Source organism: Pieris napi, chromosome 19, assembly GCF_905475465.1.
Source record: "Pieris napi chromosome 19, ilPieNapi1.2, whole genome shotgun sequence".
Taxonomy (NCBI): Eukaryota; Metazoa; Arthropoda; class Insecta; order Lepidoptera; family Pieridae; genus Pieris; species Pieris napi.
The window spans coordinates 7,587,848-8,073,395 of NC_062252.1; the positions used below are offsets into that span (position 1 = coordinate 7,587,848).

The 485,548-nt window shown below is 33.6% G+C and overlaps 6 protein-coding genes and 1 long non-coding RNA gene across 15 annotated transcripts; 2 read left to right on the forward strand and 5 right to left on the reverse strand.

The window, feature by feature from the left end:
* Positions 1–13,320: 13,320 nt before the first annotated feature.
* On the forward strand, positions 13,321–318,342 carry LOC125059313 (latrophilin Cirl). 3 transcript variants are annotated; one of them, XM_047663686.1, is made up of 24 exons: positions 13,321–13,558; positions 190,266–190,598; positions 297,340–297,529; positions 299,435–299,541; positions 300,124–300,332; positions 301,360–301,507; positions 302,458–302,580; positions 303,390–303,531; positions 304,778–304,938; positions 305,484–305,591; positions 306,459–306,589; positions 307,187–307,346; positions 307,682–307,849; positions 308,404–308,526; positions 308,966–309,147; positions 309,688–309,815; positions 310,462–310,687; positions 311,560–311,725; positions 312,018–312,232; positions 312,898–312,995; positions 313,347–313,515; positions 314,033–314,236; positions 315,249–315,542; positions 316,514–318,342. In XM_047663686.1, the coding sequence occupies exons 2-24, from the start codon at positions 190,301–190,303 to the stop codon at positions 317,342–317,344; spliced, it is 4,581 nt and encodes a 1,526-aa protein (XP_047519642.1). In that variant the 5' UTR covers positions 13,321–13,558; positions 190,266–190,300; the 3' UTR covers positions 317,345–318,342. The 3 variants fall into 3 exon arrangements, with proteins under 3 accessions (XP_047519642.1, XP_047519644.1, XP_047519643.1); XM_047663688.1 differs by lacking the exon at positions 315,249–315,542 and adding an exon at positions 314,467–314,827 and having other exon boundaries at positions 316,514–316,666; XM_047663687.1 differs by lacking the exon at positions 315,249–315,542 and having other exon boundaries at positions 13,322–13,558.
* A 1,754-nt stretch (positions 318,343–320,096) lies between these two features.
* On the reverse strand, positions 320,097–327,277 carry LOC125059078 (growth/differentiation factor 8; the record flags this gene model as incomplete). The annotated part of the gene is made up of 3 exons (XM_047663277.1): positions 320,097–321,243; positions 323,885–324,297; positions 327,166–327,277. Coding segments are annotated over 3 exons (909 nt in total), but the record flags the coding sequence as incomplete, so codon positions are not given.
* Positions 327,278–352,319: 25,042 nt separating this feature from the next.
* Positions 352,320–363,252, reverse strand: LOC125059433 (glycine receptor subunit alpha-4-like). Of its 2 annotated transcripts, none has more exons than XM_047663858.1 (9): positions 363,122–363,252; positions 361,638–361,795; positions 360,254–360,437; positions 357,550–357,776; positions 356,482–356,564; positions 355,445–355,579; positions 354,463–354,639; positions 353,310–353,515; positions 352,320–352,723 (listed from the first exon to the last, which is right to left on the reverse strand). In XM_047663858.1, exons 2-9 carry the CDS (start codon positions 361,733–361,735, stop codon positions 352,550–352,552), a joined length of 1,284 nt encoding a protein of 427 aa, XP_047519814.1. In that variant the 5' UTR covers positions 361,736–361,795; positions 363,122–363,252; the 3' UTR covers positions 352,320–352,549. The 2 variants fall into 2 exon arrangements, with proteins under 2 accessions (XP_047519814.1, XP_047519815.1); XM_047663859.1 differs by having other exon boundaries at positions 363,082–363,237.
* Positions 363,253–365,587: 2,335 nt separating this feature from the next.
* On the reverse strand, positions 365,588–370,752 carry LOC125059247. 2 transcript variants are annotated; one of them, XM_047663574.1, is made up of 5 exons: positions 370,686–370,752; positions 370,279–370,422; positions 368,700–370,142; positions 367,502–368,197; positions 365,588–366,564 (listed from the first exon to the last, which is right to left on the reverse strand). In XM_047663574.1, exons 2-5 carry the CDS (start codon positions 370,349–370,351, stop codon positions 365,696–365,698), a joined length of 3,081 nt encoding a protein of 1,026 aa, XP_047519530.1. In that variant the 5' UTR covers positions 370,352–370,422; positions 370,686–370,752; the 3' UTR covers positions 365,588–365,695. The 2 variants fall into 2 exon arrangements, with proteins under 2 accessions (XP_047519530.1, XP_047519529.1); XM_047663573.1 differs by lacking the exon at positions 370,686–370,752 and having other exon boundaries at positions 370,279–370,657.
* A 1,955-nt stretch (positions 370,753–372,707) lies between these two features.
* Positions 372,708–376,573, reverse strand: LOC125059169. Its single transcript, XR_007118609.1, has 2 exons — positions 375,442–376,573; positions 372,708–375,382 (listed from the first exon to the last, which is right to left on the reverse strand). It is a non-coding gene; the product is annotated as an uncharacterized LOC125059169 (long non-coding RNA).
* A 13-nt stretch (positions 376,574–376,586) lies between these two features.
* On the reverse strand, positions 376,587–427,805 carry LOC125059170 (endothelin-converting enzyme homolog). Of its 2 annotated transcripts, XM_047663459.1 has the most exons (15): positions 427,622–427,805; positions 422,585–422,695; positions 391,733–391,883; positions 388,030–388,239; positions 385,237–385,447; positions 383,776–383,848; positions 382,443–382,763; positions 382,250–382,347; positions 381,554–381,717; positions 380,567–380,749; positions 379,994–380,155; positions 378,578–378,767; positions 377,612–377,742; positions 377,203–377,345; positions 376,587–376,836 (listed from the first exon to the last, which is right to left on the reverse strand). In XM_047663459.1, the coding sequence occupies exons 1-15, from the start codon at positions 427,652–427,654 to the stop codon at positions 376,660–376,662; spliced, it is 2,358 nt and encodes a 785-aa protein (XP_047519415.1). In that variant the 5' UTR covers positions 427,655–427,805; the 3' UTR covers positions 376,587–376,659. The 2 variants fall into 2 exon arrangements, with proteins under 2 accessions (XP_047519415.1, XP_047519413.1); XM_047663457.1 differs by lacking the exons at positions 422,585–422,695; positions 427,622–427,805 and adding an exon at positions 411,394–411,751.
* Positions 427,806–428,204: 399 nt separating this feature from the next.
* Positions 428,205–478,968, forward strand: LOC125059048 (dihydropyrimidinase). 4 transcript variants are annotated; one of them, XM_047663230.1, is made up of 15 exons: positions 428,205–428,429; positions 447,843–447,937; positions 464,111–464,295; positions 464,771–464,847; positions 465,463–465,660; positions 467,330–467,476; positions 469,512–469,638; positions 472,381–472,489; positions 473,357–473,505; positions 474,277–474,464; positions 475,003–475,087; positions 475,818–475,961; positions 476,349–476,480; positions 477,060–477,135; positions 477,612–478,968. In XM_047663230.1, exons 1-15 carry the CDS (start codon positions 428,388–428,390, stop codon positions 477,637–477,639), a joined length of 1,782 nt encoding a protein of 593 aa, XP_047519186.1. In that variant the 5' UTR covers positions 428,205–428,387; the 3' UTR covers positions 477,640–478,968. The 4 variants fall into 4 exon arrangements, with proteins under 4 accessions (XP_047519186.1, XP_047519189.1, XP_047519188.1 ...); XM_047663233.1 differs by having other exon boundaries at positions 476,352–476,480; XM_047663232.1 differs by lacking the exon at positions 428,205–428,429 and adding an exon at positions 447,013–447,168.
* The last annotated feature ends 6,580 nt before the right edge of the window (positions 478,969–485,548 follow it).

A 485,548-nucleotide genomic window follows, 5' to 3' on the forward strand; every position in this document is an offset into this window, starting at 1 on the left:
TTTATTAGTCACGCTGACATTACAATTATTGTAGGATCTACTTAGTTTTTCTTTAATTAATTAAAATCATTGGTGTACTGTCGAATATAAAAATATAATACTGTAATATTATTATTATGTCTTTATTGTATTTCCAAATATATAAAATATTAGCTGGCGAACATCGTACCGCCTAACAGTCGATTCTTTATTTTTTTTAAATACTTATTCTGCTATTCGGGACACCGGTCTAGCTAAGATAAAAAAAGAAAGTTGATAAGACAACAAATACATTATGTCAAAAAATAAAAATTTACCATCCCGGAACCCCTCCACTAACACTTGAACTTTATGCTATGGTATTAAAGTTCAAATTGACTTACAGTAATATTACGAATATTATGTATGGTAGTATAGAAAAGTGTTGTTTTTGGACTTTTTCACTCAATTTTTTTAATTTTTCTCTCCGTAAGAACCATCCTCGTACTTCAAAGAATATTATAAAAAAAGAATTGGCCAAATCGGTCAAGCCGTTTTCATGTTATGTCGTGACAACGAAAAACGGGTTTCATTTTTATATATATAGATATTATATTTACAACACAACACAAAAAAATTGAATGAAGAATGTATAACATAATATAACGTTCAGTACATGTGGTTGGGTGTTTACTGTGGGGTTGGTAACCCAGCTTGGATATAGGCTCCTCCAGCTTTGTTTTTCGACATTTCTATACATTGCTCGCTACAGCTATTATATCGTTTCACCAACGTTTTTTGGTCTAACTAAACGGCGGTAAGCTGCAACTGTAATAATATTAAGAATTCAAAAAGCAATATAAATGAATGCAGCTAATCATTCTATCATCGATTTTTCGTTTCTATGTGCGCAATTCAATGCCTTTCTGTACTCTACTAACCAATAAATTCCGTTTTTAATAATGAGTCATTGTTACGCGCGATCTCAAGGTTGTGACATCAGCGCTACGGATATTGAAAGAACTACGAACTTCATTACAAAAACGTCCGGTATCGCTGTCTCTGGTACAGCCCGGATTCCCGTATGTTATATGCAAACTTAATTGCAATCAAAATTAGAGGATTATATTCAAGATAAGAATGCTTGGAAACATGCTGGTCCTGCTCCATAGGACAATCATAGAGCCTGGACAAAATCAAATTGGTTGCTGATTTTTTTGCTTTTACATATTTTTGTTATTTTTTTAATTTATAATACAACAAAATGTAATTATTTTATTTTATCTTACACACTGTTTTATTGTTTTTTTATATTATTTTTCTTACTCTTTAATGTATAATATTCTACGGTTTCGATATTTGTAAATATGTGAAGAACATGTATACAAACTTTTTTAGTATGGTAGTTTTATTCTAAGAGAACATTGTCTTCACATATAATATTTAACTAATGTAAACAAAATATTGTAAACCTATTTTAAAAGAGTAAGTGTGGAGTTTCTTGCCCATTATTCTCCACACGAAACTACTTTTTGGAAGGGGCAACTAGAATCTTCTTTACATTTTATTTGACGTTCAAAGGTGCCATTTTAGGTGGTCTATATGAAATAAATGATTTGACTTCACATGACTTGAAACATCGTGAGACTAGCATGTCTTATACCAGCACGAGAGGTCCTACTATAATAGAAAACAGACATAAATTTATAAGAAGCCAAAGCAAATAACAGGTTTATTATTAGTGTTAGATATTGTTCAGATTTCATTTGAACATTGATCAACTATTGACACGGGTCACGGGGCAATTTTATACTTTAATAGCTGAAGATGCGTTACACCAACAGCTCACAAGAATAGTTTTAATATTAAATTAAAATAATATTTAAACACACATTATACAGTCCACTGACTGGCAAGATATCGAATTATTTGAGTATAATAAACATTATATATTTATTTACACATTTGCAAAACAATAAAAAAAACGTGTGTGTACTTATGTACACGCGTTAGAAGTTATACTTCTTTGGCGTAGCAAGATAAAAATCTTTTTAAAAATTATATCTTTCGTCTTAGTAGAAAAAACGACACTAACAATAGAAAAAAGGTATTTAATACATTAAAAGTTTTATTGTAATGCATTATCAAGTTAAATAAAGTTTATTTAAATATCACAAAAAAATTATTTACTTAAAGGACATTTTTATTTCAAACTGTTGACTATGCTAACTTCAGGGTGTCGCTTTTTTGTGACGGAGTGCGCGCGCATCGTAAAGAAATACTCTCATCATTTTTCCATCACGCGCCAAAAGAAGTAGTTCAAAAATGTCAATATTAAATTGACAGTCAATTATTTTCCTATCCATCCATTCTATAAGAGAGTTAAGAATATCAGAAAAAGATCCCATAACTTATATATTATACAAAAGTGCTGGTTGATTGATGTTTTAAACTAGTACTAGTACCTACTTGAAATGTTTAGTGTTCTAGAACTAAGACCCAGCTTATGACCTTTGGACTCAGATAATATTATCTTATTAGATGTCACACGGGTCAATTTGGTTGCATTCACACGCTGACGCGCAGATAAGCATGAAAGACACATTTATCGTATCACTTTGACGGATTATTAACATGTAATAGTCCTTATAATTATCTTGGAGACCACATACGTAGAGTAATCTTGGTAGTTTAGTAGATAGGTACTCAGCCAGTCCAGGCTTCAATTCATAGAAAGGTTATTATAATGTTAATGCCATTACCGCTAGATGTCGCAGGCTATCTATTGAATGAAAAAGTTTCAAAATTTTAGTTCTATAATATTACTGTTTCGGTGTCATGAAGATTTATCAGTCTAATAGGCAAGTAGGTGGTCAGCCTCCTGTGCCTGACACAGACCGTCGACTTTTCGGGTATATCATGCCGGTTTTCTCACGATATTTTCCTTCACCGTTCTTTCATTGTTAAATCTAAGTAACAATTAACAATTTTTAGAATCACCTAACCAAACAGGTTAGGTGATTCTTAAAATTCGGAAATGACGAACACGAAATGACTTCCAAGAAGTATGACTGTATAATTGAATTGAATGCGCCTTAATTTGCACGTACCGTTTAACAAGAAAATATAAATAAATACTTATACTTTATTGTCGTTTTTTCAAAGGCTGCATATATATTATCTATGTATATAACGTTGTTTTCCCATGAATATTATGTCTAGGAAATTTTTTTTTAGTTCAATAAAAGTAACTATCTACTATAATAAAAAATAGGGGTTGATCGTAGAGGGGTGAAAATTAAGAGTTGTATGTATTTTTGTATACTGTATCATAAAACAATAAAAAAAAAAATTAAAAAAAATTGGGTTGGACCACCCTTAACATTTAGGGGGTTGAAAGATAGATAGTAGCCGATTCACAGACTTACTGAATATGCATAAAAAAATTCATAAGAATCGGTCGAGCCGTTTCGCAGTTTAGGAACGAACATTGTGACACGAGAATTTCATATATCAGAAGATATTGAATAGAATTGGCTGTGGGGTCCTTTTCCACGATTAGATAACCATACACAACACCAAGAGAATGGTAAGTAAAGCCAGCCTAACTCCTGCCAGACGCTCAGAAGCCTCCAGGAGCTATCACAGGGTTCTTTGAGTCGTTGAGCATCTTTACAAAGTGATGGGCCACTTCCTGCAGTTCAAATGACAATCGTTAAAATACTTATTTACTCCGGCTTTGCGTCGTCTTGCGTGTGCCTTGGTCTCTAAAGACAAAACTCTGAGACATAAATGAAGGCTTCGATGGCACTATATTCCATCTGTGCTACAGTTACCGTACTCAGCTGGAAATCGTTTTAAGCAAGGCTGCCGCTTGTCGCTCTTTTCTGAACTTATTTTGACAGGCCATCTCGTGTTAAGTTGTCTGTTTACCATAATTGTGGCGTGTATTGTAACAATGAAAGCTGTTATTTATATTATTTACGATGCGCGCGCACCGCGACACAAAATTAACAGAATGAAATTGCCCACGGAAGATGCTACGGCATTGGACATAATTTAAAAACAACATTCGAATAATAATAGAATTTAGGTTACACTTAATGTAAGAGAATAATAATAAATATTTATTTCTTTAATTTTTCAAATGTAAACTGAACTTTTTTGACTATAATGTCTCCTTTTCCAGTCTTTGATTATTTATTTGTAATTAATCATTTGCATGCAATCAAAAATTATTTTTAATAATGCCAAAGAAGTATAACTTCTTACGCGCGTACATAAGTACACGCACCCTTTTTTTATGTTACTGGAAGTAGACGGGCAGGAGGCTCACCTGATGTTAAGTGATACCGCCGCCCATGGACACTGCTAGAAGGCACGCAAGCGCGCTGTCAACCTTTTAAGAAACGGTACGCACTTTTCTTGAAAGACCCTAAGTCGAATTGGTTCGGAAATACTTCAGTGGGCAGCTGGTTCCACATAGTGGTGCACGGCAGAAATTGCCTTAAGAAACGCTCAGTTGTGGAACGACGGACGTCAAGGTGATTCGGATGGTATTTTGTATTCTGCCTTGACTTCCGATGACGAAACTCAGCTGCAGGTATTAGTCCGAACAACACCTTTATTTAAATGTATTTTCTAGTACAAATTTCGTGCCTAAATAATTTCTTAAAGTTTTATTTGTCATCATCAGGAGCCTTCAACTTTTTCTCGACCGTATTGACTCTATAAAGCACTTTAGTACTTTTAAAAGCCAGTAAAATTCCTAAGTACTAGCGCCGAAGCCATTAAGTAGCTGACAACTCTGACGGCACAATCTCGCGTGTCCAATAACGTACAAAACGGAACGAAGCAATTCGATTTTCGAATTTTGACGGTCCACTTGACGTCGTCACTGACGTCTGTAATTACACGCCCCTCCGCGTGGCGCTGCTTGCTACTTCATACTTTATTGGTATTGCCAGGGATTAAGTTCGGAGTTCCTAAACAATATGTAAACAGTATTTCTAACACGCCCTACTTTTAGGATTCGGAAATTAAAACAAGTTATTAATAATACTCTGATGAGATCCCAGATACGGCAAGACATCATTATGTTTAAAGATTTTAGCTTTCAAAGCCGTGCTACAATTTCTTCAATATACAAGTTATATATGTGTATGTTTGAATATCTTTCTTTTTCTTTAAATCCTTCTTTACATATAGCTTATATTGGGTACCGCCGCCCATGGACACTCTCAATGCCAAAAAGTGCTTGTTACAAATACTATTTTGCTAATACATACATTTCATAATACCTCCGACAATATAGTCAAGAAATTAGCCAAAGAAAATATTATATTTAAAACAACTTTTATGAGAAGCTATTTGTGCTTTCGAAACGATGCCTTCCTGTTCGCATGCTCTCAGAACCCACCGAGAACTATGTACATATCTTGCACTAAGACCAAAATAAAAATAAAACCTGTGGCACTCGGGGACTTTTTATCAACTTATTCAATTATAATTATTTATTTATGCAGTATTTTGTTTTCTTTGATATTAATTCAATCTGCCACTCTACCACATTACCACACTCAGACTAACACGCCTATATAGTCTGTCTCACTCTAAAGCGTACTGGTTGCACCGGCCGCGCTTACGCTACGTCACGATCTCGTCAGAGAGATGTGAATACGCAGTATGTGTTCTGTCTTACTCTAACGCGTATTGGCCGCGCCTATATTACGTCATCGTGTGTTAGGTTTACTTTAGTTACGGAATTTCTTGATTCGGTCGCCGCGCTCAAAGCCCGCGATAAAATCTATGCAATAGCTTAATAAAAAACTCAAACTTGTCCATTAAACGTGTACAATACAAGTTAAATTGAGTTTCCAAGGTCTCAATTGACACGAGCCTTGCTGAAAACACTTCAAACGACACAATATATAATTTACATACAAACAGCGAAGGAAGCGGGTCCCAAATCCAAGGATTAACATCAAAGGCTCACCGCAATTCTGAAAATGCGTTTTTATAGAAAGCTCTTTGATGAAGCAGATTGTCGTTTGCGAGTGACTCTGGCCTTTAGCCGATTACATTATATCTTATTTGGTTTCTTGGAATCATTATTGGATCTTGGACGGGTCTAAGCACAATTGATTAACTTAATTTTTCAACAATTGATCGTATTAGATATTCAGGTATTTCAATATTTAAGCCTGGACTTGTTTTAGGTATCGCGGAATATGCTTGAGTATTAAGAATATCCATAGCGCTCACCTACATCATGAGCACATTCCACACACACTCACATTACATATCCTGACACACCATCAAACCAACACACACGAATTAAGTATTGCTTCCTTTGTAAGTCTCGTTAATGTTTGTATGTTTGACGTATTCCTTGGCTATATCTTTAGTATATACAGTGTAAACTCTTTATATATCGAATTTCAAGGAACCGAGCATTTTTTTCGTTAGAGACTTTTCGTTATAGGGCGGGAAGAGAAAAAATACAAAATTTAACCAATTACAATAATTTATGTAATACATATATTCTTTTTGTTAAATATAATTTCAGTAAAAAAATGTCTTGCACAGTATTAATAATTGTAAAATACCTGTGACACTTTGGCATTTTTTTTTAAACGGGAGTAAACGGACGACGAGGTGATTTTCATATTCTGCCTTGACGTCCGTCGTTCCACAACTGAGCATTTGTTAAGGCAGTTTTAGCCGCGCACCTCCACTATGTAGAACCAGCTGCCCACTGAAGTACCTACGTCCGAACCAATTCGTCTTAGGGATAAGACGCAATCGCGAGCCCTTTGGATTAGAGTGTGGTCCATGGGCGGCGGTATCACTTAACATGAGATGTGACTCCAGATCAACTGCCCCGTGTTTTATAAAAAAAAAATAATGAACTCTAAGTAATTAAATTTTCCAAACAAGTATTTAATCCACGGGAATCTAATCCAGGTACTTCGACCAACACGTTCTTTATTAATTATTTTTGTCCTATCGAAGTTATAATGTCACTATATTTCAAAAAAAATTGATAAGGTTTTGACGTATTTGTCAAAAATCTTTTATACACAAATTCTGTTACTACTAAAAGCGCGCTATTTGGGATAGATTTAACAAATGCATGAATAAAACGTAAATATTGTTAATCCAATAACTCTTCCATTAAGCAAACCTGATGTAGAACTCGTCAGCGAAAATAATATATTTTGGTACAATTATTTTGGTAGTGTTAAGGCGTCGTTACATCATATTACATGATTTTTATTGAATACTAGCTGCCCCCGCGAATTTTTACTAAGCCTACCTTTTTACTAGGTACACACCAATGTGGAACATTTTGCTATGCTACCCCAGAGACTGTTCGGTTTTCTGGAATGAAAACTTTTTAGGTTTTTCTGTCAATTTTTCTCATATAAACTTCAGACTTCAAGTCATAAGATTTTAATTATCAAATAAATAATAGAGGTTGATCGTAGAGAGGTAAAAAATTAAGAGTTGTACTTATATATTTTTGTATGCTGTATCATAAAAAAATATTTTTTTTTTATCGATATAGATAGTAGCCGATTCTCAGACTTACTGAATATGCATAAGAATCGGTCGAGCTGTTTCGGAGGAGTATGGGAACGTACGTGGTGACACGAGAATTTTATATATTAGATATTGTAATGAAAATGGTTTTACGTCTAATGTGTCATTGTTATATCGAAAGTTTAAATATTTTTTTCTAAATGTATTTTCAAAGTTTATTAGTAACCATAACATATTGTATATTTCGTTATACATTATTTACAATTTTCTTAACTTACATAGTAATAACAAGAATAATTTAAAAATTTAATAAAAGTTTGGTCCCTGTGTGTTACACTAATTAATATTATTATTTTTCGGTCAAAATGTTGACGTTACAAAGTTTATTGTTTTTCCTAAATAATAGGAAGCTATCAAGTTATTGTATCACCGGGAATCAAACCTCGTATCTAGATTATGTATATAAACTTATTCAGAGGTTTTAAAGGAAAAATTTGAAACATCATTTCAAACTAACTTTAAACGTGAAACTTATAAAAGCTTGTTTCCGTCAATTTCTTTAAGCATATGAATTTCGCACGTTTAATCTGTTAGATGGAGCCCTTATGCATTGGAGTTGTGGGCACTTATCCTTCCTATCCTGGTTTATCCTAGCATAGGTATGCAAAACGATCCATTTAAAAAAACGTCTATTTGCCGTTTACGCGAGCCCCGTATTAAATAGAGGACAAAATGCTGTAGGATTAAAACATTACAGATGAGTGAATTTTACTATTTAAAAATTAATTAATCAGTGGCGTTACAACCTCTTTTAGGTCTGGGCCTCAGATTTCTGAATCTGTATCATAAGTCTCGCCGCGTCGTCAACCTGTCAACATCGTATTACGCAGCTCCTGTGTTTTTTAATCTAATTATATGGTTGTATACGCGCGATTGTAGTGAAAAGTGTATGTGATTTGGAGAAAACTTTTAACTTGTGCTAGAACTATTGGAAACATAGCTATTTGTTGTGTAACACTCTAAAAATTAGTAATTTAAAAGTGCTGTAAAAGACCTACCCTCAAAAAACAAAGAAAAAAAAATAAATAAAATAAATATATTGACATTAAAAAGTCCCATTATGTCTCAATGTTTTAAGTGTCTTGCTAAAATGGACGAGAAAAATGTCAAAGTAACTTGCAAAGGGTGTTGCCGACTCATTTGTAACAAATGCAACGGTCTTTCTGCGACCGAACTGCGTGTCTTTGGACTTCAGACGCACAAACTATCGTATCTTTGTAATGACTGTGAGACCGGTTTAAGACAAGTTCCAGAGTTGCGTAGGTTGGTTACTGAGCTCCAACAAGAGGTCGAGGTTCTGAAGACCACTCAACCGTCCATTGTCAACTTGGATACTGTTATAAATGAAATAGAGGAGAGAAAGAAGCGCAGTTGCAATGTTATTGTGTTTGGTATACCGGAATTAAAATCATGTTCTTCAGAGGAAAGAAAGGATTACGACAAAGCTAAGATAGCTGACGTCTTCAATCCAATACCAATCCCTGACCCCAAGATAGTGCATGTGTTTCGCTTAGGTAAACCGGCAGTCGTTAACCCCTCACAGCCACGTCCGATAAAAGTCGTCTTCGAGAACAAACGCGTCGCTACCGATATTTTAAAAAACAAGAATAAAATTGGTAAACCCGTTAGAGTTTATTCAGATATGACCCCGTACCAAAGAGATCAGCTAAAAGGTCTGCGAGACGAACTTGCCCTAAGGATCGAAAAGGGTGAAAAAGATCTCACTATAAAATATGTTAACAACATACCAAAAATTACAACAATTACAAAAAACTAGCTTTACCTCATATAACCGAACTTAATATTTTATACACTAACTTAGCATCCATAACGGCAAAATACGATCTTTTTCTTATTGAAGTTCAAACGCACAAACCTTCTTTGATAATGATAACTGAAACTCATTTACACAGTAAATTGACTGATAGTCTAATTAATATACCTCATTATACCCTATATAGACTAGATAGAGCGAATAGACCCGGAGGTGGAGTTCTGATATATGCCGCATATGAAACGAATAACATAAAGATTTATACCAAAGAAAATAAAAACTACCACGATCCACGTGTTGAGGCTCTATGGCTAGATGTCGAATATAAAGGAATAAAAATTCTGTTAGCTTGTGTGTACCGCCCTCCATCCTGCACTATGCAAGAATCCGACCAAGTCCTTTTTGATACAATCGATAAAGCGTCCTTTGAGAACACGGTACTTATAATAGGTGATTTCAATTTACCACACTTAAAATGGCCTCTTAACCAAGTAAAAAAACTAGACAAAGTAAGTGAATCTTTCTTTAATATGTTCTCTAACAGCAATTTAAATCAATTCGTAAACCAAATCACAAGAAAAAGAAACGACGAGGAGTCAACGTTAGACCTTGTACTTTGCAATGACGATACTCTTTTAAGTGAGGTACGTTATTATCCTCCAGTTGGAAGAAGTGACCATTTGGTACTCACGGTCTCTCTACAAATTATTGGTACTGAAGTTAAGTCTAAAAAAGAGACCCAATATGATTTCTATAAAGCTGATTATATTAGTTTAAATAACCAACTTGATTCATTGATTATTCAAGGGTGCTCATCAGATGATCTGTGGATCAACTTTAAAGATCAAATCCAACACGCAATTAAAAAATCTATACCTCTTAAAACTAAAAGCAAGAATAAAAACCTACAAAAGCCGTGGATAAATCACGAAATATTACATCTAACTAAGAAGAAAAAAGAACTATGGCGTTTATACAGAATAGCCAGGACTGATAGCATGTACAAAAGATACAGATATATAAATAATTTGATAATTAAACTTACAAGAAAACGACGAAGTGAATTTGAATCAAATGTCATTGATACCTCCTCAAAATCTTTTTATGCATACATTAGAAAACAATTCAGCTCTAAAACAGGAATTCCATCGGTTTTAAAAAATGAGGTAGATGAACTTGTTGTTGAGCCATCAATGATAGCGGAAATGTTTGCTGATAACTTTGAGTTAAATTACTCCCCAGAACCTGATGGACCAATACCGAACATCAAACTTTCCAGGACTGAAGCTTCCTTTGATGCTTTCTCGATTACGAGTGAAATGGTTTTAAAATCCCTAGATACATTTGACGACACAACAGCGTCAGGACCAGACGGCATTCCATCCATACTATTAAAAAAATGTGGCAAATCACTCGCAGATAACATAGCCAAAATTATGAATGCATCGCTAAACACAGGCCTTGTACCGTCCGATTGGAAATCTGCTGTTGTTGTGCCAATATTTAAGAAAGGTAACAAATTATCAGCCTCCAACTATCGACCTATAAGTCTTACGTGTATATTATCCAAATGTATGGAGAAGATTATAGCTGAGAAATTAAGGAAATTCCTTTTCGATGAAAATATAATACCCTGCGAACAGCATGGATTTGTACCAGGACGATCTGTCGCAACTAACCTTCTCATGTGCCTGAATCAATGGGTAAGAAGTTTCGACCGGGGTGATCCTATAGATATAATCTACCTAGATTTTGAAAAAGCTTTTGACCGTGTCCCAGTTCGCCGACTTTTATGCAAGTTAGAGCACTTAGGGATCCGAGGAAAAATATTAGCTTGGATTACGAATTACCTTACGGAAAGATATTTTCGAGTTCGCATTGGAGATGTACTGTCCTTGCCTCGACAAGTACTAAGTGGCGTTCCTCAAGGATCAGTACTTGGCCCTTTACTTTTTATTCTTTACATGACCGATCTGAAGAACTCACTACAGATTTCACATTCGATCTTTGCCGATGACATAAAATTTTTTGGAAATCCACTCTCCCAATCTCAAGCAATACAGGGTGGTTTGGATGATATTTTTGATTGGACCAAGCAGTGGCTTCTGTCACTAAATGTTAATAAGTGCACAATATTGCACATAGGAAAGAAAAATCCGCACATTACTTATCGCCTAGGTCAACAGCAGTTAATTCCAGTATTCACGCAAAAAGACTTGGGTGTTACCATCAGTTGTGATTTGAAGTGGGAATGTCACATTATGAATATAGTGAAAAAGGCTAATTCCATGCTCTATTTAGTGAGAAAATCATTCAAATGCCTGTCACCAAGAACACTCTTAAAGATATATAAATGTTACATTAGACCACTATTAGAGTATGCCTACAGCATTTGGGATCCTTATTTCATAAAGGATATTAGTTTGCTTGAAAGGGTTCAAAGAAAAGCCACGAAAATGATCAGGTCATTCAGGAAGAAATCTTATAATGAGCGTCTGAAAGCACTTGACCTTACTGATTTAGGAAGTAGGAGATTACGAGGAAATCTCATTGAAACCTATAAAATCCTCACTGGCCACTATAATGTTCCAGGAATTGAGAAGCTCTTCATTTTAAGTGAAAATACGCATTTGAGGGGTAGTTCTTTAAAACTTAAGACCACTCAACACAACACAAATTCTCTAAAGAACTTTCTCCCAAACCGTGTAGTGGCCGACTGGAATAGGCTTCCGGAAAGTGTGATCAGTGCACCATCTGTGAACACCTTTAAAAATAGACTGGACAAGTTTCTCCAAATCCCTTAATACACGCGCATCAGCTTATTAAAAGCTGCCAGTGTGTTAATTAAATAATAATAAATAATAATAATAATAATAATCGTTTTTCAATCTAATAGGCAAGTAGGTGATCAGCTTCCAGTGCCTGACACACGCCGTGGACTTTTTGGGTCTAAGACATGTCGGTTTCCTCACGATGCTTTCCTTCCCCGTTCGAGCGAATGTTAAATGCGCACATAGAAAGAAAATCCATTGGTGCACAACCGGGGATCGAACGACCTCAGGGATGAGAGTCGCACGCTAAAGCCATTAGGCCAATACTGGTCTACTATTTAAAAATTATCTGTATAAATCTTCTTCATAACTTCTTCCGAAATATGCTAGGACTGCTTGCTTGACGCAGGCGATAACATACTTCAATTATACTTAGAGCTTCTTAGTTCCCAGAATCTATTGGTATGATTTCATTAGTAAAAATTAAACAATTATTTCGTAAGGAATACAACCCAGTACCATGTGATACCAATCTAGATAACAAACGATTTTAATTTGACTTTAATATGTACATATGTACACGAAAAGCAAAAGCTTCCGCGTTAAAGAAACCGCGGATTTCACCTCATGTAATAACTATAATTTAAATACTATACAAAACACTATTTAACCTTTTAGGACAAGTCAAAATATCCAGAGAAATCAGGTTATGAAAGTTCCACAGTAAAAGTATTCAGCAGTAAAATAAAATGTATTATTTATCGATTTACTAACGATTTGTTTCTGTTACGATAGAATTTTACTTACAATTATTTTCAACTTTAAATCGGTCCATACAGTATAAAAATATTATCTAACAGGCGAAATCCCTTAGGTACCAATTGCATATAATTTTACTTTAAACGAATATGTAAATTGTGATCTATTACGTTTATCCATATCAAGTTGTGTCAAATAAGAAACCTAATCCTAACCCTTCATACAATTTGGTTATAGATGCACAATGCAAGTTAAGTAGAGAAGACAAAGACCCTAAAGCGTGCACTTACAACTGCATAGGTTTTTATTACATATTTTTGTATCTAGCGTTCAATCACTGGTCTAGGCCAAGGCGCACTTAACATAACACGTGCATTACTCACAAAATATTTTCATAAAAGCGAGCGAGCGAAACGCACCCGAGCGACCTACGGTTCCCCTCCCGCCCCTGACAAAACCAGTTCAGTTCGTGCCCGGCCGCTCCGAGCGTCGGTTGTTTAATGCGCGGGGTATTTTATTGTGTTACGAAAAACCTAAATCCAAACCTGTGTTGTGGATTTTGTGCATGTGAGATTGTGATTCCAACTTGTGATGTTTTGTGTTAGTGTCTTATAGTGGATTTCTCTTAAAAGTGTGGGACGGCTCGCGTCTGCCGCCGGACGCCTCTTCTGGTCTCAGGATATCATTAAAGGTATGTAACACCGGTTCATTGTTGTAAGGAATTCTTTCTAAGTTAAATCGATAGGTTGAATTCGGTTTGAAGTTTTAATGCGTCGTTGAAATGCGGATTGTCAGGAATCGGGATTTGCATTGTAGATGCGCACGGCTTGATAGGTTGTGTCGTAATCATAAAACCGAGCAGGTTAAACTTCGTGTCCGGAGCTTAGTGACTATTAATTAGCTTTGTAATAAGTAACGGTACTTATCCCTAAGATTTGTTACTGAATAGCAAACACTTAGGAAGCGAGTTTATATTATTCCAAATTCAATTTTTTTTTGACAAAGCGTCTTTTTGCATAAACTTACGGCACACACTAGCAAAAACAAAAAAACCGTTTGAGTTTACATGGGCTAAGGTAATAAATAAGTTTGACTAACAATCTTCAGAAAAAAGGTCATAAATATTCTAATGTTTGTGTCTAGAGTATAAAGGATTATGTTTTGTTATATTAAACTAGAAAATGCTTAAATAGGCACTGACTATAATACTATAAGCTTTTAGTATAATTGTTACCAATACTTAGATATTTTTGTATCTTAATATATTAAAATTAACGATGCGTGCTTACATCTTACAAAATTCATTAAACGCACCTGTCTTCATTTAATATTCAGGTATTTTAAACGTAAACGCACCTAAGTGTTATAAGGCTATAGCCATATTCATAGAATATCAAATATTAATGATTAGTTTATACATTAATCCAATGTGAAAGGAATATGTAAGTAACTTTTTAGAATATTACTAATGTTTGGAACATTATTCCAAGATTAAAATTACTATAATAACTTTCGTATTAATTTCTGCTGGTTCTTAATTATGTTCTTGTCAGAAAAGATATTGGCATTAGTAATATTGTAGGTCATATAGTATTAGAGTATCTCTTAACCAAATATTATTAAAGATAACTTGGTTCTCACGAATTTGATTATCTCATTTATCTAATCTTGTTGCTTAATATGATAGGCCTCAGAATATTATTAACGGAAATTAATATTATTATAAGTTTGTGAACTTAATAGAGAAAACAAACTAGAAAGTTTAGTATTCAGGCTCAATAGATGGCGCAACGTGGATGAAAACAATGAGCCTTTATTAATTCGGAGGCACTAACAATTTGAATCAAAGCTAATTACATAGGGCATAATGGATGGCTTTGTTAAATAGCTTCCAAAACAGCAATCCGTTACTAAATTAGTTTTTCACTTTTATTGCTTGCGATTTCGAGGATTTTAAGAACAATGGAATGTTGTTGACATTTTATTTATGGCTATAGTTGTAAAGTTTTTTTATGTATTATTTCATAGTAAAAAGCTGTACTTGGATATACCAGGTATTAATTAATGTCATATAATAATACCAAGCTTTCACAATATCTTAATAACTCACAGATAAGAACACTATGGCATCTGTATTTGAAAAGAAAATTCTATAAATGAACTGTCATAAATTTTTAAAATTCGAACGCCCCGAGCGAAAGAATGTGACGTGCAATACATCAATCGTTGGGGCGTTCCAGCATAGATGCAACCGCAATTTTATTTTCCCTAGTCAATTAGCCCACGGCGATGCGAGTGCCGCGACATATGTCGACATCTGTTCGACTACCAATGGAACACGCATTTCCGCTTCGAGATTTTTTACGCGGTAAATTAACGACACGTTCGAAGAGCGACACGTGCGTTCGAAATTCGAATGCAAAGTGAGCATTTTTTCCGACTATTGTTTTGACTGTTGATTGAGGATATTTAAGCGTCAGGTATCAGCTAAGATTACAGCGAGCACACATGTTGGTGACGTAGACAATTTTTTAAAATCAAAGAATGGCCACCGACCCAAGTTCTTTTGTTCCTTGCCTACATCAATTTCTATCCATAGATCCATCCGTCAATAGATTTTGAGAAAAACCTACCAACTTTCATACATCATAAGTTTTTGCTAGAAGCGAAAATAATGTGATTTTTGAACTTTAACATCGCGTGTAATACTATTAATAGAAAATCATATTTGTAAATAATGTAGAAATTAAAACTGATATCGCTTTAATCTAACATGAAACGACGTTTTGCATCTTACACGCTATACTCATTCATATCCTGTCACAAATAAATGTCTGTGTCACAGATAATGTCAGGCTTGACTTATCTGATGCAAAGGATACACACAGAATTCTCATTAATAATACTGGTAACTGGCAATGAAATTCGATATTTAAATGGGGTTGCTAGTAAATTTATAACGAAATTTTTTTACTTTTTTGAATATGGAATATGGTTTTTAAATATTTAAAGAAAAAAGGTTTTAAATTCCAAATCGATACATCCTTTCTTATTGTATTCCTTTCAAAGCGTTAATTTCTATTATCTGTGGTTTGCAAAAATTAAGATTTATCTTCATAATTATTCGGCCAGGCTTATATTTCCATAGACTAAATTATGTTCAAACATTCGAAATTCAAATTTCCTCTGAATTTAACTGTCGTACCGGCTCTGAACTTAACAATGAACGTAAGTGCCAGTCGAGAACTTATCTCGGTATTTAACAGTAAAAAATACTGGATCATCTTTTACCGTTATCCGAACTGCCAGTTATGAAGATAACGCGTGGTCTAACTTAACTGGTCAAGTGAACTTTGAATATTTATAATCTTAGATTACGTAAAATATAAATTACTTTAAGGGCGTAGAAGCTCACTCATACTGAACCTTCATGATGCTTAATTGATAAATTATGGTAAAATTTCTATTTTACATACCAAGACATAAATCATAGCAAATGTGGTACTCTATAATTCAGTGTACAGTTAACCCCCTTATAACACGGTACGCTTATAACTCATTTTCATATTACGCGATTTCTTTCGTATAACACGGGTATTGCACACGTTATACGTCTGTATTGTGACATTTATTATTATTTGTAAGCACATATTTCGTTCATAACATAGATCTTTTTTGTACATAACGCGTAACATGGGGTCATACAAGCGCGTTTCCTATAACACGGAGTCAATCTATCGTATAATAGGAGGGATTACTGTATTGGGTTTTTGTTTCACGCGATCCCATTATGTATGTATATATATATAATAGAAATTAATAAATTAAAGAATTTGTTGTAAAGTTTAAAAAAAAAACCAAATTGTAATTAAATATATTAACTTTGTTATGAAAGAGCTGAGAACCCTGACACCGGTATTTTTTTACTTAAAAGGCTTCCCGAATCTTACACATTGTAATGCATATCTTATAATAAATAAACACATATTTTTAAAGATACAGTGCCAGGTAACAGTTCCCAGTTTCAAAATTTCGATTAAGTTTTTACGTCAAAATTGAAATCTCTACTTCATTCTAAATTACGAGTCACAACTATGCGTATTTTAGCGTTTGTACTGTGAAAATAAAGCTTTTTCTAAAATCAATGGCTCTATTGACATTCAAGACAATTCGATACTTGTAACGACCTAAGGGTAATTATAATAAGGAAAATAACAAACTCTACAAATCTTTTAAACATGGAAAGGTTAATGGATTAAATACTTAAGTAAGGGGTACTATACTATTATTTTACTATTTTAATTAAACTGTTTCTGTCAAATTGTCCTTACTATAATATAGTATTAAAAAGACATTAGAAGCAGTATCAATTCAATATATTTATTATCAAATTATTAATAAAAATCCAGTCCAAATACATAAAATAATCAGAAATGTAGGGTTACGTGACATAATCGATCTAATAAAACAAAATGACATCATAGTCAAATGAAGCCAATTTTTATGGCGGGAAATTAAACGTCAAACTTTCCCGCTCAAGCCATTATTATTCATAGACTTGTGCCTTCAATAAACGTCGCTACTATTTATGTAAAAGAAATCTTTAAATTATAAAGTACGTTTACGTATTTTTAAAGGCATGTTCGTAAGTCGGCATTTTTAGCATATTTCAACTCAGTTTTAACCAGTAGTACTTACTAATGTTTAAAGAACTTTATTTCTCATTACAAAAATTATTTTTTATTTACATGAGAAATTTAATATTAAGTATATACGAACGAGATACACGTCGCCATCAGCTAGCCCAATTTTAGTACTACCTTGTAACCTTGTACCTGGTAACTAAATTGTACTAAGGCTCATAAAATAAATCAGTGGCGCCACAACCTCTTCAGGTCTTGGCCTCAGATTTCTGAATCTGTTTCATGATCACTTTTAAATCTAATAGGCAAGTAGGTGATCAGCCTCCAGTGCCGGACACACGCCGTCGACTTTTTGGGTCTATGCCATGTCGGTTTCCTCACGATGTTTTCCTTCACCGTTCGAGCCAATGTTAAATGCGCACATAGAAAGAAAGTCCATTGGTGCACAGCCGCAGATCGAACATACCTCAGGTATGAGAGTCGCACGCTGAAGCCATTAGGCCAACACTGCTCTAAGGCTCATACGACAAGTAAGTGACACATTTTTTTTTACATAATATATGATAAAATCATTATATATGTTACATTAGAAAACCACTGTGGTTTGTAACAAAAGCAGTCTTGTTAGAAGTTCAAAATGTATAAAAATTAGGTTTTTAAATACATTTTTATGTTGGTTAACGTTAGGCTATCTAATAACTGACTGGTTGACATTACAATAATACAATAATAGTTTCGTAAAAATATACAAAAGAAAAAATTACAATAATATATTACGTTATATAAATCGTTATCTGTGAAAGAAACGGTAAAATGTATCTAGATTATATTTGGTATTTCCCTATCATATCCGACCCATAAACTCGCAAAATAATACGAAATTCATCCTCTCCCTTCAATTTACAATAAACCTTACTTGTTACGGCCAAAATTGTGCGAACGAAAAGCAATAAAATGCAACCTTCACACCTGGAATAAAAAAAGTATAAATTACACCATTTAAGTGCTAAATAGGAGGGTGATTGACACCTTGAATACCCTTAATTGCTGCTTGTTAAATAATTACACTGGATTTAAAATGCTTTTAAAACTGAAAAGATTTTCTTGGAGAAAGGATTTTCCTCCTACGCAACTCGGACTCTCCGAACATCGGCTGTTATTATAAATACCAATTGCGCTACAACCTTTTGGCAGCCTCAGGTTTTTGGTGCTGTTCTAAGGCAAGTAGGTGATCACCATTCTGTGCCTGACTGTCGTTTTGGGTCTAAGACTTGCCGGTTTTTTCACGATGTTCCTTCACCTTACGGGCGAGTGTTAAATAAGCACATAGACGAAGTCCATTGGTGCACAGCCGGGATCGAACCTACGACCCCAGGGATGAGAGTCGCACGCTGAAGCCACTAGGCAAACACTGCTCTCATCAGCTATTATTAACTTACATAATGACCGTATTATTATGGCATATATATATCTAGATCTAAAGACATTATGCTGCTTATCAGGGCAGTCCTGGCGTGCGGCTCTGTGAGGTTATAAGTTCGAACCCCGGTTGTGTACCAATAGATTTTCCTTAGACCCAAAAAGTCGACGGCGTGTGTCAGGCATAGATTGACCATGTCTATTAGGAAAATAAATTATGACGAAACAGATACAGGAAAGCCCAGCCCGATTCTAGCGCTACTGTTTTTTTTAATTTAAGGAGATTAGATTTAATAACTAAGAAAAGAAAAGAAACAAAAATATTAAACATTATATCTAGTTAAATAGAAAGTATAATGTGTGTACTGTGTAGTGTGTGGTACTAGGACTCCCTGTTTCGTGGGCAGATAGTCTCTTCCATTTGACATGTTGATAATAATTTCTACATAACTTTAATAATTAAACTATTGTTGCACTATAAAAATATTTTCCGTTTCAACACAGGACAGGTTGAGAGGATTTTTTTTAAGATGTATAAAGCTTAATCTCTATTTACAATTTTTTTTCACGTGCATATAAATCACTGAACAGCATATTTAACTGAATAAAAATAAACTTAGGTCTCGGATTGAAAATAGTATTTGTAAGGGTCAGATTAAGGCAACGTTTCACATACAAATCATATAGATCGATTTACAATTTATAGCACTTTACGACGCTCTCACTGTTTTATATCTCAATGTTTTCGCGAGGGTTAAAATATATTGCTCGTTTTGTTGGCAACACTGTCCGGATTTGCGTGTAAAAGAAGAAATGTATCAGTGCCAGCGATTGGCGTCGTTAAATTCAGAGCACGCTGGATAAATTGCAGAACGTATCGAGTCTTGGTAACAGGTATCGGAACTGTGATTTCTATACGAGTATAATACTTGATATTTCAATTTGGTCTTATTGTATATGATATCACTTTCTTGAAAAGATTTGCGTAAGCTGAATTTCTAAGTAGCTATTTCCATGAGCAGTGTTGGCCTGAATGCCTTCAGCGTGCGACACCCATCCCTGAGGTCGTAGTTTCGATTCCCGGCTGTGCATCAATGGACTTTCTTTCTATGTGCGCATTTAACATTCGCTCGAACGGTGATGGAGAACATCGAGAGGAAACCGGCATGCCTTAGACACAAAAAGTCGACGGCGTGTGTCAGGCACAACACAGGCCTATTAGATTGACAAATCTTGAAACAGATACAGATATCTGAGGCCCAGACCTAAAATGGTTGTAGCGCTGATTTATTTTATTTATCTAAAACTTGGTAATATAGCAGTTATTGCTATTTGTAACAGTTATTTCAAAGTTCGACACTTAAACCTTTCTTAGTATTTTACGAGTTCTGTATGACTATGAGATTGACTTGAAGGTTATTTCGCGAATTCATTGCTGAAGTTACTTGACATCAAAATTTTGGAAGCTGTACATTAAATTGGATTGCTGTCTTAAAGCCTTTCTCATGAATTTATAGCTACAATACGCGTGTTTTGTTTTAAAGGTCCGTTTTTGTTTTAATATATTAAAATTTTTACTACCTTTAAACGATGCAAAGTTTGTCTAAGATTAAGAAATTAAAAATTATGACACTCACCTGTATAATACTCGAAACAGAACTAATCTAAGCGTACGACCAACCAGGCTCCAGAAGATAAACCACTCCTTATATGGCAATTGTATTCGTTTTTATAACAAACTCCCAAGCGAATTTACAGAATAAATTCAAAACTCGGAAAACGTAATTGAAATCAATAAAGCTTTTTTAATTGATCCTTATCCTTGGTATTGATTTGCTCCAGTTAAAACAATGTGTATGACTTAAAACTTGGTGATTAAAAAGAGTGGTGGAGAGTTTCTTGCCAGTTCTTCTTGCCCGCTCTACGCCCTCGACTTGCAAACCTTGACTTGGTAATAAATGTAAATTTATTCTAAATTTAACTTCATCTCTAACGTTCATAAGTGTACTTGTTTACCTATATAAAAATTATTTTGAGTTTAATGAAAAAATACTGTATTTTTGAATTTTAATATTGAAGGATCGTGTTATTATTTCCTTTAAATCTTTATGAATATACGTGCGTTTGTAATTAAACTCCTAAACGGCTGGATCGATTATGATGAATTTTTTTGTGGACTTGAGGTTTAGATATTCAATTAGATGTCTATCGGGTGCGCGTTCTACAATAAAGATCTTAAACACAGGTGCCTATGAAAAATGCGACTAGTAATATATTACATGTGTATAAAATAAGGTCACGCACCACAAGAGTCGGGGATATTGGGAAATTTATAAAAAAAACACAAGTGCAAACAATAGCTATAATTTTTTTATATAACAGGGGGCAAACAGGCAGGAGGCTCATCTGATACCGCCCATAGACACTCACACTTACAGAGGGCTCGCAAGTACGTTGCCGGCCTTTTAAGGATTGCTACAATATTTTCTTCATACATTTGAAATTCGTATAAAATCTTAATGTTTTCTAATATTGAGCTTCACTCTTATACAAAGCGTCCCGATTCGCATACCATTGTACCATTTACATCAGGTAAAAATCCCTCCGTTTTGAGATAGCACTATAGTCTGCAACTAATTGAGCCGAGACGAGCCGAGTGTTTACGAGATACAACGAACCCAATATATCTCACTAGACTTTTTTATACCGATTTTAAAAAAAGTCAGGAGGAGGCTTTTCGACGTGTGAGACTAAAGCATTTTTTTTTAAATGTCCTGTTCACTGTTTACATATGTTTTGTTCCATTCGTGCGTTTGCCATATCTTATTGTTTTTTCTTACATTGGTTGCCTGGATGAGATCGCTCGAAAACGATAAGGCCGCCAGTTGCCCTCCTTTTCATTTAGTTATGTCAATTGTATTTTATTACTGTATGCAACGAAGTGTTAATAAATAAATAAAGAAATGATTACTATGTATTTTGTTATTTTAATTAATTTCTACAAGGCAATGACAAGCCTTTTGGCATAGGCCGACAGTTTCGTTTAGTGTCTCTTAAGCCTATGTCATACATCTGTTGAGAAATCATCGCCGCAATATGATTTAGATTGTTTAAATCTTTTAATGCCAATTATAAATCAATTAAATTCTGAATATGTATGCTTAATTAATTTCTAGAATTATATTATTTTCGACAATCTTTTCCCCTCGGAAATTGTCTCTTTAGTGAAAGTATTTTTGTTGTATTATATTCTTTAAATAAACTTATTTATATCGTGTTTTAAACATGATAGCTGTAAAATGTATGGAACACTAAGACACACAAGACCTTATCACTATGTTTATGGGAGGCAAAACTTAACATCAGGTGAGCTTCATCTCTCTCTCCCCCTCCCCCCTCAATGTAAAGTCGTAACTTAAAGCGGCTAAAACAGTCTCTTTCAAGGACATGAAAACAGTCAAAAACAGTAGTCTTGGCAACTGTCAAAGTTCATAGAAAAAAAAGGCAGCTCTCTTATCTATGGCTAAATATTTATGGCCAGCACTAAAGACCACATGTGACTCAATTGTTTAGAACTTGAGTATCCGATATATCGGTTTCAAGACGGTACATAAATAAACAATAATTGCACTTTTATCGTTCTTAAGTGTCCCATTTCGACACTTAACGCAATCAAGGAGGGCAAGTACCCCTAGAATTAGATTGAGACATTGTTTTCCATTTTCTTTTCCCCTATTTGTGAAACTTATATGTAACTATAGATTGACCGTAAATGTAGCATATTTTTTTTTAAACATCAAAATTGACGTAAAATGTCAGTTTCGCTAACGAAGACCTGTTTCAGGATTTTGCTTTGCCTGTGGCATTAGCTGTCAAATTAAAAAGTGTGATTTTTCCGCTGTAAATAACGTTAATCACTAAACATACTTCAATTTTTATTAAAGTGTTTATACATATAAGATAATTTCATTAAACTTTGAACAACATTTAGTATTAAGATATTCATTTCTTCTACAGAGTATAAAATTCTGATTGTCTATTCTCGATATCTATTGTATAGTCTATGGTACCTAAGTCAATATACGACAATATACTCATTCGTGCGAACGCTTTCCTTTAATGTTTTCACGAGTCGAACTAAAGATCCAAAGAAAAACGTATCAACTTTTGATAGCTTAAGCGAAGTTTTATCCATTTGTAGGAATTGCACATCAATTCTTGTTCTTTATTTAAAATATTATGATTTAAAATAAAGATATAATATATCCTTTCAATCATATCTGCACTTTTGCCAATCATGAAGTTAAAAATACAAGTACGTATTTCAATTGAATTTAAACGACCAAAAACTCACCAAACCTAATTGACATCTTTACCGTCGGAGTAAAACGATTGAACTTAAAACCAGTAACAATACTTTAACCACGCCATTGTGATTTCCAAAAATTCTGCGCACTTCACGTTCTTTTTTGCGTAAAAGGAATAGGCGGTTCATGTTATCTCACTCACACACAGTACAGTGGTTTCGGGTATTGATAAAGGTCCAAAAAAAAGGTTTGCAGGATACTTATGCGCACATGAGCACAATAATTCGTGAAATCGAAACAATGGGCCCATACTAAAACATTCGTAATGTTAAAGTATTTACTTTATTAAGTGTTGGATGCTTTTTTGTTCTTATAAAGAATATAATATTGTTTTAAATTTATTATCAGCCGGTTTTAATATAGGTTCCAAATTCAAATTAAGCGCCAATTTTCGAAGATGACAAGTGACGTAACGATCGAGTTTAAATTTAGAATAACACAAACATTAAAAACTGGAGTTTGAGCCCGACAATGCTGGGTCATCCCTCATAGGTGTTCGTTTTAATAAAAAGGTACCTGGTTCCACAAACATGTTTAACATTTTCTTACGAGTTGGAGTTTTTGTTACGGATTTTTCGATTGAGATAGGATCGCGGGCGTTATTAAAAAAGTTTGTTCTCGTGACGATTCGGGCCAGAGTTTTGACGATGTATTTGTTTTAATGTCTCTATTCGAAATGTAAATATACCGTAAGCAAACAATACAAAGAAATTATGTCTTTATTGGTTTTATTTAATTGCTATCACAGAAAAATACATCAATTATTTTTACTCTAAGGTAGGTAATATTAACTTCGACTATTAGTCACATTTTTACCCATAACAACACATTAGGAGAACTATTTTCACCCTATTTTAATAGTTCACCAATTGCCAATTCAAAAAAACAAAAGGCAATCGAGTGACGTGTTACGATTTAAAAAATAAAAGATTCAAAATGGCGCCCAGTCACAGTCACAGCTGATTCAGCGTCACCTTCGTCTCTAATCTATTGTTGTTAGGGACTTTTTCTTTGTGTACGACGCCATGATTTTTTGTAACGGACTATAGACATTCAAAAATAGCATTACATTCTATTATACTTTAACACTCGATGATGAAAGTATCATGATTCATAGCATTATATACAAAATAAGTATTTTATATTTATTTTAGTAAACTAGTACAGTTGGAGGACCGTCAACTTTGTAATATGTATTAGTAGTTATTGTATATACAAGCAAAATATAATAATGTATTACTAAGATTGTCATGAATAGTGTAGTTTGTCCTATGACGTAACACATACAGTATTATTTTCCTTTAAATTACTCATGTCACACATTATTAGGTGAGTAACAAAAAATAATTTCACTGTTTATTTAAACTAGTTTGCTTGTAAAACATTATTTTATCAAACCGATTAAGTTAATTGTTGTTCTAGAAAATATAATCTTATATAATATACACATGAATGAAACTCATATGTGAAACAACTTTTAGAGTAATACTTGAAAACAATCACTTTTATCCTATTTCTTTTATCATCCAAAATGTTCTAACAAAAAACTCTTCGAATTAAAATTTAAATGCCACGCCAAAACTAGCGTCTTCCACAGACTAACAAATAAATAAAATTAAACGTCAGTTAACACATAATAATCTAAAGAATCTAATTTAAGAAATATATAATTAGTTCTTTACATACATACACACACATAGTATTAGTTATTACTTATTTACAAAAGCCCCCAATGATGTGAAAACATTACGTCGTTCCGTTTATCAATGTACAGAGCGTTGATTAGTACCTAAGGAAATTATTTATATGTTAAATGACAAATTAATACAAGCGTTAAATATATAAAACGTGTTAAGTAAATTAGCAAGTCTGGTACGTGTCTCACTAAACACTGAGTCATGTCTTTGACAATTGGATTTAATACTTAATAATAATAGTCGTTATATGGGCGGTCTAATATGCTAATTATGACGTTGACATGTGTATGTTTTGTCTATTCTTGTCTATGATTATCGATACAGCACTTAGACCGTATGTCTTGTGTGTTATAAATATATTTTTTATATCTAATTTCGAATTATGAAATGTGTACAAAATTTAAATTTATAATGGAGTATATTATATATATATAAGATATTATTTTACTAAGGAATGTGAAATTTAAATTTAATGCAAATTATAAGAAAAATAATTTTCGGTTATTTCATTTCCAAATTATGAAGTTGTCATGTATATAATATGTTTAGTCTATTGTTGTGTATGATTATGGAATATGGATATATTATGCACATCAAAGTTATGGTATCTTGTTAAATGTATATTATTTTTATTAAAGTAACGTGAATTTTTAATTTAAAATTAAAATTTTTTTCAGACGTTTTTAACTTCAAATATATTGTGTTACGAGATTTCTATATATTTCACACAGGCTTCAATCCTCTCCATTTCACACAACACAGCGCTTTTTGAGACACTTTCTGCTGCGCACCATCTTTTTGTGGTACCAGCGACCAGTAGAGGCATTTCCATACCGATATGGCTTAGGATCATTCAAGAAAAGAGTCCCCTGAAGGGTCAGTTGCAGGTGTCCGTGGGCCAGGATTATTACATTAAAAGTAACCCGATGTACCAAAAGTAGCCTCATAATAACATTGTGAACTGTGCAATAAGATTCAAAAAATAATGACAAAAAAAATTCTAATCGATATCTGGATCTTTCATTAATCTATAGGAAAATTCCGTTTCGAATGTTCTTTAAGCTTAAACTTATTAAGAGAGAAGACAACTTAAAATTCAACTTAAAGTGTGAACTGTGAAATCAAACTTTCGGATAATCGTGTGAATACTGCAACAATTTTTACCTGTAATGACGATGTATAGCGATCAAAGGAATTGTGCAATGCATCTATCCCTTTCTTATTTAAGCATTAACCGTGCGAGAGAAAGAGATAATGCGACGTTCTCACAAAGGGCAGATGCGCCGGCAAACAGGTATGACCGTTTACTGTTAAAGTATGTAATGATGCGTTTAATATGGCAGCTATTCTTTAAAATACGGCCGGTAATTTATTTGGAATTATTTTTGTTTTAAATTATTTTGGATTCTGGATTAAATTAGTCAAAAAAGTCAAAAATAATTTATTCATATAGGACATACAAAAAAGAAATATACAGTAAATGCTTCTAATTTTACATTTACTAAATTTAAGCAATTAAAAAGAGTGGCGTAGAGTTTATTGCCAGTCCTTCTCTTCCGTTCTACGCCCTTGATTTGAGAACTGGCAGTAAATGTAAATTAAGAATCATATTTATTTTACATATATAAATGATGTTTTTTGATTTAATTTATCTAAGCACCAATAACCTATTTCGAAATTAAATTTATAAAATTCAACGGTTATATATTTATTTATTTATTTATTTATTTATTTATTTATTTATCACGTTCACTGCGGCAAGTAAAATAATAATATTTCATGAGGTGCGGCGGCGGGCCAAAATGCGCCCCCAATGATATTTCCGCCGGTGCGTGGCAGGTCTTTCTAGACCCAACAGCACTAGGATAGATTAAATTGCTATAACTTTGTGGAAACATAGTGTATACATTTTTTTTTTATATTGTTAGAATGACCTTGAACCCAACTTCCTTAGGTTTGATTCGCCCCGGGATCTGGCAAACAGGAAATGAGAAATAAAGCAGGAAAAGCGGCAGGCCGATATCGACCTGAACCGCACTAGAATATATTTTTAGTAGTGATGGGACAGAGAAATATCGAAAATAAAACAGAATTATCGTAAACTCAACTCAAACTCAAACTCAAAATATCTTTATTCAAGTGGGTAACCAAGTACACTTTTGAATCGTCAAGTTAAATTAATCGTAAATTTACATTTACTACTAAAGGAACTGAAAAATTTATTTATTTACTTATGTATGCCTGTCTTGGAAACAGAAATACTTTTTATTTTTCTTAGTGGAAAATATTTCTTCACTGCTGTCACTATCACTGTCAATAACTGCAAGGCGAATTACTGTATTTTCCTAAATTTGTATTTTTCTTGTATTGCTTGCCATCGTTGATAATATCGAACGCTATGTTAGATCAGTTAGATAGCACAACACTAACTGGTCGGGCGCGCGCTCTGTGCGGTATCGGGTCGCCAGCTGCCTGTTGGGTGGGCGGGCTGAAATAGGCCCACTGCCGCACTCAGCGGATGCAAAGCAGCGTCAGTGCGTGGTAGGTCGATAAAAGCCTGCCGTTATGTTTTGATGGGGAAAACCTACAATTTTGACCGCAAGATGAAATATATATTTGTCCCTGTCGAATTTTTACAAACACCTGAGATAATCGTTACGCACCAGCGAGAGGGACATAGATTTCTTCGTCCGCACCAGCGGAAATACCGCGGCAGGCTGATATCGGCCTGTTACGCAGTGAACGTGTTATAACAACACTCCTGCCCTAACAGGCGAACCCAAATTGACAAGAGTGAACAAAAGCTTACAGACGAAACAAAAAAAGCAAAAACAAAATCAATCAGGAAAAACAAAATTACATAATAAAAAAAAATTAACTAACCACTAGGTATAGGCACTAACAAATAATAAAAGTTTTGCCAGTTCACTCAACGGAGAATGAAAAAGGTCCGTTAACCTATGCAGTTCATTAACTAAACCAATACACCGAATCATATGTGTATATGTATCGTATAATCAAACGTGCTGTAATACGTCAAATATTATAGATATATTATATGTATTAGAGAGTCCAGCAGCAACATTTTTTTTATGACGAAACCGCACTAAGTACATAAAACAATACGTAATTACATAACAAACTTACAAAGCTCCAACTTTCGCGTTCATTTATACCTGTCAACGGTTTTAGACAAGCGTATTCATTAAACTTCAGTACTTCAATTTGCTTTTAAATTTTTGTCTACTCTCACTGATTAAGTAATCATTTAAAAATGCTTGGCACTACATGAGCTAGGCATGTGCAGAGATAGAGAGATATAGAGATATTAGATTTTTTTTTACTTTCTTTATTTTACAAAATAATATAATATAATCATAATAAGTTACACTAGAAAACCGCTGTGGTTTGTAACATAGAAAGACGGATAGTCTACACCACAGACTACTGTTAGGGTTTGTAAATAAAACTTAAAATTGTAACCGTACGAATGGTTTTTGAAAAATATATTTGAAGAATGCATCCTCTGCTCCCGAACGGTGCACACCCACACCAGAATCTCTGCTATTGGGTGAGCAATAACCACTAAAACCTCGGGTAGTTCCTACATTCTTCTACGCCTCTACGGCATAACTGTTACGCTCAAAGCCTTCGGGTGCAGTATACACTACATATTTTTCCACACCTGATCGTTTTTTAAAGCAGCAACCACGACTATCACTGGAACCAGCTGCCCAATGAAGTATTTCTAACCAATTCGACTTCCAAGAAAAGAGCGTACCAGTTTGAGCGAGCCCTCTGGCATTGAGAGTGTCCATGCTAAGAGCCTGGCCGGCCCCTGTTCTGTTAGAAAAACATAGGAAGAAGGAGGTACGGCATATCTTCTCTTGTTTACTCCGCGTCTTCTAAACCTTTGGAGTCGTATAGCGCTCCCACACAAATATTGGCTATTATTATAGGTAATATTTTCATTATCATTAAATGATCAATTACAAAGAGTGCGTTTAACAATATTTAAAATGTTCTAACAAAAATTACAGACATTTAAATAAAATGAGGCCAAGTCGGATCATTAATTCGACACATACTCAAAAGTGATACAATGGATGACTGAAACGCCCACTAAACGGTGGGTTAAAGGTTGGACGTCTCAAGTCTTACGAACGTATAGTGTTTTTAAATCGCTCAAGTGTTGCTAGATTAAAAAAATTACCCTAAAATGGTGTTTTATTTTTATTTTATTTTATTTATTTTTTTATTGGACAATTCACACCAATTGACCTAGTCCCATGCTAAGCTGGTGAAGCTTGTGTTATGGGTACTAGGCAACGGATATACATACATATTATAGATAGATAGATATATAAATACATATTTTAAACACCCAAGACCTAGGCACAACACCAAATGCTCATCACATCAATGTTCGTCTCAGCCGGGGATCGAACCCGGGACCCATGGATTCGCAGTCAGGGGTACTAACCACTAGACCAATGAGCCGTCATTTTTCTAATTTAATTTTTTTAATTTTTCTTCATCTAATAATAATAAAGCCCGTTTCATTTCCAATCATGACAAAAGCTAAGATTATTTTCCAGTTTTTTTTCTTTTGCTTGTTATTCTATATCCTAGCTTCCTTCAGTACCGTCGATCGGAACCCCTTCATGTGTAAAGGACTCCTCAGGGGGGGGGGGGGGATTTGTTTAGCTGGTGTCACTTTAAAAGGGTTGCTGTTAACAACTTGAATTGCCGGGCTAAAAAGCTCCTCAGTAAAAGCAACCACGACTCCTACCAGTCCATCTCTTGCCTTGAATTTAGCATATGGTGTATAACCTGTATATTCCAGGTTAGTAACATTGGCGTATCTCCCGTAATACTAAAGGGTACAGGATAAGAGGACTCGGCCCCACTAAAGGCTCTTCCCCGCTTCTGATTACTTTGCATATAGCGATGGTTCTCTGATAGTTCCAACACGACGGCATCACAAACGTGGTTGTAGTTTAGCCACCTGGGCCCGTTCTCTGTTACTTCTAATAACGATACTTACAGCGATCTCGATTTCAATAACTGAGACTATGTAAGGCTGGATAACTTACCTACAAAAACCTAAAAAATTGATTAAGGGCCTCGTAAGAATGCTTAGTCAGATTAGAGTAAAGAACACCTTCACCGTAGACAGCGAGGTCTCTTACTTGGCACTTCACTCACACCAGTGAGCTTCCGTACTGCCCTTCAGGTGATTGACCATCTCGAGGTCAAGTTGAGGTCCGAGTCTCGCAAGAGACGCCCTTTAGTTGCGAGAAAAGCCCATTTATTTACACTTGCTATACGAAAACATACGTATAAAAAAGCAGGGTTCATAAGTTATTAGTCAACGGGCAGCCTTATCGCTAACAAACGATTTTTTCCAGGCAACCCTAATATGGAACAATACAAAAGACTACAGAGGGTAAAGTACAAGAAGTGCATAAATAATTAACAAAAAAACTCAAAATATAACTACTATAACTAAAATAAAATAAAATCTAAAGAAACAACCAAAATTGTAGCTACGAAGAAAAAAACAAGTTACCGAGTAAGTACCCTAGTCTCTCAACTTACTGTATAACTTAAATGATCCTAAAAAAAAAGCTTTTTAACGATTTTGATTTTTGTTCAGTCTCTACACTGTGGTCAACTGCTTTCGTAATAAATAATTGTAATGATCATCAATTATCTTTATTTATTACCAATGCTTAACTTGCAGCTGGAGTATCTTTAAACTTAGGATGAGTTTTAAATTAAGGTATTATGTAACTTGCGCCTGATTAATTATCTCAAAATTCACTCTTTAAGTTATAGTAATTGATGTCCCGGAACCACCAAGGAGCATTTTGTTTATGTTAATTGATTTTTAAGGGATAAATTTTTTCACACGAAATCAAAGCCAGGGGTTTTTGATTTTACTGTTAATCACTAAGTTAAAAGCAAAATATTAGCAGATTATAGCAACTTTTTACATAAATTTAAACTTTTATCTATGTCTCTATTTACTTCAATATGAATTAATAAAAACATAACATATAATACTGGTTTAAAGTCCTTTTTCATCAGAGCATAAACGCTAGTTAGAAAGAGATGACAGATTTCAATTTACATTCCTTATTTACGTGTGAACGTGATAAAACCTTGTACCTAAGTTCCGTCTTCAAAATGTCTTAGGAACTATTTCCGAGCAATTTCTTTTTATAAATTTCTATTACATCCACATGGTACTTCCCATTCCCATAAAACCGATGACCATCGTTATATCCCCGTAACAATGCTTTTGAAAAATGCTCACATTCTCCTTATATGAAATTCTCGAAGACTTGACAAATTTTATTGAGATCACAAAAAATGCTTCAATATAGTCTAAGATGTTTGACATTATAATTATTTTCTATTATTTCAAATTAGAATAATGTATTGATCGCATATGGACAATATTATAGAAGAGGGGTTCACGATTGCGCTGATGGCTTTTAAAACAATATTGAACAAATTAATTAATTCACTAAGCACACGGTGCAATTTCCATTACCTAATATATATAGATTTTTAATCTACACTTATGAACGTCAGTAAATAATGCTTCTAAATTTTCATTTACTGCCAGTTCTCAAAACAAAGAGAAGAACGTAGGAGAACAAAAAAACTCTTCGTCACTTTTAAATGGCCAAGTTTTATAGAAAATGTTCCTTACCTTATCATGCTCTTCATCAGATGTTAAAGCTTTTTATTTAATAATGAATTAATAAGAACACGAAACGATTCACCACAGCAAACGATGCAAGCTTTTGATACATTCTAGATATTTCATATAAAAAGCGCTGATATCTTGCCTTGTAAACAGATGACTCAGATTTATACGAGATCTTAGACTAAAACTAAGGGAATCACTTGAGAGGGTCTCGAGAAATCGATCAAAGAAGGATTTACGTTGAGACCCGTTCAGCAAGACGAAGGGTTGCTTAAGTCTTCCAAATTGAAATTTTGTTTATTTTCAGGTAAAAAAGATTCAAGTTGCTCTTCTAAATTTGAATATAAACACTTGTTCTTAGTTACAAATTTAGAAATAAAGTTATAATATGAGCTAACGACACAATAAACATAAATACATATATGTATATAGATTTATCAAATATGTAGTCTGTTCATATTAACGGTATGGTATTAGATTGTACTAGTTTTGTCTGGAACAAACTGCTTTTAGCAGTAAGATCGCTCATCTTTGTGTCTTCTGTTTTGTGATATTAAAAAAGTGTTATTATCATAGTGTCTTAAGTGAAGATCATATTTAAAAACTTCTTAAACTATTCTAGAATGTTAAAACGACTGTGCGTTTGATGGTGAAACGGTACGACAAATCGTTGCGCCTGTTTGAGATTGGACTAGCGTGTTCTTATTATAACCAAAATAACATATAAATGTTATTCGTTTTAATTTATTAAAATCTCAAACGACGAATTGTAAATTAAAAAGCCACGTTTTATTATCGAAGAAATAAATTTAAAAAAAAAAATATGTTTGTATTAATTTTCGACACTTTTTATATTTTAATGACAATTAAATTCATTAAATTCCTAACATATCTTACTTTTTCCCTCCCTCTAAGTATCGGAAATTTTTAGATTTGTAGTAATATAAACAAGAGTTAAAAATTTGTTTGCCAAAGAAGTTTCACTTCTGACTTGTGTACTTTGTACGCACGCACTTTTTTTATTTCTCTACATATGCATTGTTACAGCAACGTTCTTAACACTCAGCAGGATAATTTAGAACTAAATTTACAGCTATGCCAGCCCTACGTTATCCTGACTAGGTAACTTCGTGATGTGCAGCCATTTTCCAACCGGTCGCCATTTGCATAACTATTTCATCCCTGTCTTGTTATTTTGATTATTAATGTAGTTGAGAGAAAGCTTTATAACGGTTTAACGATTTTCACACTAGAAGTGTTTAACCTTTAAAACGTACCTAATCGAAAGAAAGATATAGGTTTCCAAGCTAAGTTAAAATTTCAAGTTCATACTAAATCGGAAATTAAGAAATGGACTTTATTACAAGGTGGATAGACCAAATTAAGGAAATAGCTGGTACGTGGCAGAGATCGGTACACTGGAAACAGAAATGGCGGAATTTGATGGAGGCCTTTGCCACAGGGTCAAAGTCAAGTCAAAGTCAAAAATCATCTATTCATATAGGTAACACTATGCACACTTATGAACGTCAAAACAGAAATATACATTAAATTCTTCTAATTTTACATTTACTGCCAGTTCTCAAATCAAGGGTGTAGCACGGAAGAGAAGGACTGGCAATAAACTCTTTTTAATCGCCAAGTTTTTGACGTGATAACGTCTTTAAAATCGTTTTAGTCGGGTGACATGTTCAGAAACTCGTGTCACACCAAAACCTCACGAGCGCGATCGCAGGTATAACGAGAGAGAGACGGACCGATCTCCCGTCTCATCTCGAGCGCTGCCAGTCATTCCGTGAATGTATGAAGAAAAATGTATATCATAGTCGAATAAGTAAACTTGTCATTTTACACCCGAAATTTATCATCAAAAGTGTGAATAAAACGATAGATGTAATTTAAAATTTGAAAAAATTGTTATCTTCATTAATTCCTTACTTCCCTAAAACTTATATCACCAATAAGACGTTATCACGTAAACATCTCGATCGTAAACCTACTTTACAAACAACCAATATTTAATCGAAATAAATATTTTTTGGTACAAGTTATCATCTCATTATTAAGTAAAGCATCTTAAATAAAAGGTTTGTATTATTATTAATTCTTTGCAATATATGTAATTTAAATTAAATTCATCTTTATAAATACTTTAATACAAGCAAAGCGGGAGTAAAGCACACTAACATGTAAGTAAAATAATTTTACAAAGAATAATAAACAATCTCTTTCAGTTGGTTCACTTAATGTCTGTCAGCAATCTATAAACAATCCATATATTATGTTAACTAGACAATCTGTATTTATCTTCCATTTAGCGTTCATCATTCCTTTTTCATTGACATAAAGTCGAAAATGCCTTCCAATCAGGCCCTACAAACAAACAGTTGAAGCCAGATGTCGTATTTCATAGGAATATGGGCTTTGTTCCATTGTCTTAAGAAGCTATTTTTTGAATTGTATTTATTGGTACTGTTTGTCGAACAGATGAGCAGCTCTGAGCAGTTTTGTTAACAGTTTTCAAACAATTTTTGGTTCGTTAATCTGTCATTGCATCGGCGGTGTTTATGTGAAGATAAATTTTAACTAAACATGATTCATCAACGTCTTTGAAGTAAATTCACAATGGTTTTGATTTATGTACAGATACGAAAGGTTTTCAGATAGAAATTATATTTTATTTCATTATTCTATAGTAAAAGCCGTCAGAGTCTATGGTGGCTTCAGAAATTTAGCAAAATCGTGGAATGGGCTGTTGTAACGTTCGTTAGAATTGTAATTTTTGTCTTTTCAATAGAAAAACACTCGGGTTCGAACTCTGTATGAATTAAAGTTTTTATATAGGTTTGACAATTTCTATTAAAAAAATTACATGCCATTTTACCTTTAGTTAGTCTCATAGAAATTATATTATTCCAATTAGTTTTTTCTATAGTAACAGCTATCAGTCTGATATTTGACTTAATTTAGCAAAAACTTGAAAAAGCTAGGTATCATAAGCTTCTTTAAATAAGTCGTTGAATGTCGTAGAAAGAGACTTCAAACTGTAATTTTTCAATATAGGTTTATTTATTTATCATATATATATACCTAATGCTATATCTACAGTATATGTAACAAGCAATCTTTTCTAAAATACATGACAATTATGGTAAACAAATATAACAAATAATTAAAAGTACAAAATATTACACTTCCAATTTCAAAAATATCGGATTAGGTATAGGCACTTAACAATGCCTATTTTTAATTAATCAGCCCAATTTAGGTTTGAAAATTTCTACAATTGTTTCATACTTGCCATTTAAGTTTGACCTTTACATATATTTAACTTTTTTTGCTTAACAATGGTAATGATATATGGTCACCAAAAAATTATTATCCTTTGTCGCTTATACGTTAAACCCATTTAATGAGTCCGCTAAAAAAGGTTGCGATAAATAATTCGCATGAGCATTTTTCCATGGAGGTAAAATTTGGGAACCTTAGCGCTTCCGGGAAGCCCAGGGACTTGCCACGACTTCCGGCCACATCCGGCGAACGTTATTTCATCCCAAGTGGGTCGGAGTGCCTTTTTGTGAAGTTTTTTAGGAAACGCTAGAAAGAGTACTTTTGATCTGAATGGTTTTTGTAACAATGGAAGGTGCTGTCTGTGTATCTTTTGAATTTTCTGTATTCTGTAAAAGTGAAAATGTCTCAAGATTCATGGAGTAAGATATATTTTTAAGTTTTTGTTAATAGATAAGACTGGGTCAAATGTTTCTGTATGAAAAGTATTATGTACAATGTATATAGGCCCTGTAATACATATTTATTATTTATGTATCCAGTACAATTATTTAAGGTACTTAGTCATCCAGTTTAATATTATTGGTGACCTACTGATTTAGTTACTATAACAACATACATTAAGGCCGCATACTGCTGGATCGATATTCTCTGTATTCACTTGTCTATATAATCTGCATTTTATTATTTATACTTTGTTACATTTATAGAAATGTAACGTACGGCCTTATCGCTAACAAGCAATCCTAGTAAGGTAAAAAAAATATAAGTACCTACGCTCATTTCGCTAGGTGACATAAAGGTAAAGTGCAGGACCAAATTTTACCAAAAAAATGTAGAATCGCCAGCCGTAATCAAAAATAATTTAATAAAATAAATAAAAACTAAAAAGCTAATGTCACGGTTAGTATGATACGAAAGGTTAGTATGTCCTAAAAATATCATGAATTGCGATGCAATACAAAAGAATAAGTAATAGTTTTTAACCTAAAAAAGCCTAGTAAAGCGTACCTTAAAATAATATCGCAGAAATCTGTAACCGCATAAAAGTTTAATACGCCCATTTCGCTAGGTGACATAAATTTCTAATACGTAAAGCAGTAAAACTAGTGAAATAAAACTGCTACATTTAATGCTGACTGGTACATTTGTTCTTTATGTTTACGTCAGCATAGCCCTGGAAGCACGCCAAGGTATTACAAAATATTCGAAATTTAAATTGTTCATAGTTAACATAAATTCTTAGAATAAAACAATTATGCTTCGTATAAAGCCTATTTAATATAAACTAAATTGTCTTACATAGTTTAAATTTATTTATTTATTTACGTTGCATTACAATATAAAAATTTAACATAAATGTAAAGGAGGGTAACTGGCGGTCTTATCGCTTTCGAGCGATCTCTTCCAGGCAACCACTGTGAGAAAAAAAAGGGTGCGTGTACTTATGTACACGCGTAAGTAGCTATACTTCTTTGGCATTATAAAAAATAGTTTTTGATTGCATGCAAATAATTAATTACAATTAAATAATCAAAGACTGGAAAAGGAGTCATTATAGTCAATAAAGTTCAGTTTACATTTGAAAAATTAAATAAATAAATATTTATTATTATTCTCTTACATTAAGAGAAACATAAATTCTATTATTATTCGAATGTTGTTTTTAAAGTATGTCCAATGCCGTAGCATCTTCCTTGGGCAACTTCATTCTGTTAATTTTGTGTCACGGTGCGCGCGCATCGTAAAATTTCATTCTCATCAATTTTTCATAACGTGCATAAAGAAGTATAACTTCAAAAAATGTATTTAATCGGATAAGGTAGGCAAGAAGTGCAAGAATACATATTACACATAGTTATTAAGAAGATACAAAAAACTAAACATGAATCATAATAATTTCATTTAAGATCATTTATTTAACTGTAAAAATAGACTTTTTAGTAAAATCAGTACATATATAAATTATGTATTTATTAACAGATATGTATATGTTTAACAAGTTATGGTCAAAGGATTTGATTCTTGTTTAGTTGTTAACCTTGTTATACCCTTAAGTTTTCATCCAAATGAGAAGTAGCAGTCGTGGGATTGATTCCCGGCGAAATAATGTTTCCGAGCAATAAGGGTTGAAAAAATCGATGAATCGAAAGTATGTCCGCCCCAAGTCCCATGGGGGTTCGGGAATTTAAACAACACAAATGTAAATATACTAATTTGTACTCCAAATTTTCAATGAAATATGGGAGTTATAAAACAAAGACGAAATTAACCGTATTGAATCATGGATAACAAATTTAATTCCCAAAATTTTAGGCCATTTCTTCATATTTTGCTCATAAAGGGCATATGTAAGACGTTTAAACGAAATTCTGACATTTAGCTTTTGAATCGGCAAAGTTGAATTATTAATATGACCATACATTGCATTAAAATGCATTGAATTTCTGATTTGTATCGAACGCAGCTGCATTTTCAGATCACCTGCTATTTCTGGCATAAAATAAAATTATTACCACTAATAAACCATTTAAAAGTCTAATAGTATTTTCTTCGTTGTGGTCAGAACTCGCAAACAAGGGAATAGAGGAAACGCAGATGCCAAAGTCAGTGAGAGACAGAAAATCACAAAACAACACGAAATTTTTGAATACATTTTTTTACTTAAAATTGTAATGTTTAAAGGCCAGCAACGCATTTGCGGGCCTCCTTCCGTTTCTGTGTCCCAAACCCAGGTCCCAGGTGTTAAAATGATTTTATGCTTTTTAATATGAAAAGCCTGCATATGTTCTATTTTTTTCATTATCGCACTCGTTCCTATACCTTTTAAAGATATTCGAAATTCGATTTTTTTCCAATCAACCTCTCGTTCTAGACAGGTTTTATTATTTTAAATAAAACCTTTTTGAAAAATCCAGATTAAATTGTGACACAAACCTGCATCTTCATTAAAAAGTATTCGTTATGTTAACACTTGTCTCTTAGTATTATCGCCTAATGAGAGGGGTCAACGCCCTGTGGAGGGAATTTTGCAACCGCAATTGATGTGTGACCTCCTTGTGTTGTAGGGCTGCCTATCTGCAATTAATCTATGTCGCATTATTAAAATAAAAGTTACTCATACAGACTCTAACTATAGTAGATAATATCTAGGTATTATAGAATCATGGCCAGCAGATCAAACGACTCAAATGGATATTCCCAAGCAGGCGTTTGATTGGAACTGGCGTCGTACAGTTGCAGATGAGGCAAAGAAAGCCGGCATGACTTTAAGCGAGGTGAAATACGAGGCTTATTACCGAACGCGATGGAAACTCTGTAGACGCCCGGCCCTCATCTTGTGGTTATAGAACATTAAGTCATAGAATCATAACTAATATGGATTCAATAAGGTCTAATATTCGAAGTTTTTAATAATAACAATATTGGATCGCTTTTAACACACAATTATGTGGAATACGAACTTACACTTAACACTTAGGTATGAATTACAAGATTAGGGTTCAAGTATTACGTAACGCAATTTTTAGATTATTGACCCCCCCCCCCAAGTAACTCGCCGTAACGTTTTTAGTACCTAAGTACAGTACTGTACTCGAGTATAGTAAACGTTTCGTGACCACCTAGTGACTCTTTAGTTACTATTATGTGGTGTAAGTCGAAAATAATATTAACAATAACGCGTAATTCAATCCCCGCCCCGCATCGTAACGTTTTACAAAAGGACCCCCCTCCCAAAATTCGTTACGTAATACTTGAACGCTCCCTTAGACGAAGAAACGTTTGTAATCTACGCTAGCCAAAATTACCTACAACATTCGCTGTTATTAAGGAAACTAATTCATAGATGATTTTCCTCCTTAAAGCTAATCGTCTAAACAGCGATCTTTCCTCACATAATTATTCTAAATCCAACGCTAATATGCGAACAGGCGGTTAAGCTTTACGATATTTTCTATGTGTTGACAGCCCTACGGTGCAATATTTGAGTGCTTTCATCGACTCTTTCAAATTCCTCTTCCCTCTCGCCGTGTTCCCTTTCTCTTGTTTGAGCCACGTTTTAGGGTTGGCACTGCGTTTATAACGAAAACAAAACGTCAAAAGTACTACAATAATAAGTACAACGTAGTATTTTCGAACCAATTCGTCGTTGTATCAAGTCTTCTAAGGTCGGTCTAGGCTTTCGCGCGTTTTCTGACGGTTTGAGTTTCCGTTGGTACTTATACTTCAAACAAATTTAAAAAGTTTGGTCTCTGTGGCAGTGTACCTTTAACGCTGGAAGCATTTATTCGCTGTATTGCAAACTTATTCGATGAGCGAGGAAAGCACCAGTTTTTTTATTGTACATATATTTAGTATCCTATTAGTCAAATATATTTAATTCATTCAACATCCCTATATAAAAATAACCCTTTAAGGGAAAGATGTTGTCATTGGAATTTTATTAGTCGCGTCCGGTTTCAAACCCTTATATAACGATTATTTTTAATTGGTGTTAAGTCAATTATAGTTACGGATGCAGACATAAAATTAAGTAATGAAATAAATCTCTTTTGATATGTCTTAATGGCTATACAAATTGAGTCATGTATATCTCTTTAAATTATATTTCATAGTTTTGTAGAAATAGACCAAAATTGCTTGGCTGGGAGCAGGTCGCTTTTTCTTAGAAATGTCATTGAATTGAATGTGTTAATAGTTGTGAACATATTTGTTTTGTATATATAGTTTATCGTAATAACGAGCCGCGTTGACCTAGTGGCTTCAGCGTGCGACATTATACGTATATATGCAGGCGAACTACAGCATAACTCGTTTTTTTATAGAACATGTGGCAAACGGGCAGGAGGCTGATGTTAAGTGATACTGCCACCCTTGGACAGTCAATGCCAGAGGGCTCGCGAGTGCGTTGCCGGTCTTTTAAGAATTGGTACACTCTTTTCTTGAACCTAAGTCGTATTGGTTCGGAAATACTTCAGTGGGCAGCTGGTTCCACATAGTGGTGGTGCACTGCAAAAACTGCCTTAAGAAACGCTCAGTTTTTTTTAAATTAATTTATTTATTTTACAGAATAATATAATAAAATCATACTATGTTACATTAAAAAACCGCTGTTATTTCCATAAATAACAATAGCAGTTTTGTTTAGGAGCGCGACAAATGCATATAAAAGTAGTTTTTTTAATTTACCGTTTATGTTGATTGAACGACCTTTAGTTATAGATAAGCCTAGAATACATATTTCAATAGATTTTTAATAGGAATTTACTAAATGAAATGTTTCTATTCTCCTTTATAATGCTTAGTCATACAATGTTTTTGTTATGTTCAATAAAATGTGCCGTATCTTCACGAAGGGATGACCAATCGGGAGATTACGGTATTGTCAACAAAGTTTTTGTCGAGGCATGAAACTATTCAGAAAATAGACGTCTACTCGAGGTTCATATAAGAATTTATTATTTGCATTTGTACGCCACTATTTGTTATTATCTAATATATAATATTCTCGTGTCGCGGTGTTTGTGGTTAAACTCCTCCGAAACGGCTCGACCGATTCTCATGAAATTTTGTGTGCATATTGGGTATGTCTGAGAATCGGCCAACATCTATTTTTCATCCCCCCTAAATGTTAAGGGTAGTCCACCCCTAAATATTTTTTTTAATTTTTAAATAAATTTTATTTCTTTATTATAAATATATTAAAAAATATATACAACCCCTAATTTTCACCCATTTACGATCAACCCCTATTTTTATTACAAATGATATTACATGGCAAAACGACGTTTGCCGGATCAGCTAGTTATTACTATATATGTCTAGGAACCTTCAGGAAAAGAGCGTAGCGTTCCCTCAAAACACACACGAAAATCTCTCGGTGTTGCACAATGCACATGTTAATGGGTGAGGTTAACTCTTTGTTCAAAGTGCCTGCTCTTTAGCCTCCAAAAAAATATTTCAACTTAGCCGGCACGTTTACCGATAGTATTTTTTTGCACGAATGCAATCCAAGAATCAATGTTCTAGTTACAATTAGATTAATAAGTGTTTTAATAATATTTGAAAGCTTCTAAGAGCATTTTCACATAATCCGAAAGTGTACTTTTAAGCTACCAAATCACAGATCCAATCACAGCCTAACAATAGAATGAAGTTGTAAACAAGTTCTGAAATCTCACCGAATCGTGTCAAAATTTAAGCGTTGGTATTAAGTAGAAAATTGATGTTTTCGATAAGGCAACACTGAGGAACGGTTTAATCCCCAATCTCAACGGTAAACAAGTTTGTTTGCTTCTCATACCTGACCCGGGATTTCCTATAACTAAGGGAAAGAAAATTCAAATTTTCCTTTAATATTTTTAATGAGTATTTGCTGTTTTTATTCGAACTAAGACGTCGTTAAAATATATTTTTTATACTTAATGTTGTTGAAATTTCATGTCAAATTTACCTCGCATATAATTGTTTTTAGCTTCATTCGTAAAATTGTGTTTGTTTCAAATGGACACTAATAATTGTTCTCGTATTGAAATAATAACAAACTGGAATATGTTTTTTACACTTCTTTGGATCGAGAATTCCATTAGTTTTAATTAAGAGACTTCTTTATTACTACTGTGGTGGTGTGGGCCTGCAGACCTTGTAACACAGGTACTCATACCTTTACAGGCGTACCTTATGCAATAAAAATAAAATAGAGGTCGTTCGCATTAATGCCACAATAACTAGTAGTTGACATCAAATGACATCAAGTGAAAATTAGTAAGTATACAGGGTGGCCAAAAAGTCGTGGATCAAACGCAAATAGGGGATAGATGAGGTCATCACCTGCAAAAAAATGTTCTACGGGAGGTCCCTAAGCTCAACCCCTGCAGAGTTAAAATTTATTTTGCGTTTTATAAGAAATTTTACTTGTTTTACTAATTCTTATTAAATTGCGAAAAGATTTACATCCTGTATCTTTTTCATAATATCCACTAGATTGGTACTAATGAGTCCTTGCGTTAGACATACTATTTATAGTTGTTTATTAGGTGTATTGAAAATAATATTAAGTTAAACGATATAAAAATTTCTCAAATCATAACTTTTTGTTTACTTCGGACCCCACTGTGAATAAAAAATACTCTACCGAAAACTGTATTACAAGTTTTGGCGCATTTAATAGGGACTCGGAAAAGGTATTACACATGGCCATGAGTAGCAGTTGATCCACGACTATTTCACCACCCTGTATAAACGTATTTTTTTTCCTTTGCTTTAAGTAATATAAAGTTATATTTGTAAACGATTTCCTCCACAAATAATACTTAAGAAATAATGCACTTTCAAGTAGCACATGTTATGTTTGCGTTTAGACTTTAGACATAAGCCATAGATAAAATAAATTAATTTAAAAATTAATAATTTATATTTGTTACAGGTAATTATTATAACGCATATTTAAATGAAGCAGAGAAAACACGATAATGTAAGTCTAGCATACCTTCATAATTTAACTTAAATAGTAAATAATGCGTCAAAAGTTATTTGACACAAGAAAATAACATATTAACACTCCTTAATACGGCTATTACTGCGCAGGAGTTTCTCATGAAGAGAATTAAAACCTCGTCAGAAACGTATTACATCTTACACCTTGCCACCCATGAAACTTTCAAAATTCACCAGCGGAAAAACACCTCTATCTCTGGAATGTAGGATCGCTTTTCTCTTAACACAACCCAGGCTGTAACTGCGCTTGGAAAATGTACTTTGTGTCAACGGAGTAAAGTCGGTTTTTAAACGGTTGTTACCTCCGGAAATACTACAGGTTCGGTACTAAACCGGTTCTAAACTTTTTGTTGCATTAGGTTCATAGATTAGGGTTATGACTTGTTGCATTGGACTGTATTGACCAGGTATCAACGATTTCCCTACATTACGTGTAACGGAACGTCAAACTATGTTGCGCTATTAATTTCAGTTTTTCGAATTTCAAATTTATATTCGAAATTTGAAAATATAATAGCTATTCAAATTTATAATCAAGTTTGAATTAAGTAAATTCAGTTTTAACATAACTGATTAATTGAAACCTTATTTTTCAATCTATAAATAAATTGCTGTTTATTGTCTCGCTGAAACCCGAGAATGACTGGACTGGCTAATATTGATCTTGAAGTATTTGGAAAGGTTTAAATGGTGAGAAACATGTATAAAATTAAAAAAAAAAAATATTTATATAATATTTTGTCAATAGAACGAAGATGGATTTGTTAATTTTGAGGGTTTTGTATCTGTTTTTATATACCTATGTAAAGTCCTAAACCGATTTTGGTGTTTTTTGTGTTCAAGTGGATTCGGGAATCGTTTTTACTATTCGATTTTTTTAAGACCTGTGTACACGACTTCTGTCGGGTTCACTAGTAATAAATACATAGAAATTTACTGTTACTATATTGCACGAACATGCAAGACAATAATGAAACAATCTTATAATGATAATAGGAAGGCAACTAACACTTCGACATTGTACAACACCCTATTATGTTCCAGTTTTGATATTAGTTACGGCTTATGATTCAAAATGTCTTCATTCGTGTGAACATTTTATAGCGCTTATAAAAATGTTTTGAAATTAAAAGAAAGTGTGCGTGTACATTATGTACGCGCGTAAGAAGTTATACTTCTTTGGCATTATTAAAAATAGTTTTTGATTGCATGCAAATAATTAATTTCAATTAAATAATCAAAGACTGGAAAAGGAGTCATTATAGTCAATAAAGTTTAGTTTACATTTGAAAAATTAAATAAATAAATATTTATTATTATTCTCTTACATTAAGTGTAACATTAACTCTATTGCTCTATGCGGTAGCATCTTCCGTGGGCAATTTCATTCTGTTAATTTTGTGTCACGGTATGCGCGCATCGTAAAATTTCACTCTCATCAATTTTTCATAACGCTCCTAAAGAAGTATAACTTCAAAAAAAGTAGGAATAAAAAAGCGTTTTCTATAAGATACGAGGGATTTATTTTTTCCCATTTTAATGGGTGCGTAAGCTTGAAGGATTAAGCTCTGTTTAAATAATTGGGGGTAGTATCTACCAGGGAAGATCATTTCACATTTCGCTAATTCGCAAAGGAATGACTGTAACTTCAGTGTTTGCTTATGTATTAACTGGCTTCCCCGCAACAGCGTGCGTTTCGTGTATTTTGGCGGCATTTTTAGCGACCTCACTATTCATAATACACCTTTAAAGGAATCACACTAATAAGTGTGCTCATGCTCCTCAACATAATGCTGAGCCAGGGCCAATTACAGCCACAGCACACACGCATTACACACTTGAAACGAACTGAATGGGAAAAGGCATTTTTTTTAAATTGATATATCTCATTTTTTTTTCTATGATTATTGTTATTTTGTGTGTTTATGTGTGTGTGTTTTGGTTTGTAATAAATGTTATGTCTATGTCTAAGGGAGCGTTCAAGTATTACGTAACGCAATTTTTGGAGATTATTGACCCCCCCCCCCATGTAACTCGCCGTAACGTTATTCAGTACCCGAGTACAGTACTGTACCCAAGTATAGTAAAACGTTTCGTGACCATCTAGTGACTCTTTAGAAATAAAAATTATTAACAATAACGCGTAATTCAATCCCCGCCCCGCATCGTAACGTTTACAAAAGGACCCCCCCCCCCTTCCCAAAATACTTTACGTAATACTTGAACGCTCCCTAAGTGAAAATTGCATAGAAACCCGTTTGTTAGTTTAACGCGTTCATACAGATTGAGACACGCGGTCACTGTGTGAAGGAAATTGTCCTCAAATCCAATAACATTTTAGAGGCCACTTTGCGCCACGTAACTTACGATAACGATAACCTTAGGTCCGTATTTTAAGGCCAAACTTTATACAGAAAAAACGACTTGACAGCTCTTGAAACTAGACTAGCCATTTCTGTATGTTAGTCATATTGAAGCGCTCTTAGACTCCAAGATATGAATTAGAATATGGAGATATAATATGGATAAGAGTGTTATTCGGTAACTTACAGGAACTATGACTATGTCAAATCCATCACTTGCATATATTGTATTCAGAAACGTTGGAAACTTAGTTTACGCCAAGTGGCAATCGGCGACTTGAGTGAAGCTACGTTCTACGTACGTACTATCTGGCGCTACTAAGCGGCCAAATATTAATTTTAATTCAAAAGACAATTAAAAATACAAATATTAAATAAGAGGAAAATTTAATATAATAATAATAATAAAGCCCGTTTAATTTCCAATTATGACAAAAAATAAGATACTGTGTTTTACATTTAATATATTATTTTATTTATATTGTTATCTTAGCTACCGTCGATCGGAACCCCTTCACTCGTAAAGGCCTCCTCCAGCTTTTTCCAACTGACTCCGTCTATGGCTTTCTTTCCCCATTCGCTTCCTGCTACCGCTTCTATTTCTCCTATCCACCCTTCTTCTTCTTCTCTTCTTCCTCTTCTCCTTCTTCCCTTTGGACCTTTCCATACAGTTGTCTTTAAAGTCCACCTTTTATCTGTGTAACTTTCTATATACTCCGTACAAATTATCGTATAATTCTACACACTATACAATAGTGTTGGAACAAAAAGCTCTCACAACATTAACGTCCTGTCAAGGCCGAGATTATAATAGCGTATAAAAAGCTACGATTAACTGGTTGTTGATAGATACCCTACAATAGTGTGATTATTCTCTATTTCTTGTTGAAGGATCGTCTACTTCGTTCGTCCCAAGCTGACGTGTCGTTACTTTGCTCATCACGTCCAAACGGCTTTTTATTTGACGCTGGGGTGTGTATCAGAAATATTTTAGAAATTGTAGGTTTTGTTTTAACATTTATTATTACACTAGAGGCTGGGCTGGGTGAGTTTTAATGTAATGTAACCAATGCAACGTAAAAACTGTCTCGACACCAAGTCCCTAAATAAAAATAAAAATATATGTGTTTTAATCTGAAGAGGAACGAAAGAAGGAAGCCGGCGATAAAGTAGGGGAAGGTAGGACGACTAGGGAAATACGCTTTAGTGGCGACTCTCATCCCTAAAGTGGTTCTAAAGTTCTGTGCTCATTTACAATCGCATGCCCAAGTAGACGGCGTAGAGTCAGGCACAGAAGGCTGATATTTGACTATTAGGAAAAAAATCAAAACAGTTCTTCTTAGTCTAGTTCTTCTCTACTTCGTCTAGACTCTAGAGTGAGATTTCGTGGAACAGGATTAATACTCTGTATGATAGAACCATACATTATAGATAAAGCCGAATATTTCGTCTTTATCCAATTAACATTAGAAGCATTTCATATATATATTTACTTTTTTGACGTTCATAAGAGAGCATTGTGTTACCTATATGAATAAATGGTTTTGACTTAATGAGATAAAGAGACAATAGACTATGGTAGGGATAGTAAAGCATTAAAAAAGGTAATATAAAACATACATCTAAACACTTATTTGAACATATTTACTATCAACATCAATAAAAAATGACGCGTAAAAAACCGAAAATTGGTCCTAAAACATGGTAACCATACAATTAAAGTCGGGTCCAAGTTTACGCGCCATTTCGAGAGTTGAGCGAAGGCTTTGAATTCATACAACCTACTTGAGATGTCCCTTTGTTATTTCCCCTTTATCTTGGTATGTTACTGTGTGAGTTTATGCGGTTTGCAGTTCCTATATATGTCACCGTAAAATTGTAAAAACCGTTAGATTGTAATCTATCTCGCGAGATTGTAAACTGTCGAAAGATTGTCAACTCAACAAAAATTAATCTGTAATTGACCAAAGAAGTTTGAATGATAACTAAGTTAGTGTAGTACAATCTACCGAATACCGATAACCGAAAACCGATAGATTACAATCTAACGGTTTTTACAATTTTACGTTAACATATATATAACGTACGAGTATATAAAAACTGTGTCAAGGGTGATTTTCACACAACGCCATAAAAATTAAAGTAAAATTGGTATGCTATCAAAAACAAATATGGTACATATTGTTAGAAACTAATATTTTTATTTTATATAGTGTATTTTCAAATAATTTCATAACACGATGTACATAACTAACTTACTCTAAATTTTCTCGCTAAGTGAATGTAATTCTTTGAGAAATAAAGTATCTTTGAACCTAAAACAACTTGTAAAAAAACCAAGTCTCGCAACTTCTAATTAGTAATTAAAAAAAAGACTTCAAATGTATAAAAGAAATTTGATTATTAAATAATTGAAAAGCTGATCCGTTTTGTGTTTTAAACTATTTTATGTCAAAATAGAATTAAAAAAAGCCTTCATTTATCTATAAAGCCTTTCAGACCAAAGTAGGTAATAAAAAACCTAAAAAAGCCTACTCCTATTAAACGCTTTTAGTACAACACAATTTTATTTCGTTATTATGATAATTCAATGTTTGCATTACATAAGTTATAGCTTGTATATGTTAATGTAAATGAGTGATATGTTTAAAAGATATATGCCCAGTGAATACTATGTTTTACATGGTTGACATTAAAGCGTGAGACATTAATCTTGGTTCTTATGGTTAAGGCTTTTAGCAATTAAGATAATGTATTAACTTGTTTGTTTTTTTAAGGTTTTTGTATAAAATATGCCTCCATAATATAACGTAACGATCAATGGCATATCCTAGATGTAGGTTCGATTCACGAAGAAACAAAATTTTATTTACATACATTAATTATCCTCCAGTACTAAGCCAATACGATAATTTTGAAAAAAAAAAATTAAATACATAATATCGCTACTGTGAACTTACTTTGCGAACATATAAAGATGTCGATAGTGTCGGAGACAAGATGCGCAACATATTATCTGAGGGATTATGTTGCGAACTATTCAAAGTAAAAGTTTATTCCCTCAAAGGCCGGCAACGCAACCAAAAACATTGGGTGTACACTGTACATGGGCTGCGATGATTGCTCTTTATGGGTGGCCCGTAGGCTCGTTTGCTCCCCCTATTATCTATAAAAAAATACTAGGTAGATAATAGTAGTTATTATTAGTGTCATAGGAATTAATTAATCTGTAGCGGCACCTAAAATCTATGGTTTTTTTCTTCGATGACGTCACACCGATGATATATATATATATATACAACTTCTCCATGTTAGCCACTCGGGCCTTCGGACCAGTCAGTGGTTAGACTGGTCAAGGAGGACCCTTTAGGTTGCAGGAACACCATCCTTTACAAATCCTAAGGGGGCGTCCATAAATTTAGTGAGGTGTTTTTTTAAATTTTCTGTACCTCCCTCCCCCCAGTTCCCCAGTTCTCCGAGCTTAAAAAGATAGCTTCTTACGCGTTTCCGTAAGAAAGGGGAAAGGGGGGGTTGAATAAAATCTCACAACATCTCACCATAGGTACAGAAAATTTAAAAAAACACCTCACTTAATTTATGGACGCCATAATTAATATTCAATTCAAAGTCTATCTAACAAAACTAGCAAAAAGCTTCAAAGCTTTTAAATTAATTAAACACCTAAGCGCTTTTTGCGTGTTTGTTTTTCAGCATTCTTTAAAACAACTACACAAAAGAAGGGGCGATGAAAGTGCTGAAAGGGTGGGCCGCTTTTGTTAGCGGAATGCGAATTTTACGTGATATGACAACACTGAGATTACCGTTATAATAATGCTGGCAATTTATTTCTAAAGATTCCTTGCCTTCCATTTTCCCTAAAGTTTAATATGGCTTCATTTACGCGGCAGTTAAATAGGCACCTCCTGGACAGGCATGCCCTCCAATAGGCCTATCTCACCAGGTGGGATTGAGGCCAAAAGTTTGTCCAGTTCAGTATAATTTTTTTTTATATGTATGACATAGTGTAATGTAGTACCTACTCGAATAAACTTCTTATAGAAATACTTCTTATAGTGCCATCTCCTTGCGAAGGTTGGCTATCATCATGGCTAGTTTAGTTTTGGATGCCGCGCTTCTAAACAATGACTTGGTGCTTTGACCAAACCATTGTCTCAAGTTTTTCAACCAGGACGTGCGTCTGCGGCCGGGTCTCCTTCTACCTGCCACTCTGCCTTGTATGATTAGTTGAAGGAGCTCGTATTTTTTGGTGTTACGTAAAACGTGTCCTTTTCTTAACTGTCATAGTGCTTCTTTGTTCTTCTGCATTTTGTCCAGCATGGTTGTATTTCGTATGCGGTCTGTCCAATATATTTTAAGCATACGTCGATAAACCCAGATATCAAACGCTTCCAGTTTTTTAGACGTAATCTCTGTCAGCGTCCAAGATTCTACGCCGTAGAGCAAGCAGTACAGAGAAAACGTAACATCCCGCAATACACGTTCTAATTCGTTCATTATGTCATTATCAAAATTAAAAAATTGACTATAAGTGTGACGTGGTTAATATATACCAATATAATTTTTTTTTAAACTAGTAGGATTTCTGTACCAATTCGACTTAGGGTCCTTCAAGATACGACCGCATTTGCAAGTCTTCTGGCAGTTTGAGTGTCTGGGTGGCGGTATCGGCGGCCTTTACTATAAAAAAACACTCATCACAAAGTGATGTCGTTCAAGGTTTTAAATACAGTGTACACTCTTTATAAAGACATGCCTTATAACGAAACGGTCTATATAACGTCAACGAGTGAAATTTATTTGGTTTACCCCAATACCCATACATCAATTCTTCCCTCCCTATAACGAAAAAACTATCGGTCCCTTGAAATTCGTTATAAAGAGTTTACTCTATATTAAAACCGCTTTTTTTATCTTTATTCGAAAAATCGATAGATATAACTGAACCATGGATGTTGAAACAAGAGTTGGTTGCAATAAATAGGGACCGAGTTATTGTTTTCCCGCTATTAAACGAACCGCAGCTTCGTAAATTTCAACTTCGCGAAAGTAGCTAAGTGTTGCTATAAATCTGTAGGTACAAACATCCCTGGCCGATGTTGCTCTCAATTGATGGGAAAGCTAAAGTTTAATACCTAAGTATATTTATTTTCTATTATAAATGACGTAAAAGTGAAGCGAGCGATGTGTTTGTGTATTGAGATGAACGCTTTTGTGTGTTGTTTTCTGTGTATTTGATGTGTGCAATTTTACTTTATTTGAACATATGTACTTTATGGAGTAGTAGTCATGTATTAAATATACTATAATACATTTATATCAGGCCTAACAATAATACGCAGAGAGAAGGCTGAGCAAAAATAATATTAACACACAATTTTTTTTTAATACACGAAATATATTGTCAAAGATCGAATGCGGCAATCGTTTTATATTTTAAAAATATAATGCGACAATTATTTTTATATTTTAAAAATCGAATGCTACAGTTGTTTTTATATTTTAAAAATCGAATGCGACAATTGTTATTATATTGTCAAAAATCGAATGCGACAATTGTTTTTATATTTTAAAAATCGAATGCGACAACTGCTACTATAATTTCAAAAATCGAATGCTACAATGCTTATTATAATTTAAAAGACGAATGCGTTAATTTTATTATATTTTAAAAATCGAATGTGACAATCGTATCATAACGATTTAAAAAACAAATGCGACAGTCGTTATATTTTGAAAACCGTACACAAAACATTTTACAACTTCAACAGGCTAAATAAAATGTACCGTAGTTAAAACATTACGAAACCCAAACACCTCCCAGCGATAAAGTCTAGGCTAGACCTACATTCCGTGAGCTTAGTATTCAGCGTTCACAACGCATTTCCCTAGTCGTTCTATTTGAATGGATTTTACCAGGTAAAGAAATTATTTGTGGACGTTGCGCGAGTGGAATCTTAATTCTCCGTAAATGTAAGGCCTGCGGTGGAATGGGTTATGTTTTATCATTGGAACTATATTGGTTGTTCGAGAAATGAAATTATTTATTAAGAACCTACACAAATTATGTTTATTCTGTTAAGAAACATTCATAATTTCACGACCATGCAAATAAACACGTGGGGGCCTCATAGCCTAGCGGTCTTATTAAGTGGCAGCTAGGTGAGGGGTACCGGGTTCGATTCCCGGTTTGAGGGCAAGTTATAATTTAATTTAAATTTGTTCTCGGCCTTTGGGAGGGTTGTGCGGTACCAGGCGAGTGCCTAAACCGTACATGGAGGACTTGATCGAATTTCTAAGGCAAAAAGCACGAATGATAAAAATCTCATACTTGACGCTGGCTAATGCACAAACCGTGCCAGAGCCATTAAAAAAAAAAACTAAAAAAAAAAACACGTGAGTTTTTTACGTGGTAATTATTATTGTTATATACTCAAATGTTATTTTTCGGTCAAATATAGTATCCGACGAAATTGATCTCCAAGATAGTATTAGACAGGTGAAGACATTATTTATAAGGGTCCTTTGTCATCATCGTTTCGGCTAATCTGTGACCGTTTTGTGTCACGTGACTTACGTATAAAAACCAATATCGTTATTAGTAGCTACATACCAACATATGGAACTACACTATAGAGACTGTTCGCTTCGGAATAAAAACAATTTTTTCTCTGCATAAGAAGCTCAGAGTACAAGGAATAACATAAGAAAAAAAATCAAATTTGTCCAGCAGTCTTCAAGTTTTCGTTAGCAAAATATTTTGCGATTTATTCTTATAGATATGGTAGTCACCAATTTATTTACACGAATTAATAATTATCTCCGAAATCATTGATTAATGATATCAATATTTAATCTTATACAATAGCAAAATTAATTGGACATTTGTGACAGAGAAAAAAACGTTTTTGGAAGCTTTTGTCTAATCTTGATAATCAATTAATTTGAAGATAGTAAAATAAATAGCAGTGTCGGAATAGTGGCTAGAGCTTCTCTCATCTCTGCGGTCATAGATTCGAATCCCGGCTACTAACGGACTTTTCTGTGGGCTTTTAATACTCACTTGTACGAAGGATACATAGTACATAACCTTGTTTGTTAAACATTATTTGTATTTTATTTAATAACAATTGGTCGCATTCGATTTTTAAAATATAAAACGATTGTCTCATTCGATTTTTGAAAATATATTTTCGGTATTTAAAAAAACTGTGTGTAAATATATTATATGTATTTCCATTCTTTCCTAGCGCTGCTTTCTGTGCGTAGGTATTATTGTTAGGTCTGATCAACGCTAGACGTCATCATGCTTTAACTACTAAAGCGTTTTATTTAATTTTGACCAAACATGTAAAGACTTAACTTGCGGGACCATCTAGTCATTAATAAAAAGAATTAATTAATAATTTCATAGCTTAAAAATTTAAGTGAAAGCACTTTTTACGAAGCACTACTTGTAATAGGATTTAAACTAAGCTTTAGACTATTGATTCCTATTTCTTGGCTTAGGGTTTGAATTTCAGTCAAGGAATATTTAGTAAGACGCCTATAAAGTGTGCTTTATATTTTCGCATTATAAAAACCGTCTAGTGTGTGTGTGTGTACATATATGTTACATATATCATTAGGTCGGGTTGTCATGATATATTTTATTAACAATCTCTTCAATACAGGGTAAAAACAGTTTGTAAGAAAGTGATGAAAGATTACTTCAGTTACAAGTATATTTTAAATGATTTTGATTTTACTGTCTTACTAGAGTAAGCCAAATGTTGTAAGAGCAGTGTTGGCCTCGTGGCTTCAGCGTGCGACTCTCATCCCTGAGGTCGTAGGTTCAATCCCCGGCTGTGCACCAATGGACTTACTATGTGCGCATTTAACACTCGCTCGTACGGTGAAGGAAACCAGCTTGCTGTCGACGATGTTTGTCAAGTATTAGCAATGATCACGACACAGATTTAGAAATCTGAGTCCTAGACCTAAAAAGTTGTAGCTCCATTGGTGTAAATTATTAGTCAAATGGGGTAAATAACCTTACAAGTCAAAGAAACATTAATTTTACTAATACTATGTTAGTTTTATTATCTGTACATAAAAATGGGCTATAAAGGTACTATTAATAAATTTTATGTAGCTAATTATAATGTGAATTTTTCTTGTAACCCGAGTAAGTTATAAGCTTAAGCGATATCAAATTTTATGACATGTAGATTTATGATGGGAATTAATGTTTTTATTATTAAAAATTTTAATAGTCTCCATTTAAATTACGTTGTATATTTAATGTAAAGCGGTTTCATATTATATAAGAAACATACGGTTTGAGGTTTTAATACATATAAACTTTATATAATTCATATATCGTATTGGCATAGTATGTAAGGATAATGTATATATTTCTGTAATAAATATTTTTATCAAAGTAATAAAAGAGGATATACTCGTAGTCTTCTCTGATATAGTAAGATTACAGATACACATATTTATATATGGAGATCCTCCATACGTATGTTAATATATAATATTTAAACAGCGTCGTATTTTACTAAACAGTGTTAGCCTAGTGGCTTCAGCGTGCGACTCTCATCTCTGAGGTCGTAGGTTCGATTCCCGTCTTTGCACTGATGGACTTTCTATGTGCGCATCTGACATTCTTTGACACAAATAGTGGCGTGTATCACAGGAGGATTGCCTACTTGCCTATTGGAAATGACGAAACAGATACAGAAATGTGAGGCCCAGACCTAAAAAGGTTGTAGCTAACGCTAAAGTAATAATTTTGCTTAGGGGCCATCTTCATGTCATTCTTCATTAGCATTAGAAAACGCGTCGCTTATCGCTTCGCTTATCGCTTCGCTTATCGCTTAGCTTATCGCTAATCGCTTCGCCTATCACCTTTGATCTGTCCAGTAGCATTTTACTATTTGTCACAATATTACATTCATATCTTAGAATCTCACTGGCTATAAATAAAACACTAGCCAACATAAATACTTAGTTGCTTCCGTATGCGTAGGCACACGAGTTCAGATTAATCTGGCAGACTTTCGCACGCGAATATATCTAACTTAATTAAACAATTTATTGTTACTTTTAATTCCCTGAGTTATGGGAGCAAAAATGAACTTTACGTACAGTTGGTTTTATAAATACTCTCTTTAAGGAAAATACCTTCAATACAGTGCAACGGGCTTATAAGCGATTTATTTCAGGCAAAATGATGATCAAAGGTTGATATTAGATATCGGTAACCTTCATAACATTTATACCGAAGGCAATTCATAGTTTGACTGTCTAACGATTGCTTTCAAAGGAAAAAAATTATAGAAAATCGTGCTTAAAAAATTCCTTTAAAAAAATATTGTAAAAAAATACTATTTTTTATACAACGGGGCCAACGGATAGGAGGCTCATCTGTTAAGTGATACCCCCGCCCGTAGACACTCATATTGCCAGGGGGCTTGCAAATGCGTTGCCGGCCTTTAATTCTTATTTCTATTTATTGGTATTACCATGATGTATACGTATAGAGGTATGAAGTTCATATTAGGCTATTGTTTTTCCTTTTATCTTTGCCTTAGATTTATTTGCGTTGTAATAATTTTTTTCCTAATAGCTAGAGTTCTGTCTGACACGCTGTTGATTATTCGTTGGTTTCTTCACTTTTTTTTACAAAGAAGGTTATTAGTAGTCAGCTGGCGTTCAAATGCCACTAGCTCGGGGTTAAGATTGCACAAGCCACTGCCAACACTGCTTTGAACCAGCTTAATACTATGTCATTCAAACTGACTTTGAAGAAGAGAAGAAGAAAAAAACATAATATGCTTCTCGCTTCAATAATAAAATGGTCTTTGTTATATTTACAATAATTGAACATTCTGGATGTTATTGAGATATTCGAAAAGATTTTCTTAAAAGAAGAAGAGAAGAAGAAATATGCGTCTCGCTTCTAGTTCAGATAAGCTATTCTAAACAGCATATTCTAGATGTTTTATAGAGATTGCGTGGTAATCATTTAAAACCGGTTTTGCTGTCTATAGGAGACTAAACTCTCCCGTTTACAACTTGCACCAACTTAATCGTTAAGCTTAACAATTAATTATGTAAATATTGGTATTTTTTAATTGATACATCAAGTTCTTATTTGGGAAATTAAGTAAAGATGCTGTAACTTCACTTGCCAAAGCATTATGATACATATCGTGTTGTCAAGAGGAGCGGGGTTCAATAGAAGTAGATAGAGTACGGGGAAAGTAAGTGAAAAGTGCAACTTGGTCTAGACTCAACTATATACAGTAGTAAATAAATATTACGCAATAATTTTTTTTTGTCAAATGAATTATAAAAAAAGGTATTGGTGCTGGCAGATACCCTGGCGACGCCCTTGTAATTAGTAGAGAATCTTATACTTTATATACTTTCTCTACTAAATACTTGCAAAATAATGATTTGAATCCGTTCTCTCTACCTACTAAAAAAAGACGTTCCCAGCAGGCTTGTAGCTATGGTAATACGAAGTAAGGAAGGTTAGAGGAAGCTGGTTTATGACTGGAGCGAAACTTAAAGTCCGAAGCTACTAATTAACTACATTAAGTATGCAACGTAAGCGTGTTGCACATATATTGAACAATCATACTTTGATACACGGTTGATGTGTCAAAGGTTCCCTACCCTACTATACGATCAAGTGTTAAGACAAATTATTTATTTATTTCAAGCTTAAACTGCTAGACTAGGGTCTATGTCCCCTCAGTTAATAGTTAGTTAGTTAGTAGTTATTCTTTTCTTTTTGGTCAATATTTGGTGTTAAATTTAACACTGATTTTAAAAAGAGAATAAACTTGTCTTCTTTGCATTATATATAAGAAGTGTATCTTGCCTTTGGTATTTGAATCATACGCAATTATTATGATAAATGATAACTATAAAAAGTTATCTAGCAAAAAGCGGAGCTATTTTGTTTTTTCCTCCCACGGCAATCTTCTAAGCTGTTTTTGTTATCCAATAAAATAATGTTATTAATGGGGCTCTTTGTTATATTGTTTTGAATTAATATGAATATTGGATGTTTTTAGAATATAATTCATTTAACCATCCTGTCAAACTATATAACATACCAAATCCCGCGTAAAGGTTTCCACAGATTATTGATAACGTGATAATCTGTAGACGAACAACGTCCAAAAAGGTTGGAATGTGAAAAGTATTTGCAATCGAATAGAAAAAAATTTGACTTTAGAATAACCTTTTTTTTTTTTAAATATTAATTAAACATACTCTGGACTGAAATTTGCTAGGCAACCCATATGGATTATATTTATTGACATATTAAATTAAATATAAAATAAGTTTCATTAAATAAGCATCTCGGTGAAGGTCGTTGTATAGCGGGATCTTATACTATTCGCAAATAATGCAATATTTCAAAGATTTGAATTTCGAACGCTGTCCTTTAAAATAGGTTTGAGTGTGTATATTTTACTTATTTAAAAATAGAATCCATTGGACGGGCATTCCATTTTCAAATTGGTGCGTTATCAATTATAATCCCTGGTCCCTTTTCGCATAAAGTTTGTTGACAAGGCCCTTTTTTTATTTTTTTACTGGCAGGAAACGCAGCGCGGTCGTTCAAAGTGTTTACATGTTTGTCCTACCCTGTTTGGCTTTTGGATCTTTGCCTGCGACAACATGTGGTTTTGGCGCGAATTTGCTTTGAAATTTTTCTGTTCGTTAATCAAATATTGACAGGGTTTGTCGTTGTTTATTTAATTTATGAATATACACGTCTGAATTTGTCGCTTCAAAATACTTCAATACAAAAGCGTTACCAATTTACAATTCTCTTATATGGCAAGTAATCTTGTCAATACCTCACCATAAACTAAAGAAATCAAAAGTATAACCTAAACCTTAACCGGTATATTAAAAAAAAGCTCTTCATTAGGTTTATTCAAAGCTATTCAATATCAATAATAATAGACCTTAATGTTCTCATGCTGTGTTCACACTGTTAAAAGGTCAATGAACTTGAACGCTTACGTATACAATTACGTACAATAATTGTTCTTAATATTATAATGAGGAAAGATTTGTATTTACGAATTAACTTGAAAACTACTTGTCAGATACAAACATTCTTTCATCCAGAATGCTACATTGTTCCTATGTAACGTAGGATTTATTGACAAAATATAAAAAAGTCCATCTGAAGACAGGTACAGCATGAGGGCGTTGGTTGAGGAGTCATTGATTTTTTTTAAATAAAAATAATCATATATCGCAGCCTAACAATCGACACGATTAATCCATGATCAGAATGCCATTCGCATAACGGAAATAATGTTAGTCACGTTTTTATATCATTAATGCCTTGACTATTTATCTCTCTGTCGTCTCTCGTCCACCATTAATATATGTCAAAACGACCACTGTACCGTCTGAATGGTTGGTGCGTTTAAACGGTATCGTCACGATATCTTTGTCGTATCTGATTGTGTGTTAAGGAATATTTATGATTTAGCTAACTATGAAGATGTATATCTTCAAAACCTATAAATCTTTTTAAGGTCAAATGTCACCTTAGTGTATCGTCCTCGTTCTTTTCAGTCTGTTGGCATTCACTGCGAGACATAGGCCTCCCCTCTAAATTTCCAATACGGTCGATTCCCCGCGCTTTGCATCCAACGCCTTCCCTCCACCAGGCCATCTGTCGACTGACTAGTCGTCGGCCTGGACGTTTTTGCCCCATCGGCCATCCGTTCTTCGGACAATGTGCCCCGCCCATTACCATTTAAGCTTATACGCCTTTATTGCTATGTCAGTGACTTTAGTTCTATGGATATCTTCATTTCTAATTCAATCGCGTAGAAAAACATCGAGTTCTCTCTCGATAGCTTTTTAAGCGACACGGAGCTTAGTGTATAGAAAAGAAAAACCAAACATTGAAATTTTTATTATATTGCTATATAAAGTTTCTAATTGTCGTGTCATTTAATAAGGCTAATTATCGCGTAATAAGATTAACCCACTTATTATCTTGTTTAACATAACTTATTTTTTGTTGCAGGTCAGTTACCAGTATGGAGCAAAGCAAGTATTACGTTCTGTAATAGTATTATAGATTTCATAATCGAATATTTTAGTGGATTTTGTGTGGCAATTCAGTTAAGGTAGGACCGACATTGTGTGAACATTTTTGTTTATTAAATTTTAGCAGAACTATTTAAGTTGAATTCGGAATCTTTATTAATACCATGCTTTTAAGTATATTTTTATTTAAGAAAAATGTCACATTAACATCGAGATTTGAGTGGTGGGGATTTTTTTTTTTAATTTAATTTAATTGTTTAATTCAGAAAACAAGGTTCCATATCAATGTTAGTAAATTACAGCTTTTACCTTAAATCTAAGTGTTAGTATGTTTACATTAATTCATACCGGAATCATTCCGCATGAAATAGAGGAACAGTGATTCAGATATGGGCAATCGATTTATGCACTATTCATTACGAATACCACTAACACACAAGTAAATTGGTGTATAGCCCGGATAAAAGAAACAAAGTTTGTTTCGAGGTGGTATAAAGTTATTATGTGAACAAATCTTGTATGACATTATTGACAATAATGCTTTTCAACACATTGATTGCGAATAATTCTAAAGTTCAAAGCCCAGAAACAAAAATTCTAAGTATCAAAAAATTACTTAAAATACTTCTGTTAAGCAATAACGAGTTATGGGACTTTAAAATACAAGATTAGTGATATTAACATGACCATTTATTGTTTCTGACAGTTTTTATGACTATTACAAAGTAGGATTACTGGAACCATTGATATAGGATTTACGACTTCATTTACAACATTAATATACCAAATAAATGAATCATTCTGGTCAACAAAATGATTTTTACTCGACAAATTAAAACAGAACGATTTAAATTTGGTACTTTAGTCTTTAAGGCTTTGAAATCTTTGCCTCTTACTTAAATTTAAAGAAAAAACTTTTTGACCGGATTGAAGTTATGTATTATTATAAATTTACAACTAAAATTATCAAACACCTGCGATCCAATAATATCCAAATTAAAATCTCAAGAAAAACAATCCGCGAAAATAGAGGACACCGTGAGCCATTTTTGCCAAAACCCGCCATCTTTTAGTTTATTACCAACTCCGGGGAAATAAATACAGATAATGCAACTTTCTCTACAGCTGTGATACTTTTTGACATCCAATACCTTTGGTCTTCAGTCACCGTGACCAAGCACGCTGTAAAGCACGCGAAACGTCGGATAAATTTAAAATTATGTTAAATAGTTGTAAATTTATAATAATACATAACTTCAATCCGGTCAAAAAGTTTCTTCTTTAAATGTGTAAAGGTTATGTCAATCAGACAATACTCTTACTTAAATTACTTATTAGTGTTATGTTAGGCTATACCGTTCCATGATGTCTCAGTGATGACATGTATTAGAAAAAAAAATCTCCTATTAGTTTGCCCCTGTTTTCTATGAAACATATTCTGTTTTCTATTTTATTATTACGTAAAGGGAATATTCATAAAAAGCTTTTTAAGAAATAAAATCTCAGTTTTATATAGCGCAGCCCGGACATAAAATGGCAAATATTTAAGCCTTGACTTGTTTAAGCTACCGCCTTTTGTAAATATTTGAGTCTTTTTGTATATATATATATTATGTATTCTATTGTCACTTTAGCTAGCTGTAGGATTACGAAATAAAACTACAGTTAATTGTTAAAGACAGTATGAGCTTTACATAAGCTAGCATCCATTCCAAACACCGAAATTCATTTATAATCCGTTTCTTAAGCACAATAAGACGATGGTATCTTTTCGATCGCATCTCCACTAAGTTTATGTATTAAAGTTATGTAGGCGTTTTCGAATATCTTTATCTATGGCCCCTTTGATAAAATTGATGGTGTTAGCTGTTTTCGGTACGGACATACATTGGGCGGACGCGATTTGGGCATGAGAATATTCTTCTGTAATTTTTGTGAAATATTATTTCGTTTACATTGATTTTAAAGTAAAGACTTGAGCTTAGTAGATATCATGTGGAAAATAATCAAAAGTTACATTTTCTTAAAAACCCTCAATAGTTTATTAAGGCCGGCAACGTATCCACTAAAATGGGCTGCGATGACTGCCTTTTATGGGCGTCCCTATCCTACAAAAACAAATGTATGATTTGGTACAAGCTATTATAGAGTGATTAATATTATTCTTACTTCACAAGAATTAGGAGATTGATGTGTCAGGTTATTGAATAACCCGTTAATTACCCGTAATTCATTATAATGAATGAGGGAGATCATGCAATTTTTGGAGATTATTGACCCCCACCCCCCCATGTAACGCGCCGTAACGTTTTTCTGTACCCAAGTACAGTACAGGAATATACAGTATAGGAAAACGTTTCGTGACCACCTAGTGACTCTTTATACCTAAAAGTTACCATGATGTGGTGTAAAGTACTGGAAAGTCGAAAATAATATTAATAATAACGGTTTAATTCAATCCCCGCCCCGCATCGTAACGTTTTACAAAAGGACCCCCCCCCCTAAATTTGTTACGTAATACTTGAACGCTCCCTAACTGATTAACAGATCTCCGTAAACCCGCTCTCGCTTCGCCTTTCCCCATGTCCACAGTCATTCAACAGATATTGTTAATACATTAGAAGCGAACAGCTACATGAATTTAAATGTGAAAGTGCCGTTTTTTGAATTGCCGTTACAAGAACGACAGAGGAAAACAATTTCACTATGAATTTAGTCTATTTTTAACGGACTTTGAAGGCTGTGCATATTCTTAATTCAAACGTTATCCTTAAAATTAAGCTTATTTAATAAAGCTTTACGTCTTCTTTGAATCGAGTTTATAGTCCGAACTTTATAGCACTTTAGCTTTAATTGCCTGAGTATATTTAGATATAGTCCCGCCTCAATCGCTAATTTAAAATCTAAACAGCCATTAAGCAAATTTGGCGGCAGTAACCCGTTTGAGTTTGAGAGGAATATAAATTATGTAGATGCTTTTTTAATTTTGCGACGTGCCCGTGAGCGTTCGCCATTTTATTTATAGGCCCAGAGTTGAATAAGAAAAGCTGGTATATAAAAACGAAAATATAATTGATACCGATTTCCAATAAGGGGCCGTTCAAGTATTACGTTAGCACTATAGGGGGGAGGGGGGATTTTCTTATTTACACAAAACTTTTTTACACTTATTAAATAATGCTTGTAAACGAAATACATTTTCGATGATTCCTATACAAAAATTTATACTTTTATGTACTATTATTAGAGAGGGTGGGGGGGAGAGAGTGGGGAATAAATAGCAGACCCTGACCCTTTTTGTCTGGATTGGTTGGAAAAACTATCTTTTGTTTTTGATTTATTTATACCAAACTTTCAAAGTCAAAATTACTTAAACCTTAAATGTTTTAAATTAACCGACAAATAAAATTTATAAATACATGTTTAAGTTAAACTAATCGACATTTAAACATTAAAATTAGTCATGGTATATCATACTTATAAAATGCATAAATACATTTAATAAACAATAGCAATTAGACAACTAAATTAGTTAAATAGGTTTAACAATTTTGTCAACTAATTTTTTAGCTTAATTTTGTTTTGTTACTCCTAAACTATTATGTTAATATTCTTGTTAATTTTATTGTTTTTGATATAAAAATAAATTGCTCTTTTATCGTTTCTATTTTGTTTGTTTGATTTAATAATAATAAAGATGACATAATGACTAAACTAATATCAACGCGTTCTTTCGGGGTAACTCATATTCAAAATCATAATTTATTTTATTAGGCAAGCAATTCATTTAGGTAACACAATGTACACCTATGAACGTCAATAAAGAAATAAATAATAAAAAAATTCATAAAAACTAAGATTTGTCCTCTATCAGAAGTATCTAGGTATAGTGAAATAGGAGCACACACTTACATTCTCGTGGGATTTATTAAACACGCAAATAAATTTGATTACAAAGGAAGTTAATCATAGAAAAAGAAATAATTTAATAAAAAGAAATTATCTTCTATAGAATACTAGTTTAACTATACGTTTATGTGTAACTAAAAAATCTTTAAATTTACAATGCCTATTTACCTTCAAAGCGAAACCTATAATAAGGAGCAAGATACTCCTTATTATAGGTTTCGCTGTATAGTAACCAAAAAACCACTGGCGGTACTCTCTAGGCCTCAGATTTCTTAATCTATTTCGTGATAATTGTTCGTGATATTGCTAATATATATATATATACTAACATCTGCTTAAATATATAATATTTCTCCGAATTTAGACAACAGTAGGTACATACATAACGCTTTTTCTCTCAAGAAAAACGTTTTTCAATTTTACAACAAAATATTTCACGCCAAAACAAGGTGAAAAATCTGTCTCCAGTCTGTGGCAGATTGAAGAAATCTGTCAAATCGCGGTGAGAGGTGCTGTTGGGTACAGATAAGATGTAAATTACCGGGGTGCAGCTTGAGAGGTTATTAATGTCTTTGTGACTGTACTTGAAGCAGGGAGATCGTTTTCAGGTGATACTCAAAATGTAATTTATAAATCAATACTTAGTATATTGTCCTTAGTGGAATTAAATCGTCATAGTCGTAGAATAGTGACGGATCAGACAAATAGTAAACTTTACAGGGCAGCCATTTCATAATAATATAATCATGTTGGTTTTTGTCTATATAACTATTTTAATTCATATTCTATTGTTGTGAAAATTGACATACAAGCAAACAAAAGGGTTTGTTTTGAAACAAAATAAAAATAATAGTATTAAATTACACAGTTTTCTACAAAAATCACACGTTTCTATCAAATCTATCACTTTACCGACTGATTAATTTGAAATTTAAAACACATATAATTTTTTTTCAAATCCGATATTGTTCTACGATCATGACGAAATATATAGAACATTATAGCTTGGTACCCAACGATAAGCATGGTATCAATTCCTTTCAATTTCCATGTAAATCAAAAACTTGGCGATCAAATAGATTGGCGGAGTTACTTGCCAGTTCTTCTTCCCCATTACCTCCATTTAGTTTGACTTAATCCTATGTTCCCCATGTGGGAGGGCAGACGGCATGCAGCATAGAAGACCAGCCTGAACAGTCGTGGGCAGCTCTTTTGATTTCACTCCAGGTCAGAGAGTAAGAAACTGCATTATTTCGCTTGTGCAATGATGCTTTGTTGCCGGGTCTGTTTTGGAAGGCCACGTCGAAATTGCTGTCGAAAGGTTCACTGTCAAGGTTACTTATCCCTCCGTATGGCCCACACACTTGTGTTTTCGTTATAAAATGTACATAGTTACTAACGTGAATAAATGAAAAATCTGCGTTTTTTACACAATCGCTCTTAGCATATCCTATTTTTCAGTAAAATCAAAACTATGCTATTTGTATTTCATTTGTTTGAAAGACAAACAAGAACTCAAATATAGAATCGAAATTACAAATATAAATTAAGTTCAAGCAGACTAGACATCAAGTAAATGATTAAGACTAATCAAATATTCTGGATAGTACAGGTAATATGAATCTTAAGTGCTTTAGAAATATATTCCATTTATAGCGTCGATAAATAATTAATATGAGGTCCTGAATGTGCATTGGATTTAATATGATAAATATTTATATAGCATACTTCCATTTTCCTTAGGCATTTTCATTCATTTCATTTTCATTCTTGGACCTTTTTTTATATCCCAGGCGGATTTGCATTTGCCCCTGAATGTAGCAGGGGTATGTGGGACTCGGCCCACATCATAATCTCTGCTATTCTCTGCCAGTATACTGGGTAAGCAATACCCACTACAACGACCTCGGGTAGTTCGCGTTAGAGAGATTCCGAGATTCTAAAACCTGGAACACATATTTAGATATATTATTTTTCTGACTAAATATTTAACACTTAAAGCGAGATTTTGTCTGATACCAAAAGAGGGGTTTTTTTTTATATAAAAAAGCTGCATTTTTCTTTAAAGTAAGAGATAACTATATATTTAAAACCTTTATTCACACCAAAAGAACTTGATTAACAGAAACTAATGTTTATGCTGACCAAAACGTCTATGTCAACGATTTCGTCAGACTGTCCTTCGACATTGGTATCCTCTAGTGCCTTCTGGTTCTATTGCGAGCCGATCTTCGCTATCCCATTGGTGAATCCTACCATCTCTAATTGTCGTACTCTTCGTCTTTTTCCACGTCCAGGTTTCCCTTTTCTATCTACAATAAACAAAACCCAATAAAGAGGATTATGCAAAGAAGTGCTTTTAAGTTTAATCTTCATAGGCGGTCATCGGCTCTCAAATTTTGTATTAGATTTTATCTGTATCAATCAAATTAGCTACCGGTTTTATGATTAAGTTTATAGCTATTATAAACTATTTGATCGATTGCTACCATTTCTCTTGCTTGACTTTGCAGCATAAATGAAATATTAATGTGATTTTTTTGCATAAGCAGTGTTAAATATATTCATACATAATTTGTTCCGAGTCTGGTACGCGATATCAAGGATTTAATATGGCTGGTACAGGCTAAGGAAGGTTTTACTAGACTTCGTTATACTAATGAAAATCAAGAAAAACTCCTTATTAAATAATATTTTGCGTGTTAATAATTGCGTGACGCGTTCTACAGTTCTTGTACATAAAGAATCCTTTCTTTATAAAATCTGTCGTGATACTCCTGCCTCCTGCACATGGGCAGTTGGATCATCTGATGTTGAGATAACGCCGCCTATGGACAGTCACCAGAAAGCTCCCGAATGCGTTGCCAGCCTTTTATTGCCGCTCTCCTCGACAGGCAGTTTGTTTATAGTGGAGGTGCACGGCAGAAAGTACTTTAGGAAACGGTTTGGCCAAAGCTTATTAAAATTACATCCTTTTTAAAAACTGGAGGTTTATTATAAATAGATGTGATCAATCATCAAGTCATTAGCTAAATTGGCACAGACAAAACAGTATGAGATCGAAATAAATGCGCACAGTGGTGCAAGCAACTGATAAGTTGGACAAAAAGATTCCCCTGCATTGTGAGAGGAGCACAATGGCGCACGGTCGGTAGAAGTTGTAATTACTATTTTCCTGGCGCCTTTTCAGGATATTTTTCAGAGAAATGGAATATACGATGCTCTATTGTTAGGCTCATATCTTATTGGCCGATTGAAATTTTCAATGCATTCATTAATTGTTGACAATCCCTAATGCCCTAACGCCTTATAATAAAAGCAAGGTTCTTAAGTGTCTTCCAATTGCATTGCATTTTGACTCGAACGTGCCCCCAGCTCTACAATTTGGAGAAGTCGCGAATCGAACTACGACTCAAACAATATGCGTTCCAATAATTTCCGATCGTGTAATTTACAGAAAATTTGAGACTATGGGAGTGAGAATTAAGTCGCTTTAGATTAATTTTATAAATATAATACGCAAGATTCGACGTCTCATTCTAGTGGTTAGTACCCCTGACTGCGAATCCATGGGTCCCGGGTTCGATCCCCGGCTGAGACGAACATCGATGTGATGAGCATTTGGTGTTGTTCTTAGTTCTTGGGTGTTTAAATATGTATTTATATGTATATATATATCCGTTGCCTAGTACCCATAACACAAGCTTCACCAGCTTAGCACGGGACTAGGTCAATTGGTGTGAATTTGTAAAAAAAAAAGATAAGATTAATTTAGATAACGTTCATGTTCAAACCCAGTCTCCTCTCTGCTCCAACGGAAACCCTCTTGAAATCGTCTTTGACTGCCATGATGATCACGGAAGACAAAGGCATAGGTTTCGGATTCCACTAGAAAGTTATCTAAACCGAATTTCAAATTGAACTAATAATGTTAATCTTAATTTAATTTTATGTTTAAAATGAAATATCAACTAATAATTAACATCAATTAGTTATATTATAATCAGATTCGTTAATTCATTGTTAACTTTTTATATGAGTTTATAGTTGGTCCAAACGGATCTTAAGCCCTTCTTAAAACACTCTTTATTATTAGGTAATAATCGAAAATTAAGTCGATCTCTGAGTTGCACTGTTATTTAAATAGTTTTATTTATATCCCTTATTATTATTTATTGAACGAAGTGCAGATTATTTAAACATAACGTATTTTATTTCTTAATATCCCAAATTGTACTACAGTGTGTCCGAAATACAATTAGCAAAACCACAATCACTTTGCACTCAAAGCACGAAATTTAAAGTCTTCAAACAGGTAACACTCATTCCACGAACTCTCGGGTTCCATATTACTACAAAGAGCCACTTAAAAGTAACTCAAGCCTAAATTACAGAAATCCATTTCCATTATGGCTTTAAAAATTATATTTATACAACTTATCGCCTAATCCTTTTAGAAAGGTCAATAACAAGGTCAATAATAGAGACTGACAAGATTTTTTCTACTACTACAAATCTTTTAGTCTAAGTAGGCTTCTAATTGTCTCTAACAATACTTATATGGTTGATATCTAGAAGAATTCCAACTATATTAAATACAAGTTTCGATGTAGATAAAAATTTGATACAGCGCCTAAGTGGCATTGTGTCAGTCAACGTCGCTTAAGCCTTTCTTTATCTGCGAGGGTGGACTGGTTTTGAGCCGGTTGGATATGCATTCCGATACACGGGCACTGTCCGAATGAAGAGTTGCGATCTGTAGAACCAGTTCATTTCGTTCAATCATTCGTTTTACGCATGTTAGATCGTCGGCAACCTTTGCATTTACTTGATCGTAGTTAAAAGGTAATATACTTGCGAAATAGGAATGAAATAGCTATTAAATTATTTCGCTTAAGTGTCGCTTTATTTAATATTAGTTCCAACTGGCAAAGGTTTAAAAGGATTAAAATAATTCTCGCAAAAATGCACCTTAATCTTTCTGAGATAGTAGATTTGACAATAAATAAAACATAAAATAGCCGACCAACGATTGAATCATGAAATCTTCCGTCCAAATTTTTTAAAGTTTATTCGTTACAACATACATAACATACTCTATAATATTAGTATATAATTTCTTGGCTACATTCAAAGCTACCTGCCAAGTTTGACAGATCTATCCTGTTAATACAAGGTAGGTCTCAAGTGATGTTTATAGTTTTAAAAAGGTTCGAAATTATTCAAATACGAATTCCATTTCCGGTTATAAAATTCAAACGTAACGTAAGATCATTCGAAAGCTGCAGGTGATTTTTAATGTTCGAAAATTAAATTAAATCTTAAATGATGTTCCTCACGTGTCGTAAATTATGGAATTCTGATTGACATTAATGGAGATGTTTTTTAAATATAACCAAGTTTGTTATATTGGATTAGAAATATTTATTGGTTAATACTAATTGATGTCTTAGTCGAAACTCGACATTTGAGCTGATAATATAAAATTCTTACGATTATTTACGATTGTACTTTTTGTTATTAATGTTATCCCACATTTTGGCATATAAGAATATTTTTTAAGTCGTCCACTTGGTGATTAACACATTTCGGCATCCGTTTAAAAAATCGGACACCATTTTCTGTATTATTCTTAAATCGTCGATCATTTAGTGCCAAGTGCACTTTGTTTAACTTTAAAATTCACGCATTCGAAATTCAAAAGTCGATACAGCGTGTATTCGATAGGTTTGAATTTCGAACGAGTTCAGAACGGTGTACGGACCTATAAATACTACTTGTCAACATTGTAGACAGGAAGTCAACCTAATTACAAGACTATTGCATGCAACCGCTCTAATAACTGACATCCTGTTAGGTGTAATAGAATTTATTGTAATCACATTACACTATGTGAATCCCTTTAAGTATTGATAGACACGCAAATGAGGTTTCTGTATCGCTTGGGTTCGTAAATAGTTGTATATTACATTCCTTGCTGGTAAATTACGAAAATATAAGTAAGTATAGTGTTTTACTTTAACGAATTTTACAGTATACTACAATAATATATATACCGTGTTAATTTTGAAATAAGGCTTTATTTTTAATTCAGGTTCAGAAGGTATATATTAAGGTATATATAGATACCTAGGGGAGCGTTCAAGTATTACGTCACGCATTTTTTGGAGATTATTGTATTGACTAGTATTATAGGATTCCATATTCGATAAATTACAGAACATATATATACATACTTTTTTGTTGTGTAAATAATGTTATAAATTTACGTTTCTATCGTTCCTAAACGCTAAAAGTTATAGTTTTAATTAAATCATAAAAACGTTGGTAATAGTAATATTTGTATTTTAAACTAAAAAATTGCATTGTTGCTCTTACATAAGGTAGTCTTCACACTAACGATATCCCTGTAATAATAAAAATATGTGAATAAAATTTTTAAAGGTATATAATTTCATGTGTTAAATAAGACTTTAAAAGTACTATATGTGGGAGGTGTGTTAGTATTTATGTACGCGCAAATTTGTATAAAATATATATATTATATATACTGTTCAGTATTAAAAAAAAAACAAAAATGCATGGTTGCTGTTCGTACACTTGCTTCACACTAGAAACATCCTTGTATGATTGACTAGTTAACTAATATTTCCCCCCCCCCCCCTCTCCTCGTCAGCATAAGTAAGCAAAGTTCTAAAAAAATTATAGTACCTACATAAACGTATTATTTTTTGGAGGCATCCTCAAAAATGCATTTCGTTTTCAAGTAGGTGAAGACAATGTAAAATGTGTAAAAAAGATAATAATTACCTGTATACGTAATCACCAAATAAGAAAATCAAAGACCCCCCCTCCCCCCCATACTGCTTACGTAATACTTGAACAGTCCCTTTAGTATTTATCTACACGCGTATTTGTATAATATATACAGTTCAAACACCGGGGACAATTCAGCAAATTTAATATACATATTTAAAATTACTTGTATTGAAGTTATTTAGAGCCGTTGCACGTTGCTCAAAACCATTGTTTCCTTGTTTAAAATTCATGAGAAACTGTGTGCGGGCATTTGTATGGGACATATTCTAACATGACAAGACTGCGATTATCTTCTGGTATTGACGTGTATATTGTATGGTATTCAGTAAAAATGTTTTTTATTACTTGCGTTTAACTTTAAGAAATATTTTGTTCTCGGGTATTCAACAGGGATCAGTTTTAGCAGACAGAATTACTCACGTCTTATCAATCATCAATGTGAGATGTACAAAATGCATTTGAAGTGCACCTTAAACAAGGTCGTTCAGATGGCAAAGTCGTAAATATTTGCAATATTTTTCACCACGATTCTGTCTGCCATACCTCTAAATATAACGTGTTTTGTGTGTGATTTAATGTTTTTATTAAACATACAATTAACTGACTTTCCAAGTGTCGTATAAGACATAGTTGTAACACTAAAATTACGTTTTTTTTAAACTGTTTTAAACATGTACCATGTACCTACTACCTAGCGAAATACGAATTTTTGTCACAACCCTTTTGTCATAAATAAAGTTTTTATTATTATTTATTTATTTTATTTTTATTTATTTATTATTAGTAAGGCGCAATCAGGTGACAAAGACTTGTAAAAATTAATTAATTTAAAACATTGTTTTACATAATAGAACTTTCTATAACTGGAATAAAACTGTGTGCGACTAACTGTTACTATCTATATTGAAAATCTAAAACATAAATATAAGAAATGAATAATTTTATACTATAATAAAATTAAAGTAAAGTAAGTAAAATATCAATTAGGTTACGATAATATTTATCGTTTATTTCTACATGAAACAAAACAATATACCTTTGCGCATAAAATAACATAAACTAAACAATGTAGAAAAAGCTAATTCATCAGCTCTTTTGTTTGGGCTACGTGTAAATGGGGTATGAGTTAACTGACGTTTCTGAGATGTAATAGTACAAAGGAAATACAGCTTTAGTTTCTTTGGTTTAAGTGTTATAATTGCCTGAAGTGTACCACTATTCGGCTCCATACGTTATCAGCCCCGTTCCCGGAATCCTTTATGGGATGTCAGCATTTCTCTAATATGACTCCATTTATTATCCATTGTTATTTCTGCAATGGTATGCAACATTGTGCTTAGTGCTATAATTGTGTAGTTCTATTGATTACGCTAGAGTTGTGAAGTTCCTTTGATTCAACGCTATCTTGCCGTATTATAAAGGATAGAAAATTTTGTTTTAATTATTTAAAAATTGTAAGCATTGTTAATAATACAATACATAGGTAATACGTGAGCAGTGTTGGCCTAGTGGCTTCAGCGTGCGACTCTCATACCGGGTCGTAGGTTTGATCCCCGGCTGTGCACCAATGGACACGCTTTCTATGTGCGCATTTAACATTTGCTCGAACTGTGAAGGAAAACATCGTGAAAAAACCGACATGTCTCAGACCCAAAAAGTCGACGGCGTGTTAGATTTAAAAATGATCATGAAACAGATTCAGAAATCAGAGTGAGAGATAACATAATTGATATACCAACATATAATGATATAACCTACCTGACGGTTCATCAATATTTGCCGAAATCGTCAAAATCGTAAATTTTGTGCACCAAATCAATTATATACTGGCCCTTGCATTATCTGAAGTCGAAAATCCATCAAATTTAACTCTAGAGAATTATTAACATGAATGATTATGGATATTGACAGCTCTTAAAGTGATTGGTACAAAACCACAAACAGCAAAACATGAAGAGAGAGATATATAATACACTATATGATAAAAAGGGACGCACACATCCATCCAAAAACATTGTTAACGAGTCATCAACTTTTAAGGCTGTAATCTGACACCTCGGTACAAAAAGACAAGCGTAAATCGTTGTAAGAACACGCACAGTGGTACATACATGGCTATAAATTTGTTTTCGGAGATTGCGGCCCTGATTAAATGACAAATGTTTTTTGTATATACAAGTTGAGAGGGAAGGAATACCTAGGTACTACAGGTAACATAAATTATTATATATTATAAAAAACAAATATACTAAGGTTATAGCCAAAGATAGTATTATAAATAGTATTTATAAAAAGGTTCAAACATTTACAAAATGTAAAAAATCTATAAAATATATCTATCTAAGTAATACCTAATTTGGCTGTGTTGTGTGATGGTGTAAAGGTTGGTGGGTACTGGGTATGTACGTGAAGGTGTGTGTGGGGTGTGCACATGATGTAGGTGATTTAGCGCTATGGATATTCATAACTCCTTTAAAAGTATATTCCGCGATAGCTTGAATTGGTTGATTCCTTAAACTTCTTTTAAACATATTTCGCTATAGTTTAAACAAGTCAAGGCTTGACTATTGGTCGTTGTATGTCCGGGCTGCGCGATACAAAACTGAGCTTTTTTCCTCTATGTATGTATGCATTCTATGGATCTATTAACTAGCATATGCTATACGTGGTGTATGGCATATTGGTACGGAGTTAATCGGCTCTCATGTACCATTATTAGAAATGGTACTATTTTTATTTAATTATAGTGATCGGTTTTGTAAGAGGCGTAGGAGTACGTGTGGGAAGATTTGACAATCTTAATATATTAAGTGTAAAACACTAATTATTCATATTTTTTGTAAAAGTGACACAAGCAAATGGTCGTAATCTTCAACCCTGTGGAAATCATTTGGGGCGACGGTCTTCATCACATAAAATATATGTATATATAATAGCAAATTTACGTATTTAACCATCAAGTGTCAGCACTTAAGTGACTCCTTAAACATGTTTACTATAAAGTTACCACAGAAGAGAAACCACTTTTAACGAATACTCAAAACATTTTGCTTCCAGCTCAATGTTTTAATGTGCTTTTAAAAGATTTTAAAATTCGAATGGAAATTTTAGAACGTGACATTAAAGCCAATATGGCGGGAGCTTTTACATTAAATGTTCAAAGTTAGGATTATATTCTTCCGCGAATTATGTTGGTATAAAGTTTAAAAATATATTAACGACTTGTAAAAACACTTTCTTTCCACGACCGATCGTAAAATTTAAGCGTTAAGGGTGTAATTACAGGCTTAATTAGCAAACCCGAGTTTACGATATATGCATTTAGATCATGCAATTTTGGCATTTATCACCCTATAATACGACTTGTTTTCGGGTCAAAAAGGTAATATATCTTCGATTGGTCGCTTGTTGTTTTAGGATGGCGGGGGATTTAATTATTGTAGCGAGTCAAAATAGATACGCCCATGAAACTTCCAGTTCTAATTGTTTCCTTTGTGATATTAGCTGGATAGAACAGATTGAAATCTAGCGGCAACATGAAATTCCTTTAACGTAAACTAAGTTATAAACCAGTTAGGCGAAATTGTCGAAAGGTTGGTGCCTTAAGCGTCACACGTCTTAAAATTTCATCATCGGACGTCAAGGCAGAAAAGGAAATTCCACCCGTATCACCTCGACGCCCTCCGTTCCACAACTGAAAGTTTTTCAAGGCAGGTTTTGCCACGCACCACCACTTTGTGGATCCAGCTGCCCACTGAAGTATATCCGAACCAATTCGACTTAGGGTCCTTCAAGAAAAGAGCGTACCAATTCTTAAAAGGCCGTCAACGCACTCGCGAGCCCTCTGGCATTGAGAGTGTCCATGGGCGGCGGTCTCACTTACATCAGGTGAGCTTACTGCCCGTTTGCCCCCTGAACTATAAAAAAAAACAAAATAATTATATATATTGGAAAGAAGTTAGAAAAACTGTGACCCAAAAATCAAGATACATAAGGCTGATAACTAAGGGAGTGTTCAAGTATTACGTAACGAATTTGGGGGGGGGGTCTTTTTGTAAAACGTTACGATACGGGGCTGGGTTTGAATTACGCGTTATTGTAAATGTTATTTTCGACTTTCCAGTACTTTACACCACATAATGGTATTTTACTATACTTGGGTACAGTTAAACGTTACGGCGCGTTACTTGGGGGGTGGGGGGGTCAATAATCTCCAAAAATTGCGTGACGTAATACTTGAACGCCTAACATAAAAAGGGAACGTATGCAATCTGAGGCCCAATATAAAGCTTAAAATCGTTTTATATATCTTAGCATCCGATCTACCTGTTCTTGCGGTAAAATTAGGTCTGTCCGAAATAATCTTGTTACTTCTATACGTCAAAGAACTTATGGTATATCGCTTATTTACGATTATGCAAAAATAAGCGAATTGACAAAACAAGTTCGTTTATATTTTCATTTTACATTTCACATAGTTGACTAGAGATGCGCGAACATTTATTTCGTTGCTTATTTAATTACTCAAGAACTACTCGCTTTTAATTAACTCAGAAGTAGTCGTTATGAACAGACGTGGTGTATGTGCACTTGAGTTTTTATTTCATTTAGCACTCTTACCCTTAAGTTGCAAAATTAAGCAAAACGACGTTTAGAATATTAAACTCTGGTTGCCGTTGATTTGGAGGAAAAACTCGTGAATTTTAGGCTAAAATTGCAGCCCTATCTGCTTAGCAACTATGGATAAATTCGCCTATCTAACTATTAATTAATAAATAATTTTGTATTTCAACAAGTAGTTCTAAAATTCCAATTTTAAAAACGGATAGGGGAGCGTGGGGCTTGTTGTAACAGGGGTAAATAGTAACAGACCTTTTTCAATAGGAATTTGAATTTTATTCACTTTTTTTTTTACCTAATCTTAAACTTATAACTTGCCACGCCACTTTACCACAGCCAGGGTCCCGCCAGGCGGCTCAGTGAGTGGGTGTGTGCAAACGCTTTATTGTTGACAGGTAACCTATAATTTTACTTACGTAAATTTTTGGTTAGTTTCACTATTTTCGTAGCTTTGAAGTTTTATGTATTTTATTTTATGCTAAAATATAACTATTTATGATGTTGTATAACAGTTTTCAAGATTACTAAGTTGATATAATAGTTATCGTGATAAATATTAAGAACTATATCAAGGGGCTAGTTGTAACAAAACCTCGGGGTTTGTTGTAACATGTTACAATATGCCCCCAGATTGCTGTAAGTTACTGACGGCCGATGTTCATTTTTCCCCGGCCTAAATACTCAGAAATTTTCATTCACGGTGGACCTCAAGATTGCATTGGAGCTGGTAATTCTTCAGGGTGGATGACTGATAAAGAATTTTTGATTTTTGAAGATCATTTTATCAAAGACGCGAAACCTACTAAGAAAGAGCCAGTTATGTTACTGCTCGATAATCATGGCTCACGTGTGAATATTGCAGTTGTCGAAAAAGCCAAAGAAAACAGTGTTATCATGTTATAGTTTCCCTCCCATTGCTCCCACAATTTGCAACCTGTAGGAGATGTAGGAGTCTACGGCCCTTTTAAAAACTACGTGAACAGAGCACAGACTGCATGTATGTATAATAAGTGCCATGTTGACATGAAATAAGTACCTTATATCATGTCAACATGGCACTTTGTACTTCAGTACAGAATAAGAAAGATAGTTAAAATCTTAAATCTTTAATTTGTTGATTATATTTTTTTCCAGCTAACTATTTCATAAAAAACACATTATAGAAATACCTAGTTAGTTTTTGTTATATACAAAGCAAAATGATCCAAGATGTGAAAAAATTAAACAATTGAAGGTGTCATTTTTGTTGTTACAACTAGCCCCAACCACGGGGTAAGTTGTAACACTTCCCTTTTTTCAAAAAAATAATAATTGTGAGATAGTTGCCTGTAGATTTGATAATATGTCGATTAGACTTTATAGATAAATAGTTAGAGTATCGATCAAAGTTTATTTAGTAGTAATTTAGCCAATACACTTCATGATATTAAATTATTTGTTAAAATTGTTACAACTAGCCCCACGCTCCCCTACTTTTAAAATGGAAATGGAAGCAGAATAAAAATCATTATCAGACTCAGATCATTTTATTTTGTGAAGGTTTTTATTAACTTCGGAAGTTGAATTCGGGAAGTCGTTTAACCTACTTTTGTGTTCCATTTTTAAACAGCATTCATTCCATTGCGGTTGAGTTGGCAATTTTATTGATTAGTCTTATTCCCTTTTAATTAAAATATTTACGAACCTTTTCATAAAGTTAAGTATTTATTTGCATATGCTAGCCATAAAGAAAACACAATGGACTACTGTAGACCACTAAATATATTTTTTGCACATAAATTTACGCTTAAAAAAATTGTCATAGAAATATTCTATATTAAATAATAGATATTCATGATACGAGATTTATTAACATATGCATCTTAAAAGAAACTATTTAAATTTTAGTATTAAATAAATCAGTGGCGCTACAACCTTTTTAGGTCTAGTCTGAATCTGTTTCTTGATCATTTGTCAATCTAGTAGGCAAGTAGATCACACACGCCGTAGACTTTTTAGGTCGAAAGCAAGCCGGTTTCCGTTCGAACGAATGTTAATTGTGCACAAAGACAGAAAGCCCATTTAGGCCCAGCCAAGGAGTCGAACCTACGACCTAAGGCATGTGAGTCGCACGCTCAAGCCACCAGACTAACACTGCAAAAATAAATAAATACATAATGAAAATAACAGGAGAGGGGATGACGTAAATAATTATAACGACCTTTATAACGACTCATGTATGAACAACTAAATAAAACAATAAAAGCTATGAGAGAAGGCGTATTCCGAAAGCGCCACTCTCATGGCTTTCCCTGAAAAATAAAAAAAAATTAATATAAGTAAAATGAAATTTTAAAAGTCCATATTACTCATATGCATGAAGGCAGGATATGTTCATAACGAATTAGGTTTCATAAAGGCTTTTTGCTTGCACAAAGCCCTTTGTAACAATTTGTTACGGTAATAATATTGCGATTTTCTGCAATCGATTTTTTACACTTACAGCATGACGTCATTTTAAAAGAGTTCTTTGATCTTAAATACAAAATATATACCGTATCATTGGCGAAGATGTGGATTCTATGGCTGTTGAAATCGGTTTAAAGAATAACCATCAATCAATTTGAGTAGTTCCTATTGCCCTGATATCTTATCGTGGTATCGCAGCAGCAGTATACAGTATGTATATGTTACGTGCTGCAGAAATTAAGCAGCGCAATTATATCACCTTCGTTCTCGAATACAATTCATAGAGTATCGAAACTAATATGTTCCCGATACCAACAACCTCTTTTTTTGATATCGATGTGGATGCGCATCCCCTGCCCGCGAAGGTTGTGTATGTGGGACTCGACCACAGAATCTCTGATATTCAGAGACTGGGTAAGCAATACCCACTAAAACCATCTCGAGTAGTTCCTAAAAAGCCGCGTTACAGATGCTCCGGGTCGCTCTCGCATTCTACCGGAGTCTCAACGACATACTTGTTACGCTTGAACCCTCCGGTGCAGTAGGTATATATCTTCTCCTATGTACTCCGCGTCTTCCAAAGGATTCGTCCTAGAGCGCTCTGTCTCTCGTTCTGCCGTCTCCTTCTGTAGCATTAATTGCTCACATAAGAATACCACTGCATTATATACCTCGTCACTGCTGACCATTTTTGGGTTACACCAGGCAAACTACTTATGCCTAATACGACTTCAATTAATGTAATCGTGGAATAACTGGTAATCATTTAAAATATCACCTGTAGCGGCGTATGTAACAATTAAGAACACAATACTGATTATAATATAAAACAACCTAAATGTATACTATACAATTCATTCTTATTTACGCGCACATTACACCAATTATACCTACTAAATTAATATAATAATATATAATATTCTCGAGTCACAATTTTCGTTCCCATAGTCTGAGAATCGGCTACTATCTACCTTTCAAATCCCTAAGTGATAAGGGGTGTCCACCCCACAATTTTTTTATATTTTAGACAATTTTTTTTGTTTTTATTTTTTTATGATACAAAAATACATACAACGCCTAATTTGACTCCTCTAAGATAAACCCCTATTTTTTATTATTGTAGATAGTCATTTTTATTAAACTAAAAAAATGTTTCCTAGAAATAATAGGTATACATGGCAAAACAAACGTTTGCCGGGTCAGCTAGTTATATAATAAAAAAAACGGCTCAGTGGTCATTGGACAATGGAATATAAATTTAAAGTCACTTCAAATTAAGACAGTATTAATGGACTATTGTTAAAGATTTCTTGTGACATCCGTTATCAATAAAACTTATAGCTTAATAACTTAGCTTAGAAAGTTAAATCGAACTTTGATCCTTATATGGGGAATTAGAAGTTTTTCAAATTGAGTGGAGATCTATTATAGGAAATCTAGAAAATATTACAGCTTAACAAGTTGTTACTACCCATTTAAAAAAAGTTAAAGTTAATAATAATAGCCTATTATTTCAGATACTTTTACTCTTAAACACATACATATATGTATATCACCTCATTCTCTTTGGGTATCTGTGTGCCCTTTTTTTGGCAAAGGCCTCCTCCATATACCACCATTCCTTTCTGTACTGTGCCATTCTGTACCATGTACCACCAGCTGTTGTGTCCTTAATTGGGTCTATAATAAATAAGGTACCTGTAAATTGTAATCATAATATTTTATTTGCAGGAATATGGTCCAAAAATATGTTGGTGGTACAATCTAAAGTTCGCATATTCTGCCACACATAATGGCGTGCAAATTTGTCTAAAAAGTTAGAATAGAATTTACAATTGAATGAGTCAATTGTAAATTCTATTTTATATATATTATAGTCAATTCTTATATTACTTTATCACTACATCATAACAATATGAAAATATATTATTACGTTTTCAAAGTAATATTACATTAAGTCGATTTTTAAAAACTCTAGTTGGAAGATCTTTGAATGTTTTTGGTAAATTATTATAAACCTTAAATGCCATACAAAAGGTGTATTTCCTACACAATTCCAGATTATTTTTTGGTACAGCCAATTTCTCCCTACATAAAGATATCACTTGAATTCATTTTTTATATCCATACTGAATTAACATATAGTAATTAATTATCTGCAAGCTTTCTGTCCTATACCTTCGGCTTGCTATAACAGTACTTTGTACGCATTACCTTACTGAACTCAGATAAGTATAGACTATTTGTTTGATTAAAGAGAAATACTGTCAGGTATAATATTTTTGTTTGGTGAATTCATTTCATACAGTCCCTGTGGTCAGAAATTCAATATGTAGTGTAAAAATATGCAAACTGGACAAAATTAATCAACTGTGCTGCTCCGTTGATTGTTTTAGTGTTCCTGATAGATGACAATTCCCTGCCCATCTCACATTCAGACATTTTTAACTTGCTTTGTAATTTTGAAAGAGAATTTATTCAATTATATAAATATTTAAAAAAAAAGGGTGCGTGTTCTTATGTACGCGCGTAAGAAGTTACACTTTTTTGGCTTTCTTTTTTTTTAATATTAAATAATTAATATTTAACGTTAATAATTTAATAATATTTAATATTAGTATATTATTCAATTATTAATTAATATTAATAATAATAATTATTTTTATTTATTATTTTATTATATTATTAATTCAATTTAATAACTAGGTATGTTTCATAACCTTTAAACTAAGTCAACAATAGGTCTTCGTGAAAAAGCATTGCTAAATTTCTTGGAAAAAATAATTAAAACTCCTTTATTTGTTTAAAAGGTACTACAAAGGTCATTATGATCAGTCAAAATTCTTGGCATAGCTGCTAACTTTACGCATATTCTATTTCTTTTTACTTGTAGATTATCTTATTCCCATCTCGCTCGCGCAAGCTCGGCGCCCGGCTGGTTTAAAAAGAATTCGTTAATGGGCAACTTCATTCTGATAATTTTGTGTCACGGTGCGCGCGCATCGTAAAATTTCACTCTCATCAATTTTTCATAACGCGCCTAAAGAAGTATAACTTCAAAAAATCTCATTTTAAACTCGACTCATGATCAAGTACCTACATTGTGATTGTAACCTGCCTACTTCTGATAAAGGGTGATAAAGGTTACTAAAGTTTACTTTTTTTATTATTATTATTATTTTTTATTTTTTTTTAATGGCTCTGGCATGATTTGTGCATTAGCCAGCGTCAAGTATAGGATTTTTTTTTATAATTCGTGCTTGTCTTTAGAAATTCGACCGTGTCCTACATGTACGGTTTAGGCACTCGCCCGGTACCGCACAACCCTCCCAAAGGCCGAGAACAAATTTAAATTAAATTAAAACTTGCCCTCTTAATAAGACCGCTATGCTATGAGGCCCCCATTTATTATATTATTAATCATCATTGCAATCTTGTAAAATATTTTTTATTATATTGATTAAAAAGAGTGCCGATGACTTTCTTGCCATGTCTTACTGATTTGAGAACTTAATTACATTAATATACTTTACGTATATGTATATATGTTTATAAATGAAAAACTCCACCAGTATCACCTCGACGTCCGTCGTTCCACATCTGAGCGCTTTTTAATGCTCGTTTTGCCGCGCACCACCACTATGTGGAACCAGCTGCCCACTGATTCCGGACCAATTCGAATCAGGGTTCTTCAAGATAGGATAAAAGACAGTCAACGCACTTGCGAGCCCTCTGGCAATGTGAGTGGGGGGCGGTATCACTTAACATCATTATTTTGCGAATAATTATTATAATAACAATTAATATCAATAAAAAGTTTGAAATAATTATTTATTTATTTCTTTAGAATTATCGCTACGTAAGTTGTATATCTATGATGATATATGCAATTTGGTCCAAAGTTCAATACACACTTTTTTTACTGGCATATTTAAAAATAATAGAATTACGTTAAAGAGGTCATTCTCCATAACCAAACTCATTCCGGTCAGTTCTAACGAAGCGGAATCACTCGTTCATCCGTTCGTTCATCATTCACTTTGATGTTCTGACGCTCTTTGCACGCACTTTCCACTATGATACACTTTGTAACGTTTACATGAAGCTTTAACAATGTAAGTTAATTTTAGCTAGATCTTAGTGAAGCGACAATGTATAGCTATAGAAATACATTGCGTACGCAATATTTTAATATTACTTCTGACGTTATCATTGTTTAAGAGGCGAAATCATTTGTTTTATAGAACACCGCCGCCTATGGACACAATGCCAGAGGGCTCGCGAGTGCGTTGCCGGGCTTTTAGGAATAGGTACGCTCTTTTTTTAAGTTGAGACTTCAGTGGGCAGCTGGTTCCATATAGTGGTGTGCGCGGCCGTATATATAGTACTGTTCCTTACTGTCAAAACAATAATTACCTTTTTAGAGAGTCTAACATAACATTCTGTATTTCTATAGATATTTCGATAGTATATATTCCCATGCTTTAATTAGGAATAGGATATATTACAAGTAGCCCTTAGATTATTGCCAAAAATTAAGTATATTTTTTTTCCATTTGGAGTAGAATTTCATGGCCCGTAGGATTCAAGTACACAGGCGCTTATTAAAGATTTAAGCTGGCGCCTGGTAGATAGTGCTGGTGACGCCAGAGCTGGTAGTTTCCTCGCTCAATAAGTATCGCAGTACATCGAGGAAATGCTACCAGCATTAAGGCCTGCCACAGGGTTCAAACTTTTAAAATTTTCTATTCATACATTTTTAATTATTACCATTGCTATGTAGGTTAAGAATATTGTAAATACTGTATACTTGTGTACTGGAATTAAATATTACTGCCATTGAATAAATTGAATTCCACTTTAGATCAAAATGCAATTGAAATACCGAAGTTAATCTTCCTTGCGATGCAGCATAAATTAGCTGTAAGTTTAATAAATAATTGTCAGTCTTATTTAGTTTCCACAAAATTAATGGATCAAAATTGCAGTGGTGTTTTATTAGTCATACTATCTCAGTCGGTTGACATTTAGAATGATCAATTTATGAGAAATAATGGCCGCTGCATAATTGTGACATAAAATTCATTGAAGCAATCGAGTAAATTGGGAAGGAATGCTGTTGATTGAATCATTTTAATACAAGTCTATTCTCTAATCTCTATTGAGGTCACGCAGGCATAGAGTGAGACAGATTCTGGGCAGGAGTACCAGAGGAGCAGACGTAGGACCGACAACGTTACATGCATATTAATGCTTATTTATTCCAAAAACTTACTCAAAATACTATAATCCGATTCACTATTTTGTAAAAACATTTCAACGAAAAAACACGTGACAATCGAGAATTTCGTAGGCACAATTCTTTATAAAAATATTTGACGTGCGCAAATAAAACACGACGTTCTTTACACCTGCTCTATCTACAGCGGTCGAATGAACGAACTAGTGAATGGTTGAACGACTGATTTATTTGCCCGTTCAGCGTAATGGTTTCGCGAGCTAATCGAGCCAGCTTTGCCCAGGCACTTATTTAGAATGCTTAAATAGACGTGAAGGAATACCGTGTGAGGGCGCTTTTGAACGCATTCCTGGAATAATTACGTTCTAACGGTTGGTAATTAATTGCGCTTAATTAAATAAAATTCTACTCTATTTTGAATTTGGAATGAACGAACTGTTTTAGATTGCTATCACAATGAGTGGGAGTTGAGAATAGATGGGTGAGGTTATGAACTTAAATCAAAATAAGTTTTGAACTAACTTAAAGTGAATGAACCTTTTGGTTCAACCAGGAGCTTTCAACAATATTGTTTTGAATCAAATGATTTCAAAATATCCTTCATTAAGATATTCTCCCCGAATAAGTAGCGAATCGGAAGCTGTTTCATCATTGCGATGAGAATAAAAAAAAATCCGTCACCTAACCGAAGTTCAATAGCACAAGTAGGGTGTACAAAAAAGGTAAATACGGGGGCATTGTGTCTGAATAGGCTTTACTCTTGAAATGCGTCTCACAAAAGAATCTTTTTTGTGTTCAATACTAAGAAGTCGGTGGTTTTAACAGGGTAGCGACAGTAAAATAGATTGTTTGTTACATTTGTAAAGTGATGAATGAATGAATGTAATACATATCAATCGTGGCTACTTAGTATTTAATAAAACAGTCAAATTTTTTCTAAATAACTTTACATATCATAAACAAATGAAAAATAAACTGTGCAAATCTATGAATGAATGAAATTAATTTCAAATTATTGTTTCAGGTATTGTCAATTACATTAAGCGTCAACGTGAAGCTTTTTGAATTGCGGCTCATCATTCCTATTGTTGTTGCTATCCCTACAAATGTGCCGGGAACGAATGAACAAAGGTAGGAGAAACCAATTTGTTACGTGATAATATTCCTCCCCCTGGCCCTTCAGCTCCAAATGAGACGCATTTGAGTTTGTACCAAGAGGAAATCATGTTTTTAAGATTCATTTTCTTTTAAGTACGGAGATATAACTTGGAAATATACGAATGATTTGCTTTTCAAAATGAAAAGTTCTAAACAAGGTACTGTTTTGATATAAAATTTGACTCGAAATTACAATTTTGTTATTTAGGTGACCTAAAGAGGTGATAATTTTTTTTTTTAACATACGAACAAAAACAAAATTAGTTGACTTAATCTGTTTTTGTCTGTGAAAAAGCTGCGAAACGATGGACCGATAAGTATGAGGTTTTTGTAAGGAAGTTTCCAAGACTGAATGTCTCTTCAAGACTTTCAATCTAATCTCTTTGTTAGCAGAAATCTTACACGCACTATAAGTACTTACTCTTATGTTATGTTTCTGCTGGTGTGGTGGCTTCAGCGTGCGACTCTCATCGTTAAGGTCGTAGGTTCGACCTCGGCTGTGCACCAATTACCTATCTTTCTATGTACGCATTTAACATTCGCTCAAACGGTGGAGGAAAGCATCGTGAGGAAACCAGCTTGCCTTAGACCCAAATAGTCGACAGCGTGTGTTAGGCACAAAAGGCTGATATTGGCTATTATTAGATTGACAAATGATCATGAAACAGATACAGAAATACCAACACCTAAGAAGGTTGTAGCGCCACTGATTTATTTTTTATTGATTTATTGGCGCTACAGGGCTAAGCTTTTAACCTAGTTATATTAATATATATGTACAAAATATTAAACAGTTTAAGTAGTATTATGCCGTAACTAATACTTTAAGAGAGACACGGGTCATTACAGTTTTATAAGTTTTTGACAAATAAATAGAGTTGAATCCGAGCATTTGGCTAGCTGCCAGTAAGAATTGCAACGTCGCTTGCTGTAAACGAGCGAGATTTTAATTTAATTCTTATATTCATAACTTATAGAGGTTTATGTAATTGCTAGGTATTCATTTACGCCATTTTTATTCACATTATATCTCTTAATCTTGTTTTTATATACGCTTGATAAAAACTTAGGAGCAGTGTTGGCCTAGTGGCTTGAGCGTGCGACACTCATGCCTGAGGTCGTAGGTTCGATCACCGGCTGTGTACCAATGAACTTTCTTTCTATGTGCGCATTTAACATTCGCTCGAACGGTGAAGGAAAATATCGTGAGGATAGTATTGTCTTTGATTAACATAACTCTTATTACACATTTAAAGAAAAACGCTTTTTACCGGATTAAAGTTATGTATTATTATAAATTTACAACTATTTGACATAATTTTAAATTTATCCGACGTTTCGCGTGCTTTACAGCGTGCGTGGTCACGGTGACTGAAGACAAAAGATGTTGAATGTCAAAAAGTATCACAGCTGCAGAGAAAGTTGCATTATCTGTATTTATTTCCCCGGAGTTGGTATCGACTAAAAGATGGAGGGTTTTGGCAAAAATGGCTCACGGTGTCCTACAATTTTCAAGCCGCACAAGAAGATTCAGCAATTCCTAAGACCAATCAAAAGTAACACCCCATTGCAAGATGCAGGTATATACAAACTGGATTGCGACTGTGGCCTGTCTTACATAGGGCAAACTAAACGCAATATGTCCAGCAGACTCAAAGAACACATTGCAGACATAAGACATAGACGACACAAAAAATCAGCAGTCTGTGAACACATACTAGATAGGCCTAATCACTACATACGCTTTGACCAACCGAAAGTACTTGCGAAAGAGAAAAGATTCTTCCCAAGATTGGTACGCGAAGCCATTGAATTCAAAAAACACCCCAATTTCAATAGAGAAGACGGCCTAAAATTGTCAAACACCTGGGATCCAATAATATCCAAATTAAAATCTCAAAAAGAAAAACAATCCGCGAAAATAGAGGACACCGTGAGCCATTTTTGCCAAAACCCTCCATCTTTTAGTCGATACCAACTCCGGGGAAATAAATACAGATAATGCAACTTTCTCTGCAGCTGTGATACTTTTTGACATTCAACATCTTTTGTCTTCAGTCACCGTGACCACGCACGCTGTAAAGCACGCGAAACGTCGGATAAATTTAAAATTATGTCAAATAGTTGTAAATTTATAATAATACATAACTTTAATCCGGTAAAAAGCGTTTTTCTTTAAATATCGTGAGGAAGCCGACATGTCTTAGATCCAAAAAGTCGACGGCGTGTCAGGCACTGGAGGCTGATCATCTACTTGCCTATTAGATTCATTGGTCTAGTGGTTAGTACCCCTGACTGCGAATCCATGGGTCCCGGGTTCGATCCCCGGCTGAGGCGAACATCGATGTTATGAGCATTTTGTGTTGTTCTTAGGTCTTGGGTGTTTAAATATGTATTTATATGTATATCTATCTATAATATGTATGTATATCCGTTGCCTAGTACCCATAACACAAGCTTCACCAGCTTAGCATGGGACTAGGTCAATTGGCGTGGTTTGTCTTAAAAAAAAAAAATTTTTTTTTTAATGATCATGAAACAGATTCAGTTGTCTTAGGCCAAGAGCTAAAGAGGTTTAAATTTTACTAAAACTTATTTTTACTTTTGTTTCATGAATTTATTACATTAGTGCCGTCGCGATCGTTGTTTCGCCTTAATGTGATGTTTGTAATTACCTAGTAGCTACGTATCAACATATGGAACATTTCGCTATGCTACCATATAGAGACTGGTCGCGAAATAAAAACCTAGTTACATAAAAACCTTCCTCAGAGTTCAAGAAATAAATAAGAAAAATAATGGAATTGGCCAAGCCGTCTTTGAGTTGCGTTAAGAAACATATTTTGCGATTCCTTTTTATTTAAAACGATTTTCTCGACGCTCCCAGACTATTATAGTTGACATGGTCAACGAGCGCTGATGGCTGTAACTACAGACAAGTTTTACATCATACTTCCTTATGTAACATAGTTTGAGTTATCAACATTACTATACATGTCTTTGGTGGAATTCAATGCGAAAAACTAAGATTGAAAGGTCTCTGTACGACGGTCTCTCGCTGACCAAGGTCTCTTAGTTACCAGATCGACTATAGCCTAACCACGCACCATAAATTTAGAACGGAGTTCTTCGATTTAAATTCACAGAAACCATAGATTACACGAAATATGCCACGATGCAGTGTTTTCTAAAATATTCAGTGAAAAAGGACAATATTATAATATTTAACTAAAATTTACATAAAATAAGCTCCTGACTGACCACATTATGACACTTGCATTCTCTTTGTTAATGAAAATGAAACAGGATTAAGCTTATCCTTCTGTCTTTGTTAAGGGTTTAGGACATTTAAAGCTTTAAACTTTAAAATACGTTTTCAAGCATATGTTTGAATTGTATTAGAAAAAACAAATGATCACGATACAAGTACAGATATTTGAGGTTTGTAGCGCTACTGTTTTTTTTTAATGGACCGCGAAGAGGTAACTCTAATAAGACGTAAGATATGTCGCTAATATGGATTTCTTGCTATTTCCTTTCTTGGAACATGAGCTTCTACAGAATAATTTTTGTTTATGGTAGAAGAAGAATATACTTTAAGGTGTATAGTATTGCGCTACGGAGACGGCTTTTAACAACATCATATTATATTGGATTACTAGTCTATGGAACTAGCTTAGTACTTATATTAGCTACTTGTTACTTGGCAAATCTTGAAGAAAGCAAGCGTCAATAATTTTATAGCTGCGCTTGAACAGTGTAATACAGGCCTAAACACATCGGGGAATCGTGTAAAGCAAACACAGCGGGTAAATAAAGTCCCTTTTCGGGACTAGTCCCATGTGCACTCCATTGTTTGTAGAGGGAAGGGAATTTTTGACACTTAAAAAGGATAAATTTTATGATAAATGGCAACATTTGTTTTACGTGTTAGGTGCTCGGGTATAATTAATTTCTGATTGAAGAGTATAGGTTTACTTACCATCATAATGTAACGAATTTTACAAGTTTATTTATGTTACATTTTAGCACGGTATTTGAGGTGCCAAAAATTTGCACGTGTACTCAACATATCTAATCCAATTCGACTTAGGGTCCTTGAAGAATGTCCCACGAGAATGTAAGTGCGTGCTATTATTCTACCATTCCTCCTGCTGATAATGACAAATCTTTGTTTTTAATTTATTTTATTATTATTTATTACTTAAGAAGTCATGTGGAACCTGGTGTAATGGTTGCAGCTCCTTACAAACGTGTAAAACAAAAACTTGGATATTAAATAGTGGCGTAGAGCTTATTGCCAGTTCTTCTCTTCCGTTCTACGCCCTTGATTTGAGAACTGGCAGTATATGTAAAATTAGAAGCATTTAATTTACATATATTTCTGTTTTTTTGACGTTCATAGGTGTACATTGTGTTACCTACAGGAATAAATGATTTTTTTGTTTGTTTGGAGAAAATAGCAATTGTCTTTTGGCAATGTGTGTGTCCATGGGCGGTATCACTCAACATCAGATGAGCCTCCTGACTCTTTTATATAAAAAAAAAGATTCGTCATAATGAAATTGGTTTTGATATCACTTGGTTACTCCTACTCGTTTTCCAAACAGCTGTCATATTTTTTACGTATAAAAAGAATTACCTAAACCTCATTATACTGTAAGTAACCAGTATTACGAGATGAAATACGCCCAAGTATCTTAAACGCACGAAAAAGGAAACCTGCTTTTATTTATTACGCCTCGGTGTTGTTTATTAGCAGCTACACAGACATATATTTGTGTCTCTTTTTACGAGAGATTTAAACATTGATTAATGATAAATATAATAGTTGTGTGAGTGAAGGCTGTGTCTCAATTATGTTATTGACAGATTTTTCGTACTTCGAATGCTCTGACGAATAATGCCTGCGCAGAATTTTCTTTTATGTGTTGTGACGTGACGACAGCTTAGAATGCTAAATTAATATGACAAAAAAGCAAATATCGTAAGAAAATAGACATATGTATTTTTTATATAAGGCTCATTATTAAAAGATAAAGACTACCAATTGACACAAATTTTTTAGGTATATCATAAATATTTTAATTTTCAGTTATTGACCCTTCGATATACTTAGCACTACTTAAGTAGTCCTATATATCCTTGATAATTGACACACTCTTCTGTTCTTGACAACCGCACTATTACTGATATTTACGAGATTTGCACGTGTCAAACACGTGTCCCATACATTAGCTGCTAAAATATTGCACTTCAACGCCAAGCGATATTAAATCTTACTACATGTACTTAATGGTCATAATTGTGTAATTGATAGGTTCATTTCGATAATCAGCGCTAAGGAAATGTTGTAGTTTGACGTGACTGTCCAAATTATTTTCATGAATATTTGATAATTATTTTTAGAAAAGTTATATCAGCAACGGTCAGAAGTTTATAAAATATAAGATTTAATTTAATTTGTCCTTCTGCTTAAAAAGCAATGAACAATGACGGCATTGAAATCCTAGAAAATGAATGGATTTATGTAGGATCCAGGTTAAATCCTATCTTATCCTATACATGAAAGGGAGGTGCTTTAACTTAAATTTTTAGGTCTGGACCATAGATTTCTGTATCTATTTCGTGATCATTTGTTTTTTATAGTAAGCAAGTAGGCCTTGTATGTGTGACACAGGGCGTCGACTTTTGAGCTAACGCATGCCGCTTTGTTCGATGTTTTCCTTCACCGTACCAGCGTGTGTCAAAAGCGCACATAGACAGATAGTCCATTGGTGCACAGCCAGAGTTCAAAACTACGACCTCAGGGATGAGAGCCGCACGCTAAAGCCACCAGGCCATCACTTAATAGCAGTTTCATAGCTCAAACCTATATCACACAAAAAAGTCCTTCATAACAAAACATCGATGATATTAGCCAATAATAAAAAAACAATTTTATAAAAGTATAGACAAACTCAGCTGTCAGAAAAGTCATCGAAAAGCCAATCGAGTTTGTGGAATTCCGCTATAGCGATACCAAAGTTGGAATTCCCAAGTCCATAAAACGCCAGTCCATAGTCCAAAAGTATTTCGATTCCGTCTAAATGAAACTTGTCAAGCGGGCCTAACAAATCGTGCGGACAAAGCTTTGACCTAAAAATCTGAAAACTGCGCCTATGCGAGTCTGGATAGTGGTTAGGTCATTTATACGCGTGCGACTAACACACGCTATTGGAATTCCTTTTGTGGAGAGGCATCGTCTTTAATGCTATAACCTAGATATCCTATAATTTTCGCTACCCAACTTCAAAATTGTGTAATGGTACAAAACTTTAAACGGTTAGACAACTATTATTAATAGAAATATGCAGACTTTTTTAGAAACAAACGCCGACTACACATACACAACGCAATAGGTACTACATAAAAGCTACCATAAAATTTTTTCAGTGTATGTCACTGAACTTCTGTTTAACAGCTGGACCGATTTGAATGTTTTTTTGTATGCGTTTGGGTGGAGCCCTGGATGACGTAGATTCACAAATCAGCTCGACAGATGGCGCTGCTGTCGATACTTTCATACTTTGTTTAATATCCTAATCGCTTCAAATATAATGCAGGACAACGTATGTCGGATCTGCTAGTTTAATTATAAAATTATAATTAACGTGTCAAATGGAAAAGACTAGTTGGACACGAAACTCTAACGTTTTTTACCGTCGTACGCATCGTAGTAAACATCCTAAGTGCAGTCCAATGGGCGTGTGGAGTGAAATTGTGTTCCATGCCTCTTTGTCAGATACACCTTTAGATTCCTGTAAACGTTTCAATATCAAGAGGGTATTGTCTTTAATTGGTTCTAGACTTTTGATGTGGACTTATTTAAGCTGTTTTTGTTTATTATTGTAAGGGAGGGCTCAATTATTACGTAACGCAATTTTTGGAGATTATTGGACCCCCCCCCCATGTAACTCATCGTAACGTTTTTCAGTACCCAAGTATAGTAAAACGTTTCGTGACCACCTAGTGACTCTTTAGTTACTATTATGTGGTGTAAGTCGAAAAAAATATTAACAATAACGCGTAATTAGATCCCCGCCCCGCATCGTAACGTTTTACAAAAGGACCCTCCCCCCTCCCAAATTACGTTACGTAATACTTGAACGCTCCCTTAACATTATTCATACATAAGAAGTTAACAAAGTATTGATTGTATTTCATTAATCCATATTTTAAGGCTGTTATAATTACGGAAGACGTTGGTTGGGCCTTCGTTAGAGGTATTTTTATCAAGATTTTGTAAGGCAAAAAATATTCTGAATATTTTTAAATATCTTTTTCAACAATATAGCAGTCACTTTTTGTTACTGGCTGGTTCAAATACGAAATATCTTTAGTACATAACTCCCGTTAAAGCAAATTCCTACAAAGCCTGTGGAAATCATGGTGGAAATGCCGCATCGAGCTATCGGATGTCAATAAAGGGTACGTGTCAACTGTCAGGGGACAAATAAAAAGTGCATCGGAAAACGGTCAGCGCACAACGCGGTTACTTCACAGATTATATTGCAGTTGATTGATTGTTGAGAATGAAATAAATATAGTTTTTTGATAACGTAACGATTGGTTTAACTGTTTTTTTATGTAAACAATTACGCTGACCACACCCTTTTGCATATATAGAATATTGTACACCGCCTAGGCCTATTAAAAAGGCACTTTTGTAAGTTAAAAAAAAATGAGTAGTAGTCTCTTCCAAAAGGTAGTTTCATATGGAGAAGAGGGGGTAAGAAACTTCATACTTACACTTTTAAAATAGTTTACAATATTTTGTATGTACATTGTATTGATAATTATATGTGAAGACCATAGAACAAAAAAAACTACTATTTAAACTAAATACTTATTATGTAGATACACAGTGCTCACATATTTACAAATATTGCAACTATATATTTTACATTGTAAAAAAATAAACATAACAGAGATGAATCCTCACAAAAGCCCATAAAAACAGCCTAATCATATTGATAATTTATAAATATTTTAATAATTTATATAACAGATAGATTTAAAATTGTTTAGAATTTCGTTACAAAATTAGAAAACCCACTAGCTTCCACATAAAGCGGTTTTTGGCACTTCGGCTTAGTTTATTTTGACGTGAAAAAACATTTTACTAACACAAACACATTTAGTGTGACGAGATGTGTATCGGGATTATTTTTGTAACATTAGCGTTGTATTCTATCGAGTACATTTTCATGCCTTTCTTATGAAGATAAGTGTGTATCTGATAATCTGAAAGGAAGTAATTGAAACCTAAAAAACCTCAGTAAAATAAAAAAAATATGATAACAAAAAGCAGTGTTGGCCTAGTGGGTTCAGCGTGCGACTCTCATACCTAAGGTCGTAGGTTCGATCCCCGGCTGTGCACCAATAGACTTTCTTTCTATGTGCGCATTTAACATTCGCTCGAATGGTGAAGGAAAACATCGTGAGGAACCGACATGGCTTAGACCCAAAAAGTCAACGGCGTTTGTCAGGCACGGCTGATCACCTAATAATAATAATTACGAGTCATTTATTCTTTGAAACATTCAATTTTTCCATCGTCCATCTTTATAGAAGATACTCTTAAAGTTTTATGCAGTATCTAGATCTCCTCCAACTGGCTCCATCTCTCTCTATCATGAGTAGTATTCTCCCAATGGGCTGATCACATACTTGTTATTACAATGATCACGGATTCAGAAAACCAGACCTAGAAGTTTCTAGCGCCACTGTTTTTAAAAAAAAAAAATACCTATATGATAACTTCAATAAATATTTAATATCTAATTGTTTTTAGTGTTAAACTAAGTCAATCCATATTCATAATAAAACATATATATAAACCGTTTTAAAATGTATGTATACCCTTTTCAGTCTTAATATCTAGGTCACAATTTGTAGAAGTTGTCTCCAAACGAGGTCCAAGTGTCGCGTTCAGTTTAAGCTGAAACCGACTATTTCTAACTATTAAGAAAATCTGGTGCACTTTACGCTAATACGAATATAATTTCATTTAAGTTTCTATTTAACTGGTTTAAGATTTTATACCTAACTTGCAACAAGTGCGGGTGTGTGCTTACATTTTTATGTAATCTTTTTCTTAATAAAATCTTGAAAAATTCAGGCTTTAGCTATAATATAGTATACAAACAATACTATCAAGTGTTTTCCTATCTTTATTGTGCCGTTCATTAACTTAGCCATTCTAAAATGGCTATGCCCCCCTATGTAAGATTCATTATGTTGAATATTACAAAATTGAATTGTTATATTAATAGAGTAGGATAAATAAAGATTTCACGGCTATATGCTTACTATAAGACTCAAAACTTTTGGAATCGATTTCTAACAAAAAAAAAAAAAACATATTGTTTGTCAAAATAAAGATAAAATAGCTCAACCATCTTGGGATTAGCCAAAGTTCAAACCTCTTTTATGGGGTACTGTGTTCAATGTTACAATAAAATAGCTTGTGACATATTAAAACTACGAACTAAAGTTATTTTATTTATATTACAAATTAGAGGATTATATTCAAGATAATAATGCTTGGAAAGATGCTGGTCCTGCTTCATAGGACAATCATAGAGTCTTGACAAAATCAAATTGGTTACTGATCACAACAAACTACAAACTGTAATTATTTTATTTTTATCTCACACACTGATTGTTTTTTTTTATTATTACTATTTAATGTCTAATATTCTACGATTTCAATATTTGAAAATATGTGAGGAACATGTATAACAATACAATAATTGACCTATCTGCTGCATTGCTTAATTTGTTAGTAATTGCTGCTTAATTTAGTATAGTAGTTTTTTTCTAAGAGTACATTATCTTCACATATAATTATTTAACTAATACAAAATATTTTAAAAGAGTAAGTGTGGAGTTTCTTGCCCATTCTTCTCCACGCGAAACTACCTTATTGAAGGGGCAACTAGAATTATCTTTATATTTTATTAAACGTTCAAAAGTGCCAATTTAGGTGGTCTAATTGGAATAAATGATTTGACTATTGAAAACACTTACAATGTCAAATAGACGCGAAAATGTCAACGACAGTGTAACGATTGACAAATATAAGTTATGAAACACTATTTTTCCTTGTTAACCAGTGATAAAATGATCGCGCAAAACCAATATTTTTTCACCAAAATTTATATTGACTCACATCACCCTATTAAATTAACTCGAGAGGGAGAGGGCAACGCGTAAATGATTTTCGTGACAAGTGTTCGAGTGTAGATTAAACTACGAATGACGGGGCGTTATTCGTAAAAGGAAGTCAACAATTTTCGATTGCTGTCGGATTCTTTAAATTAGATAATCATTTTTTAGAAAATATTATCGATATTTTATTAATATTTTGGAAACTGTTTGAAAGTATTAAACTTAATTTTCTAAGATTTTTTCACTTTTAGACTTTCAAAGGTACCATAAGTCTTGATAAGTTATCTGCTTTAATTAAATAAAATTGATTTAAAGTCTTGGTTACAGGAGGATGGTTAGAGGTAAAGATTTAAATATTGGTCTACGTTTCACAACTGAGCGTTTTCTAAGACAGTTTTTGTTGAACCTCTATATGGAACCAGCTGCCCACTGAAGAATTTCAGAACTAATTCGACTTAGGGTCCTTCAAGAAAAGAGCGGCTAGCAACGCACTTGCTAACCTTCTGGCAATGTCCATGGGCGGCGATATCACTTATCAGATGAGCCTCATGCCTGTTTGCCTCCAATAACATTTAAAAAAGTAAATAAATTGTTATATCCTTACACTAGCGTTCAGTTCCGGCTTCGCTCGGCTAATTTTGATAAAACTTGTAATAGACATTTTGACATATGACGTCTACTATAACACTGTAGTACATCACTTTATGTCAGTTGTCATAACCGCAGAGTACGCGATAAATTCTTCGTCAATCATTTAAATTCGTCAATTTCTTTTCTTCAGATTCACGCCCTCACGCTGAACTATTTAAGTTACATTTAAATATGAACATGTAGATAAAATTTAATTTAAATGTGTAAGGAACTAAATCTTTAAACCGTAGACTAAAACGTACAATTGTATTGTATAGAAAAGTCCATCGGAAGAAAGTGGGCAAAGCAAATAGTACGGAAATGGGTCTGAAAAGGCTTTAGAGAGGTTCATTACGTCACTAGCGAATATTGCTCTAAGTCGCGTATTGTGACGAATTGGGTCACTTACATCGATTTCAGCTTATTGCTTTTGGGAATAGGTGAAATCTTATTTTACTCTGTGGAATATTTTGAATTAGCCACATATTGTTTTAGGTAAAAAGAAAAAAGTAAATCGTTTCAGTCACTGGCTGCTAATAAAAAAAAGTACAAACTTCAATAATAATTCTTTTTTTAAATTTGATGGCCTAGAATGATTTGATTTTTTTCGAAGATTTTATGGTAATGATTTTGTACTTTTTGTTTATAGATTCAAAAATCCTTACGACGGTATCGTAGAATCATTATTTGAATTTCGAATCACTTTCTAGAATTTTTTAACACAAACCTACTACACGCAATAATATACTTGTTTTTTACTGTTCGGTAACAGGACATTCTATATTTATGGTAGTAAGAAATTCAGTATCCTCCGAAGAATCAGACATGTCATTATATGTTTCAAATATAATTAAAAGGACAAATTCTGTGCTAACTGGAATAGATTATTGTTTGGCCGAGAATCGAATTCTTAATTTAAATATCAACCATATTATCAAGACAATATTGATACTTAACTAAATAGATAGTATATATGCAAATTAGTTATTTGTATAGCAGTAAACTGAATTTGTTTATACGACACTACAAAAATATGTTGTAATTGGCAATTTTTGATGCCAGATTGCCGGTTTTAATAATGTACGTGTTGAGTGAGCAAAATCATTTTATTTGAATTTCGAATATTTAAAACGTCAACATATTTTTTATGGAACATTTATATTTATTTTCATAAACTATAAACAAATGCGTTTTGGATTTTAAAAATGGAACAATGTTAAATGTACTTTCTTAAACATACAAGTAATGTACCTACCTAAAATTAACTAACGTTTTTGTGATTATTATTATTATTAATTATATACTGGGGCTTAATAGGCTTTTAGATATGTGTGTATGTTCGTAATTAGTTCTTATGTAAATTAATAAAGGTTCCCTAAAGTATTTTAATGGTTAAGATTTTACATAGTTCCAGTAGTTTTGGAGTTTATTTACAATCATGCAATTTATAATTAATAATTATATGACGAAGAACATATTTTTTATATAACAGGGGTAAATAGGCTGGAGCCGCATTTGAAGTTAATTGATACCGCCCGCCTATATACTCACATTGACAGAAACTTCGCAAGAGCGTTGCCGGTCTTTTAGAATTGGTACGCTCGTTTCTTAAATTAGTCATATCATAATAATCATACATTTTCACATAGGTAATAATTTATTTTGTCCTTGTCTTGTAAACAGATAATTTTCTTAATAAATGCGATACAAACGTATCTGAACTATTTGGTTTGAAAAAAGCTTACAAAGTGGTTTTTCGTGTCAAAAAGTTAGTATTTTTATTTCATAACTAACTGTTATAACACAGTTTCATTTTTAGCTTCCAACTACATTTTTACTTTGTTTATGATTTGGGGAGTTTGAACTAGCTTTGGTTAGTAAAAAGTTTTTATTTGATTCGCTTAAATTTAGTTAATATTGAATTATACACTAAGACTGTTGATGAACATCAACGTAGTTTAAGCTATTCACTAATATTGTAGAAAATTAAGTCAACGTAATATTACTTATTAGCCATAATTATTGTAATTCATGTAAAGTCGAACTCTTTTTTGTGAACTTTATTGTAGGAAAATTGACACTTTAGAGAAGTAATTTGGAGCATGCAATTTAGGCTTTCTATAAAACTAAGTTTAAGGTGTTAAGCAGGAACACATTTTAAGAATCGTCATGCCCGCTTAAAAGGGTCCTTCAAGAAAAGAGCGTACCTATTCTTAAAAGGCCGGCAACGCACTCGCGAGCCCTCTGGCATTGAGAGTGTCCATGGGCGGCGGTATCACTTAACATCAGGTGAGCCTCCTGCTCGTTTGCCCCCCGTTCTATAAAAAATAAAAAAAATGTCATTGCTTGTGGCGGCGTCCATGCGTCGGGATGTCTCTCTCCCTAAAATATGGCGAGTGAGCCAATCGCTGGCCATGCGTCATACTAGTGAACGGGTGTAACTTGTGGTGACTGGTCGGACTTGAATTCGTGTATGGTCATGTTAGTTATTTTAATTTATTTTATTACTATTAATTACTTATGAAGTCATGTGGAACATGGTGTAATGGTTGCAGATCCTTACAAACATTGTGTTAAACAAAAAACTTGGCGATTAACAGATTAAACAGTGGCGAACAGTAGCAAGTTCTTCTCTTCCGTTCTACGCCCTTGATTCGAGAAGTGGCAGTAAATGTAAAATAAGAAGCATTAATATGTATTTCTTTTCTGACGTTCATAAGTGTACATTGTGCTACCTATATGACTAAACAATTTTAACTTTAAACAAAGCAATATTTTGTGGCACATCAATCTTATGATGTACGGTGTCTACCCTTTTTACCCACTCATGTATCCGACCTTATTTATTCTTGGATCTGTGGGCTACAACGAGAATTCGTGCATGCGATGTACTTAATAAAATTGTTACGTATCAAAGACAGCAATTTGGCAGTACTACAGTGCCTTACCCTCAATTTTCCTGATGGGTTCGTCAGAATGCGAAATAATCCGCTGGTAGCCAGTTATAGACAGCTGATATTCGGCATTCTAGTATTGTCTTTTATTGACATAACTTTTAGACATAGAAAAAGACTTTTTAGAGGACACCGTGAGCCATTTCTGCCAAAACCCTCCATCTTTTAGTCGATACCAACTCCGGGGAAATAAATACAGATAACACAACTTTTTCTACAGCTGTGATACTTTTTGACATTCAACACCTTTTGTCTTCAATCACCGTGACCACGCACGCTGTAAAGCACGCGAAACGTCGGTTAAATTTAAAATGATGTAAAATAATTGTAAATTTATAATAAAACATAACATCAAATCCGTCAAAAAAGTGGTTTTCTATTCTGCATTCTTGTCACCTGTTAGGACAGAATTGTAAGTTAATAAGTTTTAGGTTATTTTTTGGTCTCATTTGACGAAATCGACCCAAAGATGCGAGAGTTTTGCTTGAACAAACACATAATATACATGTAAATACATTCGGTTTATTGAAGTCGCTTTAAACTAAAACGTAATAGACTAAAAACTAAATTTTTACCAGTCTGGTGTGGTGATCAAATCTTAACCTTTATATTCTAATGTATCCCCTTCATCTTTCATATCCCAGTTAAATCCCAAAACATAGATTTGTATGAGAAATAAACTGGGAATATTGGATATATCTGGTAATAATGTGACTTCATATAGCAGGTTCAAAATATGAGAACATGTACTGCTTTACATCTAGGGATTTCACTTCGTCTACGTTGAAAATAGGGTTGTCAATTTATTATATAGGTAAAAACATTTACTAAGACACATTCTTAGCTCTGAATTTAATTACTATTTTTAAAAGAAATGTGTCTTTGGTAAGATACAATTTTAGCCGGTGATCCCAGAGCTGGTGCTTTCTCCACTCAATAAGTTTCGCAATACAGCAAGGAAATGTCAGCATAAAAGGTACACTGCCACAGGGACCAAACTTTTTTAATATTTTTAAATTTTCTTTTTAACATTTTTAAATTATGATTACTGTTTTTTTAGAATATTAGAATGTTGTTAATACTCTATATGTGTGGGTTACAATTAAAAACCTCTTTGTTAAGAAGTAAGACTTGATGGACACTCGACATAGCAAAAAAAAGTACTAAAAACTTAATGTGAAATTGTCACTGAGTGGCGGCCAAATATAAAAGCACTTCTCAATAGTAATTTCCTCCATAGCAACTCTATTTACATATTTTTCATTAAGGTTTATAACAGCGAATGAAAAACTGCAGAATCTCAATACATTTCCCTTGTGGCAACCCTAGTCTTATCTAGTTGAGAGGCGCTCAATACTGTAGGTATGATTTATCTATACTTGTCTGAGTGTACCGTCTGAGCTTTAAGTATATTTGTAGGTTCTGAGGTTGATTTTAACGGTTTTCTACGGTGCACTGCTTTACCGACCCACACAATGATCATAAATAAACTGTTTTACCGACGCATCATTCTCATCAAACGTGTGTGCGTAAATGATTGGATAGTTTTAAAGAAACAAAAATGGTCAAATTATTTCATATAAATGAAACCTAGACTAAATATCAAGAATTGTATAAATTGTATTAGGAAAAATATTAGAATGATAAAATATTTTGATATAGCTTTGTGTTTTAAACCATAATACGAAAATAAGATAGCGATTTATTAAAGATGTTAACACCACAAATACATACATGATACAATGGAATACAGGTTATAATTAAAAAACCGTTCACAGATAAGAAAAAAAATAAAAGTAATAAAGAAAAATATACTCATAATATATTTTGAATCTCGGGAATATCAGTTCAGTTCAGCATTGTTTTATGTTTCTTTGTGTTTGAATTAGGATGAAACAGATTTCTTTCCAACACACTTATACAGTATCTAAAACATTCTTTACCTACAAAGTATTAATAATAATTAAAAATTAAAACAATTTTAAAAAGTTTTGTCCCTGATAGTGTCACCTGAGTCACCTTTGATGAATTTCCTCGCTGTATTGCGATACTTATTCATTTGTAATTTGATTTTTTTATAGTGTAGGTATATAGCTACTACTCCACGGTGGCAGCAACTTGCTGAGTTGGGTCCAATTTGATTAGAGTCGCTGGTCTGTGATTGGTCAAGTGATTCTGGTGACATTTGCGAAGTCTTGAGAATAACGGGCCTACCAGTACCTTTCCAAGTACCATGCAAGTAATCTTTCAGTTTGTATATACAACACACCCCATTCTCTAAGCTTTACAAACCCGTTGATGAACCAAGTGATTAATAAAGCCTACAATAAGCTTAAAGCTATTAACGCAAATTTGTTTATTACAAAAATTGCAGCCTCAGTGGGATTACGGGGATTATTATGAATAAAAATTTCCTTAACAAAAAAGCAAGCGAAGCGAACTGCGTTCGGATTGAACGCACATTCTGCAATATTCCACAAAAGGATACCTTAATCCCTCACAAGTGGGGAATAAGCCGGCGCCGATTCTAAGGAAGCGATTAATGAGCGATATTTTATGCGATATTGGTCTTGGTCGATCGGAAACGTAGGCATTTAACAAGTATGTTCTGCAATGCACAACATTGTAGCGTATATATTAAGTCGGAAGTTCTCGGCGTGGGAAATAAAAACGTAAGAACTTTTACACAACATATACCAAGATCCAACAAGTAGCTAAAGAAATTAATTGTTTTTTTTTATATAACAGGGACAAACGGGCAGTACCCGATGTTAAGTGATACCGCCGATGGACAATGAATGCTAAAGTGCTCGCGAGTACGTTGCCGGCCTTTTATTTATTAGTACCCACTTTTCTTCTAAGTCGAATTTTTTCGGAAATACTTCAGTGAGCAGCTCCACATAGTTGCTATCACTCAATGCCAGAGAGCTCGCGAATACGTTGCTGTATTTTAAAAATTGGTACGCTCTTGAAGGAAGGTTTGGTATAGAAATGTCAGGGCGGTTGTGATGACAATCGAAACAAGATAATATAACTTTATATTAGGTTTTGTTTTTATTGAAATGCTTTAAACAAATATGATTTTAAAGGATATAAAATGTTTCACTGTCCAAAATCTAGAATGATAAATAAATGCCATTGTAACTGAACATTGAAGTCGGTAAAAGCAAAATAGAAAAACTATTTGCATTTAACGTTATTTAAAGAACTATTAACATTTATTATAGTAAAACAGAAATCGTACTATAAACAATATAATGTAGAGCGTGACTTAATCTCAGAGCCCTGAGTCACGCGATAACATATCGAATGTTTACAAAATAACAGCCCCTCGTCTCATTTCAATATTAATATTCCCCAGATTCTAGGCAGGTTTTATCCTGCCTTGGCTTTCATTGAAACTTTTTAATTCGGTGGTTTGAATAGACCCCTTCGATTGCGATATCACATCATAAAAATATTTTCAATTTAATCTTCATCTTTTGTGATTTTTTTGAATCTCGTAGCAACGTCTCATCCAAATTTGTTCAGCTGTTTTGTAAGCGAATGTACTTTTACATTAACATTACTTAAGTTATGCCAAGGAATATCTGGCAAGATAAGAAAGTCTCAACTAAGATGAGAATTGTGTAAACTTGGTTTACTCTATATTAGTCTACGGATCGGAGTCATCGGCTACTTGCGCGCAAGACTAGAAAAGGATTGATACCTCCAAATGTTCAAAAAGCGAATCTACTCCTCTCTCAAAGGCCGGCAACGCATCCACTAAACATGAGTGTCTATGAGCTGCGCAGACTGCCCTTTTTGGTCGTCCCGCAAGCTCGTTTGCCCCCCTATTAAAAAATATAAAAAAAAAACCTGGAGATGTGGTGTTGGAGTAAGATACTTCGCATATGGACCGCTAAAAGAACAAACCAGTCAATCTTGGATCAACTCAGAGTTCGTACGAGAACTTACTTTGGACAAGCTGGTTGTCGTCGACAAAGTAGGAAAAAACCCGCGGGGCAGATCGCCAACCCGCTGGTGTGACCACAATTCTCTCGAGTCTCCCCATAACAACAGAAGAGAAGGACCGAACAAAGTGGAGAGATATAGAAGCAACTTTACAGTGACAAGACTTTCGACGAAGAATACGGCTGACAAGAAAAGCTTATGCATAGTTAACTTTAAGTTATATTCGGGACATTAATGGTTAGAACTTGAAAGGGTAAACTTAATTTGAATTAGCGTTTTATGATGTCATAAAAAAGTAAGGGCGGTCACTCACGTAACGAATGCAAAGAATTTAAATGCCTCATTATTATAACTACTATTTGAAATATCGCTCTTATGTGGAAATTTTATTAACGCCGCATAGTTTGGTACATATTATAAAAAGTCCAAAGTGCAAGTGTTGGTTACTATACTATATAATATATATATAAGATTATATACATAAACTAAAATGTCTACAAAATACACACAATATACGTATCACCTCGACGTCCGCCGTTCCACAACTGAGCGTTTTTCAAGGCAGTTTTGCCGCGCACCACCACTTTGTGGAACCAGCTGCCCACTGAAGTATTTCCGAACCAATTCGACTTAGAGTCCTTCAAGAAAAGAGCGTACCAATTCTTGAAAGGCCGGCAACGCACTCGCGAGCCCTCTGGCATTGAGAGTGTCCATGGGCGGCGATATCACTTATGGTATTTCCTCGGTATATTGCGATACTTATCATTGAAAGCACCAGCTCTGGGGTCTCCGGTGCTACTTAATCTTTAATTAGGCGTGTGCACTGGAACCCCGCGGCCCAAGAGTCTCTGGAAGGGTTCAAAATCATGTTGGAGTGATTTAATTTGAGCTGTTTAATAACAGAAACAGAAGAACAGAACAGAAATTAACAGGCGGAATATATTTGTGTATGAAAATACATTCATTCGTTTTGAATCTTAAAGCCTTTTATTGCATACGACTAATGCAAACATTACAACAGACATACATGGTCATGGAAGCAGGCAGCGTCATTGTAGGGATAACGAATTTTACTGAGAAGTTAATTTCGATGACCAACTAAATATATTTAAAAAAATCTTGTCATAAAACGAAACGAGATAAAAACAAAAGAACCTAACCATCTCTCATCCCACCGAAACACAATGTGACAGACAGAGACGAAAAGTGCTGTCGTTAAAACAGTGCAATTAGATCTTAATTGTATGAGTAATCTCTAGGCCGTTTATTTTATAGAACAGGGAGTAAACGGGTACCGCTCACTGATGATGCTGATGTTACGTGATAATGCCCATGGACGTCTCTTTTAAGAATTGGTACACTCTTTTCTTGAAGAACCCTAAGTCGTATTGGTTCGGAAATACTTCAGTGGGTAGCTGGTTCCACGTAGTGGTGGTGCGCGACCAAAACTGCCTTAAATAACGCTCAGTTGTGAAACAACGGACGTCGAGGTGAAACGGGTCGTGTTCTACCTCAGAATTTGGTTTTCTTCTAGAATTTTCAATGTATTGTATTTTCCGCTATCAAAGTAAGAAAAGTTAAATGGTTTTCATTTTATCATTACCCTTTTAAAAATATTTTGCCTCATTAAAGAAACTCAGGGAAAGGATATAAAAATTTAATTACCAAAACTTTGAGAGAAATGTCCCTTTAAGAACAAAAGACTTAAATGTTCGCGAACTCGCTGTTCGGACCGGTTCAGCGATGATTAAAAATATTTTATGTTGCTAATGAGACACGGAGATATTAATAATTTTGTATTTAAAACCGGTAAATAGAGTGTTGGCTTCAGATTAAATGTATTAATATTTACTAATATTTCAATTCTTAATAATACTAGCAGACCGGCCAAGAGTTGCTGTGGCTAAGGTTTTTGTTATATTATTACATAGTAGAAAACTATTGAAAGGGAAACGGTAGGAGAACTTATGTAAAAGGTAGAAGCTTATGTGAAACGTTGGTACTTTTTACACAGCGCCATCTGTTAGAATTGTATCAAATAATAAACAAATATTTGCAATAAAATAATATTGCGGGTATAAATTGAGATGTAAGCTATCCTATCTTTTAAGTTGGATCAAACTGCACACGGTGTGCAAATTTAATTTAAAATTGGTTAAGTAGTTTAGGAGTCCATAGCGGACAAACAACGTGACACGTAATTTATATTAATTAAGATGTACAAATAAACTTGTAAATTTTTTTTATACAAAGCAAACGGGCAGGAAACAACTTTTCTTGAATGACCCTAAGCCGAATTGGTTCTGAAGTACTTCAGCTGGTTCCACATAGTGTTATTATCCAAAACTCATACTATGCTTGTATGCTATGTATATCTATAACAAAACAATGCAACTGTGACAAAGTGCCAGAATTAGGTACATTATTAATTATTAACTAATACAATCATATACAAATTTAAATAATAAGCCTTTTACAAATCTGTAAACGGTACTTCTTATGTCGAATTGGTCCGGAATTACTGGCCGCTGGTTCCACATACTGGTGCGTGTCACTTAAAATATTAATCCTACAAAAATTGTGACGATGTGTATATAAAGAACACATTATTAAATATTACAATGAGTATTTCATGGATCCATCCAAATAATCTATATATGTATAAAAATGAAACCCGTTTTCCGTTGTCACGACATAACATGAAAACGGCTTGACCGATTTGTCTGATTTTTTTATATAATATTCCTTGAAGTACGAGGATGGTTCTTACGGAGAGAAAAATTAAAAAAAAATTGAGTGAAAAGTCTAAAAACAACACTTTTCTATATTCCCATACAAAATATTTGTAATAATACTTAAAAGTCAATTTGAACTTTAATACTATATCATAAAGTTCAAATGTTAGTGGAGGGGTTCCGGGAAGGTGAATTTTTATTTTTTGACATAATGTATGTATTTGTTGTCTTATCAACTTTCTTTTTTTCAACTTTCTTACTAGCTAGACCGGTGTCCCGAATAGCAGAACAAGTATTTAAAAAAAATAAAGAATCGACTGTTAGGCGGTACGATGTTCGCCAGGCCAGCTAGTAATTAATAAAATAATTCGCACGCTGATAAATCCTTGTAAAATATTACTGTTTATCACGGTACATTGCTTAAATCGTAGTAAAAGAAACTTCTCAGCGTCGTTTTTGCAAAAACTTCTCGGTCGTTAGCAGATCTGTCCGGAGCATAACAGAATTATTAAATGATGGGGAATCGACTTAATTTTGCCGAGACAAAGAAGTGTCTTTCAATTTGCTTTTAAATTTATATTTAAACCTTTGTTTGTTACCGGGAAAGCCTTTGAAATGTTTAGTGAAGTAATAACTGTTATAGCTTTTAAATATTACACGAAGTATTTTGATAAGAACTTTGTATTTCCTTCTATAAACTATTATAAAAGGGAAAGACTCTTACATCTTACCTGTCTATTAATCAATAAAAACATCGAAGACGATCAGTAATAATGGGTATCGTATTTACTTTAATTTACACCTTGTATTTAATAATAAAAAATAGCAGTTTTAATGAATGTCGGTTTAAGATCGAGAATCCTGGATTTGATTTTATATCTGAATTTATGACGATTGTGAAAGAAACAGCGCTCCGAACTTTGGCCTCATTTCTAGATCAGTTTTTCTTCATGATTCTCTGCAATAGACATACGTTTTTTTGGGTTTCCTCACGATATTTTCCATTTCCAGCAAGTATTACGCACACATATAAAACCAGCCGTGATTTCGTTACGTTTCGAACATACGATCTTATCCTAGATTCGTTTGACTCAATACAGCCTTTAAAAACCTTCACTTAAAAAGCTTTAACCAAGTTTGAGTTCACTTCAATTGAAATTTCGAAAGAGATTTCAGATACCCAAATCACCAATAAGCTTTAAAAATTGTAGAAAACATTTTTCCGAAGTAGTAGAAAATTCCGCTCCGTAGCCGGGACCGATGTCATAATTAAAAATTTACATTTTGAAAGGGATGTTTTAATTCATTATTAAAATTTTGCGGCTGGAGTCGCTGTAGCACGTTTCTCCCTTCATTGTATCATCGTGTGAACAGACGAATAATATCTTCATATTATGTTTTATTTCTCACTTTGTTACTTAATGCAGCTAAAATAAAAATAAAGGTTCACTTATTAGTAATAATAACAATGAAATATACAGTATTCACAATGACCTTAACCTACAAAGTAATAGTAAAAAATAATAATAAAAAATTCTTGGTCTTTGACGCTGGCAGCATTTCCTCGCTGTATTGCGATACTTATTCGTCGAGCGAGGAAAGCACCAGCTCTGGGGTCACCGGTACAATCTACCAGGCGCCAACTTAAATCTTTAATTAGCGCCTGTGCACTTGAACCCCACGGCCCAAGAGTCTACTCCAAAGGGAACAAAATCGTAGTTGGAGGAACTCCATTTTTAATGTAAGGTTTCCTTACATTAAATATCCAATTTTTCGTTTCAAATTTTTTTACATACAATATTGCTAGTTATTGTTTTGTTGCTTTCCCATTCGGTGTTCGAGACCCTTGGTCCGTCGGGTCCTAGCGCCATAAACTTTGTAAGGAAATAGCAAAAAGGTTAGCCGACATCACATAACACCGAAGAGCTGGCAGCTACCTCTGACAAAGAATTAGTCTAGCTATTCAAAAGGGGAAACCGTTTTTTACCCTTAAAACTCCCCCCCCCCCCTCTCGACCTCAGATCGCCCGTAAATTCTTTTTCCTTTAATTTTCATAATATTCTCCTCCTTTTCCAATGGGTTTCATCCTGCTATTATTTTTTTAGGTTTCAAAAATTATCGACCCTGGTCTAAATGCTTTCAAGCCCGTTTTGACATCGTTGTTATAATTGTCTTTTGTGTTTGTAGTGTAATTTTTTTTGTTGTTTCGTATCTATTATTGTTTTCATAAAAATTGGGTTACGCATAGTATAAAAAATTATCTGTGAAATAATTTAAGGACACGTCTAGAATTATAACTTGTAAATATACTTTTTTACATATCTTGTAATTTGTGATGTGACTGGAATGTTCCCTTATAATAATAATATTTTGTGGATATATGTATTTTTCAAATACTATGTAAAAATGTACGTAACTTAATTTGCATTTGACGTCTAATTTAATATCTAGCAAATTGACAATCCTAATGAAGAGACAAATCGAACGAAATTAAAACCTCTAAATTCAAGCATTATTAGTTCGTCCGTCACCTCCAATTCACGCCTACCCGCAAAGCGTCAAAAACCAACATTGTTAAGATTCTCTCAAACATTTTACTCCTTTGATTCCCAAACCGACAAAGAACATAAAAATACGATTCAACGCCAATCGGAATTAGACTTTACCGCTATAGAGCTTAAAGTTTACTGCACTCTATGATACTAGAACTTACAAAGTTATTTCGATCTACCCTCATGTTATGAATTATTCAGGTGGCGTTTAATAACTAGGAGTGTAGTTTGCGGATGCCCGCCGGGTCTTTTGTCTCTCTTGGTTTATAGTTTACAGAAAGAGATGGAATTTGATTTGGAATGAGATTGAAAGATCAATGCAAAGTCGGCGCATTACATTTTGTCGCTGAATATATTTAAATGAGGTGGAGATATTGTTTCTGTGTTCTTGACGGGGGCCATCATTGATTTTGAGTTATGACCTTTTGTCTCAAATATCTTTTATTATGCCTACGATGTTTTATTTTTACGACTTCAATGGGTTGTATTAGCGAAGTAATATCATTAAGAAATTATAACGCCACTGGGAATAACTAATACCTTCCTTTATCTTTCAGAATAGGTAAGTTTCTTTAAATATGTAATGAAATGTTCTGAAGATAAGAGCTTTGTTGTAATACCAAAATTCACTGCAGTATAAATACTAGAAGGACGCGTTAATTGACTTAACATTTTTTATAGAACACAGCAGGATGCTTACCTGATGTTAAGTGATACAGCCCATGGACAATCAATGCTAAATGGCTCGCGAGTACGTTGCCGGCCTTTTATTTATTAGTACCCTCTTTTCTTGAAGGAACCTAAGTCGAATTGGTTCAGAAATACTTCAGTGGGCAGCTGATCCACATAGTGTCTTACAAGACGCCTGGTCCTCTGCCTTTGGTTGGGTTTTTTTCTTATAGAACGGTAGCAAACGGGCGGGAGGCTCATATGATGTTAAGTGATACCGCCCATGGACACTTAATGCTAGAGGGCTCTCGAGTGCGTTGCCGGCCTTTACGGTTGTACGTTACCGGGCGAGTGCTTAAAACGTACTGTAATGATTGGGATGTATGTAAAAGTATGTCCTAGGCCGAGGATAGCCATTAGCCAAATATAGTAATTAATTAATAATCATAAAATTTAAATCAAATTTTTAATACCTCTCTCCCATTTGCAGGTACGAGTTGGTTCGTCAAAGTAATCAAGTAAGAACTAGACTTAAGCTCGACCTACATGCTCACAATTGCAGGAAAACTTTACCGCCGCCATCTTGCGGAAAATCTCGCGAATTCTTGTTAACTTCCTCGAAAACCTAGATTTACTCCCAAATGTAAGGATAAAAGGATTATAAGTTCTCGGGTTTGTGCATATTTTCTAATAAAACTGGGAAATGTCTGCATTATGTGGTGTTGTTGCTTTAGGGGTTTTTCGTCTGCAGATCTCGATGTTTACAGCTTAAATCCCTGGTGTTTACACGCCGTCTTCCTTATGTAACGCTGGTGGTCTTCTAACCATAGTCTTGCATAGCTGTCAAAATTATTGAAATAGTGCAACAACGTTTTCCCACTGCAATAAATGAAACTTTGATACTTATTATTATTTTATAGAGTTATTGCTTATTTAATGGACTAACATAACTGTTATCCCCTCTATAACGCGATTTCCATTCCTCATATAACGCGGAGATTTCAAGTTATATTTCTATAGTGTAATTTATAATGATTTGTCAAGTCCATAAGTAGTTTTGCGTAACTTTGCACTTATTACAATTGTGTTCCTAGTTTTTGAATTGTTAAAAAAGAGCATACTCATACAACGCGTTTTCATAACGCGTCTACCGCGTATTATATATTACAATTCTTATAGTATCTAATAGATATTTACTATAAAATGTGCTACATAAAATCCTCTTCTGTGTTTTCTTGCAAACAGTTCCTACAGAACTAACCATTTTTCATTGCGGTCTTAGCTAATACCTTTAAAAACTCTAGATATACTCCATGGCTGGATTACTACAATCGAACTTTTAATTTATCGTTGCAATTTTGTTCGTAGCACCAAGTTACAATTTTGTTCCCAGCAAGTTGCATTGTAACTAGTGTCTACGTGATTAATTGCTTTTCGTAAATGCTTGGTAAATTATCTCTATACCCTAACTACGTGCTTAGACAGTATTCAGTATTTAAATTGCTATACAATTGCTATTGCACCTTTAAAAATGAACGAAATATTTTTTTGATTGATGGCTTGTAACATAGAGTAAGACACACTTATAGATTAAATCTCTTCTACTCTATGAACAACGCGTAGTTTCAATTATTGTTAGTCTGTGACCTCATCCTAGTGTCCATATAGGTAATTGCGTATGTGACCCAGATTTGGGGCATACGGGGCAAAACAATACAATCCTATTACCTGCGCGACTAGTACGTGGTTTATCTTTATCGCTCGCTAGGGATGTCACTAAATCGATTTTTGACAGCTCGTTGTCTATAGTCTATGACATCGCAATTGTTGAAGTTAGCGGCAATCGCTATGAGGACAGATGGAATGATTTATACAATACTTTCTGTCATAATCAAGTAATCAATCTTAGCACATTACAACTTTATTAATTTGTTTTTAACCGACACTTTTCATAAATCATATTAATGCACTTTCAATTCGCTTGTCGAATATGGCAACCCCTTGATGAGATAAATACATGCATTTTTTGCTTAGTTTCTACAAGAACATGTATTAATTTAAATATTTTGTTTTTTATAAGTTTAGTTTTTGACGTGATAACGTCTTTAAAATCGTTTTAGTCGGGTGACATTTTCAGAAACTTGTGTCACACCAAAACCTCACGAGCGCGATCGCAGGTATAACGAGAGAGAGACGGACCGATCTCCCGTCTCATCTCGAGCGCTGCCAGTCATTCCGTGAATGTATGAAGAAAAATGTATATCATAGTCGAATAAGTAAACTTGTCATTTTACACCCGAAATTTATCATCAAAAGTGTGAATAAAACGATAGATGTAATTTAAAATTTGAAAAAATTGTTATCTTCATTAATTCCTTACTTCCCAAAAACTTATATCACCAATAAGACGTTATCACGTAAACATCTCGATCGTAAACCTACTTTACAAACAACCAATATTTTTTTTTTTAAATTTAAGATTTTTTTTATCTATCAATGTACTTAATTGACTTATGTTTTTTGTTTCGTATATTTTGTTAAAGTCTGTTTTGGATTTGTATATTATCTAAGTGTTTTCTTTTTTGTAAGATTACTTTTAAATATATAAACCTTATTGTCTCTTAGTTAATATAATAAGATCTTTCTATACTTACAGTCAGTTGAAAAATAATAAAAATATATAAATATCATTGATCTGATCAAAAGCTAATAACGTCTTTACCGTCCTTCCTATACATCTTTATTAATCGGGTATTTAATCTCAAAGCTTGTCTTGGGTCTCAACAAAACTTATAATGGAATGATTCCAGTTTTAGCAACTTAAAACTACAACTACTTCATAATTCTTTCACCAAATGAATGTATGTAAATTAAAATTGAATATATTAAAATTAATTAATATCCAGCTGTGCGAAGCCACGCCTCTTCGATACAATTAAAAATTTTACTGTATTAAATTTCAAGAAATAAAAGTCTTTGTTTAGAATTTTCATATAAACCCCGTTGACACATTTTACGTCGCATCTCGAGTAATATATCTTAGAACCACAGGACACAAACTAGGTCACAAACATGGTCTCTGCATAATGCATCATTTAGTTCATCAGACTGTAGGTTTTAAAGTACATTTTATTTGAAACCATATAATTAAAAAGTTAAATCTAATAGGCAAGAAGGTGTTCAGTCTCCAGTGCCTGACACACGCCGTCGACTTTTTGTGTCTAAGACATGCCGGTTTCCTCACGATGTTTTCCTTCACCGTTCGAGCAAATGCTAAATGCGCACATAGAAAGAAAGTCCATTGGTGCACAGCCGGGGATCGAATCTACGACCTCATGGTATGATGGTCGCACGCTGAAACCACTAGGCCAACACTGCTCTAACACAATACTATAACGTAACTACAAACAATAAACTTACATTTTTTTTAAATGTGTAGATCAGGGCAAAACGGACAGGATGCTCATCTGATGTTATGACATTCTCAATGCCAGAGGGCTCGCGATTGCGTTGCCGGCTTTTTAAGATTTGGTCCTTTAAAGGACGGACTAAAAAGTTTAAACTTTTGCGAAAAACATTTTCTATGTCAAGGTAATGTTCATAATTTAGTAAGTAAACTCAGAATGTGAGGCAAAAATTATATAGAAAATTCTATTACAGAAAGGCTTTATAAAAGAAATAAAACAATTTCATTGCTGTATAATTTATAAATAGAGTTGAATAAAAATTAACTTACCCAACTACCTCTATTTTAAATTGATACAGCGCCAAATAGTTAAAATTCCGTTACGAAACTAAGGCGTGTCCAATGTGAATCGAATATAATGTGTAGGTGTTATTTATAACATAGGAACCACCCATTAACCGCTTAAAAACCATCTATTACTTATGAAATATACTTACATAAGCTGCTTGAATTATGGGTTTAAATAATCATTTATTTAGGTCACGAACTCAACTGCCGTTCAACCATTATGTTAATGGGTGCATTTTTAAAATACCATCCGTATCACGTCGACGTCCGACGTTTCATAACTGAGCGTTTCTTAAGACAGTTGTTGTCTATCACCACCACTATGTGGAACCAGCTGCTCACTGAAGTATTTCCAATTCGACTTTTTAACGGACGGCAACGTACTCGCGAGTCCTCTGTCATTGAGAGTGACCATGGGCGGCGTTATCACTTAACATCAGATGAGCCTTCTGCCCGTTTGCCGCATTTTCTATTAAAAAAAAAATAACTTAAGAAAATACTTTAAAAATAAAAACTCTTATACTGAAATAAACGCAGAAATATCCTTTATGAGAGGTAACTTTTAACTTTTAATTCTACGGAAACCAATTCTAAAATACGTTTAAAATGGGAAACCAAAGGACTTGTTGAGGTGAAACAAATAATCACATTTCGTTTTTCGATTATCTATATCAAATTAATCACATATATTTCGTATACCCGTATCGGGCTATTACCTTCGAAAGGCTATTATATCATATTGTCCATAAATCTCTTTATTAGGGATTCGCCATATTAAAGCTCTGTCGTCAAATCCGATAATATACGATATTGATCTTTATTATATCTTTTATGTTTGCACACCCCTATTTTAAGACTGCTTAATCTGCTATATTCTTACGCGGCTGCCCAAAAGATATGTCCCGCTACTATCCTATATAGGTATAGATAAAGAGCAATTAGGTTTCAGACGCCAATCTCGGTTCTAAAACATGCCGGCGTTTAGCTATGGTTTCCGTATCCGCAGCAGTGTTGGCCTAGTGGCTTCAGGGTGCGACTCTGATACCTGGGGTCGTAGGTTCGATCCCCAGCTGTGCACCAATGGACTTTCTTTCTATGTGCGCATTTAACATTTGCTCGAACGGTGAAGGAAAACATCGTGAGGAAACCGACATGTAAGACCCAAAAAGTCGACGGCGTGTGGCACTGAAGGCTGATCACCTGCTTGCCTATTAGATATAAAAACCTAGAGGTTGTAGCGCCACTGATTTATTTATTTTTTCGTATCCGTATTGGTGTTTGGATAAGTTATACATCTTCTTATTTATAGCATAATTTATATCCAGCCGAAGAGGTGGCACATATTTTCTAAGATTCAGATTCTTTTTGATTTACAACAGTACTTGGCGCTAATGTTTCAATTTGAATCTCATTTATGGTTGGATAAGTTGGCAGTAAAATCTGTCCCCATTTCATGGTCAGAATACGAAACACGACGTCGACAACTGAGCGTTTTTAAGGCAGTTTTTGCCGCGCTCCACCAATACGTAGAACCAGCTTCCCACTGAAATCCAATATTTAACTTTTAACTTCCTACCAATTTTTAAAAGGCCTGCAATGCACTTGAGATTGTCCATAGGCGGCGGTTTTACTTCAGGAGAGCCTCCATCCCGTTAAAATGACCTTTATAATATCATCACAAATTTCTTTTACAAATTGTACAAATCTAAATGTTCAACGTTTATTATTATTGCCCAGTTATCACTGAATAAGGGAGAGGGCACTAACGACTGACACGCGACTTACCCTCGTGACTTGAACATTTCACACGCCAGAAATATTGCCAATTTTGATTTGCAAAATACTCTTTATATATATATTCGTACGGTATCGGAGACATCGAAGCACTGGACTTTGTTACTGTCATAAGAGTTGCTTGTTAAAAAGTGCCAATGCTAAACGAATTGTTAATTAGTCACTTACGTGATAAGTTTTTTTTCGAGATTAATTAAATTCGATAATATCCAAATTAAAATCTCAAAAAGAAAAACAATCCGCGAAAATAGAGGACACCGTGAGCCATTTTTACCAAAACCCTCCATCTTTTAGTCGATACCAACTCCGGGGAAATAAATACAGATAATGCAACTTTCTCTGCAGCTGTGATACTTTTTGACATTCAACATCTTTTGTCTTCAGTCACCGTGACCACGCACGCTGTAAAGCACGCGAAACGTCGGATAAATTTAAAATTATGTCAAATAGTTGTAAATTTATAATAATACATAACTTTAATCCGGTAAAAAGTGTTTTTCTTTAAATGTTATGAGTTATGTTAATCAAAGACAATACTAAATTCGACTTTTTAAACACTGACCGAAAAAAATGTTTAACTGATTTGAGGTTTCCTGTAGTTTAAAGCAAACTTTGTTATTAAGGTGTATTGTTTTTATTGTTTAAGTATTATGTTGTTTTGTTATCGACAAATATATAATTCACACGTGAGCCAAGTGGCGCAGAAGGGACCGATTCAAGCTTGACATCTGTCATTAACTACCGGCCATAGAGTATAATTTTATCAGAATAGCTTTATTGTTCATATGTTAAGGTCTTCTAGATAATATTTTACGGACAAAGATGTCCCAATATCTGAGCTGTTTTACTCATAATTAATTATATGTTACTAATAATCTTCGAACGACGCCTATTTTTGAAGTACGTCATAATGATATGTAAACTATGAAGTTTTGAATTTGGAATACGGTCACAAATTAAATTTGAATTTAAATTTAGAAACACATGATCGTAGGAATTTTTGCCGGCAACGCACTTGCGAGCCTTCTGGCAATGCGAGTGTCCATGGGTAGTAGTGTCACTTAACATTTTGGTTGCCTCCTATTACAAAAAAAAAGAAAAAGAAATATGATATTGCCTTCTCGTAATTACCACATTCCTTTTTCAAATATATTAATTACTTTCCTTGTGTTTCTCTTGAATAAAGCAAAAACAGTTGATTACGTTTTAATGAAAGTTTACTCAAAGTTCTAGCGAGGTGACGGTTTCATCTACGTTTTATTACTCAACCTACTTTCTACAAGATGTTTTATTAATTTAAAAAATCCACAAGTTTCTAAGTACCCATCTGGATTTCTTGGAGAAAGTTCTCGAAGTTTTCTGTTGTTATTCTTCGTGTTTTAAGGTATTGCATTTCGCTAATGTCAACACAACTAGGCGAAAATTATTTATTTTAATTTTTGTGTATTCGAAAATATATCAGCAATAAAAATGCTATTTAGCGTTTCTATATTTTGTGGTTGGTCTGGAATTGTCAGAAAATTTAATTAACAATAATATAAGTTTATAAAAATCCTTGGATAGGGTGCGTTCCTGAAAAACAAAAATTTACGAAGGAATTAACGCAAATGCAAAAATTTATATTGTTGATATAAAAACTAATTTTTACTCGTTACTAGTTTAGTTTCATAACAGTAATCATATAACTCTAGATATAATTTTAACATTTAAAATACAATATCAACAAAAGGAGATCAGAGCTTTCTAATAATCACTACGAAAGATATGATTTTTAATATTATCAATGACAATGGAGCATTCCCCCCAGCAAAACAAAACACGATCACATTGTAGTGTCCGTAATAAAGAACCTATTGTCAGTCCCCTGTATTTATTCCAGGGGAAAGATAATCTTTTATTATACCTCTAGATTTATGGTGCTGTCAAATTTCATTTGTCATTCGCATTGTTCGGTCAGAGATTTCGGGAGCAATCGATATGGGGTCAATACATCTGTATGTATGTGAGGAGAAATGCACTATTAGAGATTCATAATTATTTTTCCTTCCTCGGTGTATTATATATATTGACTAATATTGTAGTACGTATATGTTAAGTGTTACAAAACTAAAAAATAAAACTTGAATTTGTAAAAGTTCTTTGTTTTCTGTTGATGTGACGCTCATGTGGTCCGTTGTGCGTAAGGTACTATTAGTAGTATTCTGGGCACTTCGCAGGCTTCACGGAGTGACCTCACTGCTCCGAGGATTCCTGTTCATTGGGAAGCCACAGCCACGCATTCCAGGACTACGTGGGTGACTGATTTCTCTACGCTGAAACAGCCTCTGCTCATGGGACTGTCTGTTACGCCTAGGAACAAAAGATGTTTATTAAGGCGACAATGGCCTGTATTTGAAATTAGTCCTTAATTTGAAATTGGTTCTGTTGAGGCTTAGGAGTTTCTGTTGATTTAGAAATCAAACTGTGTTAATATCTAGTAAATTATTACAACAGAATAACGTCTTGACTATCCCTGCGAAGATACGTTGGTGACTTGAGACTCTTGGTTGGTCAATGTTACTTAAACAATATCCTTTAAAACAAAATTCTTATCTGCTCACGCTCAAATACGCTTCAATGCCTGAGAAGGAAATTCTCCCTCTCTTCATATTTGATTTCTCATAAAAAAATCGTTAAGTCTAGTTTATATTATAGTCATATCATAGTCATTATTTTCTGAATTCATACCCTGCTCAAATGATTTAAGAAAATACTAAAATACTTACAAAATCACTACATTTTCAATTTCAGTATATGACGTGAATTCTTTTGAATTAACAGTTAAATTGGGTTAATAATTTAATGACAACTTATAAATTGGGCGGGACGCGAAAGCTTTTAGGAATGAAATGAATCAATAAACATAAAAGCCTTGAGCAGTCATTTTGGTTTCGCGAAGTATTAATAAGAAATTAATCAGAAGATCGTAATTTGGGAAAATTGTTTTCGAATCAATAGAAATTAAATGTAATTTTTTATGAAAACCTGTTAAAAAGGTATAAGCTTTCAATAAAGATATTTCAATTTTAGAAAAATATTATCCTGTTCATATTATTAAAGTTGATATTTTAATCCAGTAAAAGAAAATCCTTTGAATTGAATCCAGTTAATTTTTTTTTGTGCTTAGATCTTGAACTATTTTGTGAAAACACTAAAATATTGGAAAGTTCAACCTAAAACGTAACAAATGTATTATAACAATAAATTTTACATAACATTTTGTAAATCAAAAAAGGCGGTACTTACGTATCCTACCCTCATAGTTAAAACCAATAAAAACTTTATTTAAAAAGCCTCTAATTTAATTCCGTTGCAATACAGTTTTGAGCATATTGATTCGATACGGATTTTACGAGTCGAGTACTTTTATCGATAACTATTTGTTTTCATATATCGGTGCTTTTACGATATTAAATGTAATTGATTTTCTGATACGCAAATTGAGTGGTCGATTTTTAATTTGCACTCTGATTTCATATGCATTTGTGGACAATGAATTAACTTCTAACATAATACAGAATGTTATAACGTTATAAACAAAAATTATCGTACTAGATTTTACAAAAGTCTATGCTAAGTATTTCATTATTTCTTAATTTTACATACAGCCAACATAAATTATAACAAAAACATATATAAAACAAAAAAACAATTATACTAGAGATATAGCCAAAGATGGAATACATAATAATATACAAAAAGGTTCAAACATTTACGAAAGGTAAAACACAATAACAATGATTAAATACATTTAACTAAGTAATGCTTAATTCGGCTGTATTGTGTGATATATATAGTATATACATATACTATGACTCACGTATCCGTTCCTCTAAATCATACTCTGTTTTCATCACAGCCCAAAGACCATTCAGCAATTATAACCTGCTTTAATTTAATCCAAATACCTAAGGATCATTACGACCAATAAAAACTCTTTTGCTGTCAGAGCAAAGGTCAGACAATTTTTAAATTAAACGTTTTAGTATCCAAAAAAAGCCTCCCTTCACATATTTTACGAACACAGATCTAAAAAAAACCTTATTCTTCCGTAAATACTTTTAATTTTGTTTCGTTACGTGATAAACTCCCGCGCACTTAAATTATAATTATTCGTAATCAAAACCGCATTATCGGATTGTGCGATAAAACTTACATTTGCATTGTTTATTAAACCGATTTACGATCTTAGTAATGATTCGCAGAAAGCATCGTAAAATACGATACTTAATTAGACCGAGACTGATTCTTAGTGCGCGATAATCGATTTTTCCGCGATTACTAAAGTGAACCACGTACCTACTATTGAATTACTAACAATACATTTAGCAAAACCAAATATCAAAACTTCAATCGTTCTATTTTCGAATTCGTATTATATAGGAAATACTTATAGTACGAGATCCGACCGCGTGATTTATACGTTCATATGTTTGATTAATAAAATATAATTTTTATCGATATTTATAACTAAACCAATGCAGATCCGCAAAGGTGGCCATCCAAATTTGGCCGCAATTAATTTTAATTAAAATGTAATTAATTATTTATTTTTGAACAATTACGTTCACTTGTAATTGTTAAAAAATATATTTCATTAGAAAGAAATATACCTGAGATACCGAGAAAGTTCAAGGTGCCATCCCTCACTTGGCCGCAACCTAATGTCAGCCAGGTGTAAACAGGTATAATTTCGTTAAATATATACGTTCATAATGTATTATCATGTTATACATACCAAATTGAAGATTAATTCTTTCCCTACATGATGAGATATAGGTGCCTATGCAAAAATGCCCGCAAATAGTGACTGCCAACGATTAAAGATAAATAAAAGCGAGAGAAACTTAAGATAAACACCCCATGTCGAATAAAGATAGAGCATCCCAGCTGCTTGTCGTTTTTATGCTACTGCGCATGCGTCCATAGATAAGGTGCTCAACTAGTAGCTCGCGTATTTGCTTGGAGTTTAAAATACTCCAAAAATTGAGCAGTAAAAATAATATGTCATAATAATTAATCTACCAAACTAGTGTTTTCAATATTTTTTTAATTATATTCAACTAAAACAATATTGATATGATTGCAATATTCAGTACGGTATTTAGTTGAGCACCTTGCCTATGGACGCATGCGCAGTAGCATAAAAACGACAAGCAGCTGGGATGCTCTATCTTTATTCGACATGGGGTGTTTATCTTAAGTTTCTCTCGCTTTTATTTATCTTTAATCGTTGGCAGTCACTATTTGCGGGCATATTTGCATAGGCACCTATATCTCATCATGTAGGGAAAGAATTAATCTTCAATTTGGTATGTATAACATGATAATACATTATGAACGTATATATTTAACGAAATTATACCTGTTTACACCTGGCTGACATTAGGTTGCGGCCAAGTGAGGGATGGCACCTTGAACTTTCTCGGTATCTCAGGTATATTTCTTTCTAATGAAATATATTTTTTAACAATTACAAGTGAACGTAATTGTTCAAAAATAAATAATTAATTACATTTTAATTAAAATTAATTGCGGCCAAATTTGGATGGCCACCTTTGCGGATCTGCATTGGTTTAGTTATAAATATCGATAAAAATTATATTTTATTAATCAAACATATGAACGTATAAATCACGCGGTCGGATCTTAGACTATTAATGTATTGAAACGCCCGTCACATCATATCGTATAGAGTACTTGTCTTGATATGTACAGTACTATCGCTTACAACTGCACAGTAGATTAAATAGCCAACATTTTTATGCACTTTAAATTTATTTTATGAATGCCTTCTTCTACTAGCGATGGTTGTAATGATTTTGCTAGAGATTTCAAATGCAGCCGCTACCGCATTTACCATAGAGAGTGTTTAGAGGAGTAGTTCGGAATAACACCAGATGCAGCTGATCATCGGACGTGCAGAATACGAAACTCCACTCGTATCACCTTGACGTCCGTCGTTCCACAACTGAGCGTTTTTTAAGGTTTTTAAGACCATCACTACTATGCGCAACCAGCTGCTCATTAAATTATTTCCGAATTAATTCGACTTAGGGTCCTTAAAGAAAAGAGCGTACCAATTTTTAATAGGCAACGCCCTTGCAAACCCTTTGTCAGTGTCCATGGGCGGTGTTATATGAAAAAAAAATATAATAATAACTAACTAAGCGTCCAAACATGTACGACTTTTATAATACATAGTAAATAAAACTTGAAGCGATAAAACTGAAGCTCTTTGTAGCTACATATGTAAAATGTCACCGCGTAAAGATATTCCGAAACTTGAACAATAAGCAGACTCAAATAAAAAGCAGCACAATAAAACAAGGAACTAGGTAAAGCTCCGTGCACATTAACCAAAACCCAGTTACACATGATTCATGCTTCTTTGCTGTATGTAAAGTAGGGTGCATATTGTTCTAGATTCTCTAGGACTGTTCGTCAGAATGACAATTAGCTTTTTGAAAAGTTTAAGGACTTCATTGTGCTTGTATTTGATTGTAGTATTGTTGACTGAGATTTTACTTTGAATTAATGAATATAATGTTACAATATATTGATGTTGTCTATTATAACATTTTTAATTATTATTACAAATACTATATTATAGGTTAATAATAATGTATCTTAAATAAATATAAAGTGTAAACTCTTTATAACGAATTTTAAAGGACCGAGCTTTTGTATTCGTTATAGAGAGGTTTTGTTATAGCGAGGGAAGAATTAATGTATGGGTATTTGGTTAAACCAAATAAAATAAACTCATTTTTACTTTATAGAGACTTTTTCAAAATAACGCGAATAAGGTTATAAAGAGTTTAAAGTTTATTATTATTTGGATACAAATACCTTTTAAAGAATTGCATGAATGTTTTACCCAATACCTGATTGCAATTACTACACCTATGCTATAAATTTCCATAACAAAACGCTGCATTTATCACCCGTATTTTGTAAGATTAAGACTTCATTGCGATTGGCAAACAGTGTCTCTAGTATTAAGTTAAAAAACGTTGTGGAGTCGTTTTTCACTCTAATCATGCCTCTGGCTATGTGATTCACAGACAGCCATCTATATTGTTTTAATATCGTCACAAAATAACGTATAAAATATTCCCACATTTAACTTAAGCATACTGACCCTAGCAGCACTCCTGACAACACCATATATCATAATTTTATCGCTAATGCAAACTCGCTGTGCGCTGCGTTTGTTTGTTCTCCTTTCTCACAGGTACCTTACCTTCGATTTCATATTTCGAACATTAAGTCAGATAATTTTGAGATGTAAATGCTGAATTCGTTCCTAAATTCTTAAATTAGTAATGAGTTTATTACGGATCGAACGATATTTTAATATATCATTTGAAACTGCGGATTTTTAGAGGTATTGTATTATCAAAAAAAAGTCAGTGGCTCTACAACCTCTTTAGGTCTGGGCCTCAGATTTCTGGGTCTGTTTCATGATCATTTTTCATTTGGCAAGTAGGCGATCAGCCTCCTGTGCCTGACACACGCCGTCGACTATTTGGGTCTAAGGCAAGCCGAGCTGAGGAAACCTCACGATGTTTTCTTTCACCGTTCGAACGAATATTAAATGCGCACATACAAAGAAAGTTCATTGGTACACAGCCGGGGATCGAACCTACCACCTCAGGGATGAGAGTCGCACGCTGAAGCCACTAGGCCAACACTGTTCTGTATTATGAATATGAAATGTAAAAGAAGTGTCATTTTTAACAACAAAAAAAGGGACGAATGTACGGTAGGAATATTTAAACTACGATCTCCTGTTTCCAAATATGTACTACAAATACGAAACATAGAAAATAGTTCCATTTGTTGTAGTATAGTAAATTTAAAGTCATATTACATATATAATACAAATATTATTCATATAATACAAGCTATTCGTCTCAAAATCTTTAATAGTTAGACAGCTTAAAAGAAAAGCTATTCTTTACATAGTTATATACCAGGTACCGTCCTCTCTTTGTATTCGTCACACTCGATTACATTTCCACGTAAGAGTTTCCACATAAATTTCCCTACAATGCAAGCTTAAAACATTTCTTGCTTGGAAAATGCTATTAAACGCGACGTGGAAGAGGCTTGTACTAATTTTGTTTGGTTTTAATATTTGAAATAAAGCAATATGTGATATATTATTTTATAGAACAGGCTGCAGGCTCACCTGATGTTAAGTGATACCGCCCATAGACACTCACAATGCCAGAAGGCTCGGAAAGTGCGTTGCCAGTTTGAACAATTTGTACTTTTCTTTAAGGACCCTAAGTCTAATTCGTTTGGAAATTCTTCAGTGGGTAGCTGGTTCCACATAGTGGTGGCTGGCGGCAAAAACTTGTGGTCGAGGTGGAATTTTGTATTCTACCTCGACGTCCGATAAAACCCAGCTTCAGCTATTAATTCGAACTACAATACTAATGTTAATAACAAATTAGGATAGCTACAATTGTTACGATTCATCTCTAGTTAATATCTTGAAGAAAAATATGTTTATGTTTTTTGTACCGTCATATTTTCCTGTGTTCGGTATTCACAAAAAACTAATAATTATTTCGGGTTCGTAGGCACCACCATTTTACTTCAATTAAAACTGACGCAGAAATGTGTCTAATTGGTATATCATATCATAATAAATAACTAATATGTTTTCATATTAATAATTGCCATTGCAATTCTTGAAAGGCCGGCAACGCACTCGCGAGCCCTCTGGCATTGAGAGTGTCCATGGGCGGCGGTATCACTTAACATCAGGTGAGCCTCCTGCCCGTTTGCCCCCTGTTCTATAAAAAAAAAAAATTGAGACATACGTATATTGACATTGACATAGTTGGCTTTTTTCTCGACTCAGAACTCTACCCTTACATACAAACTTCGAGGGCATGAGTCTGGTATATAATACTTGATTAATGCATTTATTCTTTCAACATCATTATTCGCCCACATCCTTTCTTTTGTTTTGTAATTAGCCTAGATCGGTGATGTGCTGTCATTATTTTGCTTGTAGCTTATCTTCAAAGAAGCCGAAAGGCCCACACCCACATTCTATTTATACATAATACTTGGTACATAAATAAGACAAAACCAGACATTTGAAGAATTTTAATTCATAAAAATCATTCTTATCATTTAAGTTAGTAAATGTTTAAATTCTGATAAATTTGAAAGATTAACAATTTCGCTTTGCTTCCAAAGATTTGTCACTATTCAGGCATTCAATTTCCACGATATATAATAATCTGAGATAAGTTAATGGACGACTGTGAGTAGGTGTGTAACATGAGTATTATGAAAACAATACTCAGATGGAATCAGCGTTCTAAGAATATGTGTGGGTTCTGGTGTTGATTAGCAAGATCGCTTATCAGCACTTTAAACAATTTAATGGCAATGATGTCATAATTACTGTTTGCGACCACTGTTGCAAGTGCGATTTCTTAGAAACACATTTCAATAATAATACATTACATACATGTTAAACAGATAAACACTTTTCCTTATAATAATAATTTAACCTACATAGTAATAATAAAAATAATTAAAAATTAATAAAAAGAAAATTAAAAAAGTTTGGTCCCTGTTGCAGTGTACTCTTAACGCTGGCAGTATTTCCTCGCTGTATTGCGATACTTATTCGTTGAGCGAGGAAAGCACCAGTTCTGGGGTCACCGGTACTACCTACCAGGTTTCAACTTAAATCTTTAATTAACCCCTGAGCACTGGAACCCTACGGCTCAAGAGTCTCTACTCCAAAGGGAACATAATGACAAGTAGATATGGCTGCGTGATGAATTCCTGAGTATATGTTAAAATTTAGTATGTTGAATGCATTATAGTAAGTTTAAAATGAAGTAACGTGAATGACTTCAGCGATTTTCAACCATGTTTTAACAGTTGCTACATATTCTATTTTACAGAACGCTGACGTTTCGAATGTGTGTTTTAATGTGATCCTAAAAATGGATGGAATAGGTCGGGGCCCTCTTACAAGGAGTACGAGATATATATATATCGATTTTAAATACAATAAAATTAAAAGATTTCCTTGACCATGACCTTCTTCAACACCTTTGAAGATTTATTTTACTTATCTAACATATAAAATTCTCGTGTCACAATGTTCGTTCCCATACTGCTGCGAAACGGCTCGACTGATTCTTATGAAATTTTATATTCCTAGTCAGTAATTCTGAGAATCGGCTATTGTAGTCAACCCCAAAAATTTTGTTTCTTTTTTTATGATACAGCATACAAAAATACATACAACCTCTAATTTTCACCCCTCTACGGTCAACCCCAATTTTTTTTAGATAGTTATTTTTATTCAACTAAAAAAATGATTCCTAGAAATAATATACATGGCAAAACAAACGTTTGCCGGGTCAGCTAGTTTATTTATTAAAAAACAATTCTGTCCTAACAGGTGACCCTAAATTCACAAGAATGTACAACAAATGAATAAAATTGCGAAACACAAAACAATAAGTTTTTAGTCAAATATATTTTTTCTTTCATTGCATTATAACTCTTAAGTCGGCCACTGACGATACGTCCATTTAGTAGACTTCCTTTTGGATGCACTCCAAATGGAAATTTATCGAGATACGGTACCATTCACGATACTTCCATTTGGATGCATGGCGTCACTTCGAACTTTGCAATCGTACGGAAAGGAAATAAATGATACTATGGATAACAATACTTTACTGGTGGCAGCAGTTGTGTGTATTTTATTAAAAAGACAAAAAAAACCTAAGATGGACCTAAGGTGGATGAAGGATTGGTTGAAACAAAGAAATACTTTTATTTATTTAATAATATAAATATATTTATTTACGAATAGAAATACTTTTATTTTGTTCTATTACTTCCAACACAAAGTCACGCGCGGACGAAGAAATAATAAAAAGAAAATTATAACGCTTGACAAATACACAGCACATGCACCACCATCGACATCAAAACATAAACTGAAACAAAAACCTCAAAAAAATGGACGCCGTTTCGCCCATTCACGGACAATTCGGACTGCTTCCATATGGCGTGGCGCACGTTTCTGCCATTGACGGACGGCCACGGATGACGTCCATTTGGCCTGGACGCATGGATTTCAATCCTTTTGGAAATCCAGAGCTGGCTGACGTCCATCCAAATGGAATACTTTTTTACCATTCATGGGACGATTTTGGACGACGACTACTCCATTCGGATTAATGGACGTATCGTCAGTGGCCGCTTTTAGGCACACACATACTTTTAGTTGACTATCACTAAGGTCGTTCTAAGAATCAAATAAATCTGAATTATTGTTAATTATAATGCGTTACAATACATCTTCATTAGAGATTTGGAAACTTTACATAAACCTAATTAATATTCATTATTATCCGTTAAGCAAATATTATGATTGACACTATTCCTGTTTACATAATGCAGGGAAGAATAAATTATGATATGTTGAATTATTTACCATTACGCCGGAATAATTAAAATTAATAGCGTTTTTTCATAACTGGTGAGAATTTCTCATTAAATAAACAACATAACGTGAATAAACAACGAATTAATTATACATATATTTAAATGAAGTAATCGGAAATACTTGTTATTGCGTTTTTGTTCATCTGTTACTTTGGTAAAATCAGTTATAAGTAAGTCTGTTATTGTTACTTAAATTAGTTGTATAAATAATGACAACAATACATGACTACAGACTAAACTATCAAATCAAAATTGTACATACTAGAACACCTTGGCGTTGGCGTCTCCTATACTCTATGGGTAGGCCGTAGAACAACAAAATTCTTCTTAGAGACGCTTAGCACTAGACTCCCGTGTCTAACATATGTTGTTACTTTCAATTGTTTTTTTTTTAACTTTGAAGGATGCTTCCAAGCAAAACGTCGAAACCTGACATTTGTCAAAATGCCTTTTAACACACGCTAACTTATTGAAATACTAGATATCTTAGCAACAAATAATAAATGTTATTAAAATCAAATATTGATAAATTCAATATAGTAGTGAACGATAGAAAATGTATAGGAACATCTCATCAACTTGTACAATTTAGACCAACTTTGGCCACTGTCCGTCGCATAACGTATTTACTGCGACGAAATATTAATCAGCGCTGTAACGAACCGTAGTCCGTCATAGATGATGTAGCGTAGAGGTGTTTTCGTTGCTTGATCGCTGTCACTTGGCGGCAAAGAATCGGTAAAATCTTTTCTTGATGTGAATTGGTTCGGAAATACTTCGATGGATGGAGCTGCTTTCACGTGGCTTATGCCTTAAAAATCCTTAAATTCTTTTGTGTTTAAAATTTGTTTTTATAGGATCAAAGATATCTTATTTGTCTTTGATTACGGATCACTGGATGGAAATATTCGAATATTAGACTACTAAGCATCCTTAGACACTTATAACTGTTTGATGATTTGCTATTTTAAAAGTGTACCGAGAGTATTTTACGCCGGCTTTTTCTCTCGGCCTACACCCTCTGTCTTCTTTGCCGATGAGTTGGGATGCCTACAAATTTAATGACGTAAAATAAGTGATACCTGTATCTTATGTTCCATCATAAACATATTTTATTTTATATTATTTTAAAAGTAATTGGAACATTGGCATCGACACAAGATTTTTCAGAAAATATAAATTTTTCCACCAAGATATCAGATATTCGCTTTTATTTTGGCTTAGAATAAAATAAACTATACGGGATTAAACACACAATTGTCACAACTTTGAATTATGGGTTTGCTATTATAGAACATATCTGAGTAGTATATCTTGTTTCACTTTACGTATAATAATTGTCCGCATCTGCGGGCACATCTATAGTAATAATGTTAGAATGAAGAGCTAGTATTCATTGCAAAAGTTACGTCCCGACCGAAATAATTGAATTTCTCGTTTAGTTTTAAACCATACACCGCTTTAATATTATACTCAAGTGGATATAAATGGAAAACGAGCGAAGTTAAAATGATAATCGTTTGTGGTTCGTGCTTACGTTCTATTTTTAAATACTTGATACACATAAAATGTCTTTAAAAATGTGCGTGTTAGTTGAAACTAAGTTATTTTTGTTAAACTTTTAAATTTAGAATTACGTTTTTAAAACGCTTCCGAATGTTTTTTTAAAAATGGAATAGTTATATTTGAATTTAGAATGTTTTCCATAAATATTGCGATCTGGCATTGTCGTTGATGAAGTAATGCATTTTTTACTTTGTTATTTATCTATAATAATTATTACTTGTACAAACATAACCAACCGTTATTTCCATTATTATAGTGACCTATTTCTATCTATAGATGTAATAGAGTTTAATTTTATGTCGCTAGGTTACGCTCTGAAACTACCTAGATTATAAAATTATAGCTCTTATTTGGTTTGATGTTTCTAAATAGAAATACGAAATCTACTCTTTTATTTCACGTGGGTCACCAAATAGTTATTTATTTACCGAAATATCAAGTTAAAACCCAAAAGTTCCCAAAACTTGGTTAAATTCAATAATTACTTTTCGTACTTTGAAACTTTTCTTTCTTCCAAAATTCAATCATATTACTCATATATTTCTGAAGTCATTGACCTTCTGAAATTCACATGAGAGCCTTTTATCATTCGTAAAACAGTTCGGGTCAGAGACGGATTGGTTTTCCGTTTAAGATGCGATTTAACATATTTTGTGCTTTCAAAAACTTGTGTCTGTTCGAACTTCTAGACAATCTTTGTGTTTGTTATTTTTCAATATGAAACGTAACTATTTTTGTGTAAATAATACCTTTTCTACTCCCCTGCCATTGTGTCCAGGGACTTTTTATATATCTAAGCTTCACATCACACGTCTCGCGAAATACGCCCCGGCTACATCTGTAATATTTTTGTAACGTATAACGTAACTATTTATAGCATATTACTTTAATATAAATTATGGTATGCTATAACAAGATATGGATAGGCATGTATTTAAAAAAAATCTTTTTAATTTATAGTTATAATGATAATACAATGCATTTATAAATATAAACATCTATAAAAAACTCAAAAGAAAATATTTTATTTATTTGTTTACTATGATAATGAAATGTATAAAGTATTGGTTATTTATAATAGGTATGAAGCTATGAGCGCACTGCTTCCCAATAGTCACCAAGCCAGGTTTTATTATGTTATGTCAAATGCCATAAGGTTACATCAAAAGTTTAAATTACTTATACTTTATATGGTGGTTAAGTATTCTTACATTTTCTAACTATCCGCGCAATTTTCTTATTTTCTTTCTTTCATAAGAACCTTCTGACAATAACAAACAAACCAAAAAATGAATTAGCGAAATTTGGGATTTTATAATTTTGATTAAACATGTCAACATTAAACGGCATTTTTCAATTGTAATTAGAAAGCGATAACAAAATATTCGTATTTACAAAATACATTTTAAAATGTCGAGCTTTCAGATTTTTACTTGTAAAAGAATTTCTTACAAGAACGTCGCAACTTCAGCATTGTTTAAAATTAATTTTGCAGCAGACTGCATTTTAACTAAATAGGCTTTACTTGTATTTTCTTGATTGCTGATCTCAGGATTATGTTAAATAACTAGCGAACCCGACAGACCTGCGTATTTCAAGCGATTAGGATATTAAACAAAGTGGAAACCGACTGCAGCGCCATCTGCCGGGCTGATTAGTAAATCTAAATCCATCCAGAGCGCCTCCCAAGACATACAAAAATTCATTCAAATCGGTCCAGCCGTTAAGATTAAACTTCTTTCCTTGTTTTAATTTTTTGGGACAATGCTGGTTTCTTCATATTATGACCTTCGTACGAGCTTACTTATAATAACACGAAAAATGATTATAGCCATTAAAATTTAGAACCTTATGTTTAAGTGGCGGGCATTGGCATGTTGCTGCTTGAGGTTGTACGTCACAAAAAATAGCATACGTCATCAAAGGCCGGCAACGCATCCACTAAAATGGGTTAAATATTCCATATGGTATTTAAATTCTTAAGCGAATAAATCCTTTTGGGCGGACATTGCATCAGTCCAAATAAGTTATTTCTCTAAAACATTTTTTAGTCAATTGATATGAAAAAATAAAGTGTATGAAAAGGCCGACAACGCACTCGCAAGACTTCTGATTGTGATCGATTGGTAGTGGGGTACACTTCACATTTGCCCGCGGCAATCGCTGATATACCTACGCCATTTTATTAGTGCTAGGATAAGTTAATTCATTATTGGTAAAAAAATACTCAGGTTTGATTTAGGATGCAGGATCAAGGCACGGACAGATTAAGTGTGATAAGCCTTTAAGATAACATCCTCTATAAAACATACATTTCAATCAAATTCGTAATCTCAAAATTAATTCCCGTATTAAACGAAATAGAAATATGATACTTCTGCGCCAGACAGAGATAAAAGATGTCTGGGATAGCTTCAATTTACAGCTTACGGTTTTTGTGGAAAGTACTAGCCATGATTAATGGTGTTAAAACTTTTGAAATTTAGCCATTTTTACGTCGTACTTGATTTATTTCTTTTGAGGCGTGTTTCGAATGAGTTTTCTTTTGAGTCTATTTATTTATTTAATCACTGTTTGAGATTGGCCTAGTCGCTTAAGCGTTCCCTCTCATCCTTGAGGTCGTAAGTTCGATCGTGCTTTACCAGTCGTACGGTGAAGGAAAACATCGCTAGGAAACCGGCCTGCCTTAGATCCAAAAAATCGATGGTGCTAATCACCTATTAGATTGACAAATGATCATGAAAGAAATACAGAAATATGAGGCCCAAACCTAAAAAATTGGCGCCACTGATTGTTTTTAACGTTTTATTGAGATTGAGATGGCTCAGTGGTATTCACCATGGTATGCGATGCGTTGTTTGTTGCAATGTAAGAAAATTTACTACCAACACATACTTGTTTATTTTACTTTCACAGCTTAATGACTTATGGCTTATTATTATGGGGTCATGCTGCTGATGTCGAAACTATTTTCATCCTGCAGAAGAGGCCTATTCGTGCAATTTATAATTTAAAAGTAGGGAATGGAATCTTTGAGAGATAAATTCAAGGAAATTAATATACTTACCTTTCCCTTGCAATATATTTATGAGCATATGTATGTATATAAAAATAGTGATAAGTTTACTAAAATAGAACATCCGCACAATGTTAATACTCGGAACAAACGCAGGCTGCAATTTTCCCGTACGAGACTATCTAATGTTAGTAATTCTTTTTTCAGAAAATCAAAACAGTTAAATAAAACTGATAATTAGAGTGTTCTGAAAATTCTCCAAAAGCATTGAAAAATTGTTCTCATGACTGAAACGTTTATTCTACTTATAAACTCTTTTTCGTGTCAATACCTTTATAAGTGAGGGTTAAAAGGGGTCGGGCGGCGGGGGGTTGGAAAACTTTAGCTATTACAAGGAATTGGTGTTTAAATTTAGCAATAAAAGTTTTCGCTTTTGTTTATACGCATTTTGAGAGATCAAGGCTTTGTGTTACGTTGACTTTAGAGCTTTGAAGCGATTGGTTCTAGTTTGAAGGTTAGAATAACATTTTTGAGAAGATTATTGTATAGAATTAGTGCTTCATATTTTTAAAAGATATTCAAAATTACATCTTGAAACAAATATCCAACTGTCCGTGGTTTATAAAAACATCAGAGATTCACGAACACCTCAAAATCAGGACTGTCAAAGAGGAGATCGAGACCTGGAGTATGAAATACAGAACATGGTTAGAAAGGCCTCCTAATAAGCTTGCCACGCAACTAACCATACCGGACCTAATAAATAGGCTTAAAAGGCGACAAATTCTAAGTCTTGATAGACACGGTTGAAAGAGAGGAGCAGTCTCGATGGAGAGTTTGCTCTGAACGCCTAACAGCTCTCAACACATCTGCTCATAGTCTAGCTGACTGATTGTTAGATAAAGACTTATTAAAAAATATATTGTTAAAAGAAATGAACTTTATTCGTACAAATGATGTGGTGAAAAACTCTCGTGTTGAATAAGCCTGTTACTTCTCAAAGGTAATGTATTTATTTATAAAAGCTTGCCAACGCTCCGTACACTAATACATTGGTACTTTAATGTGACAAGCACTTATAGGCAAACAAGACATACACGAAGAGATAATACAAATGTTAAACAAAACAATCAAACTTATTTTCTTAATGAAAATCGAATTTCGCTCGCTCGTTTAACAGAATGCTCAATCTGGATATCGGTGAGTTTTGGATAAAACGCGTTCTTCGGATAGAAGGGACAAATGCAATGTATCAGGACTTGATATGGACACATAACATATTTATTTAAAATAGGTAGAAATAAAATGTAAAATCTATCTAAATTTCCTATTGGTTGTTTCCTAACATTGGTTTTTTTTAAGCTATACAACTTATAGGTATGTCCACGTATACCACAAATTTGCGAAATGTCTGTCTGTAAAGTTAGTGACAAGTACATTAATTATATTAAAATAGTAACGCGATCACACGAAGTTTGCTAATTGAATTATATAAATCCGTGCGTAGGCCCAACTAAATCTGTACATTATACGTAGACACAGCTTTTAATACTATCCCTATTTATTCTATTCATTTAATATAACCGTTTTTACACATGAATTTTTTTTTCGCTTCACAATAAAGTCTTTTAATTAAAAAGAATGGCGCAAATCTGATAAAACACCAAACAATTACATATATTTAATTGGACAAAAATAGAAGGTAAAGGGTTTATGATTAAATAAATATATATAGTACGAATAAATTATTCCGACATTGAAGTATATTTAGAAATGTGACGTTCTTTTGGAACGAATTTGTATCTATTTTAAGTTTTGTGTAGGTAACAATGACGTCAAAGAAAATAATAATTTAAATGAGGTTAAAGAGGTATCTTTATTCCACAGACAATTCTAAACCTTTTGTTTAAGTTTGGTTATAAGGCGATTGTTGTAACCACAATTTAAAGTTAAAAAAAACTAAATCGTTACTTAAAAATGGCTCAGTATCCATTATTCCATTTTTAAAATTCAAAATTCGAATCTTACAAACGCCATCGAAAAAATGGCCGGTGTTTTCGTTTTCATGGTAATCAGCTTATAACTAATTACTAAGTTAATTTGCGTACCTAACATTTATCCACTTAGCCGAGTGTCGAACCAACCTTAATATGAGCTTATTGCTTAATTTGCTTGAAATATGGATTACGTTACGAACATAACTTTATTATAATGGCCGCATTTTCGTCTGCGAGTAATAAAAGTATATGTTAAGCGGTCTTTAATATTGTTTTACATAAACGACGTTGTTAATGGTATGTATTTCGTAAAACATATGTACAGCTTGCCAGCCAGTGGACTGTAAAATGTGTATTTAAGTTTACATGTTTGTTTGTTTTGCAAACTGCACTAGATAACTAAATATATGACAGCGTGAGACCTACGAAGGCTAAGTCCTACAGATGTACACTAAAACATAAATACTGAATATATCTCAATATATATAAATTACGTGTCACGTTGTTTGTCCGCTATGGACTCCTAAACTACCGAACCGATATCAATCAAATTTGCACACCGTGTGTAGTTTGATCCAACTTAAAAGATAGGATAGCTTACATCTCAATTTATACCCGCAATATTATTTTATTGCAAAAATTTGTTTATTATTTGATAGTTACAATTCTAACAGATGGCGCTGTGTTGAAAGTACCAACGTTTCATATAACTATAAGCTACTTTTTAATGGCATAACCACCAAAAAAGCATGGTGGTCCCCATGACTGGTGTTCTCCTACCGTTTCCCTTGAATAGGTTACTACTATGTAATATAACAAAAACCTTAGCCACAGCAACGCTTGGCCGGTCTGCTAGTATTAATATATACGTAAATAAGTCGGGATGTCCGCACCATGAGACCTAAGGTATCAGACGGAGCCCTACGGGTAGTATCAGAGGTTCAAGCTGGTGGGATTTTCTCAAAGTTATCGGGCAGCAGTTTGTCATTGTTACATCATTTTCCAACTGCTGGTCAATGTTAGATCTAAACAGCAAACGCTGAATTGCTTTTTTAACTTGAAAGATACATTTTTACGCAAATACGTAAATAGATCTCATCATAAAATAATTCTTGGTATTTTATTTGCAGCTTGAATAAACGGTAATTTACAGCCAACGCATTCATGGAATATTGGTTCGATTATATTTATTTCAATGCATATACAATTATTTACGTAAAAAGCATCATCTTTATATAATCTCACATATATATAGAATCATATATATAGAATCACAATAACGAAAGTTAGGTTAAAACATCTTAAAATTGTACTTATTCCCCGCTTTGTAACAGACGAAGCCAGCTTATTATAATTTAAGTATTACACCTACATTGCTAAAACAGGTTGATGTTGCATGTGTGGGTGAGGGCGTGAGGGATAAGTGAGGTCCTTACTCTCACCTGCGACCGGTATTAAGCTAACGTGCAACATGAAGCTTAAAATTTTAGGGGACTTAGCTGCTCTATATAAATTACGATAATTTATAACGATATTTTTAGTACAGCAAGTAGATGCGTTCTAAATTTAAATTTCGAGTAAGGGCTCGAACTAAAAGTGTGAATTAGAAATGACTGAATAATTGATTTTGATTTATGTTGTGTTATTACTATACTGGTCAGTAGATAAGCCATATAATAAGTTGAAGAAAAAAACTAAAGCGTAACTTATATAAGCGCAGTATATGTAATAGCATTGTTCCATTTTTAAAGTTTAAAATTCGAATTCGAATCTATTAATGGTAAGGCCGTTTATGACTAGGTGCTAGTAATCACGGTATCAGACATATTCAATGCTGTCTGACCGCGATAAACTCTAAATCTTTCATTATATAACAGGGGGCAAACGGGAAGGAGGCTCACCTGATATTAAGTGATACCATAGAAACTCATTGCCAGAGGGGTCGCAATTGCGTTGCCGGCCATTTAAGAATTGGTACGCTTTTTTCTTGGAGGGCCCTAAGTCGGAAATACTTCAGTTTTTAAAGTGTCCTGTATGGAGTGAGTGTGGTATAAAGCTAATTTTGGTAAATAGTCAATAAATGTATATTATGATGTAATGGTTGCTTACAAATAGTTGCTATAAAAACTGGCTGATTTAAGAGTTTATTGCCAGTTCCTATTGTCTCTACGCCTTTTTTGAGAAGTGGCAGTAAATGTAAATTTAGATTTCATGTTTTACTGATGCTTCTAAGTTTACTTTAAGTTATCTGTATTTTAATATAAAAAATCGTAAATAGTGCTAGGGCAAATAGCAATACTGATATGCAATTGCAAAAATATTAATAAAATTATTTTATATGGTGGATGAAGGAAACCGCATGTTACACTGTATGAGCAGCTGTTATAAGTATATAACAATAATATGTAGCTGTTCCACATTTGTACCGCAACAGGGTAACACCGGTATCATTAGCCCTAATGACGGGTTGCCCGGCTAATTAAATATTCTTATTCAGGGTAAGGGTGGGAACTCGTTCACGGGCGAGAGCGTGCAAAATTCCTATTAATAAAGGAAAGGAAGCTTCAATGATCTCTAAGAAACATGAACCTATTACATGTACCTAAAATAAAGACAAATTATAGAGGGAGCAACTTTATGGTTAGCGCAGTGAACAAATTTAATGAGTTAACTATTGACATTGATATGTTCGCCACGAGTGTGATGACAGCAAGGAAAGCTTTGACACAAAATTATTTCGATTATGATGAAAGAATTAGTACCTTTCATTGTTAAATAATTAAATTCAGTTTTTTTCTTTTTTGTTTTACAACCAAAATATTTGACATGTTTCCTTTCTTATTTGATAAAAAAAACTACATGTGAAGATTTTTAATTGGCCCACAATGTTATTTATATATATACACATCTATTTCTGCATTGTGCTGTAAATCTTCTGAATATATATAAATAAATAAATAAATATATAAATTACATATAAAACTATGTATAAATTCGTATAAATTCTTTATTTATCTAAATCATATTAAGTAGGTACCATTAAAGTCAAAATTATTTCCTATTTATAACTTAAATTAACAAAGTAACAGCAATAGTTTCAAATAAAGTCGGTTTTTATATTTAAAAAAAAACAGTCGTAATTGCTACGAGTCGTAGATTTTTCTATACGGAGCGCTTAACTTTCGTTTACTAGAAAGAGCTTTTAGGACTTTAAGCTATCAAAAGGTTACATATATTTTGAAATAAAAACCGGTTTAGTGTGTAGTTTTTAGTGAATTTTCAACATCTGCCATAACTTTTTAAATGTGTGTTCTCGAAACGTGTCTAAGAAATATGAATTTCTTATTTAGTATTATTACGTTTTTTGTTTACTATATCTAAACTACTATCGGTGACTGGAGCTGGTTAGGTTACACATTACTCGAGCGAGCATGTAGGTACTTAAAGTATTAAAATATCATACATAGGAATGTGAAAATCGCTCTCGCATCCCTTGTACTGACGTACACAACCTTAAAACGACAAGTACTTTGTATATTCAGGTATTAGAGACATTTTCATATATATTTATGGCTTACTCCCACGCTTTTACGTAAGTGACTTTGTTTGGTGTTTGTTATTAGGACAAAATGCGTATCATTATAACTAGTTAGACTAACAGTAATTCAATTGCCGATTAAAATAATAATAATTTAAAACGTGTCTGAGTTTATTATTTTTTAAAATCCTTGATTGTCTATTAATAATAGTATATTTACGTAATAATATTTTAATAGCCAGGGATCATATACACACAACACACCATAACATAACACAGCCGAATTAGCTATACTTAGTAAATGTCTTTAATTTTTTTTTATTTGTATATGTATTCTTTCGTATAATTTGGATTGTTTTTTGTTATAGGTAATTAATTTATATTATCTGTAGGATAACGAAAAAAAATTACTAATATACACGTTTTACGTTCATTAGAGATACCGGACTGGCTCTACGGTTTAGTCGTTAATAGACACGGCGTATAAATTAAAAGATCTGCCTTTGATTTCCTGCAAAATAAAAAGTTACCGGCCGTTAGGTACTTATGCCTGCTTTTAACTTTAAAAATTAATGGAAATATGTCTACCAAATGCCTATTCATTTCGGTACATCAAACATATTCTGTATATCTATATTCTATATATTATGAATTTCTGTTATTACAAGCCATTGCTATAAACAAAAACGATTGAGAAACCAACAAACAAATCATGGCGATTTCTAAACCACTATTTATGGTAATCATTAGCAAATCCGTCAATTAAACTTAGTTTTAATTAAAAGACCGATTGGTAGTTTCCTGCCGTCCAGCCATCCATCAGGAAACGTCACCCACCTCCGTTAAGGTCTGCATGTTAATTACAGTTGTTGACTACATAAATCTTACTGTATTGGCAAATAGTAAGCATAAATGGATTTGCAATTCCTACTGGGGCTTCAATTCAATGGGTTCTTTGGATAGATAACATTTGACTTGGTAGTTTAGTATATTTAAAATACATATTAATTAATTAGTAGAAGAATTGAAAAAGATGCACTTAAAATCAAAATAAAAAGTAAATAAAAATAAGAATAAATAATAGGTAGTTTAAAAAAACTAGAACACACGCTTTTAAAACACATCAAACTAAAAAGTGAAAAATAATTCCTTATTTAGCCTGAAAATGGTAATGAACAAAAAATACTGGTATTATTGTGAAAAAGCGTGGGTTGCTCGATAGACGAAAAATATGGCACAGAGCGCCATTTTTTTAAACTACCTATTATTTATTTTTTATTTTTTAGTTAAATTTTTTTCATTTTTTTTTTCGGGTTATTGCATTGTCATCGATCTTTGACAGGTGCGCAAAGTTTGAATTAAACCTGTTCGTTAAAAGTGGGTCAAAATCGAGTCCGATGGAGTCGGTTACATACATACATACATACATACAGGTGAAGCTAATATAAAGCGTGTAAAAAATGGCTTAAAGGATTTTTTATATATTTTAAAAAACATGTTTTTTACGTAATACAACACATACAACGTAATTCAAAATTGGGCTTCAAGATTATTTATTTACTTTAGTTCTTGTGTCTACGCGAGTACTACACATTTAAACAAAAGCTTTATAACTATCGATCTGAATTTATTACATAATAAGACGATGTTTTAAGAGCTTTTCAGCAATCGTGGACTACGAGTGGCTCTATATACTTATTTACCTTTTTTCTTATGAAAATATGTAATAAGAAGGAGATATGTGTGTGTAATAGACCTAATATTGATCAGGCCCAGCTATTACGTTCAGGAACTCGGATGATGGATCGCCGGAAAGCCGCACTGCGTTCTATAATGTTTATGTATGTAGTTATAATTCTAATTTCAAATTACGCATTACGGAAATAACAGGTAGTTTTGAATGGGAAGTAAAGATTTACATATTTAATTAGTCGTATACGTTTCATTTACGATGATATATTATGTATATGGTATATGTATTTACTAAATTATTCATATAATACAAAATTTAATAATTAATTACAAATCCTTGCTTCAAAAACATATGTATAAAATTAAGTAGTCGCTGTTTTATCAATATTGTAGATATTGGGAAGACCTACCTGTTGGACATACCTGGACCAAATCCAGGAGGTAGGTACCTACTGGAGATGGGATAAAATATATATAAATATAATTTTATTAAACTATCAAACATAAAGTATTAATGTTTAAAATTTTGATTAGTACGTTTCCCTCAGAGTATTTTTCTTATTATTAAAATGCAAAACAATTTTATCATTGATTACTTGCTATTAACAAAAATTTGAGCCAGGTGGGAGCGTTTTCATTCCACTAAAAGCATTATATTAAAAACTTCAAAACGTTAATTCTAAGCGCGACGAATATTATGGCACATAATTGCACATAACTTATGATGCATCATGCATATTCATGGGCGTGCCCTGGAACGGGCGCAACCAATTTTAAATAAACACCCTGCGAGATTTATTTACGACTTAATTATTTAGCTACATGTAACCAAAAGTGCCTAGATAATTTCAGTCGAAACTAATAGAAATATCACTATTGCAAATATACAACAAAATTAAAGTATAATACATGATACTTCATAATAAATGAGATATATATATACGTGTGAAATTGACATGACATATTCAGGCGCAGCGCTAACGCGATATCGCTCCATTTATTTATGTCGCAGAGTAAATCTTAATGTTGGCAGAATGTCCTTGAAGTTAACTATTTTAAAAACACACATTGTATTTAATAATTACGCTGAAATCATAACTGTCGAGGTCTACCCTCATTACTACCATTACCCTGTTACTTTTTCGACGACTAAAAACCTATTCAGGATATATTACTTCAAGTATTTTGACAATGCTATAAGGAACGCAAATGCTTTTTTGGCATGACATAAAAGAAATCTTTTAGGACATGTAGGTGAGTCATGATGAATGTATAAGATGAAATTCATCTCATACATTCTTTGTGATATATAAAATAGGTATGTCTTGGGTAAAAAAATGCATTTTAAATTTTGTTTTCAACAACTTGTAACATGTAGTTTTTTTTTTTTTTTTTTTTATAAAGACAATTCACACCAATTGACCTAGTCCCATGCTAAGCTGGTGAAGCTTGTGTTATGGGTACTAGGCAACGGATATACATACATATTATAGATAGATATACATATTTAAACACCCAAGACCTAAGAACAACACCAAATGCTCATCACATCGATGTTCCCCTCAGCCGGGGATCGAACCCCGGGACCCATGGATTCGCAGTCAGGGGTACTAACCACTAGACCAATGAGTCGTCAAAGTAGTGTAGGTCTTGTTATTGTAATACTTAAGTATCGTAATTAATTATTTTTGTTTATTCTCAGGTACGGTATTTCACGGGTGCTACTCCACTGCATATTAACAAAGGTATTTTCTAGAAAGTAATAGAATAGTTGATTTACGTCTCAATATATTCTGTTTTGGAAGAACCAATTGATATTTTGTGAACTTCATGAATTGACCATCCTGCTAGTCCAAGAATACAACTAATCCATACAAATAGTTAATACATAGTAGTAGTAAATTTTCGAAATCTATCAAACAGAATCAATAAAATGATTGAATCGTACAGTCATCAATTTTGAATATGAAAAATCAATTTAGCATTGAATCCCATCTATGTCAGAAGCCAAAATATAGGAAATGGAAAATGTGCATTCAATTGACAGGTGCGAAATTAAACTTTTATTTTAATCATTATTGGTATTTTCGTTTCAAAATTTTTGGTGGAAGGATAAGTGTGAACAAGCGGAATTTAATATAATTAAACTATGAACTGAGTGTTATCAGTTTATGTTTGACTTAATCTATACTAATATTATAAAGAGGAAAGGTTTGATTTTTTGTTTGTTTGAAATGAATAGACTCCGAAACTACTGGACCGATTTCAAAAATTCTTTCACCGTTGGCAAGCTACACTATTCCCAATTGACATAGGCTATGTTTCATTTAAAAAAAAATAGGGATGCTTACTAAAACTTGAATAATCTAACCCAACGTGTAAAAAAATAAACAAAAAACTTCCTTCAATCGTGTGCGCTGCGAAAACTATTAATGATAGAACAAAATGATGTATTACAATTTTTCAGGACTCATCACTATCTATAAAAAATGTCGCGACAGCATGTCTCTATATTTTATAGTTACGTCACAAGAAGCGTCCTTTTATTAATTTTTTTTTATTAAAATACCACCGCTAGGAAAGGCTCTTTATTCGTACCTAGTATTGATCCTTATCAAAATAAATACCAACGTTTCACATAAGCTACAATTTAATGGGATAACCACCAAAAAAGCATGGTGGATTGGTGTTCTCCTACCGTTTCTCTTGAATAGTTTACTACTATGTAATATAACAAAAATCTTAGCCACAGAAACGCTTGGCCGAGTCTACTAGTGTTTTATAACCCCTAGATGGGGCCGAGGCGTACACAGTGTGTCTCCATCGGGTTCGGTCTTGAGCCTCGTATTTCGCCTCGCTCCTAGTCTTTCCGGCTCTCTTTGCCTCATCTGCAACTGTACAGCGCCAGGTTTCCCTGGGACGGCCACGCTTCCACTTTCCTTGCGGGTTCCAATCAAGCTTGGCAATATGATTGGGATCCCGTTGGAGTGTATCCTATCCATTTCCAATTGCGTCACTTGATCTGCTGGCCAATCGGGGATGTGTTTAGTAAAACGCAATGTGTAATAAACGTAAATAAAATAAATTAAACTTTAAAATTAAATTCCTAATTTCAATTAAAAAAATAAAAACTGTACATTTACCAAAAGATAAACATATTTTTGTTTTATAAATAACTTCGTTTCTTAATTTTAGTTTAAAATCATTGTCAGATTTATAAGAATTAGGGGAAGCTCCCCATGAAGTTATGGGGGTCAAGATGAAGAATTATTACCCTGTCATTCTGATTGAAACTAATGTTAGTATGTTCCATGAATTGGGTCAAGATAGCTTTAGATTCTAATATTCATTATCTTTGAATAGAAAATAAATGTAATACGTGGGTAACACTGAAAATGTTTAGAACTGGCCAGTTAGAAACATTGGTAATGAAAACTTTTTTTGAATTTCAATTTTTAACTCTTTGGTAACCTAATGTAGTATATTGCATTCATCGTCACAGGTGACGAAAGCTGGATATATTACTATGAACCCGAAACCAAAATACAATCGCCTTACGAGTCCCAAAGATGCGGTGAAAGCGTACGAAAATGCCATAGAAGAGGAAAAATAGGCCCACTGCTTTTCTCGGTGGCTCCATCAAGAGGAACGGAGATTACTTCAAAAAACAATAAAAGTATTGGTAACATTCTACATTAAGCCGTTTTTCATTTTCCAAACACTTTCAGTGTTACCCGTGTAATATATGTATGTTACGGAAAGTACCGATTATCAAACCCGAAGCTAGCTTACCAGGCTTCGTTAGATGATAAGGTTTAATGTAGTATTGCAGCCAAGGTAGTAGCGGCCTACAAGCAATAGTGTTTCTTAGAAGTAGTTGCCACAAACTCTCGTGTCTTAGTGAAAGTGTGGGCGAGTAGTACCTATTTATACCTGTAAAATAGCTTTTAGATACATTGTGATTATAGAACATTATAAGTGCCAACAAAGGTTTTCTTTAGCACTTTGAAATAAAATTTTGTTAGGTGAGGTTGTGTTAGTAAACTTAGATACGGACATAATCTTTATAAATAATATTCGCAAAATATGATGCTCAAAACGCAAAGACGGCTGGACCAATTCGAGTATATTGAACTCTGTAGAAGGTTTTATGGACAGAAAAATTTGAGGAAATCCTTTTTTATTCTGGAAAAGAGAGCAGTTTAAATAGTTGTATGTTGTCTAAATGTTACATATATTGGTATATGTAGCTACTTAAAGTAAAAAAAAATCATATTAAGTCGAACGAGGTTCGCGGTTGCAAGTAATAAATTAAATATATATATAAATATCCAAGTGTCTTTAAAAACGAGATTAAACTCCAATTCGCTTCACATATCATGTACAAATTATATAAATACCAATACTCACTTGATTGACTCATCAAACGATGGTGGTCAAATGACGTCACAGTCGGCATTCATTTTTGAACTTTTTCACGCCGCCACATTAAGTTATTGCCGTGTGTGATCGATTTTATTAATTAAACCGTACAGCTCCAAATTATTTAATTACACCGAAATGTGTTAATTTAGACACGGTTTTATAAAATTCATGCTTTGTTTAGTTTTTATTCCCACATATTTCAACTGACGAAAAAATATTATTGGTGTTGGATTTTGTCGAATAAATTTCGAAGAATCGAATCGAACAGATTAACGCATTTATAATATGTTTTGATTAATAAGTGGTATTAAATCCTGTGTAGGTTAAAATGATATTTCCTATTTCGATCCAAAATATTATGTATGTTGTCTAGTTCCAAGAGCTAAGAGACGGTTGAAGTTAACTCTTAACTCTAAGATCGTGCATTCAAACTTTGTATGAAAATTAATTGAATATATCAACAATCGACCGTGAGATCGACCTAACACCGTTGTTCAGGCACATAGTTATGGACCTATGGAAATGTAGGGACTTGTAGTGTTCTCTTCTCATATTTGTCACCTCGCTAATGTCCTATATTCCTAGTCCATCAGTTATACTTAGGTATCGAAATCTTCCAGTAGCTTAAATGTGACAGCGTAAGAAAAACCCTCCTATTTAAGGTTACATAAAACACATAATCTTTTATTTCTAACGTAAATGTATTTTTAATTCAGAGGTTCAAGTAAATAAAATTGCGTCTTACAAAAGCTGGAACACGACAATCAAACTAACTTTTTACGACTGTTTTGTTTAAAAATATCGTCTTTGAAACGCCTGAGCTAGCTATTAAATGCGTTGCTTTTTTATTTTTAGTTTAATCGACATCAGTCTTTCTGTTTAAATTAACCGTGCCGTCTTGCTCCAGATTGCGCATTTGAATTTTTACCTTATTGTTAAAGAATAAAGTACAGAATTCCTTGTATGTTTAAGCACTCCATTCACGACGGGACACAAAGATTGACATGTGTTCCTTTTTTGCAGTCAATCTTAAACTCTTATTTTCTATTTTGTCGGATAATGAGATCAAACAGAAATCTCTGACGAATGGCTAGGAATGTATAAATATTCTATTGTTTTTATCTTTGAGTCACAGTCAGCTATGTCCGATTTTGAAGGGCATTGTAGAAAACGTCTAGTTTGTCCTCTAGATTTATTAAAATAATCTATGGACGTAATAAAATTTATTCACATAAAAAAGTAAGTATATAAAATTGTTCTGTTTGCTACAAATAAATTGTATTTTATCGGATACATACGTAATCGTAGGGCAAGTGGGTTGATTGAAAAAGGTTCTATTTGAATGACAAGGATTACGGTTTTCGGCGGAAAATATTGTAAAAATATTATTCTAATAGCAAATAATTCAAGATTTAGCTCCCAAACTAGAAAACTCATTATGATTAAATTACCGTCCGAACATTATGAAATAAATGCGAATAAAGCGACCGAAGAAGGAAGGAAACGTCTTTAGTTTTATGCCGTAACTTAAATATTTCTATAGAGAAGAGTAAGAACCGTCCATTTAAACTTGTGCGTACGAATCTATCCTTGTACTAGCCAAATTACACACAATGGTTATATTACATTCAAATGATTAGAGCCTAGGCACCCCGCTTCAATCAAGTGAATACGTCCAAATAAACATATTTGAATAAGTAATAGTACGGGGTCAATTCTGACTGGAGCAATTTGGCAGTAAATTCGTCTCTATAGGGTTGCCACTTTGGCCTAAATTCTAAAAACAATGCCCTACAAATCGATGTAGGTACTCGAGGTGGTTTTGGTACAACGACGGGTTCAACCATAATTTTTTTATGGTTGGACAATTCACACCAATTGACCTAGTCCCATGTTAAGCTGGTGAAGCTTGTGTTATAGGGTACTAGGCAACAGATATACATACATATTATAGATAGATAGACATATAAATACATATTTAAACACCCATGACCTAAGCACAACACCAAATGCTCATCACATCTATTTTGCGACTCTCAGCCGGGGATCGAACCCGGGACCCATGGATTCGCAGTCAGGGGTACTAACCACTAGAACCAGGGGTACTAAACATACTCGTACAATTCAAAGTTTGTGAAAATGTATAATATAAAGTGTGTACATTTTTAAACCAAGAGGCCGTTCAAATATTACGAAAGCAGATTTAGAAAAATTCTCAAAAATAATAGTATATAAATATTTATATTTTTAAATAATTAAATATATTTTTTAAGAAACATCGAAAATTCATTTCGTTTTCGAGCATAGACAGTAAAATTCAAGATAGAACGTAAATAATTACTGTTGACGTAATCTCCAAATAAGAAAATCAAGGACCCCCCCTCCCACCAACAGAGCTTACAGTAACATAGAATATTTTTTTTTAAAGAATTTTATCTTGTTACGTCAAAGAAGTATAGCTTCTAACGCGTGTACATAAGTACACTCACGTTTTTTTTACCTTTTTATTACGTATCATTTTCCACCCCCACTAACTGTCTCTAGTCTGAGTCGAATATCGATTTCAAAACACACTGTCGCAAACATAGCTGCTATTCTAAAGTTCGGTTTTTTAATGACAAAATCTACTTTGTGTACTTGCATGGCACTTCATAAACTTATTAGTGCCAGCCCTAACTCCGTAAAACATCAAAGCAGCCGACTCGTCGCCGCCAATCCGCTGAGCTATATTGATTTGTACGTTACACTAGACATGAGCAACGTGCATTTAAGTTGTTATGGAAATTGTCTTTTACAAATCATCATTAATTAAACGCGCTTTAGTCAGCGCATGGAGTCTGTGGTTAAGAGATATCTTGATATCTTGTTAACGGGGCTATAGACAATAGAAACTACTCTAAATTAATCGAGTTATTAAAAAAATGTGTTTATTCATTACGTATGCATTACAATGTGTAAGATTTCGGAACCCTTTCAAATAAAAGATACCTGTCAGGGTTTCCACCTCTTAACATTTTAACATTTTTTTTATTAACAACTTATGCTTATTTTTTTAACAAAAAGCATTACTCGAGGCGTAACACGCGTGAGTGCATGAATGTGTAACTACGTGTTAGGTCTCAGTAGCATCTCCAACTGTGTAAGGTGTATTCAAATGGGTAAGATAGCTTTAAACTTGTTTCAGTGGACCCAAAATTTCCTGGAATAAATATAATCGACACCAATATGCACGAAAAACAAATATCATTCTATTGTTTGGTCATGTATTAAATGGAACATTAAATGTATTGTATAACTAATTTTATGAACGGATCTTTTTTATATAGAAAAGAGCAAATGGGCAGGAGGCTCACCTAATGTTAAGTGATACCGCACTCTCAATGCTAGAGAGTTTAAGAATTAGTACGCTCTTAGCTTGAGGATTGGTATGTATTGGTTATCTGAAGCTTATATGAAGTTATTTTATGAATCAGCCATCCAGATATACATAAATTACTTGTCGAATTAATTCGGTTTTTATAATTAAAAATAATGTCCTCGTGCGCAGTATTACATTGGCTACACAACTAACACTTAGTTTATAATTAATTGTAAAGCGTACAAACACATTGAATAGCGAGTGAACGCACTTAATCCACGAAACACATTGTATCCTCGAAATTCGATTGACATATCAAAACGTCGCATATTTCACTAATTAGGATTCCCAGTTACATTACACCGGAGCCAACGGAATTCGAAATACGCTGACAAATGTTTGGTGAATTTTGAAATTGAATGTTTCGGGTTCTTCGAAAATTCCCCAAAAATGTATCGAAAACGTTGTGCTCTGGATTGTAGAATCTTTTAAGGTATTCTGATACGTTGCTATTATAACGAGATATTCATTTATTTGTTTGATGGTCGCTTGTTGACTTAATCACGCGGAATTCGTGACAGATATAATCTAAATAAACTCACGTAATGTAGCTTTTATTTAAATGAAAAGAAATACACGAATTGATAGATAGCCCTATCGTTTTTTGAAGTATTAAAAGTTTAATAGAGGTTATAAGCTAAAGGCTATTTCGAATATAATTTTTGTCATAACATGACTACAAAAATACACTTCATTTCTTTTCCTTTTAGGCATGGGCTTTTAATTTATGTATCTGATCCGTGATCATTTCTAATAAGCAAGTAGGTGATCAACCTTCTGTGCCTGACATACAGCGTCGAATTTTTGGGGTCTACTTCTGGTTTACTCACGATGTTTTCCTTCACCGTACGAGCTTGTTAAATGCGCACATACACAGAAAGTCCATAGATGAACAGCCTTTAATTTTTATTAAATAGAACATAGAGCAAACGGGCAGGAGGCTCATCTGGTGTTAATTGATACCGCCGCTCATGGACACTCTCAATGCCAGAGGGCTCGCGAGTGCATTGCCGGCTTATTAAGAATTGATACGCTCTTTTCTAACTACTAACCTACGACCCCAGAGCCGCACATTGAAACCACTTCGCCAACGCTCACTTTAAAGTCTAAGAATCATTATAACCAACGTTCTTACTATTTGATTTCCGTAAAATTTTTATTTACAAATCCAACGTAAAAAAGCTCTGCTTCTGCAAACATTCCAAAAATTGCTTATAGATAGATAGAACTCTCGTGGCTATAATAAATCTACCGCTCAATTAGAGCTTCAAAGAGGCTATATTGATTCGGGCAGGCTCTTACGGTAATGATGCACGGTAGCCCCCCAGGGGGCAATTGTGATAGGTAAATTTCCCCCACTGCATTGCGATTCTGTTTGAATATCGTCGATGCACGTGGTTTTGAAATTGATGGTGAGAATTGAAGAGGAAATATGTGTTTCAATTGGTTTTAAACTTCATTTCTAGCAAATTACGCGTCAGTCAAGTATCAAATAATTAATAAAAATATTCTATAAAATTTTTACATAGACTATTTTTTTTATTCGAAGTTGTTTGAAATACGTACAATGTACAACGTTTATTATATATGAAAGACTAGAATGCGACTCACGTCATATTATTCAAGTTATAAACAAGAAAAAGAACGGCCAAATGCACTCCGGGGTTTTGGATATGGAGTTGGATTTTGGCTTCTTTTACAATCCATCGTTTGCAAATTTCTACACACTTTACTTTATAAAATTTGTTTTAATGTTCTATAAAAAAACGAAGTCTTAGTATAAACGTATGCCCACAAGTTCTGATTTTTGTCTAGTTATTTTTGTAGGAAATAGTACATGTTTTTAGTATTTGGTATTATATAGGTTAGAAAATATGTTTAATGGTTTTTAAATTCTAGATTACTGACCAAATAACGATATTCAAACTGAATAGGAATATTTAAGTAACATTTGCCAAATAGCAGAAGGTTAGTGGATTCCAGACTGCATAATTGTATTCTAGTATTTAGCTGATCAAACTTTGGTAATTCTCAAGAGCCGATAAACTTCAGATAACCATGGATTAGTTTGCCCAACAAGACTTGCCCTATTTAAGGATACGGTTAAAGATCTTACAGAGATGACAAGTCATTGAATGTTTTGTCCCTAATATTAGGGCGTTCCAAATATATTCATATATATATAATTATTTATAATTATAAATTATAAATGGCAATGCAATGGTCGCAATTTTTCTTTGAGATGCCTTGTGCTGGGTGTTTTGTTACGCATTATGATTATTATGCAATAAATACTTTTTGTTGTGTTAAACTAGTGAACTTAATTAACGTACTTAAGAGTAGCCTAGTTTAGTACTTCAGTTAGCCGGCACTACTTCCTAAAAAAATAACTATTAAACTAAAAAACATTAAATAATTAACTAGACAAAAAAATAAGTTATGCGTTTATTTAGACTCAGATTTCTTATAGAACAGCTGGCAAACGGCCGGTGAATGAAAAAGGGCTCGCGAGTGCGTTGCTGGCCTTTTAAGAATTAGTTCTTTTTTTATTTGTTGGTATTGTACCTACTAAACCAGTAACATCAATAGTCAACCACACTGCAACATACGCAGTATGTAAAATTATAGTAATAATAACCATAATTCACGGATTAAGAAAAATAATCTCCGATTAGTTAACGACTGATTTTGTAGTACAACGAAAGACCTCTTCTTTACGTGGCTTAAGTTACCGTTAATTCTTAGACTCAAAGTAAATCTAATCATTGTTACACGCAAGACTTCTCAACTAAATAAGAGAAGTTAACGAAAATCACAGAGACACATTCAACGCGCAGATTTTCAAGGCAATAATTTACATACATTACGAATTAAGAGACATTCAAGATGTCTCCCCTACATTTTGTTGTCTATCTATAGAACAATGTCAGTTGTCCTTTATTTACAGAATAAAAATATAATACAAAGTGCTTTTAGAAAGCGCAAATTTTTTTGACTAATTTAACATCAAATGTTAAGTTTATCTTTACCTGCTTACTTGTAAGTGACTGGCACATCTGAAGATTTAATATATATATTATATTTCATGTAATGTGTGCGTTGGAAAATTTAATAAATTAAAATTAAATCTCGGTAATGACTTCGTACAACATGGCGAATGTTAACGTGTAACTATTAATCTACGTAAAAAAATTTACTTCAACAATTTAATTAATGTTAAATATGTATTTTAATACTGGATACAATGCTGATATGCCGTGGGAAAACACGGATCCAGCTCTCGGATTCTTAATACTGTCAACAAGGCGCCTAATACTGCAAAATTCTCCTGCCCCTTTAAAATTTGTCAAGCGCAATAAATGCATTTATTAAAAAAAAATATGTAGATACTCTACTAATAAGTATCGCAATACAGCTAGGAAATGCTGCCATTAAAGGTACACTGCTATAGGGGCCAGACTTTAAATTTATTTTAATTTCCTATTTATACATTTTTAACTATTATTATTACTGTGCAAAAAAAGTTTCTTTAGTCGAATCTTATTTGGACTGTATAAATAATAAAAAACCTTCTAATAAAAACAATTGCAGATCGTAATTTATGAAGAACGAAAATTATTGAGTCACTGTGCGTACAATAGTGCGTTACATAATACATAGGGTTCCTGAATTATGAATTTTAAAGTTTAACGTTCGCACTTTTCAAGGACACTTAAGCGGTTATTGATGAGACTTTGTGGATTGTTCAGGCTTTGTTAGACACACCTCTATTCGAGTGTTAATTACGCATAATTTCTACACTTTTATAAATATTTTTGAATGTTATATAAATATAATTACTATTAAAAAATATCTATGTAACGTAGACGTAGGAAATGACCCTTTGTTACTATGGTAACGATGCATTTTCCATATAAAACGAATAGCAAAGCCGCTTTGCCCATTTTATAATAAGAGCGCATGTCATGAAGGACTCACCATATCGTTTGTCTTAAACATCAAAACCTCTTAACGAGAAAAGGCCCCTTCATTTCCCATCCATCCCTATTATTAGCTATTGCCGTCCAGTTTTTATATAAAAAATATGTCATACACATCGGGACACCCTGTAGAGTATAGTGTTATTAGTCTATGGATTTAATTTGCCTTGAACATTTGTAATGTTCCACTTTCCATAACAATAACACGAAATTTTAATCTCACCTTATAATACGCAATTGTTACCAAATTTTAACACCTTGCCGAACCCCCTTGAGAGGGTGAAGGTTCGTTGACCTGTTGTGAAGTACACGAAATTATTATTTTATTAATTTTAGGTAATATGCTAGGTGTTGATGTTAATTTAAATTTAACATACCTATAAAAATCGTAGATTTGTGTCCTTTATGATTATGATTACTATCATAGCGTTTACTAATTCATAAGAATGAATAGTTCTTGTGTGTACTATACTATTTTATGTGTAAATTTATTCGAATTTTAACTAGTTACTGTTAAATCTCTGTACTTAGATCTCGGAAAGAAACTTGTGCTAGTGGTAAACAGATAAACATATATACAATATTGGATTTATTTATTTTAAGATTAATTCTGAATACATTTTTCATAGCTGGATAAATATAAAACCATTAAAAATGTAGACTAATGGATCCACAACAGCTAAAAACATTTCACACATTAAGACTGACGTTCTTAACTAATATAATCTATGCCGGAACCTCACACTTAGCTTTATCTGTTACTGTCAGTCTGACACTTAGTCTAGACTGTAAGATTGATCCTGACATTAGCATTATCTTCGGAAGATGCATGATTCTGATTTTAAAATTTAAGTCCCTTTCAGACATTTGAATTTAGAATGCAGTCGACATTTTCATTCACCATTATTTACTCTGTGACAATTTTAATAAATAGTAGACGCTCCAATCAAGTTCTGATTTAAATGTCTTTATAATTACAACAGTATGTGTATTCGATACGGTTATCAAAATAATATTTAAATTGCATGGAAAAGGCCTTTTCGCTTCTGAAAAGTAAAATATTTTAACTGGCCGTTTTTGCCACCACTATGCGGAACCAGCTGCCCGAATTAATTCGAATTCGTCCTTCAAGAAAAGAGCCTACCAATTCTAAATAGGCCGGCAACGCACTCTCGAGCACTATGGCATTTAGAGTGTCCATGGGCGGCGGTATCACTTAACATCAGTTGAGCCTCCTCTTGTAACAGAAAAAAAACTTTAAATTACTTTACCTAAACCAGTTTAATAAATTGCTTTTGTCACTTCACACTAAAGCACAATTTGAAATAAGTTAACAATTTGACTAATAATTTAATAGTACTCTTACTACGTCCTTAAAATGAGAATAAAGTTTAAAAGTACATAAAAGGTTTGTATTAATACTACATTACTCAGCAGGTAGTGTTGCATACAATGATTATCCATTGTCCAACCCCTATGGCCGTAATATTTCCATTAAAATACATTAAAAACATAAGCACGCAGCGATTACCTCCCCTCAAAGTTTCCCTATGTAATAGGAAATCCTATGGGATCCCAGAGATTGGTAGACAGAGAATTGTCAAATGCATGCGTGCTGGTTTTTTAAATTGTATCACATTAATTTGTAAAAATAAAAACATGTTATATTATTTTCATATTAATATCGTTGTAATATAATCTTCTTCTTTTTTTAACGTATTTTAACGTCTCGTTCAATTCTTTGACAGCCCTGGTTAGTTTTAAGCGTAGGGGCGTTCTAGGTTTAAAATAGAAAGTAACAAATGTTTCTGACCATAAGAAAAATGTAGATAACTTTTAAATTTTATGAGATATACAGATATGCTAAAAATTGAAATGGGTACTTCAATTAAAATTAATTTATTGATAATAATTATTTATTTAAAAATTGAATTTTCCTACGTAAAAACATATAATTTAAATGAGTATTTTTTTCCTCGGTTGAATTGTTTTAGAGCTTCCAGCTTTTTTAGAGCTTTTAAAAGCAATAATGTACAGTAGCAACGGCTAGACAAATTTTCATGCATCGACAACTCGTATTGTATTCTATCAATATGCCAGACAACCTTCGGCTGACATTGCTTTACTATTGTGCATTGTATGCAAATTCAATAAAATTTAGCTTAAAATTCATTTTCAATATTTTCCTCATTCTCTTGTTTTTATTGTGTATATAAAATTATATTTTGCACCAAAGGTATTTCAAAACGTATGGATTTCAGAAAATACCATACGAATTCCTTAATTCCTTATTGATTATATTAAGGTACTATTCCCCTATTTTAAAAAAAATGTTTAAGGTTTGGGAACCATTTAAAGTAAAAAATACCTGTGTAAAGGTCCAGCTCTCCCATAACTAAATTAATATATGTAGTTCCATAACAAAATTAATATAAAATGATTTTTTAAAACTGTTTACAACAATTATTTCTTCTAACTTTTAAGAGCAATACGCGACGCGTAAACCTCGTGAATGAATGAGTGAGTGTGTGCATGAGCGTGTCATGTGTATGAATGTGTGCCTATTAAATACATGAATCGTATTACAGTGAAAATCTATAATAATTACATCGAAGGGACTACTCATATTTGGTTGTAAAAACCGATAGTCGTAACAGCCGGTGACGTTGTTATTAAGTAGTAAGTACCTAATACTTTTACCCGTTGGGACCTTTGATTTTGGTCACTACAACCGGTATGTTGTTCTAAACGATGTCGTCGTACACTGTTTTGACTGTCTTTACATTGGTGTGAAGTTAATCACGGTCTCCCATTAGACTATCACGGAGGCATTCAACCTAAAACCTTTTCCTGAAAAGAAATCCTAAATTTACATCCCGGTTCGAAATTTAAAATCCAACGTAGCCATTGATTGCTCAAACCTTAACATTCGAAAACATTTTTTTGTCCCCAATAAACCTTCCTAGTTGGTAGTTTAGATCTATATCAGGATAACCAATGTGCCCAGTCTAAGCACTTATTTTATGTTACAATTTATCAATCGCTTCAAGAGTATTGGAATGTGACTCCTATTACCATGTACTGGGGACTAAGATGCAAGAAACAGAATCGCTGTCTTAATCGGTATGCGAAGCGGGTTCCACCCGGCTGATTGGTTATTCGTTGGGAGGGTGACAGTTTAAAGATTCGCCTTCTATCGCTTTACTTCAATGATTTGATTTTAATTTGATTTTAAAGGTATCGTGATTTTGTACACGATACTGAGAAAACATCACGGAAGTTCAATATCACTTACACATTATCTTCCACTGCTTCTACTAAGAATGTCGCATATTTATGTCAAATTAAGTCTGTTGGTCATCTATGTCATATACAACATAGTAAAGATATCCTACTTGTAAATGGTATTCACAGAAACCGCTGACAGTATTAGGGTATGTGAGCAGTCGCTACTGAAACCACCTCGAGTGCTTACCGCATTGCCGCACTCTGAGGTTCCCAGAAATGTCATCCTATTCTACCCGGTCTTTAACCTTATATATCAGCCCCAAATATTGTCCTTCTTACTACTAATTTGAGGTTATTTAAACCATATTTTAAATGTTAAAGAAACCTTCAATTCTTTGGGTCGCATTAGTCGTTGCGTGAAAACAAAAGACGACGACAATCAAGAAAAGTAAAGTACCAAAACGAATAAAAGGGGTAATGATCTTTATAAAAGTATAAACGAGAACAATTAGAGGCTTGAATAATAAAGGACAGGTCCGCTTGGAATTAATGACGGCTTTTATGATCACCCAAATTCTTTTTCAAAAGCGATTACTTAAAGAGCTTTCGATTATTTTAGCAATTTACACCGAGATGACCCATAAATCTTGCGGTTGATAATTGAGGATATTTTTATTAAGCCGACAAAAAGTAGAATTAATTTCGTGTTACCAATTAACAGTATTATTAACAAAGTTTAGGATTCATGAATTAGGCAGGACAATGTCGTTTTAACTGGCGAACTCACTGCTTTGATATAGAGGGATATATAAATTTTATATTACTTATTTTGATGAACAGTGTTAGTTAGCCTAATGGTTTCAGCGAGTAGGTTCGAACCCCGGTTGTCAATAATCTTTCGGTCTATTTTCGTTCGATCTCGATTTGCCTATAAGAAAAAAATGTTCACGAAACAGTTACAAAAATCTGATGCCCAGATATGAGACTAACAGGTCTCGATCTATAACAAATAATTTTGGTAAAATGAAAAGATTTAAATTTAAAAAATAACATATGACAATTTTCTCATAGATTATGAAACAATGTCGTTATTTTGAGTATATAAGTAAATCTTTCTATTAACAGAGAACGAAAAAATTAAATTTCTTATCTCCATTGATGTCCTTTTCATCAAACTTTAGTCAGGACACTGCACTGGTCCTCGAAGGAGTTGAATTCTAAAGTGTACATTGTAATTAAGCGTTTCGTTAATGATATAACCATTGAAATATAGTATGAATACGAGAAACCGCTTTAATACATTTAATTCTAAAACTGACCTCGTCCCATTTCCATCTTGTTTTGATTAATTACAGTTTGAAAGGGAGTCCACTTGTTTTGATTTCGTATGAATAGACTATGGGAATCGTGGTTCCAGTATGCCTGTCGTCGTATTCAAATTAATGTTGATACTCTGTTGTTTGACAGTCTACATTTGTCGCTTTCATAACAGCATATTATTTGTCATTATTAAATACCTGTGGTGAATTTCAGCTTTCATTTCAATCAGTATTGTCTTGATATCAAAGGATTAGATTTGTATTATTTACGCCAAATTAATAACGGTACACAATGGTTTATTGGAATTCTCCTGTTATACATAAACATACCAATACCATTTATTTCCTGATTACACATAACATTGATTCCCTTCTTTATGCTTCTAAATCCGCTGTATTTATCGTGTCTAATTATGTGTTTATATGTATCTAAAACTCAATGTTTAAAAGTCATCATATATTACATGCTGCAAAGTAATCATTTGTGCATATTCTTCCAAGGTTCTCTGACAGGTTGTTTGTTTGTTTTGTTTATTTAATTCAACAAATTATAAGACAGATTTGGCAAGTTCCAATTCCCAATACTATTTCTAACTTTCTGGTTTCGACATTCCGCCACGAAGCGACCACTGCACAATACACTTTTGGTTTTAACTTTTATGCTTATTATTTGTTACGTGGTTTTACGATTTTGATTAAGAGCGTATTCCCACTAAATTACAATTCGCAAGTGTTTGTTTAAGCTTTAGTTCATCCGGGGGATGATTTCGCTTACCTTTCCTTAGGGCTGAATGTATATTCTTTTTGATTGTCCCTTCGAGGGGTGCGAAATTGAACGCTTCCTTTCTGTATTGGGATTTCTTTTACTGTTTTGTATTCTTTAAAATTACGAACAAAGCGCTTTTGTCCGGTATTCTAGGCATTCGTTTCGATTGAAAGTTGAGGTGTAATACTCATCATTCTCAAGTTTTTTGTTTTTTGTGCATACACTACATATAAGGTAACAATATAAATCTCTCGTAGGAGTATGTTTGTGTAAATTGTTTTGGATTAGATTCCTATTTTTCTGAAGTCGAAATAACTTCTCTGTTTAAATTATCAATAGTATATTATATGTCTTTCATCTGGTATTACACTTCTTATATCACTGCAAAGAGTATATTATATATCCTTATTTAGGAATATTGTTGACCTAAACAATTTACAAGCTATAAACTTAACATCCTGTCAACATTTGGGAGACAATATGTGAAATATGAACTACCCGCATTTATGCGACCTTAGTGTTAAATTTATAGTGCTCTAACTAGCGTAGTTAATTCATTATAGTTAATAGTCAATTTGTAACAAGTCAATTACGTTTTATTATTGAAACGGAGACATGGGAATTACACAGTTAATATTTTAGTAGTCTGGATATTATGGCACATTGGTTTCTAATTGAGAGTACAAATTTATATTGATAATGCGTTTAAATAACCAACTTGACAGGTGGATTTTTAAAAATTAAAAATTACTTATAAATATGATCTCAAGAGCTTTCAAAAATTGATTCTAATTTGAAGTGGCCTACTTATGGCAGAAACACTAAATTATACTATTTATAAAAGCTTGCCATCGCTCGGCACAGTGATACATTGTAACAAGTGACAACAAGTGTGAAAGTGATTTCTTAAGTTTTTAAGTTTAAGATTTTTTAAGTGAACAATTCAATTGCTTAATAATTTTATATGTAATTATGTATGTTACTTAGGGGCGGGAGGGGGGCATAAGAATTTTAGGTAGGCTAAGACAAGGCAAGAATTTTAAAATTAGTTAAAAGGTTAATCAACCTGATAGTTAAATATCTTAAATGCAAACTATCAATTAATTTTCCACGATTCTCCAAAGACAACATCTCTAGTGCGCTAGCCTGGTTTCGTATACTGTTGACAACTTTTTTTTTCGTGATGCCATTGAAGAAATGTACATGCCAGATATATGTTACATCCTCGAACATCATAAATAGATTGAAATTTATACCGAAGCAGAGACAATAAAAGCAAATTGCTTTCCGACCCGTTTTATGAGCCGTCAATACGTAACGACCGCGTCTTTATACCGATTTATACAAACGCGTAATCGCCGCAGTTGCTCGAGTACAATTTTCAACTGTCAGCCCCAAACTCCCACAGTGGCATTTGGCAACCAAACTGTAATGGCACAATAAATAGTTTTCAGCCCTCACCCATCTGTCACTTAACTAGTAAAATATACAGACGTCATTCAGAGAGCCACGTTGAAAAATCGCGGTACCACCCCTGACTAAGAAATACTGTCGCGCTCAAATCTCGACTTAATACCGCCACATTAAAGTCTATTTCAGATTGCACTCCCCAATGAATAAATTTAAATATTAATTGTTAACTTAAAATGTAACCCGTGTTCCCGGAAATACAGTCTAAATTGCACGGCTGATCATTTGTTTCACGGATTGCGAGATGCGTGATTGAAAAATGAGTTTTATTGATGTCTAGTAAGGTCGTTTTTTCGTTGAAATTAAGATTCGCGACAATCTTATACTAGGGTTATTTAACTTTGAACTTGTTCAAAAGACCCTTGATTCGGGATTCTGCTGGATTTCTTTTTGGATTAAAGGCCTCGTGAATTTAATGATAGTGCATTTGGGGATTTTCGAATGCACACGTCCTATTAATAACTGTTGTAATTATTTTCTTTAAACCATGTAAATTTCGTTATTAATAAGTCCATTTCAATGCATTTATTCTTTAAGTATTCTATAATATTTTTTTGTGTATTAACATAATATTTCTTTTCAGGTATGCAAAGTAATAACTGAGGTAATTGAGTGCTGCCCCTACTATATACCCCCTTTTTGGAAGAATCGCAGAATAATTCATAACATTGAGGTAAAAAATATTATTTGTTATTGTTTTTTATGAAGACGACCTGGTAATGTTCGATAGGGACTTTTCATGCTTAAAAGCCTACCTCACTTATGATGACTCAGTTTTTTTCGCTTGAATAGTGTTTATCCTAAGAGATACCGGGATACCCTAAGGTTTAAAATCACCAGAATTATCCAAATGTTGACTGCAAAAACCAACCTAGGGGTTCAGGCACCTTTCATTCGATTTCTTTGCGAAAACAACCATAAACACTACTTAGATGTAACGGAATAAACACTTCTTATCCAGAGTTTGACATATTCGGTAGTGAGCTGATCAATTAAAAAAAAGCATTTTTGCAGTGCATAATCAGACCTAATGCTCTGTTTTGCTAGTAATGATTTTTTTGTAACATTTATGTTAACCATAACTGTCATATATTTTAAAATGATAGCATGTGACAAACTGTAGTATATAGCATTATGATGTGGTGTACTTTAACATTATAAATATATAAGATATGTACATCAAAGACATCTCGTATTCTAGAACTCGCAATCACAGCTAAATCGGAGGTATTGTTTATTTGTTGAGCCTGATGTATACCCTATATTTACCCATAATATATTTCGCTGTTTGTAATGTTCTTACCAAAATCACCTGAATGCATAGTATTAAATTTCAGCATTTCTGCCAAAATTATAATAATACAACCATTCAATAGACGCGAAAATCGTGTAAATTACTGATATTTTGAATATCGAACGCAAATATATCGTTTGCTATTGAAATAGATTTCAATATATTGTATGGTATTTCCAATACATACGTAAAGTATGAGAGCCGTCCCAGTTTTCGCTCTACAATGAAGTCGTTAATCAGATTTGCATATATTTGAATCGCTAATGGAACTCTCAAATTCACACATTAACTAGTAAAAGCTAAATTGCAATGTTTTCTTCATTTCAAATGTAGTATCATAGTTGTTTACGCACATGTCAAACATGGCGGTCGATTCCCATCAAAACTATAGTTTTAAACTTGTAGTAGTAGTTGATTCTTAGGGCAAAAATTTTATGTAATTTATCTGGTTGATTAATAAGCTTCTTTAAAACACCTACCTATTTATGTTCCACATGTAATAGGAATTTAAATTTGGGTAACTATATTTTAAATAACATTTATTTAAAATTTAATTAGGGCTAGCGGCTTTGCATTATGGGCAGGCATGTCATCATGCGCTACAACCATTTTAGGTCTGGGCCTCATATTTCTGTATTTGTTTCATGATAATTTGTCAATTTAATAGGCGAGTAGGTAATCAGCCTCCTGTCCACACGCCATCTTTTTGAGTCTAAGGCAATTTCCTCACGATGTTTTCCTTCACCGTTCGAGCGAATGTAAAATGCCCTCATAGAATGAAATTCCATTGATCCACAGCCGGGGATCGAACCTACTTAGTGATGAGAGTCGCACGCTGAAGCTACTAGGTAACACTGCTCTGTTTCATGCTAATGGTAAAATAATTGTTGAAACCGTTCCATACGTTGTTTGGTTTATTTGTTAGAATCAACAATTTTTCTCTTAATTAATTTAAATAAGAGTTTATTTTACATATTAAACATTCAGTTTGAATGGAATGTTTTATCTTCCCATACGTTTTACTTTTATGCGATATAAGCATTACATAGCCAAGTCTTATCTTAGGTCCCCTAACTCGTGAAAAGGTTTTCCCTGTTAAACTAAAGGATTCAGCATTACCCAGGTAACAGAGTTTACATTTTAAACCGAATTTCTCGCCTAGATAAATAGGTTTTGTTTATTCAAGGTTTCCGACGTTATATTATTTTCTTAATTATTTATGTCTACTTAAACCAGAGACAAACATTGTATGTAACATAGGAAAGACATATTTCTGCGACTATTTTATTTTTCATATTTTTTAATCTTCATTGCACCTTAGATCAGACTCTGAACCTAAACCAGAGATAAACATTGTACTGCAACATAGGTTGGACATATTTCTGCGACTATTTTATTAATCTTCATTGCACCTTAGCTGGATCAGACTTCTGGACCTTACACATATATATTTGGATCAAAGATATGTTGTTTGCCTTACTGCATGAGTAAGTGATTATTGCGAATATACTAACATATATTGGTACTAAGTCAGGGATCGAACGCACAATCTTGTTGTTAGAAACTCCATGTGTTCATAATTTTACGTAGACACATGTTAATTTTAATAATATTGCTACAAATAAGTGAGAATTACATCCGTAAAAAATAATCACAGATTAAAAACACACCATAAAAACAATTTACCCAAAAAAACATATCATTTAATAGTTTTTTAAATTTACTAATATGTTTAAATTATTTGTTCCAGAAAACACAAAGAGACACATGACAAATACAAGTTATAATTAGTGAATTATTAAATTGCTTCACAATTAAGACAATACATAGTTAAAGTAAGAGCAGACAACACAACTAAAATAAGACGAAATATACGAATAATAGGTACTAAACACATGTAAATATACACACACATATATCGCGTAGGCTCACTAACTTATTCTTCTTGATCTATAAATGAGCTTCTCTTCTCTTCGATGACTTTAGGATTAAATACACAATCGAAAAGATGTCTACCCTGGGTGAACGCGTGGTAATGACAAATCTATATTTAATCTTATCTATCTACGTTTGATTACAAAAATATATGATGATACATAGCCTAAAATGGACAACTGCTGGCCAGCACGAGGCCGGAATCCAACTCTACCCTTCAATGTAATAAACGGCTGTATCACATTGCATAAATTGAGCCTCCGACCCGTTTGCCCCGAGTTTTATACAAAGAACGAGTTCAATATTTTATTATCCAATGTCAAAAAGTTAAAATAACATTGAAATCGATATTTCAAGTGAAAGTAATCAAAGACAGCTAATTTGCGAGATTCATCAAAGTCTAAACAATCTAATATTGTTATTCGATACTTTTTGTTAATTAAATTCGCAAAAATGCTAAATGTAGCTTTGTGAATATTTAAGTTCGTTTGGGGTATTGTATTACCTCTTGTTAATGTTTAAATTTGATTTTCAAATAATAATGTTTATTTAAAGAGAAATAAAATTAGTTTATTAACAGAAGTAGGATTGAAAGTTTTTTTGCTTTCATGTTGGTAGCTTAAATAATATTGTCTATTATTGCTATGAATATTGTCTAATCAATTGTTTATGAGCCGTGGGTCAACTACATTTTGTTTCATAAAACGTGTCAATCCAAGGTACTAGTGGTTTTAAATAAAATATTATTTTATGTTGGATACATTTGTAGAGAAATGCTATAGGCTATTGAAAATATATAATAAAGCGATAACTATAACCGGTCGTTAAAAACAATTATTGTTTATTTTATATGAATTCATACATTAAGTATTTTTAATGAACACAACAGAAACAGTATTTCTCATGTCTAGGAGAATTCTATTTTTAAAATCTTACTGCGGTTCCATTTTCAAAAAATTACTGTAATTACACTTGCTCCCATCGTTATCTATTATACCGCCGTTACTGAATACGCTGTTTAATTACTGCAATGAATGCAATTTACTCGCAAGTCTCGTAGTAATATAATGAGAATGACAAACCCTTCATGGTCGCTGAACGTGGGGTTGGAGCTTGTCATAATTTGTAATAATTTCACATGTTCTATTACGCATGTTGCAAGTGTCGAGTTACTTGGAAGATTCCAAACAAAAACTATTCACACAATGTGATCATGTGTATCAACGACTAAGTCTCTCTCTAAAAATATTTATTTTTGTGTTGATTTTTTTAATAATCGTATACATACAGATTGGTCTACATACGGAGCCTTGTTGGCCTAGTGGCGTCAGCGTGTGGCTCTCATCGTTGAGGTCGTAGGTTCGAACCCTGGGTGTGCACCAATGGACTTTCTTTCTATGTGCGCATTTAACATTCGCTCGAGCGGTGACGAACATCGTGTAAACCATCATGCCTTATAACCAAAAAGTCGACTACTTCGCTGATCAACTACTTTCCTATTAGATTGAAAAAATGTTCATGAAATAGATTCAGAAATCTGAGGCCCAGACCTAAAAATGTTGTAGCGCTACTGATTTATTTATTTTTTTTATTTTATACAAACGGATTATTATGAAACGGCCTTTTGAATTTGATTGTGTCTCTATAACATGTTTCCAATCAGTAACAAAATATTTACTTCCCTAGAAATTACTGAAAATTACTGAAAATGTTATTTAACCTAACCCCCAATATAGAACATGCATACCGATAGCTAATGTATGCAAAATACATGTACCTAAGTATGGTTTGCCACGCAATCTGAACATTTTGTTAGCATTATATTAACCAAATTATATAGGAGTAATACCCAGTATTACATTTAGAAAGGTAATTCTATGCGATGGTAATAAAGTCAAATTTTGATTGTGACGCGTTCGTGACTTCTGTCCTTAAAGATAGGTCAAGGGTAAGTCGGAAGAAATTAGTAGTCTTCAATGTAGAATTAGTACGATTTGCCATCGTTTTTCATTTGTTTTATTTTTACTTTACTTTTCATGGCATTACACTGAACATATTTAAACCGAATGAAGATAGGGTCACTTCTCTATCTAGGCTGTGAACCAAGGACTTCGTCGTACCTAAATAAAAAAAATGGGTGCGTGTACTTAAGGTGGTAAGAAGTTATACTTCTTTGGCATTATTAATAATAGTTTTTGATTGCATGCAAATAATTAATTACAATTAAATAATCAAAGACTGGAAAAGGAGTCATTATAGTCAATAAAGTTCAGTTTACATTTGAAAAATTAAATAAAAAAATATTTATTATTATTCACTTACATTAAGTGTAACAAATTCTATTATTATTCGAATGTTGTTTTTAAACTATGTCCAATGCCGTAGCATCTTCCGTGGGCATCTTTCCGCCTCGTAAAATTTCACTCTCATCAATTTTTCATAACGCGCCTAAAGAAGTATAACATTTACCACATTCTTGTTTTAATTAAAAACTAAATATATAACTTGAAGATTAGGTTTTTAAAATATCGATATTAAATAAACTATAAATTCTTCAATTTAAATAATATAGTTTTCGATTATCTTTTATCGAGTTTACTGATAAAATTTAAATACAAATATTTTCGTGACTAACAAGTAGTTCTTATTTTAAATTTCATATATTCTTTATTTAAAATAAGCGTATACAGTTACGCTTCGTGTTCGGTAGTAAAATATAAGCTTATTATACTTTAAAAGCAAATATTTGAAGAGCGCGAAGCCGATAAGTCAACGCCATAAAACTCCAGGCGCTCTGATGGCATAATCCGTATAATAACTCTTAAGATTTAAAGAGGATATGCATATAATTGACCAGCTATAACGGTTTTGACTAGGCTTTGTTCAAGAGCTTCATAAAGTTATGAAATTTCTTTTATCGTAAGCTCCGCTTAAATTGAGTTTTTACTACTTTATTCTGGACTTAAGTCTCAAAGTTTTTATAATGAAAGTAATTACTGAACGATATTATAAGTTTATTATAATATTATTACCCTTCGGCCTTCGTGTTTGTATCTCTTAATTATTAAAAAAATTAGCTACGAAACAATACGATCTTGTGACCTATTTAAAATATATCTCAATATGTTCCGCAGCTTCGCTCACATGTATTTGGTGTATTTTGGCAAGTGTTTTTGCGACCTCTTCAACAATAATTGTTATATTTTAGTTGGAATTTTGCTAAACAATTAAAGTCTCTATAAGTTTATTACTAGAGCAGTGTTGGCCTAGTGTTTCAGCTATTCACATATCTCAAGTCGTTCGAGCCCCGGCTGTGCACCAATAGAATTTCTTTTGATGTCCGCATTTAACATTCGCTCCAACGGTAAAACATTGTGAGGAAACCCGGCTTTTCTTAGACCCAAAAAGTCAAAAGCGTATCAGGCACAGGAGGCTGATTACCTACTTGCGTATTAAATTCACAAATCATGATGAAACGGATACAGAAATCTAAGACCCAGACCTTTTAAAAAAGGTTGTAGCGCCACTAATTTATTTATTTATAATGTTCATAGCGTTTGGAAAACTTTATTTTAATGTAATGTTATAATAATTATAATAAAACTTTATATTATATTAATGACAGAAATATGGTTGGCAAAAAATTGATACAATAGTCGCCTCCACTAGATTACAATTTTCCGTGCCACATGGTGCATGTTTAAAACAATTATTTTAGAAAAAGTAGTTGGAGATGCGTAAATATAAGAGTATGTGAATAAGTGTGTGTGCGTATGATACAATTAAAGTATAGTATTTATTGTATAATTACGTAACTTAATATATGGTATAAAGACTTATATTTTTTATAACACAATTTCGTTATCAAAAATATAATTTGTCGTTCATCGTAATTATAAATGACAACAAACGGCGTATACGAAGTAAACAAAATGTTAAAATAACAGAGGGTATTACAAAACTTTCGCCTACCTTCCGTAAGCCCGTAAAATTTAAACCTGGATCACATTATCATAAGTTTAATCGGGTTTTATCAAGTAATCCCGGTTAATCCGGCTAGACCCGGTTAAGACATTTTGGCATAGAAATGTACTGTTTACGCCGTTGAATTAATTTTTGTTAGTTCAAACTTGACCTTTTGGGAATTGGGTCGGTATTACCAAGTCGCTCTTATTTGGTATTCATTTACCGAGTTTTTGTAAGATATGCGTAAGATATTTTTATATTCTAAACACGTCTGTATTACTGGCTATTTATGAGCTTAGCTATAAGTAGAATTTACACTTGTAAGACATTTTAGTCAAGTCTCGTACTCGTAAATAATAATTAAGAAGGAAAAAAAATGTGTGCGTGTACTAGGTGTACACACGTAAGAAGTGAAACTTCTTTATGACCTTATTTTCGAAAAATGATCTACTATATGCAACTTTACAGAAATTGGTTAAATAAAGTTAAATTAGATAAAGTTTAACAAAAGGCTTTTATTATCATAGACATGAATACAAATACAATTATTTAATTTAACTTATTACTGTACTACTAAGTAGTACTAAGATTATTACAGAATTTCATTAATTGTAATAGAATTATTAGTATTACTATCATTGTTATCGTTATTATATATTTTTGTTACTAATGGCTTCGAATCTCTTCGGATCAACCGTGGTAGGGACAAGAAAAAGATGGCGCGTAACCGAAAAATGTGACAAATGTGTGTAAATTTTTTTCCAACGCCGATAAAGAAGTTTCACTTCAAAAATAATAAATACGACTTAGGGAGCGTTCAATTATTACGTCACGCAATTTTTGAAGATTATTGACCCCCCCCCCCATGTAATGCGCCGTAACGTTTTTCTATACCCAAGTATAGTAAAACGTTTCGTGACCACCCAGTGATTCTTTATACCTAAAAGTTACCATTATGTGGTGTAAAGCACTGGAAAGTCGAAAATAATATTAAAAATAACGCGTAATTCAATCCACGCCGCCGCATCGTAACGTTTAACAAAAGGACCCCCCCCCCCCCCCCCCAAATTTAGTTACGTAATATTTGAACGCTCCCTTATTAGCTGTTTGTTAGTCTGAAAATAGAGCTTTTATTAACGATTAGACCCAGGCACTATGTATTTTTATATTGTACTTTGATCTTGTTAATGTAAGTGCAAAATATATAAATGAGACGTATATTTTACAAACTGTTGTTTATTGTTCCAATTTTAAAATTCGTTCTATTTTTAAAAGCTATAAATCTATTTAGTCCAAACAGGAGTTAAAACAGTGGCTTTTACGGAATTGCTTTTCAGTATAATCGAGGGGAAAAGCGCACTTACCTGAATGCACTTACGATGTTCAATGCAATCGCAGCACACTGGCCTCTTGAATGTAAGATTTGCATTTTTCTAGATCACTTAGGAAAGAGCGCTTTGCCTTTATTTTTCTGGCCGCATGCAAATGAACGGATCGAACGATTGATTTCAATCAATCGAACTAAGTTCAGTTTTTTTATCAAGCTCGCGATTTAAACATTCGACATTTTAAATAAATTCTCGATGCAGTTACCCGTGGACTATATTGTGAAACTAAATCGCTAAGGGCAGACGAATTTCCATACGTACACAGATCGCAGTGGAGTTATTGGCAGTCCCACGAGACTTCAATATATTCCAGTATTTTTATTTGTTCAGAGAAAAGCTTTCGACCGCCCCATTGCTGGCCTGCGGACGACTGAGGATTGAGAAATTGAAGAACGTTCTATTTTTGAATTCGGTTGACTTTTTACAACTAGCCAGTATTATTTGAATTTTATTCGAAGGATTTTCTAAAAGGTTTTGTTTTTTGACCGTACTCTCTAATATTGTTAATATTCTTCGTTCAACAACTCTGAAATATCTTGAAAAACAATCTTCAAACATTTTTAAAAGACTTGCAAACACTTCTCATTCTGTACGAAAGAGGCGGTGTTGAAAAAGTTAATTAGTAAAACTTGGATTTTTGCTTGTTGTCTTTTTGTACGCTTTCAAAGCATTTCGACTTAAATTCTCAGGGTTGTGTTTGGCAAAATGAGAGTTTAATATTCTTAATTAAGGCTCGCATATTTTCGGTGACAAAACAATTGCAAAATCCAAATTCGTATACATTGCTCGATAAATTTGTAATATCCGTTTAACAGCAGGTTTGAGAATTGTCCATTATCCAACAAACATTAAAGATAACTTAAAAAGCCATTGCGTTGGGAAAAAAGCGAGTTTTTAATTAAAAAAATGGCGCGAATTCAAACATGACGTCGGCCAATGAGGGACCTTATGTACCTATGCTAATGAGAGACAGCCCTGAATGGGATTGTCGTGTTAGTGCTGTCATTACGCGGGCTTACAGCGTAGAGAATTGTTATTTTTCCATAGACAATGTAGCTTTTCAAATTAGGCGGGAGTTTGCCTTTTTTCGCGAGTTTACTTGTTAACCCAGTTAAGGCAGGTAATTCTGTTTTTGTTAATTACGCATGTGGACCGCGTAATTCAAATGTATTGTTAAAACTTTTAGTACTGTTAAAGTATGTTTTGATATTTTCATATTATTTCACTAAGAAACATTTACATCAGATAAAATTATACTATATGTATTTATATGGTGTACCTACATTTAACAACACTGAGTTTAAGAAGCGAAGAAGTTTAAAGGACGGCAACGCACTCGCGAGCCCTCTGACAGTAAGTATTCATGGGCTGCGGTATCACTTAACATCAGATGAGCCTACTGCCTGTTTCTAATAAAAAAAAGCGAAGATCTCTAAACGCACTCAAATCTTATGTTATATGTATATACAATTATGTGGAAAATGACACCGCCGCCGATGGACACTCAATGTCAAGGGGCTCGCGAGTGCGTTGCCGGTCTTTAAACTTTTTCGCTTCTTAAATTCAGTGTTGTTCACTTTTCTCTATATAAAAACAGTATAATTATATTATAATGTAATTTGCATGTATGGTTATGTTATGGTTTGCATAAAACGCAAAAACAAGACTCAATAAGAAAGCGCCAGAAGCAGTCCCTACTCAATAGAGTTTGCATTTTAAAAGCCTACTTACCACGTAAATTCCGTTATTCCCTACGTAATACCCGACTGTTTAATACAACCTTAAAATTTATTTCAAACAAACGAAAAAAAATCATAGAATATTTTTTTTATTTATTTATTAAAGTTTACCACATCATACATAGTACTAAATCTACGGTATATGTGACAAATTCCTTTATCTAAAATTTATGACAATTTAGGTAAACATAAACATTACAAAAAAAAAAAATTAAAATAGATAAAAAAAAAATACCATAAATTTTTGTTAAGCATAATAAAAAGCAAACAAATAGTGTGTACTTTTTTTTGTCCACAAGAAACATAAATCCATCCACGGACAACGTACATATTGCTTTCTTTTTTATTTTTATATAAATGTAAACCCGTGCTAAAATTGTTTAAAAAGTCACCAATCACTGTTAAAATTCAGCTTCTTATATTTTATTTTAAGCTACTACATTTATATGTCATATAATAGTAAGAATGATTAATAATATAGATAACTATATAATATATGTAATATTATATATTATACAATGAATAAAAGACGTAAACTTAAGAATAAATAAAGCAACTGAAACCAGCATTTATGCCGGACCAAAACGAAACCATCGAGAATGTTAGATTTATTTAATTTTATTCTCTCTGAACGCAAGCCTTGTAAACTAAGCGAACACGGCTAGGCTACCTAGGTGTAGGTAGTCTGTATCTAGCCAATAAATAAACCTGGCGCTTGAGAATGCATGTATTAGACTTGGCTAACATGTGAGGTAATCTTTTTATCTTTGTCGATTTAGAGTTCGTAGGAATAAACATGTAGGTACTTTGAGAATTCAAATTCAGAATTGCACGTTTCGTGTTTGAATTTTCTCTACAAGGTCAATGACTTATGGTTTGACAGTGGTTTCACTTAATACTAGTTGTGCTCTGCGGTCCTTCGGTCGCGGACTTTTTAGTAGATATATATGTCTTCTATAAAATTGTAGTACATCAAATTGTTCTATTGTCAATAGTTTCCGCAGCGATAGGGATTTTTATTGATATTATCGAAGTTTTCATACAGATCCCTAACTTTTTTGTAAATATTCTATAGCCAATATTCAAAGGTGTAATGTAGGATTCTAATGGTGAAGGATTTTTCAAATCCGTCCTGTTGTTTTGGAGTCTATTCAATGCAAAAAAAAATTAAATCTTTATAATACATATTAGTGTAGAAAAATAAGTTTAAATAAACGAATAATATATGTATATAACTAGTGGACCCGACAGACGTTGTCCTGCATGATATTTCAAGCAATTAGTAAAGCAAAGTATGAAAGTACCGACTGCAGCGCCATCTGGCGGGCTGATTTGTGAATCTAAACCATTCCCAGATCCCCTTGAACACACACAAAAAAATTCATCAAAATCGGTCCAGTCGTTTGAGAGAAGTTCAGTGACATACACACTCACAGAAGAATTATATATAAAGATAATTAAGTCTACTTATAATACATACAATATAGTATCCGCTGATCGGAGTATCAATAACCAAACTTTGTTTTCCCGGCCGTAGCTACTTAATAAAGCAATTCGTATTAATATAAATTCCACCGTATCTAAGCCGATCCAATTTTCTTTGTTTGTGAGCTTCGAACATGAGTGGTTCTTGCAATGTCTTTTATTGATTAAGGCTTTTATTAAATCAGTTATTTATTGTTGTTGATAAAAAGCCTTACGAATGTAACATTCAATATTGGCTATTTTACAAACTATTAAATTTCAGATAGTAGTAACTTTAAAACCTACGCAAAGTAGTATTAGTTCTAATAATCAAATTAAACTTTCATAATTTCAAGAACCCGTCAAAACCTTTGTCTAGGCAAGATGGCGTCGCCGTAACGATGTACCGAACGTAATTTTTTTAACGAGTTATATCATATTGCGGTTTCTTTTCAATACACAAATACTCCTTTATAATATTTACATCAAAAACAGTCTGAAAATTAAACTCCAAGGTAGTATCAGGATAACAGGCAAAGACCTACTCTTCACAAGCACGCACGTCAGTGTCGCTTCGACTATCTGTGAACGTTTTGTGTCACGTGACCGACGTATAAAAAGCATTACTCTTAACTTCATGATTAATTGAGAATGCAGAATGAACAAAGTACAGTAAATAAGCACTTCGCTTATGACGGTTAAGAAAAGGAAACTTAAGTATTTCGGACACGTTTTACGGTACATCAAAAAATACGAGCTCCTAAACCCGAACTAATCATACAAGGCCGAAATATGATGAATGAATGACCTGAAAGAAATCAAGAAATTGTCCGAAGTATATGTATGTACAATTAGGCGTATAATACTTTTTAAGAAATGTATAACACACAGTGAATTTTGAAATTAAAATAATTTATTGTTAATTTATCTGTCCAGGTATAATTTCCAAGACGAAAATGTTGTAAATCCTATTAGTAGAAATCAATATTTAATTAATGTCTTTGCAATGTGTAATCGGATTATATTAAGGTTCCATTTCATAAGTATTACATTAAAATTATTATTATTAATCATCTGCTGTGTATAGCTGTTAGTGGTACCTGTATTAGCGAGAGGAAATAGGAAGAAAGAAAAAAATATACAAATTATAATCGGGTCTATATAGAAAAAACTTTTTTAATAAAACCGTAATTGAAAATTAAGTATACTGTTATTGTTGTTGTTAAATACATAAAACAGGAACTGCATGCATAATTCGTATACCGGAGTCCCGAAAAACACGCTTAACCAACCTAAAGCGTCAAAAAGCGCATCGCATAGACAAGAGCGTTTTGTCAAACATTTCCATTATACCGCAAGTAATTCCCTCGGGACGTCTACAAATGACCGGGCACGTTAGCTCCAGCAATTGTTCTAAACCCAGGTGTCTGCCCACATTTCTCTACGTCAGACAATCCAGTTTTTACTAAACAACATGCTTTTATGCTATCTCTGAATATGTGATGAAATATACGCTTGTGTATTTCGCTAGCGCCCGCTGCGAAGTCGCGTGTCTAGGTGTAATAAATTTCTCTGGGATTAACACGAATATCTCTGAAGGTAAATGTTTGTGAGAATAAAATGGCGATAAATAAGGTATGAAAATGACAAATGATTGCGATATCTGTTTGTGTAAATAATTAACGCGTTAATTTTCTTGTTTTATTAAATAACTATTAATTTTATTTTACGGCTATTAAACAGTAATACAATTATTAGCAACACGAACAAACTTTTAAAAGGAATTGCGTGCCCAGATCTGGGGTCAGTCTCACATATTGAAGCCTCATGCCGTAAAAAAGGCCAGAGCTCATCCAATTTCGTTGTTTAAGATTCGTATTCGACGTTGACCCTAATACAAACATTTTTTCCTCCGGGAATTACACCCATGACCTCCGAGATAATCTCTAAAACGCACTATTTAGTATTAGGGATTTGCGGTACTCCAACACATTTAGTTTTATTGTTGAAGAGTGTACGTTTATTATAGTGGTAATACGACCAAGTTATCGGCTATCACAATCAAATCCAATCAGGCAAAACCGCTGATTCGCGCTATCATTAAAACGCTGCCTAAACCCCGTAATAATAGCCTAACAAATTGTGGTTATAAGCGTTCCTAAGCTGCTCTCATTTTACGCTCCAATAACGTAGTGACATAAGTAGGGACGGTGGGCCGTGTGTTTTATCCTAAAATTTTAGTGGAACAAACGTTAGTGTGACTCGGGCATAAATTCTAGTTTTTATCTTCGTAATATCTCGCTGCGAACTTTATGCTGTGACTACGGAGGGAAAATATTGAATCGGGTGAAATTCTATTCATTTTCAAGATATTTCAGTTGGATTATTTTAAAAATATGTAATACGAATGTGGGAATATTTGTATTTAGGTAGACGATATGGTTAGCAAACAACCTTAGTACTTGTGTACATTGGAGCACCAGGGTATTGAAAACATATAGGTACCAAATTCAAACTGAAGAAAATTAAAATTTGTGGAAAAAAATCTTTGTCAAATAAACATGCAAATTAAGAAAAGTTTGAGTTGACTTTCCCATACGTCAAATCAATAGGTTTTTGTCTTAAGTATGAAAATTTAGCTTATATGATAGAACACAAGTTCATAAGAGGCTTAGAGTTTCACGAAGTTGGGCTAATGGGTTCCCAATTTCAATAAGAATATTACACATTATTTATTACAGACGGCGCAGTGTTGTCCTAGTGGCACACATGATTCTCATCCGGTCCTAGGTTTGAACCCGGCTGTGCACCAATGGACTTTCTGTCTATGTGCGCATCTAACATTCGCTCGAACGGTGAATAAAAACATCGTGAGGATATATTGCCTTGGAATCAAAAGGTCGACGGCGTGCGTCAATCCGGCTGATCACCTACTTGCCTATTAGATTGTCATATACGGAAATCTGAAGCCCAGACCTAAAAAGGTTCTAGTGCCACTAATATAATTTTATTTATTAAAGATTAGCGTAGGTTTACCCGCCTTAATTTGGATGGACTATGCAACATAATTGAAATCGATCGCTATTGCTCAAAATAGCAAATGCCAATCGCAAGGGCATCTTTTGAGCAGACGTCACCTTACCAGGCAAATGCCTGTCTTACTAGTATAAAAATCGAACTAGTAACTCCTCGAGATTCAGCGCGTTTAACTAAACAATTTTCCCCCTTTTTTAAAGTATGAAGAAATTAATACATGACTATGTAAACAACCTTAGATACTAAATAACAATTTATATATCAATCACAGGCATATAATAACTAAAATCAATTTAAAATAATATAAAATAAATAAAATAAAAATAAAATAAAATAAAATAGCCTTTATTGCTGAACTTATTTTTACAGTAATTTTTCTTACAAATACGTTTATAACTTTTAACAGTTTCTTTTCTTTTCATAAATCCGGTATCGGTAAACGGTCGTTTCTACATTTCAGCTTGTCTTTCGACATAGGCCTCCTCTAAAGATTTCCACTCTGTTCTATTTTTCGCTATGCGCGTCCATATTGGGCCCGCCACTTTTTTGATGTCGTCCTCCCATCTTCTAGTCTGTCTGCCTCTGTTTCTTTTACTATCTCGTGGTTGCCATTCTGTTATTATTCTCGTCCATTTCTCCTTCTTCTCTCTTATCATATGTCCAGCCCACCTCCACTTTAAGCACCTGTATGTTGTGTATGCATTCTTAAATTTTGTTTTGTTTTTGATACATTTTAGTTTAACTCGGTCTTTTCTTTTAATTCCTATTGTGCTTCTCTCCATTCCATTCTGACAAACTTTTATTTTCCTTGCTTGTTCTTCTGTCAATGCCCATGTTTGGCACCCATATAGTAAGCATGGTAAGATACACATATTGTATATTCTCCTCTTGTTCCTCATAGACATATCCTGGTTCTTCATGACTTCACTGAGTGACCAATATCTCTTCCAAGTATTAGTTATTCTTCTTTCTATTTCTTTTTGCATACATTCCTCAGTAGATATTAACTGTCCCAAATACACATACTCCTTTACATACTCTATTTCTTCATCATTTACTGTTATGGACTCTGTTTGTGAGGAGTTAGACATTACTTTTGTTTTCGTTAAGTTCATTGACAGGCCTGCCTTCTTACTTTCTTCCGCTAACTGTTGCAACATTTCCTTTAGGGTTTTCGGGTTTTCCGAAAATAAGATTAGGTCGTCTGCAAAGCGTAGGTGACTCAGATTTTCGCCATTTATATTTAGTCCTTTATTCGTCCAATCCAGATTTCTGAATATCATTTCCAGAACTGCTGCAAATATTTTTGGTGAAATTGGGTCTCCCTGGCGTACACCTCTCTCAACCGGAAATTCTTCGCCTATAGATTCTAGTTTTACTTGTGCGGTGCTTTTTGTGTATACGTTTTTCAGTATCCGTATGTATTTTGCATGTACGCCTTGATCTTTTAATGCGTCCCAGATAAATCTATGTTCAAGTGTGTCGAATGCTTTGTTGAAATCCACGAACCCTATGTAGTAAATTTTGTTATATTCTTTAAATTTCTGGAGTATTTGTCTAAGGGCGTGTATGTGGTCTATTGTTGAAAAATGTCTACGGAATCCAGCTTGTTCTTTGGGTTGATTTTCTTCAAGTGTGTTTGTGATTCTAGATAATATTATTTTTGAAAACACTTTGTAAATATTGGACATTAAACTGATTGGTCTGTAATTTGCTATATCTCCTTTGTCACCTTTTTTATGTAGTAGTATAATTGTAGATTTTGTCCAATCCTCTGGAATGTTTTCCGTTTTGATAATTTCATTAAATATATCTGTAAGTCTTGGAGCGATTACTGGTAACGTTGCTTTTAGAAGTTCGTTTGTAACAAGATCAGATCCAGGGGCTTTATCGAGTTTTTGTGTATTTATTGCTTTTATGGTTTCTTCCTTCATTATTTCCGGTATATATTCTTCATTAGTTATTTCGTCGTTTTCTTTTATAGTGTCTTTCTCTTTTTGACTTCGGTATAAGTTTCGGTAGAATTCTGTAGCGATTTTTAATATTTCGAGTCTTTTACCTGTATTATTGCCATCTTTCTTTCTCATACTTGGTATCCAGTCCTTTTTGTAGTTTAACTCCTTCAATGCCTTTTTTATTCCTCCTGTCTTTTCTATGTAACTTTTCATTGTATTAGATCTTTTAGTTTTTCTTTCTTTCCTAAGTTGTTCACTGATCTTTTTGCTTACTTCTGTTACTCTTTGGCGGTTTCCTTTAATTTCCTTTTGTCGTAAAAGTTCTTTTCGTTCTTGTAATAATTGTTTGATTGTAAGTGAGACTTCTTTCTTGATACTTTTGTTTGTTTTTCTGGTTACTGTTTTTAGTTGATTTAGTAATAGGTTGTATTTTTCTTGTATCGATGGATATTCTTTCTTCTCTAATTCCGCGGCATCTAGAGATGTTTGAAGATTATTAAGTAATAGTTTAGGGTCACCTGAGTATTGTACCGCTAATTGTTTATTTTGAAATCGTCTTGTTTTCTTGAACATTCCTGACATCGCAACTCGAACCATCCTATGGTCTGTGTGGAAGTTTAAATTGTTTATGATCGAAATGTTCTTGAAGGCTTTTCTATTATTAGACATAATAAAATCGATTTCATTCCTATATTGTCCATTGGGTGAGATCCATGTCCATTTTTTTGATGGTTTCCTTTTATAAAAACTGTTTAGAATACTTAATCTGTTTTCCAGTGCAAAGTTTACTAGTCTTGTTCCGTTTTTGCTTCTATTTCCATACCCATAGTTTCCTATGGTATTTTCTTCCCCACTATTTTGAATCCCAATTTGTCCATTAAAGTCTCCCATCACGATGACGTTTTTGTGTGCGTTATCAATAGCGTTTTGGAGATTTTCATAGAATTCCTCAATTGTTTTTACGTCCTCTTTTTTATCAGATTCAGTTGGTGAATATGCCTGTATAATAGACCATCTCTCTTCTTTATCTCCGTTCACGGGCAGTTTTATATTAAGGATTGCAATACGTTCCGAGAATCCACTAAGTTCTTCTATGTTGTTGACTAGATTTGCTTTCACCATGAATCCAACTCCATACAGCCCGGGCGTCTCCCCTTTATAATGTAGTACGTATTTGCCATGGTTTTCTATACCTTCTCCAAATCTGCGCATTTCGCTAATACCTATAATATCCCACTTTAACTCTTCTATTGCCAGCTCTAGTTCTTGGAGTTTTTCAGGTGTTCTAAGAGATCGACAGTTAATAGTTGCTATGTGGATGTCATTTACTTTGTTTTTCATGTTAGTGTTATTTTTCATGTTAGTGTTATTTTTTTCCTTTAGAGGGTCGTGGTCATTTTTCCCCACGATGACCAGTCGGCTTGGGGAAGTATTTTGTTTTGTTATTTTATGTTGGTTCATGTTGAGCTGTTTATTTTTCCGTTTACCGACAGTTAATTGTTATTCTTTGTTAGTTGTTGTCTTAGCGGGAAAAGACGAAAGAGAATTAGCTCTAATCCTCATTACGTCGAAAGCATTTGGTCTATTGTTAATCGGCGGCATTAGAGTTTGTTGTTTCCTTGGTTGAGCATTGTTTTGTGGGGATGATGACGTTTCTCTTTTGCGCTTTTCCTTATTTATGTTAGTATTTTTTTCTTTTACTACTAGTTTGTCAAATTTCAGGTACGCGATATTTCCCTTTTCTCTCTCCTCTTTTAGCTGCGCCTGCAACGTTTTCCTTTTCTCTATTACTTCCTTTGTGTAGTCTTCTGTAACATATACATTTTTGAAGTTTTTCTTCTTTCCCATAACTTCATTCTTCTTCCATTCGCTCGTAAAGGAAATCAGAATTGGTCTTGGTTTTCCAGAAGACTTTCCCTTTCCTAGGCGATATATTTTGTTTATCTCATGTTCTTGTAATTGTATGTCAAGGTCAGTTTTGAAAATATGTATTGTATTTTGTATTAATTCTTGTGTAGACCTTTCGCCTTCATTTACTCCAAACATTATCAAATTGTTTTGCTTCTTTCCTCTTTTTAAACTTTCTACTTCCTTTTCGAGATTTTCTACTTTTATTTTTAAGTTTCTATTTTCTGTTATAATAGGTTGAAGTTTTTCGTCTAATCTCTCCATTATATTATTTGTTATCGAATCTTTCAATTCTATTGTTTGGTTCAAGATTTCATTCTTCATTTTATCAAACAATAGTTGAAACTGATCTTCCATTCTTGTAAACTAAATCTGCGTGTTATGGAACGTAATTAGTGGTAGTTTTTATTTACTTGCTCTGGCAACACTAGTTAGCTGTTGCTGTGACAAGTGTCAATGTCATTGATCTTTTGTCTATGCTCAATATGATTGGTGAATTTCTAACCTCTAATTATCACTTTTTGGAGATACTTTTGTTGAAATTCGAGAACTTACGTGATATTGTGTGAAATCGGTAGTTCCACTACACGGACGACACTTCGATTTGTGTTTTGTGACGTCGCAGTCTCAAGAACAGTGTACGAAATTATTTTTTAGCACTCAATATTACGGAGCTACACAATTACGATGCTTACAGTATGACAGCCGGAAACGGAGCTTTAAAATAATATACATTGAAATAAATAACTAACCTAAACATAAACTAAACTATATTATTAAAAGGAGTTTTTTTTTAATAATATATTTTTAGGCAAGGTTCCGAAGATACTGGCAGCGTTCCCCCTTTCAATCGCTAGACTAATTCTTTGTCCGAGGTAGCGGCCAGATCTTCGGTCTCCTGTGATGTCGACTAACCTTTTTGATATTTCTTTAAAAAGCCTTAAAGCGCTAGGACCGTATACGTATATATAATCTAAAAATCTTACCTTTATACCATACGAAATTGATCATAAAATCAAAGCCTAGACATTACTAAGGCTCGACGATTGTGTTAAAAATGCCTTTGTAATACTCCCCTTGTGAAATTTGAATCTATCCCAACATATTTCACAGTTTAGGTGCAGTTTTAGTACAAACAACTCCACTCAAAGGAAAAATACAAAGAAAATCACAAACTTTCGGTCATTTTATTCGTAAGATGAGGTATTTGCGTACCGAGTTACCAAAAAGGGTCTCGAACTATAAAATTTTCGCTTTGCACTTTATTTGAACAGCCATTTTACAGAACTATGATAAATTCACTTTGAGAGTTCTATGTACTGACTTCTTCACTTATGTACACGTGCTCAGTTATATGTGTAAGTATTGTATAATTGGTTTTTACATGTTTGAGTGTGAAATCCTGTAATGGAATATTTGACAAACAATTTCAGCGTATTAAGACATTAAACCTTCAGCATTGAGCGACAATAATCGAGCGCTTATTTGATTTGTTGCATATATAAAATAAAAATAAATAAACACTACAACCTCTGAAAACTAAAAACTCTAAAGACTTAAGTCTTGGTCTGAGATTTCTGAATGTTTCATGATCATTTTTAAATATATGTGCACTGTGCACACGCCGTCGACTTTTTGGGTCTAAGACATGTCGGTTTCCTCACGATGTTTTCCTTCACCGTTCGAGCAAATGTTAAATGCGCACATAGAAAGATTGTCCATTGCACAGCTGGGAATCGAACCTACGACCTCAGGTATGAGAGTCGCACGCTGAAGCCACTAGGCCAACTCTGCTCTTTGTTGCATATATAACGACTGCTGAAATGTTTTAACAACAAGAAAAATTATATGTCATTATTGTGTTTGTGTGTGTGCAATACAACACAGTGACACTGTACAATAAATAATGCTTTGAAGCAGTGTTTCTGAGCATAAAACATGAGGTGCTTAAGTGCAGTCGTCGTCTGAAATCTTTTTACCAATACAAAGCTGAACAAATCGTTATCGAAATATTCTAGAAATGGCACTATTAGGTAAACGCATTCACATCTTGCCGGCGCTTTGTACAATGCGAATGAACAAAGCATCTATAGACGGCTCATTGGTCTAGTGGTTAGTACCCCTGACTGCGAATCCATTGGTCCCGGGTTCGATCCCTGGCTGAGACAAACATCGATGTGATGAGCATTTGGTGTTGTCTTGGGTGTTTAAATATGTTTTATATGTCTATCTATCTATAAAGAGTGGTTAGTATCTCAAAACCTATTGAAGAATATAAAATAGAAAATAACTTATTATAATTGAATTTATATTTACTCGTGTCCCAAATGCTTTGTATTTTTAAAATCATACAAGCACTAGTATAGTCTCAAAAGTACAAAAAGTGGTGTAATATCACACGATAAAAAAATTCTAATGTTATTCAGCCCAGCAACATTGTAAAAGCAATAAAAATCGACTTTCCAAAAGTGTGCTGGTGACTAGAAAATGTGAACAATAAAATATAGTGAATTTGGAATCCAGATTGGCAGATTCGATCCGACGTGGTTGTTTTGTATATCTACGACCGAGTTGCTTAAAGAAAATATCGCAAAAAGTCGAGGTAAATACGTGCAAATTACTATAAAGAGCATTAATTGCAGTGTCATTTGTACTGTCACACTATTGAAGGAGCATTTATTGCTGTGCAATTTCGGAATTCTTTATATTTCCTATATTAAATAAAATCATATAAAATAATCATCTTTACACTAAATTGGAAGAAAGCGTACCATAAGAAAATAAGTTAAACATTAATGGTTAGTACATCCACTCGTCACAAGAGGGCAGTTTCACCAAGAATAAAAAATATCGTACTAAGAACTTAAGTAAATTAAGTACTTTGAAACAAATACCCAAAATGGAACCCCAATTAAAAATTCTCTTAGAAAAAATGGAGGAAATGAAACAATCTTTCAAAGAACAAAATGAAGAACTGGCTGAAAAATTCACGAAAAGCCTCTTAAACACTATAGACGAGAAACTTAGTCCTGTTATAGCCGAGAACCAGAAACTAAAAGAAGAAGTGAAAATCTTTCAAACGCGCGTGCAAAACTTGGAAAGAGAAGCAAGAAAGAACAATGTAATACTACATGGCATTGCAGAAACGGAAAAAAACACAGCTGAACTCTGGAAAAACGCAATAGATGTACTAAACGAAACAGCACGAAGAAGCGAAGGGGTGCGCCAGTGGGACCATTGGGAGATAAGTAATCTAAGAAGACTTGGCAAGAAAATTGGAAACAAAATAAGACCAATCCTGGTTACTCTTTCTTTAACATGGCGTAAATACGAACTCTTAAAAAATAATAAAAACTTCCCTCCAAATATATATGCGACGGAAGACTATCCTAAAGATGTCATCTTAAAAAGAAAGGGTCTAAAGCAAAAGAAAGAACAGGAAGAGAAAAATGGAAAAATCGCCTTTATAAGGTATGATAAGCTGATAGTAAAGGAGAAAGAATCGACATACTCTAAAAGGAAACGCTCACAATCCAAATCACCATCTGAAAATAAACAGCAACACAAGAATGACATAACGGCTCCGAAGAAAGTAAACAAAACATATAATATATTTCGTTCCAGAGCAAATTCAACGTCGGGACTTGGAGAACATAACAACAAATAACAATTACCACGCAAACAAAATACTCCCCAATCCGGCTGGTCCCCGTGGGGAAAGCGACCACCACCCTCCATTACATCAGAAAAATAAAGAAGAAGACATTAATAAGGACAACAATAAAAGTAAACAAAGGCGCTCCATGTTACAAAAATTAATATTATGCACATTCAACGTTAGATCTCTATCATCCAAAACAAGACAATTAGAACTCAACTATGCACTAAGAGAAATCAATTGGGATGTTATAGGGTTAGCCGAAATAAAAAGGATGGGTTGTAGTATTGAAGAATATGAAGATTACATCTTCTGCTACATTGGGGAAACGTAAGGACTTCATGGAGTAGGATTTTTGATAAAAAAGCATTTCAAAAATAATATTGTAAACTTTACGGGGATTTCAGAAAGAGTGGCATTCATAAAATTAAAGTTTAAAAACTTGTCATTAACACTTATTCAAGTCTATGCTCCCACAGAAAGTGCAGCCGAAGAAGAAATCCATAGGTTTTACGAAGATCTTAGGAGAGCTCATGAGTCAGCTGACAAAAACGTAGTCGTAATGGGAGACTTTAATGCCAAAGTAGGGATGCCGGGTCCTTACGAAAGAGGAATAATGGGCAAATATGGTTATGGTACAAGAAATCTAAGGGGTGAACGCCTTATACAATATGCCAATGAGTATAAGCTATCAGTGCTGAACACATTCTTCAAGAAAAAACAATCACGCAAATGGACATGGGTATCTCCTGACCAAAGAACAAAAAACGAAATTGATTTCATACTGAGCAATAATCCAAAATCTATAACCAATATGGAAATATTAGGAAATGTTAACTTCCCATCAGACCACAGAATGCTGAGATGTTGCCTGACCCTAACATCCCCAAAGATGAGTCGAAGATCATTTCAAAAAACAGTAAGCTCACTTAAGACTAGGGCAGAAATAACAGAATATATCCGAAACCTTGAGGAGAATTCGAAAGCATTACATGATAGTTTGGAGAACAAAATAAACATACAAAAACTTAACGATAACATAGAAGAAATAATTTCAACAAGTCTTAAATTAGAAAACAAAACAAACAACAAAAACAAACAAAAAATACTTAAAAAAGATACATTGGAACTAATTTCAAAGCGCCGAGAACTAACTTCTATAAAAAATAAAACTGTAGTTACAAAAGCTCAAATAAAAAACATCTGGAAACAAACCTACAAAGCAATCAGAGAAGACTACGCCACGTACAGGAAAACAATAATCGAGGAAAACCTAGCAACGTCCAGAAGCGCAAAGCGAGCATACAAAGAATTAAATACACACAAAACATGGATTCAGAGCCTAAGAAACAGTCAGAAGAAAGCAATAAATAGGGAAGACATCCTAGAGCTTGCAACCAACTTTTACCAAGAACTTTACAAAAAACAACCAGAAATCACAAAAATTGAAGAAGACAACGTATATCCGAGAACGACTCATCAGGAGCATATAGATATGGATACAACGATCATGCCTATAAGTAAAGTCGAAATATTGCATCACATAAAAACCCTTAAGTCAGGAAAAAGCCCGGGGCCAGATAACATAACCAACGAGGCCCTGAAATTTGGAGCACCTATCCTAGTTACATATCTGACAATACTTTTTAACATGGTAATAGAACGAGAGGAAGTTCCAAAACAATGGCGCCAATCAAATATAGTATTGCTGTACAAAAAAGGCAACCCATTAGACATTGTGAACTACAGGCCAATCAGTTTGGTATCCGTAATATATAAATTGTTTTCATCAATAATACTAAGCAGAATATCAACAAAAATTGACAATAACCAACCAGTAGAGCAAGCAGGCTTCCGCCCAGGATATTCTACTATCGACCACATCCACACTATCGAACAAATCATCGAAAAATACAATGAATTTAACAAACCACTCTACATAGCTTTTGTAGACTATTCGAAAGCGTTCGACAGTATAACGCATACATCCATATGGAAAGCGCTTAAAAATAATAAAGTAAATGAAAAATATATAAATATATTACAGAACATATACAGCAATAGTGTTGGTAGAATAAAGCTAGAAAACAAAGGCCGAGAAATTCGAATTGAAAGAGGTGTAAGACAGGGTGACCCACTTTCCCCAAAATTATTTATAGCAGTCCTCAAAGATGTATTCAAAGGTATAGAATGGAATAATAACGGCCTCTGGATACGAAACAAACATCTTACTCACCTTAGATTCGCAGACGACATAGCCGTCTTCAGTGACACCGCTACAAAATTAGAAAAAATGCTTCAAACATTAGACAGGGAAAGTCAAAAAGTCGGGCTTTACATGAATACCACAAAAACAAGAATCTTATCCAACAGTGTGTGCCAGCCAATCAGAGTCGACAGTAAACCTATAGAATATGTTAACAACTATGTATATTTAGGAAAACAAGTATCTTTCGATAAGAACAGCAGTGAAAACGAAGTAGATAGAAGAATAAACGTGACTTGGAAGAAATACTGGACCCACAAGGAAATTCTGAAAGGAAACTACAGTCTACAACACAAGAAGATAATGATGGATTCAAATATTTTACCTTGTCTTACATACGCAAGTCAAACGTGGGTTATCAGCAAGAAAACAACTAGAAAAATCCTGTCTTGCCAGCATGCAATGGAAAGAAGCATCCTAAAGTTAAGGAGAATAAACAAAATAAAAAATGTTGAAATCCGTAAAAAAACCAAACTTACAGATGCACTTGAACAAGCTCTAAGGCTAAAATGGAAATGGGCAGGTCATATTGCTAGAGCGCGGGATAAAAGATGGACACTAGAAATAACAAAATGGACTGGACCTACTGGAAAGAGACGTATAGGACGACCAAGGGAAAGATGGACAGATGACATTGTAGAACTGGCCGGGGAAAACTGGATGGATGTTGCGCAAAACAAAGAAAAATGGAAAATTATGGAGGAGGCTTTTACCCTAAAAGGGGCCATACAAAAACCAGATATAAAAAAATAATAAATAAAATCTAACTTAAATTTTGTTAAAACTTACTAACTAAACTAATACTAATAAAATATTAAGGAATATAAACTAACAATTGCTGTATGTATGGATTAAATAAAGCTTTAATAATAATAATAATAATCTATCTATAATATGTATGTATAGTCGTTGCCTAGTACCCATAACACAAGCTTCACCAGCTTAGCATGGGACTAGGTCAATTGGTGTGAATTGTCTAATCAAATTATTATTATTATTATTATCTAATATCGAAATATCTTTAATAAATTCATCTTATAGTGACAACTCCGTTAGAAGGTCGATCATCATGGCTCCTTTAATTTTGGATGCCGCGCTTCCGAACAATGACTTGGTGCTCTGAGCAAACGATTGTCTAAGATTCTTCAACCAAGACGTGCGTTTGCGGCCAGGTCTCGTTCTAGCCTTGAATAATTAGTTGAAGGAGTTCATACTTTTTGGTGTTAAGTAAAACGTGTCTGCAAAGCACTTCTTTGTTCTTCTGCATTCTGACCAGCGCGGTTGTATGTCATATGTGGTCTGTCCAAGATACTTTAATAAAAGCATAAGTGATTTTTTTGACATTCTTAGACAATTATCTGCTTATGCATGTGTTACGCGACCTAACGCGTTTTTCTAATGGACCAGTAGATGCTGTAGTTTTAATTGTTGTCAGTGTTCTATGAAATACGTCGTCCTTTTTTGTTTATGGTTCGTCACGATGTTTTCCTTTGCCCGTAAATGCTCATATAGAACTCCATTCCACAGCTGGGGTTCGATCGTACGACCAGGGGTTCAGGGATGAATGTCGCAGGCTCCAAATGCCCTTCTTAAATAGTATTAGTGTTATTAAATGGTATATCAAACTATTGACTTAATTAAATTTTTCAAGTTATTATTATATTAAAGTAGGACTGCTTATTAAATTATTCATTAAGTACAAAAATAGTTACACATACCGTATCAGAACGTAGCAATGCAAAAAGTTGAAAAATTTATATTTGTATGAGAAACATACCTGTGTTCTTTTTGTAAGAACAAATATGCATTTGTCAATAAATCACATATCACCCACATAATTCAAACCTTATAGGAGAAATTCATATTCTACTATATAAAAACCTACCTCCGTATTAACGCGAAGAGGTCCATGACTCTACGCCATTTACGTCTTTAAAATTTTAACCCAGCCTCCGTTTGCGAACACGATTGAGCACTGTGGTGTAAGATATAAGATGTAGCGAACTTTTTTTGTTTAATCCATAAGTTTATGTTTTGTAGAGTAGATCACAGAACACACAATACAAAGGCACAAGGGGAATATTCGGATTTATATATTGCTTATGATATGGCAAAATGCGTTTCGTATGATATAAAATATTATATGTAATGCCTTTCTTGAGCTTACTTCCCTCTTTAAGCAAAGGATTTAGTACGTATTTAAGGAAAAGCTTTAGAGATTTGTATTTTTTTTTTAATTTGTCTTTATAACAGTATATTTGTTATTCTGAATATTACTTAAATAGCAGTAACAATTTAGCTTTATCTTTGATATATTAAGTATTAATTGTCTTTTGTTTAATATGAATGTTAAATTTTAGTTTTTTTATTTATTTATTTTGTCTATTAATCTACTTATGTGTCCTGTTTCATATATATTGTGAATCTATATAATCTATTTTGGTTTTGTTTATTGTCTAAGTGTTTTGTTTAATAATATTTATGTTAGCTGTATGATTGTATGTGGAACCAGCTGAAGTATTTCCGAACCATTTCGACTTAGGGTCCTTCAAGAAAAGAGCGCACCAATTCTTGAAAGGCCGGCAACGCACTTAAGAGCCTTCTGGCAATGTGACTGTCCGTGGTCGTATCACTTAACATCATGTGAGCCTTCTGCCCGTTTGCCTCCTATTACTTAAAAAATAAAAAAAAATATTAAAAGAATATGGGCAACGGTGGTATAAAATCTGTGTTCGTAGTTAAATCTCTTAACGATCTTCACTTATACCACACTGAATCTGGAATGTAGAAGGCTGCTAAATTTAGCCGGGACAACTAGCGTTCCCTTTTAAAGATTATCGCCACTTTATGCCCAGATACATATTGCTATCATGCTTTTTGTTCATCTTGGATATCTATTACAGTTAGCGGAATATTTTATTTGAATTCCAATCGGATTACTGAAGCATTTAGACGGAAATATAGTGCTAATATTCCATATAATAATGGTTTATTATTTTTTTATGAATCCCATATGTAATACCTATATATAAATTAACAAACAGCTGTCTGTCGATGTACTTAAAGTTCCAACAGATTTTTGTAAGGCTTTCGCCAATTCCGAAGTTTTATGTAAGTTGACAGAAATATAACAAATATTGTTGAAGAAGTCATTAAAAATCTTGTCAAGGTCGAAACCTAAGCGACCAGGAATTGATTTTGAATATCATAAATATCTCTTGACTGAGACAATTAATCTCTTATTTACGAAAGTACGCACAACACTGATCGACTAACACGAATGGTGTTTTGAATGAAATAAAGTATTCCATAGTACAGTTGCTAATGTCTGCTAACTTATATATATATATATATATATATATATATGTGTAATGTTACAGGAGTTTGAGTTTGAGCTTTTGTATTTTATTCATAACAGTTATGAATAGTACATTAGCTTAATACAAACAGTTATAGAACCTTAAATACTTGGTCTGAGATTTGTGTATGTTTAGTTTTTTGTTCTAAATAGGCAAGTGGTTGTCAGCCATCTGTGCCTGACACACACAGTCTCTTTTTAATTCTAAGGCAAGCATGCCGGTTTCCTTGCGATGTTTTTTGTCACCACATAATCAAAAGTTCATTGGTATTTCAACCCCAGCCGGGGTTCGAATCTGCGACCTCAGGGATGAGAGTCGCACTGAGGCCAACACTGCTCTGCAATATAGATAAATGTGTAACTAATTATCATTTTATGGTTACTATATTTTATACAAATGATCCATAAAGAAAATGTACTGAGAGAAAATATACACAACGATTTCAAGACATTTGTATTTGGAAAATACGATATAATTGGTTAGTTTCCGCAGACAAGATTAATGAGAACATCTGAGCGCTGCACCTGGGTATGATAGCAACTTTTATTTTCTTATTTCTGTACTTGACTGTTTGATATATTTGCTCTGTGGAAAACATTGAAAACTTAGCTACATTTATCAAGGGTTTTCTCTATCCGAGGGTTTAATTTTTTCACCTTTGAGATATAGTCGATACATGACAGTCAGCATAGAGACATTGACATTCTCATTTGACAGACACATGACATATTGACATATGTCATTTGAGTTAAAAGTAATTGTTCTATGGTAGGACTTAACAAACAGATTAGGGTAAAAACCTTTCACCGGGGAAGGACCTTTACTTCGCACCTTCGGCCCAAGCCGAGGTCCGAGTCTCGCAGGATACGCCCCTGCGCTAGTCTGGAAAAACGCCCATTCCAGCTGAGCTACGCTCGCCAAAAGAGCCCGAGCTGAGCTATAAAGGCCCTTAAGGCCAACAGCGAGATTCCATTAAAATGACCCAATATGTCTCGTGTTCCTCAAATGCTCATTGCATACAGAATCTTCATGGGAACATTGAATTTGAATTCACCTCAAAAATCGCTTCTTTAACCATTACTTCGGTTTTGAAACTAAAACATAGAGCCAAGTGTACTTTGTGGGTTATTAATAATAAAATATATATTTGACTGTAATAAAATAATAACTATGATACCCTATGGTATCCTATTTCACCTGACGACAGTCCCCTTTTCATAAGTTTTCATATACATATATATAGCTTAGTACAGGATCACGCACGTTCAATATTTTCATACTAACGACAAAATATCCCGTTTGTTGGGGGGTCTAAAAATTGTTTGTGTCCCCGGGGGCCGTTTGGACCTGGGATCCTGCAGGTGGCATGATATATGGGTACATTGCACCAGTTTTATTACGCGTGAACTTTATTTCGTTGCGGGCTATGGGTTTGTTTGTCTTATTTATCGCACTATAAATAATACATAAAACCTTTTGAGATAAGTTGTCAACGGTATATAGTTGCAATATTTGTATTAAAAGGCTTTCACAAAGTTTAATCGACTCAGTGAATATGTTTTACATTGTGATTATTTATTATGTTTCGATCAAGTCTGAATAAACAAATATACAGTATTCACAATTTTCTTAAACTACATAGTAATAATAAAGTTATATTTCAATTACTGAAGCGTGAAATCTATGTTTTGTTAATTGAAATATATAATTTTTAATTAATAAAAAAAATGGGGAAATTTATGTAGCCGTGGAACACAAATAGGTCACAATTTCTCGAAGCGTCGATTCATTACAATACTATAATAATATAGCCACTTTAATTTAATACTGTTAAAGATTACATATAAAATGGGTGTTAGTTTCTTTGTGTTCTGCAGTATGGAGTTCTTTTGGGTAAAGCCCTCCTCCTGAACTTTCCATTGGGATCTATTCTTAGCTTCCTTCGGCCATTTCTCCCCAGAATCCGTAACCATGTTATGCGGTGGTCTTCCCACGTTTCTCTTTCTGGAGGTCCAGTTTCCTCCAGTGTGGCTTCGGCGGACTATCTTTAATCTGTACACCTTGCAATAAAGCCTGCCCATTTCCATTTCAGCTGCAATACTGATAATACTTAAAAACAAAATTAACTCTTTGAATTAATGATGATGATTATTATTTAATATACTGTCTTGGCATTTTACGTATGTCAATTAACATTAAACATCTAAACTTATGTTAAGAACAGGTCTGTTATTAAAAACCCATTATGGCGGTTTGGTATATTCAATTTGTAGACAATTTTGAGATGTCAAAAATCAATATGTGTTCAATCAAGTGTTCTTATTGTTACATGTTAAGACATTACACGAGTCTTTGTATTTTGAGTAAATTTTTCATCTAGTATATAAAATTCTCGTGTCACAATGTTCGTTCCCATACTCTTCTAAAACGGCTCGAGCGATTCTTATGAATTTTTATGCATATTCATTACCCCCCTAAATTTTTATTTTTTAGACAAAACTTTTTGTTTTTATTTTTTTATGATATACAAAAATACATACAACCCTTAATGGTCACCGCTCTACGATCAACCCCTATTTTTTATTATAGTAGATAGTTATTTTTATTGAACTAAAAAATGTTTCCTAGTAATATACATGGCAAAACGAAGTTTGCCATAATAAATAAAAAAACTTACAAGTTAAAATATCGTAGGTGCCTTATTTATATAGTTTCCCGAAACGTTTCTAAGCTTAAACACACAGTCATTTATCCAAGGGGCCATTGGGACGCAGGTGTGAAACCCCTCTTTACTCCTGTTTTAGATATTGAGACTTGGACAGTGGAAATTATTAATGAGTCTGTTGTAAGCTGTATTGTTTTCCGTTGGAAAATGGTATATGTCTAACAATTTATAAATGTTTTAAGCAAGGAATAGGTTTTAAATGATTTGTATTGTAAAAACCTTAAACTCATAGATTTACAGTTACTTTATTGATGACTGGACTCGATTTGTTCTAGCTATCTTAATATATATAAATTACGTGTCACGTTGTTTGTCCGCTATGAACTCCGAAACTACCGAACCGATTACAATCAAATTTGCACACCGTGTGTAGCTTATATCTCAATTTAGCAGTATTATTTTATTGCAAATATTTGTTTATTATTTGATACAATTCTAACAGATGTTAAATGTTAAAAGTTCCAAGTATCAACGTTTCACATAAGTTCTCCTACCGTTTCCCTTGAATAGTTTACTACTATGTAATATAACAAAAACCTTAGCCACAGCAATGCTTGGCCGGTCTGCTAGTATTATATATAGCCTCGCAGAGCAGTGTTGGCCTAGTAGCTTCAGCGTGCGACTCTCATCCGTAGGTTAGATCATCGGCTGAGCACTAATTGACTGTATGTAGGGTAAAAGCCGGATAGTTGCCTCGGTGGGATACATGCCCCGGTGTTTAAAAAACTATGTTAAGATTATAATTTGTATTGGCGCTTTACTACAATAAGTAGTGACTGCCCTTCAGGCCTAAATGCCACGTAAGCCATCGGAATAGGCCCAAGTGTTTTGTACGTGTAAGCAAAAATCTTCCGCGCCGAAACTTTGACGGGCGTTATATTTATATTGGTAAGTAATTTCTATTGAATATTTTTATTACTGATCGTGGTTTCAGTCAACTTTTTGTTTCTTTGCATGCATTAGAGTTTAAATTACACTGTTTATCATGTTTTATTGCTAAATAATTTTTATTTATTTCGCAAATAAAAAGGGCAAGTATCCGCATCAAAAAGGATAGTCGCCCTGCTTACTGTCGCGGATAGTTGCCCCTAGAGTGACTAAACATTTCTTAACAAGCAAAGACGGATTTTATTTTTTTGCTGTTTTTTTGGTGTTTATTCGAATTTACTTTGTCTCTAACTTGTTGTAAATTAAATATATATCTACTTCACAGTTTTATATATTTATTATAGATAAGCAAAATGCATCATCAACATCAACTGGACAGAAGATAGCTTAACACTTGCCTTCGAAAAATTGAGACCAAGTTGGGATTAAAGCACAACTTTATTAATGAGAGTAAAATGGCTGGACCTCAATGGCTAAAATCCTGATATAACTTTGAGACAAGCTGAGGGTTTATCAATTGAAAGAGCGAAGGGTCTCAACAGAACAGAAGTTGCAAATTTTTTTCAAACTCTTGACAACTATTTTAACTGAGAATAATTTTCTGGATAAGCCAGATAAAATATTTAACATGGATGAAAGCGGTGTCCAACTCAATAATAAAATTGGTAAAGTATTAACTAAGAAAGGTGCTAAAGCAGTTAAATCAGTTACTTCCGGTGAAAAAGGAGAAAAATTACTGTTGTTTCTTAATAATTCAAATTGTACTTAATAAAATATCTCAGTAAATTATAAAGACTGTTAAATAAATAATAAAGATTACTCTAATTGATATAAATTTATTTCTATCCAAAATAAAAACGCACGAGGCAAGTATCCCCCGAAGCATTTTCTACGCTAGGCTACTATCCGCCATAGTAGGCAACTATCCCTTTTCTGAGAGGTGAAATAAAACAGTATTTATTCAAAACCATTGTTAATTATGTATACGAAAATAGGCTTTTATAGAAGATAAAAGACCAATGTTGCGAGATACATACTAAATAATTTTCAGCAAGTTCATATTTAAAAAATATAAAGCTTTTTCGAAAAGTGGGGCAACTATCCGGCTTTTCCCCTATATGTGCGCATTCAACATTCGCTCGAACAGTGAAGGAATGCCATAGACCCAAAAAGGCGACAGCGTGTGTCAGGCACAGGAGGCTGATTACTTGCCCTGATTGACAAATGATAATGACACTGATGCAGAAATCTGAGGCCCAGACCTAAGCGACACATTTTACAAAATAGTTTGAGAGCGATACATCCAAAACTAACTTACCGTTTTTAGAAATAAAGGTTCTGTAGTATTAGCTGTATTGAATATGGTTTTATGTAAAATGACTGAAGTAATATCGACTTCACGTGAGGGTTGCAACAAATTCACGAAATCCACACGGGCGAATTTGCGGGGAGGGCCGGTACTAATAGACATAACTTATGTTTATTCATATTAAAGATTTGATTTAGAGAATATTTATTAACACAAAACATAAATCTTCTTTTTGATAATTTTTCTTCTGCCTCGTCATTTGCTACTACTTTTATATTATTAATTGTGATTCAATTAACCCTTGGATTAGCGTTTCCATTTTTATTTATAAATATTATTGTTTATTTTTTTTGTTTCTGTTTTATCTTTAGATTTTAACTTAGTTATATGTAGTGTTATATGTTATTTTGAGTTTTTGTTAATTATTTATGCACTTCTTGTACTCTACCCTCTGTGGGTGTTTCTTTTTCTATTGTTCCATATTAGGGTTGCCTGGAAGAAATTGCTTGTTAGCGATAAGGCCTAATAGCTTATGTAACCCGTTTTTTTTGTATGTATGTTTTTGTATAAGGTAACTAAGTGTAAATAAATAAACAGAAGTAATATACAAGAAATATATTCCAGTACACAGCGTTAATTTGGTGAGACCAAATTCGGTACACTCGATATTAATACACGCAAGCCTGGGATGAGAATATATATACTCCAGATCCTTATTCCCATTTGAAATAACCCGTAAAAAACCGATTTAGTCACCACATCATTAGCTCCTAACACCAGATCCAACTTGCTTCAAAATCAGCTCATAAATAATGGCTTCTTAGACACTTTATCGATCAAATATAACGAGCTCCAAACCTTGTTAACTCAAGTCTTACCCGACCGTTACGGCGAGTACTGAAGCAGGTGTCTTTAAATATTCTTACAATTTGACACATTTAATTTTGTGTGACTTTAAAGTCTAGTAGTTTTATGCCAACCGTATAAGCTGTATTTTATTTATGAAGACCTACAATAATAACAGCTATTTTGTACTTACTAACAGGACAGTAAAAACGTTTCTGACGTATAGGAGTCCTACTTTGACATTTATTACTACCAAAAACACACACACACACAAAATAACAATAATTAAATAAAAAGTATGAGAGATATCAATTTTATTTTCTTTTCCCATTCGGTTTGTTTTAAGTGTGTAATGCGTGTGTGCTGTGGCTCTAATTGGCCCTGGCATTATGCTGAGGAGCAGAATGTTCAACAGCGCTGGCCATTCTGCCAGGGACCACAGCAGCTAGTTTGCGCCTCAGTCGCAAAAAAAGAAAGAAAAGGAATGAAATAATAGTAGAAGTAACTAGTAGAAATTTTTTTTTAGTAAAAGTTAGCAATGTAAGTAATGAAGTCTTGTGTAAAGATGTATAGGCGGAGAGACCGTTGGTTGTGGGATCCAAAAAATGTTCGAAACAAGAAACTTTCAGCGCTCTCTGTCCTTGCAATTGGCACTGGCTTTCTACTGTCCTTCTAGATGTACCTAAGTTGAGCTGGTCTTCGACTACTACACCTCCTTAAGCTTCCTCTGCCACCCGATCTTGGCACGCCTACTCTAAAAGCTATTAATATACATTCTTAATTTACACATACATTTTACATTAACATAGTATTAATTTTGTTTTAAGTATATATTTTACAAATTTAGTAACTACTAAAAATTTGTTTTCGAAAACTAAAAGAACAACCATACTTTGAAAAGTGGTACTTAAAGTTATGAACTTGTGGTTGTAAATTACACTAGCTCAAAATGCTAGTCATTTTGCGATTACATAATCCACGATTTCGTTAATATTAAATAAGTAATGTGTAATATATTATGGCATATGTATATCTAAAACAGATGAAAAATACATCGGTAGTTGCCTGTTATAAGTACAGTCAGCTATTTCGTAAGAGAACTTCATTGCCTAATTAATCTCTCTTTAATTTAGTTCAGTTACTTTTGTGAATATTATTAAATATCTTCTATATCAACCACACGTTAGACTCGACACCTTGTTATCTACACTAATATTATAAAGTGGAAGAGAGTGGAGGATTTGATTGTTTGTTTTAAAAAAATCATACAACATTAGATAACTGCATTATCCCTGATACACATAAGCTATCCATATGAAAACTTCGATTATAAAAAATCCAAATAAAAATCCCTATATCGATTAAGCTGCGGAAACTATTGATAATAGAGCGACAGTTTTATAGAAGACATCAAATACAAAAAAGTCATATACATTTGAAGAAAACACTTTTTTACCGGATTGAACATAACTTCAATCCGGTAAAAAAGTGTTTTCTTTAAATGTGTAGAAGTTATGTCAATAAAAGACAATACTAAGTCATATATTAGTCAACATATTTAATAAAATATACCATGCGAAATCGGGACTGAATGCTAGTATGTAATTAATAAAATAATTATACTAAATATATCTTAGAAACATTGTACTTATTCATAAAATTTATTTCAATACGCAATAAACGCACCATTAACACACAAAAGTACCAAAATTAAGTATATTTACAATAGTCCATTTACCCAAAAAGGTCGAATCCATTCTAGTTACAATCGTAATTTCTTGTTAATGTGACAACCCTAATCAAAACTGATGAATGAGATCTTCTATCTCTCTCGGATGTTTTTATTTCATTAGGTTTTTGTGAAAGGGCGATAATTCTCGATAACTGTCAATTTGCTAAGTGCTGTTTACTCTGTTCACACTTCAAACGGGATACATGTGTTCCGTGATACGTATTTAATTTAGTACAACGGATACCCGCGACTTTGCTTGAATAAAATTTATTTATTTATTAAAACTTTGTTACATCTATATAAAAATGAAAGCCGTTTTCCGTTGTCACGACATATCATGAAAACGGCTTGACCGATTTGGCCAATTCTTTTTTTATAATATTCTTTGAAGTACGAGGATAGTTCTTACGAAGAGGAAAATTAAAAAAATTGAGTGTAAAAGTCTAAAAACAACACTTTTCTATATTCCCATACATAATATACGTAATAATACTTAAAAGTCAATTTGAACTTTAATACCATATCATAAGGTTCAAGTGTGAGTGGAGGGGTTCCGGGAAGGTAAATTTTTATTTTTTGACATAATGTATTTGTTGTCCTATCAACTTTCTTTTTTTTATCTTAGCTAGACCGGTGTCCCGAATAGCAGAATAAGTATTAAAAAAAAATAAAGAATCGACTGTTAGGCGGTACGATGTTCGCCAGGCCAGCTAGTCATATATAAAAAATTATATCAGGGATGCATTGGGCGGCTTTATAACTAACAAGCGATCTCTTCCAACAAAGTAGGGTTATAAAAAGACGAAAAATAATAAATGTCTCAAATATAAGTCTTTCCTCCAATTTTGACTTTTTCCCTTTAGAGTAGAGCCTCTTAGGCCGTGGGGTTCAAGTGCACAGGCACGAATAAAAGATTTAAGTGGTCGCCTGGTAGATAGTACCGGTGACCCCAGAGCTGGTGCTTTCCTCGCTCAAAGAATAAGTATCGCAATCCAGCGAGGAAATGCTGCCAGCGTTAAAGGTACACTGACACAGTGACCAAACTTTTTAAATTTCTTTTAACTTTATATATACTCATTTTTTATTATTAATAATACTATGTATATTGTATATCTTTATATATATAATTCTTCTGTGAGTGTGTATGTCACTGAACTTCTCTCAAACGACTGGACCGATTTTGATGAAATTTTTTGTGTGTGTTCAAGGGGATCTGGGAATAGTTTAGATTCACAAATCAGCCCGGCAGGTGGCGCTGCAGTCGGTACTTTCATACTTTAATATCCTAATAGCTTGAAATATCATGCAGGACAACGTCTGTGGGGTCCACTAGTATATATATAAGGAAATAAATAATACAATTCCAAGTAACAGGAAAAATTAAAAGCACTTTTTAATCAAAAACCTTTGTTCCAGATGCAACAAAACCATGCGGCGATTTGACAAAACAAATGAATAACACAGACACCAATCCAATCATGATTGGGGAATCACCTAACAAATTCACCAACAGTAACCTTCTGGACCCTTCTAGAAGCCAGAGAAGTCTGCTAAAGAACCTACTAGAAGACAGAGGATATGTAGATCATAGGAAACGTGTGTGTGATAGTAATAAATTAGACAATACTAGTGAATATAGTGTGATTAGAAGAATTGTTTGCCGGTGCTGGAGGTTTAAGACGTTGTTATTGTTATTGTTAGTGACGATATTCGTTGATACGAGACTGCGTGTCGAGGCGAGAAGTGCAGGTAAGGTTTTTTTATATTTAGTTTTAAGAAGTAAGACACGTACTATCACAAACGGTGCTTATTAATATGCACTAATGGTGCAAAGCATATAATTGTAACAATGATTATTACTGACTGTAAAGTATATAGCTACAAAATATATGTTATTTATTCACGTTTCGTTACGTTTATACAAAAACAATATATAAACAGTATTATGTTACATACATAAAAATTTTAAGGTATCTCTTCCAGGCAACCCTAGTGTGGGAAAAACTAAAAAAACAATATGATGGGTCAAGTACAATAAGTGCATAACCAAATCTTATAAAAAATATAGAACCTAAATCTAAAATAATACAAAAAAACTATAAAGCTAATCTCACGGATTCATGAATGATGCAATACAAAAGAATAAGAAGTACAAGAATTACTTAGTCCAAGCGCCGGGTTTTTTTTTTTGCAAAGTACTAGAGAACGGATTTTTTTTTGGAATATGTTCAGGGGTGTCCCCTGAATGTAAATCCAAGTTGGCGCGTTTTTCAAGATGGCGGCTAAAGTCGGAAACACACTTACGTGTCGTGGCGTGTCGTGACGCGCCAGAAGCATATTGGTTTCATACATTTAATATGATTAGAAACATATTTGCATGTTGTGTCGTGTCGCAACACGTTCTGTCTAATCATATTAAAATATGCTTCTGGCGCGTCACGACACGCCATGACACGTAAGTGTGTTTCCGACTTTAAGCGCTATTAAGTCATGACGCCAACTTGGATTTACATTCAGGGGACACCCCTGAACATATTCCAAAAAAAAATCCGTTCTCTAGAACGTTGAATAACGAACCTACTATTTTGGTTGGGGCGCTTGGACTAAATTACAAAAGTCATGATTGAGCAGGATAGGATATGGTTAAGAAATGTTTATGATGAAGAGTTTTAAAAGATGTTATGGAGGTAGCCAATCGTATGAAATCGGGCAGCCTATTCCACAACTTAATGGCGGAGATCCTAAACGAATTGCCTAAGGATAAGCTGTGTGTATTTATATCTTTGTGTTTAATTTTCAACCGAAGAAGAACGCTCCATTTTGACATACTCCAATCTTGTTTATTTGTGATATAGTATCAATAGTTAATTGAGAGCAGTAGTGGCTTCAGCGTGGGACTCTCATCCTTGAGGTTATATGTTCTTGGACTTTCTGTCTATGTGAGCTTCTAACATTCGCTCGAACGGTTAAGGATCATCGACGAAGGACATCGTGAGGATATGTTACAGTCACAGGAGGCTCACCTTGCCTATTAAATTGACAATGATCATGAAACAGATACGGAAATCTGAGGCCCAGGCCTAAAAAGGTTGTAGCGCCACTGAGAGCTGTTACTTATTTTTACGGATTATCGTACATATGCGTATGCGACTATTACAAACGATTTTTAAAATGAACGGGAAACTTTCAAGTCGTTATAGTTAGATGACAGCAATTCGCGACTTGTGTTTATAGCAAAATATGCAAGACACCATCTCTAGCGTAGACAATGGACCTTTAGTTCAACGTTCACAGAAACTAGGGCATAATTTTCGACTGAATGTGATGCTTATTAAGTCACAAGAACACTTAAATAATGTGATATAACTCACTTGGGTAGCTTTGTTTAAATTAAAAAAAATCATTCGCTCATTCATATGACTAATTTCGGCTACTGACTAATTAACATTTACATTCTAAATGTTTAAGTAAATAAAAAGGTGCTAATTGTTTTTAGAAATCTTTTGAGTCATAGCCAAATCCTTTTTATCATTGTATCATGGCAATGACCAATATTAAGCCTTGACTTGATTATCGCGGAATATGCTTAAGGCGTATTAAGAATATCCATAGCCCTAAATCACCTGCATGAGCATTGAGCAGACCCCACATAGACACCTTTACGTACATACTCGCACTTGTACACAACAGCCGAATGAGGTATTACTTAAAATGCATTTAATAATTTTTTGAATTTTTCCTTATGTTTCAACCTTTTTATGTATTCGATCTCTGGTTATATCTTAATTTATGTTAGCTGTTACGAAATACATATATAAAATGGCTAGGCGCGCGACTCTTAACCATGATGTCGGATGTTCGAACATTCTAGATCTAATAAACACCAGCTTTTAGAGAAATGCTTAGTTTTAAACAGGCACGTCAGGTATGGTTAAAATCGCCGATGTTCAGAGACAGCATATAAAGCCGACAAGGAACGGATGCCCGGAAAGTGTTGTAGCGCCACTGGTTTAACCACCGTTCTCTATCTCAATCTAAATCGTGATCATTTGTTTTTAATAATAAGCTAGTAAGTGATCAGTCGTCTGTATCTGATAGGCGCTGTCTACCGACATTTCTCATGATGTTTTTCTTCACCGCGAGTGCGAAAAAGTATTAGTACACAGCCGGGCTTCGAACGTCGCAAGGATGTAAGTCGCAGACTTCACTATGCCAACACTGCTCTCAGCAACTATCATTATATATCTATACTAATATAATAAAGAGGAAAGGTTTGATTTTTTTTTTGTTTGAAATGAATAGGCTCCGAAACTACTGGACCGATTTCAAAAATTCTTTCACCGTTGGCAAGCTACACTATTCCCGAGTGATATAGACTATGTTTCATTTTCAAAAAAAATTAGGGATGCTTACTAAAACTTGAATAATCTAACCCAAGGTGTAAAAAAATAAACAAAAAACTTCCTTCAATCGTGTGCGCTGCGAAAACTATTAATGATAGAACAAAATGATGTCTCACAATTTTTCAGGACACATCACTATCTTTAAAAAATGCCCCAACAGCATGTCTCTACCTTTTATAGTTACGTCACAATAAGCGTTTAATTAAGCCTTTTATTAATATTTTTTTATTAAAATACCACCGCTAGAAAAGGCTCTTTATTCGTACCTAGGTATTGATCCTTATCAAAATAATTACCAAGATTTCACATAAGCTATAATTTAATGGCATAACCACAAAAGAAAGCATGGTCGATTGGTGTTCTCCTGCCTTTTCTCTTGAATAGTTTACTACTATGTAATATAAGAAAAACCTTAGCCACAGCAACGCTTGGCCGAGTCTACTAGACTATATATATAACAAAAATAAACAAATAGCAAATTGGTGCTTGCCTTTGTAAAGAACCAAGTCCATTGTTCAGAATCAAAAATTGATTGATCGCCTTCGAAAGATCGCACTATAGGAGATCACATCTCCTCACAGATCGTTAAACACATATGATAAACAATTCGCAAGCCGATTGAAAAAAGCTAAAGTACTCCAATCAAATCATAATCCATTATGACTTCACTCCGCCCCGCTGAACTTCCAAACTCCGGAGGTAAATATTTCAACTAAACCTCCCTTCGTAATATATTCTCCCTCATCTTTGCCTATTTTGCATGAGGAGGGAATTTAAATTGTGTAATCTAACTTTCAATTCATTCATACATTCAGCGCCATCTCTCGTTGATAAATTGAAACTTGACTTGCATTTAGTTGGGATTTAGTATTTAGCTTAAGTTGTATCTTAGCTTTAGTTGCTTGCTCTAGTTTCTTCAAATATGTTTGCATTGAATTTATGTAGGAGACATTTTATATGAAATCTTTTGCTAAACCAATTCATTGTCAAAAACTTGGTTTAGACAATTGATACCAATTCCGGGGAAATAAATACAGATAATGCAACTTTTTCTACAGCTGTGATACTTTTTGACATTCAACACCTTTTGTCTTCAGTCACCGTGTAAAAAAACCACGCACGCTGTAAAACATGCAAATTTAAATTTATGCAAAATAATTGTAAATTTATAATAATACATAACTTCAATCCGGTATAAAAGTGATTTCTTTCAATTTAATAAAACTACACAGGATATTTAATCAACACCGTAATTTAGATGATAGAACCTTTTAAATGTACTTTAAAAAAATCTTCCCATTTTTTAAACATAGAAGTATAGAATTTTAAGTAATTTATGAGACACAATGTTTAACTCGGCGTTTATCACGGAGTGTTCTGTTTTTAAAAAAGTCCGCGAAAATTTTCATAAATTTTCTCATTTCACGTCGTGCCTGCAACGCTCCATTAACATAATTAACACGTCATAAGGATTAAAAAAGATCATTATCCTACCTTTGTAAGCGTTAAAAAGTTCGTCATTTTCAAAGCCTTTTCTGTCCAAAAAAAACCGAAAACTTGGTAATTATCACGTTTCACTTAATGATACTCTTGTCATTTTCATTAAATCACGAAAATCTCTGAACCTGTTATATTTTATGTATAATAGTAATTAATATCAGATGAGAGTTTTAAAATTGTATGTAAAAATATTTTTATTCGAGGTACCTGTGTCCTCACTTCCTCACTGTATTATAATGATACTGTTTGAAAACGGACCAGCGCCTGTACTATATAACTTCCAATTGCAACAGCGCTACCGACGTTTTTGTATGCAAGTTCGATGTAGGTATTTCAATACCCGTAGCGCTTAGCGATACCTTGGGGTCGCGCTGTACGCTTATTTAGATCTGGTTGCTTTTGGTTATTACGTATCTCCGAACCAATTCAACTTAGTATCCTTCAAGAACAATGCGTACCAATTTTTAAAAGGCCGGCAACGTATTTGCGAGCCGTGTTGTAATGTCAGTGTCCATGGGCAGTGGTATCACTTAACATCAGCCTTATGTCATGTCTCGTGTAACACGTATTGATTGTTGACCAATGCCAATCGAACAATTCACATTCGTTTTATATTCTCACCTTCTAAATATTACTAGTTACATAAATATAACAGATACACTTAAGATGTCATGTGGTACATGGTGTAATGGTTGCAGCTCCTTACATATGTAAAACTTGGTGATTAAAAAGAGTAGCGGAGAGTTTTTTGCCAGTTCTTCTGTTCCATTGTTGGGAAACTGGTATTAAATGTAAATGAGAAGCATTTAATATGAATTTCTTTTTGACGTTCATATGTGTACATTGTGTTACCTATATGAATAAATGATTTTTGATAAACATAGCTAAATGTTTTCTACAGTAGTAGTAGTACAGGGAATAATTACTAGAAGATCATATAACTTGAAGCAAAGGAGAAAATTTTAATACATCTCTAAAAAGTCCCAAAAAATTCTAATCCAGACGCGCAAATATGAGTTCCCCCTCAGCCTTTTTATTTTTTTTAAACGGGTAAATTGCAATCAGCCCTAATGAAAGGACAGTTGACGCCTTCATTAAGGCCTAGAGAGATATACATATAGCAAATTGTGCTTTGTATGTGGTATGTTATACTTTACAATGAAGCTTTTGAGAAAAATATTTCGTATTCGACCGCGTTGTGGTTAGCGTTCTTCGTGACCATAATGCGGGAAAGAAAAACTTTTTGTTTGCGAAATCTACAAAAATATTTGAAAGTATAAATATGTATATATATATAGTGTGGGCAGATGACTCGTGTGATGTTAAGTGATACCGCCGCCGATTGAAACTCCGTTAGACGGCTCGGGACGTTGCGTAGACAGCCTTTGAGGAAATTTAATATTGCCTTTGCGGAAATGTATTATTCAATATATTATGAATCTGTAAAGTGATATTACAGAAATTCATTTGCTTAAAAAATATCCAAATTTAATTTAAAAACTATGAACGAATATTATTGTATAAATTATCTGATGCCATTGATGTCCTAGGTTCGATTTCTGGATAACAATTATTTCGGCTAATAAAACAGACAAAGAGATCTGTCAACACCTAGATTATTAAGTATTGAGGAACTTCATTTTCTCACACTTAAACTGTTAAATTAATTACACCAACTCGACTAAGGGTCCTTCAAGAAAAGAGCGTACCATTTCTTAAAAGGCCGGCAGCGCACTCGCGAGCTCTCTGGCATTGAGTGTCCATGGGTGGCGGTATCACTTATCATCAGGGGAGTCTCTTCCCCGTTTCACCCCTGTTCTATAAAAAAAAACATAATTACCTAAGGATCCTTTGATTCGTGTCGTTAAGTATAATATAAATATATGGTCCATAAAACAGAGCTCACTTTTAGGTTTATACACATGTTATCTATACTAATATTATAAAGAGGAAAGATTTGTATGTTTGTAACGAAATGGTTATAAAAGTACTGGACCGGTTTTAAAAATTCGTTGTAAAAAATGCCTATAAAATATCTTTGCGAAAACTACTGATGAAATAAGAAAATAGATAAAGAACATCTCAATACAAAAATGTTTAAAAATAAATATACAGCCGGGACGGGCCGCTCGTCATATATAATAAACCAAATCCATCATCCCTTTATCAATTTCATATATATAATAACGTCTTTAATGTATACGCTTAAGGTCCATTTTTGTGTGGCTATTACAGTTTTCAATTACAGCCGCCCGAGGACTAGACTGCCATCTTAAAATTATGGCTACCCAATTTTCAAGGTATGAAAGGTTTAGGTTGTCAAAACGGACGGCTTAAATTTAAAAAGCAGAACGCACATCGATATATAAAAACCAATTATCTATTTTCATTTTTTTTATCTTACCTTCCTTTATTTGTGTACCAATGGATGAAAAAAGATACTTTAAAGAACAATTTAGCGAACCATTAAAAGTTTGTAGTGTTACTTCTACATGTAGTTAAAACCGTTTACGACGACATCGTTTAGAACAACATACCGGTTATTTTGACCAAAATCAAAGGTCCCAACGATAATATGTCCCTTCGATGTCGTTATATTAGATTTTGACTATATTGACTACTTAGTGACTTAAATAAGATCTTAGAACTTTAAAAAAATCAAATATTACTCCGATAATCAAAAATCAAAAGTCAAAAATCATTTATTCATGTAGGTAACAAAATGTACAATTATGAACGTCAAAAAAAATGCATTAAATGCTTCTAATTTTACATTTACTGCCAGTTCTCAAATCAAGGGCGTAGAACGGAAGAGAAGAACTGGCAATAAACGCTCCGCCACTAATTTTAATCTCCAAGTTTTTTGTTTTACATAACGTTTGTAAGGAGCTGCAACCATTACACCATGTTCCACATGACATCTTGAGTAATAAATAATAATAAAATAAATTAAAAACAAAGATTTGTCCTCTATCACTATCACTATCTACTGAATATTAAAATTTATTATTTGACTCTGCGCTTGCTTAAAAATCCTTTAAATTTACAAAACAAATTAGTAAACTCATAAAAAAAAAATTGCACCGTTTTACCTAAATAATCTGTCTCTTTTCATCACCGCGTAAACGTGACTTGATGAAAGAGACCAAATACTTCAATTACTATAGACAATTACACAGTTCAATGTGAAATATAAATCCTTTAGCAATGTTATTTGCCCACAGACAATTGATTGGTATAGATGCTAATAAAAGGACTTTTGATAACTTTTTTTTTTTTTTTAAAGACAATTCACACCAATTGACCTAGTGGGTACTAGGCAACGGATATACATACATATTATAGATAGATAGACATATAAATACATATTTAAACACCCAAGACCTAAGCTCAACACCAAATGCTCATCACATCGATGTTCGTCTCAGCCGGGGATCGAACCCGGGACCCATGGATTCGCAGTCAGGGGTACTAACCACTAGACCAATGAGTCGTCATAACTAAGCGTACAACTCTTTCATGTTAACAAAAACCCAATATCCATGACCCATAAACATTCCTATTGTTAGGAATATTTGAAACAACTGACACAAATATTCAGGTCAACGGAAGTGAAGGTACTACACCGTTTCCTTTGATATGTTTTTATTGCGAATTAAATATCACGACATCAAATAAAACCTGTCATGTACGATATCTGTTACTTTGTTTAAGGGTTACTTATTGGTTCTATTAGTGTTCTCACTTGAATGAAAGAAGGAAAAATACATGATAAAAGTACAAATATATTTAAAAAACAAACCAAAAAAATCACTTTATAAGATGTATAAATATAAGCTTTAGCCTGGTATAAGAAACGGGCAGCCTTATTTTAATATTATACGATTTGACACACCTTTGACACATTAATAAATAAATCATTACGCACTAGTGATAGTTATTAACGAAAATGTTATTGGATTCAAAACACTAAATGATCTCGATCTTGATTGATAATTTGCTGAACATCATTCAAAAATTATGTAAAATATATTATATCAAATGATTTAGGGACAGTACTACCAACTAGCCTAGTGGCTAGTCCTAGGTTCCATCCCCGGCTGTGTACAAATGGACTTTCTTTCTAGTTAGCACTCGCTCGTACGGTGAAGGAAAACATCGTGAGAAAACCGGCTTGCCTTAGACCCAAAAAGTCGACGGTGTGTTTTAGGCTTAGGAGGTTGATCACTTGCCTATTAAATTGATAAATGATAATGAAACTGAAACAGAAATTGAAGGCCCAGCCCTGAAAAGGTTGTAGCGCCTTATTATTTATTTTTAAATGACACATGGGACAGTATAAAAGGCATTTGACAGAAATGCAAAGGCGCAATGCGTATCCAAAAGAGGTCAACAGTAATGCTTTTAGAATGTCTAAAAGTAATCTTCTGGCAGTCGGCCGAATTCGCTTTAGAAATTAGGTTGCGAATGATGGCTATTACAATTTTTTATCTGTGCAAATTGAATTGAGTTTTCCCATTCTACAGATTAAACGAATAAATAATACATACGTTTGAAAATGGATTTCTTTCAGAAAGATTTTAATCTCAACTAAAAATAGTGTAGTCATTTGTTTTTTTCATTCCAATAATACTAATAATAAAGCCCGTATTATTTCCAATCATGGCAAAAACAAATTATAATAATACAGCTTAGATTATTTTCCTTTTTATACATTCCTTTTTATTATCCTATATCCTAGCTACCTTCAGTACCGTTGATCGGAACCCCTTCACGGGTAAAGGTCTCCTCCAGCTTTTTCCAACTGACTCTATCTATGGCTCTCTTTCTCCATTCGTTTCCTGCTAACGCTTCTATTTCTTCTATTCACCTTTTTTTTGGACGACCTTTACTTCTTCCTCTTGGTCCTTTCCATACAGTTGTCTTTTTCATTCTACGCTACTAAAATAAAATATTTATTAGTCTTATTCTTATGTGAATATGAAATATTTTATTATAAAAGTAATGCGAATGAATATTTGACTACAGTCAAGTCATGTAGATGTTTCTATTATCAATAAATACATTTCCGTTAATGTAGTTTATTTGACATTGTTAATTTATAATCTGTGGCATATAATAACAATGGCAGCAGACAGAAACGCCATTGCTCCGACATATATTAAAATATGACTTGTAACGTAAATTTTTAACTAGTATCAGTTAAACACTATTACTATAAAACAAACAAAGGATTATTCAGAAAACTTTCCAAATACTTTACTAGCCGTAATAAAGAGTTACCGTTAACTCGAAAGTTTAAAGTTTTAAAGTGGTCAATATAAATTCGCATTCGGTCTCCAGTCCCGCAAGAGGGCGTGTTTATTGCTACGGTCACTTTATTACTTACGCTATTGAACTGTTAATTTTAACTTATAACTTAACTGTGACGCCTCTACTCAGCTTCTATTTAAAAAAGCATGAAAGACGTTTAAAAAAAATCAATGGTGCTACAACCTTTTTAGGTTTGGGCCTCAGATTTCTGTATCTGTTTCATTATCTAATAGGCAAGAGATCAGCCTTCTGTGCCTGACGCACGCGTTGATATTTTGGGTCTAAGGCAAGGTTTTCCTCACGATGTTTTCCTTCACCGTTTGAGCGAATGTTAAATGCACACATAGAAAGAAAGTCCATTGGTGCACAGCCGGGGCTCGAACCTACGACCTCAGAGAGAGTCGCACGCTGAAGCCACTAGGCGAACACGGCTCAGTATGAAAAGACGTATAGTCTTGGATTTTTTTTTGTGTTCACTGTTTGAACTTGCTTATACATACAATCTTTATAATTCTTCTGTAATGTTAGGGGTTCAGAAGGGTTCTTGAAATGAATACTATAGGTATATATTATATATTTATTGGTTTCATACACAACAAAATTATATATCAGCCACAACTGGCACTACAGAGTGATCTGCCAGAACTACCGAATATAGGGATGGAGCATTTAACTTAAATAAAAGGTAAGCTAAGCTATTAAGGCAAAAACAAAATATCTACTAATGGACTCAATTGTTTATGAATTTGTTGATAGTGATCAGAGTTGTTCGGACTAATACCTGCAGCTGAGTTTCATAATCAGACGTCAAGGCAGAATACAAAATATCCATATCACCTTCCTCTTCTACTGTACTGACAGTTCTACAACTGACCGTTTCTTAAGGCATTTTCTGCCCACTGAAGTATTTCCGAACCAATTCGACTTCAAGAAAAGCCTAGCGAACCCCGGCCCATATTAAGGGCGTGTGAAGGGCTGAAGTGTTTTTAGTGGGTGGGGTCTCGCTACTCCTCTGAATAACAGAGGGATTTGAGTGTAGACCCAGCCCCACAGTCCCCGCGTCAAGCTCGACATCCTTGATGCCTGCGTAAGCGCATTTTCACCTCATAAAAAAAAGAATACAAAATACCATCCGTATCGACGTCCGTCTTTCCACAACTCAGCGTTTCTTAAGGTAGTGCTTCCATGGGTTGGTATTATTTAACATCAGGTGAGCCGCCTGCCCTACAAAAAAAAAAGTTACAAATACAGGAATTACATTTCTATAAAATGAAATTATTGACGTGACGGCTTATAAGCACTATTGTGGTATAGTAGATAGATAAATGTATGCGGAGACAAACAGTCTGGTTGACAAAATACCCTGGTATGTGAGGAACAAGCCGGAATTCAAGATTTACATTTTTTTCCATCACATATAGGTAGCGGAACTTTGGCCTTAGCGAGATGTATAGCTGTCCATCCATATAAATCGGTGTTGAGATCGACTTATCAACAAATCTAACTATATAGTTCATATCATCAAACAGTTTTTTTTTTAATGGCTCTGGCACGATTTGTGCATTAGCCAGCGTCAAGTATAGGATTTTTTATAATTCGTGCTTGTCTTTAGAAATTCGACCGTGTCCTCCATGTGCGGTTTAGGCACTCGCCCGGTACCGCACAACCCTCCCAAAGGCCGAGAACAAATTTAAATTTAATGACAACTTGCCGTCGAACCGGGAATCGAACCCGGTAACCCTCACCTAGCTGCCACTTAATAAGACCGCTAGACTATGAGGCCCCCAAATCAAACAGTTTTTGTTAAGTTATTTTCGTTTTAGAAGTTCCATTCACATTTACATTCATATTAAAATAACTTTTAATGTATTTGAATTTAAAATTCAAATCGACATAATGACAATTCGCTTTAGTTTTTCTGTCTATCCGTGTGTCAATTACGGCTGTCTCACAGGACGTTAAAACTTTTAATGTATCGGAGTTGTACTGAATGTAAATCGATTGGAAATGGTACGAACTTTGACTTTATACGCTCTTTAATATTAACGTTTCAACCCGTTTAAATTCAGTAGAAATGTATTTTTTATTTCACACGTACCTTCACGACAGTAGTGTAGTATAGCGTATATGTTACACATTTCCTAGGAAATCTATACATTGTCTAAATAGCAATCGGAAATGTAAATATTTGAGATATCAATGGGTATGCGGGGATGGCGGAGCGAGGGGAGGGGTAGGTTAGGTTTAAAATTTCCTGGATACTTAATTTTCGACGCTTTAATTAATAAGATAGTATGAAGATTATTATATTTTACGATATGACTGTTACCTGAACGTTGTTGTCTCAACGAGTGCAAATAAAAATTATTATTGTCATTTTAACAACGTGTTTTATTAAAGAAAGTATTTTTTTATACATTTACTAATACGATATAGGAATTGTGCACATTTCCTAAGACACTTATGCATTAAATAAATTTCGAAACAATATTTTAAACATTTCCTAAATAGCTTCGGAATTATATAAATTTCCTAGGATTTGTATACAATTCCTAGATTTCATACATTTCCGGTAACATACAAATTGTATGGATGATATCGATATGTTTGAGCTTGGAGAAATAATCTAAGAATTAAAGCAAGTACCTTTAGCAGGCATAAGTCTCACACAAACAAGCATTTCCTTCTATTATAAATAACTTCTGCTTTATTATGTGCGCTATGTATGTAAGTTTTTGTGAGAATAATAATTGGTACAAGAAAAGTGAAATACACGATTTAATTAGACCTTCTTAATTTAAATAGATATTGAAACCTTGTATTCAAAAGACCAACGATGAGTTATGTAAATAATTGAATAAATACGCGTTGAATGAGGTTTTATTTAAGTATAGTACTCGCATAAATCACATACAGTATTGGCAGTTGATGTTCTTTTGTTTTTTGGAATTAAAACAATATTTTAATAACAATACAATAATTATTATTACCTAGCGCACACTCAAACCGCAAAGTGCTTTATTTTATGTAAATTGTTATAAATGAAAGACTAAATTAAATGGTATTTAATTTAAACTTAGTTAATTTCTTCTCTTATAACGCCTAATGGTTTCATTGTCGCTTTTTTGCTGAATCAGCGCCGTTTGGAAGTTCCCACGGCCGTGTTTTGACCTGTAATTCGTGAACTTAATTCAGCCGTACAGAGTACTCCTATACAGACATACATAGTTTAAATTCGATGTTATCTACAGGAAAAATACTATAACATTAATAACTTTAGAAAAGGCAGCAGTGCTTTTTCATGCGAAGCGAAAAACAATTATTTAATTATTCGCATCTTCACTATAGGAATGTTACATATATAATCTTTGAGGTTAATTCCCACAATATTTTAAATAAAAAAAACGTTAGTCATAGACTGTCCCTAAGTCGTTGCCCCCCGTAGAGGACCCTTCGTTTAATGACAACACTCGAGCACTATAGCTGCACGGTCATTTTTTAGGCCAAGAAGCTACTCAAATTCCTTAAAAACTCTACAGCATATGTCAATGAATAATGGAAGCAATAACTTATTCTACCGAAATTATTCGTAATTTGAAATTCGCGCCATTTTTAAAAGAACTTTTTAAATCCGCGTTCGAAAATTAATTATTCAACTGAATGTCATAGAGTCAGCCATGTAAGCATTACCATAAAAAGTTTAGTTTCCACAGACAACACATAACTAGTTCTATGCTCTATTACATAGTTCAAATTAAGAATTCCATTAATTTGCTACCGCCGAGTTACGCCAATCAAAGTTGCCGCGCTTTTACGATAGATGACCATTAGTTTTTTATGGTTTAATAAATCCTTTTACACCACATTTGAATTTGATATGTAATTATCGAATTAGTGTCGTGTTCTAGTATTAATTTACTTGAAATGGTAGGTTTTATTTTATTTTAATGGTCGTGGGAGATGATTTTGGCTAATTTGATATTTTTATTGTCAATTAGCTATTTATGGCAATACTGCTTTAACAGATATTAAATTGCAGTGTATATCTATAGGTACATATTATTTTTATGAATTTATAAGCTGGATTTAAAAAATCCTGCGACTCAATAACGATCCCTTATAATATAAATTGTTTATATTTTAATATAATTTTACTTGCGACTTAAAATATATTCCAATGTGTATAATTTATGTTAACTATACATAAACATTTAAACAAATGACAAATGTAAAAAGAATGTATCGTTCGCTCGACAGCAGCTCTTGTCCAATCTCAGACACGCGACACGATCGCACGTCCATTTGACCAATCACAATCACGCGAGACGCGCCGTTGCTTCGTTAATTCTCCCTCAATACGTAAAATCATAAATCTCTGTTTTAAACTAATCTATGCAATGCGTAGAGGCAAGAACGAGTTGGTACGAAAAATAAAGGGCATTTCATATAATGCGATTTCATTGTCGAAACCTAAACTTATGGTCATTAGACTGCCATTAGCGAAACGGAATTACGGAAAAATATTTTTACTAAGCTGTTTTTGTTAGAGGTGATTCTGAAAAATAAGTGCAGGTATATTGTCAGATAGCAGTGATAGCCTAGTGGATTCAGCGTGCGACCCCCATACCTGAGGTCGTAGGTTCGATCCCCGGCTGTGCACTAATGGACTTTCTTTTTATGTGCGCATTTAACATTTGCTCGAAAGGTGAAAGAAAACATCGTGAGGAAACCGACATGCCTTAGACCCTAAAAGTCGACAGCGTGTGACAGGCACTGGAGGCTGATCACCTACTTGCCTATTAGATTTAAAAATGATCATGAAACAGGTTCAGAAATCTGAGGCCTAGACCTAAAGAGGTTGTAGCGCCACTGGTTTATTTATTTTGTATGGGTCTGATAGATCGGAGCAAATTCTTCTAGAATTCAAAGTTAAGCAGCAGATCTGTATAATAAAATGGCTGTTACACAAATGCATCTTCCTTTAATGTTATAATCGGTAGGGAAGCCTAAATTAATAAAACAATTGTTAAATTTACGTAGTTAACACGTTTTTGAAAATAGGAAAAATCTAGCCTACTGTTCTGAACAGTTATTCATCACCGTTCCAGCCGTATTAACTCAAAATTTCATCCGCATTACCTTGGAAGTCTCCACGGTCCGCTTCTCTAGACATTTTGACAAACTAGCGAACTATGGAATCGAATTTGGGTCTCTTCTCTGGGAGATAGGACCTCCAATTGTCCAACAATCCACTCAAATGGGTGTCATTGGGCTGCGATTACTGCCCCATCTGGGCGTCCAGGATCATTTGCCCCCTATCCTATCCTATAAAAACACTATATATCGGCTTCAAATAGTTTGGAAATATAGCCAATGCTTCTAATGTAGCATTCTAAAATATTTTAAACCGAGTAGTGTTAAAACTAATAACATACAAACATACTCACTTAAAATTATAATTTAGACACATTATAAATGTTAATTTCTAAAACAGAATCGAATTAACAAATCCTATTAAATTAAAACAGGCAATTTGGAAAAACCTATATTAGTTAAAAAACGGACCACCCGCGTGTTTAACAGTCCGAAAGCATACGTCATAATCTCACTCATTAAGAGAAAATAATTTATATGGCGCAACCGGCAATGTTTATGAATTTTGGATACGAATAATTTATTTTATCTTTTATGATTATATGATTCAAGTGCCAGCCGGGGCCTAAAGTTAGGCGTCTTAGTAACGTTATTATTCAGTAACTATGTCTGTTTCGTTGGTATTTTAAGCCAAGATAAAACCACGACTTAAAGTTCCAATATGCCGGAATCAAATCCCGATGTGTGCTAAACGCATAACTGTCAAAGTATGTAATTTCAAATAATATTACCGCGCATAAATTAACTTTTTAAATTAACAAAAAGGTTGCTTTATGTCAGTTCCGATAGATATATGTATTTTGTAAATATTTTAATGTTTAATTTTGCACTTTTTGTTGTTGTTTTTTTCTATAACTAGATGTGTATATGTTATATTATATTAAAAATGATTCCTGTTCATTTGCCTCGCTAAAACGAGAATTGCTTGATCGGACTAATTATGATCTTGAAATGTTTGTAGTTCAGGGAAGTTTTAAACGGGAAGCATAAATAAATACTTAAAACGACATTTGAGTTCAAAAAATTGTCCCTAGCTGGGAAATATATGATGTCTTTTGGCCCAAGTCGACTGCGTGTTTCAGGCATAGAACCCTGATCACTTGCCTAAGTAATAATGATGAACATGGGTTGTAGTGCTACTGGGTTTTATGTGTATTTCGTCTACCAAATCTAGCTGTATTTATATGAAATATTCTAGACTCCAGAATCTAGAGAGTGTGAACGTTGAATGACAATTTAGAAGGACAAATGCCGCATCCACAATGCACTTACATCGCTCATACATATTTCATGCGGGTTATCAATCTTCCCAGTCGAGATTTATTCGAATTATTATGGTTCTTTTCATTTTTATTCAAATTTTAATAACGCTTTATTTTATGATGAATTGGGAACACCTGGTTTTTAATTGTATCGTATCGAGTGATTTGTCGTAATATTAATATTTTATTGCTATATATATTTTAATAGCATATTAAATCCTTGTCTATGGCAGTTGACAGCGCTTCGTATAAAATTGAGGCTTGTTCTTTATACTATCAACCTCATTATAAAACGTAAATTATTGTTACCATGGTTATTTATTTATTTATTTATTTATTAACACTTTGTTGCTTAATTATATAAAAAAATATAACAAAATTACAAGTAAAGGAAAGGCAACTGGCGGCCTTATCGCTTTCGAGCGATCTCTTCCAGGCAACCACTGTGAGAAAAGAAAAAAAGAAAATTACCGTTATTACATAAAAACTTCGTTACCATGGCAACACAAACGGCAGCTTAATTCCACGTTTTATATCATAGGTTTCCAATGACCGCTTAGGAGTTTTCTTACTTGTAAGTGAATGCTCAAAAGTTATTTGAAATTTCTGCTCTTTCCAAGTGATTAACTCGTTTGCATTTGACTCCAGTTTATAGCTGTAATTTAAAAGACAGAATACACAGAGAATACAAAGAAATTTGCATTCCTATCAGCATTCTGGGGCGATTTTAATCGCCTCTCATTAAGCACATAGCTCTGCGTAACCACGCAGTTTTGTAGCGGCCATTTTGAATTAATTTCATGAAAAACAAAATGGCGATACATGTCGCGCAATAAAAAATATAATATCTGGAATGAGATCGCTACTTGACGCGCGGTGAATGGTAATTGTCGTTTATTAGAATTTTGTTGAATTAATCAACGATTCATTAAATTCCCTACTTTCTATATTAAATATTTATAATAATTGTGTAAACGGCGCGCTGTTTATTTTTATTTTACATAATAATTTACGAATACATATTAAAAACACAAGATTAAAATTCGTTAACATCGAACCTAATAATTTTCCCTCCAATTTATGTTGCTAGGCAACTAGTTTCATTCTTGTCTGGTTTCCTTATATCTACAGACTTTAAATTTAATTTGTTTAAAGAAAACAATTTTTTACCGGATTGAAGTTATGTATTTACAATTCGCGAAAATAGAGGACACCTTGGGCCATTTCTGCCAAAACCCTCCATCTTTTAGTCGATACCAACTCCGGGGAAATAAATACAGATTATACAACTTTTCTACAGCTGTGATACTTTTTGACATTCAACACCTTTTGTCTTCAGTCACCGTGACCACGCACGCTGTAAAGCACGCGAAACGTCGGTTAAATTTTAAATTATGAAAAATAATTATAAATACATAACTTCAATCTGGTAAAAAATTGTTTTCTTTAAATGTGTAAAAGTTATTTCAATAAAAGACAATACTTTAATTTGTTTTATCTGTCGCAATATTAAAAGTTTAATATTATAACAATTTGTGAAAAATGAATTGAATATGAAGTAAAGAATAATCCGTCTGTCGTACGGGTCATATCTAGATACATTAACATTGCCTTTTTCCTATTAATGATTTTATTTGTTTCTTTTAATTTCCTTTGTAATTACGCTAGTACCGTGACGTAAATACAAGAGCCAATTGACCTCAAATTGGATTGAAAACAGAATGCATTTACAAATTGAATTCGGTAGCATACAGTCTTGTGTCACTTAAATATTAAGCAAGCGCCGGCGACTGACAGTGATTGCTTTTAAAATTTATACAAAAACTATCTTTAGTTGCCGTCTTAAACTGGATATTTTAAATCTAATATCATAGGTTAGGTTTTTTATGTAAGAGGGGGCAAACGGGTAGGAGGCTCATCTCATCAGGGCTCGCTAGTTGCCGACCTTTTAAGAATTGGTACGGTCTTTTCTTGATTTACTAAGTGGAATTCGTTTTGAAATACTTCAGTGGGCAGCTGGTTCCACATAGTGGTGGTGCGGTATAAACTGTTGTGGAACGACGGATGTCTGAACAACTCTGAACACTCTTCGTGGTAAATTATAGTTGGGTTTTAGTAATACTGTATATTTTATTGTTATGTTAGGTTTTTAATAAACAAAATATATGATATTTAATGTAGTTTAAATGTATAATTGTCATCTTAATGGGGCCAGAGCATCATGGTCTGTCTCGATTATTGGTCTATTAACAAAAAATATGTCATTCGAAATTCAAATATAAGCGGTGTTACAAGAAAAATTGTCTATGAATCCAAGGTCTATACAGTAACTCTTGTCTATGACGTTAATAATATTGAAGCATAGAATTTGTCTTTTGTTCTCTATAGCCAATCTATCCGATATTTCAATATTATCTGAAGATCTACCTATCTTGACGTGACGTCATCAGCGAATAATAAGTTTTATTATAACAAATATATGTCTATTACAAAAACCTATTATTACCACCAACCGTATCATAGAAGCCTCTAGAAATACTCTCGGCTTTTATAAAAGCGACTGACAGGTCTGAATATATAATTAAGTTAGTGGGAATCGACATATGCCATATAATGAAGCTGTCAAAGATTCTATTCCATTTGATACATTTATTGGTTTTACGGATTTTAACGTATAATTTGTTAGAACGATACTTAGTTTTAAAAATTCATACAAACTTACTGTTTTATCGTCTCTTTCTGACACATTGTATTAACATCGTGATGAAAAGAGACAAAATAAATCTTTATTGAAATTTAATATTTAATTTAGCGCCATAATACTATGTAGGAGTTCTTCGTGTGTTTAGTAGTTTTTCTTAATTTAATAAAGTGTTCTGCATCAGGATTTCGGATTTATAGGTCATATGTTTAAAAAAAAATCAGTGGCGCTACAACCTCTTTAATGTGGAGAATAATATCAATGCTCTCGTTAAACGTACATTAATCAATAAATCTTTTTATAAATTTGACGAATATTTAAATGATGCTAATCTTTGGGTTTGATTTGCTTCAGTTTAAACAATTTGTATAAATCAAGACTTAGCAATTAAAAAAAGTGGTGGACAGTTTCTTGCCAGTTCTTCTTGCCCTCTCTACGCCCTTGACTTGCGAACTGGTAATAAATGGAAATTTAGAATTAAGTTAGCTTCTTTTCTGACGTTCATAAGTGTACTTGTTTACCTATATGAAGAGTTTGAGTTTGTCAATTGGCACTTCATTGCATAGCTCCTATAGCTGATAAGAAATTATCTCGGGCTAGAATATACCAAGAATTACACGAAGGCAGTGGTTTATGAACGAGACGACCTAAAGTTCTTGTGTAGCCAAAGTGAATTAGACACCACACAGCACTATGTTGAAATTAATACAATTTTCTTTGCCAAGAAGTAGCTCAGAGTTTTATGCCCTTGATTTTGTTTGTATCTTCATAAGAGTACAAAATAAAAGATTATTTAACATGTATTTTCAGGTAATAATATAATATATTTCGTAATTCAAAGTGCGTGTTGAAACCAATCCATAATTGCCGCACTAAAAATGCTCCTAAGAAACGTAAATCTTACACATTCAAGATTCCGCCCACTTTCACAGTCGTAAATCACACCCGAGGCAATCCAACTTAGAATAACCAACTGTATATGTTCGTACATACATGCCTTAGAACTTTTCGAACTGGTACAAAGACTTATTACAATTGAAGGACGATACGATATTGAAATTGGACCCTTATCTCAAAAATTCGAAATAAAATCATCGCGTTCGATAGTAACGTAAAGTATTGGTACAGTTTTTAATTCAAAATACTTTTAAAATCTGTTTTAATTGGTAAGAACTCTGGCTTCAGTCTGAGGTCGTAGGTTCGATCCCTGGCCGTGCACCAATGGACATTCTTTCTTTGTACGCATTTAACATTCGCTCGAACGGTGAAGGAAAACATCGCATCGGCTTGCATTTGACCCAAAAAATCGACGGTTGTGGGCTGCAGGCTGTTCACCTACACACTAGGCAAATTATCATAAAACAGATACAGAAATACAAAGGCACAGATCTGAAAAGGTTGTAGCGCCACTGATTTATTCATTTATTTTTTAAGAAGTATTTTATTGTCTGCCTGACGGCGTCAAGTGCTTGAGTATTTTTTCATGTTTTGTGAAATTCATATTAGCCTATGAGGGCAATGTAGCTTTACTCAGAAATAATTTTAAACATAAGACATACTAATTATTAATCTGCACATATACTCGATTGTATATAGACGAAATCACTCAACGTATAACTATTAAAAAAGCAATTAAAGTTGAAGAAGCCTCTATCCAATTAGTGACATGAGTAACTTTGTCGTGCCCTCACGAACCAGACATTGTTTATTAATTATTCTCACTCGGAATGGCTGGAAGTCCTTGTTTGGACTTCTAAGTTTTGTAAGATATATATTTAACTTGACCTCTGCTATTGCCGGTTCATATGGATATAGCTGTTCGTGAATGTCAATGTGAGCTGATACACATTTAAGTAGCATAAACAGAAGGAAGAAGACAACACAGTAGGACTGAGAAGTAGGGTGAACAAGAAGACCTGCAGAAAATATTTTAATAGAATAATCATTTATATATTAACGGTTTAAACTGATTTGACTTTGGCGTTATAACGTAGAGATGCGGGACCTCTCTGCATCTTCTACTGCATTTACCATGGAGAGTGTTCAGAGGAGTTGTTCGGACTAATACCTGCAGAGTTTCATCATTGGAAGTCAAGGCAAAATATAAATTACCACAACTGAGTGTTTCTTTAGGCAATTTTGGCCGCGCACCACCACTATGTGGAACCAACTGCCCATTGAAGTATTTCCGAACTAATTCAAGATATGATTAATTCCTTAAAAGGCCGGGAACGCACTCGTGAGCCTCCTGCCCGTTTGTCTCCTGTTACATAAAAAAAACGGCCAATGACAGCTGACAATAACGTCATTATAATTTTTTTGGATTAAGTCTGAAAATCTAATATTTTTCAAGTTACATGAGCTCTAACCAACATTTCCACCGTAAACTATCCTCAATGGATAATGATATCGTAACTCAAAGATCCCTTAGGGATATCTCAGACCTTGAGTAGCGATCAGGATTCGTAGGGGTTATAAAACTTTATTGATCTACACTTAACTAACACCTAGGAACTTCTGAGAGAGGTTTTTATACGTACAACAATTTATTTTAACAAATTTATTTGAAAAAAAAACGTTTACCGTAGTTTTATTTGTTAATAGTTGTACTTTTAAACAATGCAGTAAGACCAATTTTTTATTAAGGCGGCTTATATATAAACTATTCGTCAGTTCGAATAGTTAAGGTAATAAAAATGTAGCGATGGACTCGACTCATATTCACTAGATATATTATGTTATATAATTAAATTATTAACTGGTGAACAAGTGGGCATTAAAGCTTTAAGTTGGCGCCTAGTAGATAGTACTGGTGACCCCAGAGCTGGTGCTTTCCTCGCTCAACGAATATGTGTATTAGGTATAGCGAGGATATGCTGCCAGCATTATAGGTACACAGCCACAGGGACCAATATTTGACGGTGTTTTTAAATATATTTTAGTTATCCATTTTTATTATTATTACTATAAGTATGTTGTAAATGCACTAAGTCATTTATAAACTTAATAAATTAATTAATATTCTTTTGTTCCAGGTATGATTAATTTTTTTTATATGGAGGTGTTGTAAGTATGACGATATGTGGTTTTACATTTAATTGTTTGTGAAACTCAAATTATTAATTCTCTCGCATCTCGTACAAAGATGTCCAATCGCACCACGAATTATTCAAGTAAAATTAGCTCAAGACGCGAAAACCTAATTAAGACGTTGCTTATCTCGGCAAAATATATCTAAAGTAAGGCTTGTTCTACACTATGCTGTTACTGATGCGACTACTCGTAGAATATTTTTCTTAATACCCGTGGAGGAAATTCATTTGCGGACCCCCCGAAAGAAGTAAGGGTATACTCGACCGTTAGAATCTCCGCTATTCAGAGACTAGGTGAGCAATACCTTCCTCAAGGTCGCGTTAGGCAGGCTTCGGGAACGCTCTCGCATTGTACCGGGACCTCAACAGCATAACTTTTACGCTCAAATCCTCAGGTTCATACACTACTTAGGATAAGAAGTAGATGGGTAAAATGTGGAACTAAAGGTTTAGTTTTTTTTAGTACTGCTATATCATAGCCTTGCACCCTATCTGGCTGACACCCCAGTACCTTCTGTTTAGTCAGCATTCACCACCGAGATATGAAACGATATTTAAAATATGAGTTCGGTATCATCCTTCGTCGCGGAAACACATTAGTTGGTTTTCATTTTAATATTCTGTAAGTTCTTATAATCAAATAAAAGTTCAATTGTATCGTAAACTTATTTTTCTTTTTTCTAAAAACCCAATTACTGGGATACTTCTAAGGGTACGCGTAATAATATTAAAATCATACTTTTATAAGACTTTTTCAGTTATCTAAGTATTTGAGATGTTATGACATAAAATGACTTTAATTTTAAAATAAACTGCGACTGTATATAATTGTATGTTTAATTATAACATTCGTATCGCTCATAGAATATAACGGATTGCCTGGAAGAGATAGTTTTTTTAGTGATAAAAGTCAAAAATCATTTATTCATGTAGGTAACACAATGTACGCTTATGAACGTCAAAAAAGAAACATACATTAAATGCTTCTTCTTCTTCTAGAACGGAAGAGAAGAACTGGCAATAAACTCTCCGCCACTCTTTTTAATCGCCAAGTTTTTTGTTTAACACAACGTCTGTAAGGAGCTGCAACCATTACACCATGTTCCACAGAATGCCGCCCGTTACATTTTTAGATTGTTTGTTATTTTAATGTAACGAAGTATGAATAAATAAAATAATATGAATCATTATCCTATCAATCTGTTCATGGTACATTGAAAAAAAAATTAGAACGTAGATAAGAGGGTAGGTGTAAAATAATTGTTGATGCATTCAGTGTCAAAATACCTTTATATTTTAATCTACTTGAGTAAAATATGGTCTTTAATCAGAGAAAGCGTAGCTTGCTTAAATTTCTGAGTCACATTGGAAGACAAATGACGTATTTTCTATCTATTATTTTGGACAGTTTTAAAGTACTGTAAGCAAAGAAAGCTTTTCTTCGTTTAAGAATACTGTATAATAAAATAAAAATAATAATAATTTAATAATTGGTTAAAAGGGTGAATGGTTTTTTATTTTAAATTATTTATCGTAATTATTTTCTTCAATAAAATACACTCTTTTAGATTATAGTTACGTTACATATACGTAACGTATACTTAACACCTCAGTTTTTTTATACTTACGATCATGGCTACTTAGTACTTAATGACTGAAGTTTTGCGAGTAGGCCTTTCAAAAAATTGTGGACCCTAAGTCAAATTGGTTCGTCAGTAATATATACAGTTACAGCCTATATATTCCGCTAAATTAAAAATCCATTAGTTCCAACTTCCAACAATTATATAGGTGCCGTTTTCCTGCATTATTGACTTCACGTCAACACAAATACATTTATCTGAGACACCTGGCGTAAATCAATTTAGTACGAAACAAGTAAATTCAGCCAATACGGCTAATCTATGAAACGGCTAGATTAGTAATTTCGCAAACTCAATTAGTCTGTTTTGCGGACGGTACCCAGCTAGACAAATGGTTGCTTTAAATTATTTCACTTTTATATCTGCTTATACACTGTAATCTAAGCTCGAATTTTTCATTCAAATCGGAATTCGTATGTGATTTATGTGTAACTGTCATTTGTTTTGTGCCGCGATTTATAAATCGAATAGTTCTATTTTTGAAAATTGTACTTGCTACTACGTAACGAATTTAGTAGGAAAAAAAGTGTTTTGTTAACGAAACTTTATTGCGCAATTTGGACCTACATAGATTAATATTTTCAGTTATAAAGAACATTTTTCTTAATAATAAAATAATATATGCTATATGCGTCTTGAGCTCTAGAAATAGGCAGGCCACTAAATGGAGAGGACCTCCAGAAAAAAGAAACGTGGGAAGACCACAAAAACGATGGGCTGACGCGATAGTTAAAGTTTCTGGTGAGAAATGGATGGAGGAAGCTAAGAACAGATCCCAATGGAAAGTTCAGAAAGAGCCTTTATCCAAAAGGGGTCCATACTGCAGAACACAAAGAAACAAGTTCGCTAAGTAAGGGGAATCGGGTTCGGTTCCCGGTCGGAGCGCAAGTTTATTTCTATAAATTTAAATTTGTTCTTTGCCTTTGGAAGGGTTGTGCTTAACCCGTACGGTCGAATTTATAAGGCAAGCAGTGAGTATACCACCTAAGAAAATAGACTGTGAAATGGTGATGGTAATTGCAAGTGGTTGGCAATTCAACATTCCTTTTTGTTTTAGTGGGTATTGCTCACCCTGTCTCTGAATACCAGAGATTCTGGTGTGGGTCGAGTCCCACATACCAGGAACTTTTGGGGGCAGGGGATGCGCAAATGCATTTCCACCTCGGATATAAAAAAAAGACTTTTTATAGTATGGAATTCAAGTGGCTTTATTATTATTAATAATAAAGCCTGAAGTTGTTGTTAATGAGTGTTGAATCTGTGCCTCACATTTTGCTAATAAAAACACTATTATTACTCATGCTTTATCCACAATTTAATTTCAAAATATATAAAGTAATTTCGAAGTTATTATGGAGCTTTTAATGTAATGGCTTAATCAAACATTTTAGACAAAGTCTGTTCAAGATTAATTGAATTCGATAAAATATTGGTAACCAATATCAAAGGGTGCCAATTTCAATTTTCTTCTCTCATAACTGACAATAATCACCCAAAGCAAAACGCTCTAGAACTAGAGTAAGACAGGGTTCTATTTAAGGTTGTCAAATAAATAAATTTAATTAAAGACATTTAATTGTGTAATATTTATAATATTAATCAAACTAAAATTTGGGTTAAATTTTCTACATAATTGTGCCTTTATTAACGTAATAAAGAGTCGGTGAATTTAATTAGAAAAACCAAATAATAAAGCAACCATGCTACACGGCGTTGGAGCTTCGATTCCGGTTGAAATAACACTCATTTTGGTTCGTTAGGCATGTGCCGATAACCCTTAGAAGGGTATGTACCTGTCTCAGGGACTTCAATCAAAAACAAAGTACTAAAACTTTGTTTAATATTTATCTAAATTAAATTTTGACAACCCTCCCTACTAAGGGTGAGTGACAATTAAAATTCACATTATCGCTTCGGGCCACGTAAGACGTAATCAAGGAGAAAATGGTTTCCACTCAAGGGCTTAATACAAATCTAAATTATGATTTTATCAAATGTCTGCGGATTGAGGTTTCAATTGTTAATATCTTGAGAAAGCTATAATTACTAATATATAAGTGCTGTCTGTCTTTAATCGTGTGTAGATATTCTACGCGTCTAAAAAAATCAATGCTGAAAAACCGGGATTATCAATCAATTACTTAGCTCAAATTAAAACTAATTTAGTTTTAATAAACATTACTTATTAGTCATTAATTAAATTTCAATGAAAATAAATATATTTATTTATTGTATATGTTAACGTAAAATTGTAAACACCGTTAGATTGTAATATATCTCGCGAGATTATAAACTGTCGAAAGATTGTGAACCTCAGCGTACTGCTTACAATTTAACGTATTATTATTCGGTAGATTGTACTACACTAACTTAGTTATCATTCAAACTTCTTTGGTCAATTACAGATTAATTTTACTTCCCAACAATTTCATATAACTACCGAATAATAATACGTTAAATTGTAAGCAGTTCGTTGAGGTTCACAATCTTTCGACAGTTTATAATCTCGCGCGATAGATTACAATCTAACGGTGTTTACAATTTTACAGTGACATATACATTATCAAAAAAAAGGTGTCCATCAGGACGTCGAACATTTAAAACTTTTATAAAGACTTATAGAAATTTAATTAAAATTTGTCCTGCGTATTATGTTATGTTCTATCTAAAATTCGTAATATTAGCGCGTATAACCAATTCAAAAGGACATTAAAGATATATCAGAATGAGCCTAGTAGACTGAAATTGGGACGGCTGATGGCGACGTGTATCTCGTTCGTATATATTAAGTTTCTCATGTAAATAAATATACATTTTTTGTAATGAGAAATAAAGTTCTTTAAACATTATCTTATTGCATAACAATGCGTCTGTCACCGTAAAATTGTAAACACCGTTAGATCGTAATTTATCTCGCGAGATTATAAACTATTACATATTCTCACTTAAAAGCAATTGACAATTGACTTTTAACATTGACATATTCGTTCGTGACTTGCTTTTATCTTTGAGCTTCAGTTAAATAGCCAAGGAATCCTTTTTAAAAATCGTTTAAGACTTACGTTAAAAATTCTAATAATAGTTTTCTTTATTACACTATTAACTTCATATAATATATATTTATGTTAGTTTGTACTTAATCTCTGTAACTGGGCTACAGTAGCACGCTAAATGCACATTAATAATAAAACACAGCAAAGAAGTTTTGAAGTAGTCTAAGATGTAGGAGTAAGCGTGCAGCGGTTAAGAAATGATTATTGTTAGTGTTGGCCTAGTCGCTATGGGGACTCTTAAACGATACTCCTAAAAGATAGCAGCTGTGATAGTGAGCTGTACCATGGGTCCTAACATCAGTGGAATATTGAGAGAAATACATAAAAAACGTCAGAATCTGTATTACTGTTGGAAGTTGTTGAAGGCGCTTAGCGGAAATCCTGGGTAATGGGTATTTTCTACCAGCTAAGACCCATAGAGTACAAAAATAAGGCTCTATTTTAAAGCAGCGAAAAATGGCTGTTGATACCCACGATCAAGCGTTGTAACACTGCCTGTCTTTTATTGTTTAATGTTTTTTAACCAAAATCGCGTATTTGTGGTACAAGTTTGGTGTTTAATTTACTTTGTATACAACTGTAAACTTAGTTGACTATTCAGAGACTTAGCCCAAAGCCTTATCCTCCCATAAACTTCTTTATTCAACATTATTTAGAACCCGTTCTCATATAGTAAACGCTTCCGCTTATAACTTGAAGGCCGTCTGAAACGCAGTAATTAGGTTAAATGATCGTCGACGAGCGATTTGCCTAGGCGCAATCAATGTTACTAACGAGTATTTTTCTTCACTTTCGCGGAAATTACCTTACATTAATCTTGTTTTTGCTTTCTCCCTTTTGGACATGTTATTTTAATAATCCATTTAGCTAATTATATAAGTAATACTTACCGTGACTTCGGTCGTATTTTGTTTCGGAATAACTAAAACATAATTTTTACATTTATAAGGCAAAAGGAAGTAATTTAGAAATACTAAAACACATAGGTACCTACTTATCAATCTCTTGGTACATATATTGTATATACATCATGCCAGAAGATTTTTTTATCTAAGATAGGGGATAAACGGTCCACGGGATAGCTATAAAAGGCAATCGCATAGACCCCGACATTAATGGGTGCGTTTCCGGCCTTTGATCCCTCAAAAAGGGGGAAGACCTCCACTAAGAGCCGATATCACAGTTTGCAAGAAAATTAGTGAAACGGACTCTAGAAGACATCCATCTAGGTGGTACAACAGAAATCTTTTATATTTTGAACGATATATTATATAGCATGGTGGAATATGAGCATAAATAAAAACCGTGCTGTGATGAGGAGAATATAAAATTTCTCCTTACAAATATTTTCTAAACTTGGCGAATTTGAAGAGTGACGGAGAGTTTATTGCCAGTTCTACTCTGTTCTACCCATTCATTTGAGAACTCGCAGCAGATGTAAATTTATATCATTTTTAACGGACATTCATAAGTGTACTTTACCTATATTAATGACTTTTAGAACTTTATTTTACAAATAGTTTCAACAACTATTAGCTATCGCGCAATATACTTAAAAGGAGTATTAAGAATATCCATAGCTCTAAATAGCCCATGACACACACCACATACAAACCCGAAATAGGTATTACTTAGTTAAATGTATATATTATATTGATTTTTTCTTTTCGTAAATGTTTGAACCTTTTTGTATATATTATGTATTCTTTCGTATATTTATGTAAACTGTAGGATTACAAAATAAATAAACTATATTTATAAACGTTATTGCAGTTGATAGTTTGATCGTAAACCATTCGCTTATCAGTCAACAGTTAACTGTTGATCATTTATTTTAACTACAGTTACGCAAACTTTATAATTTATTTTCTGTTAAATGATTGGTTTTCGTATGTTATTAATACATTGAAACGGCAATTTAAAAAAATGTTATTTCCGACTTTGTGTTACGGTTTTATCTTTGCTTAATGGCGGAGTGGATTTTTGGATAGATGTACGGTAAAAATATGTTGGACCTTCATTCTAATGATATTCATACTATACAATTTTCAGTTCTAGGTGTTATAAGAGTCGTCGTTTTTCTCGTGGATATCACCCATCTCCCACAGGAAGCTCTCATTTTGTCAGGATTCTTATTTATCCTTCTCCAATCTAAACTCAATGCCAAATTTCATCCCGTACAGCCATTATGGCGCGCATATTTCGAGGTTCATACATATAGTATGTAAGTTGAAATACATACATTCCATTGTTACGTAAATAAATGTATATAGTGTATTTATCGACTGTAAAGCGACTTTGATATTAGATTTACCCGAACCAATATCAATACAACACTAGAATATTGGATATGCTAATGTATACAATATTACAATAAGAAAACTTTTATGATTGAATAAAAAATCTTGAAATATTCGTTTACAGACATTTCATATAAACCTTTAGGTTAGGTTAGGATTGGTTACCATGGTAACGGATATCATCTTTAATTAACATGTTTTCGTTTATGTTTCGAGAGGTATGGAAGTAAAACAAAAGACGAATCATGGCGCGTTTCGATTGATTGTGATTGGTCCAGTCGCATCCCAGATGCGCGCCACGAAACAGATAACAAAAAAACGCGGCATTGTTTTGTCTTTTGCTTTACTTTCATACCTTCCGAACTATAATTAATATACGAAACCTGATGTTAAGTGATACGGGTGCCCATGGACACTTACATAGCCAGAAGGCTTGGTGGAAGGTGATACGGATGGCATTTTGTATTCTGCCTTGATGGTGATGAAATACATACTTTGTCAATTTTTGTCAAAGGTAACCTATTTATAATTGTCCATTTTTTATATGTCGAGGTGGAAATGTTTTAGCGTTAGAGAGGCTCCGGGGTCACTCGCATGCTACCGGGGCCTCAACGGCATTCTTGGCAGTCAAAACCTCCGCTACATACTACATAGAAAGTTATTATTGTCTTACTTTAATTGCTGAAAAATTTAGAAATATTAAAGTTATACTTCTTTTGGCGTGTTAGGGAAAAATTATGTGAGTAAATTTGTTACGATGCGCGCGCCCACCGTCACAAAAAAACCGACTCCCTGACGTTAGCTTAGTCAACATTTTAAAATAAAAAAAATATATTTCTTTAATTATGTAGAAATATGTTTTTGTGATATTTAAAAAACTTTATTTAATTAGATAATACGTTATAATAAAACTTTCAATGTATTAAATACCTTTTTTCTATTGTGTCGTAGAATAAATTTTTAAATTTTTATCTTGTTACGCCAAAGAAGTATAACTTCTACCGCGTGTACATACGTACACACACGTATTTTTATATATTTCTGTGACTGCAAACACTCGCTTAGCACATCCATGACTACCTGTTTCGTACCTATTGATTTTGTCGGAGGTTCATCTCACGCGAGGCATTCAACCCGAGCGAAATATTTCCTCGAAAAGAGCCGTTTTGCATTAGAATGCCAGGATTTCTTACGTTTAAATATCCACAGAATTTCGCCGAATAACTTTGGCTTGCTTCGTCTTTATTTATACGTGATATTAGAGAATTTTGTCTTAACATGATTTGAGAGAGGATTTTACGTTTATTAGCTGTAAACCGCGACTTAATTATCGAACAACATAATTGTTATTTATACTATGCTACTACCGAAGAAATTTTGATTGAGTTGAAAACATTTCTACATATTATGTATACCAAACCTTTTGTTGTAATTTCTTTTATGGGGGCTAATTCTCGAATGTTTATACAGTAATTGTCTGATGCTGTTTTAAAAACTTTGATCTATTAATAAAATACAAAAAAAAAATATTTTACCAATATTTTTAATTGATTTTTTTCGAAAATAGTTATGTATATCACGCTATCACTGAATCACACGCCCAAGTTCAGGTATATCTTTTATATATTAAATATTTAGGCTTATTTTGTAAATGTATCACTATAACTATTAAATAGCTTAAAGTCCTTATCACTCTGGTATTTCTTAAAACCGTGAAGAAACATATTTATTTATTTGTGGCTTATATTACTAATTCGCTATTCGTATTAAACGCTATTTTTGTATTAAACAAATTTAAAACAAGAAACTTTACTTTAAGAGGAACTAATCTTTCTCTTAATAAGACATCTAGTAGGTATATATATAACTTGTGTCACAGTGTGTGTCCTCCAATTTTGGCTAATTTTGTTCACTATATTTTGTTTTTCTATTTATTTGTGGCAATAAAAGCACATTTTCACCCATTCACCTTTCCCATTTAGTAGCGATATAAGAACTGTAATTATCTTCAAATCAATAAACAGGGTCGGCTAGTCACAGATAAATTTACAACTCCGAGCAAAACATATTTTAAGAATTTTGTTTGAAGTTGCCAGTATTTTTTACTATTAAAAACTTTTTCTTAGTAAAGAATTTAAAATATACGTCTTCTGTCTCAGTATAAAGTCATAGACATGGAATTAAGTCCCTAGATTAAATGCTTGTAACCGTGTTCATACTTGATTACTGCGATAATTTAATATCGTGTTGCGTCGTAATGAGATCTTATAAGGCCGTGTGCACATTGACTGATCTTCGTCTTACAGCTTAATTATTAATAAATACGAATTATAAAGAGCAAAGATTTGTTTGTAACGCATGAACAATCAATTTAAAATTATTTCACCATTAAATACGTTATCGTTATTAAGAAAAAAAAATCTTTTAAGTTACTTAATTTAGCCAATAATAATAAACACTTTATTTATATAATAAAGATAATAATAAAATGTACCCACAAAGTAAGTGAAGTATGCAACTTTTTATTGAGTTTTGATGCATATATTAATAAACAGTTTGTAAACCGTTGTATTATGTATTTGTATGAACTATCGACAGGCATATCAAACATCTTAAGATATAAAATGCATAATAGGATTACGTTATATAAAATAAAACCCGTTAGTTTAATAATTAATCCCATAAATTATGTTTTTCAAATCTAAAAATAAACAGTTTAAGTAAATTCAACGACGATTAAATGAACGATCTATTTATTTTATTCAATTTTAATATTCTCATAGGAAACATATTAAAATTCCTTTATAATTGTTTACATACATAAATTCAAAGACTGGTAACACCAACCAGTATCAGTACTCACCACTAACTGACGAATGTACATAGTAATACTGTTAATGAAAAATTTATAAATAGGAAATTCAAACAAATTTAAAAAGTTAGGTCCCAATAGTTTTACCTTTAAGAGAGCGTTCAAGTATTACGTAACGAATTTTGGGAGGGGGGGGGTCATTTTGTAAAACGTTACGATGCGGGGCGGGGATTGAATTACACGTTATTGTTATTATTATTTTCGACGTGGTGGTGTAACACATAATAGTAACTGAAGAGTCACAAGGTGGTCACGAAACGTTTTACTATACTTAGGTACAGTACTGTACTTGGGCACTGAAAAACGTTACGGTGAGTTACATCCGGGGGTGGGGGGGTTTCAATAATCTCCAAAAATTGCGTTACGTAATACTTGAACGCTCCCGAATGCTGGAATTTAATCGCAGTATTGCGATATTGATTGAGCGATGAAAGCACCAGTTCTGATGTCACCAGTACTATCTACCCTTATGATACTTGACGTGATTCATCAGTGATCAAAATTAAATGTGAGATGACGAGAATAACTATGTACGCGCGAGCGTTTACATTGTAAGATAAAATTAGAAGTTTTCCACAAATACATTTTTTATACTTTTTATGCAACATTGTTAACTTATACTGTTCCTTATAAATAATGATTTGCAATTGCAGGCAGTGAGTGTTGAAATTACAAGGTATGCTCAATTAGCTCACTTGCACTGCGAGAACCTGCTATGATTATAGTCTCAAATTTAATCGGTTCGACGGATGAAACGATTTTACTACTAGTTTTTGCTTGTTATAAATTATCCTATGTATTCCAGTTGCGCTACAACCTTTAGATCAGATTTTTCCAACGTCCCACGCCCGACAGGGGGGCAATTTGATTGTAAGGGGTATTCGAAAAAAAATTTGGAATTTGAAATTCAGTTTCTCATTACGTTTTGAAAATTTACTTAGTGTTTCGTTAAAGATTTCCTTTTTTAAAAAAATAAATTTTTGTATATTACAAAGACATAAGAATTTTAGAAAAAAAGGGTTGGGAAACACTGTTCAGATCTTGGCTTCAGAAAGTATCTATTTTGTGATGATATTGTTTATTCTTAATAGTTCTAATAACTATAAAATACTATTTATGCCTGACAGTTACTTGTATGTGTTAGGAAATCATAATTTTGGAGTGAAAATCCTGAAATGTATATTATAACTAGGTAAAAATGTTCCACATACCAGTTACAGAAACTTGTATACGTGGATCGATTTCCAGAGAAACAATTGTTTTCAAATAGATAAGCTCAGATCACCTATATATTGACAATATTAAGCGGAAAATAAGAAACGGCTCAAATATCGGTCTTTCCGCCAACTTAGATTTTGTTTCCTTTGGAGTAGAGACTCTTGGGCCGTGAGGTTCTTTCCTCGCTCAATGAATAAGTATCGTAATACAGCGAGGAAATGCTGCCAGCGTTAAAGGTACACTGCCACAGGGACCAATTTTTTTTAATTTGTATTATTTTCTTTCTATTATTACTATGTAGGTTAAGAAAATGGTAAAAATGATAAATTTAAACTTTATGATTTATAAGATATTCTTCAAATATAGTTTTTATAGGCTAATTTAATTTTACTCATAAAAGAAACTTATAACCAAGTATAGACAATAGATATATTAAAATCCAACGACCATAGAGCTTGGGGAAGTAAACAATTGTTTACATAGCAATGGTTATAGCAAATGATTTAGAAGTTCATTGTTTATTGAAGTTCAATATCTGAAATACAAGTCGAACAAGAAGCGAGCTGAATTTCTCGGATACGTGAATAGCCGAAACGGGGAATAGGGATGTGATATCTAAATTGTGATAATTGCGATATATGAATCGCATTGTTCATATACTGGTCTTTCAATAGATTCAAAAGCTTAAATGTCCTGGAAGAATTATCTAGTATTATTTAGTAGAAAAATCTAATTCTAAGGGAATTCAGTGAATATGGCAGGACAGGTTTCAGGTCATTCTTGGTGGCAGGGTATGCAATATTGTATAGAACAGGGGGTAAACGGGCTACTCATCTGATTATAAGTAATACCGCCTATGGCCACTCAATGCCAGAGGGGTTGCGAGTGCGATGCCGGCATTTTTTCCATTGACCGTTACCAGCATCAGCTGTAATCCAAACACATTATTATTAAGTAAGTAAGACTCTTATCATATAAAACATGTTATTTATTATTTGAGGCAAAAATGTTTCAAAAATAAATGAATATTGTTGGCAACCCTAAATAGTCGCTTATAATTTCAAATCAGATATAACCGGCTAAAACCGGACCGTACCGCCCCGAACTGGATTACAACCGGGACGTACTAGCTCTAGAACTGGATTAATCCGGTAAACTTCTCTGCATGGTTACGCTGATTTAGAAACTTGTTGTTTCTTGTGATAGCGCTTATATTAAACAAACTGTTGAAAGCAAAGTTACAACTCATAAGTTAATTAATTTACGAATTTTGTCATTTAAAAAAATATAACAAGCGTTAGAGTATTGTATAAATCGTGAAAACACAATAGAAATTTAAAAAAATCTTTGAATTGTCAATTTCACATTATATCGGGAGTAATAAGAAGAAAAAATAAGAAAATTTTGTGAGAATAACCAGGACTAAAGTAAGGGATGGGGATTAATAGAGATGGTAAGAAGACAAATTCTTATATAGGCCGGCAACGCACTCGCGAGACCACTAGCATTGAGCGTGTTCATGGGCGGCGGTATCACTTAACATCATGTGAGCCTCATGCCTCTATAAAAACAAAACAAAATATTTAATATAAATAATCCAAATAAACGTTTCAACTCATCCATCAAGAATAAACAGTTATGAATATATAATGCATTGACTTTATTCAAATAATAAAGAAAACATTTCTTGTATTCTTGGCTAAATGATATTTCCATTTGAAAGGACAGCGAATGCGACGCAGAAACTATTGAATTTTAGATGTCTTGTTTGCCACAATCTTTAATTTAATTTTATATCCTCAATACCTTTTTTCGTTTAGGTTTTCTTTTGTTATTCAAATTAGAATTTAGTAGAATTTTATATATTGGTCTAGATATTATTTAATTTAGCTTAAATTATTCAGTATTTGTTTGACATTTGCGATCTACTGGAGAATCGAACACGAGATTTTATTAATAACACTTCGTTGCAGAAACAATAGTATTGACATAATTAAATGGACAGGATGGCAAATGGCGGCCTTATCCGGATCTCTTCCAGGCAACCACTTTATTTGATTTTGAATTGGTTTTTAAAATTGTTTTTAAAAACCAGATTTTTATAGACAAAAACAAATTGTTATTTTGAATTATGTAAATAGGCTTTAAAAAATCCAATGAAATATTCGTATATCAAAAAACCTCCCAAACCCTACTCAAAGCAAGATGGCGTTGCATGTCTGACGTACCATGCTTGTAAACAAACGTCAAATGTTTTACGTGTTTGTTATCATTCTTAAACTATACAAATACAGATATTATAACTACGAAAAACAATATCCGATATTCAGGCGATCTTCTAATCTGTGACCGTTTGGTGTCACGTGACCTTTTAAAGCAATGTTTTATACAAATTATACTCAATAGCACTATACGTCTAATAGCCTATTGAAGCTTCAAAACCATAACCGTTCGTTTTCAAATCTCAGTACCCTTTCAAAGTTTGGCATATATATATATATTAAAAACTTCATCAAACCAGTTCAGTCATTTAGTCTTCAAAGTCAAACATACACTCGAATTTCCTTTATTATCTTGAAGTGCACAAACATTCTCAAGATCTCGTTTTATATAGACATCACATTTCTCATTACTTGGTATCAAGCGTCGTATCTTAATATAAGTTCGCCAAAATTTCGAGAGAAGTAAATATAGCCTCACCTAAGTTTACCCTAGACCGCGGCTTTATGAAGTCACCTGAGTTCGGGTAACCATTATTCTGTTTAAATGAAATGTTCAATTTAGAGGAAAAGAAAAGAAAGAAAAAGATTAATTTCGCCTACATAACATTTCACATTCTCAATTTTAATAGTAACAATTTTTGAAAGAGATAATGTAACAACATATTTATTTAGAAAAAACCTTACAACCTACCTAACTAACCTTATAGAAAAGGTTTACAGCCTAACCAATAATATGAAGATAGAATGAATGTAGAGTGTGTGTGTGAGTTTGTCACTAAACAGAACATTAAAAAAATATATCTTTGGTAAGCTAAGCTAAGTCAAGATGGTTGATGGGTAGCGATCCCCCATTCGCCTATAAATACATGGGTAGAGAAAAATATATTATATATTAGGAAATTTCTTAACAAAATAAGGAGAGTGAGATTAACAAATTTAAAAAAAGAGAGATGATGATGATGATGCCAAATGAGGTAGACATCCGACATTTGATGCAGCAGCATAGGTTGTGTTTTACATTTGAAATTGTAAATAAAAAAACTAATAATGAATTGATTTTTTTTTGGAATATATCTGAGAATCTAAGTACACAAATTTTTGGTTTAATAAAGCACAGGTATCATAGTTTTTAATTATTTTTTAACATTTGCATGCTGATTTTAAATGTCTAATTTTGGGATTATTTGTAATTACCAATTTCCTGTCAAATAAAAGATTCATTTACTATTATTATTAAATCATGTCTTTGTAACCAAAGATCACATTGGACGCACAAATGCTTGGCTTTAACTGAACCGATCTGGATCGATAGTTTTTGAAATACGCTACCGGCTTTTGTTTCGTCGTATTTTTTCACAAATAATTGTCACCCTATTGACCTATATATAATTTAACAGCTGCAGGATTATACGTTTTCGTTTTCGCTCTAATTTCAAACCGAATGTGCCTCGTATTTAGTTGTAAAGCTCGTTTGATCAAAAAGATTTTTATGAAATAACCGTGCAAAATTTGCCAAAACAACACGTTTTTCGTTTAATTCTTTTTTTTTTAAACCCATAGCTATAGTTTTATATCGTATCTGATATCAGAAGGAGGGTTCTGGTTTCTTCTATCTATGTTTGTCATAGTCATTTATGAAGATTTCATATTTTTAAAGAGTTTTTACGCAGGCTTTTTCTCTCTGCCTACACCCTCTGTCTTTGCCGATGAGTACGGATGACTACCGTAACCATTTAATGACGTGGAATAAGTGATACCTGTATCTTATATTCCATAATAAACATATTTTATTTTATACAATTTCATTACAGTTGGAAAACAGATTTAAACAGTTTCACCTCGACGTCCGTTGTTCGTTTTGCCGCACCTTTATATGGAACCAGTTGCCCACTGAAGTATTTCCGAACCATTTCGGCTTAGGACCCTTATAGACAACCGTACCAATTTATAAAAGGTCGGTAACGCACTTACGCCCTCTGGCAGTCTGAAGGTCATGTTAAAAAAACTTCAACTGTCAATGTCATTTCAAATGATTTGTCAATAGGAACGGAGTCAAAATATCTATCGATAGGTCTTAAATCTGTGAGAAAAATCTTTTTCAAACTGATAATGTAGGTTAACACTATTACTGACCTCACATTTGACCTTCGGGTCAAGTGCTAGAAGTCTTGTCTCTTGACTCGCCGCATGATCGCGCATTAATGAGTGCGCTTCAGAATATTTTAGTTTCCAGTGTTATTTTAAATTGTTATAATCGTCAAATTATGTGTAATTGACAAACAACAATTTGTGTGTTGCTAATAAGGGGCGTTCAAGTATTACGTAACAAATTTTGGGAGGGAGAGGTCCTTTTATAAAACGTTACGATGCGGGGCGGGGATTGAATTACGCGTTATTGTTAATATTATTTACGACTTTCCAGTACTTTACACCACATAATGGTAACTTTTAAGTATAAAGAGTCACTAGGTGGTCACGAAACGTTTTACTATACTTGGGTACAGAAAAACGTTACGGCGCGTTACATGGGGGGGGGGTCAATAATCTCCAAAAATTGCGTGACGTAATACCTGACCACTCCCTAATACGCAAAAGGATCATGCATTAAAAACAAATTGAGTTTGTCGGTATTTTTTTATATTTAACACATAAAAAATATTTGACAGGCTTTCACCATATTTTTTATATCTGTTGTCCGTTTGCTTTGAATCAAGACTAGCTATTCAGTTCTATGACACTTACAACGTGGCTTTCTTTTGGTAAAAGATATAATATATCGCTTCAGAAAATAGAGATTACCTTACCTCTGTTTTATTACTATACAAAAACATATAAAGTGCTATCAGTAAAAACTTAGGTAACAACGAAATGTCCGCCCAAAAGGAGTTTACGAGACAAATAGTTAAAAGCTATAAAGTAAAACATCCACAGGGATTATTCACGCGAATTCACACACAAGTTTCCCAGAAGGCAACGATCCGTAAATTAATTACTATACATTAATTAGACGTGTGATCTTCAAAGGATACATAATGTACTTAATGCCTTTATGTAAATATACGAATGAGTTTGGGTCTGAGGCAAATATGGTTTGTATTTGGACTAAATGGACTTGCTCATAAACAAACAATATATACGGCTGAGGATTTTGTCTTACGAATTATTTTTGAAGTTATAGTTCTTTTGGCGCGTTAGGGAAAAAATACAATGCGCGCGCACACCGTCACAAAAAACCGACACCCGCACACCGTCACGTTAGCATAGTCAACATTTTAAAATAAAAAAGGTTCATTTCTTTAATTATGTGGAAATATTTTTTTTGTGATATTTAAATAAACTTTATGTAACTAGATAATGCGTTATAGTAAAACTTTCAATGTATTAAATACCTTTTTTCTATTGTTAGTGTAGTTTTTCTTCAAACGTAGAATAAGGCGAAAGATAACATTTTAAAAAGATTTTTTTCTTGGCGTACCAAAGAAATATAACTTCTAACGCGTGTACATAAGTAGGTACACATGTTTTTTTTATCTTATTGCTCGTTAGTTACTTATCTAGGTATGGTACTCTATTTGTTTAAATATTCCTAATTTAAAAACCACAGTTTAAAGTTACTAAGTTTACTAAGTTACATTAATTAGACGTGTGATCTTCAAAGGATACATAATGTACTTAATGCCTTTATGTAAATATACGAATGAGTTTGGGTCTGAGGCAAATATGGTTTGTATTTGGACTAAATGGACTTGCTCATAAACAAACAATATATACGGCTGAGGATTTTGTCTTACGAATTATTTTTGAAGTTATAGTTCTTTTGGCGCGTTAGGGAAAAAATACAATGCGCGCGCACACCGTCACAAAAAACCGACACCCGCACACCGTCACGTTAGCATAGTCAACATTTTAAAATAAAAAAGGTTCATTTCTTTAATTATGTGGAAATATTTTTTTTGTGATATTTAAATAAACTTTATGTAACTAGATAATGCGTTATAGTAAAACTTTCAATTTATTAACCTTTTTTCTATTGTTAGTGTCGTTTTTTCTACAAACGTAGAATAAGGCGAAAGATAACATTTTAAAAAGATTTTTATCTTGGCGTACCAAAGAAGTATAACTTCTAACGCGTGTACATATAAGTACACACACATGTATTTTATCTTATTGCTCGTTATTTACTTATCTAGGTATGGTGCTCTCTTTGTTTAAATATTCTTAATTTAAAAACCACAGTTTAAAGTTACTAATGTTAGATTTTCCTAGTCTGTGAAGGAAAAGGAAAATAAAGGAGATTTTCTGTGAATTTAGCGTAGCTTAGATAATATTCCTAATAATCTGATTAAATATGCCCAAGTTAAATAGAAAGATCAGATAGTATATAAGTTCTTTGTTAAAATAACTAGAATATTTGCGTTTCATATCTGATTCAGAAAGTTTCGTATTATCCATACAATTGTTTTGTTGAAGAAAAGCTTTTATATAACTTACTGGATTAAAATTCTTTTAGTATTTTTTTATAATTAAATTAATAGGTAAATTCAGGGAAATTCAATTTTTTCACCATTAGATTGCTACACTATTACTGACTTTATTTGTAATTAAAAGAAAGGTCTAGGCGTGCAAAGCCGGCATAGTCATATTTGACATACAATAAACATAATGAAGTTTGGTATTATATATGTAAGCAACTTGGCTTATTTAACGCCTGATTTAAAATACATAATTAAGTAATAAGAAATATTAATATAATATAAAATAGAGTATTAGAGTATACAATTATATATATATAATATATATATATATATATATATATATATATATATATATATATATATATATATATATATATAATTGTATACTCTATTTTTGTATATTTTTAGTTTAAACTATTAAAAGTTTATTTTCTTTTATACGTATATTTGTATGTATTAAGAAAAATAATATGATAGTCTCCGTGGCCTGATGATTTAGGGCTTCTTATCATTGGAGGAACGAACTTGCTGAGTTTCTTGCCCATTCTTCTCTGAACTTCTAATGAACTGATGACGTATATTGTATAGTAATTTGACTTGCATAAGTGTAAAAATTGTACCTAAATGAATAAATAACTTTTGTATTTGAATTACAAGGTAGGTGCCTGTGAAACAAAAAATGTTTCAAATGAGTTGGAAACGTAGATTACCTATTTGCCCCAAGTTTTCAATATAAGCGACGTTATGATGATTCCTATACACCCATTTAAGTGTACGATCCGTAACAATCGAGAATTACTAAGTCATAAGAAATTCTAGACCAATTTAGACGTGTAAATTCGTACGAGTCGAATGGCAATGCTATCTTGAGATGTGTCTCAAGACATGCCTTGGGATTTCTACGATTGAATTATCCCCTGCATCGAGACGTGAGCATACCGAATTGACAGTCTTATAACCATATTATCGAACCAGACTGGATATTTTAAAGTTAAGCTAAAGGAGATAATACGCCATGCCGTTTTATAACCACTTGTACTTGCTACGACTCATTATTGTATGGTACTACGTCTCGTAGCAAGTGCAGAATGGTTTTTTTTTTAATTTCACTAGCACCAGCATGCTGGCGGGAAGGCTGGATTGCCCATGGGTCATTACAAGGGGCTGCATGTGCCCTTTTTAATTTTATGATTAAATATACTTTAAAGCCAATCTACTAATATAATATATAGGCCAATATTGTAACTATGACAATGATAACAATGTGGACTTTATTATTATATCTTTTGACTTTGAATCCATAAAAAGTTATTGATTTTACTGTTAGCTTCAAAAAAACCTTAGATAAGTAGATAGTAAGCAGTAAGAAATTCGATAAGACTGGCGAATGTCAAAATTTTGATGAGAAATTTTGAAATATAACGCTTCCGATCTAGCAATTGATGGCCCAAGATCCTGTATTAGAAAGGGTTACACCTTCATTAATATGTTAATCGATACCTAGGGATTTTCCCCACGATATATTCTAACAATGAATTTGTCTCGGATTCACAGAGCCACTGTTTAAGAGTAATGAAAGTATCTCACAGCTTTCAAATATACCAATATGAAATATCAAGTTACGTAGAAAGGAAAATGCAGTGCTCCAGTGCCTAGGCCTTAGGGTGCCTTACGTTAGGAACGGACATCAACCGCCGTTACCATTCGTTCAAACTCAAACTCAAAACTCAAACTCAAAATATTTTTATTCAAGTGGGTAACCAAGTACACTTTTGAATTGTCAAGTTAAATTAATTGTAAATTTACATTTACTACCAGTTCGCAAGTCAAGGTAGAGCGGGTAAGAAGAACTGGCAAGAAACTTTCCGCCACTCTTTTTAATCGCCAAGTATTGTCATACAAATTCTTTGAACTGGAGCAAATCAATCCCAAGGATCATTTAAGTATTCCTCAAATTTATAAAACGCTTTATTGATTAATTGCCGTTTAACGAGGGCTTTGAATTTATTTAGTTTCGTTCGTTCGAAAACTAACCTCGAAAAAGGCACACAATGTACGAAAATAATCAACGAATTGCATAGATTAACAGTCGTTTTTAATTGTCTGTTGAGTGAACTGACAAACGTTCTGCTTTATATCAGTTCACAAATACACAGTTACTGTAAGAAAAGTTAAGTCTTTTTGTAAATATTTTGGGTTGCTTTTTCTATGTGTGTGTGTATAGTTTTGTATGTGATATAAATGTAAATAATTAACGCATTGGTGTAACCTGTAAGGGCTGCTTATTTTGTAGTTAAATAAATAAATATTTCTTAATAAATCAAGGATTTAGTATTTTATTTTCATGTAGTAAATACTTTATGTATCTTTATTTGAAAACGTATTAATTTCATAATAATTAACATTATGCAATTAGTAACAAGGAGCCGTGTTGGCCTAGTGGCTTCAGCGTGCGACTCTCATCCCTGAGGTCGTAGGTTCGATCTTCGGTTGTGCCAAAGAACTTTTTTTTAATGTGCGCATTTAACATCGTGAGGAAACCGGCTTGCCTTAGACCCAAAAAGTCGACGGCGTGTGTCAGGCACTGGAGGCTGATCACCTGCTTGCCTATTAGATTTAAAAATGATCATGAAACAGGCTTAGAAACCTGAGGCCCAGACCTAAAGAGGTTGTAGCGCTAGTGATTTATTTTATTTTTAACATAGTGCATATACTGTATATATATAACTGTAAATTGGTAAGTTTGCTGTCTGTTTTATTTGCATTTAAGATTCATAAACATACACCGAACTAGAAGGGGGCGTCCATAAATTACGTGAGTTGTTTAAGGGGGGGAGGGGGTCGAGTCAAATCTCATTTAATCTTACGTTAGAGGGAGGGGGGGTCTCGGCAAATATCACGCAATTTTTTTTTGTGATTGAAAAAAAAAATAGGAAAACGGTTGACCCTAAAGGCCATCCCTGCAACTTCCCGTTAACTCTATACCTAAACGCTCAACATTTCACTTATTATGTTTTTAAGCTCTTCGAGCTCAAAACTACGAATTCCGTGTTATATAATTAAACTCTCAGCAATATTGATAACTAGTCTTAACTTGTCGTAAATAAAAGCACGAAGCAATTTTTTTTTCTTTTTACAGTAACAATCCAACGCGTTTACGTAAGAAACCCACATTTTGTAAATCTCACGTGAGATTGGGGGATGGGGGAGGGGGTTGAATAAAATCTCATGACATCTCACCAGGGGGGGAGGGAGGTACAGAAAATTCAAAAAAACACCTCACGTAATTTATGGACGCCCCCTAAATAACATGAAATTCCCCTCTTTCAAGTTGGTTAAGGATTTCCAAACACAAGATTCTATTCGAAGTTTACGAAAGTTCTCAAGTCGCAACTTGAGACCACGATCGCTTTGAAAAATGAATTGTCTGCACTTCAAATATATGGTTTAAGTTGAGCTTCGCAAAATATGAAGAATATTTCTTGGGATCCCTTCTTTGTGATTGTGCAAGTATTGTGAATATATTCTTGAATTAATATACTGTTTATATTTTATTAATATATACAAGCAACGAAATTATATACAAGAAGTGTCTTAGAATTTGAAAGCCAGAAGATATTTGGTCGATTTCTTAGTACAATAACTTATCCCTAACTCAAACGCAACACTACGCCGAGCCGCTAACTAAATTCTGGCAATATCGTTGGTGACACGATGACATTATAGCTCACAAATAGTAAATGTTTTAAAAAAATATAAAGAATCAAAACTGACAAAACCTAATAACATACGTACGCAATACGCACATACACCCATTTACACACTCTGTATGAGAGTTCACGCATTCTTAATGTTTTAAACACATGGGATATTTATCATTTATTAAAACCTAAATGTAACAATAAAATATACAATATTTAAAATTTTCTTAACTTACATAGTAATAATAATTAAAACTGTATACATAGAAAATTAACACAAATTTAAAAAGATTGGTCGCATTGTGGGAGTTGTCGCACCTTTAATGTGGCAGCATTTCCTCGCTGTATTGCGATACTTATACGTTGAGCGAGGAAAGCACCAGCTCTGGGGTCACCGGTACTATCTACCAGGCGCCAAATTAAATCTTTAATTAGTCACTGGAACCCCACAGCCCAAGAGTAAATTAAACACATTAGATAGATTAAAAACACAAGTCGTGTTTGATTAGCTGTAACACTACACTGCTATTTCCTAAAATTGTTTTAAACACTTACCGTGTACCACGGAATAATTGTTATCTAGTTACCCACAACACAGGGACTCCTAGCGATAGATGAGTTTATTCACAGCCTTTTTTATGTTATAAATAACTAGGGGACCCGACAGACGTTGACCTGTCTTAACTATGAATATTGATTTCAAATTGGTATAATTAATTAAAAAATATTTCAGAAACAAAGTGTTTATTATTCTAATGCTTTATGTTATACAACATTCTTTGTTTGTTTGTCTGGCTCGCATATTATTATATTATCAATATAATAACTCTTTCTTTATTATCTATTTTTCTTACATCCTCTTTACTATATTTGCACGCGTTCTGTCAATGTTACGTCAAACACCATAAGGTTGCATCAAAAAGTTCGAATTGTATGGTGGTTAAGTATTCTTAAATTTTTGAAATTTTCCGCGCAAGTTCTTTTATAAGAATTATTCTCCTGACAATTACAAACACAACAAAATTAGACAAATTGGTCAAGCCGTTTTCATGTTATGTCGTGACAACGGAAAACGGGTTTCATTTTTATATATAGAAGTGTAGATTTAAACCGATTTGGTATTCTTACGTCCTCAACTTCTTGTTAAAGTTTCATGTATGCACCTAACCATCTAGGTCTTGAACTGTCTTAGATACAATAATCATTTGCAAAGTGATCATTAAGTATGCGTGTTGCATCTTCAGCATGCATGGCGCATCTTGAGTAGGGGTGTCAGCTTGCAATATTTAGATTAAAGAGTTCTTTGTTCAAAAATTTTATACACCACTTCCAAACGATGGTCAGAGTACACCTTTACATTACCTTTAATAATTGTATATCTAAGGAACGGTTAGGGCGGCCGCAGATCAGGCGGACAATAATAAACGGCTCAAATATAAGTCTTTAATCCAGTTTCGTAGAAACCCTTGGGCCGTGGGGTTCAAGTGCACAGTAATTAAAGATTTAAGTTGGCGACTGGTATAGTACCGGTGACCCCAGAGCTGGTGCTTTCCTCGCTCAACTAATAAGTATCGCAATACAGCGAGTAAATGCTGCCAGCATTAAAGGTACACTGCCACAGCGACCAATCTTTTTAAATTTGGGTTACATTTTTAATTATTATTACTATGTAAGTTTACAATATTGTAAGCACTGTATTTTTCATTGTTATGTACCTTAGATACATAAATTAATGTTCTACTTGTTAATGACTTGTTTGAAGAGTATGATTTTTGAAGTTATACTTCTTTAGGCGCGTTATGAAAATTTGATGAGAGTGAAATTTTACGATGCGCGCGCACCTATGACACAAAATTCGGAGTGTGATTATAGCGTGCGCAATCTACAAAAGAAATAGAATATAAGCTAACTTCACGCATATTCTATTTCTTAGCTTAGCAGCTTAACAAGAATTTTGAATATCCATGACAATTGACATCTGACATTGACATTTACCTTTTAAACAAATATAGGAGTTTGAATTATTGTTTAAAATAAAAGATTATCTATGTATCTAGTTATTTTCATTGTGCGTCTGAATTATAATCAGAAGTGATTTAAATTAAATATCTAAATCAATACTAATTAATATGATAAAATATTTGTGAAAAAACTGTGCTAAACTTCCTGAGTGCTTCAATACAATTGAGATTAACTATCCGTATGTATTATCGAGTATTATTGTTGATTAAAACTGAAACATGAACCATTATTCATTGCTTTTGTTTATTGCGTTTGTTACAGCAACTTTTTAGAAATATTCTACGACCCTATATATCAATAATTGAGAACAAAGATTTAAGCACGAATACTAATAAGGAGAAAATGAAGGCTTGGAGCGATATTACAGAGAAGTAAACATTTTAATAAGTACCTGTATCTCAAAAAAATGATTACATTATTTAATCAAAACATGTAATTTTTCAGATTTAATCTAGCAAATATATGGACAAGAGACAAAAAACAATTGATGAATCAGTGGAAGTGCACTAAATTGAATACAAAAAAAGAGTTGTCATCTTATCGCCGTGAAACATCAAAAACTAGAGGTGGAACAAAGCCACCATCACCTTCTCCAGACACAATGGATATGGCAAAGATGATACCGCAACGGTTTGAAGTAGATTTCAATGAATTTGATTGTGATGGTGTCGAGGTAGGAATGTTAATTATAAATATGATGGTGATGTTCAAGGTTCAACCTCTCAAGCATAGGCACATACTTTATTCCCCTACAGGGTAGTTAGAGATATTGTAATACCTCAAAACATCCATGTTGCTCTTGTTGTACCGAAACTCTGTCCAGCCAGATGTGAGCCCATTCCCACTTATAATGGACAGTGGGTATAATACACCTTAATACCTGAGTGCGAACCACTCACCATGATACTTAAATTAATAGATGTTATTTATATATTTCAGGATATTACAAATAAAATCATTTTGGAAACAATTGCTATCCCAAAAGCAAATAAAGCCAACAATTACAAGGTAATAAATCAGTTTTGACATAACTTGAATACTAAAAATGCCAAACAAAGGTGTGCACAACAGTGACAACATAACTTAACAATTTCATTATTTTGTAGGATTAAAGAAAGGTTAAAGAAAATCATGTCGAACTGAACAACAAGAATCCCCAAACAACTCAAAAGAAACCTACAAGGAAGACACCGGTATTATATTTAAATTATCTCTATCTCTAAATAGAATAAAAGAAAGTTGCTATCCAGGTCTGTAGCATGTGCTACAAATTATATTATTAACACATTTATATAATTATATTAATATAAATGTGTTAAAAATTTTATAATATGAATTATACAATTTTTTAAGTTTTGCATGGACAGAGCTTAAATTAATATTCTCTTATTTGTTGCAGAAAGCAAGTAGTAGTTTTAGTTTTGGAGAAGCCTCGTAGATGCACAACCAAGTAATGATTAATTTAAAATTACAAACCGAAATCCTGATGAAGACATTAGAGTCACTTAAAAATAAATAGTATAATGAAATAAAAATGTTTTAAAGATAAATAGGGTTTTATTTGTTTAATGTAAGAGAATAATAATAAATATTTATTTATTTAATTTTTCAAATGTAAACTGAACTTTATTGACTTTTCCAGTCTTTGATTATTTAATTGTAATTAATTATTTGCATGCAATCAAAAACTATTTTTAATAATGTCAAAGAAGTATAACTTCTTACGCGCGTACATAAGTACACGCACCCTTTTTTTTAATAGAATCTACGGCTACTAGCTTAGAATTTGAACCCTATTTGTGACAGTTATAAATAAGTGGCAACCCTGCCATGCACACTCTATATAATAAATAGCACTTGACGTGTTCTACTTTTTGTTTGCATTGAATGATATATCAATGTGATGTCATTTTAATTGAAGAGTTTTTCATTGAAGGTAATTATGGCTAATTAAAAAATTCTATAAAACTACTGTGTTATTCAAATGTTATGTTTCAAATTTTGCAATTCCACAATGTAGGTTAGCATAATTAAATGTAAAGGATAACTGGCGGCCTTATCGCTTTCGAGCGATCTCTTCCTGGCAACCACTGTGAGAAAAGGAAAAAAATATTAGATAAGGTAGGAAAGAAGTGCAAAAATACATATTACATTTAGTTATTAAGAAGAAAAAAAAAGAAAAGAAACTAAACAGGAACAAAAAACAAACTAAACTAATAAATAATGAAAAATAAAATTATATTATAATCAGTTGTTTATTACTCACAATTAGATCTAAATAATAATCATTTATTTACTCAAGCAGACTTGAAGCTTTAAGGTATATTAAATTAAAAGAAACACATGTAGTCCATTGCAATGACCCATATGATCCAGCCTTCCCGCAATGACTGCCAGCATGCTGTTAGGGCTCCCCCACACGCGCCTTACTAGACAGTAGACACACAGCTCAAGTTTCCCTTGAGAAAGTTCCTCAAAATATTAGCAACACTGTAGTATCGTTAAACATTCGTAGAATTTTACTATCGATGACGTTAACTTGTTGAACCATACTCCCTTTTGTCCTTTTTGAACCGAAATATGTTATATCTTTATCAGGATCCCAACTGCTGGGATTAGCTTATTTATTTATACATTCTAAAATAATGTGTATGCCTAAAAAATACATACACATAAATTACATTAGAACATAAGCATACTATCAAAGAAAAAAATTAAACAAACAACCACATAATAAAATAAAACAAAACAAAAAGTAATAATAAAAACTAAATTTAGAAAATAGAAATAAAAAACTTAAAATAACAATAACAGTTATAAAAAAAACTAAATGAAAACTTAAACCACATTAAGAGCCTGCAAAACAAAGTTACGGTAATGGTAGATTGTTGTAAAACACATCAAAATTTTCATCAAGTAAAGTAAAGTAAAAAAGTAAAAAAAATCATTTAATCATATAGGTAACATAATTTACACTTATGACTCGTCAGTAAAGAAATACATATTAATGCTTCTAATTTTACATTTACTGCCAGTTCTCAAATCAAGGGCGTAGAACGGGAGAGAAGAACTGACAATAAACTCTCCGCCACTCTTCTTAATCGCCATTTTTTTTCTGTTTTACAAAATGTTTGTAAGGAGCTGCAACCATTACACCATGTCCCATGTGCTATCTATCAGCAGGAGGCATGGTGAAATAAGTTCAATGTTTGTAATAAAGTTGTAAGAGCGAGCCTAAGCCTACGCCTTATGAGAAGCTAAGCCATATGACTCTTACTTAAAACCTGCTAATAAACTTCATTGTTTGCTGATAGTACCTGTATTCAGACTGTCGCAAACCAGAGATCAATTTAGAATTCTACTTTTTTGTGTCTGTCCCTTAACGGAAACGGTACGGGCCACGCATAAATGAATAATCCTATATTGTTTTGTTTTACCGCTCTAAAACGCGCTATGGCTTTTTGCGGTTTAGTCTTTAATTTCATTTTTTACTTTTGTTTTCATTGTGATCGTATTTCGTTGGCTTTTTAGAAGCTTATTTTCCACTTATATCGAAGTGCCACAACAACAATGTTTATAACCAACCAAAATATAAGGTAGGTTTCGTATAGATAAGCTGAAAATTTAATTACATTTAGATTCTTTACGATTGATACGGTCTATGTTCTATTTTTAAATTTTGAATCAATTATATACAAAAATTGCCGTTCCTTGTTGCCTACCAGATTCGTAATCGTGCTTTGTTTCATGTTCCTCACATCAGTATGCAAAAAAATCAGTTTTCTATGCCGTAGCCAGGACATACAACGACCAATATTTAGGCCTTGACTTGTTTAAGCTATCACGGAATATGGTTAAAAGGAGTATTAAGAATATCCATAGCGCAAAATCACTTGCATCATGAGCATACCCCACATACACACCATCACGTACTTACCCTCACTTTTACACTATCACACAACACAGCTAAATTAGGTATCTCTTTATTAAATGTTAGTTAAAAGTATTGAATAATTTTTATTGTTCGTTCCCATTTGTAAATTTTCGAACCTTTTTGTTGAGTATTATGTATTCCTTCTATGGCTATATTTTAGTGTTAATGTTAGCTGTTGGATTACAAAATAAATAAATAATCACGTGATTAAATTTGGCACAAATATAGACCCTTGAAGTATACCCTTTAATTCTACATAGATTAGGTAACTGGTAGTAAAAAGCTCAGGTTATTTCTATGATCGTTTATCTTCACTGACCCTTTATTATAATTTCTAAAAGTGCTCTCAGTATTCGCCATTCAGGGATTGTTTATAAAGAGACTCGGTGGATTTATATAAGGCAATGGTCATGTTTTATGTATGGCCGTAACACCGGCGCTTTAGGACGGGATATTCGAGGCAGGTTGATGAAGATATTTTGAGGTGCGGTTACAGGTTACGTATACACATACTATGTGCCCTAAATTATAAAGATTTTATAAGGAACTAGCTGACCCGGCAAACGTCGTTTTGCCATGTATATTATTTCTAGTATACATTTTTTAGTTCAATAAAAGAAAATTGTCTTAAATATTAAAAAAAAATTGGAGTAGACACCCCTTATCGGGATTTGAAAGATTAATAGTAGCCGATTCTCAGACTAACTGAATATGCATAAAACATTTTATAAGAATCGGTCGAGCCGTTTCGAAGGAGTATGGGGACGAACATTGTGACACGAGAATTTTATATATTACATGACATTTCTTCATTTGCAAAGTCCAACATCTAATTGATATTTAGGGTTTTTATACTCGTAATGAATAAGAGGTTTAAACTTTGTTTTCTATATACACTCGGTTTTATGAAGTCCTAGTCGAAAGTGTAGTTTTATATGTTTACACATACTAACATACATTGCAAGCCTTTCAATTTCAAGAAGCACGTACAATTTATTTTAACAAGTAAGAATTAATTATAATTACATCTTACAAACGTACCTTCACCCTTTTTAATATAGATATGCCTTTTTTATTTGTAATAACGTATATTATTGCCTGTAACATCCGTTTTTATATGTATGTTTTTGGAGATAAATCTCGAGACCAGAGGCTATGATGGATTGCCGGCACGTTTGAATCCAACGATATTGCTACTTTATTTATTATAACCATTATTTTAGTGACATAATGTTAAATTTCATTTCATTAACATCGATTTTTTATCCTATCGAAATTAGGATTGAAGTTCATTTGTTTAATTAATGTGTAACCAAATAAATAAACAATCATCCTATAACAATTATTATTTCACCGGACATCGAACACAAACCTTCCGGTTTGAACGCCATGATTGTCATCAGATTGCTTGGTTAAGGTAATTCACAAAGTTATTGTTACTATTGTATTATGTAGGATAAGGATTAATAATTTGATTTCAATCCAAAACCAAAATTTGATTACAACCCAAAACCAAAATTTGATTCAACCCAAAACCAAAATTTGATTTCAACGCAAAACCAACATTTGATTCAACCCAAAACCAAAATTTGATTTCAACCCAAAACCAACATTTGATTCAACCCAAAACCAAAATTTGATTTCAACCCAAAACCAACATTTGATTCAACCCAAAACCAAAATTTGATTTCAACCCAAAACCAACATTTGATTCAACCCAAAACCAAAATTTGATTTCAACCCAAAACCAACATTTGATTCAACCCAAAACCAACATTTGATTCAACCCAAAACCAAAATTTGATTTCAACCCAAAACCAACATTTGATTTTCTAATCAAAGGCGTAATGGTCGAAAATAACTGGAAAGTAACTCTCCGTCACTATATTCACTCGCCATATTATATAGTTGTATGTATTTTAAAATATGTTTACAAAGAGATACGTTTTCACCATGGTTCACAAGATATAGTAGGCACAATCTCTTCATCACGGTAACATCTAGTGCGGATAGAGCATTCTCCTTTGTGGATGTCTAAGCAAGTTGTAATAAAAATACTCCTTAACAATACTTATTTTATTTTTGGTTGTCGTAGTAAATTTCCCATAACACCGAGGCGGGATAAGTCGATGGGAATCCGCCCTAAACCTTTTTAGAACATGACATTTATATCTTGTCTATTTCGAATATTTGACATTCAATTTCCCCGAATAAAATATATGTCAAATGCAGGAAACGAGAAAACCGGGAACTCTAATGATAAAATTGTTTCATAGAATTTCTCGTCGCCAAATATATCTATTAACATTAAAGGTAGAATAGCCAGTAACATACGAATACTAGGTTATTTTTCTATTGAACATAGGCGAAATTTATTTATATAAACTCTCGTACAATGTAACTAAATCTCCGTAGACGCAATTAGACAGAACGAATTAAGTGTCCTTTTTGATAAATTCAAACTGATATACATATTTGATTAGGGAGAAACTTAAAAAGCGTAAAGCACTTCGGAACATATATATATATAAGCTATTTCTAAGTTATCTATATCTAAAAATATCTATTGTATACTATATCTAAAACCTCATCAGACATGTACCTACAAATTTCAAATAGCGTTTAAAAACGAACACGTGACAAATATTATGTAATAAAATTATGTAATTATAAATCACGCCGCAAAGCTTCTAAAATTATTGTATTAATTTAAAACTACGATGTTAGGATTGTAACAGTTACGATTCGTATTTTTAGTATAGCGATTTAATTTTAAAACTACTAAATGTTTAATAAAACAGTTAATTACAATCTCATATTAAAGTTATAGCTCTGAAAATATTGGAAATCGTGATAAAATGTTTAACGCGGGGATCTTCCCGCTCTCGGAATTTACGTATTAATTAGTTCTCCCTTGAGGAATGGGAAAATTAAGCATTTCAGACGATCACTCATCTCTTTCAATTTTAAACTGGTATGTGGCATAAATTTTTATGACAAAATATGTGTTCTTTTTATTTAACCTTCCAGTTGCGCATGGATTTCTCTTTGTCTGATTTTTATTAGTAGATTATGTCTATGCTTTCAACAATAAAACTATTATTATGGTGTTTATAATAGAACCTAGTAGGAGTCGTTCACATAAAAAGCATTATTTGTCAAAGTCAATAAATAATAATTCCTCTCGTCCGTTCTAAGCCTTTGAAAAGTCAAAAGTCAAAAAACCTTTTATTCATATAGTTATAAACACAATGTACACTTATGAATATCAAAAAAGAAATATACATTAAATGCTTCTAATTTTACATTTACTGCCAGCTCTCAAACCAAGGACGAAGAACGGAAGAGAAGAACTGGCAATAAACTCTCCGCCACTCTTTTTAATCGCCAAGTTTTCATTTTACACGTTTCTAAGGAGCTGAAACCATAACACCATGATTGAGAACTGGCAGTAAATGTAAATATAAAACCGTTTTTTACTGACGTTCATAAGTATACCTTAAGTTACCTACATGAATAAATTATATTTTTATTTTTATTTGATATATATGAGTTTTTTATATAATTAATAAGCCAAATGGGCATTAGCCAATGTTAGTATAAAGAATATTTAAATCTAAATAGAAACAAATGTAATTTTTTGATTTATGTTGACTTTCATTTGTTATTGCTATATGACCATTAATGCTTTATCCCATACCGTATGACTTAATAGTTATATCCCATTTATCAGTTGTTAATATCCTGAGACCTTCCCTAAGTAAGGGAATCAGAATAATCCGGCAAATGTAGAATTTCCGCGTAACTTACTGCGCATTAAATGCGTTTAATATCTAATTATTTCTGTGACAATTCCAGCTACTCGATAATAGGACGTATTGTGATGTACTAAGGGCTAGTGTTCTTCCAAAGTAAGGTATTAATGTGTAAATTCGATTCGCATGTGTCGCTGGATTAGATCACATGTGTTACATACATTTATACAGTGCTTGGGGAATATTGTTTAAAGATGTGTTGTTTATAAATGAGCAAATGTTATATTAAGACTCAAAACAATTTAAATCTATAGCAAAAATAATTAAATCAGTGGCGCTACAACTTTTTTAGGTCTGGGCTGTTTTGTTAATCTAATAGGCAAGTAGGTGATCAGCTGTGCCTGACGCACGTCTTCGACGTTTTGAGTCAAAGGCAAGCCGGTTTCCTCACGATATTTTCCTTCACCGTACAAGCTAATATTAAATGCTAAAGATAGAATGAAAGTCCATAGGTCCACAGTCGGGGATCGAACCTACAACCTCAGGGATGAGAGTCGCACGTTGAAGCCACTAGGCCAACCTGCTCAAATCTATAATAGAAATGAAACTATAGTCTCCCGTTACATTGACTTTATATAAACTAGTTTTTATTAACTGGCTTTATGTTTTAGTTTTGCTTCTTGCTTTGGATTTTGAGTTGCCATGACAACCTTAAATTTTTCTATAAAACAATTCTATTAATTATGAAATATTTGATAATTAAAGTCACAAACGTATCTAATAAAAAAGATTAAAACTTGGAAAGAAAGTTCAGTCTTGTAATGGTATTTAAGGAAGCAATCGGAGTAAATCAAAATGAAAGATGCATTTTTACATCTTCACTTATTCAACTTTCAGCACTTGTTTGGTTTTGAAATCACATTTTGCAATTAAATGATTTATACAAACTTTGAGTGTAGTATAAGGCGACTTATAACATTTTTTTTTTTAACATTAACCTACAAAGTATATTGTACTTAAATAAGACTTATTTTTAGTAAAAATTTACTTCATACGAGTTTGTTTAAAAACATATTTTTTGGTAGGAATTATACCATATGTTTATTGTGGAAATAAAATAGTCATTTCTTTATTTTATATGTGTCGTTATGTGGCGGCGTCCATGCGTCGGGTTGTCTCTCTCCCTAAAATATGGCGAGGGGGCCGATGGCTGGCCATGCGTCATACTCGTGAACGGGTGCTACTTGTGGTGACTGGTCGTACTTAAATTCGTGTATGCGTTGATGTTAGTTATTTCGACTCGTGTTGTTCACACGAGAATATAAGTGCGTGCTCCTTTATCACCATGCCTCCTGCTAATAGAGGACAAATCTTCGGTTTTAATTATTTTATTATAATGTTTGCAGCTCCTTACAAACGTTGTGTAAAACAAAAACTTGGCTATTAAAAAAAGTGGTGGAGAGTTTATTGCCAGTGAGAGAAGAGAAGACTCTTCCGTTCTAAGCCCTTGATTTGAGAACTGGCAGTAAATGTAAAATTAGAAGCATTTAATGTATATTTCTTTTTTGACGTTCATAACTGTACATTGTGTTACCTATATGAATAAATAATTTTTGACTTTGATAGACAAAACACGAGTTCTACCTTTTTAATTCCAAAATACAAAAATATGTTGACGACCCCTCAAAAGTCATTAGCAACATCTTTAAACGGGACCGTTGTACTCTCCCGATGTTTTTGCTTTCCAATTTAAAAATTTCGCTAATTAGAGTTTGTTTGGAAAATAGTTTTTTTGTAACAAGAATGACCGAAACAAGATTTTAATGCCTTTTGTTTTTATTGTAGCTTTTTGAGAATGAATTTTCATTCGTTCGTCCTCCTCCAAAACATTTTGTTTTCTAAAATGTTTTTAAAAAGCTTGACTTGTGTATGTTTATTACATATATATGTTGGAATGTATGTATTTCTATGAGCAGTGGCTTCAGCGTGCGACTCTCATACCGGAGGTCGTAGGTTCGATCCCCGGCTGGGCACCAATGGACTTTCTTTCTATGTTCGCATTTAACATTCGCTCGAACGGTGAAGGAAAACATCGTGAGGAAAACCGGCTTGCCTTAGACCCAAAAAGTAGACGGCGTGTGTTAGGCACTGGAGGCTGATCACCTGCTTGCCTATTAGATTTAAAAATTTTCATGAACCAAATTCAGAAATCTGAGGCCCAGACCTAAAGAGGTTGTAGCGCCAGTGATTTATTTTTTGTTTGTATTTCTCAACTTATGTGATAATTCGTTTATATTGTTGTCCACAAATTTCTTGGGAAACAATCTATCGAGTTGGTTTAAATTGGATGTTTTAAATAAGAAAACAGTCCAACCGTGGGTACGCATTTGATTGATATCTTTACGTGCAAATTTTAATTGCAATCGATTTATAGCTGTGATCCAAGCGTATCACCTCAGGTTTGGAGTCCATTATGCCAATGCTACAAAGTAGTATTCGTACTAGGAACTATAGAATACATTATCTATGTCAAAGTAAAAACTTCACGTAAAATATAAAAATATAATCTCATTGTACAAAAACTAACATTTCTAACTGAAAAGCTTTATAAAATGGCGACACTTCCAACCGGCGACCGGATATTGGAGGGGCCTCGAATGTTCTATTTTTATCTACATTCATTATCTTTTTCAAGTTTTGCCCCATTGCGTTCATTTTACACAATTTTACCTTCTATATTTGAATATTCGAATTTCGAACGTGACAGATGGTGTTTTAAGGTTTAATGTCTGTTTCTTAATCGGACGTCGAATTTACCAGCCCATAAAATCTTTAAAAAAAAGGGACCGAGAGACTTTGTCCATTTTCAAATATATTTCACGGAGGAACGTTGACCTTCTACATATGAAATAAAATAAATTATTACTAAATTAACGACTCAGATAGACTTAAAGTATCTCCAAGATAAAATTGAGAGTTTTGCTTGATTATATTTGAACCTTTTCAGAGCCTTTACACGCTTTATATTAGCTTCACCTGTATGTATGTATGTATGTATGTAACCGACTCCTCGGACTCGATTTTGACCCACTTTTAACGGACAGATTCAATTCAAACTTTGCGCACCTATCAAAGATCGATGACAATGCAATAATCCGAAAAAAAATGAAAAAAATAAAAAAAAAATTACAAGTATTTTTTGTTCATTACCATTTTCAGCCTAAATTAGTAATTATTTTTCACTTTTTAGTTTGATGTGCTTTAAAAGCGTGTTTTTTAGTTTTTATAAACTATTATTTATTTTAAATTAAATAGTTTTTTATACAGACCGCTTCTATCCAGCTAAAGCGTGCGGCATGCGTTTAAACTATAAAAGACACTTAACGAAACTTCGAGAACTCTGGGTTCGAACTCCGGTACACCACTGGTGAAAGAAAACATTTTCATTGAAACTTGGACTGTTCGTTTTTTTATCTAAAAGCTGTTAAACGGGCAGGGTCATCTGATGTTAAGTGATAGTGCATATACACTCACGTTGCCAGAAGGCTCGCAAGTATGTTGCCGGCTTTTTAAGAATTGAAACGAATTGGTTCGAAATACTATTTGAATTTGATTCAAATAATCAGAAATAACTCTTATATATATATATTGTGAAAATTATCAAAAAGTTCTGCTAGAAATTAAAATGCGCATTCATATAAGTCATACCATTTATTTTCTATTACCTAACAAGTGTTTATTGTTTCAGGTAAGCCAATCAAACTCGGCTGAGGTGCAGACACATAAATCAACAATTTTCGGGTTCCCCTGATTGCAGTGCAGTATTACTTGTAACTTAATTACGGAGGGAGGCTCTCGATAGTGACAAGTGCTCCTCCGGGAGTGGAATAAACCTAAGCATTTTCTCTATATTTTTCCTTGTAACATTTTGGACAAATAAAACTTGTTAGGCTTTTTAATAAATAGCCATAATTCGATAGCGAATGTTTCTATAGGAAGCCAGATAGCTTAATATCCCAAAAGCACAGACCTTTTTTATTTTATAAAAGTTTTTGTGTGTATGTCTCCAACACAGGTGGTAATGATTATAGATTTAGGATGGTTACTTGGGCAGGTATTGGTAGTATAAGTGGGTAAATAAGTACCCTGAATTCCTTTAAGTATGAAGTTGCTTTTTTATATTTTCTTCAGAATACTTTAGAAATTACGTTATCCATTGCCGGTATAGGCCGCCGGATAGGTTTTTCTGTGAATTTTTCTCTATATATATATAAACCTCTGAGTTCAAGTCATAAGATTTTAATAAACAAATAAAAAATAGGGGTTATCGTAGAGAGTAGAAAATTAAGGAGTATATGTGTGATGTAACATTAAAAAAATTGTTTAAAAAATAAAAATTTACATTTAGGGGTGGACCACCCGTAACATTTAGCGGTTTTAAAGTTAGATAGTAGCCGATTCTCAGACTGAATATGCATAAAAATTTCATAAGAATCGGTCGAGCCGTTTCGGAGGAGTATGGGAACGAACATTGTGACACGAGAATTTTATATATTAGATAACTGATTAACCACTGTTTGAGTAAATTAGTCCAGTTAGCTAAGAAACTAGCTTAAAGACTCCCGTATATACGACGATGCAGCGATTTTGCCTATCAAGACCTAAAAATTAGTGACGGAAACAGGCAAAGAAAAGTTTCTTCTTAACGCGATAAATTATTTTCAGACAACACATTTGCGCCAGATTTTTTTGTCAAAAATTACACAAAATTATGTAAGTTTGTATCATGTTGTCCTATGCCATTTTGAGTGTAAAATGTGATTTTTGATGATGATTTCTCTTTTAAATGTGATTATAAAAACCACCCCCTGTATGAGGTTTGATAATCGAATATAGGGCGTTCATTAAGAACACATGTCACCGTGGTTCGTTTACTGTATTTAATGGTCCACAGATGCTGGTTTTTTTCCTTGATTACCCAATTGCTTTTAGTTTTTAGTTGAATCTGATGGTAAGCAATTTGTTTCGAAAGCCAAATCACAGTATCTGAAATCTTTCTAATTAAGTTTATTGCAAAAAATTAAAGTAACAATTACACACATTAAAATAGCTATTTCGGTTTTTTAAAACTATCAGTAAGCTTAATATGTAGTTTCAAATATAAAAATAATAATATAAAAGTACGACGTAGCACAATGTGTAGCACAATTTCAAAGGCCGGCAACTCACCCACTAAAATCGGTGTCCATGGGCATGTCCATTCGACGACTGCTTTTTTTTGGACGTCCCATATATATTTCTTTAATCAAATATGTATCATATTATGAATAGTCTTAAGAGTAAATACTGGTATTTATATTATTTGTTAAGAATAATTTGAAAATATTTCATAACGTAAATTAAATTCTTCAAAATATCCATTTCACGATACAGATGAATAAAATTAAATATTTATACAAATGTAACAAAATCCATTCATCAACACAAGCAGAGCGTTATGAAAATGAAATTACATGATTTTAAAAATATATCTCAGTTGAATTGACAATTGAGTTATTAAATATTGATATTTACAATGGTATAACAAATTCACTGAGTGTGAATATTCTTAATTCGAATTCATACTTTATTCTCTATGGATGTAGTAACCATAGCCCACACATCTCTTTGTGTCAAATTATATTAACAATGATCTCACAGATAACATAAACTGTTACAAGTACAGATACAAAACATAAAAACTAGAATTATGATTAAAAAAATAGCTACATATCAGAATGAGCCTAGTCTAAAATTGGGACGGCTGATGGCTACGTGTATCTTGGTTATATTAAGTTTCTCATGTAAAAAAAAAATTGTAATGAAGAAAAAAGGTCTTTGACATTAAACATTAGCAATCCGAGTTCTATATTTAAATTACCAGTGGTAATTGCTGCGTGTAGTCAAGTTGAAAATATTAGTGTTTTGATATCGGAAACTTAAAGTGTTATAAAAATGTTTATTTCTTTTTGTACATACTTTGATTGATAGTTACTTAAAACCAATATACATTTGCTAGTCTTCAAATACTATGAATCATACCGTATCGAAAACTATTCATTAGTTAGTATAATGCAATATACAATTGAACTCACCCCTGTATAATTAGTGTTATATGCAGTTTAATGGACTTACACCCTACCATTTGAAATCGTGATCGCATTAATGGAACGACTTTGAACTAATACCGTGATAGTGTTTCAGATAAAGAGTACCTTTACGGGTGTTCGAAGCGTCTCTCTCTTTCTGTCTAAGCGAGGTTATGCTTTGATGAAGAGTGAGACATGACATGAGAGCTTTGGTTAATCTCTGGAATTAGACTGTATGTACATCATAATAATGTTACATTTGCTAAGAGCTGATTCTGAATCTAGATCACTGATAGATCTTTTTTCTCTTTTTATCATTCAAGTATGAGTACTTGAATTGTATGTTTATTAATTATATTCATAAACCCTTTATTTAATACAAGGATTTTAAATTTTTTTTACATGGTGTAACGGGAGGTTTAATAACTAGTAAGCGGTCTCCAGGCAACAGACAGACATAACATTCATTACTATCGAAACACACATACGGAAACAAAATCATAATAATAATAATGGAAAAAAGAAAATTAACAAAAAAATATCGAAATCAAAAAAAAAAAATAACGGTACATTTCAAGTGTGTAATGTGTGTGCGTTGTAGTTGTAACTGGCCCTGGCTCAGCATTATGCTGTGGAGCAGACGTGTTCCACAGCGCTGATCATTCTGCCAGAGACCACAACAGTGAGCGTCAGAGTAACCACACTAATAATATTGTGAGGAAACGCGGAGAAGCATGGCTAAGACCCAAAAATCGACGACTTGTCAGACAGACGGCTGAACGTCTCCTAATTTAAAAGCCTTACCTTATGGTAATAATAAATGTAAAGCAGTAACATCACTGTTGAATTGAGCGTAGTCAACATTTTATAAAAAGCTGTAACAATTTTCGTATTTAATTTTGACGCATAGAGCCGGCTAGAATTTTCAATAACGAGCCGACAAGTAACTAAAGACATTTTCATATTCCTGCGACGTCCTCCCGAGCTCATTATTTACGTGAAAATATCATCAAGTCTCCTCGTCGTTTATTAATTTACAATTCATAAGTTATTCAACGCTATGTATTATAAAGTTGTCCCGTATATACAGGTACCGCTGATATTGAGTTTGGGGCTTTTAAAAACCGCGTATTCATACTTTCAAAATGATCTTGGTATATATATAACCCAAGTTTTTATTAATTTATTGAGGTTCACCACATCGTGTATTATGTACAGTATATGTTACAAGCAATCTTTCCTGAAATACATGACAGTTAAATAATGGTATAAAGTCATTAGAGATCGAACTATTATTCAAATACATTTGTTTTAAGATTGTCATCAGTTTACTAGCTGACCCGGCAAACGTTTGTTATGCCATGTATATTATTTCTAGGAAACATTTTTTTTAGTTCATTAAAAATAACCATCTATAATAATAAATAATAGGAGTTGATTATAGAGGAGTGAAAATTAGGGGTTGTATATATTTTTGTATGCTGTACCAAAAAAAAACAAATTTTGTTTTCGAAAAAATCAAAATAAAATATTTGAGGTGGACACCCTTTATCGTCTAGGGGTGAGAAGCCGATTCTCAGACTTACTGAATATGCATAAAAAAATTCATAAGAATCGATTGAGCCGTTTCGGAGGGGTATAGGAACGAACATTGTGACACGAGAATTTCATATTATATATAGAGGGATAAATTCACTACATTTTATGGACAGATTTTAACTACATACCAAATAATTATCTCTATCTAAATAGATACGTATACGGACCAGAGGGCTCCTGGTGCCTACATATGCACTAATCCGTCCCTGTAAGGTCGCCAGCGATCGGCTATGCCGCTCATACATATTAATACAGCTGACTCGGTGATGCTGTGAATGACTCACGGTTCGCACCCTGCATGTTCACGCTCAATGGACCTAGTTGATTGTTCTAGTGTAAATTGTTTTTCATTTAATAGACTTCCGATATTTACGTTGAAATTTTGTAAATTTTAAATTTAGAACTAAGTTATTGACAAGTTTTTTTAATTTGTTTATTTTGGAATGCAATTGTTCGTTTCTTGTAAATTTAATTTGTATTTTTGCATATACACAACATATATTTATAGATATTTTCCCGAAGATTACAGTATAAGATAATATAATATTTATTCTTCAAAAGATTCTTCATTCTATAAAGTTCCAACTGTAATTTTATGAAGTCCGTAGTAGTAACAGTTCGTAAATAACGGATACGTTTGGCTGACGTAAAATAAAACGTAGATAATAGAAACTATAACAAAACCTTGTTAACATATAATTAAAAAGAAAAAGATTTAAGAAACAAGTTTTGTGGTAAAACCTCAACTAAACGTGTAAAAAATGAAAATTAATTTCCGGGTGCTACATTGCTTGTCTAAATATAAATAAGAAAAGCTCGAGGCTTATGTCTGTCGTCGCTCTGTCGCTTCATAATATCTCTGTATTGTTGACACCGCTACATTCGTCCGCCATTTTTGGCCGCCATTTTGGAAAACGAAGCTCCTGTCATGGCGGTGAAAATAATTAGATTTCGGCCGCGCTTTTCGCTTCATTTCTGTATGTTTACGAAATTATTTCTTTTGTACGTGTAAGTTTTAGTTTATTAAGCGTATTTAATTTCCTTACTTAGCATTTTCAGACGAAAGAAACGTTTAGTTTAGCATTGCTGCAAGTTCAGAATACAAAGTTTAAAGCAAAACTCGTTTTGAGTTCAAGTTGAAGTTGTTTAATGTTTAAATATGTTTACCTTCTTTCTTAGTAACACAGAATGGTAATTCTTATAACACTCACTTTCAATGTTTATATATTTATGCTCTGATGCTTTCCAATTAAACTCTTTGTTATAATTGTTTTGCCGTTGTATTTCAATTCCTGTGTTTATATTTTCATGTCTTGGGACTGATATTAGTATATTTTGCATGTGTTCTAACTTATCTCTTATCTCATCAATCACTCACTTATGGTTCTGAAACGTGGGCCCTTAGCAAGAAAGACAAGATTTCTCTGCTTATTTTCCAGCGGAAGATTCTTCGAAAAATCTTTGACCCTATTTGCGACAACTGTGTTAGGCGTATTCGCTACAAAAATAAAATAAATACTTTATAACATCCTTGACGACGCCAACATCGTCCAATTCATAAATTGCCACAGGCTCAAGTGGTGCACCGAATGGCGGACGACAGAACCCCAAGTTTCTTACTGAACCCACAACCTGGTAGCAAGGCAGCACCTGGTAGACCGAGGCTGCGTTGGTGGGATTGAGTTGCCAAGAGAAACAATAGGGTTTAGTAGTTGGACTCAAGCACTAAATAGATTGCAATGGCGAAATTTACTTGTGAAGGCTAAGGGGATGTATAGCCATTGATGATGATGCTGATTTCTTATTTTGTATAGTGTTAAATAAATAGGACCATAAGATACAGTGAAAGCTTGGTAAAATTTTGCTCTTAATAAATCAAACAATAAAGCGCCGCTTATATGAAATGTTTACATAAACTTAATTCTATTAAGCTTGAATGATAATATTCGGGCCCCTTTGAAATCGCAAATTGATATTAATTATATTACAACCCCGACCGCATCCCCTTTACAAATCAACTGGTGAATTTTTGTAGTAAAAAAATAATACTTGCTTTCAATTTAAAAAAGAATTTAACGTTTCTATTTTAAGTTAAATTAGAATTTCGATGTGGTTCCCAGTGTTTCGGGCAGAATTTACTGCGTTTTATGAGAGTTAAATAATAGATGTTTTGAATTAATGCATGTTTTATCAGAACACTTTACAATTAATATTATTTTGGAGTACTTTTTGACTAATGTGTTTGTAAGCATTATATACGAACCCTCAAGTATATGTCGTGGCCGTGTTTCCTCTAAGGTTCGTGGGTTTGGATATCCTTAAGTAAAGAGACAATAAAAAAAATTCGTATAGTGCCAAAATTTTTCGTATACCGTCATAACTTAAACTAATATTTAGATGAATCAGACGTTGTAAAAAGCTTACACCATGGCACCATAGAAGTACACACAAAAATTTAAAATCGAATTTAAAAAAAATAAATTAAATTTTGTGATTGATATTAACAGCAATTGCTATTTCGTATCTATAACCAACCAGGTCTAATTTGCTGTAAATATAATTGGATTTTAGCAGCCTATAAGATCCAGTGTGATACTCTTGACTTCTAGGGTCGTGCGTTCGAATCACGGCTGCACCAATGAACTTGCTGTCTTTGCTTGCGTTTATTACTCGGTCGTACGGTAAAGAATAACATCGTGAGGAAACCGGCCTTAGACCCATAAAGTCTGGGGCCTAAACCCAACCCCCTATATTTATTTCATTGTGCATATCTCCGGTATAAGAAAAGCCATTTTAAAGTATAATTAAATAGATGTTACTCTTGGTAGATTCAAAGACCCTTTTATATATATATTTATGATTCAGAAATACACAAAAATGTAATGAGTAAAGTTTTCCAATTATCGTAGTTGTATGAAGAGGAAAATAGAGGACCGGAAGTTGTCTCTAACTTAACTTTACGCCTATTGCCTTTTTATCTGACCTACTTCCGTTTTGTATATTCTTAACTATATAATTTGCTGGTTGGTGAGTTGAATTCTATCCTGGTACTAGGAGGCTTTAAAGCCACCACCATACTTTAAAATTTTTAATACAGTCCAAATTTCTATTTCCTTGTACATATATGAAAATCTTTTCAAAATCGCCAGTACTAAAAGCGTTTATATTCGTTGACTATACCTCAAATACATTACATTACTTGTCCAAATATATTATTTATTACATAGTAAATGGTACAATGTCACTTTACGTATTAAATCTTGCTATCATATTATTTAATATTGTCGTAATATTAGCGACTTTAGGGATGGGCCGCAGACTTCTACTATATCTGTTTCATGATCATTTGTTTTCTTAATAGACAATTAAGTCATCAGCCTTCTGTGACTGACACAAAGCCGTCACACTGTATAAACGCATTGCACACATAGAAAGTCTATTGCTGCACAGGGACCGAACCTACGTCCTCAAGGGTGAAAGCCGCACGCTGCAACCAGGCCAACACTGCTTTAGTGCAATAATAATAATTTATTTTGACATGTAATGCGAATTTAAAGCTAGTGTCTACGATTAAGTTGTTAATAGGGATTCAACTACAAACGGTTGCCATGGCAACTCATCAGACTCGTAAAAAACTGAAAAGCTTTAATGCGACATTATTCTTCACTAATTAAGTTTAATTTTTGATGTTTAATTTCAAGTATATTTTTATGTTATTTGATATTTTAACTTCTAAATTTTATATGAAATGGCATACATTCAGAAATGAGGCTTGAATAGTAAGCTTAAATGCTTTTATCGCAGCCTTTGAGTAATTTAGCGGATGGTTAAAGTTAGAATGGTTTATTTATCATGTGAAAAGATAGCAATTTAATGTAGATTTGCAATTTAAATGTTACATTTACCTTTTAAATATGTGGTTTCTATTAGAAATTTATTTTTGCATTTTATATTACATTTCTTTTTTTGTTATATACCTATTTATAAGTTCAGATACACAAGTCATAAATGCTTATAAAATATTCAGTATTGCAAGCATATAATTGTGATAATAATAATTCAAAATCATTTATTCATATAGGTAACAGAATGTACACTTATGAACGTCAAAGAAGAAATATATGTATATGAATGCTTCTACTTTATCATTTACTGCCAGTTCTCAAACCAAGGGCGTAGAACAAAAGAGAAGAACTGGCAATAAACTCTCCACCACTCTTTTAATCGCCAAGTTTTTTTGTTTTACACAAAGTTTGTAAGGAGCTGCAACCATTACACCATGTTCCACATGACGTCTTAAGTAATTATTAATAACGATTACAGATCAGTGTTCTTATTAATTGAATCACCATTATTGTGACACATGCAATATCTATGTCAAAACATTCATTTATAACAATTTAATAATATATATATATCGGATAGTTTAATCTGGTGATATATAATTGATACAAACGCAGATGCTTGCAGTGCACCCCATGATAACCTATGGTTAAATATACACTATAATCTCGTTTTAATAACGCAATTAACGAGTACAGCCTTTCTTTTCAAATGATGGCTCTTAACCTGACATAATTTCAAATAAAAACACAGTTAATTTAATTGACACCCAGTAACAAGATTGCTTCAAAACCTGTCCAATACGCGCCGATAATCAAAGATGTACCGCGACCATTTTGTCGTGACCTCCCTCAGCTCCCTCCACGAACGATATCGGAAGTAAGCGGGGATGATGAATGTAAATCCAGAGATCTTGTCTATTGGACAGCTATATTTCCGTTTGCTTGTGAAAGATGGATGGTTGGGTGTTTGGTATAAACTGTAGCGGGAATTTTACGTTGTTTTAAGTACTTTAAAAATTACGTTTACTTATGATATTTAATGATATCGTTTACCAAACATTCTTCAGGAATTGGAATTTAATTGGATTAGATTTTTATGATTTTTAATAGTTTGTTACTATTCTATAAGCCTAAAAGCTCTCAAAATCTACATAATGAAAATGCTAGGCAAGAGTTATAAACTTTTAGATTACTACTATTTACTTGTATGACTTATTGAGATACAAATATAGTCATCATATATGATATGTATATTGTATGTACACAAATACGAATGCAAAACAATAAAACCATGAAGTAATTACATATGTGCTCTTTCCGCGTTGTAGATATAATATGTTGTGTCTAATAGCGGCAGGGGAAAAAAGGTACAGATTTTTATATAACATTTACTCTATATGCAAATATCGATTATAATTAAAAATAGTTAACTATGGTACTTATCAGTTTAAGGTCCCACTAACCTAAAGACGTAATATACATGTATACATAACATATGTATTTTGTAATATTCACTGTAAATTAATTTTATTTGATATTAGACGAGCTCAGTTTTTAATTTATTTAAGAAAATTGTCTTTCGGTATTTCTTTACTGCCTCGTAATACTTATATATTTTAATTATGACTCATTATCGCTTAGATTGTTTTTTTTAGTTTAGTTTTAGTTAGTATTACATGTTAGTTTTTGTTCTTATTTATGCACTTCTTGTACTTTATCCTCAGTAGGTATTTCTTTTTCTAATAAATTAAATAACCTGTTTGTTTGTGTGTTTTAAGGTTATATATATATAAATATTATATTGTTAGTATCTCATCCCGTCGTAGCTTGTAACAGAGAGCGCGACTAGGCGACTGTATCAGTGATAGAATGTGAAACGAAACCAATCGTAGTTGGAACCAACTACTAATTAGTTGAGTCAAGATGGTGTTCTCTGATAATTGATATAGCTACTAGTCATGTAACAAGTATATGTTATAATTGACAGCCTCTTATGTAAATTAATGTTAGCAATAACACTTTGCTAATAACGTTAAATAGATCGCAATATCTCTTTTTGGATCAATATTTGGCGATAAGATGACATCACCATAATAAAAAAAAATGTGCGTGTACTAGTGTACACACGTTAGAAGTGAAACTTCTTTATGACCTTATTTTTCGAAAAATTTTCTATATGCAACTAACTTTACAGAAATTGGTTAAATAAAGTTAAATTCGATAAAGTTTAACAAAAGGCTTTTAATATCACAGACTTGAATACAAATAATACAATTATTTCATTTTACCTTATTACCACTAAGATTATTACAGAATTTCATAAATTGTAATATAATTTTTAGTATCATTGTAATAGTTATTATAAATTTTTGTTATTAATGGTTTAGAATCTCTACGAATCAACCGTGGTAGGGACGAGAAAAAGACGCGCGTAACGGTCAAATGTGACGCGTAACCGAAAAATGTTACACTAAATTTTTTTCCAACCCCGATAAAGAAGTTTCACTTCAATAAACAAAAGAATATCAACAACGAATTGAATATGGTTTCTTAAACTCTCATAATTAAAGAGTCTTGGTATTCGTTATTGTATATAGTCTTATTTTTAATTAGACGAAGTCAACTGACGTTTACGGTGTTGTCAGTTCTAAATGAAATAAAAATAGTGTTGTGACAAAGTAAATGATTGAAAAAACTCCTGAATTAATGACCGGTGATGGCACTAGTCGCCGCGCCGCGCTTTATAATAAACCGTTTAAAAACTGATTGTAGTTACATACTACTAGTACCTAACTTATATCACAGCACTTTTATACAATTTTAAAATATAAATAATATTCTTTTATACTTTGAAATGATTAACTATTCACACTCATTGTTCATTCATCTGATTGAACAAGAACTGAACGTATCACTATTACTTTAAATATGGCAACATTATTTTATTTTATTTTACGAAGTGACATTAGCTACTGTCAGTTGGCTTCGTCTAATTAAAGATACGACTATAGTAACCAGGCTTCAGCGTGAGTTGCACACTAAAGTTCGGGGGTTAGTTACCAAGTTAAAACCATCTGGGTCTCTGGTATGGGTGGGGACCCGATAATGATAGGAAATATAGTATAAAGCGTGTTTATAGGAGTGTATGAGACTTATAGAGCTTCCGAAATATAGCACTTGTTACATGCTATTTTGTTTTATGATTGACGCACAAACCTAATTTCGCTGTTTTGATGATGATTTTTCTTTTTTTTCTGCTCTAAGTGGCAACAAATTTCTGTAATTTTATTTTATTTTATTGTGTGCTTTTACTATCGTATATGTTTTAATTGTAATTTTTATTTCTATTTAATTTTTTTTTTTGTGAAACTTATGCTTACATTAATTGTCACACATTTTAGATGTGAGATTTTTTGTAAAATAATTAGTAATTTTAGTACTGTGTGTGATGTTATAAGCTTAATAACTAAATAAATAAAAATAAATAAAGAAAAGCAATTTTTAAGAGATATCCACTCTACGGCAACAGCGTATGTGCATTGTCCAATAGAAAAATTACAACTAGCTTGTTTCAGCCTACACTTTCAACTAGAAGCCTATAGGGATTAGTACGGCATATTAAGCAATTATGACAAGTGACCATTGACCTGTTTCCTATGCCTGGATTGCGGGAGTAATTAGATACTTTGAGTAAAAATAGCTTTAGCAAGGGACGCCGCAAAACTAGGCCATGAGTTTAAAATTTGTGTCAACTAATCTCTGGTCCTTTTGGGAGTGTTTTTACGCGAAATGATATTTTTAGTTAGCTAATGATAATTTAAAATTACCACCCGTATTTTTATCAAAAATTCAAAACCTTTTTGGCAAATTGGACTGACATACAGTAATACTATATGTTAAGAAAGTTATCTAAGTCAATATTTAATAGTCACACATTGAATTGAATACCACGTTTGTTTCCTTAATGTGTTAATACTCTCACTTAAGACAATACAACGGCCAATATTCAAGCCTTGACTTGTTGAAGCTATCGTGGAATGTGGTTATGTGGTATTAAGAATATCCATAGCGCTAAATCCCCTGCATCATGAGCACACCCAACATAAACATTAAACACCCTCATATATACCCACACTTTTACAGCACACACAACACAGCCAAATTAGGTATTCTTCTTCTTCTTGAAGTGTCTCTCCACTACTGGAGGTTGACGGTCAGCTCGTCATACTCCTTCTTATTTTAAATTAGGTATTACTTAGTTACATTAATTGAAATTTTTAAAATTTTGGTCCCTTGGTGAAATATGATGAGGGTAAATTTTTACGATGCGCGCGCACACCGTCACAAATAACCGACATCATGAAGTTAGCATACTCAACATTTTAAAATAAAAAAATTCCATTTGTTTAATTATGTAGAAATAATTTTCGTGATATTTAACTAGATAATGCGTATAGTAAAACTTTAAATGTATTAAATAACTTTTTCTATTATTACTGTCGTTTTTTCTACAAACGTAGAATAAAATTTTGAAAAGATTTTTATCTTGTTACGCCAAAGAAGTATAACTTCTAACGCGTGTACATAAGTACACACACATCTTATATTATTGATATTTTCCTTTTTTAAATATTTAAACCATTATAAATACATGTAATGTATCATCTTTAGTATAACTGTTTTTTGTTATATATAATTTAGTTTATCTGTATTACGAAATAAATAAGTGTAAATGTATTAACAAAGATTTCAATTAAAACTTTGAACATAATCTAGAATCATTGTAATTTATTACCGAGACAATGCTCAGGTGTAAGATTTACGGTTCGCTCGGACTCGATTAATGAAGATTGGGATTACGGAGAGAACTCTAAGATACTTAACACGTACTTAGATTTGTCCTAAAAGCTTCTTAATGCGCAATAAAAATGGCCAGTCATTAAGGTTCATTGTAGTACGACTTATTTATATTCTCTTTTTTATTTTTAAAATTTTCTCTGGCTTTTTAACAATAAAAATGCATTTTTAACAGCTTATTTTGAAGAACTATCATTTGCAAAGTTTGACGTAAAGCGACCAGGCTGTTTTTAGACCCGTTTCTCTGATTCCTAATGTTAGGTATTGCTTAATTTGAATCGCTTTGTATCTTGATTAATTTTCGTTATATATATATATATATATATATATATACATTTTACATTCACACAAACATAAAGGTCTGTTCCTTTCTTTGCGACATTTAAAGTATTTTAACATTAATATATATCCTTTATTTAAAAGCATCTCTGCAACTTCTACCGCATTTACCATGGAGATTGTTCAGAGGAGTTGTTCGGATGAATATCTGCAGCTGAGTTTTATAATCGGACGACGAGGTAGAATACGAATTTCTACCCGTATAACCTCGACGTCCGTTGTTCCACAACTAAGCGTTTTTAAAGGCAGTTTTTGCCGCGCACCACTACTCTGTGGAACCAGCTGCCCACTGAAGTATTTCTGAACCAATTCGCTTGAGGGTCCTTCACGAAAAGAGAGTACCAATTCTTAAAAGGCTGGCAACACACTCGCGAGCCCACTGGCATTGATATTGTCCATGGGCGGCGGTATCACTTAACATTTGGTGAGCCTCCTGCCCGTTTGCCCAATGTGATATATATATATACATTACTATTTAAATTTTATATTTTCCATAAATTTAGTAATCTAAATCTTAATTCCTAGTTAAAGTCCTGACAGAAAGCAATAAGTTCATAATGTCTTAAAACATTTAGGGTCATCAATCAGTGTCTCTGAGTAAATGTCTTGTCCCCATGGACCACTGACACCTAATTGTTGAAAGATCCAAGTTCTTATGATTCGTCTCATTATAGCAATGACCAGCCTAATAGGGTACATTAATTTCTTATAGAGTAAATAAGAAAATCTTGAGAAATCATCCCATTTTGAGGGACTAAAGAACGAAGTGCCCATTTAATTATATAAAAATACACTTTGATTTCCTTGTGAGTTTTACCCTTATCATCAAACATAAACAATTTCAACTCTACACTAAAGTCAAAGTCAAAATAACTTGATTCATACAGGTAAACAAGTACACTTATGAACGTCAGAAAAAAAGTTAAATTAATTATAAATTTACATTTACTACAGTTTGCAAGTCTAGGGCGTAGAACGGGCAAGAAGAACTGGCAAGAAACTCTCCGCCACTCTTTTTAATCGCTTAGTTTTGAGTCATACAAATTGTTTGAACTGGAGCAAATCAATCCCAAGGATTAGGATCATTTAAGTATTCGTCAAATTTATAAGAAGCTTTATTGATTAATTTACGTTTAACGAGAGCTTTGGATTTATTTAGTGATCGTTCTCTAATTTCGCTTGGGAGTTTGTTGTAAAAACGACTACAATTTCCATATAAGGAGTGGTTTATCTTCTGGAGCCTGGTTGGTCGTACATCGACTAATCTTAACTAAAAGATTAAGTACCCCTGACTAAGCTCAAAAACATAAGGACTTATTATTTCAATAAACAACTTAACCAATTTCTTTATTACACTGGAAGGATTTAAGGCGTTTAAGATACAGGCTAGGCCTAGGGTTTGAACGCTAGTAATACTCATAGAAGTATATTATGTATAAGGTTAACCACAATAAATGTTGATCCTCAACGATTCGTAGCATAGTGTATGGTTACAATCTTTTAAATGTAAGTACAAAATGTAATGTTTTTGAGTCAAATGAAGTATTTTTTTTTTTAAGACAGTTCACACCAATTGACCTAGTCCCATGCTAAGCTGGTGAAGCCTGTGTTATGGGTACTAGGCAACGGATATACATACATATTATAGATAGATAGACATATAAATACATATTTGAACACCCAAGACCTAAGCACAACACCAAATGCTCATCACATCGATGTTCGTCTCAACCGGGGATCGAACCCGGGATGAACCCGGGATCGGAACCATGGATACGCAGTCAGGGGCACTAACCACTAGACCAATGAGTCGTCAATTTAATAGAAAATAAATAAAATTGCGTCACAACTATAATTATAATCTCCGTTTCTTCAGTTTTAATTTAATGCTCGATGTTAGGTACAATATCCTTTATCTTCCCCACAATAAGATGTCTTAATTACTAAAACAATCCTCTAGGCAAATCAAATCACAGCGTGGGCGCCTTTTGTCTGTGATAAATCTTGCCACGCACACAAGTCATTGTGCAAGTTTTCTTTACCCTTTGAATGGCACACCATTGTTTCCATTGTCGTCGGGATTCTATAGTTTTGATATACGGCCCGTTAGCAGGTTATTGGAACGGTTATTAGGAGCAGGTGACAATTTCCCACTTGTTTATATTAAATTCAACCGGGAACAATTTAGGTATCCAAACTCCATGTATACTGTTTTATACATTACTTGCAATATAACACATACATACCCTCACATTCACACTATAACACAGCCGAATTAGGTATTACTTAGTTAAATGTATTTAATATCTTTTATTGATTTTTCCTTTTTGTACATATTTTGTAATATATCTTTGGCTATATCTTTAGTATAATTGTTTATATATATATATATGTTAGCTGTAGGATTAAAAAATAAATAAATAACTTTTTTTTTAAATTACGCTACAACCTATACATTCGAATGAAGACCGGGACTTAAGCCTATTATTTAATTAGATTTATATATTTCCAGTTCTGATCAGACAACAAAACATATTAAACTTATTAGTAACAAAAAGTTTCATCTAATACAGTGTTTTCCAACCTTTTATGTGTCATGCCACATCTTGGTCTTTCTAAAATTCAGGCCAACCATGTAACATACATAATATTTAATATAAAAAAAAATTTCACTTAACAAACTTAAACGGATTAAATAAAGAGAAAATTGTTAACGAAACACGATATATTAATTTTCGAATAGCCCCCTTAATAACCAAATTGCCCCCTTTTGGGCGTGGGCCCCACCATTTGAAATACTGATCTAAAACATGGATAACACTGAAATTTTAAGATGACCAACAACATTTCTCAAGGCAATCGGAGGTACGTTTTAAAAGTTATAAACAAGTAGTCCTCAGTAGAAAAAGTTCACCATAAGATTATACGTTCCTGACCGCATCTGTACCTGTTACGTAATAAAAACTGGATTCCCAATACTCGAAACTTGAACAATACACACGGTCGTAAACAATATAGAACTGACAGCCAATCTTTATAGGGTACTAAACTTTATGTTACATCGTGTATTTTATGTCATATTAATTAAGGGGCGCTTTTTGACATTGACAGTCTAGAGATGAGATTCAGAAACGAGATTTAGCGCGAACTATGACACCTGTGTGTCAAAATACGATTTGACGTATGTGAGTGAGACGGGGCGGTATCTTTTATGTGTTTGTTTTTTTTTTTTTTATGTAATAGGAGGCAAACGGGCAGGAGGCTCACCTGATGTTAAGTGATACCGCCGTCCATGGACACTCACAATGCCAGAAGGCTCGCAAGTGCGTTGCCGGCCTTTCAAGAATTGGTACGCTCTTTTCTTGAAGGACCCTAAGTCGAATTGGTTCGGAAATACTTCTGTGGGCAGCTGGTTCCACATAGTGGTGGTGCGCGGCAAAAACTGCCTTAGAAAACGCTCTGTTGTAATAATAATTGTTGCTCTTTGTTTAGTTTATTGTTCATTTTCTTCGGTTTTAGCATCAAAGTCTAGTTGTAATTAATCATAATATTAGTAAAGTTGATTGCTTTGATTATCAGCATCTGTCTGCGTACCAATTCCTAAAAGGGCGGCAATTATTTGAAAATAGAACCCCCGCGAACTTTGTTTTGCTTTAATATGATTTTTTTAAATTTGCATTTTTTAGTAGCTTCATACCTATGGAACATTTTGCTATGCTACTTCATAGAGACTGTTCGAACCTAAACAAATAAAAAGTTTAAGATATTTTTCCAATTTCCTCTCCATTTAACCCATCTTCAGTTCAAGGAATAAATAAAAATATGCTCAAATTGGTTCAGCTGTCTTCGAGTTTTGCGCTTATCAACATATTTGCGATAATTTTTTATATATAAAATCTGAATTTGCTTGCGTAAACGATAAATTTATTGCTACTTCGTTCTACCGTCCGTATGTGTTACAACCTCACTAAATCATCCGATGTTATAATCATCAATCACTCCAAAACTTATGATACATTACTACAAGTATCCGAAGCAGTCATGTTATGTAAATTATTGACTACCGTCATATTAAGATTAAAGGTATTTCATCTTATCTAAAGCTTTTTGAGATTGAGTGTGTACTTAAAAGTTCATGAGTTCATCTTGTGAATAATTTAGATTTAGTGGCGTTTATATACCAACTTTTAATAATATTAAATACAGTTTTATATTAAAGATTCTTTTGATACAAATTTTCTATGATTCTTATGTTTTCTCCTAGAGATGTTTTCATAATTAAGGCTAATTTATAACAAGCTTCTTAAAATATTTTGTTTGACTTTGACTTTAATAAGCAATAGAAAGGATTTGTTTTTTTTTTAAATATTTCGTTGTCGTTTGCTTTAGTTTTAATTTCAGTTTTCTTTTTTTCATCTATTATTGTACTTATATTCTCTGTTTCATATATTTTGTTTAACAATGTAATCTGTTTTGCCTTTGTATATTGTCTAAGTGTTTTATCATATGGATATGAGTCAGCTGTAAGATTTTTCACAGTTTCATTTTATCAATGTGCCCTTTTTTGGCAAAGGCCTCCTCCAAATCCCGTCATTCCTCTCTGCTTTATGCCACTCTCTGCCATATTCCACCTGCTGTTTCTTTAATGTGGTCTATCCACCTTCTGAGTTGTCTCCCTCTCTTTCGTTTGCTATACCTTGGGCCCTTATGGTAAATGATAAATGATTTATTTTCTGTAAGTATGTTTGTGCAAACAATTTTACACGTCAAGCATATTTTTTTTTAAACTAGATGAGGTCGACGTTTCCTATCTGACTACTCTGAGAAGAAACGCCGAAACAAACTCAGAGGTCACAGTCTCTTTTAAAGTCCAGACATAATCTTGGTCAGATCATGTGAAGACCATGTAGATTGCAGTTTGAAATGGTCTTTTGAGGAAAGAACCACATAGATTGAGTGGACCTGTCAAGTCAGTGCACGCATTTGTCTATAACCGTGCTTGGATTATTAATCTCATCCAATTATTACACGCTTTGTATTAGCTTCACCTGTGTGTATGTATGTAACCGACTCCTTCGGACTCGATTTTGACCCACTTTAAACGGATAGATTTTATTCAAATTTTGCGCACCTGTCAAAGATCGATGACAATGCAATAATCCGAAAAAAAAAATGAAAAAAATAAAAAAAAATTAACTAAAAAATAAAAAATAAATACGTGGGTTGCTCGATAGACGAAAAATATAGCACAGAGCGCCCCACGCTTTTTCACAATAATACCAGTATTTTTTGTTCATTACCATTGTCCATTTTCAGCCTAAATTAGGAATTATTTTTCACTTTTTAGTTTGATGTGCTTTAAAAGCGTGTTTTTTAGTTTTTTTTAACTATTATTTATAGACCATAACAATTATAAAAACAGTGGTTACGTTTTTTATATATATAATATAACGAAGTCTAAATAAACTAATCCATTCATACAAATCCATACTCTGATAATACCTATCACATCCAAATAATGAATTCGTCCGCCAGATTTAGCTTTTAACAAAATTGAATTTCAATCTAGACGCACAGACGGAACAACAAGCTTATTTATGTGATTTTAGATTTGATAAGTGATGTTGACTGTACCTACGTGTTCAATCTGGATTAAAAATCAAATTTCTAGACTGGTATTTATTATATATTGATAGGACTTTTGTGAATGTATGAGAGCAGTGATGGCCTAGTGGCTTTAGCGTGCGACTCTAAGCTCTTAGGTCGTAGGTTCGATCCTCGGCTGTGCACCAATGGACTTTACTGTGAAGGAAAACATCGTGAGACAACCGGAATGCCTTAGACCCGAAAAGTCGACAACGTGTCAGACAGAAGGCTGATCACCTACTTGGGGGCCGTTTAAGTATTACGTAAGCACTATAGGGGTGGAGGGGACGGGGGGGTTTGATGTTCTTATTTCGTGATTACGTCAACAGTAATTATTTACTTTTTTTTACTCATATTAACCACACATTGTCTATGCATCAAATCGAAATGCATTTTCGAAGATTCCTCCAAAATCTAATACGTTTATGTACTATTATTTTTGAGATCTTTGCTTACTTTTGCTGACAAGAGGAAGGAGGGGGGGGGGGATAAATTGCAGTAAATCTACTTACGTAATACTTGAACGACCCCTTGTCTATGAAATAAAAATGATCCAAAAACAAAGGTTCTATCGCCACTGTATTATTATTATTAGCCTTATGTACTTGGCTAATAGTACTAAACAAAAATTTAAATTAACATTGCCCCAATTAAAAGCATTCTAAATTACAATTAAAGCCATGTTTAAAGAAACCATAAATACGGATTAAGTTAGGATAATTAATTTTGTCGCGTTTATATTTTGACAAATGAGTCTCGTGAAAGAGGTTTTCAATTAGCGTTATCATGGAAACTTTGTTTTGGGTTATTTAAAAAAGGAGGAATGGTAAACGTCATCAACATTTTAGACTAAATAATTAACGGATATACTTTTATCAGTGGCGCTACCCCCTTTAAGATCTAGGCCTCAGATTTCTGTATGTTTCATAATAATTTGTCAATCTAACAGGCAGACATGTCGGTTCCCTCACGATGCTTTCCTGCACTGAGGGAAAATTAAATGCGTACATAGAAAAAAAGTCCATTGGGTGGCAGAGTTGGACGCTGAAGCCACTAGGCCAACACTGCTTTAACAGATAGACTTGGTGAACCAAAGAATTTAGGTTTATTCCAGCTTCACACGGCTGTATATCTATATAAAAGTAGCACACCGGCCAAGCGTTGCTGTGGCTAAGGTTTTTGTTATATTACATAGTAGCAAACTATCCAAGGGAAACGGTAGGAGAACACCAGTCATGGGGACCATCATGCTTTTTTGGTGGTTATGCCATTAAATTGTAGCTTATGTGAAACGTTGGTACATACTTTCAACACAGCGCCATCTGTTACAATTGTGACTATCAAATAATAAACAAATATTTTGCAATAAAATAATATTGCGGGTATAAATTGAGATGTAAGCTATCCTATCTTATAAGTTGGATCAAACTACACTCGGTGTGCAAAGTTTAGGAGTCCATAGCGGACAAACGTGACACATAATTTATATATATTAAGATATATTGCATAGAGTTAACATATACAAACTAATTGTATTTAATTTTCTTTGAATTGATACTTGATATGTTTAACTTTCATACATTCAAAAATATTCTAAATTCAAATGTATTAAAATTTCCATTTATACGAACATAAAGAAAAACCTCAAGATAAATCGTAAAATTTTCATATTCGTAGATAAAATTATATTTAAAGAGACGTAAGGAGCATTTAAGCCTCATAAAAATACTAAAATGCTGTTAAGTTTTCATTTATATGATGAATGCTTAGACTAAATGGTAATTATAAAACGTTATAAAAGGCGAAATAACCTCTGTTATAAATTACTCTTTGTTGAATTTTATTACTGTTTAAAGGTGGAAACTTAACCTATAGTTGTTTCGTTTAGATATTTTTTATCGAAATATGTATTAAACACATTTGTCCAATTTTTATTGTATTCAATCCAAAAATTATGTACTGTAATTAAGAACGGTTTATATTTTTTTTTTCTGATTTTATTTTAATTATAGTTACATATTATTTTTGTTAATTATTTATGCACTTCTTGTACTTTACCCTCTGTATGTATTTCTTTTATTACTGTTCTATATTAGGGTTGCCTGGAAGAGATCGCTTGTTAGCGATAAGGCCGCCCATCCCTAATAATTTATTTCTACTTGTTTTTATTTTAAGGTAAAGAAGTTTAAATAAATAAATTGTTGCATAAAGTGTTTTATGTAATTAATCATAAACAGAAGTTCGTTTGTAACAATTCTGGTATAGATTACCATTTGTTTGTCTTAATTTATGTCAATACACTGGAGGCTCAAACTAACTTACAATCTTTTGTTTCAGGTACGTTCAACAAAAGGCTCGGTATAATCTATTTTCCTTTGAAATGGCGCCAAACCACAGATAATGCAACTCCTTATCTGTGCACAGACTGCATAAAGCAATGAGCAAAAAGGCTTTAAGCTGTCAAACGCCACACCTAGCGATCGATCTGGCTATATTTTTTTTTCAACTAGTTTGCTATTATTTTGATATTAAGCATTAGAATAATGTTTGTAGGTACGGAAGACTTAATAAATAGGATCGTAGTCTCTTTCATCTTCAGTCTTATTGTGCCATCTGTCTCTTTTCATCACAGCAAAAACACAATTTGACAGAAAGAGAAGATACTGTTCAAAGAGTGCAAATAAGGCTTTTTATAACGGGTTGATGTATAAGCCCCGGCCCGGCCTCGCGTTGCTGATGCTTTTGTTATATTACACAGTAGTAAACTATTCAAGGGAAACGGTAGTAGAACACCAGTCATGGGGACCACCATGGTTTTTTGGTGGTTATGCCATTAAATTGCAACTTATGTGAAACGTTGGTACTTTCAATACAGCGCCATCTGTTAGAATTGTGACTGTCAAATAATAAGCAAATAATAAACAAGAGATGCAAGCTATCTTTTAAGTTAGATCAAACTGCACAAAGTGTGCAAATTTAATTGAAATCGGTGAAGTAGTTTAGGAGTCCATAGCGGACAAACAACGTGACGTTAAACATTCGTCGTTCTTCTTTAAAATATTGTTATTTAAAATTACAGTAAAGACTTTTGACTTATTTAAAAATGAATTATTCCGTAAAAGTGACCTGAACTAATAAACCACAAGTTGGCAAGGCTCAAACATTCATTCGAACGATTCTAATAAAAAGTAATGGTACAAAATAAACGAAATTTCACGGAAAAGAAATAGTTGAACCACGCCCACCACGTAATAAAGTGGTCACCATTAAACCAGTTACACCATAAACAACAGAGCGAGCCATTATAATTATACTGGACGAAATTTCTCTTATCACGCTCATATTTCAACCGAGAATCTAGAATTATGTGAATAAAATTATACCTTCGAATAAAATAACAATAAGGTATGAAACTATGAATATTTAGCAGTGATGTAACGGATTATTCTTAAAGATTTTATAACAATTACATTAAATGTATAATTTATAATGATAAAAAACTATTTTTTAACAATAATCGTGGCAGCAATATATAAAACATTTAAGTATATACAATATACATAATAAAAACGTGTATATTAATGCATTTATTATGAATATATTAAAGGCAACGCACTTACGAGCTTTCTGGCAACGTGAGTGTCTATAGGCCACTATGTGGAACCAGCTGCCCACTGAAATATTTCCGAATCAATTTGCTTAAGGTCCTTCAGTGAAAGAGTCTACCAATTCTTAAAAGGCCGGCAAACCACTCGCAATCCCTCTGGCATTGAGAGTGCTGAGTGTCTATGGTAAGGTATAGGCGGCGGTATCAGTTAACATCACGTGAGCCTGAAAAAAAGGGTGCGTGTACTTATGTAAATAATCAAAGACTGGAAAAGGAGTCATTAAAGTCAATAAAGTTCAGTTTACATTTGATAAATTAAATAAATAAATATTTATTATTATTCTCTTACATTAAGTGTAACATAAATTCTATTATTATTCGAATGTTGTTTTTAAATTATGTCCAATGCCGTAGCATCTTCCGTGGGCAACTTCATTCTGTTAATTTTGTGTCACGGTGCGCGCGCATCGTAAAATTTCACTCTCATCAATTTTTCATAACGCGCCTAAAGAAGTATAACTTCAAAAATCAGCTATTACTTGTATTGGGCGTTGTTCTAATAAAATTCCTATATTTACGACTTCAAGACGCCGTTTGTCGGTAAAAGAAAACGATTTACAACTGCTAACAAAGTTAGAACAACCGAAAACATCGAAACTGGTACTAATTTCTGAACCGAACGATCTCGATACATAATCGAATTGGACCGAGAACGCTCATTGCTCGGGAGATTTACTTTGCTTTTAGCGATTTTATTACGTTTGTGTAATAAATGATTGACCTCCAGTAAATACTGTACAATGGCTATTAGTTTTGTCAACAACATCGACGAAGCAGGGCCACAATATATAGGCATATTATTACATTATTTTCATATTTAGTTTTGGGTATTTCCTAAGTCTATGGTATATAGAGTCTGTGAAGAAGATTAAAATTTGCTAGTATGTAAAAATTATTAAAACTTTTACTTGAATCGCGTTATAGACGACAAAGGAGGAGCAGGAACAGTGTTGGACCTAGTGGCTTCAGCGTGCGACTCTCATCCCTGAGGTCGTAGGTTCGAAACCCGGCTGTGCACTTTCTGTATGCGCATTTAACATCGCTCGAACGGTGAAGAAAAACGTGCGGAAACCGGCTTGCCTTAGACCCAAAAATTCGACGGCGTGTGTCAGGTACAGGATGCTGATCACCTACTTGCCTATTAGATTGACAAATTATCATGAAACATACAGCCATTTTAGGCCCAGACCTAAAATGGTTGCAGCTCCACTGGTTTTTTTATAGACGACAAACAGTCTTATTTTTGTACGAAATATCGATATAAACGTATTTAAAAGATAAGCTCAATTTTTTTTTTAATATTCCATAGATTCAAATCCTGTCAAACCTTTATTGACTGTAGGTATATTTCCTTGTCATTGCCATGTCATAAAAGTGTGAAATAATATTTCCATGGCGCCTAAGGCGACTAGGGGATTCGTACGTAGGGTAATTGAATTTACTACATATCCCGGGGTAGGAAAAAGGTAGGCTGTATAATTTATCACGTATATAAGATAGCCAAGTCTATAGGTTGAGATTAGACTGTTTATTTCAGTGTACGAGAGCAAATTTATCATGGAAAAAATAATAATAAGAAATAATTATTCTTTTTATTTTATTAAATATAAAAATATTATTAAAATGTCTAGTCTAAGTCTTTTCTAGTTGCCTTTAAGCAAAAACGACTACTGCTTTTTTAATATACCGTATGTATAAAAACATTAATTTATTTTAACAAGAGTCTTGTATTTATCCGTTTAATAATGGTTTCGCTTATTTGGACTCCGTAATTGCGGAGGAAAGTTCATATTTTAACAGATCATTAGGGCAGCAAAGACAATAGAATCCGATCGCATAAACAAATCGCGGTGTCATCAATGTCTACAGATAAGAAACGATTTCCAATGAGACCTAAAAATATAGTACAATTGTTTAAAATGATAGCGAGATTAGCTTGTCGTTTCAAATAAGATTCGAAAAGGAATTCTTGGAGATATATCCGTATTGGCACAAAAGAATTGGCGCGATATCGCGCGCTGTCATGTGTCGGCCATGTTGGTTTCCACCAAACGTTCTGAAATCGAACATCACTCGGGGGACGTCTTCGAATTCCTGCAATTCAAAATTCAACTCCGAACGTTTGTACGTCTATTCTTAACGTTCGAAATTTAAAATATATTTTTAAATTTATCTGTGAGTATATTTCTAGGAGTGTTACATTTAATGTAATTTGGCCAAATAATATTTTATTTAAGCAATATTAAAAATACTACCAGAATAAAAACAAAGCTTATTTCGAAGTATCATGTTTACGAATCACCTGAGATTTCATTGTTGTATCAAATTCACTGGTCATTTTTTTATTAGTTCCTGTCACGCGAGTGTAACATGAGAGAGGAATGTTGCTACTGATTATTTGTGTAAATTGGGTTAAAATTACAAAGCTTTTTCATTCGGTGAAGTTATTTACAACACCGATTACTATATTTGTATTCAAAAGGGTCGTTAACTAAATTGTACCATAGAAACAGATATATATGTTTAGTATCACAAAATATAAATTGCTCGTTTTTTTAATAGCGCGTATTAGTAAAATAATAATGGCTGCCGTAACACAGACGTAGCATAGAGCTTCATAGATTACACATTTTTGCTACGTTCCTAATTCAAATTTGAATTTTCAATTTCGAAATCCCCTATTCCAATTTCAAAACTAAACCTGTGATTACAATAATCCCGTTCCATTACGATTATTAATGTTAGTTAAAATTATTAAATACCGTACACAATTAGTATCATTTACACGTTCAATTACCGTGATATTAATTACTATAAATTCGCTACATCCAATTATATTAAGACCGTTAAGCCGGTATTCATCATCGGAAATAGGGGTCTGAATACATTAGCTGTTCAGAACTTGACCCAAAACGATGACTGCTATTGGATTTTTACGTAAATTTCCCTTTTGTTAGGCTCATTTGCTGGCTTATAGATGATAATACCATCTAGGGATTCAATTTTGTTACAGTGTTGCAATAGTCCGTTTATTACTCGTATAGGTTAAATATTTATTTTGATATGACTATTTATTAAACGCACAAAAAATATCATTGACTAACGTATTATAAGAAAACTAACAGCCATTTGATTTGTAATTTTTATAGAATTAAAGTGGCTTATTATTTATTAAACTAAAAAGATTTTACGGAGATAAGTTTACAAAGTTAATTAGGTACTTCAACTTTTAATAATAATATAATGATTGACGATCAACTTAAAGTATAATGTCAAAGGAAAACTTATGTAATTTAAGTTTTCTTTTATGAATTTTCATTATACAACAATTTTAATTTCAAGATGGCATATTATTTGTAGCACACATTTCGTCAAGGTTAAATTAATTTCGGATTTGGTAGATATTTGATAGAAATCGGTGCCATGAAACGTGAAGTGCCTTATAGGTGGTGTGAAAATTGGATATAATTTTGGGGAAATAATCAAGAACCTGTTCGCGTGCCCAGCGGGCATTAGCGAAGCCCTACCCAGCATGTTAATGTTGCAAGGTACCTTGTAATGAGCCGGGGAAAATTGTGTAGCTATAAAAATAATTGTGTTTTACCCTAAGGTTCTTATGTGGTTCGATTAGACGGAGACTATATTGTGGGGTTTGCAAGTTTTTCTTGTTTTGATAACACGGAATCGTTGTTTGTCGTGCTTTAGGCAATCTGTATGAGATTCTTCAAAACCCCGTTGTGTTTAACAACTTACCGTAACTTTGTTTCGCAGGCTCTTAATGTGGTTGAAGTTTTCATTTAGTTTTGTTTATTACTGTTATTGTTATTTTTTATCTTTTTAGTTTAAGTTATTTTTAATTTTTAGTTTAATTTTTTCCTTTGATAGATTGCTTATGTTCTTATGTAATTGATGTGTATGTGTATGTTTAAATTTAACACAAACTTGTGATGTCATATTTTCTTGTATTTTTTAGGCATACACATTGTTTTAGAATGTATAAATAAATTACGGTTCCTACGTAACAATTAACAAAGTATATAATAAATAATTATTTACATAAGGCTGAATGCTTTGTGAGTATTGATATAATACTAAGGTTACATATTTTTGAGCGGTTTTGGCCTAGTGAGCGACTCTCATCCCTGAGGTCGTAGGTTCGATCCCGGACTGTGCACCAATGGAATTTCTTTTTATGTTCGCAGTTAACATTCACTCGAACGGCGAAGGTAAATATCGTGAAGAAACCGGCTTGCCCAAAAAGTCGATGGCGTGTTTCAGGCACAGGAGGCTGATCATCAACTTGCCTGTTAGCTTAATAAATAATCATGAAACAGATAAAGAAATCTGAGGCCCAGACCTAAAAGTATTGTAGTACTACTAAATTGATTTCGTTCTTCGATCCGAAGACTGATATAGAGAAAACCAAGTTAGCACAATTCTCATCTTAGTTGAGATTTTCTTATCTTGCCAGATGCGAGTCATACTGCTCGTAGCGTTTTTGGAAATTTGTGTTCTTCTCTTGATTTCTGGAATCTTATTACAATTAAGTTTAATTGAACACGTTTTGATTATTAGTTTAATAAAACTTTGAGTGCACAAAACTTAGACAATCTATTTGTCTCGGCATCGAGAGATCGTTCAAAATCGAGTTTCATAATTCGCACCATTTCTCATTCGATTTTCGTATTACCATAGTAAACTTCCTCGATTTATGTGTTTGCTTACTGAATTGACTTTAACGTTACACTTAGTTTTTCGAGAGCGTAACAGTTATTTTCGTTTGTTTATTTTGATAATTGTTTTCTGTTCGTTTGATGGTGTAATGTTTGTTATCGCCTGTCGGATGTGTACGGACATAAGACAGACGATTTTTAGTATTGCTGTTTGTCAATATGTGGGGATTGTGTAGGGTGTTATTCGGTAATATCTTTCACGTCTTTGGAATCTAAGACTTTTTGAATTCTTTTTTAAGTTCCTGCTTTGTTCACGTAGTCAATCACGTTCTCTAGATTTGCCTACGTTTTTTTCTGATGTTTGAACATGCTATTTGCATGATGTAAATGATTTAGTAGCTTCAACTTACTATCTAATAGTTGCAATGTGTACAACAATATGTAAGCTGTTTTATCCACTCAATATCGGTATAAAACTCGTCTGTAGTTGCATTTTCTGTAAGTGAGCGTTCAAGTATTACGTAATGCAATTTTTGGAGATTATTGACCCCCCCCCCCATGTAACTCGCCGTAACGTTTTTCAGTACCCAAGTACAGTACTGTACCCAAGTATAGTAAAACGTTTCGTGACCACCTAGTAACTCTTTAGTTACTATTATGTGATGTAAGTCGAAAGAAATATTAACAGTAACGCGTAATTTAATCCCCGCCCCGCATCGTAACAAAAGGACCCCCCCCCCCCTCCCAAAATTCGTTACGTAATACTTGAACGCTCCCTAAGCAAGTTAATTTTTTCGTCGGGTTTCAAATCCGGGTTGGAGACCTTTATAGAGTAATGTACCTACCTTTATATTATAATTTACCCTTCGTGTAATTTATTATTTCTCATACAAGTTAATTGAAGTAAATATAAATTAAAACAATATAGCATAATTTGATAAAAGATTTTATTAAATTTTGCCTTGTGCAAAATTAGACTTAATTACACGGTCTTATGTTTTAATTTACAATGAACGCGGAACGAATATGACAAATGATGGCTGTAATTTCTTTGATGTAACTTGACGGGGAGGTAATTAAGTGAAGAAAGTTGGAAATGTAGCGACAGGCGTAGCCTTCTATGACCCTGACATATTAGTAATTTATTGCAAAATACGCTGATAAATCTGAATAATTTTCTATAATTATTATATACTGAAAATATTACATGCTATTAGTAGTGGTGTTTGAGACCCAGCGAACAATTAAATGCTTACATAATACACTTGGTATAACTAACTTCAGCATGGGATCCGATTCAGGATTCGATCCTTTGCTGTGCACCAATTGACTTTCTATTAGTTACCATTCGCTCGAAAGGTGAAGGAAAACATTGTTAGGAAACCGGGTTGGATTGCCTTAGACCCAAACGGTTGACGGCGTGTGTCAGGCACACTTGCCTATTAGATTTATCAAATAATCATAAAACATATACAGAAATTTGAGCCCCAGATCTAAAAAGGTTGCAATGTCACTGATTTTTTTATAACTACTTTGATGAAGTCGGCTACGTGCAGGCTGCTACAAAATCCATTAAGCATTTTCACACAAACGTAAATATCCCCGAAATAAACGATACAAAAGTACACAATAATCATGACTAAGTAATATTCCCATATTACATACTCCAATGATTGAGGGTAGATAATATATCGCCAATCATAGACAGACGTTCATTAATCAGAAAAGTATTACTTGATATTAATTGAACGAAACTAGAAGAATCACTCAACCGTTCTTAATGAAATTGAAAGAAAATTGCGCAACTTAATTGCGATTACAAGGGCTTTTGACATTCAGTCACACTAAATCCTGAAAAATCAAATTTAAATTTAGAACACAAAAGCATATCAATTACAAACTTTACGATGAAATTGATTACTACAGTGTCAAAGGCTATAATCAAATCGGAAATTATAATCAAATCTAAAATAACATTTCAAACAACAATTGAAACTAAACCCCAACCGTGTAATACCGACGCGGTCTTAACGACCCGTCTACCAGAATTTGCAATAACCGTAATAAATTACAAACCAATCCAAGTTGGTCTAATAAGACGCTGCCAGGGTTGGGCTGCCGCCTCGGGTCCAAATTCCACGGCGCACGTAATCATTAATTTAAACGACTTTTGGATATCATTTAGATATTAATTTCAATAGACCTCATAAAATTGTGACAGAGTACGTGACTCAAGTACGACCTCATATGGAATACTGCTCACATCTCTGGGCTGGTGCTCCCAAATACCAGCTTTCTTTTGACCAAATTCAGCGAAGGGCTTGTCGAATTGTCAATCTATTACTGATCCGCTTGATTCTATCTCTCTACCCAGAGACATTGCGTCTCTTTGCGTTTTCTATAGTGTACCACGGTGAGTGTTCTGAAGAATTTTTTGGGTTGATCACTCCTGCCTCGTTTCAACAACGTACGAGCCGTATGGATTCAAAATTTCAACATCACCTTGACGGCTGGAAGGCTTCCAAAGTCAAGTCAAGGCATTTTCTTTTCTTTTGCCCTGAGAGACCTCCAACTATTCAAAATTCGAGTGTATTCCTCCCTCAAAGGCCGGCAACGCACCCACTAAAATGGGTGTCTATGGGCTGCCTTGACTGCCATTTGCCCTTTAAAAAAATGGTTCATTCAAAACTCCAGGCCGAAGCTCCCTGCGACAAAACAGTCAATTTCAACACGCGTAATTTCCGCCCTCAGCATCCACTCGTTATAAACAATGAGACACAAAAAATGTACAATTACGCAAAAATTATCCACAAAAAACTCCACCAGACGAAAAATTATAGCCCTAAAACCATTACAACACATACTGCGGTGCATTCAAGCGGAGTGAAGTATGGGGAGAGTGAAGTGGGAGGGGGGGGGGACGCAGACGGAGGGGAGTAATCCCGTAATTATCAGCTTAACTCGAGACGACATTCGCAGGTGGGCACTGCAAATGTTCAGGTGTGCTTTACGTATTTCAGGGTTATGTTGACAAATGTTGCCATGATAATTGATTTATGGGGGATTTGTCTTAGTAAGAATTGGGGTGGCCGGATTAAAATGCATGTGGAATTGACGTTGACGTTGACATTAACAAGGTAATACCGTTAGCTGGTTAAATGTCAATCATCAGTTTTCACAGTTCTTTCGTTTTCGTACCCGTTCAAATTTTTTTTTGTTTTTTTTTTAGACAAGTCACACCAATTGACCTAGTCCCATGCTAAGCTAGTGAAGCTTGTGTAATGGGTACTAGGCAACGGATATACATACATATTATAGATAGATAGACATATAAATACATATTTAAACACCCAAGACCTAAGCACAACACCAAATGCTCATCACATCGATGTTCGTCTCAGCCGGGGATCGAACCCGGGCCCCATGGATTCGCAGTCAGGGGTACTAACCACTAGACCAATGAGTTGTCAAATTAATTAGGTATTTGCAATGTAAATGACATCATGCAATACGATTTGCTAGTGTATTCATTTTTATTATATTTTAATACATTCAGTTAAGTTAGTTCGCATTCAGACGTCGTACCGCGACTCTTATCCCAATCTCATATCACCCCAGTAGTCCATTATTTAAATAAATAATTATCCCTTTAAATATCTTTATAATTTATCCCGAACAATACGTATATATAACTAAGCCAAGAACCTGATTGCTTTACAAATGTGATTTCCTTGATAGCATAAATATTTATTTACAGCTTATATATGGCCAAATTCCATCTAAAACTATACTTAATCAGGTTTTCTGTTAATTTGATAACTAGTATGTATCAAATTAACAGAAACCCTTTGCTATCTATTAATCTGTGAGAGCATAGAGGTAAGTCAGATCTGTGGTCTCTGCCTACCGCTTCGGGAAAAAGGTGTGACTGTATAGCCTGGACAAGTACCAAAACACGGTACTCGTTCAGTAGTGTTATGAATATGTGGGTAATGGTGAATGTGGTAAATCACAGAACAGATTTTTTTTTTTTTTTACTTATGTAACTTTAATGACGTTGTGGTTTATGACATTTTCCTTTGAATAATTGTAATGTAAAGGGAGGGCAAAACTTGCTGAGTTTCTTGCCCGTTCTTCTCAGAACAAGGCCTCCTGGTAGTTTTGCCAACGGATGGCGTAGTCCTGCTCTTTCGTGAATTTTGTAAACGTTGTTGACATTCATAAGCATGCTCTAAGAAGCATCTAAATTGAATAAACGTATTTTGATTTTGATTTTTGATTTTGAGTAGGAGTCAATAAGAGAAGATTTAAAAAGTGAATTTGATTACACTTTTATTTTACGTCTGCAAGGTTATGTACCGGCTAGTATTGACATTTCAAATTCCCAAATATAATAGAAATTGTTATTTTAGCACCAAAGGGTTTAAGGGTGAGAGAACGGACCGGCTGGGTGTTTTAAACTAAAACTAAATGCCTTTGTTTTTGCTTTTGCTAATGGAAACTAACGTAAATTTACCGTGGTTTAAATGATCCTAGTATTTTATTATTTCTATGTAAAGCTCAAATGAGGATTATTCAAAAGTCAAACAGTGTTGCGAAAACTAGTTTTAATCATGAACTTAATTATATGAATGCTACCTGGAACAGTTTTATTAACTGATTTTTTTTATAATTGCATGTGAATTGTATATGTTTGTACGTTTGTACTTTTGGACATAATTTAAAAACATCATTCGAATAATAATATAATTTATGTTACACTTAATTCAGAGAATAATAATAAATATTTATTTATTTAATTTTTCAAATGTAAACTGAACTTTATTGACTATAATGACTCCTTTTCCAGTCTTTGATTATTTAGGCTGCCTACGCACTGGCGACCATGGTCACCGCGACCTGGCCGCGGCGGCCAGTGAATTCTGGACTTTATATGGCCATCGCTATAGCCCCTACGCACTTAGCGGCCAGCGACCAGCGGCCACCGTTGGCCGCGGCGTCTAATTTGATGCGACGCGATTTTCACATTTGATGTCCGCATGTCGCGCTTGCCTACGCACCAGCGACCATGGTCGCGGCGGCCTGGCCGCGTCTATGGTCGCCAGTGCGTAGGCTGCCTTAACTGTAATTAATTATTTGCATGCAATCAAAAACTATTTTTAATAATGCCAAAGAAGTAGGGGAAGGTGGGGACCCTTCGTACGGTTTTCACATTTTCTTTTTTTAATTTTTTCTTTTTCCATGAATCAATCACCTGATAGCTTAAATTTATAGTCTAACTATCTGAGATTCAAATAAAAAAATGACAAATGATTTCATCCGATGTTTCAACCATAATTATGATTTAAACTAAATCTGGAATACGTACGAATCTGCCCCATCAACGGGGCACCTTCGTACAGTGTTGGGGGTACCTTCTTACGCTGTGAGGTAGTTCAAAATTCATTTATTAGCAATGAAATTAAACACAAAAATAAAGATTTAACTTCTATTAAACAAAAATAAAATACTTTTCTTATGTAAAACAAAATTTAATTAGTTAGGTATCTTAAATTTAGAATCACATTTTTTACACTTTGGTGTGGATTAGCACTTCTTATTTTCGGGTTTGGCAGTATAAATTCGTGGTTTTCCTGGCCGTCATCGTCATTTTGTTTGTTTTATTACTTCTTACAAAATGCGGATAGGGTCGAAATGCCTCTGGTGTCAAAACTGACTTCGAAGGAACTACTATTTGATGGATTGGTAAATTATTCACAGCATCTGGTTCACAAGCATCAAAATCAACCTTAGTCAAGATGCCTTAACAGTAGTGTAATATGTAGAAAGTCGAAAACTTAATTTGTATGAAAATGACAGTTCGCGTCGACAAATTTTTATACAAATTTAGTTGTACAATTCGTTCAAATGTGCCCCATCTAGTGCTGTCCGAATGTACCCCACTAACTGAATAACAACAAAATATAACTTATTTTAATATTAATAGGAAAACGTCATAAATTAAGTATTGGAGACGTATCTTAAGTATATTTTGCTAGTTACTGATAGAATACTCTACACGAAAACTTATTTTATCTACGATAACAAGAGATAAAAACATAGATCAAAAAATTACTTACCGAGCGCGAAAACACGTCTATGCCTGTAACTTCACTCTCATCGGTGCGAATTTCACGAAACTTCGTTGATGTATAGTTGGTACCTCGACTCATGCACACATACAAAAGCAAGACTGTACTTTGTTTCGTTCAAGTTTTATTTTGACTGTATGAATGTGCCCCGCGTACGAAGGGTAACGATCTTCCCCTATAACTTCTTATGCGCGTACATATGTACACGCACTCTTTTTTTTTCTATAACGTATATTCTACAAATGACAACTTAAATGTATGTCTAGACAATTTCGAATAAATAACGCGGTAAGCTTACAATAATTAAAAAGCAATCAGCGTAAAGCAATATGAAAATGGAATAAGTTGGCTAATCCATGACTTATACATACAATCGATTTCAATCGGATCATTACTAGGCACAGCTTAAAACGATTCCCATGTACCGCGCTGGGATAACGTATGGTCTATCGAATTTTAATACCGGATTTGCCTGCTCTATGGCAATATCAATCTGGGAATTAGACAGGCGATTCTAAGCGCTAAATTGGTTAGAGCAGGTTCTAGATCGGTTTGCTTGGTTAGGGAAATGAGTTTTATTAGGGAGATCGAATATCGATAAGATACTCGCAGAATTGATGATTTTTTACAATTCAATTGCTAATTTAAATTTTTTATAGTAACATTTATTTCAATTATCGTTACGTGATCCTACTCTGGGAATATCTATATAAATAAATAAATTGCTGTTGGTTTGTCTCTCTAAAACTCGAGAATGGCTGAACGATTTAGCCAATTATGATCTTGAAACATTTGGGAAAGTTTAGAAATAGTTAATGGAAATGACAATAGAATTTTCCAATAAAAGCTGTTCCTAGCTGGGAAATATTTAATGTATTCTTAGAAAAAAAAAATTGTCACTTAGTTGTCATATATTTGTAGATGAATTCAGGAATTTGCGTTTCATAGCTGTAATATGACGTCCAATCTCTTTGATCTGTTTTATATAAAATGTATTAATTTTTGAAGCAAATATAGGTATAAGAAGTGTTTAATAAATCGTATTGTGTTTCATCGATTTTGATGACCAGCCTTTTGGGACCGACATCTCAAGATGTGACGTGCAGGTTTCCTCGCGATGTTTTACCCTGTATGAGCAAGTTTTAATACACATAATTAAAAGGTACATAAATACAACGAACGTATAGGCTCACCAGGACATGCCTATGCCAGCTCTTACTGCTTTTTTTCGCGCCACCATAGACAAACTTTTGCTTTTTAAGTCGCAAAGTATCATATAACATGCGGTGTAACACACCCGAACCGGAATACTGCGGTCAGTTGTATGGATTCCACTCGGGTAAAACGATATCGTGATATTTATCTCTTTTTGTTTGATGAGGTTAAGCTACGGTGGGTGGGGATGGAAAATGGATGGGTACTGATGGGACATATAAAACTTTGTAATTTATTAAAAAAATATTTTATTGAAATCCAGTCTATAGATTCTGGTTTTATTATCTAAGAACGATTAAGTGTCATGTAGATATTTCTATATGCATTATAAAAATGTCTGCCCATGTTACATGATCGTGTAATTGACTATTCAAAACTGTCTAATCATACTACAATCAGTTAAGCAAAAAAAACTCAAAAAAATCCTTTTCTATTGCATTAACATTTAAGGTTATATTTCTAAGGACTCTTGAGTCACAGAATATATAAAACAACTTCAACGTATACCAAGTAACCTTAAAGGCGGCTTTTCGCAAATTCCATCGCATTTATTTTCTCAGGATCATTTTACTGGCGGTCTCAATGACCGCAACTAAGCTCTCCGGTTACAAGTACGTCACTTTGCACTATGCGGATTTTGTACGTTCAAACTTATACTCAGAAATCTTACAACATCCTAGAACGGTCATTCAAACTGGTATTCCATTTTTGAAATTTGCCAAAAAAAATCTATTTTAAGTAAATAATAGCTTATTTATGGTCCTATAGTCAGTTCATATCTCTTTGTTTGTTTTTTCCTAGTATCAGTTAAACTTCCACAGAAGTAAATGACGCACGACTTGAAGTGAGGGCCTCAGATTTCTGTATTGTTTATGGTCATTATTTAATCTAATAGGCAAGTGACCAGCCTTTTGTGCCTGACGCACGCCGTCGACATTGTGGGTCTAAGGCAAGCCGGTTTCCTCACGATGTTATCCTTCACCGTACGAGCGAATGTTAAATGCGCACATAAGAAGAAAGTCCATTGGTGCATAGCCTAGGATCGAACCTACGACCTCAGGGATGAAAGTCGCAAGCTGAAACCACTAGGCCAATACTGCTCTACGGCTCGGTTTTTATTTGTGAAAATTTTATTGAATAAAATCACATCATGGCTATTAAAACTAGCGATAACGATATTGCACTTAAATTAGAAAAACAATTTTGGTTACATTTATTTTTTAAACATATAACATATTTGTATAACATATCACTGGATAGTATTAAGTAAAGAGAAAAAGTTATCTCTCTAGAAAAACCTTATATAGAACTTGTTATAGTAATATCAATAACCCACCCCCGATCTGACAAAATGATATACCCTAAACTTGAAATATCATATAAGTGGGATATTTATGAACCCTGTTGGGGTCCCAAGATATTTAGCACTTAAAAAATAATTCTGCCATCTCACGAAATAAGTTTTGCGAGGGTTGAAACATGAAACCACAATAGACGAATGGACTCACTGAATAGATAATATTGCGTTGATATGTAATCCAATTGATAATTTAATTATTGCGTAGAAACAAATGTTCAAATATTTTGTTAATAAGCTTACAAACTTATAAGCTTTGTCTGTTTTTCTTTGAAATATATTTTGTTCATATAATTTGTATGGGAATTGGTATCATGAGGTCGTAACGAAAATTAATTGAAGTATTTCCTTCAAACTAAAAATTAATTCTAAAATAGCTACGGTCTAAATTTTTCTGGATTGAAGTGCCCAAATATTGTTTTAAGACATATTTCAAATAGGTCATGATGTAAGATTAATATACAAATTACTTCTTATATTGCAGTTTGTTTATTGTTTATAAACTATTAAGGAATTATGAGTGGAAGTTCAAAGCTAAGTTTATTTAAAAGATGTCGATTTCGTATCACTATTTGCAACAAGTAACATACCAAATGTCTGGTAATTATTTCTTTTTCCACTGGTTCCAAAAAAGGTTAGTAATTAATTACCCTATCCTAATATTATTCTTAAGTATAAAATCACTGGTGAAAGGTATTTTGGCAATAATGATAAAGGGTAACTAAGAAGTATTTTTTTAACACGCATATTGTCTATTCATATGTTTCGAGCTTCATTTGTTTTAAAAGTTCTTTACTTATAGCTCAGGCCGTTTAGGTGGTAGATTCCTACTATTTAAAAAAATATCCAAAATTATCGTGACTCATGTGTACTTTTTCTTTTTCATGTGTCCTTTTTTATTTTAGTTTTTTGTTCCTGTTTTAGCTTTGTCTAAATAAGAATATGTCTTACGTATTTTTGCACTTCTTGCTTACCTTATCTATTTTTTTCCTCAAAGTGGTTGCCTGGAAGACATCGCTCAAAAGTGATAAGGCCGCCAGTTGCCCTCCTTTTTATTTAATTATATCTCGTATTATATTTCTGTATGCAACGAAGTGTTAATAAATAAAACCTTACCTCAAATAATTGCTTCTAATATTAGGTACAAAAGATCTTTCAATTTCGGTCCACAGTGCCAAAGATAACTTATAAATATCTTTATGATTTGTATTTTATGAACGTTTTGTATTGATCTCTTGTAATTTAATCCCGTCTAACCATAAAAATAGTCAATTGAATGTGTAAAGTGCCCACGGCGAGGCGAGCCACGTAGCCCTCGATTGAGGAAAAAATCTTATTTGACAGGCCCCACCGATTCTCACCCCAGTTCACACTTCACGCTTCCGCTGTAATATACGTTATAATAGTAGGGATATTCAGAAAATCACATGGAAATAGAAAAACCACAGAACATTGAATCGCTGAACTTCTGAGTCTGTATCAATCTTGAGTTTTCTACTTCACCAGTGTGCCAGCCTGAAACAGAAATTCTTAAAAGGCCGGCAACGCAATTGCGAGCCCTCTGGTATTGAGTGTCCATGAGGGGCGGTAACACAGATGAGCCCCCTGTTCTATAAAAAATAAATAATAGTTTAAAAAAACCTCTGTGCCATATTTTTCGTCTATCGAGCAACCCACGCTTTTTCACAATAATACCAGTATTTTTTGTTCATTACCATTTTCAGCCTAAATTAGGAATTATTTTTCACTTTTGAGTATGATGTGCTTTAAAAGCGTGTTTTATAGTTTATTTAAACTATTATTAATTTTTATTTTTTTGGTTAAATTTTTTTATGTTTTTTTTTTTTCGGATTATTGCATTGTCATCGATCTTTGACAGGTGCGCAAAGTTTGAATTAAATCTGTCCGTTAAAAGTGGGTCAAAATCGAGTCCGAAGGAGTCGGTTACATACATACATACATACAGGTGAAGCTAAGATAAAGCGTGTAAAAATGAAACAACTATTTTTTCTGTCAGGTTTTCTCAGTCATCAGTGCGTTAACCAATAACGATTCCTAACCTGCTTTGACACCAAAACTTTGCTTCGGCGTCGTATTTATACAACAATTGTATTTACTTTCTTATTTAGTATTGCGACGTCAACGCAATATTCTTAGCCATGCGTACAAATGTATAACCAAATTTATTATGTAATATACAAACAAACGCTGTACGTATTTCCATAACAATTATTATCACGATCCAATGATCGCTCATCCAAAAAAGACATTACAGTATCATTTATCCATTGCGACAAGAAAAATCCCGATAATCGAAGAAAAGAAAATTGTGACAACTTATTCAGGAAGGTACTTCATACAAAACGTGACGGTGGGGTGCATACATGGTGAAACTGTTAAAAAATCACCCCTAAAGACCCTCCGATTCGATCTCCCGGTATTTTAAATCTTATTGCCTTGATTTAAGATGCGTTTTGGTATATCAATCACAATTAAAAAGTGCACTCGGGCGTGATTATTGTGCTTAGGAAGAGATTTTCTTTAAAGGAAAGGAAAATACTATTGTGTTCTCAAGTATATATAAATGTTAGAGTGAACTTAGAAGATTTCAACTAACAACTGAATTCGGAGTCGTAAATTAAGTTAACGGTCAATTAAGCAGGAAACAAAATTTGTATGTCATTCATTTTTAAAAAAGAAGTAGTGGTCAATGTTGTAGTAAAATAAAAAACTTAGCGATTAAAAAGAGTGGTGGGGAGTTTAGTTCTTCTCTTCCGTTCTACGCCCTTGAGAACTGGCAGTAAATGTAAAATTAGAAGCTTTCAATATGTATTTCTTTGTCGAAGATGGTTATTGGTTTAAATTATTAGAATTAGTTTAGCTTGGAATTTAGACGACAAATAACGTTGTAAATCCGGGTACGAAATTGAGCGTTCAGCCTAAAATCCATTGATTTGAACTAGTCCAGGTTTAACTGTTTCGGTTTAGAAACACTAGATTCCGATCTCTTGCCAAATATGAAATGTGCTTTAGTGGTTCACCTCTTGTAACGTCGGTTAGGCCAAAGTCGGGGGTTTGAAACCCTTAATATGTCGCGATATGTAATGTTATAAAAATTGGGCGTTCCTTGAGACAAGAATTTGGATGATTGTTTTAGAAGATAAGAATTCCGTACGTAATACCCTTTTGATAAAATAATGTTACTAAAATTACCGAACAGATTACGAAACAAATGCTCCTCATTGTAATAAACCTTTATATAAAATAATATCAGCTTGTTAGTTTCCGAGGAATTTGTGGACAAACATACGCCATTAGCACAATACGAAGCCTTAATAGATCGCTATACTCAAATATTTTAACCAACAGGTAAAAATAACCTCCACATTCGAAGTTGGTTTGGTATACGTTTTTATTATAACATAACCTACTTTATTAGAAAAATAATATAAAACAATACAAATGTATCAACTTTCATTACGCAAATAGCGTAACTACTTTGTTTTTCAATTGGAACCAACTTGCTCATGATTGCTTATTTTGCTTACATATAATATATGTATATGTTGAAGACCGTACCCACTAAAATGGATGTCCATGAGCTTGTTTACTTTCCTATCTTATAAAAAATACGATAATTCCCAACCCTCTGAGGCATGGGACATACACGTAATAACATATAACATAACATAGTCATATGTTTTAAAGATAATATGAAAATAGTTCAGAGCAGTGTTGGCCTAGTGGCTTCAGCATGCGACTCTCATACCTGAGGTCGTAGGGTCGTTCCCCGGCTGTGCACCAATGGACTTTCTTTCTATGTGCGCATTGAACATTCGCTCGAAGGGTGAAGGAAAACATCGTGAGGAAACCGACATGTCTTAGATCCAAAAAGTCAACGGCGTGTGTCAGGCACTGGAGGCTGATCACCTACTTGCCTTTTAGATTTAAAAATGATCATGAAACAGATTCAGAAATCTGAGGCCCAGACCTAAAGAGGTTGTAGCGCCACTGATTTTATGAAAATAGTTCAGATTTAAATGCCAAAACGAGATAATTATTATAATGTTTATATGTCTATTTTCAAACCTATACAAGCGAGATAAGTTCAAGGTAAATTTAAGTACAAGATTTTAAAATTACTTCCCCTAAATTTTTTATGTATAGCAAATTTATATAGTAGCAGTATTGGTGTCACTGCAACGTGAGACTTATCCCTGAGATCGTAGGTTTGATTCCCGTCTGTGCACCAAAGGTATTACTGCGCATTTAACACTTCACGCGGAAAGCTTTACACACCAACTTGCCTATTAGAAGACACATATTGACACAGACACGTCTGAGGCCAAGATCTGTAACTAGACTTTATGTTATTAAAGGGATTGTATTAATATGAAAACGTAAAACTTTAAAAGACATCAAAATGGTTTTATGTCGGGACGTTTAAATCAAAATTCGCATATCCAAGTAGAAATCGATTGGTTGAGGCGTCAAAGCGGCTCAGAGCTCCCAACTGAACGGATTTACGACCTTACATTGGCTATGTACTGGCGATTTAACCTGCACGAAAAAAGAGCTTTGCAGTTAGTACAAATAACAAAACTTTCGCTTAAGCCGGAAACATAAAGCCACAGATTATTGAGTAAAATGTATGAAATTTAAATCTGGCTAAAATAGTCTCTTTATGAGCTTTTAACCGGGCGAGATACTTTCTTCGTTCAGTCTCCTTCCTATACATTGATAAATCGATATTTGGGCAGACTGGTGAATTAAAGTTCTTTTTTTTTTAAATTAATTAAAGCATGATCAATTATTTTAAAAATAGAATAACTGTTGAGCCTTCAAATAATTACTAGTCTACACTTTATTTCTGATCTATGTGGTTTAAATATTTATGAATAATTAAAGCTTTAAATTAATTTTCAACAAATATTTGATTAGACGCTTATATTAAAACAATAACCAGACATTCAAACTTTGCCTTTGATAATATTGACCTAATTCTCAAATATTAATTAGTAAATAGAATCAAAAGTTTTAGAACTGAATTTGACAGGTATTTCAAAGTTTCAACTTCCTGACACTTGTTCAACCATAGAATTAAAAAAAATTAGCCACTCCCAAAATTTGATTGCCAAATAACATTTATAAAGCATTATAATATAATACTAGCTGACCGGGCAAACGTCGTTTTGCCGTGTATATCATTTATAATAAAAAAATAGGGGTTGATCGTAGAGGGGTGAAAGTTAGGGGTTGTATGAATTTTTTAATGCTGTATCATAAAAACAGAAAAAAATATCTAAAAATAAAATAAAAAAAATTTTAAGGGGTATTATTATTATTTATTTATTTTTTGGACTACCCTTAACATTTAGGGGGATGAAAAATAGATGTTGTCCGATTCTCAGACATACCCAGTATGCACACAAAATTTCATGAGAATCGGTCGAGCCGTTTCGGAGGAGTTTAACCACAAACACCGCGACAAGAGAATTTTATACATTAGATTTATTGTTTTCCCTAATAAAACCCTATTCCTAGATTATAGGGATAATTTGTGTTTTAATTTTAATATGTTTTAATTTTAATATGTTTTAATAAATTTAATAATTTTAATGTGTTTGTCTAGGGAGACAAACACATAAAGTCAATTTCGTAGTGTGTTTTACGGCGGTGAGTAAAACTTGGTATAGGTTCTAAAAGGCTATAAACAACTTTTTATCAGCTATCACCTGCCAGAAATTGCTCAATTTTAGTGGTGATGTTTCGCTTCCTGTCATAGGGGTGTCACTTGTCAGAATACGCGTTAATTTTATTTGTATTTATGAAGTTTCGCAGTTTTTCCATATTCTTTTGTTTATGCATAATAAAATTAAGGAAATTGATAGTTTGGTCTCTTACCCTACCTTACGACCAATAAATAAACTATAAAAACGCGTTTGTCATTGCAGGATAGTGATGTTTTGATTGAAGGAATAATTATTATTGCTTGTATTGAATATAAATTGTATACAATTTTTTTTAGCTTTGTGTAAATTATACAACGTTTAATACTTCATCAAGAAAATGTATGGTTGCTATAGATGAATTTAAATTGCGTTCATATTAACTTTTTGAACAATAATGTGTTATAAGCTGTTATTTAAAAAAACATTATTTAAAAATATGGAATTAGATTAAGAAGGATTTTAGTCTACCAAAAAATCGAATAAGGCCAGGCTATACGCATATTCAAAATTGTCACTAACTAGCCTACCTGACCGAATCGAAAGCTATTTCAAAAACGATTTATCAAAGTCATGCACACATACACACTTCGACCTACTCATTCACGACACACATTGTAACTGTTTATTACTAACGATTCAATTCATGCACAATGCGATTTAAACTAGGCACATAAACCGGGAATACAACCACATGACACCACAACGGTCATAATAAAATTTACCCTAATCCCAAAGCCGGGATTAATGGCTCGCAAAATTAAATTCGCACCATTCTGGAATAATTGAAATTGAAACTTATTACGATTGCACAGTGTTTGTTTTTAAATGATCCAAATTGTACGGTAGTCGAATTTGAAATGGTCTAACAAGGATCAATGATGGGGCCTTATTAATAGTGGACGAAATTTTATTTGAATGTAAGTCTTGTGTTAAAGAAATAAAGTTGATGTTTGTTTAGGTGTTGTATTACGTGTAATTACAATGTTATGAAAGTCGCGAGGGATTAATAAAATTGTGGATTTTGTAAGATGGTTAAATTATACAGTTGGAGACAGCTGAAAAGTGTCGTGTTACTGTGGGGAGTACATGGGAATCTCCCACACAACTAAATGCAATTAAAAACTCTACTATACTCTTACATCAAAGGCCGGCAACGCACCTACTAAAATGGATGTATATGGTCTGCGGTGACTGCCCTTTTATTCTATTTAAAAAAACCTAACTAGTAAAATATCCAAGTCTCTTAACGCTTTTTACCGTAAAAAGATGTGAGATCCATGCCATAGTCTACGTCGGTTACGTTGATACTAAGTTGGTTAATTTTATTAAATTCTTACTTAAAGGAAGTTCTGTCGTAAGATATTACGTAAATAGCTAACCTAAGATCTTATAGTGACAATATCAATATAAAAAATCTTTTATGTTTTAAAGAAATACACTGACTTGGCTGTTTACAATCCCTGCTTGGTAAAATTCTGGCTTCTAATTTTATCCACAACGAAGGTTTAGGGGGTCGATATGGCCTGTTTCGAGAAAAGGAAGGTACGGCCTTGCCGTTTTGTTGCTCGTCTATCAAAATCTGTTTTTTTTTTAATTACTATAGTTAGCATCTTCTGCGGTAGAGAAGAAAGAGTAGTCAAAAACGTAAACAACGATCTTACAGGTCTGAAGCGGCAGTCAGGAGATCAGTGATGATTAATTTGTTACATCAAGAGAAGTTTTACATTATAAATAGTTATTTTTATTGAACTGTTCAAATGTGTAGTTTTGGTCTTTGCCACGAGATGGCGCCGGCGTACCGAATAATTATTTAAATAAATAAATTGTGGGAAAATGTTCTAACGATTTTTTCAAAACAGGAATTTTCATTACGATGATTTTCTTTTTAATCTATGTGTTTACTCTTCTATACTTGCTTTATATTATTGTTGAATATTTTTATTATAGCGTTACCTTGTTTGATTGTAATTTTAAATTAAAAAAGGAAGAGTGTTAATTCAAATGTGTTTTTTATGTGTGTTGGCTGATAACTTCGTCTTTTATGAGCTGATTTTAATTATTATTTTTCTATTGTAAAGGAGATATCCCAATTATGGTATGGATCCGATGATGGTATCGCAAACAAATCATTTTTTTATCCCTATAGTTACTTGGAACAGGTCGCTAGTCTGTTCTTATTCATATAAATTCTCAATAATGGACTAAAATAATAAATAGCTAACTGAACTAATAACCCCTCTAACATTAAACAAGTACATCAATAAATAATTAAACAACACCTATTATCAAAAGCCTTTAAAATACAAAATTCTCGTTTCAAATAATTACCCCATCCCTTTATGCCTCGTAAATTGTTTTCGACCCTTTCTAACAAGAAATGGACAATAATAAATCATTTTTATCGCCCCCTCTGAGGGGTTAGAGAGAGGCCGCACTGCGATTTCTCCCGCAAGTAAACCGCAAACGCGTTCAATACTAACACGTCGACTTAGGACTAAACTCTAGGGACAGGAACTGTGACTTCCATATACTAATATTTAAAATAAAATTAAGTTTTTAATATACTGGAGTTATACTAGGGCTAAGGATAAGATTAACTTAGCATGATTTAGAGTCTGACTTGTCAAACGTACAAAATGTACTGGATTTTGACTAGTTGTTCTTAGTCTTATATTTAAATATTATTTGGTTTAATTTTACTATTACTATCAATATTTATTCAATACTTATAATAAACAGTTTAATTATACTGTATTATTCATATTTATTAAAGTTGTAAGTGTTTTTATCGCTAACAAACGATCTCAGGTAACTTAAGGTTGAAACAAAGAGAAAAAGAAATACTAAGGGTAAAGTGTAAAACGTGACTATATTAACAATAATAAGCACTTAAAGGTTAGGTTCTTGAATCACAATTCACAATGAAGTAAGGCAATTCAAATTTATGAAAACAGTAAAAGAGACAATAAGAGCTTGCCAAAGCAAAAATACAAACATAAAATGTTTAATGTGACCAGCACTTAACATAACATACACGAAGAGATAAAAAAAAAATATATAAATACAATTGGAAAGGTCAATCGATTTCAAATTTCGAGGATATCCAAACCTAGCTCGTTTATCAGAATACTCAATCTGGATATCGGTGATAATAAAGGACATGAAAAAGAACTTGCTCAATTGATAAACCAACTAAACAATATAGATGTTCTAATATTGGTCCCATGGTCCATTAAGAGGTACTGACTTTTCACGATTCGATTGGATCCAACCGCCGCAGTTAGAACCTGCAATGCGGTCCAAGCCTTCAGGTGTTTTCGAGAGGTTGAAAATCGGCTCGATGTTATCGATACAAAATGCAGTTTCGCGTGCATAGTGTTGTTATCAATAGATTGATTTATCGATTTGCTTTGCGGAAAGTGATTTTTATGTATCGCATAAATCGTCTTTTTGATACGTTTTTTAAGTTTTATAAATTTATTTTAAAATAATTTTAGTAATCCATTTATCTAACTTCTGGTAAACACACTTAGAGACTGTAAGTAGTTTTATTTTTAGTGGACACTTTCTTATGTTAAATTTCCTTAAGTAAATTAGGTTAGACTTAAATTACTTATTAGTGTTAAATTAGGCTAGATCATAATGTTCCATGGTGTCTCAGTGAAGAATAATAATACAAAAACAAATTGTAACTCGTAATTCCACAGATTAGAGACAAACAGTAAAATTTAAATCAGTACAACAACCTATTTGGGTCTGGGCCTCAGATTTCTGAATCTGTTCCATGATCATTTGTTAATCTAATAGTCACGAGATCAGCTGTGTCCGACACATGTCGATTTTTGGATGTCAAACACCTCTTTCACTCGCCCCAAAAGATGGGCTCACGGGGTTTGCCAGTCTTATATTCGACATAGAGATCTCATTCACGATCTGCGGTTCCGAGCTACTCGAGATCGAGACTCCAGCCTTGAACCGGCCAGTCTACGGTCATCATACAAACTTCTCCCTCAATCGCCTCATCCTTCTGCAGCATTAGATGCTCACAGAAGGAGACCATTGCACTCCTGTCCTCCTCACTTCCTAGCATAGCTACGCTGAAGCCACTAGGCCAACACTCTGTTATTTAACAGGTGTAAAATCAAGTATTTATCCTATTATAATCTGCTCATCTCTAAATAATAATAATAATAATAATTTATTTAATTAATAATAATTATAAACTTGACAATAAGCTTAAAGCTATGTATTATACTGAGAGACTGGTGCTTGAAAAAGGTTGGGAAAACCTGTTATTACAAGTCACCAGTCCCTCTTGAACATAGTGGCAAAAAATATTGCCAATACAAGTTTTTTTTTTTAATCGAACGAACATAAATAATTTATAAATATATATATATATATATATGTATATAAAAAATTGAAGCATTCATGCAAACAATAGCATTTGTGAGTGTGTGTGTGTGAGAGAGAGAGTGTACGGGTCAGTGTGAGTGCGTGTGCGTATGTGAGTGAGCTAAATTATAAATCAAATACACTATACAATTTAAATAATCACCAATTATAAATCTATTAGATACTCGTCGTAAAATATTAACCATTTAATTGTTCTGCATTTAATACGATGACATATGACATTATTTATTTATGGACAGAGAAACAGACGCGATCCGTAATTATACCAATTAATATCGTGTATCGGATTTGTATCGAACATCTGTCGCTCATAATTGTCGATATATTATTCATTGCGACCCATCACTAATCTATCGTGTCTTTTTCCTTGTATTTATGTTGTTCGTAATCTACAGGTTAATATTTGAAAAACATTTCTCGATGTATTATTTACCCATAAACCAAGCTTCATCAGCTTAGCATGGGACTAGGTCAATTGGTGTGAATTATCTTTAAAAAAAAGAAAAAAATTTATATAGGCAGGAGGTGGATGGTATGGACACTCACATTGCCTCGCTAGAATGTGCGTTGTCGGCCTTTTAAGAATTCGGATCTTTTCTTAAAGGAACTTTAGTCGAATTGCTTCGGAAATACTTCAGTGGGTAGCCAGGTAGGCAGGTAGGTAGGTATGTTCCACGCGGCGGTGCGCGGTACCAGACTTAAAGAATATTGAGTTGTGGAACGACCACTATATTCAAAGATGTGTGTGTGTCAGGGACAAAAGGCAGACCTACCTATTAAGAAAATATCAGGAATCAGATACAGAATTCTGACCAGTGTTGTAGCGGTTTTTTTTTAATTATGTTGATTGATATACTATACATTTTTCAAATATCCTCCCTTATACAACGGATAAAGACCCTTACCCCAAGGTGCATTATTAGGCTTCATTTTGAAGTATGACGTAGCGAAAATAAACCATACGTCATTAATACGACTAGATTTATTATTATTTTACCCATTTTCAACTCGTTCTGACACGACGCAAACAAATGACATCTGTTTAAAAAAACAAAAGAGATTTTTTTTTAAATTATTATTCCAACCAGTGTTAATTATTTTCTTTCCGAGGACAAGGTATGGCTTTGACACTTTATTGAACCATCCTAGTAATATATACCACCTATTTAGATTTACCGAATATACACACAACATTTTTTTAAATTATTACTATGCCTGCCAGTATTTATTATTTTTCTTTCCAAGGAGAATGTTTCACGTTGTCTTTATTTATTGAATACCCATCGTAAAAATAGATTATGACATATTCAGACCTACCAAATATTCACAAAAAAATTAAAACAATTAGGAGGAGTTTCACTACGCGATAATTTTATGGTTAACGTATATAGCCCAGATGATTGCCAGCAACACAAGCCATGAAAATAACAGACTCAAATATAACAGTCTTTTCTCCAACTTCGATTTTGTTCCCTTTGGAGTAGAAACTGTTGGGCCGTGGGGTTCAAATGGCACAAGCGCTAATTAAAGATTTAAGTTGCCGCCTGGTAGATAGTACCGGTGACCCCAGAGCTGGTGCTTTCCTCGAATAAGCATCGCAATACAGTGAGGAAATGCTGCCAGCGTTAAATACACTGCCACAGCGACTAAACTTATTATTTTTTTAAAAATTTTTTTTTTTTTTTTATTATTTTTATTATTACTATACTTAGTATAGTGGGGTTAGAAAATTGTAAATACTGTATATTTGATTGTTATATAAACAGTACATATTAAAAAAGTTTATCTTTCATAAGGTAGAAATATTCTTTAGTAAATGAAATCATATTTCAGTGTAAAAAAGCTTGCCACAGTACAAGAAGCACATACAGTAATAATTTCACTTTGAACTGCACGTAAAAATTAATTAATAGTACAACGGAAGAGCCGACAATTTGATCTTCGCATTTTTCGAACAAATGTTTTCTAACATGGAATAAAACTGTAAGGTATTCCACAGGTATTTAAATTAAGTAAACAAATTTATTTGTTATGGGTTTAACATAAAGTTTCAAATCTAGTAGTTGTTGCAATAACTATGCTTTCATCACAAATATAGTTTCTGTTTAATGTGTCACTAAATAATTTTTATTTAATTTATTTTGAATTATTAACAATCCACTGGTTTTATAAATATTATGTAAAAATTTAAATTTAGCAAAAACGGATGAGACCTTATAAGAAGAACCTTATTTAGTAATAAAGAATGTACTAATGATGTATTGGTTGAGGTGTGTGTATGTGTGTGAATGTGTGATGTGTAAGTCAACTCCTATACTCAATTCTTTTCAATCCGAAAACCCCTTCTTATCTCAAAAATCACTTTAAATTCTTAGGTCCTTCTAACTACATGTTACGCTCTTCTAATAGATGTTTATTGGAAATTCCATCTCACACTTCATCCTTCTTAGGCAATTCATTCACGATCTCCGCCATTAAGTTGTGGAATACGCTGCCCGACTCCGTACGATTGGCTACCTCTCCGTCATCTTTTAAAACTCTTCTGTAGGTATAATCATTTCTTAACCTTATCCTATCCTGATCAATCGTGACTTGTATAAATCTTATGTTTCCTTTTACATCACTATTTGCTGTCCATGTATTTGTAAGATTAGCTTTTAAGTTTTTAGTCTGTTGTTAATATATTTTTTTTTGTATTACTTTAGATTAAGGTATAGTACCTTAATCTAAAGTAATACAAGTTATAGTATTATATATATATATATATTTTTTATATAACATTTGTTTCTGCACTTCTCGCACGAATCATGTTTCTTTTTTTTTAGTTTTTCTTTAACTAGGGTTGCCTGGAAGAGATCGCTTATTAGCGATAAGGCCGCCCGTTGCATCCCTTATAATTTTTTTTTGTATTGTGTTTGATTTATTGTTTTTTTGCAACGAAGTGTTAATAAATAAATAAATAAATAAGTGTGCGTTTTGAGTAATTTTAAAAATCCATTCGATTTGCGTATCTTCTTCGAAAATACGCGTCTGGATAATATAGAATAAGTTACACATACATATTTTACGTTTATATAACCATAACTTCAAGCCCTTGAAGTTCCGGCCGATATTATTTTTTGAAAATAAAAAATCCATGACATTAAACTCATCGTGTATCTGACAGACAGGCTCATCTACGTGCCTATACACACTATTGAAATACATGAATACAGACTCATATCGTCTGTCCTTAATAAACTTAAAGTCAATACCGCAAATAACTTCATCATCAACCCTATTTAACCATTGTACCATGTCCTAGGTCTAACGATGCGGCAACAATATCGGATTGGTTTAATTGGATTTATTTGCGGTTGTGAGTTGTTTTTCGGTCTGCGGCCGGCAATTGAAAGGGCAATACGATATATCTTTGACAACTAATTACCTGCCTATGAGAATAGTTTTGTGAAATATTGCTTTGCCCTATTACTAATTAACGAATACAGATCAATTAAAAGAGGATAACACAAGGATACGAAAGGGAATGAATGAGTGAATGAATGAGATCGGGTTAAGTAGGCCTTGCCATACCTGGACCAAATCCAGGAGGTACTGGAGTTAAAAGTACCCATATCCAACGAGCATGTCATGAAAATGGATGACGCGAAGAGATTAGGACCGTAGCAAGAGATCCTTTCGGGAAGGAGTGAATATAAATTAACTAAATTTAATTTATACGAAATTTTACAATGTCCTTTATGAGGTCAAAGGTCAATTCCATGTTTTTGTTAAGGCGAGTTTATTTTGTCAAATGCCTTTTATAATCTGTATCAAGAAAAAATATTGTTTTGACTGTCTCTTTTCATCACAGCGTAAATATAATTTGACAGTAAGAGACGGAAGATTTAAGTGTATCTGACTGATTATTTAGGGTATTTAAAAAAAAAATTAAATTAGCGAAGAAATACATTTTTGCCAAAACCCTCCATCTTTTAGTCGATACCAACTCCGGGAAATAACTACAGATAATGCAACTTTTTCTACAGCTGTGATACTTTTTGACATTCAACACCTTTTGTCTTCAGTCACCGTGACCACGCACGCTGTAAAGCACGCGAAACGTCGGATAAATTTAAAATTATGTTAAATAATTGTAAATGTATAATAATACATAACTTTAATCCGGTTAAAAAGTTTTTTCTTTAAATACATTTTTCGCTTTTTTTTGTTAATTATATTTCCGTATAAACTTATTTTAACAACGAAATCTTCCTTTTTTACAGAACCACGCTACGAAACTGCATATGCATGCGAGGGGAAGACGTTAAAAATAGGGTGTGGCGAGGGTTCCGTGATCCACCTGATACGAGCAAATTATGGACGCTTCTCGATAACCATCTGCAACGACCATGGCAACACTGATTGGAGCGTCAACTGCATGTCAACGAGGAGTTTACGGGTCTTACATAGCAGGTAACAAACAAACAGATATATTTTAGAAAATAAGTTAATGACGTTGTGGTTTATGACATTTTCCTTTGAATAATTGTAATGTAGAGGGAGGGTAAAACTTGCTGAGTTTCTTGCACGTTCTTCTCAGAACAAGGCCTCCTGGTAGTTTTGCGAACGGATGGCGTAGTCTTGCTCTTTCGCGAATTTTGTAAACGTTTCTGAAATTTATAAGCATGCCCTAAGATGCATCAAAATTGAATAAACGTATTTAGATTTTTATTGATTTTTAAGACAAATGTACACCTAGTACAGTTTCACATATCACATATTATAAACAAACTTCAAATTTAATAGACAAACAAAATTTGCTTTGGGCTAAATTAGCTGTGATTATAGCAACACTAAGTTTTTCATATTAACATGAGTGCCAATGGACTTTGTATCCGGCTAATAAAAAAAAAAATAAAAAACATATTAACATGACATTTGACACATTCATAGAGTTTTCCTTTAGACATTTTTTCTGGTTTATATTTATGTAACTTTTCTTAACTGGCTTTTGTTTTTGGTATTTTAACTAACAATATTAACCAAGAATTATAGACGAAATCGAAACAAAACCACTCTTTGACAGATGACAACAAAGACAATCTTATAAATTAGAAGAAAATAGTTCTAATATTTTTCGAGGTATTTTTCCTTGCTTTAAGGTCGAACAATAATACTTTTGGTAACTTGTTGGTTCAGTTCCTAGATTAAATAAATAATTCGTAAGAAAAACAAATTATAACTTTTTTAGCAATCAGTTTTTTTGGTAACTGTTCTCTGGCAGAATACCCAGTGCTGTGGAACACGTCTGCTCCACAGCATACTGAGCCAGGGCCAGTTACTACCACAACACACCACATAACATACCTAATATATACCTTATTCCTTTTTTTTTCGATAATTGTATGTTATTTTTCTTTTTTGATTATTATTATTTTCATTTTATGTGTGTCTTATTACTAATAAATGTAATGACGGTCAATTTTATACATAGGCCTCTCTGATTATAGTTCATTCTGTCCTGGGCTAGCTTGCTCCATCTCTATCTGACGGAGAGTAGTTCTTTCTTCTTCTTGTAGTGCCTCTCCACTACTGGAGGTTGGCGGTCAGCTCGTCATACTTTTTCTTATTCTTCACCAAGCGCATCAGCTAGATTGTAGGGTAGTTCCTAGATTAGCCTTAATTAAAATCTGGACAATAAGTAGGACTGGCGCGTTCTATTTAGCTGTCATTGGTCAACAGATAGAATTCCCTTTGTTCATCACAATTAACGCTTTAAAACTTTCGCTCAAAACGCGTGGTGCACGAAAACAATGCAAATGACCATAATGTTGAATTAATTAGTATATATCGTAAACCATAAAATTAACTGATTATAATTAGGTAGCAATTGCTTTCGTTTGTAATGTTAATAAAGATTAAATGAGCGTACAAATAAGTTAGATAAAATATTAGCTGTGATTGTGGTTTGAAACAAATAATTATTAAGCTAATCTGCTTAGAATTTTGATATTTGTTGGGTAACTAGTGACAACGTTGTCCGGTATTGACTATGAATATTGAATTTTTATCATAATTGGTGGTGCTACAACCTCTTTAGTTCTGGGCCTCAGATTTCTGAATCTGTTTCATGATCATTTTTAAATCTAATAGGCAAGTATGATTTAGTGCCTGACACACGCCGTCGACTTTTTGGGTCTAAGACATGCCGGTCTCTCACGATGTTTTCCTTCACCGTTCGAGCTAATGTTAAATGCGCATATAAAGAAAGTCCAATGCTCAACCGGGGATTGAACCTTCGACGTCAAGGATGAGAGTCGTACGCTTAAGCCACTTTTTTAATAACACAGAAACTTATTAATTTATTAATATTTTCAGATGTAGTATGCATCAAAACTGTAGCATACTGGCCAGCACTAATATGTTCGGAGATCCTTGTCCGAACACATTGAAGTACTTGGAGGCTCACTATCAATGCGTACCAGGTAATTTTTTTATTACTATTATTATTATTAGATTTCTCATATCTAAGAATAGATGTAAAGATGCATCTTCTACCGCGTTTACCATGGAGAGTGTTGAGAGGAGTTGTTCGAATACATGCTGCTGAGTTTCATCATCGGACGTCGAGACAGAATAGGAAATTTCATCCGTATCACCTTGACGTCCGTCGTTCCACAACTGAGCGTTTTTAAGGCAGTTTTTGCCGCGCACCACCACTATGTGAAACCAGCCACTGAAATATTTCCGAACCAATTCGACTTAGGGTCCTTCAAGAAAAGAGCGTATCAATTCTTAAAATGCCGAAAAAAATGTTTTTATTAATAAATTTTTTCATGTATTCAAAGACAATTATATGATAGCAGACATTCGTCCCACCAGGGAGATCCCTATGTTGTGTGCGGTTCCACTCTTTCGTGGTTTATACATACGTGGTACGATGCAAAACAGCTAATCATTTTTAAACTAAGCAAACTAAGCAATCTAAATGAATATAACCATTTCGGTGTTGAGTTATATCTACCATTATAACAATCACTAAATAACTATCTTCTAATAAATTTCAGCATCAACCACCAGTACCACCAGCCGTCCGTCACCGCCCTGGCTAATCACGTCACAGCCAACAGTATGGAGATCTACCGCACCCCCGATCCTCAAGAACCCAGTTCAAACCCAACAAGAGAAGAAGAAACCCACTGTGATCACACCGCCGACATTCAGACCTCATATTACATTACCGCCGGAAATACAATTAGGAAATATTGGGACAAAGGTAAGAAATCCCAAATCTTAATACTAGTCTAAAGCTATATTTATTAGGAAAAGAAGAAAAATAGTTTTCCTTTTTCATGTGGCCCTTTTCGTAGTCTACATATGTTATATTTGTTTTGTCCATTCTTTGCCTAAGTAATTGTACGTATATGTAGTTTTACACTTGCGCTCAACTTATTTAATTATTTTTTTCCTTACTGTGGTTGCCTGGAAGATATCGAAAGCGATAAGGCCACTAGTTACTATAATATTTAATTGTACTGTATTTTGTAAGTGTAAATACATTCATAAATAAAATAATAATTATATACAAACATGACTAAAACATTGACAACAAAGTATAACAATGAAAAATAGAAATAAGGCTTAATGATGTATATAGAATACTAGCTGACCCGACAAACGTTGTTTTGCCATGTATATTATTTCTAAGAAACATTGTTTTAGTGTAATCATATTAATTATCTACTAAAATAAAAAATAGGAGTCGATCGTAGAGGAATGAAAATTAGGAGCTGTATGTATTTTTGTATGCTGTATCATAAAAAATAAAAACAAAAAAAAACTAAAAACTTGTAAATAACATTTCTAAATGTTTCCATAACGATATTGCATAATCGTTTATTTCTATAATTATTTTTATAATTTGGCTTAAAAGTTTGGTACATACTTAAATCTACTTAAAAAGGTTATTACTTAGCTGTAACTATATCGTCACAGTATGAGGAATCGATCCTATTCCTATTTTAATCGCATTGTAAAAGTACAATACAACTTTTTACACCTACACATATTATGTCGAATCTGTAAAAATTATTTACCGTGAATAATGCGTCTCACTTCACACAAATACCAACAATAGGTAAAACCTACTATATTCTTACAAATTCAAGAAAAAGCTCAAAGCATACATACAAATAATAAAAAAATTACTAAATACGTCATGTTTATAACTGAACATTCGGATTTCACAATACATTGTATGAAATACTAATATGTTATCTAAGAGTTATAAAAATTACTTACAGAAAACAACACCACGGCAGCAAGACTCTTCATCAGAGAAGGAGCTACCTCAGGTTCCATTAGAGAATGTACCAGTCATAAAGGAAGAGGTTCCAAAACCACAAGAGACACCCAAGATTGAAAAGCCGAAGGAAAGGGAAGAAGAACACGGTAAATTATTTAGAATCAAATCGAATGATCAAGATGTAATCGCATTTCTTATGTTACTTGCATCTTGATATAATATGCCTATATGATATTCTTATATCTTTGTCTGTAAATAGAACCATCATGGTATCTGGTATGCAGAGTTAAATTACTTATTTAATATGTTGACAACACGATAACGAGTCAAGTCCAGTCATTTATTTTTATTTTCAATTAGGCCTATTTAAAAGGCAGTTTTGAAAGTCAAAATTACAAGTTAAAACAAAAGTTAATTTCATATGGAGAAAAATGGGCAAGAAATCCATTCTTAGTTTAGTTTTTACATTATTTTGTATACATTGATTTGATAATTATATGGGAAGACCATGTACCTAAAATAAAAAAACTACTATACCAAAATAGAACTTAATTATTATGTAGTTACATGGTGCTCACATATTTACAAATATTGCAATTATTGATTTTACATTATTATTTATAAAAAATAAATAATCAACATACAGTCAAATAGTGAGTGAGCAACGTCAAAGAATTTCTTTAAAAATAAATTAAAAGCAAATATAAACCTATATAAATAAATAAATAATCTTTATTTCTTCTCTCACATAATATACATACAAGGTTATTATGATTAAACTAAGATGATAACATTTGGAAGTGTATGTGAGACTGGTCTCTGATAATTAATATGAAAAAAATAATAGTATACAATTTCTGTGCAGTAATGACAAGCAAATAAGAATTATGTTAATTTGCATAAATGCCACACTCAGAACAGACTGTCAGTCACTAATAATTACATTTACGCTGTTATAAAGTCGATTTTAGAGTTGAATAAATATCCAATACATGGGGACTTCATCTTAAGCACTAAGTCACAAATCTGAATCATCAAAAAATATTGACCAATCTCTTCTAAAAATGTATACTTATTTTATTATTATTGATTACAGTTGCTGTGACTGATGACATCGCACAATGGGTGCCAAAAGATGAAGATGCTGAGGCGACTCCATCATTACACAGTCCACCGAAAGAAAATCGACCGAATGAAGATGATTATGATAAAGTCTTCTGTAAGTTACCTTTCGAAAATAGACACGAATTAATTAAACTACTCAAGTGCGCAGGCGCTAATTAAAGATTTAAGTTGGCGCCTGGTAGATAGTACCGGTGACCCCAGAGCTGGTGCTTTTCTCGCTAATAGTGTTGCAAGAGTCTTTCAAGTCTTGCAAATACCTATTAGCCTATTATTATAAAATATTCATGTGTATGTTTAAAACAAAACAAACAGTTTTTTTAATTATTTAAAGAACTGATCGAGCTTTCGTCAACTGTCATTTTCATACAAAGGTCTATCCAAAGACACCGATCCGACCTCCCATGGATAGCTTGTATCGACAGATGGCTATTACAATCCGTCGATTGGTTATTGGCACACTTTTACAACATATTTTGGTTTCAAGATTACTATCTCAGATGGTGCATTATGAATTGAGATAGGTTATTGGGTTCGGGCGTTAATAACGCCCAAATCTCAGTTTGTCTTAACTGCAAGACGCAAGAGTCTTGCAGGTTTCAGTCTTGGTCTTGTTCTTAAGAAAATGCAAGACCAAGACCGATTTTGGGCAACACTACTCGCTAAATAAGTATCGCAATACAGAGAGGAAAAGAATCACTGCCACAGGGACCAAACTTTTTAAATTTCTTTTACTTTTCTATTTAATTATCATTATTACTATGTACGTTAAGAATATTGTAAATACTATATTTATTACAAAAGCAATAATATTACGTTGACAGAAAATATTTTGATAGTAAGTCTGCGATTTTCATATAGTTTTTGCGTTTCAAACCATATCTTAATTCCATTGTAATATTTCAGCTACAAGTGCGACACCAGCCCTCGGTCGCAGGTCGTACTGTCCTCAAGTTACAGCACGCGGCTTGCATTGGAACTGGACTCTGGCTGGGACTTATGCTGTTCAGCCATGTCCAGGTGGAGCCACTGGCTTGGCTAGGTGGAAGTATGTACTCTATATCTTTATTAATTTCATTTGACGCGAAAATCGGAAACATAGTATATGGAACAGTACAACCTTTCTTCCTCCAATTGTATAAATGTATTTTTTGTACTCTCATTTTCTTTGAATAGGGGCCGTTCAAGTATGACGCAAGCTATTTATCCCCCCCCCCTTTCCTCTTGTCACCAAAAGTAAGCAAAGCTCTCAAAAATAATCTATATATATAAAAGAAAGTCGTGTTTGTTACAACACTTATAACTCGAGAACGGCTGGACCGATTGCCATGGTTTTTGATTTGTTGGATTTGTTTCCGTCCCGAATAGCAGAATAAGCAATAAAATATCGTTATCGATTAACAATAAATTAATAAATTAATTTTACGAATGCAAAAACCATATGGTGCCATCTGTTGACAAAACTACGCATCATTTTACGTCGAATTCGTGTCAGTTCAAGAAATTCCGATCTTGAGGTGAATGAGGAGATGCATAACCATGCTTTGATCCTGATCAAAAGACGTTGGATATCAGAAGTGCTTAACATGCAGTATCGCCATATTGACGCTAGAGAGAAGATGCCTAATGTGTAAAACTGCCATTCTTCTTTCGCAATGGCAAGCAATAAAACATTTCTGTATTTGCAAAAAAGTTGTATTAATGTAATACTTAACATTAATGAAATCCTAAAATAAGTTAAGGTAACAACGATATTATAAGGTTGTAGGGCGGAACGAAGTTAGCCAGGTCAGCTAGTAGTACATACACGTATTAATATTCGTAGGAATTCTCGAAATTGCATTTCATTTTTAGTATAGGCAATGTGTGGGTAATCTACGTAAATAATTATTACTGTTGACGTAATCACCAAATAAGAAAATCAAAGACCAACCCCACCCCTTAATGCTTACGTAATACTTGAACGCCCAAAGACAAATATTATTTTTGAAGATTGTAACTGTTTAAACGATTTAACGCGTAACAACAGTGAATTTTTGTGTATACACTTTAAAACAGTAGGGAATCCTTCAAAATTCATGTGAATTAAAGTATACAACTCTTAATGCAATGCCGACCTAATCAAATTGTTGGTGCTGCAATAAAGGATAAATTTATGCATTATTTGGTATTCCCATAAGTTTCAATAATTATTCAATGGGCAATGGGCATAAATCCTTGTAATAGTACTAGACAAGTATTTGGTGGGCTTGGTATACTACTTGGTACATTAATTATACTCTATATACTTCCAGGTGCACATTAACAGCCCACCAACATGTAGAAGAAGAACGCCCAAGAAGAAGGAGTTCTGGGTTGCAGTCTGGGGAGAACTATCACGACTTAGGTCTAGACCAGCCCAGTGAGAGGCAGCTGCAATTGATCAGGCGACTTGGTTCTGAAGCTTTGCTTAAAGGTAATTCAAATTTTAAAGTTCAGTCTCTCGATTTCTCTATTACAGTGTACACTTTTTATAACGAAAACCTCTCTATAACGTAAAATTAGTAACATTTGTTTGGTTGTTACAAAACCCATACGTTAATTCACTCTTTATAACGCAACAGAGATTCTCTATAACGAAGAAATATTGTCATATTTAGACATCAACAACATACTTAAGTGTATTACGTCGACAAAGTTAACAGTATATGTGTTTCGAATAATTTACCTATTGATAGTAATAAAATTAGAAATTATTGTAATTGATTAAGTTTGTTTTTTTTTTGTCTTTTTATAACGAAAAAAAATGCTTGGTCCCTTGAAATTCGTTATAAAGAGTTTACACTGTAATTTGATATCAACACTTATCAATTATTATTAATTGTAGATTAAATGAATTTGTGAAATCAATACTAGCTTATTAATAAATGTAAAAAATAGTGTAGTATAAATTGTAGGAAATTAAAAAATATACTACTATAAAATATTATTTGGAGACGAATAATACTTATTAATCTGCAGGTCGTGGTGGTGATACCCCGGAGCATCTGATAGATTACCGCGGCAGCGTGGCGCTACCTGATGCACAAGCTTCCAAAGAAAATCCGTCGAATGGAGACTATGTATACTGTAAGTATAACGCAAATAAAAGCGACGTCATTTTTACACGCTTTATATTAGCTTCACCTGTATGTATGTATGTAACCGACTCCTTCGGACTCGATTTTGACCCACTTTTAACGGACAGATTTAATTCAAACTTTGTTCATACTAAATTACACGATTTCGGTGACCACAAAATTCATATTTTCTTTTTTAATGTGCCAAATATTTAAAAAAAAATTTATGTAACATCACATACTCGAGGTTATATTATTAGTAATTACTCAAGATGTCATGTGGAACATGGTATAATGGTTGCAGCTCCTTACAAACTTTGTGTAAAACAAAAAACTTGGCGATTAAAAAGAGTGACGAAGAGTTTATTGCCAGATCTTCTCTTCCGTTCTATGTCCTTGATTTGAGAACTGGCAGTTAATATAAAATTAGAAGCATTTCATATATATTTCTTTTTTGACGTTCATTGTGTTACCTATATAAATGATTTTGAATTTTATAATTTTCATAAAATTTCAGACAAATGTTCTGTATTAATGCTATGCCACCATGATAAAACAAGTATAATAACATGCAAAACAACATAAAAAATAAAATAAATAATAAATCAGTGGCGCTACAACCTCTTTAGGTCTGCGCCTCAGATTTCTGAATCTGTTTCATGATCATTTTTAAATCTAATAGGCAAGTAGGTGATCAGTCTCCAGTGCCTGATGTTTTCCTTCACCGTTGGAGCGAATGTTAAATGCGCTCATATAAAGAAAGTCCATTGGTACACAGCCGTGGATCGAACCTACGATCTCGGGGATGGGAGTCGCATGCTGAAGCCACTAGGCCACCACTGCTGCCTCTAAAACATAACTTTTTCTTAAATTACAGCAGATACAATACCAGAATGGCATGGTGCGACACCAGATTTAAGCGAGTGTCGGTCGGTGTGGCTTAATAGCTTAGAAGCAAGAGTTCGGGAAGGAGAATCTCTCCTTAGCATCAGCAATGATCTTGCGCAGGTAATTGCAATATATATTTGACTGCGAGAAATAAATTCATATTCGATATTTGTCAATAAAATCATAACACGCTGTTGCCAGACTCAAACTGAAAGTTTATTGATTTAATTGAATTACTTTATCACATACATTTAAACTTAAAATATAAAACTAATTCATCCTCACATTCAGTCACTCCGCTAGCTCTGCTACCCAAACAGTGTTTTAGCTTCCTAAATGAGAAACTTGTCATGCTATCAGAGGCCGGATTTAGGCGCCCCTCCCCTAAATCCGGACTACAGGGCCCAGGGGCCCACAAAAGAGACTTCAAAAAAAATATTTTAAATCCGGACTAGTAGACAACTTTTCATTTGATATATTTTTGCGTGTTTATTAAATACTAAAACAATCTCCTTGGTTTCGCAATAAATTATTGATGGAAAAACTCGAATGGAAAATTTCTTTTATTTTATTTGGAAAATTATTTGGGGTCTGGGGGCCACACACACACATATGAAAGATATTATACCATAATTGTATCAAAGATATTCGCAACTGTATGTACCTGTCTTAATAAAAAAGAATCCACAATAATCTTACGATTTATTCTTGATCCAGGTGACTTCCTCAAAAACGCTGTACGGCGGTGACATGATGACCACCACAAGCATCATGAAGAAGCTGGCTCAACGAATGTCCCAGAACGTGCAGACATTTTCCGATGCGAGGCAGAAAGAAGCATTGGTCACTGATATGTTGCTGGGTGTTATTAAAACAGGTAAAAGAGGCTAATGTCCAAACACATTACGAATTTAATTAAATAGGATTTACATATTTAAATTTTTTACTCTTTGTATGCTGTGTTGCCCATTTTTCTTAATAACGCTGTTTGTAAAGAAAAATGGCAACATTGAAATAATCTTAGAATTATAACTTAAGAGTTCATTATTTTAAACGAATCTAAATCCATTAATAATATAAATCTATATTCAGAGGATTATGCAAAGTTGAGTCATTTTGGAGATTTACTGAAATAACAATGTAATAATAATAATACTTGTGACGGATTATTTATAAATAAAGCATATTGTTGACAATATTTGTCGTTCTCAGGTTCGAATCTTCTAGAAGAAAGCCAACGGGCGTCATGGTCTGATCTCAGTATGGATGCGCAGAATAGAGTTGCTAGTGCATTGCTCACTCAACTCGAAGAAAACGCGTTTTTGTTAGCCGATGCTGTTACTAAGGAGAAAACTATATTACAGATTGTGAAGAATATATGTACGTAGAATATTTGTATTTTAAATATAGAAGCGTTCAAGTATTACGTAACGCAATTTTTGGAGATTATTGACCCCCCCCCCCATGTAACTCGTCGTAACGTTTTTCAGTACCCAAGTACAGTAATGTACCCAAGTAAATCGTTTCGTGACCACCTAGTGACTCTTCAGTTACTATTATGTGGTGTAAGTCGACGAAAATATTAACAAGAACGCGTAATTTAATCCCCGCCCCGCATCGTAACGTTTTACATAAGGAAAAAAATACGTTACGTAATATTTGAACTATAGCATTGTGCCAATCAGAAGTAGCGCTGAGTAGTATAGTACAGTATCCACCAAATCATTTATACATATCACAGGAATAAAATAGGTTATGATAACGATTTTTCTGATTTATACATATATGTATAATTAATTTTCAGTTTAATAGTTCGAGTTCACGTGGTCAAGAGAGAGAGAATAACTTCTTCAGAATACTGAAAACAATTACGAATAATAGTGCCTGATTTTTTATTTAGTAAAATATAACTTTTCTTTATTAACTTTTTTCAGGTCTCTCAGTGCGAGTGTTGGAAGTGAAGAATGTTGAAGATGAGACATTCCCATCAACTATCGCTCAGGAACAGTGGAAGGCCTCTGAGGACACCATCACTATACCCAAAGCTGCTTTGCTGGGTAGGTTTAATATGTTACTATTTATGAGCCAGCAAGTTAATAATCTACTCGTAAATAGTTGATATATTTGCTAAAATTTTTAGCGTGTCACAAAAACATAAATAAACTTTTTTGGGACTGTTTTTATTTGATTATATCAAGCAGCAAAGTTACTGACTTAGATGCAAAGGGTGGTAACGGTAAAAAGTTGTTTTTTTTTTAAAGTAAATTGTCTGCACAAAAACCTCATCAGATCTAGCCCAACTTCGAAGTCATTTAAAACAAAATTTATATAAAAGATCTTTAACATAAGAAAGTGTGAAACACTACTTACAGTCTCTATTAAGTGGAAGACACTCTGTTCTTGTGTACTATTTTTCCACTTTCCACAGTTTAGCACTTAAGACTAACGTGCATTCGAAGTTACAGTACAAACCTACAATTAAAATCCTTCTTTCAGAAAACCACCAAGTTGACCTCGTGCGCATTGTATTCTTCGCATTCGACCGTCTAGAAGAAATATTGCCCCCTACTTTTGGGAAGTCGCCACAATTCGCTGCATACACTTCCGACCCGTCTTCTTCAGTCAGCATCAACTCTGAAAAGGAAAAGAAAAACGTTACCCGGGTACTAAATTCAAAAGTAAGTGTAATTTTTTGTCTTCTTATTCTTCAGGTGCCAGGTGGTGGTGGTATTACTAAAGGTTGGCTTTTAACAACTTCAATTGCGGCGTGTTTATAAATTAAATAATCAAAGACTGGAAAAGGAGTCATTATAGTCAATAAAGTTCAGTTTACATTTGAAAAATTAAATAAATAAATATTTATTATCATTCTCTTACATTAAGTGTAACATAAATTCTATTATTATTCGAATGTTGTTTTTAAATTTTGTCCAATACCGTAGCATCTTCCGTGGGCAAACTTCATTCTGTTAATTGTGTCACGGTGCGCGCGCATCGTAAAATTTCACTCTTATCAATTTTTCATAACGCGCCTAAAGAAGTATAACTTCAAAAAGTTTCTTCCATCTTGTCATTATTTAATAAATAACATTATTTTGATTCCAATCAGTACTCAACAACGAATGTTACAATAAAACAAGCAAAGTAATGCCGCAAACAGCGAATTTCTATCTTTATCTGTCCCATTTCCTAACATTAAGTGACTTTACCAATTCCAGGTAATATCAGCCAGTTTGGGCAACGGACGTCACATTCAGCTCTCTCAAATGGTCCGACTTACGATGAAACACTTGAAGACTGAAAACGTTACGAACCCTGCTTGCGTCTTCTGGGACTATACTTTGCAGTGAGTTAATTAGATTCTTGTATACAGACGATATTCGGTAAGGACGTGCTAAAGAAAGCACGTGTGATGCACAAATAATTTAAATTTAACAGAATTATTTCGTTATTGCATAGATTTTATCGCGGGCTTTAAGCGGGAAACCGAAAAAGAAATTCCGTAACGAAAATAACCTGACACACGATAACGTAATATACTAACGAACGACAGAACGCACTGCGTATTCACATCTCTCTGACAAGATCGGTGATTTAGCTTAAGCGCGGCCGGTGCAGCTGGTACGCGTTAGAGTGAGACAGACTATATAGGCGTCTTAGTCTAAGTCTGTTAGAGTGGTAGATTGAATTAATATCAAAGAAAAAAAATACTGCATAAATAAAAAATAAATAAATAATGAATTATAATTGCATAAGTTGATAAAAAAATGCTGTGCAATAGCTTTACCGCGGCAGTCCCCGAGTGCCACACGCATTTTTGTTGAAAATAAAAAATTCCAATTGATTGATTAAGATTGATAATACTTGCAAACACTTGCTGATTATAAATCAATATTATACTCGTATATATCAATAATCATTATATATTTATAATGACGTAAATCGATTGAAGTTAATAAGTTGCTATATATAAATAATTACCTATGTTTCAGTGGCTGGTCACCAGAAGGTTGCGAAGTGGAATGGTCGAACTTAACACATACAGGGTGTGCTTGTTCGCATCTTACGAACTTCGCCATACTCATGGACGTACATGGTGTTTCCATTGGAGCAAAACATGTGATGGCCTTACGTCTCTTGACGCTGATTGGGTGTGCGATATCAGCTGTCGCGTTATTGGCGGCCATCGTAGTTTTCCAGTGTTTTAGGAATATGAAGGTATTTACTATTTATATTGTATATTATCCATAAGGATAAAGAACAAAATAGAATCATATTTACTTAGAAAAATAAATAAATTAGATAAGGTCAGCGCAAGAAAGGCAAAAGTACATAAGAAATAAAATTGAACAAAGCAGAGCAATTAAAACATAGGTTAACAGTGAAAGGGACACTAATAAAAAAAAGGACACAAAAAGAAAAAGTGCACATGAATCATGATAATTTCAGATACCAAAGTTAGAGATACGATGTGTACCAGTAATGCTTGTACCAAAGAGATTTAAAGGAAGATAGAGAACGAGATAAGCGGATACGGATGGAAAGTGAATTCTATTCCAAATCAATTGATAACTTTAGTGCTCATGGCTTTTTTCAGAAAAACAGAAATGTCATCATTGTTGTAGGTCCCAGTAACAATGAAACATTGTCGACTAGAAACTTAAATATTTCATAATATAGTGTAGACCCAGACAAAGATATATGGGCGGATGCCCTTTTATCATAAGAATCAGCCATGTCTTCAATAAGTTGTAATGTGGGTAGGAACAAAAGGTACAAAAGAATCACAAAAAGTATCACCCTTACAGCAATTCACTAATAATTAGGGAATCACTTTTAATTAGTTTTGTAACAAAAAGACACGAGATTATTTGGAACAAAAGCGATTCGTCGCAGACGTGGTGCGCTCGCCGTTGACGTTCGAAAACTAAACGAAATTCAACATGGCCGCGCTGACCATCGACACGACGCTCCGCCAGACTGACAATAGTCAAATCTCGTTCCAATAATTCCAGTATTTCTTAACAGATGGCGTTAGGAATGTGCCGTCAGATATATAATTGCTGATTTTCTAAATGTTTTTGTTTCAGTCGGATCGTGTACTAATCCACAAGAACCTGTGTATATGTTTGTTGATCGCTGAAGTGGTATTCATGTGCGGAATAGATCAAACGCAGGATAGAATCCTCTGCGGTGTCATCGCGGGCTTGCTACACTATTTCTTCTTGGCTGCTTTTGCTTGGATGTTCCTAGAAGGTACGTTAATCATTATATATGGTATTAGAAAACTTGTTTCTATTATTACCATACTGTTTCAACTTAAAGCACAGAACTAAATATCTTTTTTAACCTTATATCGAGATACTTAATAGCTTTATAAAAGTTTATTCCTAATTAAAATCCTGTTGGCTGGTGAGCATTTTGGGCGCTTACTTTTTGTTTTTAGGTAAACTAAACATTTACAAAATAGCTATTAGTGCTTTAAGGCCAAATTATGTATGTTGTTATATATGTTTGTAAGATAATATAAATACATATTTTCATTTAGGTTTCCACCTATACGCGATGCTAGTAGAAGTATTCGAGCCAGAGCGAGCACGTGCTCGATGGTACTGCGTAGGCGGGTATTTGGTACCCGCACTCGTTGTACTGGCTTCGGCCGCCGCATACCCACCTGGATATGGCACAGCCACACACTGCTGGTTGTCCACGGACAGATACTTTATTTTTAGCTTCGTTGGACCAGTCGCTTTGGTGCTTATCGTAAGTAGTTTAATTTGTCTACAGTAGTCTATAATCTATTAAAATACCTACAATAATTGTTAACACTGTTTACCTCTTGATGTCTAATCTTAATTTAAAACAAAATAGTAATTGTGTTTCTATCTAATAACTCCTCTTTTTTAGATGGAAACTTGATCTATGAATTTTTAGATAGTCAAACTACCGAAATCACTAATCTCACAAAACTTTTATTATTAATACGCATTAAAATTAATCTAGCCGAATTTCGATTGTACAGAGGCCTTACCACATATTTTAACCATACACCCATCACATACTCATACAATTACGCATACTTAAAGTCTTCGAATTTTGTTTCATTAGATGTAACACTAAGATTTTTCTTAAAAAAACACACCACAAAATAAGTGTAATCTAGTTACCCATAACACACTAGCTCCTGTTTTGATCCCGTTAGATCAATTTTGTCACAACCATATTTCTGTCTTGAGTTTTATTAATATTATTATTATGTTTCTTTAATATTGTTTTAGGTATAAGTTATACTTTAGTTAAAGTTTATAAGCTAATATAATATATTGTATTACTAGTTAGTATTTTCTCACATAAGTAAATGTAATATTCTTAGTGAGAAATAAATATCTTAAATTTAAAATTATAGAATATTATATTTTACTTTCTAGGCAAACTGGATCTGTCTCAGCATGGTCATTTACATGATGTGTCATCATTCCACAGTTTCAATCAAAGCTAAAGAAAATTCAAAGTTGTATAAAATACGGTGAGTTGGTGTTTGAATATTTTCACTTATAATACCACAAGAGCTTCAAAATTATCGGGCATTTCCCGATAGGTTCGTTGCAAACAATTAATATAGTCGTCATGACGACTATATTTGTTTGCAGGGAACCTTGAATGGTGCAATTCTATTGGCAGATATTTGGGTCGGAAAAATAATCATTGTAAATTGAAAAAAATGGAATTATTTTCATTGTAAATTGAAAAAAATGGAATTATTTTTATTGTAAATTGAAAAAAAATGGAATTATTTTTATTGTAATAGTTAAGTGCAATAAAAAAAAATTTCAACTCACTAGTTTACCTTCTCTAATTATGATTATTGTAATTACAGAGTGTGGCTGAATAGTTCAGTAGTGCTAGCTTTTCTGCTGGGTTTGACCTGGACGTTCGGTCTACTGTACATCAACGAGCAGACTGTGGGCGTGGCGTACGCTTTTACAATACTCAATTCGCTACAAGGACTTTTCATATTCATCTTCCATTGCTTGCAGAACGAAATCGTAAGTTAAAAAATACTATTTTAGTTATTATAATATAAATAGTGTGACACACTTTTGGTGATTATTATATAATTACTAGCTGACCTGGCAAACGTCGTTTTGCCATGTATATCATTTATAATAAAAAATAGGGGTTGATCGTAGAGGGGTGAAAATTAGGGGTATACATACATATTTTTTAATGCTGTATCATAAAAAATAAAAAAAATAATCTAAAAATTAAAGAAAAATAATTTAGGGGTGGACTACCCTTAACATTTAGGGGGATGAAAAATAGATGTTGTCCGATTCTCAGACATACCTAATATGCACACATAATTTCATGCGTCCAACACCGCGACACGAGAATTTTATATATTAGATTCTTCATTCCACTCTATTCATTAGAAAATATTTTAACGATTTCAAACTTTGTGAATAAAGGTAGTATTTGATCCGATTGCATTAAAATATTACTCATTATGTGTTTTTTTTGGTTATCAATCACACGCACCAATTGTATACCCTAAATTTCCAGTTCCAAAAGGAGTGTGGTCGTATCGTTCGACGTCACCCGTGGCTCTCTTGCTGCCTTCACTTTACCCAGCCTCTGGCCCATAATGCTCCCACTGCCTCTTCATCAAACCACGTCGAGACAAGACAGGGTTCCGTTAAGAGCAGACGATATCATCAGAGCACTGCCCCTGATAGTGAAGACGTCGTGGATCCTAGAGATGTTACGGTAAGGATTTTACAGTTTTTAGTGTTTTTATTATATTTAATTTAAGATACATTGGCATGTATTCATTTGTGGGAATTGTGGGAAGACTTAATGAAATATTTTTTGTTGAATTAACTATATTATTTGGGCGACTTAAAAATCTCAGTTTAAAGGATTAGATCATAAGGTCTAAGTTATATTCATGAAAATACATGTACTAATCTACTCAAACGCAATCATCTCCACGACAGAGCACAGCGAGCACTTCCGTTTCGGCGTCCACCACAAATAATCTCGTCATCAACAACCTTAACGTTGTCGTTAATAACAACAATCACAACAACAACAATGTCATAAACAACGCCTCCGTTGCGTCTCTGGCCGCCGCCGCGGCCGCCCACAGCTACCATTCCCATAGAAACCGTAGGAACTCTCAAGAGAACCAGAATTTTGGTCCTTCGAGTAATTTCGGCCCCACTCTCAACGCCACGGCGTCCAATTTCGCTCACAACATTCCCGAAAGAGAGCCCCCCGCCCCGATGTCCCATCTACGAGGCCCGATCCACGGCAGCGCCCGATACCCGCCCGGGTACAGACAAAACGTCCAACAAGGTTCGTACGCACTGTTCAAAGAGATAGGATTTTTCTAAAGAACCACCTTTACACCACTCCAGCTTATCGGCTGTAAACTAATGGTCTAAGACAGCTCAATTTGTGTTTTGTTAATAATGTGTTCCGCTGCGTAACTAACACTTCTAGGCGCAGATCACGGTAAGTTTAATTTTATTTTCTTTCATGTCTCTAACAAACTAACGCTTTTCTGACTACTAACGACTAAGGGTCTAACATTTCAGTGGTGTGGTGGTCGTTCTCGCATTGCCTGATCCGATTTCTAAATCGAAAGAATCCTATCTCTAAACATTGCGTATTGTCCTTCTTCACTAAACGTACGCTACTCTCAAACCTTACACGATAAGTAGTCGTAGCATATATGTAATAAGTATGTATTTATGTATTTCTAACTATAAAACAGAGTTACAACTTGCAACCGGATTCAAGATGGAATATACGTCCGACCGCGCCCATATACGTCCCGGGCGACGATATAAGAAACGCTAGAACCCCAACGCCTCAAAACATACCTCATAGCTCCTCCCACTCTCAGAGTATAGCGTCGATGCATAGCTACAGAAATAATATCGAAGTCCCCAACGATTACCAGAACCTTCGTTCCCGGTCGCCATCTTGTTATTCAAACAAGATGGTGGCGTCTACTGGCGCGAACGACTGGGCTTTAATGGCGAATGCGGGAGGCAATGTTTGGAAGGTGAGGGAGGGCCTAGCACTCGTAGAGTGGATTGACTCCTTGGTAAGATCTCGAACATCCAGATTACACTGTTGGAGTGTTAAATAGTTTTATTCAAAAAGGAATAAAAAGGTGTCACCAAATGGGAATTTCATGATCGTTGTAATGTTACCTTAGCATATATTCATATGTAACTTTCCAGGATATTTCTATTGGTGGTGGAAATAACGAGATCTTACTCAAGTATTTGCATGAGCTAACTTAGCGTGGTTGCATGACTTCTATCAGCACATGTAAATAGCCCATCCCACCTTCGTCAGCTACCAACTATCACAAACCATTATACTGTAGTAACAACAAGATGCGTTCCTATGTAAAACGTATACTAAGCTAGTTTACACATGATTGTAAATGTATTGGAATAAGATATCATTACTTAAGTTCTACTAAATTGTTAATATTTATAACCAAATTTCATTTTAATTTATAAATTTAGATTCACATGTAAAATATGAAAATACCTTTGATATATTCACCATTCATGTATTAATTCAATGTTGTTATAAAAAATCTGTTTTTTTTTCACACAGTTTTAGTAGAAAGCTTTTGTTTATACACAGTAATAATTAATCTCTAGACGGCCACAAAGTATCGCTTTACTTACCTAGCTAATCAAAATTTTACCAGCATGTTCTTCAGTAAGTGCGGAACACAGTGCAATACAAATGTAATGATTTTTTCAATTAATTGAGCTGTCTCCAACACCCAAAAATAAGTCGAAAGTTTGATAAAGACGCAAATATTCAAGAAGTCCGTCATCAGTTTTAATTGTACTGATAACTATATGTTATGAGTTTTAACTATTTATTTCATATATACTGATACGAGAACATTTTAAAGCGTTCATAATGCGCACTGAAATTAATATGCAGGACGTATTTTTGCAATGCGAGTTTATTTTAACCATATTAAATTTCACGTAAAATTTTCAGAACACTTCTTCTAAACACCATCCGGGGAACTCTTCAACATTACCTCATCATGACACGCTGTCTCGGCAACTTCAACAGAATCACATTCACAGTCCCTACGTCGAATGTGACGTTCCGATGCCCCCTGGATCCCCCCGACACGCCATCAAGGACGAAGAGTCCCCCCTTCATTACCCCCAAGGGTATCAAACCACGCGAAGCTACAACCATGATTTTCGGAACCCCCACGTGTTTATGTCCCAACACACACCCGGCAGCCAAGAGATGATCTTCAGGAAACACTACAAGGACGAGAATCGACGCAAACATCACCACCATCACGGCAGCCAAAACGTCAATCACACCTACTCGGAAATAGCCTCTCAACAAGGAAGAATATACCGACGCGGTTCGGAAGAATTCCGCGTCATTCAGGACGATCCAGTGTACGAGGAGATCGAACGTAACGAGACAATGATGTCCGATATGTCGGACGACAACTCTGTCCCCGACTGCAGACAGAACCCTGGACACCACGGATCCTCCGGATCTAAGTTTTTTGGGGACCATCGGCCCCTCATCTCCTACAGCCCCGGCGAGAGGCACCATCACGAGCAGGAGCACTACAAGTATGGCAAATGGGACACCCTGGAGAGGGCCTACGATCCGAGGCACGCGTACGAAAGCGGGAAGCTGATGCACCAGTACCACCAGCCTCAGGAGAACATGAGGGCGCTGGCGGCGGTCCTGAACGGGGAGAACAACGTGGTGTGCCACTTGGAGCCGCCCCACTCCTACGACGCGTACCCTCAGAGCGGCAACCCCAGGACTGTATCGCAGCCCAGTTTTTAAATCTTTTCCTATGAATCCTCGAATCCTGTTTCTATTTTTGAGTGTTAGTGACTCGGAGTGAAGTGTACAGATATAGCGAATGATTTTTCTATGAGACGTAGTTTAGACGAGTGATAGTACCCGTAGATACTTGCCATACCGCGGACTTTGTATTTATAGATTAGACGTAAACTTAAATCACTTTTCCACTGTGATCCTATTTAAGTGAAGGCTCAACTCTGTTGCGAACCACTATTATTTTATACTTTGAGGTTTATTAGAGACTTGTACATAACTAGACTAGACGTGACTCCGGTGTGACCTTACTACTTCTACTGTATCGGTTGGAATCATGGCATTTTATATAATATCTGCATCTCTTATAGTAGGTATGAAAATCTGTGATGTTCATTTATATGCTTTAGATTAGGTTTTACGGACGTTCCGTCACTGCCATACGTTATTTTGTATGTTCGTTCGTTTCGGCAGCTTTTTATCGTTTCCAAAAATAATCCATCCGACCTACTTAGACTGACACTACTAATGTTGTGCACTCTTACCTTAGATTAGGATTTAAACATCTACGTATTGTAGAACTCTTTTAACGCCATGAGATAACTGTTAATTTTAATATAATTAAGGAATTGTTTTTAGGAAAAGATACAATAACCTGTGTATGAATTAATTTCTTGTATATTTTGGATCGTAAGCAATATATTTAGACTGGAGTGTGGAGTGAATGTTTGGCTGATTCACTTTGAAACAATAATTTATAAATTTAGCCAACATTGACTTTAAAAGGGGGAAATAAGAAAAATATCAAGGGAGGTTTATATTTTGTATTTGGGTATTACTAGTCTATTTCTCCCGTAATTGTACAGTGTCTTGTGTATTTCTGTTATTTTGTTTTGATTGTATTTTAATAACGTTATATTAATGTAGGACGAACAGAATGTGTACATAATTTAAAGTTTATATAATAAAGAGTGGCTGTTCTTTAAGGACGACCACGCAATTGATATATTTGTTTATTTTACTCCTTAGCTTCAAATCAAGTAATACCAATTGTATCAAAAAGTCAGTTCAATATAGGCTGCCGCAGAATAATACTTTTATTGGGTGTAGAAGTTTTGCACAGATTTCATATCAAAACGATTGAATGTTTAGTGGAGTTTACTCCTTAAGAAACGATTTGAGTTATAAGGCCCGGTACGGAAATTTTATGAGGAGTAAAATCAAGTGTAACACGAAAAGTTGAGGTAGAAAGAGACAAACATATATATCTGTAGGATTGAACGTGTAAAAGAATGAGATGGAATACATTACACAGACTTTTCTATTTTGAAGTCACGTTTTGACAGCCACGTTACAACATTGTCAGTGTTGACAGGTGTAAAAAATAAAAGTAGATTGTCTAGCGTGCCATAGAGTTTTGTCAATAGTAATGGTCAGTGAAATTAAAACTAAAAAGATTGTTCACTCTTATTCTTCTCTTACTATAAAGGTAACTTTGGTCACAGAAAAAAAATCCTATTTGGGCATAGATGATGTAGGTACGTTTTATTACTACTACAAACATTTATATTATAAAAACATATATTCTTACCACCTTTAGTATGAAAATATGGTCGACAGCCACAGAACATTATCGCCATTTTATCGTTCGTAAGGAGTATACTCCAATCGTGCGTCGTAGCTGACACACACACACACATTTTTATTTATATTAAAAACTAAAATTATGCGTTTAAATGCCTATTCTATTGTATCCAAATTCTAGTAAGTATTTATCAAGTTGCAATAATTTCAACTCATCCAAAAAAAAGGTTCAAGGTATATGTTTAAAGTACCATTTCTGATAAACAGATGGCGCTAAATAGTATTAATTTAAACAGATAGGAAACCTAGAATTGAAGTATAAAGGTTTACAATACATTATTCTTTAAACTTATTATTATAACATTATGAAAAATAATATGACATTGGCATACCTATTTATACATGGCCGATTGTGCGGGTTTTTATAATTAATCTATCGATTTCATTTAAAAAAATCGTGATTAATAGGGGTTCGGGATTCAATTCCCAGCGAAATAATCATTTAAATAACAGTTTTGCCAGTGTTGCGGGTGCGGGTCACTACTGTGAAGGATGGACTATTGTTGCAGAAATGAAGCGATCTTCGAGTCCAACCACTGACTGGCCGGCCCAAAGGCCTGTCTGATGATGTTGTATGTTATTCAGCTTTCAAATGTCAGTAAGATGACTTTGACAAGGATTTAAAGGTTGACGTAAAATATATCTGCGGTAAATGTGTGTCTTCTGTCTCTAAAAGGGAATCACTTATACGGGTTTCATACCAAGAGCTAAGCTAAGTTAGTTTAGCTTAGCTCGCATAGCTGACGCAGTTTTCCATACTTGTGTGCAGACCGCAAACTATGCGAACTAAGCTATGTGAGCTAACTAAAATATGCGAAGCTAATTTAGTTGTGTATGCCGATGCGCAGCTACACGAGCTAAGCTAAGCCCCTCCCGCTACCCCGCACACCATTTGCACATCCTTCGCCACACTGACTGAGCTTTGGCTTAGCTGTTGGTGTGCACGCTATTTATTTCTAGCTTAGCTTAGCCTAGCTTGCTTGGCATAGCTTAGTTTAGCCTTGGCATAGCTTAGTTTTCGGTCTGCAACCGGCTTTAGAGGCGCGTATGAAAGGTGACTAATATGTGGATGTTTGCCTTCACCATATGAGCATTCAGCGAATAAAAATACATATTTAAAATGAATTGAAAATTTTATTAAAAAAACTTATAACACGACACTGTTGATTAATTTTTCGAAAATTGTTCCGAGATGTTCGTTCCCTACACCCTAAATTTTGTATAAAGTATTTTGATCCAAACATACATCTAAAAGGACACATTATCCTTTCTGTCCCAAAATGAGATCTAATTTTGAAATTTTTCGCCCAAAAATTCTTAGTCCTAATACATAAAATCAATTCATCACGAAAGTAATACGTTTCACACAGGGTAGGTACATTTATTTATTGAAAATACATTTAAGCACCACCCGCTAAGCCTAAAGAGAAATAATTTTGAACGAGATCCAAACGACAAAAGAAATACATCAATTACATAGACTACCTAGCTACTTATAATTAAATTTTGATGTACGGACCTAAAGGCACAAACACTTCCACAATTCAAGAAGGTAATAAGCGTCGGTCACTTAACAGAGAAAATGTTTCCTATAAAAAAAACAATGGTAATTGTTATTCACATTCTTGGCACTACGCCACTACTGTTTGCGCCTGAATTTTAATTTTTCTACTTACTTATTCTAAAATCGTAAATGCAGTTTTGAGATAAGTCGAACATTCAAGCGAAGTAAGGTGAATCTGGCTTATTTACAATACATTCAAAACAATTTTACTACAATGATCGAAAAGAAAGCACACCAGAAAAACGGGGTTACAAAATACACACAACACACATCACAAAGAGTTCCCAGTCTTCACACCAATAAATTAGCCTTACTATGAGCACCCACAACTCTCCACCACCATACCGGGAATCGTCCCGTATATTATATTTAAATCGTGATCGAAATACAGCATTGAGATACTGCTCATCCGCCGTGGAGCACAGCAGGGGCCGCCACTACCTTGGGGCGCGACCAGATGCACTAAATGCGTGTGGGGGTACTTTTGTAAGAAACTGTAGGGGCACTCCCCACTGCAATAGTTCGCGTCGTATTGCTTAGGCGCAATGATCCAATCCCAACCGAACTCCTCGAAGTTGACAGACAGAGGGTACCGGCAGCAACGGACCTCTTTGGAGTTCTCTGTGCAGTCCATTCCGATCATCCGTCGCGTTCTCTTGTGCGAATTATCTCTTAGAGTTAGTTCTATGTAGGGCATCTGAAACAGAAATAGTTTTTTACTACTGCGAATTTATACGAAAGCAAAAGGAGGACTTCGAACAGTCCCCATTTCTTCAAATGATGACTTAGATGTCTAAATCATAAATTTATATTTTTTTTATAGAACGGGGGGCAAACGGGAGGCTCACCTGATGTTAAGTGATACCGCTGCCCATGGACACTCTCAATGCCAGAGGGCTCGCGAGTGCGTTGCCGGCCTTTTAAGAATTGGTAGGCTTTAGTTATGCTTATCAAGCATCGACATCATCGACGAATTAATTTTTTTTTTCGAAACGAACCGATGTGCTTTAGCCAGGATATAACAAGTCATGACGGCGGCGTTTAGGCTTAGTTTATTATAGTACTAAAAATATAAAATCTATTTCTTTATAAATTGTATGGGCTAATTAAAATGAAACTTCCACGTTATTGAGGTAAATGGTAAGTAATTTGGTTTAAGTTTCGTTTTATATACGCAAAACGTACGCGGTTGAGATATTTTGTCGTAAACATCTTAATCGAATTATATCTGTTTTATCATGAACATGACCATAAATCTGAGTCTTCTTTAAAAATCTTACAAGGATTGTCAAACTCATGGTACAGATTGAAACAACTTAGACCCAATGTTAGGCGATTCAAGTTAGGCAGTAGACTATATTTCCTTATTTATATAAAAAACAATTAGACTGTTTCACCTAAAGTACTGCTTGTGTACAACCAAGTTTTTAAATGGTTGTCCATTTAAAAACTTGGAAATAGATTGATTTCCTTATAGATATCTATCACGTTTAGTAATGACAAGCTGATCCGGTGAAATCGTACTGCCTAACCATCAATTAATGTATTTTCCATTTTACACAAAATAAATTTCTGAACGCACGCCAAAATATTTGACAGTCAATATATGTCAATCCTTTTTCTGATACAACAAATTAAAAACCATGAAAATCCGTCCGTTCTCAAGTTAACAAACTCTCGTCTTATATTAAGATTACTTTACTCGATGTTTCCTTCCATAAAAATTCTGGTTAAACTTTCAGGATAATATCACTTATTACATACACTTTAAGAAACCATTTTTTTTTACAATTTGACAGTCTGTTTATTGTTCTGATAGAGCAGCATTTGAATTCCATATTTTAGGCAGGGTCTACTTTGAATTTAAATTTTGGCAGAACTTCAAATATACAGCAAAACTGGTGCTTTCCTCGCTCAACGATTAAGTATCGCAATAAGGAAAAAGCAGCGTTAAAGGTACACTGCCAGAGGGACTAAACTCTTTAAATTTGTTTTCATTTTCTTTATATTAATTTTTATAAACAAATAAATTATTTTAAACAGAAATTGAAATGTACGATAACAGAACAGCTTTAAAAATAAACGACTAATATAGATTAACTATGTGAAATGTGCGAAATGACCGTTACAATACAAATATGAATTAAAAACACATCTTGAAACCAGATGTTATTCCTCTTTAGATTTACAAAACTATATGACCCACTTACAAATTGATAATTATGTTATCACTGAATTTGGTAAATCATTCTCTTATACCAAGCAAGGTTTGCAATACTTCCTGATTATATTTAGTGTAATGCGCAATTTCTTCCTTAGCAACCGATACTGTAAAATTATTACAACTTGAGATATTTGATTCAATAACAATTTAAGTAATAAGGAAACTATCTAAATATATAGCTTTCTAGTGCATAAGGGTAGGAGAAACTATTTTTTGTATTTATCACCGGAATATAACAAAATCCGCAAGTTTATAAATTTCCTAAGAAAAATCGCAAATTGGTAAACTTAACGAACTCACGCGTAAAATAATAAGTAAGCGATAACCAAACGGCATGTGCGCTCTGATTGGTTGAATAAGTCACTTACCTAACCTAACCGTTTAGAATCTTACGAATGCACATCCGTTAGTTTATAAAATAACCACGAGACAAGCTAATTGATAAATTTCCGAAAATGTGGGCGTAAAATAATACAATTTATCACTCGTTTAAAATCCTACGAAACTTTATAAATTTTCTAGAAAATGTATAAACATTCCGGTGTCATATATTATAATATATCATAAATTATTTTATCTTTGCAATAAAAGATTAACTGCCACGGTCCGTCTACCAAAATATATGTTTTTGAGATACCGTCTTAACGCTATAACGCTAGTTTTGATTGTAACGAGACCGTGGACCTAAAAAAATATTTACGAATTTAGAATGTTTGTATAAAAACAGCTTAAGGCCGATTTTCATTATTTTAGTGTTTAGGAGAGTGCTTTAGGATAGTACTTTAGTTGAAACATGTAAACGCTACTTGCTTTAGTAAACGCTACGCTAAAGAACTTGCCTTTCAAATTGTACTAAAGCACTCTCCTAAACACTAAGATAATGTAAATCGGCCTTTAGACAAAGTATAATTCTTTGGACCTCTGAGAAACAGGGCAAATCATTATTAGATAATTGTTCCTTATTGACACTTGACACAAATTGACCCCAAATCGAAAACGCTAACGGCGTTACCAGAACAAAATCAGAAATGGTTGCGATAGCTATTAATAGCGTTTTATTTATAGACTATAAAAACACATTGATACCGTTTATCTTAAAGCAATTATGACTCACCACAGCGTTATTCGACTCCGAGCTGGGATGCGGTACAACCAAGTTTATTCTATTCTTCGAGTCTTGTACTCTCACAACTATTCCTAATGTCTCCCGTGGGAGTCTGAAGAACTCTGCTACCATGTTTGTCACGTTCGCTCTAACCCATGTTCCGTCTTGGAGCTCCTTTCCGGACAGTTTACTGGAGCTATCGGAGTAGGGCACTGAGGCTTTGCTGCCTTGGCTATTTCTCGTGATCCTATTGACCTGATAGTTGATGTGAAAGTGGTCGTCTGTTATTGTGATGTTCTGTCGTTCCAGCTCTTGAATGTGGATGTATAGAAATGCTTCCTCTACTTCATTTTCGAGAACTTTATCTGTAAACCTGAAGTTGATCACTTTCAGACCCTTGAAGTGATTGTGGCGCCGCAGATCTGAAATACAAAAGATTTTTAGAAAATGAAATTAGTTTCTAGTCAATTTGTGAGGGTTAAAGAGCAAAGATATATTATTTGCGAATGTCGAGCAGTGATAGAGCCAAGATATATTCTACGTATAGTAATTTCGCTTAACTCGTAATGCCGCAAAACCCTTCAGACACACATTCACTCCAAGGTATGTAGAGTAAACAGCCGCCACTCTTTAAACTACAACCAACCATACATAACTTATCAAAATCATTTTACGAGCATTACAAATTAAAAGAACAAATACTATTACAAGCGATATTATTTAAGTATTCATAAAATGTTATAAATTAAGTGTGACGATGTTAAGTTCAAGATGGCGCCTTCATGTCTGGAATGTTATCTGAAACAAAAAATAATTATATTAGTAGTTGTTAAACCTTTCTGATCATAAAAGTAAAAAGAAAAGTTTAATACACTCATAAATACTAAAGTTAAGTTAAGAAAACATCGCAACGATACCGGCCTATCTCAAGACAATCAAATCAACGTGATAATCAGTATGTGATAATCTATAATATAATCAGTGAAACAGTTGCTGAAATCTGAAGTCAACCATAAAGGTTGTACCACTGAATATATGATATCCAAGAAGCTTAATTACTTCCCAAGCAACAACACAAACTCTAATCGATACTTTTGATTTGCGATTTTTAACGTAATAATAAATCATAAGCGTTCTAAAATTCGCAAAGCAGGTGTAAAAGTTAAAAATATCGAGTTCGTTCATCCACAGAAGGCCGAACTCCCACCCAAAACAATTTATTAAGAACATACCACTGATTGGCATTTTGTATACATATCTATCGTCGATTATTTAGAATTAAGCTCTGTTTGTTGGTATGTGTCGGCTAAGCCTGGCTTGTGTTAGACAATTAATAGTCTTGCAATTTTCTTATTCATTTTGCCTGTTATCAAGGCTAACGTTAACAAGCCAAATTTAGATACAATATATGAATATCTAAGTAAGCCATTCAACGTGAGATTATATGTGCGAGCTTGTTATAATGGTACTGTATGTATGTACAGTGTATACTGGACCATTTATTGATATATAATAACTGGTTTTATGTACATTTTAGCTTCGTAAATGTTCATTTTAAGTTGATGTCTTAAAACTAATGCAAATAATTCAGAGTGTTTTTCTTGTAAAGAAAGAAACATTGCTTATAGTGCAATACTTCATATAATTAATTTAAAGCAGTAAAGTTTTATCCTCCTTATAACTAATTTAATCTAATTGCATTATTTTATCTAAAGTTCTCTTTGGTCTCTTTTTGTCAAAGAAAATGGAGTTGTAATAAATTATAGAATCTTTTGTTGCGAAAACATACGTTCATTGCTTTTATAAATAGTGCAAACTTTAATGTACTTGTGATGACTTATATATTACATAAATAAAAACTATTTGTTCTTTGCACTCGAACCTGCAATGTTCGAGATTAATTTGACAGTTTTGAATCAAAAAATAAGAAACTTTCAAAGAATGCGGCCATCAAAAATAGCACATGAAAATAGTTGACAACCCGTTGAAATTCTCAAATATTCGCACATGATATATTTCCGGGATATAACGATACGCATTTAAGACTGTCATACTTCCATGCACAATGACGTACGTCTAAAAATTATCATGTACAAAACGAAGCTAAAGATATATTCTTTAGGAATTTTTTGTTTTCTGCCCTGCGCTTCTGTAACTCACTTTTCGAACTCACACAGCGGTTTTCGCATCGGCGGTCGCTCTCAAATCAGTCGTGAAGCAGTCATTTTATGATTTGGCGTTCTGAAAAGGTGGGAGCTTGTAGTTTATTGTTTATCAGAATGCCAAATCATAAAATAACTGCTTCACTGATTTGAGAGCGACCGCCGATGCGAAAACCGCTGTGTGAGTTCGAAAAGTGAGTTACAGAATCGGAGGGCTGACCAAGTGTATCATCAGGATGTCTGCCCTGTCCAAATCGTTTTGGGTTAGTAACTATTAATATTTAATTATCCAGCGACGACCCTAAATGGGTCTTAACCCCAGGTGATATGGTTTTAGCGTAACAATTATTTTATTGTATTAAACACAGCTATGTCTTTTATTAAACACATTTCAAGTCCCCTGATAATATATCATAGGTGGCGATAATAGGAGGTGATCAGGGTAATTTATACCCTGAGACTTCCATCTCTATTGATTAAGGGACGCTACAACCCTATATGGGTGTGGGCCTCAGAATTCTCTGATTTCTTTTCATAGACGTGTACTTGATCACATCCTGACATGACATATGTTTGGGTCATACGGTTTCCTCATAATGTTTTCTTTCACCAATGTGTCAATTGCATAGTTGGTGCACGGGATTCAAACGCACAATCTAACCACTTGGCTGTAATTATTACGTTCGTAAGATTAAAAGTGTGATATGATTACTAATTGTAGTTACTGTAAGAAAATTTAAATATTGCAGATTTTTCTTTAAGGAAAACTTTTGCCATCTCCACGCAAATCTGCGTGTAAAATTAAAAAGATACGTTTATTGCTCTATTTAAATAACAGGCGATTGAATTGTGTTTTACATATTATTTGATCTAACATAAATATTTTACCACTTACATTACGTATGCCTAATGGTAAAAAAATTCTTTTTTGTAGTAATTTGTAAAGAAATATAACGATTTAATATATTATTATCCTGGATAAAAATCAATCTACTAAAAAGGCCTTCAGAATATACTCGCAATGGACCATTTTTTGACTCATTACAATAAACCACTAAACCTTCTCAGTAAAAATGTATTTGAACCTAACATATTTAGATTTTTATAAAATATAAACTTTCCAATTACCCTCCAACCAAACCACCACGATTAACACTGCACCAAAGATTTCGCTATCCGACTTCCATTTTTGAATTTTTGAAACGCGCGCGCCTCGTAACGGCCAGTATCGCACTGATGTTCAAGAGATGAACCCAAAGCCCATAGTGAAGTAAATCGCGTGGGCTAACAAGGAGATTCAATCATGTACTCACTAATCAAATTGCAATAAATAATAAACTCTAAATCAACTGTGTAAGTCTTATATTCAATTGGCGAACTCTCAATGCATGTACCTACTCATTTTTGTTTGATAAGAACGTTTAATTATTTTTATTAAGCGTCTTGACAAGGGATATTTGTAATTTCGATAATTCTTATCGCGGACGTAATTAAATCCTATATAAATCTCATTTATATTGATAACTAGTGACACGCCCCTGCTTGCTCGCTCTTACAGATGATACTCAGTATACAGTCGTTCTTTTTATATATTATTATAATTTTGCTTTGATGAAACGTGTGTGATTTTAAATTGATACTTTGATTTTAATTGTATTCGTGTTTTAAAACATCTAAATGATATATGATAAAATTTAAAGTAAATAATTAATTTGTAATAAACACTTTTTGTTTGATTAAAGCTTGCGATTTCATTTATAATGTAATTTTATTAAGTAACGATTTTTTGGTGGAAAAATATTCCGACAGAATAAAATAAAACAAGGCGCGCCATGTTTACTATTTCGAAACATAGGCAGTATCAATAATTATTGAAATTGAATATTACTGCAGTGTCCGCGACTATGATAGACATATTTGTACTCATCTCTTTAAGACTACTTAAATACTAATTAAACCACTGGAATGGGGATTAGTTATTCTTTGGAAATGAAATGAAATGAAAGATAAATATATGGTTTTTGTTTAGTATGTTAAAAGTAAAAGGTTGTGTCGCGATTGTGAGCCGATTTTAAATCATAACTTTTCTTCATACAATGAATTCAGTTCGGCATATTCGACGCCGATAATATTTTCTTATATATAGGTATTATAATCAAATAGTTATAAATGAAAAATTAAATAAAAATGCATAAGATATCTGCCCAAATTGATAGCGCTAATGGGTGACATTTGACTTTATATCTTAATATGTTTTAAGTACATTCTTATATAGGTCCAGATTATATTACGAATAAAAGATATTTAAGAAAACTATGAGAGCCGGTTAGATCACGATCTTGCACTGTTACTTAATACTAGTAATTCTAAACCATAAAGAAAAAACTCGGGTTTTTATGTTTATAAAATAAAAGATTAAATTAAATAATATTTAAAAAAAACTTAAAAACACGCTTTTAAAGCACATCAAACTAAAAAGTGAAAAATAATTCCTAATTTAGGCTGAAAATGGTAATGAACAAAAAATACTGGTATTATTGTGAAAAAGCGTGGGTTGCTCTATAGACGAAAGATATATATTATTATTATTATTATTTATTTATTTTCGGATTATTGCATTGTCATCGATCTTTGCAGGTGCGCAAAATTTGAATAAAATATGTCCGTTTAAAGTGGGTCAAAATCGAGTCCGAAGGAGTCGGTTACATACATACATACATACATACATACACACATACATACAGGTGAAGCTAATATAAAGCGTGTAATTAATTGCCTTTTTGTTATTATGAGTCAAGGAGAGTCTTATCACTGGAGAAAGTACTCGATGTTTTGGCACAAAGTACAGTAGCGGTCTCCTACGCCTGACCCTTGATCTCAAAGCTGCAGCCTGCCTCGCAACATTAACAGCTATTTCGATAACGATTTCAATATATAGATATCGTAGTATAATATTCAAAATTCTTGGCTTACAATGAAACGGCGGATCCAAGGGGTTCATGAACCCCATGACCTAGACTGGACAGAGTCCGGCATTCACATGCGCTTAATTAAAACTGTTATAAAAGAGTTTTTGTCAATGAATCTATAGAAATCTATAGACTAAACACACAAATGTAAATGTCTTATTCATAAAAATAAATTTAATCAATAACAGACGTCTTAAATTTTTGGGTCACGCCGGTTTCCTCATTTATTCCTTCTTGAGCACATGGAAAGAAAATCTTTTGGTACGGGGTTTGAACTCCAAACCTCTTTTCGACTTCTCATGGAATCTCTTTTCATAAAGGGACCTAAAATCTACATCCAACGACACGGCAAATGTAACGGTAACTATACCTATAGTACTAAAATAATCAGGATGTGAGCTGATCTGTCGATGCTTTATAAACGGAGGTACATAGATTTCGGTAAGGTCACGGACCCCGAATGACACAACTGGGACCAACGTCCCCTCACAGGACAATTTGAAATGATTTGTTTACAAGGTATATTAGGAACGAATTTTCGTTAGAGGCGCTCTCAAAAATTGTGGCTCCAATAATATTGATTGATTTAATTTGTTGAAAAATGATTATATTTTAAACCGAAGTGAAACGCGGTAAACGGTAACGTGTTTCACGTGGTTATTCTGTAAATCACGCAAAGCGAACAAATAATCATTTTAATGCGATAAAAAAAAATCAGTGGCGCCACAGCCTCTTTAGGTCTTGGCCTCAGATTTCTGAATCTGTTTCATGATCATTTTTAAATCTAATGAGCAAGAAGGTGATCAGCCTCCAATGCCTGACACACGCCGTCGACTTTTGGGTCTGAGACATGTTTTCCTTTACCTCACGATGTTTTCCTTCACCGTTCGAGCAAATGTTATATGCGCACATAGAAAGTCCATTGGTGCACAGCCGGGGAACGAACTTACGACCTCAGGGATGAGAGTTGCACGCTGAAGCCACTATGCCAACACTGCTTTTTAATGCGATACGTAAACAGATTTTTTTATATAATATGATGTTGAATTACTCTGTCCTAAACCGTCAGTAACGGTTCAACAGGTTCAGGATTCTTGGATTCGATTTCCATTGAATATTATTTCGTGTTCACACTTGCTTACGTTTCAACAAATATGTACGTCTTAAACCTTATATATATGGATTTTGGTTTGTATGATAGTTTGTTAGCGTCCCGCTCTTCGCGAGTGAATGTTTTATAATTTATTTCCTATATTACCCTATAGAACAACTGATATGATTTTAAATTATATTGTTGAATGATATAGTTTATTGCCAGTATTTCTCTGCCGTTCTACGCCCTTGATTTGAGAACTGGCAGTAAATGTAAAACTAGAAGCATTTCATGTATATTTCTTTTTTGACGTTCATAAGTGTACATTGTGTTACCAATATGAATAAAAGATTTTTGACTTGTGACTTTGAAGCATTATGGATTTCCATGTATAATAGTGACCTATTTAAGTGTAATTCTCTCATTCTAGTGTCGATTTGACATCTCTCGACTAGAACTACATTCTTATATGATTTTAAGTTCAAAAACCCATCGTAAATTATTTTTAAATCCCATTTTACTACTACAAAGATTTAGTGACTACAACTGTACCTTACGTACGCGTGTTTTGACCTGTCACCAAATTCGGATACATTAAACAATTACGTTCAATTCCTTCAGCACATGTAGTATATATTTTTTACGATTTGACACTCTAATGTACCGGAATAAAGTCTATTTCTCCGTGATTGATGCTCTATTGGAACAGTTCATGTGCCCAAAGTTCAAAGTCACCGCTGTGATCTGTATTAGATACTTGGGAAAGTTGTATTAGATATTAGGGCGAAATAGACCAGATAGATAGTTAGATGATTTTTAGAATTTACTCAAATAAAAGTTTTAGTTCGAACTTCGCCCTAAAGTTGAGGGCTTATTGCATTCTACTAAAGGCATCTACGACATTTACTAAATCTCTGTGGTACTCTGAGTATTGGGTCGGGTCTTCCCAACCCATCAGATGCAAGAAACGGGGATCAAACCCACCATTACCACAGTCTCTTCAAAACCGCTTAGCCAGTCGTGAAACTTAAGAATGAATGTAAAATCTCATCTCTAAGAGATTACTTCCGTATCAACGAGAACTCAGTCGTCACACCGACAAACTTTGTATATAAATTTATTATACTACGCCGATACTTCGTGGTGCCTCATTACTGTATAAAATAAAGAACCCCACAGGATGTTTATGTACTGAGCGATTGTGGTTTACCTTGTGTCATATACCTTTTAGAAAATATATATGACAAGGTATAAAATCGTTTTTTTTATTTTTTTTATTAAAGACAATTCACACCAATTGACCGAGTCCCATGCTAAGCTGGTGAAGCTTGTGTTATGGGCTAGGCAACGGATATACATACATATTATAGATAGATAGATATAAATACATATTTAAACACCCAAGACCTGAGCACAACACCAAATGCTCATCACATCGATGTTCGTCTCAGCCGGGGATCGAACCCGGGACCCATGGATTCGCAGACAGGGGTACTAGCCACTAGACCAATGAGTCGTCAAAAAAAAAGTCGTTTGTACGTGAAGCATGAATAAATTTGGAACAGTACCTTAAAATCCAGCCAAGAAACGAAAACCTAAATTGACTGGTCTACTTATTGGGGCAAAAATGTGTCAATGTTAAAATGTATGGAACACTTTAATAGAATCAGAAATAAGTCTGGAACGGTTAAACTATCTACAACAATTGCAGAATTTTATAATTTAGTTTTGTCATTTTAAGAATATCTCTTTAAGTCAGTCAACAAAGATATCTTTTATCAAAATAATAAAAATGTTTATAAATAGATGTTACTAATTAAAAGAATTCGTCGTCATAGATAAGCCATACAATGTCTTGTGAAAAAAAATCAAGGTTCGTTAACATAAAAATCATTAAAAAAAGAAAAAATAAGCTAATTTATTAGGAAAAAGATTTAAATCTATACAATTAGACTGAGGCGAGTATATATTATGCTCTACTCGTTTTTGACATAAGGAGGTCATTAACGATAAGGCTCGGCTCTAAATCTGAACTTGGGTCTTGTGATGAAAAAGCACAGAGTTTAGCCAAAGAAATACGTGCAGTAATGCTGCACGCATAACGCATTAACCAAAAAAAGTAGTGTCGCGATTTAAGTTCGGTGACGGTTATTGTGTGGATATGTTCAAATAAAACACTTTGTTTGAAGCTGGGTAACAACTGACTTTAATTGTTAAAAACATGAGCTTATAACTAAGATAACATTAGGGGTAGTGGGGTTGCGACGCTAGATTAAATAACTAACTTGACTTATTGAAGAGTTCGTAAATCGAAGTGACACTTATGTTATTGGACATTATCGGAAACGAGAATGTTAAATTACAATTTATGAGTGTGGTAAACACTAAAGGGTTCATATTGGCTTCAAATTCATCAACATCTTCAAAGGTGTTTATATTTTGTTTACGTTGCTAATCATTAACTAAAATATATATGTAACTTAACTAATGTTAGGTTACATAACTTGCGTAAATTTCTGTTTATAGAAGCCGTGTGATGATCTAAATGGAATCAGCATATCTTAAATCAAACGTGCCTCAAACACAGAAGGAAGTTAGTCACGGAGTCATGAAACAAGTGTAAAGTAACATATTATACTACTATTTCAGTTATGTTTTTGGCGTCCTTATAAAATTTGAATACATAAGTATTTTTAGATATGATTAAAAAGATATAAAATACATACATACAAAGCAAACGATCTTGACCATGACACCCAGCAAGCACTAGTTCCCTAGATAAATTCGTTGAGGGGAAGCGATTTCATTCCCACGAATGCCCGGATGAGCACACTCACTCAAGAGATGCTAGTGCTATCATGTATCGATGTATTGTTTCTTTTATGTTACTGAGATTATAAAGAACCTTCCATGAACAATACAAGCTAAGGTCTTCCCATGAACATTGTAGTACTAGCTATTTTCCGGACAGGTCTTCCCATGAACATTGTAGTACTAGCTAAGTTCCGGACAGGTCTTCCCATGAACATTGTAATACTAGCCAAGTTCCGGTCAGGTCTTCCCATGAACATTGTTGTACTAGCTAAGCTCCGGACAGGTCTTCCCATGAACATTATAGTACTAGGCAAGTTCCGGACAGGTCTTCCCATAAACATTGTAGTACTAGCCAAGTTCCGGACAGGTCTTCCCATGAACATTGTAGTACTAGCTATGTTCCGGACAGGTCTTCCCATGAACATTGTAATACTAGCTAAGTTCCGGAAAGGTCTTCCCATGAACATTGTAGTACTAGCTATTTACCGGACAGGTCTTCCCATGAACATTGTAGTACTAGCTAAGTTCCGGACAGGTCTTCCCATGAACATTGTAATACTAGCCAAGTTCCGGACAGGTCTTCCCATGAACATTGTAGTACTAGCTAAGTTCCGGACAGGTCTTCCCAGGAACATTGTAATACTAGTCAAGTTCCGGACAGGTCTTCCCATGAACATTGTAGTACTAGCTAAGTTCCGGACAGGTCTTCCCATGAATATTGTAGTACTAGTACTGTGTGTGATGTCGTAAGCTTAATAACTAAATAAAAATAAGAAAATGATGATTTTGGTTTACCCGTGTAACACCTAGATTCATCCCTACTAGTTAGAAAAAGATTTATTTTTGCACTTACTACTACGTACCAACCGGATTTCATCTAATGTTGAGCTTAACTTTATCTTTCATTAATAACTAGGCAGACTAATTGGCGACTTCTAACGTACTATGTGTTACAGCTAAAGAGAAAAAAAAATCATCAAGTCTTATACTATAATTTTAGTAATCTTTGTAGATACAGTCTTTATTCTACTGCTCCTGAAAGCCCATTTCCAATTGTTTATGACTCTCTCTTTACTCTTGTAATGTCTAGATAGTGTTTTATATATAATAAACATATGTGAAATCTAATATGTACTCACTACTGTGTGTATTTTATAAGAAAATTTATATATACACAGTAAGACTATTGTGAAAGACGAAGGTACGTTCAGCTGAATCCACTATATTCCCTATTAAATTCCAGGCATACCACATAAAGAGTGTTTTAGAGCGACTCTAACAATCTCATAAACCCATTTTTTTTTCTTAATTTGACAAGTTTTTGACAGATTACAAAAATTATTCTTTCCAAATTTAAACTGCAACGGCAGATAACCTTTACATCATTGTCATTTTGACAAGATATCATGTTTTTGCGTTGTCTTGAATCCGGTTATGTAACAATTATATTTACGTTAACATGAGATATCAATTATCTTTTCACCTCAAATGTTTATAATTAGCTATTTTTGTCCTATTATTGTAGGGGAAAATGGCTAAGCTACGAGGCTTAACGCATACAATTGCTTTGCAAAATAATTTAGTTTCTTATTATCAATATTTAACAAATATTCATTATTACAGTAAGAATCTACAGTAACTTTTTGAAAAAAGAACATTGTATATTGGTATGAATTCTATTGCAAAGTGCCTTCCTTTGAATTCAAAATTGGAATACCTTACAGTGGCTATTTTTCCATTTCTAACTCTTGAACAATTATGGTCGTTTTCTTTTTCTGTGTTTCTTCTTTTTGGAAACTTGTACTTTAGATAACCTAATAGGAAAATAATTAATGATTGATATACAAATATTTACAGAAATATTCTATTGGAAAACGAAACATAGGAAGACCGCTCACGAGATGGGCGGATGACAGTGAAAACGGCTGGCTCGAACCTTGTAGACCTTCACCTGCGGAAGGATTCTTGCAAAATAATTATGAAATACCGAGATAGATAAATCAAAATAAATTGTGTAATTTATTTAAAAAAAGCCTTTTTTATTTTTTTATTACTTTTTATACAAATATGCCAGGTCACCAATTGGATGGTTGCAGGAACTCAAATACCTTTTTTTACAATAACATTATTCTTATTATGAAGCCTTATTTGCTATGAAATCCTTGATATGAAATTGTAGTCTTTGGGAAATATAACATACTTTTACCAAGTGCTGTTTGACATCAAAATAATTAGCTTAGAAACTATGTAGTACTAAAACTATGCAAATATGAAAATTAATTTGTATACAAGATCTTCAATACAATTAACATTAATTGTATTGTTCTTACTCAAATATTAAAATCGTGAACCGATAGATAGAAGTCATATTTCCTTTTTTTATGTAACAAGAGCTCTCCTAATGTTAAGTAATACTGCTGCACATGGCACATTTCCAAAAGGCTCGCAAGTGCGGTGCCGGCCTTTTAAGAACTGGTACGCTCTTTTCTTGGGATTCGAATTCGAAATGGTTCGGATATACCTCAGTAGTTCAATGCTACTTTGGTTGTCTTCGCGTCACTGCTTGTTCTGGTTTTGTATTTTAAAACATCGATACAAGGCCACATCCCTATTAAGAAATAGGGTCATTCGCCCTCATGCAACAAATCATTTTTAATTGTGTGTATTCTTCAATCTTTCCATTATAAAGACCTCTTAAACAATCGCAAACGCTCGCACACGATGGGTCGGGTCGTTGGACTCGATTTTCTTTTTTTTTCTCAAGTACAGGATGTCATCCTTTAGAAAATGGGTCGAAAGAAATTTTCGATTTGGGTCAAAGGAAATTTGGGGTTGGTTTTTATTGAGCGAAAGTGCTTCATTGTTGGTAGTTTATTTATAGGTTCCGTATGATTTCGGAGGTTTTGGGAATTCAGTATAATCTAGGTGTCAATTTTACAAAATACCTTCGGGTCTATTGTCCAAAGTTGTCCTACACAAACTATATTACGTCAATATACACAAATATAATGTATAACCATACTGTTAAACACAGCAAACATACCTGATCATTTATATCAAACAACGAACCGACTTGCCCTTATGTCAATTATTCGAACAAGTATTGGAAAGTAGTGTGGCATAAATATCAATTTGACGTGTAAATAAATGCGCCCGCATGGCAGCCCTGATGAATGACAACGTCGTGATAAAAGGAGCCAAGGCTAGCGAAGGACAATGTTCTCATCCGGTGCGAGCGTGCGGTGGCAGTACGTTCGCTTTCTTTGAGACACTTTTCACTCTGCTTAGAAATAAATTTTATATAAAACAGTTATTGTAAATCAAAAACAAATTTACAACGAAAGAAATGCTCTTATGAAACACTTCCAGAGTTGTCAAATTTGTCGAAACGAACTGTCATTTTCATACAAATTAAGTTTTCGACTTTCTATATACACTACTGTTAAGGCATCTTGACTGAACCTCCCCGATTGTTTTACAGTTAAAAATCTAAATATATCATATGTTATCACTCTTAGGGAAGTCGGGAAAGGTTTTGACGTTTCTGAGGATTAGTTATAACTATATAGAATAAAACAGAGAAATATTAATATGTAAAGTTGCTTTTTTAAAAATACGAAAGTTACATTAGAGTCAAAAACCTTACCGTCTTATTTAAGGTACATTAATTGTCAAGGTTAACTATATAACCCATATGTCAAAACGTAAAGCATTTGACATTCGGCGGTATTAATTCACAATCGTCTCAACTATGAATTCCACCCTAAGGCTCATTTTGAGATTGCCAGCTATGTTTAACTTTAAAAACAATTATCCCCTTAAGTAACTAAATTATGGTTAGCACTGTAGTTAATTCCTTTGCAATGCCAATGGCACGGTAGAGAAAGGGGACTAATCGTGGTTTGATGGGTTTTGATGAATGAAAATATATGAGGAAGGAAATTACTAATGAAAACTCACTCACGATATTGTAATACTCACTGCTGAATGTTGTATTGTTACTACGTTTAGTATTTATAATGTCAGTTCGTGTCGACAAATTTTCATATAAATTTAGATTCCGTCTTTCGGCTCTCACACAGCGGTTTTCACAGCGGCGGTCGCGCTCAAATCAGTCGTAAAGCAGTCATTTTACGATTTGGCATTCTCATAAACAATAAACTACTAGATTAGAGCGCGACCGCCGCTGTGAAAACCGCTGTGTGAGTTCGAAAAGTGAGTTACAGAATTGCAAGGCTGTTAAGGCATCTTGACTAAGCCCCCTGGCAATAATAAAGCCTTGATTACATCAAATTTAAACTTTTCAGTTTAAAGATAATTTCAAAATTTACTTTTAATATTTATACATAATTTGAAAAGTTTTGTTATGAGTCGTATAGCAATGGCCCCATCTTTTGATATCCTCTCCAGTCCCATGCCTTCCACAATTATAAGCGTAATGTTCTCACCAAGCCATCTGTTAGGTTATAAAGAAGATGGGTAGTGTACCTACGTTTATTGCAATATTGTCATGCAAAGTACTGTCAAGAAGAAGTCAAAACTGTTGACATTTTTTGTGTGCTTCGGCACACCTTAGAAGATACCATTCTGCCTTGCGATTCTGTAACTTACTTTTCGAACTCTCACAGCGGCGGTCACGCTCAAATCAGTCGTAAAGCAGTCGTTTTACGATTTGGCATTCTGATAAACAATAAACTACAAGCTTCCTCCTTATCAGAATGCCAAATCGTTAAACGAATCATTTTGTCGGAAATAAGTAATTTTTAGACCTTTTTAGATATGCAGATATAGATTATATATTATGTGCTGCACATAGCACATAAAAGTCACTGAAAGTTTGAAGAAGTTCTAAGAAGGATTTGATTAACTACGGCAACAATTATTTTATATAGGTGAAGAATTTATCTATGTACCCGTAACAACACTTATTTTCAGAAGACAAAAGACAGTCAAAATATTTTATTTGGTTGGATTTACCTCCATCGTATGCGGGCGACCACCCAGAACCATTCTATCAACAGGTTAATCAAGACTGTTTTGCGCGTCAAGAAGCGCGGAAACATACTATTATTATTGGACGCATTGCAATTGAATAACATTGCACAATCAGTGGAAATAGTTTAGCTAAATGTGCAAGATGATATAGGAAATATCCATTTAAGTTGTCCTATAGTATTTAACTTCGTAAGGGAATTGGGTAAACCCAAACCCAGCGCCGACAATCCTAATACTAAAACTCCTAATAATAAAAGCAATTCTGACTTAAATATTGTTTTGCCATTTCCACTTACCATGTATATTATAAAGTTGTTATGTGGAAAGGAAAACAATCCGGCAGTGCTCCAGTGCCTAGGCCTCAGCCCTAAGGTGCCTGATGGTTACGTTAGGAGGCGACTTCGTCCGCCGTTACTATTCGTAACCTGAGCGAAACCTAAACTCTCGAAAAAGGCATGACACAATGTATGGAAATATTTTATTTTTATTTTACAGAATAATATAGTAAAATCATAATATATTACATTAAAAAACCGCTGTGGTTTGTAAAAATGTAACCATAGCAGTCTTGTTTAGGAATTCGATAAATGCATATACTCGTAAAATTAGTTTTTCAACTTATTTTTTAGGTTAACGTTAGGCTAATAACTGACTGGAATTGACCATTTATTAGCCGCGGTAGCAAATACCTCAAGAAGTTGTTTGCTCTCGATGTACAGAGCCAAATTTGCGTTACCGCTCTGTACGTTATGCTCGACTCATTTTTTATGTCACCTCGAAAAAAAAATTAACTGCATAGATTAACAGACGTTTTTAATTGACCGCTGACCAAAGTTCTGCTTCATATCTGTGGTTATACTGTAAGAAAAAGTCTTTTTGTAAATATTTTAATCTATTACTTTTATGCGTTGTTTTTTTCTATGTATGTATTGTTTTGTATGTGAAATGTAAATGGCGCATTGGAGTAGTTAAAAATAAAAATAAATAAAAAAACGTCGGGATACTGTTGATGAGGTGACGCCTTTGTTCAGTTTCACAGTTTTCTTCATTCTGCGCCTAATGAAAATTTTATGCATCGGGTTGTCCCTCTCCCTACAATATGGCAAGAGGCCGGTGACCATGGGACGTACTCGTGAACGGGTGCTACTTGAGTTTGTGAACGGGTTAATTATCTTCTACCTTGATTCTCCTTGTTACTCGTACTACGTATTTGTGTTGTTCCCCCAGCAAGTGCGTGCTGTTTCACACTGCCCATTGCTGATAGAGTTTGAACGTTTGGTTTTATTTTTTATTTTAAATAGTTTCGAACATTTTGTGAAACAACAAAAAGCTTTAAAACAATCCACGCCCTTAATTTGTAGTAAATGTAAATTAAGAAGCATATAATGTTTTTGATTTATATTACTATTGATTATTATCTAATAAATAGATAAACATTGTGTTACTGTATGAATAAATTATATTATGACTCTAGTTTAGGTCTGGATATCCATAGTTGCTCCCCTCACACTATAAAATCGATTTTTGTATAGTTTAAAATGATTTATATTAATTAACAAATCAAAAGAACAACTCACAATATTAAGGGTAAGATTATTCGATAATAATATTATTCGAAGATATATTCGAGTACTATCACTAGTTTAAGTTAGTACTCGAATCTTACTTACAGGAGTGATCCTGTATGTCAAAATTCAATACGTTTTTGACAGTCGTACTTAGCAAGCATCACCCTAAATACCTTGAAACAGCATTATTTAATGGTTTAAAAAATCGTTGACTCGTGTACCAAATTGGACTGTTGGAATAAATCCTTAATCATGTTTAAAAATATATAAATATCATATACTCATGTCATACATGTCTGTATTTGTTTTGTCAATTGGGTGATCAGCCTTATTAGTGAAAGAAAACATCGTGTCCTCACGTTGTTCACTGTACGAGCGAGTTTTAAATGAGCACATTTCACTGGTACACAGCCGGGGATCGAACCCCGGGGATGAGAGTTGCACCCACTAGGCCAACTATGCTTTAAACATTCAATAATAATGCTAATAATAGATTCTTATCAATGCCTGCCTGTCTGTCTGTCAATCTTTCAATTTATATCGAAACAAATATAATTTATTGGGTCGTAATTATAGAATATTACTTGCAATTATTAATAACATCCTGATAACATTGTTTTATTATTACACTTTTAAATGATAACACGTTTATTGGATGATAAAAAAGAACCAAATCATTCCTGTATATGCGTTTTAGCATTCCCGGTGTACGGGACGGATAACTACCTCATGATTCTCTGTCTGCAGTTGCCTAGTTATTATTACGACTACTTATATATTTGCGTGTTGTTCCCACGAGAATGTAAGTGCGTGCTCCTATTACACCATACCTCCTGCTGATAGAGGACAAATCTTTGTTTTTAATTTATTACTTAAGATGTCATGTGGAACATGTTGTAATGGTTGCAGCACCTTAAAAACGTTGTGTAAAACAAAAAACTTGGCGATTAAAAAGAGTCGCGGAGAGTTTATTGCCAGTTCTTCTCTTCCGTTCTACGCCCTTGATTTGAGAACTGGCAGTAAATGTAAAATTTCATATATATAATATTTTTTTTGACGTTCATAAGTGTACATTGTTTTACCTATATGAATAAAAGATTTTAACTTTGACTTGACTTTGACTATTACGACAACCCAATTCTGGGTAAATAGGTCAGTGCCATTGAAGCAACGAACTATCAAAATTGCCTTTGTGCTTCCAGCAACGGCGAAACCTTCACTATAGCTTTTTGAAGTTCTTTTTCAAGGAACATTCCTATGATTGCTGTTTTTAAGCAGCATTCTGAGTATACCCGTCGAATCTTGAACCTCATCTTTCAGGTTTTTTGAAGTCGGTTTAAGAGTTCAGTGCCTAACAATAATTAGAAATACAGTTCACGGGAATAGATCCCAGGATTAGTAGACCACAAATATTATTTACATAGCGCAGTATCTTTAGAGTAATCAAAGTTAATTTAAGCTTACTGATGTATCCTCAGAAAATATTATCGTTACAAAGCTATTAATACATTTTAAAACAATTCCACAGAAATTGTGGTACAACATTCAGCGATATTTATGCCATGAGATTCATTACATTATATAGAAATAATATTAATGTACTTAAATGTATTATTATTCAATTATAATCCAAAAATTGCTTATAAAAGTTTGTCTTTTTCACTTTAATTGTGCAAATAAGACAAAATATTTTTTAACTAATTGAGGCGCTTATCTATAGGATAGTTAATGACTAGATGATGTTGATATCTTCAACCATTTGACCACGTTGAAGATGAAATTTTAAAAATATATAAAAAACGCCTCGTATTTCGGCCCCCATTCGCATTCTCTTTTGTTAATTTCATTCTAGATAAAAAATCCATAATCTGTTAGTGTCAATTATTGAATTCACTTACGAACTTAGCGCCTGGTCACGTGACCATGTCCGTAGAATTTAATTTTATATTAAATTGCAACTCCTATCGCAAAGTAAATTTGGCAGGCCACAGGAGATTTACACAATCTTGTCTGGAATTGTTTTTGGCTCTGGAGTACCAGTGCGATAAACGCTCTAATCTATAACTTAAGCCATTCCAACCGCAGTATGACAGCAAAGTCATAAAATATTTTATGACTTGCAGGCGTTTATGACCATATACAGAATTAGATTTCAGACACAAATGAGTCATCAGATATATAAGTGTCTTATGAACCGCCTTTGTAGTTAAGGTTGTAACACACAGTCCGTAAACTCGTGTTTATCAAAATAATATTTAATCTTTGGAAGATTACATCTGCCCCATATAAAGGCGTATCCACATGATCATGATCATAACTCGTAAATTTTAGTAGATTTTTACAGGTTCTCTATAAAAACGACAAAAATCACTATCGATACAAACTTTTGTATACAGTCTTAGGTATTCATAAAAATGTGTGAACGACACGAATACTAGATCCACCCCTGCCCATGACCTTAGTATATTAATAAGACTTGTATGATTTCGAAAACTACCACAGGATATATTATTATCATTATATATATAGTTGATGTGTATTCCTTGTCGCGTTATTAAATAACATGGCTGTTGAATTCGCTATCTTTTTAATAATTTTTTAGTGTGCCTAACACATAAAAATTGGCTTAACACGTCTCATTTAATCATAATTGTTTTAAGTTTATTGCGCATATATAAACCAATTCAAACAATTTTGATGTAACCTTATGGCGTTTGACATAACATTGATAGAATGCGTGCGTATTTTCAAAATCGTAAAGAGGATGTAAGAAAAATGAATATCGTTTATAAGAAATGCTTCGATCGGAGTTATTAAGGTCTTTCGTATAGGAAAATTTAATCCAGGCAAAAACCGTAGAATCAAAGTTTGTTACGAAACAAATACTACGGCTAAATACTTATTACGTAACAAGTCTAAATTTCCAGAAGCCATTAAAATTTATTCAGACTTAACTCCAGCTCAGCAAAAATATTTGCAAAATTTAAAAAATGAACTAGTGCGACGTCAGGCTGCGGGAGATACTGACATCACTATTAAATACAGATCTGGAATTCCCACTATTACCAAAATGTCTCCAAAAAACTCGAAGTAACAAATACAACCAAACGCCTCAACACAGATACAAATACCTATGAAGTTTTGCAAAACCATAATCAGCTACAACCACACAAGTCACGCTTATCGTTTTTATACCTTAATGCTAGGAGTATCCGAGCAAAAGGCAAATTTAATGAACTCAAATGCATTTTAAAAACAATTTCTAAAACTGTTCATATCGTACTCATTACAGAAACATGGATCACTAATGAAACTCAGGCCCAAGAGATGAGTCTACCAAACTATACTCATTATTTCAATTATAGATCGGATTTTAGAGGTGGTGGAGTCTCAACTTATGTCCATAACAGTATTAGACATAGTTTGTCGGAGTCAACATATAAAGATGGCAACAACTACCTATGGGTCAAATTAGACAGATATGCCACCGAAATTGGACTTGTGTATAATCCTGGAGATACAAACTTCTCAAAGTTTTTGGAAGAACTTCGCTTGCAACTAAGAGAAAGAAAGAGGGCTGTAGTCTTTGGGGATTTTAATATAGATCTAGTGAAAAAGAATGAAAAACAAACTAAGCAGTATATGGATGTAATGGACGAGGCTGGATATAACATCATAAATAAAATTAGGAAAAAATATTGTACACGTGACTCGAAAACACGTAAATCAATAATCGACCACGTGTGCTCAAATTTAAGAAGTGACCGTTTTCATATGGCATTTATTGAGACAGGAATGTCCGACCATAGGCAACTTTATATCGAGTTAAAAAAATCCAAAGCCCCGCAGTTAATATACTCTGAATATGAAGCCATTGACTATGCTAAATTTAACAAACTATTCACGACCTACAATTTAGATGTAGCAACACTTGATTATTCTTTACTAGAAGATACGATTAAGGACTGTGTAAGGAAATGCAAACAAGTAAAGAAAAAGATACTTAATCCACCTCAGAAAGATTGGATAAGTGGAGAAGTCATTAGTGCAATTCACTTTAGAAACCAATTATGGGCTGAACTAAAAAAAGATCCTACAAATATAGTTGTTCAAGCACAATATACTACTACAAGAGATACGGTCAAAAGGAAAATAAGGGAAACTAAAGATAATTACTTCTCCAACGAATTTATTAAACACGCTAAAAACCCTAAAAAAATGTGGAGTCTAATAAATAAATTGGCTAGTAACAAGCTAAATAAAGATTGCACACCTTCCAAACTTATTATAGACACTAAAGAGTTAACTCAAACAACTGATATTTGTGCTGCTTTTAATACATACTTTTCTACCATAGGGCTAAAACTAGCCAATGAAATACCAACACAATTTCACATTAATTTTACACTAGCACTTCCTCAAAGTCTTAACTCTGAACTATCTAACTTTAATCCATGCACAACACTTGAAATCACTAATATAATAAAAACACTAAACACGAATTGTAGTAGTGGAATAGATGGGATCAATACTAAAACAATAAAATGCGTAGTTGATCATATTTCTGAATATCTCTCGATCTGCTTTAATAAGCTGCTGCATAATGGTGAATTTCCGGATTCTCTTAAAAAGGCCAGAGTTGCTCCTATCCATAAATCTGGCCCCAAAACCGAACCCGGCAATTACAGACCAATATCTATTCTACCTACAATATCAAAAATATTAGAAAAGATTATTTACTCACGACTTGACACTTACTTGCAAACTAACAATTTCATTTTTAAACGTCAATATGGTTTTAGATCAAAAAGCAGCACTTTATCAGCCACAGCCGATCTCGTTAGCGACATAAAACAAAATATTGACTCTAAGAAAATGGTGCTGGGTGTCTTTATTGATCTGAAAAAAGCGTTTGACACCGTAAGCCACAACTTATTGCTTAAAAAATTAGAATGCATAGGAATAAAAGATCGTGCACTAAAATTATTCAAATCATATCTATCAAACAGAACCCAGATAGTAAAAATAGGTAATGCTCAAAGTTCAGAAATACCAATAACATGCGGCGTCCCACAAGGATCTATATTAGGTCCATTGTTATTTTTAATATATATTAACAACATTCACGAACTCGGTTTACACGGCCGAATCACTCTCTACGCTGATGACACCTGCTTATTTTACTTTGGTTCAAATATCCAGACTATGGTTGCTCAAGCTCAATCAGACCTAAATGTTCTATCTTCTTGGTTTCAACAAAATCTTCTAACAATTAATATTTCAAAAACATCTTATGTAATATTCAAGGCAACAAATAAACTCATTCCTATCTTTCAACCGCTTAAAGTTCAAGACGTTGAAATCAATAACAAAAAATGGGAGAAATATCTGGGTCTTAGAATGGATACAAATTTAAAATGGAACTTTCATATATCACACATAATTACCAAACTAAAATCACTTATAGGCAGATTTTGGTCAATATCTAAATGCATTCCGCAATCTGTACGTCATTTGATCTATAATTGTTTAGTCAAGCCACATTTCATATACCTAATTGAAATATGGGGTACAGCATGCAAAAACAAAATTTCTACAATACAAACACTACAAAATAAATTAATAAAAGCACTATTCAGATACAATTTTTTAACACCTACTAATAAAATCTACCAAGAAACTAAAATTATGACGATTAAACAACTATATGTTTATAGCACCTGTATCCTTATTAAAAAAATTTTAAATAACTCTCTACATAGTAACTTATCATTTAATAAAATCAAATACACCACTACACGCAATACTCGTCGAGCGAGTTTGCTTATCTTGCCAAAGCCGCGCACAAATTATTTAAAGAGATCTATTGGGTATGAGGGTGTGCAATTGTTTAATCGGTTGCCGTCTAAGCTTCGTAACATTAGCGTGATTGATCAGTTCAAAAGGGCATTAAAGACACACATCAGAATGGGCCCATTAGACTAGAATTGGGCTAGCTGATGGCGACGTGTTTCTCGTTCGTATATATACTTAATATTAAATTTCTCATGTAAATAAAAAAATATTTTTTGTAATGAGAAATAAAGTTCTTTAAACATTTTATTATATTGATAAAATACATATAATAAAAACTTACCCTACCAAAAATCTAAACACATAAAATTGCATCCGCCGTGCACGGACCGGGCATCAAACCTAAGTCCAGTCACGCACAGTCTAGACGGTGTTGTATGCAAATATAAACAATTGTGTCGCGATTTTCGGCAATCCAATTCGTATTCGTTATAAGGTTATAATTAAGGCGCAGTCCATTTCGAGAATTAGTCATCAGTAAAAATACTTATTTTAATAATGCAACTTACGCCTAGGTTGTTTTATATAATAATAATAATCTAGTGGCGGAACAACCCTATAAGGTTAGCCTTACATTCATCCGATTCTATTATCACTTTTATTTCAATTTTTTTGGTGATCTGCCTTTCTATCTGTGTTATCGACTTGAGACATGCCGGTTTTCTTACGATATTTTCCTACTAGCGAGTGCTAGACGCACACTCTGTCCATTGGTGCACATTTGGAGTCGAACCTACGACCTTATGGATATGATTCGCACACTACAGCCACTAGTCCAACGCTGCTTTTAGGTTGTTTTATCTAAAAAACATGAATTGTAAAAAATAAACTTATATTCTGAATACTATTACATATTTAGACTTCTTATTATTATGGTACTTTATTGCTATATAACTTTGGTGAACGTGAGTAATATTTATCACGAATTTAAAACTCTAGCTGACAACGACTGCTGTAAAGCATTCTTTTGATAATTCGGAATAAATATAAACTTGTACTTCGTAAACTTGTGTTTTGAACGGGACTGTCCCTTTTTCCATTTACGAGTCCCGGTGTCCCCAAAATGAACTGTGGAACGCAAAATTGTCCCGTTTTCAGAAAGCGCGCCAAAATTTAAGCAGCAGAATATAAAAAAGCGAGCCAAGAGTTTCATTCCTATTTAAAATCGTCACAAGCTATATTAAAACAAATTTGTTCCTCTTATAAATAGAAATATAACTTTTTGTGTACCTATATTTTGTGACTTTTTCTAAATAAATAACTTTAAAAACAATTTTTTTTCTTATGACTACTTATTATTTGACCTAAATTAAGCCAATGTCGCGTTTGGAGAAAAATAATAAATAGTCACTTTATGCATAGGCAAAAAGGAAATACTTGATAAATTAGAATGAACTTTGCCTTAACACATCGAACAAAGTCTAGACTGGAACAATAATATAACATACCTAAGTTAGAATGTTATTCAAATTTATCGTCTAGGCTGCCTTTTGCACTGTTAAATCGCATCATTTGTATTCCTAAGACCTAATACGACGTCTAAGAATTATATTATGAAGGACAGTGTTGATTGTATTTTGTTTATTTTTTTTAATATATAATATTTTTTAATAACATATCGGAAAAATATATCGAATACTAGCAGACCGGCCAAGCGTTGCTGTGGCTATGGTTTTAGTTATATTACATAGTAGCAAACTATTCAAGGGAAACGGTAGGAGACTACAGTCATGGGGACCACCATGCTTTATTGGTGGTAATGCCATTAAATTGTAGCTTATGTGAAACGTTGGTACTTTCAACACAGCGCCATTAGTTAGAATTGTGACTATCAAATAATAAACAAATATTTTGCAATAAAATAATATTGCGGGTATAAATTGAGATGTAAGCTAACCTATCTTTTAACTTAGACCGAACTGCACACGGTGTGCAAATTTGATTGATATCGGTTCGGTAGTTTAGGAGTCCATAGCGGACAAATGACGTGACACGTAATTTATATATATTAAGATATAAACCGATGTTAGGGAGTAAATCTCAAACATGTATTATTTATAGCCGCACAACATGGCCACACAAGAAAAACCAAAAAAAGGAAAGAAACAAGTTCTACAAATTATAAAGAATGTGTGGCCTCGATAATAATTGCGGACGGCGTGCACAAACAACGCTTATAATATAATAATGATTATAATTGATAAGTTTACAAAGAAAAAAATAAATATTTCAAATAAGACAGCAACATAACGTAAAAGTGATAACAGAATGCCCTTAATGTAATCGGATGGGCGATCCGTAAAAATATCATGAACATTCTAGCCATTCTGTTTAGTGGAGGTAAAAAAAGCATCAACGCAACGTCTCAAGCCTCTAGGAACAGAAATGCTCAATTTACACTTGATATGAGATAGGCAGCATATTGTTGCACAATTTATATTAATAACTTCGGAATCTATTGACAGACAAGATTATATCATCAGGCGCATAGTATTATTGGAAAATAATTCGCTTGGATAATTAAATGACTCTACCTTAAACTATACGATTTTATCAGTTAGTTTTAAGCATGTTAAGGGGTTGTGAGAGGTTCGATTGAGAGATATTTATTGACTACTTGACGGCTCATTGGTCTAGTGGTTAGTACCCCTGATTGCGAGTCCATGGGTCCCAGGTTCGATCCCCGGCTGAGACAAACATCGATGTGATGAGCATTTGGTGTTGTGCTTAGGTCTTGGGTGTTTAAATATGTATCTATCTATAATATGTATGAATATCCGTTGCCTAGTACCCATAACACAAGCTTCACCAGCTTAGCATGGGACTAGGTCAATTGGTGTGAAATGTCCAATCATATATATACTTAGGCTGTTTTGACGACGAGGGGTTTAGTTTAATGTAATACAGGTAAAAATCTACAGTTTAGGTTTGTGTCTTATTAATAAAATTGTGAACGTAAGAGGTCTGTCTAATAAATACTTCTGCCCAGTGCAGGGGCGACACAAAATCAAATCTCGTGGAAAAACGCCATTGTGAAAATTTAGTCCCATCGCCACACGCCGCACAGTGTAATTAGATTGTTGGGGTGCTTTTCAGTTTTTCATTATATATTTTGATAATTTACTAGTTTATTTAATTTGTGTTGATTTTTATAGGAATGTTTAAGGCTAGGGTGGGACATGCCCTAAAACGGTAGTGCCAACGGGCGGGGCATATATACACAGATGACCTATGCTGGTAAGGTGGACTTTCTTGACAACTATATGGAAAGGATCAAGGAGAAGACGGAGAAGAGAGTGCCCCAAAGAAAGGTGGATAGATGAAATAGAAGCGGTAGCAGCAAATGAAAAGCAGGAGAAAAGTCATGGGCAGAGTAAGTTGGAAAAAGCTGGAGGAGGCCTTTACCCGTGAAGGGGTTCCGATGGACGGTACTGAAGGTAGCTAGGATATAAGATACATTTATATATCAGATCTAAGCTGTATATTATTTTGTAATTAATGGAAATTAAACGAGCTTTTATTATTATGTTGGGGTATAACACAAGAAAGGTTGGGAAACACTGAGTTAGAGCCTTTGTCTATCTGTCGTTTCCTGCCCTTAGTCTTCAGTCTGTAACTCACTTTTCGAACTCACAGAGCGGTTTTCGCATCGGCGGTCGCTCTCAAATCAGTCGTGAAGCAGTCATTTTATGATTTGGCATTCTGATAAATAATAAACTACAAGCTCCCACCTTATCAGAATGCCAAATCATAAAATGACTGCTTCACGACTGATTTGAGACCGACCGCCGATGCGAAAACCGTTCTGTGAGTTCGAAAAGTGAGTTACAGAATCGCAAGGCTGTACTTAGAGTAAAATCTGAAATTGAAAGTATAATTTTTTTTATTGTGCTTTTCCTTTTAAATGTTTTATAACCACCATGTTTACCATAATAGTCATGTATTTTAGAAAATATAGCTTGTAACATATACTGTAGATATATCATATATGATGTGGTGATTAATAAATAAATATGATATAGGTATCTGTAGGGGTTTTCGTTTTAAACGTCAATTTATTAAATTTTGATGAAGATACAATGCGACATTTTCGTAATTAATAAAAAAAAAAAAATGCAGTTTATTTAAAGTGTTTATTAACAAGGCGTTTCTTAACTAATTATTATAATACAATCAAGCGTTAATATCTTCTAATGCTACTAATAACCAAACATTTAGCTACGCTCATACAAATGTTTTTTGTACTACGGAAATTTAATACTATTAATAAACTAAGTAATAAATAGAAACAAGTGAAAGGCGATACCTACGTACATGAAATTTGTACTAATGTACGTAAGCAATTTCTTTACAATTAATGGTAACGTAGTTTTGACTTAGGTACCTAAAATGTTTACTAGTCTTTGGCATTATAAGTTTTCTCATTCGTTCTGGCGATAAATTGTTAGTCAACCTTTTAGGTCTGCGCCTCAGATTTCTGTATTTGTTTCGTAACCATTACTAATAGGCAATCTTCTGTGTCTGATATATATCGATTTTTGAGTCTAAGGCGTTCCGGATTTGTCGCGTTGTACACCGTACGAGTGAGCGGGCCATAAAGTCCATTGGTGTACAGCCGGGGCTCGAACCTACAACCCCAGGGATGAGAGTCGCCCCTCAAGACATTAGGCCATCACTGCTCTGGTCAACAATAAAATACATATTTTAATTTACGCTTAATCCATTTTCATTTTATTAGAATTAAAAGCGTTAATACTTATTCATAAACCAAACCAATTTTACCCAAATTATCCTTCTACTATTGTCAAATCACATTATGAATTTAGTTAAAACAGTTAGACTGAATCAGTTTATAAATAATGGAATTAATTAGCAGTCGAATACAATCTAGAAAACTTAAATTAACACAATTGGTATTTCAAGTGACGTAATTATTAAAATTGAAGTACACAATTAAATGAACAAATTACAATTATGATTGTGACAAGCTAGTAAAAAAGGTATTGGCAGTACACAATCAAGTTACTCTAAATTAGTTTTACAATAAGGCTTTTACTGGAAACCGACAAAAACCCTGTAAAAAATAAACCAAAACGCTAACGAGCAGAAACACAAAATCGTAAACAATTACAAATAATTATAAGAACATAAGAAGCACTTTGTGAGCGTATAACAAACTGGAGGAAGGAATCTTGCTCACATCTAAAGGTAGGATGCTCGATCAGTCTAACAGGTGACTGGTCTGTCTGAAGACCTGTTCTTTTAAATGGAATCTTGCTGTTTTCAAGGCCCGATAGCTCAGCTCAGGCTGTTTGAGCGAGCGTAGCTCTGCTGCAATTGGGCTTGATTAGCATAACGGCGTACCCTGTGAGACTCGGACCTCGACTTGAATCGGATGCAAGCTCACTGTAGTAATAAATAAAGAAGAAAAGATCCCTCGCTCGATCCCGCCACCAGTGAAGGCATTTTTTTGCTCTTATTTGAATCCTCAGTGTTTATAGTGGAGAGTTTGTGTATTGTGTTAACTATGTTAACGCGTTTAAGTGTGACGTCATCGTAGGGATTTGTAGGTGCACATTGTTAATGTAGATGTCGCTACAAAGTAAACAAAAATTGTATGGAAATTGTTCGAGCTGTTGAAATTGACATCATCAATAAATATTAAACACTAAGTAACTTAATATTAGTGATTAATGCTTTGGCAAATTCGTGGTAGAAACAAAGAACTATTGATAAGTTAGTAAATTCTAAAACGGATATCATACAGGCGAACAGCTGATTGTCAAGATGGGACCTTGAACTGTTGGATGGGGTGGCGATAATATGGGGTCATGTTGAACTGATTTTCTCCCACACCAATAATTTGAAGAGAAATTCATTTCCTTACATCTATATATATATATAACAATTAATTAATTGATTATCGTTTGTCTCGCTAAAACTCGTGAATGGCTAAGGGAGTGTTTAAGTAGGTACTACGTAACGAATTTTTGGGGGGAGGGGTTCCTTTTGTAAAACGTTACGATGCGGGGCGGGGATTGAATTACGCATTATTTTTAATATTTTTTTCGACTTCCCAGTACTTTACACCACATAATGGTAACTTTTAGGTATAAAGAGTCACTAGGTGGTCACGAAACGTTTTACTATACTTGGGTACAGAAAAACGTTACGACGCGTTACATGGGGGGGGGGTCAATAATCTCTAAAAATTGCGTGACGTAATACTTGAAAGCTTCCTAATGGCAATGGCAATTGACGGTGGGAAATAATAATTAAAGAACATTACTAAAAACGATATTTGAATTTTCCAATAAAAACTGCTCCTAGTCATTGTCTTTTTAGAAATAAAAAAATTGTACTTGGTTGTCATACATATTTTATAGATGCCTTTAGAAATTTGTGTTTCATGTGTAGTATGAGGTCATCTCTTTTTTATATATAATAGGGGGGGACATTTCCCTACGCCCAGGCTCATTGGGCTCATTAGCCTACGCCCAAAAATGGCAGTCATCACCCATGGACATCCATTTTCAAAGGGTGCGTTGCCTGCCTTTGAGGGAGGAGTACACTCTAACTTTGAATAGTTGGTGGTCGTATCTCTCAGGAAAGACCCCCACCGGGAGTCGATTCCACGGTTTGCTAGTTCGCAAAAGAAAGTGCCTTGTGAAACGGACTGTGGAAGACTTCCAGCCATCAAGGTGATGTTGATGTACGGCTCTTTGGTCTGTTTAAAAAGAACTGTGTTAAGTTTTGACACATATATATATTACTAGCTGATCCGGCAAACGTCGTTTTGCCATGTATATTATTTATAATAAAAAATAGGGGTTGATCGTAGAGGGGTGAAAATTAGGGGTTGTATGTATTTTTTAATTCTGTATCATACAAAAAAAAAATTAAAAAATTATATAAAATGAAAAAAAAAAATAGGGGTGGATTACCCTTAACATTTAGGGGGATGAAAAATAGATGTCCGATTCTCAGACATACCCAATAAGCACACAAAATTTCATGAGAATCGGTCAAGCCGTTTCGGAGGAGTTTAACTACAAACACCGCGACACGAGAATTTTATATATTAGATTTAGGTGATACGAAGTTCACCGGGTCATCTAGTATTCAATCTAACGTTAAATATTCATCATTCTTTTCTACTTATTCACAGAGTTTTTGGTGTTTAAGCTGCAACAATATAACCTTCAAGTATTTACAAGAAACTACAAGAACGTAGACCAATAAACAACGTTGAGAATGAAGAAGGAGAACGGAAAGAAGAATCGGGAGAAGCGATCGATGTATACAGCCGTCTCTCTCCCGTTACAGAATGTGTCGTATTGCGGGAGCGAGGCCGATGTACTGGCGCGAGGATCCACTGAAGTTGGGAAAATGTGCTGCAAAAAGTAAAAAGAAATTAGGCTCACAAATGTTTTTTACACACTTTATACATATTAGCTTCACCTGTATGTATGTATGTATGTAACCGACTCCTTCGGACTCGATTTTAACCCACTTTTAACGGACAGATTTAATTCAAACTTTGCGCACCTTTCAAAGATCGATGACAATGCAATAATCCGAAAAAAAAAATTAACTAAAAAATAAAAAATAATAGTTTAAAAAAACTAAAAAACACGCTTTTAAAGCACATCAAACTAAAAAGTTAAAAATAATTCCTAATTTAGGCTGAAAATGGTAATGAACAAAAAATACTGGTATTATTGTGAAAAAGCGTGGGGCGCTCTGTGCCATATTTTTCGTCTATCAAGCAATCCACGCTTTTTCACAAGACAACCAGTATTTTTTGTTTATTTTTGTATTATCATCTGTAAAAAAGTTTTGTAAATTTAGGGTCCCAGCAAAAATTTGGATTATGGTACTGAATGTAGAACACACTCTTGGTATTAAAAGATTCGTGATATGTGCTGCCATATTAATTGAAAACGGCATAATAGAGCTGCATCTCACTGCAACACCAACCTTGAACGCATCCAAATCTCTCGAAAGATCTTCATCAGAATACCCCTTCATGACCTTCGTCGCTACTGGACCCATATAATTGTTGACCACAGCAAACTCGAAAAGAGACAAGAAGACGAAAACCGAACAGGAAGACATCCAAACATCTATGGCCTTGACATATGAGACCGGAGGTAGGTTTTGTTGAGATTGCGTGTTTTGTGTCGCTAAAAAAAAGAGAATATTAAAATTATAATTTTTATAACCCATACATACTTACGAGCTGATCCGGCAAACGTCGTTTTGCCATGTATATCATTTATTATAAAAATAGGGGTTGATCGTAGAGGGATGAAAATTAGGGGTTGTATGTATTTTTTAATGCTGTATCATAAAAAATAAAAAAATATTATCTAAAAATAAAAAAATAATAATTTAGGGGTGGATACCCTTAACATTTAGGGGGATGAAAATAGATGTCCGATTCTCAGACATACCCACATATGGACACAAAATTACATGAGAATCGGTCGAGCCGTTTCGGAGGAGTTTAACTACAAACACCGCGACACGAGAATTTTATATATTAGATTATGTGCAACAGTAGTTTAATATCAAAATTGTATGATGTCAAGTACATACAATCCTTTATATGTCAAATGGAAGAAACTAGCTGACCACGACAAAGAGAATCCTAGTGTTGGGCGAGTGCACTTTCTCTTTTATTTATTTATTAAAGTTTACCACATAGTACTAAATCTACGGCATATTATGTTATAAAATCTTCCATCTAAAATGTGTGACAATTTAAGTAAACATAAGTGTTACAAAAAATACAATTAAAATATATACAAGACAAAATAAGCATACAATAAGAATACCAAAAAATTTTGTTAATCTGCTTAACAAAATTTTTTTTTTTTTAAATCTTAAATTAAAATCGCGAAGAATTCTAAGAGGTGCCTAAACACCAAGGTTGGTTTTTGTAGAAGGAATTTTGAAATTTTTGCTGATTTTAACTAAACATCCTATTTTATTATGTTTAATAAAGTTTCTTCCTGTCAACGTACCATGAACTTCAAATAACCATTCAACGTTTTGGAGCCAGTTTCATAGTGTCCAAATAAATGGCTGACAAAACTCTCCGCAAGCATAGAAGTAATTAAGAAATTACCTAATGTCAAAAGTGAAGTGACTCCCAAAGTGACCCGTGCGGGGATGGCTTCCGGCTTAATCCAGAATGATATCCAGGACATGACAACGATCAGCGCTGACGGTATGTAAGTGTGGAAGAGGTGATAGCCCAGGCGTCGACGAAGGTTGAATACGATTGCTAGACAGGTGAAATTGCCTGCAAAGTAATGTTTCTCAACATATACGAACATTTTATGGAAGGCTTTGTTTATATTTTTGAAGTGAAACTTCTTTAGGCGCATGAGGGTAAAATTTTTACGGATGTAAAGCAATAATAATAATATTAGCGTCACGAAGATGTGCAGCGTTGTCGAAGAAAAGGTAGAGAGCGATTGAGACAGATTGAGAGAGAGTGAGAAGGGCGAATTACCTTATAGAAATTCTATTTTTGAAATTAAAATTTTGTAAAGAGAGTTCATGAAATTATACTTATTTAGGCGCGTTATGAAAAATAACGATAGTGGAATTTTACGATGCGCGCGCACCGTGACACAAAATTAACAGAATGAAGTTTCCCATGGAAGATGCTACGACATTGGACATAATTTAAAAACAACATTCGAATAATAATAGAATTTATGTTACACTTAATGTAAGAGAATAATAATAAATATTTATTTATTTAATTTTTCAAATGTAAACTGACCTTTATTATATAATATAATGACTCCTTTTCCAGTCTTTGATTATTTAATTGTAATTAATTATTTGCATGCAATCAAAAACTATTTTTAATAATGGCAAAGAAGTATAACTTCTTACGCGCGTACATAAATACACGCACCCTTTTTTTTAGAATAAATCAACCATTCGTAGCAATTATGAATGATATTTACATGTTAGCGTTGTTTTCCTTACGGATTTCAAATGTATATGTCCATAGTATTTCTGTAGTAGTAGTAAGCTAATATTTTTCTATATAATATTTAAAAAGTTCCTAAGGACTTATGAAATAATTTCACCTGTAGAATATTCAATAGTGCAATCAGAAGTATAATTGTTTGATATATCCAGCTGTGGCAGCTCTATTTCTGGATTGACGACAAGCGGATCAGTCAGATTCCATATAAACACCAGATCATGTACCGTGTGCGATACTGAAACAATATTTCAAAATTGTGACTGTGTATAATCATTTATTCCACATTTCAATAAGTATTATTGGGAATTAAATTTAGTCATTACCCTGAGAAAATCGTAGCAGACGCACAAATATTAAGTTAGAACAGTTGTGCTGAATTCTATATTTTATTCTATTGCTACTGCAATTGTAACAAATTATTGAAAATAAACACAGAATATTACTTGTGAATGAAACATTTAAAAGAAAATAATAATGGTAGATTTATTTCTTTATTTAAAAAGCTTGCGCTACGCTCGGCACACTAATAAATTGGTACTTAAGAAAAATAAAATACAAGATTTATTGTGACAAGCACTTAACACTACATACACGAAGAGATAAAAAAATATAAACACTGAAGGAAAATCGATTTCAAAGTGCGAGGATATCCAGACCTAGCTCGTTTATCAGAATGCTCAATCTGGATATCGGTGAGTTTTGGCCAAAACGCGTACTTCTGGAAGGGACAATTGAGATGATGGGATGCCTAGGGTATCTAGAGGGTAGGCGAAATCTAAGTTTAGTTAAAAGGTTGGGGCAATTGGGGCTGAGTGTTAAATATATTAAATGCAAAAATTTACACAAAATTTTAAATTTAGTTAAAAGAGATAATGGGTTTAAAGGTTAATATTAAGAGACTTAAGAATGACTTCCATTTGTAATAAATAATAATCAAGTCTTGGTTCGCGCTGGATCTCAACTATCATTACAATACACGTCCTAAAACTCCTGAAAACGTGTTTTGATTTTAAATATAGCTTATATAGGCCCATAAATAAAATCGTAACTCATAACAGCTTTTCTAAGAAAGCTGCCAAATATAGCCAGACGAATTTAAGTGGTCTGGCTATATTTGACGTTAAATTGTATACTTACAGCTCTCTATCATCATAGAACAGCTTTGAGTGTCATGGGGATACGATTCAAACTTCATTGCACACGACAGGACCAGAGTCAATCTGTAATTTTATTTTATTTTATTAATGTGTGCAAACATCACTTGTTAAAATGTGGACAAGCAAATACTTATAAACATAAAGTAATTAAAATACTTATAAAAGTACGTAAAAAAATGACATGAGAACTGAAGAAAGCACAGAGCTAATCAGATCCATGCAACTTCCTCACAATTGAGAAGCTGCAGATAGAGATATCGCAGCACTCAACTCCCGAGGGGACTTTTTGTATCGAAGAAGTTACATGGGAAGAAGTTACAATTAGTTGGGAATATAACAAAGCAAAAGAAAATAATAATAATAAATAATTAACAATGCAAAGTTGTTAAAACAACTCGGCGAAAGGTCTCTACGTCCACTGTTTTATTTTAAACACGATACAATCTGTAAACAGGACCATTAAAAGATGAGCACAATTTTTTTAAAGAAAATATGGTCTGTTTAGATAGAAAAATAATACAGACGTTCTTTTATAAGAGCTAAGCGCTGGTATATCTAGAATATATATCATATAGAGTCACCAATATCTTCTTGTATGAAAAGGAGCCTTTCTTGTATATTTAGCAATTTAATCATAAAAATCATTTTATGTTAATTTCATAAACTAACGTTAATAATATATTCAAGAACTTGATAGTATAAATTATTTAATGACGGACACATAAAACCTTTCTTTTTAATCGGCAGCTCATATCAGCAAGCAAGTCGTGGTCAGCAAGGAAGCATCTGGAGCTGACTATCTCTTTCTACCGGTTTCTGTCCAGCGCCTTCTTTTGCCTTCTGTGTTACCAACCACGACCTGTTTCTCCATGTTCTCATTGCCTCTGTACATTGTATGGGCGAAATAAGATACAACTGTCTACCATAGACAGGCGAATCCATATGCGGAGTTGGGTCAGGATCGACATATTGGTGCGCTTCTCCACGGCATTTAAGCATTCGCCCGCAGCATAAACCATAGACAAACTAATATAAATTATTCACATACTTAGCCATATACAGAAGAGTCTTGTCATGATACAGCCACAGATAATGATTCGGGATGCTCATTTCGTGGAAAGTGACTTTTTTCGCATTCTTGAAGAAGCAGTCTGGTCGCCAGATATTGTTCAGCCACTCAACGTCCAGGATTCGATACTCCTCGTGCATGTTCTCCGGGAGTCGTAGCCGTGGATCCCGCCAGGACTGCGCCAGAAATATGTCTGCTACGTATGTCTGGAATACATATAGCTAATATTTAAAGTATGTTTAACAACGGAGCTTCTTTTAATTGTCATTCTCACAATGATTTCAACTTGGGGGTTTTCCCCCCAAATTTAGGGGGAAACAAGAAGTCCTGGGGGTCTTTTAAGTGGTACATTTGTTTAGGGGGATTTTTAGGGGTTGTTAATCGATATTTAGTAGAATTTGAAGTTAGTTCCAGATGAAATTGGCATCAGTGCAGTCTTATTAAGTCATCGACTAACTTTGCATAATTTAGCATACAAAAACGGTAATATCATTAAAAATGGATGCATTGATGGCCGACAGTGTGCGACTCTCATCCCTGAGCTCGTAAGTTGTGTCCCCAGCTGTGCACCAATGGACTTTCTTTCTATGTGCGCATTTAACATTCGCTCGAACGAACGGTGGAGGAAAACATCGTGAGGAAGCCGGCTCGCATTAGACCCAAAAGTCGACGGCTTGTGTCAGGCATAGAAGGATCATCACCTTGCCTATTAGATTAACAAATGATCATGAAACAGATACAGAAATCTGAGGCTCAGACCTAATAAAGCGCCACTGATTTATTTATTTACTATGGATGAGAAACCATAAAATTTATAGAAAATTATGTGATAATACAATGTGTATGGTCCCATAATCAAATATTTATTATCTGGTCCATTCGAAGGCCTTCTTGCTTAAGCACCTTGTACGAGCCAAGGCTGTACATTTTGCTCACTCAGGCTTTCTTAGTTTTATAAGCGTGGCGATTTCCTAAATCGTCGGAGTTACGCCCTGAGAGTAAAGTAATATGTAGGATCTCTCTTCGACTGTTATATTCATTCATTCGTTACATAGCAATTAACATTAACATTTCATTATTCGGAGCCTCCAGGTGCGATCTCGAGCAACAAATCGATATAAAGGTAACAACCGAGCATTTACCGGATATATTAAGAAACTTCAGATCGCAACTGGAAGATTTCTGCAGTAAGGTAGTGAGATGTGTACTGCAACAAGAGCGTAGCAGAGGTGAGACGGGCCCCCACTAGCCCATGAATACCAAATGGAAATATGTAGTAATATATGTATGGATATATATATTAGGAAATTTCTTAATGTATGTATATGTTTGTACAAAATATATGTATAAAATAAGGTCCCGCACCACAAGAGTCGGGGATATTGGGAAATTTATATAATAAAAAAAATAAAAAAAAACATTTCATTATTTTTGTACGCGAGTGGTTAATATAGAGTTAAAAAAAATCCTCTATTATTTAAAGCAACCCGATGACCCAGGAACCGTGCACATTCTAAATGTATACTAATTGGTAATATAATAATCCCATCTAGGCAACATTAGCTTTGGCCCGAGTACACTTAAGCGTAAATGTCATAAGAAGCCAAAGAAATTCAGCCAAATTGGCCGAAGTAATCCATATTTAATTGTTCGTAAACTCTAGTTCAACGATACGCCAACGCGTTTTCTCTAAGCGTCGTTTGAAATAAGATATGGTAAAAATAAATTTATTTGTACAAACATGATTATATTGTTCTTAAATATTACGCTTAAACGCTTAATATTACGCTTGTTCTTACGCTTAAATTGCTTAAATTTTTACGAAGTATGTCAAATGTATAAGAATCTCAAGCCTATAATTAATTTTATTAAATAAAATTTAATTCACAAGATTCTGGTCAAACGGTATTATCATCCACTATTTGTTATTATTTATTTATTTGGGTCACTCACGATAAGGTAAATATTTTTTTACTGTTATAATTCAACATTTAAAATGTAATAATGAATGGCTTCAGACAAACTCTTCCCTACTAAGGTATGCAACAACACACTCGATAGCAAGGCCAGGTTAAGGAGAGGCTAATCTACAGCCCCAAGGCCGCCACAATAAAGCCTTCAAAAAGAGATCTCAAATTTTCTACATTTACCTGCAGTTCTTTGTACAAACATGATTATATTGTTCTTAAATATTCACACGAATCTTTGATCTCAACCGAAAAAAAATCTTTATTCGTAAAGAAATTTGGAGCCAAGTGGCTTTTAAAACTCTAAATTCAGCTGGAAAGTCGCAACCCTTCCAGGTGAACAATTTTTTCTTTTTTTTTTTTTAAAGACAATTCACACCAATTGACCTAGTCCCATGCTAAGCTGGTGAAGCTTGTGTTATGGGTACTAGGCAACGGATATACATACATATTATAGATAGATATACATAAATACATATTTAAACACCCAAGACCTAAGAACAACACCAAATGCTCATCACATCGATGTTCGCCTCAGCCGGGGATCGAACCCGGGACCCATGGATTCGCAGTCAGGGGTACTAACCACTAGACCAATGAGTCGTCAAATGAACATGCGGCGACAAGCATTTACCTTACCTACTCTGCTCTGTGTCCCATAGATATATTTTCACGGAAATACACCCCATTTCATCATTTGATAAAAAGTTACGTACCATACTCTCTTCATTGATAGAATCCAAAGACAATACAGTGACATGGAAATAGACAATTGTAGGCTCGCCGAGGGACTTTGGAGCCCTGTTCTTGTCGTAATACTTGGCTTCAACGGGTAATATGTCACTAAGAGAGAGACTGGTTTCCCCTTTAAACTCCATTTCTTGATATGATGCGTTTGATCTTAAAAACAAATTTCATTCTTAAAAAATATTTACACGAGATATCCAACGCATTAAAATTTCAAGATTAACTTGTACCAGGCATAGAAAACTGAGCTACTTATTGTCTTTTTTAGATTGATTGTTAAATATTTATTATAACAATTAAATTAGACAGCTCAAATAATTTATTTATTTATTAGTAATCTTTCCGCTAACATACATATTATGAACAAAACATTTAAATAATATGCAAAGCCAAAACCGATTACATACATAGATAAACAATTTATATGAATCAGAAAAGATAAGTTAGTACATTAATACACAAAAAAAAAATAGAGAAAACTGAAATTTAACATTAAACAAACGACTTTTATTACTTCATATTTCAAAGAAATCTTATTGTTGATTGTTACTGCTAAACAAAGTCAAAGTCTTCCCGCTTCTTCAAATATTTCCTCACGTCCCTTTTGGTGAGGTGGAAAATATCAATATCCTCATAATAAGTGTCATAGTTAGATAAATACCCGAAACATTGGTGAATTATGCAGGTAATTCTTGTTCGTACGAGGCACATGGAATAATTGTGAGTATCTTGTCGCATACTGGGGGGGGGGGATTCTTAGAGAAATTGACGACGGCAAATCTATCCGCCCATTAAGAATATCGTGCAAAAATAATAAGTCTTGCTGACTCCTCCAACATTCTAATGAGTCTAACTTAAAATACATATTTGCAAGAATAAGCATAACTATAGAAACATTGATACTATTAAAAAACTAAGGAATTTCACTCACTGAATTTTTATATATTTTGTATAGTATAGAGACCAGATGAAACTTGCATACTCCAGCACGCTTCTTACATAAGCAAAATAAATGCTTTTTATACAATTTATGTTTTTCAATAACTTGAATGACCGCTTGACAAATCCTAATTGCTTATATGCTTTGCATGTTTTTCATATAAAATTTGCTAATAACTTTTTATCAGGCGTTTGTGTATGATTGTAAATAATAAATACTCCAAAATTTGTCGACACGAACTGTCATTTTCATACAAATTAAGTTTTCGACTTTCTACATACACTAAGTTAAGGCATCTTGACTAAGCCCCCCGTGCCGCTAAGGTCTTTTATTCTACATATGTTTTAAGATAATATAACCCAAACAATTTTCGCAGAATCAAAAAGCCAAGGGCTTTATGTCGGAATACTTACAGAAAACTGACAGCAGCCTGGACTCTACCAGCACTTGATATCCGCAACAGCAAGAGCAACATAGACGAAAACGCATACATGTCCACTTTCAGTTTCATTATCACACCAACAACGTTATGTCAACTCTGCATCTTTTATTAGATTAATCACCTTTAGAACTAGAATACATGGACGTACGTATTCCGATGGGAATCGTGGAAATAATCAAAAATAATTATTTATTTTGTTTAAAAAATTTAGATATGGTAGGGCTATCTAGGGACCATATCGTGTATACAGCACTAAACAACCATAATTCGTAGACTTTGTATATATATTTTTTTATTAATGGTGGTAGTCAATAAATTCTGTACTTTACGCGACTCGACTTTTAATTATCTATTTTACAAAGACAAATATCGGAATATCTATATATATATATAAGAAAAATGGTCTTCGTTTGAGGCTCCTTCACGCCTAAACCACTGATCGTATCGACATGAAACTACTGCCATTCACATACGAAATTTTTCCTAGATGGTTTATGGCTAATATATTATTTTTTTAAATTCCAACGTTCCTTAACTTTTTATTGCTGTTTTACTTTTATGAAAATTTATCCATACGGACTTCAACGCGGAAACATTCGGGGAAGCTTCCTCGTTACCTCAAAACGGCAACATCTGTTAAAAACTCGATTTTCGAAAATTTTCAATTGTCTTAGCGGGTAGTTAAAAAGAAGAATAATAAAATAAGAAAAAATAATAATAATGAAACGTAAAATTTTATTTATTTCCTATTTTAATTCGCCCATAAAGCGGGCGGGAAACGGCTAGTATTAAATATATGAGAACTTGCGAACTGGTAGTAAATGTAAATTTCGAATCAATTTATCATCTTTTCTGTTGACGTTCATAAGTGTACTTGTTTACCTATATGAATAAAATTATTTTGAGTTTGATATAACGAAATATAGCTAAACTACCAATTAAACAGGAATCTATTTTATTTCATATGAATTTAAGAGAAGTCATAGATACGCATTAATCCTTTTAAGAAAAGTCTGTAGCTAAGGTTGTACCAAATGACGTAATTAAAAACTAGTTTAAACCAAGTTTACATAATTCTGCTTTAAATTAATTTTATACAGGATTTTATCGGGAGGTCACACGAGTCGAGTAATGATGATTAGTTAAAACGTCTAGTACTCCAAGAGAATATTATTTTAATATATGTATTTGCAAACTAATTAATGATTTACAAAATTCTGTGACAATTTCCTAAAATATTGTATAATTATAAAAGCATTAAGCATGTCTTCACCGACCAATTACACGAAAAACAGCACTTATTTAGGATTAGCTTTCAAAATAGTTACCTGCAATAAGCAATTACTGTTTCCTTATTAAATAGAAAATAAATAATTTATTATAGTATATTAATCATTAATTAATAAATACATTACGTAATAGATAAATTGATTTTATGTTTAATTCAAATCTTACGCCATTAAAAAACACCACTTCACACGCACTAAATTAACAATAAAAACAAAAATTCTAAACAAATTTCACGTGAAAATATAAAGGAATGTTGCTGTGAACTGCCTACATTGGATAGGCTACTTAGACACAGATATCATTTGTATGGCTTCCTACACATAATACAATTTAATATGTGGAATATGTATATGAATTACTTTGGATACTTCTTTGAATTTCTTCTTCCTTCATGCTTTTCGCTCGTACAGCGGGTCCTATCCTAGTTTTATCCCCTTTGTTGGTACTGGGAATGCGTCAATGCATTTGATTGTATGTATTTGTGATAAACCACCTATGCAACGACAAATATCAGAAGCGAAACTTTGGTAAGGTTTTGCTTTGCCAAAATTCGTATAACGGAACGTAAATATATTTTTCGGGATTATATATTTCTTTAGTGATATTTATAACTAGATAATCTTGTTATGTACGCTAGTTTCTAATCAATCAAATACAATGTTGCAAGCCTATTAATAACTTCATATATAATACAGCAGATTGAAATCCTGAAGATGCCTATGTAGGCATCAAGAATATTTTTTTCAGTGCATAAGGAGTGAAACATTTATTGATTCATTGGGGAGTTTCAAATGCGTATATGGGCCTACGGAAGATTTATATTTCCACACGTTCTATGCATATTTTATATGTTTACAAATTAAGTATGAGGTATCTGCTATGCGTGTTCCACTGTTTTTTTTATTGGCGATCGCAGTTAGGAAACAGCTTATATAGCGATAACATTTTGTATGCGCCCATGTGGAAAAGTTGCACAACCTTGGTAGTTCAGGCAGCATGACAAATATATATCGAATGTTGGGTTAGATTCAGTGGCGTAGCTAGGCAACCAAGGGCCCTGGGGCAAATTAAAAAAAGGGGCCTGCTGCTGTGTAAACTGATTACGTTTTATCAAATATAAATATGAATATACAAATACTTTAAAAATGATAAGCTACTTAAGCTATTTTGTGCACTGCAGGGCACTCGAACAACTGTGTTGTTTAATTCTTTCTTATAAATGCTTCCAATCTCGAATTCCAAAATGCACATATCACTATCCAACCTACAGAAAGAATTTAGGGGAATTCCCTAGGCATAACTTTTGAATTTCTCTCAACTGAGTTGTCATGATTAAAGTGGGGTTGCAACCTGTCATATTTATTTTGAAAATGAGAGAAATTTCCAAATTTTCAATTCGATCGAGATTTCTGGTAAGGATTTGAGGGCCCCGGAGCACTGCCCCGCCTAGCCCCTAGGTAGCTACGCCACTGGTTAGACTGAAAGTGTCTAAATGGAACTAAAATTCATATATCGCTAGTCCCCATACTAGAGTCCCTGTTGTGAGAAACTAGGTAACAATTAGTCAGCGGTACATACTATAACTTTATAACAGTTTTTTGAGAAAAAGTAGGTTTACTAGTAATCAAACACAAGTCTTATAAATCATTAAGTATGTATAAATGTGTGAGTGTGTGAATGGGTGTGTGTGCTCATGTATTTAAGGGTTGTTGAAAGTATTTCTTGTGGGTGGCTCATCTGATGTTAAGATATACCGCCCATGGACATGCCGGAAGGCAAAAATGATTATTCTTTGACAGTATATGTTTATATAATCTACATGCGTAACTAATTCCTAGTACATAGAATATTATGCATATATTAATCCCATGTTCGGTAGGATTACAAAGGTACAAAAAAAACCTTACAAAAATATCTTTTGACCGCAGTATGTAATGAGATTAGCTTCGGCCTTGCACCACATAATTGTCACCCTCACCTACTAGCATGGATGACGCATCGAAACGTGTACACATGTTATAAATGCCAAAACAGCTAAACCAATTTTATGGCCTTTTGTTAAAGGGCCGTTCAAGTATTACTTAAGCTGATTTACTATCCCCCCTTCCTCTTTTCCGCAAAAGCTCTCAGAAAGAATAGTACATAAACGTATTATTTTTTATACGAATCCTCGAAAATGCATTTTCGTTTTCAATCATAGACAATGTGTGGGTAATAAAAAAGTAAATAATTACTGTTGAGGTAATTACCAAATAAGAAAATCCGTAACTTAGAAAATGGAATATTTAAAAATTTGCTGAATCATGAAATATGAAGGTATTTACGTGATTTAGAAATATAAACCTTCCAAAAATTTTGCTAGTCGTGTTAAAGGCTGTCGGTTTGAATGCTTGGGAAAAAAGCTATAATCTTGACCGAGTTTTGTTCTAATAATAGGAACGGTTGCCTTTCAAACCTTTTAAATGCCTAAAATAAAAGAAATGTGACCGTAAAAAATAATATTAAAATAAAACAAGTTTTAATTTTTTTTCTGTATGACATTACTATTAGAATATAATAAATAGAATAATTTGTGTACAGGTGTGTAATTAAAGAAAAAATAATTACATAAACTTTTTTTTAATTTGATTTATATTTCATACAGGTATTTCGTGTAACAATTATTAAAATTAACGAATAAAACAGACACAGAAATGTCTGCCCTCATGACTTGTTGGGATTTATGGCACCTGATTCAACTTATAATTCATTATCGCTTTTCTTCCCAGTCCCATAGATCCGTTGACACAAATTATAGAAATCCCACTTTTGTAATTTCTCCGGATTTTCCTTTAACATCATTCTGTATTGAGCGCGAATGTTCATCATTTTATTCGAACAATCCAACGGAGATTTCTTCAGAATATCCGCCGCTTCCATCCATAGATAGCTCCGGACACATTCTGGATTTTTAAATTTATCCAAATGCGCTAAGTACCAGGTTAGCAGTCTCTCTATCTCTGTATCTGTCCAAACAGAAACTTCGGAGGCATCTATCTTAAACAACTTCTCCTTCTCTGATATCTCCTTTAGCAGATCTTCAAACGGTGTTCCAGTGGTGAATAGATGATTGAGCTTTTTACTAATTACATCTGCTGGTTCCGATATTAATCCAGCAAGTTCCGACCACATTAGATCTTTTAATTGAGGGTTAAGAAAATCCTCAATGTTTCTTAGATAAAACATCAAAGCCGCTTCAATTTTGTCATCGCTCAATTCGACTTTCGGTTTGTTTTCATGTGGAATAATTTTTGTGAAAATTCGTTTATATTTCATTTCATTTTTCCTATATCTGTTCTTTAGTAATATATACATCTTTTTGCACGAAAATGGCGATTTTCCGTCCATTTCCAAAGATATCTCCTTCCACATTTGCTTTGGAATTATCTCTTCGTGGGATATTAGGTATTTTAAATATAGATTTAATAATTTCGTTTTAGATTGTCTATTCCATATGATTTTTGATTTTGATTCGCTTTTTATGGTTTTGTCTTCATTTGGGTAAATAATTTGAGCTTGGGATATATCTTGTCCTTCTGGTATAACTATTAAACATTGAAAATCATCATCTGGAAAATAAAATCATCAAGTAGCAGAGAGGTAGTAATGAAGTGATTATTAACAGAAATACAAAATTGTTTTCATTATATATAAATTATGAAGAAATACATATTATTTTATATACCTCTCACATAAAATATTATTGTTACTTTCTGTTTCGAGTATAAATTGCAGATGCTTGGCCATTTTTAAAGTAGACTTTGGAATGACTTGTTTTATGTTTAGTATATTTTGATAAACAATAAACTACAAGCTATCACCTTTTCAGAATGCCAAATCATAAAATGACTGCTTCACGACTGATTTCAGAGCGACCGCCGATGCGAAAACCGCTGTGTGAGTTCGAAAAGTGAGTTACAGAATCGCAGGGCAGTAAAGGTTTAAACGGTGGGAAACGAAAATAATAAGTAAAGAAAAATACCAAAAACGACAATTGAATTTTCCTAGCTGGAAAATATTTGATGACTTTAGTCACTTGGTTGTCATATATTTATAGATGCCTTCAGAAATTTGTGTTTCATAGCTGTAGTATGAGGTGCGATTTCATTGGTCTGTTTTAAAAATGTTGTATTATGTTTTGACACATATATACGAAGTTCACCGGGTCATCTAGTCTAATATATAAAAATCTCATGTCGCGGTGTTTGTGGTTAAACTCCTCCGAAACGGCTCGACCGATTGTCATGAATTTTTGTGTGCATATTGGGTTTCTCTGAGAATCGGAACATCTATTTTTCATCCCCCTAAATGTTAAGGGTAGTCGTTAGTAGTACCCCTAAATATATTTTTTTTAATTTTTAGATATTTTTTTCTGTTATACATACAACCCCTAACTTTCACCCCTCTACGATCAACCCCTATTTTTTTATTATAAATGATATACATACATGGCAAAACGACGTTTGCCCGGTCAGCTAGTAATAACATAAAAATGTGTTAACTTACCATCTTGCACTTCATTCTTTATATCTGCAACCATATCTCTTGTATATATTTTATCCATAACATCAAAATATTTCCATGACACTCTTTTATCTGGATTATTGGTCTTCATTGTTTTCAACTTCCTATAACATTTTCTCAATTCAAAATATTTATCCAAACAAGCCATTGCGGTATGACCGGTTATATTTGCAATTTCTTCCCATCTCCATTTCTCCTCATTACCATCATCAAAGTTAGCAGTAGCAAAATTTATCAGTTTAGTTATATCTTGGTGCGACCAGTCTTCTGTATCATTTAAAATATTGTGACTTTTCAGTTTGGCCTTGACCGCTCGATAACCAAAAACTTTCTTGCATATTGTGAAGTATGGCCATACTATCGGCAATTCCGGTTTTGTAATTTCCCTTTGGACATGATTTAAATATATCTGCTTGAAGTTTCTGAATCTATGCGCACACTCTGTGGCCGATATTCCTATTTCCTTTGACAGTGTCTCCCATAAGGCGGCCTTTTTATAATTTGGGGAATTGAATTTATCCTTATTTTTAAGGTAATATTCTAGGATTTTCATTCCTTTTGCCCTTCCTATATCACGTTTGACACGCGTCGTAAAACCTCTTTCGTCAAATCTTATATCATCATTATCAATATTATCAAAGTAGTTATCTTCGAGGTCCTTCATGTTTATTTTCTTAACTGAAAATCAAATTATAATGTTAGATAGTATAAGCTTGTGTTCAAAAATTCATCATGGAGTCACCCGTTTAGGCATAAAGTAAATAAACGAATAACCACATAGGTAATAATTGTAATGCAACTTACAGCATACAATTACACCAACAAAGAAGTATTATTCCTATTTCCAAAGAGTATTGAATTAAATCATTTATGAATAAAAAGGGCTTTTTATTCTGTCAAAAATTAATGCTTATTTTAATTTATTAACTGCATTGGCAGAGAGGTAAAATTTATGGAACACTACACTACACTATACATTTCAAAAGCAAATCAAAGATAAAATTTTCTTCCATACCCTACTACGGCCATAGGCCAAGAGTCTCATGGAGGTCATGAAACCCTGCCTAGGAAGCCTGGACAGGAACAAACAATAGGTCTTGTTATGGATATTTAAGGATGCTGTATAAAAATGATGGGTCATTTTAGTAGTATATATAAACACCAGCGTGGCAACTCTTACCTTCAAGTTTTGCAGGTAGATTTTGTTTCTCTTCAACTTTTTCTTTTTTATATCCATCAAGTAAATGAATATCCATGCCATAGTCAAATATTACATCAAACATTTCAATATAACGCCAATCAATTTGAATTTCAGGATTCTCTTTTTTGTCATTCAAAATACTCTTATATACATCTACTAAATTATCCCACTGATTCTTACAGGATACTACTCCGCAGTTTAACTTAATTGTTATAACAGATAAGCATACATAATAGCACACTGGATCCTTAACTAAGTTTATGTTATCGTAGACAAATTGGACAAGTATGTCTAGTAATTCCGTATCCCAATCTTCAAGCACCTCAGAATTATTTTCCAAGTCCTTCAATGTTTCTTTATATATAATATTATCCATGATTATTTCCCATGTAAGACGTTCAGATAAATTGTAATCACCCCCCAATAATTTTTCAAAATGTTCACTTTTTACTGAATTAAATTTTTCATTGCAATTTTCTGCTGGTTTCTCCAATAACCGCCCAACATCATGCCAGAGAAAATCATTAGGTATGGTAGGATCTTGGAATTCATGCAAACAATCAAAATAATATTTACATAGGAATGTTTTTTCACTTTCATTCCATTCCATTGTTTTTTCAGTTGGGGTGTTTTCAACAATAGCAAATTTTTTCTGAAATTCTTCATCGTTCGCAAAAATTTGATCAAAATGCCTCATATAAGGCCAATGAATTCCGTCATCTCCACTGTAAATTCTTTTATGTAACATTTTGATGTAATGTTGCTTATAATTTAAGAAACGCTTGTACCAATAGTCCACATCTTTTTCATTCATATCCCTAGCAATCCTTTCCCATACAGTTTTTGTATTAATATTATTAGCATAAATATTTTTATACTTTAAATATAAATTAAGCATCTTTTCAACACTGGTATCCATAGATTTTTTTATTGGGGTTTCTTTCTTAATGCTTTCATTATCTTTATTTGATACATTTAAGTACATATCTATTGGATTTTCATCTTGAAATGCTTTATGGCAAAGATTGTAGAATGGCCTTTGTATGATAATTTGCTCTAGCTTATCAGAGTTTATGAGGAAATATTTTTCTCTAAATTCCCTGAGTTTGTATTCACACGAGAGTGGCTGTTTGCCCAACAGCATTGTTTTACAAGCAACAGCCCACAAATGTTTCTTTTTAGCTGTACCACTTTGAAATGTCTCTTTGTTATCAATATAAAATATAATAAGACGTCTGATTTCTTCATCTGTCCATTGCTCAGAAGCAAATTGCTCACTAGCTTGAGCCAAGTCAAGTTCGTCAGCTGACTCACTTTCTCCGGTATCCTCAATTACATATTTTGTTTCTGATATCATTTGTATATCTTCTTGTTGTTCATTTTCTACTATACCAGCAGCTGACTCAACTACTTGTTGATTATCTGCAATTATTTGTTCTAACATAAACATATATTGCAACAGAGATCACCAACTTTAACAAATTAGACGTGAATACAATATTGACTGCAAGAATGAGTATTAAATATATTGTATTGATTGATTAATAATGAAACTCACCATCAACATAATATAGTAGAATATCACCATTTGGGTGAATTTCTGTTTTCATAACTAACTGATCTAAATCCATTATTGACCGATTTGTCCCACTTATCCGCCCAAGACCAGTAAAGTTGTAATTAATTCATTTCATAAAAAAACCTGCCATGAAACATTTTATTAATTATCTTTAGTTTGTTTATATTAATAATTCTTGAAAACATTAAATCCCATCATTGATCAAAAAGCGGTAAAATTAAATGATGAAAATCGGAAACATTTGCAACCATAACCTGGCGCAGTAATGCTATTTAATTTTTTATTGTCTTATACCGACTTCCTTAATTAAATCTTTTCACTATTCTATTTAATGTTTATTTATATTTCAAAATTATATTAAACAACATTTTAGCGTATATATTCACAAAATTCTTGTTTTGATAAAATCGCCACTAACTCCGCCATTACGTCACAGACATCATAATGTTTTTGGTTCTTACTTCTTAACGTAGATGGAGTATAGATTATAGAACTAGGTGAGCTTCTAAAATAAAAATAATAACAAAAGAGAGAAGGCATTAACGTGAAATACTTAAGTGCGAGCGAAACAGAGTTTTTATTTGTATGCCACCAAGCCTTTGGTGGCAAACAAGTTTTCACCACTTACTGATAAATCTATGAAACCCAAGTCAAACCCATATTTTAAGACTTTATCCTTATAAGAAGTGTATTTAAAGTGTCAGTCATGGTGAATTGTTGCATAATTGGCTGTAAATGCCGTAGTGAATGTAAAGAACCAAACATAACCCTATATAGGTAAGTAGCTTATTTTGTCACGACTTAGTAACTTTGTTCAAGAATTATTCATTCGAATGTGTATTTTGGTCAATAATAAGCAATATTCAATGAATTAAAACTGTAAATACGACAATTCCAAAGATATTTTTTCAGTGCTAACCGACTAAATTGCGAAATTGCATGTTACCTACGTCAGCTAGTTGCCACACTTCGTGTCTTTTGTAAATAGTTGGATAATAACTCGTTGGGACTACCAGCACTTGAATAAATTTTTCAGTTTTCCGAATGAACCGTATTTAAATAATAAACGGACTGAGTGTACGGGTAGATTAAACTGGCATCAAACTAAACATTTCTTGAATGTCATTACTCCCTCATAATAAAGGCTATAATTTTAAAACTCAAAGTTCGAATTCATTATGCAACTAAACAACGTGATAAAGTCAGAAACTTTTACAATAAATAAATTTTATTTAAAGGTCAATAGTACCTTATTTTTTTTTGAAACATTTTATTTAGTTTGACAGTAATTATTTAAAAAAGTGTTATGTAATATAATTATCAACACACTTGCTCGTTAAGTGGCTCTTATTGCACCGATTTTATATTTCATTTAATTTTCATTTCATTTAGGTCCTTAAGGCGAGATTGAGGTCAAAAGCTCAAATACATTTAAAAAATTGTGCCATAGAGAAATAAAAGAAGAGTCGTAATCTCCATATTGGAAAGCTGAACCGTATCTTAGAGGTTTTTATATCTATGCGTGTCAAATGGTCAAATTCAAATTTACGGTCAGCATAATATCATATAAGCAATAATAAATTCATAACACGCTTTTGTTACTTATTTTTTTGCTACAATTATTATTTCTTGAGTAGATTGAGTTGACATTTTTTTGTTAATGCGATGTTAAATTATTGCGAATGTTACATTACACCTCGTAACGTTGGTCAGTACCCACCTTTACGAGTTACTATTAATTACGAGGGCCTGTGAAATGAGAATTATATACAAATACTTTGCTGGGGTGTTTTGGCTTACTAATTTCTTGGGCTGGTTGTTTCAAACATGATTTTGTGAAAAAACTGTTTGAGACGATGTCAAATATGTTTGTAATCGATATTAATTGTTGGGTTGTAGTCCATTTTCAGCTTTTTAATAATATCAACATAAATTGTCAACTCAACTAAAACAAATTCATGGTGCTTATATATATATTATTTACTCCATTCTCTTCTTTTTACTTCCGTGATTCAGGTATACGATCAGCGGCCACTTTTGTTCAGCTTTAATATGGCTTGACTAAAATTAAATAAGTCTTGCATATCAGAAAAGCATAGTTTTTTACTTAAACGTATTTTAATTATATAGTATATTATTCATTCATATTTTGCGTTGAAACAACATTTCTCTATCTGGTAAAAGAAACTGACAGGTAACCTCCTGTAATGGAGTTTCACATGCTAGTATTAAAACTTTGCAATTGCACAACAACAGCTGCTTCATCATGTCGGGGTTTTTATCGTAATCATTTTATTAAAAGGACTATTACCTACTTTATTTATTTTATAGGCAAATAAATAATGTTAGATCGTGTCAGTGTAAACCTAGGACGTTACAAATATTTAGGTTTAAAGAAAATTCATACAACCAGATCATAAAGTTTATTAAATGACACAAAAATTAGTTACAAAAATTAACTCTGTTTTATAATATTACATGAGATTACAATAAATCATATGGGAATTCCACATACTTACATTTTAATTGATAATATTAATTCACATTAAAAAACACAAGCTATATTTTACAACAACACAACTAAGTATAAATATAATCTATGACTAGGATCTTACCATCAACAAATATAAAGTTGATTCTATCAGAATTGCACCGTAAATAATAGTAAACAAAAATTAGGAATCTTTATCATTTTGACTTTTACGTCATTAATACATTTTTAATAATTACAAATTTAAAATATCTTTAAACACAATAAATGTAATATTAACTTTATATGATAAAAATGGCGGTTAGGCATTTTATTCTAAGAATGAAGTTTGGTTTACTAGACAAAACATCTTATAACTGGGGTCGGCTAACGAGAGTGAGTTTGTATGGAATGCACCTGCGAAAACAGATGTTTGTCTCAGGCGGCAAAATATGTACACTCACATTTCAACAGGCGTGACCCAATAACGCCACGACAATTTGCATGAAAATTTTCACGTGATAAAGCGTGAGCTTATTTCATTCCCATACAAATTAGTTTCGCGTTAGGTAGGTCACGCCTGTCGAAAAGTGATTCTGTCTCAAGCTCCTGGGTGTCTTAGCCAAACTAACCATCATGTATTTTCACTGTAGATAACAAAAGAGTACTAAGACTTATAATTTTTGATACTTTTTATATTCTTGAAGTTATTATAAATAAAATCTCAATCAACATGCGTTTAATGCTCTATTTCAGAATTTCTTACGTTATCCACAGAATAAACAATATTTGAATACCTTATAGCTAATATAATTATATTAATATAACGAAACAGGCTATGAACGAGTGCGCCTCGTCTCGCCTCGCTAACTCTCCGTGAAGCGGCTTAAAAAGCTTATACCAAAAATAGTAACTTATGTGTTACGATGTTTATTTCCATGGTAACCATAGTAAAAACACAGCACTATTTTAGTCCATGTGTTATAATAAAGCTGAAAGCAAGACAAGGCGCTAATGGTAAAAGATTAACTGCAGATAAACTGCTACCGAGTCTATACATATTGTCCTCTTGCTGAAAGGTCAGACTCGACTCGACTAGCGTGTATACTGTATAGCCGCCATAACTTGGACATCTTGTATTATAATAAGTAAATAAGTTTTGTTTTTTTTTTTAAATCTATACAATAATAATAAGATAGATTAGACCAGTGTTTCCCAACCTATTTTTGCAATGCCCCACCTTATTTCACATACATAATTTTTAATATTAAATAATTGAATGGTTCACTTAAGAAACTTAAAGATTGATTTTAAAAAATACTAGGAAATTGTTAACGAAATACAAAGTACTTGTACATTTTCTAAATATATAAAGAAAACCTGAAATTCTAATTCCAAATAATTTTAAAACATTTTGGAATTACCCCCCTGTGGGGCGTGGGTCCCACGTTAGGAAACACTGGATTAGACAAAATTTTCTTACATTCATGTTTATACCACTAAGTCAATATTGATATACAAAATCCTACAAAAGTACTCTATGTTCATTATGTACAAAAAGCTACTAGACACCTATTAAAAAGTTTGAAGATTCTGATATTGTCTATGCATTTATTTTTATTACGTTTAAGTACTTTACTTTTAAATGGAAGGCATTTATTTTACACAATTCTATATAGCGTTATGTTAAATAGATTTACTGTTATAGTGGAAGCTACGTGAATATCCTACCATGAAAATGCAAGGCTTGAAATAAAAACACTGAAAATATATGAAAATAGGTAACGAAGCGTCATTCCGATACAAATAGGAATCGTTTAGCGTTAGTTTCGTCGAGCAATTTTATACCAATATTTATAATTTCTTCTAATCTAAAAACTAAGTTAGAATGGTAACATATTATTATAAAATAAGACGACCGATAGCGTAGTTTGATTATAATTGGTCTATAGCATCTTTAATCAATCATATTCAAGCGACACCTGTTATGTCGTTTATCAATAGGCTACTTGACAGATAAAGTGTTGTTGAGAGTTATCTGTATAACATGGCTTTAAAGTTATGGAGCCAAATATCTTTTAAACGGTCAGGATTAGTCGAATTGACGTTGACGAAGCATGCTTGTAAATAATATGTCCTCGCCTAATACTGTCTTGAAGTTTAATTTCGTCGGACACTGTTTTTTCGAAATATAATAATAAATAATGTACTTGTGTAATTTAACAGAAATCACAAAATGATAATTAATACCTACAAAACTTGACCCATGTTTAAAAGCATGGTACGTCACAAGAATGGTGCGACGCCATCTTTGTTTAGTTTGTGTTTTAAAGCCATTACTTAGCAGAATTCAAAATAACAACTTATGTTCTATCCTTAGTAAATGATCTGATTATAAAATCATTAGCTTAGTCTGCTAACGATCTTTAGAGGTATATTGGACTATTAATTAAATATTTGTCTGCATTTCTAAATCTAACCTAACTTATTTGTGTACACACTGAAAAATAAATCAATCAGATCTTGTATTCGAAATAATTTATCAATGGTGTGATGTGTTTGATAGAAACAAGATTAAAGCTTGATTCTTATCTATGACCCACATTCAACGATCTAAAGTTTGGCTTAAAGGTCTCGTTACCAGGCCATAAAATTATTAAAAAAAAAACGACCTAAAGCCAGTTAATGCAATCGTCGATTCCTTTATATCCATAATTGGGTTTTCTTAAAAATTAATGTATAAGTACTAATTCACTTTATAACAACAATAATACAATTAAATTCATTGGTAATACATTAAAAGCGTCGTTTCATATAAAATATTGCAAATTCTCATACTATTGATAATGGTAATGAAAATTTTTGGCACTTGTTATAACTGTATAAATAAAATATTTTTAATCACAAAATGATAAAGTTGTTCACTTTTAGGTACCGTTTATATAGCTTAATAAATCAGTCGCTGTATATATTTGTTCTTTGCCATATTATTTATGTTTGGTATTAAATCAGCTAGTCGATATTGTACGGATACGATTCAAAATCGAGTCAAACGTGTACTATGGATTCCGTTTGTCAAAATTTAACACGTTTTTCACGTCAAAACGTCAAAAATGACATATTGACATACAGAAGTCATAGTTCACTCGTTTCTGAATCTCACCCTTTTATTTAATCTTACCCTAATTTGAAAGCACACTGTCACCAAACAACATACAAAGCAATTATTTGTAAAAACAATGATTATGTTTAAAACTATTATCTAACTTATATTAAAATTCTTAAAGCTATTAAATAAATATTATGAATATGAAAGCCCCTATTTGGTCAAAATTGAACCTTATCACATGGAAGCTGTTTTATTTATGTATTACGATTTAATAATTCAAATGGGCGTACATTTAAATATCCTAACACTATCATCAAACGCTAACCTTATCTGCTGACCAAATTGTGACAATAATTAGCTAACTGGTTGTGTGGAAAGAGAACTATTGTGGAATTTGAGGTAGCAGCAGTTAAAATACCTCTTTTGTTATGTTCTCAACACAGTTTTAATACTAAATATGATAAAATTAAAAGTATATATTTCTTGTGAAGAAATGAACACGCGCCAAATAGGAAGTGTATTATTAGTTCGCACGGCTCCCTTTTCACACAGACTAAACTAATTGTGACGTATCTGTTAAAAAAAATAACATTTCTTAACTCAAGTTTGTCATTGTCAGCTGCCAAATTTCATAAACGTCACTGACGTCATAGTCTATGACTGTATGTGCGGAAGTTTGATGGAACGTAACGAAATTAACAGTTAACACCTATACTGTAAATATTGTAAATTGCTCTGTGTGTAAATTAATTTCTTAGAACTCGATTAGACCACTTATTTCTTACCATACTTCACACTTATACTTAGGGTTCATGGGTGATCCCAAAGGACAGTTGAATTCTTTGGAAAACTCTGGAAGATTTGATATTGGTCCAATAACTCGATATTTTGCAACTGTGTGATCATCTTTTTCAATTTGCATTTTTGTAGACTCCTTTGTCATTGCAGAGCACCAAACCTGAAAATATATAATTCTATTGAACATACCTCACACACACACACACATTGTATAAATATCTAACTTACACTTAATTTGGAAAATAACAATATTAATTATTAAGTATTAAGCACTTAAACTTGATTTAGGTAAAAGAAACAGGGAAATTAGATAATTTTATAGAAAGCACCTCGCTTTTATAACCCACTAACACCCACCACCAGCAATCCTGAGGCAGGACACGGCAACAGCATAGCATTGACCACGTCCCGCTACCTGATCAGCCGTTCCTTTTCAAGGCCATTAATACTGTGTTGACCTTGCACAAACACCACAGTCAAATCGGCACAATCATGATATCATTATGACAGGTGACACATATCTTACCTGTGCAAATGATATGAAAAAAAGTTGTCTATGGGTATAGTTGAGGCCGGGTAGAGTATAATTATGTATCGCATCTCTCTTGCTGTACTCCAAGTATGCGTGATAGGACGCCTTTAAACCGCCGTTGTCAGCTATATTTTCACCTAAAAATAACATCGGATTAGTTTATCTGCGAATTATATCTATAAATATGATTTTATATAACTTGACAATTCGTTTGCTGTGCAGCAATCGTGGTCGGAGAGAGACTAAAGATTATAGAAATGTGTAGTAGGTACTCGCGTAAACCAAAGACAATAATTGTCTACAATAAAAACTAATGTTTGAAATTAGCAAATTACTGTTATTTATTATATTTCTGTTATTAAAAAAGAGCCATGTGCTTTACTAAAATAAATAAATATTATACCCAAAGTTTGTTTCCCATTAAGATGCTGTCCTTCAGCATGATAAGTAGAATACTGCCTCCGTATACAGGTAGCGCGATTCTTAAACTGCTCTATTGTTTTGTTGTTCCACCACTGGTTGAGGTTTCCAAACCTAAACAAAGATGAATAAAAAGGTTTTTGAAGTTATACTTCTTTAGGCGCATTATGAAAAATTTATGAGAGTGAAATTTTACGATGCGCGCGCACTGTGACACAAAATTAACAGAATGAAGTTGCTCACTAACGAATTCTTTTGAAACCAGCCGGGCGCCGAGCGTGCGCGAGCGAGATGGGAATAAGACAATCTACAAGTAAAAAGAAATAGAATATGCGTGAAGTTAGCAGCTATGCCAAGAATTTTGAATGGCCATAATGACCTTTGTAGTACCTTTTAAAGAAATAAAATAAAGGAGTTTTAATTATTTTTTCAAACAAATTTAGCAATGCTTTTCACAAAGACCTATATATGAAATTCGTTGTAAACTCTTTATAACGAATTTCAAGCACATTTTTCTGTTATAGAGAGATTTACATTTTTGGTTATAACGAATGACATTATAATAAAGAGTTTATACTGTAATTTAAGTTAATTAATTCTTATTTGAACAGTTTGCGCTTATTCACAGCGCTGGTACAATTTTTTTTATATACATACATTTTTTTTATGTAGATACATAGCATGCAAGTGAAAAATTTGGTTGCGATGGCGCAATTCTGTAAGCTGCGTGTTAGTTATTGAGTTAACGAATTAAACTAATGCCACGTTCTTTGCATTTAATTTGATTGTATCTTACAAAATTTCTGTATAAAAATAAAAATGTGTTTATTAATTAAAACAATGCACAATGTGTAAGATTTACCAACCCTTTTAAGTAAAAATATCTATCGAGTCCCAGCTCTTCCATAACAAACTTAGTATTTTTTTTTAAATTCGAAGTTAGGCTAACCTGTCATATTCCCGTCCCTGGTCATCAAAGGCATGTGTCAGTTCATGTCCCATGACCACGCCCATAGCGCCATAGTTGACGCACTTAGGATTATTTTCATCATAAAACGGTGCTTGCAAGATGCCCGCTGGAAATACTATTTGGTTCTTCGTAGGAGTGTAATATGCGTTTACTGTGGATGGAGTCATGCCTACAAGAAATTAAAAAATAGAAAACAGTAAACATATATATTGTCTAATGATTAGAGCCAAATCTTGCCGAAACCGCGCACAAATTTTTCAAAGAAATCTATTGAGTATGAGGGTGTGCAATTATTTAATTAATTACCCTCTAAAATTCGTAATATTAGCGTAGGTATTTATATCTAGTAGTTTTGCCGGTAATCGAGATAAACCATTTTTACCCTTAAAACTCACCCCCTTCCCCTTCCCGACCTCATATCACCCGTGAATTATTTTTCCTTTCATTTTTATAATATTCACCTCCTTTCCCAATGGGTTTCGTTTCATACTTCTATTATTTTTAAAGGCTTCTACCCTGGTCTACTTTCCAGGCGCGTTAAGGTGCGTACAAACTATATAACATAACATGTTATACAACATTGCTATACAACATGTTTCAGATAATGTGGACACTGAATGTTATAAAACATGTTATAATAACATGTTATTGATATATATGTATGCTAGGACGAACCCAGCATTTACGTTTTTTTGTTTTTCTTTTGTTATTTAAAATGGTTATATAACATTGTTATATTGCATTGTTATTCTAATGTGTACAGTATTGTTTTATGTTATAATGTTGAATAACAAGGTATACATACATAATGTGGACGTGTTATAAAACACAAGTTATATAATATGTTACATAGTCTGTACGCACCCTTAAACGTTTAACGCAACCTTGTCGGAAGCCGCATTTGAAGTTTCACTTCAAAGGAAATCAAGCTTAGGTACAAAGTAAAAAAATAATAATTTAGTTATGTTGACAACACTATTACGTCTTTACAGTAATCATCTCGATATGAAATAATTAAGTATTTATTAAATTAAGAATTATTTTTCACTTTTTAGTTTGATGTGCTTTAAAAGCGTGTTTTTTAGTTTTTTTAAACTATTATTTATTTTTTAGTTAATTTTTTTTTATTTTTTTTTCGGATTATTGCATTGTCATCGATCTTTGACAGGTGCGCAAAATTTTAATAAAATCTGTCCGTTTAAAGTGGGTCAAAATCGAGTCCGAAGGAGTCGGTTATATACATACATACATACATACAGGTGAAGCTAATATAAAGCGTGTAAAAAGGTATATATAATATTTTGTAAGTATAAGAGTCGTATTAGTTCATAACTACCACTCTTTCCGTATAGAACTACGCAGTTTTATAATAAGACGAGAAAGAGAAGAACTTACCCCATTTAGTCTTATTTACTGGCTGATCAAGTTTCTTTAGATCATGTTTGAGCGAGAATGTATTAAATGCAATGTTATTCTCAAAATATTCGTTCGGTTTTACGACTAGGTCTTCATATTGCTTATCTAGTTCATCCTTGTCAAGTATGTAGTCAGGAAATCCTGCAAAGAAATATCTTACATTAAAAAAGTGCGTGCGTACAAAGTACACATGACAGAAGTGAAACTTCTTTGTAAATGAATTATTACTAAGGTAAAAGCCCCAATAGATGGTCATGTACCAATATATGATCACTCCATGTATTTGTTTACAATATTTGTATACCTATATTTATATATAATATTTTATGCAAAATAATTTATTGAAATCTCAAATGACGAATTTTTTTTTAAAAAATACATACAAATAAAAAACTAATATTTCATTAATTCTCTGCGAAATTTTAATTTAAAAAATAAAATTTTGTATATTGCTACGTTCGCCCTTTCTCACTCTCTCAATCAGTCTCAATCGCTCTCTCCCTTTTCTTCGACAAAAACGCTGCAATAATAATTAAAAAAATACATGCTCACCTATCATATCCGTAATAGCGTCGGCTTTACTCTGAGCAGCTTCTCTAGTTTCCGAGTCCATCCAATCCAATTTCTTAAGATTTTTCTTAAATGCAGCTCGAATGTTGTCTATCATAATTTCACCCTCCACCTTGGCTGCCACGTGAAATACTTCGCGAACGAACATTGCACCTACAGCGAACCCTGCAATTTTAAAGAATCTAATTAAAACAGTTCAACACTTACAATTTTTGTCGTAAAACCGGATACACAGATTAGACAACAGATTATCTGTAGTACTTATTATTCAAATTACAGTAGGCCAATTTGATAGATGACATTTGACATCTGTCAGTTTTAACTTTAACTTAATTCCTTCACTGACGCAAAGTAGAATGCCGCTTAATTCAATTAGTAGAACAGATTTTTTTATTATATTCAGATTGCTTTCTTAGTGAAATTAAATTGTAATTAACCTGTCATTATTATAATAAATATGTACTCGGAATTGAAAAAACTTAAGAAAGTCAGTTGTAATAATTTTAAAATTCTAGCGTTAATTCTAAAATGGCCGCCATTACAAGGGCACGTTATTGGGCTCTTTTATCTCTGCCTTTCAATAAATTTAAGAAATGTATTAAAGAAAAGCTGTGTAAAAAGGCTTACTATACAGTCAACGATTATCTAGTTGATAAAAGGGCCTGGGACTAGTGCTAGACAGGCTACTTCTAATTAATTTGCGATATTTGTTTTAAATAAGTGTTATTTGATGATTTGCTGTTTTAAAAGAGTACCGAGAGTATTTTACGCCGGCTTTTTCTCTCGGCCTACACCCTCTGTCTTCTTTGCCGATGAGTAGGGATGCCTACAAATTCAAATTTAATGACGTGGAATAAGTGATACATGTATCTTATGTTCCATAATAAACATATTTTATTTTATTTATTTTATTAAATTTTGATGAGGTGTCAAAATAACCTTAAAATTACGCGGATTTCATTGATATACCTATAGCATTATTAGTATCCGTAACACAGTATCGCCAGGATTCCTCGGTGCCTTCAGAGCCAAGTAAAGCCTTCCTCAATATCTTGGATGCGTCACGGAAGGGCTTCGATAAGTAGCTTGATAGGGACCGCGACACTTGCCACATCATATAACTCGTTAAAGTTCTGAAATTAATATTTATTACGTCTCGTGTACATAGGCCCTAAGGAAGATACATGTATGTGGCTGTTTTATTGTTTATCTTTAAAGGCCTTAGCCACGGGTCGTCTATTCATAACGAGGACTTAAACTCAAAGTTGAGAATCACACGAAATTCTAAGGAACTATATAGTGCTATGCTACGCTTCATAAAGACTAGGTACAGATAATTCATTTTTTTTATTGGACAATTCACACCAATTGACCTAGTCCCATGCTAAGCTGGTAAAGCTTGTGTTATGGGTACTAGACAACGGATATACATACATATTATAGATAGATAGACATATAAATACATATTTAAACACTCAAGACCTAAGCACAATACCAAATGCTCATGACATCGATGTTTGTCTCATCCGGGGATCGAACCCGGGACCCATGGATTCGCAGTCAGGGGACACCAACCACTAGACCAATGAGCCGTCAATCTTAATTTCTATGTTTCTGAAATTTACACACACATACATTTTATAGATAGATAAAACGGAAACATACCTTTGGTCGTCTTCGGATTTACTAAATTTTCTAAGAACTCTGGTTAAATTCCTAAAGTACTCAGGAGCATACACCACAATTCTCTCGTCGTCAGAGATCTGAAAAAGCAATATTCGATAAAATATCTTGTAATACAACTGCAAAATTTTGATAATTTAATAATAAATGTTATCATACGTAAGCGAAAACTTACCGTCCTATTAACCAACTTAAACGCGTCATTAAAGAACATACTCCAATTTAAAAATGGCGCCTCCTTCTGCCACTGTCTGATGGTATATGGATTGTATAATCCCTCTTCATCTCTTCTATCCTCAGATGGAGTAGTGATATTAGCTAATTCGGTCTCAAACTGAATAACTTTGCTCATCTGCGCACGGGCATCTGTCTTGTTAGCGCCGAGGAGTACGGTTATTCGAGTCATGTAATCTAAGTATGCGTCTAAAACCTTTTTATGTGCAGTTTTGTTGAGGTAATTGTCGCGTGTAGGAAGATTAAGGCCGCCTTGATCAAGCTGGAAATTACAATAAAGTAAAAACTTTTTGCAAATGTTAACCGTTGAAGAGGAGTGTTGGCCTAGTGGCTTCAGCGTGGGACTCTCATCCCTGGTCGTAGGTTCGATCCCTGGCTGGGCTTGACATTGGCTCGAACGGTGAAGGAAAACATCGTGAGGAAACCTTGCCTTAGACCTAAAGGCTGACCTACTTGACCATTAGATTGCTAATGATCATGACGGATAAAGGAATCTGAGGCCCAGACCTAAGAATGTTGTATCGCCGCTGAGTTTTTAAATATCGAATTAATTCGTTGGACTTGCCAACTATAACTACAGAAGTCATCCATTAAAAAATTCATTACTATTATTTTAAAATAGCTATATACTCGTATTATATACAGCTATGAAAACAGAATGGTTTTTTTGGAGGACTTCAGCAAGCTTAAGGAGTACTTTGATCTACACGGAACAAACATCGTTCGAATGGAATTCGTGTAATACAACTATACAAATTTTATGTAATATGTGATGCATACGAACTGCAAAGTACTGTCATTATCATATAACATATACTTGAAGAAAACTATCGTAAACTGCTTGTTTATGGCTCCTGTCATCAGTCGGCTTGTGGCAACAGGGATGTTCTATAAAAACTATTTAGTTCATTAAGCAGCGTGGTGATTTGTTTATATTGACTAATACGGTTATCGCTACGGAAAATCCATTTTTTTTATTATAATAGGGACAAACGAGTCTACGGGACGGCCAAAAAGGGCAGTCATTGACAGCCATTGATTTTTAGTCCTTTCGTTGCCGGCCTTTGAGGGAAGAGTAAACTCTAACTTTGAATAGTTGAAGGTCGTATCTCTCAGGAAGGACTCCCATCGGGAGTCGATTCCACGGTTTTCTAGTTCGCAAAAGAAAGTATCTTGTGAAACGGACTGTGGTAGACTTACAGCCATCAAGGTGATGTTGATGGAATTTTGAATTGATACATATATAATAGTCTGTTTTAATTAAAGTTTCCTACCACAATCACATGTTTGGTTGAATTTCTGTCATCTTCCGTCACTGCCCAGTTGAATAGACCTCCCAAATTGTATCTGAAATTCAATCAATTAATAACAATGAGATAACAGACACCAGTTTTTACTAAGAAAATGATGTATCCATTTAAAAACAAGTCCTGTCTAAATATAGTTTTATTATTGTATTTCTGGTGAAGAACAAGATAGAGTGGTCATTAGTTGCAGAAGGGAATTAAAAAATTCTTAAATTTGCCAAATCCAACGATAAAGTTAGTTGTGATGATATAGTTGAAATTAACACCTATAATGAATATTGTAAATAATAATAGGACCAATGTTACCAGGGTGAATCTCGCGAGACGCGCATGATTACAAGAAATTGTAACGGTTGGAAAAAAGGCACTATGGCAGAGTAAATCGAACAAAAAAAGACACATTGTGCGTTTTTCAATTACACAGCATAATGCGACTCAGTGCCGCACAATGCCGCATAATGCTGAAGCTTAATTGGAACTTGAATTAGTTTTCAAATGCATCAGCAGAGTGCGCTAAGTCAGTGTTGAAAAAAAATGTTCTGAATAGAGTTAGCAACCTCATTAATGTATAAATAATGTGGTTAACAATAATAATTGGTTGAAAACTTTTTACGCTTTTTTTTATTATCAAATTATTTCATTAACATTTTTTTACTGAAATAAGAGAAAACCTTTAAAGAATATAAGGTTTTAACAAGCTAAATTAACAGTAAAATATATAGTTACATGTAAGAAGTTTACATCATTTACTAATACTACATTTTAGTAATTTTTTTGAAATGATTTCTAAAAAAATTATATACCTTTTCAAAACCATTGCAATGTTTACAAAAGTATAATCCTGTAAAATAAATTTGTTTACAGATCCGAATTTAAAAATAAAATTGTAATCATATTTTAAATATGGAATATAAAAAGTAACTATTTATACCTTGATCCATACTTATATTTATTTTTTTAGTAGTTTGAAATAACTTTAATTATTTTCAAAATCTACGACGAAACGAAAGCCTTACAAATTTTTCAACAATAAATAATATTTACTAATGATAATTTCGATAAATGCCAACTTAATGAAAAACACTAGTAAATTTTCTGTCACTGTGTTGGTATTTATTGCGAGAAGCACTCGAGAGCATTAGTTTTGAGAGAGCTCAATTGTGCCGCATAATGCGCTCTAGTGCTGTAATTGGAAAACGCACATTATATATGCTGGTGTGAAGTTCTACGGTCATGCTATCTTTTTTTTAATCCAGCACACACGCATTACACACTTAAAACGTACCTACCTTATCCTTTAAAAGAAAAAAAATGTTATCTCTCATTTTTTTTCTTCTTTGATTATTGTTATTTTGTGTGTTTCTGTGGGTGTGCTTTATTAGTAATAAACGTTAAAAAAAATTAATAATGGTACCAAATTAGACTTACTTATTCTGAACATCCTGAAGGAGTTTCTGCAGATCCCATTTCTGTGTTTTCACAAGTGTGTTGGGTAGAATATGCCAGCCTCCCAGTCTCTTTATTATACCGATCAGCGGTTTTTCACCAAGTTTCTCAATCGTCTCATTTGTATCAACACAGGCGTCGTAGTAAACCCGAGCTTTGGCTTCGGCACCGCCGTCACTGGTATCCACGTTCCCTGCAATACATTTATCCTTTTATTTTTTTATTTTTTTTAAATTCTCCGACTATGTAGTCGTCGGAGGTGTTACAAAGCTTATATAAATGGTATTGGTTACGTGAATGTTTACTTTATTGCTATATTACTATATTACTATATTACTATATTACTATATTACTATATTACTATATTACTATATTACTATATTACTATATTACTATATTACTATATTACTATATTACTATATTACTATATTACTATATTACCATATTACCATATTACTATATTACTATTTCTACTACTACCTATTTCTTTTGACAACCCCCTGCATGACCCTCACAGCAAATCCCAAAAAGATGCCCCTCAACCTAACATTGAGTATTATTCCCTTCAAACTCGACTCCGTTACCCTCATGCCCATAGCTTGCTCAGCGTTATACCTGTCGTATCCATACATTTATACTGTAATTGGTTTGAACTTTATAAGCTCTCGTAACCACAGGGATTATTCAATAACTGCACACTTAAAATCGTGTATAAAATACCCTTTACTTTCCAAATATAAAAATGTTTACTAATTAGTACAAATTCATAAACATTATAAGGTAAATGTACAAAATACACAACAAAACACTAAGGGGTTTAACCTTGGTGCCTGAAGGGCTACACCACAGATCAGAAATTTAAAAAAAAGCCAGCAACGTACTCGCGAGCCCTCTGGCATTGAGTGTCCATGGGCGACGGTATTACTTACCATCAGGTGAAACCACGTTTTGAAATTCGTCCAGAAAAGTTGTGATTTAAAATTATTGTTTCTCATTTATTGTAAAAAATTTAATACATTATTATAATTGTGTTCTGTATAAAGTACCTACTCGAGATTTCTACTCACGTGCATAATACAGCAAGTGCTGCTATTATAGTTTCAAATTAGCAGTGCTGTACTAAATTATATTTAAACATAAATTACCGTCATCAAATAAGTGACGTTTGCAATTTGTTTTTCATTATCAAGTTCAACTCGTGTTAATACTCCCAAAAGATACAAATATATTGTCCTAACAAAACCAACATTCGTGTGGCGTTCGAATTTGCGAGAAAACACTAATCTGATTACGAAAATCTGAACAAAACAAGTTTCAGAAAATTTCCGTTCAAATCGCTTCCGAGAATACAAGGTCATATTAAATAGACGAAAAAATTGTATGAAAATGGTCACGTGACCAGGGTGAGCTGTCATTTTCATACACATTAATTTAGCGATAGCGTAATTACGTCGGTAAGGAATGGGGACCATGAAAATTCAAGGGAAACTTGTTTGTATATCATATTCCGAGTTGGAAAAACCCTATTTTAAAAGTAAATTATGAATAGTGTAACCATTTGATAAGCACAAATTGATAAAAAGATATCATTCATAATTATTACAAGAACCCGCCAAAACGCTCTCTACGCAAGATGGCGTCGCACCACCAGTCCCTATGACGCTTATAAACACGAAAACCAACTATAAGTTTTTTCCTTGTTAATTATCATTTATACAAATAATATCATATTTGATCAAAAACAGTCTCGAAATTAAAAATCAATACTGTATTAGGATTAGACAAGCGAAGACATATTGTTATTTACATGATAAATCATCGTCACTTACACTTATCTGTGACAGTTTTGTGTCAACTGTCAAAAATTCAAAATTCAAAAATCATTTATTCACGTAGGTAACACAATGTACACTTGTGATGCGTCATTAAAGAAATACATATTAATGCTGCTAATTTTACATTTACTGCCAGTTCTCAAATCAAGGGCGTAGAACGGAAGAGAAGAACTGGCAATAAACTCTCCGCCACTCTTTTTAATCGCCATGTTTTTTTTTTTTTACACAACGTTTGTAAGGAGCTGCAACAGTTACACCATGTTCCACATGACATCTTAAGTAATTAATAATAATAACATAAATTAAAAACAAAGACTTGTCCCCTATCAGCAGGAGGCATGGTGAAATAGGAGCACGCACTTACATTCTAGTGGGAACAACACGCAAACACATAGTCGAAATACCGTCAAGTGACTGACGTATAAAAAACGATACTTTTAATTATGAATTTATAGTTTTCTTATTAATTAATGATTATTTACAAGTTATTATACTTCATATCACTTTTTGAAATCACGTTTTAAACAGATTATAATCAATATGGAAAATAAAGTGTTATTTTTCATACTGTCAAATAGCTTTTATAGTAATAAGATATCTACGCCGATAGATGGCGTCAGTGATACCATAAATATATACCGCGTTATATTTTATTGCGAATCTAATTCTAACATATGGGTTCAACTTGGTGATATCTCACGTTCAAGCAAAGCTTACATTCCCAACTTGCTATCGTAGCTTTATAGATTTATCTACTTTTCGCCTGTTTGTGAAACGTGAAACGCTTTATATGAAAACGCACTTAGAGAAAATTCAAAATTAATTATATCAAGTGTTAGATAAAATTATTCTTAATGTAAAGTTTTATTATACAACAATATTTTTTGTTAAAATTCAGGCTGTAAATAAATAAAAAAATGGTAGACCACAACTAACATACCCATAGCGGTCTTTATAATCAGCTGGTTCTGAAGTTCAATCTGGCTGAATATCCCCCAATTCGACTTTCCTTCTGGAATGGGGTTGTTCTTGATCCAGCCCCCACATGCGAACTCATAGAAGTCCTCACACGGGTCTATTGTTTCATCGAGACCTTTTATGACCTCGCTAGCAGTGTAGATACAGGTGCCAGACAGGCACAGGGTGTGATCTGAAAATGAAAGGATCAACTTTAACATCAAGGTCCTTAAAAAAGCCTAACGATTTTAAAAAGGCCGGTATGACTTGCTTCTGCCAGTGTGAATGTGTATGAGCACTCCATGACTTAATTTATGGTATACCCCTGTTCTATGAAGACATTGGTGGTGTGACAATAGGGTGGCAGGGCTGGCAAAATGCCACGGGCCCTCGACCTAAGAGGGCCCAAGAGATGTTATGTTCTATGGATAAATGAGAAGTCTCCAACGCATTGGGCTAGCGTGGGGACTAAAGACCATTCCCTCTCGCCTAAGAGAGGAGGCCTATGGCCATTAGTCGGACATATACAACGTGTAATTGAGTACGCTGAAAATCTCTAAGTTTATTAAAATTAAACTACAACGTGACGATTTTTACTGATAGGGGCCTATCAAAATAATTTGCCACGGGCCCCAGATGGTATAGTTACGCCCCTGGAAGACATAAATATACCAAGATTTGAAGGCACTAGCTGGTATTGGTGGCTCTATTATGGATATATCGTATCAGATTAGTCACAAGAAAAGAAGTTCTTGCAGAACATTAACATGGTTGTCCCTTTTTCCTACCCAAGGTTTAAAATCAGCAGAATTTTCCAAATTCTGTCCGCAAAAAGAAACCTAGGAGTTCATGCACCTCTCATTCGAATTCTTCGCGAATATAACAGACTAAACTCTACTTATCTTGTAACTATAAATATAGCATGATGTATCATGTTAAATCAGTGGCGCTACAACCTCTTTAGGTCTTGGCCTCTGATTTCTGAATCTGTTTCATGATCATTTTTAAATCTAATAGGCAAGTAGGTGATCAGCCTCCAATGCATGACACACGCCGTCGACTTTTTGGGTCTAAGACATGTCGGTTTCCTTCACCGTTCGAGCAAATGTTAAATGCGCACATAGAAAGAAAGTCCATAGGTGCACAGCCGGGGATCGAACCCACGACCTCAGGTATGAGAGTCGCACGTTGAAGACTAGGCTAACACTGCTCGTGTATGTATCATGTGGTAAACATAAAGTAAATAAATAAGAATAGATCCTCCTATTAAAAAGCTTAATGCTTTTGCTATAGGTTCATTGTATTTCAGTTCCATTCTAATGTCCTACACAAAAAGTATATAAATAAACCTAGTGTTTTAGAATTTAGCTAATAATACATTTTTAGAACGGATTGAATTTCTTATTTATTTCTGCGATTTGTCTGAGACAGTGTTTAGATAAATGTCACCGTTATTAAGGTAACCCTTCTCAAACGTCACAAGGCTGGGGCAAATAAAATTCCTAAGTTTCTAGAATAAAATTTATAGCATTCCTACATAGATCAAACGAATTGGAGACATTCCTGAGAATATATACTGTTTTAATTGTCAAAATTCGTTATGTGGCTTCTGTGGTTCTGTTAATACAGATGACAGATGAGTTCTTACTTTTAAAATAAGTATAATTATAAGGGTTAAGTTTCTATGCTTAATACGCACGAATTCTGTATCTGGTTAGTGATCATTTGTTTTTCTAATAGGCAAGTAGGTGATTATACTCCTGTCACACGACGTTGACTTTTCGGGTCTATTGCATTTACCTCATGGTGTTCCTCAAACGAGTGTTAAATTCACACATGGAAACTGAATTAGTTCTGGGTTCGAACCCCAGGGATAAGATTCGCACGCTAAAGCCACTAATGTAGTTTTCAAAGTCGTTTAATCATGATATTATTTAAAATATATTACGAAAATAATATATAATCAAAAATATCTGTCATTTCTATTTTAATATAAATGTAAATCTAATCTTAAAGCTTTATTAATTATTTATATACAGATTCAAATAAATTACGATGAAACATGTATCTATAATTCTACGCGCCTTTGATCTTTGCTTATATTATAATTACATCGTATTACCGAGACTGTAATCATAACATACACAGTTGTACATCCGGTTAATATAAAATAATATTATATGTCAATCTTGAAAGTATATACACAAGACAATAATAACTTCAGGGTTTAAACATGAAAACTGCTTGTTTTAGACTATCTAAGATTACCTTGAGATTATTATAAGTGTATATGAAATGAATGTAGAAAGCTATATCATTTGCAAAGAAAGTGGTAAATTCAGATCGGTTAATTATAAAAACAAAATGCATCAACCATATAAAAAGAGGCATGTAAATCGATTCGTTGCATGTACAGACATATACAATTGACAAAATAAAATAAAAAGGAGGGCAACTGACGGCCATATCACTTTCAAGCGATCTCTTCCAGGCAACCCTAGTATATATAGAAATATGATGGGTAAAGTGCAAGAAGCGCATAACCAAATCTTATAAAAATCAACCTTAATCTAAAATAATATAAAAAAGTAATAAAATAAACTAAAAAGCTTATCTCAATTACAAAAGTCACGATTTTTTTTAATATTTTTTTTTTATAGAACAGGGGCAAACGGTCAGGAGGCTGATGTTAAATGCCACCCATGGATACTCAATGTCAGAGGGCTCGCGAGTGCGTTGCCGGCCTTTTAAGACTTGGTACGCTCTTTTCTTAAAGGACCCTAAGTCGTATTGGTTCGGAAATACTTCAGTGGGCATCTGGTTCCACAAAGTTTGAGTAGGTTAGGATATGTGTAAGAAATGTTTATGTAGAAGAGTTTTAAAAGATGTTAGGGAGTTAGCCAATCGTATGGAATCCAATATTTTCATTTAATTATGTTAAATTTTTCTTGTAATGCAACGAAGTGTTAATAAAAAAAATGGAATAATAAATATACTAAAAGCGACTTTTAAGCATGGGGTCGTGTGTTCAAACACCGGCTGTACAGCAAAGGTATTACTTAATTTTCATGAGACACTTGCTCGTAACTTAATAGAGTTTAAAACCAAGAATTGTCGACATTTCAAGCAACAAAGAAAAACAGATGGCGAAAGCTTTTTAACCACGTGTCACGCCATGAAGGTATAAAGAAAACGTAGCAAATTCTAATCAATAACATTGAGACGACAGGCGGCATGTGTCGAAGGTCAATGTCACCGTCTGGTCGATGGTGATACGTTTAGGGCGGGCGGGAATGCTGTGACGTATATTTTTATACCAACAGTGTAAGTGTTATAATAATCAAATAATTAGTTACAATGTTAGTTATCTAATATATAAAATTCTCGTGTCACAATGTTCGTTCCCATACTCCTCCGAAACGGCTCGACCGATTCTTATGATTTCGGCTACTCCTAAGTGATAAGGGGGTGTCCATTCCAAAATGTTTTTTATTTTTTAGACAAATTTTTTTGGTTTTGTTTTTTATGATACAGCATACAAAAATACATTCAACCCTTAATTTTCATCTACCCTCTACGATCGACCCCTATTTTTATAGCTTTTACTATAAATAAGACACCTGATTAAAAACAAAATTTCGTTTAATAAAGCTCGCTATAAGAGAGAAAAGTAGAAAGAACCCTACCTTTGGTGTTTTCAGCAGGTTCTGTTGGTGTGGTTTCCAGGCTGACCAACAGTGTAGTGGTAAGGACCACCATCAGCATCAATGCGCAGCAGGTGACGAGCAATACTTTCTCCAATTTCGTCCGTTGGTGCCATGCTGCGAAGGTAAGACCCTGAAACGGAAATTGTAATAATTACTTCGGTTGTTCTTACAAAGATTATATTCTTGTAGCGTCGCAACCAATACGATGACTTCTATTAAGAGTAAAGGCCGATTTACATTATCTTAGTGTTTAGGAGAGTGCTTTAGTACAACTTGAAAGGCAAGTTCTTTAGCGTAGCGTTTACTAAAGCAAGTAGCGTTTACATGTTTCAACTAAAGTACTATCCTAAAGCACTCTCCTAAACACTAAGATAATGTAAATCGGCCATAAGATTCAGAAACAAGACAGTGTCAAGTGACTTCTTATAAGCTAATCTAATGTTATTGTCTTTTATTAACATAACTTTTACACATTAAAATAAAACACTTTTTTACCGGATTGAAGTTATGTATCAACTTATAATTATTTTACATACCTAATTAAATTTATGTTAATTTACATTACTATAAAATCTGGGATTAAAAAATGTGTGCGTGTACTAGGTGTACACACGTAAGAAGTGAAACTTCTTTATGACGTTATTTTTCGAAAAAGGATCTACTAAATAAAGTTTAACAAAAGGCTTTTATTATCATAGACATGAATACAAATACAATTATTTCATTTAACCTTATTACTACTAAGATTATTACAGAATTTCATTAATTGTAATAGAATTATTACTATCATTGTTATCGTTATTATATATTTTTGTTATTAATGGCTTCGAATCTCTTCGGATCAACCGTGGTAGGGACAAGAAAAAGATGGCGCGTAACCGAAAAACGTGACGATTTGCTACAAAATTTCTCCCATACGTCGATAAAAAATTCATTCTAACGCCGATAAAGAAGTTTGACTTCAAAAAGCAACATGGCACGTAAGCGAAAAACGTGACGATTTGCTACAAAATTTCTCCCATACGTCGATAAAGAACTTTCATTCCAACGCCGATAAAGAAGTTTGACTTCAAAAAGCAACATGGCGCGTAACCGAAAAATGTGACGCGTAACGAAAAAATGTTACACTACATTTTTTTCCAACCCCGATAAAGAAGTTTGACTTCAAAAAACATTACGGTATGACCAAATTAATATGAGAGAAACTAGATGAGCTGGTGTAGAGCTAACCATAGTAACATTAGACAAAATATTTGATTGTTTGTTTTGAATAGGCTCCAAAACTGCTGGGCTGATTTGAAAAAATATTTTACCATTTCAATCCTATTTCATCCCTAATGTACAGAGTATTTTTAAATTTAAGGATTCATATGACCTCTTCGACAACGTACCCGACCGAAGGTCTGATACCAATAAAAATTCCTATATCGCGTACGCTACGAAAACTATTGACAATAGAGCAAAGTGATGTTCTACAGTTTTATATAAGACATCAATATCTAAAAAAAGTTTAACTATTACATCTATATATATAAAAATGAAACCCGTTTTCCGTTGTCACGACATAACATGAAAACGGCTTGACCGATTTGGCCAATTCTTTTTTATAATATTCTTTGAAGTACGAGGATGGTTCTTACGGAGAGAAAAATTAAAAACATTGAGTGAAAAAGTCTAAAAACAACACTTTTCTATATTCCCATGCATAATATTCGTAATAATACTTAAAAGTCAATTTGAACTCTAATACCATATCTTAAAGTTCAAGTGTTAGTGGAGGGGTTCCGGGAAGGTAATTTTTTTATTTTTTGACATGTATGTATTTGTTGTCTTATCAACTTTCTTTTTTTTATCTTAGCTAGACCGGTGTCCCAAATAGCAGAATAACTATTTAAAAAACATAAAGAATCGACTGTTAGGCGGTACGATGTTCGCCAGGCCAGCTAGTAATTAATAAAAGAAATATCCAGTCGCTCGAATCCAGGCCTGACAAATAATTCTATGAACAAAATAACGTCAATTGGGATATTCCAGTACAACCTCGGGCCAGGTCAAGTTTTTTTGGAAAACCCAAATATTAGTCAATATGTGATACAAAAAATAATGGCTTGACCTTGAGATAGATAATACACAAAGTAATATTTCTCACACAATTGGCTGTCATTTATTTAAATCAAAATCAATTTTAACTGACTCGTATACCTGTCAAAGACATATTATACATATCTCAAATACTACTCAACTAATTTTGACTGAATCTTTGACTCTTTTGTAAACCTATACCTGACTTTACTCGTCTCGGTGACTTTTAGTGTTTGTGAACAAATACATACGTCATACACGTACGAAATTTAACACAAGTGCTTGGGAGAAAGAGAGAGACATATATACATATATATATTATATATGTTAACATAAAATTGTAAACACCGTTAGATTGTAATCTATCTCGCGAGATTACAATTTAACGTATTATTATTCGGTAGATTGTACTACACTAACTTAGTTATCATTCAAACTTCTTTGGTCAATTACAGATTAATTTTACTTCCCAACAATTTCATATAACTACCGAATAATAATTCGTTAATTTGTAAGCAGTTCGTTGAGGTTTACAATCTTTCGACAGTTTATATTCTCACGAGATAGATTACAATCTAACGGTTTTTACAATTTTACGGTGACATATATATATTATATACAATACAGGTCATGCTGGTAATTTCCTTTTATTGAAGTCCGTTTAACGGAAAATTTATCGAAGACAATGGTATGGTATAAGTAATGGTAATAATAAGTTATTCTTAATTTAAAACCCTTGAAATCCCAAGTTTAAAGATACATAATTGTACTTTGAAATTTAAGAACTACAAATTGTAGTTCTTAATTAAAAAACAATTTTAATTCTAAATTTAAAAAATAATCATCTGTGCCTAGTAACGGTCTAAAATTGTAGACTACATTGTTATTTTCTTAACATTTAAAATTTGTTATTTAGGGGTGCAAGATTTTTTTATAAAATACTAATAAATATCGCTGTTCAAAAATGGGGGTTGGTAGTAGAATAATGAAAATTCATGGTTTTATAAACAATTAACATACGCAAATAATTCATAAAAATCGGTCAAGCCGTTTTGGAGGAATTTGGTTACAATACACGAGTTTTTTTATATGTTGAATATAACTAGAACAAAGCCTTACCTTGCGAAAACATTTAAAGAGAAACATTTGACTAAAATTTAAAATACTAGTAGTATTCGGTCCACTTAGTATTACAGACTAGAACAAAATATTCTCACACCTAGCAATTATCCTTTTTAACCCGCAGCTGCACAGGCGTCGCGTTATTACAAGCACTGTTATAATATAACTTAACAGTGCTGCTTTTAACATTTAAAAAAATTGTCATGGTGTAATGGTTGCAGCTCCTTACAAACATTGTATAAAAACAAAAAACTTGGCGATTAAAAAGAGTGGCGGAGAGTTTATTGCCAGTTCTTCTCGTCCGTTCTACGCGCTGCTTTTGAAAACTTGCAGTAAATGTAAAATTAGAAGCATTTGTATTTCTTTTTAACGTTGAACATTGTGTTACTTAAATGAATAAAAGATTTTGAATTTGAATTTGTCAAAATAATACTTAATAATATTACTAGATAAAAGAATGGTCCGTAAGTCGTGTCCGACTTTAAATCAATGGACCTTCCTACGTTTTTCACCGTGAATAAAATTAGAATGTAATTTCTTAGCACGACAGAGTGAAACGATATCTCAAACGCAATACATAATATGGAGAGTACAGAGAAAGAAAGATCTCTGTCAAGAAAAATATTATTATAATGTAGGCCGATTATTCATATTATAAAACACACTATTGAATGCTTTTAAATACAAATTTAAAAAAAAAACTTTAGAGGTGTCAAGGGACACCCGGATGGAACGAAATTCCTTTCGATTAATTTATATGTTAATTGGTATCATAACAGTATGATAGATTTTCTCGATACCAATCTTACGACGAAAAAAAAAGCCAACATCACGAGGTGTTCTCAGGCGGTCACCCATCCAAGTACTGACCTCGCCCGACGTGGCTTAACTTCGGTGATCGGACGAGAACCGGTGTATTACAATAGCAAATAGCAAAGTGTCGTGACAACTTTTCGTAAGAATTTTTTCCGTCTAGCCCCCTTTCACAACGCGCGATAAGGAACTTCGTTCCAAAATTTCTATTTAATTGTCATTATTTTATACAAAGGTCAAAAAAGATCAGTGTCCATATATGTACAATGATCTTTTTTTAAACATCCATTGTAAACTTTGTTGAACCTCATGTTTACTGTAATAATTTATTTTATTTATTTATTCCACATCATTATTCTATCTTTACAGTTATTACTAATTCTATAGAACGACACATTAATTATACCCACACCGATTAACCTACGTAAAAAACATAAAAAATATATACCTAAATCTTATAACTATTAATACTGACTTTGATCCTTCTTTCCCTGTACCCTTCATTTATCTCATGCTCTAAATCTGATGAGGGTTAATTTGAAAAATCGGAAAACTTCTTAGCATGATGTACTATTAATTTACGAGTAAAACAAGCGATTGCACGGCTGCAGCGAAACTGTTAGACAGTGTATTGTAATACGTCTATTAATTATAATGACACAGACTTTTGTTTGAATGTGTTAATGCGAGATTGCGAATGCGAATTTTATAAATAACGAGATAATTTTTGGTCAAAATGTCTGTCAAATTATCTCAGAAAATTTAGAATATTTGGTATTCTTTTAAAATAACATTGAGTCTTTATATCAATGCTTTCTAGAAACCTCTGCCTGCCAAAATAAAACAATTATTGAGTGCAGCTATCGAACTCAGAACTTTCGGGTTATACTTTCTACTCCTTAAGTACTAAGCCAAGATTTTTAATGTGTGAGTAACTGTTTGGCGCAAATATTAATAGACCATAACGTCAACATCTCTTTTTCAGCGCAGAGGAATCAGTCACCCACGTAGCTGTGGCTTCCCAACGAACAGATATCCTCGAAACAGTGAGGCTGTGGTTTATGACATTTTCTTTGAATAATTGTAATGTAGAGGGAGGGTAGACCTTGCTGAGTTTCTTGCCCGTTCTTCTCAGAACAAGGCCTCCTGGTAGTTTTGTGAACGGATGGCGTAGTCTTGCTCTTTCGCGAATTTTGTAAGCGTGCCCTAAGACGCATCTAAATTGAATAAACGTATTTTGATTTATTGATTGATTGCTGTTCCGTGAAACCTGCGAAATGCCCAAGAAACTTCTTAACTTCTGGACGGAGCTAGGCAGGTAAATAGCCAGGACTTTGCGCACAACCGAAAGAGAGTCTAAGTGCGAAAATTGAATCCATACTACACTCCACTCACTACAACTGTTTAGCGCAAATAATCTCTCAAAAATCAAAAACAACGTTACTTTTCTTTTCGTGACCGCAAAATTCGCTAACATCGTAATTGAAACTTGTTCATGAAGAATGAAAAACTTAAAAGGTCTGATTCCCAACGAAATAATAAAGGCTTCGGGTACATACTAATCACGAATCGAAGCTTATCGTCACAGCTATAGATATATATATATATTCGGAAGATCGTTGAGTGTTGTTTTGAAACTCATCTCACGATTAAGAGGTAATATGATTGAAACCTATAAAATCCTTACTGGCCAGTATAATGTTCCAGGAATTGAGAAGCTCGTTATCTTAACACACTAGGGGAGGGGTAGTTCTTTGGATATAATACAAATTCCTGAAAGAACTGAGTAGTGGATGACTGGAATAGGTTTCCGGAAAGTCACTTTCCGTGCGGCTTGATCGCTTGGCGTTGTATAGAGATGTGGGGTCTCTCTGCATCTTCTACCGCATTTACTGTGGAGAGTTTTAAGAGGAGTTGTTCGGACTAATACCTGCAGTTGAGTTTCATAATCAAACGTCAAGGCAGAATACAAAATACCATCCATCGACGTCCGTCGTTCCAAAGAGAGCTTTTTTAAGACAGTTTTTGCCGCTCACCAAGCTGGAAGTATTTCTGAACCAATCCGACTTGGGGTCCTTCAAGAAAAGAGCGTACCATTGCTTGAAAGGCCGGTAGCGCACTTGCAAGCCTTCTGGCTATTCACGGTATCGGCACGTCAGGTGAGCCTCCTGCCCGTTTGCCTCCTATTACATAAAAAAAAATCTCCAAATCCGTTAATACGCGCAGATCAGCTTGTTACGCCACTTATGTGTTTATCTACATAATAATAATAAAAAAATAATTTGACGCAATGATCTGAAGGTACGTGTTTAAATGCTCAAGATTTTAAAACCAAAATTAAAATGTAATGAAAACTACTTACGACGAATCACACAAAATAAACATTACAATGTACAAGCCGTTAGATGATAAAGAGGCCATTTGGATAAATGGCGTGACGTATGCTATGACGTCACTGGGCCTCCGATAGGCGCCAGAGACCGTGAAACCAGATACAAGGAACACATTGTTTGAAATTACTTGTATCACATCATAATATTGTCTCTGAGGAGTGTCGCCCATATTTTCCATAGTCATTTAGATTATTATAACTTGAAGATGAGGGTGTAGAGGTGTAATTATTGTCTATATATAGAAATTTTGTAATTCCATTTGTCATTATGTTTACGTATCGTTATTTTGTAATTCTTGCACGTGGATCAATCAGTCGCCCTAAAACCGCCATGTAAGTCATAGGACAATAAAGACAGTGGATTCTATTTCGGTTTTCATTTGGTGTACACTAAACTGGTGTTCTCCCGACGTGAATCAATGTGAGCAAAAGTAAAAATCTAAATAGGGCGGGGCGACTCACAAAAGTCAAAATATGTCGTGCAAGTATACGAAGAAAGCGCCCAACAACGACGTAAGCGCAGCCATGGCCGGAGCATCATCAGCAGCACCACAGATGCGTGCTGTATCACACTCACGGGGCTCGTGCAGCAATTAAACAAGCTCACGCTGGAAGTTGCGGCACTCCGCAGCGAGGTGCAAGATCGAGGCCGTTCCAGGAGTCGCAGCCACCAAAGCATGTGCCTCTCGACCCTGAGAAGAGCGTTCATATCACGGCTGTTTACCAATTAAAACTCAAACTCAAAATAACTTTATTCATATAGGTAAACAAGTACACTTATGAAAGTCAACAGAAAATATGTTAAATTGATTCAAAATTTACTATCAGTTCGCAGGTCAAGGGCGTAGAGCGGGCAAGAAGAACTGCCAAGAAACTGGCACTCTTTTTAATCGCTCAGTTTTGAGTCATACCAATTGTTTGAACTGGAGCAAATCAATTAAGGATTAGGATCACATAAATATTCGTCGAATTTATAAAAAGCTTAATCAATAAAGATTTACGTTGAATTTATTCAGTGATCAGTGGCGTAGCTACCAAAGGGCTAGGCGGGGCAGTGCCCCGGGGCCCTCAAGCTCAGGGGGCCCTCGAATCCTCACCAGAAATCTCGATCGTTCTGAACTTTTGGATATTTGTCCGATTTTCAAAATAAATATCACAGGTTGCAACCCCACTTTAATCAAGATATTCATTTGAGAGAAATTCGAAAGTTATGCCTAAGGAATTCCCCTAAATTCTTTCTGTTGGTTGGCAGTGTTGTCAATTTGACGGAAAGTGATATGTGCATTTTATTATTCATCGATGTGCGTTTTATTGTGAATTCGAGTTAAGATTTTTTTTGAGAACGGTTAAAAAATTCATGCTGTATCAGGAGTAAGTAAGCTAATGTCAATAAACTTTTTTGTACTAGTCAATATAGTGGTTCAATTTTATTTGATTTTACCACTCATATTGATGTCCGTTAAAGTCAATAAATCGTGTCAAATCTAAAGATTTCGGCTACAGCTCATTGTATAATGCGAATTAGATAGCAATTGAAAACAAAACCGCATCAAGCCTGGATTTAAAGAAAGTCATTGATACTTTTACGAAAACTAAAGCTAGGAAAAAATTGTAAATATAATTGTTATTTAGTCAGTTGGTAGGCCCGACCTTTATATAATAAACCCTTGAATCTTCTGTGTTTCATTTTATTCGCCAAACCTATACCAAGTATTAATTGTAATTTATGTTTTTACTGTTTCATATTTTTATTACCTGCCCTGCACAAAAAAGAGCTTCAGTAGCTTAACATTTTTAAAGTATTTGTATATTTCATATTTTTATTTGATAAAACCTAATCAGTTTACATAGCAGTGGGCCCCCATTTTTTAATTTGCCCCAGGGCCCTTGGTCACCTAGCTACGCCACTGTCAGTGATAATTCTCTAATTTCGCTTGGGAGTTTGTTGTAAAAACGAATACAATTTCCATATATGAAGTGGTTTATCTTCTGGAGCCTAGTTGGAATTAATTTTCATATTTATTACTCGCTAGTACGGTGACGGAAAAACGTCGCGAGGAAATGCATGCCTTAGATAAAATCGACGGCGTGTGTGACAGAGCTGATCAGACTTGCCTATTATGTAAAAAATTCCACAAAACAGAAATTTGAGGCTTAGAGATTGAAGGTATATTATTATTATTTAATGTTTAAAGAACTTTATTTCTCATTACAAAAATTATTTTTTATTTACATAAGAAATGTAGTATTATATACGAACGAGATACACGTCGCCATCAGCTAGCCCAATTTTAGTCTAATGGTCTCATTCTGATGTGTATCTTTAATGCCCTTTTGAACTGATTAATCACGCTAATGTTACGAACCTTAGACGGCAACTGATTAAACAATTGCACACCCTCATACCTAATATATATACGTATATTGGTTATTATGGCGAAACAACACAAATATTTGAATAATTTTACTCCACTTTATATATAGAATGCAATAAACAAAGCTAAAATTAAACGTTTTCATAAACAATACGAATTCGGCCGTCATATTTTGTAATCGTCTAATAAGTACTTTCCATAAATGTTCCATTGCTTATCTTTATATATATAATTCTACTGTGTGTCACTGAACTCCTCTTAAACAGCTGGACCGATTTGAATGAATATTTTTGTATGCGTTTGGGTGACGCCCTGTATTGTTTAGATTCACAAATCAGCACGACAGATGGCGCTGCAATCGGTATCTAGGTTATATATCTATACGGGAAATAAACAGCTGGTTTATATATAAATCTATGCATGTGTTCGTAATTAAAAGATGATTATGCCAACTACCGTCCTATAACGATACTATCTTCTATAAATAAGATAGTAGAGAAATATATTGGGGAACAAATTAAATCTTTTTTTAACAGACATGACATAATATACAAGAACCAATTCGGGTTTCAAGCAGGCAAAAATACCTCGGGGCTGCTATCGCGTTTCACGGACGAAGTAAATAATAACCTTGACCTTAAAAAATATACTCTTGCTTTGTTCATAGATTTTTCCCGCGCTTTTGACACTTTGGATCATAAACAACTTGAGAATAGACTTAATCATGTAGGAATTCAGGGTCCACTAGGCACTTGGTGTTCAAATTATTTAAAAAATCGTACTTATGTAGTGAAAATAAACAATACACACAGCGAGGTTGTTTCAGTATCAGAAGGCACCGCCCAAGGCTCGGTCCTCGGTCCTCTCCATTTTTTGACTTACGTAAACCAAATGCATAATCAAGTAGAACACTCCACTTGCTACCAGTTCGCAGATGATACGTGTTTGTTAGTTGGAGATAGGGACCCTCATATAGCTATTGAAAGGTTACAATCAGATTTTAACAACATACTAAAGTGGTGCCATGATGCTAAACTAGTACTTAATATTGAAAAGACAAAACTACTTATCATACAATCCAGTTCCATAAAAGAAGCTACTGGTATAGCATTGGTGGCTCACGATCACGCTTGTCTCCACAAATCAACAGTGTGCAAGTGCCCTTCTATACAAATAGTCGATAAACAAAAATATCTCGGATTAATTATAGACAAAAATATGCATTGGAATCAACACATAGAATACGTCTGCGATAAACTTCGACAGTTTTTGGCACAAATAACAATACTCAAAAAGCGTATCCCATTTAAAACCAAACTTTCACTTTACAACGCGCTTTGCGAATCAGTAATCAATTACGGTCTAAGTAGCTACGGGAGAACTTATCCAACGTATCTCAGCCGAATACATAACCTCCAAATGCGAATCCTCAAACACGTTGTCTCGAGAAATGTGCTCGACTCATATAAAAATGAAGAAAAAGGAGTTTTCAAACACTGTAAAATATTGCCCGTATCAGAAAAAGTTAATAAATGTCTTCTAGTCGAGCACTTTTTTCGAGATGAATTAAAAAAACGAGTAGAGCATGACGTACAGACCCGAGCGGTAACGCAAGTCCGGCTCTGTACAACAAGAGCAAACAACGTATATGGCGAGAGAACGTTGAGGTATTTGCTACCGCGGCTAATAAATGGTCTACCAAATCACATATTAGATTGCCTAACGCCAACCAATATAAACAGCAAACTAAAAAATTACTTTTATATGCATTTGTCGCGCTCCTAAACAAGATTGTTATGGTTACATGAATATAAACCACAGCGGTTTGCTAATGTAACTTGTTATGATTGTATTATATTTTTTTTGTAAAATAAAGAAATTTAAAAAATATAAAAAATAAAAATTAAACTCGTAAACGGCTGGACAGATTTTGATGAATTTTTTTGTATGTTCAAGTGGAGTCGAGAATGATTTACATTATAAGATTTTATTTATGACGTGTGTACAGGACGACTGTCGGATTCGCTAGTTTCTTAAAAAAGGCTAAAAATCTCTTAGTTTTAATATCCACAAGAATAAAAATAAGCCTTTAATTTCGGATACGGTACACCTAAACAAATTTATATTTATATCACTCCATTATTTATATTGTGTGCCCTTCTTTGACAAAGGCCTCCTCCAAATCTCGCCATTCCTGTCTGGATTGTGCTACTCTCTGCCATAAACATGCTGTATCCTTAATCTGGTCTATCCATCTTCTGAATTGTCACCAGTTTAATACTTTCTTGCACCTCTTTTCTGTTCCTCTTGAATACATTTAATAAGATTTAAAAATATTTACGCCCTCAAATGAAGTATTTATGAATATAACCAATGAATATGGCAATCGAATTGTTATCAGCAAAATTTTCTTATATTAAATTTATATCAAAACTAGCTGCCCCCGCGAACTTCGTTTCTCCTTAGGCTGCTGCCTCGAATTTCGCGGGCAGCGGGGCGGCGGCGGCCGCGGCGCGGGAGCGGCAGGATATTATGCGTACAATCAAATGGACCGGTTCTCGAAAACAGCGGCGCGGCAGCGGCGCGGGCGCGGGTAACGAGCGGCGCAATCCAGTCAAGCGGTGACCGCCCGCGTTGCGCGTATGCATTGTAGTATAGTGCTGTACATATTTTTTGTGACGTATCAAAATGACCTCGGACGTGCAAGAGCAAATTATTTCAGAAATCTTTGAAAGGAGACCCATATGGAACTATATTTTTGCATATAACATATTTTTGCCCACAATAAATCGAGCGTTAGGAATAAATTTGAATCAAAAAGATGTTGTCGCCGTTTTTTAGACATTTCGTTCGCGAATAAAAACAAATATCTCGACTACACAACCACGAACACAACACTACACCGCTATAGTGCCGCGCGATCTGCCCGCTGGTTTCGAGAACAGGTATGCGTTGGCCGCCTCGCTCCCGCGCCGCAGCCGCTGCCGCCCCGCTGCCCGCGAAATTCGAGGCCGCAGCCTTAATGTGATTTTACTTAGCCTACCTTTTTAGTACATACCAACATGGAACATTTTGCTATGCTACCCCAGAGACTGTTCGGTTTTCTGGAATGAAAACTTTTTAGCGTTTTCTGTGATTTTTTCTCTATATAAACCTCAGAGTTCAAGTCATAAGTTTTAAATTAACAAATAAAAAATAAGGGCTGATCGAAGAGGGGTGAAATTATTAAGTATTGTATGTATTTTTGTATACTATATCATAAAAAAATAGTAATTTTGGATTGGACCACCCTTAACATTTAGGGGCTTGAAATATAGATAGTAGCCGATTCTCAGACTTACTGAATATGCATAAAAAATATCATAAGAATGGATCGAGCCATTTCGGAGTATGAGAAAGAACATTGTGACACGAGAATTTTATATATAAGATATCATTATAACCAACCACTTCCTAAGTTTATTGTTACATATTATACAAACTTTACATTAAGAGCAGTGGCCTAGTAGCTTCGACTTTCATTCTTGAGGTCATAGGTTCGATCCCCGGCTGTGCACTAATGAACTACCTATGTGCGCATTTTACATTCGCTTGAACGGTGAAGGAAAACATCGTGAGGAAACCTTGCCTTGATGTTTTGGATCTAAAGTCTAAACCCACAAAGCCGAAGGCGTGTGTCAGACACAGGAGGCTGATCACCTACTTGCCTATTAGATTGACAAATGATCATGAAATAGATACAAAAATCTTAAGCCCAGCCCTGCGATTCTGTAACTCTCTTTTCGAACTCACACAGCGGTTTTCGCATCGGCGGTCGCTCTCAAATCAGTCGTGAAGCAGTCATTTTATGATTTGGCATTCTGAAAAGGTGGGAGCTTGTAGTTTATTGTTTATCAGAATGCCAAATCATAAAATGACTGCTTCACGACTGATTTGAGAGCGACCGCCGATGCGAAAACCGCTCAGTGAGTTCGAAAACTGAGTTACAGAATCGCAGGGCTGCCGGCTGATCTAAAAAGGTTGTAGCGCCACTGATTTATTTATCTTTTTATATTAACGTTACGATTACAAACAACACAGGAATATGTTACAATCGTTAAACGAATTTATCTCATGACGACTATCTCGTCCTTTGTTATCCAAGTTTATTCAAGGACTATAAAACTGTGTCAGGCTAAAAATAAACATGATATGTGTATGTATAATATTTATTCACATGTTTAAATGCATTTGGAATATGTATCTACTAATAACGATGATATCCACTAGTATATATAGGTATATATACTAGTGAATAGACCCCACAGACGTTGTCCTGCATGATATTTCAAGCTATTAGGATATTAAAGTATGAAAGTACCGACTGCAGCGCCACCTGCCGGGCTGATTTGTGAATCTAAACCATTCCCAGATCCCCTTGAACACACACAAAAAATTTCATCAAAATCGGTCCAGTCGTTTGAGAGAAGTTCAGTGACATACACACTCACAGAAGAATTATATACATATATAAAGATATATGATTCCTAACGATAGATGACGAGGAGTAAATAGGAGAAAGATATGCCCATCTATTCGGTTTTGAGCTATACCGTTGATGCCATGGTGTGAGAGCGACCCCGAATATATATTAATTAAATAATATAGTATTTTTTTTAAAACACGGGGGCAAACGGGCAGGAGGCTCACCTGATGTTAAGTGCCCATGGCTGCCCGTTGTTGATCTTTTTAAATAAGAATTCGTATTGGTTCGCTCTTTTCTTGAAGTACCGTATGTCAAATTGAATTTATCCATTATAATTTGAAGGAGTTGGTAGCGGTAATGGCGCAACTAGTGGCCCATTTATACAATATGTATTTGTAACTACAATATAATTTTAGTAGCTATAAACTACATACTATTAAATGAGGAAATAGCACTTGTCCCATAATAATACCAGCATTTTTACCGTGATGAGTCCTATTCCATCGCATCCGTTATTGCCTCAATCAATTTCCTTTTTTACGTTCTCTCCAGTCGTGCTCATTCTCTATATAATATATTCAAGAGAAAATATATGTTACCAGAAATAAAAAGCGTTTAATTGTATGTTTATAATAGTCGTGTGAGCTTGTAGGCTTAGCTTGGTCGACTGAGGTCGTAAGTTCGAACACAATTTTTTGACGTGACAACGTCTTATAAATCGATGGAGCCGTGCAGCCGCACGCACGAAAAAACATGACTCATGCGGCGTTACCTCGCTCTGAGGCGTTACCTCGCTCTGAGGCGTTCCATTTAAGGCTTGAAGTGCAAGCAAGAGCGCGAAGCGACAGAGAGGCACAATCGGAATCCGCACTCTTCAGCGTTCGACATCTGTCTCTCTCCTACTTGAGTGAGCGATTCGTGACGTTGTCACGTTCAACTATCGTCAGTAAACCGACTTTACAGACAACCGATTTTTTATATAAAGGATCACACCGTGAGAAAACCGGCATATCTTAGACCGAGAGAGTTGGTGGCGTGTATCAGGCACAGCAGGTTGTTCACCTACTTGCATATTAAACGAAATAGATAAATAAATCTTGAGGACAAGTCCAAGGGCTACCACTGTTTTTTAGTGTTATACCTTGGACTTGTAATTGTGCTACGCCGTTTCAACGTCGTCAATTCGGCCGTGGCGTAATAAGGCTATAATCTTAACAAATGAACTATGCAACAAAAAGTTTCTCGTAGAACCAGAAGTTACGCAGTTACTTTTAAAATATTTTAGAGGACTGACTGGATCACACCTTACGCAGAGTTGGAGATGCTACTGAGACCAAACCCATAGTTACACATTACACTCACATAGACACCCACACACTCACGTGTGTTACGCGTCGCGTAATGTTGTTTGGGACTTGTTTAAGACATTGTTGTAAAAAGTATTAAAAATTTCAAAATCGTATTTTAAAATATCAGTTAGATTTACTTTGTTATGGAATTACTATTATGATTTATGTATATATTTCATGATCATTTGTCAATCTTATAGGCAAGTAGGTGATCAGCCTCCTGTACCTGGCACACGTCTTCAACTCTTTGGGTTTGGCCGTAGCCGGTTTCCTCACGATGTCCTCCTTCACTGTACGAGCGCATGTTAAATGCGCACATAGAACGAAAGTCTATTGATACACAGCCGGGGATCGAACCTACGAACCACAGGGATGAGAGTCGCACGCTGAAGCCACTAGGCCAACACTGCTCATATTTTTTTACTAAAAATAAAATTTATTGCTATAATATTTAAGTTTTAAACGGTCCAACAGCACAAAGCTACATTAGAAATACTAATCAATCACATACATATAAAAATTATGTTCAAATACCTTATTGAGAATAAATCAAATATCCGTAATAATTGACAATGTGAAATCATTCTGCCGTTTCAAATGTATTTATCGCTTATACGTTTATATATCAACGTCATACTGAACGTATCACGATTCTACAAGCTTCATCTGTACGTTAGATGTAGGATTTATTAACCTAGTTGTAACCTTGAAGGGGGTTTAGGAATATTTCGTCTTATGACGCTTTTATTAAGTACTAATTGGCAATTTGACAGTATGTAAAATAAAGTTTGTTGAAAGAACTCTATTTCTCATTAGAAAAAGAATGTATTTTATTTACATGAGAAACTTAATATATACGAACGAGATACACATCGCCATCAGCCGTCCCAATTTTAGTCTACTAGGCTCATTCTGATATGTATCTTTAATGCCCTTTGAATTGGTTAAACGCGCTAATATTACGAATTTTAGACGGTAACTGATTAAATAATTGCACACCCTCATACTTAAGACTTCTTCAAATAATTTGTGCCCGGCTTCGGCAAGATAAGCAAACTCGCTCAACGAGTATTGCGTGTAGTGGTGTGTTTGATTTTTTTAAATGATATAGCTACTATGGAGGGAGTTATTTAAAATTTTTTTAATTAAAAATAATCGATATGTTAAACATATTATGTTTATAACACTTGTATCTTATATATTATTGAGAACAATCTGTATAAAACTTGAATTTAAAACGCGTTTTGGAGTGAAATCAGATACGTCAGTCACGTGACAAAACGGTCACAGCTATCTCGATACCCTACTTGTAATATAATAGAGTTATGTAATATAACATTAGATAAGTTACATACATATACATATAAAGTTTAGTAAATGTTAGGAATAGTCGCACACTTCAAGCCAAAATGAGCCGTTTTTTCCATATTATATTGTCCAAAAAGGTCTGTTCTTGTATTGAAGTGTCATTTAGATTTATATACCTTTAATAATACAAGGAAATCTTTTTGTTAGTCCAGCGTCACAACGCCTAATTTTTCGTTAGTTTAAGCTCCTAATTTAAACGATTAAAGTCAGTTGTTTGCTTCAAACAAAGTGTTTCACTTAACATAATATATCTGATGGTAGCTGTACACACTCGGCGAGACACCCCGAGACAGGCCGAGGGCGAGAGTGTACAGTAGAGCTCTCGTCTCGCCTCGCTTCCTCGCAGTCGGTCTCGCCTCTCTCGGTCGCCTGTCGGTTTTTTGCGCACGAGTCAAAGGGTCTCGCGAGTAAAACGAGAGCGACCTGTACACACTCGTTCAATCACTTGCTCGATGACTGTGGTTGTGACAGGACGTATCGCACAATGTGGTCTAACGAACGCGAATTACAGTTTTTGGAGTGTTACCAAAGGGAATCGTTGTTATGGAATCCGAAGGATGTAAGACACAAAAATAAACAATCTCTACATGATGCTTGGATGCGAATAAGCCGGCCGATGGATATCCCAATTGAGGAACTAAAGAAAAAGCGAGATTCACTCATGGCTACGTACCGTGGACATAAAAGAAAGATTAATGCATCTATACAATCAGGCGTTGCTTATTGCACAAAGACAAACAGCAGCAGCGGTTTCCACGTCCATTATTAACGGTGTTTTAAATACAAATAACGTAACGAGTGTGTACAGGCTGCGCTCTTCTCTCGGTCCTCTCGGTCGAGACTCTCGGCGAGAGGCTCTCGCCGAGTGTGTACAGCCACCATGAACATATCTACAACAACCGCCACCGAACCTAACTCTAGTTAGGTATAATAATAATCTTGTAGTTTAATTTCATCAGAGACTGTTTCTGATCGAAATTGACCGTAATATAAAAATTATAATTACAAGGTAAACAATTTGTTTGTTTACATTACAATCATAGGACATAGAAAATGGTGCGACGCCATTTTGTCTAGAGAAGAGTTTTGGCGGGTTCTTGAAATTATGAAAGTTAAATTAGATTTGTTGACTTAACCAAATAAAAAATAACAATTTGTATAAGTTCTATGGTCACTAAAAATAATCTGAAATTGTTTTTTAATCTTATTAAATAGCCTATTCTAGTTACTAGGTTTTGTTGACTGTCCCTCCTCCATAAATAGAAACCTCGCATAGATACCAAATGTTTTAGACTTAATCAGTAAAATTCACTCTTTTAACTAAAATACTCTTTCATCTCTCTGTGGCAAATTGTGTTTAAGCTATTATAAAAAGAGACAGTTGAGGTAGGTACTTCTATTATAATGGTGCAGTTGGACTCATGTTTCATAATATATTAGGTAGTGACTTCAGTAAAGTTTTGAAATATCCATAGAGAATTAAAAATCTATACTTTTGTGTAGCTGAAGTTGAAAAAAAAATTGATAAAAAGAACGTTTACTCGTTTCCCAAACTAATAATTGGATGAGTGTTTAATTAAATAATAACATTAATAACAATATCAATGTCTAAAGTGTTTTGATTTGGATATCGTGTCAATGTCTCAGATAATTAAATTTGAATAAACAAGGCGAGTCTGAAACGTTTTGTAAATATAGTATACTACTTATAATTATAGTCTATAGGATATAATGATGAATTCGTTCTCAGGAATGTTAATTCGGGAAGGTTCGTAGTTCCGCGTAGTTAGCGCGTCCTAATACAGCCACGGCGCTTGTGGTTTCCATACCAAAGAATATATACTATATTCTATTACAGTGCCTATACGATTTCGTGAATAATTAATATAATCATAGACTATTATCGATCGAAATATGATAGAAGTTATCACTGAGTTCTTGCAATATATTTTAAGTAAAGAAAATCAGTGGTCCTACAACCTTTTTAGGTGTGGAACTCAGATTCTGTATCTGTTTCATGATAATTTGCCAATCTAATAGGCAAGTAGGCGATCAGCCTCCTGTGCCTGACACACGCCGTCTTTTTGGGTGTAAGCCAAGCCGGTTTCCTCACGATGTTTTCCTTCACGGTTATAGCGAATGTTAAATGCGCACATAGAAAGAAAGTGCATTCATGCACAGCCGCGGATAGAATCTACAACTTCAGGTATCAGAGACATTAAATACTATTAAACACAACGATGCAATGTTAAACAAATTAATAGATCGATGAAATTGTTAGTCGATTACGTATAACGCTTTAAATTTTTTTGGTACTGTTTCGTAAATCCTATATTCCAGATAAAATGTTTGGTCTAATCACTCTTCTGTCACTTCATACTGTACGTATTAAAACCTATGACACACTAATTTTAAATGATAATTATTTATAAGAAATGCAATTGGACGTAAAATAATTAATCGCGCGGTAAGAAGGGTTAATTATAAATAGTTATTAATTACAGATAATGTACGTCTTTGAGTGCAGCCGTAAAACGAATATCAATAAGAGTTTAGGTATTTTTAAGTGATTGATAAATTGGGCCTTGAAAATATATTCTATTCGCTATTACGTTTACATAAGAAAAACAGTGATAAGAAAGCAAACGTGGAGCATAGGTATGTGATAAGCGACATGGAATTTTCATCTTATTTACTACTAGTAGACTCGGCCAAGCGTTGCTGTGGCTAAGATTTTTGTTAGGTATATTACATAGTAGTAAACTATTCAAGAGAAACGGTAGGAGAACCCCAATCCACCATGCTTTTTTGGTGGTTATGCCATTAAATTGTAGCTTATGTGAATCGTTCGTCTTTATTTTGATAAGGATCAATACCTAGGTACGAATAAAGAGCCTTTTCTAGCGGTGGTATTTTAATAAATTTTTTTTTAATAAAAGGATGCTTATTGTGACGTAACTATAAAAGATGAGAGAGATGAGAGAGACATGCTGTCGCGACATTTTTTATAGATAGTGATGTTTCCTGAAAAATTTTAATACATCATTTCTATCATTAATAGTTTTCGCAGCGCACGCGATTGAAGGAAGTTTTTTGTTTATTTTTTTACACCTTGGGGTTAGATTATTCAAGTTTTAGTAAGCATCCCTAACTTTTTTGAAAATGAAACATAGCCTATGTCACTCGGGAATAGTGTAGCTTGCCAACGGTGAAAGAATTTTTGAAATCGGTCCAGTAGTTTCGGAGCCTATTAATTTCAAACAAACAAAAAATCAAATCTTTCCTCTTTATAATATTAGTATAGATATAGATTTTAAATAATTTCTGTTGAATATTTTTTAACTTATATCAAATAATTCGTGGTTACAATTGTGTTTTTTTTTATTTGCAGTCTTATCTGCTCACTGCTCTGCTCTCTGGTTTAGCGATAATGTTTACATTGTCTATCGGAGTACAGTCGCTGTCCGAACGCACCAAAAGTAATAAAATGTTTATCTATTGTACAACTGTTTTGGTCTCGTGTTTTTATTCTTCTGATTTCGACTTTTTTGACTTTATTATCTTATTTTTGTTAGATAATTTAAAGGATAATTAGTCAAATTAGTCGTTCACAATAGCTATTAAAAACTGTTGACCTAAAATGTTGTTTAGAAAACTCAAAAAAAGGGTTTTACCTTGCTATAACTGGTACTTTCCGGTTTCGGCGCACTTTCGAAGAGATTCAGTCGTGAATTTTGAAAAAGATCTGCGCTCGAGTTTTCTCTTGAAAACAGTTCCGTAGTCGAACTTTCCCTCGTGAGGGTCGGCCTTGCTTGAACAAAGGGATTTCTCCGGGCATTTTTCGCGTGTTTCAGCCAGTTAAATTTATTTATTTCCACAGTTGGTGTGTCTGGAGTGACCTCGGGCGTTGGTATATTCGACATTTTATTGCACTTTAATTAATTATTTGTTAACACTTCACACTAGTTACTTTTTATACATCGCGTTTGTTATATTTTAGTAATTTGTTTGATGTAGGTCCGCACGATTGTGGTTGCGACACAGGACTAGCGATATAATAGCGGCGGCGCATAATATGAAGTTAAAATGAGATAAAAAACACATACAAGGTGATTCGTAAGCTGAAATTAAACAACCATATTTCACATTTTGAGAGTAGTTTTTCTGTCTCTATTTACATACACATGCTGTATCTTTCAATCAGTTGTGTTTATGTTCATAAAAGGTGACAATTAATGATAGGTCATAGAAAATTACGTAATTTCGTTCGATAATTTAAATAGTTGAAAAATCTATACTATATTTAATATTATAAAGAGGAAAGGTTTGATTTTTTGTTTGTTTAAAATGAATAGGCTCCGAAACTACTGGACCGATTTCAAAAATTCTTTCACCGTTGGCAAGCTACACTATTCCTGAGTGACATAGGCTATGTTTCATATTCAAAAAAATTAGGGATGCTTACTTAAACTTGAATAATCTAACCCAAGGTGTAAAAAAATAAACAAAAAACTTCCTTCAATCGTGTGCGCTGCGAAAACTATTAATGATAGAACAAAATGATGTATCAAAATTTTTTAGGACACATCACCATCTATACAAAATGTCGCGACAGCATGTCTCTATCTTTTATAGTTACGTCACAATAAGCGTCCTTTTATTAATTTTTTTGTTATTAAAATACCACCGCTAGAAAAAGCTCTTTATTCGTACCATGGTATTGATCCTCATCCAAATAATTACCAACGTTTCACATAAGCTACAATTTAATGGCATAACCACCAAAAAAGCATGGTGGATTGGTGTTCTCCTGCCGTTTCACTTGAATAGTTTACTTCTATGTTATATAACAAAAATCTTAGCCACAGCAACGCTTGGCCGAGTCTACTAGTATTCTATATTCTGGTGGAACATTGTTACAAGTATAAATCCTCAAATTAATTTTATTTATACAGATCAAAAATATGTAGTTTTAAATCTCAGCAATTAATTATTGGTCACCACTTCTTAATTTAACGAGAGAATAATGTAAATCTGAACCACTCTGAGTGGTGTATAGACACTTAAACATACTTTGAAATGCCCAGTAATTAATAATAATACTTGTTGTTTAGTAGTTCAATGACGTCAATTAAGAGAGGTCTACATTCGGCGATATTTGGATACTGTGCGTCACAATGGCGTCACACTTCCGCACTTTAAACTCAAAAGGAAACTATTGCTTCATGTTATTTTTGTTAATAGTATAGAGCTGATTATAGATTATGAAATAAAATCTGTGAGTCAGTTGTCAAACTAAAGTGCTATTTTTTTTATAATATACCGCGCGGTTCCGGGCTTTTTTTGTCTACCCTCTTTATAATTTGTATAAAAATAATTTATATTTATTTCTAACACACAAATATACGGTATTTACAATATTCAAAACCAACATAGCAATAATAATAATTAAAAATGACATAGAAAATTAACACAAATTTAAAAAGTTTGGTGCCTTTTGCAGTGTACCTAATGCTGGCAGCATTTCATTGCTGTATTAAGATTTGGGGTTTAAATTGGCGTCTGGTAGATAGTACCGGCGACCACAGAGCTGGTGCTTTCCTCGCGCAACGAATAAGTATCGCAATACAGCGAAGCATTGCTTCCAGCTGTCAAGGTACATTTTAAATTTGATTTTAATTATTTTTAATTATTTTTCTTATTACTATGTAGGTTAAGAAACAATTTAATACTATATATTTGATTGTTATACATAAAAACAAAAAATATTCTATTGTGAATACATACTTATATATCTATTTGTATACGATTATTTATCTAAATAACTTAATCAGATCAGTTGTGAAAATTTGAAATTTAAAAAACGATTAGGTACGTTATTATAAGTCTGAGTATGAGCGCTCAAAGTTAAAGGGCCGTTAACACAATACGTTGACCTTTTTAAACCCAGATTAACCACGAGATAAGACAGAAGGTCCTTTGTTAAGAATCTTTTAACGACCGTTGAAATATTTTATCGTAAAGTACAGCCCAGCGTAATTTCGAAATATGTCAACTGTCACATTATACAATGATAAAAAGGCTTCGAATATGATTTTGTCCCATTCGGTGTCGAGACCCTTGGTTCGTGGAGTCCTAGCGCTTTAAGGCTTTTTAAAGAAATTTCAAAAAGGTTAGTCGACATCACAGGAGACCGAAGATCTGGCAGCTACCTCGGACAAAGAATTAGTCTAGCGATTCAAAGGGTGAACGCTGCTAGTATCTTCGGAACCTTGCCTAAAGTCCTTCCTTTAAATAACATATCTTAGTTTATGTTAAGTTTAGTTATTTATTTCAATGTATATTATTTTATTATTATGTTTTTAAAGTTTACTTAATTAAAATTTTAATTATGATAAAAAGATAAAGCTAAAATAGTTATTTTTTTTTATTATGAATACATACTTGTATTTTTTACAAATCAACTAAAAAACAACCGATTTCAATAATTTTTTTCACTATTAAAACGCTAGTACGCTGTCTCTTTTCATCCTAGCGTAAGCACAATTTGACAGAAAGAGACATAGTACTTTCGTTCAAAGAGTGGATATAGATTATAGGCTGAATTAGTCATAATGAATGTGTTTATAACCAAAATATTCCCGCCCTGCAAAGTTGGTACATGCAATAAAATGCTGTATTATAATACTAGCTGTGCCCTGCGGATTCCCTCGGTCAAAGCTGTCCTCGATAAATGCACTAACACAAATTCAAAAAAATCAAAACAGCAGATCACTGCTGATTTTTTCGAGCGACGAGCTAGGAATCATCCTCGTTCATCAAATTCTTTAGCTTAATATTAAAGTTATATGTATATGTACTTCGCTAGCCATAAATGAACTACCTTTCTGTTTCATATTATCTGAAACAGCAGCATCACAGGTTTAGATTGAGCAAGTACTACTAAGCGTCCTCTACATCGACTATATATTTGCGTGTTGTTCCCACGAGAATGTAAGTGCGTGCTCCTATTTCACCATGCCTCCAGCTGATAGAGGACAAATTTTTGTTAATAATTTATTTTATTATTGTTAATTACTTAAGATGTCATGTGGAACATGGTGTAATGGTTGCAGCTCCTTACAAACATTGTATAAAACAAAAAACTTGGCGATTAAAAAGAGTGGCGGAGAGTTTATTGCCAGTTCTTCTCATCCGTTCTACGCCCTTGATTTTAGAACTGTAAATGTAAACTTGTAAATGCAAAATTAGAAGCATTTTATATATGTATATATTTATTTCTTTGAAGTTCATAAGTGTATATTTTGTAACCTTTATGAATAAATAATTTTTGAATTTGAATTGAAGCGGTTCGGAAATTTTGTAAAACCCATTTCTTACATAATATCACTGTTTTAAATGCCCCGCTTCCCAATGAAGTATTTCCGAACCAGTGTAGAAAAGAGGGTACCAATTCTTAAAAGGCCGAAACGCTCGCACTAAAGGCCGATTTACATTATCTTAGTGTTTAGAAGAGTGCTTTAGGATAGTACTTTAGTTGAAACATGTAAACGCTACTTGCTTTAGTAAACGCTACGCTAAAGAACTTGCCTTTCAAGTTGTACTAAAGCACTCTCCTAAACACTAAGATAATGTAAATCGGCCATAACATCAGGTGAGACGCTTGCCTGTTGCCCCTTGTACTATAAAAAAATATCCAAATCTTACGCAAACACGTAGCTCGTAACAAATAAAACAATTATATTAAGACAATGGAGATATACAATTAATTCGTGACATCACGTAACAGATGTGATCTATGTATCACAGATTACTATGTATTATTATATTAGTTGACTAATAAAACTGTAATGACATAATCTTTGTAAACATTATTTAAATGTCGGTAAAATAGAAATGTCTTCATTTCGGATTAATGCTAACATAATTAAAGAAATACTGGAAAGTTACAAAATTTAAAGGAGTATAAAAGAACATTGGCTTAATGATGTTTAATATATGTTTTTGTTATTAAATTATAAAAAAATGATTAACTTTTCAATGTTCTTCACCTACGTACATAATAATTGAAAATTGATAAATAGAAAATTAAAACAAATTTAAATTTTGATCTCTGATACTATTACACTGCCATACCTTTAACGATGGTAGCATTTCTCGCTGTATTGTAACTTTTCAACGTTGGTTATATACAACGCAATGTTAGCACAAAGTCTTAGTTATTCGTCCATGAAAGAAAAGCAAAGAAAATAGTATACAAAATTAAATGTAAATGATAATATTCATATCAGACGAGCTCAATCTTTAAATTTATTTAAAAATCTCCTTTTTACACGCTTTATATTAGCTTCACCTGTATGTATGTATGTAACCGACTCCTTCGGACTCGATTTTGACCCACTTTTTACGGACAGATTTAATTCAAACTTTGCGCACCTGTCAAAGATCGATGACAATGCAAAAATCCGACAAAAAAAATGAAAAAAAATAAAAAATAATTAACTAAAAAATAAAAAATAAATAATAGTTTAAAAAAACTAGAACACTCTGTGCCATATTTTTCGTCTATCGAGCAACCCACGCTTTTTCACAATAATACCAGTATTTTTTGTTCATTACCATTTTCAGCCTAAATTAGGAATTATTTTTCACTTTTTAGTTTGATGTGCTTTAAAAGCGTGTGTTCTAGTTTTTTTAAACTATTATTTATTGATCATCTTTTTTCAGCCTCGTTAAATACTACTTTTATATATTAATTGTGAGTCAATTAACCTTAGGCTGAGCTTTTACATGTCTGTTTAAACATACTATTATTTATACCTTTTCTTTAGATTTTATTTTATTTAATTTTAGTATCTTTTTGTTAATTAATTATGCATCTCTTGTACTTTACCCTCTGTAGGTGTTTCTTTTTTTATCGTACTATACTAGGGTTGCCTGGAAGAAATCGCTTGTTAGCGATAAGGCCGCCCGTTGCCTAATAACTTATGTAACCTACTTACTTTTTGTTTTTTTTTCTATATGTATAATTATGTGTATAGACCAGTGCCGATAATTTTTGAAACCAAAAAAAATTACAGTAGGATGAAACCCATTAGAAAAGGAGGGGAATATGATCAAAATGAAAGGAAAAATAAATTACGGTCGATCTGAGGTCGGGAAGGGGTAGGGGGGGGGGGAGTTTTAAGGGTAAAAAACGGTTTATCTCGATTTCCGGCAAAACTAAAAGTCATATCGAAGAAAGTTAAATTGCAAAGTTTTAGGTAATAAAAAGATCTAAAACTTTTGTATTCACACATTTTTCACATAACCTCAAAATTTATGTGAAAAATTCAAAAAACCAAGTTTTTGGTTTTTAATTTTTATCTTTTACAAAAATATTTTTTTTTTAACGAAATTTAGTGAAAACATACCTTTCTATGTCCCAAATACGCTGTAATTTATTTGATTAAAAATGTTTATTTTTTCACCTTATTTTGAATTTATATCGAAAAAACACCCTAATTTTCAATCGAAAATTCTGACGTCAAAATTTCAGCTTTTTTCAAAAAGTTGGTGTGCTTTCAGTTCGTTGAAATCTTTACTTTCCTATGGTAAAAAAATATATATATATTACCATAGTAAATCTTCTCAGAAAATGCAAAAAATCGTATGCAGTAACGCCCAGACCCGTCATCCCCTTCCATACTTCTCTATGAATCTTCTTTAAATTATAATCAGATGCCTATTTATTACTATTTTAAGATAACTTATATATACCTGAGTGACCTAAAAAAAAAAATTAGCCTTTAGATGGGCTAAAATTTTCGCATTTCATAGAGAAGTAAGGAAGGGGATGACAGGTCTGGGCGTTACTGCATACGATTTTTTGCGTTTTCTGAGAAGATTTACTATGGTAATATATATATATTTTTTTACCATAGGAAAGTAGAGATTTCAACGAACTGAAAGCACACCAACTTTTTGAAAAAAGCTGAAATTTTGACGTCAGAATTTTCGATTGAAAATTAGGGTGTTTTTTCGATATTAATACAAAATAAGGTGAACAAATAAATATTTTTAATCAAATAAATTACAGTGTATTTGGGACATAATAAGGTAAGTTTTCACCAAATTTCGTATAAAAAAATAAATTTTTGTAAAAGATAGAAGTAAAAAACCAAAAAGTTGGTTTTTTGAATTTTTCACAAAAATTTTGAGGTTATGTGAAAAATGTGTGAATACAAAAGTTTTAGATCTTTTTATTACCTCCAACTTTGCCATTTAACTTTCTTCGATAGGACTTTTAGTTTTGCCGGAAATCGAGATAAACCGTTTTTTACCCTTAAACCTCCCCCCCCCCCCCACCCCTTCCCGACCTCAGATCGACCGTAATTTATTTTTCCTTTCATTTTGATCATATTCCCCTCCTTTTCTAATGGGTTTCATCCTACTGTAATTTTTTTCACTTTTTATTTATTTTAAAGGCTATCTGCACTGGTCTAGTATTATGGAAATGAAGTGTAAATAAATAAATAAATGACCCCAGAGCTGGTGCTTTCCTCCCTCAACGAATAATCCCAATACAGGGAGGAAATGCTGCCAGGGTTACACATATCTTCTTACAAACATTGACAATCTTATTTTACATAAGCGTGGAAAATTTTGTCTAATATAACGGATAATATTTACAAAGCCAACTAGCTAGGTACTACAGCATATACTGCCAATTTGAACACCTGAATACACAGATAATTGTATCTTCTTTGACCTATTTAATCACTAGGCGTTAAGCACAACATTTTAACAAATAACTAACGTAAGATAAAACATTTGATTTTTAAACACTTTGTACTAATAGCTTCAGAAGGCCTGAATTATGCTACGTAAAGAGCAGTGACCTAGTAGCTTGAGCATGTGACGCTCATGAGAGAATTCGTAGGTCCGAATCCGGGTTGTGCACCAATGGACCTTTAGTTATTCGCATTTAATACTCCGTCGTACAACTAAGAAAACTTAGACCCAAATGCAAACCCATAAGAGAGACTTAGACAAAGAAACAGGTAGAACCTGTGGCCAAGGCCAAGGTTTGTAGCCAGTGGCGTAACAATAGGGTGGCAGGGCTGGCAAAATGCCACGGGCCCCCGACCCAAGAGGACCCCTGCCCAAGAGGTATTATGTTCTATGGATGAATGTGAAGTCTCCAATACGCATTGGGCTAAAGTGGGGACTACAGACAATTCCCTCTCGCCTAAGAGAGGAGGCCTTTGGACATTAGTGGGATATACAACGTGTAATTCTCTTCGAAAATCTCGAAGTTTATTAAAATTAAACAGGTGGTATAGTTACGTTATTGTTTATTTTATTACGCTAGCGGTTAGAACTTTCTTGAAAATGTTCAGCAGAGGATCTTGGCGTACCAGTGAACCAACTTCAGGGGAATTTTCTGCGCATTTATTGTGTATTAATTAATCCGTAATATGTTATTTTGTATTGCGTCGCTATCGCTTGCTATATGTTTGAAGTCGACAATACCAAATAATATAGTTATTCTAATAATCTATAATATAAAAATGAATCGCAAAATGTGTTGGTAAGCGCATAACTCAACAACGCCTGGACCAATTTGGCCAATTCTTTTTTTATAATATTCCTTGAAGTACGAGAATGGTTCTTACGGAGAGAAAAATAAAAGAAATTGAGAGAAAAAGTCTAAAAACAACACTTTTCTATATTCCCATACAAAATATTCGTAATAATACTTAAAAGTCAATTTGAACTTTAATACCATATCATAAAGTTCAAGTGTTAGTGGAGGGGTTCCGGGAAGGTACATTTTTATTTTGTATGTATTTGTTGTCTTATCAACTTTTTTTTATCTTACTAGCTAGACAACATCTATACACATAGCCACAATGTATACAGAATATTTGCATAAAAATATCCAAGTCGCCTGTCGTGTCTTGCACTTGTTAGCAACTAATATTTGTTCAAGAACTTAGTCCATTGCTTTGTTCTTAGTATATTTCCATGTGACATCACATATAATTATGTAAAATCCCTTTTTACTTGTTATACTTCTGTGTCTGTCTTCTGTTTACTCGAGTAAACGTGGGTAAAGTAAAGGATAGAAGACGTATAGGACACTTGAAGGCGATTTATCAGCTGGAACGTCTTTAAACAAATCCGGGTTGAATCTCCTCTGGCCTGTTTGGCAGTGACGGATGTTGATGGCACTCAAGGTTAAAATATGCGGATCCAATGTCAAATTTGTGCTGCTTTATCGGTGGGAATCGTGGATGGGTATACGGCGAAGACACGATTTCAAGGCTTTCAATCACACGCTTAAACATGGAACGCATCAGGAAGCAATACATCTCTTACTCTTTTTTTAAAAGCATTAAATTACGAAGAAAGCTAGAAATTTGCAAATAAATGCTCTTTACCCTCAGACTATATTTGAGTTTTCTATTTATTACTTTATACGCCAAGGTTGTTTTTGCAATATATATGTATACACCGCTGTGTGAGTTCGAAAAGTGAGTGACAGAATCGCAAGGCTGCACTTGATACGTCAAAATTTTTAATAAAGAAATAAATTCACCTTTACATACTCAAAGAAGTTTAACTTAATTCATTGAATTACATTTTATTTGCGTTCACAATAGAGGCATGAATATGTACAATATTTTAAAAAAACGGTGCTACAACCGCAATAGGTATATGTTTTATGCTCATTTGTCAATCTAATAGGCAAGTAGGTGATTAGCCTCCTGTGCATGACACTAATTTTTTGGGTCTAAAGCAAGCCGGTTTCCTGACGATGTTTTCCTTCACCGTTCGAGCAAATGTCAAATGCGACAGAAAGAAAGTCTATTGGTGCACGGCCGGGGATCGAACTATAGGGATGAAAGTCACACGATTAAGCCACTAGGCCAACACTGCATTAAAAATACTATAATGCAAGTATAGTATAGATAGAACATTTTACAATTTTAATAAATAAAAGAGAATTTTATGGGTTGTTAAGAGTTATAACGCCTGATGGAAAAGTAATTGAATCGCGTCGCCGAGGCGTTATCGATTTGGTTCAAGCAATAAACATCACTTTGTGAACACTCCTTCCAATTTTGTTCGTCGATTTAAAGCTTATGGTAGATGGGGATACGTTTTCGTGACTATTCATTAATCACATTGATAAGGAAGTAAGTAATTAGTTTTCTTTGATATTTCTACAGCCAATCTTGAAGAAAATTCGCATTTAGACTTTCTTTGCTACGTACTTCGCCATAATAGGCCTATTTTTTATATAATATGAGGCAAACGTGCAGAAGGCTCACCTGATGTTAAGTGATACCGCCCATGGATTGACAGAATTCTCGCAAGTGCCTTTCAAGAATTGGTACGCTCTTTTCTTGAAGGACCCTAAGTCGAATTGGTTCGGAAATACTTCAGTGGGCAGCTGGTTCCACACAGTTATGGTGCGCGGCAAAAACTGCCTTAAAAACGCTCAGTTGTGGAACGACGGACGTCGAGGTGATACGGATGGTATTATTATAACAATGTTATATATGCGATTATAACAATGTTCGGTACATTGGTATGCCATCGAAAACATAATTTGTAAAAAATCTAGTCTCAGTTCTGCTGCAAAGTTGTGAGATCTATGTAATACCAAGTCGGTCAATTTATAGGGACTGAATAAAGGGTCTCAATGGACCTTCTGCCTTAAGGTATTACGTAGTTAGGTAACCTAACATACACTGACTATATAAATGTTACAAATATTTTATGTTTAAAATAAATACATTGACTTGGCCATCTGCTAGAAGTTATCGGTAAGTCAGTTAGTGACAAAACTCAGAAATTGGACTAAATTTTTTAAATTATACTGGTAATTAAATGAAATTTGAAGTATACTGTGTTTATATAATTCTTGCTTGGAAACTGAATATTCAGGCTTCTAATTTTACCCACAACGAAGTTACATGAGGAACAGTTATTTTGAGTTTGAGTTTGACCTAGTCATAGGCGAGAATAGGGGGATCTTAGATCTCAGAATGGCGGTTTTCTGATTCGCAATAGGCTGCACACCTAAGAAACCTCACTCATACCCAAACCCACCTTTAAATAGATACGTCAATAATATAAAGGCTGGTTTCATGAAGAGTTGCATATCAGAGTTTATCGGACATACTTAGTAAAGCCAAATAGGAAAGATACCTCAACTTCCTTATAGCCTGTTGACGCCCACTGCTGGACAAAAGTCTCTACCTTAAATATACAGTCCGTCCGCCTCCCTTTCCGTCCACCCTCACCAGGTTATCTGTCCACCTAGTGGGAGGCCATCCAACGCTTTGGCCTCATCCTCTTTTCCAGGACTTTATTGCCCCATCGGCCATCAAGTTTTTACGCTCATTTTCCTGTCAGTGACTTGGGTTCTTCTACGAATCCTTAACTTAAATTAGTTCTTAAAATTAAAGACCGTGAAGGAGGCAACCATTAAGAAACTTGACGCCTTTGAAATGTGGTGTTACCAAAGAATGCTGAGGATACGCTGGGTCCATAGTCACGAACGAAGAAGTTCTACGGCGCGCCAAACGATTCCAAGAACTCGAAGAAGATAAGTTACTTGGGACATGTGTTTCGACACGAACGGTACCGACTTCTTCAAGTAATCATGATGGGCAAGGTCGAGGGGAAAAGACGCGCTGGCAGAAGGAGGAAGTCGTGGCTCCGCAATATTAGAGAATGGACGGGAGTGGCCAGCGTAGAACAGCTGATGCGCTTGGCGAAAAATAAGGAGTATGACGAGCTGACCGCCAACCTCCAGTAGTGGAGAGGCACTTCAAGAAGAAGAAGAAAATTAAAGGTAAAGCTACTTACTGTGTGATATCGTATGTGTGTGCCATCCGACCGGACACCTTCGTTGAGTTGTATGGAGCTGACGCTGCCGGAGTCCTCATCCATAAAACCAGTCTTCTTATACCGCGCCATCTGAAAGATTAATAACATCCTGATTAATTCTTTAACCTACGCAATTGTCACGTTCTCCGTCATCTCTTTTTTTTGAACGGAGCAAACGATGTTTAGTGATACGCCCCTGGACACTCTCAATGCGGATGCTTTTTCTTGATGTCAAATTGATTCGGAAATACTTTAGAGGGCAGCTGGTTCTACATAGTGGTGGTGCGCGGCAAAATTGCCTTAAGAAACGCTTAGTTGTGGAACGACGGACGTCTCTATGACGAATAAAAGTGTTTATGTTAAAACAACGCAATTACAATGGCTCAATTTAAAGTGACATTGTTCAGAAACACTTACAATGTTTCAGTTACTTGTAATTAACAGAACACTGCTTTAGTTAAAAAGAACAGAACAGTGCGTTGACATTGCTATAAGCACTGAAACCGACTCTTATTGTTATTCCCTACTGTTAAGTATTTAGCTTGAAAATACACACGATGAACAGAATAAATAAAAATGTTCATTATCTGTAAAACAATTACAACAACATAAACAAAACAGCATAGATGACACTCAAATCGAAGTTGGAGGCTCCCAAATCTCAAGCTCTTCTGATCTTAAAACAGCACTTTCAAAATAAGCCTAAAATATCTTTAGTTAATTTTATAACAAGTATATATTATACTCGGATTCAGTATTTATTAGCGCATTAATTAATACTAAACAGTTTAAAACAATAAACTCCATCCGAATGCGTGCGTAGGCGTGACTCGCAAAATAATTTTATTATGGGGAAGAGCCCATCTCGGACGAAATTCCGGAATAACGTCATCGTTATTTCGGAAATATCTTCCGTCCGAGTTCTATATCCAATCCGTGGTACGAGTAGATTTGCTGTAAAAGTACAGTTTCAACATAAAACAACGCATCGTACGTAAGTACGCAATATTCTTCGTCTGTTTCGTATTTTTTCCAGGGTGAGCCGTCTGGATGGATTTAAACCTCAATCCTTTTATTGGTGAAGACAATTCCGTAAATTTATAAAATATACAGTCGACTCTCGATAATTTGAAGTTTAAGGAACCAGAGATAAACTTTAAATTACCAAAATAATGAGCGTTTAAATAACCACTAGGGGGAGAGGAGACTCAAGTAAATAAGAGTTTGATCGATATTCGTGATTTATTGTTTCAATATTATTATTATGTATTAAAAATTAAATTAAATTATAAAATCAATGGTGCTACAACCTTTTTAGGTCTGGGCCTCAGATTTCTGTATCTGTTTCATGATCATTTGTATAGGCAAGTAGGTGATCAGCCTTCGGTGCCTGACGCATGACGTCGACTTTTTAGGTCTAAGGCAAGCTGGTTTCCTCACGATGTTTTCCTTCACCGTTCGAGCGAATATTAAATGCGCACATAGAAAGAATGTCCATTGGTGCACAGACGGGGATCGAACCTACGACCTCAGGGTTGAGAGTCGCACGCTGAAGCCACTAGGCCAACACTGCTCCTATATTCAACTACGAGTATGCACTCACAAATTTTATTTCGAACAGAAGTCCGTCATCTTTTATGAGTGAGCGAATTCAGTCTATCATTGTCAAGATGTTATCAAACATTAACATGACTATTATTAACGTTTGAAAGAAGACTGGACAGGTCTGTGATCATAAAATCATAGAGATACTATTCCTTCAACTTAAAATTACTAAGGGTACCAATTAACAGTTATTTTTTTTTTATCTATCTAGAAGTCGAAGGACCGGAAAAAATCAAAGTATCTAAAATTGAAATAAACAAGTCAAGTTATCGAGAGTCCACTGGATATGATAAAGAAGTACTGACTTATCAGAAAAAGAATGTACCAATTCTTAACAGGCAGACAACGCTGGGCGATCTGTCAATGGCTCTGTCTGTCAGTTTCTTAACATCAAGTGAGTGAGAGAGAGCCTCGTAACTTCCAATAGCAGCCGAAGATTCAATATTGAGCTTTTGAACTAATAGATCCAAAACTACCATATTTATTGAGAGAACTATACATTTCGTGTATAGATGTGGGTTTTTAGACTGCCCCAAGTGTTATTGAAACGGTAATTAATTTATTTAGGTGATTATACCAATACCATTAGGGGTTAGAACATTGGCAGTACGTATTGATCTTCGACATTCAAGGGCAGATAAATAGATTACAATACTGATTACGCGCTGCGTGCTGGAAATATTAAGTTTGTACATACAAAAAACAACACGTTTTTGTATATAATCTTTATTGGATAAATTTATTAAAATTATATTATTTATTCAGAGGCGGCCTTACTCATTGCGAGGCCCTTTGTCTTTCGTAAAAAGTATGTGATCAGATGTGTGGTTGGAGTTGTACAAATATTAATATTATTACGATGTTGTAACTCATACTGCACGCAAAATAATTCCAAGGTGACAAGAGTTAACGAATAAAATTAAAAACGGGGATGCCCCGAGCGATAGAGGAGCAGAGCATTATGCCCCGACGCCCAAGCTGTGCGATTAAAAAAACCCATCTTCAAGTATTTGGAGGCGCGATATTCAAGTACGAGTACTGCATAATAAATTTTTCAATTATGTTTTGAGTAATTGAATTAGCTATCTAACTTTATTTAAACCGTTATGTTCCTTAATACGTAATTAAGGATCGAAATCAAAAGTTTTTTTTTTTTTAAGTTAGAAAAATCTATATTTTTTTAAATTTGGTTGGGTCGTTGCGACTTGCGTGAGGCCCCGGGCTTGTTCGCCACCCTCTAAGGCCGCCACTGATTTTATTTAAGTCTGATCTTTGGCGCTTAAATCCAAGTTCAGTTATATAATATATTTCTTATAACGTATTATTAAATATTACTTTTATTATTATTATATTATTGAATTTCTATTATTTTTTAAGTGTTGCTGGTTACATTAAAGGAATTGGCCAAGACTGGGATTGTAACACAACTGGTATTTTCAATCACATATTAGGATGTATAAAGTAAAAATGAAATTAACTGCATAATATTTAGCCGTAAGGCGCTAAGGGATGCAACCTCTCTGGATCTCGGTCCTTTAAAATAATAATAATAAACTAGTGCCTTTATAAAAGACTTACTGTCCTTCATAAAAGACCGTACCAATTCTTAAAGGCCGGCAAAGCATCCGCGAGCGCTCTGGCATTGTGAGTGTCCATGGATGGCAGTAACACTTAACATCAGGTGAGCGTTTAGTTTTTGTTGTATAAAAAAAACAACAATCATGTGTCCCAAGCTCCAAACATAGTGAGAATTTTATTTTACGAACCAGCTGTGTAGCAATATACTTACACAATTATTTATTATAAATAAAATAAAAACAAAACAAATTAATACAAATTACAATATTTTTTGTTACTTATTCCATATTTAAATCAACATTATCTCAGCGTAATAGTTAAACTTAAAAGCTTTAAGCTAGTCCACAATTGCATTTTGTATGCTGAAATTGCTAAACGTTTTAATATTCTGTTAGTTGAAATTTTTCCTTACAGTTTAGTTTTCAGACAAGCTTATTTAACAACTAATTTTTTTTACTTGAAGTACTTTTATCTTTTAATGAACCTGAGATAATAATGCACCGGTGAGTATTGTTTCGCTGTGTTAGTTTAATCATAGGCAATTAATTTAATTGTCTTTGGTTTCGTTAAACTTGAAATATAATCTATATGTCACCGTAAAATTGTAAACACCGTTAGATTGTAATCTATCTCGCGAGATTTTGAACTGTCGAAAGATTGTGAACCGCAACGCACTGCTTACAATTTAACGTATTATTATACGGTAGATTGTAATCTATCGAAGTAAAACCGTCAAATTGTGAAACGGATCGCACCTCGCGCGCTGAGGTTTCTGATTTCTGTAGGTTCACTAATTTATGTGTCGAACTATAATATTTTAAAGTTTAGCCGACATTCCGTGTATACCGCATCACATTACGGCGGTTTTTGCCACGCACCACCACTATGTGGAACCAGCTACCCATTGAAGTATTTCCGAACCAATTCGACTCAGGGTCCTTCAAGAAAAGAGCGTACCAATTTTTAAAAGGCCAGCAACGCACTTGCGAGCCTTCTGGCAATGTGTCCATGGGCGGCGGTATCAATTTACATCAGGTGAACCTCCTGCCCGTTTCCTATTACATAAAAAAATCACCATCAAGTATTAAAGGCTTTTAAATATTCCTAGGCCGGGAGAGCTCTTGTATATATCAAGAAAAAAAATCCATGCGAACCTTTGAATAACTTGTTACATTCATTTATTAAAGTCATGATACATTTTGATATAATTTATATTAACTGATAGAAAGCTTTTAACTTGGATATCTTATCTATATAATAACTGATTGTAACAATAATAAAGCTATATTGTGTAGTATATAGGAGAATATATATATACAATAACCAACGGTTGTTTGAAGGTGTCTCTCTCCATCATCTAAACTCGAAACAAATCGACAAATTTGAATTGAAATTAGAAAATCCATAGTTATGACTTAAAATTGTAATCTATTTGTAGGTACTAAAAAAATAAAAGTATATTATACGTATAAAGTATATACCGCAAAAACTACTAGACCAAATTAAAAAAAAAAAACCCGTTAAAATGCAATATTATTATTTACAAAAAAAATTTGGCTGTGCAAAGCCGAACCAAGTGGCTAGTTATTAAATTTCATTAGTAAATCAAAAACTGTATCGAGTAGGCTCTTCATATAAAGATAATAATAGCTAGTTCTTAAAGTATATAATTTATTGAAGAATACACGTAGGTTGCGTAAAATTAATTGAAATTATTAACGTTTTATATTTTTCATATATACAAAGGGCTTTCCCTTCGCAGACATAGCAGTTGTGCGATCTCTATTTTTACGACGAAAAACATAATGCAAATAAATAAAGCATAATGCTCACGGTTAATCCTGGTTTCAGATGAAACGTAGGCATCGGGTCGCAATCGTGTATTCACAGGCGCTTCACTTAATCGTTCCGATCAAAAATATAGTCTTTTAGAAAATTTTACATTGGAAAAGCGCGAAATATATCACCACGTCATGTAGGCGCGTTCGATTGAATGTTTTGGTCGGGTCTTCGCCGGGACCGGGGACGAAATAGTACGTTCCCCTGTCGCAATAATCGACGTTTTCTATTTCTTTATTTAAGCGCCATCTATGAAGCGATATAGGAATTACGTAATACTTTTGTTAGTCCTATCTTTAAGTGGATAGATAGTAAATATTCCTAAAATTGTAATTTAAATTTTTAGATTTCTACAGAATTTAACAGCAGTTGTTTTATATAATACAATGAAAAGAATATCTAAAACAATACTTGAGTTTACTGCCATCTAGTGAGTATTGTCGAAACTACGACAAAATACCGTTGCCTGTAGCCTATAGTAAAACTTATAGTTAGTTCCCATGTCACCTTACTCCGCCAACCAATCAACTTAAGTTCTATACGCATGCGCGTAGAGAAGTTCATTCAATTAGTGATAAGAAAAACCTGCACAGAGTACATCAACGTGAGCATTGAGCAATAGAGCAGCGAGCGAACTTCAGTTCATAACGGATTTTGTATGTTAGCGGGCGTATAAATTATTTCGGCTACCTACAAAATTCCGCCTACACATATTTTATAAATAAACAATCGTGTTTTGTGACAGTGAAATAGATTAAAAATGACCAACGCACCAGTAAAAAAAGTGCCCATACATTTACAGGTTAGTCGGAATTAATTTTTATGTTAATACACATTTGAAATTAGAATTATTATTATTATTATGTAGTAGTTGTTGCTCTAAAATTATTGCACACTTTTAGAGAACACATCAACGAAAATTGACCCAAATTTGTAATAGAATTGGAGCGGCCTGGGTGTTGGCAGTTGCCGCTTTTGATCTGAATTATCTCATTATTAGGATTATGTTGACATATTCTTGGTTTATTTTTAAACATTATTCAATCTTTCTTAGTATTATTATCTTGTGTTTATTTTGATGTTTTCATCTAATCTTGCAAGAAATTTTTCCTCGTTGCAGATCAAATTTTCGAATCTGACTACGATATTTAAATATGTAACGAAAATCATTTGCGTGTTTTATTACTGTTAAACTTTTATTACTAAATGAAATATCGCTCAGATATTCTTATCATTTGGTAAAAACCTATGTTTTTATCGGCAGTTATTTCTAACGTTTGTTCTACCTACATTTGCTAAACTCAACCGTAAAAACTGCTCGATATTCAAATAAAAGCACTACTTGCTATTTCCGTTTGACGTAATTTGCATATTGTCAAAAACGTGTTAAATAATTTATGCAATACACTGACCTCGTGTGACCCTTTATCATTATTATTTAAGTTTATTATTAAACAGTGTATAGGTAGATAATAATTATACTTATTTTTCTTAAATATAATAATTACTAAAGGACTCTTAATGACAGGCTCTATATATTACTAACGTAATAAATACACAATAGATATATAAACATACATATTTCTTATTTAAAAATCATCTATCTATATAAACAATAGGAATTTTATTCGATTGACCAAATATCTAGTCAAATTTTCCATAAATTAGATCACAATTGCCAACAGTTGTTATATGTGAAGTAAAAATTTATTCTTTTAACACCTCTTGGGTCTTAACTCGTCAGTCACCACTGAACCATACATATGTCATAAACAAAAGGGGAATACGTCCTTTGCCTTATTTCCGGTGAATGACCTTAAGAAAAATATATACTGTCGGCAACATAATTTTTTGTTTAGCTAGGGTATTTATTAAATACGTATATATACACCACTAGTTAGCAATTATTATTTAGTATCTAATATATAATATGCTCGACCGATTCTTATAATTTTTTTATGCATATTCAGTAAGTCTAAGAATCGGCTACTATCTATCTTTCAAGCCATTAAATGATAAGGGGTGTCTACCCTAAAAAAAAATATATTTGGATAATTTTTTTATTTTTATTATGTGGTATTAAAAAATACATACAACCCTAAATGTTCACCCCTCTACGAACAACCCCTATTTTGTAGTATAGTAGACAGTTATTTTTATTGAACTAAAAAAATGTTTCCTAGAAATAATATACATGGCAAAACAACGATTGCCGGATCAGCTAGTATTTAATATAATTATTGCAATAGTAATGAATACTAGCCAGCGATTCTGTCCATGTAAACATATAAAACAGGCGAAAAATTATAGTTTGTTTTGTTCTATATGCCTTTGAGGCAGAGTTTTTGAATTGAATTAGATTTTATTCTAAAAACCTTCAGATTATGAAGCTAATAATAATAATTATATATGAAAAATTATTATTTACATTTTACCGGACCTCATTTTACATAAAACTTTTGTAATACGTGTTTAAGTCTGATAAAAACTATACAGAGTTGTTTTTGCTGTCCCTACTATAGAGGTTTCGATATAAAGGGTGTACCACCCTGTGTTTAATGTTGGCAACAATTTGTGACATGCGCAGAACAGTATCAGGAGCATCATCAGCAGTTTTCAGGGATTTCCAAGTGCTTCAAGATGGTCTGGCTTTTATTGTAAATTGTTTCTTGCTGGCATTAAAACGCCAATCCTATATTAAAACGTTACAACAATCATAGTTTGAAGAAAAATTTACAGAATTTTTGGTTATTCATTAACCAAAAATTACTTACAAACGCAAGGAACTAATTTAATTTTTATATCTATATAGTTTCGCATGTTTAAAGAACGTCTAACAATGACGAGTTGGAACCAAAAAACAAAAATTTTGCGATAGCGAAATGAAAAAAAAACAACAAAAAATTTGCGATAGCAAAACAACAAAAGGCAAAAAAATAATTGTGCGATAATGAAACAACAAAAAAACGTGTGTGTACTTATGAACACGCGTTAGAAGTTATACTTCTTTGGCGTAACAAAATAAAAATATTTTCAAAAATTGTATTCTACGTTTGTAGAAAAAACGACACTAACAATAGAAAACTAAAATGTTGACTATAACTAACTTCAGGGTGTCGGATTTTTGTGACGGTGTACGCGCGTAAAAATATCGTCAAAATTTACTCTCTTCGTTTTTCCCTAACGCGTCAAAACAAGTATAACGTCAAAAAGAAACTATTTTGCGATATTGAAAAAATACATAATAGCTTTTAAATTATACCCGCTGTCATCTCGCTAAAAAGTAATTAACTATTATATTAAAACACGCGAAGTCACGAAGTGCATTTACTGCATTTCTCGCTACATCTATTCTGAGGGTACAAAGGGTGATTAATAATGATTTATGGACGGAGCCGCGCGCGCAGGTTTCCCTGAATCCCGTATTAAAATCCTGTTAAAACATTCCTGTAAACACGAATTTTATGGCTGTTTCGTCAAGTATATACTCAAGTACAAGTCAATATGATATTTTTTTGACGGTTGGAATGTGTTGACTTTTAGTTTTAACTAAAAAAAACAAAAGCGCTACAATCTTTTTAATTCTGGGCCTCATATTTCTTTATCTGTTTCATGATCATTTGTCAATCTAATACGAAAATAGGTGATCAGACTCCTATGCCTGACAGACGCCAAAAGGCAAGCCGGTTTCCTTTATTCTGTAGACCTTTATTCGACTTAAGTACCTTCAAGAAAAGAGCGTACCAATTCTAAAAAGGTCGCTTGCGAGCTGCAAAGTTAGTGTCCATGGGCATTGGGCGGACACTTAGCGTCAGGTAAGCCTCGTGTCCGTTTACCCCTGTTGTTTAAAAAAAACACGCTATCCTATTTTTAGGCGTACGAACATCGCGGAACATCAAAACGCTCATAGGTAACGAGAAATACTTCTTAAGGCGCGAAACATAGAGAAAATGCGTAAGGTGCGCAGGCGCAGAGCCGGCGTGGAACAATAAGGCACAGATGCGCCTTAAATTATATCAAAGAGGCGAAGAGACGGCACAAAGAGTCATTAACGCAGGCTGACTTTATCGAGATAGACTGTCTTCCTCTTCAGATGGCGAAGATGCGCTCGCTTTGCTGCAACTCATTAATGTGCAGAGACACCGAAGATATTGGTGACGTGCCTGTGCTACGCCGCTTGAGTAAAATTAACAATGTGCAGCTTACGTACATTTTGTATTGACGCGTTTTGAAGCGGCAAGATGCCTGCGCCGCGCCTTCACCTTACGGCTTTTCTGTGTGTTTCGCGCCTAAGTCTGTTCTCTGTTTAGGCCACTTAAATTATCATTATAAAATCTACTTAATCTTATTGTGAAACAGCACACGTACTGTGTACACTGTTAATATTTACTGTCCTCATTATCTCAACGATAGCCGAGTCTTCGTCAGAAACAAAAAAATATTTTTTATTTCGATTTTGTAGGTTCGATCCCCAGCTGTGCACCAATGATGTCTATGTCACCAACTTGTCTATGTGCGCATTAAACACTCTTACGCTGAAAGAAAACATCGATAAGAAATCTTAAACCCGCCTGTTTAAAAACCCGTGGCATTTTAATTTACAATTCGTCATTTGAGATTTCAATAAATTATTTTGCATAAAATATAAGATACATATAACATAAATTCTCTTTACGAAATTTTATGTTTCTATATGGTAATTCGCCCTTCTCACTCTCTCTCAATCGATCTCTCCCTTTTCTTCGACAAAAACGCTGCACATCTTATTGACGTTCTGTAAAAACCCTCATGCGCCTAAAGAAGTTTCACTTCAATAAATTGATTTAACGGATTTTATTAGCTGACAGCATTTTCTCGTATTGATCTTATTAATTTAATAAAAGGCGTTCTATAATACTTTTTACTGCATTTATTTCTTTCGTAATATATGCAGTAAAAAGTATATAAATATCTATAATAAAAAACAATTATACTAAAGATATAGCCAAAGATGGAATACGTAATATATACAATGTTTAGTGGTTAATAACTTTCTAGGGTTTAGTGATAGTTGTGGTTGTGGGAAATGGAGCTACAATAGGAGAAATTCCAATCAGTCCGTGTTATGTTTTAACACAAGCATAACACTATTTATTAGCAAAATGGTATACTGTAATGTGGCATACACATTTCTGAGTCTTAAGATGTTTTGATGTTGTTCCGTCTTTGAAGAACGACGTATTAAATCTTAAAGTATCAAGCCCCGCTATGTAAGATTTTCCATACAAATATTTTTTTACGTTATTAAGTTTGAGCTCCTGTCAGACTTAGTAACCGACTTACCAATATTGGTAACGGTAACGTAAACGGGGAGTAAAACTTAGCGATTAAAAAGAGTGGTTTCTTGCCAGTTCTTCTTGCCCTCTCTACGCCCTTGACTTGCGGACTGGTAATAAATGTGCATTTAGAATTAACTTAACTTCTTTTCTGACGTTCATAAGTGTGCTTGTTTACCTATATGAATAAATTTATTTTGAGTTTGAGTTTAATCTAGTGGCGTTACAACCCTTAATGACATTTACGTATTGACACGTAGTTCTTGACATGCCGGTTTCCTCATGTTTTCCTTCACCGTACAAGCGGATGTTTTCACATAATCCGATTCATTGGTCTGAGGGTCTGGGAATGAAACGTCACGGATGAGATTCGCATGCTGAAGCCGCATATCTTCTTCTTCGTGTAGTTCTTTCGGCTTTTGTGCAAACCCTGAGTTCGAATCAAGCCTGGGCACCTATGCTGAGCGCAATTAACGCTTGTACTGAGGTGGAAAACATCTTGAGGACACCGACATGTCTTAGACCCAAAAGTCGATGGCGTGTGTTAGGCTATTTGCCTGTTACAAAAAATACACGAAACACATACAGTGTGTATCCATACCAAACACAATTTGCACACTTGCCGTTTCTTCATTTTGTGTATGACATATTATATTACTTTGTATATGTAAACGTTATCATATATATATAATCATTATCGGATTATATCAAAGAATATTTCTAGTGCATATTGCAAAGATTATATTTATCAATTTTTACGTAATACACCTACAAGTATCATTGCTTTACATTTTTTTATTGTGAGATTACTTAATGTGGATTAGACACAGACTTTTCATAGACAAAAAACTAATGAGTCTGTATCATAATGATTTATTTTAATAGTTCCGCAGAAATTAATTATTATGTAGCGAAGGGAGTTAGCGCAAAATGACCGTGTGTTACGCTCATTATGACTCTGTTTACTAGACAAACGGTCAAGTACCTTACTCCAAGACGTAACCCAATTTCACGCGCGGGTAGCCGTAACGTTTACGAACCGTAACATAAGCGAAGAGTCTTAACATTTATTTACGCATGTTACATTCGATAACTTGTTGAATCATTTCAAATTCTCAGGCCCTTATAACTGTTACGCTCCTCTAATACATGCTTATTGGAAATTCCATCTCACAGCTCATCCTTAGGCAATTCATTTATGATCTCCGCCATTCAAAATCATTTATTCATATAGGTAACAAAATGAACACTTATGAACGTCAAAAAATAAATATACATATATGAAATGCTTCTAATTTTACATTTACTGCCAGTTCTCAAATCAAGGGCGTAGAACGGAAGAGAAGAACTGGCAATAAACTCCCCGCCATTCTTTTTAATCGCCAAGTTTTTTGTTCTACACAATGTTTGTAAGGAGCTGCTATTACACCATAAAATAGGCTCCATACGATTGGCTACCCCCTAACATCTTTTAAAACTCTTCTACATAAACATTTCTTAACCATATCCTATCCTGATCAATCGTGTCTTTTGTAATTCTTGTATTTCCTTTAGTTTGTTTTATTAATTTTTTTAATAAGATTTGGTTACGCCCTTCTTGCACTTATATTTCTTTTTTTCTCTTACTAGCGTTGCCTGGAAGAGATCGCTTGTTAGCGATTAGGCAGCCCGTTGCATCCCTTATAATTTTTATGTATTATGTTATTTGTTTTTTTTAATGAAAAATAAATTCCAATACGTACATTAGTTAAGTTTATATTAAGAGAGTTTTCTAAAAAGCCAATCAAACTTAAATCTAGTTTCAAGAGCTAGCCAACATGTTGTACTGACATATATATCGCGCTAGAGACGAGAGTGTGAGATGTGAATTAGAAAATTGCGGGGTTGTTGTGCCTTTAGTACCCTCCTTCGCCACGTAACAGAGGAGAATTTCTATGGAAATTTGCCTGCAATCCGATTGATGTATCAACACACAAATTCCCAGTCATGAGACAATTATATTTTACTACCGTGTGTACTTTATAATGTACACAGCGAAACAATGCATATTTCGGAAGACATTGGAACATCGACTTAGGGTCCTACAAGAAAAAACCTACCAATTCATAAAACTTAAAAGGCCGGCAGTGCGAGTGTCCATGGGCGTATCACATAACATCAGATGAGCCTGCCTTGCCTCCTGTAACATAAAAAAAAATCGAAGCGGTATTGTTACGACTCAAGATCAATTACGAACAAACTGTACTAATACGAATTATCTTCGTAATTCGCCAATGTTTTACCTACAATACAATTTATGATGATTTTGACATTTTCCACCTTGCCAAAAGGGTGTGAGGAAATAATTTAGGAAGCGGGAGGAATTTGACATTATACAGTAGTAACAATTTCTTTTTTGCTGTAAAATATTAAGTTGTAGTTTGTTTAATGTTTAATTCCAGTTTTTATGTATTATGTACTTAATTTAATGTTGTCTGTTTCGTATATTTTGTTTATCAATGCAATCTGTTTTGGCTTTGTATAACTATCTATTTCTTTTTTAAAATATATATATGTGTAGCTGTAATTACTTATAAATAAATAAACTTTTAATGAAACATACAAAATAGCGTCTTTAAAGGTCTGGACTTTTGAGACGGCAGATCTGCCGTCTTCGAAAGTCTGGACCTCAGATTTCTACAACCGTGCTACAACCTTTTAATTTCTGAATTCTTTTCAGTCTCAGATTTCTGTATCTGTTTCGTGGTCATTTCTTTTTTCTAATAGGCCTGTGTGCCTGACACACATGTCGACTTTTGTTTTGTGTCTATTGCATTCCTTACAATATTATCCTGCACGCAAATGTTAAACGCGCACACACAATATGAACTTTCCATTGGTGCAGAGCCGGAATGCGAACCTACGACCTCAGAATTACACGCTGAAGCCCCTAGACCAACACTGCTCTGCGTTCTCTGTCAATTGTCAATTAAACAAACGTATTGTGCTCCATGCCCCATTTTGGGTATCAGAGCTAAATATTTAGAAATTAGACAAATGCCGTGTTCGGCCAAACCGTGAACATCTTACACCATCTTACGCATGCGCTAATCGTCACGTACGTGATAATTACGAAATTCAAATACCCCGCCGTGAGTACATATTCATATGAAGGCTTTTATTTCATCAAAGCCTCATTCCCACACTCATTTTCGTCAGTTTTGACTAATTTTGTACTTATAGTTTATATTCTGTTTACTTGTAGGTAAATTGTTTTTATATATTTTGCTGTCGCTTTTTCTTTTAAATCTATTGTACAATAGACTAGGCTTTCTACGGCTGGAATTTTCTTTTTTATTATGTAAATAGTAGCATGCGATACTCAGGATATTAAAACATTAATTTGTCATCTGTAGTATGAAATAACACTTCTTATTAAACATAAAAAGTAAAGTATTTCTTACAAAAAAGTTCACAAAAGAGAGTGCGTTTTGACGTGATAACGTCTTTAAAATCGTTTTAGTCGGGTGACATGTTCAGAAACTTGTGTCACACCAAAACCTCACGAGCGCGATCGCAGGTATAACGAGAGAGAGACGGACCGATCTCCCGTCTCATCTCGAGCGCTGCCAGTCATTCCGTGAATGTATGAAGAAAAATGTATATCATAGTCGAATAAGTAAACTTGTCATTTTACACCCGAAATTTATCATCAAAAGTGTGAATAAAACGATAGATGTAATTTAAAATTTGAAAAAATTGTTATCTTCATTAATTCCTTACTTCCCAAAAACTTATATCACCAATAAGACGTTATCACGTAAACATCTCGATCGTAAACCTACTTTACAAACAAACAAAAGTTTTTACATGAATTACAATCCAATATAATTGCCTATACAATAATTATGGCGAATAAGTAATATTATGTTGACATCTACAATACTAGTGAATAGCCTTAACTAAGGTAATGTTCATTAACAGTCTTAGTGTTCTATAATGTTTTGACACCGCACTTGAACTTATATTCACTACACTAGGTTTATTAACTCAAAAGGTTTAGTTCTCTTTAGGCGTATTGTTGTATCAAGAAGTTGGATTTCCTCAGCATAATTTCGTAACTAACAATTTCTTAAGTAATAATAATGTCGTAGTGAAGTTAAGTATTTTTGAGTTTATTCTTTAACAGACGTTACATAAATTTATGTTTAAGACATAACTCTATAACACATATGTGTAAGTCCTGTGAGACTAAAGACCAAGAAGCAAGCGACATATTTCTGTTTTCTTTTTTTTTACTTGGGGTAATGCATTGCGCATACCCTTAGTGCGAGAGGGTTATGTGGGACTCGCGATTGTGCATACCCACTAAAGACCCAAGGCGCCACCAACAATCGCCTTAGGCGGGATGCGGTAACAGCAGAGCCTTATCCGCTTATATATTTCTGTTTGGGCCAACTAGTATAATATATTTATGTTTTTTTATTTTTTTTATATCCAAGATTAATAACAAATAACGTTTATTAGTAATCATTACAATCAAATATACAGTATTTACAACATCTTAAACTACATAGTAATAATCGAAATAATCAAAACAATTTTAAAAAGTTTGGTCCCTGTGCCAGTTAAACGCTGGCAGCATTTCCTCGCTGTATAGCGACACTTACTCTTTGAGCGAGGAAACCACCAGCTCTTATGTATTCAATATTTTTTAATATCATTTTTAAATATAGTATTCATAAAACTACCAACAGAAAATATCCACGTTTAACACTTACATGAGTTACAAAACACTTTTGAAGCATTCAACTCGCGACTTAAAAAGGTCGGCAATTCTGTTTTAAAATGGCTACTTCGCTGCAAAAACCATTAGTTTAAAATGTGGGGGACCGCAATGAGGGGCCATAGTAAGGGTGAATAATAAATATGGCTGGCCACTTCTAAGATATGGTTTAAATATTATTGTTTATTAGTCTGAGGAAAACTACCATGATACCATTATAGACCAGTGCCGATAATTTTTGAAACCAAATAAAATTACAGTAGGATGAAACCCATTAGAAAAGGAGGGGAATATGATCAAAATGAAAGGAAAAATAAATTACGGTCGATCTGAGGTCGGGAAGGGGTGGGGGGTTAGTTTTAAGGGTAAAAAACGGTTTATCTCGATTTCCGGCAAAACTAAAAGTCCTATCGAAGAAAGTTAAATGGCAAAGTTGGAGGTAATAAAAAGATCTAAAACTTTTGTATTCACACATTTTTCACATAACCTCAAAATTTATGTGAAAAATTCAAAAAACCAAGTTTTTGGTTTTTTATTTTTATCTTTAACAAAAATATTTTTTTTTAACAAAATTTGGTGAAAACTTACCTTTCTATCTCCCAAATACACTGTAATTTATTTGATTAAAAATATTTATTTGTTCACCTTATTTTGAATTAATATCGAAAAAACATCCTAATTTTCAATCGAAAATTCTGACGTCAAAATTTCAGCTTTTTTCAAAAAGTTGGTGTGCTTTCAGTTCGTTGAAATCTCTACTTTCCTATGGTAAAAAAAAATATATATATTGCCATAGTAAATCTTCTCAGAAAACGCAAAAAATCGTATGCAGTAACGCCCAGACCTGTCATCCCCTTCCTTACTTCTAACTATACTGATTCAGTTAGATATGATAGAGATTGAGATATTCAGAGTTATACGTTATGTGTTTTTTCAAAATAATTTAAATAAGTTGGTATTAGTTTGTACTTATTACTATAATATGATACCTTTATAATACTATGTACATTGTACCTGTTTTGTCTAATAGTTCATTAAAGTAAATAATTAAGAATTACTCATTGTTTTATTCCTAAAACCAACATCTACCAGCTGACAGTGGTAAAACCTAGCATATACTGAATTCGGATGGTAACAGCTCGAAAAAATCGTCGTATTTTCAGAAATACTTACATTTACCAACTCATGTCGGTAAATCCTAAGACTTACACTTAAATCTTAAGATTAACCGTAGTTCGAACTTTTACAGTAACAATACCATTGTACCATTATCAATTTAAGTATTTAGTGCATGCTCCAGCATAGCTCCTCCATCATAATTTTATCTCTTTCCTGTATTTATATTTAAGAAATGTCCTTATTTGTGCACAGAAACAAACATATTTTTAAGTCGAATGTAGAATGTAGAAATCTAGAATGTTTTAAAAAATTTTTAAATCAGTCGTTAACAAATCTAGTTCTATCGTTTTTTAAAAACAAATATAGCCTGCTATATGTAATCATCTACTGAGTGCGGATGTTACGCCTTGTTTCTACTTAATTGTTATTACTGTTGTTAGTGTTTTGCGTACATTGACATACTACTTTAAAATAACATAACATTAGTGTTTACAAAATATTAGATTAATTTGAACTTTAAAGTATATATCTCTTTATAATGAAAACATATTACCCATACATATATGTAATTTATTTCTTCCAACACACAAATATACAGTATTTACAATATTGTTAACCTACATAGTAATAATAATTAATAAATAGAGAATTAAAACAAATTTAAAAAGTGTGGTCCCTGTGGCCGATTTTACGATGGCAGCATTTCCTCACTGTATTGAGATACTTAATCGTTGAGAGAGGAAAGCAACAGCTCTGGGGTCACCGGTACTATCTACCAGGCGCCAACTTAAATCTTTAATAAACGCCTGTGCACTTGAACCCCACGGCCCAAGAGTCTCTTCTCCTAAGGGAACAAAATCGAGGTTAGAGGAAAGACTCTTATATTATCTTCTAATATATAAAATTCTCGTGTCACAATGTTCGTTCCCATACTCCTCCGAAACGGCTCAACCGTTTCTTATGAAATTTTTATGCATATTCAGTAAGTCTGAGAATAGGCTACTATATATCTTTCAAACCCCTGAATGTTAAGGGTGGCCCACCCATAAATTTTTATTTTTTAGACTATTTTTTTTGTTTTTATTTTTTATGATACAGCTTACAGAAATACATACAACCACTAATTTTCACCCCCTGCAATCAACACCAATTTTTTATTTGTTAATTAAAATCTTATGACTTGAACTCTGAGGCTTATATAGAGAAAAAATCACAGAAACACCTAAAAAGTTTTCATTCTAGAAAACCGAACAGTCTCTGGGGCATCGCAAAATGTTCCATGTTGGTATGTACTAAGAAGGTAAGCTAAGTAAAATCACATTAAGGAGAAACGAAGTTTGGAGGGGCAGCTATATACTAGCTATATAAATACTATGTGTTTTAGAACTATGTAATTCTAAAGACAGCACTCGGCGAATATGGTATCGCGATTCAGGTGACGTAAGTTAGTACAATAGCATTGTGAGGCTCGACTTATTTGGAATACCAAGGTTCTTTGGATAATCGTGTTGAATCGAATAATAGAAACAAACTTGAAGAAAAATTTCGTGTTTGCTTCACAAACGTATTTTCAAAGATAACAAATGGATTTTTAAAATCACATATAAACATACACTTCAACAATAAAATTCATTTTAAAAAGGGACACAAAAGAAACACATCTGAACTAAGGTGACTATACTTATTTACTGAGTTTTGTACTCTTTTTTTCGCAAACCGTACTCTTTTTAAATCTTGTACTCTGAAAGTACTCATTTGTATAATTTAGTTTTAATAGAAAATTCCTTATGTTGTCCAGGCACTGATGTTGCTGTTGAAAGGGTATTTTCAGTAGGGAATGATTATTGTAGCATTGAGAAGTCGCAACTTTCTGTAAAAACACACACGTACATTATTAGACAAACATCCTCATTTAGCTAAAAAAATCCACTCCGAAGAAAAATATGTTTTTAAAAGAAAATAAACTTTTTTTCTTTTTTTCATCTTTTTTTTTTCACCTATGAAATACTTGCAAAGTGTACTCTTTTTGGACAAAAAACTGTTGGTCACCTTAATCTTAACACACAGAGAATACACGACATACAAAAACACAATATATATACATGTGCATCAATGACAAGTGTGCACACCATTTAAGGGGAAACATTACTATGATAAAAGTGAAAAGAAATTATACAATAAACTAACTACTACGTATTATTATTATTATATACAAGGCCGGCAACGCACTCGCGAGTCTTTGATAAGATGATCATTCTGGTGGTAAGATGAGTCCGCTGCCCCTTTGCCTCCGGTTCTATAAAAAATCAGTTATCAAAATTATTTACCTCACATTTCACCACAACAAAACCGCATACACATAGTATTGTAGTTTAATTAGGGCCTTCTATTACTGTTTCAATCAAAAGCCCAAGCAAAATCCATAGCAAAGTTATTTGAGCGATGTCTAAAGAAGCGAAGAGAAGTTCTTTAGATATAAAGTCGTGGTTTACGTGTACCACAGAGAATAAACCAAAGCTAATAGAGTCTATAAGTCTGCTATAGATAATGTCTACTGTGAGTGCGGATGTAGACTTGTTCCTACTGCTTTGTACCATGTGAACTTAAACATCTGCCTATGTCGAGGTTATGTCAATGCAATTGTTGTTACCTGACATAAAAACTAGGAAATGTTGCTTCCTAGGGTATACTTAACAGGGATAATTGCACAGGAGATTGTCAGATAATTAGTTTATTCGCAAATGAATGACAGTGACAAATCATTCACATTCAATCATTCATTCAAATCATTTTCGACGATTTCTTGCAACTGTTTGACACCTACCATACCTAGTTTTCAATCTCAAATCTACCTTAAATCAAGTCGTAATGATATAATTAGGAAATTATATTGAAATGTAAAATTTCTAGATGTGTTTTAGATGTGCTTATAAGCTAAACAATAATGTTACACTAGAATAAATAAGTAAGAAGTGGCTATTTGATACCGTCTTCGTTCATGCAACTTTGTGGCCTGTTACATGGACAAAAGTTCCTGATTTTAAATTGTTATAAAAGTTTATTAAGTGTTATAAATTATAAGGTCCTTTAAGGTCTCTGCAGTGAAGCTATGGAATTCACTTCCTGTCCCTATTTGCTTAGCTCCTTCTCTATCTTCCTTTCAACCAACTTTCGTACTAACTGACGTGAGACTGATCTAGAATTGTCGTGATTCATGTGCACTTTTTTTTTCATGTGTCCTTTTTTAGTTTAGGTCTTTTTTTGTTCCTGTATTAGTTTTGTGTAAATAACTATATTTATTATGTATTTTGCACTTGCTTACATTATCTAATTTAATATATATTCTTTTTTTTTCAACAGTGAAAAGATCGCTAGAAAGCGATAAGCCCTCCTTTTCATTTAATTTTGTCAATTTTATTATGTTATTGCAACGAAGTATTAATAAAAAATATACAAAGCAAGTGATGACATTAAAATTGACAATTTGGTATATAATATATTTTTTTGGCATTTCAATCAATGAGCACATAGCATTAATGTATTCTAATATAGAACACTTTTTTTGATATTTGATTTTATTATTCAAATTAATAGCGGTCATATAATTTTTGGATACCATTTTTATAGTACGATTTGTCTTTGTCTACAAAATAGGCTTTAGTTTCGGCGATGACTTCTTCAACAGCACAAAATGTCTTGTGTGAGAATTTTATTAAGTTAACAGGAAAACATCGCTGGGGGTCAAATCTGGAGAATACGAATGCGGAATGTTATATATGCTACATACAAAATTATTATTCATATTTGTTGTGGGTATTTTCGTCCCTGAAAGTTAACTTAAAATTATAGTAATATTTTAACGTTTGAATAATCGTCAGTGTAGTTCGCGACCGGAAAACACTTTCTTAAACTCGGTTAAACAAACAAGTTAAACAAACACAACACGATACTAGCTTTTAGCTAAACTAACACTTTCCATTCTAAATTACGTAATTTGTTTTCTGATTCTTAATTTCGCTTTTATAAACGAATTTTTTGAACTTATGCTTCTTTTGGCGCGTTAGGGAAAAATGATGAGAGTATTTTTTTACTATGCGCGCGCGCCACAAAAAACCGACACCTTGAAGTTAGCTATAGACAACATAGTCAACATTTTTTTATACAACTATTGATGCTGTATTTGTACGATATTTAGACAATATTTGTAAAGCCTCTTGTAACTCACATGTCTACTGAATTCCATCCAATGGATGTGAATTCAATATCATTATGTATAAGTTACATGCAACTAAAAATGTCAATTTCTTTAATTAAGTATTAATATTTTTTTTGTGATATTTAAATAAACTTTATTAAACTAAATAATGCGTTATAATAAAGCTTTCAATGTATTAAATACCTTTTTTCTGTTGTTACTGTCGTTTTTTCTACAAACGTAGAATAAAATTTTTGAAAAGATTTTATCTTTTTACGCCAAAGAAGTATAACTTCTAACGCGTGTACGTGTAGTCTTGCGGAAAGGGATTTGAGGTTGCAGCAGTGGTTTACCTGTTTCGATATATTGATAGAAGACTATCAAATAATACTATAATACTTATGCAATAAAATTAAAAGTATGTAATTTATGTACATTTATGTACGCGTAGCAAATAATTATATTGTCCATACCTAGCCGACACGCCACACATTTTTACATTTTCTGGTTAAAATATTGAAATCTAAAACGTAATAAACAAACTAAATTAAACTCCGATTATTTGAGTTTAAGTATCTTTATCAAAGTCTTAATCTTTGTATAATTATTTAATCATTAAATCCACTCTTGAAATATCAACAACTCAATAAAATAAATACTATTTTTCAAAACGGTCTTACAAAGCGTGCAACAAAATTAAAAACCCCTCGTATTTGCTTGAAAACTTTTCAAAACTAATGTGAGGCAAAACCGCACTGCGTAATTGCATTTAATAAAAATAAGGCCGTTAACACATTGGCGTTTAATTCACGGATAAGGCAAATAAGGCATTCGTGCTGCAAATACAAAGCTAACCGTGCCAACACTGGCTCTGTCTGCGCCCTAAAAAGTCTTAGCTTTCGAAATCAGAAACTTCTAGCGCTTCCTGTCATGTGGTTTTGGTAGAAGTTGCCACAGGACAGGGGTCCAGCAGGTCTTCCTCCACTCTGTCGATACCAACTACCTAAATGTTCTTTCTATAAAGAGCATATATATATTTAACATAAATTATATTCAAAATATAGATTTTATAGTATAAGTGCTTCACTTATATTAAGCAAAATTAATTTTATTCATTAATTAAAATAAGTTAAAGTTTTTTTTGAAGTTATACTTTTGGGCGTTAGGGAAAAATGATGAGAGTAATTTTTTTCTATTGTTAGTGTAGTTTTTTCTACATTTAAATATTTTTATCTTGTTACGCCAAAGAACTATAACTTCTAACGCGTGTACTTAAGTACACACACGTTTTTTTTTTTCAATGAAAGATGCACTATCGGCCTATACAATTTGAAATTTAAGATTACTTACGCTAAGGCTTCAATATCTTTATTTCATGTTTGCATATACAATAATTTTAACTGAAATATAAATGGTCGCTTAAAAAATGGTACGTATGTAAACACCCTAAACCTGATTTGCGCCGCGTGTATGGAATTAAGCAGGTCTTAAACATTTCCGTGCTGAATACATAATTTCATGTCAGATATTATTGCTTGAAGGGCTGGGTCATGTGTATTACTCATTCCTTTGCATATTTTTAATGTAGACGTGTCTACTGTCTATGTTTGCTAAAAGGATCTCCAACAGTAGAGTTTTTAATCTGTGATTTAAAAAATTGTTTCTATCTTCGCTGTACTTTTAACCTATGTCGGCCAAAAGGATACTTCATCTGTAGAGTTTATAATCTGTGATTTAAAAAAATCGTTTCGATATTTATTCGCTGTACTATTGATATGACAAATAACTTATGAAGTTATACTTCTTTAGGCGCGTTAAGGAAAACTGATGAGCGTAAATTTTTACGATGCGCGATGTACGCGCACTCCGTCACAAGAAACCGACAGGCTGAAGTTAGCTATAGTCAACATTTTAGTTTTTTGTATATTTAAATAAACTTTATTTAACTATATAAATCGTTATAATAAAACTTTAAATGTATTAAATACCTTTTTTCTATTTTTAGTGTCGTTTTTTCTACAAACGTTTAATTAATTTTTTGAAAAGATTTTTATCTTGTGACGCCAAAGAAATATAACTTCTAACGCGTGACAATTGTACATAAGTACACACACGTTTCTTTTTTCTTACGATTTGCGTTTTTATATAACCCCACAATACCTTATGTCAGTTAACTGTCAAATCCGTATTATAAGCGAAACTGTTAAGAAGTAGAACTCGTACTCGGATTGACCGTATCGAACGGGAAAGTGTTTGGTTTTCACTCATTCCAGTTCTTATCACGAATAAGGGAAAGTTTTCTAACTGGTAACATTGTCTTAACAATTTATTTAAGCTTTAATTGGTTTTCTGCGGTTTACGATCATTAAATACGTATTTACTATTCAGTTGTAGTCTTTTACTGTTTAGCTTTTAACATTTGAATTGAAAGTATAGTTACTATCGTTTGGAACTACGTGGTTCAAAAGTTTAATGTTAAAATTGGTATGTACTAAAAATAAAATAGAGACTGTGAATGCGTAGAGACGTGGGGTCTCTCTGCATCTTTTACCGCATTATACGAGGCAGAATACGAAATTCCCCCCGTATCACCTCGACGTCCGTCGTTCCACAACTAAGCGTTTCGTACGGCAGTTTTACGCCCGAACCCAATAATTAATCCATAATCTCAGATTGAAAAACATCTGAGATCAGACCGTGACAGTCGATCGATCTCCTATCTCCATCCCAATAACCAAACCCTACGAAGACAATCCATTTTTGACGACGGATAAAATGCTCTTTGTCCTTCCATTTTACCGAGTTTTCACTCATATTTGATAATCAATGTAAACCAAATAAAGTAAATAAAACCGTACAAATAACATTAAAATATTCATGTGTATGTTTAAAACATAACAAACATTTTTTTTAATTATTTAAAAAACTTGTGTAAGTTAAAATCTGCTAAAATAATTAACTGTTGAAATCGAGCTTTCGTCAACTGTCATTTTCATACAAAGGTCTATCCACAGACACCGATCCGACCTCCCATCGATAGCTTGTATCGACAGATGGCTATTACTATCCGTCGATTGGTTAGTGGCACACTTGTTACAACATTTGGTTTAAGTTTACTATCTCAGATGGTGCATTATGGATTGAGATAGGTTATTGGGTTCGGGCGTTAGCCACGCACCACTACTATCTGTAACTATCTGTCCTTTGAAGAATTTGCGAACCGATTTGACATAGGGTTCTTCATTTTAAAACATATTGCAATATAACAAAGAAAATAATTGCCTTAATGTGATACATACAGTCGAAATACCATTATTTATCATTTTGTCGGTATTGTATGTATACATCACTCACGTATGCGATTCCACTTCCGATGTTTACATGTTTGAATATTAAATGATATAGGTGTAAGTATCATAAAATAATAACAGCTCAAAATAGTCCTTCTTCAAACTTTGATTTTGTTACCTTTGAGAGGCGAAATCTTGGGCCGCGGCTCAAGTGCACAGGCGCTAATTAAAGCTTTAAGTTGTCGCCCGGTAGATAGTAGCGGTGATTCTAGAGCTGGTACTTTCCTCGCTCAATGAATAAGTATCGCAATACATCGAGGAAATGCTGCCAGCGTTAAAGGTACACTACCACAGGGACGAAACTTTTTTATTTGTTTTAATTTTTTAAAGTATTGTAATATCTAATAATAATTTGTAGACAATAAATAAATATTTATTAATAATCTTGAATATTATACATAGAATATAAGCTAATAATCTCAATTTTATATTCACTTGCTTAAATACAAGCTACACAAACCAGACAGTTGTACAGATTAAAAAGACATTTATTTGCTTAATCTATGTTTCTCTTTCCAAGAAGTCTGGAATAGTGATTTTTAGGGAATTCCCTGTAATTTCAATAATATTTAAAGGACATGCGTGAAAACGCATAGTTACGTGCAAATGCTTCACGAGGGGAGTATTTCTATTTCGGGTGGCGCATTTCAGTTTCAGTCTGCGTCCCGCGGACGGCGCGCGCCATATTGTCCGCCATTTTGAAAAAGTGATTATTGACATTTTATACTTTTTAAATTCCCGCTCTTTTGTCTACGATGCCGGATCCTGTCAATACCGTCTCTGGAATTAATATAAAAGTAAGAGTGATATTAAAATTATTGCCTTTTTTTCGTTGAAGCGGTGGAATGTCACTTTGTCTATAATAAAAAAAGGATTTTATACATTCCTAAAAAAATACATTTAAAGAATTGTTGTATTTAATACTTGTTTTACCGTATTTTTTTTCATACTTCTATTGTTTTTGCATGCCTTAAATAGCCTCTTTATTATTTGTACTTCTAATGTTAGTACGAAATCCTGTTTCTTTGTTACGCTTTATGGATATATTAACAGTGATTAAGCTAACTTTAAATAAATAAATGAAATCTAAGTATAAGAATTTTACTTATTATTTTTGCAAACGTATGTATACAAGAAATGTACTACTTTAAAAAAATATTATTAATAATTACTTGAGTGAAACATTATAATTAATATTAATTTGAAAATAATGTGATGATGTAATAAATAATATAATAGTTTACTATAATTTAATCTGCAACTTAACTTCTAGGAATTCTACCTTACTAGACAAATTTCCACGCCATTTTGTGTGGCAGAATATGCGAAGTTTAGATTGTACCACCATCATATTTTTGTACCATAATCTTGCAAATTAATTATTATTATTATTAATGTGCTTTGATAATACGAATTTTGAATAATAGGAACTCAGCTTATTTTTTTGCTAAATTAAATCCATTTCTTACAGAGCTCCCAAAACCGACTATTGATCAAGAATGGCCGGGTCATCAATGATGATGGAATGGAAGACGCTGATGTGTACATCGAAGATGGAATCATCAAGTAAGTAATTAATTTAATAAACTGTATTTTATAAGCCTTTTCTCAGTTCAACTGCAGATAAAGAACAAGCGTTATGTAATCTTGATCGATATAAAACGTTAACCAATAGTTGCCGCGTTCAGTATATTGATGGGTACCCCAAAGTGGTCAACTACACGCTAGATTGTTATATTGAAATGTACCTATATGAACACATTGAAGAAGTGTGGGCCTAGTGGCTTCAGCGTGCGTCTTTAGGTAAGATTTGCAACGAGACTTAGCTAAACTGGCTGATCGGTCGTGAAGGCAGAATACGAAGTATCACCTAGACGTTTGCCTACAACGGAGCATATTTAAGGCAGATTTTCCCACGCACCACCACTCTATGGAACCAGCTACCCACTGAAGTATTTCCGTACCAATTCCTAGGGTCTTTCAAGAAAAGAGCTGGATTCTCAAAAGGCCGGTAACACTCTGCTATCCCTCTGGCATTGAAAGTTTCCGTCTTGCCCATCTGCCCCTTGCGCTACGGTTTTTGAAAACCCTAAACGCTATATATGATTCCCAAAGGTCAAAAACGTTATGTTAACGTTACCTAATAACTCAAGCAGTCATGCACCGACGCTACGCGACGGGTGGTACGAACTTCTAGATCAGAGAAAATCAATATACGTATATATATATAACACCAGCATACATTTTTACTAAGCTGTTTTGTGAAAGATATTATTATTATTGGGGTGGACACCCCTTATCACTTAGGGGTTATAAAGATAGATAGTAGCTGATTCTCAGGTTTAGTGAGTATTATATATTATATGCATAAAAAATTTCATAAGAATCGGTCGGGCCGTTTCGGAGGAGTATGGGAACGAACATTGTGACACGAGAATTTTATATATTAGATTATAAAGAGATAATTATTCGTTTATTAAAACATTTAATTACAGTACAATTTTCTTAACCTACATAGTAATTATAAATATAATTAAAAATGAATAGAAAGAAAATTTAAATAAATTTAAAAAGTTTCGTCCCTGTGTACCTTTATCGCTGGCAGCATTTCCTCGCTTTAATACGATACTTTTTGAGCGAGGAAAGCACCAGCTCTGGGGTCACCGCTACTATCTACTAACGCCAACTTAAATCTTTAATTTGCCCACACGGCCCAAGAGTCTCTACTCCAAAGGAAACAAAAACGAAGTTGGAGGAAAGACATAAAAATATCAGCTTCCTCACAAAATATTGTAATAATAAATGCCCAGTGTCAAGCCGCTAGTCATTTTATCTAGATTATATTATCTAGGTTTAAATGTTATCTGTTGTTTATCTTTAATGATTAATATTTATCTGACATTTGGTTTTGACAAAACTGAATGTAAACAAAACTATGATTTATTACTTGTCTATGAACAAAAGGATACAGCTATGGCATTGACATCTACAGACTGTGGGATAATAGGTTCGAGCGGATATTCTTCAATACATAACGGGTATATAATGCGCTGGCATTGAAAATGTGCAGCTGACTGATTAGGACCAATCCTTTTAAACTTGTACATTTTCACGCTTTTCCGCTATAGGGATTTTTGTGTCAAGGTTTGACAGGTCATCATTACAGATTAAGCGAATATAATTTAAAAAATAAAACAGTGCACCGCAACCTTTTAAAGTCTGGGACTCAGATTTCTGAATCTGTTTCATGATCATTTGTCAATCTAATCGTAATAGGCAAGTAGGTGATCAGCCTGTAGGTACCTGACACACGCCGTCGACTTTTTGGATCTTTCCTTACGATGTTTTCCTTCTAGACCTAGGTTCGATTTAAAACAATTCAGCTTAGATATCATATAATCATTAAATTCAAATTGTAACGTATCAAATGAAATATATCTATATATAAATAAAATTTAATCGCACAATACCTTGTTAAGCGCAAAACTCGAAGACAGCTGGATCAATTTTGAGTATATTTTTTTATTTTAGCTCTGAAGTAGGTTTTTATGTAGAGAAAATTAGAAAAAGTGTTAAAAAAATAATTATTTGGTTCATAGATTATTATTATTCTTCTTTAGGGTCTACCAATAGTTCCATATGTTGCTATGGTTGATTAGTAGGCTACTTGTTATAGTTTTGTAACCGAATTGCCTTAACAATGTCATACACATCTTCAAATGGAATTAAAAGGGAATATCTTTAACGACCAACTGTCTTAAGTAAATGAACCATTCCAACTATTAATCACTCTAACCAGATGTAGACCATGATAATCTATAAGTTTTGTTTGAAAAATCGCTTATTCTGTTAATAAATTGTTTCTTTTACGGTTATCGGCTTGCTCTGACGGATTTCTAAACTATCTAATAGTGGCGACAGAAGGAATATAAATATTGTCTTTACGTAAACAGCAACGCGTTCTTAGGCTCTTTATTAAGGCTACCTTTGGTAGCCAAATGAAATTGCCAGCAGCTACTATCTGGCAGCCAGTTCTCTTAGGTTTCGTATCGAGAATGAACTAGTGAGTGAGATGTAGCTTGCTCGTATACGATTGTTTGGTGACGTTACCAGCGTGCCAGGTATCCGGACTCCACAAAGGGAACTCTTGGGCTGTGCTTCAAAAAAGTCAAAAATCATTTATATAGGTAACACAATGTACACTTATGAACGTCAAAAAAGAAATATACATTAAATGCTTCTAATTTTACATTTACTGCCAGTTCTCAAATCAAGGGCGTAGAACGGAAGATAAGAACTGGCGATAAATTCTTCGGCTTCCAAATTGGAGTGAGTTAATCGCCATACATTTTAATACAAATTGCCTTAGGGTCGACTATGCGAGAACTATAGTTTTTGACATACAGTCTGGACTTAACCTTGGATCTTTAAACTTATTTCCGTAGCATTAAGTATAGTATACATATCTTTCATATGACGTTGCATTGTAAAACATTTCCATAGTAAAAGTTTCTTGCACTTTCATTAATAAACCAATTAATTATACATTCTGTACACGCTATTCAACGGTTGTTTGTGCCGTTATTTTTGCCCGGTGATGTAATTTTTATTGTTTATGTCTTGTGAATTTCCTTCCGATTGTAATCGTTTTTAATTATGGCAACACTTTTTGATTAATCAGATTGTTTTCTGATCTGCGTGCGTGAGGGAATGACGAAGTATATTTTCATTTTCCTCTTCGTTATAGAAGAGTATTTTAACGTGATCTCAACCCAGAAGTCGTGGGTTCGACTGTCGTATCTGCTGGACTTGGGCCTCTTCTTTAAATTTCCACTTCGACTAATCCAGCACCTTTCTTTAATCCACCATCACCGAATCATGCGTCCACCTACTTGTCCTTGGTTTTCCAGGACTCTTTTATCCATCGGCCATTCGTTCTTCTTCTCTTTCAGGTATGTCAGCTACTTTGGTTCCTCTACGGATCATTCGATCATGTAGAGAATCACCAAGCATAGCACTCTTCATGGCTCGTAGCGACGCAGAGTTCTCTAGCCTCGGAGAAGAAGAGAAGATTACGACAATCAATTATAACACTTGTAAAATATACAGTAATGTGTTCAAGCGGAAACCTGATTATATAGGCAGGTGAAAAACCTAGAACAAAGCGTATAAAAACTGAACCATTAATTAGTTATTGTGCCTAAAAGAATATTTTCAACGGACTAAATTTACACGCTAATTTAGCACTATTTATTCGCTGACCTCGACAAGAATAGGGTCACCACGCCTTTGTACGATTCCCTAATGGATTAAATCATTCTATATTCAATTGCTTGTAAAGTTTTTCATTTATATAAAAGACGTTTTTATGGATTTTGCAGTTGAAATAGAGTTGAAAGTTCTAGAACTCTTGACAAACATTCTTACATTCGAACATCAGTTTAATTACTTTCAAAGACTTGTACTATATTTATTTTTATTTTATTTATTTATTTACATTTATATTATTGTTTAATAATAGGCCCTGTCGTGCGTTTGAACCCCGGCTTACTTGAGTTTACTCGTCAGTATCCGTACCACTCTATAACTGGAAATATATGGAGAAAACCAATATTTCGTTGTCCAGTATTCCAAACTTATCCTTGACTATTGTCAACTAAAACAGCTGGCTCGAGCTGGATCCTTGGAGGAGGCCTTCATCTGCGGAAGGGTTCTTGCAAAATAAATATGAAATAGATATAAAAATAGGAAAAAAAGTGTAATTTATCTTCTTCAAAAAGACGCAAAGATGCACATACCTATCTATATTAACCCTCCCAAGGATTTAACTAAAGATGACGCGTGGAAGTGAAAGAAAAGTCGGGAAAGCCTAACCTTGGCTGCAATGAATGGTGGCTTATTTAAATCTAGTTTCCAGATGACTAACGGGATGCGTCAGCTCACGTGGGTTACTTGTTAGTGCATCTATTAATATCTGTGGACTAGTGGTCAAACCCCGGTCGCATATGGCTAAAACGGCTTTAGATGTCAGGATTTTACGATATAAGAATCGTGTTGACAAAGGTTTTGCCAATTTGCCATGAATAATTCTTAAATGTGTTCATTATATTTCTAGTAACTTTACCATTAGAAAATATGACCAAGTTATTAACAAAGTCTTCAGTACGAAAACTATTTGCAAGTAAAAATCATACATCACCAGATGGAGGTTCGCATATAAGTATATGTAACATACAAGTGTATGTTTGAAGCCACGGAGGCTAGAGTATTGGGGTACAAACAATTCTGCGTCTATTTTATTTACCGTTTTTATACGTAGTGACCAGAAATGGGCCTTCTAAAGGTAAGATTTCACTTCTTCGTTCACTCTTTTAAGAGTAATCGTGGTCGGTTTCTGGTCCACATCGTTGTTACTCCCGGAACCGCTGCTCGCATCACTATATTTTCTTCTTTTGGTGTTCCTCCATTACTGGAAGTTGGCTGTCTCGTGAAGCGTATCTTGTCTAGTGCCAGATACAGCAACTCCGCAGTCGCCATACCCGTCCACTCCCTAACGTTACGAAGCTATGATTTTTTCCTTCTACCAACATGCTGTTTACCCTGGATTACCCATTATAAGTAATTGAAGGAGATGGTAGCGGACATGGCGCTGGCGTGGGCCAGGTACGCATATCTCCAGTGTTATCTATGTGTATGTCAGAGTGGATTCAGTTGTTGCAATTAAATCGGTCCAACGCGTCAATCACGCACGTTTTCCCTGACATGGCCCCGTATGACAATCCTCTCTAAAGAATTTTCATTCTTCGAGATATGCCCAAAGAACTTCAATGTTTAATATTTAGTTTTTTATAGAACAGGAGACAAATGGGCAGGAGTCTCATCTGATGTTACCCATGGACACTCTCAATGCCAGGCTCGCGAGTGCGTTACCGGCCTTTTAAGAATTGGTACGCTCTTTTTTTGTAGGACCCTAAGTCGAATAGGTTTGGAAATACATCAGTGGGCAGCTGGTTCCACATAGCGGTGGTGCGCTGCTAAAACTGCCTTAAAAACGGTCAGTTTTCGAACGACGGACGTCGAGGTGATACGGATGGGATTTCGTATTCTGCCTCGACGTCCGATGATAAAACTCACCTGAAGACTTTCCATGGTAAAAGCGGTAGAAGATACAGAGTGACGCGTGTATAAAAAGCTAACCAAAATCTTTTTTTTTTGTTATGCATACAGTACAATATAAAGCGGTATTCCGGTAAGCACTTTCCTAGTATGCAGTTGATTAGTCATTTCTATTGCTTCAATTTGTCCGTTTTATAATTGAGATAAAGCCGGCTTCGTGGAGGTTTTACTTTTAGCATTGACGGCGTATTTTCTAAGCTAGCAACAATGTATAAAATTATGAACTAATATTGAACTAATGATGTGATTTTCGGTGGTTAATTCAAAGTCGTAATATCTGTGAATAGTTAAATTAGTCGCAGAATTAAATGCTGTCACATAGATCCTACTCGATCCTACCTGATAGCTTGGAATTAAAGATTTTCCATGGCTTAGATTATATATATATATATATTATATAATCTAAGCCATGGAAAATCATATATATATATATATTTTTTAAAGAACTTTCTGCCGCGCACCACTTCTTTAGTTTTAGCTATTGTACATAGAATACAGATTGAGGCCTCCCTAGTCAAAGACCTGTGACTTCTCTGTGGATTCTGCTGCTAGTAGAGTTATTCCTATCCCGACTTAGGGGACTTCTAAAAAAGAGCTTACCATTCGCAGAAAAGTCTGCAACACACCCGCTCGCACCGACCGTTGTCCATGGGCAGCGGTTTAGTCAAAGTGACCCTGCTCGCTTGCCTCCTGTAACATAAAATATACATGTTGCCCATAAAAGTCTAAATTAATAAAAAAATAATCGAATAATACTAAACATTTCTTAATATATATACGAAATGTATAATAGTCAATTAAGAACCTTGTATAAAAAGAATTCCCGAAGATACATTGTGGTATGCGTACACGCATAGCTGTTAAATTTACCTCTAACTAAACAATTGGACTAGAAAAACATAAATTGCTATGTACAGCAAAAATTGCTTAGGCCGTTATACACGAACAGCTACTTACGGTTACGTGAAGAAAATATAGGAAATTAAAGATTTCAGTAACCGCCTGGTAAATAGTACCAGTGACCCCAGAGCAAATTCCGGTGTTAAAGGTACACAAATTTGTTATATTATTATTAATACTACGTCGGTTTTAATATTGTAAATACTATATCTTTAAAATTAATTATTTCCTAATAATATAGGAATAAGTTAAATAATATTTTTTATTGAATACTACTCCGGAATAAAACACAATAATCCAAACAAACCAATATGACATAGAGGCCTTCAAGTCTGAGCGTACCAATACTTAAAAGGCCGGCCACGCGCTAGCCCAGGCATTGAGAATGTCCCTTAACAAAAGGTGCCTCCTGTCCGTTTCTCCTCTATTCTTGATGGTACGGTTCTATATGTGTCTATGGACGGTTATTAATTCTAAGAAGCTCGTCTGTTTGATTGACCCCTGACCCATAAACGTTCTTTAATAGACCTTACGTTGTTAATATATATTTTTTAAAGTCGAGGCACTAAAATCTTAGACGCAAGTTTGTCAACGTCCCATACTGCGTACGACAATGTATAGAAACTGTTGATTTTCTCCATTTTCCGAACAATAGCAGGTCAAGCACCCGCTCCAATTAGCTATGTACCTACTCTTAGGGTTGCGCAAAACGTGAAAGTGTATTGTGGTCGTTTTTGCTCTTTTCTCTTGATCTGATCATATTTTATATCAGGAAATTAATTACGATTAATGTATGTACAAAGAAATTTCTTCATGTTAAGAGACAGATGAAACAAACGGTTTTTTGGGAACAAACATGAATTGAGGTGAAATCGTAAAAATCCTATTTATTTTTGTTTCTTACAGTATGAAAGGTTTAATTCGAACGGTTTATTAATGGAGTTAAATTACGACTGAACATAACTCAATTACGCACTGAATTTTATTAGTTAACGTAATCTATAAATAATATATTGTCAACATAAGAAATTCTTTAATTGAATTATATTTTTATTTTATTTAAAGAATATTTGAGATTATAAATAGTTTAGATTCGTAGGTTCGATCCATGGCTGTGCACCAACTGGACTTTCTTTCTATGTGGGCATATGACATTCGTTCGAACGGTAAAGGAAATCATCGTGAGGAAACCGGGTTGCCTTTGACTCCAAATAGTCGACGGCGTGTGTCAGGCACATGAGGCTGATCACCTACTTGCCTATTAGATTGACAAATGATCATGAAACAGATACAGAAGTTGTAGCGCCACTGATTTATGTATTTATAACTATAATATTCTTAATGTTTCGGCACTAAATGTTATTTAATTTGATAAAAATATAAGTAGAAGAGAGTATTTATACCAACACATTTAAATATGGTAAAAAACTCTATTTGACCAACGGCATACGAATGAAAGGAGATGGAATTTTTAATTACAGATTAATTATGTTAGTTTATATTCATAGTTATTTAAATAGATTCATCTCATTAAAATTCATCTTTTATCTACTTATCAAACAATTTCTGGTATTTTTATTTTGTCTTGTACATATTTTATTTGTATTTTTGTAACATTTATGTAAATTGTCATACATTTTAGATAAAAGAGTTTGTAATATATACAAAGTAAAGTATTATGTATGATCTGGTAACCTTTAGTAAATGAAAAAAAAGGGTACGTGTACTTATGTACGCGCGTAAAAAGTTATACTTCTTTGACATTATTAAAAATAGTTTTGCTTGCATGCAAATAATTAATTACAATTAAATAATCAAATACTGGAAAAGTGACTTTATAGTCAATAAAGTTCAGTTTACATTTGAAAAATAAAATAAATAAATATTTATTATTATTCTCTTAGATTAAGTTAAGATTAAGAATGTTGTTTTTTAAATTATGACCAATGCCGTAGCATCTTCCGTGGGCAACTTCATTCTGTTAATTTTGTGTCACGGTGCGCGCGCATCGTAAAATTTCACTCTCATCAATTTTTCATAAGGCGCCTAAAGAAGTATAACTTCAATAAATCTCTATTTTAATAGGTATACTAAGTATTTTGATCCATTTTTAATTAAATTGATTTAATAGAAATGATATCATCGGCAGTAACGTAAATGTATAAATGCTTTTCAACAGTTGAGGTTAGCAAGAAACAGCGAGACAGTTTATGAGATGAAAACATCGAATTTTTAAATAAAATAGACGATTTCCGTTTTCATTTATTTTCACTATCGATATACGTTTCTCTGTTCCGTGTTCAAAAATCGATTTCCCTTTCATTGCCTATTTATGCGAAGGCTTGCAAATTGCGTGTTCTCACGACAACGCATGTAAATATAAAATATTGTAATAACTTTTTCCTTTCTAACAAAGTAATTATAAATAGCATAAACATATATTTCCGAGCTTATTCATCCCTTGGCGTTATGTAGAGATGTGGGGTCTCTGCATCTTCTACCGCATTTACCACGGAGAGTGAGAGGAGTTGTCGGATTAATGAGTTGAGTTTCATCATCGGGTGTCAAGACAGAATACGAAATTCCACCCGGACGTCCGGTTTTTTAATGTAGTATTTAATGCTATTTACATATTTAAATCAAATCAAATTATCATTAATGATTATAATATCTTAATGTACACTAATTCGTGTTCACAACGTTCATAACGTCAGAAAAATAAATTGAACAAAATATGTAATATGAAATAATTGAAACTGCTTTTATAGACCAATCTAAAATTTCCAAAAATTAATTTTATTATAATCGGAATACAACTATAATGGTGAATTAAACGACGAATCGGTATTCTTATAATCTTTTGGAAGTTATGGAACACTCTGTATGTCTTAATAGCGATTATAATTCAATCAGTGTTAAGGACACTCCCTAAGAGTCTTTAGGTAATTATCCGTGAACTATGACTTCTGTATGTCAACATCTAATATATTTTTGATGATTGAGAGGCGGACTTAGAGCTGTCTCGTTTCTTTATCTTACCATTAGTCTCTAACACTAGATGTTGTATTGAATTTATAGTTTTATAAATATATTACGAGAGGATAAAATCGCGTGTGTGTCATAAAGTTACAATTTACAAGATTACCTCAACTTATATTGGAACACGCGATCTTGTTTTGCTTTGAATATTGCAGTAAAACAGGTATATTTTTAAAATTCGAACTCATCTGAAATCATATAAATTCCTTTTTTGAAATTTCTTTTGTTGCGAATATTCTACCCCTAATTTTTTTTTAATACTAACAAAGTATTACTAAATTAGATACCAAAAGGTCGGTAACACACCCGTAAGCCCCTCAGCGCGGCGTTGGAGGTGAGCACTTTATTAAAAGTGAGCGTGCTGCCTCCTGTTCCATAAAAAAATACCCAATCGATTGCTTTATTGCTAAGTCATTTCTTACAGGCAAGTTAAGATATGCAGTAAATACAAAAGGTTATTCGCGATTGTTCGATGTCTGAAAAACTTAGCCATTTTTATTGATTGAATTACCAGATTTCAAAAGAGCAAATCTGTATATTGTCTAGCTCTTATACGCATGCGCGTAGTAAACCCGGAAAATCAATAGCTCAGCTGATGCTGCGTCTCACGGTCTGATTTTACGCAAGTACTCGTGATAATGCGGTGAACTCGCTTAACCCCTCAATGGGCTGACAATTTTTAGTCTACGAAGTAGGTGGTAGTAATAATTCAGCTTAGCACTAACAATATATTATGGACTTCAACATTTGTATGAAAAACTTTAGCAGAGATTTGAGGGCGTATTTGGAACAAAACAAAGAACACCTCATTTTTTTTATGTATATAAATGGAGGCAAACGGGCAGGAGGCTCATCTGATGTTAAGTGATACCGCCGCCCATGGACACTCACACTGCCAGAAGGCTCGCAAGTGTGTTGCCGGCCTTTCAAGAATTTATACGCTCTTTTGTTGAAGGATCCTAAGTCGAAAATTCTCATGTCACAATGTTAGTTACCATCTTTCGAAACGGCTCAACCGATTTTTATCAAATTTTATATGCATATTAATTTGGTCTGAGAATCGGCTACTATCTATTTTTCATACCCCTAAGTGATAAGGGTTGTCCACCCCTAACATTTTATTTTTATTTATTGGACGAAATTTTAATTTTTATAATGTGCCATCAAAAAATACATACAACCCTAAATTTTCACCCCTCTACGATTGACCCCTATTTTTTATTATAGTAGAGAGTTATTTTTAACTAAAAAATGTTTCCTAGAAATAATAGGTACATGGCAAAACAACGTTTGCCGGTTCAGCTAGTTTATAAAAATCAAGGGCTTCAAGCGAGAAATGGTCACTTTTATACAAATACATACTTGACAAAAATATCGTTATGTTCTTACATAACCGTGCCAAGCTCATACAGTTCCTAATTTGGCCTTTATTTTTACTAGTAGTAAGGAGGTTCCGTAGTTAATAGCTCCAACGTCCAGTCCAACAAACACAATTCCTTCCTATAGACTTATTCATAAATTTTAATATTTTGCAATAAGCATAAGGCATCTATGTATTTTTAGGTTTCCTCCTAAGTAAACAGCTCCTAAGCAATACATCATCCACAAGGTTTATACTGAGAACAATGTACAGTAAATGTGTAATTTTAATAAGGAAGCGTCGTAAACAACTATTTTAAATTAAGAACGCAGACGCGATTCGTTGCTCATACCGCACGCGCATCACCGGAAGTCGCTAATGCGGTAACAAGCTGACATCCGCACCAACCCCATATATGGGCTGTCAATTTTGACATTCAAGTGTCACAGTGACATTGTATTTGAATATAATAACAAATCGGGGACAGTTTATAGCAAGTAAATATTTAACAGAGAATTTCACTTTAAAAATAGGATTTTATCTGTTTACCAAATAGGTAAACGCGTTCAGAACTTTTATATGGTAATATGTAATTATAATATTATTGTTTAATTATTAAATATATAACTGAAAACTTTTTATCCAGTAAGAATGTTGTCACTCAATATTTGTTTAATTTTCGAATGGTCGAATAGATGGAGCTTCCCCCTTGGGTTTTTTGTTGTAGTCTGTTAAATAATAGTTGTCCAAAATCCTATCCCTAGTCCCAGTACGTGAGCCAAATTTAAAAAAAAACAGGTTACCAAAAATAATACGTTTCTTGGATCAAACGTTCTTTCTTCTTACGGATATTTTTAAATTGATCGACGCAGCTATTAAATGTAACACACTTTCCCCATACATCCATCATCTGCCATAATTTATAGCTTTCCTCTAACGTTATAAATATTAATATATACTCTTGCGATCACAAGGGTATTTATTTAGAAAACAAATCAATAGATCTATCACGTCCGTCGCGTCCAAGTCACTAGGAAAAAGCAGACCTAAGGTTAGCACGCAATAGTAAAAGTAAAAAATCATTTAATCATATAGGTAACATAATGTACAATTAATGCTTCTAATTTTACATTTACTCCCAGTTCTCAAATCAAGGGCGTAGAACGGAAAAGAAGAATTGGCAATATACTCTCCGCCACTCTTTATAATCGCAATTTTTTTTTTACACAACGTTTGTAAGGAGCTGCAACCATTACACCACGTTATAACCATAACATAAATTAAAAAAAAAACAAATACTTATCCTCTATGAGCAGGAGGCATGGTGAAATAGGAGCACGCACTTACATTCTTGATTCTCGTGGGAACAACACGCAAATATCCCGTTCCGTAAAAATATACATTGGAAAAAGAACATTAAGAATAATGGCTATCAACATTAGAATTATGGCTATCTCAGTAATTAATTTTTAAATCTGTATAACTTTAAGCTAAAATTTTTATTTCTTTCCTACCTCAGGGGGACGAAATACAATCGAAGATTCTATCATAATATGTCTAATAACTAATCTGTGTCCGATTTTTGTGTATATTTTGTGATCATCATTTACAATAGGCATGTTGGTGATCAGCCACGCCAACGATATTTGGGTCTAAGAGATTTTAGAATATCGTGTGATACGAACGCACGACCTCAGAGTTGATGTTCTCAGCTCAAGCCACTAGGCCAACACTGCTGATATACACATACATAAATATAAATAGGTTATATAATTGAAACGACCAAACTCTTTAGCTAATATTATAAAGTATTTGTTTAAACTAACTTATTACTTAACGTAAAGGGTATATTTATAAATCAGTGTTTAAACCACATTAATTTTAATAGCTTTTTTATGGCTATTATAAAATAGTCGTATTTATGGGCAATGAGAAACAAGTGACAGTTGTCATTAATCATAGTACGAGCTATTTATATCAACTGGATTGTTATGTTGGAAGCTGCAAGCTGTTATGACATTGTTATTGTTAAGAATACTTTGTTTGTGAACATTTTTATACATAGAATAAAAATAATGTGGGCATCAGAAAGGAGTGAAAATAAGTTTTGTGTCTGTATGCCGATACACAGAATTGATAATCTACCTTCGCAGTTATAAATATATTTTTATATTACATTAGCAACCGGCAGGATTCTCACCTGATGTTAAGTGATACATGCCATGGACACTCCCACAGACAGAAGTCTCGCTTGTATACTTAAGGATTATCCTGTTATATATTAGCTGAAGTAACATTTTGTTACACAAAGAATTACTTGGGTTGATCCCTCCTGCCACGTTTGAACACCGTACGAGCCGTCTCAATGCAAAATTTCATCAACATCACCATGATGGCTGGAAGTCTTCCACAGTCATTTTCACGAGGCACTTTCTTTTGCGAACTAGCGAACTTTAGAATCGACTCTGGGTCTCCCCTCCAAGTATTCAAAGTTAGAGTGTACTCCTCCCTCAAAGGCCGGCAACGCATTCACTAAAAATGAAGAAGTTTCACTTCAAAAAACAAAACATTTTTAGGTTTTATGATACATCTACTATATAAAAATAAGTCGGGTTTTCCTTCCTGACGCTATAACTCCAGAACGCACGAACCGATTTCCACGGTTTTGCATTCGTTGGAAAGGTCTCGGGCTCCGTGAGGTTTATAGAAAAATTCAATTAATACTAATAAAAATTAATTCAAATTCAACTTAAAAGCGGGATCACCAAACGAAATGTTACATAAAACGAAGCCATCTGGTGGCGAAACGGAGTTCGCCGAGTTTGCTAGTTTTATAATAATAATAAAGTCAAAAGCTGATAAAGTAAATATAAATATTTGGTATGTACCTAAATCCCATAAAAGTACCACATATATTAACAACATTAATATCATTAGACCCATTCCCGCATAATTTCATGGGGCCAAACATTCTATTGACCCTATTAATATTTTTTAAATTCCCTTAATTATATTGTTTGGTAATAAATCACGCCCAAACGATTCGTGACTCAGCAATGTTAAATAAAAAAGTGAATTCGTTCCAGTGAGTTATGAAAAGAATTTGTTAATTAGTTGAAATAAATTACTTAATAGTTTGCAAATTAATAGTTCCCTTAAAACGTTTTATTATATATTATAAAAATGTTTTTTTCCTATTCAATCTTCTTACTAAGCCACGATGGTGGATAGTTCGTAGTTGTAATTCTACTTGCGACGCCCTCTACATTAATATTTGGAGTTCGTCTTACTAACATACCAAGCGCTTAACGCCCGAACCCAATAATCAATCAACAATCTCAGATTGTTTTCAATCGATCGATCTCCTATCTGCATCCCAATAACCAAACCCTACGATGGATTGTCATCGTTTTTGGCGACGGATAAAATGCTCTTTGTCGTTCCATTTTACCGAGTTTTCACTCATATTTGATAATCAATGTAAACCAAATAAAGTAAATAAAACCGTACAAATAACATTAAAATATACATGTATAAGTATTTAAAAAAACTGGTGAAAGTTAAAATCTGTTAAAATAATTAACTGTTGAAATCGAGCTTTCGTCAACTGTCATTTTCATACAAAGGTCTATCCACAGACACCGATACGACCTCCCATGGATAGCTTGTATCGACAGATGGCTATTACAATCCGTCGATTGGCTATTGGCACACTTTTTACAACATTTGGATTAACATTACTATCTCAGATGGTGGATTATGGATTGAGATATGTTATTGGGTTCGGGCGTAAATCACATTTGAAATATTTATGTGACTATAATGCGTATAATGCTGACGTTTAAGGGAGTGCAACTAATAGTACTTTTGCGATGATTCCAGATGCCAATTATTGCCAATAAATTATATATAATATATATATATATATATATATATATTATATTTTCTTTTATGAGTCGTATATAACTGTTCATAGACGGTAAAAACAATTATTATTTATTGTTTTTTTTTATATTTTTATGTTTGTTTAATTTTTCCCTTGCTATGTTGCTTATGATTTAATATAATTGAGGTGTATAATTGTGTGTCTAAAATTTGTGATGTAATATTTTCTTGTATAATTTTATGCATACACTTTGTTTTAAAAGTTATAAATAATCAAAATAAAGAAATTTTTATACATATATATATAGAAAAAGTAAATAAATGTCTTCCAGTTCGGCTCTGTACGTCGAGAGCAAACCACGTATATGGCGAGAGAACGTGTAGGTATTTGCTACCGCGGCTAATAAATGGACTTCCCAGTTTGTTATTAGATAGCCTAACGTTAACCAACATAAAAAGTTAATTAAAAAACTACTTTTATATGCATTTGTCGCGCTCCTAAACAAGACTGCTATGGCTACGTGTATAGAAACTACAGTGGTTTTCTAATAACATACCATGACTTTATTATATTATTATGTAAAATAAATAAAATTAGAATTTTTTTTTACAAATGCTGTCAAAAAAAGGGTGCGTGTTAATTAAAGTTATACTTCTTTGGCATTATTAAAAATAGGTTTTGATTGCATGCAAATAAATAATTACAATTAAATAATCAAAGACTGGAAAATGAGTCATTATAGTCAATAAAGTTCAGTTCACATTTGAAAAGTTAAATAAATAAATATTTATTATTATTCTCTTACATTAAATGTAACATAAATTCTATTATTATTCGAATGTTGTTTTTAAATTATGTCCAAACCCGTAGCATCTTCCGTGGTCAACTTCATTCTGTTAATTTGGAGTCACGGTGCGCGCGCATCGTAAAATTTCACTCTCATCAATTTTTCATAACGCGCCTAAAGAATTATAACTTCAGAAAGATATAGCGGAAATAAAGATTCTTTAACTGTACTAACCAAGACTGTACATTTTGCATAATCAGGCTTTCTTAGTTTTATTAACGTGGCGATTACCTAAATGGTCCGAGTTACGCCCCGAGAGTATAGCCAGACGCAGGCACTCTCTTCGACTGTTATATTCATTCATTCGTTACATAGCAATTAACATTTAATTATTTCGCTTATATTCTATTGTTGTACGTGAGTTGGTAATATAGAGTCAAACTAAAATCCTCTATTAAAGCACCCCGATGTCCCAGGAACCGTACACTAACCATAATTATTGCCATCATTATTCAACATGTATGATTGTTTATTCACTCAGCTCGTCGAGGTGCAAACATTTTTAATAATGACAATTATTTTACTTTTCAGACAAGTCGGCCGTAATCTAATCATTCCTGGGGGTACCCGCACTATTGATGCGACTGGAAAGCTGGTGATGCCGGGGGGTATCGACCCCCACACTCATTTGGAACTGGAGATGATGGGAGCCAAGACTGCTGATGACTTCTACAAGGGTACTAAGGCTGCGGTAGCTGGTGGCACTACTACCATCAGTGAGTATCTTTTACAGTACTTGGAAATTACTTGCATTTTTATGTTTATTGTAGTATAAATCTTAATATATATAAATTACGTGTCACGTTGCTTGTCCGCTATGGACTCCTAAACTACCGAACCGATATCAATCAAATTTGCACACCGTGTGTAGTTTGATATAAACTTAAAAGATAGGATAGCTTACATCTCAATTTATACCCGCAATATTATTTTATTGCATATTTGTTTATTATTTGATAGTCACAATTCTAACAGATGGCGCTGGGTTGAAAGTACCAACGTTTTACATAAGCTACAATGGAATGGAAAAACCACCAAAAAAGCATGGTGGTCCCCATGACTGGTGTTCTCCTACCGTTTCCCTTGAATAGTTTGCTACTATGTAATATAACAAAAACCTTAACCACAGCAACGCTTGGCCGGTCTGCTAGTATGTTATAAAATTATGTAATTTAACACTTTTATTTTCAGTTGATTTCGTGCTTCCAAATAAGGGTCAGTCCTTATTAGAAGCATATTCCAATTGGAGACAAAAGGCTGACAATAAAGTAAGTAATTTATTCTTTAATAACATATATTCAATATATTAATACTTGATTATTGCTTCTTTTCTACGTAGTATAAAACAATGTCGCGTATTTGTTTAAATAATACAACTACGCTTTATTGATAAACCGGGAGTCGAGGGCGCAATAATGAATAGGGCGCAATAACTTATTAAACAAAATTAATTAAATTAAATTATAAACAAGTTTCATGAAACATCGCAACTAAGACTGTCTATGATATTTTTAAAATTTATATTTATTTCCAACACACAAATATAGTGTTTACAATATTCTTAACTTATATAGTAATATTATTAAAAAAATAATAAATAAAAAATTAAAACAAATTTAAAAAGTTTAGTTCCTGTGGCAGTGTACCTTTAATGCTGGCATGTCCTCTTTGTATTGCGATACTTATTCGTTGAGCCAGGAAAGCACCAGCTCTGGGGTCGCTGGTAATATCTATCAGTACAAAGTCAAAGTTGGAAATTGGAATTATAAAAATTATTATATTTTAAATTAGTTTTCTAAAACAGCAGTACGAGATAAATATAGTTTTACCGTCAAACTTTAACTTAACTCAAGCTTTCAACAGCATTATTTCTTGTACCACAGGTATGTTGCGACTACGCACTCCACGTAGGGGTGACTTGGTGGTCACCATCAGTCAAGAAAGAGATGGAACAGCTGGTGGCTGAACACGGAGTGAACTCCTTCAAGATGTTCATGGCATATAAGGACGCTTGGATGCTGGAGGACTACGATCTAATGGTTGCCATGGAAACCTGTGCTGAGCTGAGGGCGTTGGCTCAGGTATCACGCGTTAATAGTAGTTAATCTAATGCAAGTTTTGCTTGATACTGCTTATATTTATCTAATTTCATATTCACGCCCGAACCCAATAATTAATCCATTAATTGATCAATTAATAATCCACAATCCAAGATTGAAAACAATCTGCGATCAGACCGTGACAGTCAATCGATCTCCTATCTGCATCCCAATAACCAAATCCTACGAAGACACTTCATTTTTGGCGACGGATAAAATGCTCACGGATAAAATCCATTTTACCGAGTTTTCACTCATATTTGATAATCAATATAAACCAAATAAAGCAAATAAAACCGTACAAATAACATTAAAATAGACATGTGTATGTTTAAAACATAACAAACAGTTTTTTTAATTATTTAAAAAACTGATGTAAGTTAAAATCTGTTAAAATAATTAACTATTGAAATCGAGCTTTCGTCAACTGCATTTTCATATAAAGGTCTATCCACAGACACCGATACGACACAAAAAAGATTATATCATCCAAATGCGAGATGATACTGTCCTTTTTGAAAAAAAACTGTTATTAATAAATTGTATATTATTCGAGATTTCTTTTTTCCCTTCTTCTTAATAAAAAAAAACAATCTCAATCGACTATGTATTTGCGTGTTGTTCCCACGAGGATATAAGTGCGTGCTTCTATTCACCATGCTTCCTGCTGATAGTGGACAAATCTTTGTTTTTATTTTATTTTATTAATATTTATTACTTAAGATGTTATGTGGAACATGGTGTAATGGTTGCAGCTCCTGACAAACGTTGTGTAAAACAAAAAAACTTAGCGAATAAAAAGTGTGGCGGAGAGTTTATTGCCAGTTCTTCTCTTCCGTTCTACGCCCTTGATTTGAGAACTGGCACAAAATGTAAAATTAAAAGCAGTTCATTTATATATTTTTTGTGTTACCTATATTAATAAATTATTTTGATTTTGACTTTGAATCCAATTGGTTGAAGTCACGTCAATCTTCTATCTATATATCTATAATATAAAAATGAATCGCAAAATGTGTTGGTAAGCGCATAACTTAACAACGCCTGGACCAATTTGGCCAATTCTTTTTTTATAATATTACTTGAAGTACGAGGATGGTTCTTACGAAGAGAAAAATTAAAAAAATTGAGTGAAAACTCAATCGTATCGACATGAAAGATATTAGAGAGACTCATGGCCATGTGTAATACCTTTTCAGAATCCATATTAAATGCGCCAAAACTTGTAATACAGGGTCACATTTCGGTAGAGTAATTTTTTTTCACAGTGGGGTCCGAAATAAACAAAAAGTTTTGATTTGAAAATTTTCTATATCGTATAACTTAATATTATCTTCAATACACTCGATAAACAACAATAAATAGTATGTCTAACGCAAGAACTCATCAGTACCAATCTAGTGGATATTATGAAAAAGATACAGGATGTAGATATTTTCGAATTTTAAGAAGAATTAGTAAAAAAAAGTCAATTTTCATATAAAAACCAAAATCAATCATAACTCTGCAGGCGTTGACCTTAGAGACCTCCCGTAGAACAATTTTTTGCCGCTGATGACCTCATCTATCCCCTATTTGCGTTTGAACCACGACTTTTTGGCCACCCTGTATATATACATATGTTTAAAACTTTTTCATCACGTAATTACAGGTGCACGCGGAAAATGGCAACATTATAGCTCGTAACACCGAGAAGCTCCTCGAGGCTGGAGTGACAGGACCCGAGGGTCATCAGCTCTCGCGTGATGAGGAAGTGGAAGCCGAAGCTGTCAACAGGGCTTGTGTGATCGCCAACCAGGTATTTTATTATTACCTTACCTTAATAAATTGATGGGAACTTAAGAATATTTTAGGCAAAAATTAATAATAAAAATCCTTTTTGGTATGGAAATATACTCTTAACTGTATTTTATATACATAAAAATGCACGTGTTTATTGCGCAGAAAAAAATATTGGTATTGCCGGGGATCAAACACAAGACCTCAGGGTTGATAGGCGTGCGACTAGGCCATAAATATATATTTTGTACGTTTTAGCTTGCGTTTAGACATTTATCAACGATATGTTCTAACGATTTCTTATGATTTGTGTGCTTTCTGGTCATAATTTTTAATATTTCAAGATTAATTTTAATATATTAATTAAAAAGTTAGAAATGAATATCTTTTTTTTCCTATGTCCAGAACCCAGGATCTTTTCGTTTACATCACAATGAATCGTTCACCATTCTCATTTCGTTAACAATGTTAATGAAAGTCGATAATATTTTTTTAAAGAATTTTGTCAACATAACATTCAAAACTTCTATAAAAATACTAGCTGACACGGCAAACATTTTTTTTTTTTTTTTTTTATAAAACAGGGGGCAAACGGGCAGGAGGCTCACCTGATGTTAAGTGATACCGCCGCCCATGGACACTCTCAATGCCAGAGGGCTCGCGAGTGCGTTGCCGGCCTTTCAGGAATCGGTACGCTCTTTTCTTGAAGGACCCTAAGTCGAATTGGTTCGGAAATACCTCAGTGGGCAGCTGGTTCCACATAGTGGTGGTGCGCGGCAAAAACTGCCTTGAAAAACGCTCAGTTGTGGAACGGCGGACGTCGAGGTGATACGGGTGGAATTTCGTATTCTGTCTCGACGTCCGATGATGAAATTCAGCTGCAGGTATTAATCCGAACAACTCCTCTGAACACTCTCCATGGTAAATGCGGTAGAAGATGCAGAGTGAACCCACATCTCTACGCAACGCCAAAGGATCAAGCCGCTCGGAGAGGGATTGGTCGTCGACGATTCGAACCGCTCTGCGTTGTATACGGTCAAGTGGAAGGAGCTGGTACTGGGGAGCCCCCGCCCAGAGGTGAGAGCAGTACTCCATGTGGGGCCGAATTTGCGCTTTATATAGTTGCATGCGGTGGCCCGGAGTGAAGTACCGCCTCGCCTTGCTGAGCACACCAAGCTTTTTGGAGGCTAATTTAGCCTTTCCCTCCAAGTGACCGCGAAACTGAACGTCGTTCGATATGTCAACGCCAAGTATTCCAATGCTGGCTGTGGCTTTAAGAAGAGTGTTTTCGAAAAGAGGAGTGGCGACAAAGGGTGTTTTTTTAGCGGAAAACGCGCAAACTTGTGTCTTCTTGGGGTTAAATTGGACTAGGTTTAGTCTGCCCCAGTCTGAGACTCCACGTAGTAGAGTTTCGACTTCAGACACAAGTTTGTTCCGGTACTCATCGACAACTGCCCGAGAAATACCTGCCCGGCCAGTGTAAAAAGTATCCCCAGTGCTGTCATCCGCATAGCAATGAATGTTGCTAAGTTGCAACATATCATTGATATGCAGAAGAAACAGGGTCGGGGATAGAACACAGCCTTGTGGGACCCCAGCGTTCACGGGTTTAAGGTCGGAACATGCTCCGTCGATGACGACCTTGATGCTCCGATCGGCCAGAAAGCTGGAGATCCAATCGCATAATTTCTCGGGTAGCCCATAGGCTGGAAGCTTCGAGAGCAGTGCTCTCAAACATTGTTTTGCAATTATATTATTTCTAGGAAACATTTTTTTTAATTTAATAAAAATTACCATCTTCTAAAATAAAACATAGGGGTGGTAATATGATCGAAGAGGGGTGGAAATTAAGGGTTGTATGTATTTTTGCATGCTGTATCATAAAAAAATAAAAACAAATAACTTTGTCTAAATAATAAAAATTAAAGAGCCCTTAGCATTTAGGATGAAAAATAGATGTCCGATTCGCAGATACGATATAGCACACAAAATTTCACGAAAATCGGCCGAGCCATTTCGGAGAAGTTTAATTACATACATTACTCGTATTTCAGGCAAATTCTCCCCTATACATCGTTCACATGATGTCCAAGAGCGCCGTAAAGGCTCTACGGATCGCGCGTACACGTCAACGACCACCAGTTTACGGTGAAACCTTGGCCGCTACGGTTGGTACTGACGGTGAGTCCATTTTATATTGGATATCCTCTTGGACTCTTTTTACACGCTTTATATTAGCTTCACCTGTATGTATGTAACCGACTCCTTGGGACTCGATTTTGACCCACTTTTAACTGACAGATTTAATTCAAACTTTGCGCACCTGGTCAAAGATCGATGACAATACAATAATCCGAAAAAAAAAAGAAAAAAAAAATTAACTAAAAAATAAAAAATAAAATAAATATAGTTTAAAAAAGCTAAAAAACACACTTTTAAATACAATACATACCAGTATTTTTTGTTCATTACCATTTTCAGCCTAAATTAGGAATTATTTTTCACTTTTTAGTTTTGGTCCAAGATCCCAGGGCCGCCAGACGTCACGTATTTTCTGACGGATGAAATGTGGACGATTGGGTAGTGTTAGTATGTACTATGATCGTATGCCTACCTGCTAGCTTGGTCAAACGGCCAATTTCCAGGTATCAGGTAATCAAGGTACACAAAAACATTACTTACTTCACGTAAATTCTCATGGCTGATTTTTATATATGTTTTCGAGTGTATAGTTAAAAATAAATTGTCAATACTCCCAGACACTTTCCGTCGGCCATATTGCTTGACAGACGCTTTAAGGGTCTCAAAATAATTAGTCAACTTCACGGAAATTCTGACGCTCCATTTTTATATATGTTCATCCCACAACTATTTTAAAAGCTTTGACAAGAAGACAGACCGATCCAAGGGGCCAATCATCCCCTAAACTAAATTTTAATATCCCTATGAGTGGGAGCGCGAGAGCATTATCTACGCGCATGAGACTGAGTGAGGCCGACTGCGCTGTTAAAGCCGTTTAATATTTTGAAGAAAAATGAAGAGTACCAACAAGCATTTCACCGTTTTGGTACGTTGGATTTTGTTGGTTATGTAGATGAAGAAGAACGTGTATTCAACATAATACAAAAATTTATCTGTGATGTTTACAACGTTCCTGGAATAATTGATGTAGATGCTGCCAGACTACATTTGTTTATCATTTACATACATGGTATCTGATATAAATGAAGAATTCAATCGAAAGAATTTAAGAAACTTCGATGCCAGTAACTTACCACCTTGTAAAAGTGAGCTTTGGCAACAGTTTCGACGGGCTAGCTTTGGAACAATGCAAGTATGAAGATGATAAATATTTTCAACCCCGAAAACAATGGCTGGACACTACAAGATGGTAAATATGATTTTCATTGGTGAGATGATGATGATAATGAAGATTAAAAGCCACTGTTAAGAAATATTGAAGAATTAATATTTTTCCACTTTGTTTCCAAATTTCCAATAAATAATTAATTCAAAAAATTGCTGCTATTTAAATATAAGTGGTATTTTTAAAAAATATTTTTTAGTAGAACTAAAAATGTTCTACTAAAAAATATTATTATTAATAAATTGAAAAAAAAATGTCGGACAACTTTAGTATTATTTATTATGTGTCAAATTTTTTCTTATTTTTGTTGCTATAATTTACTTGTCAACAAAAGTTCTAAAAATTATAAAATATCTGTTCAAGTAATTTTCATGGCTTTAACAGCGCAGTCGGTCTCACTCAGTCTCATGCGCGTAGATAATGCTCTCCCACTCATAGAGATATTAAAATTTAGTTTAGGGGATGATTGGCCCGGCCCCTTGGATCGGTCTGTCTTCTTGTCAAAGCTTTTAAAATAGTTGTCGGATGAACATATATAAAAATGGAGCGTCAGAATTTACGTGAACTTGACTAATTATTTTGAGACCCTTAAAGCGTCTGTTAAGCAATATGGCCGACGGAAAGTGTCTGGGAGTATTGACAATTTATTTTTAACTATACACTCGAAAACATATATAAAAATCAGCCATGAGAATTTACGTGAAGTAAGTAATGTTTTTGTGTACCTTGATTACCTGATACCTGGAAATTGGCCGTTTGACCAAGCTAGCAGGTAGGCATACGATCATAGTACATACTAACACTACCCAATCGTCCACATTTCATCCGTCAGAAAATACATGACGTCTGGCGGCCCTGGGATCTTGCTCTATTTGATGTGCTTTAAAAGCGTGTTTTTTAGTTTTTTTAAACTATATTTATTTTATTTAACTCAACTTTACGGTCAAGTAGGAGTGCCGAAGGAAGATGAAAAACATTATTAACTTCAAGTAAAAGTCGTCAATCGTTTAACCGACTCCAAAAAAAGATATCAATTTGTATGTATGTTATATTCTTGGAATTGAATATTACGGGCCTTCGGGCCGCTTTACTCAGTATTTTAGACATGTACAATCATTCCCGGTGGCGGCCTTCCCTGGAAAAAACTACCTCCAATTGTTTAAAAAGAGTCCTCCTTTAAATAGAAGCAACCAATAATAATAAATAAAACCACCACCAACGTGTATGTTTGTCCTTAAATATATCGAAAACTCAGCCATATCGAAATGATCCTTTTAAGACATGACATTTATGATATTGGTAAATAATTATATCTTAAACAAGTTTGACAGCATTTTATACTTATTACCATTACGTCAAAAACTCAAGAACTTGTTAGACTTTGATCATTTATTTTGTATTAATTATTTATCCAAATATAATTAATACAAAATGAATGATAAATATCTATGTTAATCGAATAATTATTTCTATCATATTTCTTGTTAAATTTTCTTATTTTGTGTTAGTTCCTACACCGCGTAAAGGCGATTTAATATATTTATATAAAATTACAGGTACCCATTACAAGAACGCTTGCTTCCGTCATGCGGCTGCTCACGTCTTATCTCCACCTCTGAGACCTGATCCTTCCACTCCCGAAGCCATCGTACAGGCGCTCGCTGAGTAAGTATAAGACCAATATATATATGTATATATATATATATATTTAAATATCACGTGTTTTGTGTCAATATTTTTCACAGATAAATGTGGTTTGAGTCGCTTATTATTACTTTTTTTATTTAATTATTAATGTCCTGACGTTTTGAGACCATTTTTCGTAGTCAATAATAATTTTAATTTAAAATAACATATTCTAATTAATGTTAAATGTTACATGTGTTATAAATTTTGATAATGGACTACCTAAAAAAAGTTTGTACATAAGTACACGCAGTACTTATGTACGCGCGTAAGAAGTTATACTTCTTTGTCATTATTAAAAAATAGTTTTTGATTGCATGCAAATAATTAATTACAATTAAATAATCAAATACTGGAAAAGGGGTCATTATAGTCAATAAAGTTCAGTTTACATTTGAAAAATTAAATAAATAAATATTTATTATTATTCTCTTACATTAAGTGTAACATAAATTCTATTATTATTCGAATGTTGTTTTTAAATTATGTCCAATGCCGTAGCATTTTCCGTGGGCAACTTCATTCTGATAATTTTGTGTCGCGGTGCGCGCGCATCGTAAAATTTCACTCTCATCAATTTTTCATAACGCGCCTAAAGAAGTATAACTTTAAAAGGGTTTAATTATTATTACTATTAATAATGCCAGTGGCTCTACATCCCTACGTCTTGCCCACAGATTTTGTATCTGTTAAGTGATCATTTATTCATTCTTAACCAACTATTCTTAGATGACCAACCTTCTGTGCCAGTTTTCCTCCACCATACATCGCCCATTAATGCAAGTCGATGTTTCTAGTTATTATGATTTTTGACGCGTCATATACCAATAAAATTGTATATTTCAGTGACGACCTCCAACTAATCGGCAGTGATAACTGCACTTTCAATGAGAAAGAGAAAGAGTTGGGCAAAGGCAATTTCACCAAAATCCCAAATGGTGTGAATGGTGTTGAAGATCGAATGGCAATTTTGTGGCAGAAGGCTGTTAACACAGGTAAACTGACGCCGACATACTTAATTTTTTAGAAAATCATATATTTTTTATATTCTTTTTTAGATTTATATGAATTAAACGCATGCTTAAACATAAAAAACAGGTTTCATAAATTATTAGATACTGGGCGGCTAAATACTGACATAATTAGTGAAATAATTCCTGACTAAAATAATAATGGTAAATAAGTACTTAAATTATTTAAATTTCTACTATACAGTGTAATTAATTAGTTTCCATCGTAATATTTCGAATAATCATGTGTTTTTTTCACTATAACTCAGCCACTGCTTTGAATAGCGCTATTTTTCATTTATTTTAATTATAACTAGCTGCCCCCGCGAACTTCGTTTCTCCTTAATGTGATTTTACTTAGCCTATTTTTAGTACATACCAACATGGAACATTTTGCTATGCTACCCCAGAGACTGTTCAGTTTTCCGGAATGAAAACTTTTTAGGTTTTTCTGTGAGTTTTCTCTATATTTAAACCTCAGAGTTCAAGTTATAAGTTCTACTCTCTCTTACGTAGAGGGTAGATGAAAATTAAGGGTTGCATGTATTTTTGTATTCCGTATCATATCATATCCGTCGTGTGGGCACCCCTTATCACTTAGAGATTTGAAAGATAGATAGTAGCCGATTCTCAGACTTACTGAATTTGTATAAAAAAATCATAAGAATCGGTCGAGCCGTTTCGGAGGAGTATGGGAACGAACATTGTGACACGAGAATTTTATATATTAGAACATATATTATATATATGTTATAGGTATAATGGACCCGTGCCGGTTCGTGGCGGTGACGAGCACAACTGCTGCTCGCATCTTCAACCTGTGGCCCCAAAAGGGTCGTATCGCGGTCAACAGCGATGCGGATGTGGTGGTTTGGGACCCCAGACTGGAGAGAACCATTTCTGCCGCTTCGCACCATCATGCTGTTGATTTTAATATATTTGAGGTACAATAGGTTTTGACAGGCAAAAGATGATGTGTTTGTCATTAAACTTAAATGGCTGGACCGATTTTGATTAAATTTATGTTTCAGATTTATAATTAGATGTTTTTTTGTATAGTCTTGGTTTCGTTAGTACGTTGGTTTTCTTTCCAAAATACTATATAGATGACACTCAAACTGCCGGAAGGCTCGTAAATGCGTTGTCGACCTTTTAAGCTTTTAGTTTTTTAGTGTATTTAACTAGTTTGTGTTTCCAAAATGTACGTAGATGACACTCAAACTGCCGGTAGGCTCGTAAGTGCGTTGTCGGCCTTTTAAACTGTTGACTTATACTTTATACGGTAGTTTACTAGTTTGTGTTTCCAAAATGTACATATAGATGGCGCTTTTGCCAGTTTTCTGTTTGAAAATAATTAAAGTTAAAATATAAAACAAGGGGTGAATGTTAAGTGTTACCGCCCATGGACATTTACATTGCCAAAGTGCGTTGCCAGCCTTTAAACTGTGTTAATGTTGCCATTTTAAAAACCTATTTTTTTAGGGTCAACACGTAGTGGGCAGTCCTCAGTACGTGATAGTGAACGGACGGGTGTGCTTGGACGACGGGAACCTCAGAGTTGTTGAAGGTGAGATAGGGAACAATTCAACTAGGGGCATGGGGCATTTTCATTTATTTATGATCCTTGTGTATCCCCCCGATCCAAGCGTTGTTTTACCAGGTCTCACCTAAGACCTTTGGCCACAAGAATTAAGAATATGTGAACCGATAATAAAAAAAAATTTTTTTTAATTTTATATAGTTATATATGTGTTTAGGCATAAGGCACCGTTCAAGTATTACGTAACGCAATTTTTAAAGATTTTAGAAGCTCCCTCCCCCCCATGTAACGCACTATAACGTTTTTCTGTAACACGGGATCAAGGGATTCCCCGAAACATAAACTTAGGAAAGCAAAAATAAAACTAACGTACAATACAATACAGGGAATCTCTTTACAACATAAACGAAAAGGGTTGCTAATTAAGCCCCCCCCCCTTTTTTTATTAACATAAAAAATTTTACGTAACGCGTTGTTTAAATAACCCCCCTCCCGCCCATGTAACGCACTGTAACGTTTCAAAAGACTCCCCCCTCCCCCCAAATTGCGTTACGTAATACTTGAACGCTCCCTAATATGACTTACACAAAAAAATCAGTTTTTCAAACCTACCTTGATTTCAATAGCATAACTATAATCCTAGTTGTGGTCAAGCTTCATCAAAATCGGTTCAGTAGCTTTTATATATCACGCATGTGTACAAATAATGTTGACAGGTAAATAAGTATTTTTCTTAAAATGATTGGCGATTATCCAGGTCTGGGTAAATACCTGAAGACCCCACCGAACTGCCCATTCATCTATGGAGAAGAGAGGTCCCGCTCACCACAGACGCAGAACCTCGAGGTTCCTGTCACACCCTCGAAGATCACCAATGGAACACCCACACACGACTCCCATGGTAACACTTAACTCTTAATATTATGTATAACATATACATATATGAATTAATTGCTAAATAATCATATTACAATTTCGTTCCACAAATTTTGCTTCATCTGAGCTTGTCTGTACTCTTTGGATTTGATATTGTACAAAGCTTCATGATTTAAAAAAAAAAAACAATTAATTGTTCATCATTTTCGCTCGTCCAAGTAATTCTATTAAGTAAATATGCACACCGCTACACGCGACAAACGTTGAACTAATGTTTATCACCGCTATTTGACGTTACAGAGACTCTCAACGTTCTCTAGAAAACCTACTCCGATGTTATTTATAGACACGTATGGGTTACGTCACCCAACGCTACATTACGGCCTTTAGATATAGTTATAAATATAATTAGCAGAGCTGAGCGTGGCCCAGAAGCAGCTGGAGGGTATGTCGGTGACGTCATCGGGCTGCAGCACTCCCACGGGCCGCAAGATGCGGGAGCCGACGCAGAGGAACCTGCAGAACTCCACCTTCTCTATCAGCCGTTAGTAGCAAATGTTTTTAGCCACAAAATAATGTCTGGACCTCAGATTTGTAATTTCTAATAGACAAGTTGATCAGCCTTCTGTGCCTGACACAATGATTTTTTGGTCTATGGTCATTTTCTTCACAATAGCCTAGTCTAGAATTCTAGGCCAGCACTACTCAACACATATATTACACACAAATAAGTGTATTTTTTTAGAACGATGCACTCCACTCAAACATAATCTATGAAACACACTTTACTTATTTATAAAAGCTTGCCAACGACACATTGATACATTGGCACAAGAACAATAAAATACAATTTTTAATGGTACAAGCACATAAACATCATAACACACACGAAGAGATAAAACAATTATAAAAACTAAAGGAAAATCGATTTCAATATGCTCGATTTGGATATCGGTGAGTTTTGGCCAAAATACGTTCTTCTGTAAGGGACAAATGACAAGTTGGGATGCCAGGGAATCTAGAGGGTACGCGAAATCTAAATTTAGTTAAAAGGTTGGGGCAATTGGGGCTGATTGTTAAATATATTAAATGCAAAAATTTACACAAAATTTTAACTTTTCAGAGGAAATGGAAGGTCTCAATACAAAGACGTCTGTCCGCGTGCGAAACCCGCCCGGCGGGAGATCCTCAGGACTCTGGTAAAAACCGGTTTTAACTGGAATTCGCCGCGCATAACCGGTTCAAACCGGCTCACTGCTTCGCGCGGCGCTTTTGCTTGTGAAAATATATTTTGGGACGCACTGCGCCTACGCACTCACGGGGGTGCTTTAGCTTATCATTTTTAAATCTATTTATAATTGACGACTACGTGACTGAATAAGCAACTTTTGACAAGATTTGTGTTTCAAAGCTTTTTGCTTTAAAGAATATTTAAAAAACACATTTTCATGGTATTAAAAAAAAATCAAAAATCAAGCATCATCATTATCGGAGCTTGCTAAATTGGCTTACTATATAGTATATACTTTAACTTTTATATTTACAAATTTATAGTATTATAATTTATTTAAATTATTTTAAGCTGCTTTTAATTTAATTATATTATTACTTATAAATAATTTTATGCAGTTCAAGAACTAATAAAAGTTATGTGTAATTATTACTAAATTTTCAGCCTTCCTGGTGGTCTAGATGGGATGTAATACCTATAGGTTCATTGCCTCATATTAAAATTTATGTAATTTAATTTATAAGGATCGCGGCTTGTGTGTATTCTTGAAATGCTTTGTAATGTAAACTGTTTTAAATATATGGCAGCTACTACTTATTTTTAAAAAAAAATATTTTTCACAAGCAAAGTGTATGTAATCGTGATATGTTTGTATGGTTATGAACGTTTTCATTATTTTTATATACCCAATCTGTGGAAATGATATTTTTATGTTTTGGGTCCCTTTTACCTTATGGACTGAGTTAGGAAATGTGTTATTAGCAATTTGTCTATGGCCATTAAAATATGGCTTCCTTTTAGTGTTACCAGTAAAATTATTTCCAAGAAATTTCGCATAAATTTAATCTTGTCTCGCATGACGCACTCTGACAATCCTTAATTTATTCCTATATAACATTTGTTATGACATATGTCATAATTGATATTTTAGCGATGGTTTTTAATTTTACAAAATTGACGTGTCAGAATGAAACAGATAAGAAATAGGTGTGCCCCATGCCCCATTAGAGGATATTGTTGCGAAAATATATTATGAACGAATCATAAACGTGCATAATATTTGTTTAATGTATGCATTTAACTATGAAGAAACCAATTTATGTCAAAATGGTTTGTTGGTATTAATTACCACCAATTAGGCCTCATTTTTATTGTATTTATATAATTTCTGTTGTTTAGGTACAATATTGTGTATCATTTACTTAGAAAACGAGTGAAACAGAAGCAAGAATATATATAATTTCTCGATTGTTATTGTACTTTTGCTATTTAGTGCTTCATATAACACAAATATTCACTGAAATGACCAAAGTAGGACTTGCTACCTATATAGTAAGATAGATATAATGTTTTGTTATAATAAATCCCCAAATAGCTAAAATTATTGCCTTGTAGCGCCATCTATATTTTAAATGTTAAAACTTCCACACATTTGAATTAGCGCCATCTATCCACAGAAAAGATAAATAAAGTGGATAGGGCTTTTGGTACAATTATTTACTAGGAGATGGCATTGCATTTTACGCTTAAACAAATCTGTCATGTTTAATCATACGCGCTTCATACTAGCTGCAGTCGGTGCCCTTCCGTCTCTATTTATCTATTCCGTATCGCTAACAATAGGAATGGCGCTTAATATTGCAAATTTAGAGCAAAAATAAAACAAATTAGTACAAATTAATTCAACTTATACCACCCTTTACCTAGTCTTTGTCCTCACAATTTTATAGCGTATACAACTTTTCTAATTATAATTGTCTGTTCTTTATTATGCATTGTAAAATAAACAATGTAATCGTAATACCTGTGTTTTATTTTACAATCCCTTACTGCCATAATGTTGTCTAGCTAGCACGACCACACTAATAGTTTCATTTTATTACAAGCGCTGCTCAAGTAGAAAGTAAAGTTACTATCCTATCACGAGTTTGTGTTAAGAATACATTAAAAAGAAACCATGCTATGGCAACATTTTGAACGACAAAATGCCAATTTCGTGAACCAACTATATCAGACGCTGGTAAGTGTAGCCGTGTATAAAATATTTGTATGTAGCAAATTATGCGTAGAGACTCATAAGACTCATACTACTAGTTTTCTTGGTGAGGTCAGTACAATATGAGTTCTTGTTTATGATTTGATGTTAGAATTACATGAAATGAAAAACATTCTTACGAGTACAAATACATAATTTCTCACTGATTAAATAATTATTAGTGTTTAAACTAGACGCTGGACTAAATCAGTCGGGATACTTCAAGAAAGGACGTGCCGTATTTGTAGACATTTATAGGAAAATACAGTCTGAGTATGTTTGCGCTGTTTTATTATTGGATAAATTATAATTAATGTTATATTAATTATATTTTATATTAGATTAAAATAGAATAACATGTTGAAGAAAGTGCGTTTTTTGGGTAGTTTATATGTAGATTAGCGTTGTGTATGATATGGTTTGGTCGGTGTTTGTTTACCAAAAAAGTCCGCATATTTCCATTTATTTATTTCGTTATTCTAATTGTCTAAAAGTTACAACAGTTTTGATTTTTCGTACAAATGCGTACAAGTGAATTCGTTTGGGGCCCAGACTTGGGTTATGTGATAGTATTTTTTTTTTTCGCGAGACACGACTGACATACTCTCCTACCATGTTGAGAAGGTTCGAACCTATTGGCTTGTTATTCTGCGCCTTATTCTTTATTTATTCTTAAATGCGCTCAAACTTTCGGCTTTTCGGAAAGTGTTTGAGAGTAGTATTATGAGATTTGTTTTAGATTTACGATTCGTTGTGTTGACATCCGTAATTATAAATGTGTATGTCGCAGCCAACTAGCTTAAATAACCGTTCAATGAACAGGTTAGTTGCGACATGTCTATCGAAACCTTAGTACTTTGGCATCCTTACGTCACGCGTTGGAAATGCTTTTTGAGGGCTTATTATTGTTTCATATTTTTTATAAGTGTTATTTCGAAAGTGGAGGGATTTGGAACGTAAAGGGTTACCATTGAGTATACCATCTTTTTACTTGTGAACTTTCTACTTTTTCGGATATTTACCCGATTGAGTATATCCTGGCTTGTAGTGTCAATAATATCTTTAAATTTATTATCATCTTGGTTGACATTTACGCCTTACTTTTCTCTAAAAAAATTGTTTGTTCTTCATGAAACTAGTTCACTTTTTATTTTGTTATTTTTGGAAAGAACGGAACATCCCTTTCAACTCCATGCAAAATGTTACGAATCCGTCGATATTATAACTAAGGAAACTGCTGGATGGATCTATCACTATCGCTTTCATCGCTTTATCGGAGTAAAGCGGCACTAGACAGTTACACAGATGGTGTTTACTTAGTCTAAATAAAACACATTTTCACAAAATTTAAATTTATTTACACTCTTACCAATTAAATTATTGCTCTTCTTATTAAAAACAAATATTTACACTATTTACATTATACAAATACTATTTACAGATCATACAGATAGAGGGCACTGTTTAAGAAACTATGGAGCATTATAAAAATACTGCGACCAAACTAATATTGTAATAACTTAAACGCTTTACTGAAGTTGTCATGTAGATTTTCTAAACAACAGATTGGGATGAGGTTTTAGTAAAATAAATACATCTTATAATTGAAATGTTACGATTTATGATATAATTATTTTGCAAACAAGCGAAATTTACGTTCTAAGGTAGATTTCAGTTATTTAAATCAAATTTAATTGTCTGACGTGTTCTGTATACTTATGATCGCGTAAATTAATACGCGTGAAGTAAATTCTGGTAATTTGTTTTATTAATTTTTGATGAATTCTTTAAAACCGATGTTAAAGAAGTGATCGGCAATAAAGACAAGCCTTTTTTAATTAAATAAAGTTAGAAACGTAACCTTGATAACACTTCACGCGTATTAATTTACACGATTATAATATTCAGACTACGTCAGATAATTAAATTAAATTTATTGAACTGAAATCGACCTAATAGAACGTAAATTTCCTTAGGTTTAAAAGAATTAATTTTAAAAGAAAATCTTAAACTTAAAAAATCTGAATGTTTATTATTACAAAAAGTAATTAGTTTCAATAAACAATATTTCGTTTGACTTTTCATGACATTAGGCTATATTACAATAGATAGGCTATTTTACAATGACTATTTTATAATGAATTTATTAGGAATTTAATAAAATTTAAACAATTAGATCCGAATTAAATTGCCCAAAGTTTTTGTACTCCCAACCCTGCACATTTTAAACTTCACAAAATGGAACCACTTGAAATACTAAAGCATGAAAACTTAAAGTTTCATCAACGTAATTTAACATTTTGGAAAAAATTAATTTCCGAGATCATTTGTTACAAATATGTCAGACAATTTTGTTTAAACGTCAAATTCCTCGACTAATTGAGGATATTAATTTATACATAATAAAAGCAAATTAAATGCGCGTTTGATAGTTAGCAGTACGTACAAAAATTTTGGTCTAAGATCCCGATATACAACGACCTTCACCGGTATGATTATTAGATAAATTCTATACCAATCGAAAGTATGTAGCCCATAGAATATGCAAACGTTAGGTTGTTTTTTAATCAATTAATTATTTATGTGTATATTTTTTATGTGACACTAAAGTATATATACATCTTTAGTAAAAAAGAAAGTTATAGTGATACATATATAATACTACCCTGATTAAAAATATTGATTGAAAAAAAATAAAAAAAATTACTACATGCAAATTATTAAGCAATATTTTTTTTTTAAATATTAATTAAACATACTCTGGACTGAAATTTGCTAGGCAACCCATATGGATTATATTTATTGACATATTAAATTAAATATAAAATAAAAATAAGCGTCTCGGTGAAGGTCGTTGTATATCAGGATCTTATACTATTTGGGACGCACTGATATTTTGTTAAATTATGAAATAACAATTATTTCACGGAATACATAAATAAGTTTGGAAGAACAATTTTGTACTAGAATCAGTGCAGCCTCTTGGACTCCATGGTGGCCAAATGGTGGCCATTTTACACATAAGACAAATCTGATAAGAATGATTGTTAAATCACGTTTTTTACGTATATATTGCCCATGCGGCGCAACCTTATTTTCCCACTCCATGGCATGACACGATTGAACTAAGAATATCAACAAAGTGGCTATATAAATGTACAAAAAACATACAAACCCCTGACTTAAATATAGTATTGACTAATCTACGAAAATATATAACGATCTAAGAAAATGTTATAGAAAGCGCATTTTCGAATTATACTATATTTAATTTGATGATTAATTCTTCGCATGGTTCGTAAAGTCTATTGTCTCTTTCACAACCATCTCAAATAAATATTGCTTTTTTTCATTTTGTATTCTATAATTCGATAATTGTCTTTGGATTAATACTTTATTGTGCAATACACATTAAATTATTTAACGAGTATAAACGAGATAGTCTACATTATTTACATAACTCGACGTTTCGAGTGTTATTCAGTCTCTCTTTGACAAATAATTAAATTTAATAATGACGTCATGATTATATTTAATAATAACATTTGCTAAGACATTTGACAAAAAATATCCAATGGCTGCTCAGTTTTAAATATAATATTTGAAAATTTTGTTTCGATACTAAAAATTTATGTTTACCTACAGTATAATTGTACTTACACACTCAAATTAGCTTTTTGATAAGTTATTAATTATGGAAGCTGCCTTCTTAGAATTTTATACGTTTATAATATATTACTTCATACTTTTTCAATATTTTAATAACTACAAATACGGGGTTGGTAATTCGACGTATTCCCGTAATGAGGTGATATCGTGATATTTTTGAAGTGAAACTTCTTTATCGGGGTTGGAAAAAAATTTTGTGTAACATTTTTTCGTTACGCGTCACATTTTTCGGTTACGCGTCACATGTTACGGTTACGCGTCACATTTGACCGTTACGCGCGTCTTTTTCTTATCCCTACCACGGTTGATTCGAAGAGATTCTAAACCATTAATAACAAAAATGTATAATAACCATAACTATGATACTAAAAATTCTATTACAATTTATGAAATTCTGTAATAATCTTAGTGGTAGGTAATAAGGTAAAATGAAATAATTGTATTATTTGTATTCCTGTCTATGATAATAAAAGCCTTTTGATATATTATCAAATTAAACTTTATATAACCAATTTCTGTAAAGTTGCATATAGATCATTTTTAGAAAAATAAGGTCATAAAGAAGTTTCACTTCTAACGTGTGTACTAGTGTACACACGTTAGAAGTGAAACTGTAAGTACTGTAACTTACTGTAGTAAGTTTTTTTTTTATAATCTTCATTGTTTCTTCTGATTTATAAAAACGATTAAACACTGGTTATTTATCAATTTTAAAACAATATACATCCGTCCATAATAAAAAAATGTAGGACCAAAAAATGACTAGGTACTTCGGTAAAAAGTCACAACTTAAAAAAGCTTTTTGTTCTTAACGTACGCAATAGGAAGTCACTTTGAGCAAGAACTTTAGTTAGGCTATTATTAATTGTTACTTGTTTTTGCTACTAAACTGTTACTGGTTCTAAATTTTTAACTTCTATTTTCTGTCTGAAGATTTAAAGATATTTAGATTGATTACGAATTTGCGTCCGCTTCCTTTACAAGATTTTTTTTTTAGTTTCTTTGAAATAAGTTATTAGTTGTTATGCAATGTTCGAGAGCTATGATGTTTTTAAAATGATCTGCAAGTCAAATTTCATAACGTTTTTTTTTGTTTTCAAGGCTTTAATGAAAATAATATCGAACCAATAATCATTCTTCTAATATTCATAAATAACCAGTGACCCTTTTATAAATCAGAAGGAAAACTAAGATTTAATTTGATACTTTTTTAGTTAAATTATTGATGTTGCATTTTTGATAATTAGAAATAGTCCTCTATCACCTTCATACTTAATACGAAGTGCCAATAACCCTGTATAGACCTTCAATGAGATTTTGAAGTGTCTTATTAGTAGATTAGGTAAATAATTTAGCCAGTGATATAACCAATCAAATATATAATATCATTAAATGTATTTCATTAAGTGACAAACGTTGGAACTCTGTATATACTAGGGAATGCAATCCCGATCAAATCCTTGATCAAATCCTCAATGCCGATGCATAATATGACGAGACATCCGAGATTGACGAGATTGGGCGACAATGGAGTGCCGTCGAGATACTGATTCAAAAGCTAGAAGTCCTAAAAAAACATCGTCCAATCTCAGAAAAGTTGGTTTTTCTATGAATGAAATGGAAAGGCAACGAGACTTTCCAATTGCCAAGCAATATAAGGAAAGAAATTAAAAATATAATCACAAGATTGTATCACTTGCCACTTTCTATGATTGAAGAGGATTTAAATATGTATAAGTGCTACTGCTACACAAACTAATACATCACTTCAAGAGAAATTAGAAGAAATTTTCCGAGCGTCTAAAAGTCCTTTTGCACGTGTATTGAAAATTTTGTCCGTAATTAAAAATTTGGGAATTTGTTTTTAAACTAGACGAGATCCCGAAAATCTCGGGATCCCGTTGGATTGATATTTCTAATCTTGCGGGATCTCGAATTCACGAACTCGAGTCGGGATTGCATTCCCTAGTATATACTTCAATTGTTATAAGACTACAAAAATGTAACAACAATTGTTAATTTCGTCGAAATATCTTTTCGAATAAATTAGTAAAAAAAAAAAATTCTAACTGAGGCTTATTATGTTCGATATATATGAGCTTGTAGTACACAAGCTCAAATGTTCTCGTGTTTTTCATAAAATTCGGCCGAATTTCAAAATATTAGTAGGTACTTTATTTCAAACAATAATAAACATTAAAGTAACTTTTAAACCCCAACCCAACGCTTACCGTACGTACGAACATCAGTCAATCAAACCCTATAGCGTTTTAACTAAAGTATAACTGTCTCTTACTATCACAGGGTAAACACAATTTGGCAGAAAGAGACGAAAGAACATATTAGTTTTATATGTTTTTTGGCTCGAAATTTAGACCTCGTAATGTATGTTAGTGGAAAATTGCGTAATCTATTGTATTTTGTTTAGTATTCCCTCGCCGTAAGTGTAACCAGTGTCAGAAACGTATTGGATTTGACTTACAGGATTATTTAAGGCACTTTGATGGTGATATTCAGAAACTAGATTTAGGGTGTATTATATATCTTATGACTGTATCTTCAGTGACTGAATAAATCACGAGTATTACAAAAAAATTATAGCGATATACTATAAGTTTTTATATGAAAATTTCAGCAACGCTCCGTGAACTTTGGAACTAAATCGAACATACAACTT

What these genes read in the sequence shown, in the direction of transcription:
- LOC125059313 (XM_047663686.1), top strand. Translation starts at nt 190,301, where the DNA reads ATGAATAACACAGACACCAATCCAATCATGATTGGGGAATCACCTAAC. An exon ending in GCTGGGTGTTATTAAAACAG is followed by an intron (nt 307,347 to 307,681) that starts GTAAAAGAGGCT and finishes TGTCGTTCTCAG; the next exon opens with GTTCGAATCTTCTAGAAGAA. An exon ending in AGTGTTTTAGGAATATGAAG is followed by an intron (nt 310,688 to 311,559) that starts GTATTTACTATT and finishes TTTTTGTTTCAG; the next exon opens with TCGGATCGTGTACTAATCCA.
- LOC125059170 (XM_047663457.1), bottom strand. Translation starts at nt 411,642, where the DNA reads ATGTCGAATATACCAACGCCCGAGGTCACTCCAGACACACCAACTGTG. An exon ending in ACCTGCTGAAAACACCAAAG is followed by an intron (nt 388,240 to 391,732) that starts GTAGGGTTCTTT and finishes TTTCATTTTCAG; the next exon opens with ATCACACCCTGTGCCTGTCT. An exon ending in CAGGGACGGGAATATGACAG is followed by an intron (nt 377,743 to 378,577) that starts GTTAGCCTAACT and finishes ATCTTTGTTTAG; the next exon opens with GTTTGGAAACCTCAACCAGT.
- LOC125059247 (XM_047663574.1), bottom strand. Translation starts at nt 370,351, where the DNA reads ATGGATTTAGATCAGTTAGTTATGAAAACAGAAATTCACCCAAATGGT. An exon ending in TCTACTATATTATGTTGATG is followed by an intron (nt 370,143 to 370,278) that starts GTGAGTTTCATT and finishes AAATAATTGCAG; the next exon opens with ATAATCAACAAGTAGTTGAG. An exon ending in TCTACCTGCAAAACTTGAAG is followed by an intron (nt 368,198 to 368,699) that starts GTAAGAGTTGCC and finishes TTTGATTTTCAG; the next exon opens with TTAAGAAAATAAACATGAAG.
- LOC125059433 (XM_047663858.1), bottom strand. Translation starts at nt 361,735, where the DNA reads ATGAAACTGAAAGTGGACATGTATGCGTTTTCGTCTATGTTGCTCTTG. An exon ending in CACTATTGAATATTCTACAG is followed by an intron (nt 354,640 to 355,444) that starts GTGAAATTATTT and finishes ATTACTTTGCAG; the next exon opens with GCAATTTCACCTGTCTAGCA. An exon ending in GAGATTTGGATGCGTTCAAG is followed by an intron (nt 352,724 to 353,309) that starts GTTGGTGTTGCA and finishes TACTTTTTGCAG; the next exon opens with CACATTTTCCCAACTTCAGT.
- LOC125059048 (XM_047663230.1), top strand. Translation starts at nt 428,388, where the DNA reads ATGACCAACGCACCAGTAAAAAAAGTGCCCATACATTTACAG. An exon ending in CTTGTGTGATCGCCAACCAG is followed by an intron (nt 467,477 to 469,511) that starts GTATTTTATTAT and finishes CTCGTATTTCAG; the next exon opens with GCAAATTCTCCCCTATACAT. An exon ending in ACCCACACACGACTCCCATG is followed by an intron (nt 475,962 to 476,348) that starts GTAACACTTAAC and finishes AAATATAATTAG; the next exon opens with CAGAGCTGAGCGTGGCCCAG.